Source organism: Chrysemys picta, chromosome 6 (genome assembly GCF_011386835.1).
Source record: "Chrysemys picta bellii isolate R12L10 chromosome 6, ASM1138683v2, whole genome shotgun sequence".
NCBI lineage: Eukaryota > Metazoa > Chordata > Testudines > Emydidae > Chrysemys > Chrysemys picta.
In genome coordinates this window covers 33,311,091-33,802,025 of record NC_088796.1, presented here as the reverse complement: position 1 = coordinate 33,802,025, position 490,935 = coordinate 33,311,091, and the positions used below count along the sequence as shown (strand labels likewise).

Sequence of the window (490,935 nt, the reverse complement as noted above, 5' to 3'; positions counted from 1 at the left end):
GGAACAGGAAGTCGTCCATACAACAGGGAGCTGCCTTGCTCTGGACTGTGTGCCTTCTGACCACTGCCTTGACTTCCTGGTACCCCAGCCCGGCCTGACTCTGGTTATCGATCCATGGTTCTGCTCTCACATTAGTTTGCTGCTTCTGAGTTCCTGGTAACCTGACCCTGCCTGCCTCCCGACACTTGACACTCAGTTTATCCTCTGGCCTGTCTTGGACTCTGGCCTCCTGAAATCTGACCTGACCTGACTCCTGCTTTGATAACTAGATCAGACTGCCTACATCTTTGTTGTGACACCTGGGCTGCTCTGGGAACTGGAGAAGCCCCCCTGGGTAACTTAAGCTTGGTCTACACTGAAAAGTTATATTGGCAAAAAAAAAACATCCCTGACTGATGTAGTTATGCTGACATAATCCCCAGTTCAGCTGCAGCTATGTTGATATAAGAGGGCTTCCATTGACATAGCTAATTTTGGTCAGGGAGATGGTGTTCCTGCACTGACAGAAAAACACTTCTGTAGGTGTAGGCTGTCTACACTACAGAATTATGCTGACATAGCTATGCTAGTAAAGCCTCCCTAGGATAGATATACCAGTAGAATCTTCACCCACGTGGCCCCACCACTGATATGTTCCCCACTTCCCTTAGCCACACCACCTATGCCAGTCCTGGGGCTTGTATAGTTGCCCCTTTATTTTGCTCTAGCTCTCTTACCCAGAGAATATGGGGGGCCCAAATCTCACCCCGGGGGACAGATATAGGGTCTGCAGGATTGCCTTAAATTGTACTGTTCCTAGAGACTCTTATGGTCCTTTCTGATGTCAGATAACTGTGGCTTTAATAATCTAGGTCATCAAACAAGATTGGACCCTTTGAAGTATGGATGTTTTGCCATTAACTTCAATAGGAGCAAGATAGGGTCCTTCTCATTTCAAATCTCCACATGCCTCCAATAATTTGTATTGATCTTTTCTAGTTTTGTTTTGTCTTTTTTGAGACAAGATGACATTTAGTACTGAAGAAGGGTGTACCACTGATTACTCCATTTTCCATACTACACTTCATCCTCTTCTTAATCGAGCCTAACAAGTTGTTCCCTTCTTTGACAACCATAGCATATTGAGTCTTCAGTGAACTATCTACAAAGTTGCTTTGATCTTTTTCCAGAGATGTGACAACAAATTCAGAACCCACCTGTGCGTAGAGCTAGCTTAAATTGTTCTTTCATACCAAATGCATGGCTCAGAGCCTTTATTGTTTTACATAGCACTGACATTTCAAGTTGGCTCAACTTGTTCTGATATTATTCTATAGTTTGGGCTATATTATATACATGTTTCAGACAGGTAAAATTCTGCTTTTCCTTGATGAAAAGACCCATATGATCAGCAATAGGAGAAAAAAACCCATACAAAAATATTTTAAATGATTTTTAAAATTGATATATTACTCTGCTCTACAGCCAAAATGCTTCTGAAATAAATGTAGTCAAACTTTACTAATTCTGGGTCACTGAGAACAAAAATGATGCTTAAAATTGTTGATTGGCTTTAGTTTTCAAGATATGCTATTGGGTCAGTATATACGACCCTTGACTTGGTAATGGCGGAGGATAAGTGAGTTATAAAGGTAAGGGATCTCAATTTAAACCAGAAATGACTAAAATACATCTTTGACTGGATCTATGAATAAATCTATGACTGGGTTTGGACAGTACTTGCTTTTTAGGCAAAACAATGAATGATGCAATCTGAAGCTGGGATTGCATCATACATGATATGAATTGCATCATGTTATTCCTAGAAGTCATGGATGATGCAATCATAACGAAGCTTACTTCACTCTGCTGAACAAATTGCCCTATATCAGCTCTAGAAATCATACAGTGTCGTGCTGTCTTATTTGTCAGTGTTTGATTTTGCAAAGGGACACATTTCTGTTTAGCCAAAGTGAGCAGAGATGCCTCGTACTTGTGTGAACAGTGCAGATAACTTCTGCAATGTTTGTGGTGAAGTGACTTTTGCATCACAAAAGTGCAGTATAACCACTATGGTTAAGAAAGCCTATCACCTTTATTTTGGCTGCAAAATTGGAGATCAGGACAAGAGGTGGGCCCCACACATATGCTGCAACACTTGTGCAACAAATCTTCGACAGTGCTTGAACAGGAAAAGGAAATCTATGCCTTTTGCAGTGCTAATGATTTGGAGAGAGCCAACAGATCATACCAGCAATTGTTACTTCTGCATGGTGCCTCCAGTTGGGAAAGGTGTGTCAAAGACGAAAAAGTGGACTGTGCATTATCCAAACATTCCATCAGCTATACGCCCAGTACCCCACGGAGAAGGACTGCCAGTTCCTGATGCACCAGACCCACATTTTCTCCCATCCTCCTCCTCTGAACCACACCTCATAACACAAGGTGAACTGAATGACCTTGTCAGGGATTTGGAACTACCCAAGAGTAAGGCAGAGCTGTTGGGCTCCAGACTACAGCAGTGGAATCTCCTGGCAGGTGATGTTAGGGTTTCCATGTTCCGTGACCGTCAAAATGATCTTGTCCCATTCTTCTTCATGGAAGGTGATCTTGTAGCCTGCAACAACATCGATGGTGTGATGGCAGCCCTCAACGTCGTTCACAATCCCGATGAGTGGAGACTGTTAATTGATTCATCGAAGATGAGTCTTAAAGCTGTTTTACTGTATAATGGCAATGTTTTGCCATCAATTCCAGTTGGTCATGCAGTCCAGATGAAGGAAACCTATGACAACATGAAACAACTTTTGAGGTGCATAAACTATGACCAACATCAGTGGCAGCTTTGTGGCAATTTGAAGGTTGTTGCTCTCTTGCTTGGTCTGCAGACTGGAGACACAAAGCACTGCTGTTTTCTCTGCGAATGGGATAGTCGTGCAAGAGATTCCCACTACATCAAAAAAGACTGGCCATTCCGACAGTCATTGGAGCCTGGGAGGAAAAGTGTTCAGCAAATATAGTTTATTACCCAAGAGTAATATGCAATGTGATGATTCATTTAATCTAGAAGCAGCTGCTTTCTTTGTCATCTTGGAAAGCAGTATTCATTTTTCTGGCATGAGCACAATTTACAAATTCATCCCATCTCCCCTGAGATTCAGATATCCTCATTAGCATATACTTTGAGGTAGAAGATAATGAGCTGCAAGTACAAATGGCTGATAAACTAACTCTTCAGGCACTCTTCCAGCCTCTGTGATAGGAGACAAGATTGACACTATAAGGTCTATCAGTCACAAACTGATTAACAGAAAATAATAATAGAGTAGCTTTGATGTGGGGTTCTGCACACATTCAGGGACACGAGTACCTAGGCATGCAGCAGCCTATAGGTAGAATTCTACAAGAACAAATCTTTGCCACCTGAATCATGAGATCTATCTTCCTTTGCGTTGCACCTTTTATGTTTTGTTTTGTTGCAGTGAGTTGCCAGTATCACAAATGTACTGTACATCTGTTGCCTGCTGGCAACTTGGGTAATAAATATTCAGCAAGCCATAGCTGTCAGATCATGCTGTCAACATGAATTGGGTGTTTTCACTCTATCTAGTGCTATCGAGTGGGTATCACTCTCCTAACATATGTTACTATATAAATGGACAAAGGTACCAATCAAGCCTGTCCTGGCTCTCTCGTTTAATCCAGTGTTAGAATGTATATACTGTCTGTTACTGTAAGTGTCAAAGCTTTTTCACAAACTGGGCTGAAGCAAGTAGCACTGAAAGCCAAAAGGAGCAGAAACACATAGAAAAGAGTGGAACAATACAATCCAAAAGTTTATTGGGAATTAAAGCTGTAGTATCCCAAAAGGAAAGACTCACATCCTGAAGGCGAAGGAAGGCTGTTTTCACTTTTAGCCTAGTCTTATTTTTTTAGTGGTTGTGACCTGCTGGCCAATGAGACACATAATCCCTCCAAGGATTTGCTTTCCTTGTGAATTTCCATTTCTGCTGCTAATGATTAGTAGCATCAGAAGTAAAAGCTCATGAAGAACAGAATATAGACATTTTGTTTGATGTCTGTTGTTTGTCTTTAATAACAGCGGCAGCCAAGTAGCAACACAATTTTGTTGTGTAACTGGTCCAAACGCTACAGGCTACATAAAAGTATGTGTGTGAGGGAGACTGGGTTTATCTTCCCCTTTAGGAGAAATTAAAAGTTTGCTCAGGAGATGATCTTTATGTTCTGCATTAAAAAAAAAAAGATCTTTTGCAGAGGAGACTCCCTATTGTACATACACAAGCCTGTGGCCACTGAAGTTCTTAGACATGCAGCTGGTGCTGTTCTCCAAGGACGTGAGTAGTACATTCTGTAAATGGATTAATGGATTTTAAGGCTAGAAAGGGCCATTATAATTATCTAGTCTGGCCTCCTGCTTAACAGAGGCCATAGCATTTCACCTAGCTATGTATTCCTGTATCTTGATTTAAAAACTTCAAGTGATGAAAAAGCTTCCACTTCCCTTAGTTTTCCTCACTGTTAAAAGATTTGCTCCTTATTTCCAGACCAAATTTGTCTAGCTTCCACTTCCAGACATTGTATCTTGTTTATGCTACATTAAAAAAATAAACCTTTATTGGAAATCTCTTTCCAGTGAGCTACTCAGACCATAATCAAGTCATTTTGTTTAACTTTCTCTTCAATAAATTAAACAGACTGAGCTTTAAGTCTCTCACTCTGAGAGGTTTCCAGATCTCAAATCATTCTTGGAGCTTTTACCGGAAAGAACCCTTTTCATTATCTCAACATCCTTTTGAAAGTGTGGACACTAAAATTAGACACAGTTTACCAGGAATGGTGTCACCACTGCCACTTACAGTGGTGGAGCTAACAGCAGGGCAGAAAGGGTGAATGTTCGCACTCATGGCCTTTAGGTGTATGTGTGGCACCTTTTCAAGCATTTGACATACAGAGGCCACTCTACACATATGCAAGCTACACTGTTGGCTGCCTGTGGCAAGTTGGTGTGTGTGCTAACCAGGGCCGGTTCCAGGCACCAGCCTGGCAAGCAGGTGCTTGGGGCGGCCGCTCTGGAGAGGGGCGGCATGTCCAGGTATTCGGTGGCAATTCAGCGGATGGTCCCTCACTCCTGCTGGGAGCAAAGGACCTCCCGCCGAATTGCCGCCGCAGATCGCAATCGCGGCTTTTTTTTTTTTTTTTTTTTGGCTGCTTGGGGCGGCCAAAACCCTGGAGCCGGCCCTGGTGCTAACTACCCTGCCTTAGCCTTCCTGTCCCCCATGTCCTAGAGCCCATCTGCCAGGTCTTGCCTTTCCATGTAACTCCCATACCATCTGGCCCCTGAGGCCCCTGGGCCTTCCCCCTTCTCCAGCCCTCCTACTGCACAGGGTCTTGCCCCCCACCCTATCTGCCCCAAAGTCCTGCCCCTCCTTCTCTTGTGTCCTGCCTCATCTGCCCGTGTCCTATCCCCTCACCCAATCTACCTCATGGGCTGCCCCTGTTTTCCTAGCCCCCTATCCATCTGTCCACTTATCCTAGTCCCCCACAATGCTATTTCTCCACCACAGCTTCATGAACCCCACCACATCTGTGTCCTTGTCTCCCTCGCTCCAGGACCTGGCCCCCACCCCAATTCTCTGTCCAGACTCCAATCCCACTGTATTATCCCCTCACTGTTCCACCCAGGTATTACATGCCCCCAATTCCTCAGCCTCATGTCAGGGACCTCCCCCTGCCCTGCAAGTTGACCCACTGCAGCTCCTCCTTGCACCCTATAATGCCCTTCAGACTGACACCCAAAGGAGTTCACTTGGGATGGGAGGGGTGAGAGCCCAACTGAGGGGAATGCAGATGGAACCCCACATTGTGAATTTCAGCACATGGCACTGTTGGGGATCCCTAATGTGGGGCTGGGCAGGGGGCTGCAGGCTCCTCGGGGTGGATGACCCTAGTGGAGGTTTTTCCAGGGAAGCTTCTGTATGGAGAATGCAGCTATATTTGCCACTCTGTCACCTCAAAAGGGAATCAGCATGAAGGAGGGAAGCTAGATAAGCTGAGTGCAGTCAAACAACATGTGATTTAATACTGCCAGTTCCAAGGTCATACATCTAGGAACAAAGAATGCAAGCAGGATGGCAGACTTTATCCTGGAAAATAGTGACTATGAAAAGGATTTATGGGTCATGGTGGATAACAACTAAACCTGAGATCCCAGGATGTTGCTGTGACTAAGTGCGTGTACACGAGCTTTGGGCTCATAAGCTGGAATATCCAGTTGAAGTACGGAGGGGATATAATGGCTCTATGTCGCCAGAGGCAGAGCCGGGTTTTGCAGCCAGTGTAGATAATGGGTCATTGGTGGTGCTACCCTCAACCATAACGATGGGCTTGCTAATTTCACCTTTTCCTTCCTGTAGCAGGATGGCTTGCCCATTTTAAGGGCCACAGGCCTGGGCCCAGTGAACCCTAGTTACTAAAGAGGCACACCTGAGCAGAGATCAGCTGACTCTCTACAAAGAGTAGCAGGAAGCAGAAGGGGGTAAGGCAGTGCTAGAAAATTGTCTGATCTGTCTAGAAAGGAAGGAACTACAGAGGCTGCAAGAGACAGGAGGACTGGAGTAGCCTTGGATGAAAAACCCTAAGGAGGAGACTGAGGCCAGCAGGGTAATTGCCTAATGTTCTTATTAGCATTTTGCTTTGTTCTTTGAAACCCTTCTGGAAGGGCTGGCAAGACTGATCTGTGTGGAATTTAGTTAGGGAGCTAAGTGGGGCAAGATTGATGGTGGGGGTCTACAGAATGACCTCTGGGCATGAGGGGCTGTGCTGGAGGAGGCCACCCTACAACAGGCCCATTGCTCACCACTGTTTTCTGCGGTAGGTTAATTTCTTAGTGTAGGCAAAGGTTTCAAAGAACAAGCAGGCAAGAGTTATATGCCCCCAATTTTTAAACTACATGTTTCTCAGAGCAGAGACCCAACCTGCCAAGTTTCTGATTTGCAGCTGTTGATAATGTGCCTTGCTACTATAACAGTGTGCATGAGAGTTCTAATTATTAAATCTGTATCACTTTGACACTAATGCACATTTTAATTGTATATTTTTTAGCATTAAAAACAGATGACATGGGAAAATACTTCACTAAGAACTGTCTTTTGGGTGTGAACTGAGGAAGAAAATAGATAATGGTATGTATTTGCCAGCTTAGAATTGAAAAAGTGAAAGTCATCTGAGAATATTGCATTAGATGAAGCCTCATACTCTACAAAGCTCAAGTGCACAAAAGGTAAGTCAGGAAAATCTCACTTTCCAAATGAATCCAAATCTTCAAGTATGTGTGAATTTAATACACTATAGTAGTTGCTTATAGGACCATTTGTGGGTCTCTACAGTGCAAGCTTCCCCATGCCAATGTGCCTTTACATTGCCTAAATAACCTGTAAGGATCAGTTTTTCTCCAGCCCCATTCAGTCCTTTGTAGCTATGATGAGTACCTGTCCTGTAGAAACTGAATTGAGACCACTAAACTCAAAACAGCCATCACAGGGAAAAACTTTTTGGTTACTTGTGACCCACAATAGATTCAAACCAGTGACGTAGGAGTAATAGGGTCTTTCTTCTATTAGAAAACCCCATAGCCACCTAGTCCCTGTCAAATTTGTTTTGTTGTGGAAATTGATGAAATCAGAATCTCTCCTTATGCTTTACTCAGACCTAGGAAACCTTGCCAGTTTGGTCATAAAGGTAAAGTTTATTGAATCACGTGAATGACAATATGGGCAGTGCTGATCTCAATAGTTAGAACTAAACCTTGGGTCAGGGCCGGCTCCAGGGTTTTGGCTGCCCCAAGCAGCCAAAAAAAAAAAAAAGCCGTGATCGCAATCGCGATCTGCGGCGGCAATTCGGCGGGAGGTCCTTCGCTCTGAGCAGGAGTGAGGGACCGTCCGCCGAATTGCCGCCGAATAGCTGGATGTGCCGCCCCCTCCATAGTGGCCGCCCCAAGCACCTGCTTGCCAGGCTGGTGCCTGGAGCCGGCCCTGCCTATGGTTGGCATTTAAAATAATAAAAGAACATGGGAAATATTTGAATAATCTTCTCTATTTTTCTCACGGTACCGTGGTGTTTGACATAAAGCCCAGCTTTGCCTGGGAGTGGGTGGAATGATCAAGTGGCCTTGATCTACGGCACTTTATTCTAGCACCTGGGATATAGACATGCTGTGTATGCACTACATGGTAACTTGGACCCTGTGTGTGTGTGTGATTGTTATTAATTCACTGGAAATGTCAGTCTACAGGTGTAGTGGAGGAGTTAATTTGATCCAAATAGAACTAAGAGATAGTTTTGCCTATGAGATTTAGCAACTTTGTTATCTTCTTGCATATTGTTGCAGGCTAGTTTCTGTTAATATGCAAACTGCTATCAGTTACAAGTATCCATTGAGATTTGACTAAGCTTGAACAATAATTAAAAATGTATAATGAGGGAGTCCAGAAGGACATGCATTTGCAGCTACAAGGCATTGAAACAACACTTCACCTATTAATATTCACACTAGAATTGTGGGGGGGGAGCACGCAGGGAATCAAAGGCAAACCTGAAAAATCCCTTGAATATTTATTCAGATATAAAAATGTAGCCTAATGAAGTAAAGAGAGAATCAGAAAAGTGTAAAAATGATACCATCTTATCCAACAGATCTGCTCCTTGTATTTCTTCCACACCATATCTACTTAATGACCAAAAATGTGTTGCTACTCCCCCCCAACCCCCGCGTTTAACATAAAACTATGTGGATAGGTTGGATTCTTCAGCAGAATTTTAATTAAGTTTCAGTTGAAAAAATCTTTAGCTTGATGTGTTTTCCTCAATAGCATCATAACTAGCCCTGTGTTGGGCCAGAGTTATTAATGACACACGAGCCAGGAGGAGGACAGATTTATTTTTAGATTGTTTGCAGTACTCATAGTGGGAAAACCATTTTTCTGCTGATCACAGGCCAGATTCTGCCACTAGTATGCAAACTGAGCAATACCTTATCCCATGATAAATCCCACTGAAGTCAATGAGAGGGGATCCTTAAGGCATCCCGAAGAATAACCCATATAGTGCATATTCTCTATTTTTTTTTATATTTTCATGTCTACAAAGCTATGATTAACATTACTGATGTCAATGAGACTTCTGCAGCATAAGGTGCTATGCAATGTAAGGGTGACCGAATCTGACCAGGTGATCTAATGCTTTTCTTTAGATTCCTGTCTCCTTTCAAGATGTGATCTGATATCTGTGGTCCTCAAACTTTTGTGCTGGTGACCCCTTTCGCACAGCAAGTCTCTGAGTGAGATCCCCAACCTTCAAACTTTTTTTTTATGTTTAACACTATTATAAATGATGAGGGACCTGGGGGGGTGGAGGCTGACCGCTCACGACTCCCCATGTAATAACCTCATGACCCTGAGGGGTCACGACCCCCCAGTTAGAACTCCTGTGATATCTCACTCCCAATACTGGCCTGGTTTTCTCATCTATATGGTAGTGCTTAGATATCATGATAGATTAGACAGGTGTGCTGAAGGTTTAGGACCATATATTCTCCACTTCTGCATACACTGTACCATTACCATAAATGCTGCACACCACAGACTGTGTGCTACAACCTTACCTCTGTCTCCATTTTGCCTTCTGCGCGCACACACATTCATCAGACTATTCTGCCCCCACCTCTCCATTAGTAGCTGTCCATGTACAGTGTAGTAGTTGGTTATGTTGGGGGACGGTAATTTGATAAAGGGTTGCATGCAGAAGGATGACATCATTAGAGGGAGGACAGAGCTATTGTGGTAGTGCAGAGCTGGGCAAACTGGCCTGCGGGATTGTTCTGCCCGGCCTTGCAGCTCCCAGCTGGGGAGGCTAGACCGCGGCCCCTCCCCTGCTGTTCCTGTCCACTTCCCCCCCTGGCGCAGCCTCAGCTCGCTCGTGCCGCCAGTGCTTTGGGTGGTGGGGCTGCGAGCTCCTGCCAGGCAGCGTGGCGCCATGGCTGGCTCCGGCCAGGCAGCGCGGCTGCCAGACATGCTGCTCTGAGCAGCATGGTAAGGGGGCAGGGAGCTGGGGGTTGGATAAGGGGCAGGGGGTCCCGAGGGGCAATCAGGGGACAGGGAGCAGTTGGATGGGCTGGAGGGGGGACAGTCAGGGGATGGGGAACAGGGGGGGTTGGATAGGCATGGGAGTCCCGGGGGGCCTGTCAGGGGGTGGGGGTGTGGATAGGGGTCAGGGCAGTCAGGGGACAGGGAGTGGGGGGGTTGGATAGGGGGTGGGGTCCTGGGAGGGAGAGGTCAGGGGACAAGGAGCAGGGGGGTTGGATGGGTCGGGGGTTCTGAGGTTCTGAGTGGGAGGGTGCGGATAGGGGGCAGGGGCCAGGCTGTTTGGGGAGGCACAGCCTTCCCTACCCGGCCCTCCATACAGTTTTGGAACCCCAATGTGGCCCTCAAGTCACAAAGTTTGCCCACCCCTGTTGTAGTGCGTGCACTTGCAGTGTGTGGTAGTTGCCGTGTGTGGTAATGGTAAAGAATGTTCCTGTGATGTGTATTGGTAGGTAGCTTAACTTTTCTTTGCTTTTGCAGATTTGTGGCAGGTATGTTGTGTGAGCAACACTAACTGCTTCATAATAAAGTACTTCTAGTGAATTAAGAGGTTTTTTTTTAATGTTAATGAGGGGCAAAGGAGTGGACCTGTGAGACACAGGAGTGCAGCAAATTGCATTCTCAAACTAATGAGTAACTACACTGATGCATAAAACTCCTCTGTGTACTTGCCATCACAGCCAGTGTGTTTTCTGGGTACGGCTTCTATTGGAGATGGGACTTGGACTGCCATAGGGGCAATAGAAAATGCCACCACTAGTTGTAAAAGATGCTCAAAGTACAGGCTAAAATATCCACCAGAATATGTGCAGAAACTAGTATTTAACACCATGGGCCCAATTTTAATGAGATACACACCTGCATGAGGGTGGCCAGGGACTGAAGCAACATGCACACTAGGCCATATTTTTGCTATCTGGAGGGAGCTTCTTCATTCAGGAGCACATTTAATGAGAGTAACAAAGAGTCTGGTGGCACCTTAAAGACTAACAGATTTATTTGGGCATAAGCTTTCGTGAGTAAAAACCTCACTTCTTCGGATGCATAGAGTGAAAGCTTTCACTCTATGCATCCGAAGAAGTGAGGTTTTTACTCACGAAAGCTTATGCCCAAATAAATCTGTTAGTCTTTAAGGTGCCACCAGACTCTTTGTTGTTTTTGTAGATACAGACTAACACGGCTACCCCCTGATACTTGATTTAATGAGAGTGAAGACCAAGGGCTTTCCTCAGCCTGTTCCCAAGGCAGAGGCAACTGGTAAACAAAGGCCAACTTGCTTTAGTGCAGGAGTGAAGAATAACAGTGAAATAAACAGATTTAACTGAAGTGCCAAGTAAGGACTCCAGTCCTCCTGAGTACAATAGTCTGCTTCATCTGCCCTTGATCAGAGAACTGCTAGCCTGTTGCTTCCTTAGCCCTTAGCGTGGGGAGAAAGAGAGAGAGAACACTTTCTCCTACCTTCAGAGCCCCCTTTTTGCTATATTCCTGCTCTAATGCACCCTACCTGGGAACATTTTCCAGCTGGCAGGTTAAGCAGTTTTTTTGGGGTAGAGCAGGCCCTCTGCGTGGTAGCCTTATTGGGCAGTTAAACTTCTTCCTCATTAGCACGGGATATGTATTCCTCACCATTCTGTGCAAATGTGCTCCTTAGGGTGTGGTTTCAGCAGAGTGTGAGTAATCTCCTCTTAATCGATGGCATCTGTTCGTCTATCACTATGTATGTGTGTGTGTAGGGGAGCTAATCAGCTAACCATGGAAAATTACACATTTCCCTCAATATATCAACATGATAAAAGAGCTGAGTATTTGAGTTGCTTGTGTCCATCTGGAAAGATAAAGAATTCTTTTGAAGATAGTTAAGACTGGGCTATCGACTGCAAACAAATGAACTGCTGCAAGCCAATGAATAAGCCTCATTTCTTCCATGAGTTTAATTTGTGCCATTTCACCCACTTCTTCAGTCTCACTCTCATACCACCCAAAATTCACTTCAAAAGTCCAATGACACATTGTTTATCTAAATGGAGGTATTTAGCTAGCCACATTTTTGGCAAACAATTTGTGTATATGTAACCTATGGAACAGTTTAAACTACTTGCACAACATATTTGCTTATGCCTTTATCGTAAGGCTAGCTGAAGTGGGAGAGCTGAATGGACTGAGCATTTGACAAAACTAAAAGCAACCAAAAGGAGAAATCCTTTAACATTAGATAGTGAAATTAAAGACTCTATCATACAAGGTAGTTAACCAAGGATGGGTATCCCTTTTCCAGTCTCTTGGCAATATTCCAGTAAGTTTTATTCATCCAACCCCCCCCACCGCTTCTGTGTTTTAACTAACTACAGATACATGGACACAGCATGGAAATGGTACATAGGTTGAAAATGAAGGGAATGGAATATATACGCCTTCTCCTTTAATACTACTACTTCTACAGGCACCCAACGGGATGCTTGAGAAAAGTAATGCATACAAAAAATGAGTACTTTTTATAATCATTGTATATAGTGATCTCTACTAGCCATGGACAATAATTGTCACAAATTGGGAGGAACTGAAACTGTAGTAAGGAGATTCATCCCTCTCGTTTAGTAATGGTCTCGTAGATTTCTTCAGTCTGTAATAATGTAGCTTACTGGCCAAGACAAGGTGAGAAACGAACCCAACATATTCAGTCTCTTTGACCACTTTTTAGAAGTCTAACCTTATTTCTTTTGTAGAAGAGTATACACTAAAGTTGAAGTTCAAAACATAGCTACTGTGGCCCATCAGAATGTACATTTAAAAACCAAAGCAGGCATTTACAGCATCAGTGCATAAACTGGTGTGGAAGAAAAGTTACAATCAAAGACCAGTACATTTCTTGGCATCTTTACTCAAATCTGTTAAATGTCTTCCCAGAGAACAGACTGTTGGAGTAGTCATGTGACACCACATCAGTATCCAGATTGTTTCCTAGGCACCCTCTATGAATGGATATCTTGTCCACGGGGCTGCCTCTACCACCCTTCCCTGTGGTCCCTAGAGAGAGCCCTCCATGGGGTAGGAATGCATGCTTGGGGATAGGGCAGCCTGGGATGGGATGCACATTGTTTTCCCCCACACACTTACATACAGGGTTATGATGGAAATATTAACACAATTTTCCTGTGGAGCTCCTCTGTACTGTGGAAGTATCCAGGGAGGTGTAGTGGTGGGTGGAGGAATCCCCCAAAACACAAGCCATGTAGCAGAATGGCCAGGCAGCCAGAGGTTCCTGCAGCAGGTGCATGGTCATAGCAGGTCTACACTGCAGCTGGAAATGAGCCTCCCAGCCCAAGTAGACAGCTCAAGCCCCGCTAGTGAGAGTCTATCATGCTAAATATAGCAGTAGGGATGATGTGGCTCCGGTTCTCAAGCTTCCAGCTGCATCAGACATATCCATAGGGCTCCCATGCAGATGGCCCGGTAGCCCAGGCCCTATTGTAGGAACTGGTAATCAAAGCCCCTGTTGGTTCTTGAGGTAGATGCAGGTATAACTGCCGCTGTCTTCCTGTGAATAGAATGATTGGGGCAAACTCCATGACAGGAACCTTCACCCATTGTGAATGCAGGTATTTTGACTCATGCCAGTCAACACTTATACTATCCCACACTCACATGTTGTCCATATTATTCATACTCAGTCTTCCCCCGCCTCCTTCCCCCAGGTGTGCAGATCAATTGTGTGTGTGTGGGGGGGGGGGGGGGGGAACAAGCTTTAGACTCTGTGTCAATTGTGCAAGTTAAAAAAAAAAAAAAGTAGGAGAGTTCCTACTTTTATCTATCTTTGAACACACAGTGCTTTTGTGTTCCTTAAAAATCAGGATATAGTCTTGGAAAATATCTAAAACTAAAAAAAAAAAAAAAAAAAAAGTGTTTTCCTGGAATCTTACTTCAAACAGTAACTTTATATTTCCTAAGAATGGCAGAAGTAGATTAATTCTCAATACAGTTACAGATGGAAGCGGGGGAGAGATTTAAGACTGTTACCAATTAGGAGAGGAAGAGGATGCTATGGAGCAAAGTCTGTCCTGACCGACATGGTGATGTAAGTTAGACAATTGTGGCTTGATCATCTTCCCATTGGAGACAGAGGGGAAAATTGCCATTTACTTCACATAGGAACAAGATTTTGTAATGTTCAGAAAATGAGTACAAGTGGCAAAATACTGTAAATTGTTTTAAAATGATACTTTGCAGTAGCGCAAAAGAATCACACTACTTACACTTCTACACCTACCCATCACAGCATTTGCCATGTAACCGAACAAAGGGCCTGGCTGAAAATCTGTCCTGGGGTGGTGTGCGCTTCCAAAAACCAGCTCACGGGAACTGTAAAATAAAGCAGCCCCCATGTGCCCCAACATATTTTCTGCATGCCAGTAGCCATCCCCAACACTCCAGGAATCTCATATAAAGGTAGGGTGACCCTATTTCCCAAAGGGAAAACAGGACACTGCACAGGGCTGGCCTGAACCCTTCCCCCCCACCCCACACGGAGCTGGCCCGAGTTGCCTGGCTGAGCCCTGCCTCCCCTCCACATGGGACTGGTCAGAGCAATGCCTGCATCCTCCATGGGGGCTGGCATCACTGTTTGCCCCCGGCACATTCCTCCGCATGCAGCCCACTTTTTTTGACAAAAGTGGGCATTTGTCCTGTTTGCTCTTGCCAACTGCTCAAGTCGGCAACAGTAAATGGGGACAAATGCCCACTTTTGCCAAAAAAGTCAGGACGGCCGGGACAGGTCTTAAGAAACGGGACTATCCCAGCTAAAATGGGACATGTGGCAACCATACATAAAGGTCTCACAGAGGTCCCTAAATGTTGAAGGAAAGTCTATAAGGCTTTTAACATGAGAACTTTTTCCTCATACCTAAATATGGTATACACTGAAAATAAATGATTCGCATGAGTTTTGTCACTAACTACAATGGGAGTCAAGTATATTTATAACAAATAAACCTGATGTGTTTTCTATTTTCTTGACTTGATTTTATTAAGTTAATAAATGGATTTATTACATTATCTGTATCAGATATTTTACATCAGGTTTATCAGTATAATATTTTACCCTACTATATTGTATTAATACTAAAACAAATGTTAAGATTGCAAACCCACACACTCAAAAGTCAGGAAATGTTCTAATTAAGGTTCCCTGTGAATTTTTAATTCAGCCCCACTATGATCATGCAACATGATATAGTCTTTAATGACATGATCACATACTATTATTTTCACAGAACCCCTACCTCATTCTGTGCACCAGGGCCACCCGGGGGGGGGGGGGGAGGGGCAAGTGGGGCAATTTGCCCCAGGCCCTGCAGGGGCCCCAATGAGAGTTTTTCGGGGCCCCTGGAGCGAGGTCCTTCACTTGCTCCGGGGGCCCCGGAAAACTCTCGCGGGGCCCGGGCCCCCGGAGCTTCTTCCGCTCCGGGTCTTTGGCGGCAGTTCGGCTGCGGGGGGGGGGAGGGGTCCTTCCGCTCCGGGACCCACTGCCGAAGTGCCCTGAAGACCCACGGCGGGGCCCCCCTGCCGCCAAAGACCCCAGGCCCCCTGAATCCTCTGGGCGGCCCTGCTGTGCACAGACTGGATGGTGCTCAACTAATGAGCAGCTCTGTAATATTTTGTTTTTTGTCACCAAAGTGTGGCCCTGTGATTTATTTACTACACATCATTCAACCCCTGGTCTGAAGACAAAATTACTGATTTCCTCCTAGGCTTCTAGCTGGTGCTCATCACTAGTATCTGAGGTCTTCACAAACACCATTTTATCTTCACAACCAACACCCCTGAGAGACGAGAGGGCATTATCCCTGTTTCACAGATGGATAGCTGAGGCGCAGAAGGACTAAAGGTCAAGTGTCCACTAATTTTGGTGGCCCAATTTGAGGTGCCTAAGTCCTGAGTTTTCAGAGAACTTTGCATTATACAGAAGTTTCTTTTGAAAGCAGAGCTCCCACTGACGTCAGTTGCAACTGTGACTGCTCAGCACTTCTGCAAATCAGACCCCGAATCTCGGCTTATGCACATAAAAAATGAGGAACACATAGCTAGTGGTCAACTGTGAAAAGTCTGGTTTAGGTGATTTGCTTAGCATCACATAGGCTTTCTTTGGAAGAGTCAGGGAGAAAATCCAGTTGTTCGGTGACCATCTTTTCTTTTTTGTTAATCTCCTGCCTCATTTACTATAAACCTTCCAACTTCTGCAAAAATGATGCAGAAGTTCTACTGGTAGAAGCCTAACTACACAACCCTAATTAATTCAGAGCACAGTCCATCCTGTGCATTGAATGAGGGAAGGGCTCTTTGGAAAAAATAGTATGTGATCATGTAATTAAAGACTGTATCATAGTGTGTGTTTACAAGGTGTGTAAGTGTGGGGGGAGGGGGGGGAATTAAAATTGAAACCTTTATTCTGGCATTCCTAACTTTGAGTGCCTGATTTGACTTTAACATTATTTTAATGTAAGGTTTTTTTGGTATGTAATTTCCTAGGTTTTTAAGAAAAGCAAACTGAAAAAGCAGAAATTCCATGATATGGAACTATACTGACTCCTACCTAGTTAAATTCTATAGCCTGTGCTACGCAGGTCCAACTGGATGAGCATAATAGTTCTTTCTTACCTTAAAATCTGTGTCATCAGCAGAGTTAGAAACTTTAGGTCCACATCACAGCTCTCTGCCACTTGAGCTAACAGAGTAACTGATAGCAGTAGTAGGCTGTCCTCCTTCCTACTAAAGGGAGATGAGGAGCATACTTTGCCAGTAGTTTCATACTATGCGGACAGCTGAAGAATGTTGAGACTCCTGAATCCTGAGTTCTAATTCAAGCTCTGAGGGAAGTGTGTTCTAATGGTTACAGCCTTTCTGCCCCTTGTCCCTCTCTCCTGTCCTCTTTCCCATTTTCTGCCCCATCAGCTCCTCATCCCAGTTTTCCACACCCCCAAGCTCCTTATTCCAGGATCATATCTTGCTACCACCCTCAAGGTATGGCGCTCACCAGTGTTTCCTCTAATTTTTCCCACACATGTGCAGAATGAATTTTATTATGTGCACCAGTATGGAGGTGTTGTGTGACACATCACCTTCATACTGGTGCACATAACAAAATTAATGTGGTGAGGGTGGGGCCAAGCACCTGCGCGGTGCTAAATAGGCTGCTGCGCAGCCGTGCAGCTCATATGGAACTTAGGTGCTCACCCCTCAATATTCCACACTACTTACTCTTTCTCACTGCCTGGGCACCAGTGGGGGGGGGGCACTGAGGGCACAGGAGAGTCAGTGCTGTGGCGTGGCACCAGGCACAGCCTGGCCACTGGGAGGAGCAATTGCAGGGAGTCTTGCTCAGCCCAGGCCATCCTCGATTGGAAAATGCCCAGTGCAGATGGAATCTTCAGGGAAACTTAGCTGCCAAACTCTTAACAAGTCTGTACTGAGCAAGTGCAAGCTGGGATTTACAGAGGCTCAGAATTTGGCCAAATGGTGGGAGGATTTTTGCTGGAACAGCAAGAGGCACATCTGACTCCAGGGTGACATCCTGCCAAATTTCAAGTTCTTGCTTCAAAGAGTTTGTCAACAAAACTGTTTACAGAATTTTTTTAACATGGGCAAAACCACATATTTTCCCCTAACCTCATTGTGATAAACAGCTGAACCAATTATCTTGAAGTTTTCCAAAAGAATTCAGGCTGAGGGAGAGCTTGGAAACTTTCAAAGTGAACAGTTAAAGCTTGGTAAAGTTATAAGCTATTGCAAACATGGTCTTAGAATAGAAAGTCAGGCTATGTCAGCATCGCCTATAAAAAAGGATTTATATATTTTCACCATATTTAACAGTCTAAAAATAATCCAATTTTTATACGTAATACTTTCAGTTTTGACAATGTTTTCTGAAATGCTTCTGCTGTACCAGAAATCCAGGAATATCTACAGACTGAATCCCTCTTGAATATCTCTTATTTAGTGGCATGAGAAACTGCAAAGGTTACTCATTCCTCTTTCATGCTTCATTTCTCTAGGTCAGTGGTTCCCAAACTGGGGTTTGTGAAAAGTTACAGGGGGTTCTCGGGGGTAGGGGGAATTCCCTAATAGTGAACAGAGCTGTCCCTAAGAACCCCAGGCAGCACGGGGCCAGCAGCACGGAGCCCCTGGACTTCCAAGAGCTAAGCAGATCAAAGCAAGCATATCTATCACACTGAGGAGATTTAAACTTTAAGACTCCTTATAAGAAATGGAATGGGAGGTGGATATTTTTTGCTGTTTTTAAAATTAAATAGGCACCTAGTATTGTTTTTAAATTATTATGAAGAACAAGGTTTAGCTTTGTTGTAACGTGCGTTGTTTGCCTGGACTGCTCAAGACCTGAATGCTTGTATAGGAGGGACTCTTCGAGTTGGCTTCTTAAATACCATCATGCTGTTTCACATCTGATACTCCTTGATGAAACCTAGGAGCCTTGTCTTGTAACAGGCTTATTCAAAGTGATACAAGCTACGAAAGTGAGATCTTGTAATAGTGTTGCTGTTTTCATCATGTAATAAAAATACTGTTATGATAAATAAAAGTTAATAATAAATTGTGTAAGCAGCATGTCATAAAAACAATATAAATTATAAAAGCAGTGATCTTGGAAATATACTCAGGTAAAGGAGAAAATCCCTGGAAATATTCATTTTTAGGAGGGGGTTCGTGAGACTTGACATTTTAGTGAAAGGGGTTCACAGATTGTTAAAGTTTGGGAACCACTGCTCTAGGTTTAAATGCTTATCTGAAGTATTGTCATCAAGTGCTTTCCTATGGGTCTCTGCAGGCTGGATTGTGCAACACTCCTAAGTCTGTCAAACACATTGCCCTGTACGACCCTAAAGGTTGTAAAGAAACTAAAAATGTGCAGAGAATATAAACTGAAGAGGTTGTCTTGAATTTGCAAGCATCCCTGAGGTTCAAATTGCCCTACTTGTTTTAACAGGTCATTAACTCCTAAAGATGACAATTAAAATGGCAACAATGTTCAACATTTCACTGCTGGTAATTTCTGAACGGATACATAGCACTCACACTTATCCACAAACACCACATCCCCCAACACCTTCATAGAAGCCAAAAGCCCTATTTGTCCCCTATCCAACTGCCAAACCCCCCAGCATAAAATTCTACAATAGTTATGTATTGTTGATAAAAATATCTGACACATTAAAAACTGAAAAAGCAGAGACACTGTAAAACAACTGGAATTTAACATTAAACAGAGGCTCCTGTCCTGGTTTGTCCTATTCCATATTTAATTCAATTATTTTTAATTTAAAAAAGCTGCTGCAAGATTTTCAGTTTGCTGCACCAGAGTGCACAGAATCCAGGGACCCTACCAAAGAATATAGTTCCATCTTGAGTACATTTGGGCCTTGGACCACATCCTTCAGTGTTCAGAGATTCATTGACAGTTATTCAGTATGTTACTTCTTTACCAAGAGGGTATTTTAAATTAAACTGAGTTTGGACTCCTCATGATAAGTAAAATTAAGTGTATTCTCGTTTACCTTTTTCCAATGTAAGGGTACTTAACAAAAAAAAAAAAAAAAAGGCATCTCACTGACTTTAGTCAACCAAGATATTCAAGCAACCTTTTTTCTCACCTAAGACCAACTAAAAAGTTACAAAAGATTTACCACAAAAATGGGCCAGAATCGCAAAGTTTGGACCTGGATTTGAATCATTCCAAAGTCTGAAGAGATTCAGATCCAGGATTTAGTTCAGTCTTATTTATAGTGTCAAATTTAAAAATGTCCCCCTCTGAAAAAACAAAACAAAACTGAGAATGAGAGGAAGGGCATGACAGTTTATTTGTGGAAACTGTACCATTCTGATAATGTTGTACTGTATATAACATAACAGCTTCATTTTCTCTTGGATATGAACATTTCAGTACTGTTAAGTTCCTAAAATCTTTAATTGGACCAAGGTAATTTTCTGAAGTCTTTTAACTGTTCAAGCTGAATGAATTTGATTACAGCCTCATATAATTACCACATAAATATTTATTAAAACAGTATCTGGCTTAACCAAGCACAGACTGAAACTCCAAACCTAACCCATCACTCTCTTAAGTATGTAGTAAACCATATCTGGGAATAAGATCAGCTATTGTTCGGAGACCACTACCCCTACAATGAGCTACTATGAGGAAGGTTAAGGATGGTGAGTCAGCATTATGACAATGTCAAGTACTTTTATTTCCTCAACATTGTTTGCAATTCTCTTGTAAACAGTTTCTTTCCTTATTGGTTGTCCTTTTATTTTAACAAAGTGTTGTTTTTTTCTTTGTTTATCAGTATCACTGCTGTCAGCAAACCTCTTCCTGAAATAGCTTTGTTGACTAACCATCAGCGCAGGGCAATCCAAAAATCTTGTGAAAATGTGGCTGCTTGCTTTTTTTTTTTTCTCTCTCCATCTAACAGCAGTGGGGTTTTTAACCTATTACAGTTGGCACGATCCAGTCAGATAACTGCTGGATTTCTAAGGTATAGGTGGTTAATATTTTGTACTCCATCTGAACGATATCCCAACTGCCTAGTTTCCTGGCTTTTGTTTGTTTTAAGCTAGCTGTGTGTGTGTGTGTGTGTGTGTGTGTGAATTAAATTCAGTTTCCTTGGTTCTTGTTTATAGGAAGGAGACCAACTTTCTCGTAGTGACCTTCAGAAAGTGAACTGGTAGGTTAAGGATAAAGTTTAGACTGATTTCCTTGGTTAAGATCAGATAACTGTTATTTTGAGACACTGTTTGTGTGTATACACACACAATCAACTTTGCAAAAATCCATATACAAAAAAGCAAGACAATAGTTTAGTTAAGTTCTAACTGGGTGTTATAAATATAAGAAATGCTTCCCGTTTCCTAGTCAGTTCAGCCAAGACTGCTTTCAAACCATTTATACCATTGAACATCCCTGAAAATTTGTGACCTAGTAAACCAGTGAATCACAGTGGAGTCTCAATTGACCATGTAGGTCTGTATTTGAATTTACACTGAATCAATAGCCAAACAATGAGCAATCATCTCCAGCTATCAAGTACACAAACAAGTATTAGTCACTTCGCCTGTATACATGGTCCCTTGACACATTTCATTCCTCTGCTTCTATTAGATTAGTTCTCCAAGTCTCTACTCACAATAATGTATTCTAACATAAAACCCCTCACTATGTAATCATGGTAAGAAAGGGAATACAGTGGTGCTGTACTCTTCACTTGTATGTTTAAGGTTCTGGCAAATGTAATAAATAGTCTTCATTTTCAATTCTAAGAAAGTGTGAATTGATTTTAAATCCTGCTTTTTGAGCCAACATTTATCACAGGACAATACTTGCTGTGCCAATTAGATGGTGGCAGCTGATTATTTCAGTCAATATGAGATTTCATAATCCATTCCTGTCACAGGCACCAACCCTTCATTCAGTCATAAAAATGTGGCTTGCTAGAAAAGGAAAAATCAAAAGTCTAAAGGCACAAAGTCGCATAGCTGCTCTAGTAGGAGTTTGTAAACAGAGAATTGGTTGAATTTAGGAAATCCAAATCTAGGAGAATAAAAAGGCATCTGAAGCAGGCTTTTATCTAGCCAGCTTAAAGACCCAAAAGGTTTTGAGGTCTACAAAGTATGCACTAAAATATCATACTTCAAAAAGCAATAAGGCAAATAGTATAATCATTATTTCAAAAAAGTTACAATGGTAGTGTAGGCATAAACAGTATAATTTAGTTACAATGTGTGGTACTGTTTCTATTACATAGCCATATTAACCATTTCCTTCTTACTTAATTAGAGATTCAGCTGGGACTCCAGATGAACACAAAACCATTCTTGTACCACCAACAGTTGGCAACAGTTCCTCCATAACAGTGATTTTTACTCTGCTGCTTAAATCACTCTCATACTCTGAACAGTCCACAATTCTAAGTTAGGAGATTAAACACTGTCATACTTGTGAAGAGCTTCTTCTAACTTTTGCGTCACTTTTTGGAAAAAAAGTATTTGCTGTTTTAAGAAATGTTGCATTTGTGACTTAAAGTCCCTCACTCGAATTTGGTGGAAATGATGAATTTCTGCCAAGGTGGCAAAAGAAATAATGTTACAGCGATCTTGAATACCATCAGCCTTCTGGACCTCCATCTTCCCTTCTTCCACATGCCGCTTACTCTCCTTTACTTTGGTAAGGGCTCCTGTATAAAGAACAAAAAAGGAATATTGAACTAAATAGATTTAACTATAGATTTAACTACTGTACTTTACCAATATATTCAAATTCTCTGGCATACTAAAAGTCCTTTCTCTCTCTCATTCTCTCTGTTACACAGCTGCAGATGTGTACTTAAATCTGCAATGCAGCTATTACCTACCTCTCAGGCATTTCACACGTCTAGAAACTTGTATTTAGGATAACTTAAAACTCATTAGCTGTAAAGATAAGCAGCCGTAAACACAGTAATATCTGTGCCACATACTCTATCTCTCAAAAATATGTAGACAATAAACTGTTAACAGTTTCAGTTTCAATAAACTGTTATAACAGTTTCAGTGCTTTCTTACAAAAGTTTAACTGAAGAAAAGAGGAACTGATGTCAGTGACCAAGGTTTAATAAATTTAAACAAACTTGTGAAAGGGATCACTGAAACTGAACTATTATGCTACAGAACAGTGGTTTTCAAACTGCAAGTCATGACCCAGTACTGGGTCACGGAATGTAAGACACTGGGTTGCGGTGGCTCTGGTCAGCACCGCCAACGGGGCGGTTAAAAGTCCCATTTGCGATGCTGCCCGGCTAAGGCAGGCTAGTCCCTACTGTTCTGACACCGCGCTGTGCCCCGGAAGCGTCAAGCAGCAGATCCGGCTCCTAGGCAGGGGGGCCACTGGGCTCCGTGCACAGCCCCTGCCCCGAGCACCAACTCCACGCTCCCATTGGTCGGTTTGGGCGGTGCCTGCGGGCGAGAACCACATAGGAGCTGGACCTGCTGCTGGCCACTTCCGAGGCACAGTGCAGTCCGCGGTGCGAGGACAGGCAGGAAGCCTGCCTTAGCACCCACACTGAGCCACTGACCGGGAGCAGCCTGAGGTAACCCTGTGCCCCAATCCCCTGCCCCTGTGCCCCAATCCCCTGCCCCAGCACTGAGCCCCCCCAAACCCAGAGCCCCTTCCTGTACCCCAACCCCTCATCCCTGGCCCCACCCCAAAGCCTTCACCCCCAGCCCAGATCCCTGACCCTCTGCTGCATTCCAACCCCACACCCCAATCTCCTACCCCAGTCCTGAGCCCCCCAAACCTGGAGCCCCTTCCTGCACCCCAAACCCCTTGTCCCTAACCCTGCACCCCCAGCCCAGAGCCCTGCCCCAGCCCTGAGTCTCCCCAAGCCCAAAGCCCCCTCCTGAACCCTAAACCCCTTATCCCTGGCCCCAGCCCAGAGCCTGCACCCCCAGCCCAGAGCCCTGACCCCTTCCTGCACCCCAACCCCCTGCCCCAATCCAAAACTCCCTCCCACACCCTGAACCCCCTCATTCCCATCCCCACTCCGCAGCCCTCGCTCCTGCACCCCAACCCTCTGTCCCAGCCCTGAGCCCCTCCCAAGCCCCTCAGCCCCCAGCTCCGATGGATTGCAGGCCATTTTCTTCAACTGGGTTGCCAGAAAAAAAGCTTGAAAACCACTGGTCTAGAAGGTAAAGCAGAGATTCCAGAAAATCAATTGTAGAGATGTCATACCCACAGTTTAGTAATCCCAGCAGCAGGAGCAGGGCCTTTGAGATCTAGATCTAAAGACTGGCCTACAATGAAAAATTAGATTTGACATAGCTATACTGCTCAGGGAATGTAATTTTGTGTCCTGTGCAGCATAGTTAGGTTGACCTAGCCCCCACTGTAGTTGAAGATCGGTAGATGGAAGAATTCTTCTGTTGATCTAGCTATCCTCTCTCAGAGAGGTGGATTAAATACACCAATGGAAAAAACCCTTCTGTCAATATAGGAAGTGTCTACACTATGGTGCTACAGCAGTACAGCAGTGCCCTAGCCAATGTAGTGTAGACATACCATAAGTAGCTGTAGTCATAGGATTTTACCAATACAGAGTTGCTCTAAATACCTCAAAAATTAACCATGGGAAGCATTACATAAGCAACTTTTTCTGATTGGATTGACAGATAATGAAGAAAATAGCTAAAAATAAGCCTTTTTTTTTTTATAAAGGCTCTAAGATTTTATTTTGCTGAAGTTGGGTTCTATGCCCTATCAAACCCAGAGCGGCTATAAATACTGTATTTATATTTCAATATCTTAAATCAGTCAGTATGCTTTTTAAAGAAAGATAAGAGAACACCTACATTAACAGTAGGGAAAACAAAATATTGCAAGACACTGACTAGACAGATGAATCTTAAGCCTACATGAATGCCGTTAGAATAGTCTTGAACATACAGAATTCAGCCTACATACAAAAGAAGATGTCATTAAGAGACTTATCTTTTCAAATTTCAGTGAGTGTTCAAATGTACCATTCAGCTCTTATGTTCTGTATAGTGGGGTTAAATACTTAATACACAAAGAACCTGGGAAGTTTATTGCAATATATCTCTTTAAGAGCTAAGAAATACAGAAGTAGATATTAATATCTTTCTCCCTCACCCCGGTGAATACAGGACAAAGTACACTGAAGGAGTTCAGGCTAACTATCAATAAAAACAGATTAAAATACTGTTCCTGGAACTGGAAAACTTCCACTAGATATACTTGGATCTGGTCCGCACTGCAGACCTATATCAGTATAATTACGTCACTCAGGAGTGTGAAAAGTCCACACCGTACACACCGTAGTTATGCCGGAAGTAGTGCTAGAGCTGCTCTGCACCAACTCCTACAACTTCAGAGCTGCAATAGCTCGCATAGATAATGCATTCCAATGAAGAGGTGGGTACTGGCCCACAAATCAGCTATTAAAACAATCCATTGGTCTCATACTCACTCTACCCTGGTCCATCTAAAAAACTAAACCAAACCCCCTGTATGTGAGGCACAGCGAGCTATGGAACACTTGCCTATGCCTATAGACTGTCCCCTTCCAAGAGTCAGGTAGAATATACTCCTAAATCTCCATTGATTTCAGTGTTCTTTGCAAGCAATTATACTTCTTTCAGTGGGAAAAAAAAATGTAATTTGGGGCTTGTGCAGAAAGAAGCCAGATGGAATTGTTTAATCTGATCATACTACAGTTGCAATGTGGGAAATATTGTTATGCGACATACAGAATATCCAAATAATTATCTTCCAATTTGATTTTTAGAAACCTTACACACCAAGAGTCATAAGTATTGCTAGTTTTTTAATACTCACTTTATAGCACATGCTCTCCTCAAACAATTCCACATTAATACAACTTCTCTATATTTATAGTTCACACATAAAACCAGAAAATTTTATAAGTGTAAAGAGTGTTGAAGTCATATTGATCATTAAAATCCAAATACAATTAGAAAAAGGATCCTAAGTAGAATTTTTAGAATAATTGATATTGTTGACCTAATGCAGCAGGATTCATGCAGGTACTATAACAGAATTCTCCATTAACATCTAGAATAGAACAGATTCTAGCCCTAGGTCAGCAATACATGTAATGAGTGCATATCTTTACACACAAACTTGCTTGCTTTATAAAAATTCATGGATTTAGAGTAATATACTAAGAAAGCAATTAACCTTCAACTAACCTAAAAAGAATAAAAGGGGAAAAAGTCAGTTTGATCTCTATTTGATTACCAAAAACAGAGGTTCTATTTATTTTTAAACAGCATTAAGCATAAAGCAAACTGACATTCACTCTATAACATGATTTAACAATTAGTTAAAACTGAGCCTAGTGAAATTAATCCTAACAAAAACTGATTTGCTTTTGCATTCTCAGTAATAACCTCTTGCAATTATGTAGCACATTTCAGCCCAAAGGGTCTCAAAACACTTCACTATAGCCCCATTTGGATCCACACAGGTGAACCCATGAGCCTGAGAAGAGCCTAATTGATTACAATGAGGCTCTGCACAAGGGATGTTAAGGTCCACTCATGCAGATGCAACTGCAGAACTATTGGGGCCTATAACCCTGATATATAGCCACATTTGAGGGTGATGACAGCATGGAATATTGCTTGTTAACAACTAGGGAGGGGAGAAGGCAGAGAAAGTTTGGCCAGGACACCAGGGCAAACCTTTACTCTTTATAATTTTTTTAATCTACTTTAAAATGCTGTGGCAAAGCAAAGAACACAATCAGGCAGGGCTGCAACACACTTAAAAAAAAAAAAAAAAAAAAAAAGTCTGGAAGAAGTCATTGCGTTATGGTGCATCAAGACATGAAGATTTCTGCTAAGTGTACGGGGGGGGGGAGGGAGGAAAAAACAAGATGTTAGGATCCTTAAGGTATGGCATAGAGAATAATATGAAATATATTCATAGCAGTACAATATAATAGCAGTATTATTATATTAGCAGGAGGGACATTACAATGGGGCTGATCTAAAATTGTGCACATTGATGCCTGTGAAGATATTAATTTTGGCATTTCCTAATTTTTGAGTGCTTATTTTGCAACCATAACATGCTTTTAATGTATTTTTGTGTGTATAATAGAATATGCAATCCATTTCATTTCTATATATAGTACCATTGATCCAAAGTATAGGATTATTAGTAGGAGAGATGGACTAGATGACCAAAATATTACTTTTCTACTTCCAAGTATTACAAATCTAGAAACTCCTGCTCATGGTTCTAAAGCCAACTGAGCTTTTGTTATCCAGCTTTGAATTCAAGTTCTAGGTGATTAGGATCAGCCCTCAAATAGCAAAGAGGGCATGGATCAAAAGCACTAGAAAAAACTGCATCACCGAACTGAAAAAAGGAGGGGGGAAATGATGTAAAGATGGAAATGCTATTTTTTGTAATCCTCAATCCAAGGTCCAATGCTAAACAGTTGGATGTTCAACAGATACCCCTTAGAGGCTTAAGGACCACAGGTTCCAGTAACAAAACCTCATGTTCTGATGTTGTATTGTAATGAAAGAGGAGACTAGAGAATGCAATGATGGAACAGGATTTAATAAGGAAGATTTATAATTATGTTACTAGCAGCCAAGAAGACTGACAATTTAAAATTCCTACCAAAAATAAATGCTTCCAGCTGTGAAACGTATTACAAAGTTGCCACATCTGGTCCATATAGAAGCTCTGAGACAGCAAAAGAAAGTGGAATGAGACAGTAAAAGGGCTTGCAGTGCAAATGTCTGTGGCTGTGAGCAGACAGGGAAGAGACAATATAATTCTCAAAACAAAGCAAAGCAAACCATTGTGAACATTGTTCACATCAGGACAAAAATAAGTATTTTTCCCCCCTTTTACATGGAGGGTCCTTACCACATTAGAAATGCCATTGGGTGCACAAGCTATACAGAGAATGTATCATTCACTACTGAAACAGTCACCTGTAAGGTAAAACAATAATGCATTAACAGCATACAGCAACAATACAAACTGTTCAGAATTATGGGATTAACCACAAGTGAGTGGGTGTGACGTTATTGACATAAACTGGGACCGTATAGATCATTGTTGCAACCAAGGTCCTGTAGTGGCACCCAAATCTTGTATAAAGGGGGTCAAATGGGGTGTCTAGGACAAGGTTATGGTTTACGGGTTATGATTATGCTGTCTATATGTGTGTATCAGTTTTGTAGTTGAAGTTATGAATATTGGCTCTATACTGTCTGTATGGCGAATATTGGCTCTATACTGTCTGTATGGCAAACTTGCTATGCTTCTGGGTGACATCCCAGACAAGCTGAGATTAGCTCTGCCTAGCCTGCTTGATGGCCCATTAAGGACCATCAGCTATACAATGGACCCATTGAGAGAAGGCAGATACACCTTGTAACTCAGCAAAGTACGCAGGGACTGGCCCATGTGACTCCAGACTCCATTTTGCTGTAATTTTCCACAGTAAGAACAAAGAGGTTCTTACACCTGGAAAAGACTATATAAGGCTGATGCCTCATCTCCATCTGGTCTTCAATCCTGCTTCTTACCTCTGGAGGAACTTTGCTACAAACTGAAGCTCTGAACAAAGGACTGAGGACCCATCCCAGTGGGGGATGTATTCCAGAGACTTGATTTGAACCTGCAGTTTATTCCATCGCTGCTGCAAGCCTGAACTAAGAACTTTGCCATTACTGTATGTAATTGATTCCATTTAACCAATTCTAACTCTCATCTCTATCTTTTTCCTTTTATGAATAAACCTTTAGATTTTAGATTCTAAAGGATTGGCAACAGCGTGATTTGTGGGTAAGATCTGATTTGCATATTGACCTGGGTCTGGGGCTTGGTCCTTTGGGATCAGGAGAACCTTTTTCTTTTACTGGGGTATTGGTTTTCATAACCATTTGTCCCCATAACGAGTGGTACTGGTGGTAATACTGGGAAACTGGAGTGTCTAAGGAGATTGCTTGTGAGACTTGCAGTTAGCCAGTGGGGTGAGACTGAAGTCCTCTTAGTCTGGCTGGTTTGGTTTGCCTTAGAGGTGGAAAAAACCCCAGCCTTGGGCTGTAACTGCCCTATTTGAGCAATTTGTCCTGAGTTGGCACTCTCAGTTGGGTTCCGCCAGAACCGCATTGTCACAGTGGGTATACATCTTCTCCGAAAGATGGCACTTGAAGCAGCAGTGAATATTTTCTGACAGCATGGTGAGTCTTTGGTTCACTACCAACTTACAGGAAAGTGTACCTACTATCAAATCACCAATACCTGGTACTCCTAAACTTTCCCACCAAACTCTGGTTGTAAGAACTGACAAGGTAACACACAAAGATCCTCTGACCATAATATTTCTGTCTTATATTGGCAACCGAGCTGTGATTCTGCTAATATAGTTCAAGACAGATAATTTGAATAAGATCTATTTCAACATGAGCCAGAGATAAGTGACAAATTAAAACTGGTCAGCTTGCTTATTATAACCCTGTATGTTTTCAGCAAATATCAGATCCTTATCAATCAAGTGAAGTCCTTACTTTACCCTTCAAATTAGAGATTCCTTTAAAAACAACTGTACAAAAGGTATGTAACATGAGAAGCAGGGGCAGAGTTCCAACAAGGAAAGGACTACAGGAATATCCTCCTCCACATTATGGTACCAGTATTGCTATTTTATGCAATACCATTTTTTTAACTGGAATCAGAGAAAAAAGTGAGGAAAAGAAACAATAGTTGAGAGTTGCATGTTTTGCCTCTCATGCAAGACCATAGGTCTTTCTAGGGTTACCATACGTCCGGTTTTTCCCGGACATGTCCGGCTTTTTGATAATCAAACCCCCGTCTGGGGGGAATTGCCAAAAAGCCGAACATGTCCGGGAAAATACCGGCCGGGCACTTCCCCTCCCGCGGCTGCTCTGCTCCTCCCCTGACTCTTCGGTTCTGTTTAAGAGCCGAGCTGCCCGAGCGTTCCGGCTTCGGGCCGCCCCCATGCCTCCGGACCCTGCGCCGCCGGAGCAGAGCAGCTGGAACCCGGGAGGGGAAGTGCCCGGCTGGTGGCTGGGGTCCAAAGCCGGTAGCGCTCGGGCATCTCGGCTCTTAAACAGAGCCGAAGAGTCAGGGGAGGAGCACAGCAGCCGGAGCCCGGGAGGGGAAGTGCCCGGCCGGGGGCGCAGGGTCTGGAGGGCTGGGGGCTGCCCGAAGCCCAAGCGCTACCGACTTCATGGTTTGCCGGGCAGCCTCCAGACCCTGCATCCCCGGCTGGGTGCTTCCCCTCCCGGGCTCCAGCTGCGCTGGGGAAGCGCCGGTCAGGGGCGCAGGGTCTGGGGGCTGCCTGGCAAACCATGAAGCCGGTAGCGCTTGGGCAGCCCTTTTCGCGTGGCTGGGAGGGAGGAGGGGGAGTTAGGGCGGGGATTTTGGGGAAGGGGTGGGGAATGGGTGGAGTTGGGGTGGGGCCAGGGCCCTGTGGAGTGTCCTCTTTTTTTATTTTTTAAATATGGTAACCCTATCTTTCACTAACCAGGCTTATAGAGCTTAGCTGTTCCTAAAGAAACTATCAGTGTGGCATCCAAGCCAGGCAACTTGGAAAGAGGACCAAACAATCACTCACTCAGTGCTCTTTTCTGAGCAAGATAATACATCAACTTCAAATAACCAATAGACACATTTTGAGTGAGTAGTAAAAAGGCAGTAGTCACAGAATGACAGAGCTGGGAAAAATCAGGGGAGCTTGAATGGTCTGGCCTTTGTATTAGTGAAAAGTATGGTAAAAACAAGGAATGCCACATTCTTGAATGCCTCCTTTGAGAAGTCCACCAGCCAATGAGCTTCAGTAGGAAATCCTCCCTGATGAGTCTGTGCAGAAGTACAAAAGTTCCTCAGAAATACTGCTCTCTCAAAAGCAAACTAAATGAGAGTCAGAAAACATGATGGTCTTTGAAGAAACTCTAAATTTAACAAAGAATATCTTTCAGTGGTTACAACTGTGAAATCTGGTGAAAATAAAAAGGTCTGTAATGATCCTTTATCCCTATCCAATCAGTAAACTATGCAATACAACTTGCCGGATTATTAGAGTAAAATAATATAACTTTTTGCTGCCATCAAACTGACCCTTATTTTAAATCTGCAGGGCTACTAGTAGGCTTCCCGGATTCCTCTTGAATACTGAATAGTGTGCTTTTAAAGTGGTAACCTTGAACTCTAACCTCTCCTTTCCCTTGCCTTCCTTATATTAAAACAAGCTATTTTAAAATAAGGCCATTTCTACCACGTAGGGAGAACACAGATATCCATTCACTTACCATATCACTTTTACAGTATTATATACAAAGTTGCAAAAATGAAAAATGCAATTTGAAACAGGCTCACTTTTTTCTTATCTAGGATCCAAACCCTCAGACTATTTTACTACAATGTCTGGCCTGGAGTTCTGAAAAGACAAACATTTGGTAGCCCATGAATGCATACATGAAACTTGATTTACCTTTCACTCTCAGAGGACAACTGAGTTTTTATGTGATGTATTCATCCCACTCACTAGAAGATTCTGAGAGCAGAAGTGACCTCTCAGCAAAGGCTGAGAGCAAATTAACCTTAAACTGCCTGCTCATTCTTCACAGAAGAGCTACCTGAATCTGCATATTAAGTTTCCTCAGTAACAGCAGCCATGATAAAAAGCGACAAAGAGTCCTGTGGCACCTTATAGACTAACAGACTTATTGGAGCATAAGCTTTCGTGGGTGAATACCCACTTTGTCAGATGCATGTAGTGGAAATTTCCAGAGGCAGGTATAAATATGCAGGCACGAATCAGTCTAGATAACGAGGTTAGCTCAATCAGGGAGGATGAGGCCCTCTTCTAGTAGTTGAGGTGTGAACACCAAGGGAGGAGAAACTGCTTTTGTAGTTAGCTAGCCATTCACGGTCTTTGTTTAATCCTGAGCTGATGGTGTCAAAATAGCAGCCATGATATCTACCCCAAATTCACAGTCCATTGTTTATCAAAAGGATTTAAAATCCCTTCTCCACTGGCAAGTACACAGCTTCCTTGTTGAGCATAAGGTCCAAAGCAAGCAATTACTGCAAAAGTGAAGACATTATACAGATATAATTATAGTCCCTACAGTTGCAAAGAAAGCCCATTGAAACAGACCAATAAATCCAAGCATTGTCTTCTTCCTGAGTCTATAGAGAGCTTCAGTTCCTCTGCTACACAGGTTTGCCAACCAACAGAGCCCAAAACTAATCCAATTCTAGACAATGTTTGCAGTGCTGTTGTACCTGTGTTAGTCCCAGGATATTAGAGTACTTCACCCACTCTGTCTATCTTTTACTAGACCAACTTCTGTTGGAGAAACAGACAAACTTCTGAGTTACACAGAGCTCTTGTGATCTGAAGAAGGGCTCTGTGTAACTTGAAAGCTTGTCTTTCACCAATCCAATGACATTACCTCACCCACCTTGTCTCTCTAATTCTAGACAGTCTCACTACATCTGTGCAGTACACCAACAGCAGTAAAACCATCAAGAATTATGTCAATTTCATGTTGCCCCTCACACTGCTCAGGGATACTGTATATGGGTTTACAATAATCAAGTTTTAGCCTCCACTCTAGTCAGCTTCCCCATTTTAAAAGAGGAATATTAGCCATTCACATAGATATTGTGAAGATTCACATTCATTAACATCTGTACAGTACTTTGAGACCCCTCAGACAGTGCAGTTGAAGCTAAATATCATCAAGGAGCCTTTTACAATTCCCATTTACTTTCTTAAAATGGAATTTAAAAAAAAAGAATACTCTCCTCTTGCGCTTCAAAATGAAGGTATGAAGTGGTACAAGGGATTTCACTATTGACAGACTATTTTCTTAATGTCATCAGCACAGATTAGAGAAATTTGCTCATAGTAAATGATCTTGCATATTCTGTACATTAACCAGGTTATATGACAGAAAATAGCTTAATAAGGTATTTTGCCTTAAGTTAAAAACAGAAAATCTCTCTCAGCCTTAAGTGTTGAATATACAGCAAAGCTGTCATAATGAAAAACGGAGAGCATAGTAACTAAGAAGGAACCAATTACTACCCTAACCTAGAATCAGGTTTTGGAGTCAAATGGGTTGTCTACATTGCAGTTAAGACACCCAGGGCTGGCCTGTGCCAGCTGGCTTGGGCTAAGGGGCTGGGAAAAGTTACTCACATTTGTAAATATCTGCAAGACTGGGGCCCAATTCAGCATACTGATATCATAGAGTCTGCAGTGACATAATAGTTAAGAAGTGTGACTTCTTTCTTTTCGATGCCTGCTTGTTCATCCACTGCTCACAATGATATTAGAAGAAAATAGTTACTCTCAAAAATTGGGACTCAAAAGCTGAAAGGACTAATGTTGTACTAACCATTTAAATTCACACTTTGATTCACTACTCAATGATCAGATTAAGTAGGGGATTGCTTACATTGGGTGCACTTCCAGTCACAGCAGGTGTGATGTTCATAGGAAACTGCTACACATATTTCAGCGCAAAAGGTTAGTAAAATCAGCTTCACACCTAGATCCAATTCAGATACCATGCAAATAATAAAAGGTGATTGATGGAGGGGTTTAAAAGTTCTATGGTTTCCAATTTTTCTTCTAGACTTAATGTTACATTAATTCAGTTTATATGTAGCCAATTAATGACATAGAGAGCAGATGGTGTTAAATGAGTTTCTATTTTTAAAATGCCTAATGTAAATAAAAATTGTACATATGTGATTGTAATCCTGTCCTTCCACACTCCCCCTCTTCAAACGTCACTTGTCTTCTTAGGATGTAAGCTCTTTGGGGCAAGGGCAGTGTCTTTATAGCCCCTAATACAATGGACTCGGAATTACATCTGTGGTCCTTTGGTGCTACTGTCATATAAATATTAAACACAGATTTAAGAGACCTCTGCAGATATATTTAGTATCACTGATTACCTTGTGATGACTGATCTCCCGTCTGCCACTATGCCTCATCTTTATTAAAAGTACACTTGACAATGTACATTATCAATGGAAACAGCTAATTAGAGATGAAATATTTCAAAGTCCACAAAGGTAAATATACCACTTTTGACAAGTACCATCACCAATAAGAATGTTTAATTAGTCTAAGCTGCAGTATAAGGCTAAAAAGTACCTCAAATCACCTACGATGACTGCAAGTGAGAGCAAGATAAATGAAAGGAACTCTACAGAAATATCAGCCTATTGAACATTTTACCTCCAGCTACAAAAGGGAAAAAAATAAACTGCTGTGCAACAACAGTGTGTAACAAGCTAGATCGGTTTGCTTTTCAGTTTCATTCAAAATTCAACTTCAACAATTTTAAAATAAATGTATATACTATCCTAAGATATGCTAGACTTACGTGTCATTTTCAGCAAAGGGCCTTGTCCTGCAAACATTTAAGCACATGCTTACATTTTACTCACAAGTAGTACTATTGACTTTATATGCAATACGCCTGGACTGGCATCTGTCATAATATAATCATACAATAACCTATTCCTTATATAGCGCTTCTCAGCAGATCTAAAAGCACTTTACAAAGGAGAGCAGTATCATCACCCCCATTTTAAAGATGGGGAAACTGAGGCATAAAGAGGCAAAGTGATTTGCCCAAGGGTCAAGTACCCAGCAGGCCAGTAGCAGAGCCAGAAATAGAATCCAAGTCTCCTGAGTTCTAGTCCAGTGCTATATCCACTAGGCCACATTTTAGATGGCAGTGTGCTAATGGCATAACAAAAGCTCCAGCTAGTTGATGCTGTTTCTGTTTTCCTTTCTTACTCACGTTCCCTGTATTGAGTCTCTCTTGAAGTGTGTACCACACCCCACTAGGTTGGCATTGCTTAAGTGTCCAGTTCTAAGATTGGAAGTGTCCAGTTCTGTCTTTTCAAGGGCCTGTCTACAGTCTGAGATTTTGACTTTGACACCATTTCAGACAATGACCTACATTTTCAGAAGTGACTAAGTTTGAGTATACACCTTGAGACACTTTAAATGGGCCTGAATTTTAGCAATGTTCAGCACCCACCCTCTGAAAATCAGACTACTATAAGTGGTCTCAAATTAGGCAACCAAACCCACTAATCACTCTTGAAAATATAAGCCACTATGTCTTGCAGAAATTGTACAGTTTATGCATAATCTGGCATACAGTATCTACATGAGAGTTCATAATCCTGAGGCAGCACATGAACAGACTGATGGTCTCAAATTCCAGTATATAGTTCTTAGCTTCTCATGTCTCTTGTGACATGAGGACTTTGTGTTTGACAGTGTCTATGAAACCACAGTACATGACTGATTTATACTGGCATTGACTGGCTTTTTTCATGATCAGTTGCCTATGATGAGGGCCCTACCAAATTCATAGCCATGAAAAATGTGTCATGGACCAGGAAATAAGCCCTCCCTCATGAAATCTAGCTATTGGAGGAGAGGCAGAAGTGCAGGGCTGGAGGCACCCCAGCCAGGGGCTCTTGGGATCCAGCTGTTAGTCTCTGGGCTGGGGAGGTCTTCCCCTGTGCAGCCACTCTCTTGGGGAGGTCAGACCCACTTCCGTGTACCTCCCCCTGCTGCAGGAAGTTCCGCAGCTGGGCAGCAGCCCCAGAGCTTCCTGCAGCCACAGGAGATTCATGGAGGTATGTCTGACCTCCCCCATGTTTCTGGGAGCGCCCCAACTGGGGATTTCTAGCTGCTACTCCTATCCCTCCCCAGCCCGGGCGGGACTAGCAGCTAGGAGTCCACAGCTGGAGCACTCCCAGCAGCACAGGGGAGATCAGACACCTCTCCATCTCAAGGAACCTCCTGCAGTTGCAGGAAGTTCTGAAGGCAACACAAAAGTGAGGGTGGGAATCCCGCTACAACAGCTTTGCGACCCTCCTTCCACAACTCCCTTTTGGGTCAGGACCCCCATGGAATTTCAGATGTAAACATCTGAAAACATGAAACTGACTAATTTTTAAATCCTATAGCTGTGAAATTGACCAGAATAGACCCTGAATTTGGTAGGGCCCTAGCTATGACAAATCTGTGTTCTTCCAGGATTTGAAATGGCAAGTGTCTGTTACTGTTTTTTTCCCTCTGGAAAGAGCTGATCACTACTTATACCAGGGGTCTCAAACATGCAGGCCGCATGTGGCCCACCAAGCTCCCCGCGGCCCCCCAGTTATTTCCTGCAGCCGCCAAGCTCCCCGCCCCCCCAGCGCGCCGCGTCCCTGCTCCTCTGCCTACCTCCAGGCTCTTCCCTTAGCACTTTCCAGGAGGGACGGGGGAGGAGCAGGGAGCTGCGTGCTCAGGGGAGGAGGCGGAGAAGAAGCGGGGCAGGGGCAGGGATTTGGGGAAGGGCTTGGAATAGGGATGGGGAAGAGGTGGGGCAGGGGAGGGGGCCTCATGGAAGGGGTGGAGTGGGGGCAGGGCCGGGGGCAGCTTGGGGGGTGGGTCAGTGATGCGGCCCTCGGGCCAATGTACTAGTCCTCATGTGGCCCTCATGAGGATTTGAGTTTGAGATCCCTGACTTAGACTGTAAGGGCTTGTGGACAGAGACTGTCTTTTTGTTCTGTTTTGTACAGTGCCTAACTCAATGGGGTGCCAGTCTATGATTGTATGATTATAGCATCTAGGAGTTCCAAACAGCCAGGTCCTACAGGAAGAGATAGAAATAGCTCCCTTCCTGTCAGAGCGATGCCACTAAGACGCCCAGCACTTTTGTAAATGCTCTGACTAACTCAAAAGACAACTACCTCTATTGAAAGTGCTTCACCTATGGATGGCAGCAAAGAAATTTTCTGTGAGATAGAATAATAGGGATGTGCAGATATGCCCCCTTCAAATCTATGGAAATTCTATAGTAAATGCTGCTTTTATTGATGGCTACAATGGTGAGTGTCTCCATCTTGAATGCTGATTTCCTCAGGAATTTATTGAAGGTCATCAGATCAGGGTGGACTGGTGAAGGCAGCAGAAAAAGTTAGTAGGGGCATGCTACAGTCAATAGTAGTGACTTGATACAGGTGGTACCTGCTTTGCTACATCCTTTAATGGTACTGCTCCCTGCAAAGGTCTGGGAAAGGGAAGGGACATGTCTCATGCCACCTGTTTGACCATTACCATTTGCCTGCCATTATTTGGCTCTGTTGCTGCCCTCAGGAGGAAGACTGGGTGTGCCCTGCATAGGAATGGCTGTTGAGAGATCCCTGGAGTTGGTCCACAAAAAAGGCTGAGATCCTTCTCAGATTAGATGAAGGAAGGTGCACAGGAAGCACACCTTAGCATTCTTGCTCTTTTTAGGCCATGTCTACACTATCCAGCTTACAACGGCACAGCTGTACCGATGCAGCTGCACCTCTGTAAGATTGCTTGTGTAGCCGCTCTATGCCAACAGGAGAGAGCTCTCCCATCAACACAGCGCTGTCCACACTACCACTTATGCTGGCAGAACTATGTTGCTCGGGGGTAGGTATTTTTTTCACATCCCTGAATGACATAAGTTTTGCCGAAATAAGTGGTAGTGTAGACAGGGCCTTAGTTTCCTTCACTATTACCGCTCTCTGCTAGAACTCTGGGTGCTGCAGTATCTCAGGGGGACCACTTGGGAGGCTGGTTAGAGAGAGGCTTTCTTTTGAAACTTCTGCTTCAGGCTACGTGGTGCAAAAGGACAGCTGAACCATGTTCAAACACGACACATATGCAGACCTCTGTTTGTACCATGCACTTATTTCTGCACCATATGAACACTTGTGAGCCAGCTTCTGTATTCCCCCACATCTTCACCCTATCATGTAAAGAGGGAGCAGTGGGAGGAGTTCTTGCACTAAGCCCAGGCCCCCAAACTTCAATGTGCAGCTGTGTATGGAGCAAATAGCAAAAGGAAGGAGACTAGAGCCTCCACCTGATCAGGTGTGCATCAGGTACAGCAGACCCCATTTTTTGCTCTGTCAGGATTGTTTTTGGGGACTAGGTAATGAGTTTTCTAGTGATGCATCTTGGATTATGTGGAGACTTGATTATAGAAGTAGTAAATATGGAGCCCGTCTTTATGAAACCTGCCCACTCTTCCAGGATGTCAACTGGGTAGTCTTTTTGGGGTTTATTGCAAAATGTGTAGCATGTTGTTTAAAGCAGAAGACTAAACACAGAAAGACTATGTTTTTCAGCCAATCCAACAGCTCTGCTATAAACACCTATGATTTTGTTGAAGGAGGCAGGGTGTCATAGCTCCTTATCATAGAATATTAGCGTTGGAAGAGACCTCAGGAGGTCATCTAGTCCAACCCCCTGCTCAAAGCAGGACCAACACCAACTAAATCATCCCAGCCAGGGCTCTGTCACGCCGGGTCTTAGAAACCCCTAAGGATGGAGACTCCACCACCTCCCTAGGTAACCCATTCCAGTGCTTCACCACCCTCCTAATGAAATAGTGTTTCCTAATATCCAACCTAGACCTCCCCCACTACAAATTGAGACCATTACTCCTTGTTCTGTCATCTGCCACCACTGAGAACAGCTGAGCTCCATCCTCTTTGGAAATCCGTTCAGGTAGTTGAAGGCCGACAATAAATCCCCCCTCACTCTTCTCTTTTGCAGACTAAACAAGCCCAGTTCCCTCAGCCTCTCCTCATAAGTCATATGCCCCAACCCCCTGATGATTTTCATTGCCCTCCGCTGGATTCTCTCCAATTTGTCCACATCCTTTCTGTAGTGGGGGGCCTAAAACTGGACGCAGTACTCCAGATGTGACCGCACCAGTGCCAAATGGAGGGGAATAATCACTTCCCTCAATCTGCTGGCAATGCACCTACTAATGCAGCCCAATATGCCGTTAGCCTTCTTGGCAACAAGGGCACACTGCTGACTCATATCCAGCTTCTCATCCACTGTAATCCCCAGGTCCTTTTCTGCAGAACTGCCGCTTAGCCAGTCGGTCCCCAGCCTGTAGCGGTGCATAGGATTCTTCTGTCCTAAGTGCAGGACTCTGCACTTGTCCTTGTTGAACCTCATCACATTTCTTTTGGACCAATCCTCCAATTTGTCTAAGTCACTCTGGACCCTATTCCTACCCTCCAGAATATCTACTTCTCCCCCCAGTTTAGTGTCATCTGCGAGCTTGCTGAGGGTGCAGTTAATCTCATCATCTGGATCATTAATAAAGATGTTGAACAAAACCGGCCACAGGACCTTCTTTAATACTGGCAGCTTTCTTTATTCTACTGATTATGACGTTAAAGGGCCACTGTCAGCCTTAAAAACAAAATCACTTTCATCTAAAATTACACTTTGTAATTAAAAAGTTACATCTCGCTACAAACAATCCAAGATTATTAGAGCAAAAAGAATGGAGAAAAAAAATCTCCCTTTTTATTTTCCAGTTAATTTACTTAGTATATTTGCCACACACTGTATGTAATCAGTTATAGTCCCTAACCCTACAACTGGATCTGTGCAGACATCACCGGGGCTCTAACTGCAGAATGAGGGCCTTGTTAATGGTCACCTGTATCGCTCCCATGCAATATTCTGGTAGAAGCTCATTTGCATGAACTTCCCCAAGTTCAACAAGAGAGTGAATTTACTCCTAACAGCTGCAAAGATTAAAATGAAACTGAAAAGGTAAAGATGATGTATATAGAGAAAGATGAGTTGGGACAAGCATGTATGGCAGTGGTCACCAACTGGTCAATCAAAATCAACTGGTCGATCCTGGAGATTCTCCCAGTCGACTGCGAGGGGCTGCCTGTTGCCGCAAAGGCAGGCTCGCTGCCTGCCCCAGCCCCACACCACTCCCGGAAGCGTCCAGCATGCCCCCGGAGCTCCCACCTGCACCCAAACTCCCTCCCAGAGCTTGCACCCCTAAACCTCTCCTGCACCCCAACCCCCTGGCCCAGGCTCAGCCCGGAGCCCCCTCCCACACTGTGATCCCCTCTGCCCCAGCCCAGAGCCCGCACCCCCTCCCAAACCCCTGCCCCAGCCCGGTGAAAAAGAGTGAGGGTGGGGGAGAGATAGCGACCGGGATGGGGGGGTAGGATGAAGTGAGCAGGGCTGCGCTTAGGGAATGGCAGGGTAGAGCCTGGGTTGCTCTTAAATTCAAAAAGTGATCTTGGGTTTAAAAAGACTGGAGACCACTGATGATGTGTTGCTTTTGGGCCTTGCACATATGAGCCTCCCAAAAAACACTAGCACAGCAGAAAAACCTCTATTTAAAAAAAAAAAAAGTAAAGCTGCAGTACATACTACTTAAACAGTGTTCTATTGGAAAACTGATGACATATTTAGGTTTTTTGTGTTTGTTTTTTTAAATCATACTGATGGTATTCCTTTAAATTAGTTATTGAATTCCTCACTTGAAAATTCTCCATTCCCAAAACAAATGCACTTTACCAGGATCAAGCTCCTTTTTGACTTTAAAACATTTGGTGTAAGTCAGGGGTTCTCAAATTTCATTGCACCAGGACCCACTTCTGAGAACAAAAAGTACTTCATGACCCCAGGAGAGGAGGACCAAAGCCTGAGCCCGCCTGAACCCCACTGCCCTAGGTGGTGGTGGGGGGGCAGGGGGGAACCTGAAGCTCAAGGGCTTCTGCCCCAGGCAGGGGGCCTATAACCTGAGCCCCGCCACCCAGGGCTGAAGCCTTTGGGCTTTGGCTTCAGTCCTGGGCCCCATCAAGTCTAAGTCAGCCCTGGTGACCCTATTCAAAGGGGTCCCGACCCACAGTTTGAGAACCACTGGTGTAAGTTAATCACAGGGTAATGCCAACGAGAGGAATTTTCCAAAACAAAAAAAACATAAATTTCCCCCTCTTTCTTGAAATAATGTCATTCTCCAAAATTTTACAGTGAAACAAATCTGATTTAGATGAGTCTTTCCTTGTCATAAAAGACACATAACAAAAATTGCTCTTGCATCAAAGCTGGAAGTGTATTACAGTGATACCTGTGAACTCTGGCTCCTCAGATTTTACCAGAAATCTGTGATTCCAACACGGACTTTATAAATACCTATCTCTTTCAAATCAAACTGTTTTGCCTTTGTTCTGAGGTGGTGTTCTAGAAAGCAAAAACTTGAAGACACATCATTTAGGAAAAAATAAAATGAAATTTTCTACCATTGGGGGCGGCAATTCATGCCCTGCATCTTACTGTACAGAATGCATTAGTGATTAGATTACATTAGGAACTGACCTATCAGGGTCAGGAGTCTAGTATGGATAGCGTCTGTACTGTAAAGTTAAGGTTATCTAAATAAGATTTAACATAACAAAGTTTTATGTATGTGAAAAATGTTACTAGTTACACAGTTCTACAAGTACTCCTGTTCTTCTTTTTGCGGATACAGACTAACACGGCTGCTACTCTGAAACCAGTTCTTTTACAGTATATGACAGAGGTGACCAAACTTACTGGCCCTCCGAGCCGCATACGATAATTTTCAGAAGTTTGAGAGCCATAGCACGTGCCTGCCAGGGTTGAGGCTTCTGCCTCATGAGGTGCTCCCTGCTCCTGATGAAGCCCCTACCCGCACCACAGGACAGAAGCTCCCCACATCTGGTAGGCGGAGAATGGTGAAGGGTGGGGGGGCTCCACAAGCCACAATTCAACTGCAACAGAGCCTGGTTTGGCCACGCCTTCTATTGAAGGGTAGTTTCTTTCCCACCAATGAATCCCAGTGTCTTACAAACAACATTCAGAAACTCTGAAACACTTTTACATCTCAGGGTGAAGGTGGTAGCTACGAGGACAACAGTGAACAGAAGAACCCGCTGAGACAGCAAGAGGAAGAATATGAAATTTAAAATAAGAACACTGCAGCAAACTATTACACTCACCGAAGTAGATCCTTAGGCTATGTCTACACTACAAGTGCTACAATCCCACAGCTACAGCAACATCGTAATTTAGACATCTACTACAGCCATCAAAGGGGTTTTTCCATCAGTCGATGGAGTAGTAAATCCACCCCCTCAAGAGGCGGTAGCTAGATTGACAGTGCTGTCTATACAGCCGTGGGAGGGTGGAGGAAATGGGGGAGGTGTATGAATTTTTCACACCTCTGAGTGATGTAACTAAATTGACCTAGAGTTTTAAGTGTAGACCAGGCCTAAGTGTCCAGCCATAACAGACCAGACACCAGCTGCTTTCAATATCTAATTCAAAACCTTGCATTGTAAAGTGCACATAATACAAGGTTATGCTGTGACACCTCAAGCAAGTCATTCTTGCTCTGTGGCTCAGTTTGCCCATTTGAAAATGAGAATATTTCTAAATGGGTTCTTGTAAATACTGTTTGCAAAGTGCCTTGACAGGTTGGGATGAAGGAATTATAACTGTATTATGTTCTCAGGTAACTTCAGATTAAATCTTTAAAAATCAGTTAAACTGTTTTAAGATATTAATTATACTAATAGATGCTTTTACAGCACTTAATTTGCAGGATGTTTTATAAACAAACTCAATGATCTTCAACATATCTGTACCATAGGCAGGTATTAATTCCCATTTTATAGATGAAGACGACTGGCTTAGGGCCCAGACCTGTGGCTTTTAACCGGTTAGAATTCCCACTAAAGTGGTATGGAATGAAACTTTTGTATTATTGCATTTAAGCTCAGTGGCAGTTCTGCCTGAGTAAATGCAACAGGCTTTAACTGAAAACCACTGACACGGACTGAGCTAGGATTAGCACTCAGGAGTTCCTGGTTCCTACATCACCACAGAGAGATAGAGATTGAATGGCATGTTAAAGATAGACTCAGGGATGTTACCTTTCTGGACATGGATGATGTCTGGGAAGTTGGCCAGATGCCCCTGATATAGTGCTAACAAATCCATCACAGGGTCAAGGTCCTGTCGGGGCTGCTCTGCAAAGAATTCCCCAATGGCGTCGTAAGCTTCCCCCGTGAAGGCAAGGGCTTGGTTGAGGTTGGCAGAAAAGGCCTGCTGGTCCAGCTCGAAGGCCTGGCTGAGTCCCTTGAAGGAGTGCCCCACCTTCTGGTACTCCTTCTTAAAACCAGTGACCTGCTTACGGGCAAACTCATTGGCGGTGTGGGTGAGCTGCATGGTGCTCTCATCCATCTTCTTGGTGAAGCTCTTGAAGCCATCCACCCGGCTCTCCACCTCCTGTAGATCCAGGGCAGCGGCAGGGCCGGTGGGGACGCTGATGGTCAGGAAAAAGTTGGCGCCCACCATCTCGTCCTTCTCGGCTTTGCGCTTGCCCTGCTTCCAGGCCTTCTCATCGGTGCTGGGGCAGGTGAGGAAGTGTCGGAAGGCATCGCACTGAGCCAGCACCGGGTGGCTGCACATGTGGTCCATCCACCAAGCCAGGCCCTTGCGACGCTTGGAGATAAAATCCTCCTCGAAGCGGCCCGTGGCCTGCTTCTCGGGCAAGTGGGGCACAGAGATGACAGGGAACTTCTCTGCCAAGCGCCCATAGAGCCAGTCAAAGTGCTTGTAGCGGCGGTGCACCTGCTGCCCGGTGTTGCTGGGTACCAGCTTGTAGGCAATGTAGCTCTTCATGCCCTTGAACTTGGTCTGCTTGGTGGGGTCCTCAATGGAGCACTGGAAGGGGTAGGGGTTCTCCTGCCACTCCGGCCCCCAGGGGCCCAGCACCACGCACAGCTTGTCCCCATCCTTCACAAAGCCAGAGGCCTCGCCCAGCACGAACGCCTCCCCGCCCGACTTCACGAAAGTGGAGAAGCGGTTGAGGTTGCGGCTCACCGTGGCGGAGCTCTTGGCCCCGCCGCCGGGGTGGTGGTGGAGGTGACCGGGCTGCTGGCTGTTGCGGGAGCCCAGCGAGAGGTCCGAGCGGGTGGAGAGGCGGTACCGGGCCGAGGTGGGGCCGCCGCCCCCCGCCGCATCGTAGTCTGGGTAGGAGCTGCCCAGCACACCCGGCTCGTCCGCCACCGTGGAGGTGTCGTCCCAGTCATCGTCCCAGTCGTCGTCGCTGCCCTGGCTGGGCTGGTAGGAGCCGCTGTAGGGCGCGGGCGGGAAGGCGGGCGGCAGCGGGAAGGGCTCGGCCGCCGCCGGAGGGGGGAGCTGCTGGACAGGGGGGTTGAAGGCAGCCGGGGGTACCAGGGGCTCGAAGCCGCCGGGGGGCAGGTTGGCGTAGCGGGCCCCGCCGGCAGGGGCGGGCGGCTCCGCAGCCGGAGCCCGGATCACCTGCACGTAAGAGGCCGGGAAGAGGCCGCGGTCGCCGTGGCTGTTGACCCCCTCGAGCCAGCCCTCGATGTCCTGCTCGCTGCAGAGACTCAGCACCTCGTGCTCCCGCAGTGAGATCTCCCCCGGGTTCTCCGACCTGAAGTCATAGAGCGCCCGGGCCCGCAGCGCCATGGCCCCGCCGGGCAGGGGCCGGACCCAGCCCTGCCCTCCCGGGCAGCCCGGTCGCTTCCCCGTGCTGCCTGCGGCGGCGGCGGCGCCGCCTCCTCCTCCCGCCCGGGGCCGCCCGCTGCTGCTGCCCCTGCTCTTGCTGCTCCCCCCCGGCGGTGGGGGCGGGCGGGCGGCTGGCTGCGGGGCGCCCGGGCTTCGCTCGCAGCGGCGTCTGCCCCCCGCTCGGTGCCCAGCTGGAAGCCGCCCGCGGAGCCTTGCAGCGCGGCTGCGGCGCTGTGCGCGGCGCCTCCGAGACCCCGCTTCACCCCAGCGGTGGGAGCAGGGGGGCCGGGCTGGGGACTGTCCCACGTAACCAGTTTCGCTAGCTAATCCAGAGCCGAGAGGCAGGGCCGAGGAGCCGAACGCAGAGCAGCCGCCCCCATCGATGGGCCGCTTCCCTTCGCCGCCTGCCCCCTGGTGTCCGGCCGGGCGGCGGCGCGGGGACCGCTGCGGGCGGAGGGGACAGGCGTCCTCGGCACTAGGATGGGGCGGGGATGCCGGGCCAGCCCCGGCTCGCCAAACCCGGCAGCGACAGGCGCATTTCTAGCCATTGACAGCGGGACAAGCGTTCGGGTCTTACGCGCTTGCGGCGCCTGCGTTTGTCCATTGATTCATTTGTTTCATCAATATACGAAATAACAAAATACAGTTCCCATCCTACACGCCGGGCCTCTCTTTCTTCAGCTACGCTACACAAACGAATGTAATACCACAACCACCGCCTGCTGTCACATCTATACCCGCCAGACAGTAGAACCCCTATTTTATGAACAAATAATGCAGGATTGAGGAGTTCCTAAAAAGAAAAAGTTCGTGATATTGACTTCAAAATTACTAAAGGAATGGGGCATGTATTGCGGTAGGGTGCACTTCATTGCTGTCTTGTCTTTCAAAGTGATGCAATGTGACGTTCAATGCATCAAAATGTGAAGGGATATCCAGTTGTTCTTCATTGCCATCACCTTATGTTATTTTTCTTTCATTGTGAAAAATGGTTTATGTGATTGATGGTAAGACTGGTGTTCATAAAAAATCAAGATTCTGTTATCCTTGCAACCACCCCAATCTTCAGCCTCCTTCCTCCAAAATAGCTTGCAAAAAAGAAAGAATAAAGGATTTGTTTTGCAGCACATCTGGAAGATTAACAAATCCAGGCTCTGGTGGACCTAATGAGAAAGTAACACATTTCAGTGAGGTTCTAGCTGAAGCCTGCCTGCTGATCTCAACTCTCCCACTATGTCTTGTGGAGAGAGAGGCAACCTTTCAGATAATCAGGTCACAAACAATTTTAGGCCATCAATGGGACTCTACTGAACACATGGGTCCACCAGCTCACAGTTCATCACAGGAGCAGGGCTTTAGGGCATGAGAACCAGAAGTTAAACTGCCTGCTTTAGTTTTAATTTTATGTTGAGTGTATTGCTGAAGATACACAACCAGCATAAATGGCGGAACAGGTATTTTATATTTTTTAAATTCTTCCAATTGTAACAATCTAGGATATTATAAATAAAGGAAAGGGGGTTTTTAAATATATGATTTCTTTTATAACTTTTTCTAATGAATCCTCCTTCTCATCTTTGTGTAAAAAGAGTATTTTCTGACTTTGGCCAATATTTCTTTTTCTCGTCAGAGTAATAAGAACCTAAATTGAATGAACAGAACTTCAGTAAAATTGTTTTTAAATGATAAATGAAGTTAGACATGATACAGTTATAAGTTTTGCAAATCTCATTACTGTAAAACAGAGTTGCAGTAGTTTACATATTTTACATCACTTTTAAATTCTGAAATGTTTAAAAATTCAGCCACTTTAATTGTATCCATTTGTTGCTAGTAGTTCTTTACATGCGTCTATGTGCTACTGTTTCTTTAGGCTTATTTTCCATAGCTAGCAGTAGCACTTTGTTTACATTTTCACTTATGTTTGTTTGCTTTATTGCTTTTTGCCTTTTTTTTTTTAATTTGCCAGTTGTGTGTGTTTTTGCTTTAACAAATCTCTTCAGATGGGCAGAACAAAAAAGGCAACTTTATATTACATCTGTTTGGTTTTTTAAAAAAAAGTGTTTATGCTCTTTTTACTCAAAATCAACTGCTGGATCTATCTGATTAGAAGCAGTTTGAAATTATTACTTGCTATTTGCACAGTGCCAAAAATTTGCTAGGCTCTTTACAGAACAAAGAATATTGGTTTTGCCCTATAGAATTTACGGTCTCATTTACACATGACACAATGAGAGGTAGTAAACAGTAGGTGGAGGGGACTGGGAGGACATATGTCACAATAATAAGCGCAGTAAGGTTACTCATTTATACATATGGATATCATGATTATTCCATAAAAGTCTGGTTTTTAGTTTTCTTTTCTGGGGGGATAAATTCACTTCTTGTAGTCCAATATGCAACAAGTAGGTTTCTAGGAGAGAGATGAGAGGAAGGGAGGAGGTGTCATGAATAGCTGAGCTAAATTATCAGTTAGGGTGTCTGGAATCAGCATAATTGTTTGGCTATATATATATACAATTTCCCCATAAGAATTAATGTAAATAAGGGGGGGGGGGGTTAGGTTCTAGAGACATTTACATTAATTCTTATGGGGAAATTGGATTTGCTTAACATTGTTTCGCTTGAAGTCGCATTTTTCAGGAACATAGCTACAATGTTAAGTGAGGAGTTACTGTATGTGAATGCTATCTAGGCAGCCGTAGATACCTTAACGCATGAATGATTAGGTTTTGTTTTGTTTTGCACAAATGGCAAATAGATCGGCTGGTATTTGCTAGATATAGCCAAACAATTATGCTGATTCCAGATACCCTAACTGATAATTTATATATATATATGTGCACACACAGTATAAGTTTTAAACAAACAATTTAATAGTGTACACAGCAATGATGATTGTGAAGCTTGGTTGAGGTGGTGAAGTTAGAGGGTGGATATTTCCCAGGGAATGCCTTACTGCTAAATGATGGACTAGCATTTGGCTGAGCCCTCAAGGGTTAACACATTGTTAATGTAGCCTCATACTCTACAAGGCAGCATGAATAGAGGGAGGGGAGACAGCATGGCAGACAGAGACACACACCCTGTGTAAGAGAGAGAGAGATGTGCATTGCCCCTTTAAGTACGCTGACCCCACTCTAAGTACATCGCCTTTCTAAGTAGATCAGCAAGTTGAAACAGCAGCTGTGGCCAGCAAGCTCTCTCCATCCTGAGCCCTGTCTTGTCCCTACCCTGCTCAATATGGAGAAGAGGTAAGCAGGGGGCAGGAGTGGGGGGGAAGGAGACACCCTGACAGTAGCCCTCTTCTTCCTCCCTCCCCTGCACAGCAAGGAGAAGGCTCCCGGGAGCAGCTCCAAGGCAGAGGGTAGGAGCAGCACATGGCAGTGGGGGGAGGAAAAACTGAACTGCTGGCAATTGGTAGCCTGAGGGGCGGCTGCCGCACAGGGAACTTAGGGGAGCGGGGGGCTGCTGGTCCACCCTGGTTCCAAGCCCCCACCAGCTAGTTGCAACGGGCTGCTCTTTCTGCAAGCAAACAACGTTATAAGGGAGCATTGCACAACTTTAAATGATCATTTTCTCTAGTTGATCAGCAACATAACAACAAAACTGTGTTAACCGGGACAACTTTAAGTGAGGAGTTACTGTATTGTATTTTATCTCTTCTTAGATCCCAAAGGTTCTATTTGGTTCTTTACTCCTGCCTTCTTGCTAGCTGTTTTAACTAGAAAAATCTTCAGGCTCACCAGCTGAATTGACAAGACAATATTATCTATGGGTTCATTCCTGTCTCACTCCTGTTAGCTATGATCCTGCTACCTTTTTTGGATTGCCCTGGATACTTCAGTTTTTAATTAAGATTCCATCTGTGCAGGATTCTGATTTCTTGTTCTTATCTGCTTAGCAGAAGACTGATGAAATGCACCTGACTCTTAAGGACTTATTACCTTTGAGGGCAGTGGAAGCAAGGTGTGGGTCATGAACCATCCCTCCAGACACACCTATTGATCATCACGAGCCACTCCCTTCCCGAGTATAAAACCTGCCCTCTGAATATTCCAGTCAATATTCTTGACTATGGTTAGCAAAAAAGCTCCATGGAAGAGACCGTGCTTCTTTGGATTCCAGCTGTTCACCAGATCCCAGTCACACCTTCTCAGGCATCCTTTTCTTGCTTACAAGCCTGACTCCAGTCAAGTTGGAGATAGTGTTACATTTCAGAGCTCTTTTTCTCAAATGCTTCAGCATAAAATTGTGCTGCTTTATTTTTGCAGCAATCCAGTGCCTACCTCAGTGTGCCATCACTGGTTTCTGGTGCTTGATACTCTTTTGGTGCTAAGTTTTATTTTATTTTATTTTATTTATTTTTTTCCTGCGCATTTTTTTCCCCTTTGAATATTGATGTCTTTGCTATTGGTTCCCCAGTGTTATCGCAGTACTTTCCTGTCAGTATTGTTTAAGGGGTCCAATACTGGCATTTCCCTGGCGTATGATTGCTGAATCATCCAGGGGGGTCTCCTGTAAATCCAACATGAGGCTAGCCCAGAGTGCTTTAAATGGTTAACTCTGGAAGCTTTTGCTTGAGTTAGCCAATACTAACGAATGCCTGGACTGTGTGTCAGAGTTGCTCACAGTGGCAAAAACCCAACTCCCCAGTAGCTAGCGCAGTGGAACAGCTTCATCCTTGAAGCACCTTTACCATCATCCGCCATCCAAGAGCTCCACTTAGAATCTCAATATTTGAAGACAGTGGTACTGAGCACTGGCCTTCACATGAGAGACTAGAGAAAGAGGCACCAAGAGAGAGCAAATAGCTCCCCAGTATTATTCTGTTGAAATTCCTGACTTGAGACAGCTCTGTATCCAGGCCTCTGGATTTTCCCCTCCAGCTTCCATGTGTTCAAAGTGGATACAAGGATGTTAATTCCAGATATCAGTACATGCTTGGTGATCTGGCCCAGCCACTATTCTTCCTCTATGAGGCTGTCACAAAGCCCTCCTGTACTGGTTTTGAGATATTCCTTTAGCTGTGTGTGTCAGCAGTTGTCAGAGCTCCCACCAAGACCAGTTACCACAGCCTTTGAGTAAATGCTTTCAGCACAAGAAGCTCTGGATTCTACACAGACAACACTACTCTTCTGCCAAATGTAGAAACATGGGAACCGCCTAATGTATCAGACCCATGGTCCATCTAATCCAGTATCCTGTCTCTGGCAGTGGACAGCACCAGATGTTCCAGAGCAAAGTGTAAGAACCCTGCCCCCTTAACTCTCCAGCTTGGGCTGTCTCTCACAATCCTTTGCTAGTGATAAGCAGCAAACCCCTGCAGGCACTGCTATCACTCAGCTCAGCAGCATGTGGAGCCCCACACCCATCTAGATTGCATGAATGCTCCGAAAGCCACTCATAAATCACGCAGAGAAAGGCACCAGCCAGTTCCCCCCAGCTTCCCAGCCTTGCACCCTAGCGCTGTACCATCCTGCCCTGGTCAGAAGCCTTACCAGTGTACGTTTATTACCCAATCTGGACCTCCCTCAATGTGGAGAGGACATGCACCAGTGTTTGTACCTGAGCTGAGATTTCCCAAGCACTTCAACCAGACCACACTGTTTTAGATAAAATAGATTTATTAACTAAGGAAAGATAAATTTTAAGTGATTATAAATGGTAGGCATAAGAGGTCAGAGATAGTTACCAAAGAAAATAGAAGATAAGCACAGAGTCTAAATCTTAGACCTTATTACACTACGCAGTATTTAGATCAAGCAATTTTCTCACCCCACTGAATGTTCCCAATCTACCTTCTCTAGACCATTCATTACTTTATCTCCTTTTAAAGTAAACAATCCCAGTTCTTTTTCCCAATATGATCTTGATTATTCTTGTCTCAATTCTCTGTATCCATTCTACTTCTGCAATGTCCTTTTTGAGATCGGTGACCTAGTATTCCAGATGAGGCCACCCCATTGATTGATGTAAACTCATTATAATATTATTCGTATTATTAATCATCCCAACTCTTAGGCATCCTAAAAACTGGTTAGCTTTTTTGACTGCACAGATTCTACAGTGATGCCCAGGTTCCTTTCTCGAGCTTATACAGAAAATGTGGACCCTGTAAGGCATATGCATAGTTTACATTTTCCCCTTAATGTGCATTTATTGACACTGAATTTCATTTGCCATTGTGCTGCCCATTCACTTAGCTTTTTTAGGTCTCTCTGAAGTTCCTCACAGTCTTCTCTGGTAATGACTAATCTAAATAACTGTGTCATCTGCACATTTTGCCACCTTACTGCTCATCCCACCCTTTCCAGAACATTAATAAATATATTGAACAACACAGGACGTACTAAGGAACCTCGAGGCACCCCACTGTTAATCTTTTGGTAAGTCAGTGTTTCCTAAAGCACACTCAGGCCCTCCATCACCTAGAAAAGTCCTGCAGTTTGTATAGGGGTCGCTATGTAGATGTAAACAAGCTGAAGCACTCCTCTGATGCTCAATACACTTCCACTATCAAACAGCAACAAAACAGTGACTCTGCAGGGGAGCACCTGACTTTGCCTAGGTCCTAGAGAAGCTGCCCAAGACTTTCAGTTGAAACTGGTCCAGGAATCTACAAGAGCTAAACATGAGAAGGCCAACTGTACTGCTGTCCAATAGGGTTTCCATGCCCTTGTATCTTATTTTGCACTGTCTGGTGAAGAAGTATCAGAGGGGTAGCTGTGTTAGTCTGTATCCACAGAAACAACGGGGAGTCTGGTGGCACCTTAAGGACAAACAGATTTATTTGGGCATAAGCTTTTGTGGGTAAAAACCCCACTTCTTCAGACACAGCTGAAGAAGTGAGTTTTTTACCCACGAAAGCTTATGCCCAAATAAATCTGTTAGTCTTTAAAGTGCCACTGGACTCCTTATTGTTTTGGTGAAGAAGGTGTGCCAAAGCCTGTTGAGAAATAGGATATCCTCTTTAAGGATGCTGCTGGCTGTATCTCCCACCCTACCAGCAAGGGGTTGGTGTTGGAAGCAGGCCCAACTACTGCCTCTGTCACTGACATACTGACTGTACCCATAGTATATTCAAATAATTCCCATTGGCTACTGCCAGGTCCAGGGAAACAAGGGATGGTGGTGGACAACTTTTTTTGGGGGGTTCTTAAACAGTATTAGATGGAATCTTGTGGGTGAGCGGGATGTAAAAGGAAGTGAAGAGCCTGTACATTTCATCAACTGTGGGGTTGACAGAATATGTGTGGGTATGTGTGTTAATGGGGTGTATTGGGGCATTGCTGAAAGAGCAGAGTTAAGGCTCCATGGGAAACCTTAACTGTGCATTTCCTTGTTCTCAGAAGTTTGAGATTTGCTCAACTCGGCAGTCTGCAAGGGGGCAACATACCACTAAGCAACCTTAACTCTGCATTAACAAAGTTTTTGTCATTGAATTTCCTTATTTTTTGAACAGGAAAAGATATATTGTTGATAGCAGTTAGTCATTTAGGCAGTTACACATGTTGTGTCCCACAATTTGCATACCAAGCCAAAACAGCTTGTACTAGAAATCCACATGTCATGATGTACTCCTTGCTCCTGCAAACTTCTGATCCAGGAATCACCCAGAATCTACACTTGGCAACCCTGACAGCAGAGACTCAAGACTTCCTTACTACCGCTCATCATTGTCCAACGCCTCTGCAGCCACAGCCTCTCTCCCTGACCCACTCCCACACCCAAAATCCTCTGTCTCCAGTTCTTCCCCACCCGATATAACAAACATTTTGGTTAGACCAGCTTCTGACTACTCTCCTGTGTTCACAGTAAATCTCCCCATAAAATAAAAAAACACTATATTATAACAGAGACAATGTGTAGCAAGCAACATGAGTTATTAAATCTTTATTGCACAGATGTACAAAAGTTTGTACTAGAAACATCAGTGGTGGAGTGTTCACTGGGGAATGGTGTCGGCATATTCCCTTCAGCTACCCAGGCACGCGTAAAGTGGCTGCACAGAAACACTGGTTTTTAATTTATTGGTGTATGTGCACTGCAGTCCTTCCAGAGTACATATCTATGCAACTGAAGAGTGAACATGGTTTTTAAATACCATTCACAAGTTTGGGTCCCTGAAGATATCAGGGCTGCCCCGCACTGCCATGCATAAAAATTGACTGTTGAGATTGTTTTGAACAGCATCATAGCAATAGTTTGATCTCTAGCTCTGCCTCCACCCCCTAAAAAAGCCCCAACCTAGAAACTTTTTGAAAATCAGCTATTTCTTTATCTCTGGAACTCCTGGCTCAAATGACCTCAAATGTGACTCACTCAGTCTACTCTGCACGCACAGAAGGCATAGCCAATTTAAAGAAAATCCATGCAAGCATTCAGACTTTAGAGCACTTAAAACTGTCATCCTTATAGGGGAAGGACAGATGGAAAGAAATGTTCCTCTACACATCCATCTGCAGCTCTGGAAGCTCTGAACGGTGTGAAGTGGCCCATTCATATCAATTATCAGAAGGGTAGCCATGTTACATTAAACATATATTTTTGCCTGGGTGGATAAAACTGCACTAAGATATTGGAACAATCCTGATCTGAAACAACCTGTTCCATCTCTTTGTTTCCAATGAGCCAACAATATTCTTTGGGTAAGTGTGCAAGCATTTTGTTGTTGATTTTAAAATTAGCACTTTTTTCTTTTTTAAAATTACCTCTAACAAAATCAACTCTGTAGACAGTATTGCCAACTTCAAGAGATCAAATATCTTGAGTCGGAGCCTCCAAAATCATGAGATTGGCCCCAAAATCATGAGAATTTAAAAAAAGATGAAATTGTGTTTCTTAGATCGGTCTCTTCATTTTTGAACTCCCTCTGCCCATCCCCAGGGTGTGTGCATGTAACAATTAGTGTTGCCCACTCTCCAACATGTACTGGATAAGGTGATTTTGGCCTCTGCTGCAGGAGCTGCACGCAGGGATACATCTGCATGTCTCTGGCTCAGCAATTAATCCTGTCTTCCAGTCCCCCATCAGTTCTGTCCCCACCCAACCGCTATCAGTTCAGCCCCCTCCTCAGTTCAGTCCCCCAACCCCTATCATCACCACCACATCAGTTCAGCCCCCCTACCTTATCAACCTCCACCACCCTCAGTTCACCCTCCAAGCACTCACCCTTGACACCCCTGTAGTAGGAAGAGAGCCTGAAACATAAGCCTGTGCATCAGAGACCTGGTATGAGGCTGAGGCCTGAACTAAAGTAGTGGCCAAAACTTTGCCGATATGAAGCAAAGTCAGGTTGTGAGCAAGAGGCAGGCCCTGCACACAGAATCTGGCAAGAACATGGCTGATATTGCAGAAACACACATTGCTAAGTAGTGCTAGGCACAAGAATATATATGTAAACACATTCCAGAAAGGTGGTACCAGAACACCTCAATACCAAACACATTCCCCAAAGATAACAGGAACACACTGACCCATCTTAAGGATAACATTAGGATGATAGCATGATGGATGGAGATGTTTTGATCAAACCAACATGCACAAGGCAATGGGTGACACCCTCATATGCCAGGGGCAATATGGAGCTTGTTTGTGTTGATGTATAAAGATGTATCTTAGAGGGAGTGGCTTTGGCTAGCCTACAGAGCAGTGGAAAGTCCTGCCACTGACAGCTGTGTCCATTGTCACAGGCATATATGTCTTTGTATCTTTGTAGAGTCTGCCAGGTGCTATTACTGTGCTTCATCGACAATAAACCTGGCCGGGGGCCTTCACTGAAAAGCAAGTCTGTGGATTTATTGGGCAGTTTAATTGAAGTCTGCTATCTCTGCTACCTGCCCAGAGCTGGGACAGCACATTGAATGAACACACACGCAGCCAACATCTGACAACAACCCTATCTGCTCAGAACCCACCAGCAATGCAGCCCCTCCTACCCCATAAGCCCCCACTCTCCTTATTTCAGCAGCTCCCAAACCATAGTTCAGTCCTCACAGCCTCACCTCCTCTTAGGGTTCTTCACCCTCCCCAGTCTGGAGGGGGGAGCTGCAGTGGGGTCCCCTTTCCCACTTTCCAGGGGGCAGGGAAGCAGCTACCTGGGGCTGACAGTCAGAGGCCACAAAGGAGGGGCTCCCGCTGTCAACACCAGGCGGCTGGGCTCCAGCTGTCAGGCTTGCAAGGAGAGGATAGGGGATGTTGACAGCGGGATCCCCAGCCACCTACAGCTGAAAAAAAGATCCTGACATCTGAGAATTCTGTTGCAAGATCATGAGGGAGGCTTAATTTTAATTGAAAACCGCGTCTCTCGTGGTAAATTTGCAAGAGGTGGCATGTCTGCAGCAAGCCTACGAGGCTGGCTTTCTTGAACATGTTTTACTCTTTATAATGGATCTCTCCTATCTCATTTGGGAACTGCATTGACAGAATCCAAAGTGAGTCTAGTTGTTCTAAGATAGGCCCTGATCCTATACACAGTTGAGTGTGTGTTTAACTATAAGCACAACGGGACTATTCACATGCTAACAGTTAAGCATGCACTTAAATGCTTGCTGACTACATTTAACTTGTTGATCTGGATCAGCCTGATTCACACATCATTTTGCATATGGGCTTCAATGGGAGCCATACATCTGGTAGGACCATTGGATCAGCTCCTGATAGGAAAGCACACTGAAAGCTTATCTATATGATCTTTTAGTCCACACCAGAGGGGTGTAATTTTTAGTCTGCACTAGTGTGCTGCACACTAATTGGCTCATGTGGACCCTGCTGACATGCCATAAAGTTCCCTACATCTTGTTAATGTAGTCCCATTTCAAAGCGTACTATGTTAACATGCACTGGGGAACTTTTGGTGCACACCAGCAGGGTCCACAAGGGCCAGTTAGTGTACAACGTGCTAGCGAAGACTGAAATTTACATCCCTCAGGTGCAGACTAAAGCACCATGTAGACAAGCCCTGAATTGTGCTTTATCTGGGCATGTGAGCTGTTAGTAAATAAATCAGTTGTTAGTCTATTGTATCTCTGAGAACAAACAGAGCCTAATGCTCACTAAATATGTGATTTGTACTCATGGTGATCTTTTGGTTAGTCAGAGGCTAATGGTACTTTTTCATCATAATTAGAACTGGTTAGAAAATTTAAATGAAATTTTTGCAAAAACAGAAAATAGATTTCAAGGAAAAGTTTTGTGAATGGTCCCTCCCCCCCATTTTTGTGAATGGTCCCTCCCGCCCCATTTTTCCATGATCTCTAATTCCAATGTAGTGTTCAATGCAGAATCACAAAGTTCACATTGTCTAGAAGTTAGCAGTGCACAGCAAATGTCCCACTAGAGGGCACTAAATGGTTTTAAATGTTAAAGCTTCCAGAGTAATAAAAGTAAATGCTATGAATTAAGTAGTAAGTGCTATGAATGTAAAAAGTTTTGAGTACATTTTTTTTAAAAAAGTTTTCCATATGTGCTTTTTAAAAGTAGAATGTTATTGCCCTTTTAAAAATGCTAATGATTGTAAAATTCTATTTGAAAATATTTCAGATTCTATAGTAAACTGCAGACATCTGAAATGATGACATTTTTAAAATGACAATTAATTTAGGAGAAATCAACAAAATAGTCTTCAAGTTTGAAAAAGTATAAAACAGTTATTGCATAATTATTACCAAACCAAAACATGTAAAATTAAAGATAAAATCTATGTCAAAATAGCTCTGAAGTTCTTGTCTTGTGACTTTTGTAAAATAAGTTCATTATCTTGGTTTAGTTCTTAGTGGGTGGTTATTCACATCTCAAAAACCATCATTGCTACATAGGATATTACTTAGAATGCTTGTCACTTTCTGAGCTGAAAATACTAAAGCTAAAGGCAGAAAGATGTATGATCTTCTGGATAGGGTATTGAGCTATGAGTCAACAATTTAGGTTCAATTCCTGGCTCTTCCATAGACTTTGATTTAAATTTAGGCCACTCAATTATTCTCTCCGGGTCTTAGATCCTCATCCGTAAATATGGGGTAGATATACTTCCCCACCACTCAAGGCTATTGTGCGGATAAATTCATTAATGTTTATGAGTTTTTCTTAGATGCTATGGTGATGAGGGCCATATAATACATAGAAATCCTGCAAGGTGCTATGTGCCCTCAGCTTCGAGTCCTATTCACTTGCAGGAGCAACTCAGGATCAAGCCTGTTATGGACATTAAGTCTGAACTATTCTCCTACTCCTACCGATCCTTCCATTAAAGACTGAGGCATGGTAACAGAAGAGTGTGGGGAAGTTTGCTCTGCTTTTGCTTTTTTGGCAGCCCGCGCCGCTTCCTGCAGCTCCCATTGGCCAGGAACGGTGAACCATGGCCACTGAGAGCTGTGGGGGGGCCGTGCCTGTGGACAGTCAACATAAACAAAATGTCTCACAGCCTGCCAACAGATTAACCTGATGGGCCGCATGCCGAAGGTTGCCGACCCCTGCTCTAGCAAGTCAAGTGTAAACATATAATTAGGCAGGCCAAAAAAGAATTTGAAGAGCAACTAGCCAAAGACTCAAAACTAACGGCAAAAAATGTCTTAAGTACATCAGAAGCAGGAAGCCTGCCAAACAGTCAGTGGGGCCACTGGACAACTGAGGTGCTAAAGGAGCACTCAAGGAAGATAAGACCATTGCAGAGAAGCTAAATGAATTCTTTGCATCTGTCTTCACTGCAGAGGATATGAGGGAGCTGAGCCATTCTTTTTAGGTGACAAATCTGAGGAACTGTCCCAGATTGAGGTATCAATAGAGGAAGTTTTGTAACAAATTGATAAATTAAACAGTAATAAGTCACCAGGACCAGATGCTATTCACTCAAGAGTTCTGAACTAACTCAAATATGAAATTGCAGAACTACTAACTGTGGCATGTAACCTATCATTTAAATCAGCTTCTGTACCAGATGACTGGAGGATAGCTAATGTGACACCAATTTTTAAAAAAGGCTCCAGAGGTGATCCTAGCAAAAAATATTACTTTGTCCATATTAAAATTTTTTAAACTTTCTTGAGAAGCTCTAGTGCCTCCATGCTTTGGAGGAAAGACCTAAAATTTTGCAGTAGGTTTTCTATGGTGTCAGGGATGTGCCTTTTGTCATCCCTTAGAAAATGTATGTAAATTTGGCCAAACTATAAGACTCTGTCATGACTCTAGGTTTCCTACACTCTGGGCTCAGGTACTGCTGCCACCACCAAGCTTCACACTTTGAAATTTTACCTTGTGTTACCATTCAGTCTGCTCACTTATTCCAAGGACTCCTGTCCCCAAGAGCAGGGTGCTTGCTGATAAATATGGTAGATGCTGTTTGAAGGCTGCTGCAGGAAAACCCAGTCACTACAGCTACATTCAGGACTTGTTTAACAAACTCTTACTTTATTAATTACAAGTAAACCCATGAATTAACTTCATTACTGTTCAGCTAGAGGTGCCCTCTATACCTTCTCAAGCACAGGAAAGTCTTATTACAGATCCCATTCAGACTTCCTTCTTAGAAGAGACTGGGTCCTATGGCCTCTGAACTTGCTCTCAACACCACTTTCCCAATAGCCAGGACTCCTACAGTCCTTGATGGATTGGTGTCTTCAGAGTCCATCCCTAGTGCCTTCATGGAGATCCCAGAACAACCCACCTCCAGCCAGCCAGTCTCAACTCTTTCTACCAACAGTCCTCACCTCACTGCTGGAATCTGAACAAACATTGCATGGTGGCAACCAAATAGGTCTTTACCGAGTCCTCAGATATTACATCACTGTCTCATATCCAACAATAGATTTACTGTACTTTCCACATCCCCATATACAAAACAACATTAACTCAATGTGTTACCTGACATGCTCCACAGCCTACAAAAAATCTCTGTTTGTACATGCTCAATAGAGACTTGTTAGATTTTACCAGCTCAATTCTCCAAAAATTCCATCTGTACTAAGCATGTTTCAACCCTGGCCTGCAGGGCCTGAGGGGCACTTTCCCTATAATTGCTTTGCCCCACTACCAGGCACCCCTGTTGTGCCAAGCACAAGAACTGAAAACAAGGAGACTGTCCCTGCTTTTCTCTCAGGGACTCCCAGGTGGACTCAGGCAGCAAGGAGGAGAAGGAGGAATTAACCTAATGGGAATGTACAAAATCAATGAGAAGGCCGGTGGCACCTTAAAGACTAACAGATTTATTTGGACATAAGCTTTCGTAGGTAAAAACCCCACTTCTTCAGATGCTTATGCCCAAATAAGTCTGTTAGTCTTTAAGGTGCCACCGGACTCCTCGTCGTTTTTGTGGATACAGACTAACACAGCTACCCCTCTGATAATGGGAATGTAATGGGGTGAGAAATGGTGGCAGCAGGAGGGGGCTGTTGCAGGAGCCAGAGAATAGGAAGAAGCAGTGAGGGTGGGGGAAAGGAGTCAGTGGGTGGTGGAGGATGGGGCAGAGGGGGAGTGAGATGGTGGGAGCTATATAGGTACATAGGTACAGAGGGATTGGGGGCTTGAAAGGGAGGATAGGAGTATAGGGGAGAGGGGCAGGAGCCAGAGGATGGAGGGTGGCTAGAAGCAGAGGGAAAGAGGGTCAGGAACCAGGGTAGTAGTGGGGTGGATTGGAGCAGAGGGGAAGGAGGCAGAAGCTGCGGGGTGGATAGGAACAGAGGGTATGAGGGGAGTGAATTCTCACCGTGGTGGTGTGATTATAAATTCAGTAACATTGAATGGGAAGAATAAAGCAAAATATTGAACAACTATCCATTCACTGAATGAGGCAGAGGTTCTATGGGAAAAATAGTATGTGATCATGTAATTAAAGACTGTATCAGATGCACAAGGGAGATGAACTAAAGGGCATCCTGAATTCTGCAATTTCCTAATGTTTGAATGCTTAACTTTGCAGCACAATTTTTTAACACATTTTTTTCTGAATAAAGTATTGTATAAAATATATGATTTTTGAAGTGATGACAGGGAGCCTAGATCTTTGGAGAGGGGACTTATTGTTTTAAAAGTCTAAATATACTGTCTCTCTCTCACACACACATATGCACGTGTGCACACACCTGTGTGTTTTCCTTCTGTAATGAGTGTATCCAATACCTACTCCTATGGTTTCTACTTACCCATAGTTTAAGTGTTAGAAATATCAATAAAGCTTTCTTTTTAATTCCCATCATTTTGTGACTTAAGGAATTATACACAGAGAAGGAATTGGCCTAACAGTGAATCAGCTTTGATGAGCTTTTAGTTAATATTGAAGAATCAAGGACACAAACCTGTGCTGTGGATAATTTATATAAATGAAATAGGAATTTTGTAGCAGCATAGACAAGTTATATAACAGCTATAGAAATGCCAAACACTTGCTATAGTCAGTCTTGTCTAGAAGCATTCAGCTGTGATAGTCTTCCACTTTGTGCATCACAGTTGTTAACACTGGCTGTGATGGCGACAGGAAGGAGCATGCAAGGATGAGGACTTTTTAAAAAACTAGTTAAATTCATATTTGTTTTAGAGCCAGTTTGGTGGTATAGCATATGAAGACAATATTGATTGTGTTGGACAACGCAGAGGCATTCAGCCGGAAGGCACAATTAATTTTTCCCTGTGATGATTTAAGCATGTATGTAACTCATTCCCACTTAGTGTGGTACTCAATCTCCTCCTAGTGCTGGCTGGGCCATAGATGAGGATTGATGAGCCTGCTACAGTTTTAGCTAATAGAGCTTGGTCTTTTAGCTCCCATGTTTTAAGATCTATGCATCCTAGGTTTAATCCCTGCTGATGGAGCCAGGCATGTGGCATTACATGCGCTTCTGCTTCCTTCATGCTGAAACTGTCTCTTCTGTATATGTAGTGACCTCTACTGCAGTTGATGTCCACCTGCCCAATTTAGATCAGATTTTTGTTGTTGCAGTTCTGGCACAATAACTCTAAACAATGGTGATAAGCTGTGACAAGTTTAAATAGCACAGGTTGTTTAATAGGTTTGGTTTTCACATTTACTTAGGTCACAGACCTCATTGTTAAAGCATGAATTTTCTTGTAACAGCTATGCTACAGCTCCTTTGGTGGGACTGCAGACCTCATGCTCTGTGCTGTCTTCATAAACAGCTTTGGACCTCTTTCAAGTGGGCTTTACCAGCTGTCATGCCACAGTCCATTGTAACCATTACTTTGATGTGAGAGGAAGTGGCTTTGGGATTTCTAATTCAATCAGAACCTCAGCCCTCCAGCCGTGACATGATGGGGATGTTACTGGGTGCATTCTACATACATCTAAGAGTTAAATAATTTAAGTTCTTTAATGAAATGAAAATGTCTCATTGCCTAGTGATCAAACACTGACTGTATACATTGGAAGAAAATGAGCTTTGTATATACAATCTTGATAGGGCCACCCATTATTCTCCATAGAATTCTCCCAATCTGTATCCTAATAAAATTCATTGAAAAGTCACCAGGTCAAAGCTCACCATACAGCAAAAGATGAGAGTTAATACATAATAACAATTTTCCTCTTCCTTTTTGTCTTCATTTCTATTATTGCTATTGTTGCAGGCTAGGCACTTTATTCCTAGAAAATTTATGTTCTGAATTGCATTCAGTCATTGGCCTCCTCTGGGAAGCTCAGAGCAGCTTTTACTCCCTACTCTGAGAAGGTTGGTGTTGATAGATTGACTTTTTAAAATTACTGCTTCATGATAAAAATAAACTGTCAGTTACTTTCATTAATTAAAAACCTCCAAGTCCTGAGTGATTTTTTTCCCTTTAAAAAGAACATCCTTTACTACATGAACGAGTTGTACAGATTAATTTTGTTTCCGAGATGACGATCCCTTTGACCAGGTGTCTGAACAGGTGCAGAGCTATTCTAGCAAGTTACCCTTATAGCCAGCACAGGCCAGCATTTTTAGATCCAACCCAGGGATTAAAAAGGAATAGTGGCCACTGAGGAAAGGAGAGCTACAGAGAGGACCAGGAAGTCAAGCTAAGAATTGCTCTTTTATATATATGAGTAAAGTCCTGACTTACAGCTGTGTTCCTTTATTGAAAAAATTAAGGTAAACTCTGTGAAAGAATGGGGAGGTTTTGGACAAGGAATGGTGGCAAGACACTGCCTCTGTCACCGACTCTGTGGGCGCACCGGGGCTGGAGCGCTCATGGAAAAAAAATAGTGGGTGCTCAGCACCCACTAGCAGCCAGCTCCTCCCTCTCTCCCCCCAGTGCCTCCGCCTGCTGGTGGGCCCCAGCAATCAGCTCCTCCCTCTCCCCCCCAGCACCTCCCACCCGCTGGTGATCAGCTGTTCAGTGGCATGCAGGAGGCACTGGGGGAGGAGAGGGAGAAGCCGGGGCAGGAAGAGGTGAGGGAGGGGGCGGAATGGGGCAGGAAGAGGCGGGGGCAGAGTGGGGGTGGGAAGAGGCAGGGTGGGGGCAGAGGCTTGGGAGAAGGGGTGGAGTGCGGGTGGGGCCTGGGGCAGAGGGGGGATCCCCTAGGAACTCTCAAAGTCAGCACCTCTGGCCTATTTACAAACCCTATGTCTCAGAAACTGCATTGGCTTTGTTTATTTAAAATCTATTTTACTCATCTTTTACTATAAACACTTAAAGCCTTTAGCTTCTGTAAAATCCTCAACTGATTTACTGTGGCCTACTTCACACACCCTCTCTCTTCCTTCTCACAAGTTCAATCCTATTGGTGTGAGAAACTTCTTCTCTGCCCTTCTACCACCTGGCACAGAATTGTGGTGACAGAATGGCCCTATACTGCCCTTCTCTCAGCCCTTGGCACAAGCTCATGTAGGGGATACGCCCCGGGAGTAAAGGGGCCTGCTGAAGGAAGAACAGTGTGTGATTGGAGCAGTCTGTACTCTGGCTATTGGGGGCTGCCAAATTGTCCCCTGGGGACCATTGCAGCTGAAACATAAATTAGAGCAACCTGATTTTCCTTTTATTTAAACCAGTGCATATCAGGCACCCTGGGCCTGGTTTTCCATTTCCTCTTGGCCCCTTGATGCCACTCTTGCAGTCATGCACCTGCAGTCTGTCTTCTCCTCAGAGACAGTAAACTCTCTTATTGCCAATGCTGTGGTCCAGTTATCCTGTGCCTTTGACTACTGGTCATGCCTTGGAACTCTGTTTGTGGCTCTGGAGATGGAGGGCTGCAGAGTTTTTAATGGCACAGTTGCAGCCATTTGGCTACTTCTTTTCCAGTATGTATATTTGTGAGAGACAGCCTAAATTTAGCCTTCTGTGTTTGGTTATGTTGTGTAATTAATAAGTTTATTTTGTAAAGGTTAATGAGAAATGAATAGCTTTGTCAAAACCTGGACCCAGGTCTCTTTGTAGATTTGTGTGTTAAATATGACATGGAAACATCTAGATATTCCATTTTGTTACAGCAGCCAGCAGCTTATCAGCTTCTAGCCAACTTCCTGGAAAATATTATTATTATGATTCTAAATATTAATGTTGGTTTTGGTATTTCAGTTCCAATACACCTCTACCCCGATATAACGCTGTCCTCGGGAGCCAAAAAATCTTACCGCGTTATAGGTGAAACCACGTTATATCGAACTTGCTTTGATCCTCCAGAGTGCGCAGCCCTGCCACCCACCCCCGAGCACTGCTTTACCGTGTTGTATCCGAATTCGTGTTATATCGAGTCGCGTTATATTGGGAAAGAGGTGTATTAACTTGCACTGGGGAATAAGAAAAATCACACACCTTTTTAATGTTAGGCCTAAACACCCTATGAAGGAGCTCCAGATTGTAACGGAAATATATAATGTAATAGAGTGAGCATCTACATTAATTTGTCTGTATGTATGTTTGTCTTTTTCTTAGCCCCCAGACATGCATTTGTATTCACAGAGGTGGACATTTTGGCCTGCATGAATCTGATTTCAGGATAGAGCCTTAGCTCATAAATTCATCAAGGCAGGGATTTTGTTATATTTAACTCATAGAGTGTTGGTCACACTATCAGAGCTTTAATAATATTAATATATTTATTTACAGAATAGATATGCGATAATATTAAAACTACATGAAGTTGTCACTTGCTGCAAGGATTGTAAATCATAGGGTCATTTTTTTTCAACAAGAGAATAAATGAAGTACAGTACTTTTTTATTTGTCAAACCACACTCCAGGCTCATGAATCATTGACTTTCCTGAATTTGACAGCGTAGCCATAGTGATAGCATTATTACATATAGGTTAGACGTATGTAAATTTAAAGCCAACCTCAGTATACAGAAGCTGTGTCTGCACATAGTTAATTCTTCATACTTCCAACCACTATACTACCACAAGTGCAGTTTCACCATGGTAGCAACACTGGAATTTGACTACCACATCATCTATCCCTGCTCAGATCAGGTGAAGACAATACAATAGTTAAAACACTGGAGTCCTGTTTATTTTAGTGGTCCCAAAATTGCTATAACTGATAGAGCTATAAGATTAATAGTGCAATAGAGGGAAAATCTGAGTGGAAAGTAAGCCAAAGAAAGTGGGTAAGTGATTTACTTTTAAATTGTGGTGTATTGAAGATTTAAACAATATGTAACATAACTTATATTTTCAGCCCAAAAGTTTTAGTTAAAATGGTTCTACAGGGACACTGTTAACTTGAACTTTAAAAAATTGATTAATTAAATGAATCCAACATTTCTCAAAAAGCAGCCTTTAAATATTATGCCTTGACATCTTAAAAATCCTTTCCTACAATTGTTGTAAGAGTTTTCTTCCTCCCCTGTTTTTGTTAGAAGGTTCTTTTAGATGAACATGACAGCACAACCATCAAGCATGCTCAGGCCCAACCCTCCTCTCCCCTTTTTCTCTTTCTGCACACTCCTGCCTGCTGCCTCTTCAGTGGTGGTTTGCAGAGCCTGGGGAAGGGCAGGCAGGATCATTGGAACAGTGAACTTGACTAGATACAAAGTGCTGCCAACTGCACAGTAAACAAACTGGAAAACAAGACAGACACGTAGAATTATTCTGTAATTTCTCTCCATTTCAGACATTTTTAGAGTTTTCTTGCAGTAATGGTAAATACAAAATTTTCAGATGGAAATATGATTTTAAAGTTGTCAGTGTCTTTAAAGAAGACCCAATATGGGACTGAGACTCATCCCTACCGCTAGCACTGAAGTGCCAATGTGGTTGCTGCATTGAGAAGTGCTGTCCTTCAGGGGAGATGTTAAATGATGGGCCCATCTGTCTCCATGGGTGGTTGCCCAGGTGCATTGCATGGCCCTTTTAAAAGGGATGAGAAAATAACCCTGGTGTGCAGTATGTTCATCAACATTCTTTCTTTCACTAACTACCAAATCTTGCAGTCCTTATTCAGGCAAAAAATCACATCAATGGAATTTTTCCTGATTATGGACTGAATAAGGTCTGCAAGTTTTGGGCTATTTTAACAGAAATTTGAGGAGCACAGTGCACTCTTTTCAAATATCCAAGTCTGTGTATTCTTGAGTGGACAATGACTGTCATATTTGCCTGTGTTCATTGCACTATGAGTATCCAATTGCATAAAGAGGCTGTGATACCCTGAATACAGCAGATACTATAAAACTAAATAAGTCTATGGAGGTTGAGGATGCTTAGGACCTTGTAGAACCGTGCTCTTTATTTTTGTGCCCTTGTTCTTGGTTATTAATCCGAACTTGAGACTTCTGAAAGGCATTTTTAAAGTGCTTGGAATCACTTGGACACTGCTTGATCAATACATACTTAATTCCTTCACCATTGGGAACTGACAAGGCTCAATAACAGCTGCTCTGCAGTTCATACAGCAGCATATACTGCTTATTCTTGGCCAGGCTTTTGTAGACAGCCAGTGTCAGAGTTCTTTATTTAATCATAGCAGTGTGTCATAAATCTGCCTTGAGCTATGGCTGTTATGAAATTCTATGCAATTTATAAAATTATCACTGTCCATGAGCAATATTAATATCTTCCTTCATGTCTCTCAGATTCACATCTAATCGTATTAGAAAGGCAAACATTAGAAATAAAATTCAAAATAAGTTAGTTCAGCCCCTTAGAAGGAATGTGCAACTGTTTTGCCAAATATCTTGAGGAAAAAGTCCATTAAAAATCATTAATTCAAAAGCATTTAATAAACTATAGGGCAAAAATGAATGAGACATTTCCCCTTGACTTATAATTAATGCTACAATATAGGCAATGAGTGTATTGTCTCTTGAGTGGATGATACATATTCCAGTATAGTCCCAAGTATGTATTTACTTGTTACATAACTTAGGTTCTGCTCCTGTGCCCATTGAAGTCAATAGCAAAGTTCTCATTGATTCTAGCCGTGCAGGATCAGACTGTTATACTGCACCCATCCGTGTAGCATGTGAATGCACTTTAAGGGCCTAATTCCCCAACTGCCGTCACTTTTACACTAGTATAATTCCACAGACTTCAGTGAGTTCGCTTCTGATTTACATTGTTGTAAGAAGGTGGAGAATCAGACCCTAGCTGTCTTAAGGGTGGATCTTTTCACATTTCTATGGCAAAATTCTCTGTCAAATTTTATGTTGTATGATTGTTTATATAAATACGTGTCTACACATGAGTTATTCTGGAATAGCTATTCCAGAATAACTGCAAGTGTGGACACTCTTATTCTGGATTTTTATTTGCTTTTTGGTGTTGGAGCCTTTACAGTTCACATTTTCAAGCTTTTCTCCACAACAGAAAGGGCCAGAAACATTTTTTTTTAAATGAAACCAAAGAATCTTTAAAATGAAAGCTCCAGGAATTGGTGGGCTAAAAACCCCACCAGATAGTATGAGACTATAAGAGTTTGCAATGCTTGACATGGAATGGACAAGTTAAGGAGTGAACATGTTAAAATGTAGCAATCAACTCCCTTTACTCCAGGTCAAATGCTCTAGTGCAGCCTCCATAGCTCTGGTCTCAGAGAACACAGAGAGAGTATTGTCATATTATGGTGTAGGAAGGAGTAGACCCACAGAGAGGCGCATGTGTTTGCAGGAGAAATACAGTATGTGTTTTATTCACAGTAGCTCCGAGGCGAAACCTACTCACTACAGCACTACTTCTGGGTGTAGCAAGACCTACAACAATAACTCTTCCAGCAGTGTGAACTCCATTTGCTCAACACACTGGTTTCACACAAGTGTAACCTCACTGACTTTAGTGGAGTTACTTGTGACTTACAACATAAATGAGTTCAGATTCAGCCCCTTATGCTTTGGGAAAATCTAGAGCTGGGTGCAATAGTTGCACTCCTTTTGGTCAGCTCTTTTCATGTGTATACAAATGCAAGTCAATCTGTCAGGATTATGGACTAATTATTTGCCAAATTTCCATTTGTTTAGTCAGAGCTTGATTTATTTATAAAATCTGCCACAGTTTTTATGTTTGTATAACTTTTAAAATTGCCAAATCCATATTTTGTAAATCTCTTGTTATCTCTAGATATATGAATGCCTCCATTGTAATAATAGATAGGGCTGGACTTTACATTTTACATGGTCATATCTTACAAATTCTTTGTCAAGTAAAATGAGCAATAGAAGAGTATTAAGGTTTTTTAAAATGGCACTAAAGCTGGTTACCTCTATAGATGGTCCTGAACCCACATCGCAATACATCTGATGGTGTAAAAACCGTGGATCCAAGCACATCTAAACCCAGATCTGCATCTAAAATTTGCAAATGGCCCTAACCTATATTATGGGCTCAGTGAAATCTCTGGATCTGAACCCATATGAGGATATAATGCTTGTTCCACCCCCCGCCAGTCCTGTTATCCCACCTGATTCTTACTATTCCTATTTACTGTCTCTATTGCCAGAGCACCTCAGAGCCCCCGTCCTAGACCCAGACCCCATTGTGCCAGATGCTGGACAAACCCCAAAGAAACAGCCAGTCCATTGTTCTCCCTCCACGCCCACGTCATGCCCAGGGTCTCAGTGTCCGTGGCTGGGTTGGATAACAGCCTCCAGCTCTGGTCTCCTCTCTGTGCCCCCCAGCCCCAGTGTGACCCTTCTCCTGTGCTCTCTGTTGCAGCGCCTGGACCTGTTGGTGCGAGATTGGCACCTCTCGGGAGCCTACGGCGTGGACGCGGGGCAGGAGTATCTTGGAGAAATCACACAGGTAATGATCAGATACCACGTGTGTTCATGGAAACAGCAAACTTTGGGGCGGAGCTGAACGTTTCCACAGAGGGTCTGATTCCCTGCTGATGGCCACAAATGTTGCTTTGACTCCTGCAGGACCTGGAGGTCTCTGCTGAGCAGCCCCTGGTGTTGGAAGCCCTGAGGGCGAGCGGCACCCGGTGCTACCTATTGCCCCACCCTGGCACTCAGTTCACCAGGAGCAGGGCAGGGACGCCAGATGGTAAGAGACCCTCATCTTCTCCCCTCTCACTCCCTGCTCTGCTCCCCCAGTCCCCACCCCCTCCTGCACTGCCCCCACCCTGTTCCCTGCCCCCATCCCCACCCTCTCTCCTCTGCTGCCCCTTTCTTCCCCTCTTGCACTTCCCCCACCCCAAAATCCCAGTGCCCAGCTCACCCCCCTTGACTTAGAATTGACTCTACTGCCCACTGCACAGGGGCACTTGCTGGGTCACAGCATCTGTGTGGGAGGGGAGAGGGACATGGGGGGGGGTCACTGCTGGGGTTCTGGTCTGCTAGGGGAACGATGCTGGTGTCCCCCTTTTGGGTCTTCATGGGTCCCCTGGCACCACCCAGTGGAGACTGCTGTCTCCCCACTGCAGCCTCTCCTTGCCTCCTCATGCCTCTGCCCCATTTTCCCCCAGGCAGTGGGGTGGGGGGTGTTAAGCAGCTGTTGCCCAGAGATGGAATCTCATTTCCTGTGGCACAAACTAGCCCACCCAATCGCATTTAACGTGTGTCCTACCCTGGACACCTGGATCCCTCCCGGATGCCTGGGTCCTTTTCCCCTCTGCAGACATGGATGAGGATTTCCGGCAGTGCCTGTGTGAGTACGTCACCAGTGTGGTGCACTCAGCAGGGACACACGTCCGGATGGACCGAGCCGGGCAGGTGCTGACGGGGGCTCAGCTGGCTGCCAGGATCAAGGTGGGAGAGTGGGGGCTGTTAAAGGGGGTGGGGCTGGATGGGAGACAGTAAAATGGGCCGCAAGGCGGGGACAGGGATTCAATACGGGATGCCATTCTGCAGGGAGCGGGGCAGGGTGCTCAGTAGGGGGCGCTGGGCTGCAGGGAGCGGGAAGGGGCTCAGCGGGGGCAAAGTGGCTGAGCTGTCCCTGATCCCAGTTCCCCCGGGCGTTATTCCCTGCAGGGCGTCTCCCGATATTGGAAGACCCAACGCTACGACTTCTCCTCACCCATGAAGGTACCAGGTCACCCCTCCCTCCGCCTCTCTCTTTCCAGCCTGGATTTGGGCCTGTACATTGGGCGGGGGGGGGGAGGGGTTCTGGCAGTGGTGGGTGCGGGTATCGGAGTAGGCATCAGGGCGGGTGCAGCTCTAGTGGGGCTGGAGAAAGCAGTGGCCATTGGGATTGGGGCCAGGGTCTTTGGCCTGATTGGGGGGGTTGGGCACTGGCTGCGGGCCTGGTTTGGACAGAAGATGGCCCAGAACAAGACAGGCACCAACACCCCAAGTCAGGGGAATGAGCGGGAGAGGCGGGCAGGATGTTCAGTTTAGGAGCCCCTGCTGCGGGGGGCAGATAGTGGGAAGAAACCATCACACCTCACTCTGGGTAAGGGTCTGTCCCAGCAGTCAGCACTGGGAACCTCTGTATGCAGGGGATAGATAGATATGAGGATGTTTGGGGATAGATAAAAACAAATTTACAACAGGTAATTTTGCGAGATTACAAAAGGACACAGAGGTTGACTGATTTACAGCCGGGTCACCGAGATCAGAATCCAGCCCAGATCCCATCGACCTCAGTAGATAAATAACATGGCCATGGATCCCGTGCTCCGAGCCTCCCCCTGCATCCCTCGGTCACAAGTTTTTTTGGTTTTCATTTTCAACAAGTGGAAGAAAAATTGATTTTCATACTTTATGTTTGTTTTTAATATTTTCTCCTCCCCTGATTCAGTGCGTGTGTAGAGGGGACAATTTGGGGGCATTTCCTCTCATTTCCCCACTGATTTTAAAACAATCCTAAGGGGTTAGGGAGGTTAGAACACCCCCAAATCCCAAACCAACAGTTTCAGTTTATTCTCACCCCAGATCCTCCTGCCATTAGCCAGTTGCAGTAGGCCAGGAGGGGGCACCACCACAGCCCCCTGCAAAATGTCCTGATTGGGGCTCTCTGACCCCAGCCCGAGAGATAAAGGAACCCCCAGAGACCCAGCCGGAGAACCAGCCCCCTCCACAGGAGTGATGCTAATGTGGCCCTTGCTGTGATGTCATTAGGGGGCTGTCCCTGGCTCTGGGGGAATGTGGGGGGTCAGAGGGCAGTAGGGAGGTGACAGTAGCGAGCAGGACCCTGGAGGAATGGGGAAAAGGTGAGTGGGGGGAGAGGGGTTCCCAGTTCAGAGATGGTTCCATCCCCATCCCCCACCCTTTTTCCCATCCCACCACAGATGGCAGCGATGATAGAGGAGGAAAACAGAAAAGCAGTAGAAGCCTCCAGGAGGAAATATGAACAATTTGTGCAGCAGCTGGTGAGCACAGAAGGGCTGCGGGTCGGGAGTGAGGGTCACCGGCAGAGCTGGGGGGGGAGGGGCAGGGATGGGATAGCACGGGGCTGTGGTGGGTCGGAGTTGAAGGGGCTGTGGGTGCATGACATGGTGGTGCCCCCTGTGGCTGGGAAACACTAGAACCCGTCCCTAATGGCCAATCTCTCCCGCTCCCCACAGGACCGTGGCCACCAGAGCATGCGCCGCTGCCTGAGTGTGAAGCCTGCGGAAATGCAGCGACGCCAGGAGGGGAAACGCCAGGAGCTGCTGGAGTGCTGCCTGGGGGAGCTGCGGGGTGAGGACCCCCAGAAACAGGCGGCCCTGGAGGAGCTGAAGGAGGAGCTGGACAAGCAGATGGACGAGTTCCTGACGGCCTATGGGCAGCACTTTAAAGTGAAGAAGGCCGAGTGGTTGGGCCTGGCCATGGGTCGGGGGGTGGTTCCTGGCAGTGGTGGGTGCGGGTATCGGAGTAGGCATCAGGGCGAGTGTAGTTGTAGTGGGGCTGGAGGAAGCAGTGGCCGTTGGGGTTCTGGCTGGGGGCTTTGGCCTGATGGGGGGGGGAGGGTTGGGCAGCTGGGTGGGCCCCAGTTTGGATGGTAGGTGGCCTCGAGCAAGACAGGCACCAACACCCTAGGTCCCTAGGTCAGGGGGATGAGCGGGAGAGCAGGGCAGGGTGTTCAGATCAGGAGCCCCTTCTGTGGAGGGACACACAGTGGGAAGGAACCATCACACCTCACTCGGGTAAAGGGTCTGTCCCAGCCCTCAGCACTGGGAACCTCTGTATGCAAGGGGATAGATAGGTAGATAGATAGATAGATGGGGCATGTGGGGATAGATAGATAGATAGATGGGGTGGATGGGGATAGATAGATAGACAGTGTTGGAGAATAACAGAGTTCTCACTTTTTGTTTGGGTAAAGCAAGTCAGATACTTTATTTTCTCTAACAATTGCATAGAGGGAGAGAGCTAAACAGGTCTCTCTAGTGGTAAACAGTTACAGGAAACCTTTATACCTTTCATTACAGACAATAATAAGCAACAGCTGCATTTTGTTTATACATAGGCCATCTTGATATCTTATTTTTCTCACTTGTTTTGACTCTAGTCTACATACAATATTTTCTACACATTATCTACACAAGGTCGCAACAACTTCTCACATAGTTCTTTCCCACTCGCCTCACACAATCCTCACGTCTACAAATCTCGCGTTATTAGGGTTACAGTTAGCCTGACTCTTGCTAACAAACTGTCATGCATTGCAATCCCCTTCCTGTCAGTTTTTTCTCTGCTTCCACAACCCCCCCTTTTGTACTACTAGTACAACAAATATTTTTAAATTTTTATTTGCATTAAGTTTTGGAATTTAGATTTTACATTGGATGCTTTAATCTTAGGGGTTTTGATTGGATGTAATGATAATGCATGATGAGCATGGACATGAAAGGTATTATTATTATTATGTTTTCTACAATAATAATAACATACTTTTACACTAGCTAACAACAATACAAGCAATAACATTTTTATAGCAATAATATGATGGGGTTGTTGTACATTTTTAGTTATAAAACATAATATATTATATTTAGTACATAAGGTGGACATTTTATAAGCTGTATGAAAGACATACTTTTTAACTTGATATATATTTTGAAGCATGTGAATTTGCTTTTGTACTTTAGAAATTTTTTGAACCTTTGGTAACAGTGAAAGCAAATTTTGAAATTGATTTGGTATTAAACTAGTTTAATTAAAGGGTATTTGGAACTTAAGGGCTATTTGCACAACTTTATTTGCAGGCCAGTAGATAATATGATTGCTGCAGTGGTAGTGAGATTAAAATGTATGTCGTGCAATGTGGTGGCATTAATATACACACAGCTATTATTAGCTTGGAAAAGTAAATGTTTTGTTAGGGTAGTTTTTTGTTTTTTATTTTTTTAGCAAACGTAATTATGAACAGTGACAACTTTTTTTGGCTTTAGTTTACGTATACACTGAAGCTGTGGGGGTTTTAACGGCCAAAATGTCCATTGACTTTCTAACTTTATTTAAATGTCAGGTGTAATTTTAGGAGCACTGACTAAAAATTGATTGGGCATACCAGGTAGTTTAATTTTTTAGATGTTTTGGTGAATTACCCAATTCCACATGCATTTTTATCATGGACCCGGCAGGATTCGGTATGTGGTAGCCCACACCCCCCTAACCGGTTCATATGCTTGGAAGGAGCACTGAGAATGTCTGCACTTTCACCCAGAAAGTCTCCAAGTATGTTTTTATGGCCACAGATTAGATGGTACTTCTGATGTGTCTGTAAGGGCAGTGGGCCAAGCCTGATGCTCAAGATCATTTTGAATGGCCATTAGCTGGTTATTTAGGAAATTCTGAATTTTTGAACTTGCTAGATTTTACTGCAATGCCTTTTTAGCCTTAGTGATATTTAATATATCACTTTTAGACTCCGCACCCGAGACTCGTGGAGTCTCTTTGTTGCTTTCTTTTACCAATAGACAAATTGCTCCCACTGCGTATTAGAGGCTTTTGGCGAAGCCAGGGTTTTTCTGAGATATGTAAGTTTATTTCAATTGAAGGTACCTTCTAGTGGGCATTGTTTAGATGGATTTGCACGCTTGTAAAGATTTCAATTCTCTAAATACCTGCAGGTTTTCGGACCATAATGTACGTACATGAAATAAGCTGGGGTACCCTTAGGGGGTGAGAGGGAATGCTTAGACTGTTCCCCACCCATTTTTTAATTACACACACAGGGAGGATGCGCTGTCCGTGCTAGCTACTCAGAAACTAAGGATCTCTCCCTACAGAATACTCACACAGGAGAGGCTAACGAGGATGGCCACGACCCTCCTACACCTCCCTTCAGCAAAGAGCATCGGCTAGTCTCAGAGAGACGGCGCCTCTCATTCTCTTTGCATCCAGCGAGATGATCAGACTGTCAGTGGCTCACACAGAGAGGAAAGGAGAGGGAAGATGGGTTCACACACTCCTAGACACACTCCTAGATCCAGGTAGCTTCCTTGCCGGACGATGCCAGGCCGAGTCAGCCCACCGTGGGTCAGATCTCCTAAAAGATCCTCTAGTTACCGGGCTTGCGTTAGAGTACTTCTGGTCACGAGCCAAAAGACTTCGCAGAGTACTCTAGGCGTCTTCTGGTAACTCTCAATTCGCACTGGTGTGTGTACACACACACACACACACACACACACACACACACCCCAAGGCCTCTATTTCCAAATACCACGATGCATCTGTACCTTATGTCCAGACTCAATACACTATGAGGCGGTAACAACCCCTCTTGAGGCGGTAAAAGCTCCTCAGCACCGGTGCAGGTCTCTGGATGTGGGGATAGATAGATAGATAGATAGATAGATATAGATGGGGTGGATGGGGTGGATGGGGATAGATAGATAGTGTTGGAGAATAACAGAGTTCTCACTTTTTGTTTGGGTAAAGCAAGTCAGATACTTTATTTTCTCTAACAATTGCGTAGAGGGAGAGAGCTAAACAGGTCTCTCTACAGGTAAACAATTACAGCAAACCTTTATACCTTTCATTACAAACAATAATAAGCAACAGCTGCATTTTGTTTATACATAGGGCATTTTAATATCTTATTTTTCTCACTTGTTTTAGCTCTAGTCTACATACAATATTTTATACACATTATCTACACAAGGTCGCAACAACTTCTCACACAGTTCTTTCCCACTCGCCTCACACAATCCTCGCGTCTACAAATCTCACGTTATTAAAGTTAGTTAGCCTAACTCTTGCTAACAAACTGTCATGCATTGCAATCCCCTTCCTGTCAGTTCTTTCTCTGCTTCCACAATAGATAAGAAGGTTGTGTGGGGATAGATAGATAGATAGAAAGATAGATAGGGTGTATGGGAATAGATAGATAGATAGATTAGATAGATGAGGGGGTGGATGGGGGTAGATAGATAGATGAGAAGGTTGTGTGGGGATAGATAGATAGATAGATAGATTAGATTAGATATGAGGGGGTGTGTGGGGATAGATAGATAGATAGAGGGGGTGGATGGAGATAGATAGATAAATAGATTAGATAGAGATGGTGTATTGGGAAGAATGGGGAGAAGGTGAGTGTCCAAAAGGACACATAGGTTGATTGATTTACAGCGGGGTCACCAAGATCAGAATCCAGCCCTGACCCCATCGACGTCAGTCAATAAATAACCCAGTCCTGGCTCCTGCGCCCCGAGCTACCCCCTGCATCGCTCAGTGACAAATTTAATTGGTTTTCATTTTCAACAAGTAGGAGAAAAATTGATTTTCATATTTTGTGTTTGTTTTAAAGATTTTCTCCTCCTCTGATACAGTCCGTATGTGTAGAGGGGACAATTTTGGGTGATTCCTCTCATTTCCCCACTGATTTGAAAACAATACAAAGGAGTTAGGGAGGTCTGAAAGCCCAAATCCCAGTCCGACAGTTTTCAGTTCATTCTCACCCCAGGTCCACCCGCCATTGGCCAATTGCACTAGGGGGCCAGGAGGGGGCACCACAAAGGGGGCACAAGTGGGGCACCAGTGGGGGGGTGACAGCAGCAAGCAGGGTCCTGGAGGAATTAGGAGAAGGTGGTGAGTGGAGTAAGGGGGGCTCCCAGTTCAAAGGGGATCCCATCCCCACCCCTACCCTTTTCCCTCTCCCACCACAGATGGCGGAGATGGCAGAGATGAGAGAGAAGGCAAACAGAGGAGCAGTAGAAGCTGCCAGGAGGGAATATGGACTATTTGTGAAGCAGCTGGTGAGTGCAGAGGGGCTGCGGGTCGGGAGTGAGGGGCACCGACAGGACTGACGGGGGGAAGGGCTGGGCTAGCAGGGGGCTGTAGGTTGGAGTTGAGGGGGCTACAGGTGTATGAGGCAGAAGTTCCCCCTGTGGCTGGGTAATGCTAGTTCCCGTCCCTCATGGACGATCTCGCCCCCCTCCCGGCAGGACCATGGCCACCAGAGCATGAGCAGCAGTCTGAGAGTGAAGCCCCTGGAGATGAAGCGACGCCAGGAGGGGAAACGCCAGGAGCTGCTGAAACGCTGCCGGGGGGAGCTGCGGGGCGAGGACCCCCAGAAACAGGCGGCCCTGGAGGAGCTGAAGCAGGAGCTGGACAAGCAGATGGACGAGTTCCTGTCGGCCTACGGGCAGCGCTTTAAAGTGAAGAAGGCAGAGTGGTTGGGCCTGTACATTGGGCCATCGCCAGCTGCCAGCATGCGCCAGGCACGGGCTCGCCCCCACTGGCCCGCGCACCTGCCAATCAGCAAACGGCTCCGGCCCATTGGCTGCCCCTTCAGGAGGTGGGACGGGGGAAGCAAGGGATTCTGGGACTTGTAGTTTTATGTACCCAGTGGAGGAGAAGGGGGAGCTATGGCGCTTATGGGGGGGGGGTCTAGTGGTTGGACCAGAGCCCTGGGGTAGCAGGGGGCTCCGGGGGCTATTTAAATTGCCGGAGCTCCAGCTACCTCTGCTGCCTCGGTCCTCTAAATAGCCGCGAGAGCCCCGCAGCTTCCCCAGGGCTCTGGCAGCTATTTAAAGGGCCAAGGTGGTAGAAGCAGGGGGGCCCCTGCCCTACCTGCAGCCAGCCCCTGCTGCAGCCCCTGCCCTGCCTCCAGCCCCGCACCCCCTGCCCCCACCAGCCCGTCTCCAGCCAGTCCCTGCCTGCAGCCAGCCCCGCACCCCCTGCCTGCAGCCAGCCCCTGCTGCACCCCCTGCCCTGCCTCCAGGCAGACCCTACCTCCAGTCAGCCCCTGCCCTGCCTCCAGCTAGCAATGTATGTAATATACAATTTTTATTTTATTTATATAGTTATGGAAAGTAAATAATAAATGGAAGAAATAAAAGGGCGTTTTTTACGTGGTTTTTTTTTTTAGTCATCTCTGTCGCGCCCCGCCTAAAATGTTCAAATTGGGCCCCACACTTCCTAAAGCCAGCCCTGCATACAATAATGGCAAAGTTCTTGGTTCAGGCTTGTAGCAGTGATAGAATAAACTGCAGGTTCAAATCAAGTCTCTGGAGTACATCCACAGCTGGGATGGGTCATTCAGTCCTTTGTATAGAGCTTCCTTTTATAGCAAAGTCCCTCCAGAAGTATGAAGCAGGATTGAAGACAAGATGGAGACGAGGCATCAGCCTTTTATAGTCTCTTGCCGTGTGGTCTTTGCTTTCTTTGTCCCAAGGACACTCTATCCAGCATGTGGCATAGAAAAACCTTAGAGTTCTGTCCATAGGCAGGTCCCTGCATGCCTTGCTGAGTCACAAGGTGTATCTACCTTCTCTCAATGGATCAATTGTATAGCTCATGGTCCTCAGTGGGCCATCAAGCAGGCTAGGCAGAACTAACACCAACTTGTCTGGGGTGTTCCCCGGAAGCATAGCACAAGTTTGAAATACAGACAGTATAGAGCCAATATTCATAACGTCAACTACAAAACTGATACACATATACAGATAGCATAATTATAATCAGCCAATCAGAACCTCTCCATAGACCCCTTCCATGACAACCTTTATACAATATTGGCTGCAAATATATAACAGTGGTCACAACGGTGATCTATACAGTTACAGATTATGTCACTAGCATCACAGGAGGTGACACAGCATCAGTGAGACTGATATTGGAATACTGCATCCAGTTTTGGTGTCCTCCTTTGAAAAAGATATTGTGAAATTGGAGCTGGGGCAGCAAAGAGCCACCAAATGTTCTGAGGGCTGGAGAAAAATGCCTTCTAGTGAGCGATTGAAAGAGCTCAACCTCTTTAGCTTATCAAAAGAAGATTGAAAGGTGACTTCATTGAAGTGTTGAAGTGCCTTAAAGGAGAGAAAAGATTGGGTATTAAAGGGCTCTTTAATCGAGCAGAGAAAGGCAGAACAAGACCCAGTGGCTGGAAGGTGAAAAGAGACAAATTCATATTACAAATAAAGCACAGATATTCAACAGCGAGAATGATTCACCACAGGAACAAGCCACCAAGGAAAGTGGTGGATTCGCCCTCTCTTGCTGTCATTTAATGAAGACTAGATGCCTTTCTGGAATGTGTTTGCCCCCAAAGTAGCTATTGTGTCATACAGGAGGCCTGTGACATGCAGGGGGGTCAGATTAGATGCTCTAATGGTCTCTTCTGGCCATCAAGTCTACTAATTTCTGAAAAACTGAGTGTAGCATTGGGAGCAGCGTCTGAGGTTTTATTGTCTAGTCTGCTTGCTTCCTAAAATGAACACTCCTTGAGTGAGGTGATCCACAGGGAGTAGCTCAAAGCTCCCAAGTGCCTGGCCAGGGGCAGGACATTAGCACAGCAAGGGAGGGGCATGGCAGTGACATCACAAAGGCCTTTTGCAGGACCTCAAACTATTGGTCAAAGGTGGTGACCTCACAGAGAGATGCTGACATCAGCCAGGCAGGACAGAGGCGAGTGGCCCGGGAAACCTCAGAGACTCCTGTGGCTTTGCTTCAGCAAGTCTCTGTCTCGAGGTCTCTCTTTGAGGACTGAGAGAACATTCGGGTTCACGAACGTGAGCGGCAGGAAGAACCTCTGTCGAGTTTTCTCCTTCCCTTTTAGTGATTGTACTAGAAAGCAGACGTCCCTGTGTAGAAGGTAAGAGCCTCCTCGAGGTTTGAAACCTATTCAGTCTGATCCATCGGGTGAGAGTTGAATTCTAGGCATGGAAAACACGAGCTTAAGGAGGCAGAATTTTATTCCGCACCTGGGATTTTGTCCCTTAGAATCACTGGGGACATTGGGGTTTGTCCTTTTTGTTTCACCTTTTCCTCCAGCCCTCCCTCCTTTCTTTTCTTCTCTTGCTTCTTTTGTCCTTTCCCCTGTTCCCCTCCCAACACCAGGGTGTGTGTGTTTGTGTGTTGCGGGGGAGTGCTCTGCAGCTCCCACGGTGGGAGGTCCACCCAAAAATGTGGGGCTGAAATAGTGCCCTGGCAGTGATCCCCACCAGTAGCGTAGCTAGGGGCGGTGCAGGGGAAGCAGCCACTTCCCCTCAGCACATTTTCCAAAAGTGGCGCCTTAGTCAGGGGTTACCATGGCGCCAGCGGGCGGGGCCCATGCTCCGCTCTGAAGCTTGGCCTGCCCTGACCTCCTGCACGCAAAGGGGGGCAGCACGGCCGGAGGAGCCATGGGGGGGGGGCGGCACAGCCGGAGGAGCCATGAGGGGGGGCCGCGGGGACGGAACGGCACGGCCAGAGGAGCCATCCTTTGGGCTCTCTGGTGAGAACCCTCAGCCTCCCGTCCTCAGCCTCTACCCTGACTGGCTGAGCAGGGGGTTATTGACAGGGAGGAGACTCAGGTCCTTGTTCTCTTTTAAGACCAAGTAAATAAGTCATAAGCAGTTCTATGTTTGATGAATTTTGCTGCTTCTCTGCATTAATTGTCTCTGAGCAGCTCATGATTCTCTCTACCATTGCAGTTCTCCTAAAATACTTGCTGAATAATTACTGTGCACTGTTGTTGGTCTGGAACTCATCTGAGAGCACTTTATTCAGGAAATTCAAGATCCGATAGTTAGTTTGAAAATCAGGGCTCTTGGGTCCTATTCCCAACTCTGCCACTGACTGGCTGTGTGACCTAAGACAAGTCAATTCTCCTTTCTCAACCTTAGCTTCTCCCTCTTTCAAGTAGGGATAATAATGATCCGCTCCTACTTACCTCACGGTGGGTGGAGGATGGAGATCCATTGGAGAGTGTCACTAGGAGGAGTGCATAATATGAGGTGTCCTATCACATTTACTCAGATCAGATTGTGACATAATAGAATAGCTGAAATAGTTTATTTTATTTGTATTTTTTTATTTTGAAATTGATAAGAGCAGCAACTACTTAGCTCAGACTGAAGCATCTTATCTAATTTTCGAGATCTAAGTGTCTCCTCTTGGTGTGCGAGGAGACAATTTAGCACACTGTGACAAACAGGAGACGCTTTTGTTTTGCAACAAAATATTTTTGCAAAGAACTTTCATCCCACTTGTTATGAGTTCAAGAAACAAACTGGTTTAGTCTGAATGGGATTTTCTGACAGAAACGGTTTCAATGAAATTTCCCCACCATCTTGATTCCTGGGCTCTATCCCTGCCCAGGGGTGAAAGGAACTTAAAGGATTTACCATTACGCCGGAGTCCTGAGCGGGGGTGTAGCCTGAACCGGAAGAGGCGGGGCCTTTCAAGATTTAAAGGCCCAGGGGCTCCGGCTGTGGCTGGCTCTTGCTGCTACGCTGTACCGGACCGGACTGGTTTACTTTGCCCTCTGCCGTGCTTCTGGGGGGTTTGTTGTCCATTAGAACAGGAGTCAGGACTGGTGGCTTCTCTTTCTGGCTCTGCCACTGCCTTGCTGTCTAGGTGCGGTGCTCGGCAGGGGCTGGTGCCGGGGGTCCGGGGGCCGGCGCGGTGCTGGGGTGGCGGTGCGGGCACTTGGCCGGGGGCCGGCGCGGTGCTCGGCCGAGGGCCGGGGACGGGGACGCCCGGCCACTTGGCCGGGGGCCGGCACGGTGCTTGGCCGGGTCCCGGGGCCCGGGGCCGGTGCGGTGCTGGGACGGGGGCTGGTGCCGGCACTTGGCCGGGGGCCGGTGCGGTGCTGGGACAGGGGCCGCGCCGGGGGCCGGTGTGGTGCTCAGCTGGGGGCCGGGGCCGGCACGGTGCTGGGCGGGGGCCGGCGCGGTGCTAGGCCGGGTGCTGGTGCGGTGCTGGGACGGGGGCCGACGCGGTGCTGGGCTGAGGGCCATGCCGGGGGCTGGCGCGGTGCTCAGCCAGGGGCTGGCGCGATGCTGGGCCAGGGGCTGGCACGGTGCTGTGCCGTGGGCCGGGTCGTGGGCCGGCGCGGTGCTCGGCCGGGGGCCGGGCCGGGGGCTGGCACGGGCACTTGGCCGGAGGCTGGCGCGATGCTGGGCCGGGGGCCGGCGCGTTGCTCGGCCGGGGGCTGGCGCAGTGCTCGGCCGGGGGCCGGCACGGTGCTGGGCCGGGGGCCGGTGCAGTGCTCGGCCGGGGGCCGTGCCGGGGGCTGGCACGGTGCTCGTCCGGGGGCTGGCGCGGTACTCAGCCGGGGGCTGGTGCGGTGCTGGGTGGGGGACCGGTGCGGTGCTCGGCCGGGGGCAGGGGCACTTGGCCGGGGGCCCGGCGTGGTGTTCGGCCAGGGCCAGGGGCGCAGGCACTTGGCCAGGGGCCGGTGCTGTGCTCGGCCCGGGGGCCGGGGCCGGCGTGGTGCTCGGCCGGAGGCACGGGCACTTGGCCGGGGGCCGGCTCCCCAGGGCCTGAGACGGGCGGGAGATGCCGGGGCCAGAGCCTCTTGGCCTGGGCCGGCCGGCCGCCGGAGGGAGCTGCTCGGCCAGTGGGGCCGGACTGGGACGCGCTGCACCCCGCCCCAGCCTACCTGCTGCCTCCCTGTTTCAGGCTTCCCGCGAACATTTGATTCGCAGGAAGCAGGGGAGGGAGAGGAGCAGGAGGCGGAGCGTTCAGGGGAGGAGGCAGAGTTGGGGTGGGGCTGGGGGCGGGGAAGGGGCGGAGTTGGGGCGGGGCCTGTCCTCCTTTTTAAAAATTAAAATATGTTAACCCTACTAGTGAGCATGGACTTGTCAAGAACAAATCATTCCAAACCTATCCTAGCTCCTTCTTTGGCAGGGTTCTGGGCCTAGTGGAGGTGGGTAAACAGTAGATGTGATCTCTCTTGGTGTTTCTAAGGCTTTTGACACAGTCCCATGGGACATTCTCACAAGCGAACGAGGGAAATGTGGTCTAGATGTAATCAGTGAAATGTGAGTGCAGAGCTGGTTGAAAGCCCAGACTCCAAGAGCCCTTCTCCATGTCTGGCTGTCCAACGGAGAGGGTGTACCTACTGGGTCCAGCAGGGATCAGTCCAGGGGCCGGTACTATTCAATATTTTCCTTCAGGATTTGGAAAATGGAGTGGAGAGCATGCTTCTACAATTTGCAAATGACACCAAGCGCTTTGGAGCACAGGATTGGAATTCAAAACGCCCTTAACAAATTGGAGACTTGGTCTTCTTGAGCCAAAGTCCATGGCTGGGCCCCTCTCTCTAGACTGGGCTGAAGTGAAACCCCAGAGCCAAACCCTCCTCCTCCTGGGCAGTGCGCTCCCACCTTCAATGGGCAGATGCTGCTTAGCGCTGTCAGAGCAGCTTTTGCTGGGGGCTTCTCCCAGCACTTTCCAATAGTGGGAAAGTATGAAATCCCCGTTTGACTGCTGGGGACAGAGCCAGAGAGGGGGGAGCAACTTGCCCAAAGTCCCACAGGAAAAGGAAAACAACCATCAGTGGAACCAACAGGAAACCCAGCAATGGAATTCAGGAGTCCTGGCTCCCAGTCCCCTGGTCCAGTCACTCCAGCGGAGCACACTCCCTCTCAAAGGCAGGGGGAGTGGACATGGGGGCCTGGTTGTAATTGCCAGCTGTGGGAGGGAGTGTGCAGCAGTGGTTAGCGAAGGGGCCTGGAAAGAAGGCCGGCTGGGTCCCATCCATTCTTCTGACACTTGGTGTGACCCTGTGCCAGTAGCTTCCCCTCCCAGGCCTGGTTCTCATCAGTGGGGTTGGGGTCGCAGTCTCGACAGCCCAGGGGGGTTGGGAGGCTCCAGGAAGGTGTGTAAAGTGCTGGGATGTCGGGATCCCGGAGGCGCTGTCACCCCTGCACTAGGGCGGTGTTCTGCACCCCCTGCTGCTAGCCGAGTTTCTCTGTCCCTTGGCAATAAGACAGACGCTTGTTTTCACAGCCAGCCGATCATCACCCTGCCTGCTTCCTGGGCAGGGTAACTCCTCAGCTCACCACCACCCTCTCCAGCCTGCCTTGGGCTTGGAGAGTGAGGAGAAGGGCGAGGGACGACCCTGAACATCCTCCATCCATCTCTCCGTCACCAGAGCAAGTGAGTGGCATTAGGGTTCCTCGGTAGCGTCCCCTGTCTGTCTGGGGAGAGGCAGAAAGAGGGGGAGAGAATCTCTCCCAAAGGAGATTGGATTTGCAAACAGCCCCCAGGAACCCCTCGCTCTCAGACCGGGAAGGGGCTTCTCCAGAGCCGTCTCCAGTGTGTTTGGCAAGGTCCCAGCAATGGGGCTCCCAGCCCTTCCCTTGTGGGAGACTGTTCCCCAGGCTGAGAATCTGTGAGCTGGGCCAGACCCAGTGAGCTGCTGAGCATGGAAATCAATGGGAACCGAGGGGGCCCTGGCCTTGCTATGCCTAGGGACTTTGAAGTGGGGAATGGTTTCCCAGGAGAAGTCCAGACTCCTGGGTTCAGGGCCGGGTTTAGCAAGTGCGGGGCCCAGTTCCTGGGGCGGCACATCAGATTGCCGGCTGGGGGAGGTGGCCCCGCGGGGCTGCCGCACTCTGGACGGCGCTCTGGCCAGGAATGCAGGGCCACGGGGCTTGCCGCGGTCCGGCCGGCGGTCTGGCCAGGGTCGTGGAGCTGCAGGGCTGTTGCAGTCCGGCTGGGGCTGCAGGGCCGCGGGGCTGGCCGGAGCTGCAGCCAGGGTCGCAGGGCCGCGGGGCAGCCACGTTCTGGCCGGAGCTTGAGCCGGGGTTGCGGAGCTGCCGTGGTCCGGCCGGAGCTCCAGCCAGGAGAGCGGGGCTGCAGGGCTGGCCGCGCTCCGCCGGAGCTCCAGCCGGGGTCACGGGGTCACAGGGCTGCTGCACTCCGGCCTGGGTCGCGGGGCCACTGGGCTGCCACGCTCCGCCGGAGCTCCAGCCGGGAGAGTGGGGCCGCGGGGCTGCCGCGCTCCGGCCGGCGCTCTGGCCAGGGGAGCGGGGCCCCCGAAGACAAATGCCGCTGGGGTGAGTGCGCGGGGCCCTCTTAGGTGCGGGGCCCGATTCTGGGGAATCGGGCGAATCGGCCTAAAGCCTGCCCTGCCTGGGTTCTGTTCCTTCTCTAGCCTGGGCGGAGGGTGGGGGGGTGTGAGTGTGGTCTGGGGTGGCAGGAGGGAGCTGCTTGTCCAAAGTGACTAGTGTCTTTGTGACTGACCCCAGTGCTGGAAAAGGACGAGACTCCCTGGTTCTTGCAGCCCCAGCGATGACGAGGGGGAGCGTTGAGGGGGAGCAGATCATGCAATGAACTCCTGCCAGTGGGAGTAGCTTGCCCTCCCTGCACCCCTGTCGGGGGAGCAGGAGCTGCTCTGGCTGGGGCAGGGATCGGGAGGGACCAAACAGACTGGTTAGTGAGAGGCTGCCTTGACCCCAGACTCACGCCTGCTCCCCGCTGGGTTCCAGGATGGTCAGGCTCCTGAGGATGTTCAGGAAGAAGGCTCTGCAGGTGGCCCCAGAGCCTGAGGGAAGCAGCCACCATCTTCCCCAGGAGCGAAGCGGCCCCTCCGTCCCCGCTGGAGGGGAAGAAGCTCCCGGCCGCGCCAGGAGGTGGAAGTGCCCAGCCTTCTGGCGGAGGAAACCCACTCCCGGCACAGGCGCCGAGGTGGGAGCATCACCTCCCAGGCCAAAATGGAGCTGGGCCAGGCTGCGGCTGGGCAGGCAGGACCCAGCCCAGGGGCGGAACCGGGCAGGGTGGCTCTGGGGCTGGTTGTTGTGTGGGCAGCAGCGGCCCCAGGAGCCCAGCCCCAACTTCCAACAGGGGGCATCGCCCTGCTCGGTCAGTGAGGATCTTCCAGCCTCCCCAGGGCAGGAGGTGGAGGATCCCTCTGCCAGCCCCAGCAGCTCGGGCCGCTCCCCATCTGACAGCAGCAACGCCTGCGACTCGGACAGCAGCCTGGCCGACGGACGCTTCTGCTTTGTTCTAGGTGAGGAGCCAGGCTGGGCTCGGGGAGGAGTGAGGAGGGGGCTGTGAACAGCCAGGGCCCCTCGAGCAATGCTATGGGGGCGGGTCTCCAGCCCAGGTGTCTGGCCTGAGCCATGTGAACCCCACGGACACTAGATACTGCCACTTTGGTCCTTGGTGCTCCATTGGGCAGGAGTGGGGGAAGGAACCTTCAAGGGAGTCCAGGACAGTGGGGAGGCCTCTCTTTGCTATGGGCTCCTGAAGGAGTTGGGGGCTGATGCCATCACTGAGACGGGGGAGTGTGGGGCCCAATCTGCCCTATGTCCCGGAGTTGGGAAGGGGACACATTGTCCCACCATGCCCCTGTCCTTCCCTCGAGTGGCAGCAGGAGTCACCTTGTCCCCTTCTCTCCCTGGTGCAGCGTCCGCCAGGGACTCCGAGGACGACGAGGAGAAAGAAGAACGGGTAGACTTGGTAACAGAGGAGGCTGCTCTCATGAACATCTGAGAGCAGCTCCATGCTCGAGAAAAGGTACAAACGTTCCCCAGCTGTGCTGGAACTGAGATTGTCCTGCTCCTTCCCAGCATCCTGACCCCCTGCAGAACGTCTTGGCCCTAATGGGGACCTTTCTCCTTCATGATCTGGGACCCCCAAGATGGGGGTGTTTGTCACACACCAGCCAGGGTCTCCTCCCCCCACAGGCACTGTCCCAGTTCCTGACCCTGATTGTGGAGGAGTTGTGGGTGATTTGAACAATAGGCAGGTCCCCACTATCTCCCATTCAGGCCTAAGTCCTGCAGCTGGTGTGGCTGGGGCAGGGAGGTCCCTGGCTAACTGGCTCTCTCTCCCCTAACCCCACTCCTGGTGGGCGCAGGACGAGGCGCAGCAGCTCGTGTTCCTGCACGCCATCTACCCCGCGTGCCTCGCTGCCCAGCAGAGAGGGGACTACACATTGGAGCCACACTGCTCGAAGGCGGCTGTGGCGGAGAGGATTGTGGTGAGTGAGACACGGCGCCCGGGAGCTGGAGGGTGGACAGAGATATGGGAGGGGCAGGGGTCTCCCTGGGCCGAGGGTTGGGGGATGGCTGGTGCTGGAGGGCAGCTGAGGGCAGGGATTGCTGGGGCTGAAGATTGGGGAGAAGAGACGGGAGAATTAGTGGGCAGGAATTGGAGGAGCGGGAGGCAGCTGGGGGGATCCTGCTGGCTGTGTAATCTCCTCCTTGGGGAGTGTCAGTGAGGCCCGAATCTCACACGCTCCTTTGTCTCCTTTGCGTCTCACAGGAGCTCATTGAGGAGCTTCCTCCTAACTCTCCACCCGGCGCCGTCCTGGCCAATTCCCTCATTGCTGTGGCCAACCTCAGGTACCGAGACCCTCCCGCCCGGTTCCCCTAACCCCGGTGCTGCTCAGGCCCATGGCTGGGAGTCACTTCCCCTCCCACTCCCAGTTCACCTCCCAAGGGTGGCTCCTGTGGCAGAGGTGGCAGGAAGGGTCACTCCCTCTCCTGGCTGCTCTGTTCTTTTCACTCCAGTCACATTGCAATGGCTTTGGGGAGAGGCTGACTCCCAGGATCAGATACAGGAGGGGCAGCAGGGTCCAGGGAACAGGCGCCATTCCTGCCCTGCCACTGTCGGTCTGGGAAACCTTGGCCTTATCATTCCCTGGCTCAGTGCCTCAGTTTCCATTCTCGCCAGCCTCTGCCTATTTCCCTGCAGTTTCACGTCCGTGTTGGTGCCAGTCCCACCCCCGCACTGCACAGTCTAATACCGGCTCCTCTCTCTTGCCAGCACCATGACACCTGCCCTGGAGCCGGAGCTGGAGACCCACCTCCTCCGAGCCACCCTGCACGCAGTCTTCACCCTGGGCACGCAGACGGACACCAACCAAGTCCAGGTACATCAGCCAGTTGTTATTCTGCCCGAATCCTTGCTAATTGCCTGCAGTGGGATGTGAATGAGAGAGGCCAGGATATGTGTTTGGGGGTCTCACCAGTGCTTCCCAGAGACCCCTCTTCCCATCCTGTGGCAGGTGTAGCCCCAGTTTCCCTAACTCTGACCCATGGCTCTCCCTTGCTTTGCAGGATCTGCATAGGGTCATACCAGACCTCCTGGACGCCATGCTGGGGAACCTGCTGGCAAAGACCCCAGACACGGACAAGCTCCACTACATCTTGGAGGTGAGCCCGATGAGGGGATGGGGGCAATTTTACCTTAACTCTTAGATCCATTTTCCAGTCTGTCCTCCTAGCTGGGCCCCCAGTGGCCATCCTTGGTCAGAGCAGTCAGTGCAATGTAGGGTCAGGCCTTTCCTCCTTGAAGGACAGAGGAAGGAGCTGGGACTTCAAGCCAGAGCTCTGCCTGCTTGTGTTGAGCACTAACCACAGGGCCCCCGGCTGGCTTGGCGAGTGAGAGTCTGAACCCCTCCTGGGAGATCCAGAAGATGGTCCTCAGAGAAGAGCCACAGCCTCATTCCTAGAGAAACAGGAGGGCCCCAGAGAATCAGCCCTTGTCTCTGACGGGCCCCGAGATTCCTGGGGGGATTGTGCTCCCACTCAATCCCTTCACCCAGCCAAGGACTTGAGAGCCAGGGAGTGGGGAGGGGTCTGTCTCCTTCCTGGGGAGCTGTTCAGGAATCAGGAGTTCAGGGAGGATGGGACCAGCCCCGACACTGAGCATTGTCGCAATCTAGAGAGACAATGACAAGTTGTGACCTGCAGGATACAAGCATCGTCCTGGGGGCAAGAGTCCCCTTCTAAAGCTCTGCAGTCAGTGAATCTGATATTCCACCCTCACCGCATGCAATGTCTCAGCCCCCTTGGGATGGGGGGGGGGCATTAGCACTACACATGCACCCCCTCATCAATCCTGAGCTGCCTCCTTTCCCCACAGCACATTAACTACTGGACCGTGTCCAGGGTGCCACGAGAGAGAGCCAGGGCCATCAGGAGCAGCGCGGCCCTGCTCACGTCCGTCATCTCCCTCCCTGACCTTGACGTAAGTGGCCTCTGAGCCCAGCTTCCTGACTCCAGGCGTAGGCTGGCTGGCTCCAACGGGCTGGAGGATCTGCTGCTGCAGGGGCTGTGGGCTAGGAGTGTTCCTCTTGGGGAGGCAGAGTCAGAGCAGAGAATTAGCCTGGCTTGAGTCAAGTTCTTCTTGTCCTGGTTAAGTGGCGACTCTCACTTGTAAGGAGACCATGCTCCAGGTTCTTGCCTTCTTGTCATCCTGGAGCAGCTGGGGAAGCAAATCCTCCTGGAGGGCCCTACCCACATCTCTGTTCTCTGGGCTCCCTTGCGGGCAGAGATAACTAAGGATTCAGCTCTAGCTCCTATCCTCTAGCATCTCCTGCAGAGGGGCTGAGGGGAAGGAGAGTCCTGGCCCAGGCGGGCACTGGGAGCTGACAGGAAAATGCTGATGGAGTCCCCTCTCCCTCTCCCTTCCATTAGAACTCAGCCGAATTCCCCAGGATGGGCCACCACGTGGCACAGCTGGCTCTGTTCGTCCGTGACCCAGACGAGGACATCAGCCGGCAGGCCAGGGAGGGGGTTTACTGGCTCTACCAGCTCCTGCTGCGCCAGAGGGGTAAGGAACCCGGCTAGACGACTGACTGGGACCTCAGCCAATTTCTCTCCCAGTGACCCCGGCTGGCGGATCAGTCTCTCTCTATCTCTTTCTGTGTTCTCCACCACCCCCGCAGTTCTGTTGTGCTCTGCCCACTGTGCAGCCACGTATGGGATTGGAAGGACACAAGCCCTGCAACCAGAATGACCAATGTGTATGTGTCTCTCTCTTTCCCAGACCTGAACATTCATGAGGTCGAAGACCTTTGGTGCTGGGACTGGCACCAGGACAGCAGGCTCCTCGGCTATAAGAACACAGCCTGGGTGGGGGAGGTAAGGACACTCTGCCAGGGCATGGCACAGCTCTGAAGGGCAGGTGGCTGCCTCCTGGAGCCATGCGACGGAGTTGCCGTTCTAGGCCAGGATTTGGAGCCTGGTTCGGGGCAATCTGCTGAAGCCTCACATCTGGTTGGTTTCAGGTTTTTGCCAAATTTTTCTCGGAGGGGCAGAGAAGATTCTTCCTGCAGACAGCAGTACTGGCCATGCACGACCCCCTGCTGCGTGTCAGCCAGGCTGGGCTGCTTCTCACTTACTCCCTCCTGGGGCAAGCCGAGCAGCTGATGGGGAGCAAGGTGAGCAGCTGCATTAGACTCAGGAGATTGGGGCGGGGCCCAGGCCTCATTCCCATCCTCTGGCCATTCGCCGGCCTGGCAGCAAGGCGACTGGTGGGGAATGAGAGTGAGAGCAGGTGCTCCTGGGAAGGGAGATGAATTCACCTCCATGAGCAGGAGGGAGCCAGCTTGTTCCCGGAGCAGCTCCAGCCCAGCTCATTAGCAAGGCTAATGAATGACAAGCATTGCCTCAGCACGGACTTCTGTTCTTGGGAAGGGCAGCAGAGTCCTCTACGTGCCCTCTGCGAGCCTCTCCTGTCACCCATGCCACCACCCAGAGTTGTTCCCGTCACTGGCAGCCTGGGAGGCCAAGGACTGAGGGATGATGGCGACTGACCGGGCAGTTCTGAGGCACATGGGCGGGGGAAGCTCGTCCTGCTGGCGGCAGGGCTGGACTCGCTCTAGAGAGAACGGGAGGATTCAGTCAGCAGGGGCTGCTGATCTGCCCCATTCACCAGGGCTGCCATCCTGCGGCTTCAGCCTCAGTGGCTGGGATGACTTGGGGAAAGGTCTCAAGCTGCCCACATCCCACTTCACTGCTGCCAGAATCCCTCCGCCCCCCGCCCCGCTAGAGCCCCCTCCCTGCCCAACCAGGGTGGGGGTGGAGGAGAGGGGTCAGAGAACTTGAGCTGTGGATTGGAGGTGGAACAGCTGTCAGGGGCACTGGGTGGGAGGTGGCAGGAGCTCCCCCTACAAGGAGGTTGTTGGCACTGGAGGTCCCTTGAAAGGAAAACAAGACTCCATTCTGGGGGTCAGGAGGGGGACTTCATCCCTCAGAGGTGCGTGGGTGCTGGGTGGAATTGCTGCTGGTCCCAGGTGCCCTTAATTCCCCCTGATTCCACGGGGGCATCTGAGTCTCTGACAGGTCCTCGTTCCCTTGCAGCAGGAGGTCGTCAAGGCCAACATAATGAACCAACTTCACATCATCCGGCACTTGTGCCAAGTGCCGGAGGCGCTGCAGGAATTCTGCCTCCAAGGCCACCAGCAACTCCTGCTCCCTCTAAACGGGGAGTGTAGTGAGACTGAGTGGCCTCCCTCCGAGCAGGAGAGCGAGGGCCCCTCTACACGCCCCTTGGAGGGCAGAGCCTATATCACCCCACCCCCATTGCCTGTTGGCTGGCCACCGGGGCCTCTGGTAGACTCTGTTGCAACTGAGCGGCCTCCCTCCGAGCAGGAGAGCGAGGGACCCCCTACACGCCCCTTGGAGGGCGGAGTCTATATCGCCCCGCCCCCCTCGCCATAAGTACCGGGGTGTGGGGTCGGAAATATAAAAGGCCGGCCCTTCACCACAGTTTGGGGACAGCCTGCAACAGAGGAGGACACTTGGCCTGTTCTCCAGAGTCCCCTAACCCTAACCCCAGACATGGACGAGGACTGGCCCGGAGTACCCGCTGCGGTTTACCCCAAGGAGCAGAAGAGGCCTGGAGGCTGCAGGTACCAAACCCCGGGGAGGCAGGAAGTAGCCCAGGGGCAGCCCGGGAGCTGCTGGCTGCAGAGCCCGGCGCGGCTCAGTCGGCGTGTTGCGGCTGGATCCCCGCCGACGCAGGGGCAACCAATCCTGCCCCTGCCAGCGCCTTGGACTGGGACGCGGGGGAGGAGGGTGGGACCGCGTCCCCCTGCCACCCCACCCCGGGTGGCTGACCCCCTACATGGTGCAAGGGGGCTCTAGCCCAGGACAGGAACTGTTTGTTGGCTGGCCACCGGGGCCCCGCCCAGGCTAGAGCCAGCCCTGTCAAGTCTGTCTGTTTGCTGGCTGCCAGGGTTCCACCCAGGCCAAGGCCCGCCCTTGAAGTCTGGTTGTTTGTGGGGTGCTTGGGCCCCGCCCAGGCCTAAGCCACCCCCGATACAGTGTGTTGAGGAGCTGACCACTTGAGCGACCTCAGCCCAGCAGCGCCGGCTCTACCATTTTTGCTGCCCCAAGCAAAAAAAAAAAAAAATACAACAGTGCTCGGACTGCCAAAGTGAGCAAAAAGAAAACCAAAAAACCCCCAACCACTTGGACTGCTGCCACCCGATGTGCCAAAGCAGAAAAAAAACCAACAACAACGCTCAGACTGCCGCCGCCCAAACTGCTGAAGTGCAAAAACCAAAAAAGTCGCCCGGCCTGTGCTGCCCCAAGAATGGACGGAATGCCGCCCCAGGCATGTGCTTCCTCCGCTGGTGCCTGGAGCCAGCCCCGCAGCCCAGGCCACAGCCTGGTTGCGACAGCTGATCGCTGAGGTGGGGCGGCTGCTCAACCCCCATGCAAGAGGGCACTAGAGTAGGCCAGAGCGGCTGCAGAGGCTGGTAGCCAATCAGAGAAGGGCCAACTGAGAGCCAATCAGGGCCGAGATTAGAGCCAGCCAATCAGGACTAAGCTAGGCCCTATATAAAGGCTGCCCAGGCAAGCAGCAGGCAGTATCCCCCAGACCTTGATGGGAGAAGGTCTGTCTTCAGAGCAGGAGACCAGCATCTCTGAAAGAGCAGTGCTGGGCAGGCTCAAGGGAACATACTACAGCTCCGGCCCAAGACCTGCCAGACTGCGGGCCCTGATAGAAAGGGCCTAGAGGAGAAGTGGCCCAGGGACAGTTGTACAAGGGAAGAGCAGGGAGACTGCCACTAGAGGATCCCTGGGTTTGGACCCAGGATAGTTGGTGGGCCTGGGTCCCCCCGTTCCCTCTTGTACTGCACCAGGCCATGTGGTGACTGAGTCAAACTGCAACCGGCCCTTGAGACAAGGGGCTAGACTTTGGGGGTTTTGGTTGGCCACTGAGGCATGTGCAAGGACTGTTGCTAACCTGCTTCCCCCCTCCCCGCCGGAAGGAGATGAGGATGGATTAGGGGGCACTGCTGGAGGGAAGTGGCCTGAAGAAGGACACCGTCAAGTGGACTAGGCAGATTGTGCCACATGGAGAGACCAAAATGGTGGAGAAAAGAGACTTCTATTTAAGGGCCCGGGTGGCTCGGCTTGCCGAACAGCAGAGGGAGTTGTTCTGGCTGCTGTGGAGGTCGACACCCAGACCAAACAAGAGATCCGGCACCAAGGACGAGAGGCCAGGAACGCTGAACTGCTTCGCCTGTAGGTGACAGGGACACTAAAGGAGGGAGTGTCCCTCCTGGGAGGGGGCAGAGAGGCCCCACCCAGAAAAGGCACCCCCTGTGAGAGTAACAGGGGGGCCCCCAGCTTGTTGGGTCTGTGGGGAGCCAGGGCACCTGAAGAGAGAGTGCCCCTACAGGACTCCCAAGGCCTGGGCCAGCCCAGAAGGAAGGGCTAGGGCCCAAACAAGCAGGAGTAGGGATGTGGCAGGGGGAAGACCCAGAAAGTGCTTCCACTGCCACCAAGGGGGACATCTAAAGAGGCACTGCCCCCTGAGGCAGAAAGGGGGAATGTCTGAGACAAGGGCTCGGTCAGAGACTAGCCACAGAGAAGAGGTGGTGAAGACGGAGGCCCCTAGAGAGAAAGGGGCTGGGGCAGAGAGGCCCCACTGAAATGAGGGAACCCACATAGGAGCCAGGAGGGCCCATGGGGGAACCCAAACAGAAGTAGGAACCCACGTAGGACCAGGGTGTTCAACAGTGGGAACCTAGACCCTGCAGCTGGCTCCAGACTTTGGAGGGCCTGCGAGAGGAAAGGGATGCCCTGCAGGCCCCACTACGAAGGAAGCTGGGGTGATAGGGACCCCTTTCCTCCCCTCCCCCGTGAGCATTTTTTAAGGGGGAGGGTTTGTGGTGGGACAGCTGCCCCACCCCCATGTGAGAGGGAACTAGAGTAGGCTAGAATGGCTTTGCAAGCCGTCAGCCAATCAGGGCCGAGATTAGAGCCAGCCAATCAGGGCTAGGCTAGGCCCTATATAATGGCTGCCCAGGAGAGCAGCAGGTAGTCTGTCCCAGAATTTCATGGGTGAAGGTCTGTCTCCAGAGCAGGAGACCAGCATCTCGGGCTGGGCAGTACTGCATCTGGCCATCCAATGGCCGAGACAAATTGTAACCGTCCCTTGAGACAAGGGGCTAGACTTTGGGGGTTGCAGTTGGCCACCGAGGCAGGTGCAAGGACTGTTGCTAACCCCTGCCCCTGGAATGGGGTGAGGATGGACTAGTGGGCACTGCTGGAGGGGCAGTGGCCTGCAGGGCAGTGTCAAGCGGTGAGCAATGCGGCTCCAGATGCCAACGGAGGACAAGAGAAGGATGGGATGCTGCCAGCAGAGGGTGTTCCCCATGGACTGAGCTAATTCCCAGAGCGACCAGCGGGAGGCGCCATGCTGGTGAGTCCCAACCCTGTCAAAACCGCCCAGCCCTATTGTGGGCCCACTGCTACCCTGCAGACTCTGGTCAGGACCAGACTGGGCCAGCTGGAGTGGCCTCCCTCTGATTGGGAGAGCGAGAAGGGGAAATGGAGCCCCCTGGCACTCACAGAAACTCTCTCCCCTCTCTGTGGAGCAGGGTTCTTCCCTCTGCCCCCCAAATTCCTTCATATGGGGCAGGACCTCTTTCCCTTGCACCCACTCCCCTCCCCCCTTTCCTTGGTCTACCCCCCCTCATTCCCGCTGCACCCAGGCAGAGCTCTCCCTGCCCCATATGGTGCAGAAAAGCCTTTGTGTCAGGGCCACAGCCCCACTGGAGCTCAGAAAGCTCCACTTTTGAGGGGGTGGGACAGAGGCTCAGGGCTAGCTTCATCTTCTGCCCTTTATTCTCCCCTTGGCCCTTCTATGGGGTCTCTGGGTGTGACAGGAATAGGAGCCTCCTTCCCAGCTGTCTTTCAGGCCCTGGGATCTGGCACAGCCTCCCAGACGGGCGCTTCCTGTAGCTGAGCCACGTCAGGGAGCAGTGGGGACAGGTCACCTCGTCCCAGCAATGCCGGCTCTCAAAGAGGCTTAGATGGAAGACCCCAGTCCCTCATTGAGGTAAGAGCCATTTACTTCTTGGGGCATGTGGGTCTCTTGGGGGAGAAATGGCATCCCCGATGCATAGCCTGGCTGGGAGCTTTCCCTGTCCCTAGATCCCAGCCCTGGTACAGAACCCTATTTCTCATCATGATATCCTCATTTTATTCTCAGAGGCGGTGTCCAGGATCCTGGAGACTGTTTCCTGCTGCAGGAGGTTTGAGCGGGGAGAGATCACTCACTGTCACGACCCAGGGGTCTCCCACCCGGGTCTGCAGGGTTCATGGGAGCAGCCACACTCCAACCCTCCACCTCTAAGCCTGCTGAAAATTGATTACCTCGGACCCATGAAGTTCAGCCCCAGTTTGAGGCTCCACTCATGAGGTCCTATTGGAGGAGTCCCAGGAAAGCTCACTGGCCCTGCGTAAGACAGCAGCAGGAACACGAAGCTGACTGAACAGGCCTGCTCCTGGTTCTGGACCATGCGCTGCCTGGTTCTGCTGCCGCTCCCCTGGCTTGATTTCCTGGCATCTGAGTTGTGGTGGTGATAGCAAGTTTGTCTTTTGCTGCTGATCTTCCAGTATCCTGACCTGGCTGACTCTCCACTCCTGTCATGTGAGTGTGGACTCTGGCTCTGACCAGTAGGTCTGGCTGCCCTTGACCCAGCCGTGACATTGACTTTGGTACAATTTCTCCATTGCCCCTTTCTGATCTCCAGCAAGATACACCAGTCCCTTGGCTCCCAAAGTCCCAGTTGCCCACTATTCAAGGGCTGAGGGGTAGTGCTTGTATCGCCCCACCCCAGCTGCTTTTCCTAGGGGAATCTCCCTAGAGCAGAGGAGAAATCTGCTCTTTTCTTAGGATCAGTCCCACCCTGGCCTCAGCTCGGCTACTTTGTTTACCTGGGGTCAGGCACCACTTTTGAAGCCCTTAGCGTGGGGGTGGAGGTGGGAGCAGAGGCTGAAGCTCCAGCAGTTTCCACCAAAGAACACCCCCCTGTCTTTCTATGGTCCGGCTAGGGCTCCCCATCCATCCTGGAGCTGAACACCAGATGGGAGCTGATGGATTGTCCTTGGTGGGCCATGTTCTTGTGTGTGATGAGAGGGCCAGGAGCAGATGCACCACGCCTGGCCAGGACCGGGCTAAACAGCCTGTAATGCTAGGTGAGTCAAACCAGGGCCACAATACAGACACCCTGGGCATCCATGGGGACTGAATCTGGGCCCTTCACTACCAAGAGCACAACTGGTTCCAACTTGAGTCATGACGCTGGTGACCCCTGCCAGCCCCTCTGAGGTGGGTCAGTATTATCCTTGTTCTCTGGGGCATAGGGATAGAAAGCAACTGGCTGCAAGGTCACACACGACGTCCCTGACAGAGGCAGGAAGGAAGCGTGGGACTGATACCAGTCCAGCTCCAACCGCTAGACTCCACCCACTTCCGAAGTCCGAGAACCCAAGAGCCCTGACTCTGACACTAGGCCTTAAATGACAAGACCAACCTCCCTCCCACTCAGGAAGCCATAGAAGGGACCATCTGCTGAGCTCCCCTTGGCAATGCCGCTGTCAGAGACCATTGCTAGTGAGTGCCAAGTGCCTGAGCAGGGAACTGCTTGAGAGCCTCCTAGAGACTCGCAGGTGTTTGACTGTGACCCTCAGGGAGCCGTGGCAAGAGACTCTCCGGCTCTAACAAAGGGTTTCTGTTCTCCTAGACAGTCAGCCAGTGAGGCCAGTTTGCAGAATGTGGAAGAGCCCTTTGGCGAGGCGTTGGAGGATTCACCATGAAGGTGGCAGCAGCGGCAGTGCCTGGGGTCCCTATGGGCCAAGCCTCAACTCCTGCTAATCCAGGCTAATCTCCCCCTGCTTTCAGCAGCGCTTGGCTTTAGCTGCTGGGCCTGTGAGCCTAGACCAGGGGTCTCAAACTCAAATGACCACGAGGGCCGGCTGAGGACTAGTTCATTGGCCCGAGGGCCGCATCACTGACACCACCCCCTCGCTGCCCCCAGGAGTGTGGCAGGGGCTCAGGGCAGGAGTTGAGGTGCAGGGGGCTCAGGGCAGGGAGAGGGGGAGGTGAGGTAGGGGGTTGGGGTGCAGTAGGGGGCTCTGGGCAGGGGGTTGGGGTACAGGGTGCAGGAGGGAGTGGTGTGTGGCAGAGGGTTGGGGTTCAGACAGGGGGCTCAGGGCAGGGGGTGGGGGATGCAGAAGGGGGCTCAGGATAGGAAGTTGGGGTGCAGGAAGGATGTAGGATGTGGCAGGAGGTTGAGGGCAGGGAGTTGGGGTGCAGCAGGGGGTTGAGGTGCAGGCAGGGGGCTCAGGGCAGGGAGTTGGAGGGGTGAGGTAGGGGGTTGGGGTGCAGTAGGGGGCTCACGGCAGGGGGTTGGGGTGCAGGATGGCATTGGCCTGTGGCCTGGAGCTGCTTACCTAGAGAAATAGCCCCCCAGGCCGCGTGTTGGAGACCCCTGGCCTAGACAGAGCACTCAGGTATTTCCATCAGCCTGCTCAATGGCAAATGCAGCCACCCAAGAAGTGAAGAAGAATGGAAGTGAAAGAGTAAAGCTGGACCGTCCGCTGAGCTGCTGCACTCAAGTGAGCAGAGCCGGGGAGAGAAGAGGGAGAACTCTAAGGTGGCTGGCGGCAGTAGGGAGGAGAAGCAGTTTGGGAGCCAGGAGAGGAGAAATAAATAGTTAATGACAAATGCTGCAGGCTTTCTCTTGTGTGGTGAAGGGTTGAAAAGGGGTCTCTTTACTATCAGGCTAAACTTTAAAATAGCTGTGTATGGGGGGGGGGGTCTATAAAGGTAAGAGGTCACTCTAGGGGCTTGAAGTCCCAGATTCTGGGGCTATTGCCTCCTTCTACCAGCTGATCTCAACCCAGCAACTCCCTCAGGTGGTAGCAGTAGTGAGCGCTTGTCCTCCTTTTCTGGACTAGCCACCAGATAAAGGACACAATACATGTGGCCAAGGAAACAGAGGCAGTGTTGCCTGTTAACATGGCTCTTGTGGGGGAGCACGGTAGGTTACTTTGGACTAGGTAGGAGCCACATGTCTCCAAACCTGTACCTCCCGAGGCTCCAGAGACTTCGCTCCCGATCCCAGAGCGTCCTCAGAGTCCTACAGCGCCAGATGGAATCTGGCCTCTCCCCCCACCTCAGCAGTCCAGAAAAAGTTATTTGTAGACATGTTCTGTGTCCTCTCCTGCCACACTCCCCTGTTGGTGACTAATGCAGTCATAGAGTCCAGGCTCAGATATTAGGAAACACTATTTCACTAGGAGGGTGGTGAAGCACTGGAATGGGTTACCTAGGGAGGTGGTGGAATCTCCATCCTTAGAGGTTTTTAAGGTCAGGCCTGACAAAGCCCTGGCTGGGATGATTTAGTTGGGGATTGGTCCTGCTTTGAGCAGGGGGTTGGACTAAATGACCTCCTGAGGTCTCTTCCAACCCTGACATTCTATGATGTCTCTGTCCCTCTTTTATACTCTTTCAGTTGCAAGATCGTTGCTGTGTCATGGGGGTCAGGCAAGCCCATTGGTCAAGCAGTACCCCACTGACTAAGTGCCCTCTCCAAGGAGTCTCTCAGAGAGTGGATTTTTCCTGATGGGCCATCAACACCTTTCTGGCCCTCCTTTGTTTCTACTGTAAAGCTGGCTGTGGGCGTCTCCCAACCTCACAACATATTTCAGAAACGCACAGAGAGCATAACTTCCCATACAATGACAGCACATCCAATCCAACAGGTTATTAATGTTCAACAGATCCAGACATTTTACATACCACCTCACAAGGCATGCATAATACAAAACATCTCCTAATCATATCACAGTGGTGAATACTGTGTGCTACTGAGGGATACAGGGTTCCAGAGTGTCAGTGTATCATGGCCAATGGCAGTAAAAGCCCAAAGGAAATGCTCTCCTGGAACAGCCTTCGGTGACAGCAAGGTCCCCACTGAGAACTTCAGTGCGACTCTGCAGCTGTTACCCACATGTCGTGTCCCCCCCCCCCCCCCAGCATCAGCTGCAACTCAGTGCTTTTTGAGTGGCTTCATGCTGGCTGCATGCCTAGACAGCAGATAAAATCTGCTAAATCTTTTCTTTCCCAGAAAGAGCCATTCCCATGTTTCTTTCGATTTCCACCCGCGTCAGACAGGAGCCAAACCCAATGCAGAGTGGAGGGTGTCACGGCCGTGATGCACTCTGAGAAAACCCAACAGCATTCACAGCTGGCTGTGTAACTTTTCATTATCTGATCGCTGCCTTCCTGCCTCCCAGCCTGAGATCCAAAGTGAAGATGTGGGGTGTTGAGAAGTGGCTTGCCATTAGTAGGGTTCAGAGTTAGCACCACATTGAGATGGACTGAGGCCAGCTCGCCCCCCACTCTGATAGCTGTTGTGTGAGGCCCACTACAGACTGGGGCAGAAGTTAGTTTGTTCCGGAACAGCCTTCTAAGAGGAGCAGTGAGGGCAAAAAACCTAACTGGCTTCAAGACTGAGCTTGATAAGTTTATGGAGGGGATGGGATGACGAGACTGCCTACCATGGCATGTAGCTGATCTGTAACTGCTAGCAGCAAAAATCTCCAACAGGCGGTGATGGGACACTAGATGGGGAGGGCTCTGAGTTACTACAGAGAATTCTTTCTCAAGTGTCTGGCTGCTGGGTCTCCCCCGCAAGCTCAGGGTCTAACTGATCACCATATTTGGGACTAGGAAGGAATTTCCCCCAGGTCAGATTGGCAGAGACCTGAGGGGAGGGGTCGCCTTCCTCTGCAGCACGCAGCACAGATCACTTGCAGGTTTAAACTAGTGTCAATGGTGGATTCTCTGTAACTTGAAGTCCTTAAACCACGACTGGAGGACTTCAGTAACTCAGCCAGGGGTTAGGGGTCTATTACAGCAGTGGGTGGTGAGGTTCTGTGGCCTTCAATGTACAGGAGGTCAGACTAGATGACCTTCTGACCTTAACGTCTATGAGTCTTATTGAGTGGTTCACCCTTAATCTAAAGAACCAAAACCTGGGAAATACCAGACAGGAGACCATCAAACAGGAGTAAAAAGCAATAAAAAGCCTCAGCAAAGAGCTCCAGGATACATTGCAGGGCTCATGTGACAGTGAGTTCCAAAGACAAAAGGACCCATTCATAAGATCATGTTATCTGAAGAAGCCACCCCAGAGACAGCTGCACCTCAGCGCTGGGCGAGCCATCCCCATGTAGTGTTGCTGTGCTGCTGTTCCTCAGCTGTTCCACCCCAGAGGTGACTGCATCTCAGCCCCAGGTGACCATTACCCAGCAGTGGAAAGAGTTCAATATTTGCTAAGGGTTTTTGTTTTCAGTTCTAAGAAATTCCTCATTTCTGAGAAGAGGCAGTTGGGATGTCATTTCTGGATGGAGAGGCAGTGGTCACGTCCAGAAATTCACTAGGGGGTGTATCTCTGGCCAAGCTGTCCGGCCCCCCAAGTTGATCACAGTTCCTGTCACTTTCAGTGCCTTTTAAAGCACATGCACTTCCAGACCCTGCTGCTCCAAAGAGCCCGTGGGGGGATCTGGGGAATGAAGATTCTCTGCACCCTCCAGTCTCTGTCACTTGCTTTTCCAGCCTGGCCCCATCTCTCCGGGCCTCTCCGTGCTCCCCTCTCACACGCACTCTGCCTCCCACCCCCTCGCACTACAATGTGAGAGCAGGGCCGCCCCACCCACCTTCAAACCCCCGCCAGCTGGGCTGCTGGAAGGATAAGACATGTGTGTTCATGGAAACAGCAAACTTTGGGGCGGAGCTGAACGTTTCCACAGCGGGTCTGATTCCCTGCTGACGGCCACAAATGTTGCTTTGACTCCCGCAGGACCTGGAGGTCTCTGCTGAGCAGCCCCTGGTGTTGGAAGCCCTGAGGGCGAGCGGCACCCGGTGCTACCTATTGCCCCACCCTGGCACTCAGTTCACCAGGAGCAGGGCAGGGACGCCAGATGGTAAGAGACCCTCATCTTCTCCCCTCTCACTCCCTGCTCTGCTCCCCCAGTCCCCACCCCCTCCTGCACTGCCCCCATCCCCACCCTCTCTCCTCTGCTGCCCCTTTCTTCCCTTCTTGCACTTCCCCCACCCCAAAATCCCAGTGCCCAGCTCACCCCCCTTGACTTAGAATTGACTCTACTGCCCACTGCACAGGGGCACTTGCTGGGTCACATCATCTGTGTGGGAGGGGAGAGGGACATGGGGGGGGTCACTGCTGGGGTCCTGGTCTGCTCCAGGTCTTCAGCGACACTTCAGCAGCAGGTCCTTCACTCGCTCTGGGTCTTTGGCAGCACTTCGGCAGCAGGTCCTTCAGTGCCACCAAAGACCCGGAGCGAGTGAAGGACAAACCGCCAAAGACTAGGAGTACCGCCCGGTGAGTACAAGCCCCAGATGTTTTTTTTACGTGTTTTTTCTTTTTTCAGTCATCCTTGCCGGGGCCCCGTCAAAACTGTTCGAATCGGGCCCCGCACTTCCTAAAGCCGGCTCTGCTGAAAGCTCCTGGAGTTTGATCAGTTTGGAATCTGAATCTAGGCCTGAATTTTGTGACTGGAACCTCATTCTAATTTCCTCAAACCTATGGATATAGAAAGGCACACTTGGGGGCAAAGGAGAGGGTTGAGGGACTTTTATTTTACGTTTAAACCAGTTTGCTAGAAAACATTAGTTTGCTGGCTATGGTGCCACACAAAAAGAGACCCATGTGTACATCAGTCAATAAAATAAATGTAGGCCCCCAACCTGCAATCCACTGTGATTGAGTGCAGCGGGGTGACCATATGCAGTGAATTGCAGGCTCTGAACTTAATCCATCATTCCTTATGCAGAGCAAACTTGCTTTGAAATTGGTGTGTGTTTGGAGTGCAAACATTTTTTAAAAATTAAAAATTTAGTATTTGGCCTATTCCAAACCAATGGCTTTCAAATTTCATCAAATTTAATTGATCACTAATATAAACATTTCTACAGCATGTGAGCACAAACACACAAGTCTAGTGCTTTCACTATAAACTCGAGAGCTCTCTTTTTGAGCCTGGGGTAGAAACATTTTTGTTAATCTGATTTTTCCCTTGTGATTTAATATACTCAGAATTTTATTTGTATTTGATTTAGTTCAAAAATGTTTTTAATTTGTCTGAACAGCAGATGGCTATCAGCAAGAGTCTGTATTTAGCTTGGCACTTTCCACTCTGCATTCCTTTACTATTCATAGCACAGCAGTCATACTTATCTTAAGTACACATAAAAGGAGGCAGTTTCACTTGCAGCTGCAGTTCCCCTAGAATTTTTGTGTATTTACAGAACCATTTGTAACAAATATTTTTGTAATGTTGAAGACCAATTGTTAGCCAGGACTCTGCCTGCTATGTCTAACCTTAGTTGCACAACTCCATTGAAATGAGTGGGATTGCTCTAGTATAATTGAGAGAAGAAAGCAGCCCTGTGTTCTTAGTTGGCCCCATCTTGCAATCAGGCATTTGAACCCCTATGCTGGTGCAGAGCCAGTTAGGCTCTGTGGGCACAAGCATCTGCTGCCAGAGATCCAATTGCAGGATCAGGACCTTAAGTTCTAAAGAAAGTCACAGAAGAAAACGTTTACATGATTGTTATCACATTGATTGTGTAAACTTGTTGGACTAAATTCATCCCTAGCATATTAATGCCTTTAAGTCAGGGGCAGCTACACAAGAATGACTTTGGGACTTTTGAGCTTTTATAAGTGAGCAATATTTTGTTTCTATTGTTGGCAGAAAGCCAGGATATTTAAACAAAATGAACAGTGATTAAAAACAAAGCATTTGAAAAATTTCCATCAAAATAAGTTGACTCAGTATTAGTAGAAAGATGGCACATTTTGAAACATTGCATTTAATGTTTATTCTGCTGTTCAATATTCCCTTAAGTACAATATATTTTTAAAGGGCAGACTCGCAAGCAATTTTTAGAAATAAATTTGAATTAAAAAAGTTTTTCCCAAAAATTATTTTGCAGACCAAATGCATGCTGCTCGTGCGTGCTTTGACATCTCCTAAGAAATGTTGAAGTTAACATTATATAGTGATATAACTTTTAAAAACATTGCATTTTTCTGTTATGTAAATTAAAATTCCATAAAACTCATAGACTAATGTCTGCTGCTCCTTTCATTATTTATCTCATGAATACATATTACAAAGGTAACCCCTGTTTATTGGCATTTTTATACATGCTTTACACTTGGTACCTCATCAGAGAGCATTATATGAAATATTTTTCATTTGTTATGACTGCCATAAACTTCCTTTTATCTAAAAAGCATGGGCCTCCAGCACATATGCAGCTGAAGGAAAGTAGTCTTACATTTCACATCAAACAATAAAACTCAACACGCAGAAAATATATGCAAAGTTTTGTTCTTATCTCCATTGTAAATACAAACCAACAACTTCACATGCATGGCTATGTTGCAAAGCATTGTTTGAGTTACATTAGGAATAATATCATCTCACCAATAACAATTAAAAAGACTTTAGTCCATTCCCTCTGAGCTCTTCATTTCAACAACCAAAATGCCATCATGGCAGAAGAGAGCAGACAAATCTTTTTTCTTGACTCCATTAGGTAATTTGTATTGTCTAACAAAGCTTCTGGATATGAAACCATGTTCGTCCATCCTAGGTCCATGCTGAGCTTTGATCAGGAGCCAGCCTTCGAAAGTCTGAATGATGATATCTTCAGGACGGAACTGCACAACATCCAGTAAGACCTGAAAGCTGGGTTTGCCTTCTTCGGTGCTGTCCTCCTGTGCTGTAGCTGTACTTTTTGTTGCATGTCGGCTTCTCACCTCAGCCTTGGATGGGCCTGGCAAAGCATATAAAGAGTGATCCAACTTGCACGCTTCCAGATCTTGGACAGCAAACTGCTCCTGATAACGTACAGGAGTTTCCACCCAGTGTCTTGTAACTACTCCTTCCATTGCTGAGACAGAAATATGAGTTACTGCTTTCTGATAGCCAGTGAAAGCAGTAGAGTCAGACTGGCGTAGTGAGCTCTTTCCAGTTGCATTCCTACTCCCGGTCTAGTTTATCAGTTGATGTAGCCTTTCATTTTTAGCACTGGCAGAGCTTAACACTTAATTGGACAGGATTCATGTCCATGAGACATGCCTCATCTTTTTATACATTGACAATAGAGCACTATTTATAGGGCATGTGTCTTCAGTTGCTTTGGCAGTTTTTAGGCATACACTAAATAGTAAAAATGAAATTTTATTGCACTTTTTGTTCTTCGCACATTAACCTGTTTGTTGTTATGAGGAAACAAGGGATTTTTAAAGGTTCTTTTATTTGTCTAGAAAGGAGTGTGATGTTCTTTCTGTTTCTTAAAGGAAACTACTACAGTAGCTCCAAAAGCTATATTTCTTCTCACTGAGATATAGAAATTATTTGGGGCAGGAGGAATCAAGCTGTTTGAGGATGTGAGAGAAGCAAATTTGGGGATGGTTTCATTAGAAAGTTATCAGGTGCCTCTAAAGCTGTGGCAAAGGTTTTGCAGGGGCCAAACTCTGAGTGCTCCTGAGAAAGCTACTTGTGGGCTGTTAGCTGTCCCTTCCCCAACTGAAAGGCAACTGTGATGCTGACTCAGCAGTTAGAGATCTTGGTGGTATAGTGGGAGTGGCCTGTGATTTCAGTCTGACAGTGTGATGGAGTCTGAGTCTACAATTAGAGACTGTGGCTCAAACTCAAGAGCCTGAATTAGCCCTGTAATCTCCTAGTAAAAATGACAGTCGAAATAAATGGATGTCCTGAGTGTTGGGGAAATTGCAAAAATGGCTAACCTGGTTCTTATCGACTCATAGACTTTAAGGCCAGAAGGGATTGATATGATCATCTAGTCTGACTTCCTGCACATTGCAGGCCACAGAACCTCTCCCACCCACTACTGTAATAGACCCAAAACCTCTGGCTGAGTTACTGAAATCCTCAAATCATGATTTAAAGAGGTCAAGCTACAGAGAAACTGCTATTTGCACTAGTTTAAACCGGCAGGTGACCTGCTGCAGAGAAAGGTGAAAAACCCCAGGGTCTCAGCCAATCTGATCCAGGGGAAAATTCTTTCCCGACCCCAAATATGGTTATCAGTTAGAGTTAAAGACCCACCAGCCAGACACCTGGGAAAGAATTCTCTGTAGTAACTCAGAGCCTTCTCCATGTAGTGTCCCATCATCAGGTGTTGGAGATATTGGTTACTAGCAGTTGCAGATTGGCCACACATCATTGTAGGCAGTCTCTCATCACACTATCCCCTCCATAAACATATCAAGCTCAGTCTTTAAACTAGTTAAGTTTTTTTGCTCTCACTGCTTCCCTTGGAAGGCTTTTCCAGAACTTCACTCCCCTCAGCCTTTGTTTGGTTAGGCTAAACATGCCAAACTCTTTGAGTCTCCTCTCATAAGGTGGGTTTTCCATTCCTCCGATCATCCTAGGAGCCCTTCTCTGCAGGGCCGGCTCTGGCTTTTTTGCCGCCCCAGGCAAAAAAACCTCCCGCCGCCCCCTCTCCCCACCCGCGGGGAGCATGGCAGGGGAGGGCACCGAGCCCGGCTGCGGGCCCGCTCTCCCCGACTGGCCGGAGCGCCGGGGGGAGGGCAGCGAACCCGCTGCGGCTCCGCTGGTGGCCGGAGCGCCGGGAGGAGGGCGGCGAGCCCGGTCTGGGCTCCGCTCTCCACGGTGGCCAGAGCGCCGGGAGGAGGGCGGAGAGCCCAGCCGGGGCTCCGCTCTCCCCGGCGGTGAGCCTGGCGGGGGCTCCGCTCTCCCTGGCGGCCAGAGCGCCGGGAGGGAGGGCGGCGAGCCCGGCCGCGGCTCCGCTCATCCCGGCGGCCCGAGCGCCGGGGGGGAGGGCGGCGAGCCCGCTGCGGCTCCGCTCTCCCTGGCGGCCGGAGCGCCGCGGAGAGGGTGGCGAGCCCAGTCGCGGCCCCCCTCTTGGGCCGGAGCGCCGCGCCGCCCCCCTACAGGTGCCGCCCCAAGCACATTCTTGGTGGGCTGGTGCCTGGAGCCGGCCCTGCTTCTCTGTACCTGTTCCAGTTTGAATTCATCTTTCTTAAATATGTAGAGCCCTGCATGGATACACAATTCATATCCACAGATGCGGATATAAAGCAGATATTCGTGGAGCTGCAGGGTTTCTTGCGACAATGAGTGAGACCAGCAGGGCCATGGCCAGCGACCGAGCCAGGAACCATAGCAGCGAAAGCAGCAGCATATCAGGCTGCTGCTCACAGGAGCCAGTGCCCAGCTCAGGCAGCTCCTCCGGCATGGCTGTGCTGCCCCCAGCCCTGCTCAGTGGGGCAGACACCAGACTCACTGGCAGCTGTCCCTGGTCGTGCTAGTGTGTGCAAGTGGCTCGCACGCTTCTGGATAGGAGTTTCTTCCACGCAGTAGTCTGCAACTCCTGTCCGGGAGCTTGAGAGCCGCTTGCACACAGTAGTGTGAGCAGGGACAGCTGCTGATAAGCGTGGTGGGCAGGGGTGGCGGGCAGCACAACCATGCCAAAGGAGCTGTTCACACAGGGCACTAGCTCCTCAAGCAGTGGCCCGACATGCTGCTATTGTCGCTGCTGCGATTCCTGTCCCAGTCATTGGCCATGACTCTGCTCGTCTCGCTCGTTGTCACTAGAGCCATGCAGCTCCGCAGATATCCGCTTTATATCCACATCTGCGGATATGAATTATGTAGCAGCACATGGCTTTCTAACCATGGGAGACCAGAATTGCATACAGTATTCAAGATGAGGTCTCACCAATGCCTTGTATAATGATACTAACACGTCCCTCTCTCTATTGGAAATATCTCATCAGATGCATCTTAAACTGCATTAGCTTTTTTTCACGGCCACATCACACTGATGGCTCATAGTCATCCTGTGATCAATTAATATGCTCAGGTCTTCTCCTCCTCTGTTGTTTCCAACTGATAAATCCACAACTTATAGCAAAAATTCTTGTTGTTGTACCTAAGTGCATGACCGTGCACTTTGCACTATTAAATTTCATCCCATTTCTATTACTCCACTTTTGAAGATTATCTAGACATTCTTGTATGATATACCAATAATTCTCCTCCATATTGGCAATACCTCCCAACTTTTTGTCACCTGCAAATTTTATTAGCACACTACCACTTTTTGTGCCAAGGTCATTAATAAAAATGAAATAAGATTGGTCGCAAGACTGATCCCTGAGGAAATCCACTAGCAACCTTCCTCCGGTCTGACAGTTCACCTTTCAGTATGACCCATTATAGTATCCCCGTTAACCAGTTCCTTATCCACCTTTCAATTCTCATATCAATCCCCATCGTCTCGAATTTAACTAATAATTTCCAGTGTGGAACTCTATCAAATTCCTTATTGAAATCCAGATAGATTAGATCTACTGCATTTCCTTTGTCTAAAAAATCAGTTATCTTCTCAAAGAAGGAGATCAGGTAAGTCTGGCACAATCTACCTTTTGTAAAACTGTGTTGTATTTTATCTCAATTACCATTTACCTCTATGTCCTTAATGACTTTCTCTTTCACAATTTGTTCCAAGACCTTGCATACAATTGAGGTCAAACTAACAGGCTTAGTTTCCCGGATCACTTTTTTCCTTTCTTAAAAATAGATGCTATATTAGCAATTCTCCAGTCACAGGGGTACAACTCCTGAGTTTACAGAATCATTAAAAATCCTTGCTATTGGTCTTGCAATTTCATGTGCTAGTTCCTGTAATATTCTTGGATGGAGATTATCCAGGCCCTCTGATTTGGTCCCATTAAGCTGTTTGAGTTTGACTTCCACCTCAGATGTGGTAATTTCCACTTCCATACCCTCATTTCCATTAGCCACCCTGCCACTATCACTAAGCTCCTCATTAACCTTATTAAAAAATGGAGGCAAAGTATTTGTTTAGGTGTTGGGCCATTCCTAGGTTATCCTTAATCTCCACTCCATCCTCGGTGCTTTATGACCTCCATGAGGTAGCTTCAGAGGGCCTATGTGCAAAAATAGGTTAGGGGCCCCATTCCAGATTCCAAAACTTGCTGCTTTCCAGTTCCCCCATAGCCCCAAATCAGTCCCATCCAGTGTTCCAGTTCCTCCCTAGCTTCCTTCCCACTCCAGCCCCATGGTCCCCCTACAGATCCTCAGCTCTCTCTGTATCCCCCTCATTCCCTCCAGTTCTGAGCCAGGCTCCCCCCAGCACTCCTTCAACCTCACTCCAGCCTCCTTCAGTTCAGCCCTCAGCATCCGCAGCTGTGATCCATGCAGGCCCGTTTAGTTCCCCTTCTGCCCCTCACGTCCCTGATCCCTGGCCCTGGGTCCCCTGCAGCTCTGCTCTAACCCTCTTCCCCCCTCCTCAACAGTGCTGACCCAGTCCCCCAGTTTCTATCTGGTTCTGCTCTAATCCCCTGCTCCCACCCTCAACTGCTATGTAGCCCCCCGCATTCCTCCATCGCAACACTCCCCAGTTCCCCTCCACTCCCCCACACTATGCAAATAGGCTGATGACTTTACCTTGCGCTCGGTCTCTTGATGAGGGGGTGGACGGAGGATGTGTTTCCCATATCTGGACCCCCTTGTGTGCAGGTGCTGCAATTTCCCCCACACCTTCTCTGCTCATCCTTCCCGGCTGCTCACACCTGGGGTGCCCCATCCCAGCCACCCCTGGACACTGCTTTCCCCCAGTGGCCCCTCTCTGCTGTGGTGTGGTGGCATGGCTCAACTTCTGTTGGGCTGGTGGTAGCATGAGTGAGGATTTGCGTGTGTGGCTAGATCTGAGTGCTCTTCACTATAACCTTGTGGGCAGGGCCGGTTCTGGCTTTTTGGCCGCCCCAAGCAAAAAAAAAAAAAAAAGAAAAAAACGGGGCGGCCGCGGCCAAAACGGCAAAAGGAAAAAAAAAAGGGGGGGGGGGGGGAACGACCTGCTAGCGGGGGGAAGGGGAGGGAGCAGGCAGGAGAGAGAGAGAAGGGAGGTGGCCAGGGCTACAGCGGGGCGCTGCCACGCGACCCCTCCCGCCGCGCCACCTGCCGTCTGCCAGGAGGGCTCCGCTCCAGTCGGCAGGGAGGGAAGGACGAGGACTGCCCTGCCGGGCTTGCTGCAGGGCGCTCCCGTCCTCCGGGTCGCCACCCCCTACAGGGCGGCCGGAGCAGAAGAACAAAACAAACAAACAAACAAAAACGACCGTGCCACCCTAGGATTCGGCGGAATGCCACCTCATTCAATCTGCCGCCCCAAGCACCAGCTTGCTCAGCTGGTGCCGGCCTGCTTGTGGGCCCTGGGGTGAGTGCATCATTTGCACCATTGTAGCTATTCCACAGCATCCTTTCTCTTTTGGGGCTTGCTGGCTTGGATCTGTGGCCTAGATCACAAGTGAATCTGGGTATGGACTGGAGCTGATAACCTTTCCAATCTCCCTGCTGCTCAGTGGCCTAAGGGAGGATAAGCCCTGGAAAGTATTAATAGTTTTCTTAATGAGCCCAAGGGGAAATATGCCGTTGATGTGAAAGAAAAAAGTCCAGATCTTTAAGTCATTAAGAAAAGTGTCCATATCTGTTTTTGCTATCTGCTAAGGAAAATCTCTGTAGTGGAGTTTAGTAAGAGATTTCATAAAATGTTTATGAAACATTTAGAGGAAAGGAAAGTGATCAGGAACAGTCAGCATGGATTCACAAAGGGGAAGTCGTGCCTGACTAACCTAATTGCCTTCTATGATGAGATAACTGGCTCTGTGGATGAGGGGAAAGCAGTGGATGTGTTATTTCTTGACTTTAGCAAAGCTTTTGATACTGTCTCCCACAGTATTCTTGCCACCAAGTTAAAGAAGTATGGGCTGGATGAATGGACTGTAAGGTGGATAGAAAGCTGGCTAGATCGTCGGGCTCAACGGGTAGTGATCAATGGCTCCATGTCTAGTTGGCAGCCGGTTTCAAGTGGAGTGCCCCAAGGGTCGGTCCTGGGGCCGGTTTTGTTTAATATCTTTATTAATGATCTGGAGGATGGTGTGGACTGCACTCTCAGCAAGTTTGCAGATGACACTAAACTAGGAGGCGTGGTAGATACACTAGAGGGTAGGGATCGGATACAGAGGGACCTAGACAAATTAGAGGATTGGGCAGAAAAAAACCTGATGAGGTTCAACAAGGACAAGTGCAGAGTCCTGCACTTAGGACGGAAGAATCCCATGCACTGCTACAGACTAGGGACCGAATGGCTAGGTAGCAGTTCTGCTGAAAAGGACCTAGGGGTCACAGTGGACGAGAAGCTGGATATGAGTCAACAGTGTGCTCTTGTTGCCAAGAAGGCTAACGGCATTTTGGGCTGTATAAGTAGGGGCATTGCCAGCAGATCGAGGAACGTGATCGTTCCCCTTTATTCGACATTGGTGAGGCCTCATCTGGAATACTGTGTCCAGTTTTGGGCCCCACACTACAAGAAGGATGTGGAAAAATTGGAAAGAGTCCAGCGGAGGGCAACAAAAATGATTAGGGGTCTGGAGCATATGACTTATGAGGAGAGGCTGAGGGAACTGGGATTGTTTAGTCTCCAGAAGAGAAGAATGAGGGGGGATTTGATAGCAGCCTTCAACTACCTGAAGGGGGGTTCCAAAGAGGATGGAGCTCGGCTGTTCTCAGTGGTGGCAGATGACAGAACAAGGAGCAATGGTCTCAAGTTGCGGTGGGGGAAGTCCAGGTTGGATATCAGGAAAAACTATTTCACTAGGAGGGTGGTGAAACACTGGAATGCGTTACCTAGGGAGGTGGTGGAGTCTCCTTCCTTGGAGGTTTTTAAGGCCCGGCTTGACAAAGCCCTGGCTGGGATGATTTAGCTGGGAATTGGTCCTGCTTTGAGCAGGGGGTTGGACTAGATGACCTCTTGAGGTCCCTTCCAACTCTGATATTCTATGATTCTATGATTCTATTCTATGATTCTAAGAGAAAGCAGTATAGTCTGTGGAAACTGATGACTAAAGTGTTTGTTTCCTTGAATAGCAGTAATGCTGGGGATTATGAACTAAATGATACACTTAGTCTCCTTTGTTTGGCTTTTGTTCTGCAGAGTTCTCTTTGCCTTGTCTCTTCCTCTTTCCTCATAATGAAAACAGCAAGCAAGCCTGCATGTGATCTCTAAAAGTTAATGGACTGCAGAGACATCAAGAAACAAACATTCTTATTTCAATAGCTATTGCAAAAGAATCTGTCCCCCCGCCCCTTTTTTTTTATACAAGAAACCCTTGCAGATTACACATATAAACTAACTGACTGGAGAAGAGAGGTTTTCTTAGTCATTATGCTTGCTGGGGTTGCTATTTTATTTTCAGAAAATGTGAAGCCTGATTTGCTTGTTAAGGAAATTGTTTAAAGGCTGGTCAATAATGGTTCAGGCTGATTTTGATCAATATTAACTCAGTTCAATGAATGCTTATGCCTACTGTGGGAAGGGAATGAGTATGCTTCTTTATTAAAAGTCTGGGTACTCTTTTGGAAAACTGTCCAGCACATAATGCTGTGGTTTTTGGATGTGATTCTAATTGTATGGTTTATGACAACATTAGCAGAAGCCTCTGGAACCTCACCCATTATCCTCTAAACAGCTGTTTTCTGTTTTACAAACCAGTGACTCAACCAATGGAGGAATTTTAACCCTCGTGTGAGGTAATATACTTGGTTGGTTGTCCTTAACCAGACTGGACAGGTGTTGTGTCCTTAAAAATCATTAAATCATTTACATTTATTGTTCTCAAGTCTTATTATTCCTACTGTGTTCTGTTCTCTGATAGTCTCTGTGACGGGTTGGATCACAGAAACCCCCTTGGGAGCTGCCACCCGATGTGCAAAGACTACCCCTGCTCCTGTTTTCCCTGCCAGCTCAGGACTCCAGCACCCTGTCTTGCTGAGCCAGACACTCCTGTTTGGCTCCAGACACAGATCCAGGGTCTGAATCACTTGTCCCAAAGCTGCAAGTTTACCTGAAAACAGCTCACAGTAGTGTGCTTGTCTTTAGCACTCAGATGCCCAACTCCCAATGGGGTCTAAACCCAGATAAATCCGTTTTACCCTGCATAAAGCTTATGCAGGGCAAACTCATAAATTGTTCACCCTCTATAACACTGATAGAGAGATATGCACAGTTGTTTGCTCCCCCAGGTATTAATACATACTCTGAGTAAATTACTAAATAAAAAGTGATTTTATTAAATACAGACAGTAGGATTTAAGTGGTTCAAAGTAGTAACAGACAGAACAAAGTAAGTCACCAAGCAAAATAAAATAAAATGCGCAAATCTATGCCTAATCAAACTAAATACAGATAATCTCACCCTCAGAGATGTTTCAGTAAGTTTTTCTCAGACTGGACACCTTCCAGGCCTGGGCACAATTCTTTCCCCTGGTACAGCTCTTGTTGCAGCTCAGGTGGTAGCTAGGGGATTCTTCATGATGGCTTCTCTCACTCTCTGTTCTCTTCCCCCCTTTATATATCTTTTGCATAAGGCGGGAACTCTTTGTTTCTCTGGGTTTCCACCCCCCCTCACTGGAAAAGCACCAGGTTAAAGATGGATTCCAGTTCAGGTGACATGATCACATGTCACTGCAAGACTTCATTACTCACTTGCCAGCACACACATATACAGGAAGACTCACAGGTAAATACAGCCATCTGCAGACAATGGGAGTCATCAAGATTCCAAACCATCATTAATGGTCCACACTTTACACAATTACAATAGGCCCTCAGAGTTACATTTTATATTTCTAGTTTTAGATACAAGAGTGGTACATTTATACAAATCAGATGATCACACTCAGTAGATTATAAGCTTTGTAATGATACCTTACAAGAGACCTTTTGCATGAAGCATATCCCAGTTACGTTACATTCACTTATTACCGTATTTTCTCTAAAACTATCTCAGTTACATTATATTGACTTATTATTAAGTTTTTATAAAACCATATAGACTGCACGATGTCACAATCATTAAATCATTTACATTTATTGTTCTCAAGTCTTATTATTCCTACTGTGTTCTGTTCTCTGATAGTCTCATTTAGCTCAAGTTAGTTTTGTGCTCTGTTCATTAACCTGCTCTATATCGACACTCTGAGGCCCCCTTCCTTTAAAAAAAAAAAAAAAAAAAAAAGCTACTAACGTTTTCTGGCAAGAATGGGCTAACTCTAAGGAGATTCTTTCTTTGAGGCAACTTGGTAGATTGCTGAAGTTTTAATGAAAAATGTCAGTACATACCCTGTAAGACACAATTATGTCTGTTTTTAACCACATAAACTTTTGTTAGTCCCCAGTCCTTTAAATATCTCTTATCAAACATACTGGGAACAACATGTCTGGTCTAATTAGTGAGTGATGTTTGAATTCCCTTTAAACACACAAATTAGGCAAGGCTATATAGGTGTTACTAGGATCACCCATCATGTTCCATAATAAGAGTCCGGCAGCCTATCTTGTCTACCCCTAACATCTTTCTTCTCCACCTCCCATCTTGGTCTCTCCCACATCTTAGTTTCTTCTTTACCCTCTGTCCTCCATCCTAGGCCTCAGGAGCTCCCTCTTTCATACCTCTTGGTTGTTGTCAGCCAGGAAGCACACCTCACTTCTTGAGACTACACATTAAACTTGAAACACAAAGATCCCAGGAGCTTAGAATATATTTTCAGGCTTAAAAATAAGAAGCATACCTGGAGCTGCAGATACAAGGGCTGTCAAACTTTGATTTTTATTCTTCACTGTTCAAAAAAACATGATACATTTCAGCCCATTAGTGTAATTAAAGCTAATTGTTGGGTCTTTAAGCCAGTGGCAACCCTAAAAGCAATTTTTACCTAGTAAGATATCTCTGCTCTCTAGTGAGTGAGGCTGGTATTGCACACCTAGTCTGGTGCTGTGTAGCTTCATTTTCTTAAAAGCAAGGTATTTTAGAGGAGAATTTCGAAGAGCAGTTAGGTGCCTAATTCCCATTGAAAGTCAGTGGGAGTTAAGTCCCTAAACTTCCATTTATGCTTTTGAAAATCTCCTTCATCACTCTGCTAGGAGATCTTTAGTCTAAATATACATATGTCATCCAGGTTACAGCTCTATTGTGACACTATTAGGGTTGCCAACTTTCTAATCGCACAAAATCCAGCACTCTTGCCCCTTTCCTGAGGCCCCACCCCTTCCCCAAGACCCCGCACCTTTTGCTCACTCCATCCCCCCTCCCTCCATCACTCGCTCTCCCCCACCCTCACCACCGGGCTGGAGCAGGGGGTTGGGTGTGGGAGGGGGTGAGGGCTCCGGCTGGAGTGCGGGCTCTGGGGTGGAGCCAGGGATAAGGGGTTTGGAATGCAGGAGGGGACTCCAGGCTGGGGCAGAGGGTTGGGGTGGGAGGGGACTCAGGGCTGGGGCAGGAGGTAGGGGTGCAGGAAATGGTGCGGGGTATGGGCTCTGCAAGGGAGTTAGGGTACAGGAGGGGCTTCCAACCTGGGTCAGAGGGTTGGGGTGTGGGAGGGGTGTGTGGTGTGCAGGCTCTGGGAAAGAGTTCGGGTGCAGGAGGGGACTTAGGGCTGTGGCAGGGGTTGGGGAGCAGGGGGAGGTGTGGGGTGCAGGCTCCGGGCTGGGGTAGGGGGTTGGGGTGTGAGCTCGGGGAGGGGGTTAGGGTGCAGGAAAGGGGTTTCAACCTGGGGCAAGGATTTAGGGTGCAGGCTCCAGCCGGGCGGCACTTACCTCAGGCAGCTCCGAGAAGTGGCTGGCATGTCCCTCCAGCTCCTAGGTGGAGGGGTCAGGGGGCTCTGCGTGCTGCGGTTCCCAGCCAATGGGAGATGCATAGCCAGCACTCGAGGTGGGGTACGTGGAGCCCCTGTGGCTGCCCCTGCACCTAGGAGCTGGACATGCCGGCCACTTCCAGGAACCGCACAGAGGCAGGACAGGCAGGGAGCCTTACTTAGCCCCGCTGCGCTGCTGACCAGACTTTTAGTCGAAAACCGGACGCCTGGAAACCCTGGACATGATGTATAATACTTGTATATGTAGCAGAGTTTTCCAAGTACTTAGCATAAGGAAGTCTGAGCATTAAGGGTAAAAGTCAGCTGGTTTGGGGGTAGACAGTGCTTAGCTTTTTGACTGATAACAAAACTTATTCAAATGATTATATCGGCAGTAACTATCAAGAGGAAGACTGGCTGTCTGCAAACACCCCTTTTTTGGCATGATTGCATTTTGCAGACCTCAATGAAAGAGTGTTTGTGGAGAATAAAACTACTTTGATTGCAGTGAGTTAGCACTCCTGTTAAGGTAACAAAGCTCACAGCTTTTAATATTATTATTTGTATTATGGTAGCACCTAAAGGCCACAAATGAGATTGTGGCACCACTGTGCTAGGCAGTGTACATACATATTAAGCGACAGTTCCTACCCCAAAGAGTTACAATCTAAATAGAAAAGACAAAGAGCAGAAGGGAAAATTGAAGCACAGAGAGGTGAAGTGACTTGCTCATGTTCACACAGCAGGTCAGTGGACAAGACAGAAACAGAACCCAGGCTTTCTGTCCACCACTCCAAAGCCTTCACAAGTGTTTTCCTCAGCTCACAATTAAGCCCTAATTGATTATTCACTATAACGTCCCAGTGTGGTTGGTGATGAAGTATTGTTACACACCCAGCTGACAAAGGCGAGAAACTGAGACACAGAAATCAAGTGATTTGAGGAAGACCACACAGATACTCTGTGCAAAACGGGGATTAGAATTTGAGAGTTCCTCATTCCTCTCTTGTATTCAAACCATCACTACCTCTTTGATAGCACATTTTTATGTGGCTTAAATAATATCATTCTAGGTTGTCTTTTTGTAAAATATATGACAGCATTTGGATTGGATTACAATTGCCAGACAACAGCAACAGCTGAAGAGTACTAAAATTATAGCTAAGTGTGTTATGCTGACATCTAGTGTCTGAGGAAAAAACCCCAGCAGCAAATCAAGATTATTCTCTTCACAAGACATTTCTGTTGTGCATTATACATGTACAACAATAGGTAATATTAGAGTTACGAAAAATATTTATAAGGGAAAGCAGAACAAGGCAAAATTACAAGGTTTCAGCTTGAAAATGGACCTTTTTTTCCCCCAAGCAAAACTAGGCTTCTTTCCAAGAAAAAATGAGTCTCTAGAGTAAAGATGTGTTTTGTATTGAAATTACAAGGAAATTAGAGTTACATGAAATATTTGTTAGGAAAAGGAAAACTAGGCAAAATGTCAAGATTTCAACTTGAAAACGGGTCATTTTTCAAGCACAACCAGGCTTCTTTCCAAGCAAAGATGAGTTTCTAGAATAAAGATGTATTTTGTACTGAAATCATGGAGAAATGTGTATTTATATCACAATAGCTATCTTAATGAAATTGTAACTAAAGCAAAATTGGAAGGAGAATCAAGGGGAAAAAGCAAACATTTTGCTGCAAAATTCCATGAAACAAAGATCATCTGTTTAGCACAGCTCTAAAAATATATTGGGTTAATATAGCACTTTGGATACCTAATTGTGCAGAGCGAAATATATACTTTAGTCGCTGCTGAAATGCAGGAACTATCAAAGTAACACTAGGAGACAAGTTAGGAGATAAAGTGAAGAATAACTTCTCCAACAAAAGCTAAAGAGGGTGAATTTAAATAGTGGAATGTAATTACCCAAAGTGGAATTTGGGCAGAATATTGGGTTTAATATGTTAATCTTACAAAAAGTGCTATGGGATGGTCACCAGTGACCTCTGTTTTACATGTCACTGTACCTTACCACCATGCAGGGGCTCTAATCCAATACCAACTCAGAAGGGAAGAGTGGCACCTACTGAATCACAGCACTGCTGTCTGCAGCACCCCAGTGTTAACTTGAAGTCTTCCATACTTACGTTGACCATAATTTGGGAGATCTAATACCAAAGTAATACACAGCAGAACAAGACATCTTTTTGGGTGGAATTTTTGGGACCCAGCTGTGGAATGTAGAAGGGAAAAAACAGAAAACAGTAGTTACATATTTTTTAAAGCAAATAACGTTTTTTTCTTAAATTGTCTTATTTAAAAGGCTTTATTCTTTCAAGCGTCCATCACTTTGAACAGCTGTAAATTGCCCATGTAATTAGGTTGGAAAACTGAGTTAGTTCTAAACTCTGTTATGTCTGACCCCATGTGATGTTGAAGAATTTCACAGTTTAATAACAATCTACTATCTCTGTCTAATCTGGCATAAACAGATATTGGGCATTTTATTTTATGGGGAATAACAACCTCTTTCTTTTTTAAAATATATTTAAGTGTTTCATCCTTAGCACACAGCATGTACATTAGATGAAAGATCACATTATAACCCTTTCTGTGGTGAGACTTCTCATGCTAACTTTGTTCTAAAGGCTTTTATGTATAGCCCCATGGGTACGTGTTGTCACTGATTTTTAACTTGCTTGATGTGGTTCAGGGCAAACATGGATGGAGAAAGACAGTGGTGGTGCTAGCCCATTGGCGGCCCTAAGCAGGAATAATTTTTGCCCTCCCACACCACACATAAGTGAATAGGGGGCCATCTTGCTTAGTATGCTTATGCCTCTAGCGCTGGCTCTGGAGAAGGACTTAATCCAATTTGTGGGCCTCCTTAATGAAACCCTGGAAGGGGCTGTGTCTGCATGACCTCTTGGTAAAGCTGCCCTTTGGGCTTCTGAGTGTGGGGACCTCTGAATAATGTGAACATTAATCTCAGTTTCAATATTGAGAATGTAATTTCCTACCCCATTTCAGCATGAAGATTGTTAAGAAAATATAAAGGAATCAAAGATTTTCCATCCCCCTCCCACAATATCAAAGGTTAAAACAAAAAAAGGAAGGATTTCTTCACACAACCCACAGTCAACCTGTGGAACTTTTTGCCAGAGGATGTTGTGAAGGCCAAGACTATAACAGTGTTCAAAAAAGAACTAGGTAAATTCATGGAGGATAGGTCCATCAATTGTTATTAGCTGGGATGGGCGGGGATGGTGTACCTAGCCTCTGTTTGCCAGGCAACAGGGGATGGATCACTTGATGATTACTTGTTATGTTCATTCCCTCTGGGGCACCTGGCATTGGCCACTGTCTGAAGACAGGATACTGGGTTAAATGAACCTTTGGTCTGACCCAGTATGGTCATTCTTATGTTATGTTATTTCTAGTTTTCCTTGTATCTTCCCAGGAACATCCCTTGGGACTGACAAAACCCATGACTAGATGACTTTTGATTTGTAGGGGTGGGCTGGAGTGGCAGAAGGAGAGAGGGGGCAACTGAGTCCGGTTGACACCCAAGGATGGGAGGGTAGTGTCTCTGATGGTGGCAAGCTTACTTCAAGCCAGCTCCTCTACTGAGCAGCCAATATGGCCGCCAAAAATTGTCTCAGAGAATAACCCTTTAAAAATGACACTATATCATGGGTCTTTTTAACAGTATTTGATTTGACATGACTAATTTTCTGATGAACTTTAATTCTATTGCATGTGAGTGCATTTGTGCCTCACTTGGGATTAGAAAGGTGTTTTTTGAACTAGCTTTGCTATTTTATTAAGAGCAATGGTTATCTGGCCATCTCTAACATGAAGAGGCACAACAGAGAGGAAATGAGCAATTAAAAGAGAATAATGTGCCAGAGGATTTGAAAGCTCTGTCCTGCTACTGAAAGGTAGAATCTAATATACTCTTGCTACACAAACTCTTTTTTCCACCAGTTAAATATTAACCACAGTGTACTAAGAAAAATGCTAGGTTTCAGATTTTGTTCCTTCACTGAAGGTTTGTCTTGATATCTGACAGACATTACTTCAACCAGTTAGGTTCAATAACATTGGGTTTAGTTATTTGGGGCCTGTTTCTTCTCATCTGAAAATAAAATGGGCATTTTGCTATTCAATAAGAGCCGTAGACTAAGCACACATTACATTGGAACAGCAAGTTGGGTTTGAATGCTTTGTTAAAGTGATGGAAGTATTGAAATTCTTGTGCTCTGGCGTTTGGTGATTAGGAAGGAAATATCTTTCTGCTGCTTGCAAATTAGGCACTATCTAAAATCTCTAGAGATTAACAGCTGGAAAAATCTAGTAGCTAAAGCACACAGAGAACATACCAAAATGTAATTATCATAAACAAAAGCTGATCTCACTCTTGTGTAAAGCTCTGTCTGTGGATAAAGTTAAAGAGACAAAGGCTTAAATAGCTATTGGGAAGTGTATTGAAGTGACGGATAATAAATAAAAGGACATGTTTGTCAAAATATTTATTTGGAGGAAATAAGCTCTACTCATTTACTGAATTTCTAGATCTAAAGTATAAACAACGAGGAGTCCTTGTGGCACCTTAGAGACTAACAAATTTATTTGGGCATAAGCTTTCGTGGGCTATAACCCACTTCATCAGATGCATGGAGTGAAAAATATAAATATATAGCACATGAAAAGATGGGAGTTGCCTTACCAAGTGGGGGGGGGGTCAGTGCTAACGAGGCCAATTCAATCAGGGTGGATGTGGCCCATTCCCAACAGTTGATAAGAAGGTGTGAGTATCAACAGATGGAAAATTACTTTTTGTAGTGACCCAGCCACTCCCAGTTTTTATTCAGGCCTAATTTGATAGTGCCCAGTTTGCAAATTAATTCCAGTTCTGCAGTTTCTCATTGAAGTCTGTTTTTAAAGTTTTTTTTGTTGAAGAATGGCCACGTTTAAGTCTGTTATTGAGTGTCCAGGGAGATTGAAGTGCTCTCCTACTGGTTTTTGAATGTTACAATTCTTGATGTCTGATTTGTGTCCATTTATTGTTTTGCATAGAGACTGTCCAGTTTGGCCAATGTACATAGCAGAGGGGCATTGCTGGCACATGATGGCATATATCACATTGGTAGATGTGCAGGTGAACGAACCCCTGATGGTGTGGCTGATGTGGTTAGGTCCTATGATGGTGTCCCTTGAATAGATATGCGGACAGAGTTGGCAATGGGGTTTGTTGCAAGGATTGGTTCCTGGGTTAGTATTTATGTTGTGTGGTGTGTAGTTGCTGGTGAATATTTGCTTCAGGTTGGGGGGCTGTCTGTAAGCAAGGAATGGCCTGTCTCCCAAGGTCTATGAGAGTGAGGGATAGGTTGTAGATCCTTGATGATGCGCTGGAGAGGTTTTAATTGGGGGCTGTAGGTGATGGCTAGTGGCATTCTGCTACTTTCTTTGTTGGGCCTGTCCTGTAGTATGTTTTTCACTGTAGTACATTGATGTGCAAGAGGGGCTTAGTGTTTCAAACAGAGGCAGTGCATCTGTTCATCTATAGTGGAGATTTCTATTATAACACTGGTACCAACACTGCAGTCATATCTGAGCTGGCATTTTATAAATGCATAAGAAAAAATGCTATTTATCTTCTTATTTGGTCAGGAAGTCTTGAGAGCTATATATGGTAGTTGCTAGGTATGTGCTGGTGCTGAATCAATAGGACAGCTCTATTGTCCTTGAGTGTAAGGAAGGCTGGTTACACTAGCAAATGTTTGTGACTGTGACCATTGGACCCTTTTGCCAGGCTAAACAAAGCCGCAAGTTCAATGAATCCTGCAGTAAAAAGCAGTATTGTATTCCCTGTAATCCGGTTTCACTGTTGAAACCAGAACCAGTACTGCAAGACACCTTTTTTTTTTTTTTTTTTTTTGGCAGTAAGATGTCATGACAGTTCCTTCAAGGTTTCATCAAACATTCTTCTGCCCCCAGCATAGCCAGAATGTGTAGATTTAAAGTAGTGGATCATGAATGCTCAGCCCACAAATCTTTCAGGCTGGCGGCTGGCATGTCAGTCTGGAAGGAATCCAACTATTGAACCAATGATAATAATGGCTCACCCAGTAACTGCCTAAAGAAAGGAAGCAACTGCCATGATATGTTAAACATTTACTTCCATGAAAGGCTTGCTATGGTTAGCTAACAATTACTTTCTGAAATGAGATAAAAACACAATTGGATACGAACCTAGTCTGGGAATTAGTTTCTACAATGAGGAGCACAGTTTGTCCAACCAATAACTTGTAGGTTAAATCCCAGAGACTGGATGGGCCAGGGGTTAATACTTGGATAGGAGGGATTGCCCCCTACAATATGTCTACACTGCAATTAGACACCCGCGGCTGGCCTGTGCCAGCTACTCAGGCTTGTGGGGCTTGGGCTAAAGGGCTCTTTAATTGTGGTGTCAATGTTTGGGCTTGGGCTCCAGGACCATGCAAAGGTGGAAGGGTCCCAAGTCAGCTGGTAAGGGTCAGCCTCGGATGTCTACTTTGCAGTATAGATATTCCCTTGGTAACCAGTTTAGCATCAAGACCAGGTTGAGTTGGTCATGACCAAAACCTGTTACCTTCTGTAGTGGGGCGGCTCCCCCACTCCAGTGGAAAAGGGGTTAAAGTCAGCCCTGGGAGAAGATTGTGGCTGAGAGCTGCTAAGCTGGGCTGATTTGGGGAAGTGGCCGCCCCAATCAGGCCACAGCTGGCCTGTATAAAAGGCCAGAGGCCTAGAAGTCTCTCTCTCCAGTCTTGGAGGGAGCAGGGCCTGGCTGTCTGCAGAAAGGGTACTGGGAGTGAAGCAGGACTGGGGACAGGCCAGAGGAGCAGGGCAGCTCCAGGCTGGCAACTCCCCAGGCTGCAGGGCCTGGTCCAAGGCCGATAGAGGTACTAAGAGGCAGAGGAAGGCAGCAGGTCCAAACCCCCTTGCCTGTGATGAGTGGCTTTTGCACTGCAGTCTGCCCCAGGGAGTGGGGGCTTTGTGATGACTGTCAGTAGCCCAGACTGAGGCAAAGTGGGGATTAGAGGTTTGGGGGTTCCCCAGAAAGGGGAGACCCAGAGGCAGAGTGTGTGGGGTATTGCCAGGGGGCAGCACCCCAGATAAAAGGGCACTGGGGTCTGGGAGGGACACGGGGCCAGAAACGAGTGGGACACTGGCCTGCAGAGGGCGCCCAGACTGGAAAAGAGCTAATTCCCTGAGACCCCTGCGGCGTCTCCTGCTGGTCGTGAGTCCCACACGCTTACACCTTCATATGGTTCTTTGGTGGCCTACATGAAATATGTTGGTAGTATCTATCAAGTTCCTAGTGAACCTATGTCCACATCACAAAACCATTACCACAAACAGCATTCCCCATCTCAGTAAGGAAGCCATGACTAAGTAGGCATGAGTTCTCTCACTCTGTCCTAGTTGCTGCCAAAATCTGGCCCCTAATTCAGAAGTTGTTAGCTCCTTTAGTACTGGAGTAAGGATACTGTTCACTTGCTAAGATCTTATTAATTCCTGCAGGTCTATAATGAGAGACAGGTTGTAAAGTCTAAACTCAGAAACTATTAACCCCCTTTTTGGTAAATTGAGTTAAAATTGTAGGGCCAAATTCTGACTTATACCCCCTCCAGCCCTGATGAGTTCAATGGGGTTGTGTAGAGTGCAAGACAGTGCAGAATTTAACCCTTGTAGCCTATAGAAGGGTAGCTTGGTTATGTTAAATAGAAATATGTTAAATTAGGCTTTGGCCTAATTAAGGTTAAATATAGAGGAGTATGGAAAATGGAATTTGTTAGTGTGAGTAAAAGTGAGAGATAAGTTGGATACAGTGAGATTGGAAAACTGAAGTTAGCAAGGACTTGACCCAGGGTTACATTGCGGTTATGTTTTGGGTATAACTGATTTTAGCAAGGTTTTTAATGAGTGTTTTGAGAATTTTGAATGTTTTATTAAAATGCTATCTATACTGATAGACAGGGAAGGACATTGGTGAAGATGTTAATGTAAATAATGTGTAATGTAAAGAGCCAATAACAAGGTGGCAGAAATGTAGATATGATTATGTTAATTAGTATTATAATTGGTTATAAAAAGGAGTAACATTGCAAAATTGGGGAGAGCTCCAATTAACATCAAAAGGATACTGTTAAGTTACAGGGTTAAAAGCCTATACTTTATTCTGTTGTCAGTGAATAGATCAACCATTGCTACACCATTCCATCTATGAATGTGAGTATAATTGTGTTACCTGTGTAAATGGTAACTGTATGCCTGTTTAAATAATTTTTCAGTTAAATAAAGTTTGATTCTATCATTCAAAATGTCATCCAGGGTCCTCTACTAAATTAAATTGTCTGTAATCAATCTAGAGGCTCAAACCTGAAAACTTATGTTTGGTTTATTGTATCCTTAGCGTTAACAATTTAGTATTAATTGGGAACAATTAAAATTTGAGGTTACATCTTTAATTTAGAAGTTGGCATCCTCTCTAGCACTATTCTCCCTCTCTCATGTTACAGGTTTAGCATAGGCATTATTACTCCTTATTGGGCCAGACTTGGTTCTCTTTAACATCACAAATTTAGCTTGAGAGTTACTAATTCTTATTACACCAGCATGGACAATTCTGGTATGATGTACATGTCTTTCAAGTGTAATTAACCTCTCTCACTGAGATGATGCATTCTGAGATCCAAGACTTTTATTTCTCCTCCCTTCAGCTTCCGCACATATGTTTCTGTCTGAAACTCCTAAGACTGATGCAAAAGTGTGTGTGTGTGTGTGTGTGTGTGTGTGTGTGCAGAATTCTTCTTTCTGGCCTGCATTATGGATCATATTTACATAGATGTGGAGATGCCACTGATGTCAACATGACTTCAGTATGTGACAGGTCATAGGGATCCAAATTGTAGATAAGAGATCTGTTGCAGATTATTTGAAGGACTGTTGTTTCCCTTGTTTGTTTACTTGTCCCCTGACAGCTCTCTTCTTTTACACAGTGTAGACAGGATCTATGATTTGAAACTTGTTTGATATGTGATTCTGTCATATGATATATTAAGAAAAAATGTATGATGAGGTATGTTACAGGATGAAGACCAAAAGAACATACACCACAGGATGCAGGGAGACTCAGGGCATGTCTACACTGAAATTAAAAACCCGCGGCTGCCCTATGCCAGCTGACTAGGGCTTGGGCTCCCAGGGCTGTTTAATTGCAGTGTAGGCTTCTGGGCTTGAGCCCTAGCCCAGAAATATACACTGCAATTAAACAGCCCCTTAGCCCGAGCCCCTTAGCCTGAGTCAGCTGGCACGGGCCAGTCGCAGGTGTCTAACTGCAGTGTAGACCTACCCACAGAAGCTTGGACTCCTGGATGGAATCTCCACCCAGATTGCTCATTTGGAACTTCAGAGGTTTGAATTTAACAGACTGTCAGATGGCTCTGAGAAGGGGAGCGAGAAGGTTCATGGGTTGACTCCTGTGAAGAGAGGAAGCACAGTTGGGCTCTTATAGGCTTAGACTGGCCCTACTGGAGTAAGAATAAGAAAGGTTATTGAATGCTATTGTTAAGTAAACATAACACAAACCCGAGTTACATAAAAGTTTAATCGTTTTTCAAACCCAGAAGCCAGAGGTGAAATCAATCAGTGATTTTGAAGAGATCTGCGGGGCCCTTGAAATAAGAAAAGCAGCCAAGATCATCTGATATTTACAGTCAAGTGTATGGAGTAGATGATTAGAAGGGTAAAAAAGCTGTACTGGTGACCCAGTGCCACCAGTGAATAAGATGTGTGCACAGGAAGGGGGCACGTGGTCATACAGAATAAAGCAGTTTAGAAAAATCATTGTAATAGATGATAAAAAATACTGGCAGAAATCGTGTCAGCCTTCACTGTGGCCTCTAAGCAATGATCAAAATAAATACTTCTGTTTAATTCAACTTCTAGAGCCTGGTGACATAAACCACTTTTTGCATAGCTTGTTTTTAACTAGCAGCACAGCTTTTTCTTCCTTACCATGGCAACCTTCCTTCCAATACATTTTTACCAATACAGCGGTTTCCTGCAAAAAACTGCTTCTTGGACACTACTATCAGACTCTTCATTAGATAGAATCATGCCATGGTTTATGTTTTAGATAAAATTTGTAGAAGGAACACAAGAGAATTCTTCTGCCTATAAAAGCATGGACTCAGCTCCCATGTAAACTCTTCCATTTTCCCTGAAGAAACCTTTATCATGATTAATCTTTACTGTACTCAGTGAGTAAGTGAGGTCTGTCTGTAAACTACATAGATTGGAGATAAGTCAATTTATTTTTCCAATTCTGTGCTACAGAATTCCTCTATCTGATAAAGTATTTGCACAGACCATAAATTCCTATCCATGCAAGAGACTACAGATGGATTTTCTATAGGAATGCTCTAAATACTAAAAATAGAAATTATAATAGGATTCACTTTCTCTTCTTAGGAATCCAGTACACCTCTACCCCAATACAATGCGACCCAATATAACACGAATTCGGATATAACGCAGTAAAGCAGCACTCCGGGGGGGTGGGGCTGCGCACTCCAGTGGATCAAAGCAAGTTTGATATAACACAGTTTCACCTATAATGCGGTAAGATTTTTTTTTTTTTTGGCTCCTGAGGACAGCATTATATCCGGGTAGAGGTGTACAGTCTTTGCCATAAGACGGTTACGCAAACACACAGTTAATCATTTCAAATTCCTTTTTATGACTAACACTCCCGCAGGCGTGATGCATGGGGGGACTGCAGGGTCACTTGCCCTCCCAGATTGCTCCATCACATGATGTGGCCGGGCCCCTTCCCTGCAAAGCAGCTGAGCCAACAAGCTATACTGGGTAGGGAGAGGCAGAGGGCAGAGGCAGGAGCAGAGGAACAGCTGGGAGCTGCAGGAGGAGCCGCTGCTTTCCAGGAGGGGATGGGTTGCTGGGGATTGGGGGGCATGACTTGAGCTGTTCCAGAGTTGTGCTCCCCCACTGTCAGCAGGCACAGGTCGTCTGTGTTCCAAAGGTAAATCATTACAGCACAGCATAATGATAACATAGCACCCTATCTAGACTAACAGCACTAACTACAGATTTTTATTTTCCTTTAAAATTAAGGATATAACACAGAACCTAAATACATATAGAATCATAGAAGTGTAGGACTGGAAGGGACCTTGAGAGGTCATCTTGTCCAGTCCCCTGCATTCAATGCAGGACTGTGTAATAACTAGATCGTTCCTGACACGTGTTTGTCCAACCTGCTCTTAAAAATCTCCAATGACAGAGATTCTATAACCTCCCTAGGCAATTTGTTCCTAGTGCTTAACTACCCTGACAGGAAGTTTTTCCTAATGTCCAACCTAAACTACCCTTGCTGCATGTTGTACAACTAAACGTTTTATTTAATTGTCCATATAATTTGAAAGGGTGAGCCTACGTAAGCCCGTTGCCTCTTGTCCTAACTTCAGAGGCTAACAAGAACAAGTTTTCACCCTCCTCCTTGTAACAACTTTTCACGTACTTGAAAACTATTATCATGACCCCTCTCAGTCTTCTCTTCTCCAGACTAAACAAACCCAGTTTTTTCAATCTTTCCTCCTAGATCATGTTTCTAGACCTTTAATTATTTTTGATGCTCTTCTCTGGATTTTCTCCAGCTTGTCCACATTTTTTTCTGAAATGCAGTTCCCAGAACTGGTCACAATACTCCAGCGGAGGCCTTATAAGGGCAGAGTAGAGCAAAAGAATTACTTCTCGTGTCTTGCTTTCAAAACCCCTGCTAATACATCCCAGAATGATGTTCACTATTTTTGCAACAGTGTTACACTGTTGATCCCCTATAACTCCCAGAGCCCTTTCTGCAGTACTCCTTCCTAGGCAGTCATTTCCCATTTTGTATGTGTGTAATTGATTGTTCCTTCCTAAGTGGAGTACTTTGCATATATATTTATAATACCTTACCAAATAAATACAGGGATTGGGACTTCTGACGATGAATGGTAGGGACAGAGGAGACAGGAATGGGGAGAAAGAAAAGTTGTTTTGAGGGTGACGGGAGAATGGAGCATGGTGGGCAGGAAGAATGAGGTCCTGGAGCAGAGGAAGTTTGATTTTTAGTGGCAAGAGCATCAGTCAGAAAAGTATGAGAAGTGACAAGAGCCCAAGGCAATGACCTCTAGATGTTGACTGGGTGGTGATGGCCCTGCTGATGCTCCTAGTCCTTGCTCACCTGAATATTCTTATGGAAGTCAATGGAGCTATTACATAAGTGAAGGTTGCCGAATCAGGTCCTATAGGAGTAACAAACTTATAATTGGAAAATCACCACAGGGGTCTGAAAGTACTTCACAATCTCACTCTACCATTCACTTTCCATCACCCTTTGGAATTTTGCCTTGGAAACATAAATAGCAAGGAAAACAATAACAGGATTGAGAACAATGAGAAACTATTAAGTCACATATCCATATTTTACAGCATACAACATTTTTTCCACCAGCACAATGTTAGGTTTCTCCCTGGCAATGTTTATGCATTTTTCTTGTGTTACAGGTCAGGGTTATGAACATTACATTGACCTAAACCAGGTAGGGATGGTGAGTAACCTGCAAATTCTGCCCTGGGAGGAACAGTAGTAGATATTGCTTATACACTGCTTGTTTGTTTATTTGCTGCATTCATTCCACAGAACTGCCAATCTGTATAATTTCCTCCTCCAGAAGTCCCCATTTCTGCACAGCCACAAGAGGCAGGTGCCCTCAGTTGCCAAAATGTGCCCCATATTTTTTTGTTCCAGCTGCGCTGGTGTTTCAAAAGATAATTTACTGGCAACTGGAGTATAGGATCCTGGGTCACATGTGAGAAGACGCAAAGGAACCAGTTGCACATGACTGAGCAGATATAATAAAAATAATTAACTTTTACAGAGCTTTTCATCTGTATGGACCTCCTTTTGGACGGGGGGTTTGGGAAACAAGGGTACAGGCACTACACAGAAGAAGAGAAGCTGTTTGGGATTGACCTACATATGACCATAGTAATCCTGGTGCTATTCTTGCATCATCATATATATGGCACCCTCTGAGGTTGCCTACTTAAGTTATGCAAAAGAGCATTGCTTTTCGAAAGGCTCTATTATCTTCTGTTTTCATTATTTCACTTGTATCCAGTATCCGTGATCACCCCTGATGATACCATAGCAAAGACTAAAAACACTGATGAATTACTGCACAAATCAGAATGGTCCGTTTTAATTAAATATTTATTGGAGCAGGTATTTGAAGCTGAATCTCCCACATACCAGGTGAGTACCCTAGCCACTGACCCGTTGGTTATTCTGAGGTGGGTCTCTCTCTGTCTGTGATTTTTCATTATAAAACTACAAAAAGTTTCAGTTTTATGTAGAATAGGAAAAATCTAAATCCCAAAAATGTTTGTGGGATGGGAAAACCATTTCCTGCCCAGAACAGCTGCCTATAGTTTTCCCCATCACCCACTAGAGGCCCCTATGCTGTTTGTGCTGCAGGTAGTTGTAGCAGCTGCCTGCAATGTTAGTGGGCCCATATACTTTCTGAGCAGGGCAGAGCAACAGAGTCAACTGCCTTCCACTTGCAGAGGTGTCATCCCCAGCACAGTGCAGGAAGGGGGAATTAATAGAGCTCAGAGCCCAGGTGGCTGGAGGCAGGAGTAGCTGCTGGAGGGATAGGGCTGGGGTGCAGTGGAGTTACAGAGGTAAGTGGGACTGTGACAGGCTACAGGATCAGATAGGCAGGGGCTGAAGTGGGAGGCTGGGTGGGGGAACCTTTCCTCTCCCCCACCATCACCCTACCCAGTGCCATTCCCTTGGGAAGTCAGGACCTGCCTTTCTGTGTGTGTGCACATTTTGTATGTATTTAAAGTTGTATTGTGAACCTGTCCTTCACACATACAGGGACCTGGGGGTGATCAGGGAGTACTAAAACCAGAAGACAAATGAAGCAACATGATTTTTTTTTTTTTTAAATCATGATTTTTAGGCCAGCCTCGTGATTTTTTTTAGGTTCTGATTCATGGTTTTTGAACTCTTGGAGTTGGTAATACTGAAATTATTAGTACAGTAAGTAGCATTTTATTTGCTGTGAACGAAAGTTAGGGCTGTTATACAATTCCTGCTCTCTGGTTTTACCTACTATAGATTAATACCTACAGTATTAATCTAGCAAACAGGAGTGGCTAATGGGAGTTTTGTGCGGGAGTGTAGAGGGAGCAGGCCCACCGACAACAGGGCAGAACAGTCAATGGGCCCCTGCTGGTGCCCAGCGACCTGCTAGCTGTGCTGCTGGGTGTGCTCTTCTGGCACGGCCAGGGCTTCCAAATGCCCGCCTGGCTGCCTTTGCCACCACTGGTACCGCCCCATGCGCACCTAGGTGGAGTATAGGCACCGACTTCCAGATTTCCCAGAGGATGTGCCCGGTTCCAGCATCCCTAGCCCCACCAGTGTGGCGATGCCGGCTGTGCCTACCATGCCCACACAGTTAGCAAAGATGGGACCCAAAAATGACCCCAAGGCTTTCCTTATGACGTTCGAGCAGGTCACCTCAGCCTCCTGGTGGCCGCCTGAGCAGCAGCCGTTCATCATGGCCCCATATTTAACAGGGATGGCCCAAACAGTCTACCGTGGGCTCCCTGCCAATGAGGCCTGGGATTATGGGACAGTAGAGGCTGTAGTGCTCAATGTGCTAGACATCACCCTGGAGATGTTCTGACAGCGGTTCTGGGGGAAGGCATACCCGCCAAATGCCTGACTGCAGATGGTCGCCCAAGAGCTGAAGGACACATGCATGTGGTGGCTCCAGCTCAATCAGCACTCTGCCGCTGAGGTGGCTGAACAGATTGCCCTGGAACAATTCACCCACATCTTCCCACCCTGAGGGAGGGCTTGGGTGCTCCGACACCACCCCACTGCCCTCATGTAGGACTTCCTGGCCCCCGAGACCTCAGTCAGGCTGGAGATCCAAGCCATGATGTTGGTCAACCCTGACAAGCCTGGAGAAGAACTTTGGCCCATAGACCGCCACCTGGTCCACCCGAGGAGCCAGGGTAGACAAGGGGGTACCGCGCAACCCCAACACATTGAGGAGAGCCTGGAGTGGCCCCCGTGGAAAGAAGGCCTTGGAACCCAAGCCCCCCTGCATACCCGCCACACCAGGAGACACAGCCCGGATGTCCAGAATCAGGACCCTGTTTCTCCTGTGGCCGTTTCAGACACCTACAGCGGGAATGCTCCCTGATAGGCTGTACCTTTGGCCAGGTCTGCACGTGGGAGTCCTGTGCCTCCAAGCAGCCCACCGCAAAAATTATAATCCTAGTAGTTGTTGGTGGACTACCGGACCTTGTCGACTCGGACTGCAGGCAGACACTCGTACGCCAACAGTTGGCTCCTCCGGCGGACCCCAGCCTCATTTGATCTGTCTACAGTACATCCCCAGTGATGTGAAACCCTACCCCTGTGCCTGGGTCCCACTGACCATGAGCAGGGTGACGTGACCGATGATGGTAGGACTGGCACCTAGGCTCGCTTACCCTGTGATCCTGGGAAGGGACTGGCCGGACTTCCCCAACTGGTAAGAGGGGCCCCAGCCTGGGCATTGACTTTAGCCAGGATCAGAGGGAAAACACCACACTAAGCTGGCTATATGAGTAGATAGTCATGATCAACGGAGAGGTAACCAATCCCCAACGAACAAACCAGTAGCCCCAGTTCAAGCTATCGAACAACAGTCTCTATCATGTTGACTAGTACCCCCATACCCAAGAAACCTGGATCTAGGTGGTGGTGCCCCGATATCATTGCCGTGCCATTTTGAAATTGGCTCTCGATGTCCCCGCTGTGAGCCACCTGGGACACAAGAAGACCCTAGCCCAAGTCCTGGCATGGGTTTTTGTTTTTTTTCCCCCAAGGTGAATTAGAACATCAAGAACTATTGTAACTCATGCCCTGAATGCCAGCCAGTGGCCTTGCGGGGGGTAACGGAGGGTCCCCTAGTTCCCTTGCCGGTAGTTGTGGTTCCCTTCAAGTGGGTCACCATGGACCTCATGGGACTCCTCCCAAAGAGCGTTGCTGGATTCCTCTACATCCTGGTCATCTTGGACTATGCCACTCGGTTCCCAGAAGCTATTCCACCATGGAGCATCATGGCCCAAAGCATTGAGGAAGGGCTTCTGAAGGTCTTTGCCCAGGTGGGCTTACCCTGGGAGATTCTTATCAACCAGGATGCCAACTTCACCTCCTGGCTACGCTGGCAAGTGTGTGGGCTCCTGGGGGTCAAACAATTACTCTCATCCCCAGACCGATGGACTAGTTGAGTGTTTTAATCAGACCTTCAAGGAAATGCTGAGCAAATTCCCTGTGGGAGAGCTTTGCCGATGGGACCAGCTGATTCTGCCCCTGCTGTTGGCATCTGGTAGGTGCCTCAGTCCTCCATGAAGTTCTCCCCATTCAAGCTACTCTATAGGCATGAGCCCCGGGGATTGCTCTACCTGATACACGAGATCAGGGAGCACTGCCATTGCCAGCTCAGAAAATCCTGCAGTATGTTTTCCAACTCCAAGAGCACTGACCCACGTCGGGACTTTGGTGAAGGGGAACCTTTGAGCCACCCAAGAGGCTGAGGAGCAAACCTATAACTGGGGGGTGCATTTTCAGATTTTTGAACCTGGTAACCGGGTCCTGCTCCTGCTACTTTCTGGTAAGTCCAAGATCCTGGCCTGCTGGCAGGGGCCATATGAGGTAATCCATCGGGTGGGGCCTGTAACTTATGAAATTTTGACAGCTGAACTGACAGAAGAAAAAGCAACTATATCATGTCAAGCTCCTGAAGCCACAGCAAGAATGGGAGGATCTATTGATTTCCCCATACCCCCTGAGCCAGACCTGGGGCTCCAGATCCCAGCAGCGGCTGGCCGTGAGGAACCACAACACCCATGGAGACACCCTCATTGAGGAACAACGGAAACAGACTTGCAGCCTGTTGAAGGCCTTCTCTAAAACCTTCACTGCCCTATCTGGCCAGATCACCCCTGCTCCACCATGCCATCCAGACTGACCCTGGAGTGGTAATCTATGAGGCAACACAACTTCTCCCACGGCAAATGTGGGAAGTCATCAAGAAGGAGAGCAAGCGATGCTAGATCTGGATGTCATCGAGAGGTCCCAGAGTGAGTGGCACAGCACCATTGTGCCACAACCCGATGTAACTCTGAGCTTTTGCATTGACTTCTGGAGGGTCAACACTATCTCTAAATTCAATGCGTTCCCGATGTCCCGGATAGATGAATTACTCAACCACCTGTGGGAGGCTCACTTCATTGTCACCCTTGATCTCCCAAAGGGCTACTGGCAAATCCCCCTTGAATCAAGCTTGAGAGAGAAGACCGCATTTGCCACACCAACCGGGCTTTACCAGTTTACCTTGATGCCCTTCAGTCTCCCTGGGACCCCTGCAACCTTCCAGAGGCCAATGGATCCCCTCCTGCAGCCCCACAATTCCTACACCACAGCATACCTCAATGATGTGGTGACATACAGTCGGCGTTGGGAAGACCATCTCAACTAGGTGGCGGCCATTCCACAGGCCTAACCACCAACCCCAAGAAGTGTCGGATTGGGTGGCAAGAGACAACCTACCTTGGATACACACTGGACCGAGAACAGGTACACTCTCCTCATAGGAAATGTCCAGGCCTTACAGGCCTGCCCACTACCCACCACAAAGCGACAAGTGCGCCAGTTCCTGAGAGAGCCAGTTACTACTATCAATTTGTCCCCCAGTTCACTTCCATTGTGGCCCCTCAACAGAGCTCCTAACCAAAGACAGTCTGCAGCACATACACTGGACTGCTGAGTGCAAGGAGGTCTTCCAGACCCTTAAGACTCACCTCTGTCAGGAGCCGGTGCTGTACAGCCCTGACTTCATCCATCATCCAGACGGACGCCTCGGAGATGGGACTTGGGGCTGTCCTCTCCCAAGAGATCAATGGGGAGGCGCACCCCATTCTGTATATCAGCAAGAAGCTGTTCTCTCATGAGCAGAATTATTCTGTCATCAAAAAAGAGGCTTTCGCGGTTAAGCGGGCTGTGGATGCTCTCTGGTATTATCTTCTGGGCAACCCCTTTGTATTAGTGACTGACTACACTCCCCTGAAATGGCTGAGCATAATGAAGGAAATCAATGCCAGACTGATGCACTGGTACCTTCAGCTGTACGTGTTAACCGTCCATCACCAGGCAGGTATGGACAACACGAACGTGGACTTTCTATCACACCTGGGAGAAAATGAGTCAGCCAGCCCCGGGGACCAGGAGCTGGACTTGAGGAGAGGGATATGTAGCAAGGTGGAGTGGCCTCCCTCTGACATTGATTGGGAGAAACCACTCTCTGCCCCCTGATGAGCAGAACCAGGCCAGGCCCAACCCTCATGCTGGAAGTATAGGGGTGGAACAGGAAGTATAAGAGGCGGGGCATCCAGCTTAGTTGTGGGAGAGCCAGTGAAGGAGTTGAATGCTGCTGCCGGCTCCTGAACCTGTATCAACCCCTGCCTCTAGAGGAATATCTGGAGGAGTTGCCACCAGGCATATACTCCAAAGAGATGTTGGAACCGCCAGCTGCTGAGTACCCTGAGGAGTTACTGGAACTGCAAGTGGCCAAGTACCCCAAGGAACCTGAGGGTCCATGAGCGACGAAGCCTTACGAACAGGTAGGGGTAAGCAAGTAGCCATGGGAAACCAGACATTAGTCCGGTTGTGTTGTGGAAACGATGGTCAATATTTCGGCAGGATCCCCACTGACCAAGTGGTGGGATTCCCTACCACTGTTAAGGCCCTGGGCTGGGACCTGGTAGAGTAGGGTGGGTCTGGGTCCTCCTACTCCCTGTTGCCAACCCCACCCCTGGGGTGGTAGCCTACCACCTTAGGACGGCCAGCCTGCGCTAGTCAGCTTTCAGTCTGCCCCAGCCAGGGAGCTGGGCCACAGTCTGCCTCTGCACCAGAGGCATCCAGAGCCCCACCCAGAGGGCTTGAGCCTGACTGTTATTGGTGCTAATTCCCTGTTGGTCAGTTCTCAGCCACTTGGTGGCGTAGCAAGGCGAAATGGCCTCCCTCTAAAGGAGGAACCACTCCAAGCCACTACACTGGGCTAAGCTTTTCTCAGCTGGAAGTTACTGTTTCCATTCTTTCAAGCTATTGGAAATATTTTGCCAGTGTCTGTTTGCAGATGAGTGATATGAATGACAAGGGTCTTGTCTTGAGCCTTTGAAAGCATGATATTGATATACCTGAGGCAAACCTCAGAATAAGCTTATCTATTTTAATTTAATTAGTTTTGCTCACATCTTGCCTCAGATATGAGGGAATCAGTTAACATAGAGACCAGACTGCTGAAATCTTAAAACACAACAAAATTTAGAGCATTGTTTGCTTACTGCATATATAGCTTCATTTAAGCAGAGACTAGAAGGATCCTTTTATTTGGAAACTTACTAGAAGTTAATAAGAACCAACTTCAATGGAAAGCAAGGTTCAAATTGGTGTAGAATTGGGATGAGACTGGCCTGCTATAAGAAATAGGACACTAACATTTAAATAACTTATTCCCTGTGGGGGAAAAAAGATGAAAGAAAGAGTCAGAGTGCAGTTCTGCTGCAACAAGCCTGGAGCTGATAAGAGCCCTTGTAATTTTGTTGCTGGAAAAATCTGCAATGGCTTGATGTTTCATGGCATTTGCAAAGTACTGGCTTAGTACAGAAGCCATAGACATGCATGGACAACTGCTGCTGAGTTTAGTGACTGCTCTAAAAAAATGGAAAATGAAGCATGGCTGTCATTGGCAGCAATGTATCCTTGTGATGGACAGCTTTGCCAGACAAAATGTGGAATTTTCATGATATTAAAACTTGTTCTTTGCAGAAGCAACTAGTCTGACACAGCCTCAAGATCAGATCATGGAAGCATTTAAATAACAGTACTTTCACTTCTGACACAGAAAAATGATGCACAAAGATGGGATGGGCTCAAATGACACACTCACTGCAAGGGTCACTGCTGTCTTATCCCATCTAGGTTTTTATACTGCAGTCATTGCTGTGGTAGCTGAGCTGCTAGTGTGCTTAGCACCCTAATGCCTAACATGCTCAGTTTGCTAATTTATTGGATACAGTCCATATGATTGTCACTGCTGGGGGTGCTGCCTTCACAAATGTGGGTTTGTAGTCCAATCACTGATAACAGCAAGAAAGGTACATTGGTCTTGTGATTAAGTCACTAGACTGATACTCAGGGAATCAGCGTTTAGTCTTTGGCTCTGCCAGACACTTTGTGACCTTGAACTTTGCAGTGTTGTTGTAGCCATGTTGGTCCCAGGCAATTAGAGAGACCAGATGCGTGATATAATATCTTTTATTGGACTAACTTCTGTTGGTGAAAGATGTACACTTTTGAGTTTACACAGAGCTCTTCAGGTCTGGGAAAGGTACTCAGAACGTCACAGCTAAATACAAGATCAAATAGATTGTTTAGTATAAAAAGTTAACATATGTTTCAAGATACCATTCAAGGTGAATTGGGCAGTTAACATCTCTGCAGTTATATGATAAAGGAAGGTTAGGGGGGTTACAGATTGTTATAATGAGCCATAATCCAGTATCTTTATATGATTCATCATATCAATTTGTAACCCACTAACCCTCCTTTGCCCTATTACTGCCCTCTTCACCTTGAATAGTCTCTTGCAACAAATCCTACAATCCGTACAATGGTGGATGAATCCCAACAATGTGTTTCAAGGGATCCCTTTTTAAAGTCTAAATCCCACAAATCTGAAAACCAATGCTTCCAGAATGGGCTGAGGTGCTCACCTAACCAGTTTCAAATACACAGGATATGGCTGACAAAAGATTCATGGGATCACATAAAAATCTTAGAGCTAAGATAAATAGTCTGAAGGTCATTTTTCCAATAATAAAAACGTTCAGTTCAGATGGTAATGGACAATTCCACAGTGATGTACTATATAAACAGACAAGGGAAGGGGGAAAGCGGGACAGGGAGCGGCAAGATCGCACTCTTTGTCAGGAAGCAATGCTGCTGTGGGAATGGTGCATCCTGAATCACGTCAACACCATAGCATTGCACTTACCAGGTCAAATCAATGTTCTAGCAGATCAATTAAGCAGAAAGATGGCACTGTCCCAGACGCAACTTAGTTTCTGTCCCTTCCTTCAGGGCTCTATTTATTATCTCCACAAAGAAATAAACAATGTTCAAAAAGTAATACAAACAACAATCTGGGTAAGGGTTCAGACTGGGGCCCTCTGGCCTCTGGTAGCTACCGGGCCGGGCCTTCCCCAATCCTGGGGATGAGGGAGGAGGAAGGGCTACAAGACCCATTTGCCGTCAGCCTCCTGCTTGGATTACAGAAGAGTATTCTCCTGGTTCTCCTCCCTCCCCAGAGCTGGGCCCTCCTATATTGTCCAGCTGAGCGTGCGGGTCAATCATGAGCTGCTGTTCAGCTGTGTCAGTTGATTCCCCTGGAGTAGGGTAGGCTGCTCCTTGTCCCCCTTACCCCAGGCCATTAAAGGGGCAGATCACTCTTACACCTCCATACACTGTTTTTCACGCAGATACTGTCACAGTAAGACCACATTCTAAGTCTGTTCTGATTTTCATATTACCTAGTATATCCACCTGCCAGTTTTCTTCCCTAGACCACACAGCTCTCCAGCAGAATGAAAACTGCATACGTTGGGTGTCAAGGGAGCCCTTTTGTATTATTTGAACAGAGTGAAACCCTTCAGTAAAACTCTTAGGTTATTTATAGCATATGGTGGCAAAACTAAGGGTGAATCTATATTGTCACAAAGACTGTCGCAGTGAATTTTGAGCTGTATTCAAATAGCCTATGAGATTAACAACTGGATCCTCCTTCAAACATTTCAGCTCATTCTGAGAGAGCACTGATCTCTCCAACAGCATGCTTCAGCAAGATTCCTCTGGTGAAAATACATACAGCAAACATGGTCTTCAGTGCACACACGTACTGGACACTGTTCATTAGAGGTGTTAGTAGGCGCAGATGTTCAAGTTGGAAGAGCAGTCGTATCATCCTTATTTCAATAAATTCCTCACCCACACCTCCAAGGAGGTGAAATGCTTGTTAATCACATGCACAAGAGCTCGAAGAAGAAGAAGAAGAAGAAGAAGAAGAAGAAATAGTTAGTTACCTTACAGTAACTGTGGTTCTTTGAGATGGCCTGTGGATCCCATAAACCCATCCTCCATCCCCACAACTCGGAGTCTTATCATTCAGATTCTGGGTGGCAAAGGAACTGGCTGGCAGTTGGGGTTGCTCTACCCATTATGCTCTTGGGAGGGGGCGCACAAGAGCCTGAGGACACATGGACGACTGCTAGAGGATGCTGCTAGAGAAAAACTTCCAAACTTCTGTGTAGGGGTGCCAGCACACCATGAATGGGATCCCCCACACAGACCATCATGAAGAATCATACTTACTGTAAGGTAAGTAGCAATTTCATATGGAGTTTAGCCTAAACATTACTGTGATTTATTAGGGGGAAGACAAATCTGTGATTTGGTGAGGGGAGTGGTAAAAAGAATGTAAACAATGTATGTGTTGTTGTGTGTTACAACAGCTGACTGAGCTATCTTAAACCTGTGGCTCAAATGCCACAAAATGCCAAACAGCTCTGCAAAGAGCAGCATTATGATAAAAGGATAATATTCTTCTTCTCCTTTCCTGTACAAAGCCAAAGAAAATGGGCATGTGTTGGCAACTAAGTGCCTTATTCTGCACCCATTGTAGTCAATGGATGTCAATGGGAGCTTTTCCATTGACTTCAGTGGGCTCAGGATCAAGACCTAATTGGGAGGTTAGGTTGAGAAGGAATCTATGAGTCAAACTCAGGGGCAAACCCTAGGGCTTTGGGACAGCCCTTCTGTAACCCCACTGCTGCTGCTGTTCTGATCTTTGAACTAAAATAGTAGTCACTGTCCCTTCGGGCACCGTACATGTGGTGCAGCAAGTCACTGGAGCTGAATCAGGACAGAACCAGTGCCTGCCACCTCAGTCTGCCCCAATACTTCTCTGCCCTCTCCCTTTTGTATAAGGAGTGCAGAGGCCTCATTGTGTGGTTGCTCCACCCATCCCCGCCTAAGAGTATTCCTGGCATTCTGTGCTATTGGAGGGAAGAGGAGAATGATAACTTCAGAAGAATAACATTTCAGGGCTCAGTACCTCTCCCAAAGGATTGAGTTTTGTTGCCTCTTATTGCAAGTTCTTGCATGGGTTGAGGAGCAGTCTTGCTTTTGGAAATGAACCACAGTTTAAGGCTGAGTTCTAAGGTACAGTGCTTTTTCCAAAGCAGGTCAAACATAGCTAGTTGGATAGGTAAAAAGGTACTTGAAGGGTAATTATGTAGCCTCACTTGGTTCATTTTGGGAATCTATTCAGTTTATTTTGATTGAACCATTTAAAAACAACAAGCTACCTCACTTCCTCACTTGTGCTCAGGACAGTTTACCTCAGAGAGGCAGTTACAGATGGAAGTGTAGCCTTTGACCTGAATTCATAAGATTATATGGTCGTACATTAACAGCCATGCAGTCTCTTATCAAGAGGTGCACTGTAGATGAAATATAGCAATCAATAGAAATAATATGAAGGGAGGTTATAAATATGAGCAGAAGATAACAAAATGAGATTCCTTTTCAGTCTAATACAGCTGTGGGGGAAACAGATGTTCAGTGGAAAGGAGAAACCGTATAGGAATATAGTCCCACATTAGATCTGACTGAATTATTTTATTTTTAAATTGAGTTTGGATATTAGCATGAGCAATAGGTCCAAAGCATATGACCAAAAAGAATGAACTGAAAGGACGGTTTGTGTTAAACTTGTAGTGACCTTCTGCAATACCAGCATTACCTTATTTAAGGTTTGGGAAATAAAGAACATGGTTGATTGGGCACCAGGTGCAATAAATAATTGGTTAGAATTGCTTAGAAGTTGGGAAATAATATGGCAAGGTGGGATAAGCAGAAAAACCTTGAAGAGAGCAGAGTGCAGCACTAAATAGCTAAGGTCCAATAACCAGCAATGATATCACTGGTTTGTTATAGGGTATAAAAAGCAAAGTTTTCTATGGGTTCTTTGTCAGAGCTTTTCCTTACCCCTCTGGAGTCATTCCATGATGGGAAAGTGTCCCCTGGGCCTGATCTGGTTGCAAGTATTCAGCCAATGCTTATAACTGTATTCTTAATAGGATATAGAATATAAGGGTGTATATGCTTATATTGATATTTTGGATGTAACCAACACCCAGGTGGTCTTTGGATTAATAAAGGAATGCTTGTGTGGAAACTGAGTCAAGGTAAACCATAATAAACTTATTAGGGAAATTATTTTCGACAAATAGTAATGCTGGAAGAGGCGGAGAGGGGTGTCATTCTCCTCTGAGCCTGGGCTGGTATTTGACAAGTCTAGAAAGGGTGCACAGAAGTAACACAGCATGCACTGCTACCTAGTGCCTGAGGGCTAAGGGACATCACTTCTGCCACATTGTACTTCCAGGTGCTAATGGTCCCAACAAGGGAGATCCAAGAGTAGCCTAGAACTCAACTTTTAACTTTTGGGTGCTTGACTTTGCAAATCTACCATTCTTTTAATGTTTTTGGTATGTAATTTTAAATATAGGGTCAGGATAACTGAAGTAACTGCACTGAAGTTAAAATTACTCTGAATTTAAACCAGTGGAAAGTTAGAATAGAATTTGGCCCATCGTATTTTTAGAGCTTGTAGCACGGCATTCACTCACCGGCATGGCGCCTCCTGCTGGTCATCCAGGAATTAGCTCTTTCAGCCCTGGAGTACCCTCTATGGGCCGGTGTCTCGCCCTCTGTTACGTACCCCTCTGCAGTCCTTATATCTCTACCACGTATAGGCCCCATGTCCCTCCCAGACCATGGTGCCCCTTACCTTGGGGTGCTGCTCCTCACCCAGGGAACCTCATTCCCCTGAGCCCACCTCGCTTCAGTGACTCACTGCCTGTCTTCATCTAGCCCCAACTGCAGTCTGAAGTGGCCACTCATCATTGGCTAGGGAGTTGGACTTGCTGCCTTTCCCTGAAGCTCCAGGACCTCCTTAGGTCTTCCTGTCAGGCCTCAGCCTGGGAGGTCGCCAGGCCTGAGCTCCCCAGCTCAGCTTGCCTCTTCCCCAGCACTGCTCTATTGAAGGTACCCTGTGCTCCCAGGCAGCCCAGTCCTTCCCACCCCAAGGCTGCAGTGAGACTGCCTGCCTCCTAGCTCACAGCCCTTTCCCAGAGCTGGTTTTAACCCCTTTTTGACTAGAGCAGGGTGACCACCCTGCTACAAAGCTCCACACACAAAAAAAAAATCAATAAATACAACATTTTTAAGAAACAAACTAAGATTCTGATTCAGCAGAGCACTTTAGTATAGGGCTTGTCTACACTACTGCATGGGGTCGATCTAAGATATGCAATTTCAGATACCTAAATAGTGTAGCTGAAATCAACGTATTTAGATCTACTTACTGCAGTGTCTTCGCTGAGGTAAGTCGACAGCTGATGCTCTCCCGTCGACTCTGCTTGTGCTCCTCGTTCTGGTGGAGTACCGGAGTCGATGAGAGAGTGCTCAGCGGTCTACACTAGACACGATAAATCAACCCCCGCTGGATCGATTGCTGTCCACCGATCCGGCGGATAGTGTAGACAAGCCCTAAGCTTAGGTCCCATTGACTTTAGTGGGATTTAAGCACATGGTTAAGTATCTTGCTGAACCAGCTTCTAAAAGGTGGCAATTATAACAGATTGCTCTGTAAAACTTAGTTGCTCTATCTTGGAGGGGGGAAAAAATCTTGTATATTAGTCTCCCTCTAGAAAACAATCATATAGAATCCTAGAAATGTCAGTCTGGAAGAGACCTTGATATGTCACCTAGTCCAGTTCCCTGCACTGAGGCAGGACTAAGTATTACCTAGACCATCCCTCAGAGGTAATTTGTTCCAGTACTTAATAATCCTTACAGCTAGGAAGTTTTTCTTAATGTCTAACCTAAATTTCCCTTGCTGCAATTTAATTTAATGTATCCTTCAACATCTAAGTAAAAGAGAAATGGGTACACTTTAGGGGCCCGGTATTGCAAAAACTTATTACACAATGTAGTGCTTACTACATTGAGTAGCCTTATTAAAACCAGTGAGATTATTTCAGCTAGTAAGCCATGTGCCCGGAACTGAGTGTGCAGGATTGATCACCAATTTTATTAAGCAGGTTGAGCATTTCATGAGAGGGTGAAAAGAGACGGGTGTGGACTTTGAGTGAGTACCTCCTAGTGAGTGTAGGGCATGCCCATTGGAAAATATTTAGTTATTAACTTCAATTTATGCTATTTCTACAATTTAGAGGCATATTTTTAAAATATAGATGCCACTAGAAAAATCTGAATTTGTGAGCTGTGTCAGGGGAATCAGAGGGGCAGATAGATGGCACTGAGAAACTATTTAATAATGATCTTGCTACCGACCCTGGACATACTGTGCGTACTAAATAAGTACAGTTGGAGGGGGAGAAATACTTGCTGTTAGGTATGCTTCCTTCCTCCTGTTTCCATGGTTATTTTATAGTACTGCTGTCTTCTGAGATTCATTTTCTTAGAAGTTCACAAATGTTCCAGCGGAGAGGAAAGTAATTGATTTGCTCAGTCAGCAGGATTCTTTTGGTATATTAGTGCTTCAGCCTTTCTCTCCAAGTGTTCAGCACTTTACAAATGTGTGTAATATCTTTCATACAAAAGTATCTCAAAATGCTTCATGGCCAGTTACAATTGAAATCTGAAAATCCTTCAGATTCCTTTCTAAGCTTGTCTAATTATCTTGTTTTTAGTAAATAGGATTATATTATCTACCTTGTCTACTTTTTCTCAGAGTTCCATATCTCTACCAATATTTCCTGCTTTTAAATTAAAAAGTGATCCTTGGAGGTTATCACCTGCAACTGACATGAGCTTTTTTCATATTCCCATTTCCTTCAACAAAGTTGCTAATCCTCAATCTAGTTGATAAATCTGTTATTAGACCAATATTATTCCTAGATTTTTTTTTTATGATTCCATGGGAGCCCTGGAGCATAAGCATAATGTAAATTTCTACATTCATGTTCTTAATGCTTTCAGATTTTATGTTCTGATTTATGTTTTAAGTCCAAAGTTGTGAAGAGTTACAAAGAGATCTCACAAAACTGGGTGACGGGACAGCAAAATGGCAGATGAAATTCAATGTTGATTAATGCACATTGGAAAACATAATCCCAACTATACAAACAAAATAATGGGGTCTAAATTGGCTGTTACCACCCAAGAAAGAGATCTTGGAGTCATTGTGGATAGTTCTCAGAAAAATTTGTTCAGCTGTTTCACGGCGGGAAGCGCTGGGAGGGAGAGAGAAGGAGGGGGAACGCGGTACACTTGGGGGAAGAGGCGGGGTCAGGGCGGGGATTTGGGGAGGGGTCCAATAGGAGCAGGGAGGGGGTGGAGTTGGGGTGGGGACTTTGGGGAAGGGGTTGGAATGGGGGCAGGGCAGGGGCAGAGTCAGGGCAGGGCTGGGGGCGGCGGGGGGGGGGGGGGCGCGAGCCCCCTCACTGGTGCCGGGAAAAGTTGGTGCCTATGTAAGGAAGTGTTGTTTACCCCTTCACATAACACAAGACCCAGAGTCCCTCAAACAAACAAAAGGAAGTACTTCTTCACACAACACAGTCAGTCTGTGGAACTTGTTGCCAGGGTATATTTTGAAGGTCAAAAGTATAACTAGGTTCAAAAAAGAATTAGAGAAGTTCATGGAGGAAAGGTCCATCAACGGCTAGCAGCCAAGATGGTCAGGGATGCAACCCCATGCTCTGGGTGTCCTTAAGTCTATGACTGCCAGATGCTGGGACTGGATAACAGGGGATGGAACATGCAATAATTGCCCGGTTCTGTTAATTCCCTCTGAAGCATCTGGCAGACAGAAGCACCGGAAGACAGGCTACTTGGCTAGATAAACCATTGGTCTGACCCAGTAGAGCCGTTCTTAAGTTCTTATGACACTGCCATTTAGCCCTGGTACAGAAATGAATTTAAATATGCGTTTTACTAATAAACACATGCTTGAATTCAACCATATTCAGCAAAGCACTGAAGCACATCTAAGAACACTCATGTTAATGGTACTTAAGTATGTCCTTATGTGCTTTGCTGAATTGGGATGAATTTAAGCATATGCTTAAAGTCGAGCATGTTCTTTAAGTGAATTCAGGCCCCTAATACTCCGTCTATGCATCAGACAATTTTTAAAAACTTTTGGATACAAGGGTCTCATTTAAGGATCACATCCATTTTGTTACAAAGGTTTTTGTTTTTCATTTAAGAAATAGAGTCCCCATAAATCCAAACTTGGAAGTTTCAGCCACTGAGGTTTTATTATTGGCCTTCATTATTTCCAGAGTAGATTGTTGTCAGACATTGCTAGGTGTATGCCTAATACATGTCAGACTACAGATCACGCAAAATTCACCATTCAGATATATATTCATATATCAACCTATTTCCCTTCTTTGGAAGATATTACTGTTAATGAAGAGAGGGAATGGCAATGTAATAAAGGAGTAGAAAACATCAAACTATAAAAATGAAATACACACACACACACACACACACACACACACACACAAGCAAAGCCAAATTTATGTTTCGGAATTCTGTCTGTTCTTAGTTAGGGACTTCAGGTGCAAGTTCCTCCTTATTCACTGGAGTTACTCCAGAATAGCATTAGTACGTTTGAGTGAGAATTTGTCCCCTAACTATTTTGGCGTCTTCTCACCTGGCCCATTAACCTTTGGTTTTAAGTTTCCTGTTGTTGTTCTAGTAGCAGGACCATCTAAAAGCCAAATGATCATTTGGGGAAATGGGGAGAGGGAGGAGAATGGGTGAAGTGTACAATCCTTTTCTGATTCTGCTTTCCTTCCTTCTAATGTACCCTGTTGGACTGCAGGAACTCTTACCTACGCCTAATTGCAGCACAGTCAGTACAACAGTGTAGGAGGGAAGCAAATTATGTATATGGGATAGAAGCTTCTGCAGGAAGACAGATTTTAAATGTGATAGGTTTTTGACCAAGAGGTTTCCCCTTGATGTTTGTCCATGGTCCTCTGAGGATCCCATGGTGATATTTTGCCAATTGTATAGTGTTTTTTTTTTTTTTACATTTGCCAGTATGTCAGTTCATTTACAAAGCAGATGTGCAAATCTTTTGAGTTTTAGTTACTCCAAGCAGTTTCATCACTCCCCCAAGTATCATTAATAAATGTAACTCTTTACAGCTGGCCCCTCTCTCTAAGTCACTTACATAAATTAAATACAGCAGAGGGCCTGTTGGACACAATTTAATATTTCCCCAAGTTCTTCTCACTGCAAGTATTCTTAGCTTTCTATTTTTAATCAGTTCCTTTTCCATTCCGATGTCTTTCTGGATCTCTATAGGATATGATTCCAGCAACAGCCTGTCACATGCAGGCTTTCTAAAGTTATCAGAATGTACTTTTAGACTTTGTTGGGGTTTCCCCAAGACCTAATCCACTTGGTTCCCCAAGAACTCAGTTCAACTCCAGTCTCATCACTTGGGTTCCTTTATTTGGCATACAGGAAAACTGCACTGAGGTGATCAGTATACAGCGTACCACACATCCAAAGTTACACAACAAATCTCTTCCGTTATATACATTTACCCATTACATTGCATTTACTGTACATTGTATTACACATTATGGGATTGGCTTGGTCACTTTGTAGGCACCAATCCCTGTACAACATGCACTGCTCATGCACAATTTACTCTTTACCTCATTTTATGTTCCAGGTTTATTTTATCCATTCTTATCTTGTCTACTGTAAATGGCTCCCTGGGTGTTCCCCGTTATCTTAGGTAGGACAGACATTCTGTTTCCAACCTGTTGATCCATTTACTACCTAATCCTGTCTCCCAAAATATCAGGCCTCACCTATGTCATTACTCATGTCAAGCCAGGCCTACAGGCCTGTCACATCTTCTTGAACCTTCAGGTTGCCAGCTGCAGATCCTTGGAATTCCTCTATCAAGTATTCTATCTCTCTGCCTTTTATATCAGTGACAGGGGTGGCTGTTAGCTGAATAATTACTTTTGTTTGAACTAATCACAGTTAATGTCTTAAGAAGATGTTCGACATCTAAGTTTCAGACTACATTTACCAGAGACATTTGTTATTCCCATTGGTAGCATCTCTAGAACTGAATGAATATCATAAGCTAAAAGAAGCCCATATTTCTAATTGGGTTTTCTCCCCAAAGAGTTTTATGCTTCCAGGTTGGGAGCATGGGGATTAAAATGTAACTCCACACCAGTGAACTTTGCTTTCATTACCACTAAAAATCCCTTGCCACACTAACATGAGGAAAGATTACTGTGCCCCCACTATTCCTGAAGTTTATCATAGAATGAAAATTTGAACATATAAGTACAGCATGGTAGGCATAAAAATGGTACATATATTGGATGCTCTGGCTTTGTCTTTCAAGAATAACCTCCTCCTCATTGATGGTCATGTCTGTGACAGATATGGCAATTTCCTGCTGTATCTTGGACAAACCTTATTGAATTAAGTTATATATGATTGAATTAAGTTTTAAGTATGCTAGGAGTTCCATTGTATTAAAAATGCAAATGTTTGTATATTATTGTGGGATTGTATGCAAAGCCTCTAGCAGGGAGACATGGCTAATATAAACCCTGGGAACTGTTATGAGCTTCAAAGGCTATTTGAAACAACATGCCAGACAAGAATAAACTTTTAAAGTTAAGTGGGTTTCCCAGGACATCTCTAGGGGGAGGTGTATGCAAATGTACCCCCTCTGATGATGCAAGAACTCAGCCTTTTGAAGCTTTGCCCTGGGGACAAGATCAGAGGCCCAAACCGTATAAAGGAATAACTCTCAGATTCAGGGGTGGAGGGCTTGTTCTGAGCAAAAGGTATTATGAACTTGTGACCACAGAAAAACCCCTTGGTGGGGTTTGAAGGACTGACTCCTAACAGAGTCCTTGATGGAATTGGGGTGATCTCTAGTAAGCTTGTTAGCATGCTGTAGGTTCTTTTATTGTCTCTGTAATGCTTTCACCTTAAGAATAAAGGTACTGCATAGGAAAATCTGTGTGTACCTTATAACTGTGGGCAACTACGTTGTTTACAGCCTCTGAGGAGAAAAGCAAAGCAGACCTGCTTAGGCAATCTGACTTGCTGGCCAGCTCACAGAGAAGGCAGGGAACTGTGCAGCCTGGAGAAACCCTGCTCAGGACGGGAAGAGACGCAGGTGAGGTGCAGCTGGGGAGCTGGAAGTCTAAGAGTGGGTTCCCTTAATGGACCATTGAGGGGAAATACAGGTCCAGTTGCCCTGAATTGAGACAAGGTCTATTTATTTAAAACAAATGTATTTAGAAAGTAGGAACAAAAATGTGCCCATGCTAGACTCCAACATGTATTTAAGAATTTACCATAGCATCCTCTACAAAGCCATCTGGGCACTGTACATCAGTAAAAATTATCAATTAACAGAATGGAATAGATGCTACTTCGTAATAAACAGAAAATCACATTATTTAGGTCATCCAATAATAGAGCTGGTTGAAAAATTTCCATCAAAACTGTCCACTTTCCAGGGAAAAGTTTTTTAGTTTTTGGTGAAAACTTTTCTCTCTCAACTTCTGGGTTTTGGCTGAATTTTTTTTTTTTTTTTTTACACGAAGTTAAAATTGTCTGTGGAAAAACAAAGCATTTTCTAACCACTTTGATCCAAAAACCAAACTATATAAATATTTTTGCACTGACTTGAAGCTTGCCAAACTTATAGGAACATAGCTTGTGTATCAAAGCTCAGCAGACCTCTTCTAATTTCAATATTAATAGGTCATTAGTCTGTTTAAATCTCCGTAAATCTGTCTTGGTACAGTACCTAGAACAATTGGAGTCCTAATCCTGATTGCAGCCTTTGGTCCTAGTGCAATACAAACAATAAGTCATAAGAGGAAAAATCCTGAACCAGACTTAATTCCTGCTCTTCTGGAAATGTCCATTGATTCAAAGTTCTGGACCAAGGTACTTTAATTTATGAAAGATGTCCTTTATGTAGAAGGTGCTATGGTAATTCCTGCAGATAGTGATTATTCATCATTTAAAAGTTGATACTGTGCACAAGTTGTAAGACCAGATTGTACAATCATAAAATCATGGATATCTCATTGTCCCCCTAAAATAAACTCATGGTTTAAAATGACCCTGGCAGTCCTGTCATATTAAGAAAAGGCACCTCAGAACTCAGTTTTAAGACCAGGAATTCTATACCATATGTTCTGTTATGGTGGATTTTTCATCTGTCAGGTTTCAGCAGACAATGAGGGCACTCAATGAATAATCTGAATTCCAGTCAACTAAGACCTTATTGCCAGAACATTTTACAGCTCCCTTCACACTCAGCTAATCTTGTACAAAAGTCCCTCTGTTTCTACCCTGCTCACTCTACATCAAGGGAGGGGGGAAAGGGGGGGGGGAGGGGAGAAGGCAACAAGGAAAGAAGCAGACAGAAAGGACAACTATATTCTGGAAATCTCATGGTTTAATGAACATGACCACATAGATACATTGGTGCCTATTTCATGCCTCCTTCATTTGTCGTTTGTGTTTGTTGAACCTGGTGAGCTCTTCTTCAACAGATCTTCTGTTAATGTATATTGCATTCCTTAAAAAAAAAAAAGCAATACAAAAATTTCACTTAAAGCATGGAAATTCACTTTATACCACTGTTTGAAGGGAGAATCAAGAAAGAAAGGAAAGATAAGAATGGAGGGATGATAATAAATGTGTTTGGGAGGAGAATCGTATTTAGATGTAAACTCTTTGGGGGAGTGTGATGGGGTATCCACCCCACACAAGGAAGAGCAAGTTAAATTAGGTCAATTAACCTGGTAGGCTGCACATTGGAGGAGATTTAGGCTTGCAGGATAAGCACTAAGTGAAGAGGGAACCCAGCAGGGAAGGATGGAGGAAGCCAAGAACAGATGAATGCTGCAGGGGAAGTAGTCTGCAGTCACTCCTTGGGAGAAGGGAGGTGTGTTTGGGGCTACAGAGTTTGGCAAGAAACCTGGAGTTGCAGACTATCTGGAGTGGCCTGAAGACAGCTGATCTAGTGGGATTTTGATACCTTGGAAGGGGAGGATTGTATAGTGACTTGCCTGGAGGGCTGAATCATGAAAAGGGAGCACTTGAGTCTGGGGAGCAGGGCACAGTGGGAGGAAAAGGGCGTCAGACCTGCATGGAGCTAATCCTCCAACCCAACCACAAGGAGGTACCCTGCAGTAAGTAGGGTAACCCCATTACAGGCAGGGACCATGTCTTTGTTATATGTTTGGTCAGTGCTTATTATAATGGGGCTGGATCTGTAGATGCTACTGAAATATAAACATTAAACAAAACAACAATCATATGAGAATCTACCAAATGAAGTTTAGTCCTGTCTCATGAGGTGTTTGATAATGTGGCTCTCTTCACGCATTTTTTCACTTTTGCCTTGATGTGCACAACTCCATATTGTCATATGTCACAGCATTTGCTTTATATAAAAGATGACCTTGGAAAGATCCCAAACTGCCCCCATTCTCAGAGTGGAAACTTGTACCCAGTGTACTGTAAGCTCATTTGGACTAGGGACACACTCTTTTTGTTCAGAGTTTGTGCTAGATACCATACAACCCTAGTTCTGGTCCTGGACTAGGCTCTAAGGTGCTATGATAATACAAATAGTGTACACTCCATGAAACAATGGAGAGAATCAGCTTACCCAGGAGAAACAACTTAGACCTATTCTCTGAATCCTGGGATCTGCTGCAAGACATCTTTGCTCTAAGGCATCTTTAGCAGCACAGTGGCCCATATTGGACTATCACTTCATACTCACTTAGGGAAGTGTGCCACCTGGTAACTGAACAGCACCACTTCCCGCAGCTCACAGGATTTCTTGGTAAGTTTTCCATTCAAGTACTGACCTGGCCTGAACCTACTTAACTGTTGAGACCCCAAATGCAAGTGCTATGGTTATAGTGAGCAATCAGTGTCTGACCATCAGTGATTAACTGGTGCTAGGGTGAGCCCCAGCACCTCTAGGCTTGGCAGTTCATAGCCCCAGCACCTCTTTCATTACATATTAAGCACTGCTGCCCATCAATCACCTTCCAAGGTGTTGCTTGCTGAATAAGCTGTTTATAGTGAGTACCTCACTGAAAATTAATTTTGAACCAATTATAATGCCTTTCAGCTGTGGCTGAAAATACAAGCATTGCCATTCTCTTGTGTTGCATTGGCCTCTGCATTTTGACTTCATACCTCATCATTTAGTAACTAATAAGCTAATTATAATAGAGTAGGTAGGTGAGAATCTTTTATTGGATCCACCTTGTCTTCCTAATATCCTGGGATTGCATAGCTACAACTACACTGCGTAAACTAATTATACAAACAATTCAGTCTGTCTTTAAAATTTGTAGCGTGCTAGTGCCTTAAGGGCCTGAATCTGCAAGGTGCAGAGCACTTGACAGTCAACTCATACTGAAGTAAACCACAGTTGATGACAGGAGGTGCTCAGCACATTTGCATATCAAACCCAAATTGCATACAATATGATAAAGCTTGGTAGGATATTTTTGCTGAGACGTTACCTGGATTTGTAGGAGCCATCTTGCATGTTTGTAGTCAATTTGCTTTTTACAGAAGTGCTCAGTTGAACTTGCCCATGCAGCTGCTTCTGTGGATTGAAGAATAATTCTTCAGCTTCTGGAGCTGCTAGTTACTTGGTGGCAATAGTCTGCAATGTTAGGTTTCACCCATCAAAAAGACGTTTTGATCTTTTCACTGCTGAGAGTAAAGCATCTCCCTGATGCATTTTCCCCCCCTGCTGTGGAATTTTCTCTGTGAACAAAGCTGTCATTAATGTGTAAATTGTAGATCAATGTAGTATCTGTAGCTTCCCTCTAAAAGGATGTTTTACAGCTGAGATAAGATTATGGGCTCTCTTGCAAGTTCAAAACAACAATATCCCACATCCAATAAGATTTAATGCTTTTCAGCCATATATTGAAGTCCATGAGAGACAGATCATAGTTAGAGATCACTATCCTGTTTTTTATAAAGACATAAAAACTACTATATTTGAATGGTACTTGCATTCTGTTGAAAAATGTTATTGTGCTGGGTTCATCTTCATTTACTATCATAAAATGGTTGCAGCTGGGGATTATGTAATGACCCAAAGAATTTTGATGCTGATATTGAATGAAGGGACTAATATAAGCTTCTGCCATGCCTTTTCCTTCTTGACCAAGTTCTAGTCCATAGGTGGGACAATTCTTCTTGATTACCTAACTTGATTTTCTACTCACCTTTCATTCAGTTTCTGAGCCATCTTCACGTATGTGACTAGAATGGGGTTGGCAATCTTTCAGAAGTGGTGTGCCAAGTCTTCATTTATTCAATCTAATTAAAGGTTTTTAGAAGGTCTCTTTCTATAAGTCTATAATATATAACTAAACTATTGTTGTATGTAAAGTAAATAAAGTTTTTAAAATGTTTAAGAAGCTTCATTTAAAATTAAATTAAAATGCAGAGCCCCCTGGACCGGTGGCCAGGACCCGAGCAGTGTGAGTGCCACTGAAAATCAGCTCGCGTGCTGCAGGTTGCCTACCCCTGGACTAGAAGGAGAAGGGAGTAGTTTTGGAGTCTTTCCATTTTTTCCTTTTGTGTATATCAGAATAGCGCTTTCTCACATTTTTGGCTTATCAGATTTGCAGCATGCCTCAGTGTGTTCAATCAGCTGAACATTTCATGCATCCGAGCTTTTATTTTTTTATTTAATGCATGTTCTAGAGCATCAGTTCTCAAACTATTGGGTGGGTCTCCCAAGGGAGGTTTGAGAGTGTGTTAAAGGAGGTGTGAGCTGTGTGCTATTTTTTCTTCTTCTTTTTTTTTTTTAAGAGTTCTGGCTGTCAGCCCAGGTGGCTGGGTCTCATGCAGAAGGGCCATACATGGAGGCAGTGGATCTCCAGCTGTCAGTCCTCGGGTGGCAGCAGCAGCACAGAAGTAAGGGTGGCAATGAGGTGCTAAATCCACTGTGAAAAGTGATATTGACGAATATCACTTTTTTTCACATTGCCACCCTTACTTCTATGCTGCTGCTGGCGCAGCGCTGCCGTCAGAGCTGGGTGCCCAGGCAGCCGCTGCTGCTCTCTGCTCTGCCTTCAGAGCTGGGTGGCAGTATATGTACTTGTGGTTTATGCCCCCCTCTCCCTACTATAGAAACAAAGAAGGGGGGCCTGATCAAATAAGTTAGAGAACCACTGTTCTAGAGGCTCCAATCCCCTTTCAGTTCCAGCATAGTAGAAGTGTCTGTATTTAGTTACAGCTTCTAGCTAAGAGGTTTCAGCTAGAAGCTGTTAGCCCCATTGAGTTTTTTGCCTGAGTGGATATTCCACAGTCATGCAGTGGTGTAACAAACTCCTGAATAATCCCTAAAAAGAGAGAAGATTTTTCCTAATCTGTTGCATGCACAAAATTAATTTATGTGGGGGATAACCTAAAATATTAGCCTTTTAAAAAAGATAATCAATGTTTTTGTGAGAAATTTATCTCAAAACATTAAATAGTAAGTGTGGAATGCACCAACGGACTTATTCATTGCAACACTGAGCATCACAGTGCCTAACTTTAAGACACCTAGAAAATCACAGGAACAACACTGCAATCCACAAAGCTCCTTGTATGATGAATGGGGAGAGAGAAGTGCTTAAAAACGTGATCCACAAACCTATCATGTTAGGCAGCCAGTGCTGGTGCTAGCCCATTGGGGGGGCCTAAGGAGGAATATTTTTGCCCCCCAAAACACACACTAATAATTACTAGGGGTTCCCCTTGAACTGCTAGGGGCCCTAAGCAATTGCTTAGTCTGTTTATGCCTAGCTCTGGCACTGTAGGCAGTTCTGTGCCTAAGCCAGCCAATGGGAGATGCTGACCTGTCCTAAACCCTGCTCCTCTCTCTCTCTCTCTCTCTGAGATAGGTGCTATCCTGCAGTCTAGACTTAGGCACCAATGTCTGGCTTAGTGATCCATGAACTGGAATCAGCCACCTGGAGTCAGGCGGCTTAAGTATATAAGCCACTACTTGATGGAGTAAGTTGTATGTTTGCTCATAAAAATGGCTGGAGGAGAGGATGGTGCCCACCTTATAATATTTAACTCAGTGGTTAGAGCACTCAGATGGGATATGGGAGAGTCAGGGTCAAGGTCCTCTCTCTCTGTCAGAGTGGGAGATAGGATTTGAACAGGGAGTCTCCCACCTCACAGGAGAGTGCTCTAACCACTGGACTATGGGGTATTCTGATATGGCGTTTCATCAGTCTCTTGTTCCATTGTGGATAAATGATGAAAGAATGAGTGGAGCAGGAGGACTGGACCAGGGTCTTCCACCTCCCAGATGGGTGCCCTAATCACTGGACTCTAGAGTCACTCACTCTCTCTCTCTCATTTGGCCAGAGATTGAGACTATCAGCACTCTGTATATGGTGCTTTTCATCAATGGAGTTCAAAGGTGAACAAGCAATATTTCTGTTTTACAGATGCGGAAATTGAGACGCTGAGGTTGTCCGGCCAAAGTCAGATGGAGTCAATAGCAGAGCTGGGAATGTAACCTGGGGCTCCATGCTAGGGAGAATTGACCAGCTTTCCATCTTTTATAAGGTGTAGTGTGTGAATATTTTAAAAATAAATATCTGACTTGGAATATCCTCATGCTCTTTAAAAAAAATTATGCTCTTTCACATAGTGTAATAGCTTTACATTGTAATTGTTGCATACTGTGGATGTTTACGCTGAGGTATAGTTCTGATGTGTCATTATTTCTGAATCCATAGACATGCAGCCTTTCAGGCATTCTTTTACAAAAAGTGGAATGGCCTTTAAAGCTTTTAACGTCACAGGAGCCTTCTGCAGGATTCCACAGAAAACTGTAGTAGAATTTGTTGGGCCAGTTGGCCCTGCAATTGCATACAGTATGATCTTGCAAGCAAACACGTAAAAACCCAATGCCAGGAGTGTGAGCTCCCTAAACAATTGCCTGCACCATCCAAGATTTCTGCAGCTGGAATTGTCATGTCATTTGTCCCTTCTTATCTACAAATGAGCAATTAAATCTGGGCTTCCCTACTGTACTATGAGTTGTGGTTTTGTTTAGAGCAGAGAAAAGGAGGGACAGTACAATAGATAATACTTTTCTCTTGTGTGGTGATTTAGTTTTTGTTGAGTCTTGGGTATAGAGAAAGGAGCAGGGAATGTAGACTTTTGATCCCACAGTGGATTGTTATGGGGGAAGGAGGTTACTTTGAGGGAGGGTTGAGTGGCAAGAGTTAAGTGCATACAACCTCCCAACTGAGCTTCTTGGGGGTTGGATGGGGAATCACTGGGTCGGGTGCACGCCTGGAAAGATTGGGAGGGTATCAGAACTATGGGAATGAGACTCACTGAGGTGGGAGTTATGAGGGGAGGGAGAAGGGTTAATGTAGATGGCTTTTGCAACATGCCCAGGGATTCTTTACTCATGCACCCATCTGCAGTATCTACTCCCTTAAAACCAAGAGGACTAAACTGTATTGCCTTGAGCTGGGGATATACAGGTTTTAAGGTGAATGGAGAAATACCAGTTGTAGTGGGTATCTGAAATCACTTTTAGGCATGGCAGCAGACAAGCTCAGGGGAAAGGGACATAAATGTATCTATCATAAATATGGTCTCAGTGTGTACGAAAAAAGCATTTTTTTAAAAATGGGAGCAGAACTCTGAACTTATTAAACAAAAACATACTTCATACATCCTCATTAAATTTATTTTGAAGCTTTGGTTAAACAAACTCCATGTCTTGAACCTGTTATATGTGATCAATGACCACTTGAAGAAATCAGCTGTTCAGGTTTCTTAATTTATTGCTCCTATCACTTCTCCACCTAATCAAAACAGACCCTCTTAATCTAGCTTCTGCTTCAGTTGAGACCTAGGAACAGGTAAATGATCTCTGGATTGATTGTCCCTGAGGAGAAGGCAGTTGACAGGGTGGATCATGGGTTTCTCATGGGCACTCTGCAAGTGATTGGCTTTGGTCCCGTCTTCATTGGGTTCCTCCATTGGGTTTGCCTCTATTGAGTGTCTAGTCAAGCTCAACTGGGTACTGACCAAGCCTGGCACTCTCCATTGAGGGGTGCATCAGGGCTGTTTGCTGTCTGGCTTGCTGTATGCCATCGAGGCCTTCCTGTAACCATGGACTTCTGGTCGTTATCTGGCTGGCTCCTGTCAACAGTCCCTGTGACCTTTGGGCAGGAACATGCTTTCCCGTTCCTTAATGGTGGTGGAGTCCCACTGCAACACCACCCATACTATGTGTTCCTCCTCATCCCCCAACAGAGGGGTAAGGGGGGGAATTGTATTAATTTAGAGGGAATACAGGGACCCTAAGAATCAAAGGTGTTAACCTAACCCCTCTAACATTAAATAGTGTTAAACAAGGTTTGGGATATAGAGATCTGAACATACTTAGTCCCATGCAAACATGCCATTTAAAAATCATTTTAATCTTAAAGATAAAGAAAAGAAGGAAAAAACAGTTAAAGCATTTGAAATGTAAAGTATTAAATAAGACTTTCATTTTTATCTACTTTTCTTTCCCTTTAGCTAGAGAGAGTCTTAGAAAGCACAATCTCGATGTTTGACAGTCTCTTAGATGGTATCAATTATAGTAATAAGTGTCCTTTTCCCCAACAGAGAGGAAGTTAGCTGAAATGGGCTGGAGCTGTCTTTGTTTTTTAAAGTCTGATCCCATTTCAGCTGGAGCCAGTAGGCAGTTTTATTTTGAGTCCCTCCCTCTGGCGTGGTCAGTACATCTCTCAGGATTAGAATGCTAAAGGCCCAGGATCTTAGGAGATGGTGGGGTGGTAGTTACGATGGTGAAGCTTACTCCAGTAGCCTTTCTCCCACAATGTCTCTCTCTCTGGTGAGCAGAATGAGGGGATGGGCTATTATTTTGTCCATCAGTTAGGCCTACTGTCCAACAAAAGTGTTTGGGTTCACTGATGTTTAGTTTCATGTTTTTCTTGTTTACCAAGCATGATCTTACCACAGTCCTTGCGTTATATCTGTCTTCCTTTCATATTTTTTCGCATCAACATTTGTTATGACATCTTATGAACTTTAAAGTCCTTTTTCTAGTTGATCTCATAATTAGATTAAATGTGCAGGTTCCATTATTACACACCGAGCACAGCAGCCCCTTGTGGAGTGGGAAAGGGGAAAACAAATACCCCAACGAAGGGAGGATGTCCGCATTGTGGGAGGTGGAAGGAGAACAGTTTGGAGTGGGATTGGTGTCCCTGGTGGCTATACTGTTGGGGGCAGCTCCACCTGTCCACACACAGGTGTTACAGGGGCTGGGGGCTCCTCTTCAACCTGGGTACCAGGTGCCATGATGAACTCGGTGCCCAAGGCTTTGGCATTGGATGTTATCATGAGGAGCTCTGGTAGAGCACCACAAAGGACCCCTGTGACCGAATGCACCCCTTTATTACAGTGGAGTGTAGTAGGTGAATAATCTTTGTACAGAATATGCCTTGTAAGGTATCATTTGAAAACTAATAACTCAGTAGTCAATCATATGATGTTGCTACACACATTTCATCATGATATGTAAAGTTATGCATTTCCCTGAATGATGAGGGCGGCAAATGTTTAAGCACATGCATCCCCGATTAGGCAGAACTGATCAAGCAGGTCTTAAACAAATGAATTTGTTTACCTCAGTGTACATATGGGGTAAACAAGGTCCTTGAAACAGTAAGAGGGAGACAAGGTAAATCTGCATTTCAGCAAACAGCCTGAAGCCTCTTTCATGAGACTCCTTGTCTCTGTCCTAACAGCAGGAATGAACTTTAGGGGTAACCCTCAAGAAAATACATTTCAAAGGGGACCAAACTATAAAAGTGAGGGGCAGAAACATCCCAGGTTCTCTTTCCCTATCCATCTCTCTCTCTTCACTTAAGACAGCAACTGAGACACCCTTCTCCATCACCTCCTGGGCAGTGGCCTCTGATGCTAGGAAGAAAATGACTTTCCCCTATGTCTTGGAGGCTACCACTCTGGCCAAGGGCCCCACCACCCCTGCTAATGCCTGCATATAAGTTAGTGTGGGGTGAGGTGGCCACAAAAGGCAGCAGACACTGTGCCTCTTGGTCAGGGGCCCTGGCCACCGTAGATGGAGAAGAAGGTGGCAGAGGTGGACTGAGGGGGGCATGGCAGACAGCAATGGGGCTGTGGCCACTTGAGCATACTCCCCAGGGACTGAAGAGTGGGGGGGCCCCCAGAACTGGTGGAAGAAGGGGAATAAAGGAAGATAGAAGATTCTTGAAATGAACTGCTGGTTAGGTAAGTGGTGTAAGGTGGAGGGGTTTAGTTTTGTGGAACGTTGGTTCATCTAGGGGGATGGGACAGGATCGCCCTCCACCTCAGTAGAAGGGTGACCAATCTTCTCAGAGACAGGCTGGCTAGCGTAGTCAGGAGCATGTTAAACTAAAACAAAAGGGGAGGGTAAAAAAAGTGATGATATGAGCGCATAACAAAATTGAGATGTTGAGAACAAAATTAATCAGCAATCAAACAACATGCAGACAAGAAATTGTTTAATTGCTTATACTGTACACTGATCCTAGGATTCTAGGTAACAAAGAAAAGGAATGTGAATTTCTAAATTTGACCTAGTTGGTATTACTAATATCTGGTGGGATGAGTTCTATGATGGGAATGTTAAAATCAATTTTTATGATCTATTTAGGAAGGAGTAAGTGAGCAGAAGGGGAGGGGAGTTACACTCTGTCAAAAATGGTATTACCTATTTGAGAGACTGATAACTTGGAATAATATGATCCAGAATGCATATGGATTAATGTCCTAACAGATAAAGCATAAGATGGGCTGAGGCAGACACCAACTAATCCCCACCAGATCACACTAGGGAAGAGGTTGACCACCTCCTTTTTCACCTATCTATAATGTGTAGGGGGAAAAAAACTGAGTGATCATGGAGGACTTCATTTTGAGTGACGTGCTGGAGGTCTCATACTCCCCATACTAAAATATCCTGGGATTTCTAAATATTATAGATGGCAATTTCCTCCTTCAAAACACATTGCATTCTATATTAGATCGCACCTTGACAGATAAAGAGGAACTGATCACAGAACTAAAAATGAACGGTAACATATCTAAGTGATGATCATGACTTGATCACATTTATAATGTGCAAACAGAATAAAGTTCAGACCATATAGAGTAGAACTCCGATTATCCAATCTAACTGGGACCAGGGCCAGATCCGACAATCAAAAATTCAGATAGTCAGGAGAACAGGTAGGGCTTGGGCCACCCATTTCGGTTAACAGGGAGAGCAGACAATGGAGGCTTAGACAATGTTCTACTGTATCTGTATGTACTTGGTGCTTTAAAAAGGACCACTACGGAAAGGTGAAAACAGGTTTCAGAGGGGTAGCCGTGTTAATCTGTATCAGCAAAAAAAAAAAAAAAGGAGTCCTTGTGGCACCTTAGAGACTAACAAATTTATTTGGGCATAAGCTTTCGTGGGGTTTGGGTACTACGACTCCACCTTATAAAATGGAAGGGTAACCAAAACCAGTGAACGGAGGCGGGGGATTACAAGCAGCACTGTGGGAGAAAAATCAGCTCCCCAGGCTGCACTGGGAGTGGGGGGCATATGAGTGGGGAGGATGCATGCCGTGAAGGGGGGATCAAACAAAGGGAAACCACAAGTGCAGGTGAATAGGATAATGAGTCTTGTGGATAAGGGTGAAGCTGTGGATGTGGTATACCTAGACTTTAGTAAGACATTTGATACGGTCTTGCATGATATTCTTATCGATAAACTAGGCAAATACAATTTAGATGGGGCTACTATAAGGTGGGTGCATAACTGGCTGGATAACCATACTCAGAGAGTTGTTGTTAATGGTTCCCAATCCTGCTGGAAAGGCATAACAAGTGGGGTTCCGCAGGGGTCTGTTTTGGGACCGGCTCTGTTCAATATCTTCATTAACGACTTAGATATTGGCATAGAAAGTACGCTTATTAAGTTTGCGCATGATACCAAACTGGGAGGGATTGCAACTGCTTTGGAGGACAGGGTCATAATTCAAAATGATCTGGACAAATTGGAGAAATGGTCTGAGGTAAACAGGATGAAGTTTAACAAAGACAAATGCAAAGTGCTCCACTTAGGAAGGAAAAATCAGTTTCACACATACAGAATGGGAAGAGACTGTCTAGGAAGGAGTACGGCAGAAAGGGATCTAGGGGTTATAATGGACCACAAGCTAAATATGAGTCAACAGTGTGATGCTGTTGCAAAAAAAAGCAAACATGATTCTGGGATGTATTAACAGGTGTGTTGTGAGCAAGTCACGAGAAGTCATTCTTCCGCTCTACTCTGCGCTGGTTAGGCCTCAGCTGGAGTATTGTGTCCAGTTCTGGGCACCGCATTTCAAGAAAGATGTGGAGAAACTAGAGAGGGTCCAGAGAAGAGCAACAAGAATGATTAAAGGTCTAGAGAACATGACCTATGAAGGAAGGCTGAAAGAATTAGATTTGTTTAGTTTGGAAAAGAGAAGACTGAGAGGGGACATGATAGCAGTTTTCAGGTATCTAAAAGGGTGTCATAAGGAGGAGGGAGAAAACTTGTTCACCTTAGCCTCTAAGGATAGAACAAGAAGCAATGGGCTTAAACTGCAGCAAGGGAGGTCTAGGTTGGACATTAGGAAACAGTTCTTAACTGTCAGGGTGGTTAAACACTGGAATAAATTGCCTAGGGAGGTTGTGGAATCTCCATCTCTGGAGATATTTAAGAGTAGGTTAGATAAATGTCTATGAGGGATGGTTTAGACCAGGGGTCAGCAACATTTGGCACGCGGCTCGCCAGGGTAAGCACCCTGGCGGGCTGGGCCACTTTATTTACCTGCTGACGCAGCAGGTTCGGCCATCGCGGCCCTCACTGGCTGCGGTTTGCCGTCCCGGGCCAATGGGGGTGGCGAGAAGCCGCGGCCAGCACATCGCTCGCCCATGCCGCTTCCCGCCGCCTCCATTGGCCCGGGACGGTGAACCGCGGCCAGTGGGGGCCGCGATCGGCCGAACCTGCCGTGTCAGCAGGTAAATAAACTGGCCCGGCCTGCCAGGGTGCTTACCCTGGCGAGCCGAACGTTGCCGACCCCTGGTCTAGACAATATTTGGTCCTGCCACGCGGGCAGGGGACTGGACTCGATGACCTCTCGAGGTCCCTTCCAGTCCTAGAATCTATGAATCTATGAAAAAGGGCAACCAGGCTCAGGGAGCAACACACAGCTGGGGGGAGGGGGAGGGGGCATGGCAGGGGAAGCAAGCAACAGCTGCAGGAGTGAGGCGATGGGGGGGGGGGGGGGGGAACTATGCGAGTGGCGCACAGGCCAGGAAGGGGGCAAGACGCGACCACAGGAGGGAGTGAAGGGAGATGGAACTGCAGGGGGTGGAGGCGGTGTGGGTGTGTGCGGTAGGCAGAGGGACCACAAGGCCCACCCCGTCCAAGCAGATGTAAGAAAGGGCGGGACCTCCGAGGGAAGAGCACGTGCGCCCAGGTCCACACGCGCATGGGAAGCAGGGGAACGCTACAGCCGCAGGGCGGGCGAAGGCAGGCGGGAAGCGCAGCGCCCTGGGGTGCGGGGAGGGCATCATACCACTCAACCTTCCCCCTCTCCCCGCAGCAGCCAACCCCCACCGCCGATGCTGCCTCTTGCAGCCTGTCTGAGGGAACCTCCCCAAACCTGCGATGTGGGTGGGTCGGAGCCGGAGTCCCGGTCAGCACAGGGCGCCAGGTGCCCGCAGCCAGAGTCCCCGCGGTCCATCCACCGCACCCAGCCCCGCCTGGGGCACGCCTCCCCTCGAGCGCTGTGTGTGTCCCTTTAAGAGTCTCCTCTCGACGTCCCACGTGTGTGATCAGCTGATGGTGACGCTGCGGGGAGAGCGCTCCCCAGTTCCTGAAACATCGGGCGCTGCGGGCTCCACGGGCTCAGGGCAGGGCAGGGCTGTCCCGTGCTCCTCCCCCGCCGAGTCTTCTCTGCCCGTCGCGGGGAGAAGCGTTAGTCTGGGCAGCAGGGGAGGGCGGGTAGCAGTGACAGCTCCAGATACCCGCCCTCTGCCCGGGAAGGCGGTGCTGGGGGGACCTTCCTGCCAGAGACCCGACCCGACCCTACCCCACCCCTACTCTGCTGGGACCATCCTGCCAGGAACGGAGCCCCCTGCACCCCTCCTCTCAGCAGCAATTACAGAGACCACCCACCGCGCTGGGACCTTCCTGCTAGCTGCAGAGATCTCACCCCACCCTACACCCCTGGGACCCCCCTGCTCAGGAGCAGTACCAGAGTCCACTGCACCTTCCTGCTGGTAGCAGGGACCCTTCGTGTCTCCGCTGGGATCTCCCTAGCAGGGGTAACAGAGACCTTCCTGATACCCAGGGAAACTTGCTCCCCCCTTTGCACCCCAAAGGCTTTCCTGCAAAGAACGTTAGAGACGCCACGCTTCAGAGACCCGTTAGCAGCGGCAGCAGAGACCTTCCAACCAAAACTCCTCCTGAATAGCAGCAGCAGACCCACTCAGCCCTTTGTAATCCTGAGACGTTCTGGCAAGAGAGACCCACTCCCACCGAAATCCATCCGAGAGGAGCAGAGAACGCCGATCGACAACAGATCCTCTCTATTCACCAGTACATGGATTATCTGGTACGTATTGGGTGTAAATTGTCTGCTCCCCCCAACTTGCTCTCCTTTCTTTCCTGTCTTGCATCCTCATGGTAAATTGGCTCAGCCACACCTGTTATAGAATACTCTTATTATAATAACATGTACATAGAAAATTCCATTTGTTGCTACATGGTGTCTTAAAGGCTTGTATTGGAGACTGGTGGAACCCTAAAGTGAGTATGTAAAAGAAAAACTTAAATCAGCTCTCAGGGCAGCTTTACAACATTGGAGAAAGATCATACTTTATCAGGCGTAGAATTACCCCACAGAGCCTTCTCTGGATTATTGACACTGTATTAAAAGTGTGCGTGTGTCTGGGAACATAGTGTACACACACACCACACACACACACACACACACTTTTAATACAGTGTCAATAATCCAGAGAAGGCTCTGTGGGGTAATTCTATGCCTGATAAAGTTTGATCTAAGTATGATTTTTCTCCAATGTTGTAATCCGCTCTAAGGGCGCACACATGTCTAGCTGTGTGTGTGTGTCTGGAGAACTTTTCCAATAAGTCCTTGCGTGAGTTCCTGATTGGGAAATGGGAGTATTTCTCTTGTTCGATCTTTATCACTTTTTTACAGAACTATTAAAGGCCAATAAACCAGAATGGTTTTGCTAAAGTGCTCTGTATCCTCACTCATTTGGCTGTTATTAGATCTCTAAAGTTATGGCCTAGGTCAGTGTTTTTTTCCTAAATGCATTAACATAGGATAGGGTTGAATGAACTAAATTGTAACCTTGGGCATGACCAGTACTGCACCTGAGTAGTTTGGTATTCACAAGTAACTTTAATGTTGCTTAATGAATGTTGCCCTTATTTGTCTGCAGAGATTGTATCACAGGTGTGTACTTCAGGCCAGGGTGGTAGTTAACTTGTTCATACTCTAATGTATGGGTTGCTACTAAGAAAATGTACCAAATGTCTAGGCTGTGTAGTGAGCTGGATAGTCACATTTTAGTGTGATTCCTGCTTAACTGATTTCTTAAATTTAAAATGGGAGACTAATGAACATTCTCTCTCAATTCAACTCAAAGTTTCATATTTTTTTTCAAGGTGTTATGGTTTTACTTTTTGTTTACTAGCAAACATTTTAAATGAAAGGCAGCTCTCTTCTTGCCATCCCATCTAGTAGGAAGATGTTAGTGTCCCATGAGATGAAGGAGGTTTTTTTTTCTTGGCATTTGAAGCTCTAATCTTTATCTAGTTCTTTCTTACACATGACACACACAATTGTGAGTTTTGGAGATTCTTTTTGACTAGTGAGCAAGACCTCTCTGTCCTTTGTGTTGCAAGTTTGCACCATTGAAATTAAAGCAGCATGTAACAGCTGACCTGGTTTTCTCTCCCCCCACCCTCTGCTAATGGAGCTACTTAGAAAACAAATGAAAACAATATATTCAACACTTACCTAAATGTTGGGTTTGAATACATGCAGCTTGGATTTATTTTGGAGTGGAAATGCATTATTTAAAAACTTCATGTTTATAAGTTGTATGCTAGGCTTGAGTCAGGAAGGGAGAGCTCTGCATAATTGAAATGGTAGGTAAATTTCTCTTTAAGAACCTAGTTAATAGAATACTGACAGTGAACTTGCTGTGTCCCAAGTGCAGCCTTGCAATGGCTTCTCAAGAGCCTGGAGCAGTTTACATTTTCCTCCATCAGCTTATGTCCAGATGAAACTAGCTATCTCATGGACTTTTCACAGCAAAAGCTAACCTGCAAGACTGCTATGGAAATTCTGTGGAACATACATCATTGTGAGATTAATAAAGTTTAATGAATTTTGAAAACTGGTAGTGTGTTTGCAAACTAATGTAGGGTTGTGGGGAGAGCAGCTTTTAAAAAAGAAATATAAATGCACTCTTGTACCTTTTTCCTGTTACTTATGCTCCAGCCAGGCTGGTTGCCTAGCTCAGTGGTTCTCAACCTCTCCAGACTATTGTACCCCTTTCAGGAGTCTTTGTCTTGTGTACCTCCAAATTTCACCTCGGTTAAAAATGACTTGCTTACAAAATTAGACATACAAATACAAAAGTTTCATAGCATACTATTACAAAAAATTACTGACTCTCATTTTTACCATATAATTATAAAATAAATCAATTGGAATATAAATGTTGTACTTCTATTTTATTGTATAGTATATAGATCAGTATAAACAAGTCATTGTCTGTAGGAAATTTTAGTTTGTACTGTCTTCACTAGTGATTTTATGTAGCCTGCAGTAAAACTAGACAAATATCTATATGAATTGATGTACCCCATGGAAGACCTCTGTGTACCCTCCAGGTTTATACGTACCCCTGGTTGAGAATACTGGCCTAGCTGCTCCCTTTGTCCATTCCTAACTTCATGCCTTCTTTCAAGCAGCCCAGCATGCTTGGAATGATGTTTCACTTACAATATGACAAACTTCCTCTTGCTTTATTTCTTAAGAGAAGTCTTTTGCATATCTTTTGTGAAACGGTCCTGTCGTTTTTATTTCATTTGGTACTGTAACTGCAAGAGTTTTTTGGAATGTAGCCTCTTCAAGACAGAATCTTGATTGATCGTCACAATTCACCTATTGTACACTGCCTTGTACGTTTGCTGCACTATACAAAATTTGGGGGTTTGGACTACACGTCCCTACTTCAACCAGGTTGGGTTTGTTGTAGGTGGGGAGAGCAGCATTCAGAGCTCAAATCCAAAAACTGATCCGGTGTTGATATGGGCCAGTCTCTAAGCTGCCTTCATTTAGGACCAGAGAACATTAACTACTGATGTGACCATAATTTTCACAGCAGAGAAAGATGTCCCCCCTTTTCTTAGAGTGAGAATAGTTGCACTATTCAGTACCAACAGTTTCAAACAAACAGTTTTTCAAAATAAAGGAATAAAAGGTTGAATTTGTGTTCATATCTGTGTGAAACTCTGAAACAAGAACAAATTCACTCTGGCAGTTACAGTATGTTGCTTTCAGATGCATACAGTGTATTTTTTTTAATCTAGCCTTCATTTTCTTCCTCCCAAAAAAGCTTGTGCATTGAGATGTGAGTTTTAGTTTGGCTGACAACTTATTTCTTAGCTTTTATCTTTTCTGCCTCTTCTCCATGAAATAGCCTGTGAATGGTGGTACATGGCCATGCCCTTTGGTAAAGGACAGTGGTCCAGGAAGCATTCACAATCTGCTCAGACAAAACATATGTGGATGGTCAGTCAGGTGAAAATTTTCATACCACTCATTTAGTCAGCCTGGAGGACAGAGGCTCATTGCACTCTGTGTTAGAATAGAGACCTTCGCTATTTGGAACGCAGGAATAGCAGCGGTGACTGACATTCCAAATCTGGATGCTAGTCAGAGTGACTTTCATGGGGTAGTAGAAAAACGATGCATGTGAAGGAAATCGTGAAAGCTGATTGTAAGTTGTAGCCGAAGCTGCTTGGTGTCATGTATTTCTGCCTTGCTTACTCTCTTATCCAGGTGGGTTGCAAGGACCAAGCAGTGATTCCTCTCATTGATCAGGGGCCACTGAGAATCAGCCCTGAGAGCAGGGAGTTTTCTTCTGTGCTGTTGATGCTCCCCTTGGTGCCCAGCTAGCATGAAGCAGCTGGCATTGTGGTGGAAGGACTAAGTAGGTCTTGGCTGCAACAGGCCCTTTCCAGAGAGGGAGGTAGGTGAGAGGCTGAAATGGTGACAAGCAAAATGGGGAAGGGCACTGGGAGGAAGTGAAGGGTAATGGGAAGTAGGATAGGATGGGGGAGGCTGCTACAGGCTCCCGCTACCCACCAGCAGCCCACTCCCAGGCTTTCACGCCAAGATCCTTGCAATGAAGGCCATGCATACTATAGGCACTTCTTTTGGTTGGAGCCTCTCATGGTTGGCTTCAAAGGGCTTGATCCCAAGAAGTCAAAGCATTTGCAACACCCACTAATATCGGCAGGATGTTGAGCAGTGTTTGAGCATCCTCAGGACCAGACCCAAAATTAGCTTTGACTCCTGGCCTGCGTCCATCTTTTTCTGTATTTCTGTTAGACCAGGAGTACAGAAACTGTTCCTTCTCTGTGCATGTTTCCTGTAGTACCGAGCACTGTCACTAACTGACCCCTACCATGGCTATCCTTTCAGGGGTAATTGTACCCTGTGTAGTAGTCTAGGTTTGTTCCGTCCCCTGGGAAGGGTGGGAGCATGGTGTCTAAATCTAAAAAAGTAACAAAGAAATGTTCCACATGCTTGGGATGGGTCTACACATGTTTTTGTACTGGTATAGCTGTTTTTGTTAGGGGTGTGATTTTTAAAACAAGTTATACCTGTACAGTCCCTAGGATGGACCCATTTATTGGCACAGGTTATTCCCCTTCCCATATTGGAATAAACTATACCAGTACAAGCCCCTGTCTTATTCTAGTTGTTACAGCAGTAAAACTTCTGTATGTACATAGTCCTTTGATGTATCTCATATGAGAATCCTCATATTTTCTTGTCTTGCATCTGGAGCTTTCACTAAAGAAAGCTGTAAAGAATTCTAATCCTAATTTAGACTTGAGTTGGTTGGTATATGTTCAGTGCACTATGGTTCAAGTAGGAAATTATGGACAAGCCACATCTTGTGTAAAGTATGGCTTTTGACCAGACCCCCTATTTAGTTTTAAGCTGTTCTGGAAAGCTTGTAGCATAAACAGCTGCATCACTTTGACTCTTATATTCAAAATTTATAATGCAAAGCTTAGGTGGCTGAGGAGCCTTTCGCTAGAAACTTCCTTAAGGGCATGCATGTTTTGTACTGCATACTCAATAGTTTTCTTTTAATGAAAAACATCAGTCTGATGCTTTGACCTCTTTCAAATATGGTGAAAGCTACTTTGTCAGGGTGGAGCAACTTAATCAAAGTGATTAAACTCATGGGATTTGGGGGAAATCATACAAATGTAGGACTGGAAGGGACCTCAATATATAATCTAGTTAGTTCTGCCACAGAGAGCGGGGAATGATTATCTTCACCATCCCTGACAGGTGTTTGTCTAGCTTGTTCTTAAAAATGGAGATTCCACAACCTCCCTAAGTAACTTGTTCCAGTGCTTTCCTAATGTCTAACCTAAATCTCCCTTACTGCAATTTAAGCCCCGTTACGTGTCTTGTCCTCAGTGGCTATGGAGAACAATTTATCACCCTCCTCTTTATAACAGCCTTTTGTTATCATGTCCCCCGTGAATTTTCTCTTCTCCAGATTTAAAAAAAGTCATTGATTTAAATCTGAATAAGGGCTTGTAAAACTAATTTTGATATTTGTCCTACTGTAACTTTTTATTAAAATTTTATAATAAAATAAATTCAGATTTTTAAAATGGCCATGTTGCTAGTGTATCGTATTGGAGTTTTACAAAAGTGCTATAGGCAAAAAAAATTGTATTGAAAATTAGTCCCTGATTTTGCATACAGTTAAGCAGGTTACATAATCTTACTCACCTGGATAGTCCCATTGACTTCATGTCCTTTTAAGTTAAGCGTGTGCATAAATGTTTGAAGCATCAAGGGCTAAAATTGGTATTTGTATTAAACTTTTCCCTAAGTGGCATATCATCTTTGTCATATCAAACATAAGTACTTCATTGTTAACAACGAAAAGTTATTTAGACTTTCAATATATTAAAATAGTTCACAATAACTTTAATAAACAGTGGTCAAAATTTTCTAACCTTAGCTGCTAAACCCATATTTGTGCACCTAAGTGACTTAGGAGCACAAGTCTCATTGACTTTAAACTGCAATTCCTGAGTACAATTTGGTCAAAGCATTTTAGCTTTCATGATTTGTTTAAAGTTTAATGTAGTTCAACTTGTTTAAAGTTCAAATGTGGTGTCTCCAAAATAGTCTCTCATCTATCATCTACTGCAGGGGTCGGCAATGTTTGGCACGCGGCTCGCCAGGGTAAGCACCCTGGCAGGCCGGGCCAGTTTATTTACCTGCTGACGTGGCAGATTCGGCCGATCGCGGCTCCCACTGGCCGTGGTTCGCCGTCCTCGGCCAATGGGGGCGGTGGGAAGCGGCGCGGGCGAGGGATGTGCTGGCTGCGGCTTCCCGTCGCCCCCATTGGCCCGGGACGGTGAACCGCGGCCAGTGGGGGTCGCGATTGGCCGAACCTGCCGCGTCAGCAGGTAAATAAACTGGCCCGGCCTGTTAGGGTGTTTACCCCGGCGAGCTGCGTGCCAAACGTTGCCGACCCCTGATCTATTGTCTATCAATGTGGTATCCATCATTGAAAGCTTACCCTTATCATAGTTCCTTTTATAATCTAATCAGAATTATAGGTGGGTATGGCTATGCAAGTGGTAATCTGTGGTAGATTATCATTCATTGGTTTCTGATCTACTTCATGGTGGCTTTTTTTTTTTTCCACCCCCTCCTCTCCCTTACTATCCTTTATTACTTGTACTCTCTGAGACAGGCTGCTAAAATATTCCTTTAATGATTATTTTTCAAGTGAACTATCAGAGCAGCCGTTCCCATGTGAGAATTGCTTTTCACTAACATTTTCTAGACTAGTATTTACTGTCCATTGGATGAGGAGGAGGGGAGATCTCACACCAGGGATATGCTGGGGTTTTTCTTTAGGGTTATTTGGCATTGGTGTTTGTATACCTCCTTTATTACCTATAATGTTACCAGCAGGTGAATGTTTGGCATTCCCTTCCTCCTTACTTCCTTGCCCTGCAACCATTAAAAAAAATTCCCGTCTCATCAGTTATTACTTTCTGTAGCCATATACAATCAGTACAGACTATTGGGTTTTATTTTGGCTGAGGGGTCCAGTTGCCATTCTTGGAAGCATTGTGCCCTCTAAAGATTGCTGGCTTATCTCAAGGTATCATCCTCTCCCTCAGTTTAAGAAGTATGGCAGGCATTTGTGACTTTGCTTATGCTTAATATATGGAGAGCTATAAAAGATGGTACTAGGTACAGAAATAACATGGGGAAAGAAGGCAAATTATGGATGCAAGATCATTGGTTGAGCATTATCATGTGGTCTGGAGTCACGAATGTTGTTTCTCCTGATCGTGAAGGAAGCTCTGCTGCTTATTTCTATTGTAGGCAGGAACTAGGAAAGTGACTTGCATCAAAAGCAATTTTCTGAGATATTGTAACCTCAAGCAGCTGATGTGGCAGAAGTACATTACAAACCAAAACTACTACAAGGTCTCTGATAGTTTTGGCAGTATTGTGGTCAAAAGCAGCACTGTACTCTAATGGTGGTAATTCTGGGAGCTGCCTCCTAGTTAAAAAAACAACCCTCCCCACTCCCTCCCCCCCAAAAAAATCACAAAAAAGAAAAAACAAAAACCTGTGTCAAAGTTGTGAACTCAAGAATCTGATTCATCCAAGGTGCTTAAAGAAGCTTACTCATGACAGTATCTCTTCTCTCAGAGAACCAACTCAGCTTGACCTAGATCCTGGCGAAGATAATGAAGCAGCTGATGTGGGACTCAATTAATAAAGAATTAAAAGGCAGTAACTTAATACAAATCAACATGCGTTTATGGAAAATAGATCCTGTCACACTGATTTGATTATTATTATTTTTTTTAATGAGATTGTGAGTTTGGATGATAAAGGTAATAGTGTTTGAAATAATATACATCTGTAAGGTTCTTGACTGGGTACCACCCAACACTTTGATTAAAAAACTAGAATGATATAAAATTAACATGGCACACATTAAATGGATTAAAAACTGGCTAACTGATAGGTCTCAAAATGTAACTCTAAATGGGGACTCATAATGGAGCAGATCTGTTTCCGGTAGAGTCCCACAGTAATCTGTTCTTAGTCCTACGCTATTTAATGCTTTGATGACTTGGAAGAAAACATAAAATCATCACTGATCAAGTTTGCAGATGCCCCAACAATTGAGGAAGCAGTAAATCATGAAGAGATCAGGTTACTAATAGAATGATCTGGATCACATGATAAACTGGTTGCAAGCAAACAATAAGTATTTTAATACAGCTAAATGTAAATGTATAAATGTAAGAACAAAGGAATGCAGGCCATACTTACAGATGCGGGAATTCTATTCTGGGAAGCAGTGACTGAAAAAGATCTGGGGGGGTCGTGGTGGATAATCATCTGAACATGAACTCCCAGTATGATGCTTTGGCCAAATGAGCGAATGTTGTCCTGGGATGCATAAATAGGGCAATCTTGAGTAGGAATAGAGAGATGATTTACGCCTGTATTTGGCACTGGTGCAACCGCTGCTGGAATACTGTGTCCAGTTTTAGTGCCCACAGTTCAAGAAGGATATTGATAATTTGGAAAGCGTTCAGAGAAGAGCCACAAGAATCATTAAAGGATTAAAAAACGTGCATTACAGTGATAGCCTTCTCTGTGTTAAGCTAAATAGATAGTCTAAGGGATGACGTGATTACAGGCTGTCAGTCCCTTCCTGATGAACAAATATTTTATAGGCTCTTCAGTTTACCAGAGAGAGGTATAATTAGGGTTACCATACGTCCTCTTTTTCCCGGACATGTCCGGCTTTTCGGCAGTCAAACCCCCGTCCGGGGGGAATTGCCAAAAAGCCGAACATGTCCGGGAAAATGGCGGCTCTGTTTAAGAGCCGGGCTGCCCGAGCGCTACCGGCTTCGGGCAGCCCCCGTGCCTCCAGACCCTGCGCCGCCAGCCGGGCACTTCCCGTCCCGGGCTCCGGCGGCGCAGGGTCTGGAGGCACGGGGCTGCCCGAAGCTGGTAGCACTCGGGCAGCCCGGCTCTTAAATAGAGCCGCGAGGGCTGGAGCCGCCGGGGCTGTGTGTAACTGACACAGTGTCAGTTACACAGAGCCGCAGCCGCTGGAGGCTCTGTTTAAGAACCGGGCTGCCCGAGAGCTACCGGCTTCGGGCAGCCCCCTTGCCTCCGGACCCTGCGCCCCCAGCCGGGCACTTCCCCTCCCGGGCTCCGGCGGCGCAGGGTCCGGAGGCATGGGGGCTGCCCGAAGCCGGTAGCGCTGGGGCAGCCCGGCTCTTAGAGCCTAAGAGGAGCAGAGCCTCCAGCTGCGGGGGCTGTGCTCCTCTTCGGCTCTGTGTAACTTATACAGTGTAAGTTACGCAGAGCCACCGGAGCCCCGGAGGGGAAGTGCCCGGCTGGGGGCACAGGGTCCGGAGGCATAGGGGCTGCCCAAAGCCCGAGCGCTACCGGCTTCACGGTTTGCTGGGCAGCCTCCAGACCCTGCGCCCCCGGCTGGGCGCTTCCCCTCCCAGGCTCCAGCTGCGCTGGGGAAGCGCCGGCTGGGGGCGCAGGGTCTGGGGGCTGCCCGGCAAACTGTGAAGCTGGTAGCACTGGGGCAGCCCTTTCCCCCTGGCTGGGAGTGGGAGGGAGGAGCGGGCGGAGTTAGGGTGGGGGAAGGGGCGGAGTTGGGGCGGGGCTAGGGGTGGGGAAATGGGCGGGGACATGGCCCGTGGAGGGTCCTCTTTTTTTATTTATGAGATATGGTAACCCTAGGTGTAATATGATCCAGTAGCTGGAAGTTGAAGCCTAACAATCCAGACTGAAAATAAGATGTAAAATTTTAACTGTGAGAGTAATCAACCATTGGAATAATTTACCAAAAGGTCGTGTTGGATTCTCCATTACTGACCATTTTAAAATCAAGATTACATCTTTTTCTAAAAGATCTGCTCTGAGAAGTTTTATGGCCTGTGTTATACAGGAGGTCAGACTAGATGATCACAGTGGTTCCTTCTGGGCTCAGAATCTATGCCTATTAAGGGGAGTATTTGCTGAACTAAAGATTGTAACTGCTTTATAAAATGGGTAATAAGGATATTGCTGTCTTAACTCCGTAAAACCTAATCATTCTTTTGATACGTGAGTGGGCAGAAAGGGGGAAAATTTCTGTTTCCAAATTATAATGAAAATGAAAGTTCAAACTAGTTTATGTTGCCACTGGAAAATTTGAGTTCCATTGGTAAACTCTTGACTTTAAGGCGGTTGTTATAAACACTATAACTTTATAAATCTTCCTGGCGAAAACAAGAGACTGCCTAATGTCTCTAAGCTAAATGTGACTATAATATCCAGAGCTAGATTCTTTGAAATCACTAGATTTTTTTGAATGTCCAAAAAGTTTACTTGGATTCAGATGCAAGCAGGAAAAAACGGTTGAATTAAATCTGCTAAGTTCAAATTGTGTTGCTGCTTCTGTGGTGAGAGTGACACTGAATATTACATGTCTTTAGTTTTAAAAAAAGTTTTTCTCCGGTTTTGGAAATATGTTTAAGTATGGCTTTGGTACAAGTAGCATAGGCTATATTGTGATATTCCCTCCCCCTCCAACCTCCCTCCCTAAATTCAGTATAGCTAGGGATCCATATCACTGTTCCTAAATTCTTCAACAAGGTCTCCGTATTTGACATAGGAGTGCTGAATTCTGTGGGAGTTTCAAGTTCAGTTTAAAAGTAGAGGTTTTTATTGGCTGTGAAAATGAATAAAATAACTACTGCATATTCCTCCTTTTAATATTCAGTGCAGGCTCCGTCGTTTGGTACGTTTTCATTGTTAAGATTGCGAGCACTGACCTCATAAGTCTCATAAGGTTTGGTGGGTTTTTTTTTTCTTATAGTGTTAGTTCCTGGAGTGGTGTGATTGCATGAGAATATCAACTTTAATTATAAAAAAAAAAAAAAAAATGTTTCTAGCCCTCGTGGGTGTAGATTAAAATTTGAAAATATGAACTCTTAAGGCTCTAAAACTGGAGGGCAAATGAAAAAAACCAACCCCCCCCCCCATACAAAATTGAACTCTCAATTTTTGTATATTTGGTGTTTATTTTGTGTGTTCAACTTTTTATATGCTATCTCAAATCTTCAACTTTCAGTGTTGCCACAGCATTGTCTGTTGACAATGCAAAACTGCATTGTAGAAGTTCTTTGGTATAAAACTCTCAGCTATAGCAGAAATAGTGTTTACGTCTAAATTCATACTTTGAGTTCACATTTTTCACTTTATGGAGAGGAATAGGGACAGCTGACACCTGAGAGGTGTGTGGGAAGGATGAGGAAGGAACAATGTGAAGATTGCAGGACAATTTCTTGTTGTTCTGCCTAGTGATCTGAACTGCTTACTGTGTGGAGAGGCTGTTGGCTGATGAAGAGTTTCAGAGTAGCAGCCATGTTAGTCTGTATCCCCAAAAAGAACAGGAGTACTTGTGGCACCTTAGAGACTAATAAATTTGTTAGTCTCTAAGGTGCCACAAGTACTCCTGTTCTTTTGGCTGATGAAGAGTGAGCAACAATACTCTTTAAGACTGAGGGAAATTCTCCTCTTCTCTGATTTTAGAAAAGGTGGGTGAGATGTGCCTCCTTATCTTTCCTTTTAAGGTATAGTAAGATCAGGCTGGACATCCAGAATTCCAGTAGCTCCTTGTTAACAGAGAAGTAACAGGTATATTGAAATTGGACCATGTCATCATCTCGTCACTTCACATTTATGCTATCCAGTGATAGGGGACCATTTAGCTATATTGCCAGTCTGTTTTTCTTTCTTTGGAATGGAAAGTGTACTTCTCATGGTATGGAAAAATCTTGCTTAGGTTTTAGAGATCTCAGAAGAGAAACAGACAAAACTAGGAAACTACTGTAATAGGCATTTAAGGGGCTGTTTTCATAAACTAGAAAACAATCCTTCCTCACAAGGGAAGGCGGCACAAGATTCAAAACCAATATATTAAGTAGCTTTTCTCAGAAAATGGAGCAAATCCAGATGGTGTCCAGGAGCACTCCCCAATGCAAATAGGGGAAAGCCAAAACAAATATGAATATTGGGTTGGCCCCAGAGGAGGCAAGACTCCAGGCACCTGTATCTGCCTAAAGATTCTTAACCCCTGTGAACACTACCCTGTAGTCAGAGCTAAGGGATCCCCTCGGATTGCAGGTGCTGATGTGGGGAGAGAGGCTATCTTGTCCATGATAACTGTGCCTTATCTCATTTATGACTTTAGAGGAGGGTAAAAAGACTGAGTGAACATAAGAATGGCCATACTGCGTCAGACCAGTGGTCCGTCTAGTTCAGTATCCTGCCTTCCAACAGTGGCCAGTGCCAGGTACATCAAAGGGAATGAACAGAACAAGGCAGTTATTGCATGATCCCATCCCCTGTCATCCAGTCCCAGCATCTGGCAGTCATAGATTTAGGGACACCCAGAGCATGGGGTTGCATCCCTGACCATCTTGGCTAATAGCCATTGATGGACCTATTCTCCACGAATTTATCTGTTTTTTAAACCAGTTGTACTTTTGACCGTCACAACATCCCCTGGCAATGAGTTCCACAGGTGGGCTGTGCGTTGGGTGAAGAATTTTTTTGTTTTAAACTTCTGCCTATTAATTTCATTGTGTGACCCCTGCTTCTTGTGATGTGAAGGAGTAAGTAACACTTCCCTATTCACTTTCTTCACTGTCATGATTTTATAGATCTCTATTAATCCCCCTTTATTTGTGTCTCTTCCAAGCTGAACAGTCCTAGTCATTTTAGTCTCTCCTCATATGGAAGCTATTCCTTACCCTGCTTGTTTTTGTTGCCATTCTCTATATCTTTTCCAATTCTTGCATACCTGTTTTGAGAGGGGCTGACCAGAACTGCACTCGGTATTCAAGGTGTGGGCATACTATGGATTTATATAGTGGCCTTGTGATATTTTCTCTTATTATCTATCCGTTTCCTAACATTGTTAGCTCTTCTGACTGCTTCTGCACATGGAACAGATTTTTCAGAGAACTATCTACAAAAACTCCAAGATCTTTTTTGAGTGGTAACAGCTAATTTAGACCCCATCATTTTGTATATATGGTTAGGATTATGTTTTCCAATGTGCATAACTCCGCACTTATCAACATTGCTTTTCATCTTCAATTTTGTTGCCCAGTCACCCAGTTTTGTGAGAGCCCTTTTAATTCTTCTCAGTTAGTTTTGGATTTAACTATTTTGGGTAATTTTGTGTTGTCTGCAAACATTGCCACCTCACTGTTTTTTCAAGGTCACTTGTGAATGTTGAACAGCACTGGTGAGGGACCTTGTCAGAAGCTTTCTGAAAGTCCAAGTACACTATATCCACTGGATTACCCTAATCCACATGTTTGTTTACCCCCATCAAAGAATTCTAATAGATTGAGGCATGACTTCCCTTTACAGAAGCTGTGTTGAGTCTTTCCCCAACAAATCATGATAATCTGTCTGATAATTCTGTTCGTCACTATAGTTTCAACTAATTTGCTTGGTACTGAAGTTAGGCTTACTGGTCTGTAATTGCCGGGATCGCCTCTAGAGCCTTTTAAAAAAATTGGTGTCACATTAGCTACACTCCAGTCATGTGGTCCAGAAGCAGATTTAAGTGATAGGTTAGATATCACAGTTGGTAGTACTGCAATATCATATCTGAGTTCCTTCAGAATACTTGGGTGAATACCACTTGGGCCTGGTGACTTACTGATAAACTAAACAGTAATGTATTCCAAAACTACCTCTATTGACACTTTAGTCTGGGACAGTTCCTGACATTTGTTACCTAAAAAGAGTGGCTGAGGTCTGGGAATCTCCCGCATAATCCCTTGCAGTGAAGACCAATGTGAAGAATTCGTTTAGCTTCTTCACAACAGCCTTGCTTCTTTGAGTGTTCCTTTTAGCACCTTGATCATCCAAGGTCTCACTGATTGTTTGGCAGGCTTCCTGTATCTGATGTACTTAAAAACTTTTTTGCTGTTAGTTTTTGTGTCTTTTGATAGTTGCTCTTCACATTGTTTTTTGGCCTGCCGAATTATACTTGACTTCCCAGTGAAGCTAAAATTGAACTGGCAGCCTGGTATTCTGCAGAATAACTGGTGAAAGGTCTTTACAATGTTTTGTGCTTGCCTAGGAGTTTTTGGAGCATCAAGTTTCAGCACAATAGGAACAAAAATTTAGAAATCTAAAGAAACCCTTTTGCCATTCGTGAAACTTCAGTTTCGTCTTAAGCTGCCTTCTGTTTGAACCATTAGGGTCCATTCCAGCTTTGTTATGGAAAACGTTTTTTAGTGAGAAAATCGGCTAGAGGAGTAGACAGTGTTGTCTTCTGATGCATCTAGTCAAGCAGTTCTCAAACTGCGGGTCAGGATCCCAAAGTGGGTCATGACCCACTTTGAATGGGGTCACCAGGGCTGACTTACACTTGCTGGGGCGTGGGTCCAAAGCCCGAGCCCCAGGGCTGAAGCTGAAGCCCAATGGCTTCAGCCCTGGGCAGCTGAGCTCAGGTTACAAGCCTCCTGCCTGGGGCTGAAGCCCTTGGGTTTTGGCTTTGGGTCCTCCCCTCCCCCTGCCTCAGGCGGTGGGGCTCCGGCTGGGGCTTTGGCCCCCACATCTGGGGCAGCAGTGTTTGGGGGAGCTTAGTCCCCAGTCTGGGGTCATGTAGTAATTTTTGTTGTCAGAAAGGGGTCACAGTACAATGAAGTTTGAGAAACCCTGATCTAGTCAACAAATTTTCATAATTATAATAGTTCTAAGAACTCCCCTAGCTCCTGTCCTGATATCGTTGACATTTCATTAGTCCCATTTCTCCTTACCTCAAAAATCAGGTTTCTTTTTTTAACAATTGTATTTAAGTAGAGCAGTATCTCTAAATGGATTTAAAAAGCCCTAGGAAGATGTGCGTGCGCTATCAGTAAAGGAAAACATGAGCACTTTCGTAATAGTTAAAGGAGAACTGCACACAGAACTCTAGGCGTTAAATGGGGAAATGTTATGAATGGAATATGCTTAAGGGTTGTATTTTCTTTGTATGGAAAGAAAGGAATTTTAATACACATGCTAACAACTTTTTGCATAGAATATTGCACCATAAGTAAGTGCCAACTTTGAATCTTCTGTAGTCTGTAATGTAGATGCAGGTGGGCATAATTAGTTATGCTACAGACTTTAATTATGTGATCTCCCAGGTCTTTTTTGTGTGTGGCTTTTTGGGTATAGTTACCCAAAACCCAGAACTCTGGTGGTTTTTTTTTTTTTTTTTTTTTTTTTTTTTTTTTTTAATCCGTTATAATTGGTGGGAGTGTCATGTGTTTACACTTGTTATGCAGGAGAAGTGGGAAAAGTATTGTTGCACAGAAGTTGCAACAATTCTGAGTGATCAATCACTGGTTATTGTTTGCCAAGTTAACTGCAAGATGACTGCTCAAATCTGTACAGAGCAACTTCAAATAATTAGTAGATAAAAGCTTCCTTCTGTGTGTTCTTTCTATTTTATATGGTCTTAAAATGTGACAGTCTCTGTAGCTGCTAGTAACTTATTTAGGTGATGGCTTAAAAAAAAAAGTACTCAAGATACTTAGATTGTAAACCCTCTGAGACATGGACCATCTTTTTGTTCTGTGTGTTCAGCACCTAACACAAAGAACCCTGGTCCTTGACTGAGGCTTCTAGGCACTATGATAATATAAATAATAATAAAAATAAACTCTCATGTTAGGCTCAGTTTTTGCTAGTCAGCTCTTGTTTTGCTTCAGATGCCAAATGTTTCATTCTGCCTTTCCCTCCCAAGAAGTTAAGAACTAAAGCTCCCTTACAAGCAGATGCTTGTGCCTATACTGCGACCCATTGAGTTGAGTTCGGGCCCTGGATAGAAGGGGTCCACCCACGTGGAACAAGTTGCAGGATTGAAGTCCAGTTTTTTAAAATGAGAGCTTCTTTCCCTAGTTCGTTTTAAAGCTTCTCAAGTATAATGAAGACATTGCAGAAGGTTTTAAACAATTACCATTGTCTATGAAGAGTGGATCTCACACTAAGAGGTCTAGTACAGAAATTGGCCCCTATCAGTCTATTTAAGACTTTTACTGTCTTGTGTATGGAACATAGATGAATGTGCCTTCTGTAACTTGGATTTATGTTTTTCTCTCTCTCTCTAATTAATATAACATATTAAAAATATTTATGGGGAGGAGATATTAGACATTGCATTTATTTTTATTTTGGTGCAGAACTAGTGTGCTTATGTACTGTAGAGTGATAAAGGAGTTATTTCCATTCTTGAACCTCCATTCCGGACACTAAATCTGTCAATGTGGTGTTTTCCATTGTTCAAAATTGGTTGGATGCTTTTATAACTGCAAAGTAAAAGCCTTGTGGTGAATTAAATGGCCCAGATCCGAGAAAGACCTGGCTCCCAATTCATTACTACCAGTAGCACTTTTTAGTCAGGAATGAAAGAAACAGAAGCTTTGGAAATTGATATCATCTGATTTGCCATCAGTAATTCCAGATAGAATAACTAGTAAATGTTGGGGGGTGTTTTGTTTAAGAAAGTCAGGATATGATTTGAAGGGTGCATTCTTTATGTTCTTGTAGTGTAGGAGCTCATGCAGGGAAGGGGGTGAGGGGAAAGGAACCAGTCTCTCGCTCTTTAAATGTGACTGTTGCTTCTAATAGTCCATTATTAAAAATAAAAGCCCTTTCACACTTGGATCAAATATAAAATATACCTGAAAACTAATATTTTTCATTACAACTGTAGATGCAAATGTTTTAAGTTATTTTTTTCTTTACTTTCATGCTTACCGTGTAAAATCCTTACAGAAAGCAACAATAAACTGTAAGTAAACAACATTTAAAGCACAAAATCAGTTGTAATAGTAGGATGGTGAAAGACTGCAAGTGTCACTTGGGATATAGCCCCCCTTCTGAGGCACTTTATTGTATGATGGCTGAAACCTGGGCTAGCTAAAGAAAAACTTCAATACAATGAGTTCTCTGAATCTTCCTTCAATTTCCTGTTGGTAGAAGTACCGTGCTGTACTAATTCTCTCAGCAGAGGTGGACAAGAGGTGTTAAGAGTAGTGGGCAAGAATAGCAGTCTAACTACCTGAACTGGTTCTTTGTTGTTTTCCTCATTGTCTGATTGTGTGAAGATGAGCAGAAACACTGCAGAGCTTCAGGTTAGAGCTGCAATAGAGTTAAAAGAAAACAGATCTATCTATATAGTTATAGTGTTTAAATTATTTTTATATATTTATTTTTGGGGTGAAGTGAACATAGCACTAGAAAGCAACAAAGAGGAACAGACTTGGGACTTTATTGTGATGTTCCAATTTCTGAAGTACAGAAGAACCTCCGAGTGACTGACACCTCGGGAATGGAGGTTGTCCATAACTCTGAAATAGTCTGTAACTCTGAACAAGATGTTACGGACTTCAGCCATGGGGGAGTTGGGACTGCAGGGGTCAGTGCGCCAGGAAGGGGTGGGGGTCAGGGCTTCTGATCCTAGTAGCCGCCAAGGCTCCCGGCAGGGGGCTCAGGGATTCTGCCCCCCTGGGAGTACCATGGCACAGGGTTTTAGACCTGGAGGGCGCACTGGGCTTGGGACTTCAGCCCCGCGGGGTATCCCGGGGGTCGGGGCTTCAGCCCCATGGCTCTGCTCCTCGGTTTCAGCTAGGATTCGGGGCTTTATCTAGAGGGGGATTGCTGGGGCTGAAACCTCAGGGCTGAAGCCGGGAACAGAGCTGCGGGGCTGAAGCCCCGAGCCCCAGCACTCCCCCCCCCCCCCCCCGTCTAAATTCCTGATGCTCCCAAAGGTCAGAACCCCCCCACCCCCTGCTGCCCAGAGCCCTGACGCTGCCCCCCGGTGGCTGAAGCCCCAACCCCCACCGGTGGCTGAAGCCCTGAGCCCCAGGGCTAAAGCCCTGAGGCAATACAGTATTTGCTGTTGTTTTTGTGTGTGGGGGGGGAGGAGGGGGGGGGGTTGTCTCTGCTGCTGCCTGATTGATGACTTCCGGTTTCACAGGGTGTCCGGTTGATTAGTAAGTCTGTAACTATATTATTCGTATCTTGGAGGTTCTACTGTATTGTAGATGGGAGTTTGCTAGCATTGTCTTGAAGGGTTGGGGCAAAGGGTGGAAACTAACTTAATGTTTCACTGTGACATGAGAAAAACATTTGCCCATGTTAGAATTGATAATGGGAATATAAGATAAATGTAGAACTGGGCCTGTAATACCTTGTCAGTTTCAAAATTCCAGCAATGGCAACATATTTTTGTATTTCTTTCCCCATCAGTAGGCATGTATAAGCTAGTTTAGACAAGGTACATTCTTGCTCTTACTTGTCCTATTGCAGTTGCATTCTGAAAATATCCACCCCATTACAGAGCTTGAGTAAATTTAGCTTTCCTTAATTAATGTGAAGCATGCACTTACAGATTATGTACACAGCCTGAAATTTTACAGTAACATTGCATACTAGAATAAAAAATGTAATCTTCGTAATTAACATTTGTGTTGAAATGTTTAAATTATACCTTCCACTGTCTGTTAACTTAATTTAGTTTGGAACAAAAAATGCTTTCCTTTGCTTCTATATCATGCTAAAACCACCATCAGTATTGAGTCTGAGTATTGAATAGGAATCCAAATAAAATTTAAATGGCATCCATATTAAAAAAGATCTTTTTATATTGTTTCACCATACTAAGTTTAATTTTTGTGCTGGGTAATTTTAATACAAAAATTGTATAAAAGCAACCCAGTCAATCTAAATCATAAGTTGTAAGCAACAAAATTTCCCTATGGCTAGTAATATCTTAGGGTACCAGAAGTGAGACGTTAACAAGTGAAAAGTTTTTACTTGTTATATTTCCACATTTATTTCAGGTTGGGCAATACAAATCAGTTTGGTTTTTACTTTGATTCTCTGAACTGCTCAAATTGACTTTGACAACTTAATTGAAATAGGTTGTCTAAGAGTTGCTGTCACAATATTTTAATTTTTTGTCAAAATTAAGTTGATGCCCTTATAATTAAATGGGCAGGTGGCTTAAACATATATTTTTACTCCCAACACTAAAAGCATTTAGAAAGCAGGAAGTACTAAGTTCTGCTTGTTTTTGCGTTAAGCAACATTTGTGATTCTTCTGCCCCTCCTCTCTTCGCCCCAACCCCCCAAAATAAGGTGTGAGTGGGAATGAAAGCTGATGGTCCTACATAATTTACTGGTCGCTTCCACAGATCTCTGCAAATCCTTAGAAAGTCTAGATGGGGATTCCATAATATCATCATTGGTAAAGCAGACAGACCCATATTGCTCCATTGATGGTGTTTTGAGGTCTGTGGCTTCCAGACCTTCTCAGAGACGTGTTCATTCATATGACGCCTTAAATCATAATTACTCCTCTTATGTTAATATGGCTGACATTTGTTCACTTAGTTCATATGCTAAAAATATTACAGCTTAAACAATATAGTGAATTCTCATGTGTAGAAATAACCCAAAGTGTAAAACTGGTAGCTTGTAACTTTTGTTCCTGACAGTGTAAAAAAGAGCCCTTCTATTTCATTTAAAGGATTTTTTGAGTTTCATGAACTGCATAAATGCATTGGAAGCACAGCTTGGTGTATTTGGTTAAATATAAAAATGATTAAACAAATTTAAAGGAGACCTTAAAAAATGGGAGAAATTGGTTTGGTTACTTTTTGGACTTCTTTATGATATAATATATAGGCCTGAAAAGGCCTTTTCAGTGTTTTTGCATTAGAAGTTTATATTTAGGTCCTATCCAGTCTTGACCTCTGTAGGTGACTGTAGACCTAATAGACGTATGGCATCACAATGGATTGGAAGTTTGAAGGGAAGGGCTTTAAGATCAACTCTACACAAATGCCTGTGAAAAAAGCTTCCTTTCACAAATTCAAAATACTAATCCTTTTAATTGGAGTGACCAGATAGAAAGTGTGAAAAATCGGGACATGGGTTGGAGGGTAATATGCGCCCATATAAGAAAAAAGCCCCAAATATCGGGACTGTCCCTATAAAATCAGGACATCTGGTCACCCTACTTTTAATTAAGGCATTACAGAGCTTCTTTAGTAAATTCAGAGAAGACCAGAGTAGAAATATAAGAACATCATCTGTTTGAAAAAAAGATTTTTGTGGGTGAGGGGACCCAATACCCACACAAAACCTTCTTATGCCTTCTTCATACATCATAAAGAAGTCAAAAAGGGCTTAACAATCATTGATAAAAATCTCTTTTGCAGGCTACCGTCAAACAAAACTTGACTTAAACAAGCCATCAGCCTTCCCCCCCCCCCCCCCAAAAATTAAACATTTGATTTCCTAGTAAATAAAATTCTTGGTAATATTTTATTTTAATTTTGTTAGAGAATGTCAATGTATCCATCTCACATTTGCTGTTTGTAGAACTGGTACAGTATTTGCATAGGAAGCAAGCATTCAAACTAAGTGAATAGCTTCTGTTAGTGTTTATGTACGTTGGGTAAAAGAAAATATCAGGTATTTCAAAGCAGGAGTTGGGAATCTGATTCGCAAAAGGATCTCGTTTGTGTAAAGTAAACTGTTGTGTATTGCTTATACCAAAGGTTCTCAAACAGTGGTCTGTGAGTTCCATTCAGGTGGTCTGCGGATAGTTCCCTCTAAGGTGCATGCCTGGGCGGCTGCACATGAGAGAATGAAGGGCCACCCACCAAATTAGTGGAGCCATGCAGGCGTGGCTCCACTAATTAGGTGCCTGGACCCTGAAGAAGACGCATATGTAAGGTGGGGTGGTGGCGTTGGGCGGGGGGGGGGGGGAGGGAGGGGGAGGATAGGGGGTAGGTGCAGGAGCGGCGCCAGGGTTTTTGCTGCCCTAGGTGGCAGCGCTCCTCCTCTGAGCATTCAGCGGCGGGAGTCCTTCCGCTCTGCATCTTCGGGGCACTTCAGCGGCTCTTCCCGGAGTGAGTGAAGGACCCGCCACTGAATTTCTGCCGAAGACCTGGAGCAGAAGAACCCCGCCGCCAAATTTCCGCCGAGGGGAGCAAAATGCCGCCCCCCAAATCCTGCTGCCCTAGGTGACTGCCTAGGGTCGCCTAGTGGAAGCACCAGCCCTGGGTAGGTGGGAGGGGGCAGTGGGGTGAGAAGGAGGGTGGGGGGAGAATTTGGGACGTGCAGGACTGCGGTGGCCAGAGAAAGAGGTGACTTTCCCCAGCTCCAGGGCTTCGGCTGCTAGGGAGAGACGGCCCTCCTTCCCAGCCTCAGCTCTGTGGTGGGGGAGATACTCCCCTCCTTCTCAGACCCAGCTTGGGGGCTGCCACGGAGGGGGAGAGAGGGCACACCCATCGTGTTAGAAAGGTAAGACCACTGATATTAAAATATGAGTTGTGTACTTTTATTTGTAGAACAAAAAAAGTTTATTAAAGTTTTTTTTTTATATAGCGCTTTTATCCAAAGCGCTTTACAATAGTTAGCTAATGTTACAAACAACATTTGGAAAGATCATTAAGTGGTCCACCGAGACCCTCAGCAATTTTCAAGTGGTCTGCGGGGGAAAAAAGTTTGAGAACCACTGGCTTATACTATCAAAGCATTATTAAATGTGAAAGTGTATTATAAAGTGCTTGCCCTTGTGAGTTCTGGATTTTTAAATTTAACAATCCAGAGGACCGTAACATAGAGAACATGATTTAAATTTAAATTGTGACTTTTTTTTGTACACAACAGTTGTTGAGATTTCTAGTAAACCACAATCAACTAACGTTTGTATAAATTGACTTTCCTTTCAACCAAACTTTCATTTTTTGAAAAATAATGAAAATGTTAAATGTGTGTATCTATATATAATATGTACCTTCATTCACAGCACCCAAATACTTTCTAAGCATGAAATGAATTAAACCTCTCAACTTCCCAGTGAAGGTATGTAAGACATGTTAACCTTATTTGTGCTACAGGATTCCCCCAGAAAATCTTCCCACCATTTCTTCCACCAGTGCAGCTGAACTGGTAGCAATGGTGTGTGGGAGTATAGATGAGGTACCACTGGTATTTTAACCATTGGCTTGTCCATAGACTGGCTTTGAACAGGTTTAAGTTACACAAAGATTAAAACACCAGTGGTTCCTTGGAGCCTTGTCTACACTAGAGCTCTGTGTTACCGCTTCTGCTGTTGATTCTTTTCAGAAAGAGGCTTAGTGTGTGCGTACCCTAATGGAATGGGAAGTGGCAGCAGTTAAATAGTGCCCAGGAACACTTGGCCACAATCTCTGACAAAAAGTGAAGAGTACTGTGTCCACAAACAGGAATTTAGGTAGGTAGAATTATTGCTTTGATTGGAATCTCACCAGGATTCTGAGGCTAAGATCTTCAGGGCTCGTTTAGCATTGTGTTAGCTATGCAGGGTTTAATCGTAGCTAGTTGACCTGGTACTGAATACTGCACTGACCCATCACTTGTGGCCAGCATCATGTCCGCTAACTTGACCCTTAGCAAATATGTTGAACACCATAAAAGTCTGTAATGTAGACAAATCCTTAGTGCTTTCCCCTCTATCTACTGAATCAACAGCATCACTAGCTCTGGCATCTAGATTTCTGTGGAAGTCTTCTTTCCAAATACCGATTTGCCCTGACCCTGCTTAGCTTGTGAGATCTGACAGGATTACAGAACACAGTTTTAATAGCTGCAAGGTACAACAAGCCACCCATTGCCTCTATAGAAAAATTATACTAATATCTATCCAAATTAAAATAATTTGAGAAAATGTCCAAGCACACAATATACAAATACATGGAGTCAGGTGAAAGCATACACGTAAGCAGCTTCTGCCTTATGATTAGTGCAAACACAACCCACAACTATTGGTTAAACTGCTTAGTTTAACGCAAGATAGAATAGGCTATAAATAAGAGGCAGTGCGTCAGTAAGTTTAAATAAGCTGCCTTTGCAGTAACAGTGCTGCTTGTATCCCAAGTGTTCTCCTTTTCGACAGCATAGCTTTTAATTTCACTTTAGTTTGTGTTTTAAAAAAAAATAAAAATAGCTACCATCACATTCAGTGCGCAATCCAGACCAGTGAGGGGTTGTCGTTGCCTGACCCACAGCCTCGGGTGCCTCGCAGTGCTTTGCAGATGTAGCTCCCAACCAGGACTGATCACAAACAGCCTAACGGCGTGCAGGTCGCACCCTGAGGATCTGTGTACAGCTGCAGCTCTGATCCCAGCAGCCTGTCAGCAACACTCCAGTCACATTCTGGCTTCCACCAGCCTTGGTTACCACTTGCAGGGTGACTGCAACACACTCCCAGTTTTCTCAAAACGTGTGTTTCTGTACTGTCCAGCCCTCGCCTGGACAGTGGAGCTATTAAAGGTCCGCTGCCCCTGTAAGGAGTCAATATTCAGCAGTTTGCTACTTTAACTGGAGTTACCAAAAAGTACAGTGTGTGTGGTTGTTTTTGTTTTGTTTTTAATAAATTGGGCAGACTTTCTCCTGCTCCCCTGTACTGGGGTGGGTGGGTGTATGCACTAGGTGGGGACACTCCTTTTGCTGCACCAATACCCTGAGCTGCAGTACGTGAGCTTCCATCTGTTTCTGGTGTGCCCTCTTCTCAGCTTCTAGCTCCATGTGTTTTTTGGTGGGCTTTCTCCTCGACATTCGCTGGCTGTGTGTGTCTGGTGGGCTCTCTCATCAGCCTCCTCGGTTTCTTTGGTCTTCAATGTCTGCGGTTCTGCCATCAGTCCCTTGTGCTCCTGTTCTTCCCAGGCTCTCAGGTGCCTTAATCGGGCCAGTTCCATTGCAGTGGTATCTGGGGCAGGAAGGTGCTTGGATGCCAGGTCAAAATGTATGAGCAAAGCTCTCAATTCCTGATCTGGGGTTTTTCTTTTAGAGGATATTCCCTTCTCTTTGCATAGCTGTTCAAGGTCTTTTGTATCAATTGTGACAGTCTTAGGTTCCAAAAGGTAATGGTAGCTGCTATATATGTAAGAGCCACGTGTCCTTTAGGGCTAACCCAAACTAAGCAGCTTGGTGATCCCTTAGAAATATTAAATTCCAAGCAGCGTAGTGACAGTCCTTTCTTGTCAGGCATTTTTATTCCCTTCCCCCAGAGTTCAGGCTGATGGGGTGAGTTCACATGCAAGTCTTCTCTTCTTGGGTGTGGTGGAGAGCAATCAACACCGTCTTTGTCCTTTGTTTCACAATGCCGCATTTGGTTTCAGTGGGCCTTTGAGGGAGCAGAACCAATACTTTACACTAACTAATGCTTCTTTCCTGTTACACAATTACAGAGGTTTACAATGCAAACACTCAATATAACTTTATACCATGGGCTGTTATAAGTGAGAGCAATGCAATACAAGCATTTCATCAAGTCTAAACACTGAACACATTTTAACCTTGCTAACACACAGGTGAGCCTGAGTGACAAATGCATAGCTTGAAACCAGTGTTCAGTGAGGGTTAGGGGCCTTGGCATGAGCTGGCACCTGGCCTGCCAGCATCACAGGTACCTTGTAATTTATGGAAGTGCAAAATGAAATTAAGCTTTTTCCGGCCACAGAGATCACTATGGAGGAACACAAGAAAGAATATGATAGGAGAGGCTCTGAAAAGGTCCAGAGCAGCAGGAGAGGTTGCGCAGGGTAGGGAAAGGACATATATGTTAAGTATTGTTCATGCAGTGAAGAAGAGCTATAGGAAACTGTGTGTCAGGGTGCACTTGGTATATGGTGCTTCTCATCAAAGGATTTCAAAGGTGAACAAGCGATATTTCTGTTCGACTGATGGAGAAATTGAGATGCTGAGATTGTCTGGCCAAAGTCAGATTCGTTAAGTGGCAGAGCTGGGAATGTTAACCTGAGGCTTCATCCTAGGGAGAACTGACCAGCTTTCTATCTGTTATAAAGTGTAGTGTGTGACTATTTAAAAAAAAAAAAAACAGATTTGGAATATCCTGATGCTCTTTAAGAGAAAAAAATGGTGCTGTTGCCCGTAGTGTAATAGTGTTTACACTGTAATTGTTGCATATTGGGATATTTACTCTGAGGTATAATTCTGATGTTACATTATGACCTGCATTTCAGGCATTCTTTCACAAAAAGTGGAATGACCTTTAAAGCTTGTAACTTCACAGGAGCCTTCTGCAGGATTCCACAGAAAACTGTAGTAGAATTTGCTGGACCACTTGGCCCTGCAATTGCATACAGTATTGTCTTACAAGCAAACACACCGGGAGTGTGAGCCCTCTAAACAACTACCTGCACCATCCAAGATGTCTCTACAGCTGGAACGGTCCTATCATTTGGCCCTCCTTATGTACAAATGAGCAGTTTAATCTGGGCTTCTCTACTGTACTATGAGTTGTGGTTATGCTTAGAGCAGAGAAAAGGAGAGACAGTAAATGGAAAATACTTTTTACTTATGGAGTGATGAATTTTAGTTTTTGTTGAGCCTTGGGTAGAGGGGAAGGAGCAGGGAATGTAGACTTTTGAACCTGCAGTGGATTTTTATGGCAGAGGGAAGGTTACTTTGAGGGAGGCTTGAGTGGCAAGAAGATTTAGGTGCATACAACCTCCCATGCCTATAGAGGCTGAGCTTCGTGGTGGTTGGATGGGGAATCATTGGGCAGAGTGCATGCAGGCTTGAAAGATTGGGAGGGTATCAACTGGGGGGGACGGACGGTCATTCAGGTGGGAATTAAGAGGGGAGTGATGTGGGAGGAGGGTTTATGTAGGAGTCTTTGTGTAGATGGCCTTTGCAGCATACTCTGGAATTCTTTACTCATGCATCCATCTGCAGGAGCTACTCCCTTAAAATCCAAAAGGATTAAACTGTATTGCCTTGAGCTTCATCCTGTGGTTTTAGTCGTCCCGTCTCTTGGGTGTTGTCTCTGGGTGGCTTCTCACCAGTTTGCTGGCAGGACTTTCCTTCTCCAGCCTGCTTGCTCCTGTGACAGCTGCCCTTGCCCCCCTGCTTCTCAGCTCTTTTATACTCCCAATCAGCACTGGCTCATAGTTGCTGCATTAACTCCTTGGTTGCTGGGCCAGCATGGGGTCTATTCACCGCATGACAATAACCAATGACCTCCTGCAGAAATGCCAACCTGCATTATGGTGTTCGGGATGCTTAAATTATTTCTCCTGCCAGCACTCCAATAAATGAAGACAGATGCCTTCTCAACCCAGCTTGTACCATTACAACATTTCTTCTCCTCCCCATTTAACGTCTAAAAATAAACTAGTTTAAAAAAAACAAAAACAAAAAATGGGGGACTTAACCTGTGTCTGAAGAAGGAAAAATAATCTGATATTCATTGTGCCCTCCATGATATGAAAGTTTTGATTGTGAGATATTCCCCTTCCCTACATCACTGCCAGGCTGACCAGATCTTTTGATCCGAGTCAGGGCTTGAACAGTCCTTTAGGAAGAATATCTGTCTCCAAACCTTTCACAGAATTTAAAGACTTCTAACTAAATTTCTCTAACATTTCTACATTGGCATTTTTTTCTTCTCCAAAACTATAACATTAGAAAAATTACTTTGGGTTTCTAACCACTATAGGGAATCACCTTCCTGCTCTGAAATCAGACTGCAAAGGTAAATGGAGGGCAAGAAATGTCATTGTTCATCTTCCCCCCCCTCCCCCCTTCACCTGGGGCAAGGGTGAAGCCTACACATAGCAGTAGTTTGACTCTGAACTGGTAAAGCAAATTCACAGGTATGACCGAATCTCCCTCCTCAAGAACTTTTGGAAGCTGATTGGTTTTCCTTGTCTTTTTAACCATTAACACTGCATCCTAGAATTATAAACCTATTGATCCCTTTTATAAGTTCCTTTTGGTAATTTTTGTTTGTTACACATTGGGAATGGAGAGATTGCTGTGAAATTGTATTAATGTTAGTAGATGGTCTTCGAAAATCAAAAACACTATTACTTGTAACGTTCAGTAGAATTGTCCACTGAACCTGAACTAGCATGTTGAGTTCTATGGTAACTACCTTATTGTATTTTTATTTTATTATATTCTATCTACCTGTGGTATGTGTGGTGTCTAATGCAAACTTGGTGCTTACAACTCTTTTTTGTTTACTTTATGATTAACAGTTTTACCTGTCTTTGTTTATAATCTTGTAGTGATAATCTTTTAAACTAGTATGTCTGGGGACTTAAAAAATGACTTCATCCACCTCACACATACTAAGGCATTTGTCTAATAGTTGGATAAAATGGAAGTGATATGTTTACCCATAGAAATGGAAGAAAGCCTGCAACACTCATGAAACAAATGGAGATAACAACAAGTGATCAGCATAGAAGCTTTTGGAAAGGTTCAGGAGCCACATTGTAACATAAATATGGAGAGGCTCCTATGAGAATTTTTTTTTTCTGTTGTTCCTCATTGGAAAATACAGAATTACAGTATAACAAAGCTGTTGTACTATATCCTGTGTACTCCTCCCTTTCCTATGTCACGTCCTTGACCCAAGCAGCAAAACAAAGGCACAAAAAAAGCAGCGGGGGAAAAAAAATGTTTTATTTGTTGCCCTTTGGAAATGTAGAAATTTCCATTCGTAATTGGCTTTGACGTTGTTTGGGGTAGGCTGATGAAAAACAATTCTACCTTCCCTTTCCTGTCTCCAGCTTCCAATGCCACCCATTCCTATTCACCATTGTCACACGACTGTATACCCGGCTGGCCTGTGGGTTTGGGGGAACGTTAGCTACATGGTTCTATTAGACACACTCCGAACCAAATGGATTGTCATTTATGTGGGATATCCTCCCCCTCCCCCCCCCCACCCCCCTGCAGTCTGCTGCAGCAGAAGTGGAACATAATAGTGTTGAGAGAGACAATTGTTCAAATAAATTGGATATTGGGAACTCTAGGTTGGAGGATTTTGTGCACATTCTGGTGAATATGAACACTGAATATATTGTGTCTTACAAACAGGTAATGATTAAGCAGTTCATATCTTCCTTCCTGTCAGGTGGGAGAGAATTGTCATCTGTTCTCAGATGGAGGAAAAAACAAAGGCAGAAAGGTTAGATGATGTGAACAAGGCCAGGAAGAGTGTCAATCAGGATTAGAATGCAGAAGTCTCTCTTTGCAGTGTAGACATACCCTTGGCGAATCCTGGGCTGTGATTGTAGCTCATGTAGACGTACCTGAGAGAGCTTTAATCTAGCTAGCTGGTACTGGAGAATGAAGCCATGGCAGCACAGGTTTCAGAGTGAGTAATTATCCAGGGTTTGGATGGGTTTGTACAGCCCATACTGCCACAGCTTCACTGCTTCGGTACCTAACCCGGCTTACATCTACACAAGCTGCAGTCAGATCTTGTGGTTGCAGTGTAGACATACCCTAAGTGCCTCATTTGTTATACCACACTGCCTCTGAGCTGTTGAGCAGCTTCAGAGGTCATGTCTGGTTGCTCCTGAGACCTCATCCCCACAGAGTAGGCAGCAAGGTGTGACATCAGCTTTGGTCTGTATAGCACTGCTTCCTACAGCCATGAACTGATGAGAAGCACTTTGTTAAAAAACAAACAAAGAACCTGTCGCCGAGAGCTCTGAAGTGTACTGGATTTTGGGGGACTTCCCATAGTTTGGCGAAATCATGCCACTTGTTAGTCTCTTCGTGAATGTAGTGTTCCCCATTCTGGTATCCTCTAGGATAGGGGAAAGCTCATTAAGGTGAGTCAGGAAACAGTAAGTTCAAATTTCACCTCTACTGACCACTGTTTGCATTTTGTGACACTTCTTGTTGAGCAAGGTCTCATGCTTCCTACCCTAAAAGGCATCCAGTATAATTCCTCACATTTTTACTAAGTTTGCTCCAGACAGGGCTGGGAAGAGAACCCAAATCTCTAATATAAGAGCTCCAAATCTGAGACAAACTGATTTTCATTATATATGTACCAAACCTGTATGCTTGATTATCCTGTTCATAAACACCAGACGATGCTCTTCTCCCAGAATCCAAGATTACGATGGATTCCTCATCCCCAACATTCTTCTACTTTCTAGCAAAAAGTTGTATAGTCTACTGGCAAAAGTCATGTTCCCTCTCTAGGGGCTGGTCCACAGAGAGGATAAGTTATTCCTTCAGCTCAAGAAAGTGCACATGCAACTGCATAACTACTGTAATTTGCATGCACATTTACAATATTGCACAAATTGGGAATTTGCATGGGCAAATTATAGATGTTTATCTGTACATACGATTGCATCTACAGTCCATTACAATAATTCAGATACAACTGTAAACTCAATTGCAGTACTAACTTTTGCAAGATCAGGCTCATAATGCTATACTTTTATTTTTGTTTGGCCTGTGTTTGGCTTGATCAGAGGCCAAATAACATCATGATAGCCAATATTTTCATTTTCTGCCATGTGATTATAGAGTGCAGTTAACTTTGAGAATAGTCCAACTCACCATTTTCAAAAGACTTCCTCCATTTGTTCAACGATAGCTATTTGCCTTACTTGTGCAGAGGTCACAAATGTGAGTAGTAGAGCAAGCTAATTAAATCCAAAATGTCATCCAATTGAGTATTTTAGTAGCTAATGGTAGCTAATATCAAGGAACATCGGACTTCGAAGAGAATCCGAGTAAAGCGGCACTGGGAAATATGGTTTGTGTCCTTTGTAACTCTTCCCTAATATACATCTGTATAATCGTGGTACATTTAGAGTTCCCATCACCCTCGTATCCTATCACCCTAATATCTAAATGTTTTGTATAGATGTTCCTTAACTCTAGACTTCAGGAATGTTCCTTTACAGTGCTCTGGGACTCCTCAGGATCTTGTTCCTCTCTAAAGAAAGCTCTTTACTGATAGGATGTACTGGAGCTATCTTTGGAATGACAGTTCAGTTATCCTTTCAAATTAATAATCCTTTTATATCCGTCTCTATTGCAATACTCAAATGTGGCTTATATTTCACACAAGCTTTAATTCTATTTGTATTCAGTAGCGTTCAGAAGACCTCTCAAAACTGACACATTTTTATTTTACTGGTAAGAACTTCTGAATTTTAATGGTTTTATCATGCTAATTGTGATGTTGTCAAAGAGAGTAAACCTCAACTACAGTGCTTGAGATACTATTGTCATTTGTGTTAAGTTACTGTACTAGACATGCAGGAAAAGACATAGTTTATTTATATGTTCAAAGGCTAATAACCAGGGTTTTAGTAAAAAGAATAGGAGTACTTGTGGCACCTTATACTGCAGTAGACTTTAAGCAAAATATGTGGCTAACAAGAGTGAAAAGTGAGGCCCTGTGTCTTACAAAATTGAGGGTAATACATTCATAATTACCAGGCTACCAGCTATACTTTCCATTTTTTGGGGCCTCACCAAGTGCATACTGTGACGTTATTGACATAAACTGGGACCGTATAGATCATTGTTGCAACCAAGGTCCTGTAGTGGCACCCAAATCTTGTATAAAGGGGGTCAAATGGGGTGTCTAGGACAAGGTTATGGTTTACTGGTTATGATTATGCTGTCTATATGTGTGTATCAGTTTTGTAGTTGAAGTTATGAATATTGGCTCTATACTGTCTGTATGGCGAATATTGGCTCTATACTGTCTGTATGGCAAACTTATGCTATGCTTCTGGGTGACATCCCAGACAAGCTGAGATTAGCTCTGCCTAGCCTGCTTGATGGCCCATTAAGGACCATCAGCTATACAATGGACCCATTGAGAGAAGGCAGATAAGCCTTGTACCTCAGCAAAGTATGCAGGGACTGGCCCATGTGACTCCAGACTCCATTTTGCTGTAATTTTCCACAGTAAGAACAAAGAGGTGTTCTTACACCTGGAAAAGACTATATAAGGCTGATGCCTCATCTCCATCTTGTCTTCAATCCTGCTTCATACCTCTGGAGGAACTTTGCTACAAGCTGAAGCTTTGAACAAAGGACTGAGGACCCATCCCAGCGGGGGATGTATTCCAGAGACTTGATTTGAACCTGCAGTTTATTCCATTGCTGCTGCAAGCCTGAACCAAGAACTTTGCCATTACTGTATGTAATTGATTCCATTTAACCAATCCTAACTCTCATCTCTATCTTTTTCCTTTTACGAATAAACCTTTAGATTTTAGATTCTAAAGGATTGGCAGCAGCGTGATTTGTGGGTAATACCTGATTTGTATATTGACCTGGGTCTGGGGCTTGGTCCTTTGGGATCAGGAGAACCTTTTTTCTTTTACTGGGGTATTGGTTTTCATAACCATTTGTCCCCATAACGAGTGGCACTGGTGGGAGTACTGGGAAACTGGAGTGTCTAAGGAGATTGCTTGTGAGACTTGCGGTTAGCCAGTGGGGTGAGACCGAAGTCCTCCTAGTCTGGCTGGTTTGGTTTGCCTTAGAGGTGGAAAAAACCCCAACCTTGGGCTGTAACTGCCCTATTTGAGCAATTTGTCCTGAGTTGGCACTCTCAGTTGGGTTCCGCCAGAACCGCATTGTCACAGTGGCGTAGTCGTGCTTGGATCCACAGAACCAGGTCAATTAAGCTTTGGGTCAGAACCCCACGCTATCCAAATTTGAATTTTGGGATTGAGAGTTTTGTTGGTTAAAGAGCTGCTGCAATGGCTGAGCAAAGAGCATATGAGGGACTTGGCAAAAAAGCCCTGGAAAATTTGTGCTCAGAAAAGAGGATAAGCTTTAGAAAGAAAGCTACAAAGGAAGAACTGAGAAATCTGTTAATAGCCAGTGATCAGGGGGCAAGAGCACAGCCCTTACCTGAGGCTGCAGAAGATGCAGAAAAAATTAGGATGCAAAGGGTGACAAGTAAACTGCAATTTGAGCATGAACAGAAGCTGGCAGATCTTCGATTGCTGGAGAAGCAAAAAATAGCAGAATTAGAGAAGGAGGCTGCTGAGAGAGAGAAAGAGGCTGCTGAGAGAGAGAAAGAAGCCGATCAAAGAAAAAAGGAGGCTGATGAGAGAGAAGAGAGAGCTCGTAAGGGGCGTCTAGAGCTGCTCGTTGCTGAACAGGAGACGGCCAGACTTCAGCTCCAAGTAATGGAAGAGCGGAGAAAGTCATCCCCACCTGGTACTCCACTTCCCCCTCCGCCATGAGAAAAACTGGGAAAGGATGTGTCCCATTTACAACGATACTGAGGATATAGAGGAGTTTTTGTCTACCTTTGAACGCCTCTGCAATCTGTACCAGATCCCTGAGGGTCAGCGAATGCCTGTCCTGCTGACCAGACTGACTGGAAAAGCCAGGGAGGTATTTAATGACTTGGGGGAACAAGAAGCCTTAGATTATGAGCGGTTTAAGGATTCTGTGTTAAGGCGGTTCAAGGTTACTCCTGAATCTTACAGAGTTAAGTTTAGAGAGTTTAAAATGCCTAAGGATTGTACTTTTGTAGAATGTGCTCATAAGTTGATGGGTTTTGTTAAAAAGTGGGTTGTGGGAGCCAAGGCGCATGGGAGTTTTGAAAAACTGCTGGATTTAATAACTTTGGAACAGTTCTTAGACATTGTGCCTGACAATGTGAGAGCAGCTGTGTGTGACAGGGACCCTGAGTCAGTCCTACGGGCAGCAGAGATTGCGGATGCCCATACCCAAAACAGGGCTCGAGAAGGGTGTAAAACCCCGGGGAAAAGTAATCACCATTCTCCCCAGTTCAAGAGGAGGGAAGGATTTAAAAATAAACCTGACTCTTCTAAAGGAGTTCAAGGGGGCCTGGAGGGTAGGAACTCACATCCCAGGACGGAACAAGTTACATGCTATCACTGTGGTATCCTGGGCCACATGAGACCAGACTGCCTGACACTGAAGGGCAGCCCAAAACCAGCAACCCCAAATGCCACGGCAAATGCTAACCCTGTTGTTGTAAACTCACAGCCAAGCCACACAGAGCCCAGCATTGGTGCCCTGTGTGCAAATGCTGTTTCTGTGGTCTCTGAAGAATTTGACCTTAAAACTCACATTAAAGCTAAATATGGGGGAAATAACGCAGAGTTTATTAGCAGTGCAGAAGTGAATGGAGTAAGGTGTATGGCATGGAGGGACACCGCAGCAGATATTACTCTGGTTAAAGCAAGTCTTGTCAGGAAGGAAGATTATTTGCCAGGTGAAGATGTAACTGTTGTAGCCTTATCTAAGTATTTTATCAGGGTGCCTTTGGCTAAAATCCACCTGAAATGGAAGGGTTTGGAGGGCACCATGGTTGTGGGAGTAAAAGACATAATCCCTAAGGATATTATGATTGGAAATGATATTAAAGCTATGGTCAGTCAAGTTAATACAAACCAAGCACAAGAGAGGATTGGTCCTAAGGTTGTGCCTATGGAGGGTTTCTCCAAAAGCTTGTCCTTGGAAAGTAGCTGTTTGGCTGTGAATGAAGTTTCTGAATGTCCATCTAATGTCTCAGAAGTAAATCTGGAATTAGATCAAGCGAAGGGAGAGGAGAACAAGGAGATTTTGGATGAGTCTAGGCAGTCTTGTGAACCGATGGCTTTATCTAGTCAGCAGTTTGGGGAGGCAAGGAGAGTGGAAGATGAGTGTCCCTATACCTTATCTGTTTCCTGTGCGAAGAATAGCGACAGTGAAGGAAATGTGCCTGTGTCTGTCAGGGGTATTGACTTGCCTATGGAGGAAGCTACCCCAGTCTCCAAGCAGTTGTCTGTGAACAGCCCGGTTTGCTGGGACAAGGGAAATGAAATCCCAAACTGTATGTCTAGTAAAGAAAAATGCGTCTCCAACTCTTTTTTGTCTGTGGAGCAGACAGAAGGTGCCTTTTGGCCTGTGATGGTTGAGAGTAATTTAGCTGTCTCAGAGTTGGTTCTGGATTCAACTAAAGCCCAGGAAGGGAATGGTCCTAAGTTTGCATCTGCTGGGGAGAATGGCACCGTAACTAGGTTGCATCCAGTTAGTGTCTTAGCAAAATCCCAGAGACCAGAAAATTCTGGTGCTTGTATTTTGCCTGTTGCTCATGTGTGGTTGGAGAAGGGTGTAACAACTCTGTCTGATCAGGGTGATACCCTAGCCAGGGCACAAGGAGAGCGGAAAGGTAATTTGGTTGTGGTACCTACGGACAGTTTAACAACTTGTAGCAAAAAGGAAAAAATTCCTAAGCTTGTGTGTGGCAAAGAGAAGGGAAGTATTTCTAACCTTTTATCTAGGAAGTCTATGGGTTTGCCTGAAAGGGGATTGTGTAGAGATCTGCCTGATGGGCCAAAGGTGATCCTGAATGCAAGTAAAACCCAGACAGAGTCTGTTGTTGCTCAGGAAAGTGTTCCTTTAGAGCAAGCCCTAGGTGAAGAGGGTAAGGGCAGAATTTCTGTGAGGGGTGATTTGCTGCTTAGAAAAGCTCCTGGAGAAAGGAATCCTCATGGTACTCGGTGCAAGCAGTTCCCTGCAACTGAAGGGTGTGAGAGTGATTTAATCAAGGAAGTTTCAGTTCCTAGCAGCCAGAAATTGTCTGTTGTGAATGGATCCACTGACTTTCCTTTTAAAAGATCCAGTGTGGGTAGCTTTGAGAAGGTCTCAGAGGAAGTAAAAGTTGTTAAGGAATTGAGGCAGCCCTATAACCAAGTGGCTGTGTGGGGCCAACTTGTTGGGGAGACAATGGTGTTGGAACAGGAATGTCTCCTTTCTGATTCTTTAACCGAGCAGTTTGTGCTTCAGGGTTTGAGGACAGATTTGGTTACTTATGTGTCAGAGCAGAGCAGTTTTATGGCTGAATGCTTGAGGATGCGGGGGAGAGCAAGCAAACTCTCACCCGCAGACTCTTTGGATTTGTGTGGTATCTCTTTAAGGCAGAGTCCAGCCTTGGAAATTATAGCAGTTAAGGATATGAAAACTGGTGGACTGGCTCTGGTCTGGGGTAGTGCAAATTACTTGCCTGGCTGGGAAAGGGAGGACTTGCTAATAGCTGTTAGCACAGAGGGCCCACCCCATCAGCCAGTGAATTCTGTTAAGCAAGAGAAATCAGGGTTTGATTCTGCAGGACAAGGAGGACAGAGAAAACTGAATTTTGCAAAGGGAAGCCACAGGTTAACCCTAAAATGCCCAAACTCCAATGGTATTGAGCCAAAGGGGTGGCATGACAACCATGATTGCAGATGGACACTTGCAATGAACTTGTTGTTATTGCTTAATGTTGTAATGAATGTGTTGCTATTGCCACAAACTGTAAAAATGTACAATGTGTCTAATCTTTTGGAGAATCCCTTGAACATGTTAAAAGGAATACATGAGAACACACGTTATGTTAAAAGGCCTTGTTACACTGGGGTTTCACAGGTAATGCCTATAAACAATATGGGAACTTTTCACAGGGGAAAAGACATTCCAGACCTAATGTGCTGTATGAAAAGGAAGACTGAGGCACACTACCATATTGCTTTCATGGCTAAATGCCAAGATTCCTGTACTATGAAGAACATTAATATCTGCATTTATTCGATGTTAATGGGGTTCCAAACATTTGCCCGAGCTGGTATGGATAAAGTAGCTGTTTTCTTTAGCTCTTGGCAAGATCACATGACACATACAGGAACCATGCTGCCAGAGCAGATCCAATCCACTATTGTTCTAACTAAGTTTTACCTTGAGGTTGTAAAGAGGTTCAATCATGTGGTTGAACATGATTTTGATAAACCATTTCTGTTATACACTGGTATGGCTTCTAACCCAATACTAGCTGTAGTGAGACAGAACCCAGGATGGGGAGCTCTTGGGATGCAGTCAGTGATGTTGGTGTCATCCCTTCCTGCATCAATTTTGCGTTGGGGGTGTGACGTTATTGACACAAACTGGGACCGTATAGATCATTGTTGCAACCAAGGTCCTGTAGTGGCACCCAAATCTTGTATAAAGGGGGTCAAATGGGGTGTCTAGGACAAGGTTATGGTTTACTGGTTATGATTATGCTGTCTATATGTGTGTATCAGTTTTGTAGTTGAAGTTATGAATATTGGCTCTATACTGTCTGTATGGCGAATATTGGCTCTATACTGTCTGTATGGCAAACTTATGCTATGCTTCTGGGTGACATCCCAGACAAGCTGAGATTAGCTCTGCCTAGCCTGCTTGATGGCCCATTAAGGACCATCAGCTATACAATGGACCCATTGAGAGAAGGCAGATAAGCCTTGTAACTCAGCAAAGTATGCAGGGACTGGCCCATGTGATTCCAGACTCCATTTTGCTGTAATTTTCCACAGTAAGAACAAAGAGGTGTTCTTACACCTGGAAAAGACTATATAAGGCTGATGCCTCATCTCCATCTTGTCTTCAATCCTGCTTCATACCTCTGGAGGAACTTTGCTACAAGCTGAAGCTTTGAACAAAGGACTGAGGACCCATCCCAGCGGGGGATGTATTCCAGAGACTTGATTTGAACCTGCAGTTTATTCCATCGCTGCTGCAAGCCTGAACCAAGAACTTTGCTATTACTGTATGTAATTGATTCCATTTAACCAATCCTAACTCTCATCTCTATCTTTTTCCTTTTACGAATAAACCTTTTAGATTTTAGATTCTAAAGGATTGGCAGCAGCGTGATTTGTGGGTAATACCTGATTTGTATATTGACCTGGGTCTGGGGCTTGGTCCTTTGGGATCAGGAGAACCTTTTTTCTTTTACTGGGGTATTGGTTTTCATAACCATTTGTCCCCATAACGAGTGGCACTGGTGGGAGTACTGGGAAACTGGAGTGTCTAAGGAGATTGCTTGTGAGACTTGCAGTTAGCCAGTGGGGTGAGACCGAAGTCCTCCTAGTCTGGCTGGTTTGGTTTGCCTTAGAGGTGGAAAAAACCCCAACCTTGGGCTGTAACTGCCCTATTTGAGCAATTTGTCCTGAGTTGGTACTCTCAGTTGGGTTCCGCCAGAACCGCATTGTCACACATACCCATAGGTGTCAGGCCTCAAGTGTTTACCTGTCCTCAAGTGGAATTCCGTACTATGCCCTCTCTCTCACTGGGGCATGGAGTACAGTCCCCAGGTACCAGCCATGACTAATTCAACAAGCCCAACTGGGATTGGACCCTGGAAAAGTTTCCCTTTGGGAGCCTGTAACAGCAGTTGATTAAAGTGACTCAAACAGCTTCCTCAAAGCAAAGTATTATTTATTCATTCCTCAAAGATACAAAACATTTAGAGCAAAGTGGGGGAAAAATAGTAAAAGGCATATGGACATACTTACTTCTTTGTAAGCTCATCTTAGTCCAGCTCACTCCTCCTCTGGCAGGGAGAAGCAGCCCAACCTACTCACAGCTTTTGTCTTCCCCTGTCTCTGTGAGTCCTGGTCCACATCTAAAACTTAGGTCTAACTAGCTGCATTGCTCAGGGCTGTTTGATGGAAGAATTCTTCTCTTGAGCTAGCTACTGCCTGTTGATTACTCCTGGGGGAATTCTGTGCCACTGCACGGGAGCAGAATTTATGTTCCCCATAGAAAAATTACTTTCTGATGGGGAAGCAAAGGGAAGCTACAAAAATGGTCATGTGCCACTCCCCAGTAGGGTGGGTGCATTGTTTCGGGCATCTGGAGCACCCAGCAAAGAGGTAAAACACTGTGGGGACAGGGCTGAGGACACCCCAGCCAGTGGCTTCTATCCTGTGCTGGGCTCAGCTGCTAGTCCCAGCAGGGCTGGGGAGGATGGGACGTCCTGTAGGAAGCTTTGCACCCACCTCCTTCCTACCCTCATTACTCCTCAGCCCTGGCGGGGAGGGGCGGGAAGAGGTCACTGTGTGGGGAGCTGCTCCCCCATCTGCCCAACCCTGTGCATCTGGACCACCTCCTATCCAGATTGCCCCACCAAGCGTCACCCCCTGCACCCAAACCCACACCCCAACAAGCCTCACAGTCTGCATCTAGGAGCCCCACCCCTGCATCCAGACTGCCCCACAGTACTTAAACCCCCACCCCAACAAGCCCTACTCCATTTGCACCTGGACCACCCTGACTAGCCCACCGCACCTAGACCCCCCCCATCCCATTGAGCCCTCCTCCCAAGCCAGCACCTGGACCTGCACCCCATCTAGCCAGCACCCGGACCCCCACCCCACTGAACCCTCCACACAGACCCTACTGCTGGCCCCAACCACTTTCACCTGAGAAAGTGAAAGCACTCAGCAGAGTCCCATTGCCTCTGCACCCAGAACTCTATACCAGGGCCGGCTTTAGGCTGATTCCCCTGAATTGGGCCCCACGCCCAGTGGTGAGCTGGAGCCAGTTCCCAAGCTCCGGCAGCTGTCTGCCCCGCCCCCGGCCCCAGCTCACCTCACCTCCCCCTCCTCCCCTGAACGCTCTGCCCCCCTTCTCCTCCCCCTCCCCTGCTTCCCGCAAATCAGATGTTCGCATAGGAAGCCTGGAAACAAGTGGCGGCAGGTAAGCTGGGGCGGGCGCGAGGAGGGCTCCAAGGAGGTGCGGCGTGGCCCAGTCCGGCTCTGGCCCCGCCTCTGGCCGGGCGGTGCGGCTCCGGCCCAGGCCCCGGTCCCAGTGCGGCTCCGGCGGGGGTAAGAGGCCTGGTAAGAGGCCGGGTGGTGGGAGGGTTGGATAAGGCAGGGGCAGGGAGTCCCAGGGACAGGGAGCGGGTGGGGGGGGGGTTGGATTGGGCAGAGGTTCGGGGGGGGGCGGTCAGGGGATGCAGGGGGGGTTAGGTAGGCGTGGGAATTCCGGGGGTCTGTCGAGGTGGTGGTGGTGGTGGTGGATGGGGTCGGGGCAGTTGGGACAGGGAGCAGGGCGAGTTGGGTAGGGGGTGGGGTCCTGGGGGGCAGTTAGGGTGGGGGGTCTTGGGAAGGAGTGGTCAGGGTACAAGGAGTGTGGGGGGGTTGATGGGTCGTGGTTTCTGAGGGGGACAGTCAGGGGCTGGACATGGGTGGGGGTTGGAGAGGGGGGAGAGGGGGGATGTACTCACCGGGCAGTTCCCTACCGGGTCTTCGGCAGCGGGTCCTTCAGTGCCGCGGAAGACCGGGAGCACTGCCGGGTGAGTCATCCCTGCCGGGGCCCCATCAAATCGGGCCCCGCACTTCCTAAAGCCGGCCCTGCCCCCTACCAATGAGCCCCAGTTCATCCACATCCACCCCTGTACCCGGGCTGCTCACCCCTAGATCACCCCACACTAAGCCCCTCCACATTTGGATCCTGCTGGGCTGAGCCTGCCTGCCCACATCTAGCGTGTGGGGCATGGATAGGCAGGCCTGGCCCTTGCGGTGTGTGCAGCTTCACTGCTGAGTCCATGTCACGGGGTGGGGGCTGCAGGGTGATCTCCCACCTCTGTGCAGTCAGTGGCCTGTGCTCCCCACTGCCATGCTTGAGCCTCCACATTTATTTGACAAAATTTTCAGAATTTTAAAATATTGTGTGCAGAATTTTTCAATTTTTGATGCAGAATTCCCTCTGGAGTAGTCGACAATGCAGGGAATGTTTGTGCTACTGCGCTGTAGTAATGTAGATGTACCTGGATCGTCTACCCAGCCTTTCAGCATCTCTTAACTCACCCCAAGCCCTGCCCTTTTCTTAATTTTTTTTTTTTTTTTTTTTTTTTTTGTGTGGTTTGGATTCCCCTTTGATCTTGGGTTTTAGCCTTGCGAAGAGTAAACTATTCTTCTAGCCAGCTGTTATCATCTTAACTCCTTTGAAGCTGTGTACCTAAGGCAGACTTATCTGTGTCATTATTTCACTTTACCTACTTAGTTAATTAATAATCCCTTGTTACCCTCCTTTGATTTTTATTACTATTACTTATATCATAGTTTCTAAGGCCAGCAGGAACCACTCTGATCATTTAGTCTGACCTCCCCATAGTATAGGCTGAATTACTTCCCTGAAATAATTCCTGTTTGAATTAGAGCATATTTTGAGACTGGATGTTTTTTCCTAAAAAATTAAAAGTTGTCTGTGACTGGGAATCCACCACAAACCTTAACTTTGTCTAGCTTTTCCATTATCAGAGTGCCTAGGAGCCTGAGTCATGGATCCGGGCCTAGGAGCCTGAGTCATGGATCCGGACCCAGGGTGCTGGGCACTGTGTGAATACAGAACAGAAAGATAGTCCCTTTGCACTATACTGATCAGCTGATCAGAGGCAAGAGTCAATTTTTTGGTACTGAATGAGGTGATAGGTGAGATGGGGTAGGTCGGTAAGGGCCTTGGAAGTTGATATATATACCCCTGTAATTGGTTTGATAGAGAAAAGAGGAAACTAGTGGAAAGAGGCAAAAAATAGGGGTATCACAGTTAAAGCAATAGGCAGCAATAAAAATTGAACAGGGAAACTCACATCGTATTCATTTAATCCCCACCACTACATTTCCCCAGTTTATCACATCAGTCTTGAGGTTAAAGCACAGGCTAAAGCACCTCTTTACAGCCAAGAATTCTGGAGTCTGTCTCCAGAGGCATCACAACTTACAGTGCAGGGTGGATTTGATTTAAATCATGATTTAAATCGCTAGTCAGGAAGACTCGATTTAATCGTGGATTTCTACATAAAAGTGCATTCTTGGTTATTATAACCTTAATACATATTCCTCACAACTCAGATAGATGTAGGTTTTATTTTTAGAAGGTGTACACATTTTTTTTAAAGTGATTTGTTTTGAAAACTTTTCAGATTAGTTTTACAGCTATATCTGAAAATGAATGATTGTTTGGCTATTTCATTTACCAAAGTAATTGAAGCAGATATTTATGAAGTCATTGGGAGGTGAACTATCTCCAATTGAACAGGTTAATCATTAATATTTGGAGGATTTTTTTGCCATGCTGTATTAAGGAGTACATCACCAGACAGACATTTAAATTGTTGTATTTAACTAAAACAACAACGTTGTGTATTCTGTTTTTTTTTCTTCAACAGCAAACATAATATTTTAACAAAACAAGCATATGAATTTTTGAGTTTAGTTAAACTTTCAAGTTTTTTAAAATTGTTTTTAATTAAAATAGTTAAATGAAATATTTAAAAAAAAAAACCCAACAAATCGGCTGTCAGCCAGTCAACATGAGAAACTTAAAATATTCGCTGCTTCAGCTAACTCTGTCATCTTCACCTTCATTTTCCTTTTTGTTCATAATCTGGAAAAGAAAAACAAGCTTTCCTGCTTTTTCAGGTCCCAAACGAATTCTCAATTTGGAATGAATTAGTCCAAAAGAAGAAAATATTCTTTCTATACCGGCAGAAGAAGAGATTATCACTTCAACACTCTCTGAATCCAAGTGCTTAAGTGACTTCCACCAATTCACTGGGGTGACTTTCTTTAAAACATAATCAGCAAACATATATTTTTTGAATGGTTTTTTTTCCCAAACTGGGTCTCTTTTACGGCCTGCTGCCATTATAGGTTTTTCCTTCTAGTGAGAGAATAGTATAGTAGATCTCAAATCAATGAAGGCTATGCTGAGAAAGACCTCAAGACTTCTGGAATATGCTGCTCAAACAGTTTCACTTTTGTTTCTACTGCCTGTCCCTCCCTTCTCACATTTATCTCCAGACTTCTTCTCCTTGTCCAGATCTATTCAGCCCCCAACAATCTTCTATTCATTGAACTTTTTGAAACTTTGCACTTTTAGAGAGAGGTAAGGGATTGACTCTGTGTACACAGATTTTTAGAGGGACAATAGGGTTAAGGTCTGTTATATCTCACCTCTATATATTATTTATTTAAAAACATTTTTGCTGTTAACAAGCATGTTATCTCTGGAGACACAAATCCACAGTCTGAGAACTGCAAAACTAAGCGTCTCTGATGGTATTTTCTAGACTGAGCACTGAGTCCCCTTGGGTAGATAGAAAGATTAACCTGAATAATCTATACAGAAGCCCCTGGAACCCCATAAAATTGGGTCCCTAATCCATGAACTATTGGAACTCATTTACAAAACTTTTCTTAAACTTTACACAAATATATTGTCTCATACTATAGAATTAGAATTTATAATCCCTATTCCATGATGAGATATATTTGAGCTAGTTTTAATTAAGATACATTATATCTTTAGATTGGATTTTTTTGATAAAATGCTTTTTGAGGGGAAAATCATTGATTTTTATCCACCCTGTTACTATGTGACTGTGGTGTGACACTGCACCCCATATTCTTCATAGAAATATTGTTATGATATGAATGTGGCATAAGTAATCTATGTTTTAGGCAAGATGGGTCATGTGAGGTATCATTGAAAAGGTTATGGATCTACTGAATGTGTTTATCTACTTTGTATGCATGTATCATTTCTGTATCTGAGGTTAGGAATATTGACTTCAACAATTACAACTGTGTGTGTATTTGAGGGAATGCCTACTGTCTGGTGGGCATTCCCCCAAATACAATCAGCCTCAATGGGCCATTAGGAAGAACAATAAGACTTGGAAGATACTAATCTCCCGCTTTCCTGACAAGCTCCTGGGTTGCTGCTTTGACACTACAGGGTCAGGTGATTGGGTCTAGTACCAGGTGACCCAATCTTGGGCTTTCAGTGTTTTTTTTTTTTTTCATTGAGAGGGTGTGGGGGCAGACTGGGAAACAAAAGATTCCCGCCTTATGTAAATTCTATTTAAGGCTGGGACGTAAGTCAATCAGGACTCTTCTCTATTACCTCCCTGTCCAAAAAGAAAGATTGCTAAAAACACCTGAAGGGAAAGGCAGGGGCTGAGTCCAGGCTGAGATAGAGATTCAGTCTGTAAAGAGAAATAACTGGAACTCTAAGCTACAGAAACTCTGCAACCTGCTTAAAACAACATTTATGGTGAGAAATTACATTTTGTAATCTGTTTCTTGAGTGTATTAAGCTTAGTTTACGTGTTTTGTTTGCTCAGTAATCTGCTTTGTTCTATTTGCTATCCCTTATCACTTATTATTAACTACAAAAGGTAAATGTTAAACGTATTTCTTGTTGCTGTGCATATCTCTCACCCCATTGAGGGGAGAGGGTGAATTTTTATGAGCTTGTGCTGTGCAGATCTTTCTGTACAGCTCAAGACAATATTTTTTGGGTTTATACCCCAAAGGAGGTGTGCACCTGAGTGATGGCAATTCTCCCACATGCAGCTAATTTCAGTCTGTGTCTGCAGCTGGGTGTGGCCTAATCTGTGTGTGTGTGTGTGTGTGTGTTGAAGGCTTGAGAGCCTAGCACAGCAAGAACGGCATGAGGAAACCCAGGCTGGTGGAAAGGGTGGGCTAGTGAGACCCCAGCACAGCAGGTGGCACCCAGGAGTGGGGTTCAACCTGTCACACTTGGCTAAGTCGCTTATTAGGGTGCCAGGCATCTGGTTTTTGACCAGAACACCTGATTGAAAAGGGACCTGGGTGATCAGCACCTCTGACCAGGCTGTTAAAAGTCTGGTTGGTGGTGCAGCGGGGCTAAGGCAGGCTCTCTGCCTGCCCCGGCTCCACATGGTTCCTGGAAGTGGCTGGCATGGCCCTGTGGCCCCTAGGCACGGGATGCCCAGGGAGGCTCCACGCACTGTCCCTGCACCAAGTGCTGGCTCCACAGCTCCCATTGGCTGGGAACTGCAACCAATGGGACCTGTGGAGGCAGTGCCTGCAGGCGGGGACTCTGGCCGTCCCTGTGCTTGGGCTGTTTCCGGGAGCTGTTTGAGATAAGTGCTGCCTAGAGCCGGCACCTCAGCCCCCTGCCTCACCCCTGAGCCCCCTCATGGATCCTGTACCCCCCTCCCATACCCCACTCCTACCCCAGAACTGACCCCCCTTCTGCACCCCAACTCCCTCCCAGAGCCTGCACTCTATCCTGCACTCTGAACCTCTTGGCCCCACTCCGGAGCCCCCTCCTGTACCCGCAGCTGGATCCCTCTTGGCTTCCTGCACCTCAACTCCTTGCCCCAGCCCAGAGCCCCCTCCCACACTCCAAATTCCTTGGCTCCAGCCCAGAGCCCACATCCCCAGCTAGGGTGCTCATCCCCTCCTGCATCACAACCCTGCACCCCAGCCTGGGGAAAATTAATGAGTGAGGGTGGGTGAGAATGAGGGAAGGGGGATGGAATGAGTGGGGGGGCGTGGCCTCAGAGAAGGCGTGGGGTCTTGGGCATGGCAAGGATGTTTGGTTTTCTGCAATCAAAGTTAGCAACCCTACTTAATCTCCATCTCACTTTTCATTTCAAGACTTGCCTAATTTACTACTTTCATTTCTCAGCTCCCCTTCATGCTGAGAATGAAAACCATCTCCCTTCATTCCCACCTTTCTCTGACCATCTTATGCCTTCTTTCAAAACTCATAAACTATAACCCACATCAGTAAAAAATACAGTTCCTCATCCATTATATTAAAGGTGACCAATAAGTGGAAAACATGAGTGTCTGCCCTTTTTTTTGCTTCTGTTGTCTTTTTATCAAGAGATGGTAGTTTTGTGGGCTTGTCAATGGGTTAGTTTTTGATTTGAAGAGAAGCTGGTAATGCAGAGTGCAGATAGTCTCTAGACTACCTTATGTACAGTATGTCCATAAATCCTGTTTGATAAATAGAGATGGCGAAAGAAGGAACAAGACTACAGACTGGTCATTCTATTTGCGGAAACCCCGACTGGAACATGATTGGGGCCAGTAAAATAGCTCCTTTACCTTGCACTTGGTTTCTGACCTGCCTACAGCACAATGTCTATTCCTGCCTGCCCGCTTGTCTGGAAAATCCCTCAGGCCTACACTGCATGGCATGTCTGCCAGAGATCATTGTTCTCAACACTGAGTATCAACTAGTTAATACAAGCCTGAGTTAACTCTCCTTTTGTCAGGCTGCTGATTGATTTCCCTTTAATTTAATGTGAACTGTGGTGTTTTTCCTCCTTTATTCAATAATTCACGTATTCATTATTTTATTCTATCACACTTAAATATCATTTATTTGTCTTCCTTCCCTCTCTGTTGTGATCCTGCTTCATCCTTCCCATTCCCTGTTAGATTAGACTCTGCTATCTACGTTCACAAGGCAGAATGAAAGTGAGCCGATGTGAATAAAAAAGTATCACTATTCTTTCTAAGACATTTTCCAGCACTGATTAGAATGTTTCTTAAAGTGCTGCTTTGCACCCAGTTCACTCCCTCCATCCTTAACCCACATTAAATGGAAAAAAGCATTTGAAATGTTCTTTTCCTCAGTGGTATTTTGGGGAAGGGAAAATTGTCTTTGCAAACAGAATCTGTAACTGAAGCTTTTAATGAGAGGTAAGTAGTGTGCTAGAACTTTTTTTTCCCCCCTCTCTTTATCCAGATTCCATTAATAACTTCTTAAAAAATCTACTCAAATTGTGGTGGCCTTTTGTGGCATACAAAATGTAGTTCAGCCTGTGTGTAAAATGATGGGTGTTCCTTGACTTGGCTTTGTACTATAGTGCTAAACTTACATCACTTTGACAGACAACAATTTTATGCAAATATAGCAATGTCACAATTAAAGACTTCAGTGCAGTATATAAATCTCTTTTAAGGAACTTCTAAAGACCAATTTATTAGTACACATTATTTAATGTGTGCTTCTGTGTTTTGGAGTTGTAAATTACTTAGGATTTAAATGAGTGTCCCATATTAATTCTTAAGGCCCTGAGGTGTTCTACCATAAAGGCTAGCTAGTTTCCTTGGTGAGTGGGGAGTCCGTTGTGGTGCTGTGCCCAGCCACAGGAAATATCTGCCTGCTAGAAGGAAGGCACTTAACAGAGTTGCCAAGTCCTGGCAAGGGGGTTGCAAATGGCATGTTGTTTGGTGCCATAATGATGATGTGGTGGTGTTGGGGAAACAAAAAATGTGATTGAGTTTTTTGGGAGGGGAATACAGGAGAACAACAAAGAGAGAGAGCGGACGCTAAAGGGGACCATAGAGGACAGGTGGAGTGAAGAAAGGGAGGAGGCAACAGGGATGTGGAGCCAATAGCCAATCAGCAGAATAGAGAATGCTCAGAGTAAAAATTGTAAAAGCTGTTGAGCCCTGGCAGCTTCATTTCTGCTTCAATTGCTTGTCTCTGCTACTGCCAGATGAAATTCTGGCTAGTTCTTCCTAGTATTTTCTTTTCTCCCCAAGCTCACATGGCTGGGCAGAGAGGTGTATGGGTGATGCCACCAGAACATGGGGTTTCCATGAACAGTTCTGGGTCCTCAGGTGCTGGAGGTGTGGCAGAGGACTGGATCTTGGTTCTGTTGGTTCCAAAATGCATTTAACTGTAGTACCTCTTCTGACTCTCTCTATTTGGGATGAGCAATTTCTAAAGAGAGAAGTTATACTTCAGTGCATGCCAGTAAGGATGATGTAGATGCTGTAGTAATACTGTAGTGGCAAAAATGCCAACTGCTACCTTGCTGTTCAGAATAATGTGATGTTACAAAAGGGAGCTTTAAATTTACATGCCTTTAAGGGGGGGATGGGAGAGTCTGTGTTTTGTGTTTAAAAATTTAAAGTGTAATTGATAGAATTCACTCTGCAGGACCAGTGGAATCTTTAGGGTTTGGGGATGCTAGGACTCTCACCAGGAGATCTACAATAAAACAAGTTGAGATTTTAAATGTTTTTCCTTTAGGCTCTAAAAGTGTAGACATGTAATGAAAATGTGAATTAAATATATAAACTTCTTCCCTCTATTAATTATCTAGGCAACACTTCAGACCTCAATCATGGTAGAGCAAATCAACTTCAGGTGAAGCTGAGAGAACTGATGGCTGACATAAACTTTAAGGTTTATTACCAAAACAGTCTTTCAGTGTTTTGTTTTAAGATTCAACACTATCACATTTCTCATTAGATGGGTAAATGGAACTTTTGAATCATTGTGCTATTCTTGGCTTAATCATAAGTGATTTCCCCTCTCCTCCCCCCCCCCCTCCCCAAGTGCAAGTAGATTACATATGAAACTTCACTGGAAAATGGTGTTATGATGCTTAGAGACACAGATGCTGGTGGGATTGAGGTGTGGATGTATATGGGAACCAAAATGGCTGTTGAAAATTTTCTAAATGCTTTGAATTTGCATACTGACGTTCATCCATGGATCTCTTAACACATTACCTACCCAAATGTTAACGATAAGGGCCTGATCCAAAGCCCACTTACTTGAGTAGGTCTCTTCATTGACTACTTTTGATCAGGCTTAATCCCACCTCACAGAGATTTTGGGGGGAAGTATCTTATTCTTTGCAGATGAGAAGACCTGAGGTGCAGAATTCTGAGCCATTTGCCCAAGTTCCCACAGCAAGTCCTAGGCAGATCTTAGAAATTCTGAATCCTGGTGTCTCGTGCTCTAACCACTACAACACACATTCTCAGCTTGTTAGTTTCTCAATCCCCATTGCTCATGCACAGTTTTTATATTTGTGATGCTCTGAACCTTGGGGGAACACCCTGACACCCCCATGTTCATCCTTGTAATATGACTGAGTGGTATCCAATGCAAAGTTTTTCACGTTGGGTGTCTTCAGAAGGCTCGTGATGCACTGAGCATTGTTGTTATAGTAATGTTATAGGTTGTAGTTTCAGAGGGGTAGCCGTGTTAGTCTGAATCTGTAAAAAGCAACAGAGGGTCCTGTGGCACCTTTGAGACTAACAGAAGTATTGGGAGCATAAGCTTTCGTGGGTAAGAACCTCACTTCTTCAGATGCAGATGTATAAAGTTATTCGCTAAAAATGTGTCCTCATAGCTTAAAACAAGCCCAGACAAAAACTCTCCAGGAGCAGAAGTCCAGGCAAAATTCTCTAAGAGCAGAGGGGCAGTTCACACCTCATCAGGACATGTATGGGACACACCCAGCCCAGCCTCACAGGAACAAAGGACACTGGCCTAGGCAGCAACAAAGGATCTGTTGATCTCTCGGGAGTGTTACCCCCCCTTCCCTTGGTCAGTTTGGGACTACAATGAGGTGATGCTCACCTGACTCTGAAGGGAGGGGGGGAGCCAGAAGGGAAGAAAGAACATGGGAAAAGGGAGAGACATTTGCCATGCTCTTCTCTCTCTTCCACCTCCATCTACAGACATCACCACCACCAAGCAACTGAAGTACTGATCAAAAGGGAGAGCCTGGCTGAAGGGCAACTAGACAGTCTGTGGTGAGAAGTATCTAAGTTTGTAAGGGCACGGAAAGTGTTAAGATCAGCTTAGAATACATTTTGCTTTTATTTCATTTGACCAAATCTGACTTCTTGTGCTTTGACTTATAATCACTTAAAATCTATCTTTTGTAGTTAATAAATTTGTTTGTTCTACCTGAAGCAGTGCGATTGGTTTGAAACATGTCAGAGACTACCCTTGGGATAACAAGCCTGGTACATAACAATTTCTTTGTTAAATTGATGAACTCGTATAAACTTGCAGCATCCAGTGGGCATAACTGGACACTGCAAACGGAGGTTCCTAGGGTTGTGTCTGCGGCCAGAAATATTGGCTAGTGTCATTTGGTTGCACAATCCGAGTAGCTGTTGGCCAAAAGTGCTCACTCACACATACCTGGGAGCAGCTTACATGCCAGATGCTGTGTGTGAACAGCCCAGGAGTGGGGGTTCTGACAGCAGAGCAGGGTAAGGCTGGCTCCCAGAGTCAAGAATTGGAGTGACCTAGCAGATCACTGGTCCAGATAACACCAGGGGAATGTCACAATATTGAATTTAGTTTAGCTTTAAAACTAAAGAAAATATTTAGAGGGATCATAGGTTTCTTGTCAATATTGCATTGTAGGGGTGAGAGAAAAGATGTGCTTGTTGTACAAGTTAGTGATCACATGTATTAACTACATTGGTGTAATGTACTTGGCTGCAGGGCACAGCAAATTTGTATTGCTCCTTAATATCACTGAGGGACAGCAATCACCAAGAATCATAGGACTGGAAGGGACCTCAAGAGGTCATCTAGTCCAGTTCCCTACACTCATGGCATGAATAATTATCTGACCATTCCTGACAGGTGTTTGTCTAACCTGTTCTTAAAAATCTCCAATGATGGAGATTTCATCACCTCCCTAAGCAATTTTATTCCAGTGCTTAACCACCCTGACAGTTGGGAAGTTTTTCCCAATGTCCAACCTAAATCTCCCTTGCTGCAATTTAAGCCCATTGCTGCCTGTCCTATCCCGAGGTTAATGAGAGAATTTTTTTTTACCTCCTCCTTGTAACAACCTTTTATGTACTTGAAAACTGTTATCATGTCCCTCTCAGTCTTCTCTTTTCCAGACTAAACAAACCCAATTTTTTCAATATTCCCTCATAGGTCATGTTTTGTTTTTTTTAGACCTTTAATCATTTTTGTTCCTCTTCTCTGGACTTTCTCCACTTTGTCCACATCTTTCCTGAAATGTGGTGCCCAGAACTGGACACAATACTCCAGTTGAGGTCTAATCAGCATGGAGTAGAGTGAAAGAATTACTTCTCGTGTCTTGCTTACAACACTCCTGTTAATACATCCCAGAATGATGTTAGCTTTTTTTTGCAACAGTGTAACACTGTTGACTCATAGTTAGTTTATGGTCCACTATGATTTGCATATCCCTTTCCTCAGTACTCCTTCCTAGGCAGTCATTTCCTATTTTGGATGTGTGCAACTGATTGTTCCTTCCTAAGTGGAATACTTTGCATTTGTCCTTATTGAATTTCATCCTATTTACTTCAGACCATTTCTCCAGTTTGTCCAGATCATTTTGAATTCTAATCTTATCCTCCAAAGCACTTATGAACCTGTATTTGTAGCTCTGAATTGATCTCTTGAAACCAGAATCAGGATTCCTTTAAAGAGGGAGCTTGGTGTTGGGGAAATAGAATTCCCTGGTGAGAGTCCCTCTGACTCTCTTCCTTTTGTATTGCTGTATAGAAACCAAATAGAAATTGATGTTGCAAAACAGGTAACTCATGGATACTTACAAATAAAAACCTGCTTAACTTGTCTTGAGTGAAAGGATAAAACACTGCTGTGTACTCACTGGTATGAGAAGGGTTTTGTTTACAGTGAGGTGAAATTCTCCACCAAGTATGTTGCCAGGAATATTGGAATGTATTGAAAGTTGTGGAAGGGTTCTCCAAATATTCTGCATTGAATTTTTTTCTTTAAAAGAAAAAAAAGGACCAAATTCCAGTCATTACTTAGGTTTCATTCAGACAATTCCCACTGACTTCAGTAACTTCCTTTTTTATTAAAATTTAGTGTAATGATACTTACAAACTGGTTTCATGTAAACTAGTTTTGGCAATTCAGTAGGATTTTTGCTTGTGCTATGGCTGACTGATGTGCCCCTAAATCTTGTTAGAATTTGAATGTGTAACATTAGAAAGCTTTTAAACTTATGCTCTAATAAATTTGTTAGTCTCTAAGGTGCCACAGGTACTCCTGATCTTTTTGCGGATACAGATTAACATGGCTGCTACTCTGAAACCTTTCTGTGGGAGTCCCTCATTGCCTCAGGGTCTCTTCCTGTGTCAGAAGAGGGTCAGATACTGGCCCCCTACAAGGAGTCTCCACTGCTAATATTGTCCAAATGATAAGGTTGAGTCTTTCTTTCCAAATCCCGTTGGTCCAGTGTGCTGGTCAGAGTTAATAGATTTTGTTGTTTATGAACTGCACTTGCAATTGGATTCAGGATAGCCTGATTCAGTTTGTATGTGCAATATGCATTTGCAGTCTCTGAGCAGAAGGTCCAAACTGGCTTACACTGTGGATTTAATGTTTGTCAAGTTTTGCGTTTTGTAGGAAAACTATTTAATGTTGACTGTCTTTTTAAAATTAAATTTGATTAGACGTTTAAGGGAAGGAAGAGAAAGGACTAAACTTCATGGTGCACTAAAACAACATCTTTCAGAGTGGTGTAACCATGGAAAACGTGTTCAAAATATTGTGAACTTGAAACTATGCTCGAACATGCAAATCTGAGTACTCAAATCTAAGTGTGGTGGTAGTTTTGTTTAACACAAGAATCAGTTGAGAGAGTGTCTTGTGTGATGTAAAGTGTGGTTACATTTGTTTTTTATGTAGATGCACATCTGTGAGTGTTAGGCCTGGTCCACACTAACCCCCCACTTCGGACTAAGGTACGCAAATTCAGCTACGTTAATAACTTAGCTGAATTCGAAGTACCTTAGTCCGAACTTACCGCGGGTCCAGACACGGCAGGCAGGCTCCCCCGTCGATGCTGCGTACTCCTCTCGCTGAGCTGGGGTACCAGCGTCGACGGCAAGCACTTCCAGGATCGATCCCAGAAGATCGATCGCTTACATCCGGACCAGGAAGTAAGTATAGATGTACCCTTAGAATGCATTAGTTTCTTAGAACTCTGTCTCTAAAAGGCACAAAAGAGAATTTACGTTTAAGAATTGTGGCAAACCTAGTTCACAGTGATCATGACATTAAACCAACGTAGAAAAACATTCTGTATTGGTGGGGTTAGTGGTTTTGGTGGTTTTTTGTTGTTGTTGGGCTGATTATGCTTGTTTCATAGCTGCACTGCTATATAAGGTTTGTTCTCAGTCAGACATCTATTTAATGATCTTGGCAATTAGGAAGAGTGTATAACTGATTTAATCTGTTAAATTCAGCCTATAGGAAAGCTAATTTTAACTGTACTTTTTGATGTTCTGTTGTATATTTTAGGATTAGAAATATAAGAGCATTTCAGAGATTTTTACTGTCAGTTTCTCTAAAACCCTTTTACGTTACTCCTTGAATACATATTTCCAGTGGCAAAATTTGAAATTACTCCAATTCTAGTACTTGGCATTTGGTCAGAAAATAACAGATGGAATTGTTTCTGATTTCATTACGTAATAAGCCAAAAAGCTACCTTGTTGCCGAGAAAATTAGACCCTGTGTATCTATCCAACTCCTTTCTGGACTATAAGGTTTTAACTTTAAAGGGTTTCACCTTTAACTTTCAGCAAGCATAAGCAAGACCACTCAGAGCTCAGGATTTACCTTCCTGTATTTCCACTAGTTTTCTCATATATCCACTATGTGTAGATGAGAAGTCTTGTTTCCACTCCATGTGTGGCTCTACCAGTCACTAACGTCACTTTCTATTGTAGCTTGATCATGATTGATACCTGCAGTTGATATAATACTATGCTGGTTTAGAGGGGGCAGCTAAGCTTGTTCACTAAGCTTTTACAGGATGCGTATCTATATGTGCTCAAAGCCTCCACCTATCAGAAACTTTTCAGTGTTGTCATTTACCTTTGAAGCTAGGCACAAGCTAATGGGTAATAGGAAAAGGCTAGTCATTCTAGCAACCCTTTAATAATCAATTTGTTTCCATATCTAGACATATTGGTAAAAGCAGTTTCTGGATGGACTGAAGCTAGGAAGAATAGAGGCGGAGACCTAGCTTTATTCTCAGCTCTGCCTTTGTCCTGTTGGGTGATCTTGGATAAGTCACTTCACCGCTGCAGCATTTGGGGTTGCCCACCAGTTTGTCATTTCAGATGGAGTATTGCCACCAAAGCATACAGAGCAGCTGCTAGAACAGGGATATTGACCCAGTTATACTTATATCTTCAATGTCTTTAAAAGCTCCGACCAACAAAATCAAGTGGGATGGGTAAGGGCATGTTGTGACTAGTGGGCCTACAAAATTTAAGCGTATTACATTTAAGCTCAAATGTAAAATATGTGAAAGTTCACAAGATGTTACAGTAACCTATAATTTTTGCCTACTCGGAAATCAACCATGAAAAATAGGGTGAGTTGTTTTCAATAAATGAGTAAGTGCAAGAGAACCAGTGAAAGAAGCTGGATTAGTCCAAACAAAAAGAACCGCTGATTATGATTCAAGGGCTGTAGAAACCATGCTTGCTAAAAATGGAAGGTGTGGAACCAGAAGTTCATAAACCAAAATTAGTGTGGTGGATATTAGGCCTAACTGGTGGACAAAACAATGCGTGGGATGAACTATTCCTGCTCACTTTTTTCCTTTTTGCATTTCTTAAAAAGTCTTGCTTTAAAGAAAAAAAAATCAACTTTTTCATCTCCCATCCCACCTTGTCTAGTCTCATCTCCTCTTCCCTGACCCCAAGATAGAAGCAACCAGAGTGAAAGACTTTCTTCCAGAGGAAGGCTGACCGGCCTTCCAGAGGAAGGCTGACCGGCCTTCCTCTTGTTCAAATAACTTTTTTCACTTGAGTTCTGAAAATCATCATGACATCGAGTCCTCAGCAGGTGAGTGGGTATTGTTAATTGCCATCACCACAGAGTAAGATAAGATCCTGTTGTGCCTCCTTCCCCTGTATCTTTCTGCTCTATTTCTTTCGTCCTCTCTCGGCTTTTCACAAAACCCTGAAATTAACTACATTGCATCAGCACAGTAAGATGAGATGACCACAACCCTGCCCTGTCTAAAGAAAAGACACAACCAGATGCTACCCCAGACCAGAAAGTGAACCAGGGTCCAAGCAACAGGTGCTATGGTCGACCTGCTAAAAGCTAAAGCATTCATTTGTGACTGACCAGTTGTCCTGTATTCCAGAGATGCCAACAAAAAACATCTCTCTCTCCCCTCGTTCCCCCCCCCCCCCCTTTCTGGCTTCTCTCTTCCCCTTGTATCTGTTAGAAACAGGAGAAGTTTATGCCCTTTACACATCAGGATGGAAAGTAAAACTAACCCATTTCTTTTCATCAAAGAAAAATTGTTCTGAAAATAAGAGACTCTAACATTGTGCCCTCAAAAGGAGAGAGACTTTAAAGAGTTTGATTGTTTTGCATAATCTTTGTTTCAATATAAATGCTTGTTTTCATTCCACGTTCTTTCTTGTGTTCGATCAATAAACTTGCAATTTTTTTTTTTTTTTTTTTTTTTTTAATGAATCCTTTTGGGTGTTTGCCAAGTAACTGAGATGTCTGTTGGAAACAAATCTGGACCTCCTTTGTATCACTATTTTTATGCTGGAAAGTGAAAGCGTTTGAAACCTATAACTCTTTTGACCCTTGAAATCAATACAATAAGTATGTCTTCACTGCAGCATTAACTCGAGTTATCTACACTCAGGTTTGCTCCTTTTGAGTTAGCCTAGCTCAAGTGAGAGCAACCATACTGCAAAACAATGCTCAAGCAGCAGAAAGTGATTGTATTAGCAATACAGAGTAACTGCATTCCCCTCCACTGCCTTACTAGCTCAAGCATCAGCAGCAGTACTTGAGCTTCAACCTGTATCCCCAGACAGGTCAGCTGATAGCTTGAGCTGAAGCACTACTTACTTAAGCTAGAGATTTTTTGTGTATGGATGGGAGTCAGGTTAGGGACAACATTCAAGTTCTACCTCAATGCTTCTTTGGAGACTGCTCCCATTGGCTGTGGTTCCCAGCCAGTGGGAGCTGCAGAACCAGGGCTTGGGGTGGAGCAGAGGCAACATATGGCGCTAGGTACTGAAGGTCTCCGCTTCCCAGGACCCGGGTAGGGAAACCTGCCTGAGCCCCATAAACCCTCCTCCCCCCTACCACCAGCACCCGTGACGCCACCCCCCCCCCAGCACCCACGATGCATTCCTGAGCCGCCCCCCCCCCCCAAGTTTTAGTCAGCGTGCAGTAGCTCAGCCATTCTCTCCTTTCTTACTTCTTCAAAGTTGCGGGCCTCTCAAACGTCTTTTTGAAATACAGTTTAACACATACAGTATGGAAGACCTTAGCTGGGATTTTCCAAATATGTGTTGTGGCAGCTCTTCAGTCGTGATGAAGTTGATCATCTTCTGCCACAATATTTTGGCTCAAATCAAGATATTTTGATTTAAATAAATTAGAAAAATGTGTCCACCATTTTTTCACAATTTAACATTGTCAATTATTTAATCAAAATATTTAGATTATGAGCCAAAACAGTGTCTAAGGTATTATGTGGTACAGGTGTCTTCATTTATTCACTCTAATTTAAGGTTTCGCGTGCCAGTCATACATTTTAACGTTTTTAGAAGGTCTCTTTCTATAAGTCTATAATGTACAACTAAACTATTGTATGTAATGTAAAGTTTTTAAAATGTTTAAGAAGCTTCATTTAAAACTAAATTTAAAATGCAGAGCTCCCCTGGACCAGTGGCCAGGACCCAGGCAGCGTGAGTGCCACTGAAAAGCGTGCTGCCTTCGGCACACGTGCCATAGGTTGCCTACCCCTGGGTTAAATGGTATTTTAAAGACTTTAGAAGCCCACAATTTTTACACCAGCCATTTCATGAGTAAATGTGAGAGGTGTGTTTTTTCTCCCCCCTCCCTTAGAAATCAGGTTGAGGATACTAAGTAGCCATACGGTGTGAATTGCAGGATGTAAACACTGGGGCCCTCCCTTCTTCAACAGTAACTCTCGTAAAGCTTACACAAGGGACTACAATATATGGGACTGAGGTTTTTTTTCTAAATGGCTAAACAGGATGTAGATATAAATAAAAATTCAATACAAACTCAGTTTGGAGGAGCTTTCTCACACAGATCTTCTAGTATGTAGAGAAAAGTTGTTTCCTCTTGGAAATAGTTTCATTCATTAATTTCCGGACAGTACTTTGGAATTCATGCATTTCTTAAGACTGTTTCATGTTCTATAGAATAAACATTGCAACCTTGTTTTACATAATGATATTTAAAATATTGTCACTTATTAAAATGGAGAATATGCTCTGTCATGTGGAATCAGGATTTTTAGTGCATTCATTGTACTGTCATTCCCGGATGTTAGTAGGCCTTATTTGGTATGTTTTAACTCTTGAGTTTAGCCTTTTCAACGTGTACAGCCAGCCCTGTTGCTAACTCTGAATGAAAATTAATTTCTAAAAAAAGTGCAAGAGGCCCACAATTATTTATATACTCTAGACAACTTTAAAAATCAACAGATCAGTAAGCAAAAAATGCTAAGTTTGAATTCTAACAAAAAACATGGGCACTGCTGTAGAATGGTCACAGAAAATGGTGAGCAGGAAGATTGTCTTATGGTTAAGGCTCCGTGTTTGTCACAGATTCCGTGACTTTCCCTCATTTCTGCAGTGGCAGGTGTGGCTGCCCCGGGAGCTACCTGAGCAACTCAGACAGCCCCTGGGACAGTTGCACGGGCTGCTCCTTAGAGAAGTCTTGCCCGCTGTCCCCTTCCTCCCCCCCTGACTCCCAGCAACAGGAGTTTGGGGGTGGGGGCTGGGGCCTCAGGGCTGGGGATTGGAGTGCGGGGCAGTGCTTACCAGGGGGTGGGGGGTGGGCTTCCCAGAAGGGCAACAGGAACTCCCCTCCCTCAGCTCCTAGCTCCATGTGCTGCCTCCAGCTGCAGGCACCACCCCCACAGCTCCCATTGGCTGGGAACCACAGCCATGGGATCTGCAGAACCGAGGCTTGGGGTAGAGCAGAGGCAGCATATGGAGCTAGGAGCTGTAAGTCACAGTTTCCAGGAGCCAGGTAGGGAAATCTGCCCCAGCCCCGCCAACCCTCTTCCCCCCCCTCCGAAGTTTTAGTCAGGGTTATATAGTAAAAGACATGGATAGGTCACAGGCTGTGAATTTTTGTTTACTGCCCTTGACCTGTCCATGACTTTTACTAAAAATACCCGCAACTAAAACATAGCCTTACTTATGGTACGGACTTGCAGTTCTTTCCATTTAAGGCCAATTATATAGGTCTCTCCTGGTTATCCAAAATTTTTCTCTTCCTTATCTGTTTGAACACTTAAAGGGATACTGTCAACTTAAAAAGTTCATTTTGTTTTGCTATGAGTAATAACTGAGTATTACTAAAGTAAAGGATTGTAGATAAATGATTATCCATTTTTTTCCATTTGAACTTCAGTTATATACAGATCGCTGTCAAATGCCTGATCAGTTTCTCCTGATCATGTAGGCATTCTATAGAGCAATAAGGAAAGGATTTTAAGCCAGATATTTGGGAGAGGGACTTGAGGGTAGGTGTAATATCATCTGAAACTTAAAAAAAAAAAAAAAAAAACAGCAAACCCCAACTTTGACTATGCGTTGATGGGAGATTTTTCCAATGTTTATGTAGGTAAGTGATTACCATATGCTAGATGGGAAGTGGGGGACATTTTTTTTTTTCTGCCGAAGGCAGGTTCAGAGCAATAGCAACCCTGTGTGGGTTATGTGGAGTAGGAGGGAGGAATCTTTCTGATTTCATCTTCATTCCACTGTTCAAAAAGGCTCATGGAATTTTGAGGTTTCTGCAAATATGAAGCAAGTGAACATTCTCACACAGATCTTCTAGTATGTAGAGAACAAGTGAATTTGAATGGTTGTGTAACCCACAGGTGAGTGTGTTGGAGGCCACTCTTCATGCCAATCTGTTGAAGATTATAAATTGTTACAGTGCCAACCTACAGAGCCATGGCTCCTTAGCTTAAGCTGTAGCATTTCACTCATTTAGCTCTGGAGGTTCCCAGTTCAATCCTTGGTGTGTCAGCCAAGATGCCGGCTGCCAGAGTTGCACATCTAGCCTGCCAACTCTAGTTAACTCAGCCCCAGCAAACCTTTGCTAGTTGGCTTTGTGAAGCCCTGTATGTTAGATGCAATGAAATGTGATGGTTCTATTTCAGAAGTCATAATGAACCTTTATTTGTATTGTTGTAGCACCTAGGAGCCCTAGTCGTGGACCAGGACATCATTGGTACTAGGTGCTGTACGCAAACAAAACAAAAAGATGGTCCCTGCCCCAAAGAGCTTACAATCTAAGTGTAAGATGAGACAGCAGATGGATACAGACGGGAGAATAAGGAATCGGCATGATAGAGATCTAATACGGTATAATTTGCATTCATTGGCAGCAAACTTCTGAGATAATTAATTTACTGTGTATTTGACAAATTTTCATGCTGCCTTTTATTTAAGAACTTGTTTTTACATATTAAGCCCCCCAGAGGAGCAACATCTGGAGCTACATCTGACCATCTCATCAGGCTCTTCCACCCTCCCCAATGCATTTTTGAATTTCAAGTGTATTCTCCTTTAAGATCATTCTTCTCTTCAAAAGGTTTTGTTTTACTTCTTTTCTCACCCACCACCCCAAATGGTGTTTCTGTACAGTAGATTTCTGTTTGTTCTTTTTCTCTGGTTTTCTCTCTACCTGATCGCTAATCCTGGTTTCTCTGAATATTTTTCTCCCTTTTCCCTGGACCATGCTGCCTCAGCAGAAGTCAATTTTGCATCTAGTCAAGACTAAGTGATAATCATGTGAGAGGTGGAACTCCTTCCTGAGAATTCAGGCTGGGCCTTCTCCCTCACTGCTCTTTTTTTCATCTTGCAAATCAACTTTTTTTTGTAAGTGAGTGTAATGGAATTGATTCTCTGGCCCTGTTAGGTATGGCCAGTTTCCTGGCTAGCTGATTGATTTAATGTGGCTGTGTCTTGCAGCCAAACCATAAAGTCCTCCACTTCTGAGCTGATGAAAATGTCCAAATGGAAAGAAAATAGTCCTCTCCCCAGGTCAAACAGTATTTTGCCCATGGTTCACCCTGGTATTTTCCTTGTCCCCTGAGACAGGGAAGTGAAGGAAGTTTCCTTCAGTCCTCTCTGAAAGCTCTGTCCTGGGATCCTTAAAAGGAGCTGGTTCACACATCAGGCCTTACACCTACACTGCTTCTCTTGTCCCAGGCAATTTCCTTCCCTTACTTTTACTGCACATCTCAATGTTTATTCCATCAGTGCAGGTCTCACAAGCTGTCTCTTACTCAGTGAACACCTTAACCTTTTGCCAAGGGTTTGTCCTCTCCCATCTCTTCAGGCTTCCTTCTCCTAGGCCTTTTCAATCAGGAGAGCCATTCCATGCCAATCCTCTCATAGGAAGGATCACCTTTTTTCCTGGTGGCATCTAAGCCATTGATTTCTGAGGAATTTAATCCTTCATTTGGGGCTGAGGGGAGTTGGGGAGGGGAGATATTTTTAGCCCTTACAGATGTGAAGAAAACTTTCTAAATGTGAACCAATACAGAGCTGTTTTTCTCACTCTTCAAACAGAGGGCTCCAGTGGTGCTGCTGTTTTGCTAAAGCCATGAATTGCAGTAGAGACTGGAACTAAAGCTATTCACTGTGATTGAAGGAATGTTGCCCTGTCCCCCACCCCCGCAAAAAAAGACCGGGGGAACACAAGATATAGCCATATGATGCCTCCTCCCACCCAGGAGAACCACCCCTCTGTAGCAAGGAAGCTGTTGTGGGGGAAGAAAGCTGCTTTTTCCATGGCTCAGGAAGTTGTTAATCTAACATCTGCTAGCCAGAACCTGCAAAAGACTGAGCCTTTGAATGGCGTCCTGGGATGACTGCGCCATCTTAGGAGACATATCACCAGCACTGGTCAGGTTACTCATGGCAAATGCATAATGCCACAAAACTTGCCCTCTTTTTCTGCTTTGAACCAGTTATGGTTTCTGATAATGTTCTTGCCTAAGTAGTTTGACATGTTTCATCCCATTTATTGGTTGCTCATTGTTCACTTGGATTATTTTGCTATTCATTGTTCATGGTTCATAATTGGTCACCTAAGATGCATATTTTTCATGGTATTAGCCTGGTAGGATGACATGCTTCTTAAGAAAATAATAGATTACTGTCAAACAATTTAACACACTTGAAGTATAATTTTTCAGTTAAACCGTCATGCTTGCTAAATTCAGGAAACTATTTAGAGATTAATGAATGTTGTCATTAATAGACTGGTTGTCAGACCTTACAAACAGCAGCATAAACTTCTTAATTATTTGTGGAAGTATTAAGTGATGTTTTTACTACTTGATCAACACGAACTAGCCAACATCTCCTTCCCACCAACTTGGATTGGAATTGTAGATGTCACCAAGGTATTGCCTCAGGACCCTGCTTATTGTATGGTTCTCCCATATGCCAACTTTTCAAGTTAGCATATGGTTAGTAGATGTTAGTTTATTCCTTCAAGACTTGTTCAAAGATTCTAAAATGATCCTAAGGTGAATGTAGTGTGTGTTTTAAATCAAGTTTAATATTTTCAGTTCTGTTGCAAGAGGGAGTCTGGCTGTCAAAATTAAACAATATGAAAATAATGCTGTTGTCTTTCCTCATACACTAAAGCACAGACATTTTAGAACTTCAGCCATGTCCTTTTCTTTTCTTTTTTTGTTATTATTGTTGTTGTTTAAGTATGCTATTGATAAATATTTTATCAACTCTAATCCAGTTCAGTAAAAGGGTTAGGCATTCACTGATAACCTCAGTCTTATAAAAACAGTCTGATTTGCTCTGGGTATGGGTAATCAAATTAGCTGAGCATAACTGCATCCTAAAAGATTGTCTAATACCAATTGAATTAAAAAAATTAAAGGAAGCCTGAAATTGGCTGGGTTGGTGTTGAAGAGAACTGCAGATTCAGTGGGTACTAAAGTAGAAATCAGAATCTTGCACAGAAATTACAGCTCCATGATCTGTATACTTGTTGAAAGCATTAATGCATGTGGAATAGGACGAGTACAAATATAGGCGTGAATTCTTCAGTTTTATAAAATGAAATAAATTGAAAAATTCAAGCTAATGCATTTTGAAAGGAATAACACCAAACCCCTGAGACACATTGTTGGGGTCTAAGGCAACTATAACTGCTCAAGAGAAGAATCTGGTTGTCACTGTGGAAAAATTCACTAAAACACTTCTTAACATGCAACAAAAACCAAAAGGTTTGTACGTGTAAAGAATGGGATGTAAAATATCATGCTGTTATGTAAAGGAATGGTACACTCTGTACTTGTCACTGCATCCCAAAATATATAAGATATGGTAGAAGAGGTATAGAGAAGGATGACAGAATTTTTAGATGCATGGAAAGATTTCCATATGAAAAGAGACTGCACAATTTGGGACTGATTAGAGGGGGACATGATTTGGATGAGAAATCAGAGGACTGTGACCCTGTGCCTCAGTTTCCTATCTGTCAAATGAGGATAATACCCCCTTTATCTCATTGGAGTATTGTGAAAACAAATTAATATTTGTAAGCACTGAGATACTTTGTGCTGTAGAAAACCCCTTGAGGAAACTAATTTTTCTGTCTTCATAGCAGGGTTTGAATAGTGTGCAATAAATAAGGCCTGGGGCTGCATATTGAACAATGAAGATAATGAGCAGCTATTCAATATTTTATTTTAAGTGAGCACCATCCATCCTGTGCACTGACTGAGGCAGAGGTACTGAGGAAATAATAGTATCTGATGAGTGATGACATAACTTAACAACTGTGTCATAATGCATGTGCACATGCATCAACCTTCATTCTGGCATTTCCTAACTTTGGAGTCTGGGCCAGCTCCAGGAACCAGCGCAGAGCCACCCGGGCGGGGGGGGAGGGGGCGCAAGTGGAGCAATTTGCCCCAGGCCCTGGGCCCCGCAGGGGTCCCCACGAGAGTTTTTTTTGGGGCCCCTGGAGTGGGGTCCTTCACTCGCTCCAGGGGCCCCGGAAAACTCTCGTGGGGCCGGGCCCCCGGAGCGTCTTTCGCTCCGGGTCTTCGGTGGCAATTCGGTGGTGGGGGGTCCTTCCGCTTCGGGACCCGCCGCGAAGCACCGGGTTTTCGGCGGCAATTTGGCAGCGGGGGCCCCCCGCCACCAAAGACCCCAGGTCCCCTGAATCCTTTGGGCGGCCCTGCATCAGCACAGGAAACGGGTGGCACATCCGGCTCTTCGGTGGCGGGTCCCTCTCGGAGGGAAGGACCTGCTGCCGAATTGCTGTCGAAGAATGAAGCGGCGGCGGTAGAAGTGCCGATCGCGGCTTTTTTTTTTTCTTTCTTATTTTTTTTTTTTTCCTCCGCTTGGGGCAGCAAAAACACTGGAGCCGGCCCTGTTTGGAGTGTTTGATTTTGCAACCTTAATGTGTTTTCACATTAGTTTTTTGTGTGTAATATTGTATAATGGGTACACAATTCACCACACTGATTATATCAGTGTGGTGAATTGTGTACCCATTAGTCTAAAAATATACAACAGACTAAGATTGATTTGTGTCTGAGGCTGCTCTACGTGTGTCTGGTACTACTGGAACTTTGTAAATGAGGAAGTTCTCAAGTTAGACCTTTTTGGTGGTGGACAAAGTCTGGGCTGGTTTTTTTCTTAAACGTGATTGTTAAAGCAGGTATTCAGATTTTACTATTGATCATTAATTAGTCTGAGGAATTGTTTTTCCAGTAAAGCTATTTTAGATGAATGATTAAAGACAGAATGAGCATCCTAAGCAAAATCATTTTAAAAAACCAGGCATCAGTCTTAGCACAGTTAGAATTTCAGGTCTGTTTGTGTATTTTTGAGTTCTGTCTACCAGATAAGTTAGCAAGCAGCTGGTCCGTAAGCTCAGTGTTTCTCAGTTGGAGGGTTGGGGCCAGTAGGGGGATTAGGTGAGAGTACACACTGACTTGCTCCCACAGATTTGAGAAATAAACACCCATCAGTACAATACTGTGGGGACAACCGTTTCCTCCCTGCTGCTGCTAGTTTCATCTTCACTCTATTTATTCCATCTCATAAGTCCAGTATTGTCAAGTTCCAAAAAATCCGGAGTATTTTTCAGGCCTTTCTTTGCAACTATGAGGGCTAGAAATTTCATTTAAAATAAATGTAAGGTGAGAGTCTCAGGTGATCACATGACTCCAGGATCTGGGGCTTTAAGAAAAACACTAATTATTGTGAGACTTGAAATAAAATTGAGAGTTGGCAAAACTGCTACTCTTTTTTCCTTTCCATCTACCTCACTATCTACACTATGCTTTGCTGCTTGGGTGGCTGCTCCACCACTTCATTCACTTGGCGATTTAGTTCTGTATGTTTTGTGAGGGGAGAGGCACACTCCCCCACCTGTCACACACAACCCTCAACCTGCCAAGACAGGATCACCAATTAGCAGGAACCCTTACCTAACACCAGCTGTGGGATCTTATAGGCATCCAATCCAACAATCATTTACAGCCAACAAAAGCTTATTCTTTGGAAAGTGGTGACTTAGGCCCTTCACCTCCCCTAAATTTGTCATGAAATTCCCTCTTCACCACTGCAAACCTGAGTAAACATTTATGATATATTCTAGGTCAGCTGGCACAAGCCAGCATATTACATTCTATAAAAAGTTCAGCTAAGGAAGTTAGGGAATTGAGGTGTTTTGTATGTAATTAAATTGGCTGAGACGTTTCATGGAGACAGCAGAGCATCCAGTGTTCGTTTTCTCTCTCTCTAGGCCTTTAAGAGCTTAACAATAATCATCAGTCTTTGTGCAGACCTTGGCACTTTGCAGCACCATGTGTTAGGTGACTTGTGCCATAGCAGTTTGAGCCACATGTCCATCCTCTAGGCTAGTTTTAAAGCACCACATTAAAGCTGCTACAGGGGAGAAAAGAGAACAAAAACATACAGGAAGTAGCATGGAAAAGCCTATTTTTTCCTGTTTAGAATAGCCAGAATGCTGGACTTGAAGTGGGCCTATTTTAGGGGCTGGATATTTCAGCATATCCTGAGTACAATGGAGTTTGATCAGTGTCCTGGCATTCTGAAATGAGGCTTTGTGGTCCCTCAGCATTCATTAATAGTCAGCACATGACATGGTGCATCTAGAAGCCCATGGCAGCCTGGCCAATCAAAAGGCCTGACGAAATCCTGCAGCTGTAGGAGGGTGATAAATTAAGACAACATATAGAACTTCTGTTGGCCTTGTGCTGAATTGGGGAGGAGAAATGGAGTGAGGGAAAGGCAATGGGCGGGAGGAAGGAAGAAGGGAAATAGAGGCTTCCTTAGATTAGTAGTGGCCCCTCATGCTTTTGTTCATGCTAGTGTCTCCCTTGTGAGTTTCTAAACAGATTTTTAGGCTTTTAAAAACATTATTTAGAGAAAATATGTCCCCAGCATATTGTTTTGTTTTGATGATCTGTAGTTGCTTTTTTTACATAGTGAAATATGAATGTATATTAAAATCTAAAGCCTTTTAAATGAGGAGGACAGTTGAACAGAAAATGAGGACTTAAAGTTTAAAAGCATGACCAATTTTTATGAGAAATTTCAATCTTTACAAAGTAGTTCTTTAACAATCTACTTACAAGTTACTCAAAGGTAAATATCTTATGTACATAAGCAAAAGGAAACTGAGACTAACGTAGTATACAAGATAGTTGTGTACTACAGTGACTGTTTTTTACTCCTATTTGATGGGAACTTGAAAAAAACTATAAAATACTAGGGGAAAAAGAGGAGGAGTGGGGACAGGGGTAGAGGAGAGAACTGGTTAAAAAATATTTAGAGCTGTTTAATGCCTATTTTGCTTCAGTCTTCGCTCAAAAGGTTAATTATGACCAGATGCATAACATGATTAATATTAACAGCAAGAGGGACAGAATACAATCCAGAATAGGGAAAGAACATTTAGAAGAAATAGATGTACTAAAGTTGGCAGATCCTGTTGAAATTCATCCTTGGATACTAAAGGAACTAGCGCAGGGGTGGGCAAACTACGGCCCACGGACCACATTCGGCCCGCAGGCCTGTCCTGCCTGGCCCCCGAGCTTTTGGCCCGGGGAGGCTAGCCCCCAGACCCTCCCCCGCAGTCCCCTCTCCCCTGCAGCCTCAGCTCACTCACTCCGGCGCAATGCACTGGGTGGTGGGGCTGCAGCGTGGTGGCAGCGTGGCCTGATTCTAGGCTGGCAGCGCAGCTGTAGTGCCGCCAGCCACCGGCACTCCAGGCAGCGCGGTAAGGGGGCAGGGGAGGGGTGTTGGATAGAGGACAGGGGAGTTAGGGGTGGTGGTCGGGGGTGTGGATAGAGGGCGGGGCGGTCGGGGGGAAATGGGGTTGAATGGGGGCAGGGGTCTGGGGGGCAGTCAGGAAGGAGGGAGGGTTGGATGGGGCAGCAGGGGGCAATCAGGGGACAGGTTCTGGGAGTAGTCAGGGGACAGGGAGAAGGAGTGGTTGGATGGGGCATCAGGAGTGAGAGGAGGGGTTGAATGGGGTGGCAGGAGTCTGGGGGCAGTCGGGACAGGGAGTGGGGCTGTGTGGATGGGGCAGGGGTCCCAGAGGGGCCATCAGGGTCCGGGGGGGGTTGGATGGGGCAGATAGGAGGTGGGGGCTGGGCCACGACCCCCTCCCCTAACCGGTCCTCCATACAATTTACGAAACCCGATGCGGCTCTCAGGTCAAAAAGTTTGCCCGGCCCTGAACTAGCGGCAGCTATCTCGTAATCATTAGTGATTTTTTTTTTTGAGAACTCTGGGAGGAAGGGTGAGGTTCCAGAGAAGGGCAAATATAGCCCTGGAACATATATAGGAAACAAATTATTAAACAATCAATTTGTAAGCACCTAGAGGATATTAGAGCTATAAGAAATAGCCAGCATGTATGTGTCCAGAACAAATCATGCCAAACCAACCTGATTTCCCTTTTTAATAGGGTTACTCGTCTAATGAAGCAGGGAAGCAGTAGACATGATACATCTTGGTTTTTGGTAGTGATTTTGAGAGTCACACGTGAGATTCTCATAAGCAAATGTGGTGTAGATGAAATTACTAAGAGTGCACAAATGGTTGAAAGACTGTACTCAAAGATGAGTTATCAATGGTTCACTATCAAACTGGGATGGTATATCTCATGGGTCCTCAAGGAGTCAGTCCTGGGTCTGGTACTAGTCAATGCTCTTATTAATGACATTGAGTGGAAAGTGTGCTTATAAAATTTGCAGATGACACCAAGCTGGGAGGGGTTGCAAGCACTTTGGTGGACAGGATTAGAATTCAAAATGATCTTGATAAAATTGAGAAGTTCTCTGAAATCAACAAGATGAAATTCAGTAAAGGATGTGTAAAGTACTTCTCTTAGAAAGAAACCTCAAATGCACAACTACAAAACAGGGAATAACTGACTAGGTTGTAGTAGTGCTGAAAAGGATCTGGAGGTTATAGTGGTAATGAATGAGTCAAAAGTGTGACGCAGTTGTGAAAAAGGCTAATATTCTGGGGTATATTAACAGGAGTGTTGTATGTAAGACAAAGAAAGTAATTGTCCCGCTCTACTCGGCACTGGTGAGACCATTCTGGGCACCACACTTTAGGAAATTTGTGGACAAATTGGAGAGTGTCCAAGGAAGGGCAACAAAAATGATAGAAGTTTTAGAAAACCTGACCTATGAGGAAAGGTTAAAAAATTGGGCATGTTTAGTCTTCAGAAAAGAAGACCTGAGGGAGGACCTGTTAAGTCTTCGGATATGTTAACGGTTGTTATAAAGAGGACTTTGCTCAATTGTTCTCCATGTCCATGGAAGGTAGAACAAGAAGGAATGCAGCAAGGGAAATGTTAAGGTTAGATATTAAGAAATATTTTAACTATAAGGGTAGTTAAACTCTGGAATAGGTTTCCAAGGGAGATTGTGGATTCCCCATCGTTGGAGGTTTTTAAAGAATAGGTGGGAGGAACACCTGTCAGGGATGGTGTAGGTTTACTTGTCTCAGTGCATGGGCTGGATGACTTCATGAAGTTCCTTCCAGCTCTGCTTTTCTATGATTCTATGAAAAGAGGAAAGTGGATAAGTAGAAACAGAGAGGTGATATTTATACTGGTATATATTGGCTATGGCAGAGGTTCTCAAGCTGTCTCTGCGAGCTCCATTCAGGTGGTCCATGGATAGTTCCCTCTAAGGTGCGTGCGTGGGTGGCCACACATGAGAATGAAGGGCCACCCACCTAATTAGTGGAGTTGTGCTGGCATGGCTCCACTAATTAGGTGACTGGACCCTGGAGAAGATGCACATGTAAGGTGAGATGGTGGCCTTGGGGGGGAATAGGGAGTAGGTGGGAGGGGGCAGTGGGGTGAGAAGAGGGGGTGTGGGAATTTGAGACGTGTAGGGCTGAAGCAGCGAGAGAGAGACGACTTTCCCCTGCTCCAGGCTGTGGCTGCAGGGGAGAGACAGCCCTCCGTTCTAGCCCCAGCTCAGGGGCTGCCACGGCGGAAGAGAGGGAGAGACCGCCCTCCTTCCCAGCCCCAGTTCGGGAGCTGCCACAGTGGGGGAGAGAGGGCACATCCATTGCATGAGAAAGGTAAGACTACTGATATTAAAATGAGTTGTGTGCTTTTATTTGTAGAACAAAAAAAAGTTTCTTTTTTTATTTTATTTTATTTTTATATAGTACTTTTATCCAAAGCGCTTTACAATAGTTAGCTAACGGTACAAACAACATTTGGAAAGATCATTAAGTGGTCCGCCGAGACTGTTGTCCCACAAACTTATACAGGATCGTTTTAGGGGTCAAGGCAAAGATGCCACATTTATTATTAATCTGTAACTATTAGCAAATACCTCAATGCTTATACACACACACATTCACACACCAAAATGTTCTGCAGCTGCTGGATAGTTACCAGTCCTGAGTGTAGTTTGAGTTCGCAGCTTGGGATCGTAGCTCGTGGCAGCTAACTGGCCAGGAAAGCTGAGCACGAGGAGGAGCCAGGTCTCTGTCGGGCGCGCACCGATGCTCCTTGATGTTGATAGCAGAACGTTACCCAAAGTCTCTCATCTCGCCCTTCCTTTTTTATAGGAGTTTTTGGATTCAAAGTCTCTAGGTTTCGCTGTGTCACGCCGCCTCTGGGTTTGACTTGATCACCCGTCAATTGCAGGCGTGACTGTCAGCCTGGGACCTGGCTTTGATCTTCCTTCTGTTGTTTCTTTTTAAGGTGGATGCTTCTTGCTTGAGTTAGGGCTGTTGTCTAGTTCTTCAGCCGTTGGTATTTGAACTTTATCTCATCAGGACGGGCTGGTGCTGGCGGTTGATTCTATCACCCATACATACCTCATTCACACATCTTAACTAGACTAATAAAATTACAGCAGGGTTTGCAAAAATGAAGGTTGCAGCAAGCCCTTACAAAATGGAGTAAGCATTTTAAAATGGGGTTTGAATTACAATATGGCACAGAAGTTACAATGTAGGCAAAATGGCAAGTGTAATGAAATGGTGAACAGAAGTTACAATGGTACAGTGGATAACTAAAAACAATTTCATTCACATTGGTCCTACAAGACCCTCAGCAATTTTCAGGTGGTCTGCCAAAAAAAGTTTGAGAACCACTGGGCTATGATATATCTTGTAGAAACTCATGAGAGAGAATGTGACTAGATTGTTTCTTAGGGGTGATTTCAGCATTTATGTAGAAGATGTCCTGTTTTTACTTACTTACAGGTAGGGTCTTGGCCTTTCAGGGATAAAGGAGAGAGCTGTTTTAAAGAGTAATTTTCATGGACTAAGAAGTACAGTTTGTCTGGCAGTGTGGTGAAGTTTAGAGCTTGAATAGTACAGATGTAGACTCACACAAAGCGGGGAGGGATTTTTTTGGGGGGGAGACGGGGACCAGAATGTTGACATCTCCATTTGTTAGTTTGCAGAGTCTGTTAAGTTAGTTGAGCAGCGCTTGAAGTCCAGAAGTATCTAGCTAATGTTTGGTCTGAGTGGGCAATGATAGGGTATGTATTTGACCTCTTGGTATGTCCTACCCAACTTTCATTCCATATTTATATTCATAGACTTATCTGTCCTTATATCAACTATTACAACCACAACCATGTATAGAACTTGTTCTCTGTCAAACATTGAAACCTTTAGAGACCTTGATTGTCAACTTCAGAGCCAAACTTAAATTAGGCGGTAATGGCTACCATTGACTCAATAAAATCACGATATTTATCCAGATGAAAAATAGATGCCTTAGATTTCACCTTAACTTGGGAGCAGCTCAGTTCATGAGCTATGGATATCCTGGGTTGGTTGGTTAGATTTAAAAGACTGCTATTCCCAAATGGGCTGTTCAGTGATTAGCAGAGGGAGGATTTTGATTCTGAATGTACTCTCTTGAGGGTGGCCCATGAGGAGCTAAAAATGAATTTTTTTAAACAGATTAAAAAGGGATAATAGAGAAGTTGCAGCATGGAGCAGTGGATTCATAGTTTATAACAAGGTGATAGTAATTGTACAGAGCATTTGGAAACTGTATTACAATGTCATGGGGTGAGATAATATAAAGTTTAATAACTGGCAGAGTTAGATCACCTCATTTCATCTATGACTAATTCAGTTTGTGTGAGACTTCCCTGTTTGCCAGCTCCCCAAGTTTTTGAATACCTTTTTTATATTATTATTTTTATTTATTTTATTTTAATGGAGATATCCCATCTCCTAGAACTGGAAGGGACCTTGAAAGGTCATCGAGTCCAGCCCCCTGGCTTCACTAGCAGGACCAAGTACCCATTTTGTCCCAGATTCCTAAGTGGCCCCCTCAAGGATTGAACTCACAACCCTGGGTTTAGCAGGCCAATGCTCAAACCACTGAGCTATCCCTCCCCCCATGGAAAGTCTGGGTTAGATTTTTTTCAATGTTATGCTGAAGGAACCCAGCAGACTTAGAATGATTTATGTTTAGAATTTCTATGCAATCCCTCAAAACTCTGTACATAATACCACAAAGCATCTCTAGTTTTTATAGAAATTTCAGAATCCTGCAATCATGACCCAAATTCCAACTGCATTGTGGGACAAACTTAGTTGATTGCACTTTCTGAAATATCAACTCCTAAGGAAATTGTTGGCATTAATTACTTTAATCCAAAGTACTTTGTATACACTACTGTAGTTTTTTTTAAAATCAATTAACTTATAATGATGCTGTCCCTAGTCTCTGTTTGCCAGAAGCTGGGAATGAATCACTTGATGATTACCTGCTCTGTTCATTCCCCCTGGGGCACCTGGCATTGGCCACTGTTGGAAGACAGGATCCTGGATTAGATGGACCTTTGGTCTGACCCAGCATGGCCATTCTTATGTTCTTATAAGTATCAAGTTCTCCATTGCTAAATGCAGTAATCTCTTTACACAGCTCACATTATTTTTTTAGTAAACCTCTCTGGTTTACTCCTGTCAGATGACTTGAGGAAATCTCCCCTTTGCTTTGCTGTGGCACTGCTCGATTTTAAATTGAAATGTACATTTTACTGTCTGCTTTGTCAATCTCATCTGCTAGCAGAATGGTTCTATTATCCTGCTCTGTGTCACAACACATCTGTTTCCCGTTTTCTCTGATGTAGATGTATACATTTTTAATTTATTTATTCTACATGTGAGGTAAGAATTTCATGACCTTCAGAGTCACGTTTATGATTTGCCACTGATTTTAAAAAAACAACAACAAAACTTAAGTCTAGATGCCTAAATATCTTGAAGTTTTGGGGTCCAATCCTGTTTTGATTATTTTTAATTAATCCAGGATTAAATTCCAGGAAACTTCTCATTGACGTCAGTGGGATCAGGACTGGGCCCTTGGACTGCTGGACCTTTTTATGATTATTTTATTATATATTTGATGATGCATCTGATTCTTTGTAAGGGTTATTAAACATATTTAATAGTTTAATGCAGTATTACTTTAAAGACTTTCTTCTTCATAAAACTTCAGAATACATTGACGAATTGTTGGTCCAAAGGAGTAAGTCTTGCATTTAAATGCTGCTTTCAGAAAGTCATGTCAACTTAAAAATCATGCTTCTATCTGAAAACTTCTTGCTATTTATTAAGTAACATGCAAAATTTCAGGAATTGAAGGATTAGAGAAAATGTTATCTCTCTAGTTTTCAGTTTTATTTTTGGCATTTGCTTTTGTTTGTGACAGGACTGGATGCATAGATTTACTTCAAAGGTATTTTTGTCCTAATAAGCCATTTAAAATTATTATCCTTTAACTTTTTATTTCAGTGTAGACCGAGTGAAGAGTAATTACTATGCTAATCATTTTATATGACCATCTTGTGTGAGCATCTTGCTAGGCTAAATAAACTGAATTCCTGTAATTTTACTCTGAAAATGAGTCTTAATACATTTTTTTATCATGCCCCTTTAGGAAGACTTTGAAATTAAGTTCAAGAAAATAACTTCAGAATCAGAACTTTAACTAGCTTTTTGCTAATAATAACAAAACACAACAAGAAAAGGCCTTGCTTGCGCGCACACTCTGTGCCAAATGATTTTATTTAAATTAACTGGAGAATGTTACCATAGAGCTTCTTGTGCAGGACAATCTCTCTCTCTTGCTTTCTGATAAGCCCTTTGTAATAGGTCACTGGGTTGGGGAAACTGGTTGATATTAAAGGAATTTAAAAAAACCTGCAAATATTCTCAAATAGCTTACACACAATCAACCTGAAAATTTTGCCCTTGCTACTGTGGCAAGTACCACCAATCTTTTAGAGGTTAAAAAGCAAGTTTATTTCCCCCTGTCTCCCATTCACTTTAACATATTTTGTGGCTAGTCCATTTCAGTGACTTTGATTCTGAATGCTCTCTGCAGGGGAGTGTTAACCTATTGCAGATATGAAACTGAAAGTAGATTGGAATTGCAAGGTGGCGGGCTGGAGTGGAAGGGAGGATCTGAACATATTTGGTGTTTGCCCTCAGGCCAGCCCAAAGAATGGGTACCCAACTGGAGCAGAAATTCCTGTTAAAACATTTTAAAAGTAATTGAGAAATAAAGTCAGGCTGTATTAAAAGTGCTGTGTCAGCAAGTTAGATTTCAAGTTTTTGGGCTTAGTGGAAAGAATTAAACTACAGTATAATATACATTCTGTGAAATGTCTGGCTCAAAGTTTGCCTTAAATGATTTCATGTAATCCACCCTAAAAATATGCTGTTTAAAATAGTACCTAAATGTGTGCAATTTTTTGAAATGTATGCAGTTGTATGGTGGACCACTAGAGGGTGTATTTTAATTTCCCATAGTAATGACGAGCATTTAAAAGCATGAATGCTTTGTAAAGCAAGTGATTTGTTCCTAGCTGCTTTTAATTCACTGTCTGTGATTCAGTATAAAATTTACATAGTATATTTAGCAAATTATGCAAGCCATAAAAATATATAGAGAGCAAAATACATGCATTCTTTGGATGGGAAGTTTGAATATGGAGCTAACTATCATGGTATTAGAAACATCTGCACCCAGATTGCTGAGTAACAATGTAAGTAGCAGTGTAATACCCATTATAGCAGCACTCATTCTGATCGTGACCTGTGGGGTGGGAGGACACCAGTTTTCAGAACTAAAAGCCAGGACACCTGCCATTGTGAGGGGGATGGCATGATGGAAATCTGACATGCTGGTGTGTGGCAGTAGGGAGGGTTTGGGTGCAAGTCAGGGGAGTGAACATGGAAGGAGTTTGGAAGCTGACAGACTGGAAGGTGGGGGAAGACCAACTCTCTTTTCTTTCCTTATCCTTCCCAGCAGTGCCACAGCAAAGCAAAGGTGAGATTTCCTCAAGTCATCTGACATGAGTAAACCAGAATGAAAATTTAGGTTGCAGTTCATCAGAGGGTTGGCTGGGAGCCAGTTGAGTTGTGAGGAGCCAGGGGTACAAGGGAAAACCTGGCTATTGAGGGTAGAGGAAGCTGGGAGGAACCAGGCACAGAGCCTAGAAATGTGTGTTGGGGAGATTGGATACAGCTGGAATCTGTGGGTTGAGACTGAGGGAGGAGTCATGAAAAGCAAAAAGTTTAAGGAAGAATATAGTGAAGGGTAGCTGGGAATGGGGAACGTTGGAGGTAGACTGACTAGTGGGACGCAAGGTAGCAGCATGAGGTCTGGGACATCCAGGAATGGTTTGGGGAATTCTGCAGGAGGAAAGAACTATGGTAATGAGGAGTTCGAAACAGTGGGGCACTTCTGGGATGTAGGTGTCAAAGGGGAATTCAGTGTGACCTGAGAGGAGGTTGCGGTTAGCGACTAAGAGGATAAAATGGGAACAGACAGGTGACCATGCCCTTCTGTTCCAGGATGAGCAAAAGCCAGGAAAATCTCTAGGTTTTGCTAACCTGGCTGTGAGCCTGGGGCAGATGCCTAAAACAGAGAGATGGTCACCTCACCTCTGCTGCACTGCTGCTGGTGCTTTACAAGGAGAATTGGGCACTTCTTATAGACTGCTTCCTTGGTGGAAACCCCCTACCTTACATGTTGGTTGTGATGGTGGGGAGGGCTCTGGGGGTCCCTGACCCTATTGTCTGTCTGCATTGCACTTCTCTAGCCAAAACATCCTGTTTCCCACTGCTCTACCACTAATGCTTTCCTGCAGGAAGAGTGGAACCTTTGTTTAATAGTCTGATTCTGCTTAAGGGGACCTTGTGCTCCACATGGACAGTAGAGGGGCACTGTTCCTCTATAACATTTCCATACAAGCTAGGAACATAGGAGTTGCCATAATGGATCAGATCAATGGTTCATCTAGTCCAACGTTCAGTTTCCGACAGTGGCCAACACTAGATGCTTCAGAGGAAGGTGCAAAAAACCCTGCGGTAAGCAGATTTGGGATAATCTGCCCCTTGTCCCCCATGATGGTCCCAAATCATTTAGCATTTGTCTTCATCCTAGCAAATACTTTGTATGAATTATTAGAACTCTGGATAGTCTTGTTATCCATATCAAAACCCAATCCATCTTTGAATATTGCTAAGTTATCGGCTTCTATAATATCCACTTGCAATGAGTTCTTCAGTCCAGTTACTTTTTTTTTTTTTTACACAACATGTATTTCCTTTCATTATTTTCAAATTAGCCACCTCACTTTCACACGGGATTCCCTGCCCCTTACTTTCCTCACTGCTGCATCCATATGTTGTTCAATGTGCATTCCTTCTTGGGGAAAGAGACTGAATCCATGTTCTTTTGTCTCATTGAGAAGGGGTATTTATAGGACAGAAATGGCAGTGTTGTCATTGAACCATTTTGCAAAGCAATGCCTTTTCCTTTTACATGATTATCTGCAATAGGTCCAGAATATTTGAGGCAAGAAGAATGTTGGCTACAACACCTTCATTTCCCTGTTCTGATTTCTGATTTCTATTACCTTAAGTCATTAGGCACCACTTTGGAGAAGACGTGAGGAAGATAGACTTGTCCAGTTTAAATGGGGAGTCTTTGGGTAGGAATTTGGGTCCTTGAGAGCCAAATTCTAAACTATTTCTTACCTTAGGTGTTGCAGTGCTAAGCCTGTGGAAAATTCTGCCTGTGCAGGTCAGGAACTACAAAGGAGTTCACTACTATTCCTGATATATTTGAAAACCGATCTGAGAGGAAATATCAGGATATGAGCCAACAAAATAGGCCTGTATTGAAATCCAGCAGTTGTTGCAAACAAACAAGAATTGCTTTGAGTTGAAAAATATACAAGGGAAAAACAAGACTCTTAACTCCTTAAAACTTGAGCTCGAAGGAGAGGAAGCATTGAACTTCAGGGATTGAGAACTACAAAATTTCAAATTAGCGCTGAAATACTGTGATAAGGGTCATATAAACAGCTTCATAATTTTAATTGACTGACCGTCTTCTGATCTTCAGCAGCCATAAAGTCCTCCTATGCCCAACTTTACCTTCAGGGTGGTGGTATTTTTTCAAGCCATCTGTATTTGTAGTATTCTGTATGTATCTGAAATTAATTTAATTTGCCATTGTGCTGCCAGAACTCCAGTGCCTTGAAATGCATCTTGAATATGACAATCTTTTATACTTGTAGTTTCAAATAACCAATTTAGTTTTAACATGAAAACTTTGTAGTCTTAAATTAATTTATGTAGAGGAGTAAGTGGACATTATTTAATGTTGGTCCCAATGTCTACTCCTGGGCCAGCCAATTACTGACTTGGAACAGCAGTTAATGAAAACCTTGTTTACTATTTCTTAAAAATCACCTGCAAACAAGTTTTTTTTTTTAAATTGGCCTACGTCCTTTTTTGCTCTTTTATATAATAGTATAAAGAAGGTATGAGAGATTTAACATGTGATTTCACATTTTGAAAGATCATGAATGCTAAATTCAGTCTTTTTCTGGTTTTGTCGGCGGCCTCTGGAAGGCCTCAAAGATGTTTAAGAACACAAAAACTATAATTAAAGGGGAATGGAGATGAGGGCATCAAATCTTAATAGCATTTGGATAAGGAAAATCTTTATTTGCTTACTGAACTTAAATAGGGTTAATAAAAACTCCCTCCCATGGGGACCCCCTACCTCAAGAGTTTAAACAGTTTGACAAAAGTCCTGTCTCAGCTCAATTTCTTTGTTTTGGTTCTTGTGGGGTGTCATGTTCTCCATTTATTATAGTTTACTACCTCTCACAGGAGCTAAATTTACAAAGCAAAAAAATAATTGGCAGCAAAATATCCAAGAAACACTATGAGAGTAAAACAAAAGATGTTTGTTTCAGTCTAATTTAAATATATTTTAAATCCAGATAAAGAAATAAGTGAGGGAGGTGGGTGTGTGTGTGTGTGGGTGTTTTTTTTTTTTTTTTTTTTTTTTTTTAAATGAACTGGGAAAAGGGGGTTCAGTGATTTCATTTAATGGAGGATGAGGTGGTAATATTGTCCTCCTCTGATTTCTGTGGATCAATAACTGGTTCCTGCTTTCAGCATTTGTCACTTGCAGGTGAAGTCCCTCATTGGATAAAATGGTACTGGGGTGGGAGTTACTGAGAGGAAAGCTAGTCCCAAAGATGTGTTCAGTGTTCAGAGTGATCTGAGAAAAGTATATATGGGGGTGTATCATCAACCTTACATCTTACCATCCCCCCTGTTAATTCTGCGTTCCAACCCCCACATCAGTTCTGCCCCCGCCAGCCTTGCCTCTGCAGCTCCTGAGGTTCTTCAGCCCTCTCCAGGCCTGGGGGGGAGGAGAGGGCTTCAGAGGGGTCCCCTCCCCTGTCCTTGGGTGTTTCAGAGTGGGGAGGCGGGGGGGAAGGAGCAAAGGAATGTTCTGTCTCTCACAGGAGGGGGATGATGGAGAAAAAGAGCAGACCTGCTCTGCATGGCTCAGCTTTTCCTCCTCTCAGTCCCTTCCTGTGAGAATGGTGTCAGGTTATTGGGGAGAGGGGTGAGCAATTCCTGCAGCAGCCCTGATTGCTTCCTGGGAAGAGTACCCAAGCAAGTGGGGAAAGCAACCAATCAGAGGGGTGTTTCCCCCAGGCAGCGCTAAAAAATGTGCGGCCCCTCCCCTGCTCATTTCTCAGAAATGTTTATTTTCTGGGTCTATGACCTGTTTTGACCTAGAGCACTTAGCACTGCTGTAGCCTAAATCTCCTTCACGAGATTTTCTGTAGAGCAGTATGAATATCCCTCATCTCCAAAGGATCCATCTGTAATGGCTGCTTTTGTGCTGCATCGCTCTTGCTGTTTGCAGGTGGATCAAGCCTCTCTGTTTGTTTGTGAGTCTTCCTCTTTTTGTGATGTTTCTGGAGGCATGTGAATGCTTAGCTTCAGTGTATTTTTTTCCCTTTAATTCCCCAGTTGATGTAAAGTAGTCAAATATCTAGTACTTACAAGGCCTTCCTCACCAAAGAATGGGAATCCTAGTGGCATTCTGTTGAGAAATTACAGCTTTATTCTAGTTCTGCAGGGTTAGCCTGGCTTGCTGAGAAACTCCCAGAAACTTCTGTCTTTCATTCTAGTTTCATAGCCAAAATAGAGGCCTCATACCAAACTGGCTGTTAGTCCAGCAGTGTTTTTAAAAAAAAATCAGCCACCAAAGATGCATATTCTGTGGGGTGGTGAATTTGCCTGACATCTTATGAGCTGCTTACGAGACGCATAGGCTTTCAGGAACTGCTATAGAAGGGTTTTTGGAGGCTGGATTAATGCCTAAGTCTCTTTTGATTGGGGTGCAGCACTTATCCACCCCCACCATCTAGGCATCATCCACTGCAAGCGGGAATCTAAATGTATTCTTTGTTAGCAGGATATGCTAAATGCTTATGTAAGTGGACCTAGTAGGGTTGCCAGGCGTCCAGTTTTGGACCGGAACTCCCGATTGAAAAAGGACCCTGGCGGCTTCGGTCCGCACTGCTGACCAGGCTGCTAAAAGTCTGGTTGGCGGTGTGGTAGGGCTAAGGTGGGCTTCCTGCGGCCCCTAGGTGCAGGGGCGGCCAGGGAAGCTCCACGCACTGCTCCTGCCCTGAGTGCCACCCCCACAGCTCCCATTGGCTGGGAACCCCCTTCTGCATCCTGAACCCCTCATTTCTGGTCCCACCTCAGAGCCTGCACCCCCAGCCGGAGCTCTGACCCCTCCCACTCCCCAACTCCCTGCACCTATGTGGTGAAAGTGAGTGAGGGTGGGGTAGTGTGAGCGATGGAGGGAGGGGGGATGGAGTTAGCAGGGGACAGGGCCTCAAAGAAAGGGTGTTGTGTGATTAGAAAGTTGGCAACCCTAGAACCTAGCAAGAGTCTATGCACAAGATAGCAACTTTTAGTGTCAAATGCAGAAGATTTAGTTTATAATTGTTAACTTAAGTGAATTTAGACAAAATATTTAAGAAGCCATTGATTATTACGTATAATCTAAGTTTTGTCATAAAACTGTGTGGCATACATCATTGCTTCTATGCACTATGTCAGGGACTTTGGAACCTAAATACAATTTCTTAAAGATCACATCTTTTTTTAATCTCTGTCCCGATGTGCATGTATTGATGAATGAAAATGTCTGATATTTTGTACGTTAGCTTGCTAAAATTATCATGCTGTGTTAGACATAGTTTTTTGTAGTTTGCTTTGGTTCACTGTAACTGTAGATACTATCATATTTAAAATTTGGTTTGTTTAATTTATTTTGTTTGACTGTTTGGCTGACAAGAGTATTTCCAAGTCTCTTGAAGGCCTCTGATGGTTCAGAATCGTTTGAGACTTTGCAAGCTAAGCTGTTGGAATTTGGCCTGAATAGCATGAAAAATCACTTTTGTGAGCTTATATCTTTCTGCTACACTGTAGATGGTACAAACTTTATATTTAATAATATAGCAAACCAAAAAGTTGTTGACCCCTTATTTTTTGGTTGTTAGCACGTATTATTTGTATAAAATTTATGTCCTAAGAGAGGAATGTGGATTGCTTTAGAGAAGTATCCTTTACTGCATCAGCCAGACATTTCTTAATCTGTTCCAATGTGGGCATGTGCAGACACTCTTGGAAATATTTTTCTCGATTCTGAGGTTTACCTGTAACAAGTCCTGAACAAGCATGTGTTCTCAACAGGAACTGATCTTGTCTTATTTTAAATGACAGCTCAGTGATTATCCTCCCTTTCAAACACGTTGCATTGAAGGTGAGTTTTCCCTAGTGTCTTGTCTTGAACAAAATGTGTTTGGACTGTAGCCTAGTAAACCCCATCTGTACAATCACCAGTGTAGAGGCTGTATTAAAATTTAAGTTATAGCACTCAAGCTAATGTAAATTTATTACAGCTGTTAAAATGCAAGTTGAGAGTACTTTTGAACCTAAACAGGGGAATTTATAGTGTGGTGCTGCTTTTCAGAAAACTGACTAGGTAAAAATGGCACTTTCTAACCCAACAGACCTGTTCCTCATGTGTATTTGGAGTCATGTATCTGCTTGCTTCAGTGTCTAAAGTAAATATTTACTGTTTTTTACTTCTCATTGCACTGGAGAACCACTCTAACTGAAAGAAAGTGAGTTGGGTTCTAGTCCTCCATAGACACCCTCAACAGAATTGTTTACTAAACTTGCATCAGCTCTCTGGAAATCTGTTGAGGGCAATGGGATTGCACAGATGTGACTGAGGGTATAATTTACCTCAAAGAATCTTTATAGTTGTTGATGTGGGAGAAGGAGAGTACCCTGCTTTTGGATCTGAAGTTGTCTGCAGCAGTTGTCTGGTAGCAAAGCTGTTCTTTTGCTTGAAGACCGGCTTCAGACCCGGGTTTGGAGAACCCACCTGTACAGGGACCTTCCTCGTCTGTCAGTGCATCATTGTTATCGAGACCAGGGTCACCAAGAAGTTCCAAGAGGAAGACAACACCGAACCCTGGTCTCCAGCACTCTCCTTGACTGAGGTACTGAGAGCTTCCCACTCCAAGCATAAGACAGGTGATAAGAAGAGCAAAACATCAGTGTGTTTTTCTTCAAAAAAGATTGTCACCGGAAACCCCAAGCCCCGAGAGGAATGCTAATGAGGCTCTGGGTATTTCTGTTACTGTGAAGCATGGTAAGACTTCATCTAAGTCCCATAACTCAGTGATAAAGAGCTCAGTACTAAAGACCACTTCTTTCAAGAGACCAGCTTCAATGCAAACATTGATACGACATCTGTGACATCATCAGTACTGAGTTCAGTAGTGCTTCCAGTACTAAAGGAATTCTGGTACCCAAAAGACCTTGTGGTACTGACATCTGTACATCCCACAGCCTCTCCAATATTGTCAGCACCGGTACGGAGTTCTTTTGTGCTTCTGATGCTCAGGGGACCTTGCAGTACCTTGTAACCTCCTGGACATCTCCCAGTACTGAGGTCTGCTCATGATTCTAGAAGCTCTACCTCCTCCTCCTTTTTCTTCAACTATCCACAAAGAGGGGTTATCACCAGGGATTCTAGAAATCCATTTGCCACCAAAAAATGCAGAATTTGCATTTTCACAGAAAATCTTTAGTTTTTACATTTTGTGAAAAAAATAAAAACACCTACAATAGATCACTGTTTATCCAAGCCTCCGTTATCCGTCTCTCCACATTAACTGAACCACCAGCTGCCACTTACCTGGTGGATGAATCCATCCACGGTTTGTGCAGGAGTCCTGTTTAACCCATGTCCCTGTACAGTCAGGTTAATATTGAACGCTTCACTCTTGGAATGGGGAGCACATTTGTGTCCTCCACACAGTCCAAGGCAAATGGTCACATTAGGAACAGCGCTTGGACATCAATCTGTTGGAATTAAGGGCTGTCAGAAATGCTCGCCTACACTTTCTTCCCCTAATCAGAAATAAGTCCATCAAGATCTTGATAGACTACATAGCGTGCATCTATTATGCCAAACGTCAAGCGGGCCTCTGCGCTGAATCAATAACACTTTGGAATTGGCGTATAAGCTGAGATGACTATCTGATTGTTAGGCTATCTGGAAATAAGAACCAAACTTTCTCTAAACTCCCTAGCAAAAGTCCTCTGGTTGCTTAGGAACTGGCTTTTTAAATGCATTCTTTGAGGTAACCCCATCCCCTTGTCTAGGGATCAAAGGATGGCAGGCTAGAGCCTCCTTGGGAAGCTCTCAGCCTTGTCTAGCAGGCTGCTAGCCTCATCACGCAACCCTCCTTCACGCAACCCTCCCCACCCCCACCAATAGACCACACTATAGATTTAAATTAAGCAGGCACACAGCAAGTAAGCACACAATGTCAAACAAACAAACTCACTGAAGAGTCATGTAGTCGCTCCTCCTTCACCTGGAGAACTCCCTTTAAAAAAAGTCCTCTGTTGCCTGCTCCTGTTTGCAAGCTCCTCTGGTTCTTAGGAGCTGGCTCTTTAAATCTCTGTTCCCCCTTAGTTAGTCCTGCCCTGTCAACGTTAAAAATGTGCACGGTATTCCTAGTCTGAATTTGATGTGGACACAGCAGGAACATGAGGACAGACATATGCATGGAATTAAGTGGCAGGCCACAATTTTTATTCAACTTTAACATGGAAGGGGCGCTATCAGGCCATCACCCATACTCTCCTATACCAGGCATTTAATTGGCTCAACTGTGGAGTTACAGGGCTCCTTACCGTATAACCCATAACACAGGGTAGCTCTTCTCCGCCTGTCCCCAGAACTCCGCTTTCGCCGAGTCCTGGCACCCTCCCTGCTGCCAGGGGGACAAAGGGTGCAGCTGCATGGGGACTTGGGCCCTGAAGCCCAAAAGGTGTCATGCTGCTACATGAACCTAAAGCCCATCACCAAAATATGAGGTCTTTTTACCTTTGGGAGTTGTTCATTTTATTCTCTTAACTGCACTGGAAATTGGCCACAGGGAGTGCCAGCAACTAGCTTGATTGCTCCCCACCCAACCTTGCTGCCCGGTATCACAACACGTGCCCAGTCCATGCGTGCACATACTGTACATTAACAGCTCCATCTGACAGATGTATGCCATCATCTCCAAAACTTCTGGCCGATTGAATCCCTTTTTTCCAGGAATATCTTGATGACCCCCTTATTTACTTTATTAGCCTTGCCCACATTGGCTGGGTCTGCTCCCAACCCTTGCCTGTCAGTGAGTGCAGAAGTGGCATGAGCAGATCCACTGCATGCTGCTTCTGTATGCAAACAGCCTGAGATTGAGCTGCTGCCCTGGCTGCCTGCTTGTGGGTCTAGTGCCCTACAGATTGCCATCAAATCCAGATATTGAATATGCTCTGTGTAGTATCTGAAACAAACAAGAACATTGGGTTAGTTACGTTTTGCCATTCCCTGCCATCTTTCCCTTGGTGCAAACGTGAGTCCTGTAACACCTTGATTTCCAGCACCCCATTGCCTGCACCTGCTGTGAGCTGAAGCCCCCTGCAGCTGCTGACATTGCTGCTCCAATCCTGAAAGAATGGGTACCATATTTTTGGGGGATCAAGACTGCAGTAGCACAAGGCTTTCCTCAATATCATGCTGAACTAGTACCTTGTCAAGAAGCTGCCATCACCATGAATGAACAGCGATCGTGGCTGTAGGCCCCAGATTTTTAGTGAGGCTCTTTATTGCCTTTACAGGGCACAAACGCCCATCTGCATATTTCTTCACCACATAAGCTCCCTTTCTCTTCTGGTCAGTTTTTGAGTGCGTTAAGTGCAGGGACACTGCTGCAGCAGATAGTTGTAAGTCTGTTATATTTAATACACTCTGGGACCTGTCCGCAGCTGCCATAGGCACCATCTCACTCATTTTAAAAGTGCCAGAGAAAGTAGTGACAGATGCCACTTTAAATGAAATAGCCTCCCTCCCAGTACAGAACCTGTACTAATCTTGTCAGGGTTTCCAGTGTTCTGGGTACCTTGTCTTCTCTCTTGCATCCACCCCTCTTGGATTGCCCTTCTAAGAATTTCTGCACTATGAAATACCGCCATGGGTCTGGGAAACCCACCAACCTACTTCAGTAGGACAGGCCTGCTAGCTGGCTAGTGCTAGTGGAGGAACCCAAACTGCGGTGGACCAAGGACATCACTTATCGCACACCCGGTGCGTTAGTATGGGCCATCCATGGTGAAGCCCTTCCTATGCCCTAAATTCCATGAACTCTGAAAGAATGGCTGTATAGGTCCTCAAAGTCTGTGGGGCAACTGAATCCTCATAACTGTCTTGAGCCAAAATTCTGATATCATTGGGCCATTGCCCATGGATCCTTGCTGGCCAGCAGGGCGAGTTCTCTGAATTTGTTCTGAAATCGAGAGAGCATTGGCGACACAATTATCCACTCCTGGGAGACACACTGCATGAAAAAGGATGTTAAAATGTCAGTGTAAAATAAAGGACCTCACAAGCCTCAGTTACCTGAGCAGTCTTAGCTGTCTATTTACAATATAGACCACAGGTTGGTTGGTTGCACCAGAAATAGAGTGTTTTGTTCTGAAAGTTTGCCCCAAATAGTGACTGCCACCAGTATAGGCGAAAACAAGTCAAGGAAAGTCATGTCCCCTGTAATACTCTGAGCCACTCAGCTTTCTGAGCACCTCTGTGCACACCACATTCCCTGAAAGTTACCTTCCGAGATGTCAGACAGTACCTGCAGCTCAGTTTTGAGCCACCAGTCTGAATGCCATATTGAAATGCCACTAAACCCTTCCAGGAATCTTTCCCATATTTCTAACTCTTCTTTCATTTCCTCTTGTCACTCTGATAAAGTGTGTGTGTGTGTGTGTGGGGGGGGGGGGGGTTCACGCTCCAGAGAAGGCTGATGCCAGATGGGCACAAAATGCCAGCTTGGGAGCCACCACTCATTATACAAACTTCAGATGCCTCATGATCACCTGTACTTTTCTTTGCCTCTTTGAAAGCCTGTATCAGTGCCCTAATTCTAACTTTTCAGGATCTTTCTAGGTTACCTACAGAGATGTGTCTAGTTTGATATCCAGGCATGTTACTCTTTGGGTAGGGCCTTCTGTTTTTTCCCTGGCAAGGGGAATCCTGAGGCACTCAACTAGGTTCTGAAATGCCAGAAGCATGCACTCACATTTGCATGTCCTTAACCTTCCTTCAAATGGGAAGTTGTTGAGACGGTGCACCACGTGAATCAGGCTAGTCCCATGCACAATTGCCCACTCAAGCATGGAGCTGAATCTTTCAGAAGTGGCACTTGACACTGAGCAACCCATGACCATGACTTTACCAAAATAGTAGTGGCCCTCAAACTGAAACCCAAGCAGGTTAAAGTCCTTGGGATGTCACATTTTGCCAACAGTGCCCAGGGCCAGACTCTCTCTAACCATGGTTACCACAGCGTCATGCAACTAATATCTCACTGAACACAGCTGAGGGTCAGCACAGTCATTTTTCCGATGAGGCCTGGGGGTAGGACAGGTGATGGATTGGCCTGTGTTCCCCCTTCACCTTCTTCAGTACCACAGCCAGGGGAGATGTGCACAATTCTGGCATTGGAATACATTGGACGGGGCCTGCTGCCACCTCCTGTGGTGGTTTTTTTGCCCTTACTATATGCTCAAAGACTTTAATGGACTTCAAGTTCTCTGCCCAGGAGTAGCACTACATGCCTTCACAAGGGCTTTGAAAACTGGCCAAAAATCCATTCCGTAAGTGAGCAGCGTCTGTTACAAATTACATAACACCTGTATCTTAAATGGAAAAGGAGCCTTTTCCATAGTTACTGCCTCCCCCTGTAGCATCTCCTGAGGTACTGGGACCTTGTGGACCCCCTTTCCTACTCCCATGCCCTTTTTCTCCATAACAAGAGAGCGCACTATGCGGAACCCTTCACCTTCTACAGTGGTGTTTTTGTTCCCAATACGGGTACAAACATTTCCTATAGTTAAATAGAAAGCACACATTGGCTTTTATATCTGCATTTTGAAGCCGAGGTTTTGGCACTGGCAAGCTGCTGTCTGTGAATGCCAACTGGGTAGGGTGGTAAGGAGTCCTACACGACAGCCAAAGTTCCTGGTAAATCAGGCTCCTTTGCTGCCCTCCACCTAAATTCCCTATCATACCTTAACCATGCTACTCCTGGCCCCATGTATCATGAGTCCTTGCTATTAAGTTCTTATACTTAAACAAGGAAATACACCTCTTGTGCTTTTTAACACAAATGATACTCACATAAATGTGAAGGACTGCAGACCCGTTCTCAAGAGTTTGAGCCACCTTAGGTGTGTGGAGTTTGTCCTCCTTAGTTTTGTAGTGTTTGCCCCCGTTCTCTGTCTGCTCTTCCCTGAACAGCAAGGTAAATAAATCCACAAATTCCCCTCTCCAAATCTTACCTTTACCCCTTTAGACAGATGATTCCTGAGAGGGCGATCGGATCCCTCATGAGCTCTAGGATCATCAGCTTTTATCTGCTGACTGTGTTTTTTGCTAGGAATGATGCCACCTGATGGGGGAAGGGTATTCTTCCCTAATTGCACTGTAGTCCTTTGTGGGATATCAGTCCCACCCCAAACCTGTGAGAGTGATGCCCTCTCCTTTGAGAGGGGCCCACTCTTATAAGGCAGACTACCCAATCCTGCCAATGATTTTGTCAGGCCAGCTCATATCCCTTGAGGGTGGGATGTCCAAGGGAGGATGGACCTGGGCTGCCATCATTGCCCCGAGCGCCGCGGTTGGCAATCCCCTACTTAGGTATAGGAGAGCTGATGACTAACCCCAATGCTGCATCCTGAGGATGCATGTTGGACCCTTGGCAGGTTATGGGAGTGAGGTGTAGGCCCAGGCTTATTCACCCACTCACATTCACCCACTCCTTGTCATCTTCATCCATCTTTAAATCCTGGGAACTGGGAAATAATGACAAAACATCACCCATGTCTTCCAGCTGGCCTATGGGTGCCAGAAACTCCCAAGGAGAGGAGCTACTTATTTTCCATTGGCAAGAGTCTCCCTCGCTTGCTACTGGGACTGTCCCCCTTTCACCACTGGCCCCATCAATTTTCCCCCACAGGTTGATGTGGGTGGGTGGCATTTGTCTAGCTTCAACGTCCAGCCATTGGATCTTGTTACACCTTCGTCTGCTAAATTGAAGAGCCCTCTATTTTCATGTTGCTGTTCCCCATGTAGGTACTTACAGACGGTGATCTAGTTATCTGTTAACATTCACTTTGTTAAACTAAATAGATAGGCTCAGGGAGGTCAATTAATGTAAGATATGTTTTCCAATCCTTCAGTCATTCTCATAGCTCTTCTCTGAACCTTCTCCAGTTTATCAATATCCTTCATGAATTGTGGACACCAGAACTGGACACAGTATTCCATTAGCAGTCACACCAGTGCTGGATGTACGCCTGACAGACTTTTGTGCCCATATGGGGGTGCAGAATTCACCTGGGGTGCATATTTGTGTCCCTCGCGCAGAAAAATGCGAAAGAAATCTGTCTGGGGATAGGCATCTCTTCCCTGGCAACCCAGGCAGCGTGTCTGTTCCAGCATGTTTGGAGCAGCTTCAGAGATGCAAATCACTGCGGGCGGGCGGGGGGGAGCTCAGTGTGCATGCATGCCTGCAGGGGAGATGTTGGTCACTGTCAGGGGACAGGGTTGGCCAACAAGTGAGAGAGACTCTGTCCCTCTCTTGATACTGCGGCTGGAGAGGCGTGGAGGAGGGTAGGTCTTTTTGTTATGTAGGAGGAAGGCTCTGTTCCCAAGGCAGAAGTGTAGCAGCCTGCCTGCCTAATAAAAATGTAACTTCTTGAGAATTGGGAAAAAAAACCCCACGTAATTAAATATTAGTGTCATGTTACTGAAAATTGTTTTAAGTTAAAGAAAATAGCTTTTGTAAAAAAACACATTTTGTTATTGTTGCTTTTGATGGTTAATTGATCTCATTCTCTGAGGCAGAAATGTAGCAACCAGTCTGCATAGTAACACTATTAATTATTCTATTGTTAGTTAACTGTTCCCATTCTCAATCAATTCCCCCAGGAGCATAAACACCTGTAAAAGTTTTAAGGCCCTTACATTGCCAGAGTGATGTAAAGCTTTATAAATGACAGTAAGGAAGATCTGTGCGCTTTCTCACTTTTTTCCTGTGCCAAAGTGACACAATGGGGTTAGATTTTTACTTACCCATTTAAAAAAAAAAGACTTTTGAGGGCAAATAAAACATTTACCAAGCAGTCAATAAAATGTCAGGACAATCAAAACCAAGCACTTCCCAAAGTACCCAGCTAAGTCCAGGACTATGATTAGCAAAACTGTACGACTTTCATGTGTGAAAGTCTGAGCAATTTAAAATGACATTATACTTTTTTTTTTTTCCTGTTTGGTGTTCTGTAACGTAATTTAAATGAAAATCCAGGATTGTAACTGGAATGCAGGGTATTAGTTACCAAGTATTTGTAACTTAACTTTCACATCTTTAGGAAATGTTGAATAGTTATTGTGATTTTTTGTGTATTGTAGTTTAAATAATTTACCAAAACAATTGAAACTGGTGTGATTATATTGCATTATTTTGATATATAAAATTTGCATAATTTTTAATTTTTGGCACATAATTTTAATTTTTTTGTCACAGAATCCCCCCAGGAGTATGAATACAGAGGGTAGAATAACCTCCCATACTCGAGATTCCCCTGTTTATGCATCCAAGGATTGCATTAGTCCTTTGGGCTACAGTATCGCACTGGGAGCTCAGGTTTCATGGTAAATAATCATCTAAACATAAGTCTTTCTCAGTCACTGTTTTCCTCATCCTGTCATGATCAATTTTTTTAATCTAGTTAATTGCTTGAGTTAACTGCGATTAATTTACAGCCTTAATCTGTAAACAATAAAATAAGAGTAAAATATAAAATCAAAACTTTATGGTGACTTTTTTTAAAGAAAAGATAGCATGAAACAACATTAAGTATCCTAGTATTTTCATGCTGAATAGATCCACTCGTCTAAGAAGTGGTAAGACCACCATCCTCTCAAAGAAACACGTCTGCGGGTCTTCTCATCCTGACAATGATCTAGAGGATGGTGTGGACTGCACTCTCAGCAAGTTTGCAAATGATACTAAACTGGGAGGAGTGGTAGATACGCTGGAGGGTAGGGATAGGATACAGAGGGCCAAAAGAAATCTGATGAGGTTCAACAATGACAAGTGCTGATTCCTGCACTTAAAACGGAAGAATCCCATGCACTGCTACAGACTAGGGACCGAGTGGCTAGGCAGCATTTCTGCAGAAAACGACCTAGGGGTTACAGTGGACGAGAAGCTGGATATGAGTCAACAGTGTGTCCTTGTTGCCAAGAAGGCTAACGGCATTTTGGGCTGTATAAGTAGGGGCATTGCTAGCAGGTCGAGGGACGTGATCATTCCCCTCTATTTGACGTTGGTGAGGCCTCATCTGGAGTACTGTGTCCAGTTTTGGGCCCCGCGCTACAAGAAGGATGTGGAAAAATTGGAAAGAGTCCAGTGGAGGGCAACAAAAATGATTAGGGGGCTGGAGCACATGACTTATGAGAAGAGGCTGAGGGAACTGGGCTTATTTAGTCTGCAGAAGAGAAGAATGAGGGGGGATTTGATAGCTGCTTTCAACTACCTGAAAGGGGGTTCCAAAGAAGGTGGATATAGACCAGTGGTTCCCAAACTTGTTCCATCGCTTGTGCAGGGAAAGCCCCTGGCGGGCCAGGCCGGTTTGTTCACCTGCTGCATCCACGTGTTCGGCCGATCGCGCTCCCACTGGCCGCAGTTTGCTGCTCCAGGCCAATGGAAGCTGCTGAAAGCGGTGCGGGCCGAGGGACGTACTGGCTGCCGCTTCCAGCAGCTTCCATTGGCTTGTAGGAGTGAACCGCAGCCAGTGGGAGCCGCGATCGGCCAGACATGGCAAGTAAACAAACGGGCCCGCCCTGCCAGGAGCTTTCCCTGCACAAGTGGCGGAATAAGTTTGGGAACCACTGATCTAGATTGTTCTCAGTGGTAGCAGATGACAGGACAAGGAGTAATGGTCTCAAGTTGCAGTGAGGGAGGTTTAGGTTGGATAGTAGGAAAAACTTTCACTAGGAGGAGGTGAAGCACTGGCATGGATTACCTAGGGAGGGGTGGAGTCTCCTTCCTTAGAGGTGTTTAAGGTCAGGCTTGACAAAGCCCTGGCTGGGATGATTTAGTTGGGGATTGGTCCTGCTTTGAATAGGGGGTTGGACTAGATGACCCCTTGAGGTCCCTCCCAACCCTGATATACTATGATTCTATGACTAGAGCCCAGTTATTTGGGGCCATTGTGGGAATTCAGTTATATATTCTGCAGAAAATGAGAAACTGCATCTATAGCTTTACAATAATTGTAATTATAGGTTTCACACTGATATATTTGACGAATATATTAAATTATCTCCAACATCTACCAACCACAAATTACTACATATGGTAATAGATAACCTGGCTTTATTGCCATGTAATCCGAGAGACATAAATAACTATGTACTGTAATTACATGGCAGTTACCACATAACTGAAAGTAGTTATGTGGTGGTTTGTGCCTTGTGCAGTGTTAATATATTTTGTTTTCATAATGACATAGCACACATTTGTCTCTTTCTGTGCATTAAATAAGTTTTCAGTATTTACAGTAGGATTATAGAAAAGAAAAAGTCTTTCATTAAAGTGAACCACTTCATCACCCTCTGTTTCAAGTGTTTGTTGGCTGGTACCCTCTTTTTTGTGTTTTGCTAAATGATAGTCTCTGTGGGTCAGTGTGGGAAAAACAATCTTTTTGACTAAATATGTGATTTAATAGGTATAGTACCACTGTCATGGTTGGGGTGGGCTTTTCAGATGTTGTCCCAGAAAACTGACCAAGTGGACACAATTCTTCTGTCCTGTAGACTTCTCTCTTTGTGGATGAATGTTTTGCTATGCTTGTTTTTTCATTCCATAGCATGTTTATCAAAGTTATGACTGAAATGAAATAGGCATGGCAAAAAGTCTTTTTGTTATTCCTTTAATTAACTAATGTATCCTTTCTACTGGCTTCTGTAATAGGATTTATTTTGTTTCCTAAGAGAAAGGTGTTTGTTGTCTGTGCATTGACCAAGAAGTAGAAATGATGGAACAAATGTACTTTATTTGACAAAATGAGATTTTATTTTATCAATTAAATGTATATTCTTTATTTTCCTTACTTATAGAATTGGGCAAATAATTTGGATAATCACATACATAACTTTATATATAAACATAACAGATCCTCAGGAGACACTAAAATCTGCTATTAACATCTACAAACTACAGAAGAGTTTAAAAAAAAAACCTTTTAATTTTCAGGAAGCTGCATATGTATATTTACAAATCTAAATAAACTGTTCTCTTTTTTACTTTTTTGTTGTGTGTCAGTGAGAAGCTAATAGCATATTTTGTTACCAACACAAATATATTGTATGAGAATCTATTAATTTACATTTTTAAAGATGTTTTTTGTTTGACTCAGTTTTTCCTTAAGTGGTAATTAGAAGAGCTCACATAGATTTTAAGCATTCTTAGATTAGACCCAACTCTGGCTTGATTATGGAAGGTTTTTACAATGAAACTCGTCAGTAGATGGCAATGCTGTTCTACTGCAGTCTTGTTACTGCTGAAATATCAGAGTTTTTTAGCTTTGAACTCTGTTTAACATATCCTTCATGTCTATTCTGTTTCTGGAACTCGATTATAGTGATATTAAGTATTGTTATAAGTAGAATTAGCTCAGTCACTTTAAAACAATGATCAGTATTGAAGAAAAAAGAGTGCAGGTGTTAATGTATAAAATTAAATATATTGGAGTATGTATGGATGTCTCAGGTGTATATGTTGTGTGATTTAACCATGCCGAAAGTGTAGAGCTGGTTTAATATTATATAATTAGTTATAAATAAGGCTTCATGTTAAATGGAAGAAAGCACTGGGGGTGTAGTTGTTTCCTCATCTTTTCTCAATCTTCTTTTGTTTTTCCCCTTTAAAGGTTACTTTTTACTAGTTTCTACTGCAACTTCTGTTGGTAGCGATGCACAGGACTGTCCTCTAACTGTCCCATTCTCCTCCCCGCCCTCCATTGAAACATTTCTTTGCTATTAAAACTTGATTCAAAATTTACTAGTCTTGAGAGTCTCAACTTAGTACTGGGAATACATCTTGGCTCTTTCTTCAAAATCAGGGAATCTTTATAAATAAGCCTCTTTATTTATTCCCTAGCAAACCTGAGAGATTCAGTGATCACTTGTTTTGTGCTCTGTGATAGTCTGTTGGCAAGATTCACTTTCTTGAATAGTCGCCATCTTGAACGGGGGTGAAACTGTGTTTTTTACGTATCACTTTAAAAAATAGTAGTAGAACAGACCCTTGTTGTAATTTGCACACTGTTAGCTGAAAGTTTCTACAATGCAATATGAGTGTCCCTACCTACTGATTTATTTTGTTCTTTCAAAGTTTTTTTTTAAAGATTTTATTAAATTAAGAGAAATGTACACTCTTTAGTAGTGTTCCAAATTTAACATACCACAGAATGTACAAAGTGTTCAAATGTACAATTTTTTCTACATAATTAAATATGAAGGGTGGATATTAAAATTTGGTAAGGTTGTCCTCTGCCCAATTTATTTTTTGAAATTGTACCTCAAGTGCTTTACAAAAAATGTGTTTAACTGCTTGACGTTTTGCTTCAGTATCTTGTTTGCAAAGGAGCACAGAGGAATAATGGTCTGAAGGACTTAGTAGATACTGTAAGAATTGCTTATAGAGTCTGCATTGTTGCAACAATTTTGCAGTGAAACCTTAAGTATGTGGTCCAATTAAATATGACTTTAATTTTGTGTGTTCAGAGATAAATAATAAATGCTTTTAACTGACAAAATGCTACATTTGGGAATATTGATAGTTAAATACGTGCAAGAAATCAATAACTATTAGTGATTACAGAAATGAGTTTTGCTCATCCCCACACTTATGGTGAAGCTACAACTTAAATTTTACAATAAACTAGAATAGTATGCTTAATTAATAAATTATACATTTTATATGTGAAAGAATCACCTGTCTTGTATATATCAAATACATGAATGGGAGCCACATTTTTAATATTGTCTACATCAAAATGAAAAAAAAAATGTTGCTCCTGCTCCCAAATGACAGTATAACTTAACAGCTTAATAGTGTAACTTTCTCAGAAATACTCAAAACCGTTTGCTGTAAATTGTGTCATTTATAAGCTGAATCAAAAAGGCAAATAAAGTTAAACGAAACACTGCATCCCAAGTCTTCAAAGTGATCAAAATGCATTATTTTTTTGGAAGCTTATCTTAGTATCAGCAGATATACCATATTTTTCCTATGAAGTATCTGATTCTATTACAAAGCCTAACATAATTTTTCTACAAGTTATTAGAATTGTTGCAAAATGCTATGCATGTAAAAAAATCTGACACAGAATTTTTTTTTAAAAAGTTCTGATGAAAGGCAGTCAGATATTAAAAATAACATTCTAGAAAATGTGTTGCTGAGGTGAGGGATGCAAAGAACAGTTAATTATGCTTTAAGTGTTTATGGAGATCAAGTTTTATGAACTTAGGTTTTGCAACATGGATATTTAGCTTTTATTTTTAAATAAAATTTGAAACTAAATTGTAGGAAGTTGCATTTTGAGTGGGGGTGGAGGGGAAGTAGAAAGAAAATTGGCTTTGTTTCTAGTTTCTGCACAGCCAGACTTGCTCTTATGTTTGTAATATTTAGAGAAGTTCAATAGGGGGCCCTTGATGCTTTGATCTAATGCCACAGTGCAGTTTAATGAGAGAGAGGTTTTCAATATTGTCTGCAATATTGAAAATTCTGCCAGCTCAGTCTGATATAATAAAATGTACGATTTACACCTTGGAACCCCTCTCATATTTCTGGGTATTGTTTCTGTTCAAAACAGGTAATTACAAAAGTCCTCAGATCAATTTTTGTAAAGGGGCTCCCTGATGGGTGCCATGACTGAAGTGTGACATGAGCCTTTTCCAATACAATGGGTGGCCTAACATTCCTCTGGAAGGCCAAGCTCATTAAATATTCTGTTCTTTTTTTCCACCCTCTCCCCCTTAGCTCGACTCAAGCTAAGTCTGAGGTTTCTTCACTGAGGACTTAGGAAAATTGCTTAGAGTTCTCAGATTGAATTTTTTATGTGTATGACTTCATGATGGCATTAGCATGTGCTTTGATCCATGTGTGAATGGCACTGGGTCGGCTCTTATTGCCATATCCAGATGGTGTTACAGGGAACAAACAGTTGTGTTTTAGGATTTCTCAATAGACTGTCTAGACTGGCCTTGCAGCAGACAGATACAGCCACCCATCAAATTAGCGTTTGTCAGATTTATGGTAATGGTTCACCAAAGCCTTCCTGTCATTGACATTAAGATTTACGCCTCCAAAGTTTTGTCTTCTGCAGAACGGAAAGTCTGATCTTTTAAAAAGTAAAAGAGGAAAAAAGTAACAAAGAAAATAATTTCCAAATTAAAGGGCAACATTTTAAAAGTAATTTTTTTTTTTTTAAGTAGTGTCTGATTCTCACAGCTGGATTGATGAGGGAAACCTTTTTTCTCCCCCTTCAAATGATAATACGGATGTTCTGTTCTAGTCAGTGTCTCCCATATGCCCTTTTGGAAAGAAAAACATGTATGTGGATTACTACGGCTAGATTTTGCACTTTCATGTTACACTGGAGTAATATGAGCTGCTCCCTGTACGCAGTGGGAATAACCTTTTGACAGGCAGTATGTCCATTCTCAGTGGAAATGTTTTTCCAAGTCTGGCCAGACCTCCTTTGATCACACCACCTCAAATGTAGGGGTCATAGCTACTATGCTATGTACTATGGCTGTTGACCAGAGAAAGATGATTTGCAGAGTGTGGAGGAATATTTAAATATAATCCAAACACTTTTTGCGATTATCGGTATTTTATGTGGCTAGGTTGATGAGAGGGACGATCTGGAGCATTTCAGAAATTTTAAATTATTCTGAATGTACATTATTTGGCTGGAAGCAAAAAGTTATATATATATTTCAAATGGCAGAATTCTAGTGCTCATCTTAGATCACTAGGGGTGTAGGAGTTGAACATGCTAAAGATAACTTGTTTTTGTATTTGTTAAAGATAATTGAGAAATGGTGAAGACAGTAGTGGGGTAATTAAAACATCCAGACATTACTGGTCAAACAAACAAGCAAACACAAAAGTGTGTTCAGAGGATGATGATGCTTAATGAAGATACTGGATGTTGTACATTTTTGGGGTGACTGTCCTTTTAGAAAGTGTCTCCCATGTTTGGTAAAAATGACAGTAATTGCTTCCTAATGCAAGTCTTATGCCTTGGTCTTTTCTTTTGATTTTAGTAGCATCAGGACATAAAATATAAACAAAAGATACCTTTGTATGTACAATAAACAGAAGATTCACCATAGGAAAATTAGAACTGGTCCCCGGCCTTATGCATGTATGTTTTTAGGGCTCACTTCTGCTCTGATACAGCAGCACACATTCCTCTATAGTGTGGAAAAATAAGCTAGCTCATTCTCCAGTGATCCTGATTGTGTCCTCTTATTTTATTGAGTGGATTTCAGTGATTTTTTTCTTCTGTTTTTATCATCTTTGCTGACTATTACACAACTTTCATCTGTGGAAGTAGCTTAATGGTTAGGTTATCAGAGAAACAAATCTTTAATAGCAGATTAAAAATGATTTCTCTCCTTAATTGTGGATATTCAGTTCTTATAGATATTGTTTCTGATTTGTGGGAATATTAGTTTTTAGCTTTGTCAAACTTTGTCTCCATATTATACATTTTATTGTCTAAGTAGGAAAAAGCAGCCTTTTTCTATGATCATTCTTGAGTAGAGCATAACAAATTTCTGGTTTTGATTTTATTTTAATGTCGTTTATGATACTGAAATTTAATTTTATATGCAGTGTGGAGCTTTTATAAAACAACTTCATCTTTTAAACACATTTAACTTTAGTTACCCATTCACTACATTTGCACATTTTTAAATAGCCTCTTAAAAATTGATTAAAATATTTTAAGCTTACAGTAGATTTACTTCTATTTCAGTGAATTTGGTGAAATGTGCAGGAAACCTGGGGGCAATATTTTCCAAAATCTAGTTACTGTTTTTCTTTTCCTATTTCTTGAGTAGAAGGGGAAACCTCTTACCAATCCTGAAAGTATTGGTACCGAATTCTTTCCTGAAGTTTCAAGGATGCAGACTTGCTGTGAGCATGCTTTCTTTTAATTTTGGTTTGGTAAGAGCTTGGAATGAAAAGGGACTGCACACTTCCCTAAGTTGACTTGTTCTGATCAGATTTAAAAAATGTATAGTGAGTTTGAATTTTTGGAGATCACTATTTATCTATTGTTTTGCTGGATCTAAAATATACTGTTGTCCTCTTTAGTGGATATGGTTTATTGTACTGAACACTGCATTGTTACATTTTGGAAATGGATTTAGCAGAGAAGGGAGAATATGACTGTATGGATTTATAATGTCCTTTTAGGGCAGCCCAAGCCTATAAAAGATAACAAGGAAGGACTATTAACAAAACCATTGGCCAGGTCCATGAAATACTGGTATGTTGTGTTGCCCTGTTTGAGTTATTTTAAATTTTTTAGGTGAATCTAAGTAGTTACATACTAAAGTCTAGAGACCCAACTGAGACTGAGGCTTGCATTGTGCTAGTAAAAGGAAGTCCCTGCCCCCAAAAGTTTACAGCCTTCAGAGAAGACAAATACAGAGTTAACGTCTCCTACTTTATATTCCCTATTTATACATCCAAGAATCACATTAGCCCTTTTGGCCAAAGCTTCTCACTGGGAGCTTATGTTCAGCTGATTATCCACCATGAACCCCAAGTGTTTTTCAGAGTCACTGCTTCTCAGGATGGAGTCCCTTATCCTGTAAGTATGGCCTGCATACTTTGTTCCTAGATATGTGACTTTACATTTGCTGTATTAAAACACACGTAGTTTACCTGCATCCAGATCACTCTGTATTAGTGATGTGTCCTCTGCATTATACCCTTCTCCCAATCTTTGTCTCATTTGCAAGCTTTATCAGTAATTGTTTTCTTCTAGGTCGTTGATAAGTTTAAATAGCACAGGATGAAGAACTGATCCCTGTGGGCCCTCACAAAAAACTCACCCATTCAATGGTGATTCCCCATTTCCCATTACATTTGCGACCTATCAGTTAGTCAGTTTTTAATCTATTTAGTGTGTGCTCTTTTGAATTTTTTTTTGTATTATTCTAATTTCTTAATCAAGATTAGCTAAAAGAAGGGACAGGTGACACTGAAGTGAGGGAGAGAGAAGGTGAATGGAGGAGGGGAGAAAGAGGGAGGGAAGGAAAAGGAAGTATGGAAGGTAGTAGGTAGCAGTCTGACATCAGTGTGCAGAGATCCGTGCTGCAACTGCTTTTTGTCTGCTCCTTCCAGTTGAGTCTCTACATGTCTTCACTGCACTTAACTTGGGTGTTGTCCTTAACCCTGTGTCTGTCCGCATATGAACCCCTGTCACCGGTGTTTAGTGATGCTTTAAACCTGGGCTAACAGGTCTGTCTGGATGTGTAGCCTAGACTTCGGTGCCACTTTCACTTGGGGACACAGGCTAAGTCTCATGAGTGCTGATAGTCTTCCAGTACCTTCCCACAATTCCCCGGTGTGCCTAGGAGGACAGGTAAGTTCTCCTGCAATTCACTGTGAAAGAAACATGAAGCAGCTCAGCTTATTGCAGCACAGATTGCTGTGAGATATGTCCCCAGAAGTCCTAGCAAAAGACAAGGATGAGCACAGCACCAGTGAGGACAGAGTAACTCAGATGTGGCTTTGCTGTGTGGTTGGTAACAACTAGGCTAGGCCAACTCGGGTGTTCAGACTTGAGTGTGGATCACCCGAGTTAATTCTGCAGTGCAGACATGCCTTTAATTCCCAGCCTAGATTCACACAGGAGTTTTTCTTTCCCAAGCTCACGTGACTGGGACACGGGCTAGTCCAGTTGCACCAGAGGGCAGGTATGGGGGGCAGAAGTAGCCCTGGCTGGGTTTAGTACAATAGGAAGATGTTTACTGAGGGAGAGTGGCACCAGTGAGGTCAAAGGGCTCTAGTGAAAAGTCCAGCCCTCATCCAGTTGCTGCGGAGGTTGCTGGGTTTCCTACCAAAGTGCTGTCCCAGGACTTTCTTTTGGGGGTGGAACTCAGTGGCTGTTAAAATGGGGGAACTTTTTTTCTCATCCCTTCTACTAATATTAGAGCCTGTCATGTTTTGGGGAGTAGGGAGAGCTAAAAAAACCAGAAGACAGTCCGAGAACATGTTTAATATTTTAAAAAAAAAACAATTTACCATTTTTGAACCTTTGGGGTTGGGAATACTATATTCTAAAGATAGGGAAAATGTGATACCTGCTATGATCATGTTAGCAAATGCTTATTCTTTAAACCAAGACCATTGTTGTTTTCCAAAACGAGAGGAAAATGAAACTGACAGTTCTTAATTTCACTACTGCCCTGAATTACGGCATTCTTAGCTTCACGCTCCTGCTGCTGCTTGGGAAGCTCTGAGCAGCAACAGAGGCACTAGAACAACTCTCTGCATTCAGAAAGACAGTATTATGTCAATATATTTTCAGAAGGTTGTCTTTCCAGCCATATGGGCTGAAAAATCTGTTAAATAAAATATTCATTTCTGCAGAAATAAGTGGTTTAATTCCCTCTCTACACCATGTAAATTTTCGTACTCATCTCTATGAAATAAATGAGTGGATTTTTTAAAACTCTAGTAATAGATTTTTTTTTTTTCCTTTTTGCCAGTAAGTGAACATGATCTTAAGCCTGGTCTACGCTCATGTTATACAGGTTTAATTAAAATCGGTTAAAAAACAATTTAGGTAAATTTAGGCACACCTCTGTGTAGACATGCATCAGTTTTATATCATAAATATACATAGTGTACAAGGATAACAAGATTCTGGATATTTTATTCCATGTTTACTATCATCGTATGTAGTTTTTGGAATGATTTAAGCATTGTTTTCTGTGCAGTTACACATTTTTCGATTTGAATGAGCAGTGTAGACTCTCGAGCCTTCTGTTGCTGTGTGTAAGGTACATTAAATGTTTGGTTTAAATCAATAAAAAAACATCCTTTAGAAAAAGACAATGTCATGTTCCCTTCTTTTCCCTATTCCAGATGCACTGGTGCTCTTGCTGTATTGCAGAGGGCTGACAATGATTGCTTTCTAAAGCTTATGCCTTTAGGTAATTGTTTTTCTGTAGTGGTACATTCTTAATAGCATTCTTAATGTGCTGTGTATGAATAGGAAAATATTAAAAATCAAGCATCACGGCTGAAAAAATATTGTGCTTTATAAGAGGCTTGACCAACAGAATGTGCTATTCACTGAAGTGGATAGTTGCTCTAATAGAGCAGAAAACCAGGACCAACTATAACAGGGAAGATATGTGGCACTTGAGGTATGGAATGTTGTCTACCTTCCTCTCTTTTCCCTATTTTAATAACTTTTTCCCCATTGCAAGCGTAGAACTGAAAGAATCTTTCACATTTCAGTCCTTCTCTATCTAAGGAAATAATATCCATATGTGGGAAGTTTACATTCATCATGATTCAGCTCTCTGTCTGTTTATCTTGTGTATATATGTGTCCATTGCATATATATGTGAGTGCCTGACAAAATCGCCTGAGGCAATCTGAGACTGTATTCTGCATTCTTTCCTCAAATGATAGTGTGCATAGTCTTTAAAAACTTATACTAATTGCTATCTTAAAGGAGGTGAAGCGGGGCCATTCTTTAACACCTATATTATGTGACAGGAACCTTTTGCAAAGAAATGAAACTTGCATTTCACTCTAACAGATGTCAGATGAGTGGCCATTCTGCAGAATACTTCACACTGTGGCCAATTGCCGCAAAAGTGAATCATGCGCTGGCACTGCCCACTCCAGTATCCTGATGATGACTGTGGATGTCATGTCAGGTCACAGAGAGATGGTCCACTCCACTTGATCACCATGAAAATCAAATTCCAGGCCTCAGATTGAATCTGGTAGTGGACCAATCCTGGTCTTTCACACTACACTGACTTCTGGTGAGCCTTCTTCATGCATTGCTTAGTAAAAAGTGCTGCATGTTGCATCAGCTTCAGTGTTCTCATTCCTAGGTGTAGTGCATGGCACCATTTCTGCCTAGAAGTGAGGAATACATGGTCACTATACTTGAGTCCATATTCAATAGGAAGAGGTGCAACTTCCTGGTCAGCCAAAGATGGTAAGAGTTTCTAGCTACTGCTGCTGTGTAAGCATCTAGGAGTGCTAGAAGTACCTCAATTAAACATCACATCCAGAATGTAGCAGTATTGTACCTGTGTGCACCATCTTCTCTCAGTATTTATTTTTGAAATCTAACCTACCCTGTGTTAAAACTGGCAGTTGCAAAAATGTGTATCTACATAAATAAAACTATACATTTGGAATATAGTTTACCAGATTCTAATCTCACATGAGCACATATGCTTTGTAGGTACCAGTTCATGCACAGCATGTAGTTGCATCTAAAACGAAATCAGGCCTGCATTATACAAAAGACCACAGCAGCTTAAATGGCTTATGCATCAATGAGAAGACAAGGCACCCTGTGTGAACTGTGGCAAGATTTCTGGATTCTGTGGCACTCTGTTGTAGCAAACTGGAACTTCTTTTGGAAGCCTCATTTAAACTGAGGTTTCTAGTTATAAAAATGAACAATAGTAAAATAGCCCTGGGGTTATTTGGGTTTTTATATTAAATTAAGTTGATCTTCCATTTCCCCCAGTTTCAGCATATTAAAAGACTTGTATTGTAGATGTCAATGAAGAAACCAGAAATTTAGGCAGATGGGTGGGGGCTTTTGGTTCCTGTGGATGGGTAGGAGGTGGCTTGTGATTGGGATAAGCATATTCGGTGTATGTCTGCAAACATGATCAACAGTGAAATAGCTAACAATATTGACATGCAAACTGTCATCTTTGGGGTGTCAAATGTGACAACTGATTGAGACAAATCAGGCAGTTCAACCTTACATTGTTCTTCGACTGTATACAGACAGACTCAGGAAGATGAACACTATATTGATTTACACTTGGTTCATGGTTTCAAGATTTTCTTCATAACAATATGGGATAGAAATCCTAAATTAAGAAACTGTTTTCCATAATATATATCCCTCAATTGTGGTAGAGACTTTAAACTGTAGAATGAAGGCAGGTTGAGGGATGGAGAGTACATAGTAGCTTCTTGTCATTTTCTTTGTCCCTGTTAACAAGGTTGTTCTCTGTTGTACTGAAATGAACTGTGTGGAGTAGCGTAAAAGACTATATGTTAGAATGGGATTAATGCTGTTGTGTGATTCTCTGTGGTGTATAGTACTAAGGGAAGCAAAGCCACCTCAGTTCCACAGTAATGGAGTGAGAGGCCCACACGAAGTGAGAAATAAAGCTGCACAGGATGTCTTTTCATTCCCTTATCCCATCACAGTATCTCTCTGGGGGAAAAAGGGTGGAGGGAGGTGTTTGGCAGAAGCCTTTAAGGTCAGGTCTAGACTAGACATTTTTGCTGGTATAATTAGTTCTTTACAACATTTTTACATTGGCAAAAAACAAAGCCTAATGTAGACAGTTATTCTGGCAAAATAACTAGGGTGAGGAAAGAGTCCTTTTGCCAGTATAGCTTATGTTGTTTGGGAACTGGTATAAACTATGCCAGTATAAGCTGCTTGTCTGTGCAGCTAGTTAGCGCTTAGAAAGCGGGGCTGTGAATATACAGTGCGCTAGTCTGACGTGCACTGACTGGCCTTCTGGATCCTGCTACCACTCACTAAAAGTTCTGTTGTGCACAGTAGCAGGGTCCACACAGCCAGTCAGTGCATGTCAAGCTAGTGTACTGTACATTCATACACTGGCTTGCACGCACTAACTAACCATGTGGACAAGAATCTCCACTAGGAGGATTTGATGGTAGAGCTATACCAAAAAACCCTTTCTAGTGTAAACTAGGCCAAAGTGGCATGTCACCCTGGCTATATTGACAGTCAACTAAATACCCTCAGAATGTATAACATGGTTAGAGCATTAATTTGTCTCTTGAAGGGTGTTAGTTCACCTTTCAAGGTCTCCATCCGCCTTGAGTGTCACCAGGAACTCAAAGCGTAACTGTGGCGATGGAGCCAAATGTGACACAACAAACAACCTGGTCATGATGTTCTTTTGTTCTTTGAGGTGGAGAGGTGGTCTGAGAACCATCCATGTGACTGAAGGGGATCTATGAGGCTTGGCCCTTAGCAATAACTGAATCTCTGCCCACTCATTTGAGGTCCTCTTCCCCCCCCCCCCCTTCAGCGCTGGTGCAGTGAGGAAGATGCTGCAACACTATCTTCCCCCTTGCTCACCTTTTCCCTTTCCGTTCACTTTTATGCAGAGTGGGACTATAATGGCAAAGTAGGTACAGGAAATATGCTAGCCTTAGACGTTACTTACTTTCATTCATCAATTTGTAATGGCAAGATGATATTCTGATATCAAATCCTCAGTGTAAATCTGTGTAATCCTGTTTTAGTGCTTTCATTGTCTTGAGCTATCAGTAATGAACACTGCTTTTTTGATAAGCAATTTGAAATGACTCTAATCACTCAAATTCTTTTGGAAGATTGATTCAATTCAGTTCTGTACTAAAGTATCAGAAAGTAGATTCACGGTACAATCAGTGCAGGAAACATTACAAGAAAATCACTCTTCTCCTGCTCCTGGCATCTCCTACACTAAATCTAATGAACATTACAGAAATACTTTGACCATCCTAAGTGCAGTATGGAACTGGAATAATTTTTAAAATACCGTTAAGTTTTCTGTCATAGGAAATTGGAATTGTCCCTGAGAAAGATCCAAGAAAAGACTTCCTTTTCCTGTAGTCAGACATAAGTTTCATAAAAAAGAAAATACACTACTGTAGATTAGCTGACAGAGAAATCAAACACAGTATGTAGATGAAACATGGAGAAGGTCTTGTATTACTTTAGAGGGAATTTAATAATTTAAAAGTTAAGATCAGAAACATGGTCAATACATGTATCTCAGAATGCATCTTAATTTTACCTTCAGTAAATATTGCATGCAAGAAAAATTGCCCTTTACGTGGCATGTTGGTTATACAAAGGAAGTAAGAGTTTAGATTTTGTCTGAGCCACAGGGTAGTGATAATTCTTATTAAAATAAGTCATCTACAGTACGCACTTAAGGGAAATTCAAAGCTATTACAGCAGACTGCCTGCCAGAAACCTTAACTCATTTATGACAGTCTAATAATGCTAAATTCTTTGAACATGTGTTGAAAGGGGGAAGCTAAAAGGCCTAATTCCTGAAAATGTGGGCAGCATTTAATTGCATTAAAATATTTTTGAGTTAGTGTAATAATTAAGTAAAAATTTATACAGATCTCATGGTCTGTATTTTTTAGTATATACATATTTAATGGTATGTGCAACTGTTGATAGAAATTCAAAAACTGAAGAAGGAAATGACCTATTTTGTTTTTGTTCAGCTTTTGTAGAGGCATTTACAAATATAACCTATTCAGTTACCATTTGGTTGTGCTCTATTACCAAGAAGTATTCTTTAACTGGAAGGTCATCATGAGACTTTGCAGAAGTTGCACAGATTAGTTATTTTTATTTTGAATAGAGGCTTATACAGTCACATCAAACCAGCATATGGTTGGTATGTAATTTGAGGCTAGATCTAACAGTCTTCCAGTTTCCTCTCATTAAGGGCACTTGTCCTATGTGTTTGCACCATAGCATCTCTTCCTCTCCCCAACCTGAATCCTGTACCCTTTTAAGTTGCATCCACCCAAAGGAGGTGAGCAGCCCTCAGTGGTGAAAGAACAGGTTAAGAACTATTTAGAAAAGCTGGACATGCACAAGTCCATGGGGCTGGATCTAATGCAGCTGAGGGTGCAGAGGGAGTTGGCCGATGTGATTGCAGAGCCATTGGCCTTTATTTTTTAAAACTCATGGCAATTGGGGGAGGTTCCGGATGATTGGAAAGAGGCAAATATAGTGGAGAATCCAGGGAACTACATCCTCACCTCAGGCTCTTGAAAAATCATGGAGCAGGTCCTCAAGGAATCCATTTTGAAGCACTTGGAGAAGAGGAAGGTGATCAGGAATAGTCAACATGGATTCACCAAGGGGAGTAGTGGGGGCAAAAGATGTATCTGGCTTCAAGACTAAGCTTGATAAGTTTATGGAGAGGATGGTATGATGGGATAGCCTAATTTTGGCAATTAATTGATCTTTGACTATTAGTGGTAAATATGCCCAATGGCCAGTGATGGGACGTTAGATGGGGTGGTATCTGAGTTACTACAGAGAATTCTTTCCTGGGTGTCTGGTTGGTGAGTCTTGCCCACATGCTCCGGGTTTAGCTGATCGCCATATTTGGGGTTAGGAAGGAATTTTCCTCTAGGGCAGATTGGCAGAGGCCCTGGGGGGTTTTCACCTTCCTCTGCAGTGTGGGGCATGGGTCACTTGCTGGAGGATTCTCTGCACCTTGACGTCTTTAAACCATGATTTGAGGACTACAGTGGCTCAGACATAGGTTAGGGGTTTGTTGTGGGAGTGGGTGGGTGAGATTCTGCAGCCTGCGTTGTGCAGGAGGTCAGACTAGACAATCATATTGGTCTCTTCTGACCTTAAAGTCTATGACTCTATGCCTGACCACCCTGGTTGCCTTCTATGATGAGAGAAATTGCTCTGTTGATATGGGGAAAGCGGTGGACATGATCTATCTTGACTTTAGCAAAGCTTTTGATATGGTCTCCGACAGTATTCTTGCCAGCAAGTTAAAAAAGTATTGATTGGATGAATGGACTGTAAGATGGATAGAAAGCTGGCTAGATCATCTGGCTCAATGGGTAGTGATCAATGGCTCAATGTCTAGTTGGCAGACGGTATCAAGCGGAGTGCCCCAGGGGTCCATTTTGTTCAACATCTTCATTAATGATCTGAATGATGGGATGGATTGTGCCCCAGCAAGTTCGCGCCTGACACTAATTTGGGGGGAGAGGTAGATACGCTGGAGGGTAGAGACAAACTGGAGGATTGGGCCAAAAGAAGTCCTTGTTGAACCTCATCAGATAAGTGCAGAGTCCTGCACTTAGGAAGGCAGAATCCTAGGCACTGCTACAGGCTGGGGACCGACTGGCTAAGCAGCAGTTCTGCAGAAAAGGACTTGGGGATTACAGTGGATGAGAAGCTGGATATGAGTCAACAGTGTGCCCTTGTTGCCAAGAAGGCTAATGGCATTTTGGGCTGTATAAGTAGGTGCACTGCCAGCAGATCAAGGGACATGATCATTTCCCTCCATTCGGCATTGAGGCCTCATCTGGAATACTGTGTCCAGTTTTGGGCCCCACACTACAGAAAGGATGTGGACAAATTGGAGAGAGTCCAGCGGAGGGCAACGAAAATGATTAGGGGGCTGGAGCACTTATGAGGAGAGGCTGAAGAAGAGTGAGGGGGGGATTTGATAGCAGCCTTCAACTACCTGAAAGGGGGCTCCAGACAGGATGGAGCTCAGCTGTTTTCAGTGGTGGCAGATGACAGAACAAGGAGCAATGGTTTCAAGTTGCAGTGGGGGAGGTCTAGCTTAGATATTAGGAAAATCTATTTCACTAGGAGAGTGGTGAAGTACTGGAATGTGTTACCTAGGGAGGTGGTGGAACCTCCATCCTTAGAGGTTTTTAAAGCCCAGCTTGACAGAGCCCTGGCTGGGATGATTTAGTTGGTGTCGGTCCTGCTTTGAGCAGAGGGTTAGACTAGGTGACCTCCTGAGGTCTCTTCCAACCCTAATGTTCTGTGATTCTATGTATGTAAGAAGTCCAGTCACACTCTTGCTCGGGAGAATTTGGCAGTTAATCACAGTATCTATTCTTTATTCCCCATTTTTTATTTTATCTTCATTGTTAAAACTCATTTGTTAAAAATTAATAAAACTTCTTTCCCTACTAATATTGTTTAAGCCTATATTCTGGATATGCTGAGCTGTTCCTAGAGGGTTTGCTCCTTTGTGTCTGACATGGGAGAGTAATGCTTCTAGGAAATGCCTCTTGAATATTATGGCTGCTTGGAATTGTTGGAAGTCTGTAAATGAGAAGCTGAGATTTGAGGATCAGCAAGAAGAAAATGGAAGGTGGAGGATCAGGAAAGCTAGTCAATAGTATATTTTCCATTAAGTCTGTACTATTTAGTATTTTTGGAAATTGTGTCTTTCATATTGTTACAGTGAGCCAGGAGTATATGGTTAATATATAACAGTTTTTACATGGTTTCATACTGTTCAATACTCAGTTTACAAATGAAGCTAAATACTTTTCAGCTTGAACATTTTCTAGTGTGTTCATAGATGAAAATCAAATTGTACTGATTTTAAAAGGACTTTTTATTAGAACAAGATTCAAAGTTTTTTTTCACTAGTTGTTTTTTTAGCTAGATAGTATACCCAGATAATCTTCAAATGTTTAAACTGCATCCTTTATGGTTCATTTGAATTTTGTTTCTGAATACAAATAAATATGACAATTTGTGAGCTCTAAAACTTTCATTTATAATACATTACTTCATTTTCTTTTTAATTTGTTTTAGAAGGACATTGCATTCATATTTTCAGTTAATTGTGTTCCAAATTTAAGAAAAAGATCTTTAACGCAAGATAAATTTGTATTTATTGATTGTTACATATCGATTACAGCTATCAGGGAATCTTTTCTGTTGACTTGAATAAGAGTTGGATCAAGTCCAAAACAAACACAGCCTAAAACAAAAGTGCAACATCATAAAATATAAAGCTATATAAATGTTACTGAGATTGTAAACTCTTCAAGGGAGGGGGGACATTTCCTTTGTATTTGTACAGAACATATCAAAATGGGGGCCTTGATCCTGAGTGATGCTATTGGGTGATACTGCACTAGAAATAATTAATGATTATAGGTTAAATATGTTAACGCATAGTTAAGGCTGCCTAGCACTTCCCATTATTGTGCTTTTGTTTAATTTGTTTATAGCTTTGCTAAACTTCAACCAATCAGGCTGAAATACTATTTCTGTACTTTGTCTCAGAGTCAGATTACATTTAAATAAAAAAAAAAAACCCAAATGTAATAAAAGTAGTATAGTTGTTTTCAAAAATGAGGTAGCCTTGCAAGTTTAAAATGATCAGATCTTTTGTTTAGAACGACTTTTACACATCCGTGGTTTAGAGTAGAAAGATGCAGTATGGTGGGTTGGGGCAGAGGTGAGGGTAAATCTGAGGCCTTTCACCATTCCTGCGAAAATCTATCCAGGCTTGGTAAATTATAAACCACAGAAAACCACTATTTACAATACTCAGTAGAACTTGTTCTACACCAGCTCCTTAATGTTTATTATTCCAGCTGTACCTTGCATACTCTCATGCCTTGTTGAGCTGATGTCCTCCCCCCATCAAAATACCTCTAAGTTTAGGGGAGGGTATCAATGGCTGAGAACCAAAAAAGTTCTCAGTTCAAGTCTTTCATTGATTGGTGTTAATATTTCTGTTCACTTCACAATGATTTGTTATTGAGAAGGGCCTCCTATTCCTACCAGAAGAGGCAGACAGTTACACAGCTTCCCATTTTGCAGGAAGGAAGTTGAATAAGGTCACTTTTTGTATATGTGGGAATAGAATTCAGACCGAATAGAATGACAGACCCGTGTCTGATCTGTGTAACAACATTGTCATTCAGAATGAATGTGTCAAATCTATGTGCTTGGCTATGATGCCAAACTTTTGTTTTAATTACTTTCTAAGACACACTCTTCCCTCTGTGCTAGGAATAGAATCCTGCAATCCTGACTGCCACCATTATACTGCTGTGTAGCAAACAGTTGTGTAAACAACTGGCAATGTATGTCATGAACCTCGCTAGTAACTGATCCACACCTGATAATCACCTACTATTGCTACCAGCTATTCCTTTAGCTGAAATGATAGTGATAGAGGTGTCTGTGAACCTGAGTGTTCTGGGTTCAATCCCTGCTGATGATGCATGCAGGATGTCATTACAGTTGCACATGACTAAACTTGTTTCCTTCGTAAAGAATCTAGGAAATTCTGTAGCAAAAACTGTCAAAAGAACATTGCAAACTCAAGAACTCCTCAGGTTAAGAAATACCAGAATTATTTCTCCTTCATGATTATATCTGGGAGAATGTGACGGAGGGCCATCGTGATTACACTTCTCTTTCACAGGATGCTCCCCGTCCATGTATTCTGCTGAATACCTTTTTCTTCTTGTTAGAATAAATGGGTAATGCCTGTCACCTGTGGAATTTGGAGATGATACAGTGGTGGTGTTGCTGCTGCTAACCTCTGCTCGACACCTGAGGCCACTAGAATGGTGGAACAAGTTGATGGTTCTGTTTCTCACGACTACTTTGTTTTATAACCCTAATTTTTATTAGGGCTGTTGATTAATCACAGTTAACTCATGCGACTTAACTCAAAATTAATCACGATTAAAAAAATTAATCACAGTTAATCACAGTTTTAATCGAACTGTTAAACAATAAAATACCAATTGAAATTTATTAAATGTTTTTAGATGTTTCTCTATTTTCAAATATATTGATTTCAATTACAGCACAGAATACAAAGTGTACATTGCTCACTTTATATTATTTTTATAACAAATATTTGCCCTGTAAAAATGATATACAAAAGAAATAGTATTTTTCAATTCATCTCATACAAGTACTGTATCTCTTTATCATGAAAGTGCAACTTACAAATGTAATTTTTTTTGTTACAGAACCACTCAAAAACAAAGCAATGTAAAACTTTAGAGCCTACAAGTCCACTCAGTCCTACTTCTTGTTCAGCCAATTGCTAAGACATACAAGTTTGTTTCCATTTATGTGAGATAATGCTGCCTTCTCATTATTTACAATGTCACCTGAAAGTGAGAACAGGCATTCACATGGCGCTTTTGTAGCCGGCAATGCAAGGTATTAATGTGCCAGATATGCTAAACATTTGTATGCCCCCTCATGCTTCGGCCACAATTACAGAGGACATGCTTCCATGCTGATGACACTCGTTTAAAAAAAAATGCATTAATTAAATTTGTGACTGAACTTCTAGGTAGACAATTATATGTCTCCTGCTCTGTTTTACTCGCATTCTGCCATATATTTCATGTAATAGCAGTCTCTGATGACCCAACACATGTTCACTTTACGAACGCTTTCACTGCAGATGTGACAAAACGTAAAGAAGGTACCAATGTGAGATTTCTAAAGATAGCTATTGCACTCGAGCCAAGGTTTAAGAATCTGAAGTGCCTGCCAAAATCTGAGCGGGACAAGGTGTGGAGTACGCTTTCAGAAGTCTTAAAAGAGCAACACTCTGATGCAGAAACTACAGAACCCAAACCACCAAAAAAGAAAATCAACCTTTTGCTGGTGGCATCTGACTTAATGATGAAAATGAACATGCGTCAGTCGGCGCTGCTTTGGATAGTTATCGAGCAGAACCCGTCATCAGCATGAACGCATGTCCTCTGGAATGGTGGTTGAAGCATGAAGGGACATATGAATCTTTAGGGCATTTGGAACATAAATATCTTGCGACGCCAGCTACAACAGTTCCATGTGCACGCCTGTTCTCACTTTCAGGTGACATTGTAAACAAGAAGCGGGCAGCATTATTTCCTCCAAATGTAAACAAACTTGTTTGTCTTAGCTATTCTCTGAACAAAGAGGTAGGATTGAGTGGACTTGTAGGCTCTAAAGTTTTACATTTTTATTTTTTTATTTTTGAATGCAGTTATTTTTTTAGTTCCCAATTCTACATTTGTAAGTTAACTTTCAATTCACCTCAAAAGTACTGTAGTGTAATCTCTTTATCATGAAAAATACTATTTCTTTTATTTTTTACAGTGCAAATATTTGTAATAAAAATAATCTAAAATGAGCACTGTACACTTTGTATTCTGTGTTGTAATTGAAATCAATATATTTGAAAATGTAGAAAACATCCAAAAATATTTAAATAAATGGTATTCCATTATTAACAGTGTGATTAATCATGATTATTTTTTTTAATAGCCTGACAGACCTAATTCTTATTCATTTACATGTAGTAGTGTCTTCATTTCAACTTGTAACTTCGTTCTCTTCTGAGCTGAGAAATCAGTGGAGAATTGAGGCCCTAACCTCTGGTTTGCTCTGCTACAGCAGCTCTCTAGCATGCTCCGTCTCTCCCCCACCCTCGCAATAGAGAAACCCTGCAAACACTGAGCCAACACTAGCAGGTGCTATACATAGCTTTTTCAGTAGCCTGAGAGGGTGAGCTAGCCCTGCTGCCACAAACCACCGACCCCATTCTGCCAGGGTATGGTGCTTTGAGTCACACCAGCATGCTGGGGCCATGTTCCCTGTCTCTAATCTGTAACTGCCATGAAAAGGCTCAATCAGCAGCATGAGAATTTTTCCTGAAAGGATTTCTGAGGGGAGGATATCACACAGCCTACTCAGGGGCACTTCAAGAGGTTCTGGCGCCTGAAAAGACAAAAAACAGGTGCCCCATTCGTAAAAAACTAATTCATATCTTAATTGAGCAAATGGTGTAAAAATCAAGGTGTAAAACTTCTCTCACTTGCCTTCCCACTCTTATGGAGTGTTTGGGACTTTTCTGGTATGCAGGGTCTTTCTCAGTACTCCCGGTAAGGTTCCTCCCACACACTGCAGCATGTCTGGGCATGCAGAGAAGTGCTGTTGCTCAAACCTGTTTCTACTTTTGAGAAACCCAATCTCAGGTAGCATAATATGTAATGGAAACTGTGTTTCTCTGGCTTTTAGCCCATGGACCATTGCTGGGGCTCAGTGTCTGTCACGGATTCTGTGACTTCCTGCAACTTCTGTGGCTTCTGCAGCAGCCAATGTGGCTGACCCCAGGGCTGCCTGAGCAGGAAAACTGGTTCAGAAGAATCTGAAATAGTTATATAAGAGTTAGGTGGTAGTATAGTGCTTTTCATCAGTAGATCTCAACGCGCTTCATAATCTTTAATGGCATGCGATAAAGGGTTTCTTTGCCTCTTCTCTCTTCAGAGGCTAAATCATGCAGCAAACATTTTAAAATCTATTAATTTATTTATTGTTTTAATTGATGTATGTTATCAGGTGTTTGCCTTGAAGGAAAGGATTTTGTCCCTTACATAGCTTGTCATGTTGTTTGACTCTGTATTGATGCCCATAATACATGATTTAGTTTTTTTGTAGCAACAGAATGATAGATAGTGGAAGAGTAAGATGTCATTGCAGGACTGGTTGAAAAAAGAAGCATTTGGTCAGTCACACGTTCCGTTTAATAAAGGAGGCAGTACAAATGCCTAAGGAAGTCAAATGCTTTTAGTGTTCCTCATCACATTTGCCCTATTGTGAAAATTAATCTTTAAATGCAACACCAGCCTCAGTTCCTCTTTAATCCTACCTTTTACAAATTAGTATCTAATAACTTAGTCTGAAAACTTAACCACATTCCTTAATTCAGATGCAAAATGGTATTGTAAATACTGTACCTTACTGTACCTACCAATTGTTCTAAATTGGTCTGGAGAAATAATCCTGAGCATAAATGCTTCCTCTTAAGTGAGAAATTGCTCTGGCATGGAAAAAATGTTTTTCATCCCTTGTCATACCCTTTACATAATCCCTGCATTTCAAAAACACTGATGGCATGATGTCAGTTATAAGAATCTGAACTGTAAATATCCCTTCTTTATCTTGCCCTCGTATTACAAAATCCTAATGTCCAGTTGCTGTATCAAAAATTTTAAATGACTGAATGCCAAAATTGTTGGTTTTAAAACTCTTACTACCATACTCATGTAAACAGTGTAACATTTCTTTTATATTTATAGAACAAAGGTGAGCTAAAGGGCTAATAGTCATCCCATTACACCCTATGTATCACTGCACTGTCTGAGCATCTGCAGTTTAAAAAAAAATTTTTTTGAGCCTTATTCAATGTCTCATTTGAGTTTGCTTTTTCTGTAGGATAAGATGCTGATGGCAGGCTTCCTCATGCCTGAGGTGAGATTTTTCTCCCAAACCAACAAGAGGGACAGACCAGCTTCCTGCTCACCTAATGTAGTTAGTGGGAACTTTGCCTGAGTAAGATATGCTGCATCAGGCCATTTTTTAGTCTGGTGTCTGTGGACCATTTAAAATCAGCATTAAATCTTTTTTAGATCTATGCATCAAATAGTATATCTTTTGTTTTATCATTTTTATAGTGCAAATATTTGTAATAAAAATAATATAACCATAGTCAATCATCTTCATATAATTCTATGTTTTTATGCTTGATGTATCTAATGTTCCGTCAAAACAGTATCCTCTTAAGTAACAGCATATTACCAATCTGTGGTTTTTAAAAGGTAAGGTGAAAACCAAGCCATGTTCAACCAGCTTCCAAGTTATCTCTAAAAATTAGATTAAAGAAAACCAGGATCTGGGAAATCCATCAATATTTCAATGGAGTGTACAAATCTTATAGACTGAAACAGATCATTGTCAGGGACTCATTTGTTGACATGTGATAAGCTTCTCTTTAGAGGGGGACTGTGACTGGGCATGTAAGCCCCGCACTAGCCTGGAAGGAGTTAAAGAGCTGCTTTTGGTCTAGAGTGGCCCTGTTCTGCTACACCTGCAAATCATGTCCAGACTGGAGGATGACTTAGAAGGAGGGAACTCTGTTCAGCACTGGGAAGGGAACAGACAGTTGAGCTTCACCAGCCCTGAAGAGAGGACAGCCTGCAGAACCCCGGCTGTCAGAGAAGGAGGGTGCAGAACTCCCGAGTTGAAGGGGAAAAGAAGTGAAGCTTGCACTGGAACCCCAGTGAACTCTGAAGTGGACATTGATACTCCCAGAGCCCTTCTGAAGTAAGACAGGCCCACTGACAGGTTTTTTCTTTACCTTTCTTCTCTTCACCCTTTTTGCTGACTATGGGCTCTTTGGTGGCATCCCTCTCAGTCTCCCCAGTGGACAAGACAGTTGAGAGTCCCCAGCTGGAAAGTGCTTGACGATCCGCTGAAAAGATGCCCTTCAGCACCTGCTGGGGTGGGAGTGGAGTAATTGGTCTCTTTCATGCAGTCCCCACATAGCCGAAAGGGGGTGCCCTACCAAAGACAGATTTGTGACAGGGACACTGTCACAAGCATCATATTTTACCAGGTATTTAAGGACTTGTGTTGGAAGGTATAGTTTTTCAAAAGTAAGTTTGCCCCTTCCCCTCTAAGTAGTGGACCTAGGCTTTTCTTTTTATAATCTCTACTGCACATATGTTTTATAAAACAGAAATAGAAAAGACAAAGGCAGAATGTAGACAAGTTAATATTATTGTAGGAACCCTAACTATTATGGGTTGTGACTACAATTTTTTACATGGCATATAATTTGTATATTCCATTATTTCAGTTTCTATAAATGAGTAAGATGAAGGAAGAAAAGTCGAGGGGAAAAGCAGTGAAGTGTACTTGTGGAAGTTATGTTCCTTGGAAGTTACTGATTAGATCAGTGATACTCCGACCTCCAGTGGTTCAGGAGCCAAATTAAGGATCGGCATTACCCAATAGATCCACAGTGGTACGAATTCATTGTTTCATTTTCTCTCATATATTGTTCTCACAGAAAAATGACTGACCAAGTATTATTTTATCAACTACGATTTGGTTAATAACATAGTAAACATCCTGCTTTGTTAATAACATTGATTAATAATTTAAACCACATGGCGTTTAATATCATGTGCTGCAAAGAGCCACAGGAGAGGCATTTAAAGCACCACTTGCATCTTCCAAGCCTCAATCTGAGTATCACTGGATTAGATTGTGAACGCTTTGGGGCAGGGGCTGTACTCTTTAGCTATGTGATTGCAAACCACAGTGGAGCCTTGATTGTGGGCCAGGCAATACCCTAATTAAAAAAAAAAAAAAAAAGTATGGTATCACTACCTCTGTATACTCAGCAGACTTTGGGTGCAGTTTCACCAGTTTGCATTTCTTAGATTCTGTAAGGCTCTCTCTTTTAGGTCATAAAACCTAATGCCTCATAAAAATTAAATTAAATATAATCTGATGAACACGTACCCAATGAAGTCTTTCAAGGAGATAATTAAGATTGGAGGGCTAATGGGGTAGAAAGGTTTCCTCAGGATGGGAGGCTACAAATGTGTGCACCTGCTATCAGTGAATGTATTGCACCTGTCTGATAGTGTACAGTTGAAGTCAACTCAAATTTGTAGTATGTGTGCTTAGGTCACAGTTTTTCAGTGGCTATAAGACTAAATCAAACATTTTTTCACAGCTAGTAAATGCACTACTTACTGGTGACTGTTTCTTTCTCAAACTTTGAAATCTATCTGTGCCTTTTTAAAAGGCAGATTAGCTATAGTGTCTAGAATTCTTTAAAATTGAAATAATTGCCTACTTCAAACAGATAAAGAGATTTTGCTCAACATTTTCAAAAATAAAATCTCCTGTGGAAGAGAATACCAGGGGTATTCAAATTGTGTGGGGTTTTGTTTTGTTTTTGCTTTCGGAAGCTAGGAGCCTGTGGAAACATGGACTTATAATTGCAGCTGTTATGGCAGTGGTAAATTTGGTTCTTGTAGCCTGACTCTTTCTACAAGTACTGAGAATCAGCAACTCCAGTTGAAGTCTGTTGAAAATGAGTCCATACAGTGCCTCTGAAAACAAGCCCTCTCCCCCAGATTCTGTAGGCTCTGAAATCAGAACATCACTTTGTGTGGAAACAGTCTAGTGCTGGGATCGGCAACCTTTCAGAAGTGGTGTGTCGAGTCTTCATTTATTCACTCTAATTTAAGATTTTGCGTGCCAGTAATACATTTTAACATTTTTAGTAGGTCTCTTTCTATAAGTCTATAATATGTAACTAAACTATTGTTGTATGTAAAGTAAATAAGGTTTTTAAAATGTTTAGGCAGCTTCATTTAAAATTAAATTAAAATGCAGAGCCACCCGCACCAGTGGCCAGGACCCGGGCAGTGTGAGTGCCACTGAAAATCAGCTCGTGTGCCGCCTTCGCTACGTGTGCCATAGGTTGCCTACCCCTGGTCTAGAGGTACTGATGGATACTTCTTCCTTGCACATGATTGGTAGATGAAAATCTATAGGGTCTGATCTAAGAGGACAAAAATAGCCATTGTGGGGGCCAGGCTGGCAAATTTGGAGAAAATTAGGAAACTGCAATTGGAGGGGTTAGGCATGGCATTTAAAAGTTAAAAAATAGAAATAAGGTAGAGAAACTTAGAACCAGTTAACTCTGTTTAAGAAGTTGGGGAAAGCAAGTCAGGTTTAACATTCAAATGGGTTGTCATTTGCAGTTAAATTATGGGGCAACTTTTTAAATGTTAGATTTTATTTCATATATGCTTTCCTCGTAGTCTATAGATTAATGTTCTTGTGTGGGTCTGTTTCCTGTTTCCTCCTATAGAGACAATGTGCTGTACTAGCCAAGTTCTTGTAAGGGAGGAGAAGGTCTTGTATATTATTTAATGTTACCACATTTTCTGTTCCCTAAATCTTTTGGTTAAAGTATGTATTCTGTCAGTTTGGTGTGTGTACATACAAATCTCATATATTAAAAAAAATAAATTAGGGCTGTTGAGTAATTGCAGTTAACGCACATGATTAACTCAAAATTAATCGTGATTAATCACAGTTTTAATTGCACTCTTAAACAATAGAATACCAATTGAAATATATTAACTATTTCTGGATGTTTTCTACATTTTCAAATATATGGATTTCAATTACAACAAAGAATATGAAGTGTACAGTGCTCACTTTATATTATTATTATTACAAATATTTGCACTGTAAAAATGATAAACAAAAGAAATACTATTTTTCAGTTCACCTCATACAAGTACCATAATGCAATCTCTTTATCGTGAAAGTGCAACTTACAAATGTAGATTTTTTTTGTTACATAACTCAAAAACAAAACTATGTAAAACTATAGAGCCTACAAGTCCACTCAGTCCTACTTCTTATTCAGCCAATCACTAAGACAAACAAGTTTGTTTACATTTATGGGAGATAATGCTGCCCGCTTCTTATTTACAATGTCACCTGTAAGTGAGAACAGGTGTTTGCCTGACACTTTTGTAGCTGGCATTGCAAGGTATTTACATGCCAGATATGGTAAACCTTCGTATGCCTCTTCTTGCTTTGGCTACCATTCCAGAGGACATGCTGATGACGCTCGTTTAAAAAAAAAAAAGTGTTAATTAAATTTTGACTGAACTCCTTTGGGGAGAATAGTATGTCTCCTGTTTTACCCACATTTTGCCATATATTTCATATTATAGCCATCTTAGATGATGACCCAGCACGTTGTTCATTTTAAGATGGTAACAGTGTGAGATTTCTAAAGATAGCTATAGCACTTAACTCAAGGTTTAAGAATTGAAAGTGCCTTCCAAACTCTGAGAGGGACGAGGTGTGGAGCATGCTTTCAGAAGTCTTAAAATAGCAACACTCCAATGCAGAAGTTACAGAACTCGAATAATCAAAAAAGAAAGTCAACCTTCTGCTAGTGGCATCTGTCTCAGATGATGAAAGTGAACATGCGTCGGTCTGCTCTGCTTTGGATAGTTATTGAGCAGAACTGTCATCAGCATGGGCACACATCCTCTGGAATGGTTGTTGAAGCATGAAGGGACATATGAATCTTTAGTGAATCTGGCATGTAAATATCTTGCAAAGCTGGCTATGGCAGTGCTAATCAAACATCTGTTCTCACTTTCAGGTGACACTGTAAACAAGAAGCGGGCAGCATTATCTCCTGCAAATGTAAACAAACTTGTTTGTCTGAGTGGCTGAACAAGAAGTAGGACTGAAAGGACTTGTAGGCTCAAAAGTTTTACACTGTTTTATTTATGAATGTAGTTATTTTTTGTACAGAAGTCTACATTTGTAAGGTCAACTTCTATGACAGACGTTGTCAGTACAGTACTACAGTACTTGTTTAGGTGATTTGAAAAATACGATTTCTCTTGTCTTTTACGGTGTAAATATTTGTAGTCAAAATAAATATAAAGTGAGCAATGTACACTTTGTATTCTGTGTTGTAATTGAAATCAATATATTTGAAAATTTAAAAACATCCAAAAATATTTAAAGAAATGGTATTCTATTTAACAGTGCGATTAATCGCGATCAGTTTTTTAATTGCTTGACAGCCCGTGTGTGAGTGTGTGTATTTAAAAAAACAACAACAAATGAATAAGGTGAAAAGGACAGAAGTAATGTGATAGACTTGTAGCGAACCCATGCGGGCAGGGGACTGGACTCGATGACCTCTCGAGGTCCTTTCCAGTCCTAGAATCTATGAATCTATGAACCTAGGGAAGAGATATTAGTTGGCAAGGGGGTATATCCTTGAGGTCCAAATTTGAAGATTAATAAAGTCATGGAAGTTGCACATGGAAAATTCCTGTTAGGTCTTCTAGTTCATCTCCTTGCAAATGTCCTGCAGGACACTTAAAATTTTGTGTGTGTGTATCTATTCTAGCACTGAAGCTTTCATTTTGTCCTGGGGGAGCCTTTTAGAGCTCACTGGATCTCACTGTCAATTTTTTTCCTCATTCTGCCCACCTTTTTTCCCTTTTAAAATATTGTCACAGTTACTCTCATTATCCCTTCTTGGGGGTGGGGGGTCTCACCCAGTGCACCCCCAGAGGGGTCAGGCCTTAAGCTTTCCTTCTCCTGAGGTAGGATTCAGAAAGAACAAAACTGCCATCTGGGGTCAAACCAATAGTCCATCTAGCACAGTATCAATGTCCAACTGTGGCCAGTACCAGAGCTTCAAGGGGAGTGTACAGAACAAGGCAATTTTGGAGAGATTCCCCTCCCGGCAATTCTGCAGTTCATCCGTCTTAGACCAGGTTGTGGGCTACGGTCTCCTGGTTTGTCAGCCATGACTAGGCGCTATGGTAACAGAAGTAATAAATAATACTTCAGCACAGCCAACAGCAATTGGTACCTTTGCAAGCAGGGCTGGCTCCAGGCACCAGTGGAGGTAGCACAGTTCGGGCGGCTTTTTTTGTTTTTTTTGCTTTGGCATTTTGGGCCACAGTCCAAGCAGCTTTTTTCTTTTCTTTTCATGCTTCGGCAGCCTTTTTTTTTGTTTTTTTGTTTTTGTTTTTTGTTGTTGTTGTTGTTGTTGTTGCTTGGGGCAGCAAAAATGGTAGAGCTGGCCCTGCTGTTTGCAAGCTCTTTTTCTCCAGGAGCCTGTGACAGCATACATCTGCTGTGATACCTTGTTTGAAGAAGCTGTTTTTGTGTAATTTATTCATTCCTTAAGGGCACAAAGCATTTAGAACATAAGAATGGCCATACTGGCTCAGACCAAAGGTCCATCCAGCCCAGTATCCTGTCCTCTGACAGTGGCCAATGGCAGGTCCCCCAAAGGGAATGAACAGACAGGTTATCAAGTGATCCATGCCCTGTCACCCAATCCCAGCTTCTGGCAAACAGAGGCTAGGGTCACCATTCCTGCCCATCATGGCTAATAGCCATTGATAGACTTATCTTCCATGAATCTATCTAGCTCCCTTTTGAACCCCATTATAGTATTGGCCTTCACAACACCCTCTAGCAAGGAGTTCCAGAGGTTGACAGTGCGTTGCTTGAAAAAATACTTTCTCGTATTTGTTTTAAACCAAATTTCATTTGGGGCCCTTTGTTCTTATATTATGAGAAGGAGTAAATAACACTTCCTTATTTATTTTCTCTATTCCACTTATGATTTTATAGACCTCTATCATATCCCCCCTTAGTTGCCTCTTTTCCAACTTGAAAAGTCCCAGTCTTATTAATCTCTCCTTATACGGAAGCTGTTCTATACCCCTAATTTTTGTTGCCTTTTTCTGAACCTTTTCCAATTCCAATATTCCTTTTGTAGCTCTTCGCAGTCTGCCTGGGGCTTAACTATCTTGAGTAGTTTTGTATCCTCTACAAATTTTGCCACCTCACGGTTTACCCCTTTTTCCAGATCCTATTATGAATATGTTAAATAGGACTGGGCCCAGTACAGATCCTTGGGACACCACTATTTACCTCTCTCCATTCTAAAAACTGACCATTTATTCCTACCCTTTTGTTTCCTATCTTTTAACCAGTTACCAATCCATTTAGAGCAAAACCTAACAACAGTAAAAGGCTGAAGCACATTACGTACACCTTTTGTAAGTTCCTCTCAGACCACTGAACTCCATCTTTGGCAGGAAGAAGCAGTCCTTCCTGCTCACAGCATCCATCTGTCTGTTCCCAGTCGGTCAGCTTTTCTTAGCTCATCCACTATCCACCCTCCGTTTTTAGGGTCTTTGAGCTTTTCAGCCCCTTTCATCGCAGGATTTTTGCGTTGGGAAGGGTATATTATTCTCACCTGGATGGAGCCAGCCAGATAGTTTCTTCTTATTGATGGCCCCGCCATTGTCTCCTCAAGGGGCCTGTTTTGTTTTCTTTTGATTTAACTCCTGGCATTCAGGCACATTGATGTCACACAGATAATCTGAGGATATTTGATGTTTATAAAAAATGCTCATTTCCCAGATTGTCACAAACATTGTCCCATTTCTCTTACATATATTGCTTACCACAGTAATAAATCCTCTCCATCCTTAATGTTTAGACTTCAAATGTTTATAGTGTGACGGGTTGGATCACAGAAACCCCCTTGGGAGCTGCCACCCGATGTGCAAAGACTACCCCTGCTTCTGTTTTCCCTGCCAGCTCAGGACTCCAGCACCCTGTCTTGCTGAGCCAGCCACTCCTGTCTGGCTCCAACACAGACCCAGGGTCTGAATCACTTGTCCCAAAGCTGCAGGTTCACCTGAAAACAGCTCACGGTAGTGTGCTTGTCTTTAGCACTCAGATGCCCAACTCCCAATGGGGTCTAAACCCAGATAAATCCGTTTTACCCTGCATAAAGCTTATGCAGGGCAAACTCATAAATTGTTCGCCCTCTATAACACTGATAGAGAGATATGCACAGTTGTTTGCTCCCCCAGGTATTAATACATACTCTGAGTGAATTACTAAATAGAAAGTGATTTTATTAAGTACAGACAGTAGGATTTAAGTGGTTCAAAGTAGTAACAGACAGAACAAAGTAAGTCACCAAGCAAAATAAAATAAAATGCACGAATCTATGCCTAATCAAACTGAATACAGATAATTTCCTCACCAGTTCCAGAGTGCTCCCTTTTATAGGCTAATCTCCTTTTAGCCTGGGTCCAGCAATCACTCACACCCCCTGCAGTTACTGTCCTTTGTTTCAGTCTCCTTCAAGTATCCTGGGGGGTGTGTGGAGAGGCTCCTTCTTTAGCCAGCTGAAGACAAAATGGAGGGGTCTCCCACAGGTTTAAGTAGACTCTCTCTTGTGGGTGGAGACCCCCCTCCTCCCTCCTATGCAAAGCCCAGCTCCAAGATGGAGTTTTGGAGTCACCCGGGCAAGTCACATGCCCCTGCATGACTCAGTCTTTGCAGGCCGACGCCATTGTCCACATGGCATCTTGCATGTCTCCAGGAAGACTTCTCATGTGGATTGGAGCATTCCAAGATGCATTGTTCCCTAAGTGTCTCCTGATCAGGTACTTAACCTGGCGAATTCCTTCCTAAAGAAGCTGACCAAATGCCTCACAAAGCTTACTTAGAAATCAGGCAAGCATACAGCCCATATTCTTAACCTCGAGTAGGAAATGATATATATGTACAAATAGGATGAATAGATATAGTAGATCATAACCCTTACGGAGATATGTTACATGGCACAGGCAGCACAAAACATATTCCAGTTATGTCATACATACATTTATAAGCACCCCCTCCCCATAAAGCCTTATGGGGTACACTGTCACATATAGATTAATATCTTTTCAAGTTCTGTTTATCTCCTGAATCAGCTCTCACGGGCCACCTTGTTCACCAATGGTGTTTGGTAATCTTATTTAAGCTCCCACTAATTTTGTCAGTCTTTCTGGTAATGCAGCACCCAGAATCAGTTATGGTGAAGTTGCACTGGAGCAGTGAGGAAAGTACTATTTTCCAGTTCTTTTGATCTGATACCTTTGCACGTTCAGTTCTAAATTGTATTGGCCTTTCTTTGTTGCCCTATCACATTGCAATACCCATGTATAACTTGTTCTCTACTGTCAGTGTTAGTTCTTCTTATATTACTGCTTTCTGGGTTTCTCCCTCACCAGGGCCGGCTCCAGGCACCAGCTTCTCAAGCAGGTGCTTGGGGCGGCACGTCCAGGTATTCAGCAGCAATTCGGTGGACAGTCCCTCACTCCGCCTGAGAGTGAAGGACCTCCCGCTGAATTGCCACCGCAGATTGTGATTGCGGCTTTTTTTTTTTTTTTGGCTGCTTGGGGCGGCCAAACCCCTGGAGCCGGCCCTGTCCCTCACATTGTAGGGTGAGTTTTAGATTATTCTCGGTGCCCCACATTGAATCTCACTTTATTTTCTGATTCTATTTCTAGTCTTAGTAGGTGCCTTTTTTTAAATTTTCCTATTCTGACTAGTGTCCAGAATTCTTCCCAATTTGGTATCCTATTCCAGTTACATTAATGGAGATATTTAATTAGACCAGATTTAGTAGCAATCCCTGCTGTAGTCTGTTAGAGATAGCTCTTCCCCTTGCCGAATGAAATCCTGTTTAAGAAAATACAAGATCTATCCTTTGGCTTAATCTGAGTGGGAAACTTTCCTAAATTAAACGTTCTACTCTTCCTCTTTTCCTCTTAGAACACATTCAGAGGATTTCTTTAGGTCCCTTTTTCTTAGGCCTTGGCTACACTTACCCGGTAGTTCGACGGCTGTAAATCGAACTTCTGGGTTCGACTTATCGCGTCTAGTCTGGACGTGATAAGTCGAACCCGGAAGTGCTCGCCGTCGACTGCGGTACTCCAGCTCGCCGAGAGGAGTACCGCGGAGTCGACGGGGGAGCCTGCCTGCCGAGTGTGGACCAAGGTAAGTTCGAACTAATTCGAACTAAGGTACTTCGAACTTCAGCTACGTTATTCACGTAGCTGAAGTTGCGTACCTTAGTTCGAATTAGGGGGGTAGTGTAGACCAAGCCTAAGTGAGCTGTTCTACATTTAGTTCTGTTTTGTGATGTCGAGTGGGATGAAACTCTCTACAGCTCATCTATTCCTCTCTTGTAATTATTATAGTGCAGTCGTTTAGAGGATTTCTTGTATCAGCCATTTTTTTCTTTTGTCAGCCCATAGTTTAAATGATCTCCCATAGCCTTTTGAGGCCACCTTGTTTGCAACAAGTTCGGGCACACTTCTCATGTTAGGTTTGTTGATTTCCTAATCTGCTGTTCCATTTCTTTCAGCTAATTTTTGGTTGAACTTATTTCAGCTTCTTAAATTAAATTTTCTTTCTTTCAGTCTGTGTGGTTTTCAAAAATTACATTTTGCATTTGGTTGCTCTGTTGGGTTTTACCACACAGACAATGAGTTTTAGAGTAGCTGTGGCTGCCCTAGAATCTGTGTGAAGTACCATAACATTTAGTCTTCATGCTTTCTCTTCATCTAATATGCCAGGCTTGGATTTGTGGCTGCACTTAAAATGTGTTCTCCAGTTTGAACTGGTTTGAGAGTGATTTCCTATCAACGTAATTGGGAATACAGGTAGAGCAGTAGAATCTCTCAAACCAGTAGTAACTTAAGTCCACTGTACAACGAGCTGAAATATGTGGTTTATTTTCCTTTTTCACTTTCTCAGTAATTGATGGTTATTGGCATACACTATATTTTAGACATGACCTTCCTTTCCCTCCTCATTTGTTTGTCCTGAACTTTTCACTGGTAGCACATTGTCCTGGATGCATACATTTCTGAGACTAGCTTTTTTGGTCATATATACTTGCATATCTAATATTATACCCAACATGAACGTCAAATACAGCTAGGCAAGGGCTTACTTACACATGAGTAGTTTTCTGCAGGAGGGGAGAACAAAGTATGCAATTGTATTTGGAATACATACACTCAACGCTAATTAGAAAAATCAAAGGGCACTAAGTGTCTATATGGTTCATTCTGGCTTCTGCGATCCCATGTGAGCTTTCAATGAATGTATCGTAGGGTCATAATTACTGTTGTAGAACATGAGTAATTATTCCTGCTGTGCTGAACTAAAGAAAACATAGTGTTCTGTAGCCCACCTTGTAACACGCATGAATCATGATAGAGAAGCTTATTTTGGCTAAGCTCAGAACCTGCAAAATGATGGCTTTTAGCAAGCCTGTAAGCTCTAGGCTATTGTTGAAAAATCTGTACATGTCTTTCATCCTAACTAGAAATGACAACTGGTGCCACATCTCTTAACTTTTGCACATTTATAGTCCTAAATAGTGTTTCTGATGCTTTTTCTCTGGTATTTTCCATCAGTTCTTAGTTTTTCTTTCAATATAATTATATATGTTTGATTTTTTTCTCTTTTCTTAATGTGATAAAATTGTGTATTCAGAGGCTTTCATTTATCTTTTTGAAACATTAGTCTTAAGTACAGTCGGTTTGGTACAGGGATGGACTGATGACCATTAAAATCTTCTGTGCACTAAGATCAGTTAAAATGTTCTGTGCACTAATTAAAAATAGTAAGCATATTAGAGAAGAGGGGAGGGTAATAAAGTCTCTGGTGAAGTGTGGTCTGCCAGTTATTCTCCCCTGGTGATATATTTTTTGGACAGGGAGGATGTATGTAATTTAGTGGAGTCTGGGGTTTTCACAAGACACTGAGGCTCCAATTCAGCAAAGCATTTACGAACATGCTTAAGTTCATCTGTATTCAAGAAAGCATGTATGCATGTGCTTAAATGCTTTGCTGAATTGGGGCCTTAATAACTTACCAGGGCTGGTTTAGCAATATACAGAGAAAGGGGGATATATTTCCCCAGAAGCCGGGAGACGTCTTTCTTCCCATCCTCACTTTGAATTGAACACTTTAACATGGAGAAATTAAACCTTGCTTGTGCTTTCAGATTGTAAGATTTTTCTGGCAGAGCCCTTCCTCCTCCCCCCCCCCCTTTTTTTGGCACAATATACAATACCTATTGTACTGCAACATTTATGTTTGTTGTTCCATAGATATACATTCTATAGTCAAACATTGCATGAATTTTATTGTGACAAACAGCTTAGTTTACTGTATCTTCCTTCATTTTGTTCTTCCTTCTCTTCCTTAATCTCACTTTATTTTGGTCTTGTGTGTTTTTCCTCTTTCCCTCCCTCATGTTCCATCTGTCTCTTCCTCTTCCTTTTCTTGTATTGCATTCTCTGCCTCTTTCATATTTTCTCTTATCTTTCTCATTTTTTCTTCCAATAAGACCAAGACCCCTTGGTGTTTTTGCAGTCTTATGGTTGTTATATCGACTGAACTCATTTTCTGTAAACTTGGCTTGTTTTGAAGATCTCATTGCGTTTTAGTCAACTTAGCCTGGATACTGCACTGTGCTGTACTTTAATGTATGCAAGTTTGGTATAAGAAAGCCAGTTGCATCATGTTGCCTTAAGTGGCAAATAAAATATAAAGGGAGATAATATTTTAACATACAAGCACAAGGGGACAGAATTAAGGATGAGCTTTCAGCCTTAACTCTGTTTCCTGAATATTTTGTGTGTGTCTGTGTGCGTGCACGCGCGCACAAGAGAGATCAACTAAGCATGAAATTCCCTGCTTCTGTTCGTGCAACAAAAGAAACAGACAAGAGATGAGTCCAGAACAAAGCAGAAATAATGGAGTATTTCATCTCAAAAAGGAGAGTGAAATGAGAAGTACAAGTAGGCGAAGAAAGACTGCATGGCCTGAGGCAGTGCAGTGTGTTGGCGAGAAAGTAGTAGTTCAGGGACGTCTGCTGCCCAGAGCTGTGATCTCTGAGCAGCCCACATGTAAAAAATGTTTGGCCACTCCTGCTGCAGACACGATATTTAATGCTTTCCCCAGAAGAAACCTCAGTAGGTTTTTTTTTAAAGGGCCACTGTTGAGGATTTTCAGCTCAAATACTGATCCACCTAAAACTGCAATAATCTGGTGGGGTTGGAAATTCCTAGGTATGAATCTTACTGGCGATTGTTTTCCTATAACTCTTACACATGATCACCAAAAACATAGTTTAAAAAAAATAATAGTGGTGCTTAATTTTGTACATTTTTCTGCAACAGCAACTAATTATTCCCAGTTTAGTAGGTAAATATGCACATTTCAAGATTGTTTTACTTTAGTTTCAACTCACACGCTTCCTTTACTTTTTTTTCTAGAACTTAACTCCCCCCCCCTCCCCCACCACACATGAATACACAGACCTCTGAGTGTGATACACTCTCAAAAAAGCATGGACATTTACAGTAAATATGTAACCCTCCTTTAAATATCTCATGTACATAGGATTCTCGTTCTAGGGCCTCTCCTCCCCACTATGAGATGGGCCAGGACTCCCCAAACTCAGAGATTGGGATCCCATGAGTTCATAGACTCATAGACTTTAAGGTCAGAAGGGACCATTATGATCATCTGGTCTGACCCCCTGCATGTTGCAGGCCACAAAACCGTCCCTACCCTTTCCTTGACTCTGCTGATGAAGTCCCCAAATCCTGTGTCTTAGTGACTTCAATTGGCAGAGAACCCTCCTGCTAGAGATCCCTGCCCCATGCTGCGGAGGAAGGCGAAAAACCTCCAGGGCCTCAGCCAATCTACCCTGGAGGAAAATTCCTTCCCGACCCCAAATATGGCGATCAGTAAGACCCCGAGCATGTAGGCAAGAGTCTCCAGCCTGACCCTTGTTAGCCATTATACTGTTTACCTACCATTGCTTGGTATTCCTCAGCTAATATGTTTTACCATTAAACCATTCCCTCCATAAACTTGTCTAACTTAATCTTAAAACCAGACAGGTCCCTCGCCCCCACCATTTCCCTCGGAAGGCTGTTCCAATATTTCACCCCTCTGACGGTCAGAAACCTTCGTCTAATTTCAAGCCTAAACTTCCCCACGGCCAGTTTATATCCATTCGTTCTCGTGTCCACATTAGTACTAAGCTGGAATAATTCCTCTCCCTCCCTTGTATTTATCCCTCTGATATATTTAAAGAGAGCAATCATATCCCCCCTCAGCCTTTGTTTTGTCAGACTAAACAACCCGAGCTCCTCCAGTCTCCTTAACTCCAGTTATGGCAGTTGGGCTGGAAGCAGGAGTCCCCTCCCCCTTATTCCATTCCAACTGTTGCTGCCTCAGTTACCTCAGCCAGACCCTGAATGTGCAGGAAAGAAGAGCTTTTTATGTCCGCTGTTCACAAGGATAAATGTGAATCCTTCAGAAATTCTTTACATAGTTGGCACTCTTGGAGATGGCAATAATCTATGCCCTAAAGAGAAGAGATGGCCAAACTCTGAGGAGGTGGGCTCATGGGAATCCTATGTAATACTTTGAAAGAAGCAGGATTACAGGTAAGTAATTTACTCTTTCACTTGCCAGTTATTCAAGGATGCTCCACTGTTGAGAGACATGGGTGTTACTGGCCTGGGACTACAAACACTATTATCTATTAATCGTAATTATATGGTGTAGCAGTGGTTTACTCGGTCTGATATTGGATGCACCTGCTGCCTCAGTTTCCCCATTTCTCAGCTTCAGTTTCCCAGGCTGAGAAGACACTATGGTTCTCTTAACCTGAAGTCTTTAGTGCTTTACTGGCTCCAGGGTGACTTAGCTCTTGGCCTGTGTTCACACCTTCTGGAGTAAAGTATAATCTAATGGCAATACAAGTAAACATTTTCCACCCCAGATTCTTCTAGAACAAGCCCTTCTTCTAAGGATCTGGGTTTATCAACCTTCAGTTTTTAGCTCTTCTGTTTAGTGGAACCCAAGAGAGTGGGAAGCTGAACTCAACACTCCTCCTTCCCTTTGTAAACAGAGGTGGATGCAGCAATTCCGAATGAGGTGATATAGGGGGATGCACATGCTCCTTCTACTACAGGTTTCTGACCAAAGGACCCTATGTGATTTGGTTGTTTTGCCTTTAGCCACCAGAGCTCTTGCCTAGGCCTCTTCCCATGTAAGCCTATCTCCGGCGTCTCCTTTGTGTCTCTTCTCTATGCCTGAATACAGGCTGCTGTTATATCTTCCAGCCAGCCTTGTTTCAGTCACATTCTCCCCCATGACATGACTCTCATGTTCTGAGAGGTAATCTAGTAGCAAGTGAGGCTGAACTCAGACTCCATTGGAAGGGCCACCCCACCTTGTGACACCTGGTTACACTGCAGGGCAGTGTTAAGGGAATGGTGCGTATCCACTCCTTAACAGCTTTTGATTTTTTTAAGTTTAACCTTAACTCTGAATTTCCTGGGTTAATAATGCTTGTCTTTGGGATAATTACAACATCCCTGTAACGTATTATACCCGAAGTTACTGTCAAATACTCTCAATATTAACTCCATATTAATGTAGTTTTTATCTAGGAATTGCAACACATTGGTGATGGTGTATGAGAAACTGTGCGGGGTTTTTCAGTATTACCATATGACCAGTTGCATTGTGCCTATCACCTTGGATTTCTCATCAGTTGAAGAAAATTGAAAATGGCTCACATTAAAAACCTTAAAGCTGTGGTATTACATGTGCTCAAATAGGCATTTGATACTTACAAAAAAGGATTTTTAAAAACTTTAAAAGCTGTAAAATTTAAATTGAAGTAGTATAGAAGAGACTTTCCTTTCACTAGAGCAAGTGTCAAAGAGCACCATGTAGTGCAGCACTCATGAGTCCAATACTGTGTTAAACAATGGCAACACCTGTGCTACAAACACCTAGGAAGACTAGGATAGGTGATGACAGAGTTTAGCCATTGCTCATAATTCTTGTACCTTTTTAGCTTTACAGGGAAACTATGAAGGCTGGGAAGCCTAAAACTAGCTCTTACCAGCTGTGTGTTTGTGGGCTCGTGCACATAGTACTTCCTAATCTCCCTGTAGTCTTGGTTTTAGTGAACGGGCTGGAAAATGAAATATAGCAGATTCTTGAATATTTTGCTACCATGTCTACTTATGAGAAACAGAGCTGAAGACCTTTTGTTTAAAACCAATTAAAAACACCTTTAATGTAGTTGTTGAAAGTATGTGTACTTCTCATGCTGGTTAAATTCTGGACTGTTGATCTTATCTATGTCCATTTGTCACTTTCTTTAATTGTCAATTTTTGACAGTTAATATTCTAGAGTCTAAACCTGGTCCCACAAAGTAAAGCTTATGCAATGTCCTTGTGAATGTTGGCACACTCGCCCAGAAGGTTGAGTTTGAGTACCATACGAGGGGGAGTTCCAAGTGTGGGGCTGACAGTGCAACTCCCTATTAGGACAAGGATTGCTGCTCTACTAGTGTCCCCTCTGCTCTTCTCTGGAAAAGGTTCAGAAAAGGGCAACAAAAATGATTAGGGGTATGGAACAGCTTCTGTATGAGGAGCGATTAATAAGACTGGGATTTCTCAGCTTGGAAAAGAGACGACTAAGGGAGGATATGATAGAGGTCTATAAAATCATGACTGGGTGTGCAGAAAGTAAATAAGGAAATGTTATTTACTCCTTCTCATAACACAAGAACTAGGGGGTCACCAAATTAAATTAATAGGTAGCACGTTTAAAACAAACAAAATGAAGTATTTTTTTCACACAATGCACAGTCAACATGTGGAACACTCTGCCAGAGGATGTGGTGAAGGCCAATATTATAACAGAGTTCTAGAACTAGATAAACTCATGGAGGATAGGGCCATCAATGGCTATTAGTCAGATGAGTAGGGATGGTGTCCCTAGCCTCTGTTTGCCAGAAGCTGGGAATGAGCAACAGGGGATGGATCACTTGATGATTACCTGTTCTGCTCATTCCCTCTGGGGCACCTGGCATTGGCCAGTGTCGGAAGACAGGATCCTTGGCTAGATGGACCTTTGGCCACCTATGGCCGCTCTTATGCTCTTAGAGGAGGTTAAACATCTCATAGCAGTTTCTGAAAAGAGTAGGAGACTATCCCAGTGTCCTGGGAAGAACAATATTAAGTATAGTAAAATTTCGGTTGTGGGTAGTGGTGCTTTTTGTTTTGTGTTTTGTTTTTTGTTTTTGCAGCAGCTGGTTAATAATTTAGTCAACTGAACTTTTAAAGACTGTTGTGAGTGCAGAACTTTTACAACAGCATTTAATTTTATCTTCTGTTACTCTTACTGGCTCATCAGCTCACGTAGCTTCTTGTTGCCCTAAGAAAAATCTATAATCAAAACAGTAGCTGAGTGATATTTTTAATATACTCCGTGAGATCTCTGAATATGTAGTATGGTTTTAAATATTGCTTTTCATTTGGGGCACAAAATGTGTCCAAAGATGTTTTGTAGAGTGCAGTGTACACTTGGACTATTTACAGTAATTGTTGTTAACAAGATCTCAAAATGCTTTACAATGTCATAAATCAGACTCAGGATTGCAAGGAATAGGAATATAGATAAGATAAACTATTATTGCATTCCACAACCGTACATACATATATTAGAATGCATTTTATTGAGATAAGAATAATGACCTAATTGAGTGCATTAAAAACAACATTCAGCTACTGATTTTCATTGTAGATTTGGGAACAAGAAGAAGCTACATGAGTTAATGGGCCTGTAAGAGCAACAGGAGATAAAATTAAATGTTGCAAAAGTTCTGCAGTCACAACAGTCTTTAAAAGTTCAATTAGCTAAATTATTAACCAGCTACTGCACGTGCATGTACGTGTGTGTGTACACTCTCTCTCTCTCTCTCTCTCTCTCTCTCTCTCTCTCTCTCTCTCTGAAATTTTACTGTATAGAGTAACTCCTCACTTAACGTTGTAGTTATGTTCCTGAAAAATGCAACTTTAAGTGAAATGATGTTAAACTAATCCAATTTTCCCATAAGATTTAATGTAAATGGGGGGAGGATTAGGTTCCAAGGAATTTTTTTGGGGACAAACAAAAGGCAGCATATACTGTACAGAACTGTACTGTGGTTGGAAAGTGCCCCTGGCTTACCCCACAGAGGCACAGCCTGCTGCAGGCAAGTACGCTAGGAAGCACCTTTGCAGCAGCAACTTCCCTGGAGAAGAACAGGCGCCGACTTTGCCGGGAATGCTCCAAGCCCACCTCTTCCTGTCCTTGCTCAACTCCAGGCCCACCTCTTCCCACCCCTACTCTACCTCCTCTCCGGAGCACGCTGCATCCCCGCTCCTCCCCCCCCGCCCCCGAAGTCCTGAGCGCTGCCAAACAGCTGTTTGGCGGTGGGGGAAGCGCTGGGGGGGAGGGGGAGGAGGCGGAGAAGAGGAACTTGTGCAATGCTCCCTTATAAAGTTGCTGCTCTTCCACAGAATCTTAAAAGCAGTGGACAGAGCAGGCAGCCAAACGACGTTATAAGGGAGCATTGCACAACTTTAAACGAGCATGTTCCCTAATTGAGCAGCAATGTAACTTTGAAACAATGTTAAGCGGGAGGACGTTAAGTGAGGAGTTACTGTACTTGATATTGTCTTTCAAAAAGGGAAAAATGTTTCTCATCAAGAGTTTTTAACAAAAAGTATTTGTGGAAATTTTCCTCTTTCCTTTACACATGGATGCGACTTAAATGTTTTTTTTATTTGGGCCCACACCTGTGAAAAAGAAAAATTGTTTTTAAACTTAAAAGCCTTATGACAACTAGGTGGTAGGTAACAGAGATGAGATATATTTAGGGATGACTCAATTTAAAGACCCTGTCTGCACTAAGAAAATTTCCTGTGATTGACAGTGAGATATTAACCATTTGCTTTTTTTCTTCAGTGCCCCACTCAGTCCGCCAAAACAGGGTTGAAAATGATATGGCTAATTTTGACTGGACTTTCTCTGACCTGTGATGATTGCTCCAACCTTCCCTCATGGTCTCTTCTCAACATCACTCCATGCCTTTTACTCTTTCCCCCTGTCTTGTTCCCTTCACTCTTTTCCTTCAGTGTCCCATTTCCCATCTCTTTTCTTTCTACCCTCCTAAAGGCGGGGAAGGAATCCTGGAACAAACATGTTTTTTTGCCATCACATTGTTCACTCTGCTTGTGTGTTATATTCCTTCCTTCATCCTATGCTTGTCTTGTCTATTTGGGCTGTAAGCACTTTGAGGCAGGAGATTCTGTTCTGTGCCTAACACAATGGGGTCCTGGTCCATGACTGGGGCTCATAGGTGTTCTGATAATACAAACAATAATAAATATGGCTTCCAGAGCTGTGAGATCTGATCTCTGTAATGAATGTTCAAATGGTGTGGCCCATTTTCATTAATAGCCAAACAATTTTCTACCCCTGCAGAATGGGAAGGCAGTGGTGGTTGCCCAGAATTGTTAAAGGATAACTTTCTTAGTGTGAATGGCTATAGTTAAGTTTAAAATGTGTCTTGCTTCTAAAACTATTGGCCAGTGAGATTGGTAAATATAGATTGGAATGGAAGTCTTAAAAATTGTTTTATAAAATCTTTAAACGTGTTACTGATGATAGCACCTGAAATGTTTTGCCAGTAGTAGAGTTGTGGGAAGAAGCTGATTTTTTTTTTTTTTTTTTTTTAAACTTGGCCAATGATAAAAAGTATGTGTAGCCTTTTAAGTTGTGGAAATATTTTCAGGCCAACACATTAAATGGTTTTAAGAACTTCTTTTATTTCAACAAAATAAAATTTTACATTCAATATGCAAGAAAATTCACTACTCATAAGCCAAGAAAATAACAAACATATCGCAGTAAAGCCTATATTCTTTCCAAATACAAAAATTGATATTTTCTCTATTTAACTACATTAATTGGAAGTGAATATTTTTGGCCAAATCGTAAATTTGCACTTTGGCTTTTATAAAGGGAATAGAGAATTTATGTTGACTAATGTGTGGAAACCCGGCTCTGGAGGGGAAAAAAATATAGTGAGTTTGTTTGATGTTGAATCTCAAGTTTCATGTAAAACTTGCTTGGTTCACAAATAAATCAGGGGTTTTCCTGTCACCATTGGATACTCTGCCTGGAATCTGAACGTCAGCCTGGATTCTTCCTATTTTATGTGCCATTGTTCTTTTGTTTATGAAGATTGTTTCTTTAGACTGGCTGGTGTAAGGGAACGAACAAATAAGACTGCAGAATGAAACATTTTGCATTGGTATTTTGTATATTTGCAGTGTTAATCTTTATGCAGGAATAGACAAGAAAAAATATGTAACAAGACTGATACTGCCAAATCCTGTCCTCAGACAGACCTATTATCTCCCACTCAAATAAATAGGTGCACATGGCGAGGTTGAGTGTTACGCATATTGTTTTCAAAAGAACCATTAAAACACTCCTCCACTTTTAAATTCATTATCAATAATATAACATTTAATCCAAAATAATCCCATTATAATTTTAGTATCATAGTAAACTGGCTGGGTGATCATGTCTCCCTCTAGTGGGTGGCCTGTAATGTACTCACTTGCTATTTACAAACAACAGTGTTAGTACTAATTTAGCTAGGTGGTAGACTCCCATTTCTGGTGCTGAAGCTGCTGGATTTGATACCTAGCGAGGGATCTTATTGTGTGTTTCAAATATGTAGCCAGTCATGAATTGTCTATGCAATCACATTTTCTATCACTTGCTACAGCTTCTTTGTGCCCTACTGTTGGGGTAGTTGATACTGATGAGTGCTTGCTGAGAGAATGCTGTTTTGGGCAGTGCATATTATAGACTTAACTAAAATGTGATGATCACTCATACTTGAATATAAATATTATGCAGAAGCCTTTAGCACTGGTTTTGTCAGAATGGCGATCTTTTAAATTGTTTGTAAAGATTTTACCTGTACTGCACAAATAAAGGTCTAAAGGACTAATTAAATTGCTGCACTGGCTCTTAAGAGCTACGCATGTTGCTGTAAGAAAGACATAGTTTAAGCAGTTTAGTTCTTCATGCAGTCACACAATGATTAATTTACACCTCTCTGTTGTATAGTGTGGTGAACAAAGTGTAAGTTCCTCCTAAGATGTGTGCGTTAATAAACCCACATAGTGTGTTGTATTTTAACTGTTATAAAATATATTCTGAAAGCCAGTTCAAGCTGACTGTAAACTGGACAGCATCCCCTTGAAAGTACAAGTAGGGGAATATTGGGGAGGGGATGAAGACAATGTCACCAAAGGATTTCTACCCTTTCCCAAAGCTGTGACAACTGGGAGTGTCTGGCCAGCAGCAGCTCTAAAACTGCTCACTAGTTAGGCCAGGTATGGCATTAGTTACAAATGTGACTAGCACTTGCATCTCCTGCTGATTCTAATATTGGCGGCAAACATGGTTGGACAAATATTTGAATAGCATGCATGCTTGTCTCATTAAATGTGCATTTTTTATACTATTCAGGAAATTAAATCAGATTGCCCATCCCATGCATATCAGATCTAGGTGAAAAATAATATACTATTGCTTTCTTAAAAATCTGTTTTTTAGACTCTGATTGGGCTAATCATAGTTTAGTAAATGCTGATTGTATCAGGACATTTGGAAAAAAGAGAATATTTTGCTTGTCTTTGTTGCCTTTAATTTTGTGAACTGGAATTTTTAAATTTTGTTATAGAATATGTGAAGTCTTTTTTTTTTTCCCCTTTTTCTTTTTCCTGGCAGTGTTTTAAAGCGCTTTGCTGCAAGGGACCACCACCTCCACGACCTGAATATGACTTGGTTTGTATAGGTCTCACTGGGTCTGGCAAGACAAGTCTACTGTCACAGCTTTGCAGTGAAAACCCAGAGAATATAGTGTCTACAACAGGTATGATGCTGCTGTCAGAAAGGTTTTTTTTCAACCAAAAGTAATGTTTGTAATACTTTAGATAACTGTCAATTAAATTATGCATTAGGTTTATTCCTTAAAATAAGAATTAAAAATATTGGGGGGTTATTATCTCATATATTTGTTTCTCTATTAATCATTCAAATGTACACGATGGGATGAAATGAAGAGGAATACTGGAACTAAATAATGAATCTGTAGAATAAAGCTAATCCTTGATACTTTTGTAGCCCAGAAATTTTGAGTTTATAGTAACAATTTTATAAAGTTTGGTTCCTAATATGTTTTTATATCAATTATCCAAATAGAACATATTTATTCCGTTGGCCAGTTCCTAGTTAGTCCTATGTTCATTGTTCTACTGTGTGGGGTGTGTGGTATCGTTTGAAAAGGTGTGTGTGTGTGTGTGTGTTATCTTTTGTTTAAAGATGAACGGCTACACTAACTGGGTTAGATTTAAAGTGTGTGCTGAAGGCTGTGTAGATCTTCAGCATAGTAATTCATTTTAAAAAATAATCTTTTTAACAGTGCTTTGAACTGAGTAATTAACCGAAGTGCAAAGGTGGCTTACTCTGGCAAAATTTAATTTAATTTTAATTTAATTTAATTTAAAAAACTGAGGAATTTTCACGAAAACATATACAATCTGGTGCATTTTAAAAGTGAGAGTGCTCTCCAGTAACATGGGTGGTGTATCTAAATTGTTAATTTCTAAAGGTCCTACCCCCTGTGGATTTTTCCATAGACACCAAAAAGGGAAGAAAGAAACCTTTGAAGTCTTATTCCTTAAGGGGCTTTGCTACATAGGCACAAAGTGATGGGAAAAGGTGATAGTAAATGGGGTGAGATGAGGAAACTAGAGGATACACATTAGGACTTAGGTCCTTCCAAAGTCAGTCACTGCAGCACTGTGGAATGTGTAAGTAACCAAAAGAAAACTTAATCAATGGTCAGTGTTTATTTCTGGTCATAGTCCTTTCTCTTTGGTCAGTGGAGGAGAGGAATGGCACAGGAACAGGTTTAGATCCGAGATAAATTCTACAAAAACAACAGGGTGAAATAAAGGAGTTAAATATAAACAGACGTAACTAAAACTTATAAATGTATCTATACCAATGCAAGAAGCTTAAAAACAAACATAGGAGAACCAGGATACCTGGGCAATAAGAGATGATTGTGACACACTAGGCATTAATGAAAAATGGTGAAATGACAAAAATAAATACCTGGGTATAAAATTAATAAGGAGGAGAGATTAGGTCATAGCGGAGGGAGAGCAATCTTGTAATTTTTTTTTTATTTATGTGACCCTAGTGATTGAGTAAAGTTGATTTGTTAGTGTAATAGGGAAAAGGTGTGTGACAGTGTTTGTGTGAGAAGTTGGTGTATGTAGATATGCGTTTCATATATGTGGTTTTGAGTTTTGCATTGTTGTCCATGAGCAGCCTTAACTGGTTTTCAAGGTGTGCTCAATAGCCTCACATTTTAATAATTTAAATAAAATAGAAAGGTAAGAAATTTAAGTGATTCAAGGTAGTACTGTTTCTTAGACAGTGTGTACTTAACCCATGGAATTCATTGCCATTACAGTTGTATCATATGGACTTGAAAAGGGATAAAACCCTCCTGGTTCAGGGCATCAGCCAACATCCAGCTCATGTGGTTAGGAGGAAACTTGCTGTATGGGCAGGTTATTCCATAGTTGATCTCTGCAGGGTTTCTTGCATCTTCCTCTGAAGCATCTGTTATTGGCCAGTGTCAGAACCAGAGTACCGGAAGCGACTGGTCTGTCCTGGTATGTCAGTTCCTCTGTTCCGTTCAGCAACAGATATAGTGCTGGATTGGCAAACTTGGGCAGCCCTCAGAATTGTACCGGACCAAACCACTTCAAAGATATTGCATGTGTAAACATGTTGATACTAAGTATCAGAGGGGTAGCCGTGTTAGTCTGAATCTGTAAAAAGCAACAGAGGGTCCTGTGGCACCTTTGAGACTAACAGAAGTATTGGGAGCATAAGCTTTCGTGGGTAAGAACCTCACTTCTTCAGATGCAAGTACCCACGAAAGCTTATGCTCCCAATACTTCCGTTAGTCTCAAAGGTGCCACAGGACCCTCTGTTGCATGTTGATACTGTGTGTGCTATACTAGAAGTTAGGAGCCCCAAACTCCCCTTCCCCAGCTTCCTGAAGGGGTGCTTTCCTCTAAATCCCCTTCCAATCCACTTGATCCAATCACAGTGTCCCTTCCGTAACAAGTACTTGCACTGGATATCTGCCATATTAATCTAACCTCCCTGACCTGCTGTGTGGGAGGTGAAGAAACCCTCTCTACCTTGGCCTATCTGGTGATGAGGGAAAAATTCCTTCCCAGCCCCCAAGGAGAAAGGGTTACTAGCATAATGCCCATAGTAGATCTTAAAGAAACCCAATTCTACTCTAATTCCATGGATGGGAAGGCGGGCGTTTTCCCTGCCTCAGTCTGTGTTGCATGTCAGGGTCCTTGCCTCAGGTGTACCCCAATATCCAGGGCCACTCTCTCTGTAAAAGTCCTTTGTCTTAGATCGCAGCCTCCCAATTGCTGCACATGTAGCTTGGATACTGTGCCTGTTTCCCCAGTTGGCTGTGGTTTAGCTGCAGCAACATTGGGCTGTGATCCAGTTTCCACTGGAATCTTGGCCACACCCACCCTGTGCCATGCCTCAGTTTCCCCACATTTGGTTCTCAATATCTGCTGGGACTTGGGCCATAACAACCCTGACCTGGACCTTTTTTCCCCAGTGTTTGGTCCTCAATTTATGCTGGAATCTTGGCTTCAGACACACCCTGAGCTGTGCCTCAGTTTTTCCAAATTTTGTTAGTTTCGACTGGAGTATTGGCTGCAGCTGCCCTGACCTGTGCCTCAGTTTCCCCAATTTCTGTTAACTACAGAGGTGCTCGCTATACATATGCCCCCCTCGCAGAGGGAACTTTCTCAATGGTCTGTTTCCTCATACCTAAGTTCCTTCTGCGAGATGGATCAGAGGTGTTTGGTTTGTAACATTCTGCCTGCCATTGCTCTGTTGCAACCTGGTCCCAAACCTGGTCCCAAACTTCTGCAAAGCTCTCACAGCTCTATGGTGGTGAGAGTCCACCCATCCACCCTCCCCCTTGTAAGAGGGACCACACAACTCTGTGTTGAGTAGAGGGTGCTGCCGTACAAGCTGTCACACTGGACAGCCTTCCTCCCATCATACGTGCACTTGCTCTGCAGTGGGGTGAGAGCTCAGGCAGCCCCTCTGTCCCCCACTGTGCCCCCCCTTGCTAGGGGAGACACCCATTCATTATGCTGTGTTAAGGGGGCCTAGTCAGCCTCCCCTGCAAGGAGCCACCTGGCCTTTCTTGCCCCTTATTAACCAGGGGTCAGAGGACGCTATAGGCAAACTAGACAACTGCCTCGAGCAGCAATTTCTGCCTAGGTGCCAGGGGCAGCTGGGCCTAACCAGACTGGTGCTTGGGACCTAGTATGCTGGGTTGCAATGCCACTCATTCAAAGATGGCCAGGCCAAACCAGAGCGAATGGTGGGGCCACGCCTCAGGTTGCACCACCATTTCCACCATAACCACCAAACCATCGGAAAGCTGGCTGTGCACTCCTTCCCCTCCCCAATTCAGAGCCTCTGTTCTAGGGGATAGGAGGGGTTCAGTACACTGAAGTTTGGCTTAGGGCAGCAGATTGTCATGAGCAGCTTCAGGTGCAGTGCTTCTTCCTATGCATCTGGGATCTTGTTCCCTTTATAGTTTATAAAGGGCTAATAAATTATTAATCAATATTTTAATAAAAGGTTAATAAATTGTTACAGATTTTAGTCCAATCAGTCAATGGGTTGGTTATATTAATGGCTTATAAATGTACGTAATACCTACTGAAGTGTTTGTAACCGTCTAGAGTACATACTACTCATGTCTGTAACAGGGTTGTAATGTCTACTACATAATTTATTAACACTTTATCAACCTTAATATTAAGATTGACCAAGAAAAGCATACTTTAAGTAAAACAACATATGCAGTTCAGTTTATTTTCCTAGTCTCTTTCTGTGTTAAAAAATCCAAGAATGGTTATCTAATATTATTAATGATAATGCAAAACTTCAGTTTCAGTAAAATTTTTTAATGGGGATTGCCAAAAGACATACACATTCTATCAATTTCTATTTTTTGGACTTCCATTCCCACATCACTTTTAAGTACGAATGTGGAAGATGGGGGAATGCTTTGTTGCACAAGTTACTAGCAGAATGGAGTTTCTGTGGTTAAGCTAATAAATTCCTATTTATAGAAAGGTTATGTTGACCACCTTATAGGTAGGGCCCTACCAAATTCACTGCCTTGAAAAATGTGCGTCAGACACTGAAATCTGATCTCCCCTGTGAAATCTGGCTAATGTAGGGGAAACCAGATTTCACAGAGCTGCGTGCCCGGAGAGCAGCACCTGCTGGCCAGGAGCCCAGCTCTGAAGGTAGTTCTGCCACCAGCAGCGCACAGAAGTGAGGGTGGCATGGTATGGGGAGGTCATCACTTTTTGTGGGGGGAGTAGGGCCAACCTTACAGGTGGGCGACTGGGCAACTGCCCAGGGCCCTGTGGTCAGGGGTCACCGTGGTAACCCCCTGCCCCTCTCCTACAGCCAACCCAAGGTCCCTTTAAGTCCCAAGTGCTGGACCTGGAGCTGGGGAGAGGTGGGGCTGGGGGTGCCACGACCAGGGGTTTCTACTTTGCACCAGACTCCAGTTACTAGTTCCGGATGGGCTGGGGCGGGACTGGATTTCCTCTTTCCCTGCACAGGCTGCTCCCAGGGCCAGGTCAGACCCACCTCTGGGAACCTCCCTGGCTGCAGGAAGCTTTGCATCTGCTGGGTGGGAGCTTGGCTCAGAAGGCATCGCCGCCGCCAGCAGCAGTGCAGCATTGAGGGTTCTTGGTATGGTATTGCCACCCTTACTTCTGCACTGCTGCTGGCAGTGGTGCTGCCTTCAGAGATGGGCACCTAGCCAGCAGCTGCCCTCAGGCTGCCCAACTCTGAAGGCAGTAGCGCAGAAGTAAGGATGGCAATACTGAGACCCCCTTCCCCCCGACTACCTTTTGGCTTGGGACCCCCATGGTTACAATAGGGTGAAATTTCAGATTTAAATATCTGAAACTATGAAATTTACAATTTTTAAAATCCTGTGACTGAAATTAACCAAAATGGACCGTGAATTTGGTAGGGCCCTCCTTATAGGTCTACTTGTATTCATTGATTTGCTTCTGTCCAATCTATATTTAATGTGACTCAGTAGCCTATCTAAAACCACAGTGAACGTAATAGTTTTAATGGATACAGTCTATTTTAAAATACCTTACCAAATAAGTTACTAACACTTTTTGTTTCTAATTTTAGGTTTTAGCATAAAAGCAGTGCCATTCCAGAATGCCGTCTTGAATGTAAAAGAACTTGGAGGTATAACACTTTAATCACTTGCGTATCTGATCGGTATTTTACTTTCATTTCACTGTATAAAGGTACAGTATCTAAGCCCTACAGCAGAACACAATGAATTGATTACTTCACTATAGACACACTAAATAGGGAGTTGGTAAAAGATAGAGGCCCTGGAATATTTTAAGATTTCTGCTTGTTTTGTCACATAATTATTTTAAATGTCAGAACAATGAAAAATGGTGACTGAAATTCATTTATAAATTGGATTATATCAAAGCATCACAACTTGAGGAATATGCAACAGATTCATAAAATAAATTGGATTATACTGCATGGTATGTCTTCTAATCTCTAGAACCCTAAAGATGAGTGTACATGTTATAAATGTAATAAATTTAGAGCCAAATTGTAGCTTTGCTAGAGTGACAACACGGATGAAAGGTACTTTCTTATCCCACCTTACTGGCTACCTGCGTCACAGATGATGTGTAAGAGGAATCATTCGCTGCAGAGCCACTACATTTGAGCCTCTACTCTAGAAATGGTCCTCTCCTTTAGGTGTAAAACACTTCAGGGGTAGCCAGTTTCCAAAGGATTAAGAGGACACAGATGACTTGAAATCCAGTCAATTAAAAAAAAAATAGTTGTTTGATTCAGGTAAGTTATTTGCCCACTAATCCCCCTGCCAACTTTGGTTGTACATTTTTAAAAACGTTTATCTCCCTAGTTTTTTGTCTATTACAGGGTCAGTTTGACTAACAAACTTCAAAGGTGATGGCTTGGCTAGCCAACAGACAGCTGTATTAATAAAATGAAATGAGAAGATTTTTCTGTTGGGGGGGGGGGGGAAATCTGGTCTTTCCCCTGAACTTCTGCTTAAGGAACCTACTTATAGTCTGTGTATCTCCCTCCCCCCCTCTCCTTCCCTCCCATAGGTACGTAAATACAGTAGCAAATTGCCTTTTTGGGATTAATCTTTCAACAAGGCTTAAACTTACTTGTCTTAAACACTGTAATGGAAAAATTAGATAAGCTCTAGAGGGAAGTCTTTTAGTGGACAAAATCAGATCCATGGTTCCTTCCTAGTTTAACTTACTGTTGAGGAAGCTCTGAGATAAACATGTATTAAACTTAAAGTAGCTCCCAAAGGTTGTAGAGCAGGGGTGGGCAAACTACGGCCCACGGGGTGCATCTGGCCCGCCAGCCGTTTTAATCCATCACTCGAGCTCCTCTGGGGAGTGGGGTTTGGGGCTTGCCCTGCTCCAGCCGGGGAGCAGGGTTGGGGGCTGCTCGGCACGGCTCCCGGAAGCAGCAGCATGTCTCCCTTTGGCTCCTACGCACAGGGGCAGCCTCTGCCCCAAGTGCCGCCCCCGCAGCTCCTATTGGCCGGGAACCATGGCTAATGGGAGCTGCAGGGGCAGTGCCTGCAGACAGGGCAGTGCGCAGCAGAGCCGCCTGGCCACGCTTCCGTATAGGAGCTGGAGTGGGGGGACATGCTGCTGCTTCTGGGAGCTGCTTGAGGTAAGCGCCACCCAGAGCCTGCACCCCTGAGCCACCCCCCAGCACCCCAACTCCTTGCTCTAGCCCTGATCTCCACCCCCCCACCCTCTGAACCGCTCGGTCCTTGCCCGGCACACCCTTCTGCACCCCAAACACCTCCCATCCTCAGCCCCACCGTAGAGCCCACAGCCCCGGCTGGAGCCCTCACCCCCTCCCACACCCCAACCCCAACTTTGTGAGCGTTTATGGCCCACCATACAATTTCTATACCCAGATGTGGCCCATGGGCCAAAAAGTTTGCCCACCCCGGTTGCAGACACTGATAGTCATCCATTGGTCATCCGTTCCAAAAGGGAGGCTGCAACCTCCATAGCACAGGGATTATGACTAAGGCTAAGATTTTGTCATGGTTATATTTAGTAAAAGTCACAGACAGGTCGTGGGCAATATAGAAAAATTCAGAGAAGCCTGCGACCTGTCCCTGACTTTTACTAAAAATACCTGGGGGTGGAGAGTGTCAGAGAAGGGACAAACAGCGCTGCCAGGGCTTGCAGCTGACCCAACCCCAGCCGCTGCTCTGGCGGGCCAGAGACCACTGTTCGGCTGGCCCAGAAAAAGTCAGAGGTCCTGGAAAGTCATGGAATCAGTGACCTCTGTGACAGAATTGTAGCCTTAATTATGACACATTGGTCTATGCATTTATATTTTACTTGTCACCATGGTGCCTGAGTGACATCTAAGTTCTATTCAGCTGTGCAATTCTTTTCCAATGTCACAAAGTAAAGTCACTTTGGGGCCAATTTTGGAGTCTAAACGTAGTCAGTTAAAGCTAGATGGCAGGTAGCTAGATATTGATTTAGACTCAAGGCCTCCAGTGCCTAGCCTGATGGTTGGGTATTTTTAATATTTTTTTTGAAGTGGGAGGGATGTTTTCTGTTGCATAAGGGTAAAGATTCTTAAGAGGAGGTAGGGCTTTTGGGAGGGCTGAAAAGTGAAGACCTTGCTTGGAAAGAGATGCAGGGCAGCTGTTACATATGTTTATATTTTCTGTAGAAGCACCGTGAGGACTGCAACACCTTTGACTTGATTGCAGTGCGTCAGCGTGTTGATCCTGTCAGGCAGTGTTGGCCACTGATATTTTTCCCCTTCCTCTGTTTGTGTATGTGGAGGAGAATTGCTATATATAGTAGACTACATCATTTCTGTATTGGTATAAACAGTGTACATAAATAAGTTTTACCAATTTATTTTTTGTAACTTCTCTTTCTCTCCTAAACTTTGTTCTGGAATTTCTGCTGTTGATGTTGAGGGAGAGGGGCCTGTATTAGGTTAGTTTTGTAAGATCTCTGTTCCCCACCACCCTCCCAAACACTAATATGTTGTGGCTGAGTTTTGTTTTCTGTACTATAGCAGTCTTGTCTGGGCAGTTGAAGTTGAGAATCTGGAGAGGCTGAAAGGAATCGGTCTTCAAAGGTTCACTATTCATTGCAGCATGTCAATCAAAAGGGAAAAGTTCCGTTTAGATTTTAATTTGTGATGTACTCAATTAATTAATTTAAAAATTACCTTGCAATCTTAGCCTTTGGAAAATTGCAAGCCTTGTCCAGTTGCCTGAGCACAGTGAAGTTTTGTTTGAAATACTTTAAGGACTGACTGTTAAAACTCATACTTTTTTTAGATTTCTTCTTTCAGCAGCCAAACAGTTATGTGAAACAGATGCTGATTGTGTACTATTCCTTTTGTTTGGCTGACGGAATACTCCTCCTTATAGTGGAAGGTGGTGTATGTTTGTACCATTCTAGTTACCTCCTGAAGCTTCTAATACACCCAGGTTCTCTGTTTCTGTAGAATTATACAAAAAAAATTTTCATTTACAGCTTATAGAAAACACAGCCACTTTCATATTATCTGCTGTTCTTGGTCTCATTAACTCTTCATCATTCTTTAGTATTTGTTTGGGACAGAGAGCAAAGCTTGCTGTGCTCTGTTGCAGACATTTGCCTTTTATCAAACACAGTTTTAGATTCTTAAAAACAGCAAAAAACTGAATTAACATGTTACATTTTCTTCTTATTTGACTCGTGAAGTATCCTGACCTCTTGCATCATTTAGCTGAACAGATTATTTTTTCAGAGTAGCAGCCGTGTTAGTCTGTATCCGCAAAAAGAAGAACAGGAGTACTTGTGGCACCTTAGAGACTAACAAATTTATTAGAGCATAAGCTTTCGTGGATTCATATGCATCCGAAGAAGTGGGCTGTAGTCCATGAAAGCTTACGCTCTAATAAATTTGTTAGTCTCTAAGGTGCCACAAGTACTCCTGTTCTTCTTTTTGCAGATTATTTTTTGTATTTTTAAACAATACTAACTTGGTACATTGAATCTGGTTTTGAATCTAATTTCTGAAATATTAGAAGTTTTGTTTAAAAAAAAAATAAGATTTTGAATCGGTAAGAAAATCGGTGGAGACTTTTTTTAAAATCACAAATACTTAAATACTTGAAATATTTGAAAAGCTGTTCTTCCTTCATTTGCCTGCCAAGTCGAGTGTCCAGAGTTAAGTTTCCCTTTTGACATAGCAATTGTGTAATTCCTTTTGTTCTTTTCTTCTTAAATTGCAAGACATTAAGTTTTGAATTTGATAAATAAATGAGATAATCTGTTTCTTTGGTTAGACTACTACTCAGGAGATTTGGCATTCCTTAACTGAGATGCCCCAAAAGTGTACTTTTATTGTGCAGATGTAAATAGCCCCCTCTCACTAAGCTAAGGTACACCATGAAATGGAGGTGTTGGAGGTGCAGCAAAGCCCTAGCATGGTATTGTAAGCAGAAACTGCACCTGATTGAGTATAAAATGTGGGAGATGAGAGAATGAGGGAGTGTGAAGAGACTGGAAAAATGGCAAGGCAGAAGCAGACTTTGGCTGTTTAAAATTTTAATTAATGAATTTAGTGCTGGTGAATTCCCTGAATAAACTGAGCTCCTTGGTTTATTCACAGTACAGATACTACAAAGCAGCACCAATGGCAAGCTTCTTTACATTGTCCGACCAAGAAGCCTCATTCATAAACTGGATACACCACCCCTGGAGTGATAGTAGTTTAGTCAGTGTGCTCCTTTGGTTGCTGGCTTCAGGATACTAACAAAATCAGTGCTAGTTATTGATGGTATCTGAGACGTGGATACTTTATGGTCTTGATGTAGTTCCCAGTAACACATTTCAGAATAATCACATCAAATAACGTTTATATCCATATAGCCATGTAATTTTAGAGACCAAAGAAGCCAATTTTGGTCTTTTAATCCACCATCCTGTAAATGGAGGGTTGAAAATTGTGGTGAAATATTTCTAACTTCCAGACTGGGATGGATTTGAAGGATTAATTAGAGATGGAAAGATCTAAGTTTTATTATCAAATTCCTCTTGATTGCCCAATTGAGGCTGAAGGAGGTTTTCTGTACTGGCAAATTCTAAGCTTCTTCCAGCAATGGTCCACCCCAAACTCTGCACCACTTCTCTGGAGTTCTGCTCCCTGCTTCATCAGTATTTGTTTCAGGCCATGAAGGAAAAGCTCATAGTGAAATCTTGGATTATTGAAATATTGTGGCCATTCAAGGAATGAGGTTGAGATGGGGTTACAAATTTTAGGTAGAGGAAGGACCAAAGTTGTTACAATAAGATCACATGGCTGCTTTAATTTTGGAAATTCATTTGCTTGTTTGTTGACTCATTTCTTGTTGACAATGAAGGAGGAGTCTGAAGGGGGGATTTAATGAACAGAAGTGAATGAACAGCTTGATGAATCATAATTAAGAGGATATTCCATGTGTAGGAGACAGTGTAGAAAAAGTAATTGACTGCTTTAGAAGAAGTGGGTGAGTGGAGTATCAAGGCTAACATCATTGGAGGATATAGGGGATGAGTACTACTGTAAGACTAGATGGCCAACCCAAAGAATAGAATTTATAGGAGCTGTGTAAGTTTCTTCACCAGCAAGAGCTTGCTTTATCACAGGGGAGATTTGAGACCATAGCAGACCATATCAACCCAGCTGCAGGCTCAACTACAAATGTCTGTAAGACTATGGCCTGGTCTACACTACGAGTTTAGGTCGACTTTAGCAGCGTTAAATCGAATTAAGCCTGGACACGTTCACACGATGAAGCCCTTTCTTTCGACTTAAAGGGCCCTTTAAACCGGTTTCTTTACTCCACCTCCGATGAGGGGATTAGCGATAAAATCGGCCTTAGCGGGTCAGAATTGGGGTAGTGTGGACGGAATTCGACATTATTGGTCTCCGGGAGCTATCCCACAGTGCTTCATTGTGACCGCTCTGGACAGCACTCTCAACTCAGATGCACTGACCAGGTAGACAGGAAAAGCCCCGCGAACGTTTGAATTTCATTTCCTGTTTGCCCAGCGGGGAGAGCACAGGTGACCACGCAGAGCTCATCAGCACAGGTAACCATGATGGAGTCCCAGGATCGCAAGAGAGCTCCATCATGGACCGAACGGAGGTACAGGATCTGCTCGCCATATGGGGAGATGAATCCGTGCTAGCTGAACTCCGTAGCAGTAAACAAAATGGCAAAATATTAGAAAAGGTCTCCAAGGCCATGAAGGACAGAGGCCATAACAGGGACACACAGCAGTGCCGCGTGAAAATTAAGGAGCTAAGGCAAGCCTACCACAAAGCCAGAGAGGCAAACGGAAGGTCCGGGGCAGAGCCGCAAACATGCCGCTTCTACGCGGAGCTGCATGCCATGCTAGGGGGTGCAGCCACCACTACCCCAACCGTGTGCTATGACTCCGTCACTGGAGAAACACACAGGGAAGAGGGTTCAGGGTACGAGGAAGAGGAGGATGAAGATAATGTAGATAGCTCACAGCAGCAAGGAAGCGGAGAAACCGGTTTCCCCAACAGCCAGGATATGTTTATCACCCTGGACTTGGAGCCAGTAACCCCCGAACTCACCCAAGGCATGCTCCCAGACCCTGAGGGCACACAGGGGACCTCTGGTGAGTGTACCTTTGTAAATATTACACATGGTTTAAAAGTAAGCGTGTTTAATGATGAATGATTAATTTGCCCTGGCAATAGCAGCCAGTACAGCTACTGGAAAAGTCTGTTAACGTATGGGGATGGAGCGGAAATCCTCCAGGGACATCTCCAGAAAGCTCTCTTTCATGTACTCCCAAAGCCTTTGCAAAAGGTTTCTGGGGAGGGCTGCCTTATTCTGTCCGCCATGGTAGGACACTTTACCACGCCAGGCCAGTAGCACGTAGTCTGGAATCATTGCATAACAAAGCATGGCAGCATATGATCCCGGTGTTTGCTGGCATGCAGACAACATCCATTCCTTATCGCTCTTTGTTATCCTCAGGAGAGTGATATCATTCACGCTCACCTGGTTGAAATGGGGAGATTTTATTAAGGGGACATTCAGAGGTGCCCCTTCCTGCTCTGCTGAACAGAAATGTTCCCCGCTGTTAGCCACGCGGTGGAGGGGAGGGGTGAAGTGATCATCCCCAATAATTGAGTGTGTGTGTGTGTGTGTGTGGTGGGCGGGGGGTCGGTTAGTTGGGTTTGTGCTGCATATTAACCCGGAAACCGCAGCCCCTCCTTTTACATTGCAAACCCATTTTAAATGGCCAACCCAACGGGTGCTTGGTATGGGAAATGAGGGCGCTACTGTTTGAAACCATTCCCACATGTTAGGAAGGTTAAAAAGGCCAAAAGACTGTGGCTTACCATGGCTGCCTGCAAGCCGAAATCTGTTGCCTGGCACTGCGTGAGTGATCTCTCACACCAAACCAGCAGGCCCTCAATATAAGAGGAAAAATGCGACCTTGTAACAAAAGCACATTTACTGTGTAATGTGAACAGCAAAATTTAACGTGAAAGAGTGTACCTATTGTTCTCTAAAATGTCTTTTTTAACCACCTCTCCCTTCTCCTCCACCAGCTGCAAATGTTTCTCCTTCACAGAGGCTAGTGAAGATTAGAAGGAGAAAACGGTGGACTTGGGATGACATGTTCACGGAGCTCCAGATGTCCTCCCACGCTGAAAGAGCACAGCAGAATGCGTGGAGGCAGTCAATGTCAGACTACAGAAAAGCACAGTATGAACGAGAGGAGAGGTGGCGGGCTGAATCGCGGGATGAACAGAGCCAGTGGCGGGCTGAAGATGATAGGCGGCGTCAGCTTGCAGACAGAAGGCAAGAGTCGATGCTCCGGCTGCTGGAGCATCAAACTGATATGCTCCAGCATATGGTTGAGCTGCGGAAAAGGCAGCAGGAGCAGAGACCGCCGCTACAGCCCCTGTGTAACCAACAGCCCTCCTCCCCAAGTTCCATAGCCTCCTCACCCAGACGCCCAAGAACACGGTGGGGGGGCCTCCGGCCACCCAGTCACTCCACCCCAGATGATTGCCCGAGCATCAGAAGGCTGGCCTTCAATAAGAGTTAGTTTTAAACTGCAGTGTGTCCTTTTCCTTCCCTCCTCCCCCACCCATCCCGGGCTACCTTGGCAATTATCCCCCTAGTTGTGTGATGAATTAATAAAGAATGCATGAATGTGAAGTAACAATGACTTTATTGCTGGGGCCTGTGCCTTGTGAGAGGTCTATGTCCATGTCAATTTCCTCATCACTCTCGTCGCTGCGCTGCAATCTCCTCGGCTGGTCCTGGTTTTGCTTTGGCATGTCCTGGCTCTGCATATACTCCAGGACAATGCGCGTGGTGTTCATAGTGCTCATAATTGCCGCGGTGATCTGAGTGGGCTCCATGATCCCAGTGCTATGGCGTCTGGTCTGAAAAAAAGCGCGAAACTAGTATCTGACGGAGGGAGGGAGGGAGGGGCGAGTGACGACATGGCGTACAGGTACAGGGAATTAAAATCAACAAAGGTGGCCGTGCATCAGGGAGAAACACAAACAACTGTCACACAGCATGCCCCCCCCCCCCCCCCCCGCCCACCAAGATTGAACTCAAAACCCTGGGTTTAGCAGGCCGTTGATTTCACGGAGGGAGGGGGAAGCAAATGAATACAGAACAGATCTATTTTTTACATCTTAAGCTGGCAGATGACGGTGCAGCATGACTGATAGCCCTCGGCATCTTCTGGGTGCTTGGCAGAAAATTGCATACTACGACTGATAGCCATCATCGTCGAGACTGCCCAGGTGCCCATGATTGACAGCCACTGCAGTACAGCGACGACGGATATCAGTCGTAATATACCATCTTCTACCAAAAGGCAAGGGGCTGCTGCTGTGTGCAATGCAGCCCCACGTCTGCCAGCCCCCAGATCGCCGATGAAGGCTACCAGTCACACTGCACTGTCTACTGCCAAAAGGCAATTAGCTGCTGCTGTGTAGCAATGCAGTATCACGTCTGCCGGCACCCAGAGGACATATGGTGACTGTGAGCTGAGCTGAGCGGGCTCCATGCTTGGCGTGGTATGTTGTCTGCACAGGTAACCCAGGTAAAAAGGCGCGAATTGATTGTCTGCCATTGCTCTGATGGAGAGGGAGGTGCCTGACGACATGTACCCAGAACCCCCCGCGACACTGTTTTGCATCATTCAGGCATTGGGATCTCAACCCAGGATTCCAATGGGCGGCGGAGACTGCGGGAACTGTGGGATAGCTACCCACAGTGCAACGCTCCGGAAGTCGACGCTAGCCTCGGTACTGTGGACGCGGTCCGCCGACTTAATGCACTTAGAGCATTTTATGTGGGGACAACCACAATCGGCTGTATACAACCGATTTCTATAAAACCGGCTTCTATAAATTAGACCTAATTTCGTAGTGTAGACATACCCTGTGTGTCTCGCTCCTGCGTCATATAACTTCCTGCACTTATAGATGTGTAGTGCTGGAAGGGACCTCGATAGATCATGTAGTCCGTCCCCCCTGTGCTGAGGCAGGTCCAAGTATACCTAGACCATCTCTGGCATGTTTGTCTAACTTGTTCTTAAAAACCTCTAATAAGAGGATTCCACAACCTCCCTTGGTAACATATTCCGTATCCTTATAGTTAGAAAGTTTTTCCTAATATCTAACCTTGCTGCAGTTTAAACTGATTACTTGTCCTACCTACCTTTAGTGGACTAATTGGATCACAGTCCTCTTTTTAACAGCCCTTACCGTATTTGAAGATTTATTAGGTCTTCCCCTAGCCTTTTTTTCCTCAAGACTAAACGTGCCCGCAGTATGCCAGACTTCACCTATGCGCCATGCAAATCTTTGTATCTATACAACAGACATCAGCAAAATGTAATTTAATAAATACAAATGTGAGGTACTATGCTTAAGGAAGAAAAACCAAATGCACAAATACAGAATGGGGGCTAACTGGCTTGGCACCAGCACTGCTGACAAGGATCTGGGAGTTGTGATGGATCACAACCTCAACTTGAGTCAACAATGTGATACTGTTGCAAAAAAAAAGCAAATGTAATTTTAGGTTGCATTAACAGAGGCATAGCATGCAAATCAGGGAAGGGTGATAGTATAACTCTACTGAGCACTGGTTAGGCTTCAGCTGGAGTACTGTGTCCAATTTTGGTCAACAATGTATAGCAAGGATGTAGAGAAACTGGAAAGGATCCAGAGGCAAGTGACAAAGATGATCCAAGGGATGGAATGCACGCTATATGAGCAAAGAGGGACCCTGAAAGAACTGGATATGCTTAGTTTGGGAAAAGAGATTAAGGGGTGGGGGGAACGGGACATGGTAGCGGTCTTCAAATATTTGAAAGGCTGCCATAAAAAAGATGGAGAAAAGTTGTTCTCTATTGCCATAGACAGCAGGACAAGATGCAGTGGGTTCAAACTACAGCAGAGCAGATTTGGATTCAATCTCAGGAGTCACAGCAAGGTTCATACTATGGGAAGGCACAATACAGAGAAGCAGTGCACATTTTGCGTTCCAGAAATAAATTCCCTGCTTTCTGAACAGACCTGTGGTCTTAAAGATGGTGCGTCATGTACCTTTCCTGACCATCCCACATTGATGTTAGTAAAACGGCCCTACTGATCCACCAGCGCTTGCAACACCACTGAAAAGTATTCTGTTGTACTCTTTGGCAAGGGGATTTGGTGCCAAGGAATATGGGATATGCATGGCATCTATTGCTCCACCACAGTTGGGGAACCCCATTGTGGCAACACCATCTAGTATTTCCTGCACATTGCCCAGAGTCACAACCCTTCTTAGCAAAAGGCCATTAATGGACCTGCTTACTTGGATCGGAATGCCCCTTCTTCCCCCACCAGTGGATTTACCAACTCCAAATTGATTTCCCTCTTACCAGTAGCAGTCTGACGTTGCTAACTTCCACACAGCGATGACCACTTGCTTCTCCATTGTCAGAGCAGGTCTCGTTTTAGTGTCGCTGCACTGCAGGGCTGGGGAGAGCCCCACACACAGTTCCTGGAAAGTGGCCTTGCGCATACGAAAGTTTGGCAGACTCTGATCATAATCCCGTAACAGTGCAATCCCACCAGTCAGTGTTTGTTTCTTGGGACCAGAAACTGTGCTCCTCCATGTTCAGCTGCTGTGCGACTGCCAGCAGAAAGTGGGAATTGTTCCATTCTATGACTTCCAGCAGCTCTGCTGGAAGGACTTTGCAATGTTCCACGCAGCAGCTTCTCTCGTGGCTCTGGAAATACTGCAGGATAAGGCATGTGGTGTTTGTAATGCTCACAATAGTGCACAGCTAAGTGGGGTCCATGCTTCTTGGGATATGGCATATGTGCGGCTATACCAGTCTTTTGAAAAAAGGCAGGAAATATCATGGGTTCCACTTGAAATCAGGGGAGTAAGGGAGAAAATGGCATCATGGGATGTTGAAGCCATGTTCCCAGTCTCCTCTGTGAGAATGTTTTGGTCCCATGAGGCACTGCAAGTCCTTCCCAAAACCCCGTATGGAGAGTTGCACTGTAGGATAGCTATGCACAGTACACTACTCTGCATCGATGCAAGAGCTGCTAGTGAGGATTCGCCCCACCGACACACGGAGTGTGGTGTGGATACGCAGTACCGACTTATTGCAGCAGCTGGATGTTGATTTAACTGAAGTTGACTTAAGTTTGTAGTGTAGACATGCCCTCGGAGTGTTCCCTTCTGGGGAAAAGTCTGCTGATTCATCCCTATGACACCTAGTGCACAGCTGCAGTAGTACCACCTAAACTGCAATGCTAGGAGAAACCAACATCAATCTGTTAGTATGAAGAAGCCAGGAAGTAGAAATCTTTGGAATCTTTATCCAGAAATAAATTCAAGAAAGGAAAGGATGAAGAATGGTGGTGGTGGGGAAGGGCATAGTGTAGGCCAGCATGTAATGTAAAACCCATGTTGATGTACTGTACAGTATCAGGTTCCTATTGTTCTGTGTTATCTCTGCTTTCTGAAAGATTGCATTGATTCCTGTGGCAACTCACTGTACCTGGAAATAACACTGAGGGGCATATGGAAGAGCTGTTGAGTCTAAGCAACACTGAAACCCTTTGCAGGCAAAGCAAAAAAGAGGAGATTTATGGGATGTTGGTGTGGAACAGTAATAGTGTTTCAATATAATCACACTTTCCGTCAGCATGCTGTACAATCTAAGTCGTTCCTAAAATATGGAAAATCATACTGTATTTGAACTGTTGGTGTATAAGTGAGGCTGAATTAATAATGAATTTAAGCAAGATTTTTCATAATAGTAAAAGCCTGTTTTATCCATATTTAAATAACCATTTCTTAAGGGTCAGGTCTAATTTGATTCAACAGCTACGTAGCAGTTACATAATTGCACCTTTTTTGTACCTAAAAACAAGGTTTTCAGAGTTTTGAGAAGGATCTGAGAAAAGTGTGAAGTAATATTTGTCACTACTGTTATGACTGGAGTAACCAACAGGGAGGGACAAAGGAACAGAAGGCAGATTAGTGCTAGGAAGGGTTTATTTTTAATGGCTATGTGCAGAATGTATTGTAATTACACTTTGAAAAGTGCTGTGATCACCTGGATCAGTGAACCTTTTTAGGGAAGGTGTGCTCTAAATGTTGACCTCTTCACCCTGACTTAATGTAAAAAACCTGTCTTGCTGAGCACTGCACAACATAAGTACACATTTTAAGGTAGATGCTTTTGAAAACTATGTAATACTGTCCTAAAATATTTCATTGTACTTACATTACGTTGCCTTATTCGGTGCCCTGTACCTTGCTCAGAACATTGTCTGGGCATAATTAATGTAATGTTTGTTTCAGAAATACATTGAGATTTCCTTAAAATCAATAGCCAGCACATGTGCACACAGTATGTCAATATAAATAGTTTCACTTCTCCCCTCTCAAAATATAGTTATCTTTATGTAAAGAGCAACATTTCCCCCCTTACTCCCTGAACTACCTTTTCTTTTTTTCCCCTGAGACTCATCAAGCACCCTGTACTATTATTATTATTCCCTTTTAATGATAGTCCCAGATGGATGAGAAGGAACAGTCCCTGCCCCAAAGAACTCATACTCAGATGGTATCAGGATTGATGTTTTGTTGCTGAAGGCCAAATCATGTAGTGCTCTGCTGGAGGGGGCAGAGCTCTTGGGAGGCCTTACAGGTTGACCCAGCAAATTGAGTCAGACATTTGTCTGAATTGTTTTCATGTTACCATTCCACTAACTAAATATATAATTATAAAATAAATGGTAGGCTTTGTTTATATTTTTGAATCAAATATTTTTGCACAATAGCACCGTAGGATTGCATGGCATTTCAGACATATGAGAAAATCCGATTCCTTGTACAGAAAGTCTACAAATGAATGATAGAGAAGATACAAGTACAATAGAACCCCTGTTTAAGAACTAATTGGGATTGAAAAGTTCATACAATTGAACATCGCAAAATTACAGTACATATGGTGCTTAAGTTACAGTATGGTGCACTGCATCACTTTCTTCTCTTCCTTTAAACTACTCACTGCAAAGTGACTTCCAATGCATTGAAGGCATTGGAATGTGAAGGGACATTGATTTGTTCTTCATCAACGTCACTTTTGTGTGTGTGTGTGTGTGTGTGTGTGTGTGTGTGTGTGTGTGTGTTTTTTCCCTTGGGAAAAATTGTTCATATAGCTGGTCATTTGTAGATTGGTGTTCATAAAATCAAAGTTCTACTGTATAGATATGTGACGGGACGCACTTGCCTTCTGTCAGCTGGGTGCAAATCTGCACAAGCGCACACACTGCTCATGGTGCCCCTTGTTGGCTGGTGCCCTTGTCAGGCAGATCTTCAGTGGCTCAGCCATCTGGCTAAGTCACTTAGTTAATAGGTGAATGGATGGATGAACCCCTTTTGAGATAAAAGGTCCAACAGGGCCTGTCCCTGTTCCCTTGTTAATGTCTGTAGCCTTGTCTCAGTCCCTTCTTTGGCTAGCTATAAGTCCGTTCCTGCCCTGGTATAGAGCAATGCCCCCAGGAGACTTTGCCTTCATCAGTTCTCATTGTCCCAGATCTCCAGCCAGGTCACCCCTTCAAGTTCAACCCTCTTCTGGGGTAATAAAGTTCAACGCATGGTTGGCCCTCTGCAGGGTCTTCAGCCCCAACCCTGGGCCTGTTTAAACTCCCAGACCCTTTCTTGGGCTTTTAATGAAGTGTCTTATCCCCTCCTTGTGGCTTAGGCCACTTCTCCAGTGGCCAGGGGACCCAGGCCTGCCCACTACTCCAGATCCCAACCCAGGGACCCCGTAGACAGCAGCCACATACTGCTTCCTTTACTTGGTCGCTGCTGCTATTCCCCAGGCTGCTTCCCACTTGGTCCCATCACCTTCTTGGGTTCTCTGTCTGTTCCCTGCTTTAGCAGGGCCTCCCCCAAATCTCCTTGCCCGAAGAGTTTCTCCGTCTTCCAGGACTTCCTCAGTCTTCTGGTCCCAGCCAGGATCTGACCTACTCAGGCCTTACAGCTCCTTTTAATTGAGTCTGCTGCACTCTGGCTGCTTTCCTGCAGCCCTTCTAGGCAGGCCTGGAGGACCCACCTTCACTGCTCCTTTTCTGGGTGGGGTGTGGTAGGACCACAAAATCTCCACCAGGAGGCCTCAAAGGGCCCAGCACACACCATCACATGATGAAACTGTGGAGCTGTGGTAAGAGGAACAAGTGGGACAACAGTAAAAATGGGAAGAGGGTCCATTATTTGTAAGTGGAAAGGTGTGGGATTAGGTGGCACTGAAGCAGGATTAGCGATTGATGGCTAGTTAATTAAGCGGAAATTTTTAGAGAAAGAGCAACCAAATTCTGCCCTTACTGACCAATAATGTTCTTGATTTCAGTGGTTTGCACAGAATGTATAGTGAAGACAAAATGTGTCCCATTGCTTTAATTCATTCTAAGTGGTAGGGTTGTTATCTGGCAGGAAATTTTGATCTATTTAACTTTCCGTGTTTTTAATTAGTTTTCATTATTGTTTTGAAAGGGGCTGACACTATTAGGAAGTACTGGAGTCGTTACTACCAAGGATCCCAAGGGGTAATATTTGTATTAGACAGTGCCTCCTCGGAAGATGATCTAGAAACGGCGAGGAATGAACTACATTCTGCTCTTCAGCACCCACAGTTATGTACTCTGCCATTTTTAATATTGGCCAATCATCAAGACAAGCCAGCAGCTCGCTCAGTACAAGAGGTATGTTAACATGGCAGCATCTTGTCTGTCTGCACACCACGATAGAAAGCTCATCATTATTCAAGTGCATTTTGTGCTGATCACACTATATGTTCTTAGTCTTCTTGGAGAGCGGAACCTGTAAAAGAACTGGATATGAATATAATTCTCCTGCTTTCACCTTATTTTGCTTAAGGGAGAAAAGATGTTTCTAACTGCTTTTACCAAAAGCTATTGGGAGAGTGTTTTTTTTTTTTTTTTTTTTATTTATTTATTTTTTTTTGCTTGTTGTTTCTTTGCTATTAATTTAATCTTGATTTTTGTTTTTATCCTCCTTAGCACTATCCCCATTATCTTAGTCTTCACCATTGCTTAAAGCAATGTATTATGCTTGCAACCATGTGTAGCTTTTATGTAAAAGCTTTTTTCTTATCTACTACCCACTGACCTGGGAGTCAAGTTGTAATTCTTATTCAGAAGTCCTATTTTGAATTTCCTAATCTAAGATGTGATATCCTTTCCTAATTTGCAGTGATCATACAGAGAATCCTTTAATTGTTCCATTACGTAAATTCAGCACGCAGTACTATTAGCAGTTGCTGAAAAATGTTTATATTTTAGTTGTCTTGTGCTGTTTTACAGCAGCAGTGTTGCGAGTAGTGTGTTTTTTTTCCTTCACAAGAAGCTCTGCTTTTAAAAAAATATTGTAGGAAGTAATGTATTTTGAACAAAATTTTAACCGAGTTTATAGTTATTCTGAAATGCAACAAACTGCAATCTTCTTTGTGTAAGAGGACCACCTCAGCAGGTCCTTCCGCGCACATGAGTGGTCCATCCAGCTGGATGTCATACACCTTATTTTCCAAAGGTGTGGATTTCCCCAGGTTGACCTGTTTGCCACACGACGCAATAAGAAGTGCCCAACGTTATGCTCCTTCCAGGGTCACAGCCCAGGCTCGCTCATGATGCATTCCTGCTACCCTGGAGAGGTTGCCTGCTCTGTCTTTCCTCCGTTCCCTCTGCACAAGATCCTGCTCAAGGTCCAGAGAGAGGGGGCAAAGGTAATTCTGATAGCTCCAGCATGGCCTCAACAACACTGGTACATCACGCTACCGGAGCTGTCGGTGGATGCACCGGTCACGTTACGTCTCCTCCCCGACATAGTCACTCAGAACCTGTACCTCTCATTTTGGAGTACCTCCTACACCTGAAACAGCAAGGCCTCGTGGCATCCTCCATAAAGGTAGATCTCACTGCTACCTCAGCTTTCCACCCAGGAGGGTCTGGTCTTTGCCAACCCTATGGCTGGTCACTTCCTCAAAGGTTTGGACCACCTACATCCCCAGATCCGGCAGCCTGTCCCTGCGTGGGACCTTAACCTGGTCCTCTCCAGGCTCATGGGGGACCCCCATTTGAACCACTGGCAACTTGCTCTTTCCTGTATCTGTCTTGGAAGGTAGCTTTCCTGGTTGCCATTATGTCTGCGAGGAGGGTGTCTGAGCTGAAGGCCTTCACCTCTGACCCACCTTACACGGTGTTCCACAAGGATAAGGTGCAACTCAGGCCGCACCTGGCCTTTCTCCCCAAGGTGGTGTCACACTTCCACACCAGTCAGGACATTTTCTTACCTGTCTTTTACCATAAGCCTCATGCCAGTAACCAGGAGCACAGGCTACACTCCCTCGATGTTCAACGAGCACTAGCTTTTGTGATAGACCCAGACCAGTGGGGTACAGGAGTCTGGTAGAGGGCAAATATACTGGTCACTGGATGAGTAGTTTTCTGTTCCCTCAGTGACCAGAGCAGGGGCTGCACTAGAGTATTCAGGAACCTGCTAGAACCAGTTAAGGCAGGCAGGCTAATTAGGACACCTGGAGCCAATTAAGAAAAAGCTGCTACAATCAATTAAGGCAGGCTAATCAGGGCACCTGGGCTTTAAAAGGGAACTCACTTCAGTTTGTGGTGGGAGTGTGAGGAGCTGGGAGCAAGAGGCGCAAGGATCTGAGAGTGAGAGGGTGTGCTGCTGGAGGACTGAGGAGCACAAGCGTTATCAGACACCAGGAGGAAGGTCCTGTGGTGAGAATAAGGAAGGTGTTTGGAGGAGGCCTTGGGGAAGTAGCCCAGGGAATTGTAGCTGTCATGCGGCTGTTACAGGAGGCACTATAGACAGCTGCAGTCCACAGGGCCCTGGGCTGGAACCCGGAGTAGAGGGCAGGCCCGGGTTCCCCCCAAACCTCCCAATTGACCTGAACTGTGGGTTCTTCCAGAGGGGAAGGTCTCTGGGCTGTTCCCCAACCCACCTGGTGAATCTCTGAGGCAAGAAAATCTGCCAATAAGCGCAGGACCCACCAAGATAGAGGAGGAACTTTGTCACACTTTCTATGTTGAGCACACTAAGCCATTCAGAAAGTCGAACCAGCTGTTCCTAATGGTGGCAGACTGGATGAAAGGGCTCCCAGTCTCATCTCAAAGAATATCTTCCTGGATCACATCATGCATCCGCATGTGCTACGAGCTGGCCAAAGTACTGCCCCCAACTCTTACGGCACACTCCATGAGGGCTCAGACCTCATCGGCGTTCTTGGCCCAGGTCCCAATCCAAGAAATCTACAGGGCAGCAACTTAGTCCTTGGTGCATACCTTCACCTCTCACTACGCCATTGTCCGGTATGCCCGAGACCACACGGCTTTCAGCAGAACAGTGCTACAATCAGCGTTTCCTTAACTCCAACCCCACCGCCTACGTAAGGCTTGGGAGTCACTTAATTGGAATCTATATGAGTAATCACTCGAAGAAGAAAAATGGTTACTCACCTTTCGTAAGTGTTGTTCTTCTAGAGGTGTTGCTCATATCCATTCCAAACCCGCCCGCCTTCACCTCTGTCAGAGTAACCGACAAGAAGGAACTGAGGAGGCGCCGGTTCTGCAGAGTCATATATTGAGCGCCATGAAGGCGTCACTCCAGTAGGCTCCACAGCCGACTCGACGGGTGCTGCTAGGGGAAGAACTATCTGACGACTATGCATGCGGTGCGTGCACCTAATTGGAATGGACATGTTCTTCAAGATGTGTTGCTCAACAGTTACAAAAGGTGAGTAACCATTTTATCCTTATGTGCTTCCATTAGAATTGTAATATGACACATTTGCACAATATGTTTTAAAACATAATTATTTGTATTTTTCTTTTAAATTAAGCCTGGACTATCTGTTAATTTTGAGTTTTGGGTGAAACTTGTAAACATAAAAATTTTGTTTGAAATACACAACTAATACAAACTTTGTGGAATAGTATATTGAGAATGGACTGTACATTTCTGCTGAAATAGTTGACTTTATAGAAGAATAATAGAAAACTAATTGAATAAGGAGTATTATGGTTAATTTAAGGAGACAGTAAGTCATAAAGCTTATCAGTTACTTGTTCCTGAGACCATTTATGTTCTGTGCTTACTGAATGAAAAATACAGACATTACACAATGAATTATGCAGTTAGTGAAACAGAGGATTAACTGTTTCCTTAAAGAATTCACTTTACTTTTATTACTGATTTTGGAAAAAGTAAAACAAAAGAAATGGGATGCTGAATTATCATTAGATCATTACTGATTTCAAAAGGATAATTTTAAAATATATTTTGAACTTATATATTTTTTAAAATAAAGGAAATGTAATTGTTCAATAATATGAATGTTTGTGCAAAACTCTTGTCTTGCTCTTAATGCAGTTATGCACTAAATTTAAGTATAAGTCGCAGGGCAAAGGCAACATATTGAGGTTTCTAAGGACATGTGGAGTCTTGTAGACTGCGTAGTTTCCCTTTCTGTAATATACCTAAAAGGACCACTTGCAGTATAATTAAACAAAATGTTTAAGAACTGAATGATGTACAGTGGAAATTATGAACAAATATTTATCTGCAGCAAAAATTCTTTACAAAACTATACAAGAGCCAAGCAATTTCAGCAACAGATGTTTGTTGTATTCACTTTGGGGAGATGCAATTGCTAGAGATTTCCAACATGTTAAGTTTCCTTTTATTAAACATTTTTCTCTACACACAGCAGTCAAAAGCAGCACTGCACAAAGTAAATGTCCATAGCGTTAAAAAGTAAAGCCATGAGTAATTTAATTCAAAAACTATGTAATGAGAATTTGTAAAAGTATACAGTAGATCTCGTTACTTGTACTGAAATGTAAGTGTACCTAATTTGTTTGACATCATCCCCCCCCCCCCCCCCCCCATAGGAGAACGTACTTAAGTTATTTAAGAGATCTGGGGAAATTTTATGAGATAGTAGCCAATAAAAGTAATCCTGTTTTCCCTTACTCAGTTACTAATTGTGGCTTTGTTTCACTTCCTGGCTTTTTCAAATCTAAATTTTTATAAAAATTGGACAACATTTCATCATATAAACGATAAATTAAATTGACATTTTAAAAACAATACCTCTTTTTTTTTTTTTTTTTTTTTTAAATTTTCAGCTGTCTGCTTGTATGCTATATACTCTATCTCCCAATGTCAAAGATATTTGTAATTTGTTTTGATACCACTGTGGTAGGAAGATGCATCTCAGTATTTTTCAAATAACTACTAATCGGTTTTTAAAACCAATCTAAACTGAGTAATGTGGATATAAAGAAATCTTATTTGATGGTTCAGTAAGCACATCATAAGATAACCCATCTGTTAAATTAAGATATCAAACATTAACATTATAAATTAAAATAATTGGTTATATAGGGATCAGCTGTTACTAATTTTCAATGAAATGTGTTGGAAATATGCCTTAATTGGGAAATGTAAACATTTGCAGATTAAAATAATTGAAGACAGTTACCTGACACAGTAGATGGAAGCATAGTTCAGTCACACAAATATTAATACATTTATTTATACAATACTTCCAATAGTCTATGTTTCCAGAGCAGTTTACTTAGTTAACATACGTTTTTACCCATAAGCCGTATTGGTGAGGGAGGATGTTCATGGTGTTCATTATTTTTGATTAAGGACAAGTCTTCTTTGTTATTCCCTCTTCAGTTTTTGTAATGCAGCTCAGAGGTAATAGGATGTTGTGTGGTGCTAAGAGTTTTTAGTATTTGTCATGCTGTTATCCTTTTTCTGGACTTCTGTGATATTGTAGTTGTTGGTGAAATTGTGCAGTCCATATTGCTTCAGTTTTGCCCACCAGAGTTCTATGGAGAAGCAGTTAAATGTCTTGCAGAAGGTTGCTGTTATGGGGCATGGCTGCCCTCTGACACCCCCTACTGGTTCCATGTAACACTACAAGCGCACCCTACCTCAGTTTCTTTCCTTGCGGTGGGGCTCCTCAGCTTTCCACACACCTTTCTGTGCTGGAGATATGGCTCAGGCCTCTGGCCAAGTCGCAAACAAAACATAATACCTTCCGGGGTAGCTAAAGTCCAACTAAAAAAGTCCCAACAAACAAAAAGGTCCTTCTGCTCTTTGGGGGCTGCTCTTCAGCCCACCTGCTGAGTGCTGTTCCCAGCCCCTTTCTGGGCTACCTGTGCATGTCTTTCTGGCTCTAGGATAGAGCGCATGGCTCCCAAGCTGATTCCCCTGGAGTACTTTTCTCAGCCTCTTCTGGGCTCTCTTCCTTGTATCCATCCCTGCCCTTGTATAGAGCATTGTCCCCCAGGTTAGTTCCCTTAGAATACCCAGCCTCCTGTAGACCCTGGCTTAGGTCCTGCCACAGGAGTTTGTCTGCTCCATGTGGTTCCACTCTTAAACTGATATATCCTTTTAAAAAGTCTGGGTGTCCCCATTAAGCTATCACCCGATTCTCCTTAATCCCATTTCCCCCTCTTAGACTGGGAAGCAGCTAACAATTATGGTACCAGTGAGGCTGGCCCCATCTCTCCTTAAAGGGGCCAGTCACCTTGTACCAGTTACCAAACCCAAAGATATGTCATGGTAGAAAATATGAAGTAATGGAGCATATAAACATTTGGGTCAGTTCCTTAGTTATCTGAAATGCAATGCATTTAGATAAACTGTTGACCAATAATGCCAATTGTAAATCACTGAAGGTTTCAAGAGGTTTAAATTCCCTTTATGCAGAATGGTAGAACCTTTGATTTGATTTATTTTTTTTTACATAGAGTGGAGTTTCTATTATGTGAACAGTCTGAAAGAGCCTTTCTGAGTAAACTTTCAAATGATGCAAAAGTGGCATTTTATTCTTATTTGAGTGCTTGCTCATGTCCATTCCAATGTAGGTGTGCACACGCATGTGTTCACCATGCCTGAAAGTTTTTTCCCTCGGTGGTACCGTTCAGGTTGGTTCCTGCACCCTTTGGAGTGGTGCCCTCATAGTGCGGTATATAGGAACCTGCCGACATGCTGCCTGCTTAGTTCCTTCTTATCGCTCATGATGGTCACTGAAACATTGCTGGTCTCTTGCACTTGCAATTGTTCTTCTCAGTGGACTTCTGTAAATAAAATTGTACATAGTTATTATATTAAATAATAGCTAGAGCATCAGTTAAGTAGTTAGTATAGTAGTAGGTTCCCTGCGGGCTAGCCGGCCCTGGACTCCAGGGCATGCCTCGATCCCAGGGCTTCAAACAACGTGCGGCATGTCAGAAACCAATGCCGGTGAGTGACGCTGCATGATAGTTGCCTCAAGTGCCTCGGAGAAACACATGTGCAGGAACAGTGCCATATCTGTAAGAACTTTAGCCCTAGGACCAAGAAGGAGAGGGACAATAGGCTAAACTTCCTCCTGATGGAGGCGGCACTTCATCCCCCACTTGGAGCTGCAAGGGGATGTGGCACCAACCACCTCGGTGTTGGTCAGGCATGCCCTGGCATTGCTGAGAGAGGCACAGCAGTGCTCCACCTCCCTGGCACTGAGAAAAGACTCTGCAACGAATGCAAAGGATTCCCAGTTTCATCATTCTTCCCAAGTGCACAAGAAGAGAACCCTGGCACCAACTCCTTAGCACCGCTCATCATCGTCGGTGCCAAAGAAGAAACAATGATGCAGTGGCACTGCTCTTCCCTCATCGGGGCACTGCTTGCTGGCACTGATTGGCACCGTGCTGCCGTGGTCGCCCAGGAGTGATTCTCCTGAATGAGATTCAGAAGCTGAATCGTACACTTCACAGAGGAGTGGACTCCGATCTACCTACAGGCACCGAGCACTGGACAAGGTACAGGAGATGGCGCCAAAACCAGATGCCAATGCAATGGCCAATGTGGAACTCTTGGGTGCGCCAACAGTTTCCAGGACCCCAGCTGAGACGTTTATATTCAGGGCCTTCAGAAGGACAAGCTTCCCTGCCATCTACGTCAGAATGGGGGTCAGTTCTTCGGCCAAGATCAGTGCTGAGTGATGGGATACCCCCTCATAGGACCCACCTTCAGAAGAGGCGGTACATGGGCCACTGTTGATGCAAGCCTTGTTGTCTTCCTCCCTGGGTGAAGCAGTGGTGGGAACCACCATGGCGTCCACTCAGGACGACTACAGGACACATTAGGAGCTTCTGCGCAGGGTGGCCCAAAATCTGGGTGTACAAGCAGAAGAGATTGCTGAGTCCTCTCACTCCCTGGTGGACATATTGGCACCCTGAGGACTGTCATAGGTAGCTTTGCCCCTAAATGACGCTATTCTACAGCCACTTAAGGCTCTCTGGCAAACTCTTGCATCTCTCCAGCCAACGGATAAGGGTATGGAGCGAAAATATTTCATTCTTCCCAAGGATTGAGTTCCTATATACTCATCCACCACCAGACTCACTGGTCATCTCAGCAGCAAATGAGAGGGAGAGACAAGAACAGCAGGGGCTGTCCCTGTAAGCCAAGGATGCCAAAACATTGGATTTATTTGGCAGAAAGATATATTAGATGGGGCTGGGGGCATCTAGGTGAGAATAGCTAACAATCAGGCCCATCTTCCTGTCAGCCATGGAGAAATTGAAGGAGCTCCTACCTCTGGAATCCAGGGATGAGTTCTCAGTCTCAGTTGAGGACTGATCAAGGCATCCCTCCAAGTGGCTCTGGACGTGGCAGATGCCGCTGCCCTTTCCTTGGCCTCAGTGGTCGTTATGAGATGGTGTTCCTGGCTACAGGCCTTGTGACTCCCATATAAGGTCCAACAGACCATTCAGGACCTACCATTTGAGGAGGGCTCCCTTTTCTTGGAGGAAACGGACTAAAAACTTCATAGTCTAAAAGACTCAAGTGCTACTTTGAAGTCCTTAGGCCTTCACATGCCAGCCCTCACAAGGAAGCATTATAAACCACAACCAATGGGCCGGTTCTACCCTCCACAACAGCGACAAAGACAGGACTTCAGTAGGAGGCAGAATAGATGCCCTCCACCCCACTGCGCGTTGGCTCAAATGTCTGCCCTCTCGAGACATACATCAGACCTAAAGCAGACCTTCATAGAATCATAGAATATCAGAGTTGGAAGGGACCTCAAGAGGTCATCTAGTCCAACCCCCTGCTCAAAGCAGGACCAATTCCCAGCTAAATCATCCCAGCCAGGGCTTTGTCAAGCCAGGCCTTAAAAACCTCCAAGGAAGGAGACTCCACCACCTCCCTAGGTAACGCATTCCAGTGTTTCACCACCCTCCTAGTGAAATAGTTTTTCCTGATATCCAACCTGGACCTCCCCCACCGCAACTTGAGACCATTGCTCCTTGTTCTGTCATCTGCCACCACTGAGAACAGCCGAGCTCCATCCTCTTTGGAACCCCCCTTCAGGTAGTTGAAGGCTGCTATCAAATCCCCCCTCATTCTTCTCTTCTGGAGACTAAACAATCCCAGTTCTCTCAGCCTCTCCTCATAAGTCATGTGCTCCAGACCCCTAATCATTTTTGTTGCCCTCCGCTGGACTCTTTCCAATTTTTCCACATCCTTCTTGTAGTGTGGGGCCCAAAACTGGACACAGTATTCCAGATGAGGCATCACCAATGTCGAATAAAGGGGAACGATCACGTTCCTCGATCTGCTGGCAATGCCCCTACTTATACAGCCCAAAATGCCGTTAGCCTTCTTGGCAACAAGAGCACACTGTTGACTCATATCCAGCTTCTCGTCCACTGTGACCCCTAGGTCCTTTTCAGCAGAACTGCTACCTAGCCATTCGGTCCCTAGTCTGTAGCAGTGCATGGGATTCTTCCGTCCTAAGTGCAGGACTCTGCACTTGTCCTTGTTGAACCTCATCAGGTTTTTTTCTGCCCAATCCTCTAATTTGTCTAGGTCCCTCTGTATCCGATCCCTACCCTCTAGTGTATCTACCACGCCTCCTAGTTTAGTGTCATCTGCAAACTTGCTGAGAGTGCAGTCCACACCATCCTCCAGATCATTAATAAAGATATTAAACAAAACCGGCCCCAGGACCGACCCTTGGGGCACTCCACTTGAAACCGGCTGCCAACTAGACATGGAGCCATTGATCACTACCCGTTGAGCCCGACGATCTAGCCAGCTTTCTATCCACCTTACAGTCCATTCATCCAGCCCATACTTCTTTAAGACCTTTTGAGGGTACACCCAAGGACAGGCTTCATCAGTGGCATTTGTGGTACAAGTCCTGATCCAGGACATTGGCAGAGTGGCAACTTGGTCATTGGTCCACACATTCGCTTCACAGTATGCCATCAATCAACAAGCCAAAGATGATGCGGGTTTCGGCAAACCAGTGCTTCAATCAGCATGCAAATGAACTCCGAACCATCCACTAGGGTAACTGCTTGATAGTCACCTACGCTGGAAGGGACATGAGCAAGCACTCGAAGAAAAAAATGGTTACTATCCTTTCTGTAACTGTTGTTTTTCGAGAGGTTGCTCATGCCCATTCCAAAACCCATCCTCCTACCCCCTTGTTGGAATTGCAAGCAAGAAGGAACTGAGGGCGCCGCGGGTTGGCAGGTTTCTATATACTGCGCCATGAGGGCACCACTCCAAGGGGCGCAGAGCTGACCCGACGGATACCACTCAAGGAAAAACTTCTGGTGACCGTGCACATGCATGCACACCTACATTGGAATGGACATGAGCACAAATCTCAAAAAACAGTTACAGAAAGATTAGTAACCTTTTTTTTTTTTTTAAAGATATCAGTTGCAGAGTTGCATGAAAAATTGTGAGAAGGTGTTGTATATCCAAAAAAGAATAAAATTAAACCTCATTATCAGCTCACTACATACCACCAATAGCTATTTGAAACTCAGAAGAAAGACTCTATTTTAAACTAATACTTCAGGAATTATAATAGCATGATTAGAAATGTCTGAGTTTCAAACAACGTTTTTGAGAGCATATATGAAAAAAATGCTTCCATATTTATATAAAGGACTGTGCTATTATCTTAAATGAGAAAATATTTTTAGGTTGTTCGGTATCTCTACAGTGTGTAATATTAAATACAACTTTCTGCTGGCAGAGAAGCAGCAGTTGGCTCTCATTCTGTGAAAAGGCACTCCACTAAGGTAAGAACCAGCCATTAGGCTGCCAATTCCTCCTCCCTCCCCCCCCGAACTATACCCACAGATAATTTCCCTGTAAGCAATGCCATCTGGACGTCTCAGGTGTCTTTTCAAGCAAACTCCCTATCCCAGTAGAGTGTGCTGGTTTCACTCAAAATCTTTGGCAGATCTTTGTGTCACAAGAAAGTTAATAGCTAGAAGTTGGCACTCTGCCTGGTGATTTTACTATTTGAGCTAGTCACATGGGACAGGCTGAACTCCAGGACTTGTTTGTTATGCAGTGCAGGGCCGTGTCTTCAGCTTCTTTCGCTACCAATTCATCTTTCTGTAGAGGTGTGCCTCTCTCTCTAGTAGTGGGAAGAAAATCAGTTTTTCAGTAGAAGTCCTATCAACTGATCATCAAGTGAGAATGACCATAAACAAAAGGGCGGAGAGTTGCTTTGAACAGCAGCTTGACCTTAGGAAATTAAACTCGAGAGAAAATACAGCATTAGCTGCATGCAGATGTGACCGCCATTCTGCTCTGCTAGAATGTTATAAGGAAATGATGGGCTAAACTGTAATTTGAGCAAATGATTCTCCAGCAGTAGCTGACATAAAGAACAAAGCAGGATGAAAACTGAAGCATTGTATGCAGAAGGTGAAGTGGTTTTACACTGCGCAGAGCTGCATTGTCAGTTTGCCTAGCAAAGGTCCTAAGGCTGAATTCAGGCAAGACTGAGGAAAGCACTTTACAGAACTCCGTTCTCTATAAGCTTTTCCTGGTGTGGGAAAGGTATCCACCTAGAAGTGTGACGTTGATTCACTGCATCAGGTGCCCAGAGACTACTCACTGCTATGGCTCAATAGATACAGCAAATGACCGGACTACTGAGCCCCTGTTTTGTTGGATGCACACCTGGTCATGGCTCCAGTCTTGATTATTACAAATATTTAGTCCAGTTCAGGGTGCCAATCCTGGTATTCAGAGCCCACTCTGGAGATGGCTACAGCTGTTGTGCCCGAGAAATGACCTTTACCTCTGCAATCATGACCTCTGCTGGAACAGTGAAGTAGTGAGTCAAAAGGGTGATGCTTATGAATAGAAGATACAACTGTCACAGAAAAAGGGACCTGTGGTATCAAACTCTTTTCTAGAAAAATTGTAAATACTAACTTCACCACATTCAAAACTAGTGCTAAACTCACTACTTTGACCTCGCTCTCCCCTCCCCCCCTTTAATTCAAATGAAGCACTTATTTATAGCTGTTAGAAAGGAGGAGTTTTTAAATCATTTTTAAATATGTATGAGGTGACCAGATATTGAAATGATGGGAATCAGTATAAAGGACCTGGTGGACAGAAGTACTAGATACTCATTTGAATGAATAAGTAAACACTGTACTAGCAGATATAATTCTCAAAGCAAACAACCCCCCACCAGGTCCCTAAATTACTGGTCAAAAAGTTGGGCCTTACAAAGCATCTAGAAAGTTGATGGATACAGCCTTGGACAGATGTAGGGAAATGAAACAGCGTACAGTATTGTGCAGTTTCATCAAGAAGAGAAACTTCTAGCTCCACTCAGAGGAGAAAATGGTCTTCCCAATGACTGGTATGAGCCCAGTATCAATTGTATGTTTTAAGTAGGTGGACTGCTTGCCACAATCATTGCATAGTTAGAAGAAGAATAAATAGGAAGTTGGTTAGAGAAGAACGCTTGGATTAACTGTGCAGTAGAGAAAGCCTAAGTGATTGGCACTTGGGTCTGAACACCCTGACTTGCCTGGCCCGGGTGTGAGCATCTCCAGTGCAAAGCCCTATTCACATTACTGTGTTCTTGCTGTTTCTGTACTTGTGTGTATGTCTGTAGTATATCTTACGCTTCTTTGTGAAGCAGTACTCTAGGATTTTCCCCAGTCATTTGCAGGAGAACTTGTCAGTCCTTCATGGGCAATGGTTAGAAGGGCATTGGAGCACGATCAATATGAGTGATTTTAATCTGGTTCTCAATGAAAAGTAGACAGGTTCCGGCCCAAGTTAAAATGGAGTCCAATTTTCACTCTCACCCTCAGCTGGATAAGCTAGTCTGAACTTTAAAGTACCTTGAAACCCAGGTCAGAAACTTTTATTTATGTGGATAGTAGGGGGAGCTAAGGCTAAAATCCAGGTAGGAGCTAAGATTAACTGTGCAGTGAAGACATACCTTAATGCTACAGAACATAAGTAACTTTTTGAAGATCTCAAACAAAATGCAAAATTTCAAATCTTGGAAAAACGTTCCCAACCATTACATTAATATGAAGAATTTGGATGTTTAACCCTTATCTTCATCAAGAGCATATTGAAGGAAGCAGTAATAAAGAGAAAAGAGAAAATTAATACGATGTTAAAAGAAACCAGAATGTTGCTAAGGAAGAACAGAGAAATGAACTTATTTCAGCTCTTTCTAGTTAATATTAGACACTGAGCTATGCAAAACCTCTTCATAAGAAAGTGACATAAAAAATCCAGGCAGTTAACATGAGCCTACTTCAAATCTGTTTCCATTCTGATTAGTCTTCAGAAATAAACAAACCTCCTGAAAATAAAATCCTAGATCTAGTTTCATTAGATCCAAAGATGACATTAGAATTGCTGGCACTGATTAGGTAAGTAATGCAACTTACTAATAATTGTTCAATACTTCTGTACAATCTTAGTCAAACAAACAAACAAAAACTTCTGAAGAATAAATTCCCGATGAAGAAATAAAGGTCTTCAACAGTCTGAATTGAAGGAAAGTTCCTGGAGACAATGAATTACAATGGCCTTCCTAAAGATCGGTGAAGAAACAGTTTTTAGAATGCTTCCAAAAGTTGTTTGTAATGTGCAATAGACAGAGCTAGAGAGCTGAAACTATACAATAACTTAGATACAGAAACTGAAGAGCTGCCCATTAAATCTGCTATGTAACACTGAACAGCTATATTTAAATTTGGAAAAAAAAATCAGACTAGTGCTCACAGCAAAGGTGAACTATGACGAGCAAAGGAAACAACTTTTAGGCATAGCGTTACAAACGTGCATGCTTTGAAGGAAATCCTGAAAAACACTGATAAATACATCCTTCCAAAGTTACTTAGTGTGATTATGAAAACATGGTTCATTGTTTGCAAATGCATCTTTTCTATATATATATATGCAGTAGCATATTTAGGAGTCTTTCCTTCTGTATGCAAATCAGAATCTTATTCACATGCTTCTGTACAGCTAGTTTAGGGAAACAGTTTATAGCAACTAAACTGGGATAAATATAAATGGAAAAAGATTAAATCAGCAGAATTACAGAAGACTGTGAGAATATGCTAAAAGAATTAGTAATGAAAAGGTAGGCTCTCTCTCCTCCTTCCCTGGCTGTCTTGCTTGCCAAGCAAAAGAAATTGTCATCTGAAGGGTAGAAATGGTGACTATAGATGACAGTGAATAAGAAGGCTGAACATATGAAATTTGAACCTGACTGGAGAACCTTTTGAATGGTATCATAAAAAAAAAAATCTTTGACTCTATCATAAGATAAAGGTGTTCTGTAAATGGATCTTCTATTAAATGATTAGTGTTCATGTTTTAGCTCCAGAACTCCTCACAGCAGGAAGTCACAAGCAGAATAGAGAAATATTGAAAATTTTAAATCAAGATTGAATGTCTGTCTAAAAGATGGTCTGGGTCAACCACAAGCGATTGTGCTTGATGGAGGAATTATAGGGTGAAAATTACCGGCCTGTTTTATGCAAGAAGTCAGACTAGATGATCACACTGGACCCTTCTGGCTTAAAAATTTGTGAATCTATAAAGCTGAGGGGAATTTGAGTGCTCAAAAATTACTGTGTGAGACAACTAACTTGTATAGGAGATGACATACTTAGCTTCAGAATAAGCAAGTATTGTAATGTGAAGTGGGACATACTAGTGGATATATAATTGCTTTCTAAAGAATCATAAAGCAATTAAAAAAATCTCTTGGGCCAATTAAAAATTGAAAAATATGAAGTAATAAATGAGATGAGTTATCTCCAAGAGGAAAAGTTATGAGGAGGTCTCTGCCCTATAGAAGCAGATAAGCAGTGTGAAGACAGGTTTAATATTGTTTGTTAGAATATGTAATGATTTCTATCAGTTTCCATTCAGATGTATTGCCTAATGTGACTTCTGTGTTGGGTGACACTTTTTTCTTTGGTTGCAATTATTGCATAATTATTTTCACTCTAAATTGCATGAGCAAAAAGTTCTCTAGGAATAGTCTCTACTTTCAGAAGTTTTCTCTCTATTTTTAGTAGAATGAACTCTGAATGCAAGAATGTAAACATCAACTGTAGTATTGCTTCATAAATGATAGAACTTAATACCTAACTATCTTCCAGTTCAAAAAGTGGAAGATAGCACAATTTATTTAGCATTTTGACAGGATATTGGTAAAAGAAAAGTGGAATTATATAGTGAGAAACTCTTCATTTCAGAAGAGGCTAAATGATCATTTTGTGAAGCTAAACTTTTTTCTCAGTATGCTTTCATATTCAATTTTGACTGGCTACTCATTTGTCTGAATTTACCTGAGGTTAGTCATGACCAAGTCACTACTACCTTCTGGTATTCAATTCCACGTGTGAAATGAGTTTTGTACTCTCAGCTCAATTCCTAGTATTCAGACATCCACAAACACATCAAAGCAGCATCCTAATTGGCAGCCTCCAGAGAGAGCCCAAGGAATAATTGAACATGAAGGCTAAATTGTCCTTTCCTATGTAATATTGGTCCTTCAAGGTAGAGTTGAGTTATATTCGTGCAGTTATATGCAGAACCTTTTTTGGCTACTTTGGCTGTACCTTTTCTGTGGCTAAATAAAGTACTTGAGTAACTAAAACTGTCAGTCTGGCACCTTTACGAGTATTAACAGTTTAAAGAATGCTTATGTACGCAATTATACGTGTGATGGGTGTTTTTACTGTTCAGAGGTTTTGTAGTCTTGTCCCAACTAAATTTCATTTTTGGTGTAATGTAAATAATTGGACTGTACTGAATAGTTGTGTTGAAGGTGAGGTTGAGGGCAGTGTTTATCCATTATTTCTTCTGAAACTTTATCTATCTAGTGTATAATTGCACTCTCATAGAGAAATAGGAAATCATTCTCCCATCTCCTACAGTGAATAGTGATTCAGTAGCAGACACAGACATACACCCTGAAAGAAATGTGAATTATCAGCTGTCTAGCATCTGGGAACAATCTTCTTTATAAGACAAGAAGCAGAGTTATGAATATAATTAAATTATTTTAATGATGATTTGCTAATACTGTAGCATATAATTAGTCATGTTGGAATCTTTATAAGCACAAATGTTTCCTCAGAATAAATGTTTTGAAAGTTTGTTACTACAGTGTGATACTAAACAGTACACTTTCATCTGCTGATAAAATTCGAAAAATAGCTTACATTTGAGATAGGAAAGAATGATTAGTGTAGATAGGGTGACCAGATAGCAAGTGTGAAAAATCAGGACAGGGGGTGGGACATAGGAGCTCAAATTAAAAAAAAAAAAAAAAAAAAAAAAAAGCCCCAAATATCGGGACTGTCCCTACAAAATCGGGACATCTGGTCACCCTAGTGTAGGATCTTCTGAATAAACTTGAAAACAAGTAAAAATACATGAGGATTTTTGGCATATGATCACTTTTCAGACATAATACAAGCTGTGATCTGTTTGTATTAAATATGTTGATTATGGGCTGAAAAATGACTATCAGTCCTGAAATGACTGATTTAAATACTATCAAGGCCAATTAAGTGTGTGTTGTCTAAAACTGTTACTTACAAACGTATACAATATGCTTTTCTAACAAGTATGTTTCTTTAAATTATTACTTGTAATAATGTATATTTAGTTTTACCTAAGACAAACTATCACTAAAATAACATAACATAATTTAGAAGTGCTTTTGGTTGAAGTAATTTGCTCACTTGTATATCAACATCTGTTTTGCAAACATTCCTTGTTTTCCTTAGTTATTCAAGTTCTGAGTGTGTCCTAAAGTGAAATTGCATGGCACAGAAAACATGTCATGAACGTTTGGGAACATGTATCAAATCCAGATACAAGTGGCTTATGTAACTTCAATATTTATAAGTTTAGGCCCTTCTAAAGTTAATATATGGTAAAATTACAAGTAGGGGTATTTATAAAAATTGATGATCTGATACACTGGTGTAGAACTGCAGTGGTGAAGTAGGCCCTCAGTATATTAATAAAATTCCTCCTTTTCATTCTAATCGCCTCCCCACCCATACACACAGAGTAGGATAATAGGGGTCAGAAAAGAAAAGATTACTACTCAATTCTGAGAGGGGTCTCAGACAAATTATAGAATCATAGATATGGGAAAAAACTATCCTTTAGATTGACAGGAGATGGATGGGACAATTCAGGATTGTTTTATAACCCAGTACTTGTCCAGTTACTTTATAGAAAGTGTAGTATCTTTTTAGTAATTATACTGGAACCAACTTATTATGTGATCCATGCCAGAAAAACTCCAGTTACAGTGAAGCTATGTGAAATGCTTCACTGCAATTCAGGAGACTTTCACTACTCTTTTTGTAGTGAAACTTCACTGCTTGTAATGAAGGTTTTGCTTCACTGTAACTTGGTTCCACTGCACTAATACATTTGGAATACAAGTGTCACTTACCAGACTAGTGGAAGGTACTTGATTCCAAGGTAGGTATCTTTCCTCTTCCACTCCAACCCCTTTGCTCTGGCTGAGCAGGGAGGGAGGGAGAGGAGCAGGAGAAATGTACATTTTCCTTTGGGATAGGAGCATTGAGGGATTTGCTGCATCCTTTCCTACTGGGGAGTAGAGAGGGTTGCCAAAGGCTCTCCTCACAGCTTCTGCTGCTGTCGAGGGTAAGAGATGCTCTGCCACCACTCCTGTAGTAGGAGTACTTTGTCAGTTAGGCTTCTTTGGCAGTTATTGTGCAGTTGGTCCTTTTTTTTTAAAAATCACTTGAAGGTTCAATTTAAACCAGTTGATTTAGGTTCATCCCTTTCAGGTTGTATGTAATTTTGCCAAGTGATAACTTTGTTTTAGTTGATAAAACATGAATTGTTATTTCTTTAGTTGCTCTGCCAAGTACATAGGAAAACAAATTTAGCTAAAATATTGGGCAAGTTCATACTATCCAGTCCTTAAAAGAATTGAAAGGGGAGTTCTCGCTACTTAGCATGTAAAGTTTTGTGCACAGACTTCATTTTGTTTGGTCTGTTCTATTTCTCAAAAAAAAATCTGAGTAAGTGGATAAAATTAATCTCTTATTTCAGTCTTAGTCTCTTAGATCAGTTTTCTGATTAGAATATTTTTTTCTCTACAAAAGGACTTCATTTTTCCCCCCAAGGAATTGGGGAAAAAAATGAATTGTTATATTTAAAAACAAAAAAACTGGTTACTGGAATAGTTGCAAATATCTTCAAATGCCATTGGTGATTGCTACGTCTAATGTTAAGTACAGTTCAGATGATTGTGACTTTGTATGATTTTTTTCCCCTTTGGGGGCTACTATGTTGCCAATAATTTGAAGCATAATAAAATTCAAGTATGGTTTTAGTTTAATTACCAAATATGTGGATTATTTCTCAGAGGCTGTCCCTCTGTGGTGGTAGCTATCTGTCTTGGCTGTATTTATTTTGTGAAGGGTGTAGTCTTGGGTTTCATGAAGTCTCGGTTTTAACGCTTAAAAACAGTCTACTCAAAAACAAGTTGTTTCATGTTAAAATGAAAGTAGCATCTTGTTGTCAAGGGGAAGAAAATGCGTAGTATCTTTGGATTCTGATTTATTATACAGAAGGCTGGTGTTTTTTTAAACAAAAAAGGTTTCTCCCTCTTTCTCCCCTCCCCCCCAACCATTCTTAGTCTCTTTTGATCATTGATCTGGGTGACCCCATGCTCAGGGTTTTTTTCTTCATTTGACATGGACAGATTTTTGAAGTATAGCTCTCCTTTGGGAACCTCAGGCAGTTCCACTTGACTAACCTGTGATCTAATGAGCAGTAATGCGGGGTTACAGTGACCATTTTGTTTGCTTTGAGGGAGGATGGCTAGACAGAGAGTGGGAGAGAGGCGGTGTCGGTGGAGAAAAGTGATGCAGGGTGATCGAACAGTGTGAAAAAAGACTTGTTAGCCCACATTAGTGTGCCTGATTTACTTCACAACAGGTCAGGAAAGGCCAAAGGCAGGATTGTCATTAAATTGCAAAGTTGAAAACCCCAGTATTGAAAAGCATTCAGATTTCTGAAAGTTGTAAATTAGAAAGTTTGTGTGATTCATGTTGAATTTGCCAAGAAGATATACAGCAGTACCAGCTTCTTTAAAACTTGAAAGGTGTATTATAAAATCATGCTATAAATATAAAAAGAAAAACAGCTTTTTAAAGTACTTTCATGGTTGACTGTTTTACAATGAACCTGGGTGTGATAGAAAGGCCAAACACTAACAAGGTCGTTGCACTTTCTTTATGAGCTCTGTGGACCCCTTAATTATGTGCCCGTGCTTCTTATTTTGTGATCTGTAGGGTGTGTGCAGGGGTGTGTGTGTGCGTGTGTATAATATATAAATTATATATTAAAAACTCCTAGGACAAGCAAACCTGTTGAGGTATACTGCTTAAATCTACTTTTTTTTATTACGGCCCTTGAGAAAACATCGAATACCAATCTCAATGCTATTGGTTTCTAAATAAATACTAACAAATGTTAAAAGATTAACAGAACACACATTGTTTGAATGTTTTATTGCTGACGTATCATTACTCATGAAAAGTGAATGTTGCATCATGCCACTTCAGTGTGCCTGACAGTGAACTCTGACAGATCTCCTTCTATAATGCAGGCTAATAAACACCATCATATTTTTTTATTAGTACTCACAACTCCTTTTGCTGACCGCTTCTTAGATATAAAAGGGAAACTTGGAGCTAATTTATCTGGCCTTGCTTATACTCCTTTATTCCTTTTGATTTTCAATTTTTTTTTTGGTTGTTTTTTTTTGTTTTGTTTTGAATTGGAAGTTAATTGGTGGTGGTTTGAGCTGCTTTGGTTTGAGGAGTAGAACTATCGTGTGTAATATCCTTTTAATCAGTTGCACTGATAGCCTTCAACTCATAGCAAACGCTGTCATTGCTATTTCTGACCCAGCTGGCGTTAGTAAAAATTGCAGTGCAGCCTTTAAGCTATATTATTGTTGTGCATTGAAGCATTAGGTAATAAAACAAATGGGTGGTCTTAGGAGTAAGGTACTTTTTTGTATCTGCTAGTAGAAGTTTCACTAATTGATTCTTACTCCTGCTTGTTCTCAAAAACCAGTCTGACATATGGTTGTATTAACTTCTAGACTTTACTGTAAGGAACAAGATACCCTGGCTTGCTGTTTTGATCTCTTTTTGTTAAGTTTTTAGTAAATATGCAAAATGAAATTATTGGGATAGGTGATGCTAATCAGAGAATTATTAGTATCTGATTTTAGGAGCTCTACCTGCTCCTTTTATTCACTCAAATGGTTCCATTGACATCTAATTAGACTATTCACATGAGTAAGAGGAGCAGAAAATGAATGTTGAACAGTGGAGTTTGCCAGGCTAATTACGGAAAATTTGCTTTCAATTACTCTTGGTATTCAGTTATTAAATTTAGTAAAATATGCCAGATTATTTTCACTTTTATCTTTATAATTTTTGTTAGTAATGCCATCAGTTTGCAATGTATTTAAGAGTTATGGTCCTAGCCTTGAAGAACTTACAACTTAAATTACAGCTGCACCTTAGTTCCATTGTACTGTGTTTCCATGCACATTTTTTAAATTATCTTCACTTCTTTTTGCTGGTGGTTTCAAGGCATACAGTTCATCAGTGATTTGTTTATGAACTAACGGGAAAATCCTTATCGTGTTAAACGTCAAAATACAAATCTAGGTATATCTTTGCAATGTATTGTGCTCCTCTTTTCATTTTCACCTCTTTTTCAGAACTTGGTTATAGTTTGAATACGTGTATAAGATTAATACAATATTGAATAATTGAAATAGCTTTGTAATTATTAGAAACTAGACTCCAACAATCTTATTCTGAAATTCTTAATTTCCAAGGACCATCCTAGCTGATCTTTAGAATTTCAGTATTTGCTGTAACTTTGACTATGGTGGTGAAATTACATATTAGAAAATTCTGCATTTGACTAGCTTTCTGTGTAGCTGTAGGTCATAGTAATCAATGGAAACTTATTAGGGCATACAATGATGGCATAATGTTTAACAAATTGGAATACTGAAACAAAACACACTTCAGCTTTACCACAACACTCTTTCCATTGGCCTTCCCAGCCTCCTAAAGAACACTGTGCAGTATACTTGCATTATGCTTATTAACTCTTCTATTCGATTGAATTATTCAGTCTGAATTAAGTCATCTGCTCCAGGCTTTGTGCTACTGGGCATTTGGTCAGTCAGAAGAGAATTATGACACTTCATCACACTAATTTTTTGGGTGTGTTTAAGGACCCATGTATGCAGAGTGATGTTTCAAAATTGGCTTAAATGCCCAAATGACTGACTGAATGAATGTACTGATATTACCAAACCATGTACACTGTGTGTATCTGAAAGGACAGATGTTATTACTTACCACACTTAAAGAATTTGACTTATTTTCATATGATTGGGTTGGTTTTATTAGACATGAATGACTTGTCAGCCTGTCTTCTGGAAATTGTTTTTAAAGATATTTGCTTTATATTGTAATTTGTAAAACATTTTTATATGAACAGTTAAGGACTGTTTCAATGTTATACATATTACTTCTTCATACAGATACTGCTGTTCAGGTTGAGTGCTGTTAATAAAGGGTTATCGTGTTTGGGCTTCAGAAAAATTATGCTTTTTTCCATGCTTTCTTTTAGAAAGTCTTTCTTTTAAAGCAAAGTTGTATTACTTTCATACAGAGATGCGTTGAAATTCAGGACATATTCGTTTGAGTGTAATGCTGATGTATATCTTGATTTGGAGATAACTGGATGCAGAATAAGGTGCAGTGATGAAAAGTGGCAGTAGTATAAGCTATGTCAGATGTGATGTTTGGAATATAGGTGGTACTAATAATAAGATAAGTGGGTAATGCTGCCTTTCCTAAATCAAGGCAAATGCCTCTTTGCACATGCCGGAGTCATGTTTTCTGAATATAGCCATATCGGTTATGGTAGACACAAACAGAAATGGAGTCATTTTTACATATGAAAATTTTCTAAACCAGGAGCACTGTATCTAATATGTTTGTATAAACAATATAGTTATTGATAAACCAATAGTGTCTGCTGATGATCTGGATTACAGTGAATGTGAAATGTATCTAAAATACTTCTGTAAATTTACTTGTTCAGTTCTTCTTTTTGAAATTGTTCTGTTGTCCAGTATGCCTGTCTTGCTTGCCTGTGTGGGTGAATTAGATAATGTTTGTTAGTTTGATGGTTATTGGGGTATTTAATGTACTGGTTAAAGTACCACATGTGATAGGAATGTGTAGGTCCCATGGATCTTGAAAGGTGTGTTGTGGGAGGTATTGATCATTGTAGCAATGAAGATGTATCTGCAGGTTTTGCATCTGTTATGGCAGGGTCTGGTACTGCTTTGAGTTGGTGGATCCTGGTCTGTGGGGAGCTTGCTTCTGATGATGAGTGTGGAGAGGTTGGGGAGGGGGGTTCCAGATCATCACTACCGTCTTGAATGAACTCATACAGAAAAATAAGACAAACAATTTCACTTGGAAATGAACACTTTTCAGAAATGATCGCTCCATATGTGACTTCTCAGTCCTTGTCTTCAAAGGAAACAAGCACAACACATTCAAAAGGTGAGTTATGGAACTGAAATTCATAGCCATTGGACACTAAAAATCATTGTCTTAATAAAGACATTGAATTTCTGGCTTATTACAACAATCTGTCACCCCTCCTTTGTCTATGGACAGGTCTACACTAGAAATGCTACATCAGCACAGCTGCGCCACTGTAGTGCATTGGGTGAAGACGCTCTATGCCGATGGAGAGCTTTCTCTTGTCAGCATAATAACTTCTGTCTCTCACAGGGATGGAGTAATGTCGGCGGGAGAGCATCTCCTGCTTACATAGAGCCGGTGCAGACAGCGCTTAGGTTGTTGCAACTCGCATTGCTCAGGGGCATGTTTTTTTCACACCCCTGAGCAGCGTAAGTTAGATCGACTTAAGCAGTAATGTAGGCTTGCCCTATGGCTGCAGAGGTTTTAACAGGCCACTTCACCTTGAATGGGCTCTTACAATGTGTGTTAACTACTTAGCTGAACAAACTGTTCCACTTTGTATTTAGCTGTGACATGGAGTACCTTTCCCAGACCTGAAGAAGAGCTCTGTATAGCTCAAAATCATCTCACTTTCATCAACAGAAGTGGTCCAGTGAAAGATATTACCTCACCCACCTCGTCTTGGTAATGACCTGAAACCAACATGACGACAAGAACACTGCAAACAATAGTTTGTAGAGTAGTTGAAGATGAAATGTGTGACACAAATACTAAGTATTATTTTTTTGTTTTACGATAGTACTGAGACTGAGGCCCCATTGTGTGAGGAGATGCACAAATGCACACTGAGGGTTTGTCTTCATTGCCGTTAGACATCTGCGATAGAGGCTTGGGCTAGGGGGCCCTTGGCAGGGTCCTAGAGCCTGGGCTTCAGCCCGAGCCTAAATGTCTACATGGCAATTAAATTCCCCCTTAGCATGAGCCTGAGTCAGCTGGCACAGGACAGCTGTGGGTTTTTAATCGCATATAGACATACTGTAAAAGACAGTCCCCAAGACGGTGCTGCAGAACTCTAAACAGTCTAAACTAAGAGAGGGATGGGAAACAGAGGCACAGAGTGGTGCCGTGACTTGCCTAAGGTCATGCAGCAGACCAATAGCAGAACTGAGACTAGAACTCTAGTCCCTTGAGAAAAAAATGTCTCAGAATAGTTATGTACTTCTCTGGAAAAGTGAAGACTCATCTTTGTTTTTATTACTCTGTTCCCCTCTCTGCTCAGTTGTCCTACCTTCAGTGTTCATAACAGTGCAATTTTACTATCAAAACACTGCATAAAAAATAACAAACCAGTTGTGACTAAGACAAAAGCAAGGCAATTTCAAATTCAACCTTTCTTTTGCTTGCTTTGTTGAGGCAATGTTGCACATGTTCCAATTGACGTTTTTCTTAGTCCTGAGGATGCATTAAGTTTGTTTTTCAGTATATTTTTGTGGGGTTTTTTGTACTGGAATCTTTAGAGGTTTTTTATATATATTCTGTGTAAACAGAATGTCATTTCATGTTAGCTTATGGAGAGAATTACTTGGGGAATTAGGTAATGGGGCAGTGTTTTTGTAGATTCCAAATACGGGCATTGGAAGATCCAGCTGTTTCACTGCTGTATCGTCTGTCTATATTAGGTGTTTATATGGCCCCCATTACTGTAGTATTTGAGTGTCTCATAATGTTTTCTAGCCATCAGAGGAGTGAAGTTCTGGAACAGCCTTCCAAGGGGAGCAGTGGGGGCAAAAAACCTAACTGGCTTCAAGATTGAGCTTGATAAGTTTGACGGGGATGATATGATCAGACTGCTTACAATGGCATGTAGCCGATCTGCAACTGCTAGCAGCAAATATTTCCAACAGCCCTGATGGGACACTAAATGAAGAGGACTTCGAATTACTACAGAGAATTCTTTCTTAGGTGTTTGACTGGTGGGTGTCTGGCTCAGGGTCTAACTGATCACCATATTTGGGGTTGGGAAGGAATTTTTACCCTGGGTCAGATTGGCAGAGACCCTGGGGAGTTTGCCTTCCTCTGCAGCGTGGGGCATGTGTTATGTGCCATTTTAAACTAGTGTAGATGGTGGATTCTTTGTAACTTGAAGTCCTCAAATCATGATTTAAAGACTTCAGTAACTCAGCCAGAGGTTTTGGGTCTATTACAGGAGTGGGTGGGTGATGTTCTGTGGCCTGCAATGTGCTGGAGGTCAGACTAGATGATCATGATGGTCCCTTCTGGCCTTAAAGTCTATGAGTCTAATCTTAATGTATTTATCCTCACAACTCCCTGTGATGTAAGGAAGTCTTCTTATCCCCATTTTACATATAGGGAATTGAGGCACACAGAAACTAGGGGACAGATTGAAATCAATGGGGGTTAAGTTCCTAAATACCTTTTAAAAATCTGGGCCTAAGAGATTTGCCTACGATCTCAAGGCAGACTGTTTCAGAGCAGAGAATTGAACTCTGGGATCCCAAATTCCAGGGTAGTGCCCTAACCATTGGACAGTCTTTTATTTTTACTGTGTTTCCAGGTACAACCATTTCATTTAATATCACAGTGCTTTTGAATTGACTGGAACTTGACAAACGGTCTTCAAAGCACCATGGCATGGATTATGGAGGTACTTGTAAGCACATCACTGCATTGACAATACTGTCAATCATCTTTCTGTTTTTATGTTGGAAAAATTCAATTTTTAAATGAATTTATTTTAGCCAGTGGGTAAAAACCGTTATATTTGGGAGTATGTTTATATTCAGTCTAATTGAAAATTAGAGCTGGCTGAATACACCCAAAATTTTTGAGGAATATACATTATTCAAATAACATATTCATGAGATAATTCAATATGTAATATTCTGCCACCTATGCCAACTGGTCAAATGCTGCAAAAACTAGCAAGTGAATTGGTCAATGAATCATAATATTTGTTAAATATTTTCCACTGGTTGTACTGAAAATACAACTTGATTTAAATACCTTGACAGTCCATTTAATCCATGTAATTGTTGTCTAGTATTAACTATATGCAGATGTAATATTCCCATGCAATGGATTTTTGAGTATGTGAAATGTCAATACATAAGTGTTAAATTTACAGAGTTAATTATTGTCATTGGTCCCTCTGCAACCTCCTTGAGTTTAAGTGGTCCATAATTCTCAAGATTATTTTAATTTGAAACATCTGTTTTTATAGAAGTATTGCTTGTTACGCTGTTCTTTTATATTCTTGATATATATTATATTGTGTTCATTTTCCAAGTTGGGTTTATACATGTGAAAAATATATAGTATACTTCTTGTTCAGACGTTGATCTATTAGCATTTATATAGTACTTACTGGCTTACGAAGTTTCTTTAAGGTTTCATTAATAGGCAAAAAGTGATTACACTAGTCTGCATAGTGGCATCGTTTGCATATTTGTGTTGCTGCAGAATGGGGAATTTCACAGATTGTTTTTTAGTGTTTAGTGCAGAAGTTGTACTGTCTAGTCTGTTAAGTGGATTCAAAAGGAAAGCTTTAAACATGAATCAAAGTTTTCCAATGCCCACAAGTAGGGATCCTAATTGCTTGTTATGCTCTCAGTACAGAATTGTGAGAGTCTTTAGGAGTCAAGTTTAAATGAGATTTGTTAGACTTGGTATAAAGTACTGTTGCTGAAAAGTATGGCACATATTAAAAGAATTTGCAGCAAGGGCTCCACAAAGTGCTCTGCAAGAAGCCTATGTAGTCTTATAGAAATCCAGGAAAACTCTGCCAGAATTCCTGCTAAACACCACAGGATTCCACAAGTTCAACACTTTTTCAACTGGCTGCACTCTGGACAACTTATCTGCCTGCCCCTTCAATAGAGATGGACGAGAGTAGGACAGTCAGGCTTGGAGCTTCAATCACTGTTGCATCTTAAGAGTTCAGTTAGATGACTACTCTGTAATGCTCAAAGAAATTGAAAAATGTTTCCTTCTTTGTGGTTTTTGTTGCTGGGACTGATAAGAAGATTGTGTCATCACTATAACCATTATACCTGTTCTGACAACTCAATTTCTGGGTGATAAAAGGGTGGGGAAAGGAACAATAGTTTCCACTGAACAACCTTCCACTGAAAGAGCTTTCTTGCAGAGGCAGATATGGTAGTCTCTGAGCTGTTTATTAACATCTTTCTCTGCTTTAATGTGGGTTCTAGGAATCCACAAACTCTTGCAGGCCATTTGGTGGGATCATCCACCCTCTGCAAAAGAGAAAAGGTACAAATGTCACAAATAATCATGGGAAACCCTGCTCAGTTTTCAGTCCTTAAGCTTTAGAGGGTCACATAGTAGCATTCCATATGTAAACTTTCAATATCACCTTAAATATAATATAATCTATGCCAATCATGAAATAACATCAAACACCAGAAGCTTTCAAAGAACCCAGAGTGGCCTGTACTTTATATTTATTGAGGCAAACAGGCCCTAGGAACCAGAGAGTTTATAATACTATGGGGCTTTGTCAGGGCATATCAACTTTTCTGTATTTCAGGGTGGCAGGAAATTGAATCATTTAATTTTCACATTATACCTAAATGTTTGTCCTTCAGTCTTTTAGGAAGTCATCTCTGAGATTGTGGTGTACTCCTCCATCTAGAAGAGGAGGTGTCTCTTCATGTGAGACACGAATTCTCTGACTCATCTTTGTAGTCCTTTTATCTTAAATGGAGTGGGGGTGCATTGAGAGTAAAAAAAGCTAAACTTTGTTAAAGGAATTCTAATTTTGTATCTTTTTTTCTTTCCTGAAATGATGAATATAGACAGATTGAGTATTCCAGGGACATACTAAACCTTTACATGATGAGAGAAGTGCTAAAAGCAGAAACTAACAAGGCTGTACTTTCATATTGGCCCCAAAAAGGGCAGTCCATATGTTGGTTGTGATACGAAATTGTCAAAATTCAATTATGTTTGTCAAAGGCCCACAGACTCACCTGTGATGGTGTTCCACAAAACTCTGTTTCAAATACCTATGGCCCAAAGAAAGATAGGTTTAAGAACAATTGTAATTTGTTTTAAGAAAATCAAAGTGCTTTTGGTAAAGATGCATCATACAGTGACTAATTTCTTTAAATACAAAATAAAGGGCCACCTTAGGAGCTGAGAGCTGACATAGTATTGAAACCTCTAGCAAAGCTGCTCTTCAAAATCCTGAAGTTTTAAAAAATAAAACCCAGTGTAGAAACCTGCTTTTCTGCTGAAATTCTTTTTGGACCCTGAAAATGAATTTATAATCCATCCAGGATTTTGAAGGGCATCTCTGCTAAAGCTTTCAATACCATGTCAGCTCTTAAAGTAGCCTTTATTTTTGTCCTTAAATAAAACTATGAAGGAGCACATTAGAGACACATGGTTAAACATTCAAATCTGGAGATGCCAAATGTAGCCAAAATATTGTTGTCCATTTTCTCCCCCCCCCCCCCACCTCCAAAATTTTAATCTTGTCATGGTGATCCATGCGCTTGTCACCATAAGGCATTGGGGCTGTTCCTTAATACCACTTGTAAACTTCAAATATTGCAGAATATGAGAAACTATGGAAGGTGTGTTTCCTGAAGGGAGCATGTTATGCCCAAGCTTCTTGATTTGTACTTCTATTTGTATTTCTAGATGAATGAATTAACCTTTTTTAGCTGTATCTAAAAGTATCTTATTTTTGGTTGACACCTTAGTATATTAAGTCTGAAATCTATTTAAATTATATTTAGTGTATAAGAAACTGCATGTGTATACTGCTGTACAAAAAGTCTTTTTTTAATGGCTTGACTACCAAATGCTGAAAATTCCCCAATATAGGCAAATTTTAGTTTTAGGCCCAAAATTTGACTTAATTTAAAATGCTACTTAGTCTAAGGAGATTTTTTTTCTTGATCATAGCTCATCAATCTGTCACTGACTAATAGAAAAAAAACACCTTTTGTAGACCAACATAATGTTTTTTGTCACTATGAATGTTAATTTATAGTCTCAGTTTCTTCATTCAGCAATTGATAAAATTTGCAGGAAAGGAGGTGAGGTCGAGTTTCTGGGAGAGTTAAATTAAGACCTAAAACTAATGGTGTCGCTACAAATACACTGTAGCTGAAGCACAGATCTGAACCAGGTTCTTTCCTTGCATTTGCTAGAGACTTCCTTTTCAACCATGGAGAAGTCACTTGATTTCTGTGCTTCAGTCTACCCACGTGTAAAACAGTGATAATAGCTCACAGTTCTATTGAGACTTTAATCTTTTAAAGACTTAGACCAAGTAAGCCAAGAAGAGACATATTGGTTTGTGTGCCAGAAAAATCTTCAGAGATTCTAGTAGAGAAATTAAATTTATAAACCTCTAACAGGGTATTATAAATAATGGCTCAAAAACCTCACAAAACTTAAAATAGAGTACATTTCCCCTTAAACAAGAGTAATGTTACTTTTCACACTAATAGAGTCAGAAATTTAGACGCATAGTGTGATCAGATCAACATAGACCAAACAAGCAGTATAGCTTTATGCTTGTTAACTATATTTCTTTGGGTACTTGTGAGAAGGAAGAATACTTGCTTAGTCCCATATGTGTGTCGTATAAGAATGCACAAGAGATTCACTAATGGATTTAGAAGACTGCCTTTTGAATGTTTTCAAAGAAAGAAATCACAATAGAAATCACAGTCCCCCTCTGCTGGTAGAGAGTTTAATGTTCAAGTCATTACAACATACCTGGACATTAATCTAAAGTGGATTGAATCATAACATATTTATGCAATAAAACAAGCTACTGTTGCATGATATAAACTATTAGGAATTTACTGTAAATCAGTTTTAAGTGAAATAACCTGATTTCTAGAGTCAGGTTCCTTGTCTATTCATTCTAAATCTGAAACATTAGTAATTCGCGTTGAGCCTCAGTAAAAACATTTAATACGGGTATATAACATTTTACCTGGAAAAGTAATCATTTTTCCAAGGTGTAACATAATTGTACCTGATCTGGAACGCTATTATGCAATTTTTTGTTTTTACCCATTTCATTTCTGTTTGGGGATTTTGTGCTTGCCATTTGTACTTAGTTCTTTTCAATGACTGACCTCAGAAGAATTTAACAATCTACTAGGATATGTTTGTACATGTGTCTGGCAAGAAAATTTGTCAAATGTTTCCTTACAGCTCTGCACTACATCGGATGGTTTTCAGAATTTCCGCATATGCACTTTTTCTTCCAAAAGAAAATAACCTTGTTTTGTGGGGTTGAACCAACTGTGGGCTTACTTAAAGAAACAAAGTTGTTAAAATAAAACTCAAAACATCCGTGACAGTCCTGCAACATAATAGAAGGGATATGAAATTAAGAGAAGCTTGAATAAATGAATGCAAGTGAATTAGCACGGTTCATTTAAGGTCTGGGGGACAAGCTTTACCAGTAGACTGACTTTACCGTATTGATTACTTAATGCCATTTTACAAGCTAGTAGTTTATTTCCTCTTATGATGTGATTGTTAAACATAACATTCAGTAGTTTGAGTACCATTCTACTTGTCTACCATCATGTCATATCCATATCAGTAACTCCTCGTAATGATTCACATAGCAATGTCATGGGATAGCCATTAAAATCTTGAAGAAGAAATAAATGTAATAAGCCCTCAGCATTTCATAGCCTGTTGGCTAAAGGATTAGCAACTAGATCACACTGCTCTTAGCAGACTATGGTTTGATTTTTCTGGGGACACTTCTTGGATTAGTAATCAATGGGAAGCATTGACAGTGTTTTGCTACTGGAAAGCTTATATCAGTTTCTGTACAGCTACTTTGTGCACATTGCTGAAGAGTAAGATATGAAGAAAAGGGCTCTCGGAAGATTGGAAGTAAACTTAATGATCAGAAATTCGCAAAGTGGTAGAAAAGGGTGAGCTTTAAGGTGAGATGGGGAAGAGACCTTTGTTTGAGTGAACCTCTAGAGGACTCCCACATGAAGTACTACAAATGTTATGAATTCTCTTCCCCTGACAGCCACAGTATATTGCTTTCACATTTCCCAGAAATGTGATTGTGCATCAAGAAGGGAAAACATCCTGCCTTTCCCTGATTGGACTCCTCAACTTGTCTTTGGTTTCTATTCTCCTTTCATGTTTTTCTTTCTGATTTTTTTTTTTATTTTTATTTTTCTGTTCTGTTTGGGATCCCTTTTTTATTTTTCTGAACCCTAAGTTGTTTGTTCTGTTTCTGGTACGTCTTTTGCTATCCGTCTTTGACATGTGTCCATAATTTCATTTCAGCTCTTTTTAATTTTTTTCATTGGTTAGTCATGCAATTAACGTTCTAAGACCTCTGTTTGTTTTTGTCTGATTCTTTTCCTTTCAAGGGAGTGGTGTTTTATGAATGAAAAATAAGTGCAGATTTTCATATGATGATATGTCGATGGCTAGAAAACCAGCTCCCTGCTCTTTTTTTCTGACTTTATTTTTAGTTAAATGAGTTAGCTTTGCATAACTTAGTAATGCAAAACTCATAACCACGAGCTAAAAGTTTGATTGTTGAGGCCTCTTACCTATATTGATTTTGCACTGGACATTAAATGCTCTGGATAAACATTGTATTTTGGACTATCTTTGTTAGCAAGAAAATTCCTTCAACAAGGAATTATGAGAGAGTTATTGAGGGGAAAAAAATAAATGAGCCCGGTCCTCACTTTATGTAAATCAGTGTAGTTAATGGAGCTATGCCCATTTACACTAGTTGATCTGTCCCGAATAACTTTAGCCTAAAGTCCAAAGCTGTCCTATTGAGGTTTATGGAGAGGAGAGGAAAAAAAGGTGCCTCACCTTTAACAATTGACTACTCTCTATAGATCACGCCAAGGATTTTGGTGGTATGAACTTTTGCAGCGTTTAATTTTGAAGTACAAAGGCTGGAGTAATAAGGAATAAATACTACGATCCATTTCACGTAATTAGATTCATATACATAGCAAATAAATATTAAAAATCGACATTAAAAACGTAGGTAAATCAGAACGTGATATGGATGCATCATGCAATTGTATACTAACATTATGGTACAGTGAGTGAGTTATTATAAACGTGTTACAAAAAACTTTGTTAAGAGAAAGCTATTTTGGTTGTAATATTAAGCATTTGAATGTTGGGAAATGTCAGATTCCCTGTGTAAATTTAATTCTACTCCTTTAACCATCAATCCAATGTGAATGACAGTGGTCCTGTGGAAAAAATAGTGTGTGATCATGTAATTGAAGATATGTATCATAATGTATAAGCACAAAGAGGCAAATAAAAAATAAAAAAAAAAGTCGCAAGGCAACTGTAAATCTGTCATTTCTTAACTTTTAAGTTTTGGCTTTTCCAATCTAATTAACTTACAAAATTACATACTTTTAAAATAGTTTATTTTGTGTCCTTTTTAAAAGGAAAAAGGTGAAAATAAATTCTGTTGTGTGAAACTAGAGCAATCGCCACATCATGCAGCAGTGTTGTATCCTGAGCCTTCAATACTGTGCATATACAGGGTTGACTACATTAGCTTTTAGCTCAGAGAGGGGATGGACTGCTGGTATGTGCCCTATCCAGTGGGTGTGGTCAGGGGAACCAGCTGTCCTCCTCACCCTGGGAAATTATGGACTTCATTTGAAGGCCCTGAGCAGAGATATGGGATACTGAGGCCAGGTGTTGGGTCAGGGCTATGGCGTCAGCATAGCCTAGCTTGGTTCTCTCCAAGCTCTTGTCCCTACAGGTTCACCATCAGCTCCCAGCATTCCCAGTACAGGGATATGCTGCCGTCACTGATTTAGCCTGGGCATTTGCCTTGCTCTTTAGAATGTTCATTTTCAGCTATTATTTTGACATTTTGCCTAAATTTTCTTGAAGAATGCCAACCACAACAGGTATATGGCAATTTGGAATTTCGTAGGATAAAGAAAAGGCACTTTTCTGGCCTCAGGGTTTGTCTGCTGCCGATAATGGAACTCTTTGAGCGTCTCAAAAAAGGTTTGGAAAAAAAGGAAAGTGTTGGGCAGCCTTAATATAGGGGTTGCTATAAACTTGCATATAATTAGTTGTATACAGGACTAGTTTGAATGGTTCAAAAAGTGTAAAGGCTTTTAACCACAGAGATGTTTTAGCATGTATTCTTCTGAATGATTTGTTTGTATAGATTGCTCTGGAGGGATTTTTGGCTATTGCTCATTGCCACTATGAGAAAAACAGCTCTGACTTTTTTTAATGTAACTATTGGTCCCTAAAGGAAGTGTTAGCTCATACCACTTTCATTTATAAAGACTTTCTCTTACGTTATCTGTCTGTCCATGTTGGTCTTTAAATGATGACTTTTAGCTTATGGGTATGAGTAAGTCATTAAGAGTTTTGTATTACTAAGTTATGCAAAGTTAACTGTCATTTAACTAAAAATAAAGTCAGAAAAAAAGAGCAGGCAGCTGGTTTTCTACCCATCGACACAACATTATCGTATGAAAATCTGTGCATATTTTTCATTCATAAAACACCACTCACTTGAAAGGAAAAGAATCTGACAAAAACAAACATTAAATTAAACTCATTGCATTAATATTCAGTTTTCAGTTTTGTACTTAAATTTCAAGATAAATTACATACTGTAGATTTACTGAGCAGTCTTAGAACTATATTTTATGGTAACTTATGAATATTTTATATGCTATTTTTTAAATTGTGTGGTTTTAAATTTAGAGGGTTACTATTTTTTGACAGAAAAAGTAAGGTGGAGTTAAACTCTACTTTTTTTTAGGGGCTCTCCTTTCATTAACTGTCAGTAAATGACTGAAGAATTTACAAAAGAAAAGGGAGACAAATAAATATGTATAGAATGAAGAGAATAAGGAATAAAATGTCTTCCCTTATCTAAAGGGCATTTGTTTGGCAGAGAGACAGTGGAATTGTCCCGGTAAGAAGTTATTGAGAGCAGTGACGTGAAACTAGATAAAGGAAAGGATTGTTAAACATTTGGCTGGAGAGGGAAATTTAGCAGTAAAACCTATTAAAATATTAAAGTAGCCTTCAAATTCAGTTTTGCAAGTTCCAGCTAAAGAGACATTCAGAGATGGTACTTACAAAGACTTCGCTGCCAATCTTGCATATGGCAGAGACTGCAGTAGATGCAAAGTCTTAACTACCTCGGTACCTTAAAAAATAAATAAATAAAAAACCGAATATAGTGCTTATAAAAGTTACCAGAGTAGGAGTTCAGGAGACTGAAACCTATGGATAAATGCATGAATAGCTACAGTCTAGGTAGTGATAATGCAGACTTCCATGCTGTACTGTCAACATGTTGTAAATTTGGTTGAACCATCCTATGTGGCTGAGAAGGGACTACATTGTCTATGCCAATCTTTGGTCTATGTGATAAGACTGCAAATACCATCTGAGTTAGGACTTGGATTAAATCCACCAACTTGTTTGAGGAAACAGCCATCATGGGGCAACTGCCTAATGCCATGGGTTTCATCTACCACTAATATTGGTTACTTTGATTTTGCCCATGAGTATCAGACATGGGAAGACATTATTTCCTATGTCAAATTATGTATAAAAGTAAACATTTGCTACTACGAGTTAGATTATGGTGGTAACTTTTCTCTGGTAATTTCTTTGATTCTGATTTATTCACTCTCTTCACCTAAATTTTGAGGTTGGCTCTGTTAAAATGTTGATCACACATCATTTTTGATACTAGATTTTTAATGTACCATACTAATGAACAGTACAGTTGACTTCAAATTATGAATATTCTACTATATGTGTGAGAAGGTCACAATTCTTTCTGTTTATACAGCCTTTGGCTATTTGAGCAATGCATTTTGTCACCTGTTTGCTGCCTTATGCAGAGTTGGAAAGTTTATGAAGAAATAGAAAATATGACTGAATCCTTGACGTTTTTTAAATAAATGTACATCTTGTTAGTGACAGATTGGTAATCTTGGCTTTAGACACTTAGCTGTGTTTTTTGCCAGAAGTAATCCAGATGTGCATAATTTATCTGGCTGCCGTGTGTGCACTGACATGTCTTTCTGTAATCAACTGTTCAGTATTGTTAAACAGTTAAATGTGCTTTATCAACAAACTTTCTGAATCACGCTAATTCTATAAGTTACTTAAAATAGTTAAACTTTTTTAATTGCAGAAAGAATCTTCATTCTGAGTGGTGACTTAGTCATGAATATTTAGAAAAATCACTGGCAAACAGCAGTACAACTTCTAAACAGCAATTGAAGTTTTGTTATTTAGATAAACAGAATACATGTTTTACATAATCTCATTATGATGGAATAGATGTGTCATAACAGCGTAAAGAAAATTGCTAACAGATAATAGCATTAATTAATATGGAATTTGTTGGACAAGATTGATTTTTGAGAATAGAAATGAGTTTAATTTGGTAAGTAGTAACCAAACATGTCTTCGTAGTCAATGTAGAAAGTCCTGTAAAAGGACACTCATCATTTTAAATATATAAAAATAGTAATGGAAAGAATTACATTATTAGTTTAGTGTCTGTTTTACATCTTGTTCCTGCTGTTCTGCAGTCTTCACAACCTTATTGATTGACTTTAGTATTGCTGCATGAACTGAGCTGAAACTTCCCAGGCAAGGAAGGCATTTACTAGCCAGAAGTTTTTTCAAAACAAGAGTTTAAAAAAAAAACCATTGAAGTGTTTCCTGTTAATACTACTACTGTTGCTGTATTATCAGCCCCTTTTTATGTTGTTCTGGCATTCATTGATCACATTGAGCCAAATCCCAAGTTCATCACCATGGTCTAGACTACAGGAATGTGCTGGTGATCTTGTGGACTGAAATTCACTGAATGTCTATCTGGATTCTAAGTTTTCCCCTCTGGGAAAAGGTTGTCTGGTTTTGTCTGGTGTATACTCACAGGTATACATTTATGCCTACAATTATAAATATATGTCCTGCTTTACACACATCCACTGCTATACCAGTATGCACGCACTTCCCCCAGCAGTTGCATAACCTGAGGTATGATCAGTAGCAATTCTTTATCATCCTGGGAGGTCCCAGTCATGACCTTTCCAAACTGCCGATCTTTTATATGACTGAAAGATGAGAACATGTTTGCCCCTGTTGATCACACTCCAGTTATTGGAAGCCCCGATGGTGGTGTTTTATTTATTATTTGTATTACCATTGTGCTAGGTGCTGTACAAACAGAAAAAAGACTGCCCCTGCCCCCAAACAGTTTATAATATAAGTATATGACAAAAGACAACTGACATAGACAGACAGGCAAGTACAAGAAAACAATAAGTCAATATTGGTTTCAGCATACCAGCAGCCTTACCTGTACAATGACTCTTGTCTGGTCATGCCAGAAGAAGGACAAGAGACACTAGATGTGATTTAATTAGGCCACAACTTTATTCTTAAATGTCTGGGAGTACCAGGCAGATAGAAGTGTACAGTACAAGTAATTCTATAATCATTTCTATATTTACACCCGGGGGCCTTCCGTGAGCCCTCCCCCAACCTGCTGCTGGGACCTCACCATCCCTCATGCTTTGAATGAGCATTATCGGGGGGGGAGGGGCTATAAGGGAGGAGAGAGTTGGCTCCCTGCCATATCAGTCATAGGCGCTCCACCTCCATTTCCGCACCTTTAAATGGATTGGTAAAGGATTTAATCTGATCACTGATCACTTCCCTATGGAGTACTTATACTGGACATTTGCCAGAAGAAAGTGCCAGTAATTAGCTTGGCTGCCTCCCCCCATATCTGTCTGGGAACCCAGGTATCTAATACTACTTTAATATCGGCCAAAAACATGTTAACTCCCAAGTCTTGACAGATAGACCTCCTCCACCCTGAATAATTCTGGTGCCCCATATACTATCTCTGGATGTGAAATTACCAACCCATTATGGCCCCCATGAATTTGGCCACCTCCCTATTCACGTACCTCCTAGCATTGTTAACCCAAGGTGGCTTCACATCTCCCTGCCACACCCTACATTGTCAGACCAGGCAATTTTTACTCCTGGGGAAAGTTCCAGGATCTTCCCCAAGTCCCTCTTAGCTCTGATCATTGTCTACCCTTTACAAATTCCCAAAGTTTTTTCCATGAGGTGAATCACAATCATATCTGGTGCCCACTCACAGGCACCCATAGTGACAGAAGGGTAAGTAAGTTTATGGTACAAATTAAATATTGGAAATTACCAGTTTTCTGATTGCTAAGTTCATGATGTGTAATGGGAAATATTCAATGGTGTTTGCACTTTACAAAATAACATAGTAATTCTCGGTCTTTCTGTGAAATTTGTTAATAAGACAAGTTTTAATGAAGCCCTGGAAAAATCTTGCTTTCCTTTTTTACCAGAGCTAGTGTCATCACAAAACTCAGTATTGTATGCTGATGAAAAATAAATAAAATGGGTTCAAGTCAAAAAGTTTGCATCTGATTGAATTACACCAGACTTCGAAGGTGTTCAGGTCTGGGGTTCTCTTTTCCTTCTGTCTCCACAAAAAAAGGAAAGAAAGATCTGATCAGACGAATAGTAGTTTTTGCTTGAAAAAACTGCCTTTTTATGGAAAAATCAGAAGTAGAGTTGAAATTATATATTTTCTTTGCTTTCCACGAATCCAGGGTATGTTTTTAGCCTGTTTCCCTGAGAGCTTGTCTGCACAAGAAAATTAATCCAGATTAAGATAGGATGTGAATTTAAATTGGGTTAACTGTTCCTGATTAAAAGAAGAACAGGAGGACTTGTGGCACCTTAGAGACTAACAAATTTATTAGAGCATAAGCTTTCGTGGACTACAGCCCACTTCTTCGGATGCTGTAGTCCACGAAAGCTTATGCTCTAATAAATTTGTTAGTCTCTAAGGTGCCACAAGTCCTCCTGTTCTTCTTTTTGCGGATACAGACTAACACGGCTGCTACTCTGTTCCTGATTAACTCCATGGTGGATGCTCTGGAATCTGAATACCTTGTTCCAAATTAGCTTAATCCACTAATTTGGAATAAGGTACTACCATTCCAGAATAAGTATGTCCACTCACCGAGTTAGCCAAGAACAGTTAATTAGGAATAGCAATTCAGGAATAGCTCTGTGTAGTCAGGTGTTAACTGTGAAATATTTCTCCCAGCTCTAGTTATATTACCAAGAAAAATAGAAATATAGACACCTCTACCCTGATATAACACGACCCGATATAACACAAATTCTGATATAATGCGGTAAAGCAGTGCTCCGTGGGGGCGGGGCTGTGCACTTTGGTGGATCAAAGCAAGTTTGATATAATGCGGTTTAACCTATAACGCGGTAAGATTTTTTGGCTCCCGAAGACAGCGTTATATCGAGGTAGAGGTGTAATTCATGTTGAGCACATTTACCCTAAAATGCTTATTTGGATAGCTTTACAACTTTACTATATGCTTTCATTTTCTAAAAGCCCTAGTCATAGTATGTATCAGGAACGAGATCCTCTGTGGTTACTCATCCCCTGTATATCCACCAGTTGCCACAGAATTATGTGACTAGAATGTAACTAATGCAGTGATGCCTTCCCTCATTTGCAGAGAGCTCAAAATAGCTCTGACAGATGTGAACTGCCCATTCAGCTCAATGAATGATTAATACTAAAACTTAAGGATGTCAGTACAGATGTCAAAATTAACCATTTCACTGCCTATCATTTTAGCAGAAACGTCTCATTTTATTCCCTTGACCACTTCTACTGCAGTTAGTCTGTCATTACTGGCATATGTAGCAGATATGAAAAGTGGAAAAAGTGAGTTTACTGCTAATATATATGACACAGGGATTACTATACTGATTGTATTATTAGCAAATAAAATTTTGTACATCTATACATGAGTGCTCTAAAAAGTTGAGCAGTAGAAACTGTATTCTTTTGCTATGGTTCTAATAATTGTCTCGTATTACTGTCAGTAAAGGATTAGTTAATAAATTAGAACAGAGTCCAATGGCCCAGAATGAAATAGCCTCTGTCAACAAAATTGTGCCCTTAAAAAAAAAAAAAAAAAAGAAATTCCCCTTTGTTTATCTTGTTAAAATAGGCAAGACTTGAATATAATATAGATTAAAAGGGTTAGTAATATAAAATGTTAAATATGACTTGAAAACTTGAAAATGGCTACTTCTCAAACTTTACTCTTTAGGATTCTAAATGTCTGGTCTAGTGTGGAATGGTAGGTTTGCCAAGACTTGTTGCAAACTTTGCAGAATAATAACTAATGAACCTTGTTCAGAGAGTTTAAAAAGAACATGGTGTACCATATGACAAGTTCTCCAGAGTACTTCTGTCAGGAGCAAAGTGTACTCTAATTAGACCCCTTTTAAATTACTGGCTTATGTGAGAAACTGGAGATATCTAGGGATTTTCCCCTTTCAAACTACAGAAGGCAGATGAATTTATTAAAAACCTTCTTTGGTGTAGATAATTGAGCTGTGAAGGAGACCGGTATATAAACATTATTGTAAGTTTGCAGATACACTCTCATTCACGCCTGTAGGCAAGATAAATTTATCTACTAGTGGAGCCTTTAATCAGATAATCTGTTAGTGAGAGAAGTTTAGATCATGAGGTGAGCAGTTTTTAAACAGACCATACAACATGTGTAGATTTTGCTGGTACTGCTTTTCGTCATGAGAAAGATGAAACAAAATCAGGTAACCAAAAAGAACATTTTAAGAAATGCCCATTCTTTTATCCACTTTCCTTTCAGTATGGTATGTGTAACGACAGTTACACTATAGTAATATACAGTATTTCTACATGATATACAACCCATAAAATATTGCTCATTAGATTATGGAGGAAAGAACAAATCCAGATGTTTGGAAAATTATATCCCACAAAGAAATAGAAAAGTGGCAATAGGAGTGAAAGACGCATAAAGAACATGGCTTGTAAATCTGACCTTTGAGAAGAAAATTTTCCTTTCTCATTCATAGATTGAGGAAAAGGGGATTAAGTTTATCTCTGGGTCTAAACTGGTCAAATGTTAAAACTAATTTATGGGGGATGGAATGATCTGTGCTCTTGTAATAGAAGGGTTGTCTGATTATAGTGTAGTGACTCATACAGGTATTCAGAAATTGGCACGTCACGCAAAGTATTGTGTGAATTTAGTGCCTGTGAAATAAGACAGTGGAGCCGTGGAGACTGAAATCTTCTATCAACATGCTGGTAAGAAGTACACTTCTCTGAGAAAATGTCTCCATTGTGCTCTATGGCAGCCATCTTTAGACTAGAAAAGACCATTTGAGTCCTGGCCTTTATTCAGAGATTCCCAAGTAGTATATCAATTTTTTTTTTAAATGATGATGTAGACACCTTTCCACTTGGAACTAAATTGGAGGCACTGATTGTGCATAGATCACCTACAGGAACTTCATTTTATCGAAATATATTTTAGGAAGAGCAAGACGCACATTAAATAGTCCTCTCTCGCAACCCTACCACCACAAAAAACCCCAAATGAGCCTGCTCTGTAGTCCTGCTGACTTTGTGCAGAGGAACAAGGGAATAGGTAAGAGGGAAATAACAGAAATACACAACATGGTTGTTTGACCATTTCTAGACTAAATGCAATCGTGAAGTTTTCAAGTCCATTGAAATAATTGGCAGTTGCATGTTCAGGAAGTATGTAGAATCAGATTTCTTGTATCTTCCAGCACCAACTTCTTTATTGCCTTTTCAGTTTTTCATGTTTGATTTCCCTTAATTTTATTTTTAATGGGAATTCACTCTTTTTCTAAAAGGTGTTTACATGATTTCTAAGGCTTAGCAATAGCAGACTTGCCGGTCTTTTTTTTTTTTCACCTAGGGGTTTAAAAAAAAGTGGTGGGGATAAAAGTTGCTATTTCCTGAATCAGATTGGTCTCTGTTCAGCAGTTGTCTAGCTCTTCTGCTACCCTTTTCTTTGAGTGGAGGTAAGAAGCTGACTAGTTGCAGAACTAAGGCCTGGTCTACACTAGGGGCGGGATCAACCTAAGATATGCAACTTCAGCTATGAGACTAGCGTAGCTGAAGTAGACGCATCTTAGTTTGACTTACCTCGCATCCACATAGCGTGGGGTCGATTGCCGCGGCTCCCCTGTCGACTTTGCTTCCTCCTCTCGCCAAGGTGGAGTTCAGCAGTCGACAGGAGAGCGATCAGGGATCGATTTATCGCGTCTACACTTCATGCGATAAATCGATCCCCAATAGATCAATTGCTACCCGCCTATCCGGCGGGTAGTGTAGACATACCCTGAGGCAGGTCATCTGCTTGCTAGCTCATTTGGATAAGTGAAAATGGGAGATAAAGGGTGATTTGGATTTGGGGATCAGAAAGTTCTGTGGCCAGATAGTCTACAAATTAGAGAGTCCCTGATTAGAATACTTGCAGTATATCATTGTATTTTTTTCTCTGTGCGATAATTACCTTGGCTAAAAGAATTCATGTTTTGATAGCATTTCTCTAACCTTTGGATTTCCATGTAATTTTGTATGCATGATAGGAGAATGCTATCAGACACAAATATTAGGACCCCTAGTATTATTTCTGACCTTTCTGCTGCTTTTTATTACCCCATACTACTTTCTTTCACCCTTCCTCATATCTTTCTTTTACCATCTCCCCCCCCCCCCTTTTTTTCCCCCTGTCCTTTGGCTTTGCTTGTTCCCTTATTTGATTTTCTGTTTTCCTTTGCAGAAAGGTAGTCAGAATCAGCACCCAAGCAGTACCGTTTTTCAAAGCGAGCTCCAGAGAGGAACTCACTTAGCACTCTCGTTAATTCTCTCCTGTGGGTAAAGCGCTATTCTGCTAGAGTGCTGCTGTGGCTGGTTTTCAGATGCCCAACATGTGTACTTGCTGAGGATGGGCAGTGGTTTGTGAGATATAGCTAAAAAGCTCGTCGGACTCTTAACAAATGTTTTAGGGGAAAAATAATTCAGTTCTTCAGGCTTATAAACTTAAAGCTTCATCACAGCCATTGTGAAAGATAAAAGTTCTTACATGTGATTATTAATACTAATGTGTTCATCTTTATTTAGATTTATCATTTTGGAATATTAGTTATAAAAGGACTAGGCAGAGGAGAAAGCACTATTGAAAGCCACTAAACCTCCTTGACAACACCATTAAAGAGAAATATTCCAGTTTTATAACTAAATAGATGGCATCACAGATACTTCCTTTTGTACTTTAAATTAATAATAAAGGCTTTAAACACCTCTGAGTTTAGCTTTTTTAAAATAAAAAGTGCAAGACACAGAAGTGCAACTGTTTGCAATCCAGCAGAGTTTCAAAGACCTGGAAACTGAGTGCCTCCTATTTCCCCCTTCTATTTATTCTTGGACAGTGAAAGTCCAGGCCCTCTAGCAACTTCTGGCATATTTTAGTCACATGGCACAGAAGGTCTGCACTGCATTTTTCTGGAGGCAGTCCCTCAAAACCCTATCTCCTCTGTGGACTCAACAAAAGCCTGGAGAGAGATTGGGCCAGTCAGGTAACCCCTTCCTACCAAATGCTAGTACAGGGGTCAGCAACCTTTCAGAAGTGGTGTGCCGAGTCTTCATTTATTCACTCTGATTTAAGGTTTTGTGTGCCAGTAATACATTTTAACATTCTTAGAAGGTCTCTTTCTCTAAGTCTATAATATACAACTAAATTATTGTTGTATGTAAAGTAAATAAGGTTTTTAAAATGTTTAAGAAACTTCATTTAAAATTAAATTAAAATGCAGAGAACCCTGGACCGGTGGTCAGGACCCGGGCAGTGTGAGTGCCACTGAAAATCAGCTCGTGTGCCATAGGTTGCCTACTCCTGTGCTAGAACATCAAGCAGCCCATAGCCATGTGGGGCATGAGCCTTCCCGCAGAACTTCCCAAGTGATGGTGATTTCAAGACTGAAATCCTAGGGAGATGGGGCTAAAACACCTTCAGAATCTCCTCAGAGCCTATTAATGACAATAAAAGCCTCAGTGAGTTGTTGATGGAGAAAGCAAGCCTTATTTATTTATTTTATATATTTTTAATACAATAGAGCCCAGAAGCCCTAGTTATGGACCAGGATCCATTATGCCACACACTGTATAAACACTGAACAAAAAACAGTCCCTGCCCCTAAGAGTTTACCATTTAAGACAAGAGACCACAGATGGATACAGACAGGTGAGTGCAAGGAAACAATGAGACAATATTGGACAGTTATGTAGGCAGTGGTCTTAGCACACCAGCATCCTAACTGTTAAGTTTTGTCATAGGCATCATAGCAAAGGCAAATTTTTAAGAAGGGTTTTTAAAAATAATAATAAAGAAGCTTTGCTGATGATTACAGGGAGTTCCTCCCAAGCATGAGAGGCAGCTCAGGTGAAAGCATGAAGGTGTTTGTTTGAAAATTAACACATGGGCAGTGGAGGCTGGCACCATGTGACAATGGAGGTGGGAGCTGACCTCTTGATACTGAACGAGAAGATGGGTGGGGTGGGGATAGGCCATGAGGGCCTTGAAGGTAAGAAAAAGAAGCTTATGTGTGATATAATAGAAATGGGGGAGCCAGTGGAAGGCTGCAAATAGAGGAGGTAACAGCCAAAGCAAAGAGCTAAGAAAATGATCTTTGCAGCAACATTATGAATGGATGCAAGTGGGGAAGATTGCATATGTCAAGATCTCTAGCACTGTAATATTTTTGTATTTTTCTCTATTCCATTCCGTATTCACTAACATTTAACATTAGTTTGCTGTTTTCATTGCTGCTGAACCTTTGAACAGACATCTTGATTGAACTGTCAGAAATGCTGCTTGGATCTTTTTTGTGAGTTGATAGTTAATTTACAACCCAGTCAGGTGTATGAGTAATTAAAATTATTCCCTTCAGCATGCATAACTTTGCTTTTAGTCCACACTGATTTCAACTGCCATCATATTGCCAATTCATTTAGTCCTTCAGAATAGCCTTGTAGTTTTCCCCACATTGTACTACCCTAAATAATTTGATCTCCGATGCAAAGTTGCCACTCACTGCTCACCCCCTTTTCCAGGCCACTAATAAATACATTAACACATGTAGCTAATGATTTAAATTACAACCTCAACTACATCATTATCAGGATTGTCTTATTAATTTAATGTATTGGTACTACCTTAATCATACTTAACATGATTATATACTTAGCATACATGTTTTTAATTAGTTTGTGGAAAAATAGTTTTCAATTGACTTATACTTGTCTAGTTGAAAATATATTGACTACTTTCAAATCAGTAGTATATTATGGTATGTATACATGCTCTGGCTCATTAAGGAAACAATTTTGTAACATCTTTGGGTTTTTCTGGCATTTGAAAAAGTAATATTTAAATTTTATTAAGGCCTTTGCACGATCGTTGAGATACAAAACACTAATTTGCTGCACTTCAGGGAAGACAAAAATAACAAAAATATAATATATAAATTGCTCATAAACCAATTATTATTCAGAAGTCTCCCCCCAAAGGGAAGCAAAAAATTGTGTTCAAAATATAAAATGCAATGCCACAGACACAATATTAAAAAATTTTATGTTGGAGAAGAGATGTAATCTCACTCAAAGATAAACTAGATCATTGTATGCATTAGTAAGTAGAAAAGAATGATAGAAGAATTAATATGTACATTTTATATGACAAAAAATTCAAGATTGTATTGCCATGTATATTCACACAGGGCAGAGTTACAATTGCACATTCAAGTTTAATATTTGCACTGCTTGACTGCTGTGTACTTAACTGTTGATTCTTGATTTTTTGGCATTATTCATACTAGGTATATATTTTCTGATCTTTCACTAGTTATTGATTACTTCTCAGCTCACCAGGGACTGATGATCATACTGTATTCAGAAAGAGATGTGCTGTTTCCAAGGTGTTGATATAAAAGGTTCATGACAGAGTTATTTCAACTCTTAGTGTCATCACTTGAAAAGTAAAACACTTCTGTGAGCTGAGTGCAGGATTTGGTAAAGCATAAGCACAATGGTAACACCCCTGACATCTAGTTAGGCAAGCCAATCTAGCTTCCAAGAAGAAAAGAGTTCTGAAAGGTCATTATAGGATCAAAATAACCTAAGTATTAATAGTCCAGTTATGTTTTAGTGCTGTCTCCCTATACATTTGTTAATTTCTCAGCTGCAGAAGACTTAAAAATGATTAAATGCTGAGAGCTGCCTTGGATTGCTGTGGATACTTCCTGAAATGAAGTTAGTGAAATCACTTCTCTGAAAGCTCTCCATCCTTACTGCTGGAGTCGTGAAAGTGCACTGTTTGGAGTTCTGATTTTCCCCGGCTTCCTCTGGTGGGACAACTGAAGGTGGAAAACCATTATCAGTATTTTTTAAACTGCTTTTTGCTGGATAATTTGAGCTCAACAGTCATCATTTTATAGTCACAATATAAGCCTGTGTTAAGTTTTCAAATCTTGGTATATAATAACAAGTTGACCAAAGTCTTTAAGGACAGGCATTTAGGGGGGATATTATTAGTGTTATGTTAATCTAGTTCGCTGTCATACAGCATCATTGCAAATACAGGTGTCATGTGATGATGTGATGGGCAGCCTGCGAAAAGCTAATGGACTCTGATCTTGGTTAATTAGTGCAAGTAAATCTTATAATGAAGCTTTGAAGAGAGCATCTGAAGTAGATGGAAGTTGAGGCTTTACTCAGTGTCAGGGTCTTGATGTTAATTATTGAGTCCTGTGACCCAGGAGCAGGAAGGCTCACTGATGAAGTGGTCCTGCAATAGGAACTTTGTCTACTATGGTATTTTTGCAAACACTTTGTACGTGAATTATATCACCTAACTTCTTTATACCATTGATACACTTCAACACATATACATAATATAAAAATTAATAAAAAAAACCTGATAAGATGGAAGTAATGCTACACCGCCATTTGAACACCGTTTTAATACAATAGTCAATTTTTCTAATACAAAGAACAAATGTGAAAATCCGAGTAGTAACTTTACATTAGTACATTGAGTAAGTAAAGCTGTGTTACTTGATCTTCTGCCACTGAAAATTAGAGATTAGTCTGTGCCACAAAATTCGTAGGTGTTTGTATCTGAGATTTTGGGTGATGTCCATCTCTAATATTAAAAATTGGACAGTTGCATTTTAATTTAATTAGCAATTAATTTAAAAATGTGGAATGAGTAAAAAATCTTTGCAAACTGAGGTTTCATCAACTGCAACACTTTCTTTTTTTGTATAATTTGCTGCTGCTTAAAGTCTAAAGTGCACACTTAAAGTTTTAAAAATGTCTACTACTATGTGAAAATCAGGGTTGCCTTAATCTGATAGAATAACTAAGACTCAGTAACCACTGAAAAGTTGACATGTTTTAAAAACTCTGTGCATACCTCTGTTTTTTAATGTCTTATATTAGAAAATTATATGTCAAACTTAACTCAAGTAATGTCAGAAGAATTTGATGAGTAATATTTTCCAGAAATGTAACATAATATGTCTGGGGATACCCTGGGTTTTAGAATATGAACTGGAAAGACGGTAGGTCAACTACATTCTGGAAACACCTGATACACATTGTGTGCTGCCGTTGACCTGGTGATTTGAAACGGAAATTTCTTTTCTTTGTCTAGTTGTGCCTTATTTATCAGGGCTTAATTGGTGCGCGCCAGACTGCAAAAGATTAACCTTGTGGTTCTGAAGTGAAAAATTTTGACAGTGGCATTCTGTTCAGACTCAAGAAGTGTGCTTTCGCTAAAAGGGATTGACGTTGTTAAATTAGGGCTGTGCATGTCAGATATTTTAGGTTGATGTAGCTGTAGTTTTTTCACAGATTTAAGGATTTCCTATTTTTGAAAACATTTCAAAGGTGGATGATTATTTCAAAGGTTTTTAGTTTGCTGTAACAATAGTTTTTATTCATTTTTATTTTCGAATTAAATAGTTGCAGATTCTGGGTGGTTTAAAGGTGTTTTCAGACTGATGTCTTATAATTTAACAAGTTGCATTGCCATTTGGGAATGACCACCAAACTCTTGCTTACAAGGCCAGCAGTGCTACATGTGTTAAGGGATGATGGTCTCCATTTCAAAAGAGAGAAGCAAAGGTAAAGCATTCATAACACCTCCTCGTGGCAGAAAAAGAATTCTGTACACAGAGTAATACTGACTGAGGGGAATAGGGTTAAAATTCTTGATCTTTCTGAATAATTAAAAGCATGTGTTTGGTCACCTTTCTTTTTTGCTTAAGAATTGGAGAAGGTAAGCTATAAAAGCCAAGTATGTATTTAATCAAAAATGATCTTAGTATGCAGAAGTCAATCATTCATTTTATATTTATGGAAGATAGTTTCAGTCTTAAAACTGACCATCTGACATATGCAGAATAAATTTTACCAGGGCATTTTAAAAATAATTTTGTTGGGTATGAAGTAATAATGGGAGGCAATGTGTCTGAAGGTGGAGGGAAATACCATTCAAAACTGATCTGGATAAAATAGAAGCATAAGCAAGTAAGGGAATATATAGTGCCGTGCAGACAGATTTAGTATAAAAAAGGTAGGGAAAGAACAATATGCATTTGTGATCCAGCTATTTTGGATCTCTTCCTTGCTTTCTTAGTTCTGTGCACTGGCTGAGAGCGGAAGCAGTTTGCTACTGTCCTAGCTGGCTTTGATTAAGGCTTTGTATACACTAGCACTTTCATTGTTAAAACTTTTGTCGCTCAGGGGTGTGAAAAAACACCCCCCCCCCCCCCGAACGACAAAATTTTTAATAATGAAAAGCGCTGGTGTAGACAGCGCTTCATTAGCAGGAGCCACACTCCCGAGGACGAAGGTACTGCCCCTCACTGGAGGTGGTTTTATTTTGTCGCCGGGCGAGCTCTCTCCTGGCAACAAAGAGCGGCTACACTGTGCCCTTTACAATGGCGCGGCTGCCGCCGTACTGTTGTAAGGTGAGCAGTGTAGACATAGCCTAAAGTAGGCTTTTTCTGAAAAACTATTCATGGTTACTGCAGTGGGATAACTTCACTCAGTATCACAGTCAGCCAGTTAACGTGGTGGAAGCTATTGGCTACCCCTTTTGAGCTCTAACTCAGCTCCCTGTTGCTAGTTTAGTTTTGAATTTTTTTCTAACACCCCAAATCAAGAGGAATTGTTGGAACAAAAAATGGATCTTTTACAAACAATTTAAAATACTTCGGACCCATAGTAGCAGTAAGCATTTACAAAGAGCAATCAGGTGCTGTCCAAGGCTTTGTAGCAGAGAGCCCCACGCATGTGAACTTGACTTGCTGGTGCTACAGAGAGAGCAAAGCTAGTGTCTGTGCAGATGCTCCAGTTCATGTGTGCTGAACTATGCATGGCTGCAAATACTGTTAATCTTCTCACCAATACCAGGGCTATGGGTGTACTGCTGTTTCCTTTCCCTCCTTAGCTCTTAGTCTGCTAATACCTTGTGAAGGTAACAAACATCAAACATATACACATTATAAATGTTCACCCTACTTTTTTCTCAGCTTTCACTTGCAGTGTTGATTCTGCCCTTATTCCTGTGCTCATTGAAATTCAGATTTTTACCCCATCAATTCTCATGTGTTTATCCAAGCAAGCCTCCTAATTCAGATATTCTACAGTATGCATTCTTGATTTCCAAGATACCTGAGTGTATCCTTTCTAATTAGCATGGGGAAGGGGACATTTTAATGATATTTGGCTGTAGATTACAAATGATATAAACTAATTTTAAAGATTAGTAAAACATGATAGCTTTTTTAAATATAAAATTTAAGACTATTCTAAGTAATTTCTAAATCAAAAGGGGATGGATATACATAGGCTGTTTGGTTTCTCATTGTAGTAATTTATAGGAACACAGGAAAAGTTAGCAATAAACCCACCTGTGTTTCAAATGAAAACTAGAGTTCTGCTCAAGCTGTGTGACTGGCTTGGCTGAAAAAGGTAATGACACTATGTGAATCCAAATTCTAAATAAACCCATGCAAATAGGCTGGTCTTTGTGTAGATTTATATAAGTAAGAGTTAAATCTTTGTTGTAATGTAGTACCAGATAGAAGTAAACAGGCTACGATTTCAGTGCTAGACATTGCCTTAAGGCAGAAGAAATTAGTCATGCAGAGGATATGTAGCTGCTGCTATTTCGGTGTTTGATTTCTTTGTTGTCACATAGTTGAAATCCATCCAGATGAAGAAGGGAGTGTAAACCAACATGGGAAGAAAATTACCTGCCTATGGAGGGTGTAGAGGTGAAGGGCAGCTCTTAAACTGTGGGAATCTTCCAAGGGAAATAGTGGAAGCCTCAAGACGTAAGACTTTTAAAACTAGGGAGGGCAAATCACTAGAAAATGTACTATAGGGAGTAATCCTGCAGTAGCAAGATGAAGTAGAAGACCTAATATGCAACAGAGAGTCCTGTGGCACCTTTAAGACTAACATCTTAAAGGTGCCACAGGACTGTCTGTTGCTTTTAACAGATCGAGACTAACACGGCTACCTCTCTGATACTTAAGACCTAATATGACTCTCTTACGCCTCTAACTTTGGTCATGTGGACAGGCATCTCTGGTTTCCTTTGTTCCTGGAAAAACTGGTGTCAAGTTGTCGCAGCCGGGCGAGAGGGACTCCCCCCTCCTGCCTTGGGGTGTCTCTCCCGGCCAGGCAGGCGGAACCCCTGGGGGGCTGCAGGAGGTGCTGACTCAGCTGCTCCTTTAAAGGCGGCTTGGCTGGGCCGGGCTCAGAGTGGCGCGGGAGGCGGAGGCCGGTGCAGGCGGCGGGGAGTGGCGCGTCCCAGGGAGCCTGGTGGCCCAGTGAGCGGCAGGGATCGCTAGTTCCTGCAGGGCTGGGCTGGGACTGGCGGAGCATGGGGAGCTGTCTGGGGGCTCCGGAGCTGCAGACCGGGCTGCCAAAGCAAAAAAAAAAAAAAAAAAAACCACCGCAGGGCGGCGGAATGTGCTGCCCCAAGATTGGCCGGAATGCCGCCCCTTACAATGTGCCGCCCCAGGCACGTGCTTTCTCGTCTGGTGCCTGGAGCCGGCCCTGGGTGCTTAATATATTGTATTTAATTGATCTGCTAAAAAGTAAAATGAAGTGTTAATGAATTATGGTTTACTTAGCTCAGAGGTTAAAAAACAATCAAAGGATGTAAGTGTTTAGAAAAAACTAAATTTAGCCTAACTAAACTGTAAATGTTTTTCTGACATTTATATTGCCAGGTAATATCTTCATTGCTGATAATGAGGACAGTTTTCCTAAGAGGCAAGGTTAAATTACTTGTGCACTGTCTCACATATTTATTTTCCCCCCTCCTTTGGCACTAGATTTTTCAAAGCATATGTTACTTGAACAGAATATTTTGTTGGTTGACTTCAATAAAAGGAAATCAAAGGTTGATTAAGTGTGCTCTGTGCTAACTGACAAGTGGTGTTGTAATAATAGGGGTTAAGTTCAAGTCTATGAAGAATCTAGCTCCAATGGGAACAATTTAAAAACAAAAAGCCTCCACAGATTGAAAACTTCTCCCTTGTTGTCATAATACTATTTTACCATATCTCCTTTGTAGCAACAGGCATGTAGTCAAATTTCTAGTTAAGACAGGAGGAGAAAAATTCTATTTCTTTGATAAATAAGTACTGTGAATTATAGTACAAACTCTGTTATGTGCTCTTTTTTGAATAAGCCTCCACTTATACAAAAATCACTTACATAGCCCATTGATGCCAAATTAAAATTTTAACAACTGCATAAAGCAACAGAGGGTCCTGTGGCACCTTTGAGACTAACAGAAGTATTGGGAGCATAAGCTTTCGTGGGTAAGAACCTCACTTCTTCAGATGCAAGTCGACTTGCATCTGAAGAAGTGAGGTTCTTACCCACGAAAGCTTATGCTCCCAATACTTCTGTTAGTCTCAAAGGTGCCACAGGACCCTCTGTTGCTTTTTACAGATTCAGACTAACACGGCTACCCCTCTGATACTTAACAACTGCATACTGTCTGCTACAATACAATATTTGCTGTATAAACGAATCTCAACTAACAACAATGCAAGAGGAAGGGCAAAATATATTGTTGCCTTTGGCTCCCTATTTAGTTGAATGCACTCTTACAAAATGTGCAGGATGCACAAAAATAATGTAATACATCACATTATTTAAAAAAAAAAAAGGTAAACCAAAACCACCTTTGTGAGAAAAATTGCACTCCTCCTGCAGTCTCACTACCCTATTCAAATTAAACGAGGATTCTAGAAAGTCTGTGGATTCTAGTGCCACCTGCTGGCCCCGCATGGGTCTGTCACACTCTGCCTCGATTTCCTCTTCACAGATTACCTGGAATAATCCACAAAGACCTATACCCAATAACAAAACCTAATTGGGGACTGAGTTATTACATAAAATCAACCCAAAGTAAAATCAGCACAAAGTATCTTTTGCACAGTCTCCCACTGGGCAGAGGCCCTCCTTTCTGAGATCTGTCTGGTTCCAAGCCTCTCTGCTGGTCACTGTTATCACCCAGGCCCTGCTGATTGTTTCTCCTCTTGAGGTCAGGGGATTGCACAGGCCCCCTTCTTGGGCCTGTGTTTGCTGGACTCTCGTGCCATTCCTCTAGCAGCTTCCTTAGTTGCATCCTTCTTATGCCTTTTCAGCAGCTCGGCAGCAGCTCTTCTGAGGCAGCAGCTATTCAGTCACTTGAGCAATGTACCCTGTTCCCTCTTGGAGTCCAGTCACCCAGTGACAGGTCTCTAGATGAGCCCACCATCGTCTTGGCCACTGCCTTCTCAAATCACCTTCGCCCAAAAGAGAAGATAGTAGCTTTTAAAGAAGGTTCTGGTATATTTTAGGGAGACATTAACATGCTCCAGTGGTCCTTTATGTCTCTGTTTGACTTCAACAGTTGGTAGGACCAAGTGTCCAACTTATAGGTCTCTGAACAAAACTCTTCCAGGAACAACAGGACTTGTGTGAGCAATGCTGTCCTGAACTCATGCAAAGATGTATGCACACTCTTTGTACTGACCTAGTTCAGCCACCATGAACACAGCCAAATGGATCTAAACTGAAAGATCCTATTGTTGAAGTGGAAAACTAATCACAGGGAGAAAAATCTGTCTTCCTTCAGGGAGGCAGACAGAATTTACATGTCAGTCACCTGGATCAAATCTGCTGGACAGGACAGTGTAGATGCAGTGGTGGAAGGAGAAGAATGCTTTATTCACACCCTCATTTATGGTTTGGACTCTAAAACTCATTAAACCACAATTATCTGACTAAGCACAATTTACATTAATGTCTGGTACATTTCATAGGTTACTAGTAACTTGTAAAACACTATAACCAGCATATAAGAAGCTGACAATTCTTTTATGAATGGTCAAGGAACATAATCAAAATATGTTACAAAATTATCAACTGAGTGGCCCACTAGTTGCACCACTGAAACCAAATTGGGTCATCCAGTCTTTAATGAAAATAAGAACGGTCATACTGGGTTAGACCAAAGGCTCATATTGCCCAGTATCCTGTCTTCCAACAGTGTCCAATGCCAGGTGCCCCAGAGCGAATGAACAGGTAATCAGCAAGTGATCCATGCCCCATTGCCCATTCCCAGCTTCTGGCAAACAGAGCCTAGGGACATCATCCCTGCCCATCCTGGCTAATAGCCATTGATGGACCTATCCTCCATGAATGTATCTAGTTCTTTTTTGAAGTCTCGGCCTTCACAAAAGGTGTAATTTAGCCTGCTACCAATTTCCACAGTCACCAATTTGTATCCAAAACCAAGGTCCGCTATATTCCTAGGACAAAAAGTAACCTGGGAAAAACCTGTGGTTGTCATGACTGACATGAGATCACAATTTGAGTAGTAGGAGCCATTGTCTTCATGGACACTGACATCACTGATGACAGTAAGTCTTCATTTTCTAACTTAATTTGGCCAAATACCTCACTAATTAGAAAGTGATAGTAATTCTAGATGGCTTTGATTTGAGTGTTTATACATAACAAATGTATTAATTGTATAGCACTTACTATACGGGGTACTTCACAAAAGGAGACCTAGAATATTATGAAAGTGGAAAATTAGATCTTTGTACGTTTCATTTATTTATCTTGGCCCACTCATATGGCATTCATTGTCAGAGTGCAGTGGTTCTCAAACTGCGGGCCGCCTGTGGCGCAGTCAGCACACAGCTGCAGCCATTGTGACATCCTCAGGGACATACAAGTAGTGTAGATGTGGCCCACATAACACAGAGAGAGCTGCATGTGCGGCCCACAATGGTAATTAGGTTGAGAACCATTGCCATAGTGTCTGGTGCCTTGCAGCATTCCTCTGAGGTAGGGAAGAATGACGCTCTTCATTTTGCAGATAGAGAACTGCAGCTCGGAGAGACTCTGACTTGTCCAAGGTCTCACAGGAAGTCTGTGGAAGAGCAGGGAATTAAATCTGGGTTCTAAGTCTGAAGTCTAACTATTGGCCATCCTTCCTGCCTTAAGTAAACCTGGTTTAAAAGTAGTACTTGTTTCTCTTTTATTGTAAAGACTAGAAGAAATATGCAATGATTAAAATATATACCATGTGCTATTTATTTAACTAGTTTGATGTACGGTACTCATAGCTTCAACATAAATACTTCTCTGCCTGTAACTTGTGAATGTTGTTATATCCAGTTAATCCAGCATACTATATTACCAGGGTAGGTTGTAAGCCATCAGAAAGAAATAGTAAAGATACAGTCATTGTTTGTAAAATACATACATCTTCTGATGAATCTGACAATTTAAATGTGTATGCTGGAAAGGTCAGATCAACAAATCTTTTTAGCCATTTTCTGCTTACAGAATGGACTTCACAGTAGATCTGTCTACAGGGTGTAAAGCCTGCTCACCCCAAGTTGCTGGCAAATGGAAGATACTGGGATTCTACCAGGGTTGCCTTCCTTGTTCCTTCAGGTTTAGGGATCTTTTGCTTCAGCCTTTCACTTCTGAGTGTCCACTCAACTGGAAGACTGTTTATTTGTACTCGTTGTGGGCTGTGTACGAATGAATAAAGAAGTGAACATCATATTTGTTTGAAACTGAAGGCAGATTCTTCATGGAATCTGAGAATACAACACTGCTGTATTTAGAAATCAAGTTTTTGATTCTAGCAAGGCCCAGAGCAATTGTTCATACTCATGGAATGTGAATTTATTGTAGTGTATCCAGACATTCACAGACATTTTTGACACAGGGGTGGGGTAGGGAGGGAGTACACTTTTTACCAGATTTCTGAAACTGTCAGGACTGATTGATCAGTAAAATCAATTACACTAGCTAAGTTATAGTATTGTGGCTTATAATATTTACATAGTGTGATACAGCAGGGCCAGAGGACAGCAGGAGAGTGATTTTTTTTTTTAATTTTACAGCTAAAGGACACTCCCCCAGCCGTTGGGGCAGATCCACTGGGCCCGGGAACTCAACTGATTACGGGGGACAATAAAAAAGAAAACAAGGGCAGGTGTGAAGGTCAAAGGCTCAAAAAGAGAGAACCTCAAGGGGACACCAAGCAGTGAACCCTGGATAGTAGCCACTGCTCCTTGAAGGTGTCAAGGGAGCCACCAGAAGGAGAGTGATAGATGGGAGATATATAAGCCCCAGGATGACAGAGCCTTATTCCCTGTAGACTAAGGAGAGGTTACTACAGGTTCATTAGAGCAACTGGAGCCAATTAAGGCCCTGATGGAGACCTATTAAAACCCCTGCTTCAGTCAGACAGGAGCAGGGAAGGAGAACTGACTGTAGTTTGGAGGTGTACTGGTGTTGACCAGAGGATTAGAGTACCAAGGGAAGGGAAACCCTGCCCAACCAGGGCAGAGGGACTCCCCCAGCACAGAGGACTGAGAGAAACCCTGCCCAGGGGGAAAGAGGGTAAGAAGCCTGTGAAGCCAAAGGGGCTGGGACCAGAGTAGGGGGGAGAACCTGGGTCTCTTCCCTGTCCCTTTCTCTTCCGCTCCAGGGCCCTTGTGGAGCCCAAGAATAGGAGCAGGGGCGGCACCTTATTCACCACACCAAGGAAAAGCACGGGACCCACTACAATAGCATTGGACATTTGCCACTATAGATAGTATCTCCCCAGATAGCATGAAGCAGGGTATACCAGTGGCTTCTTTCTTTTGAGAGAAGTACTTTCACCATCATGTGCTATAGTTTGAACAAAAACAGCATTTTGCATGAAACTGTTGGTTAAAAAATTCTGGCTTCCAATTTTAGCGACCAGCAAAGATTAATCTGATACAGAGGAATTTATTATACATCTCTTATTAGAAACTATCAAAATGTCACTGAGTCACTTACAATTCTGCTAAAAAAGGAAAGCAAGAGAGAGATGGCAGACAGGTTTTGTAACAGGTAGATAAATAGGTACATTGCTATATAATGCTATGTATTTAGGGCAAGCTGGTGGATGGCCGGGTGCCACGCCTATCAACAGACCTAGATCTAAAACTCATCTTAAATTGTTAGTGACATCCAAACAAGGAATATGTTTTGCCACAAATGTTGATGTCATGGTGTAAATATATATTAACTTGTTCCACTAGCTGCCTATTTTATTTATTGAGATGCCACATTAGAACATCAACAGAGTCGCTAAGGATAGCATCTCAGTTACTATTTTCAAGTGTATTTACTGCAATCAGGCTATCATTAAAATGTGAGTAGAAAACAATCTTTAGTATGTTATAAAACTAGAAAGATGTAATGAATAATACCATTCAAATACTGTGAAATATAATTGTGGAAATATCTCAGCTTACACAGAAGTTGTTTTTTCCCATTTTACAGATAATTTAAAAATATTTTTCAATTGGCATAATAGGGTGGACTCATTTAATATCATGCTGAATGTATTCATCTGTTGCTTTGGGAATTTAGCGATGAGTGTATTTCACTAAGCAGAAAGAGAACAGCCTATATGATTTAATGACAGAGTAAAATATTTTCTTCTTAATATGAAGCTAAAGCCTGAATTCCTGCAGAATTCTCCATTTCACTTATTCAGATATTTAGAGTACAATATGTAAATATTGGTGTATATGTTACAGAAAGATCCTAAGTGTAATTTTTCTGGTCTTAAACATCAAATGGGAAGTCTCACACACTTCAACAAAGCTAGCAGCATGAAAACTAAGGATTGAAAGGGGAAGAGGCAATTTAAAAACCATGGTTTGGAATGAGCTAGAACTCAGTCCAGGTGTATGGTCTGATCTTGTAAATATTTAAACATCCGAGTAATTTTTTGTATGCGAGTAGTCCTAAAGTCATTAGGACTACGAACAAATCAACTCATGTATGTTTATAGGATAAGCTCATCGTTTGCAAGATCCCCAGGGCAGGTAATATGTTTTCTCTCTCATTCTCGAGCACATGATCAGAGCTTAATAGATAATAAGAATAACTTATATATATACCAGCACTACTTTGAGAAACCCCATCTCAGTTTTTGAGAAATAAGCTTTACTTTTAAGAAAAGTCAGTCGTTTTTAGCCATTCTGGTAGCAAAGAGAACCTTTTAGATGTAAACCAATGCAGTGTGTCTAAGGGTCCGTCTACACTACAAAATTTATCGTGTTGGGTTACCATGTTGTAATAGGTGTTCTAGAACTTTACCAAAGCCCTGTCAGTGTTAACTATTTCAGTTTTGATCATTGCTGGTCTTTACAGGTTTTTCACATGGTTCTACAAAATGACTGTAACATTATTTTGTGTTTTATATATGAAAAACAATGTGTAATAGCATGGTTATGGCCCTACAGTATTATAACCCCACTCTTCGCTGTAGATTGTGTAACGGGGCCTTTGTGAATATGCAGAGAAACAATATCATTAAAAGAAATGTCAACTACCTCTGGTCATCTCAATATAATATTAATCCTGAAAAAGAGTGCTGACAACTTATATGCCAACATTTTATTAATCATTTCACAGAAATATCCAGCTATAATCCTTTGGGATTGTGGTTGTTGGCGCATATGTAACGTACCACCACTTTTCCTCAACTTGCTCCTGAGAAAAACTACCGATAAGCAAGTAAAAAACTAAATCTTAACTTTTTTTGTAAAATAAATGGAAGTTGAAAGCTAGCATCTTTGGGGCGAAGGGGATGGTAGAGGACACAATGAGACACGAACAGAGAGTAGGAAGGTGCTAGGATTGTGTAAAGCCTCAGAGGTAAGGACAAGAACTTGGATGTGATGTGGGTGTCCGGGAGTTAGATCAACTCAGTGGACTTACATGGTCAGAATGGATTGGGAAGATAATTTTAGCTGCAGTTTTTTGAATGGATCTGATAGGGCTAGGTGAGCGTTGGGATGGTCCAAGAGGAATTGTCCAAATGAGAGAAAAATGGCATGGAAAAAGCAGGGCCGGTGCAAGGAATTTCACACCCTAGGCGAAAATTCCACCTTGCACCCCCCCGCCCCCAAGTGCTGCGGCAGCTCCCCCCCTCCCCCCCTGCCCTGAGGCACCCCCCCCCCCCGTGGCAGCTCCCCCTCCCTGGGGAGCCGTGCGGCAGCTCCCCACCCCAGCTCACCTCTGCTCTGCCTCCTCCCCGAGCATGCCACCCCCGCTCTAATTCTCCTCCCCTCCCATGCTTGCAGCCCCAAACAGCTGATTGGCGCCGCAAGCCTGGGAGGCAGGAGAAGTGGAGCGGCCACTGCGCTGGGAGAGGGAGTCTGAGCTGCACATGTCAGTGTTCCGTTGGCAGTCCAGCCCAGGAACGCTGTAAAAAAAAAAAAAAAAAAAAAAAAAAAAAAATTGGGGGCACCGCTTTTTGGCGCCTCCCAAATCTTGGTGTCCTAGGCAACCGCCTAGTTTGCCTTAATGGTAGCACCGGCCCTGTGTACAAGAGCGATTCTGTGGGACCAGAGAAGATGTCAGATATTGGAAGTGTTATGGAAAAAGTGGCAACATTTAGATACAGCCTGTTTTAAGGATGAGGAAAGGAAATCAATTTATGGAAAAGAAGTTTGTGATGAACTTGCAGAACATTATTTTTAGACTGCTTTTTTGCTGCTTTATTATGTTTTTAAAGGTGGGATGAATTTTCCCTACCCCCCCCCCCCCCAAGCCTATTTTTCCTGCCTCTGTGACTGGTCTTGGTTTTTAAGTAAAAGTATCTTTGGAAGCCTGGAGAACTAGTGGAATTGACATTGCAAGGAAACCAGTTGCTTTGACACTTAACAATTAAAAGGATTGCTAATTAAATTGTTTTATTTTTCATTGTTCTTGTACACTTATTTAACTCTTTACGTACTGAACAGAAAAAGCTCCTTGTGAAAATACAGGGCCTGTCTCATCACGTGTGAGGAAGTTCCCACTCTAATGCTGTAGTCCTCCAAAGAAGAGAAAAGACAAGCATTAATATTCCTAATACTTCTGTTATACAAGTAGGGGAAAACAAACAAAAAGATACCTTAAAACTTCTTTAAAAATGTCCAGGACTGCTGTATAAATAATAAAGGAGCAAAGAAAAAGGGGGCATATACAATTTTTCTTCTTTTGCTAGTCACTTTTAGCAGTGTGAAGGTCATCCAATGAAAACTGGCAGGGTTTGGATCTAACAGTTTACATTTTTGTGCAATCACTTTTACTGGCTGTTCTGTTTAGATAGTGTGGAATACTCCCCTTGTCTACTACTTTCAGTTTTGCAATATGTCCATCCATTTTTCTACAGGAAGTTGGGATACTGTAGTTGTAGGAGATAGTAACTGCAAAATTAGGACACATTGGCTACAGTAACCGTATTACAAGAAGTTCCTTTTGTACACACTTTAAAATGCAAAGCAATAGTATTTCAACATCTAACTGACCATTTGATTTGTAACGTCTGGAGGAACTTAACCATTTAAAACAAATAACGTGGACAATTTGACATTCAAACAAATGTTCAGAAATTAATCGAACTAATTCTGGCTTCCATTTTAAGAGAATATAGATCTCATCCCTTCTCTTCACCTGACTACCTAATTAATCTTAAATCACCGTTAACCGATGCCTCTTCCTATAGTTATGGTGTTAAAGCAGAACAGAATGTTGCCCTTTCACTCACCCTTGCAGTTCCTGTTCCAGTCTGGGTAAACAATGAATAGGACGTTGTGTTTGATCTGTATAAGTCACTACTTCTAGAACCTGGCAGTTTGGCTTTAGAATTAACACAGGAGCTGAGAAAATACAGCTGTTTACAAAATGCAGTTTGTTTATTCATCTGTATGACAGAGAGAGATGCATGCATATGTGGTAGGATGCTACTGTGTGGTAGTCCTTCCCTTCTGCTTGCCCTCGCCTGTAGGTACTGTGAGGTGGTGAGGAGGTGCTACCTGACTAGTTAAGAACAAGAACCAGAATTGTATTATGATGATGCTTTCCCAAAGTACTAATCTATTCTGAATTTATTCTACATAAAAGTCATTGTTAGCACAAGTAACTTTAAAGTATTGACATCTCAGGATTGTTACCTTCATCAGCCTTCTTCTATATGAACAAAATTCTAGTCTATGTAATGGGATATGTTCAGATTTGAACTTCTGTACCGTGGTAAATATTGGGATGTACCTTGTTACTTCCACTTGTCTTTTGACCTAGTTTTTAAAATTTGCATGTGAATCTCATACATAAGATGATTATATACCTAGAAAAAAGCATATTGAAATATTTTTTTCTTACCTGTCCCCTTGCTTTTAAGAGGACTACTTTTCATGTATGGCTGAATTTGCAATCGGACAAGGAACTTCAGTGTATTATCTTGTTGTCCTTAAACATTTTAAGTTGATGAATAATATCTATGTATTGTAATTGTAACTGAGTTGATTCCAGGGATATTCGAGAGACAAGGTGGGTGAGGTAATATCTCTTATTGCACCAACTTCTGTTGGTGAGAGAGACAAGCTTTCGAAAGCTTGTCTCTCACCAATAGAAGTTGGTCCAATAAAAGATATTACCTCATCCACCTTGTCTCTCGAACGATATCTAAGCACACCCATTAATTCTGTCACTGCATAAGTAAATCTAGGAATGTGTAATCCATGCTGAGACTGTCAAGAATTGTCAACATACTGCGTTATTGATTTATAGCATTGTCTTTTTTTGGCTTACAGTATGTGGAATACAGGGTAGTTAAGTTTGAATGCTCGTTGTGTTGCCTTTACAGTTCCAGTTTAGCAAAACAATAGGTTGATTTATAAAACTCCGAAAAGCTGCAGATTGCTGTAAAACGTGATTAAGGAAGATGCATCTGTTTTCTAACCATAGTTTTAATACAAAAACATATGCATGAATGGATTGTTTTAGATGTTTCATGTGTATTTTTATCAGTCCCTTGACAATGTTCTCTTTAGAGAACAAGTATATTTTACTCGCACATTGTAATATCTCAAATATTTTAAGCTTTCAGATATCCTAAAGTGCAGTATCAGCTGTTTGTGAGGGTGTTTTCTCTAAAACCTACAACAAAGATATAATAATGAAACAAGAGAATGGGAATTTCATTTTGATGCTTCTAAAGTCAATAGTTATATATAATTTTAAATGTATAGTTATTTTCCCAGAGTGCCTGACATAAATCTTGTAGTTTTTCTTGCTCACACAGGCTCTTTCCCGCAGAAAATAACCACAACCTTCAGAGCCCCATAAACTATGGAAAGCTGTGGAGACTGGCTGCACCACAGTCCAGCCTTTTGGGGAGATACGTTGTGAGGCTGAAACGAAACAAACTGGAAACCTAAGTTGCTGGGAGATGTGTTGCTTCTCAAGGAGGCAAGAAGCATTGCTGTTCTGTATGCTAGACCTAAACTGTACATATAACTGTACATAAACTGTATACATATTAAAAATAAAACCAAAATCCTGCCAAAAGAGAGAGAACCTCTGTGCACGCAATTCTCTTTCTCCTCGGTCAGAGAATTGTGTGTACAATGGAGGGGATAGAAAACAACCCAAACATGACAGATGTTAATCATGTCATTTAATGTGTACCTGATAACACTCATGATAATACTGTGATGAGGACAGTGTAAGAACCAAGATATAATAGAACTGAATCCTTGTCCCAACCTCTTAGGCTGCACAGACTGTACAAGACACTATAATGAGTTGGAGTATCACATGTGCAAAAGCTGAAGATGGGGAGAAAGTAAGTCTTATCAGGGGAAATGGCAGGAGTGGAGGGAGTCTCTAGGTTGATGGTTCATTATGGTCTCCTAAACTAAACTATGGGAGATGCCAGAGTTGCAACATGTGGCTAGTTTTAAATTTCTTTATGCTTGGTTAACCACATATCATTCAGGAAAAAACCCTGGAATGTCGGGGGAAATCCAGGCCCTGTAAGTATTAGTAAGAGTATTATGTACTGTATCTTCTGATGTCACTTCCATGAAGTTTTTTGCCATATCTAGTTGTTGCTGGGGTGGAGGAAATAGGTCCTGTTTCGACAAACATATGAGGCAAAATTAGCATTACACAGCTACTGCTTAATTACTACTTTGTGCTGAATAGAGCCCTTAAAGCTTACCATTGTGAAAAAGATGTCTTGTGAGTTGGGTATATTCAGAATGGCAAGCTAATGTCTTTAGTTGAAAGTCAGACATTCCACAGTGTTTGCTCAAATTCAATTTTGCATAATGTTAATACTGAAAGTGTCTTCTATTTCTGCTGTGTGGCCTGGATTATTTTATGCCCAGTAGCATATCATCACAAAAGTACCCTCAATTTAAATCTCAGGGAGTTAGTCATGGAGATTTTGCTTGACATTTATTATACGTCATCTTAAAACCTTAAGCTGCATGCATGTCAGAAGAGTTGGGAGGCGGGAGGAGAAGAGAGAATTGAGAGACCATGTTGGTGCTCTACTGAATAGAAGTAAAACAAAAGAAAATAAAGTCTTGGAAGATATATTAGGCAATGGTTTTCTTTGATGAAAGGAGTCATATAAAACTTTTATCTTTTATATTTAATTTTTTGGTTAGCACATATTCTTGAAATGTGCAGTAAATAGTGAATGTAGACTTGTTGGTATTCAGAGTAGACACATCTAAACATAATTAATCCCCCTTTGGCAAATACCATATTCTGTAGTTGATCTAAATGTACTCTTTGCTATAGAGCCTCAGGGATTACACCTGAATTTCATTAAGAAAAGTTTAAGTAATACCCAGAGGAATCTACCATTCAGAATTGCTTCAAACTGGTTATGACAAGATGAGATGTAGCTTTGCTTTCTGTATAACCACAGTTTTATTGTTTGCTGTTTTGTAAGATATTTAGTTGCACCTACTGTCAATCGGATACTGTCTGTAAATACTGCAAAGGGTAGTGAAGATTGTTCTCTTATGCCAGAATTTTCAAGGTACAATATATTTTATAATCATTTCTGTCAATAAAAAAAGTCAGATTTAAGTGATTAAAAAGAGAGAGATACATTGCAAGACATAAAAACCGGTTATGGGAGACTGGGTAAGTGTCCAAAAGTTAAGATGCTTTATCCAAGCTTGTTAGAATGAGCTGCCAGAACCTTCCCCTTCCTCTTATTCTGTCCCCTGGTGCTAGTCCTCTTTCTGGAAAAACCCCTGGCACTGTAGGCTCTTCCTTCCATTCATTTATTTGTGTGTGTGTCTACTCCAGACAAAGTCTATCTTTAGCTATCTTAGATAATATAGAATAATATGATAGTGTAAATATAATATATACACACACATCCCATATCATATTCTATATTATCTATCATTAGTTATATCACACAAATAGATGTGAAAGTAATCAGATGTGTGTAATCAGTTCTTCGAGGTGTACTCTGCATGTTGACGTTCATGGGATGCACTGGCTGGGTAAAACATAGACGGTAGATATTTAACTAGCGGCACCTGCAAGAACATTCTAGGTGTGCCAGAATGGGGGGGCCAGGGACCAAGGCCCCTCCCACTTTTTACCAGCTATAAGGGCAAGGGATGGGGGGAAAGAAGCAGGATAAGGGGAAGGGGTGATATGAGGGGGTGGGGCTATGGATTGGGTGCCAGTGCACGCAGTCTTTCACCCTCTTCCGTTCCCCCAGTGTGAGGAAGCTTCCGCCACCCCTGCCTACCCTCGCTGTTTGTGAATGTTCTGAGGGCAAAGCTATAAAAGGATGCAAGGCACTGTGGCTGCCTCAGTTCCTTCCTACCTACCACGTCTAGCTGACACACTTCAGGAACTTCTCAGAGATTTGTAAGATCCTTGTCTTCAGTGCCTTTTAGATTTATCCAAGATTAGTTTTAGATAGATCTTTTAATATACTTTCGTGTACATTGTTCTTTGGTAGTGTGTTAAGATTTTAGATATAACTAGTTTTAGCTAGGTGCTGACCTTCCATTCTGAGATGGTGAATCCAAGGACCAAGAATAATGATATAATATTTATTGTATCATCCTATATTAGCTAAGATAACTAATGATAGACTTTGTCTAGACTGGACGTCCAAGTAACTCGCTAGGAGTTTTTCTGCTTCTTTTCTACACCTCTGAAAAGAAAGAGGACCACACTTGCCTGTTCTCCAGTTGTAGCATACTTCTGAGACACACATCTTTTTGTAGATTATTTTCAGGGATTCTGAGCTTTCCTCTGCTACCTTTTTTAAAAATTCTTGTCTCTCTCTTCCAGACCTGCAGGTTTGTATATGATCTATTTTTTCACATTAATTTTAACACAGTGTAAAGATTTTGATTGGAAGCATTGTAGGTATGTTTGAGAGCTTCTAATTCACTTTTATATATGTGAGAAAAATAGAAAAATTTTGATTTTTTTTCCAGATAAGGGCATAAGGCTCTTTATGGTTGTCGTTGTTTTTTTAACCAAACTGAATGAAATTGTAAACCCATTGGCTTCTAAATAAAACAACATTAAGAAATTTGCTATTTGTTTAAAAAAAGAAAAAAGTACAAACAGGCCTCGAAATATTGCATTTCCAGGTTTCAGCAAAAAAAGACTTCTGACTTCACATTTTCCTTTGGGGAGAAAGTTCATTACTATATATCACACCGTCTCTAAACTAGAGGTTAACAGGAGTTTCCAGACATTGTGGGTAGATCAAGATACTTTGCATTCCCGTGCTGTTTCCGGATAGCTGTGCCACATCATGGTGGATGAGATAACTTTAGGAAGTATTGCCAACAAGGCATCATTAGATCAGTATTGGCCATTGCTTATTTGTCCGTTACTTTATTACTTCCTAGGTGAATGCTGCCTTTTTAGACAGGATCCTTCCTTGTGATGACATACCACTGTGGGGATGCTTTGTGTGTGTGTGTGTGTGTGTGTATGGAGAGAGAGATGGGAATTAAGAGGCAAATTTAAGCCTTTAAAGAGTAGTATGACTGTATCTTTACCAAGATAGATGCTGGGTAAAATTTTCTAAAATGACTACTAATACTAAGTGCCTATGTCACTTTTGAAAATGGGACTTAGGTGGCCCAAGTCATTCAGCCCTTCCACCCATGTCCCCACTCCATTCTGCCCCTTCCCCACGGCCTGGTCCCCGTTCTTCCCCTCACCCTGTGGCCCCACCCCCACTCCGTCTCTTCCCCTCAAGGCCCCACCCCCTGCTTGCTCTTCCCTCCTCCCTGCTGTGGCCCTGAGACCAGAAAAACTCTGTGCCTCCTCCAGGAGCAAGAGCTCTTCCAGCCCCAGGGCCATGGTGGGGGGAGATTTTTTTTCAGGGGCCACAAATTCAGGTTTGGGGAGGCTTAGCCTCCATTACATGCTGCCCATGCATCTATTCATATTAAACAGCATGGAATTCAATTTTATCTGCCTCGGAATTATGGTCATGACTGATTCTGCTAGGGTTCAGACCGGTAATTCGTACTACTCTAGATGTTTCAAACCTGACGCTAATGACGCTAAGCCATTCAAAAGAGGGCTTGTAAGGAGGTATGGTATTTTAGTAAGTATTTATGCATTGGGTATATAAGCTTCTAATCATTTTTATGAGCTCTCTTTAAGAGCTTTTATTTGCATGTTATATAATTTAAACATACAAAATATAACAAAGCACACAAACATAATATACCAAAATGCAAATAAACCTGTGATCTGTATTCCATCCATAGTGCATAATATGCCAAATGGATGTCTTCTCTTATTAGTGCTATTTCTTGTGCTTGGAACTTCCTCGTATCCCCGTGATTCAGGAGTCCAAGCTGTCTTCATTCATACCCCTTCTTAAATACCCTATTTCTGGAAGGCCAGCAAAAGAGAACCCATGTGTGACTATTTGGGGAATCTGTACTACTTATGAATTCTAGTTGATTTGAAGTCGTGACTCTGAAAATTGCCCCATCATTGAATGCCTCTATGTAAATGTGGAATCCACCATGGGCTAGCAGGTCCTGTGCCATGTGCTCACCAGGTTAGGGACTATGGAAAGTAGTTAACATTAATGACTGTACTGTGACAACACAATGGGTATGCTATAGAGGTTGGCTGAAGCTAGCAGAACCATTTTTCTCCAGCGGCTTGACGGGGGTGACAGTTGGAGAGCGGAAAATTCTCAAACAGGATGAAGACAGACGTGATAAAGCACAGGTTTTCAAAGGATCCATAAAGAGGAAGACTTTTGGGAAAGAGACAGGAAGTTTGGGCAGGAGAAGAGAAGCTTTTGTAGCAGAGGATGGGAGTGGGTGGTGGCTTAGTTGTGGGAACAACCGAAGTCCTAGAAAGCAAGCTGACCTAGGGGCAGAGGGGCTTCATGATTCAGAAGTCAAGCCATGAGCTGCAGAGGGCACTGAGGACCCTTACCCCAGCCTAAAGAATTCTCCCAAGTGATGAGGAAATTGAGGCAGGCAAAAGCAGGGGAGCGGCTATTATTTTTGAGAAGATCTATGTATTCCTCATGCTATTCAGAGCAATGGTATTATACCTGTGTCACGCCCCTGAAGAGGTAACTGTAAATCCAGATCATGTCTGGAGTTTTCGCCGAGGGTCTGTTCAAGCTGAGGAGTCATTATTGGGCTGTGCAGTTGGGCCACAAGGTCTCAGCTCTCTGGGGGGCAGTGCTAGAAAGAGGATCTGCACCCTGAGCCATACCTACATATCCCAGCCAGGGCAGTCCATGGATTCAGTTAAAACTCCAGAGGCTTAAAGGACCTGGTGAGCGTTCAGCAGGAGGAGCTCAACTAGATCTGTGTCATCAGGTCAGTAAAATGTAGTCACCACAAACAATCCTCTGGCTCCCTGTGCGACTTTAGATTCTAACCTCATAGGATAGGATCTCTGTCTTCCTTTGTGTCTTTTAGTGCTTTGAACATGTTGGTGCTTAATATATAAGTAAAAATAAGAAAAGACTTATACAGTCTATATGGGATCATATTTGTACAGGAAGACTTCAACTCAGCTGATGGGAAAGGGCTCCTCTCCAATTTAATGACACAGCCAAGGACGTATGCAGCTAGTCCATACTGGTTGGCTATAGCAGCCCCAACAGCCCGCTGCGCCCCATACGTGGAATTTACAGCTGGTGGGTTTCCAATTGGTTGACCTGGTGGACATGCCCTGACCCCACCACCCACGTTCAGAAAAGGCCACTGCAGTACTGTGTAGTATGCAAGGGATTGGAGAGGCCCCTTCTGTGGCCTCTACATGGTCTGCTCCCCTCCCCCATGCAACAGAACTGCAGTGATTCTTCAGGATTTCACCTAGCGAGAACCACTCTGCTATAGAATTCTTATAGTTGCTTTTCGCTGATTTACGCTCTTGAATACGTATTATGCAATTTAATATGTGCCAAATTATTCTGACATGTATAACTGTATATACCAATATATCTTAGTGATAAGATACAAATGGCTGAGAAGTTGTCAAAGAACAAAGCCAAAATAGTAAAGACACTGGCTCAGTAGAGCCAAAATAGTAAAGAAACTGATCCCATTCCTCAACTAGTTTAGTCTGCATGTATTATCTGAATGTGTGCCGATCATAGTCAAAACAACATAGGGAGCTACAATGGCTTAAAACTACTTTTAGGGTGTGTTGTTTTTTTTTTTTTTTTAAAGAGAAACTTTCCGCTTACCATGTTTGTTACTGTGCTTTGAGAACGTAGACTTTACGGTTTGTTTAGCTATGAAGGGATGACAGACTAGGGGGGTGGTGAGGGGAGCTTAGTTTTGGAATGTAAATACATGTAGAGCTAGTCTCCTTTTGTTTAGCATCTCTTTAAACTAAGACAAAAAAAATCAGTGAATGAATGAATAGCAGCATGGTGAAATACCTAAATGTTTGAGTTAAAATTTTTGGATGTTTGAAATCCTATTTGGATCCTTTTCCCAGATCGCAGTGCATTCATATGCACTCAGCAGGAAACTTCATGGAGATGCACGTTTGGGCAGAAGGTCTTTGGCGGTGCTTTTTCTTAACTTGTGTCTTTTCTTCTTTTGAAGAAAGTAATGGCTTAAGTCTGACTGAAGAACAATCTTTTTTGTATGTTCCTTATAAGAATTTACTTATGGTTCACAGATTTTTACCCACCATCTATGTCTGCAATCCTTTGGATTTAAAACAGCATATATCCTACTGCAGACAACAGGAAACACCAAATTAAAGACTTAATGACATATCGCTGAAAGGAGACAAAAGGTGACAAATTATAAAACAGCCAGCTAAATTTTGTAAGAAAACTCTAGGAAAAAAATTAACATTTGAGTAGCCTAAAGAAAAAAGGCTTTTGTTACACTCAAAGCAGGTAAAGTTACTAGCACAATTAGAATGAACTACATTGAACACAGAAATAAAATCTAAACATTTTAAGATAGCAATTCATACATTTAAAAAAAAAACTACTGCTAAAATAGCAATGGTAACTGACGGTTTGTATCCTTTTGAGTCAAAGAAGTGTATATATGTTAATGCCACAATGTTTTTTTTAACTTTAAGGGAGTATGTCATGGCTATGAAGAACATAAACAACCTTGTATTCTTGTGAAATCAGTGCATGTATGACTTCTAGCCTTTAAAAATGATTGGTCTGTCACTAATGCAACTGTATTTCTATTAGGGTCTTTCTCCAGAAATGCCTCAGCTATACACTTTGGCTTTCCAATCTCCCCACACCCTTGTAAATCAAGTTAGATATCCTTGGGTGTCTTGCTTGAGTTCTGGGGGAATGGGTGCAGCGAAGGGGCAAGATGGGTGGAAAAGAGGAAGGAGTGAAAAGGATATAAATGGAAAGGGAAGGTGAAAAACATTTTTCATTTCCCAGTGGTCTTCTGATTGAGGGCTTCTGATGTAGTGAACCCTTTTTTGCAATGTCAGTGCTTTCTCTTGGACTAACAGGATGTGCTACTTCTGGTTTGGAAAGAGCAAGGAGAGTAAACATTTGGTAATAGTCAAAACAATGATACAGCCGGTAATCTGGGGATAGTGGAATTGCATTTACCTTCAACTTTACTCCCAGGTTACATTAAGAATTCAAGTTTTGTGGCTCAGTGCAGCAGATAATTCCAAAGCCAGATCAGAAAGCCTCTGACAGTAAAGTGCCCACACAGCTGAGATGAAACAGCCTCCAATTCAGCTCATTTAATTTCACCACAAACAATAGTTAGTCACACAAAAATACTCTGGTGACATATTTTTTTTTAAATGTCTTTCTATTTTGCCCATCAACATAGATTGCTTATATGGTATAATACCAGTCTTCACTATGTTAGCCCATAGATTGAATAATCTTTTGCCCTTGCATAGACAAGGGAAGTGGCTAGTTTGGAATAGTTTATAGCATGGGATTGGAATGTAGAGGCTTTCACTGGACTTTTTTTTTTTTTTTTAGTCAAGACTATGTTGATGGTAACAGGACATTTATTTAAATAAATAGTTAGCACTAGGTGGCTTATGTGAAATTAGTTGGTTGTCTCAATTCAGTCCATGATGCCAGCCTCCAACACCCACATGTTAAATTTTCAAACAAGCAGCTTTTTGCTTTCTCCCATGTTGCCCCTCATGCTTGGGGTGAGATTAGGGTGACCAGATGTGCTGATTTTATAGGGACAGTTCCGATTTTTGGGTCTTTTTCTTATATAGGCTCCTATTTACGCCCCCCCCCCCCCCCCATCCCCTGTCCTGATTTTTCACATTTGCTGTCTGGTCACCCTAGGTGAGATCCCTGTATCCGCAAAGCTACCTCATTAACCTCCTTCAAATCTCTCCATAAAACTCCTTTTTTATGATGCCTACAAGAAACTTAAGAGTTAGAGGTCTGGTGTGCTGAGACCACTGCCTTTCATGCTGACTAGTATTGTTTCCTTGTACTCCCCCGTTTGTCTGAGTCTTATAGTTAGATTGTAAGTTCTTTTTGTTCCATTTGAACAGCGCCTAACACAGTGGGGTCCTGGTCTGTTACTAGGACTCACAGGTGCTACAGTAATTCCATTAATTAATTATCAAATTAGTGTTCATGTCTGAGAACTCCATGATAATTTTTTAAAAAGTGTAGATTTACCCAGATCACGGGACAGGTGAATTTGTAAAAATCTAAATGAGTGATATTGGCATCCTTGTTGACTGTCTCAGAGATTTCAGTTGAATAACTTCAACTGCTACATCTGAAAGTAGTACTTTAATTTTAAGAAAAAAATCATTCAAAAGTTGATATGATACAGACCCAAAGTTAGTGTAGCTTGAATTAAACAATCCTACAGTGCAATGACAAAAAAAATAGTTGAATTATATATTCAGTATTGGTGACTATGCAGTAATGTCTAAAAATGAAACTTAGTGGGCAGTCCAGTCACAGAAATACCATAGTTAATGGAAACTACCAATAAAACTTTTTTGTAATTTTAATACATACTAGTTTCTACATACATCTAAACTAAGATTGTTACCTTGTTTAGAAAAATGAGGTAAAATTGAAAACTTAGGTTCTGCTAATGACATACTGTACATAAAACATGTATAATGGTATCTCTGCTAATTTATAAAACAAAACAAATATTTTTTTGCCTCATATTCTTGGATCTCACTTCATCTCCTCATGTACCAAATTATTTCTCACACTCAGATCTGTCCTTAAAAACAAGATTACTTTGATTAATCCTTCTTCAAAACTAGGGTTCCAACTATTTGATATTTATCTAAATAATATTGTCTGTTTCTGGTTTCATTTTTAAGCATCTTGGAACACTGATGTTTGGATAGCCCCAACCACATTGGTGTGCAATGGGAAAAAAAATTTATTGAATAAATTAAAGTACAATGAGTAATGAATGCAGAGTAGCTAAAATGAATCATTGAAGAAAGAGGATACAAATGCTGTAAAGCAGGGGTTGGCAAAATTTTTGGCCTGAGCCACATCAGGGAATAGAAATTGTATGGTGGGCCTTAAATGCTCACAAAATTGTGGTTGGGGTGTGGGATGGGGTGTGAGGGCTTTGGTTGGGGGTGCCGGCTCCGGGTGGGGTGGGGATGAGAGGTTTGGGGTGCAGGAGGGTGCTCTGGGCTGGGATTGAGGGGTTCGGAGAGCGGGAGGGGAATCAGGGCAGGGGCCTGGGGCATGGGGAGAGGCTCAGAGGTGCAGGGTGATCATGGCTACCACAGTATATAGATATTAGTTCTGGTAACTTTTTTTCATCATTACTTCATTTTAGAGCTTTAGTAGCAATGGTGGTAGAATGCAATTTTTAGTTTATTTGAACACATTTTGTTCTCTGATGTGACGTGGAACTCCTGTACAGTATGGTGGGTGGAATCAGTGGAAACGAAGAATATTGGTAATACTTTTTCCTCACCGGGAAGGCATCTTCTTACAAACAGCTAATCTTGCTATTTACATAAAAAACCCTGTGTGAGCTTCAGTTCTGAGGGCTATATTTACATATAGTCATAGAAATTAGAAATGGAGCAGGCATTCGAGGGAAAAGCTTGCAAAACACCAAAGTTCCCTTTTCAAAAATTACTTGCAGGCAATTAGGATTGTAAGTATCATAGATATTTTTCTGGAAATCTGGACTGTCCTAAGACACTCGAGCACTTTTCAGAATTATACCCTACATCCAATCGAACCTGAGTAATGCAGGATTATTCCCGGTGCTATATTTTCAAGTGCGTTATCCTGGCTACTTTTAAAGAGCTAAGTAGTGAGAGCTGTGTTTGCTACATGCATCATCCCCAATGTCAATCAGAGGGCAGTTCTAGATTTATAAACTCTTTGGGGTAGGAACTCTTTTTAACAGGTGTCTACACCACCTTGCACTTTGGGGCCCATCTCTGATGGGGCCTCTAATCTGTACCATAACATAAATAATGAATAAAGAGGAATGAGGATAGTACAGCCTCAGGGTGTATGCTTTTTGTGCATAAACGCAAAAAAAAGCTGCAAAACCATTAATTATTTGTCCAAAATTTGTTTAACATGTGTAAAACTTAATTTCTTCTTCTAAAATACAGTAAGGGAATGATTCAACTCCATAAGAGTACTCTGAATACAGTTTGCGAAAGTTAAATAAAAGTGTGAAAAACAAAGATGAAGCAAGGGGCCTGGTAAAAGGTTTGTGCTTCTCTTAATCACATGACAAAGAAACTTAGTCAAAATACACCCCTGTGATTTGTAGCATCTGGTAGAATGGAGCAGCAGCTACAGCCTGGAATATGATGATCTTGGAGAAGAAAGTAGTAAACACAAACAGTATAAAAATGAATCTAGGTTGAAAAAAATGTGGGCTCTCTAAACAAGGCTTTTTGTATTATGCTGTCAGAAAGCAAAATAAGTGAATAGTCTGGGGAAACATTTAAGATATAGCTGTTGGGAAAGGGAGGGGGAAAGAGAGAGTCTGCATAAATCTGAAACTGCTTGAGTTTAGATATAGTGATGGGGGCTGCCATGAAGTCAAAAATTTGGCTCAATGTCTTTTAAAGACAGTATTTTGATGGCAAACACATCTATTTATCTCATTACTTTTTTGGCCCCTATAACTATAAAATCTGAGTGCAACAACAGCAGTGGATCTTAGTTTGACTAAAAGAGGAGGTTCTAGTCCTCTGTCCCAATGAGTTGTCTATTGTAAAATGTTATCAGTGCACTGGTTGATCCAGGTAGACTTTTCTGACCCTGAACTCTTTGCGCCAGGGCTCTATCTTTTTGTATAAAAATATATTGTTTTAAACTGAATTTAATGCTCTTGAAAAGCGTGATGGTCAGTCCTGGTAGCTGAAATCCTCTGTGTCTAGCAGTACAGCACAGGTAGATGCTTTGCAAACATCCATGTTGACTGAGCCATGTGTCTCAACTTTGATCTTGAAGGACAGTTTCTGTGGGTGAAATGATTCTGCAAACAAGGTTGCCAGTTCTGATAGTGTTCATTGAGAAATAGGATGCCAGCTATTTAGGAAATGGACTGAGGCTTATAACTCATTTCAAATAAGCTATCAAACTAACATCATATGGCATCACCTTTCAGTAAGACATGGTCAGAATGTTCTTCTGCAGTGCAATCCCTGTTTACATAGATGGAATGATATTGTGAAGAATAGATCTGACACTGGCAGTCCTCCAGTCCTGCAGATGTGAAGCGGAGGAGTTTCTACAGGATTTTGGAAATGGAGAACAAGCTGTGTTTAGTGCTAAACTCCATTGTGGTTAAAATCCTAAATTGCCCTGTGGGTAGCAGGTGGTAGGAACTATAAACATGTTGTGTAAAATTTTTCATTTTTTTTAAAAAAAGGCACCAGATGAAGAAAAAATGGTATTGTGAACTGTTTGTTTAAACCAATAAATTTGGGGTTTACATAAGGGTAATAATAAGGGTAAACAATTGTTAAAACAATCCACAATCTTATTGGGAGTCCATATATAAACCTCATTTTTTGTGAATGACTAATCGTAATGGACACTCTGCCACCTCTTTTGGACATTTATTCTTTGGGAGACATTTGGCAATACTATCTCACCGCCTTCTTCAGGGAAGCAATTTGACCGGATAGCAGGGAAGAGGAGAAGCCCAGAGTGCATGCATAGCAGCATGGTGATGGCTTCCCCCTTACTCTGGTTTGACCCTCTGCTTAGCTATTGGATGGGCAAGAGGGAATGGGGCCAGCTGACTGACTACCAAGTGTCTCTTCCCCCGCCCACCATTTAAGCTAGCTTGGGCTTTTCAAAAGCATCTTACTTTCCAATCAGCTGCCCCACTCTTCCTTCCCCTGGTTGTAGTTTAGGAGCCGTGCCTCTTACAATATTGCAGGTGTGACCAATCGTCTGTTTTTAGGGATCAGGGAGGAATTTTTCCTAATAGGGCCAAATCACTTTGACGTCCAGTGGGGTGGGTTTTTTGGGGTTTTTTTTTTTTTTTTTTGGCCTTTCTTAGAGCTTCCTGGAGGCACAGTTGGGTTGAAAGCAATGAGATTTGAAAGCTCATGTGAAGTTAAGACTATTGACTCATTCTGACACGTGGCCAGTGCAGAAAAAGGTAAAATAAGACCCTGGGTTTCACTGTTGGACCTTCATCCTAGGAGGGGAGGGACGTAAAGTTTACTCCAAGTTGTTATTTTGTTTGTGTGTTGGAGCCCTGGAACCTACACTGGAACCAATTAAATGTCTAGTAAGAGGGGGTTTGCCTTGGAGTGTCCTTAGTAACGAATACAATTATCAGACACCTAGATGAACACGATATGTTGGGGAAGACAGCCGCCTTCAACAGGACTTCTGTAAACTGAAATCATGCCTCACCAATCTATTAGAATTTTTTGAGGGTGTCAACAAGCATGTGTCAGAATGCTGTCAGTCTATTGGGCTGTCAGAAAGCCTTTGACAAGTCCCATAGCAAAGGCTTTTAAGCAAAGTAAGCAGTCATGGGATAAGAGAGAAGGTCCTCTCATGGATCAGTAACTGTTTAAAAGATAGGAAACAAAAGGTAGGAATAAAAGGTCAATTTCCAGCATGGAGAGAGTTAAATAGCAGGGCCCCCCAAAGATCTGTACCGAGACTTGTGCTGTTCAAGATATTTATAAGTGACATGGAAGAGGGGGTGACCAATACAAAGTACTCAAGGTAGTTAAGAGAGACAAGATAGGTGAGGTGATATCTTTTATTGTTGGTGAGACAATCTTTTGAGTTACACAGAGCTCATCAAGATAGTTAAATCCAAAGTAGACTGCAAGAGTTAGAGGAATCTCACTAAATTAGGTGACTGGACAACAAAATGGCAAACGAAGTTCAGTGTTGATGAGTTCAAAGTAATGCATATTGAACAATATAATCCAAACTCTCAAAATTATGGGGTCTAAATTAGCTTTTACCACTCAAGAAAGAGATTTTGGAGTCATCATGGATGGTTCTCTAAAAACATCTGCTTAATGTGCAGCAGTCCAAAAAGCTAACCGACTGTTAGGAGCCCTTAGGAAAGGGGTTAATAATAAGATAGAAAATATCATAATGCCACTACATAAATCCATAGTACGCCCACACCTTGGATACTGCATGCAGATGCGGTTGCCCCATCTCAAAAAAGATATATTAGAATTGGAAAAGGTACATAGAAGGGGGGTGGAATTATTAGGAGTATGGAACAGCTTCCATATGAGGAGAGATTAAAAAGACTGGGACTGTTCAACTTAGAAGAATGATGAGTAAGGGGAAGGATATGATGCTGGGATATGATAGAGGTCTATAAAATCATGACTGGTATGGAGAAAATGAATAGGGGAGTGTTATTTACCCCTTCACATACCAAGAACCAGGATTCACCCAATGAAATTAATAGCCACCAGGCTTAAAACTAACATAAGGAAGTACTTATTCACGCAACACATAGTCAACCTGTGCAACTCATGGCCAAAAGTATAACTGGCTTAAAAAAAAAATTAGATATCTTCATGGATGATAAGTCCATCAATGGCTATTAGCCAAGATGGTCAGGGACATAACTCCATGCTCTGGGTGTCCCTAAGTCTCTGACTGCCAGAAGTTGGGATTAGACAACAGGATAGATCACTCAACAATTGCCCTGTTCTGTTCATTCCCTTTGAAGTATCTGGCACGGTTGGAAGACAGGATACTGGGCTAGATGGACCATTGGTCTGTCCCAGTATGGCCATTCTTATGTTCTTCCCCAATGTATATTAAATAAAGTTGCAGCTTGCTGATTGGAGCCATCCCATGTGTCTGTCATTCATTCATCTGAAAACCCTGGTCAATTTGCTCAAGCATGTTGTGTGGCAGGAAAATTAATGCATTGTCATTACCTTCCTGACTACCACTACTGCATACCAGGATATAGAGATTCCCTATCACACCATCAGACCTTTTTCCACTATCCAAATATATATTTTCTAATTAAACCAGCCTTCAGTATTTCTATGGCTATCCTCTGAGCAGCTCCTAAAATGTAAACATATGGTCTCTACTTCTTCACCAGCCTCTCCCCTACTGTATCTCAATTTCCTCCTATGATATAGTGGAGGTATGCTAAATATAGCAGGTACTTGATGTTCAAAATGTGTTTATATTACAAATATTTAATATGTCTGTGACGGGGAGCACCACTCACTGCTTGATTGGCGCCTCCTCCTGATCACTCTGGGGATTAGCTCTCAAGGTCGATGCACCCTTCCATGGTTTGCACAGTTACTCACTCTCTCTCTGGTCTGCAGCTCCTCGCTCCCAGTCCTCTCTCATCCCAGGGACTGCAGCCTCCTCTTTGTGACACAGCACTCCAGCTAGGTCACTCAGTGTTCCCCTTCCGGGGTACAGTCCTTCAATTCTGTCAGTACCACAGTGACCCAGGTGGTCTTTCTGTTCACTGCCCCACATCTGGTCTATACCATGCCTTCAGTGGCTGGAAGGGGAACCCGGGCCTGCCCACTACTCCAGGTTCCAGTCCAGGGACCCTACACCCAGCAGTGCTGGAATTTCCTCTCCCAACCTCTCTGCTCCTTCCCTGGACTGCTTCTTACAAATCCTGGTTCCCCTCCTTGCTCTTGGTATACCAGCTCCAAACGCTCCTCCCTTTTCATAGGGAGTGACTGCTCTTTCCCAGCAGCAGCCCCTGTCTGTTACCAGCTTCCTGGCATTATAGGACTTGCCTGTTCCTGCCCAGCTGAGCCAGCTTTTAATCAGTTCCCTGCTCCCTGGCTCTCCCTCCAGGTGCAGCCTGTGGAGTTAATAAGCCTACCTGGCTACCTTAATCCCCCTCCAGTCCTATGTGGAGCAGATGCCCTGTCACAGTGGCTCTTTTTAAATCAAAATTTCATATATCCTGCTCCAGCCTGGAAACCTGGGCTCTCTTTCAACCAGATGATTTGCCCCCAAGCGTGGAAATTGTTTGTTTTTCCTTACTATCACCTTTCTTTGCAATGGTCCTATTGCTGCTGAAACTCCCTAGTTAAGGATCACCACCCTTTGGAAAAGTTTACCCTTTCTGATCGTTGACCCGCCTTACATTTGGCAGAGATATGCAGCTAGAGACATAAAAGTAATCATTCAGTAGCCGGTTGCTGGTCACTGCATTTTTTTCCCTTCTAGTTAATCAGTTTTCTTTTTATGTTTTTGCTGTCTTACTGTGTTTGTATAGTGCCCGCTGCAATGGGAGCAAAATATAAATGAGAATGAGATCTATTGTGTTTATACACCATTTACAAAAGGCTAGATTTTCTTTAATATGCTAAGGTATCCTTGAAAGCAACTATTTAAAAAAAGAAAAGACCTACAAACAATTTTTCCAACTTCAGTCTAAAAAATGCCAAAAAATAGGCTTTTAATTCAGTGGCTTTAGTGGATGAGGCAACAACCTACAGTCTAGATACAAATGACTTTTTTGTTCTGACTTTACTTGGAAATAAACTGGAAGACGTTGTTACCAAAACACTAGTTAAATATGTTTTGGCAATAAATATCCTTAAATTGCTGGGACAAATGCCATATTTTCTATATAGTTTTTATTTTACTATTTTTTCCTATTACGACACAGGTTCCAATCCAGTTAAGGGAGATTTGTGATGTAGACTGGTAAACTCTGAAATCTTTTGCAAATAAACGCATCTGTTAACTATCAGTGTCTTTGCTTAATAGGCAAGTTTAAAATCACTGATTATGTTGATGTGCTTCTGATTCTTTCTTTTGCAAAACAGATGAATATTTTATATTCCAAGCATCATTCCAAATCACATTCTCTGGCAGTACTCTTACTTTAGTCCCTGTATGAGTTAAAGTATGCTTTCCAGCTCTTGCTTAAACTGCCCAAATAACCTCTACGGCATTAGGGTGCATCAGTTTTCTTGTAATCTTTTTTTTTTAATTAAATTAAATTAAAATTAATTTAAAAATAAAATGTAATTTAAATTTAAAAAAGAGCAATGTTAAATTTGTTTCAGCAGCTTCTCTTGGATTGACTAGTGGATGATCTAAAAGTACCATTTATTGAACCGACTGAACTCGTGACATTTCAGTCCTAGCCACAACTATGCAGATTACTCTCTGGGAATATGTTTTCACTGCAGGAGTAATTCTGATGATCTGAGCACCTGGGTTAGCCTAATCTGGGTGTGAGCAGCCTCTCTGCCAAGCCACACTTGGAATTAATGTGTCTTCAGTGCTATACTTACCTGTGTGTGTCACTAGGACCTCTGGGCATTTTCAATGGCTCTTTGTGCCACTCTGATTCTTTCCCAGTGAATTCTGGTAGAAATTGTTGGTCCTTCTGAGCATATGGGGAATTGTGGAAAGGCATTAAAGGACTATCAGTGCTCAAGTGGTTTGGCCTGCATCCTCAATGCAAAGTGAGAGGGCTACCAGCCTGAGAGAAATCCTTATTTTGGCTTTAGACTAGGATGCACCAGTTAGCCGAGGTTGAAAGCACCACCGAATTCGGGTCAGAGGTTATGATGTGTGGATGGGAGGAGGGTTACTCTGTGGGTCCTGTCTACCATTCCTAAGGTTTATTGTGCCCCCTCTGTCTCTGGCATGGTAACTTGCTTTCTGTGCCATCCCCACTCTTGCTTCCACCTCCAACCCTTGCTTTTCTGATTCTCTGATGTTACATACAGTTTCAATTTGGTTGCTATTACTGGTAGAGACCCTAAGGAGGAGTGTGTCAATAAAACAGTGAAACTGACCAGACAAAGTACAGTGGAATGAGGTCAGTGGGAACTGAGTGCTCAGCATCTCTGGAAATCAGACTACTTTTATTTAGGGGCCTAAATATGGCTTTAGGCAGCCAGCTTTGAAAACTTTGGGTCTGTACCTTTTTAAAAACTGTATGAAACACTATATGCAGCATAGTGAAATACAGCACCCTGTGATTTTAAAATTATACTTGTCCAAGTATTAGGACTTGCTGTAAGTCCTGAACCGGTTACCAAAAGGACTGTTTTGAGATCTGATATCTTACAGTGCTAGGAAAGAACAAGATGCCATGCTTTAATGGCTTGTAGAGAGCTGATTAGACCTATGCTATTGGACTTTAAGATCACATTTTGATAACCACCTTCCCTCTTCTTCCTCTCCCACTGCCCCACACCCTCCATTAAATTCTCACCTGATTTGAGGCCATTATCTCAAGAATTGATGGTAGACTTTATTCTAAATGCCTTTTGAATGTAACTAGGAATACCTGCTTACACATTTCTGTATAAAATAATCTCACATTTTAATAATATGACGTCATAATCTGCTAACATCATGTTGCAAAAGAAGTTAGTAATCAGAGTAGTCTGACTTTTAAGCACTTGTATCACCAAACTTTATTTTTGCCTTAATGTTAACTTTGTAAAATTTCTCTAACTGCATTCAAAAGTTAATATTTGTACTGCTCTGTGGCTTCCTCTTCCAATGAAATTGGAGAAACCACTTGACTTCATTAGCAGTTGTTTTTTACGTGTTCAAGAGGTTCTGCAGTACACACTGTAGGCGCACTCATGTTCAATATAAAAAAATCAGTTTGTTTTTCTGTGATGCAGTCAATAATCTGAAAATAAGTTCCCCTAGGTAAGTTAGCTCTGCCTGCACAGCATTAGTATTTTCACATCAAGCTGCACTACCCAGCAGCTGCCCATCTTCCAGAACTCTAATCATTAATCCCGTAACATTTAGTACTAATCTCCCCCCACCCTCCATTTACAAGCCAAGACTAAAATATTTGCTCTTTATGTAAGTCTGTTATTTTCTGAACTTAATCATTGGGCCAAAGCAGTTTCCCTCTTTAACAGAGATCAGGAACAGTTTGTCAGTGATAGCATGATACCATGGTCCATGGGGCATAATTAAAAGTGGAAGTTGGCCCTTTTTTGGCGAATAAGTTTGACACATCTGGTTTAAACAGTTACGGTGTGGATAGGAGCTAAATTCAAGTTTCTGTATACAGTAGATGAGTTTCAGATATATATTTTATCTTCAAATTCAGGTTCATGTAAAAGTGTACCAGTGGGACAGCCACCCATGAAATGCATACAGTCATCCACTGAAGATTATTGTCTGACCTAAAGCAAATCAACCATATGTAGCAACTCCAGAAGAAAATGTAAACAAACAAAATAGTCATCCAGAAATGAGAATAGACAGGAGTGGATTTCTCTTAAACAATTCATGTCCTTCTCCAGCTTTCTCTACAATAGTGTAGTTGATCCTGTTTTCTTCCACCCTCCCCTTCAGTGTACTCATTATGTAGGATACTTTAGATCCACCACTGTAATTATCTGACTTGAAATTCATTTGTCTTTCAATGTGTTGTTGTCTGTGTCTTGTGGGTTGCCAAGGCACATGGTTTCTTATCAAATTTTGAGAATCCCCTTAGTAGTGTTAGCTATACTGTGTAAATCATGGTGGACACAAAACACCGAAATGGCTAATAAGGTACAAAGTAGTTATTTTCAATATTTTGGTCTTGCATAGTGAATATAATTTATTACGGCGATTAAATATTTACCTGTGGGGTGTGTACCAGTATCTGTGTACCACAGGTGTGAATACCACTTTCGTACCAGAGATCGGCAAATATGCATACAATATAACTTACTTACATGCTTTTATTATTCATTATCTGTTAAGAAAATAGCTACAGGTTTAATAATTACAGTTTAAATGTAAGTCAAGAGCATTTTAAAGACTTTTAAAAGATTAGAATAGAACGGTACTCATTTGTAATAATTACTAGGAGACCCGTTGTGAATTAGCAAATACAAATAAAAAAGGATAATGCATCATAGTGTATATTGTTTGAGTGGTTAATGTGAATTATTTATATTATTTCATAGTGTACTAGTAAATTTTTTTACTATATTTTGTAAAAGTAAAGGTCTTTGTAAGTATGGTATCTTATTTCAGCACTCTATTCTTTTCTGAGAAGTGGGGAAAGGTTACTGTTTTGTATGCAGATTAGTGATGTTCTACTGTATGTGCATCCTTTTTGTAAAAGATGAAATGGTATAAGATGACTGTTAAATTTAAAAGTAGCCATGTTTCTTCATCTGGAGTTAGATGCACTTTGTCACTGTAGGTGGTCTCAGTAAAGCCATTTCAGATGCAGAGAAGGGGTAGTGTTTTTGTTCCCTGGTGTTATATGTACATTATCATGGTTCAAGTTAAAGCACTTCCAAAATAATCGGAACACAAGGAAGTTCATTGCTAGCAAAATTGATTCAACCACTCTCTTGCTGTAAACCTTGTATTCTCTAGAGTGAATACATTTTGTTAAAAAACAAGAGAGTAGAGATGTGTTGTTTTATCATGTAATTACGTAACTGACATCTTTTTATAATAATACATTTGGGTGGTCTGTCCCTGAAACACTTGATTTGTTAGGAAACATTACAGTTTCCACAAGTAATCTCTAACTCCTAAATATTTTGAAAGAATTTTGCATTGTGGTATTGCATCAGTGCATTAGTCACCAGTTAAACTTTCTAAACTACTGTTGTTTGGCATTGTTGGGGGCTTCCCATTTTTATTCATTATATCAGCAAAAACGTGTGTAATTTATACAATTGCTTGATATAAATGAAAACAGATACTATTAAGACCAGATTGGTATTATAAAGAACCTAAGGTGAATCTTGTTTTATTTTTACTTGGAAAATCTAACAAAACATAGAAAGTTTAAAATGACTTCAACTGCAATGTTATGTAGGTGTAGTGACCCTTTTGTATTGTTGTTGTTTTCTCTCAAATGAGGACTTTCTGTAGTCCCATTGGGCACCACAGAGACCTATGAACTTGCTTGCTGCAATGAACCACAATGATTTTTGAGGTTAGACGTGCTGTTACTGAGTCTAGGTTAATCTTACTTGCCAGTAGTGGTAAACTGTTGAGTTTGCCAGATTAAAATGGAACCATATTGATTGTATTTAAATGTCATACACATTTTATACAGGTAAACTGCATCAGACCAGAGTGATCTATCTGAAAACAACTTCTTAGACTTGCTAGTTCAGAACCATTACACTATTTTTCCCAGTAATGTTTGAACACGATGTTTCAGCAGAAAATTGCTGTACACTGATTTTTAACTGGAAATTCCACTTGTACATAGAGTACAGTTGGTGAAAGACGAATATCCAAATTATTCGGTCATGTGGTTACTCAAAAGCAGCCTATGGTAGTTTTGCCTGATCTATGACATTATTTAAAATTTAAGGCAAACAGTGTAACTAGAATAATTTCACAACAGAAATATATTCACGGAAACCTGGGTTAAGGGAACATTGACTAGTCTTTAAAAATAAATAATAGAAACAAAAGGAAAAGTGTCAAATTTTACTACTACTTCTCTTATAGAATATTTTTAGGTTTTACATTCTTCCCCTTCTCTCAATCTGAAGGCCTATCACCCATCCCAATAACTTTTTGTCTGTGGCCCACTGCTTTTAACTTGCATTTGTTGTTTAAAAGAAAACAAAGCCAAACAAAATCTGATACCTGAATCATTAGCTAATTTGGGACTATCCTAGATAGTCTTTTGGGGGATTTGGAGACAAAATAAAATGTCTCCCACAATTTCACAAGCAGAAAGAACACATTGTATGTAGTATGCTGCTGTCTAGCAAGGGCTTTGCTTGACCCTGGTTGTGTCTTATGAGAGCAATGAAATACTTGAAGCTAGAACCTTTTGATTCCTTACTATTGCACTCTGTGAATACTTGTGTTGGTAGCAGCTGAGTGAAAATAAAATGTTCATATCTCTAAAGTGCTGTGTCAGCCATTTAGAGATTCAAATATTGTTCGTTTGCACTAATAGAGCATAGTAGGGCAGTGTGGCACTGCAGGGAGGGAAGGACTGAAAAGACTGTGGAAGGGAGAGAGTTTTGTTCATAGATGGAAACTCTGGTCCAGACAGGAAAGTTGGTGGGGGAAGAGTGACGCCCCCCAACTCCAGGGTGCAGGCTTCAGTGGCATGATGTGAAGTAATGCTTAAAGTAAAGTAATGCTTTTTTATATATAGTTGCCTAGACAGTTTCCAGAGCTTAACTGTTTGTCTACCAAAGAACTGTTTGTTTTCTGATGGGAATACCAGTCTTCTAAGATGCATGATTGGTGTAAACAAAATGTGTGGAGACAACCAGGTACTACTGAGGAGTTACTTGGCTAGCTATCTTAAAGATAGGGTTAAGGGTTTAAATTTAAACAACAACAAAAAGGACAGTGGTTGCACTTGAAAATTCTTCCATTTTGAAAGATTCTACCTTTTTGAAAGATTCTCTGAACCTTACCTGGGGGATAATAAGGAAAACTTAGTAATGTTTCTCAAAACAGTAAAAAAAAATTAAATCTGTCCATTGTATGTATATCTACAATTGTAGAGCCTAGTTTATGGTGACGATAAACACACTTGAATTATTAACTGTCATTGCTATTCCTACAATCAAAATGAGTACCAGGGATCGTTGATTGAAGAAAACAGATTTTATAAAAGAATATGGAGAAATGTTTGATTGATTTGTAATTTATGAATCTTTGGTTCACCTGCCAATATTGCACCTGGACATTTGTAAGTTTATATTTTTATAATTTTTTTCTAAAATCCTAGATGTAAATTTAAATCCTGATTACATATTACAGATCCTATGTTACATATTCCCATGGAACTTGTACTACTTTTTTGAGTAGTGTCCCTATGGTTGTTCCACTTCAGGTGTGCATGCGCCTCTCAAGCCCTTGATTAGAGCTCTGTAGCTTGCAGCATCCGTTTGGCCTGCGCATGCACCCTATGCATCCTTGTTAGAGACTACAAGGCTATCTTAGCGTGCACAGGCAAACCGCCCTCAGCTTGTTCTCTACTGCCTCGGCATGAGACAGAACACAAGTGTGTCTGCCTAAAGCATACTTGGCTTTCTCTTTTTATTTTTCCCTCTCTTTTCCCTCGGGAGACTTGTCTTCTCCTGTTGGGGCATGCCTGGCTCACTAGGCTTCAAACACTGCCTCTCAGGCTGGGTGACTCTACCAGTAGACAATGGGCACTCCAAGTGTGTCTGTTGCCTGGGGAGGTCCCAGGTCTCCCAGAAGTGTGTGTTTCTTCTTGGCCCTCAAGTCTCGGGCAAGGAAGACCAGAGAGCTAAAGCTCAGACTGTTAGCTGTGGAACACTCCCTTCAACTGCCCTCTGAGCCAGGTTAAGCCCTCCCCTCCGACCCCCGCAGAGGTCCAGTGACCCCTCATTTTGGAGCATGCTTCCCCTAAGGAAGGGGAAATCTTTGCAGCCCCCGGGAAGACTCCCAGAAAGAGGATCGCAGACTCACTCTAAGGAGCCAGCTCCAAAAAAGACCAGGTCCCCGTCGAGATCCTCAGTCTCCAAGGGTACCATTGAGGCAAAGCCCTGGCGTGCCAAGTACAAGAAACATGGCTGCTCTCCACCACTAAGGAGGGTACCATCAAGTCCAGCCCTGCCATCTGTACCTAAACATCCCATTCAGCCATTGGTGCCATCCCACACCTTAACCCAACCATTGGTGCTGATACAAGCTCAGCTGGGGTGCCTATGCAAGTACTGAGCAAGTAATGGCGCCAGACATCTACAGTGCCAGTGGTATGCCTATCATCATCAGTAACATTGCTTCAGCTATGGTGATCTCTGCTGTGGTGTCAGTACCGGATTGCTTTCTGGTACCACAGGAATTCTGATACTTGAGGGGTCTCTTGGTGTCAGATGAACCAGAGGCCCCATTGTTGACAGGTACCGGGCATCTCTTGCTACCAAGACCTCTGTCTCTGAGCAGCAATCCTGTGGCACAGGACTCTCCTCCATCTTCATTGGCTGGCCTCCCCCGTGGGAGGATGCAGGGGATGAGGATTCCCAAATGGTCTCCTCAATTTCAGTGAGAGGTCCTTTGGGAATCTGCTTTTGGCCATCTGCAGAGATCACTGTGCAGGTCCCCAAGGATGGTAGAACCAGCCTTGAATGCCACTCCCTGCTTCCTTATGGACCTCTGCAATGTCATATTGGGACCAGTGGGTTGCCTGTCACTGATGAGGTGCTTGGTTCTGCGGTTCCTTCAGTTCTGGATGCTGTTCTGAAGCTCCGTCCTCCTGGGGATACCGCTCGGAAGTCACCTGAAGTGGAGCACTCATAGGGAAATGTTACTCACCCTGGGCAGTAACTAGTTCTTAGAAGTATGTGTCCCTATAGGTGCTCCACTATCCGCTTGCCCTCTACTTCAGTTGTTCCCCGAGGGATGACTGGGTAGAGAAGGAACTGTGGGCATTTCGCCCATGTACCCCTGTATAGCCTCAGTGTTTGCCATGGGGAGGCATAGGGCACATGCGTGGGCCGAATGGATACTGCTAACTAGAAATCTCTGTTCACGATCTCAAGAGGCCCATGCGCACCTGAAGTGGAGCACTCATAGGGGGACACATCTTGAAGAACTTCAGTTACTGCACAGGCTGAGTAACCATTCCTTTTAATCCCCCTTTAAAAGGCTTTTTGTCTGATACTAACATGTACCCTCATAGCTTTGTAGTGTTTTGCTGGTACAAAGCAAAAGATGTTACAGGCTGCAAAAATAAATATTAGACAGTTTTCCTCACCTGCAGTCAGCAATTAAACTAGATAGCTGCAACAGTCAAAATCAGTCCATTTATATCTTGGATTCTGAGGATGAAGGCATCTTGCACCTATATTAACCATTTTGTCAGAATAAGAATATGCCCGATTCAATATTCCTCAGTTACCCTTATGTCAGATATGTGTGTATGGATATATGCAATAAAATCCCTAAAAAGATGTAGGGAATCAGACACCTATATAAACACACGATTCCTGACTTGAACATTATCAATGTTAAAATGATAGATACTTTGAAAAATTCTTGCACAAGGCTTTTAATGACTCCTCAGATGATTAAACCTGAAATAATAATTTAGTTTTCTTTCCAATATTTGTATGTTTACTTACTGAATGTGAAAGCCATTAGACTAGACCGTTAAAAACAACTTGTCTTTACACCCTCATTTAAAACTTTTCCAAAGATAAGCTGATGAAGATGGAAATCTGACACTATTTCTCTTCTAATCTCTTTTATAGCGCTGATGATTCTTATGGGTCATATAGGTTAAATAAACTGAATGTGAAACAGGTGATGAGTTATTACCTGGACATGGCTAAGCCTTCCCATAAATCTCTCCAACTGCTTGTAGGATTTGAAGAGAAATCCAATAGGGGATCTGTCTGGATACAAATTATATCCAAATGGATAATCTGGATGTATGTGGGCTTCTTATATCGGTAAAAAGGTCTTGTAGCACAGCACATTCAACTAGAGAGATGGATGCTTTGGCAACTTGCCTGTGTATATGTAATAGCTGAGCTATATAAAGGAGCTATGAGGCGCTCACTCTATATCTTTGCTCAGCACTATTGTCTGGCTATGCCGAAAGAAGGACAGAGACATTTGACATGGGTTTAATCAGGCCGCAACTTTATTATTAGATGTCTGGGACTACCCAGCAGATAAGTATACAGTGCAGATAACCCCAGGTTTATTCTGTAATTATCCGGTGGGCTTTTACCAGATCCCCCTTTTTCCGCTCCGGTCTCTCCCAGCAAAAACATTGCTGGGACCTTACTATACCTGGGTGGGGGAAGAGAAGGGGGCTTCCATCAACTCCCCCTGTTTTTCCCTCCAGTCCCTCCAACAAATCCATTGCCGGGACCTTACCATCCACACACACACCCATAGGAGGGTTAAGGTGGGCTATAAGAATGAGGGGTTGGCTCCCTGCTGTACCAATCATAAGAATCCCCACCACCACCCATTCCTTTTATGAACACCTCTTTTTCCCAGCCATTTATCCGGTCACTGTGTATCTTTTCTATGGAATACCTGCACTGGTCATCCGCCCGACACTTAAATAATGAGTTGTGACATATGGCCTACTGCCCATCATGGCATGCATGAACAGAGCCCTTCCTGAAACCTCCTGTGGGGAAGGTGGAAAAAAAACCCAACTGCACCCAAGCCAATATGGTAGTAAGAGAAAAATTCTTTCCCAGCCCCCCCTAAGAAAAGGACGGCTAGTGTAAGGCCCCCAGCAGGTGTTGACCAAACCTGTTATTTTACCACCTAAGAGGGGAGGTGGGTCCTGCTTCAGCTTTGGTCCATGTAAAATGGAAGGTGCCAAGCTGCCCCTTTTAGACCCTGCATTCCCAGGGGATGAGTCAGCAACCACGCTGACCCCTTTTTGCAACAGTTTTCATCTCCCCCCATCACCACTAGTCATAAAGCACTGTTCCCTTCACTCGGCCAGCCAGCCAGCCAAACACCCCACCTCCTCGCTTAAAGGTGCAGGGCGGTCATTCTCTCACTGTCATAGCTAGTTCAATTACTCATTCCAAGAAGGCAGTCCTCCAGTAACTCCAGTTAAATCCCAGGTTCATTAGTACTGCTAGGCAGACTCTCAGGATGAGGGTCTGCAGAGACCTATTTATAAAGGGGGAAGAGATTATCTACTAGTAACTAGAATATATTGCAGCCGCAAGTTCACACTCCCCCTCCATCTTACAATTCTTTGGAGTAAAATTCTGCACAAGCAGAGAAGAACAAGGGCCTCAAATGGCCTTAGATCAAAGTGACTCAAGCCCAAGTACAGCCCCAGTGGTACGGTCCTCTGAAAATTGAGACTTACAACATGCAAATCTTAGACTATGGCTGTGAAGAGGCGAAATACATTTAGTGGTTAGTAATAATTTCCCCTATACTTACATGAAGCAATGTAACTACAGGCAGAATTAGTATAACTGAGCCAAACTTCAGCATGTTACAATGGGCGTGGCGGTTTTCACTGTGTGTTTATTTCAAGATCAAAATTTCTTTAGTTCTGAAAAAATCTTATTGGAGAAGAACATGTTCTAATGTGGACAAAACTCCAACTATGACTGAATTAGTTCCTGAATGATATTTAATACCACTCATGAGACAATGCTGGACTGGATCTAAAAGAGTAGAAAGTGTACCCAAGTATGCATCTCACACTCACACACTCACACTTACATACCATGTACATCACATGTTGCTCAGGAGTGGAGGGATAGCTCAGTGGTTTGAGCATTGGCCTGCTAAACCCAGGGTTGTGAGTTCAGTCCTTGAGGGGGCCGTTTAGGGATGGGGGGGAAACTGTCAGGGACAGTACTAGTGAAGGCAGGGGACTGGACTCAATGACCTTTCAAGGTCCCTTCCAGTTCTATGAGATAGGTATTTCTCCATATATTTATTATTTTATATTTATTTATTAACTACTTATCCTCTCTCTCTCTCTCTCTCTCTCTCTATGTATATCAGTGATGGGCAACCTGCAGCCCATCAGGGTAATCTGATTTGTGGGCCGTGAGACATTTTGCTGATGTTGGCCATCTGCAGGGACGTGCTGTCTGCCACTTCCCGCAGCTCCCATTGGTTGGGAACGGCAAACTGCAGCCACTGGGAGCTGCGGGGGCCATGCCTTCGGACAGTCAACGTCAGCAAAATGTCTCGCGGCCCGCAATCAGATTACCCTGATGGGCCGCATGTGGCCTATGGGCTTCAGGTTGCCCACCACTGATGTATATGGTGACTGTATTCAAAAATAGTCAGTATTACTCCATGTTCTTGATATCATGCTTTATTTATTTCAATCTATTTTTAATTATTATACTTTTAAATTGGTGTATTACTCTTTTCCTCTTAGATTATTTCTTGTGGCCCAGTAGCTAGAGCTGATGTCTGAATTTGCAGGAACCTTGTTCCACATGCTTTCAGAGTCTATATGACTGCAGCTTGTCCTAATGTATATTTTCTTTTGATATAATCTAATAATGTATTTTTTTAAAATCAGTTTTGAAGGGCCATTATTAAATAGCAGCATATGAATTCTCAAGAATATTGTAAAAGGAGCTATCTGATTAAGACTGTGATACTCTTTAACAAACACCCATAAATGAATAATTATGATCTCTTGTCCTTGTTTACAATTTTCATCTCATAATGGCAGTAACACATGACAGTTTATTCCTAGGGATTACTGCATTTCTCGACTAGTTGATGTCAGTCCGCCTTTGGACTTGAATTTTCATAGCAACCAAAGGATTCTCTGATCTCCCACAGATGTGCTATCTGTCATGTCTTATTGTTTTGATTCTTCATATTACTAAAAAGCAGAAATATTTGAGCATAAGGATTTAAACTCTTCATCTTAAAAGGACCGCATCTGCTTCTGTAATTTTGGGATGTGGTTTAAGTTAAGGATATACAGGAAATGTACCTTACTTGTTAATGGTTGTATCCAAATATATGTTCCTTTATGGTAATGAAGTGATTTTTAAATAGGTTAGATCTTTGGTTATGTCATTAGACATTCTGATTATGTACTTGGTACAGGGTTTTCATTTGGAATTCAATTTCTGTTTTATATATTTGATTAGCAAATGTATTTTTTTCAAGTGTGATGAAAATTCAGTTTTCAAACTTAGAACTTGAACTGATCGGTTTCAGAATGCAGTCAAAGTGTCGTGTCTCAATAAATATAGTGAATATGTTGGCCTTTACCTTAACTTGCTTTTGTAAGTTTTTATGATTATTAAGTAAATGTTTTGTTATTCTTATAAATTCTTTGGAATGATCTGGATGTCCCTGGACAAGTCTATGTAGTCTGCTCTATTTTGGCCTCTGGGTTGGAGTTTAAACTGGCGGTTTGGATCGGCTCAACTGTGCCGCTTAAACTATGATGATTGTCATTTTTGGACTAAAAATCCAAACAGAATTATTCCCTGAACATTTAGATGCATTCATTGTTTAACCTTAAAGTTGTTAAGTTTGCAAGCAGTTCAAATGATTACTATTTTATAGGGTCCATCCTGCTCCCAATGAAGTCAGTGGCCAAAAACTCCTTTTAATTTAGCTAGGAGCAGAATCAGGCTCTTTAGACCTTCCCTCTGCGTCACTTCTTTTTCCCTGAAATTGTACAACATTGGTACCGCTAGTGTATCTCCACTGGTGCTCCAAATAGTACGACCCTCTGGTGATCTGACCAGCAAATGTCTAGCCCTCTTCTAGAGAGGCAAGGTGGGTGAGGTAATATCTTTTATTGAACCAACTTCTGTTGGTGAGAGAGACAAGCCTTTGAACTACACAGAGATCTTCCTCAGGTCTGGAAAGGCCAGACCTAATATCCTGGGACCAATATGGCTACAACAACACTTCATAAACATCCTCTATGGATGTTAGACAGCATACTGGCTAAACCCTAGCCGTTCCCAGGAGTCTCTCCATACCATAATTGTTAGAATATAGACCCACATTAGATCTAAGTAACTCATGATTTTAAACTGAGTTTGGATCTCAACATGAGTGATAGACCTATGGCTAGAAAAATGTGATCATGAAAAAGAGGGACTGGTTGTGTTAAATCTTATTTAAGGTTTGAGCTGTGAAACAGAAATAAAAGAAAGCATGGTTAATTGAGCACCAGGTGCCATAAATAATTGGTTGAAAATGTTTACTCCAGGAGTTGGGAAGAAATGAGGCAAAATAAGATAAAACCTTGAAGAGAGCCGAGTGCAGCCCTAAACTAGTTTCAGCTGACTTTAATTAGGATCTAATAACCAGTAATGACATCACTTGTTTGTTATAGTGTATAAAAAGGAAGATTTTTCAGGAGTTCTTTATCAGCTTTTCCTTACCCCTTTGGAGTCACGCCATAATGGGAAGGTCCAGTTGTGAATATTCTTATATTTGTATATGGCATATAACAACACCAAGTGGCCCTTGGACTAATAAAGAAATGCTTGTGTGGAAGCTGGGTCATGGTAAACCTTAATACACTTATTAGGGAATTTATTTCCAACACTAATGGTCTCACCATTGTATTTGCACCTTTTGTAGCAACACCATGATATTTTAGCAGAGAAAGTGTAGTGTATAGAGACAGCCTTACTGTAACTGAAAATGAATAGAAGTTTGTGATACGGAGATATAACCCTGGCTTCAACTTGTTTGGTGACTTGAGTAGTTTTTATTATTTACCCACAATTTGAAGGATTACATATATATGTAATATGTATATATTATTTTTCAATAACATTTGGTATTTTTTTCCCCTAAAGTCGTAATCCTGGATTACTTAAAACAAAGGACGGTGGAGGAAAAAAACAAAACAAAATCTTCATGACAGTAACCAGAACTAACTTTACCATCCAACCTGGACTAATTCAGTCATACTTATTAAATTTCCTAGAAAACTTGTCACATGTACTCAGTGTTCAGCACTGGTTGTCATATGACAAATCTGTCTGGTAGTATGATAATTATCCTGACACGTCAGCCAATCTTGTCCCATCTTACAGTTGCATGAACAAACCCAATAACTCCACAATTTCCATTATTGTAAAGTACTTTAAAATTATGGATAAAAATCAATATTGAGAAACTGTAAAATAATAATAGTATACAACTATTTGGTACTGACTTTGGATGTCCATTGATTCCATTGTGAAGGAAGCTTTGTACCTAGCATAACATTTGTGAGTAATGTTCTCTCATTTATGAAACAGTGCCACCTCCAGTATATAGTACATGAGCCACTCCTCTTTCCCTGTCTGGTCGTGAGTGACTTGGTAAAAGGGTTAACCAATAAGTGCTGTACTAAACTGAATTTTATTTTTATTTTTTTGTAAATAATTGAAATTGGGATTTGTGTGAATGGTGTGACATAATGCATCATATTCTTAATATCTGGAATGCTTATGCTGATTTTTTCAGTTAATTTTTGAAAACATTTGCACATTCATTTAACAAAAAACAAACAAAAAACCTTCATAGATAATGTCCATGATTTGGACTTCAGGATCTATTGTTGACTGTATTGGAAAACTGGTTAAATGCTATCATTTTCCAGATAATGTTCTTAACTTCTTGGCAATTGTTTGTTGTTTCAAACCCCTCAGGATAATTCACAGCTCCACAAAAACATGAGTCTAATACATTACAAATTTCCCTAGGAGTATCAACATCTTTTCCAGCTGTTTGGATAGTCTGTCTAAAACCAGAGCAGAACTCTCATCTCTCAGTATTGTTTTGGGCTTTTATACTTTGATTTTGGTTTGTTCAGTGTTACAATTTCTAAACTGAGCCAATAATCTGAGTCTCTTTGGTTTTCTTTGCAATACTTAACTCTTACCGCAGACAATAAAATGATGTATTATCCAAAGAAGATTACATTGTTTTCAACTATTTCTATTCACTAGTGAAAAATGTTGTACCAATGTCAACAAAAATCTTTTAAAATCCTCTCCAGGGAGTTTCAAATACTATTTGTGGAATAAAACATTTCCCAGCTATAATTTTAGATAAGCAGACATTGGGGGCCACGTACGAATATTGATAAACTATTTTTTCAATATCGTTTTGGCAACTAGCAAGGTTATAATTCATGAAAAAAGAATGTATTTGTGATCATTCCAAATACTTCCCTGTCTATTTTATCTGGCATGTACACACAAACCTAGTTGTAACAGCTTTAAAGATTGGCAAGCTATCCAGTAAGCAGCCTTAGGTGGGAATTGGGCCTCTAAAGTTTTCCATCTCAATTAGCAAAAAATAAACTCATTCCCTAGCCTAGCTACATAAAATTATTTACTTCCTTATAACCTTTAATAAACTTTCATTGACTATAGAGAAATAGAATTATGTCAAAAAGTAATTCAGAGTTGGATCATATAGTATCGGTGAACAGTTATGGTATACCACTCTCATTTTATTGGGTTTGGTGATAAAGCATAAGAGGTTATAAATATAACCATAGTAATCGTGGATGCCAAGTTGCACACTATTCTATTTTAAGTGGCACATTAAATATGATAATATAATAATGGTGTTCATGAAAACCTTTCACTTTATTAATTTCCCATTCCATCCTTATCCTCCCAAATGGAATGTTAATTGTATGTTTTTTGTGCTCAGTGAAAAAAGCTTATCATAGCGTTCTCTAAAAGATTATAGGTTGTTCACATTCCTCCCTATCGTTAGCTTTTGATACTAATGAAAAGGTGATCACAGGTCTCTGTTTTTGGAAGAACCACAGACCAGTTCATAGCTGTGGAAGGGTGGATTGATTTAAATTGCCAATTTTAATCATGATGTAAATAGACAAGCAGGAAATAAATAAATTTAAATAAATTAAATGGAGATATCCTATCTCCTAGAACTGGAAGGGACCTTGAAAGGTCATCGAGTCCAGCCCCCTGCCTTCACTAGCAGGACCAAGTACTGATTTTGCCCCAGATCCCTAAGTGGCCCCCTTAAGGATTGAACTTACAACCCTGGGTTTAGCAGGCCAATGCTCAAACCACTGAGCTGTCCCTCCCCAATCTTGATTTAAATCATTGATTTGAAGTTGTTTTGTATTTATACTTCTATTTTCCTAAAGCGAGGTTCATTTTCATTGGTTGGTAACCATTAAAACATGTTGATTTATAGCTAGATATAGCTGTTAAACTGCATTTTGGTAGGGGTTTTTTTTACTTGCCAGGAGGATACAGGATATCAATAAACATTTATTTAAGCAATACACATTTATTTAACCCTAAGCTTAACTTACTTTTATTCAGATTCTTAATTTTTGTTTTATGTTGTTAGAAAAAGGTAAATGATGCATTTATTATTTACTAGATGGTTAATTTTTTTATTTGTGTGTGCAGAGCAGTTTGGATGGATATTCAAATTGAATTAAAATGCACAGTCAGCATTTTAAAAAAAGTTAAAGAAAACTACCTAAAATGTGCTGGATTCTTAAGAGGAAAAAAAAAACCCAAAAATGTTTTGAATTTAAAACTAATTAATTAAACAAAGGCAGTATTATCTGTAGTTAGTGAATTGAACTAATTTTTTCTTGCCACCATGTCCTTTAAGATTTTAGAGCTCATTGACCTCATCCTCTGACCCCTTGTTCTTATTCATGGATGGGAAGAGGAAAACAAACTTTCCTGCTTTTTCAACTCCCAATTTATTTATCATCTTTGAATGAAACTAGTCATTGAACCAGAGGTGGTACTAGCTCATTGGGGGCCCTAAGCAGGAATATTTTGGTGCCCCTCCTGACAACACATTCTTAAAAAGCAAATAAGGGTCCCCCTTGAGCGGCTCAGGGCCCTAAGCAATTGCTTAGGCCTTGTCTACACTATAGGATTAAGTTGGCCTAAGTCAGGTTGACGTACAGACTGTGATGGTTCATGTCACACTATGCCTCCTATCAGTCGCTGGCATGCGTCCTCACAAGCACTTCCACCAGATTAACTGTATGGGGCATTGTGGGGCTCTGTCAGCCCCACAGGGGCTTACAGCTCGAGTTCGCCCCCCCCTCCCCCCCGGGACCAATGGCCTGGCTCATTCTAGCAGTGAGCCCTGCAGGGGCAGACAGCTTGGGCTGTCGGCCCCCGGCGTCGGGGCTGACAGTCAACAGGGGATGTAAGTAATGCAGTGTCTACACAGACTCTGCGTTGTCCTAACTGCATCTACCTAAGCGCTTCGCCTCTCACAGAAGTGGAATTATTAGGTTGATGTAGTGGGTGACTTATATTGGCAGGAGCAACTGTAGTGTGGACACTTAGAGTTAGGTCGATACAAGATGTCTTATGTCAATCTACCTCTGTAGTGTAGACCAAGCCTTAGTCTGCTTATGCCTAGCGCCAGCTGTGCATTGAACTGAACTAGTTGGATAAACTGAAATTATGGAAATTCATTCTGTACTTGCATAAGAGGCTACTGCTGTCAGGCAAGAGCTGCTTTAGCACTTCAGCAATCTGATCCCAGTGACATCCCCTAGTTCAGGGGCCAACTTTTTTTAAAACTTGGCAGCAAACATACCTATTATTCAGTTGGAATGATTTTAATAGATTATAGTAAGTTTACATTGTTGTAATTTCACATTTATTTTAAGTAGATTTATTTTTTAAAAGAAACCTGTATTTAAATTTTAAAAATCAAATATTTTTTATCATTGATTTTTATCCACCCTAAGCTGTGGAGTACAATGCCACTCCGACTGTCATTGATGGCACTAGTGTTGATGTAAGTTCCCTCCACAAGTTGGATGCCTGCAACTGAGCCGTTTCATCTGTCAAACAGGCCAGATGATCCCAGGTGAAAGGTTAGACAGCTTAAGTTTAACAGTGCTTGGTTTATTTGGACGATTGTCCTTCAGTAACCTTCTAAATGTTGGCATCTATACACTAACCTTACCACAAGCTGCTAGGCTCTACTTTTCCTGCAGATGAAAACTGGGAAGACATGAAGATTCCCCCCTCCATCCCAGTTTTATATAAAACACATCTGTGAAATGTAGATGTACACTGAAGAATCAACTTGCTGTCAACCCCCAAAATCTTTATGCTCATGGGTGGCCTAGTGATATGATCACGTTGGACAGGTGTTGAATGTTGGTTTGGGGGGGGGGGGGGTTGTGGCAAGTGGATGGGAGATGGGTGTGCAAAGTAATAACTTCAGAGGCCCAAAGAAAAAAGACTAGCTGTGTCTGGTTCACCAAGATGTTAAAACTTAACACAGTAAAAAGTGGCAAGCTCAAGCAGCATCAGTTCTTTTTTTGCCTTGATGTTATATGCAAACATCCCTACACCACTGTTTGAGTACTTAAATTACTGGATATTGGTTTCTAAAATGTAATGTAAAATGTAAAATTTTTGCATGCATTGAAAAAGTTGGACCTCCTTGTTGATCTAGAGACCCTAAATTATGCCAGTGACCCGACTGTGAATTTAGGAAGTCTAATAAAATGTTATTTAGTGGCATTCAGGTGAGGGTTAAGGTTTTACTACTAGTTATACTATTTATTATTCTCTAAAAATATCCTTACCTTGATATTGTTTCAAAGAAGTGCAAAAGTTTTAGGGCCAAAGATGCTTCAGTTGGGGTTGGGGGGGAGGGGAGGGAATTATTTGGTTAAGGCAATAAGATCATAATAGTGACCTGCTTGGAAGAAGGCAAAGTCTTATTTCCTCAAATTTTGAACTGGAAAGAACTATTGTGCTAAATGTTTTATATAGTAGTTATGTGCTGGCCTCTATTATATTTGGAACTGCAAAAGTTTATTATGTACATCTTTCTGTTTGAGCTCTTACCATGAAAACTAGACTTGTAGTTGGTGAAACTAGCTGATTTATCTGGACATACATTTATATTTATAAACCTTTCTCATTTTAAAGACTGTATTTCATTCCTAGTGGTATGGAGCTGTCATTATTGTCACATGTTTCTAGTTTTTTTAAATTAATCTTTCTAAGATAGACATGGAAAGAAAAACTAGCTGCTCAGAACACTTCATTAACAGGAAAGTAGTTGAAGTTCTGCCATAGATACTTATGGGAAACTATATAATTCTGTTTGGCCCCTTAAGATTTCCTTGGGAATTCAAATCTTTGTGAATAACGAATAGTGCTTTTCTAAATGTGCTGTGGTAGACAAAGCATGCTTACTATGTAAATATATAGTTACTAAAGATACCAGGACACATGTAAGTATTTAATATCTATAAATTGAGCTCACTTTAACATGAATTACTGAAGTCATTTTCAGTACTCTGTATCATAACTTATGTGCAAGCCAACAGTCTATAATTTAACTAACTGAATCTCTGACCTTTATAAAACCTTTGTCTTGGGTATACAGTTGTAAGCCAAGTATATCTTAATGCAAACAACTTGATTTAGAAAATCTGCTGATTATCTTTCCCTTACACTTATTGATTTAAATCTGATTTCCTATATATTCAAACAGTAATGCTAGCTGAGGTTTTAACACAAGTTAACATTTTAAACATCAGTAGATTTCATGGGAAATGTCTTACAAGAAACCAGGGTGTTCATATTTTTTTCACAGCGTGTTCTGCCAGTTATGTGGAGCAATCAACTTTAAACACAGATGAGTGACAGTATAAAAGTATCTTCAGGAATTTGGGGACAGATGAAACATGCTTCCTTCCTTTGTCACTAAACTCATTCTTTCTGAAAGGGTAAGGCCAAGATTCTCCCCCTCGCCCCCCCCCCCCCCCAAAAAAAAAACAACTTTTCATCCTTTTAACCATTTAACCTTTCATTCTCTTTTTTTCTGTTCAAGGAGCGTATGTTAAATATTTCTTAGATTACAGTTTAGTCTTAGATAAGTGGGTAACTACTTCTGTTGGAAAATTGTTATAATTTGTTTTATTTCCAAATTATGACTAATGAAAGCTCCGTAAGGCAGAGACCATATTATCCTTTCTGTACATTGCAGAGCAAATGATTAAAACTCAATAATGTAAGACAGGCAGGAGCTGTGAAAGTTTTTTTTTCCACTTAATGCTGCTTCATTCCTGATCTGCTGTACACCTACTATTCAAGTCCTAGGTGTCTCATGAAGAAAGTCTTCCAAGCATGCGTCCACCATGCCCTGTAAAGCATCACTGTATTTCACTTTCTATTCCCCTCAAGCTGCATCAACTTAATACTCAGCTAGTATAAAAAAACTCATTACACTATTCTCCCTCTCCAATTCACCATCCTTACAATTCTCCCCTATTTTTTTTTAATTACACCAGGGAAAGATGTGATTTGCAATGTCTCTTGTATTAATCAGTATCAGTGGTAAACATTTCTATTCTAGAAATACGAAAGTAAGATCTTACACATGGTGCTATACCACTTCCAGAGGAGATCACATTTTTGGTCTCAACCCATTGTTTGGAGGGTACTACTCTTTTAAATATGTAATACAAGATTAATTGGGCTCTGTCTTAGCAGTCCACTATGTAGTTTACCAAATGCCTGTCACCTTCTGCATTAATTGAACTTGGAAACCTGTTCCTATTAGAAGAGATACCACATAAGATTGCATCTAGAACACTCTTATTTTTCCTTCACCGTGAACTACGTACTGGATATCAGATTTGGTTGGTAGTGGTCTAAGGTAGAGCTGGTTGAAAAATTTGACAAAGTTAGTTTACCATTGAAAAGTGTATTTTTGCGAAAATCAAAATGTTTCACAGGAACATGTCAACTTTGATAAAATTCTTGATGGGAAAGTCTAAATGTTTAATTTAGACCTATATAATAAAATAATTTTAATATATTGTATTATGTAGTATATTTTGACATTCAGCTTTTCCGTCTGATTTAGAAGGAATATTGTTTTGAAATGTTGGAATATTTCCAGTATGGAAAGTCCTGGTCCTGACCATCTGTAGTCTCTGGCTTTTTATAGTCTTGTAACAGGTGATTCAAAGACCTGATTCTTATGAATGGAGTAGAAACAATAGTATAATTCTACCTATTTCTCTCCCACATCCAAACCTCTTGCTGTGACTCAAGATTTAATTACAAAAGCTGTATTATCAAGTTATAATGAAAATCTGTGTAAAGAAAATACAGCAACAATTCAGTATGAGCAACAAAGCAATAAGGATGACTTTTTTAAAGCTAATGTTTGAAAGCTTTTGTGACTTTAAGAGCTGAAAATCCATATCTCCAAGTTATAGGACAGAAAGAGCCGAAAACTCTGGCTGACGCTGAGTTCTAAAACTGTGCGCTATCAATATAACAGTGATGACTGAAAATACAGATACCAAAACATAAATTAGAAATTCCAAAGAGCAAGGGATCCACCTTTACCTGAAGCAAGAGCTTTCCAATAAGTTTGTTTATATAGGGATTATTTTAAATCACTGAAGTCTGAAGAAGTCTGTTTTATCTAAAACTCAGTTATTTTTTGTTCTTTAAGAACAGCTGTGTACTGTCCTTTTCAAACATAACACAAAAAAGAGATGTTCACGTTTAGGTAGTTAATTTAAAGAGGAGATTTGGATTCTGAGAAAAATGCACCAAAAAAGGTGAATTTGGTTTTTTTGGTTCTATTGGAATGTGATCTGAACATAGGCTTGGGATACAAATACTCACAAATTCTAATTCTCTCTCTGCTGCTGACTTCTTCTGCCAGCCTGGGCAAATCTCTGTCGCTACTACAGTTTCCCTGTCTCTAAAATAGGTATAATACCACAGAAGTGATGCAAAGATTAATGACTATGTATAAAGCACTACATAAGTGATGTGTATTGCTTTTGATTTACTGACTTTTTGTCACAGTTGAGATATCCTTTAAAATTAATCTCCTTTTAGCATTCTAGTTTTCCTTCTGTAATGTGGGTTTTATAAATTTGTTAATGGCTTCTCTTTTTAAAATAATTCTTGCATGACTTCGTATTGTTCCAGTTTAGATTATTCAAATGCTGGGCTCTGGGATGTTTTTCCCTCCACCCCCTTTCCCCATACAAGTATATAAATCTTTGTCTGGAGATCTGTCTTCATTTTTGAGTATTTTTTGTATTACTGCCATTGCAAATTTGTCAGCATGAAGTTGCTTGAAAACAGAGACATTTAACATTTTTGTCACCTCCTCCTTACTTCAGTGTAGGATTGTTGTTGTTTTTTCCCCCTCCTAAATCTGGTAATTAAAGAAGTGATACAGTTGTCGCTATTCTTTGGTCTTTTGATTTAAAAGGGATATTATTTTAACTTGCTTGCATTTTAAAATATATTACTTTTATTAGTTTACATCATGATTTTTGGTTTAGAAACAATTACAATATGACCATCATAGAAGATTAGGGTTGGAAGAGACCTCAGGAGGTCATCTAGTCCAACCCCCTGCTCAAAGCAGGATGAGCCCCAACTAAATCATCCCAGCTGGGGCTTTGTCAAGCCGGGCCTTAAAATCCTCTAAGGATGGAGATTCTACCACCTCCCTAGGTAACCCATTCCAGTGCTTCACCACTTCCTAGTGAAATAGTTTTTCCTAATGTCTAACCTAGACCTCCCCCATACAACTTGACACCATTGCTCCTTGTTCTGTCCAAATTCAAATTGTTTGAATTTCTGCCCAAATATTGATATATGGCTTTGGCCAAATAATTTTCCAAATGTGTGTTCAAAGCTGAATGGAAAAGTAGATGTGCTTTTATTCCAAAGGTGGCTTCTATCACTTCCTTTCCTCATGGTCAGTTCCCATGTTGGCCCATCATTGTTCTCGGAAAGCTGAGGAATCTCTGCTTTCTAGTCACTCCATGTGACACTGACCATTGCTTGGTTCACTTCCTCTTTGTGACCAATTCACCTGACAGCTTTCTATTGCTGCGCCATTGGACAATGAAACCTTCTGATTGTCATTCCTCTCCCAGACAGATTTTCTGCATCAGAACCTCTGACAACCTAGTAGTGAAGTTAGGCAAACTGCACACTTGAGCTGTGCCTTTAGTCTATGAGGTTACTTGTTTCATTCCTCTCTTTTATAATCTATATTTTATCATGCTCATTTTGCCACAGTCAGTGAAGTTTGCTTGAAAGAGGCAGATATTCATACGCATGTCATCCTGTAGACACATTAATTATCTTAAACCTCTTCGTCAAAAGTATGAGCAAAAGCTCATTCAGAGTTAGTTTTTTAGCCTTTCTAAAAACATGTTCTGCTACTTGGGAAGAGAAAAAACATTGTTTTAGTGAAGAAAAATATTTTTCAGAAGAGGTTGAGTTGCCAAAATATCTTAATAGAAAGTGGGAATAACCACCTTAATTGTGCTTAATGGTGTGGTGGCCTGAAATTCATATACACCTATTAATTCAATAATATATGTTCAGTCTTCATCATAATATGCAAACTCAATAGCAAGTTATTAAAATAGAATAATAACTGTTGTGTTCTGTTACAAGGTTCACAAATTATTAGTACTGGTTTGTACTGCTAATATCTTCAGCAATGCAAACAAATAATCAGATGCTCCATCTATAAGTGCGCTATCTTTGTGCTTTTAAATTGGGTGCTATAATGCATTGCTGTAATTATTAGAGATTGGTTTTGTGTTCTGTCTTTTTAATGCCATGCCTGAATCTTTGTAAAGAAAGGGAACAACCTGGAATTGAAACATTCTTATGTTCCTGCTCTCTTTCATAATGAGAGAGGAAACAGAGTCTGTACTTCCAGTGCAAAAGAAATGTGATAACATTTGCTACAAATCAGCCCAAGTCATGTTGATATCATTCCTGTGGTATCATATTAACTCAAAGTACCACACGCTTGTCCTCTAATGATGACTGATGTACATGACTAGTGAGATGTACAAGATTTTTTTCTACATTATTCCACTCCACTCAAAATCATCTGACAATGCTTACAAATATTCAGGGCTTGTCTACACTTAAAAATGCTACAGCAGCAGTGCAGTTGTGCCGCTGTAGTGCTTCAGTGCAGATCCTGCCTATGCTGACGGGAGGGAATCTTTTGTTGGCATAGGTAAATCACCTCCCTGAGAGGCAGTAGCTAGGTTGACAGAATTCTTCTTAAAGATTTTCATGTTTCGTTTAACTTCCCTTCATAACTAAAACATTGTTTATTTGTTTACAAAGTGCAGTATATAAACTTCTGCAAAGAAAAGTATGTCCTATTCTATATCTTTGTAAAAGCAGGTATGGATTGTTTCCTACTCCACTCCACCCTGCCACATATTGTACGCACCTTTTTTAAAAGATTTTCCTTTATAGTAAATATACCCAGTTCTACACACACACTTTTTTAAACCATTGTTTTCTACTGCTTTCAGAGTCTTCTAGGTTGTTTGTCTCTGCTGTAAAAATGTGTCTATAAATAACAATGGCCAAAATTTTCCAAAAGCAGAGCCTAAGTTTAGGGAGTTGCCTGATTTTCTAAAGTACTGAACACTCAAAACCTCCCATTGACTTCAGCACTTCTGAAAATCAGGCAGGTGCTTCAGTATGGATTTAGGAGCCTAACTTAAAGCATTTATTTTTTAAAATCTTGCCCATTGTTTTTAACAAACAATATGTGGAAGCACTATAGACCTTTAAAGTATTTATTAGCTCCCCCACCAAAAAATCAAAAGTATTTTTGTGCTAAAATATCAGGAATGTAGGTGTTGCTTGGGAAAAGTTGGAAGTAAGTTATTTATTAACAAAGGATTAATCCACATCATGTGTTCCAATTTTCGGGACTCACAACAACCAAACATACAAACGAGTCTTAAATCACATGTGAAAGGTGAATGTTTTAAGTCACTAGTCTCCAAAACAAAAAATATAAATGAAAATTAATTAGCCACCTGGAATAAAAATATTTTGAAAACTTTATCTCCATAAATATGTTTAAAATTCTCCACTTAAAATAAATACGACTACATTTTGTAATAATAGGAAATCTAGATGGAAGTGAATATCTAGCAGTACTGAAAACCAAATTTGAGAGCGAGATTGGAATAGCAAGTCATTCGCTGTCATTCGTCTGGAGCAGTGAACCATTTAGTGACAAAAAATAAGTGTGTGTGTGTGTGTGTGTGTGTAATTTCATGAAAAAATTGCCCTCAGGTACCACTGATATGGTATATAAATTATATATATCCTTCTTTGCTAGTGAAACTCAGTGCTTTATAGGCTATTTATGGTGCAATCTATTCAATACATTTTGATATCTTTTAGGGCTGTCAAGCAATTAAAAATAATAGAATACCATTTATTTAAATATTTTTGGATGTTTTCTACATTTTCAAATATATTGATTTCAATTACAACACAGAATATAAAGTGCACAGTGCTCATTTTATTTTTTTATTGCAAATATTTGCACTGGAAAAAAGAAATAGTATTTTTCACTTCACCTCATACAAGTACTGAAGTACAATCTCTTTATCGTGAATGTTGAACTTACAAATGTAGAATTACGTACAAAAAAAAACTGCACTCAAAAATAACAGTGTAAAACTTTAGCGCCTACAAGTCCGCTCAGTCTGACTTCTTGTTCAGCCAATTGCTCAGACAAACAAGTTTGTTTACATTTGCAGGAGATAATGCTGCCCACTTCTTGTTTACAGTGTCATCTGAAAGTGAGAACAGGCATTCGCATGGCACTGTTGTAACCAGTGTCGCAAGATATTTATGTGCCAGATGCGGTAAAGATTCATATGTCCCTTCATGCTTCACCCACAGTTCCAGAATACATGCTTCCATACATGCTTCAATAACAATCCAAAGCAGTGTGGACTGACACACGTTCATTTTCATCATCTGAGTCAGATACCACCAACAAAAGGTTGATTTTCTTTTTTGGTGCTTCGGGTTCTGTAGTTTCTGCATCAGTGTGTTGCTCTTTTAAGACGTCTGAAAACATGCTCCACACCTCATCCCTCTCAGATTTTGGAAGGCATTTCATATTCTTAAACCTTGGGTCAAGTGCTGTAGCTATCTTTAGAAATCTCACAACATTAGTACCACCTTTGCATTTTGTCAAGTCTGCAGTGAAAATGTTCTCAAAGTGAACAACATGTGCTGGGTCATCATCCGAGACTGCCATAACAAGAAATATATGGCAGAATGCAGGTAAAACAGAGCAGGAGACATACAATTCTTCTTCGAGTGCTTGTTCATGCCTATTCCAATCAGGTGTGTGTGTGCCGTGTGCATGCCAGCCAGAAGATTTTTCCCTTAGCAGCGTCCGTAGGGTTGGCCTGGGCGCCCCCTGGAGTTGCGCCTTCATGGTGCCCAATATAGGGCCCTGCTGACCCGCTACCAGTTCTGTCTTACTGCCGGTGACAGCTAGCTGGAACAACTTTCATTCTTGCATTGCAAGCACTTTTGGCAGTATCCACTTCAGTTTTCGTAGTTTAAAATAGTCAGTCAGTCTGTTTGAAGAGTTCTTGAGGGTTCTCCCCCCACCCCCAACAACTTTTCCCTGGTTCTGGGGTATGCCCCTGTCCCCAAGGTTCAAACTCTGCAAGGACTGTGGCAAGTTTATGCCGAAGAGTGACCCACACTCTTCCTGTCTACGGTGCCTCAGGGAGAGCCACCAGAAGGACAAGTGCAGAATCTACAAGGGATTTCTCCCTAGGATCTTTAAAGACCAGGATCAGAGGCTGAAAATCCTCCTAAAATAAGCAGCACTCAGATCCGGGATCGGCAGAGCCCACACTGAGCACTTCCTCATCAGTCTGCAGTGCTCCAGTGCCGACGGTGCGCAAGCCAGTGCCAAGGAAGGACCTAAGGACTCACGGCACTGCCACCGCTCACCCATAAGAAACCTTCTTTTGTCCAGCACTGTTCTCAGTCCCCAGTGCCACAGAAAAAGAAAACGCCAGATAGGGGTTGCTCTCCGCCTCCAAAGACCAAGCGACACGTGGCATCGAAGCACATTTCATGCCAGGCCACCTCGTCTCTCCCGCCTTCCAGGGCTTCATTGACTCCTGTTCCATCCAGGGTACAGTTAAGTCCAAACCCTCTATCCCCCGGTCCCCCGGATCGCCAAAGTGATCACTTCCAGCTCCCCTCGATCCCGGAGTCATTAGAGGCAGCCAAGGACCTTATTTGCCTCACAGCGCCATCCTCCCTGCAGAGGAGAGACAAGTCGCCAGTGACTGCGCAGCCCCAGTTCCAATCAAGGGGCAAACCTGCAATGATGGCGCACCTCTCCCCGGCACGGCCCACCCACATAGGGAAGCCGCACCAGTCCCCGCCCTCTCGGCACCGCTCTCCAGCAGTGCAGAGTACCGCTCCTCCATGGTCGTCCTACTCGGAGTCAAGACTATATTTTCAAGGGGACTTTACAATTGCTATCCTTAGCAGCAGTGAATGGATCTCTTCATAAGACACAGTAATATATTTTAATTAGGTGATTAGAGTAGTAGTGATGTGCTTCATTAGGGCATTCTTGGAGAGAATTAGGAATGTGTGCCCTTGGTTATCAAAATAATTAAATTCAAATAATTGAAGTTCAGAAAATAAAGGCTGTAATGTATATTGCACATCACGTAAAAGCCTGTGGCTGTCAAATATAGATGTATGTTGAAAGTTGAATTTATAACTGTCTGACAAGTAGTAAAATATTTAAAGAGCATCATGCTCCCTCTATCTTCTACAGCATACTGGACTCCTATTATCTTTAGCCGTCAACTCTGAGAACTTGCCTTAGAAAATGAGACTTAAATATGGTTGGGTAAATTCCTGAGACTGAATACAGAGTAGTGAACATCATATCAATCAGACCAACCATCTATGGACTATAGTAGATCCAGCTAAAATGACGGGGGCATACAACATCAGTTTTATCAAATTAGACAATTTGCCAGGGACTTACGTTCAGGAGAGACCAGAAAACTCTCTGGACCAATGTAGGTTAGAAACCATCATGACCATCACACTTTAAATCTGGGGAAACTATTGGGTGGTGTAGTACTGTAGTTGCACCTCAATATTATACTGAGAATGGGATTTGAAGTAGCAGTTTGAGGAACAAGACATGACTTACTTCTGTAATAGATGAGCTTAGACAATGTGTCTGGTTATTTGACACCGCTCTTGTTGATAAAGTAACTTCTAGACTTGCTGGGACTGAGGACTGTTTTTCCAGGTGTGAGATTTTTCTAAGAAAGAAAGTATGTCAACATGAATGGCCAAGTCTGCACTAACTAATAGTTAGTTACATCTTCTAAAACCTTCCTATGAACTTCATGTGACAAACTTCTGCACACGTACTGCTTGAATGAAGTCTCAAGTTACTACTTTCTGGATCCACTGTGAGGAAAAGGCAAACAACTTAAAAAATAGTATAAACTCCTCAGATTGCCATTTTCTTTTGGCCATATGTTTTCAGTCAGGTTTAGACAAGCAGAGGCTTCACTTCCTCCTTCTTCCTCTAGACCCAGTCACTTAGTGAGGCAAGCAGAATAGCTCAGATGGAGAAGTCTTCAAAAAGATATATTAAAAAAAAATTAAGATGCAAGGCACTCTCTTCACCAGAAGAGAGGGTAATACTTGGTCTAAGGAAATTAACTACTCACAAATGAGAAGAGTCAAGCAGAAATTAAGAACAGCAAGGTCAAAAATAAAATGTCTTGAGAGTTTAAAAAGTTTGACCAAATGGAAAAGAGTGACTATCTAAAAGCCCGGGGGCTGTGATTTCTTTTGGAAATGAGGGGGCAGACTAGGCAACGCTGTTCAATTGCTGCACATTGATGCAATAAAAGAATAATTTGTGGTGGAAAGCTGCTAGAGAAAACTCAGGAAAATTGTAGAGAAGTACTGAGGCACCTAGCCATGACTGATGCAAACAGAAACTATACAAACCTACCAAACATCCCTTGGCACAAAGTGAACAAGAGGATAAGAATAAGTGAGTCTTCATAATGGTCATCCTCTTTTACTAGCTAGCCTTTAGAGGAGGTTTGCACTTATAGCTGATCCATGCAAGAGTATCAGAAGTCACACCCTACCTAGTAATAGGAGCTAGGCAAATAAAGCTTCTGTATGAGTAACAGCAGGGTCTTTCAATGAGTATAGAGCCCGCAGCACTCTTCTTCCCCATACCTACTGTGGGGGAAAATATCAACAGTAATTGTCCTCTAGAGACTGGATTGTGGCCAGAATATTTTCCAAGATTTCCTATAAACTGAAAAATCTGATCTAGTGTTTTACCCCACAATCCACCAACTCTTAAAACACTTCTCACAAGAAACTCCAAGAAATCCCGCTAAGAGTTGGAGTTGTACAATGATGCAATGATGACTGTGGGATTCAACTGACTCTTTTTTTTTTTTTTTTTTTTTTTAAGAGGATACCTTAATCTTTCCATTGCCTAGCATCTCCTGGAATGCCATTGTTCATTAATACTGGGTCTATCATGGGAACTCCCTATTTGAGACAAGAGGAGGTGACCTGGACTGTGGGTCCCACCAGAGGGGAAGATCCCTGGCCTATCCCCTGACCCATTAGGTGCGTCAGCAGAGACTGCGGGGATTGTTCTCCTCCCTTTCCCCATGCTGGCCAGTGATGAGGTTAGCTGAGTGAATGGCAGGTTTAAGCCACTAGCAAAAGTGGCCAAACTGAGGGCTGCCGTGAATCTCTGAGGCGAGCAAATCTGCCAATAAGCGCAGGACTCCTCAAGTCAGAGGAGGAACTTTGTCACAGTATGAACACAAAATGTAACACGGAGAATTGTGCCAACAGAAATATTTTCTAGTATTGTCCAAGTAGAGGATCATTGAACTGTTCATTGTAATTTTTTGAGTTATGAGGTGATCTGTAAATTACTGTGTTTATAATATGGGTACACACAAGTGTTTGTGCACAAAAAGACATAATTACACACACTAGCAGTGCTTTGAAAAGACTTTCAAAGTCCTTTAACCTCCTTTCCTCAAAGTTAGCCACCACAATTGATGTTCCTTCATAGAGACATCTATTGATTGTTTCGTGGTAAGTTTTGAGACCAAAATTTCTAAAATTGAGTGCTTAAAGCTGACTTCACTGGGAATTGAGGAATTTTAGTGCCTCTGAAAATCAGGCCACTTAATCATATGCTTGAATATGGACACCCAAATCTGAACATTGTGGCTTTGTTGCTTTGATTATAGATATTTTATTAAGATTTAATTAATCAAGGAATGCAGCTTGGAAGAACTTACCTTGGTACACAAAACTGTAATCACTAAATATATTGTATTGCATAGATGGCACTAGTTATTACTGTGTGTGTGATAACAAAATATCTTCCATTAAAAAATTCTAGTTTGTGATCTTTCATTAGTTCTGCAATTCGAACCATGTAAACTACAGCTGTATTAAATGAATAGAGCTCTTTTACTTAACACATTCTTCATAAGTTTGACTGGTGTTTTTGTAAGGCACTGTGATACGTAATGGGATGTGTGCGCCAATATTTTGCCTTAATTGTTAATTTCTTTACTTTTATTGGGTTAAGAATATCTGGTTTTAGTGTGTTTTTTAGGTATTTTATATATCTATATATATATATATAGTGTTTGTGTGTGTGTGTGTGTGTACACACACACACAAGCAGTTTAGCGTTCCAGTGAGATGGCTGATTTTTAAAAAATGTTAAACAAATCAATACTCTTTGGCACATTTGAAGAAAAAAATCAAATCAAAGTGGCAGCTAAAAAGAAAGGAAGGCTGATATTGGCACCTCAGCACAGAGGTCTCTTGGTAAAACATATGTAAAAGCTCTTAAAATGTAGTTCTACTTTGAAAAGCAATTATATAAAAATGTCACCTTACTCAACAGATCTGTTCTCTGTGTGGATTCAATGTCATATCTGCTTCCTATCATAACAAAAATAATTTATTACTTTTCTTAGTACCGAGGAATCAACACGGAGTTGACTTCTATTCTGACTCATGTATAATTCTGACTATATTGGTTATTTATTATACTAAATGGTTAAATTCTGGAAGACTATACATGAGTCAGAATAGAAGTCAACTCCGTGTTGATTCCTCGGTACTAAGATTAGAAAATTTCCAGCAGATTTATTTTGTCGATTGAAAGACTAAGCTATGCATCTTAGTGCATTTACTTAAGGCAAGCCCAGAAAAAATATTTGGAGTTTGCGTGTAACTAAACCAAATCTTCATACAAAGTGTTCAGTGTAGAGACCTCCAAAACAGTGTTAATTCATACACTATTATGACTATATTGGTTATTTATTATACATATTTATTATTATGTGTAGTCTTCCAGAATTTAACCATTTGCACCATCAAATGGAAGCTCCATTGGAAGCAGAATATGAAGAAACTGAGGTGTAACTTTGAGCATAAGCGTGACTTTCAGATTCCAGGCAGAGTTTGAAGGCTAGCATTTAGAAAAACTGGTTTGGCCCTCAACTTTACAATTTTTGAATAATCTCATTAACTTCAATGGGACTACTCAGAGGGTGAAATCTTGCTCCAGTTGACCTCAGTAGGGCTAGGATTTTACCCAGACTGCGTAAAATTAAGACTTTGCATAAGACTTGAAAAACAGGGCCTTCAGTTGTAAGCTGAGTAAATTGGATATAGAAAGCATGGGACACAATAAGCAGGAAACCTCCTGGTAATGTTTTTAGAGTCACTTTTCAGAATAGAACCATATTTTAGAGGAAGCATGTACAAACCGTAGTAAAATTACAGAGAGATTATTTTAAGGTTCTAGGTGAGGTGATATTGAAAAATAAGTTTTCTGAGGGAGTGTTTGGTATTTTGTGTTGGGTTTGTGGATTTTAATTTCAACCTACCACTTTCTTTTTGATTGGTTGATTTGGTTTTAGGGATTAGTTTTTGGTATAAGAACATAAGAATGACTATAGTGGGTCAAAACAATGGTCCAGCTAGTTCAGTATCCTGTCTTCTGATAGTGACCATTGCCAGATGCTTCAGAGGGAAAGAACAGGGCATTTACCTAGTGATCCATCCTATCTGTTTTCTCCTATTAGATATTTCACTTGTGCATGACAATGGCTTGAATAAAGAGCCACTGATGCTTAATGGCCTACTCCTTCATCAGAGACCTACAAGATGTTTCCTTCCACAGAGCAAATATTGACTTAAGCATCCACATACCCATCATCTTACTTAGCCTAGCTATTCTTGTACCATTTGTAATGTAGTACTATAAATAGGCTTGAAAGGATTAGGGTTTTTATCAATAAATGTTCATCAATGGCAATTTCACTGTATATACACACAAACCAACAAAAAAAAATTCCCATTGGTGAGAATCAAAATGTACAAAGTAAAAAAAATTCTGCTTGAGAAATCATTAGATTTACAGATATTTACTTTGTATATTTTGCATGTGGTTTTGACAATTTGTGTTTTAACAGTTATGAAGTTTTTAGCATTTTGAATCTCAACATCCACTGATACTGTACATGTTGTAATGATGCACACTGTGTAATATGGTAAAACCCTGTTAAACAGAAAGATCTGATGACTATATTCCTGTATAATTCTCTTTAAAGAAAAACTAACTATTGTAGTGATTGTTTTGTTTCTGATATTTACATGGCAAAGTTTTTAAACGTAAGAACTTCCTAAATTACAGGCAAAGACATACAATTATTTTAATTTCCTGCAACTCTGAAAATTTAAATCGATAAAAATAAAAAAATGCTGTCCTCAGTTGAATAGACTATGACAAGGTAACAATACCCTCTCTGTTGTAATAATACTCAGGCTGTACAACATGGCAGAATTAATGTTAAGGAGACTTAACTGTTTTTGTATTTTCTAAGTTTTTAAATTTTGAGTGAAAATACTTGTATTAATAGTTTCTACATACTTCCTTTTTTAAGAAATAGAAAATATTTAGCATTTCAATGGTCTTGATTAAGTTTTGGCACGCTCATCAAACTGAAATATAAGGGCACCAAGAGGTGATTTTGGTATTGCTTTTGTTGTGTGTTTCTTAGAGGAAATGTTTGCTGGGCTGGCAAAGTGTAAACAGCATCTTGGATTCATCTCAGTGGGCCAAAAGGGCTCTCTGTAGAACACTGTGATCTTAGCGCCTTTCTTCCTCCTCCTCATCTCTGACCTGCTTGTACCTATTGTTAACTGCTGGTGGCAGCATTCACTCAAGACAGTGGAAGAAGCTACATGCACACTTTCCAGCAGACAGTGGCCCTTTGGTCACATGGTGCATATTATTGCACATTCACTGTATGTACCTCTTCTACCTGGTGTTTGTGTAGCAGATAGAGGCTTCCTACGGCCTGATCTTCTTTCCCTTTCCTTCATGTCCCTTCTTGTGAACGAATAATAGTGTATGAATTAACACTGTTTTTGGAGGTCTCTACACTGAACACTTTGTATGAAGATTTGGTTTAGTCACACGCAAACTCCAAATATTTTTTCTGGGCTTGCCTTAAGTAAATGCTCTAAGATGCATAGCTTAGTCTTTCAATCGACAAAATAAATCTGGTGGAAATTTTCTGATCTGGTACTTGAAACCCTGGCTATTTAAATATGGTTCTCTGTGTGTTTTGTCCTAAAGCACTGACTTGAGATGCTAACATTAAGCAGGGGTAATTTACATTCCCCTGGCTCTGTTTTGGCTGCTGGTCCTTTTTTCTACCTTCCTAGAACTGTTGAGTTTTATCTTGTGATATCTTGGAGAACATAAAAGTTCTCCTACCAATGAGGTAAATTTACATGGTATCCTGTAAGTCAACTCAGAGGGTTCAACCACAAGTTACTGGGCTAGTTGCAGGAATCATTGGGTGTAATCTCTGGTCTGTGTTATCCAGGATGTCTCTTCTGGCCTTAAAATCTGTGGATGTGCTATCTAAGCAGCCACATGAACACCTTCTATTTTGTATGTATATAATCCCATAACAACAAATTTGACAATAACGTGTCATTGCCATGACATGCTGAGCTTCCACTGGCCTAGAAAGAGAAAATGTCACATCTTTTTTTTTTTTTTTTTTTTTTAATGTGGGTATCTGATGTAATCATGCCAAAATCTGCTGATAGAGTGTCTGTTGCCAACGCTTTGAGTCAGGAAAAAACATATGTCATAGTATTTAAGGTTCAGACTCAAATGCCAACTTCTCATAATGCCCTTAGGCTTTATCTGTCTGAAGAAAAATTCACTCCCACAACCTGTGGTTTAGGACATGCATATTTTTCTAAGAAGCTGCTGCAATAGCAATGGATAGATGGTTATTCTGTGAGTGCTTGCACATGTCTGTTCCTGTTTAGGTGTGTGCAGGCAAGTACATCAAAGTTGGAGAACTTTTTCCAACCGCGGTACTTGTTGCAGGGGAGGGGTTATCTGTGTTCTCCACATACACATGCCTCTGGTTAAAGGTATAAAGGTGCGGAGCTGCCCTGATCTCCCCCCTCAGTTGCTTCTTATCGCATATGATCAGTATGGCCTATGAGTGCATGTGAGCGTCTCACTTATCAATATTTCCCTTCAGAACTTTTTTACAGGACTTTTGGTGTAAATAGATAGTTTAGTTTTAGCTAGGGGTGTTTGTTTTTCTAAAAAAAAAAATTGTAAACTTTTTTTTTTGAGCTTCTGGCTTGGTATTGACTCATGCCTGTCCCCTCGATTTAAGAACTGTCCTGACTGTAACAAATCTATACTAATCAGTGGTCCTGAGTCCCACTGCTTGAATTGTTTGAGAGAAGGACACTTGTGACACAAGTGCCCAATTTTAGGTATAAAATCAGGACTAAGAAGTTGAGGGACGTTTGAGACAGCCTGATGGAAGCAGCTTTGTGTCCCATTCAGAGACCAGCTGCTCAGCATATGGGGATTTGGACTCAAGTGCACCACCGGACTTGGTACCATCCCTGCATCAGAGAGAGCCAGAGAGAAGACACCATTTTCCAGTATTGTGCAAGTAACAGAATGTCCATATTTTGATGACTTCTGGCCAGAGGAAGCCCTCTTCTTCTTCAAGAGTTAGGTCCCCAAAAGACCGGTATCATGGTTAGAGTTAAGCCAGCTCCTGTGAGGCGCTCCCTGGTAATGCATTCCAGCAACCTAGTCATTGACTCCGGCACCTCATATGGTACCATTGAAACAGATTTAATTGTCAGGATCTTCAACAGCATTGATTTCCTTGGCAATGAATGCTACTATATCAGTACCAATGATGCCTCCAGAGTCCAGGGATCTTTCATGCCGATTGGTGCTGGATTCACTACTTATGCAGAATGAGGTCCAGGTACTGACTCTTCAGGGACCATTCTTTCTAGACTTTACTAATTCAGGAAGCTCTGTTACAGTTGGGGGCAGGAGAGGAAGTACCTACTCAATATTGTGAACAGGATTGTATTCCTGTTGTTTTCTTATTACAAGGGCCAAAGGAGGCCTCAGATGTATCTTAGACCTGTGAAACCTTGACAGATACATAAAAAGGATAAAGTTTTGTATGGTTATCCCATTCCTAGCATCTATTATTCCATTCCTAGACCCAAATGACTGGTTCACTGCCCTCGACTTAAAGGATGCCTACTTCCATGTGGCCATTCACCAGAGTCACAGGAGGCTCATAAAATTTCTTATAGCACATTCATTATCAGTTTATGGTCTTCCTCTTTGGCCTATTGTTAGCACCTTGAGTCTTCTAAAAGTGCATGACATCGGTTGCAGCATGTCTCAGGCAGGTAGGGGTCCAGGTGTGTATCTGTACCTGGATGATTGGCTGGTTCAAGGTTGGTCCAGACAGCAAGTAATGGTAGCTATCGGAAAGATCTAGCCTCTCTTTCTTTTGTTGGGCCCGTTGATCAGTGAGGACAAATCAGTTCTCCGTGTACCCTGTAACTGAATTTATAGGAGCAGTTCTTGACTCAACCGTAGCAAGAACGTATTTATCTCAGGTCGGATGTAAGGAGATATGGCACTTATGCAAGAACTTCAAGGTATATCCTCATACAACAGTGAAGAATTGCCTGAAACTTCTATGTCACATGGCAGCTTGTACATACATGACTCAGCATGTCTGACTTTACTTCAAAATCATGCAGAGGTGATTGGAGTCTGTCTATCGTCCCTCTTGTCATCCACTGTAATGCTTTGTCATTCCTGGACAGGTGGATGGACCCTGCCAATGTATGCCATGGACCCTTTGCTCCATCTGTGACCCTGGTTACAGATGCTTCATGTCTTGGAAGGGGAGCTCACATAGGGTACCTCCAGACTCAGGGACTCTGATCAGATCAAGATCTTTGCCTCCACATCAGTGTTCAAGAGTTTTGTCCACCTGGCTTGTCAAGTGTTTCTTCCCCACATTAATGGTCAGTCTCTGCAGGTGCTCACAGACAACACAGTTGCATTGTTCTATCTAAAGAAGCAAGGTGGTACTAGGTCAGACTCCCCCTTGCCAAGAGGCAATGAACCTCTGGTCTGTCTGCATCCGGAGCAAGATTACGCTCAAAGCATCTCCTCTTCCTGGTCTCAGAATAGTTGATTTGATATTCTGGATTACATGCTTAAACTAAAGGATAAAGGAAAAACCCCTGAGTGTTCATCTGGCAGCTATCTCCACTTTCCATCCTCTTGTGAAGAGAAGATCTGTGTTTTCCAATCCTCTGACTGTAAGGTTCTTGAAAGGTTTGGACAGGCTCTTTTCTACTATTAGGGACCCAGCACCATCCCGGGATCTGAATTTGGTTCTTTCTGTTTTAATGGGGTCCGCATTTCAACCGACAGCTATGTCCTCATTTTCTCTTCTCTCAATGAAGGTGGCTTTTCTGGTGGTCATTACTTCAGCCAGAAAGGTAGCAAAGATTCAGCCTTGGGAGCTCACCCTCTTTATAAAGACAAACTTGATGTGTCAACACTCCAAATTTCTCACTAGTGTGTGTCAGATTTTCATTTCAATCAGCCTGTATACTTACCAACCTTTTTTCCAAAACCTCACTCTCACAACGATGAGGAAGAACTTCATACGCTGGACAAAGGGTGTTGGCCTTTAAACGGGATAGGAATAAAGAGTTTATGGCATCTCTGCAATTATTCATCTCCTTTGTTGACAGGATGAAAGGGCAACCTGTCACTATGCAGAGGAGTTCTTCCTGGATTTCCTCTTATATTTGTCTGTGCTCTGATATTCCTAAGGTTCCACTATCTCAGAGTTTTAGCATGCTCTACAAGAGCACAAGCTGTGTCCACTGCTTTCTTAGGTCACATTCCCATCAGTGCCATTTGCAGGGCTGTTACTTGGTCATCTGTTTGTATGTACACTGCTCATTCTGCTCTCTCCCAGACTCAAGAGACTATGCTAGATTTTGGAGAGTGCAGCTTTGTTAAAATAGACTCTGATACCTTCTCCATCTGGAATTGCTTGTGATTCACTTAAAGTGGAACGGACATGTGCAAGCACTTGATGAAAAAATGGTTACAAAGCTATTCGGCAACTGTTCTTCTAAATATGCTGCACATGTCTATTCCATGACCCACCCTCCGTCCCCTCTACATCAGAAACTGGCTTTCCAGTTTGAAGGAACTGAGGGGATTCGGAGCATTTCTTCACTCTTCAGCTAGCAGCATAAGTGTGCAAAGGGTGCATGCATCCCCAACAGGCACTGCTATGGGAAAAAGTTCTCTGGCTTCAGTGCACTAGTGCATACACACCTAAAGTGGATGGGCATTTGCAACACATCTTGAAGAAAGCAGTTATTGAAGAGGTATGTAAATACTTTTTCATGCTCTGTCCTCTTTCAGAGCCATAGCCAGCAACTGGCCACTTCAGTCTGTTGTACATACCTACATTTTGGTAATCTCTGAAATATGTTCTCTACATTTTAGTAATTGTTCTAGCCATTACTAGTTACCTTCAGTTATTTATCCATGTTGTAAATAACTCTAGACTCCCAATTTTGAAAACCTTTCCTAGTGTTTATATTTACGCATCCAAATAAATGGACTAATTTTTAAAAATGTATCTAGCAACTCTCATTGCAATTTAACATTAGGCATCCATATTTGAAAATATTGGCATCCTCTTTTGGTAGAGACAGCCGTCTCTTTTGGAGATCCACCATTACAAATGTATCTGAGGAGCTACACTTTGAGTGGAATAATTACTTAGTATAACATTTACTTCAGATGCACCAAATGTGATGCTTTTCTATATCCTTCAACTTTATATGCTTTTATTTAGACAATCCTTTTGTAGTTTAGGGTGAACATCCTACTTTTTGTAAAATTTCACTCTCTTATTTGATATGCTTTCGTACTAGGCAAATTGAAATTCAAATTATGTTTGGATCATATTTTATTAGATACTTTACTGATGTTTGGCATGATTTGACTCTGAACTTTCCCAGTTTTCTTCTCATTTATCAGATCCTTTGTTATTAAAACATCTTTTCAAGTTTTTTACTCTGTCTTGTGCACTGGTGTTTAGCATTTATCCAAAAAGAATGACTTTGTTTTTGGTGTACTATTGCTTTGTCTTGTTAATGCTTATCCACATTTAGTGGAGGAGTAGTGTTTATTTGTCTATCATTTTTATCTGGTCAGTCCCAACAGCAAGTAGTTTGAAAGCATTGATAGACTAGCACCTTGGAGATGACTACACTTGGTATGAGACACAAGGTCTCTTTCTCTACAGATGTTTAATTACTTTTATGGTCAAGCTTGACATGTGTATGTAGGTGATTGACTCAATAATGTTACAGGATCTGAACTTATGTATCTATGTTCCTGGGGCAGGGTTATTTGGAATGTTGTCTTCTCTTAAATAACCTGTCGTCATCACTCTCCTTACCAGCACAATCTTGGATGCGGTTTGAGCTATGGTTGTACTAATTTATTTAATGGACATGGGACAAATCTTATTGGGTTCAAATGTTGGTGATGACTTTTCTTTTAAATTTTCAAAATTAGTGAGATGAATATATAAAATTTTCGGAGGCAGTAGCTAAATCCAGAGCGCAGTGGAATAGGAAAGGGATGACTAAAGCTGAAGGGGGAGGATTGCACAATTAACGTGGTAAACTAGGATTTTTACGCAAGTAGAAATACAATGTCATACAAGTGATTAATCACTTTTACAGGCTGTCCAAAAGATGTTGACAATATGTAGAGATGATAGGAGAATAGGAAAGGATAAATAAAAAGAATAAGCTGGCTGAAAACTTGATAATTTAACTGGTATGTATAAAGATGGATATTAAAATAAATAAAGATGATTGGGAAGGATGAAAATGTACACAACAGAAGAAAAATAGGTGGGAAAACCCCACTGGAGTACTTATATCTGCATCAAAATAGGTTACTGAGAGCATACTGGGGGACCAAAGATTGGGGGGTGGGGAGGAGGGAAAGAACGTAGCAGATAATAGCAAAAAGAGGGAAATGATTAAAAACATATAAATCAGTGCTTAATAATGGAGGTAGAAAGGCACATACAGAAAACTGCTATTATGCTTTTAAAGATACAGATGCACAATCAAATGATACAGATAAACAGCCCAAAATGATGGAAACAAGGGAGAGGAGAAACAATCCCCAGAAAATAACCAAGAAGGGGAAAATGAGACAACAATAGAAAGAAACATAGAACTACAGTAACTACCAAAATAGCCAATATATGCAACCACACAAATATATAAAAATGATGCATATTTCTTACCAGTAACAGTGGCCAATGTAAGGAAAAATACCTTTAACTATTACATAGAATGTAAGGTGCCTGAATATTGTGAATATAGAAATATGCATAACAAAAAATACAAATTTTCTTGTAAATAAAAAAGCAGATATCCTCTTCCTATAAGCAACATAGTTGAAAGGATATATACAAATAAGATCCTCCTAAAAGACACTAGCCAAACACAAGTTGTACTCCGAGTATCAACCTTGCTTTATATAAAACTAACATTACGCGTTACGTTTTAATTATGACTGGAAACAAAACTAACAATATAGAGGAATGGATAATGAAAATAAGACGCATGTCCTTGACCGTCTCCTCAACTGAGAAAATTTAATTCTAGCTAACGTGTGTAGTACCTGATAGAGAGAACAAAACAAGATGATCAGAAGGAAACACAGCTATAATAATGTGAGGATACAACAACAACGGTGGTTAGTCTGGACAGTCTGTCTTAATCTTAATATTTAACAAAAAACAGTTTGGGTTTATTTAAGTAAAATGTATCACTAGGGATTTGTCAATGTAAAAAGGGAAGTTTGGAGAAAACAATCTAATTGGATATAGTGAATACAGTTTTAAAACAAAAGTTGATTAGACACAACCAACATGGATTTATGGGACTGTGAACCTGCTTATGGTATTAAGATGTCAAACAAACAAAATTGAATAATGTTTAGTTTGACTTCTAAAAGAATGATGTACATTAATCACATCCAGTATCATTGGCTAAGATAAGTAATCGTATTGCCAATGTAATATTTAAAAAAAAAAAAACCTGACTAAAAACTATAGCAGTAACGTAATTACTTTTGTAGACAGAAATTACTAATGCTTGCTATAGGGAATGCTTGTGGGTATAAAAAGTTTGTTATTGCAGCATTAAGGTGAAGAGTTTAAGTAATCAAAAATATACAATTGATAAAGTAATGATTCTTGGCTATGCTGTATGTCTTGTATATGTGTGCATATTAGATATATCTGCCTTTGACACCACTGATCATGAAATGATGTTGATTTTGCTATGAACAGATCTATTTTCAAGTGTTTGCATTCCTTTCTTGCAAAGCATTCTCAGAGGGTAGTTTGAGGGGCAATTATTCTTCTCTAGGGGCACTCTCATGAGGGGCTCCAGAGTGCAATGGATCTATGAAGTGTCTACTGGGGAGATATGGCTGTTTGACACCCACCTCTTTCTTCTAACCCAGCCAGTGCTGTCAAGTGCCATACTTAAGGTAATTAAACACTCGCAGCTGGCCTGGGTCAGCTGACTTGGCTCACAGGGCTCAGGCTGCTGGGCTGTATTCAGTGTTTAACTTGTGCCAGGGCTGAGCCCTGGCGCCTCTGGGTGTGTGGCAGTTCATAGCCTTGGCACCTCTTTGTTTGCTACATCAATTATGGATATTAAAAAAATTACTTGAGGCCCAGCACCTCTTTCATTACAAATTAAGAACTGGATGTAAAATTACTATATAGATGTTTGAGCTGAAGCCTGAGATCTGGAATCATGTGAGAGGGGAGGGTCCCAGAGCCTTGGTTCTAGCCCAAACCCAAATGTCTGCCCAGCAATATTTTAGCCCTGCAAACCTGAATCAGCTGACCTAGGCCAGCGATGGCCATGCTACAGGTCTTTCATTCCTGTATAGGCATACCCTAACGGTCAGGTTGAAATGGAGACATGGATGAGGGCTGGCAGACAAACAATCCAAACAAAATGGAAAGAATGCTGTTAAGTCAACTAAAGTAGCCAGAAAATTTGGGGAAAGTAGCTGGAAGATTTGATGAAGGGGTTTGCCCCTTGGATAGAGGATGTTTGCCAACCATTTAAAGTTCACAGTCTAAAGGTCTGGTTAGAGTCCTAGCTGCTGTTAGATGAAGAAGTAGCAGCCGTGGCCAAAACAATGTTTACTTTGCCAAGAGGGATGTGGCCATTGTTTTTGGATGTAGACCTCGCTTCCAAGATTCATGCCTTTGCCACCTTGGGGTCAGATAATTGCTTTGTTCTCGACACAGATCTGCAACTTAAATATATTCAGAAACTGAAGCTGTTGTAGAATGTGGCAGTCCTCTTTTTAAACGGGGTATACTACTATGAGCAATTACAGCAGTGGTCTGTAATCTGCACTGGTTACCTGTTGCAGTATTGCTAACCCCAAGTATTCAAAAATCATGAGTCAGGCCTCATCCTGAGATGTTAAAAATAATAAATGGTTTACTTGCCTTCTTGTTTTTGAGCCTTTATAGTTCACATTTTCAAACTTTTATCTGCAAGGGCAAGAAGCTTACTAACTTTTATTTAAATGAAACCTGAGATTCACATGACTCCAGATACTGGGACTTTAAGAAAATCACCAAACATCCCAGGACTCATGATAAAATTATGAGCATTGATAATGCTGCTGCTGACTTCTGGGTGGCATTTAAGGTGTTAACTTTGACTTAAGAAGTACTAGAAGGTTTGGGAACTACCTGCCTATTTGAGTTTTTCTTCTCTTCTTTCTCCCTCCCTCCTCCTCTCCCCTCTCCCCCCCCCCCCCCCCCCCCACAGCTACAGCTGCTATCAGAAGAGCTCAAGCTAAAACTCTCTTGGTTTAAAAGAGAGGGTGCTGCTGACTGGTTGCTGTCTATTGCATTTTGCTCTTCTCTGTACTCCCACTTCATTTTGTGGAGTTGACAAGTTCCTGTAACTTAAGCAGCAGTGCACAAAACTAATTTTGTGTTTTGCGACATTAATAAAAGCATAAAGATTTCAGTAGAGAATCTGTTTCCATAGAGAGAGTATTCTATGGTGAACACTTTCTGAACATATATTTGCATATATGCATAGTTACAATTCTAGGTGCTGCAAATAGAATCATAGCTCTCAACTAACAAAAATTATTATTGTCAGATATGAAAACATTATTTTTAAATGTATATAACTGGCTTTTAATTTTTTGCACACATCAAAGTGCCTAGTATGCCAGTGAGCACTAAGTAACCAGAACATTTCAGCTCACAAGGTTCCGCTGGTTTTGAGTTGTGTATTCAAAAGAGTATTAAAATATACTCTGAATAGCAAAATATATATTTTAAATTTTCCCTAATTAAAAAATGGCTCATTCTTTCAAATAAAGCTCTGTGGACTCAGCAAAAATGGAAAATCTCAGTTGGAAAGGATAACTTTACAGAAAGCATGTGAAAACAAGCAATTGCAGTAAAAGTCATAATGTAACTTTTGCTACCATGAAAGCTATCCCATAAATGATTTTGAACAAAATGATTGAAGGAGAGGTAATTGTGCTCCCCTGCTAGCCCAGAACTCCACTCTATATCACAAGCTAAGCCACAGTTTACAGCCACAATCATTGCTACAACCTTTGAAAAAGGTGTGGGCTTGTTTCCCTTATCCTGTTCCCACCCATCTAGGCAGTGGTGGGCAACCTGTGGCCCGTCAGGGTAATCCACTGGCGGGCTGCAAGACAGTTTGTTTATATTGACCATCCGCAGGCACGGCCAGCTGCAGTTCGCCGTTCCTGGCCAATGGGAGCTGCAGGAAGCGGCGGCCAGCACATCCCTGTGGCCCACACCGTTTCCCACAGCTCCCATTGGCCAGGAATGGCGAACCGCGGCCGCTGGGAGCTACGGGTGGCCGTGCCTGCGGACGGTCAATGTAAACAAACTGTCTTGCAGCCTGCCAGTGGATTACCCTGACGGGCCACAGGTTGCCCACCACTGATCTAGGGGCATCCAGCATTGCTTCTAGACTCATGGAGTGCTTACACATTTGTAGCTCAAGGGCTGGCGCTGACTCCAGCCCAGCATAGAGGTTAAAAGGGGTATGTCTATCTGTCTGTTTCTTGCACCCCCACCCCTTGCTAACCAACTCAAGGTTAGTCACAATCTGGCCCCAAATGTACTACAAATTTGCTAATGGTGATAAAATGGTAGATATAGCAAACAAGATGCAATTTAAACACATTCTACCAAATGATTTAGATATTTTAGGCCAGTGTATAGAAATGCAATTTAATTATACTTGTTATGTAAAAGCTGGAAGCAATAAAGCGAAATAACTATAGGGTGTGGTTAAGTTTAAATTTAAAGGGGTATAGACTTGTTTATAGTGGTGTTTAATCCACTGGCTGCTGATAGTCAAATAAAATGTTGCTTATTACTTCTACTCTTGGCAATAAATAAGTCTTTAAATCAACAACTTGTTACTACTTATATCCGTCATGAGCAGGTATCTAAGTGATATGCAGACGTTGCTTCTGGGTGTGAGTGGGAGGATGGAAAATAGCTCATTTCTTCAGGATGTGGAGAAAGGAATCCAAAAGAGATTTAAAGCTCTAGTGTATGCCAACAACAATTTTATTATTGTTCTTCAACAGTGAGGTTAGTTAGAAAATCAAGAATGCTTTACTGAAATAATTGTAGATGGAACATGTCTCAGAGCCTGAGAGGAGTGTTTTAATTTTGAGTAGCATCTCCCCAACGCTTCAGACCCACCTTAGGAAAAAAACAGGTTAAGACTCGCTTAGGAGACCAGAAATGATTAGTGCCGTTCCTAGCTCAGCCAAAGAAAGTGTTACCGGAAGTGCTCTGTCCCCAGGGCTGAATGCACTGCCTTTGTAATATTTCCTGTCTCCACCTCCAAGAGAACTGGGCCTAAGGATTGAATTTGGGTCTCTTGTGCAGCAATGAAATATTAACCAGAGAGCCAGTTTTTTAGGGGTGTGTATTAGAGTAGCTAATTAACCTCAACGTTCCCGCTGTGGAAAGCTTTAAGAAGCTCAGTCTATTAGCTTGTCAAAGAGCAAGTGAAGAGGTGACTCAATCGCAGTCTATAAGTAACTACGCAGAGAGAGAATTTATAATAGAAGAGAGATCTTCAATCTAGCAGGCAAATGTATAATGAGATCCAAGGGCTGGAAGTTGGAGCTATCTATGTAAATTCAAACTGGAAATAAGGAGCAAATTTTTAATGAGGGTAACTAAAATAGCCATTTAACTTATTTACTTTGGGAAATGGTGGATTCTCCATCACTTGAAGTCTTTAAATCAAGATTGAATGTCTTTCTAAAAGTTGTGTTCTAGATCAGCCAGAAGATACTGAGCTTGATACCAGAATTCTGGGTGAAATTCCATGGCATGTATTGTGCAGGAGGTCAGATAATTATAATTGTCCCTTCTAGCCTTAAATCTTTTTTTTTTTTTTTTTCCTGAGAACAGATTTTGAGGCCAAGTCTAGTTAACAATGTTGTAAATGGACAATTGGCTATAACCTGGTTGTACTGTAGAATACACAGGTTTTATGTAACTTTATGTATTTACATGGTAAAAGCCTGTTTCTCTGTATTGCTTATTAAAAATAGCCCTTCTTAAATATAAAGTTTTGTATGGGAAAAGATAACTGATTCACATGTTTCAGAGTAGCAGCCGTGTTAGTCTGTATCCGCAAAAAGAACAGGAGTACTTGTGGCACCTTAGAGACTAACAAATTTATTAGAGCATAAGCTTTCACATGTGAGAAATTCATTTTTGCATAATTGTGGCCCAGTGTTTCTAGCCCTGAAGCATTACAAATTTTTAAATTGAAATTGAGGCGGTAAATCTTTCTATAGAAAGATGCACACTGTACTGTGTGCATTGTTACTGAAACAGTTTTACTTTGAAGCACAGAAAGAACACTTAATTTTTATTTACTATTATAAAAGAAACCCTTTGATTACAGGAAAAAGCTGACAAATATGAAAATATGACTGTGATTTGGGCAGAATTCCAGAGACTTTAGAGAGAATGATGCTTTTATCTTCAGATGGTCTTTGACTGCTGCATTTATTCCATTAATAGATCCAGTATGGGTAATGTCATACTTTGTGCATTTGCTTCTGTATCTGGCCTTTGTATAAACTGGAAGGGGAAGGTATATTGATATGTAACTCTGCTGGGAACTATGATGGAATAATATTCTGTTTCTTATTTCCCTTGAGTGCCCAGAACACTGTAGAAAAGTTCAGTTCTTAACAAATGTACATGCTCAGGCTTTTATTCGCCCTAATTACAATTTTAAATACACCAAAATAAGAATAAAATTGATCAAAAATCATTGCGAATTATATATAAATGTATTCTTTCAGCTTCTCATGAAGAGGTGGTAAGTAAAGTATTTGTAATTTAATCAAAACTAGCAATGTTGGCTAGTCTGGATTAAAGGACATTCTGCATGCATTTATACAGTAGAAACGGAGGTATTCAAACAGATAGATACGAAGTTTCATAGATACTGAGTTTCATAAGACTCTGCTTCTTAGTCAAAACTACCCTTCCCTCTCTTTGCTAATGTGTAGTTTTGGCTATGAAGCACTTAATCTTATGAAGCTAGCTCAATGTAGTTGATATTCAGGTGCTTGCACATCTTAGTTTCTACTGTGAAGAATGTCCATATGTATAAAAATGAGCTCTGGATAAAAGCAACCTGACTTGCATTGTTATGGTTAACTTACAGGTGAGAGAGAAAGGACCCGTTTCTGAAGAATAAAACTGTTTTATATTAAAGGCTTCAGTTAAAGAACACCTCCATCCACACACCCTAATTTATACATATTGGGGGAGGATAATGAATTAGATCTGGAATGTAGGTGTTACTGTTTATGCCAGGATTTTGGAATGTCCTGCAGATGTTACTATGAAAATTTAGACTACCCAATCCTGTATTCCCAAAACAAAGTTAAGTGAGGTCATTTGTAACTCAGTTTTCAAGGAACCTCACACTAATCTCATTGCAGAGATTTAGTCACATGCTTTGTGATGATTCAAAGGCTTTAGAAAGTGTGATGTTGAAACATGCCCCCATCTCTTTCCAATACATGAAAGCCTGTCTTTTTAGTTAGGAATTACAGAATGGTCTGTCTTTATCATTGTACACCACTTTTACCATATGTCAAAAAGTTTATTTTCTCCACAAGTTCTAATGATGATGAATATTTCTATAGGACATAATGTATTTTTAAATCATTTTATGATTTATCATTTTTAAATCCATCCTCAGCACACACACACACACCGGGTCTGGTGAGTAAAAGTGAGTGTTATCCCTGTTTTACAGATAAGGGAAACTGAGACTCCTATTGGCTTCATTGGAGCTAGGGTTTCACCCAGCAAGATGAAGACTCACTCAAGTCCATACACAGTCAGTAAGATAGCCAGAATTAGATTTATAAAGTGCTGAGTAGCACATCACCTGAATGGAGCTGTGAAAAATCAGGGTATTATTTTCCTAGGGAACCATGCTGATCTTTGAACATTATGTTTACAGTCATACAAGCAAATAGTTACAGTATTTCCCCATGGTTTGAGTAGGAAAAGCAATCTCTGAAAGACAATAATTCAGAAGCTTTAGTATATACCACCTTGGTTTAAAAATAATAATAATAATCCTAGACACATTATAGTGAAAAGTCCAAAAGATATGGGAAAATGTGGGAAAATCATAGTACTGTTTGGACTCTCAAGTAAACTTGTGTTGACCATTTTTAATCTGTATACTAGTAGCATTTGTGTGTGCTCTGTGAAAAGTGAATATTTGTATTCATGGGAGTTATTATACTAAAGCTGATATTTCCTTTAATTTATTCATTTATTTTGAACCTTATCTTCTAAGTGAGGCTATTCCTGCATAGTAGGAGTCAGGAGACTTCAGGCTCCCCTCATTTGGTTTCTTGAAGTCTTCTCTCATGTTAATGAAGCTTGCATCATCTCCCCCTAGATAAAACAGGAAAACAAGACAGACCACAAAATTAACAGGTCTCCAATATTAGAGAATGCAAGAGCCATCTATACTAAACCTTCACTGCAACTTTTATGTGGGCATCCCTACTAACTGGGCTTTAGCCTGCACCTGTTTTCCCCATTCCCACCCACCCACCCAAAAAAGGAAATTAATGTGTCAAGTTATGGTTTTGGTGACGAGATGATGCTATATGCACGTCAGTCCATCTAGCCCTGTCCTACTTCAAGCACAGATCATGGATAAGATCACACTGCCCTTATTATACCTCCGGAGTTAAGATCTGTTTGATTCTCTTACCCCTATGAGTGAAACCAAAAGATATGGTGTGGTCCTACATTTTTGTTTTACATAAATTCTATTGACTTCTGTCATGTGGAAACATCTTCCCATAATTGATCCACCAAACTCTCTAATGTAAAATATATTTGGAATTAAGAGAAAAAACAAAAATTGTTGGGAGAATTAAAATGCTCACTGACTCGCCACTTGTCTAATCTGTTGTGTTTTGGGGCTCCCCTACTGTCTATGGCTTCCCATTCAGCCCAGGGTTTCTTTTTGTAGCTCTGAATGAAGTTAGCTTAACTGTTTACCATAACAACACAATATATAAATGTCATTCACACTGTGACAAAACCCTAGAATGCCAAGCCAATAGACTTCAGCCAAAAAACAAAAATAAACTATTAAAAGCAATGTATTATAAAGCAATTCAGAGCACTCTTTTATACTGTTAGAAACATAGGACTTTCCATACTTTAGTATTTGTTCCAATAGCTGTTATATAATTGAGAAAAGTGTAAAACACCCATAATGCACCTACTTGTGTTGTATCATATAATGGTATAATTCTTTTTAGTCCAACCTTGTGGTCATTCCCTGAAGCAGAGGAACCTCTTTTTGTATTAGTCTAGAAGCGTAATTACAGATGCTGTTCTTACTCGCATTCAATCCCTTTCGTTTGCAGTATTGTAGATGTGTTGGTCCCAGAAAATAAGAGGGACAAGGTGAGTGAAGTAATATATTTTATTAGACCAGCTTCTGTTGGTGAAAGACAAGCTTCTGAACTACCTAGAGATCCTCGGACGGAGTGTCACAGCTAAATACGAGGTGGAACAGATGGTTTTGCCTACGTAGTTAACACATATTGTAAGAGACTATTCAAAGTGAAGTTGCCTGTTAATGCCTTTGCAGATACAGAACAAAAAGTGGGGGTTATAGGGTTGCAGATTATTTTAATAAGACTTTTAGTGTCTAGCAAAATTGTCAATTTAAGCACTCAGATTAATCTTTTGAAGGTGTTGTGCAGGTTTCCTTTGAGGATGAGGATGCAGAGGTCAGATATGCAGTGATCATTTTGTTGAAAGTGTTTGCCCTCGGGTGATATGGTGTTTTTGTTTTTTTATCATTTGCCTCTGAGTTCATTCAAGAATATAGTGATGGTCTGGCTTCACCCACATAGTTGTTAGGGCTTTTAGTGCACTGGATGAGGTATACCACATGTTGTGATAGGCAAGTGACGAAAGATCCCTAAAATTGGGGGAGCCACTGTGCCTGAACCATGGCCCCACCCCTCAGACCTCCCCTTCCACCAGCCTCTGCCCTCACGCTGCCTCTTCCCTCAAGGCCCCGCTCCCATACCACCTCTTCCCCACAAGAGCCGGCCCCTGCTTGCTCCTCTCAACCCCTTCTCCCCCGTTGCTTGCCCTTACACCAGTAAAAAGTGGGAGGGCGTAGCCCTCACACTTTTAAAAATGATGGGACCATGGTCCCCTGGTTCCCTCCTGTTCTGGTGCCTGTGTGTGTAGGACCGATGGATCTCGAAAGTGGTGTTGTGTGTTGTTTCCATAATGCATTTGCCTCAGTAGCATCCTGCACTTGAGTTCCATGGTATAATGAATATATTTAACAATGTTAAATGTTACCTTTTAATTTAATGGAATTGTCTTGCTTCTGCAAAAAAAAAAAGCCTTCCTTACACCTTCTGTTATTTCATGCTTCAGTAGTATATATCCTTTCTTTCCTTAAACTTTGAAAACCAGAGTTGTATGGTCTGATTTGTAATTCTGTTGATTTCAGTGCAGTTTCATTTGATTTACACCAATGTGTGAGGAGAATGAAACCCCTTAGACAGCTAATTAAGCCCCTTAATTTTTAGAGTGTTTTAGTTCTTAACTTGACTCCTAATATTTAGTTTGTTTGGTATTTATGGTTAGATTATATTTGTCTCTCTTTAAGGGTTTAGGTTTAATGTTCAAGTAAAATAGTGCCTAGCTTTTACCATATCAGTGTACTGTTGTTGTTAGGAAATCTCATTTGGTTTTTGCATATGGTTTCCTGAGGGTCTCTTGTAATTGATATGTTCCAGGAAACTAAGGAAGAAAAGATAGCTTGTGTTTTCTCATTTATAAGAATGTGTGTCCAGTAATTGGTAGCTGAATCTAGTTGAACGAGGATATTTTCCTTAAGGTGTCAGTTAAGCAATTCGGTTCATACTCTTTTCTGACTAAGTATTTTCAAATGTTCCTGATTTCAGAAAGCCGTACTTACTGTGACTCTTGCAGCTAAAATGCGTCTCCTACAGTCAACAAGAATTTTGTGTTGGTTCCAGAGCACTATGAAATGCCTGATTTGGGGCTTGTACTGTTTTAAAGATGCCTCATCGATAGCAGCCCACGCGACTGTTGAGTGGCTTGAAAAGATCACTCAAAATAATAGTCGTAATGAGCACACTATCCTATCTTGTCTCTGTCTCAGTGGTGTCGACATTCAAATTTTCGTCTGCAAGACTGTCTGTGTGCTTCCTTTATGCTCTGTTTAGATCAAGCATTTCCTGATCAGAGTATAGTATCAGTGCTATATATTTTAATAAGAGTTCAGCAGTAAGCCTTTAGAATAGTTCTTTCTGAAATTTTCCAATCCTGCTGCTATAAATTCTTTAATGTTTTCCCAGATTTTGTGTTCCTAATATGTATACTGTAGATTATAGATAAGAACGCATAAGCAGAAAAGGATGTTACTAATTTTCATGCTATCACCTGTATAGCTCCATGTTTCACTTATGTATACCTGGTACTTTAAAAAAGAAAAGAAAAAAAAAGGTGGGGGGAGTGGGAAGTATTGAATTAGGCCACATTTCAGACTCAAGCTTTGATTCTGGGAAGTACATAACTAATATGGACACTTATTTACAGGTCTTACATACACAAATAGCTAACATAACTTCGCAGAGAGAGAAATGTACCATAGACATTGAGAATAACTCTTACTGATGAAAAACAATATTTATAAAACACACAATCTGGTTTAACTAGATAAATCTGATCAAGGTTATATTTGCTTTTAGACTCTTGTTCATTTTCCTCCATCCAGTTATATCCTTGGATCATAAGTTGTGTACTGCATGTCTAAGGAGAAACAGATGTTCTGAAGAAGACATGAAACTAAATGAGTTTTCTATACAAAAAGTCATTTTAAAAAAGAGTATCGTGTCCTAATTGAGTGCTTAGTAATTCCAGATATAAATAAGGAACAAGAAATGATGCTAGGCACTAAATTCCATTTTATTACATTTTTTGGCAGATGAAAATGAAGCAAATGTTCAAGTACGTGGGCTTTCCTAGAACTGGTGAATTCATTAGCAATATTACAAACGTTCAGGGTGTCTCTTGATACAACTGCTATATGAAATCATTCATCCCTCCATGGATATGTGAGTGAGGATTGTGTAAAATAAGGCTTTTTTTCTCCTAACTCTGCATTGAGTGATTTTACTTCTTAAATATTTAACCATCCTAGGGGTAGCCCAATAAATAATATTTTATCAGTAACTTGTTAAAGTGCCATGTCATGAATGTGTATTGTTTGACACTGGGGAGGATTTTTAAATTAATATTTTCATGCTAATAGCTCTCTGTGCCTCTGGTCATATTAATGCTTTATTTTAAGAAATCAGCTTACTTGTTGGAACCTCTACTTAGATTCTGCCACTGTGCTTTGACCGGGAGTGCGGTAGATAGCATCTTGGTGGTATGTAGGCAAATTCCTTTTATGCTTTTGACAAATTCCTAGCTGTGGAGTTGTATTTTCTTTACTAATCTTTGGTATCAACAGCAAATGACAGTGGCCAGTTATCCCAAATTCTTGTGTGGATCTGTGTTTGAGGGGATTTTGTATAGTCATGTTTGTTAAGGGTAATTGTTGGCTCTGCTGTTATCAGTTGGTAGGATGTAGGATGATGCTGTCTTCCTTTGAGGCATGCAATAGTTTGTGTTCACTGCAAGCTACATTCTTTTTGCCCTTTGTAATAGATAACACATTAGTTGACTTCATAATTCCCGTTTTATTTTTAGTTTGTGTGGCTGCAAAGTCAGCTATGGGGGGGAGTTCTGGCTATCTCTGGGGAAAAAAAATTCTTTAATTGAATGGTTTTATTGAAGTTTTTTGGATACAATGGTAAGAAGAAACAACTCAAAAAGAAGGAATATCTGTATTTTGCTCTATGTCAGTTCATATTGCAAGTTAGTTGTACTCAGGATTAAGGAAATACTTTTCTAGGTAGATCGCTATATTTATATCAAAACTCAGCTTAACGAAGACACCATATTGGCACTGTGTGCTGCTGTATAATGAAGTTGGACCACACTGTTTTGAAAACCTCCATTTTATTTGATTGAAAGGAAATTCTAGTTAAGGATTTTTTTTTTCTTTTGCTATGATGAAAAATCTAAGATGAGACATTTCCAATCTGGGAGCCTGAAGTTAAACTGCTAAAGAAGTGCCTAAATATAGATTATTTAAGTGGCCTGACGTTCAGTGATGCTAAGCTCCTGAAGTGCTAAATAACAATCATTCCAGTCGTTCTTTACATTATATAAAGAAATTTAGTCCTAGTCTGAGAATGGGTAAAAGGCATTTTTCAAAAATCATCCGGGGAGTGTGAGGGAATTAATGAAAGTTTCAGTGCTGCCCATCTTAGTGGATGTTACAGTTGAAGAAGGAAGGTATCTTATGGTTTCTCTCTTTGAAGGGAGCTGTTCATGGAACTTACTATGTGGAGAGAGAAAAGAAAAAAAGGCAGAGTTTACTGACAAGCTGAAGTATAGCAAGATCCTCCACTTTAAGTTAAGGGAGAAAAAGAGATTGCAATGAAGCTCCTTTTGCAAGCAGCAGCACTTAATACTACTTAGCTCCTAAGCCTTGATTCAGTAAAACACTTAAGCACATGCTCAACGTTAGGCACAGCCGTAATCCTATCTCTATTCAGAAAAGCACTTGTGTGTGCTTAAATACCTTTGACTTCAATAGAACTACTCCCCTACTTAGTTAAGTGTGCGCTTAAGTGCTTTGCTGAGTAGAAATGGGATTGCCTCTCCTCTCCCTTTCCAGAGCCATGGGGGACACAGGAACTCTGCAAACAAGGATAGGAAACAGAGGAGGGGATGAGCAGGAACTCCAGGGGAAAGAGAAGTGCTGGAGTAGGAGACAGGGCAGGCGATAGGTGCTTGGAAAAGGCGGAGGACTGGGACAAGGACACAACTGGAGCACACTCTTCTCCAGAACTAGGAATTGAAACCAAGAGTCCTGAGTCTCAGCATTCCTTTGTTGTCCAGCAGATAGTTGTGAACCACTGGCAAGATGTGTGCCTCATCCCCCCCCTCTAGTATCTAGTCTACTTAGGGGATAACAATAACAGCCTTCTGCTGCTGCCAGGACTCCAATCAGCTCAAGTGACTGAAGTCCGTGGTGTGGACCTAAAGGTCCCAATTCTGTTGATGACCCATGTGGGGGTCAGTATGATTTCATGCGATGAAATTTCAGTTTTTACACTTAAATGTTTTTTTAAAAACCTAAATACAAAATTACATAAACATAAGAAAAGCCTACGGAGGAACAAAACAGTTAAAAGAACGTTAAGATTGCAAAGTGAAACACTCACAAGTTAGGAAATGCTGGAGAGGAGGCGGGAGTGGCAAGAAGAGAAAGATGGTCTCATGGTTAAAAAAGCTGAGTGCTGAAGAAGCTGAAGTGTTATAAAAATGCTAAGTACTCAGAAAAATCAGGTGATAGGAGTCTCAAGTTGAGCATCCAAAATAAGTGAACAATTTTGGCCTTAATTTCTCTGTACCTGAGTTCTTCATCTGTAAAATTGGGAGGATAATACCTCAGAGGTGTTGAGAAGATAAATTCATGAATGGTTGTGAAGCACTTAGTACTTATCCTAACTTCTGACTATTTGATTTTATTACCTTAATGTTCTTTTAACATAGTTTTGTATATGTAATTATATATACAATTTCTTCCCTCTCCCACATAATATAAAAATAATCTGAACCTAACCAGTTTTTACCATAAGGGATAGGTCTGATATAAAGTACCAACATGAGATGAAGAGTTCCTTCCCTAATAGAATTAACAGAAAACTATAATAGGATGTAAAACTTGGGGCAGGGCGGGGGGGGGGGGGAGGCAGGGAGGGCAGGGATTAAGTGACTCATTTAATATAAATTCTACAAGAGCTGGGAAAGTTTCCATGGGAATAACTCCCTCAGGAAGTCCAAATATATTTAAATTGCTGTTCTTTGATGAATTCTCAAGCACTTCTAGCTTCCTATGCAAGAGGGCATTGTCCTTAATTGACAGCTGTATTAAAGGTCTCTGTGTTCTCTGATTCACTCTGAATCTCTTGAATTGTGTCAGGCTATTGACTAATGGTGTCATGTGTTTTTTCCATACTGCCCTCTAGTAGGTTCCTTGTGAGTCTATTTTTGATCCAATTTTTAAATAGTGTCTGAGTTTGTATTTGCATCTGGCCCAAAACCTGTTGTCTCTTCAACATTCATGTCCACAGTTCTAGTTAAGGTATCCTTCACAGTAAGGAGGAAGGGAAAGATACCTAGTCTCTCTGAACAATTCTTCCTTCATAGGCACAGCAATTAGGAAACTTTTCAAACTGAGCAGTCTATTTTGGTAGGGTTACCATACGTCCGGATTTTCCCGGACATGTCCGGCTTTTTTGGCTCCAAATCCCCGTCCGGGGGGAAATCCCAAAAAGCCGGATATGTCCGGGAAAATCGGGACATGCGGGGCCGGCGGTGCTGGGCCGGGGGCCAAGCCGGGGGCTGGCGGTGCCGGGCCGAGCCGGGGGCCGGGCCGGCGGTGCCGGGCCAGGGACCGGCAGTGCTGGGCGGGCCGGAGGTGTGGGCCCGGGCCCGGGGCCGGCACCCCAGTGCCTGAGCCGACCCAGGCTGGAGACGCCGGGGGGGGCTAGACTGGGCCGCGCCTCCTCCCCCCACACCACCCTTACCTGCTTCAGGCTTCCCGCGAATCAAATGTTCACGGGAAGCAGGGGAGGGGGGCAGAGTTGGGGTGGGGACTTTGGGAAAGGGGCGGAGTTGGAGTGTGGGCGGGGCTGGGCGTGGGTGGGGCTGGGGCCCTGTGGAGTGTCCTCCTTTTGGAGGCTCAAAATATGGTAACCCTAATTTTGGTCTGTGCTTTGGAGCCATCAGAACCTTCAAAAACAGAAATAAGCTGCTTAGATTCTTAAAACAGCTCGACTTTCGGCCTGACTCCCTTGATTCAAAAAGCCATTAACTGGAAAAAAATCACTTTGGTAGTATAGTAGCTGTCTGGATACAATCTGCTGCCTATGTTGCACTTTCACTTTCCACAATCCTCAGTATTCACCACTGGCCATGGTCTCAGCTTCCAATACTCCCAAAGAGGAAATAGTAATAGTCACTAGCTGAAAGCAAACAGGTTACCATCACTTTCTCCTTGCTTACTGTACACTGACTCTGAAAGTTCTCCACATGGTGGCCCATTGTATTTAACTGAACTAGTAAGTGGAGTTGCTGGACTTCTGTCATCTGTAATTCCAGGAGATTATTTTTACTCTTAATTGAAGCACTCTTCCTCTTTAAATCAGCCAGATAACCAGCAATTTTAAAGACTACAATGGTGCTTCAAAGCAGACCATTGGGCTTGCACAAGAACAGGGTTTGCATTGTACTGATTTCTCTCCCATTACCTACCAAAAAGTGAGAGTATCCACCTCTACAGTATCAGAGGGGTAGCCGGGTTAATCTGGATCTGTAAAAAAGCAACAGAGTCCTGTGGCACCTTTAAGACTAACAGATGTATTGGAGCATAAGCTTTCGTGTGTGTATACCCACTTCATCAGACGCATGTGATGCCTCTACAGTGGTTCCATCTTCACTAGTCCCAAAAACAAGCGTTCCAGTGTCATTCCCATGTTTTCTTACACATACATAAAATATTTATTGAGCAATTCTTCATCTTTTTGGTCTTCTAAGCAGCCTCAGTATTTTGTTTGTAGCCGTTAAGAAACCACCGGTTGACACCTAAAGTTCAGACTAGCAGGCAGCAAAATTGTGAATGTGTTTCATAAATACTTTTGTGGTTGGACCTGCAGGAACTCCGTTGGAGTAAAAAGGCAGCTGCTGGAAGAGTACTTTCTAAAGGAGGAGTTAAAGGCATGGCAACTTTCCAAATTCTCATTGTCTGCTACACCCAGATGCTACCTTTCAAATTACTTGTAGCCTTTAATGGGTCTGTCACAAGGTCAGACAAATACAATTTCCCCGTTACTTTCCTTGTCTCCTTTTTCGGTGTCTCGAGTTAACATCAGGGAGAAGTTGAATCACGGTCAATGACCTCATGTATTTAGTTACACTGCTCACTCTGATGTTTCAAAATTTCAGTTATACTTTGGGGTTTAAAACACAAAAGTAAAATGACATGAACAGCAAAATGTTTTATGTCCATCAGTTTATGTATCTTTGTTTGCTTTAACATCTGAGCTGTAATACTAAAGTTATGCTGGAAACTATTTGTTGTTTTCCTTTTTTCTGTGTTTGTATAGTTTACTAAAGACACATTTGTAATTCCAGCCATTGCCTGATGGCATGTTTTTATATCTGATATTCTAGATGCATGTTTGATATTAATAGAAGTGTAGTGAAGTCAGGAAAAGAAGAAAATGTGCCTAGAGAACATGTAATGTACTGATTAAGAGAGTATTATTTCACTTATTTATCACAGCTATCTGTTAGTACAGTAATAGGCTGTAGTATAAAACCCTATATGAATGCCTTCCATATAAAATCAATATCACCAATGAAGTCCTTTGTGAACTTCATGGAGCGTTTGGCCCTTGTTAGGGTTAAAACTCTGACTGGGAAATGTTGTGTTTTCATTTACTACTTTGTTTTATTTTTAGGAGGAGGGAGGTATCACTCTGAGTCATTCTTGATATGTTGTAATGACATGAAAAACATTCGGTCTATAACAGTATCGGATGTACAAACACAAAAGGAAACGTACATGAATTTCCTTATTTAGTTCATTAGTTATTGTTTATCTCATCCAATTTCAACTGCTCTGGAACTTTGTTTGCTGGAGAATCGCTTATAAAATGTCATGGACTTGGGGAGCAATCTGGCTGACTGCCTGATGAAGACTGAGTTATGTAATTGAGAGCATACTCTCCTGACCTCCTGCTAATTAGTGAAAACACTACAGTAACCATTTTATAAGCACAGTAAGAGCTAACACACTCTAGGGTACGGTTATATATGCTCATTTCAGAGAGGCCTTGGGAAAACACAGCCAGAGTGCATGTGTGATGCCATAACTTTGTTTTATTTGTTCAGTGTGGTTTGATTAACTGTAAATTCATCTAAAATAATGTCACCTTTAATATGGTTTTACTTTCCTCTGGGGTTGTAGATTGGTTTCTTTGCCGTTCCTTTGCCTCCACCCATGCCCAAAACTTAAACTTTTTATTTCAAACTGCTACTGAGAGGCAGTCCTCTGTCATGGCTTTCTTTTAGAGCAGATTTAAATAAGAATCTGGAAATAGGATACTCAGAATGGAAACGAGACCGGATAATTGGTTCTGTGTATTAAATGGACAACAGTGCGGCCTGGCTGACTTTTCTTGACCCAGAAAGATCCTGAGTCATTGCAATCTGTTCTGTTGGAGATCCAAGGCAGTATGACCTGGCTCTTGGACACGTTTTCAGTAGTCGTGAGAGAACAGCTGTGGGCTAAGTAATGCCATGGTTCTCCAAGCTATTCCTGTCCTGGTGGGCTGTGATGCTGCAGCAGATGGTTCTTGTCCAGTTGGTTGGATCTGAAAGACAAGAAGAAGGTAAGCAAGGGACAGACACTACTTTTTAAATAAGGCCGAATTTGGTTTTCCTTATTCTGCAATCCTTTTCTTTTCCATCTTTAAATATTGTATAAATATGCCTGGGCCTTTAAGAACGAACAGCAAAACATTTTTTTTAAAGGTCGTCCCTTTTCTTCCTCATGTGAGGTCCTATCTGGCATCCCCATGTGTATGTATTTATAGGCTTTCCTCAGGTGCTCATCACCTTATTATCCAAGTATCTCACCAATGTTATATTAGCTAACTGAAATGTTAGCTTTACAGCATGCCTTTATGATTGGGTAATATTCTTAACTCAATTTTACAGATGAGGAACGGAGACGGAGAAGATTAAGTGACTTGTTAAAGTGACTTTCCCACTCTTTAGTGGGAGAATTGAAAAAAAACCTAGGAGTTTGTACTTAGCAACTGTTAGTTCTCAACATTATATAACAATCCCCTTTGTTAAGTTAAAATATTTTCTACGTTTATAAAACTTGATTCTTCAAAATTTAACTCTTTGTCTCTTTGTAAAGGCAAAACCAAAATACTTCAAACTTTACAGTACTGCTATTATTAATAATCCTGGTAGTTTCAGGTTGCTGTAATGTTCTTGATTCCTTTCCTTGCCCTGAATTTTCAGGTGGTTGCTAGATGTGCGTAACAAACATTTCTTTCAATAGCTACTAATAGAGGCAGATAGTCCTTGATTATGCCATTCATCTTTCAGACAGTGCAAGTCGTCTTGCAGAGGTATAGCTATTTTTGACATGTGTAGGTAGTCTTATACTTCTTTTTTAGGTCCTTTTGTGACTGTTTAAAGAATTCTTCAAACCACTTCCTGTAACTAAGAGTAGTGTACTATTTTCAAGATTTTCCTAATGTCATGTAGTTCTTGAAGAATCATAAGCAGTTTACTATGTAGTACTGTACCCTAGGATAAGTGCATCTTTCATCTCCTACTGTGGACTCAATCCTCCCCTCATATGAACATTACCATGCATCATTTGAAGTTAGCTGCCTTGTTGATAGGTGCTGATGTTCACATGCATATTTGAGGGCAAGACTGAAATGCCTCAATTCCAGATATCTTATGCAGTCTATTACTTGTATTTCCATTTATAACATTATTGAATTGATCCTAAAATATGTGCATTGTGTACCTTTTGGAAAACTCATTATAGCCCTGAATTGAGAAAGCACTTAAGCACATGCTTGTAGGCCCACTGAGATCCTTTGATAGCTAATAAAACCATAATACCTTAACCAGTTGCTGAGAGCACAGTCTAACCCTTCAGTGGCTGGGTGACCATGTTATGCTACTGATTTGAAGTCCGAAAAGAATTAACCTTGACTTAACCAGAAAGATCAGTTGCCTCTTTATTCACACTGATAGTCTAGTTAGAAGATCAGAAACTTAAATTAATTCCAGACAAAATATCTGTCGCCAATACCTAATGGAATCATTGTTTCTTGGTCTGCATGAGAATGGTCGGACTGACTTGTATCTCTCTTAAAAATGACTTGTAGTCAGCAGAAAGTGTAGAGACTCGTTGGTGTCTGCCGTATAAGCACTTGCTTGAACATTATCCTTTGTCAACATACTTTTTCTTTTTCTTTTTTTAAATGTTAAAAAAAAAATTTCTGGTAGTTTTGGTAGGTTTCTTATAGGTTCAAGAAACACTATAAATGTGTAATCTTTGTTATAGTGAAGACATCTCTAATTGTTTGGTGTTTGTCACTGGCAAAGTGAAGGTGTTTCATTATTTGGATTCTTCACAGAATCTCCATGTTCAGGTGAATCTCAGTATGAGACATAAAGCTCTCTATGCCAAATCAAGTCCGGTTCATTTTTTCTTTTGCTATAAATATTGGAATGTCTGCAATCTTCTTCTCAACTATGCATCTGACACAAGTCAGTTATATTGCTGTACACATTTAAATTGTCTATTACTATTCGGTTGCCAGGTATTAATAAAATATATTAAATTTATGATCACATTTTATTATTTTTCCTGTTTTCTTTCTAGACATCATATGGTTCCTTATGATTCTTTACACAGTCAGGATACACTGTTAATAGGTTTCAGTAGCTTGTCATCTTGGCTCCATACCAAACAGAAGCCTCAGCTATCTTTTGAACATCTGTTATTGCTGTGAATATGCATTACTGTGATTTCTAATATTGCTGTACATGAGGGGTAATGGAACAAAATTTGCCTACCATGTTGCAGCTCTGTATATAAAGCACAAGCACCAGAAGAAGAATACCTTTCTCATCAAATAGCATTCATATACATTTTTTGGAGAAGGGGCTGAACTATTTTACATAAATGCATAAATATAATTGAGTTTGTATATTAAAACATATCTTGAAGAGTAAGGAAAGGTACTTACTCATTGCCATGTTGTCTTTGGTAAGGGACCTACATAAGAAAGGGGCACTGTAGTCATAACTGGTATATAAAAAATGTGTAACAGATTATATACCAGATCAATCTATAACCATGTGAGGAATTAGTTTGAAAAGTTCAAGACTGGTCATATTTACAAATTATTGCAGTTTATTACTACTGGGTAATCTATCTACTTACACCGCATTGATCGCTCTTTACAGGGTAGCCAGCTCACTCTTTCCTACACCAATCTTTAGTTCTTTGAGAATTAGGGGATTTTGTTTAGGATTGAAGAATGAGTTTCCTGGCTGCCAAAATAAATGTCTTGAAAATAAATTAGCAGGGAATTGTGGGGAAGAGTGGGAATGTGGAGAGGTTTTTAGATTTTCTTGAATGCATGCACAGACAATCCTCTCGTTGTGGGGCACTCTTACAGGAGAAGAAGGGCAGCCACTCTATAACTGGAAGCATCTCTACTATGTGACACTGGGGGAGATTTTTAAAGGTATCAAATGGCCATTTGATACCTTAACTCCCATTGCAAGTCACTGGAAATTAGGTGCCTGCCTAACTGCCAGTTGTGCCTTGAAAATCTACCCCAATATCCTTAATTCTAAGTAGGGTCAACATAAGCAGTGTGTGTGAGGTCAAATGAATGCTGTAGTCCACAGAGAATTTTCTTTTTTGTCCGATCCTTGACTTGGGAATGGCGGAGGATGAGTGAGTTATAAAGGGAAGGGATCTCAATTTAAACCAGAAATGACTAAAATACATCTTTGACTGGATCTATGAATAAATCTATGACTGGGTTTGGACAGTACTTGCTTTTTAGGCAAAACAATGAATGATGCAATCTGAAGCTGGTATTGCGTCATACATGATATGAATTGCATCATATTATTCCTAGAAGTCATGGATGATGCAATCATAACAAAGCTTACATTACTCTGCTGAACAAATTGCCCTATATCAGCTCTAGAAATCATACAGTGTCGTGCTCTCTTATTTGTCAGTGTTTGATTTTGCAAAGGGACACATTTCTGTTTAGCCAAAGTGAGCAGAGATGCCTCGTACTTGTGTGAACAGTGCAGATAACTTCTGCTATGTTTGTGGTAAAGTGACTTTTGCATCACAAAAGCACAGTATAACCACTATGGTTAAGAAAGCCTATCACCTTTATTTTGACTGCAAAATTGGAGATCAGGACAAGATGTGGGCCCCACACATATGCTGCAACACTTGTGCAACAAATCTTCGCCAGTGGTTGAACAGGAAAAGGAAATCTATGCCTTTTGCAGTGCCAATGATTTGGAGAGAGCCAACAGATCATACCAGCAATTGTTATTTCTGCATGGTGCCTCCAGTTGGGAAAGGTGTGTCAAAGAAGAAAAAGAAAACATTCCATCAGCTATACGCCCAGTACCCCACAGAGAAGGACTGCCAGTTCCTGATGCACCAGAATCATTCTCACTTGAGTCAGACGAGGAAGAGGATGAAACTTCTGGGCCTGAACCATCAATGTCACAGGACCCACATTTTCTCCCATCCTCCTCCTCTGAACCACACCTCATAACACAAGGTGAACTGAATGACCTTATCAGGGATTTGGAACTACCCAAGAGTAAGGCAGAGCTGTTGGGCTCCAGACTACAGCAGTGGAATCTCCTGGCAGGTGATGTTAGGGTTTCCGTGTTCCGTGACCGTCAAAAGGATCTTGTCCCATTCTTCTTCATGGAAGGTGATCTTGTAGCATGCAACAACATGGATGGTGTGATGGCAGCCCTCAACATCGTTCACGATCCCGATGAGTGGAGACTGTTCATTGATTCATCGAAGACGAGTCTTAAAGCTGTTTTACTGCATAATGGCAATGTTTTGCCATCAATTCCAGTTGGTCATGCAATCCATATGAAGGAAACCTATGACAACATGAAACAACTTTTGAGGTGCATAAACTATGACCAACATCAGTGGCAGCTTTGTGACTATTTGAAGGTTGTTGCTCTCTTGCTTGGTCTGCAGAGTGGATACACAAAGTACTGCTGTTTTCTCTGTGAATGGGATAGTCGTGCAAGAGATTCCCACTACATCAAGAAAGATTGGCCACTCCGACAGTCATTGGAGCCTGGGAGGAAAAGTGTGCAGCATCCACCACTTGTTGAATCAAGGAAGATTTTGTTACCACCCTTACACATCAAGCTGGGTCTGATGAAGAACTTTGTCAAGGCCATTGACAAAACACAAGCAGCTTTCAAGTACCTGCGTGGAAAATTTCCAAGGTTAAGTGAAGCTAAGATAAAGGAAGGTGTCTTTGTTGGTCCTCAGATTCATGAACTTCTTCGAGATGATGCATTTGACCATGCACTGCGTGGCAAGGAAAAGACGGCATGGAAAGCCTTCCGGTTAGTGGCAATAAATTTTCTCGGAAACAACAAGGCAGACAACTACAGGTTGTTGGTGGAAAACCTCCTCAAGGCATACAAAAGCCTTGGTTGCAACATGTCACTGAAGATACATTTTTTGCACTCTCATCTAGATTTTTTTCCACTGAACTGCGGAGCAGTGAGCGACGAGCACGGCGAGCGATTTCACCAGGACATTGCAACAATGGAAAAACGCTATCAGGGCAAATGGAGCCCATCAATGCTTGCAGACTATTGCTGGACAGTGACAAGAGATGCTCCATTTAATGAATACAAGAGACAAGCCAAGAAGCGCCGAGTAGACACTGAATAGGACTAAACTATGTACATAATAGTTTTTTGCCTTTTGTTTCCTAATAAATTTTATTTATATAACCCTTTTGCTGATTTTTAAAGTGTTGCATAAACAGGACAGGTGAAATATTATCATGTAAAGCAACCATAAACACATGAAAAGACCTAGGTTTACAATTTATGATTAAAACTCTACTATCTACACAATATACATAGACATAAAATGTAAAAACTTAAATATCTTAGAAACAGTAGCCAATCAGTTGTTTTAATTGTCATATTTGAATTCAGCACATCAAAATACATAATAAATAGCACATTTTATCTCTGAAGCAGACGACTTCTCAAAAATTGTAGACCAGTGTAATTGGGTATTTCTGTGATGATCTTCATCAGATAGTAGACAGCCATAAAACGGAATAACCTGGAACTTAGCCACTTCTTAAGACCAAGACATTTGCGGCGGCACCTCTTTCCAGCAAATACTGGGCTCCAATATGTCCATGTGCCTTCTGCCCTCTAACCTGATTCTCTGTCTTCAGTGCAACACTCCTACCTTATCCATTTTCAAAATCAACAGAGGAAAGCATGTTTTGATTCAATTGGACATGAGGGATCATAGCACATATACGTGGACAGGCAGATAGAAGAAATTAGTCTAAATCCCAAAGTAATGCAGTATTTTCCTGGGCAGAAGATCACCTAGCCTCCATCAGGTTGATCCATATAAAAGGGGCATAACTATCAGCAGATAGATCACAGATCTCCTACCTATGGGCCCATTCCTGTATCCTGTACAGACTACCTGCACCTAATATTTTGGCTGTTGAAAAGAAAACTCAGTGAGATGGAGTACACTTCCAAAATAGTGTAGAGTTTGTATCCAGGCCCCTCCAATTCTCTAAGCCTATTCAAGAGTATGGACAACATTTTCCTATTGGTATCAAGATAGTAAGATTAATCCCAGAAAACTAGGTTTCCAAATTCTTACATTTCTTACAGGCTGACATAGACCTGAGGCTATCATCGCTATATCTCATGCTAACTTCAAATGGTATTATAAATGCAGAATCATCTAGGTCTCTAGCCACAGTGCTGCAAGCTATTACAATCCATTCTTGAACAGATAGCATCCAATTCCGTGTGTTCCTTTTCCATAAAGATGTGCTTCCTGGTTGCAATCTTAGCTGCCAAAAGAGTCTCAAATCTTTGCTCTTGGATATGGGCCTTACTACATCTTCCATAAGGACAAGGTTATCCTTTGTGCTGCAGAGTTATTCATTACCACAATTAATTCTTCCTTTTGTACTGCACAAAGTTATTCTCCCTCTTGTTTTGTCCAAAGCTTCCGAACTCAAAAGAGAGCATGACAACTGCTAGATGTGGGGAGAGTGGTGAATTACATACCTTTGAATAGTGGTTCTCAACCAGGGGTAAGTGTACCCCTGGGGATATCCATATGTCTTCCAGGGGTTACATCAGCTCGTCTAGATATTTGCCTAGATTTACAACAGGCTACATAAAAAGCACTAACAAAGTCAATACAAACTAAAATTACAGACATTGCTTGTTTTATACTGCTTTATATACTATATGCTGAAATGTAAGAACAGTATTTATATTCCAGTTGTTTTATTTTATAATTATGGTAAAAATAACAAAGTCAGCAATTTTTCAGTAATAGTGTGCTGAGGCACTTTCATATTTTTGTCTGATTAAAAGCAAGTAGTTTTTAAGTGAGGTGAAACCTGGGATACACAAAACAAATCAGCCTCTGAAAGGAGTGCAGTCGTCTGGAAAGATTGAGAACCACTGCCTTAGAAGAACTGACCAGATCAGGAAAAGAGAATCTTTATTCATTTCCTTTCACACTAAATGATTCTGTTTGAAAACATCCAAATCTTCCCTACTTAGGTTTATCAAGTGCTAGATCTTATTCAGATATAACCAGTTCCAGAAGGTCCCAGAATGCATTAATGCAATTAATTTTATGGAAAGGGAATGTTTTGCATCGTTTTGTTTTTTCCCTAACTAATTTCCCCTTACTTCTTTCCAAGTGTCTCAGAGAGAGGTCAGGATCCAGAATGGAAATTTTATCTGATTTTCTCTTGTATAAGGTTCTTAGATGGCCACCAAGATCACAGTATCTGAGCACCTCACAATCTTTAATGTATTTATCCTCCGAACACCCCTGTGATGGACAGTGCTGTTGTCGACATTGTACAGATGGGGCACAGACAGACTAAGTGATTTTCCCAGAGTTGCACAGGGTATCTGTGGCAGAGCGGAAAATTCAACTCTCCTATGGCCTAAGCTAGTACTGGACCATACTTTCCTCTCACATTTTGGGACTCACCTTTTCCCCCAGTCTGCCCTAACTGAGATACATTCTTTGGATATCTATATGATTCTCCAATGTCTGTGTATGTACTTAATACATTAATTTTACATTAATGTTAATAAGTTTATATTTAATCTAGCACTTCATATTCAAATTTTCCATTCCAGAAAAAATGCACACAAGAAAAAAATCTCAAAGCTGACTGCATTGTATGTCTGTGAACACAAATTTTATCCTTTCTGCTGTCTTCTCTTGTCCTTCTTCTTTCCCCCTCCAGTTGCTGATTAACTTTCACAGTTTAATGAATTTACACAAGAATGAATGAATTTAAACCTAATTTCCAGGAAAGCAACAATTGTGTAAAATACAATACACACATGTATATTACAATTTTCAGTTGATATTTTCACATTAAAATAATTTGGGGAGGTTTCTGCCATGTCTATTTTTAAAATACTGGATTTATAAATTTTTCCACTAACTTAGGATGACCGACAGGTAAATGAACCGTTCCGGAAAAGCTTGTTACTTCACTGAGACTCTTTAAAGCTTATCAGCCCTTTGAGTCACTAGGAAGTCTCAATATGACTGAAGTTGACTTTGTTGTAGTGTTAACAGAACAAATCTCCTTGCTCTCTTTTGGAAGTTTTTATGATGGTATCATTGTCAACTTCTCTTCTGTGGAATACCAATTTAAGGCCTTGGCTACACTTACCCGCTAGTTCGGCGGCTGGCAATCGAACTTCTGGGTTCGACTTATCGCGTCTAGTCTGGACGCGATAAGTCGAACCCGGAAGTGCTCGCCGTCGACTGCGGTACTCCAGCTCGGCGAGAGGAGTACCGCGGAGTCGACGGGGGAGCCTGCCTGCCGAGTGTGGACCAAGGTAAGTTCGAACTAAGGTACTTCGACTTCAGCTACGTTATTCACGTAGCTGAAGTTGCGTACCTTAGTTCGAATTAGGGGGGTAGTGTAGACCAAGCCTAAATTTAGCTGAAGTATACAATAGAGCTATGACAGTCATACATCTCACTGGACTCTTACAACATATACTAAAAAGTTTCTTAATTGACAATGAAATTATCATTTTTTCCAAGTTGTGATAGTGATAGGAACAGAGAGAACAAAGGAACTTATGTGAACAAGGGTATTTGCGCAAACAGGAGTTTGAGTTGTTGAACAGATAGCTAAGCAAACATTACTATCCTGTTTTAAATGTCATCCAATAAAGGAACAGAAAAAAATAATTTCATTAGCTCTATTATATAAGGTTTAATGAAATATGTAATTTATAGCAGAAGGGTTATTTTGTTGCATATATTACTGTATAAAATAAATAGGCCTGCTTCATTCAAGCACAGATTTAAAGATGAAGACCCAGTCATGCTACAAACCACTGTGGTAGTCAGTGGTAGGAACCTTGCTTAAGAAGACCCAGTTGCACTTGCTCATCCTGTGTGTCTACGTTTAACCTAAACCCAGCTGATCATTTTGATACCCTGCTTTTGCTGGATGCCACAATTAATCCATTTTAAATTAACTTTTACCAAGAGAGGAAATGAACTCTTTGGTTTTTTCCTGAGGCAAATATCAGTATTTTGCTGCTCAGTGTGCTCTGCCTTTTACTTCTCAGTTGGCAGACCTTCAGGCTGTATAGTTGGAATTATGTTTTCCAATGTGCATTACTTTCCATTTATCAGCACTGAATTTCATCGGCCATTTTGTTGCCCAGTCACCCAGTTTTGTGAGATCCTTTTGTAGCTTTTTGCAGTCTGCTTGGGACTTGAGTAGTTTTGTGTCATCTGCAAATTTTGCCACCACACTGTTTACCCCTTTTTCCTGATCATTTATGAGTATGTTGAATAGGACTGGTCCCAGTACAGACCCCTGGAGGACATCACTATTTACCACTCTCCGTTCCGAAGACTGACCATTTATTCCTACCCTTTGTTTCCTATCTTTTAAGCAGTTGCCAATTCATGAGAGGATATTCCCTTTTATTCCATGACCGCTTACTTTGAGGGACCTTGTCGAAGACTTTCTGAAAATCTAAGTACGCTATATCCACTGTATCTCCTTTGTCCACATGCTTGTTGACCCCCTCAAAGAATTCTAGTAGATTGGTCAGCCATGATCTCCCTTTACAAAAACCAAGTTGACTCTTCCCCAACAAATTCTGTTAATCTATGTTTCTGACAATTTTGATCTTTACGATAGTTTCAACCAGTTTGCCTGGTACTGAAGTCTGGCTTACTGGCCTGTAATTGCCGGGATCACCACTGGAGCCCTTTTTAAAAATTGGTGTCACATTAGCTATCCTCCAGTCATTTGGTACAGAAGCTGATTTAAATGATAGATTACAAACTACAGTTAGTAGTTCTGCAATTTCACATTTGAGTTCCTTCAGAACTCAGGTGAATACCATCTGGTCCTGGTGACTTATTACTGTTTAGTTTATCAATTTGTTCCAAAACCACCTCTAACAACATCTCAGTCTGCAACAATTCCTCAGATTTGTCACCTAAAAAGAATGTCTCAGGTTTGGGAATTTCCCTCACATCCTCAGTCCTGAACACCGATGCAAAGAATTAATTTAGTTTCTCCGCAATGGCCTTATCGTCCTTGAGTGCTCCTTTAGCATCTCGATCGTCCAGTGTCCCCCACTGGTTGTTTAGCAGGCATTTTGCTTCTGATGTACTTTTTTTAAAATTGCTATTACTTTTATCTTTTAATGCAAAGCCAGTTCCAAGATGCTTAGAAACACTGTTTCAATACCTTGAAGTCAGCTAAACCCATTTCCTTGTTGATCTCTTTACAATATTTTTTTATTAGTTACCTTTGCACAAAAAGTAGGAGTGTGCTAATCAAATTTGCTAATGATACAAAGTTGTAAGGCATCATAAATACAGAGGAGGATCAGAATATTATACAGGAAGATGACCTGGAAGATTAGAATGACAGAAATGGGCTGAGATTCAATAGTACAAAATGCAAGATCCTGCACTTGTGGTCTAATAAGAAAAATTTCTGCTGCAAGCTGGGGATTCATCAGTTGGAAGCAACAAAGGAGAGAGACTTGGGTGTGTGGGTTGATCACAGGATGACCCTGAGCCTCCAATGTGTTGTAGTGTGAAAAAGGCAAATGCAATCATAGAATGTACTAGACAAGGCACTTCCAGTAGAGAGAGAAAATTATGAATGCCACCGAACAAGGCACTAGTAGGACTGCATCTGGAATAATGGAGTCAGGAAGGATTTTCCCACACACACACTGTATTCTGGAAGGCTTTCTTTAATCTCCTTTCTCTGAAGCATCAGGGATGGCCATGGCTTGAGATGAGGCATTGGGCAGAGGGCCAGTGCTCTGACGTGGTATTGAACATTCTCTCTCTCAGGTGCTTGGAGCTGGTTCTTGCACTCATGCCCAGGGTCTAAGTCATGGCAATATGTGACGTCAGGAAGGAACTTTCCCCCAAGTCAAATTGGCAGTGACGTGAGGTTTTTTGTCTTTCTCTGCAGCATGTGGGTCACTTGCTATTGCAGGGGCCTTGAATGCTGGTGCTCCTTGGTCCCTACTGTTCTTTGTCGCTGGCACATAGTAGTCTCATCTTCTGTGGGCTGTAATATTTTGGTCTCCTTTTGATGGTTGGGTTTAGTGTGCAGGTACTACTGGGTGCTGTTGGTGGCCTGTGAGATGCAGGAGGTCAGACTGGATGATCTAGTGGTTCCTTCTGGCCTTAATCTTTGACTCTGACTTCCTCTTTCAGATTCCTTCCACTGTGGCACATTGCCTGTATGCTGAAGGACAAGATGATGACACTGTAATTTCTATGATTCTGTCTACATCTGGTCTTATAAGAACAATGTGGCTAGCACTCTTGGATGGGTACTGAGCATACTGTTCACAACATACAAATCTTTCTTCCGTTTGGAACCTGAGAATTTGAATCTGCTCTCAAATCAGAATTTTAGTTGATAGCACAATATGCTACTCCAGTACCTCTGGGCCAATGTATAAAACACATTTGTTTTATTCATTTATTATTTTTTCAAATTATTACCCCTGCTTTATCGACCCTCTAAACTACGTAGTTTCCTTTTTTTATAGACAATCAGAAATGTTTCCTTAGAACATTTCCAAAGAACAAGTAAATTTAAAATGATGAATTAAACTAATACAAAGTCAATTATTTTAGCTTAAGGAGTTCCAGTGAATTAATAGCAATGTGGAGATAGTATTTAGACACCTTGTAAATTGTGTACTGTTTTTCAGTAGCCAGCACATTGAATTTAACATACAAAATTAAACTGCAAATGTTAGTTTATTTAGTGATCATAGGTCAATAGATATGAATGCATATATGGTACCCTGTCCAATTAGTAATTTGTAATTTAAGTTAAATTTAAAACGTGAATAAAAGGACATTTCAGTTATTAAAAAAGCTTTAAATGATAATCTTATTCAAAGAGTCAGACACAATATCACTGATATGATGCTACTTCACTAGCTGTAGTAAAATAAGACCTCTAAGGTTTATTCTGATCTTTCTCTCTTACCTAAAAGATGTTTGATCCAGTAGCTTACCTCCTTTGTGCTATTTTACAGCTGCACAGGCTCTGGTGGAATAGTACTGGATCTTATACCGTACATCTTGGCATAGAAATGGTAGAATAGTCTAATTGTATTAAACCTTTTCAGTTAGTGCCCTAGACATGACTGTCTGTACTTGATGAGTTTCTCATTCAAGTAACCCTCGACCTCATAAAAAACTGAACTCATACCTGAAACCTACACTTTATAATGCCAGATTTTTTTCCCATTTTCAGTTGATGCAGTTAACTTGTATCAAGTTCAAAAAATAATGCTTTAAAGGAATCAATTTCATGGTGAATGCATCTAGTCAATTAGGCCATTTAAACAACATCTTACTCGTGTGTAGCAGACCATTTTACAAGTAACTGATAGTTTTACAAGCCTGTGTTTCAGACACGATAATTGGTTGTCTCTGATATGTGAGTTTGGGACTTAAACTCATTAACTTCCTTCGGTGTACAGAACATTTCTTAACTAACTCTATTCTGTACCAATTTAAGATCTTTTTAGCTAGTCATATTTAAAAGTACATTACCAAGTAATGTACCAAAAGTACATTACTAGAAGGGGGAGGGGGTGCTATCTTTTTAGTATATTCTCAATGATGCTAATTATATACTATAACCCTTTTGACTTTTATCATTTATAAGCTCTAGTCAGCTATCTAATTATAGGGTAATTTCTATTTTAAGCAAAAATTCAAGTAATACATCTTAATTCCTAAGTGTGTAGGGTTTGGATTTATATTGTGCACAGAAAAAGAAAAGTAATGTGGAAGAGAGTTTCTAGGAAAAGAAATGTGGGCTGAGGAAAATTCTTTGTCCATTGGAGTTCATCTTGACTCATTAGCTTCAAGTATTGGTATCTGCAGTACCTTTTAATTAAATTCTCTTACAAGTGCTATGACAGAGAGAGAAAAACATTGACAAAATTATGTTTCAAATGGAGAAAAAGGAGGCTGCTGTCTATCAGCCTGTGAGACCCTGATGCTGTGGATTTTTTGTTTGTTTTTTTTCCACTAATTTCCCATCTTCCTGAAATCAAACTATTTGATGAATGCCTATTTTCTTTTTCCATTTTTTGGAAAATTAGTGCTTTTTTCTTTGTAACACACTCTCCTTTGGTAGTTTGACAGCAAGGATCAAAAATATGAACCTCTCCTGTCTGTACTAAAACACCCAGCTTTATTAGCACAAAGGCTGTAGCAAACGCTAACATTTTTCAGGGCCAGGCACTTGAGGGGGACAGAGGGCAATACTGAGTGAGCATTGGTTACAGTTGCAAGAGTGCACAGAATTGTTAACTTCAATAACTACACAAATAATGCACAAAATCTGCATTATGCACTTTCTTATGACACCTATATAATTCAAATAGGTGATAAATAAAATGTTACCTTGTGCGTGTATTAAGTCATTGCTTAGATCAGTTTATGTATTATAAAAATGGGAATCCGCGGGACTTTTAGGAACTCTATTCTTATGGACTTGTATCTGACCTAAAGTGTTTTGGGGCTTTTGAACATGAGCACTCTATGTATGAATGCTATTTATTCTGTCTCTAAATAGGTACACATGTATAGACAAATGCAGTAATTCTTCTGCATCTACAGCTATTTAGAAAACACAACTATACACCATTTAACTAAGATCAGAACTGAAAGCTTTGTTTTGGACATGTCATTGGACCTCATAGTAGGGATTGAGACATACCAGGGTACAATCCAGACTAATAAGTATCTGAGTCACCCCTGCCTACAATGCCTTGCTGTTGTAGCCTCCACCCTGGTCTGCTCAGAAACAGCCTTCCCCATGTAAGTCACTTCCAGCTGTGTCTGTGTGTATGCTACAGCCAGCCACACCTTGGCTCTTACCAGCCTTGGTTATGCTGCAGGGTGACCCCAATCCATCCACAGTCCTGGATCTTCCTCCAGAAATGTATGTCCTGTACTTCCCAGCCCTCTCCTGGAGAGCTCAAACACATTATGTCCATCAGTCCTTTAAGGGAATAATATACACACAACTTGTTACCCCAAATGAAGATATCCAGACACTTCAACTTGAACACACTGGATTAGATAAAACAATAATACAAGTTTATTAACTACAAAGAGATGACTAAGTGAGTACAAGAAATGAGGCATAAAAGTCAGAAATGGTTACAAGAAAAATAAAGATAAAACTCCTATTGATGCCTAAATTAACAAACTACATTAGATTCAAAGCAAAGTTTTCTCACATGCTTTCAGCAATCTTACTGACCAGACTCTTTAGGTCAGGACCCCTTCCCCAAGAATCCAATGGCTGCTGTTTTTGCCTCTTCAGGTGAGGTGAATGCGATGGGCGGGGGCAGGGCCGGCTCCAGGCACCAGCCTGGCAAGCAGGTGCTTGGGGCGGCCGCTCCAGAGAGGGGCGGCACGTCCAGGTATTCGGCGGTAATTCGGTGGACGGTCCCTCACTCCCGCTGGGAGCAAAGGACCTCCTGTCGAATTGTTGCTGCAGATCGCGATCGCAGCTTTTATTTTTTAATTTATTTTTTTTTTGGCTGCTTGGGCCGGCCAAAACCCTGGAGCCGGCCCTGGGCAGGGGGAAAGAAGGGTACATTGGGGAGTTTGTTCCTCCTTTTATAGTTTCAATCCCCAGCTGAGACCCAGGAGACAGTCTATATGGAAGGATGTTCCCTGGTGATTTTTTTCACCTGTTTGAACTTCCTTTGTTTTCCTCCATGATTGATGACTCTGTTTCCTGCTTACATGCAAATTAAGGCAAGCACACATTCTTTCCTGTGTTTAGGACAGACCTGACTTCTACCCGGGCAGGACTGTGCGGTTTGGAACATGGGTTAATAACATCCAGGGGAGTCTTATAATTTCACATACAGTGTTTCCACACACATTTTACCAAGACAATACTGACCAGCAAATTGAGTTTTCAAATGATAACTTACAAGGCATGCACAAAGATTATTCCGGTAGTGTGTAGGGTGCGAATATAGATTGGTCTCTGGATTTCTGGATAATTAAAGATTATTTTAACTTGACATGCTACACAACAGGTGTATTTACTAGGTAAATATTTGTATAAGTAGTATTCCTGAGGTTAGGTTTTTATTAATAGCTAAAGCCAAAGTTGAAACTAGAATTTTTTTCCTGCCAAAGTGAAAATTCTACTTTGTATTTAACTTTCACATTGTAATAAAACAAGCCATGAAACACCAACAATCTGCGTAAAAAAATAAACTGAAAGTCAAATATAACCCAATTAGGGCATCTTGAGCAAGAGAGATTTGATTTTTAAAAAGCCAGTGTTAGCTTCTTGTGTTGTGTCAGACCTGATAGTAATCAAGCCAAATAAATCAAATACACCTCTACCTCGATATAACACTGTCCTTGGGAGCCAAAAAATCTTACTGCGTTATAGGTGAAACCACGTTATATCGAACACTTGCTTTGATCCACCAGAGTGCGCAGCCCCGCGCCCCCCTCCCGCCCCGCGCACTGCTTTACCGCATTATATCCAAATTCGTGTTATATCGGGTCGCGTTATATAGGGGTAGCGGTGTAGTGAAATTAGTAAAAGTTGTATGTTTTTAGTATCTTGTACAATTATTTTTGCAGACACTGAAGTATTTTTTTCTTAAAGGGATATATGCAATAAGATACCATTTTAAAACCTATATTTGTACATATAAAATAAATAAACTATCTTAGGACATATGTTAAGTAGTATGCATCTGAGTACATTAATAGTGTCCCTCAGGCATGTGTTATTGCTTAGCGGTTTCAAAAAAAGTTCACATGTATTATGTGGGTATGCCATAAATGGGGGGGGGGGGGAGTAGGATTTCACGTGTTCTGAATGTCTTTGGCCTTAGTCACTGCTAACAATCAGCTTTACAATGTTTAGGTCTTTTACCATCTAATACTTGATACTATACATCGAATACATTTCTAAGGGTGTGTTATCTCTGTAGGCAGTACAATAACTAGAATTCACTATGGACTGACCTGAGATCTGTTCAGCCTTGCAGTGAAATTTGTCGTTTATTATTTGTGTTACAGTAGCACCTAGAGACCCCAACTGAGACAAAGGAGGAAACAGGCAGAGAGGTGAAGTGACTTGCCAGTGGGAGAGCTGGTTTTAGGAACCAGGATAGTGAATTGTCTGTTAAAACAGTGCTGTCTCTGAGAGTCAGTCTCGTTTCCATTTGACATATTTGTCACTTCTTTTCTCCTGATTTATGTATGAAATAACAAATCCTTTCTTTCTAAGGCCGTGCTGAACTCATCTGTTCAGCATAGAGTTTGGAGACGGAGGAAGTTGTGTGACCGCCCTTTAATTGCATTAATATTAATAGGAGGTGAGATTGTTCTCTCACACCGCTCCCAAATAGACTAGATGGTGTTGTCACCATTGACCAGGAGGCAGTAAGCAATTAGAATGAATCATCTTTCAGGCTCCCCTGTAAAAGGTTGGTTGCATATGGAGACTTTTTCTTTCCTGTGCGTCCAACAGGTTTTTTTTGTTCTGTAGCTTATTATACCACTCTCTTCATCATATTATCTAAGTGACCCCCAGTAGTCTGAGAGAGACTCGAGCATGCTCAAGGACAATTAAAATCAAAGGGTTTTTCTGGAAAATAGGCTATTCTTGGTGAAAAAAATTATGGCAAAAATTTTGTACCAATTACCTGATTTTTACTATTATCTGCGAACAAGTTAGCACAATATACCCAAATAAATCCATTTCCTTCCTAAGTGGATGTGTGGAAAGAGCTGACCTACTGGCAACTCCTCAACATGGACCTATGTCTTGGCCGGCATGGAGAGTCTAATACAGATCTCTGTACCACTTTTGGTCCCTTGCTGCCTCAGCCCTCCTCACATGTCCTAATGTGTCTGTGTATCTTTCAGGGCCGGCTCCAGGCATCAGCTTAACAAGCAGGTGCTTGAGGTGGCCAAGGGAGAGGGGCGGCACGTGTGGCAATTTGGGGGCGGCAGGTCCCTCACTCCCTCTAGGAGCGAAGGACCTGCCTCCGAACTGCCGCCGCCGCCGATCGCGGCTTTTTTTTTTTTTTTTTTCCCCCAATTGCTGCCGCCGGTTGCGATTGCGGCTTTATTTTTTTTTTTTGCTTGGGGCGGCAGAAATACTGGAGCCGGCCCTGGTATCTTTGTATATATGTATTTCTGCATATACCTGCCTGTATAGCCAAGAACAACTCTGGTCCCTCTATCATGATATCTAATGTGACTTTTTTTTTGACATTTTTTATGACCACTACTCTCCACACGCTTCACAATTGTCACCTTATTCTCCTCCCTTCTTTAGGCTCCGACACTTGGGTTTGCCAGTACCATGCTGCACTCTCTCTAGTACAGTCTTTCCATTCTCATTTGTCAAGCATCCTCTCACTCCCTTGAAAACACTTCAGATTCTTCTATAAAATGCAGGCAAAAGACTGAATCACTTATGATCTGAAGGTCAAATTCAGGAGAGCAGAGTCTGGAGGTTACAAATAATAAAAAGGAGGGAGGAGAGTATCTATTCTGTAAAGCACTGTGTAAATTGGATACTTCATAAATGATTTGTGAAGTGCATGTGTCTTTCTTTATCCCTATCAGTCAAAATTCACAAGCCAAAATTGTCAGCTATGGCCATAGTAGAACTTACGTGAAAAATTTTGAACTAGAAATGACTTTCAGAAACCCTTTTGTAAAAGCTTTTGGACCTACAATTTTTGCTAAAAGCAAAATTTCGAATGCTTCATAACCATACAAAGTAACCTAGCAACACAAATTTCACAACCCTTTCATAACCATTATTGCCCTTCACTAGTTATGAGCATTATAAAAACAAGTGTTAGGATGGAAATGGTTTTTTGTTTTTAACCTAGAGCAGTGTCTAGGCAGTGTCTACCAGTGCAACTGCGATTACTCAAAAATACAGACGTTTTTCCCTTAAGCAGGGTCACATTTAAAAAATAAATAAAAACTCAGTAACATGATTTCTATCATAAAATCTTTATGCTTTGTAATTAAATGCTTTAAGTTCGATCTTCACATTCACAGATTCAGAAATCAGAGTGACAGTAAACTCAGCAACAGAACTTGTTACATTTATAAATTTGTTAGAGGCAGATTTTAAGAACACTTTAACCTCGTCTCCATTGTGTGCATTTGCACACAACAGGCAACAGTGCAGTCCAATCCAAATACAATATGTCAAGTACATATTGATCAGTTATGAATTAGTTTTAACCTTTTGAGGTAAGGAGCCTCCTATAAATGTCACTCTTGGACAGGTCATTGAAAGAAAAATTTTGCAAGCATTCTGTTTTATTTTTTCCAATCTATCAAAATCTTTCCTTTTTCCCTCTCTCCCTTGGAGAGAAATTGAGACAGTCTACTATACCTACTGAGCAATGAAGCAGAACTCTTCAAACAGCTCTAAGATTAATTTTGAATAACTAATACAAATAAATTAAATTGCAGCAAGGGCGGTTTAGGTTGGACATTAGGAAAAACTTCCTAACTATCAGAGTGGTTAAGCACTGGAATAAATTGCCTAGGGAGGCTGTGGAATCTCTATCATTGGGGATTTTTAAGAGCATGTTGGACAAACACCTGGCAGGGATGGTCTAGGTAATACTTAGTCCTGCCTTGAGTGCAGGGAACTGGGCTAGATGACCTCTCGAGGTCCCTTCCAGTTCTATGATTCTATGAATCTGACAATTTTTTGGACTACTGGATTTGTCTGCTTATCAAAAAAAAAAAATGGAGGGCCATATCCAGCTTTGTCTAAATCTCAAACTATCATGGTAACGATGTGGTAATAGCATTCTTTCATAAGGAAGAATTATTTCCTCAACTCTGATATTTTTGAAGGATTTTATTTGTTTTGGACATGTTTTTCAAATGATTGAAATACATTTTAACTTGGATTTCAGCTGAGGCTGCAAACAAGGTTTAGTGCATTTGTCTATTTGCATGATTTTTTTTATCTAAGGGTACGTCTTCACTTACCGGAGGGTCCGGCGGCAGGCAATCGATGTTCTGGGATTGATTTATCACGTCTGGTTAAGACGCGATAAATCGATCCCGGAAGTGCTCGCCGTCGACGCCGGTACTCCAGCTCGCCGAGAGGAGTACGCGGCATCGACGGGGGAGCCTGCCTGCCGCGTCTGGACCCGCGGTAAGTTCGAACTAAGGTACTTCGAATTCAGCTACGTTATTAACGTAACTGAATTTGCGTACCTTAGTCCGAAGTGGGGGGTTAGTGAAGACCAGGCCTAAAAGGATACTGAAATACATTCATAGCCATCAGTACAATCAAAGCAATTTTTTTCCTGAGTTATCCTATAAGAATATAGCACATCAGCACATTTCACTGAAATGAGTTTTATGAATGGAATAGATGCACATTAGTAATGTCACATATGAAATTAACTTTGGGGCCAGATACTTAGCCTGTGTACATTGGTGTAGGACCACAATCATCATGGTATTATGCTGATTTACACTTGCTAAGGATCTGGGCACGATTCTTTGCCAGTTTTTGCTTAATCTACATATTGGAAAAAGCAGTGTTTGAGAATTATATTTCTAGTGTATTCAAGTGGGAGAGAATAGTATTGAACATGTTGCGGGGGGTATTGATTACAGAATGTAGTATCAATACAACTTAATTTTTGCAACATGACAAGGCCCCATTGTGGGATGAAGGCCCAAAATGGGGAGCACTAGAAGACGTTACAGAAGTCTTACAGTGATGTGCATTTAATTAATCATATTTCTTTCTAACCTCAGTTTTTAGAAATGTTGTAGTCGTGTTGTAAATAATTTAAAATACCAGTTTGTTCAAGACAGATAATTGTATGTTGAGTGCAGGATACCTGAGGCAGGTGTTTGTAGCTTTATATTCAGCTTATATATCCCATGGACAGGAAGAGACCCTTTTCACCATTCAGGCAATAGGAGAAGACAGAAGAGCTCCAAAATGACCCCCTTTTCGTCCTATTGTGATGAGAAATTGTGCAAGAACTAGGGTAGGTAGGCTGTTCACACCGTTTCAAACCCACTCAGACATTTTGGTGGTGGTTGGGTTGCAGAGAGAAAAAATCCCTTAAGGAATAAATGTGTGAAAATGAAGGAAAGACAATGTTGAAAACAAATACAAAGAAATAAGGGGATGGTGGAGGGGAGATAAGTTAAAGAGAGAATATTCCAGCAGAAATGTAGACCATATACCCAACATAGGGCACCTAATTATGCCAATCTAGCTTTTGAGTCACTGTCTTATCTCAGATGCATAGTGCAGGCTTCCTTTTTTAGTCTGAAAATATTTGTTTTTAGAATTGAATCACACTTTGTATATATAAGAGAGCAAACACTGGTTTGAATTATAGGAGAAATGTTTGTGTATGCAAACTAATTTCCAGAGACTTCAAAATAATGGAAACAGTTCCCAAAGCCCTTGACTTATTGAGGTTCATCCACTGTAGTGTAAAGATTAAATTGGATAATGCAATAACGTACAATGAATTATTCTGAAGATCCCTTCTATGCCACTGTTGTTAAATATCTAAAATAGAGGTAGGCTAATAATAGTCCCTTTCTATATCTGGATTAGAGACAAGTTAGCTAGCAAGCCTTTTTCTCAGAATAGCTGCACTCCTATGGGTATTCCAAACAGCTGTTCTGTGGTGTCATCACTAGAGGTTCCTACTCCAAAAGCCACTGCCTAATGATCAACTTCCTCTTATTTCAGCAACCACCAAGATTTGGGTTCTCTGACTGTGGATATTTTGGAACATTGATCAGCCTCACAGAGAGAGAATATTTGTGCCAGATTGTTAATTTAATTTCTATATTTTATTTACATACCAAGAAATAAAAAAAACAAAGAATGGGATTTTAAATTTTTGTCAAGAAAACAATTTTTCCTATACCAATTTACCAAAGGGAATTTTGCCCTGTTTTATTACTCAATTATTGACTTTGTTTTTGAACATACTGTCACTGAAATGTACAAAATGATTTTAGGCTACATCTTAACAACAGTATGACCTGGTAAGTGGTTGTTATTTTTGATCTAAGTTGCATGAAGACTAACGTGCTAGTGTGCTTGGTGCTGTTACTTCTTTTCCATGTGCATTTTCATAAATTAAAGAACTGGAAGGGACCTTGAAAGGTCATCAAGTCCAGCCCCCTGCCTTCACTAGCAGGACCAAGTACTGATTTTGCCCCAGATCCCTAAATGGCCCCCTCAAGGATTGAACTCACAACCCTGGGTTTAGCAGGCCAATGCTCAAACCACTGAGCTATCTCCCCCCTCCCCATTTCATATATTGTAAATTTTAAAGCTTAAGCTCAAGGACTCCATCATTAAAATGCAATTACCTTTTGATAATCAGCCTTGGTTGGCCCTATTTCAAGCATCTAGTATAAATAGGATTGTAAATTAAGACTTGTATGTAATCAGTGGGGCAGATGGCATTGGTCTACCAGTAGGCGGTGTATGGTAGGCATTCTGTAGGTTAGAGGTCTGAAAATCTCAGGTTACTCAGCCATATTTGTCAGCTTAACACCAGCAGGGTCCTTTTATCAAATGGCTATAATGAAACCTTGATATGTTATGTTTTTGTACAGCTTTCACTTCCTCTCCATACTTCGCATTCAACGTGTACTTTGGTTAAACATTGACCTAAATTGACTTAGTATAATTTCTACTATATGAAAGACTTCAACATACATACTTTCACTAGATTACTGTATATTCTAATGATTTACCACACTGACATGTAGATTTAATAATAATGATCTGAAATAGGAATCCTAATAGTATTAAAAATTAAGTTCCAAAATCCTTAATTGTCTCAAGATTTTAGGCAATTTTTGCAATGTTATTGCAAATTTTAAACTTGTACTATTGGTGATAATTTTAATAACGTTTTACACAAAGCACAGTAAATAATGGTTTGGTAACTGCTGTTCATAGGTAAGTATGTCTACACTTTATCTACTCTTGATTTTAAATCATCTTTCTAGGTTGTTACCAACCTGACTCTGCATTGTTTAACAAATCTAGGTTTGACTATTTATGAGCTGAGACGGGCAGCTGTTCCCACTTCTTTATTTAAATAGAAATATCAACTTTTCTGATAACTATGATCAAGATCCCTAGTAATGCAGTTACCTTTATAGATAATTGTAGATAAGTAATCTCTCCTACCTCACTGTAATATTTCTAATATAGACTTCTGTCTAGCACTTCATCTAAGTATCTTGTCACAACAGTACATAAATTCAGATTTATGTCAATTAATAAAATTACTACAGGCTTCTAGTATTTAATTAGGTTACCAGGTAAACAAAACAGTTGTAGGGACATTTTGAAGAGCTGCAAGGAGAATGTACAGCTTGTTTAGTCTTTAGAAGATTTAGTTAATGAGTCTAGTGCTATAGGGCTTCTGACACCTGATTGTGGCCTCTGGTTGCTACCACAATACAAATAAAAATAATAATTACTATGATTATGCATGTTTGTGGCTGTCTTTTTGAGAGCGGAAAGTTAATATTTCTTGCAAAAACATTCCTCGGTACAAGAATGTTCAGACTAAACTTTGTAAGGACAAAATATTTCTATTGGTTTGTTGACAATAGCAAACATTGATGCATGTAATTGCAGTTATATGATAAAAGTCCATTTGATGTGTCAGACATTAGTAGGTTTTCTGGATCAAATACTGACTAAGGAAAAAGTATGTTGGAATTTTCCTTGACAAACACAGCTTAATGAAATCCATTGATCAAAATAGTCTGAAAAGTACCTATTATACCTCTCTTTTTTTTCTTAAAAAAGACCAAGGAATTTATTGAACCTGTTTTTTTTCTTGATAATTTATTTAAACCACAATGAGACTATTGTGTTTAAAAGAAGTAAAAATCTTTCAGTGAGTTTAGGAAGAACAGCCAACATATACCTGGCTTTCCTTGCTTGTCTAAAAGTGTCTCCTGCTTCATGGCTGCGATCATGAATGTCAATGAAAGCTTTACTGGGGGCTACATCTTCCCAAATATTTTCTTTCAAGTATATAGATACTCACAACTTTTAATGACAAATGTTTAAATTTACAGTTTTTTCATATCTCTTCTACATGACTAGTGTAGAAATACCACAGTGAGATTTAATTTAGTCAAAAAGGTTCACAGCTTAACTGTCATTGTTCTATATCAGTGGTTTTCAATCTTTTCTGATTTGCAGCCCCTTAAAATATGTCAAATGGCGGGGCAGACCCCTTTGGAAATCTTAGACATGGACCCGTGTGGGCCCACACGGGTCCATGGACCACAGGTTGAAAACTACTGTTCTATGGTAATACTAATGTTTAATTTTATTGTACCTAGAATATGCTATGTGCCAATCAGAGACAGAAAGACAGCATCTCTCATACATTATACTTATTGTTACCTTGATCACATTAATATCCTAGTCTTTGCTGTATATCTACAAATGAGCCAGCTGGTTGTGTAAGTCGTTTGCATCTAGCATTCTGTTGCTTGAGGTTCCCAGGAAACCTCTACTGTAATTTACCATTGAATCAAGTACCTAAGTTTGGGGAATTTTTTGACAATTAAATTTGTGTGCGTTACATATTTTGGTTGATCAGGTAGTTACAGATGTTTGTCAATAACAATATGGTGCAGCATGTCATGAGGTTGATTTTAAAGTACAAGCCCAGCTGTTTATGAAGTTGCTTGCTGTTATTTTTTTTATTTTTTTTGAACACTTGCTTAATATACTTTACTCTATGCCTTAAGTGCATATAATTCTCTCTCAGACCTCCCATGCTGTTAAATGTATTGGTAGAATGGTGGCTTGCAAAGCAGGTCACTCACCCCTAAAGAAGACACTTTCTGGTCACAACATATAACCTGTAGTATAAGAACAGCTGTGGGATGTGATTCTAAAAATGAGTGTCCTCTGGGTTTTTTCCACATTTTATTTTCAAGAGACCAGCTGTAATATGAAAGAAATATTAATTTTTCTTTTTTTACTTTTTTTAAAATAGATCAAAAAATATTTTGAACTTGAACCACTTGCACGAGGAAAGCGCTGGATTCTTAAACCCTGCTCCCTGGATGATATGGAAGCAGTAAAAGACAGCTTCACCCTTCTGATAAATTTGCTAGAAGAGAGAGAGCTTGAGCCTTCAAGAATGTGAAAAGCTAGGAAAGAGGACTGCCTCTCCAATCATCGTTGTACCTGTTTATTCTGCTTAATTATGATTTGGTATCAAGACTGCGTTACAGCTTACAGTCAATATAAACTTTCATTTAGTGCAGAAGAGCTGTTTGTTAAAATAAATGTAAATTGGGTATATGATTATTCCAGTTAAGTCATCACACTACTGAAATATAGGGAGTTACTCTTTGTTTACCACTAATTCTGTTCACTGCATGTTTTCTCCCTGCATTATCATAAAAATATACTTGATATGGAATTCTGCATGGACAAAGTCACAAGTCTGTAAAGGTTTGAAAAAAAATACCACCAACTATGTTTTCTGAAAAGTAAGTGTCATAAGAATTTGTGGATATTACTTTGTGTGTTAGTCCTTGGGGTCAGCAAACTAGCTATCTGGAAAGGACGGCCATTGAGAGTACCCGTAAATCAGCTTACAAGCAAGGAAATGTCTTGATGCAAAGTCTAGTCTGAAGTCTTACTGAATGAAAATACAAATACGTTGCTGGTTGATTACTATTCTAATTCTTAACCTTTTCAAAGGCACAAGCAGTGAAGTTAGTGGGAGTAAGGGGAAATAAGACACAAACACAACCTGTGCACATATCAGCATTTGCTATGGACTTTGGATTATCTGGAATATAAAAAGTAGCTTGCATAAAATTGCAGATACAACTTAAGTAGATAATATTTTTTAAAATGAAATAGGTTGAATAAAATAAAGTTTACCAGTTTTTTTTAGTGACTATGATTAAAGAGCAGCAAGAGTATATGTATTTTAACTCAGATGTGGATGCAGGCTGGATAAATAGCATGAAGTGTGACATTTAAATTAAGGAATCTCCTGTATCTCTCACTCAAAGTAGTATTGTTATCACAACTGTGCTCCTGCCTCTATACTATAGTTAAGGGTCTGCCAATATCTCTGTTATAAACCCCTATTTTCAGGACTTTAAAAAATGCCTTCAGAAATTTGCTGAGGACTGAATGTTAGTAAAAAGTTTATTAATCAGAACCAAAGTTTTGAACAAATTTGGAAAAACTCCATTCAGTTCTAGGAATGCAATACATATTCCACCCCTTAGCCCCAGTCACCCCAGGTTTGCAGCGTTTGCATGCCTTTTGGCAGTTTTAAAATTATATAAATCAGTTTGGTTTTCAAATGAGCTTCTCAGTTCATTGGTTCATAATAAAACCAGATATCACAACAGGGTGTAGAAATCAGTAGATGTTTGATACATACCTTGGTTGTTGTGCCTCGTCCAGTTAGCTGCCCACATGCACCGATATCCTGCTTGATGCATACCCTTCAATGGCATATTGAAGGCATAGAAATCCATCTTGATTCTGAGTTTCAGGTTTTGAAAAATCTTCTTAAAAACCTACTTTTCAGAGCTTTATGCAACATGTCTTTTCACTCTGAAAGTTCATTTCTTTAAGTTTATTATAGTTTATAATTAGTTTGAGGATAAAAAAAATTAGTGAGGGAGAGCCTATAAAACCTGGTTCTCTATTTGTAATGTACTCTTTGTTAAATTAACTGGTTTCTATAACTTTTACCTTTTTAAGTTTCCTTGAACTATTTGGATCACTTCTTCCCTCACTTGTGAACTTCCCTGAGTCCCACTTCAATATAAGTGTGTAGCCTGGTAGAGGCTTCTTCAACTCACTTCCTATAATCAAAACTAAACGGGGGTTCCTGAGTCGCTTCTGAATTAATTGTGTAATAGAAACTGAGAGCTGAAAGTGACCAAAATGCTAGAATCTCCTGGCTAGAGCGCATCTGGGATCACTGACCCTTTCCTCTTCCTCTCTTCCCCTATCTTTGTATTTCTTACCCATGTGCTGCCCCAAGGCACCTCTTCTGCAGATACTCAGGAACTTAAACTGTTCATGTTACTCAAAACCAGCTCCCAACTCTCCTTCTATGAATTGGAAGCACACTTGCTGCCCCTCAGGTATTGCTATGTACCTTGAGTGGGCTCCCTTCACCTGAACTAAATAGGAATTGGGATCTAATTTAGAGCTTCCAATTCACTCTTTCAGGTAACACAAACAATTTAAAGTTCTCAGGCATCTGCAAAAGAAGCTGTTTGGAGGAGGATGAGAGTAATAAGGGGAAGCAGGCTGCATGCAAAAGGGAAGCCTGCTCTGGGGGCAAGAGGAAGGGAAAAGGTAGCATTGTAAACTTTAGCTGCTTTTCAGTTTAAAATTAGAGGGTGGGAGGAACAATCTTTTTACTATTTTCTGCCCTGTGGCCCATATTAGATGTAATTAATCAAATTCACAACAGGTGTAGATGAGACCAACTCCACTTACTTCTTATTAATTTACACCAACAGTGAATTTGGTGGAAAGGTCATGGGGGGTTGATATTAGTTTGGTCATGAGATCTCAACTATGCACTGTTGGAAAGTGCTACATAGCAGTGACATCAAGAAGGCCCAACTAGCCAATCAGAATGTGGCTTTAGCCATACTCTCTTATACAGTATATTAGGACCTTTTGATGTTTAATTATTTTCTTTAGGAAAATGTCAGCTGCACAGGATCAGTGAAATTTTTTTGTAATGATTTTCAATGTGCATATTCTTAGTAATCGCTCTATACTACAGGTTGAAACAATACCTCATAACTGTTTAAGGATTCAAGAAAGGTGTTTAACATTACTTTGAATGTGGTTCTGTCTGTGAATGGATTATAATGGATTTGTAGATTTTAAATGTTTAAACACTTTCACCTTTTTTATGGAGGGATTAAAAAATTCATAGCCGTTCATGTCACACTTTCTTTGTCTAAAGTGTTCTTGAATATTCTTAATACAGAATCTGTGAACACCACACAATTTTTATTCAGATGACCAATCTCAATTACTGTTTTCTCTTCCTGTGCATTCATCGTTTAGATTAAATAAATTCAATCACTAGGAACTAGCTACTTTCCATGCAACTTCATTAAACAGTGAATATTGTCTTTTTTAAAAAAAAGATATTGTGGTTTAATGTTCTTTAGCCATCTGTTAAATTACTTTCTGGGTGTGTGTTTTTGTGTGTGTGTGGATGTGCCCACACTGGGCGGCTTCTCAGACCTATGTCTGTCTGCAGTGTTTCAGCAGTCAGAATAAAAACATTATCAATCAGTATCCAACAACAGCTGTTTTTGACATGCTTCTGTCTGACGCCTAATGTTTTACAACTGTCCTCCTTTGTCTAGCAGTTCTGAGCTGGTCATCTTGTCGCTTCCATGTTCTGTCCTGTACTTGTACTAACAGAATTTGCTGTGGTTTTGGAAATCCTTGTTAGTGTTTTTGATAGTCTTTCTTGCTGTATAATGTGCTATGTGTCTTAGTTTGCATATTCAGATGTGCTATACAGAAATCTGTGATGTATTATTTCATTTAGTTTCTGGCGTTTCATTATATTTATAGAAGTTACAGATTTTTGTACCTTATTAGCTACTACAGTTGCCTTTTTGTAATGGCAATTAATTTATATTACAAAACTTTGTATTTTTTCTGTAATTGAGTATTGGTTGATAGTTAAATGTCATATTATCCTGACTTTATACTAAAAATACATCGTCTATACTTAGTAGTTGACCCATTCATGTAGGCAACTGCAAGACCAGAGGAACTTGTACTGTCTGATTTATACATGATTTCCACGATCAAAATATGAAAATAAACACTGAGTAGAACTGAAGTGGTAAGCTTGAATCTTTTCAATATTAATTTTTAGAAGTACATTTTTCACTACCTTGAAACAGATTTTCAAAATATGTACTTTTGGGTCAAAACAAATGATTAATTTGGAATAATATGGCATATCTATGCATAACATAAATATTCAATTGGTATTTCTAGCTGGTTTATATTCTTAATGAGTTTTCCTATTTCAGAAATATTTTTAAAAAATATTGTAGAATTATTGCAGGACTACAAATGGAAATGATTCCTGGTAATTACTTCTGAAGCTCAGATTGAAAAACAAATACTAAGTAAGTAAAGATTTTAAATAGAACTGCCACATTACTATATGGTGCATGTACTGAGGGGAACCCCTTCAAAGTGTAAACAAATAAACTTATTCAAAGGAATGCAATTGAAGACAAATAACTCTCAAGACAGTTTTGGACTCCAGTGCAACATTATCTTGTCTCATACTGTTTGAGTATACAAAATGCCAGCAAAACAAAGCTGTTAAGCAACTGATTGAGATACAGCATTGGTCAGGCTGGCTGCACATTCCTGGTTTGGTTTCCAAAGTAGGCAGTTATAACTATCAAGACTAGGATGGAATTAGAAGATTTGACAACTAATAGTATTTTCTTCATGCTTTGTTTTCATATTCATAGATGAATGGAAATCTAATAATCATGCGTCATTTAATAGAACTTTAAAGAATTTTCGTTAGGTTATTAGCCCCTTGACCTGATAGTACAAACAGATTAGAACATGTGTGTGTCTGGAGTACGGCGTTAGCCAGCCAAACCACTAGATTAACAATGGGGGAGGGAGAGAGTGCATTATCCCATGAAAAAACACAGGGTCTCTATCCCTCAACCACCGCCTGAAGTTGGACTGGACCCTGAAAGGCAGATAGGGCCACTGCGCTCTGTTACATATGGTGATAGAGGACACCATTTCCTTTCCCAACCTCATAAACCACCATGTAAAGTGAATAACTTCCATCTACTGTATGGGTTGGTGTGAAGATCAGGCTAGATTTAGCTAACCGTTATGAGACTGCTGAGCTCCATTATGGCTACATTTAATATAAATTACAATTATAACAATAAGAAAAGAAAAAAAGCATTGTCTCCAATGCAGGATTCACAGAAGTTCATATAAAAATGTAACATTTGTTTCTTGATAGCTTTGCGTGGGAAATATGCAGAGCAATCTTTGTAAAATATGAATTTGCAATGAGTACACTGATTTCCTCCACTTACTGTAACTCGTACAAAAGTCCTTGCTTTTACAGTCCAGAAAGGGACAGAGTCAAATGAAAACACAAAACCCTTTTCAAGTAAGAAAAGGGCATGACAATGGACGGGAGTGTTCTTAATCATTTGGTTGGCAAGCCTAGCAATGTGTAAATCAGAAACACTTCAGAAATTCTATTCAGCAAAGCAGCCAAAGGTTTGGAATATTTAGAGAAAACTAACTAGGAATTTGGGGGTGCAGAAGAGGGGTGATGTCTGGTTCATATCATTAACTTGTTGCTACTATGGAAATAGAGTGAAATATTGTCCAAATATATCCTATTTTATAAGGAGGATCTTTGTAATTGTAGGCCTAACATTTTATACATTAGAAATTGGAAGTTTTACACCAGGAAAATTATTTTCCTAATTTATTGAAACTTGCTCACCTACTAGTACACTGATACATGAATCATGAAGATTTTGTATACATTTTGTGAAAGAAAACAATTGCATAATTAATTTGATTCCAATATTAAAATGCATTATATATTAAAAAATAAAACTAATGACAAAGAATTATCTTTATCCTTTTACATCCGCCTATTTAAACTGGGGGGGGGGGGGAAATAGTCCATCTCTATTACTATGAAACATATGTTGAATACATTACATTTGAACAGGCAATGGAAAGAACGTGCATCTATTAAACAAAACAATGTAAAAATCATATATTTGTAAATTTGCTATGAGGGATTTCACACGGTTTAGAGCCATATTTACCTTGAGATACCACACAAGATTGGTTTTACTTTTTGTTATCAGTTATTAATGGGTGGAATGCTGAATCATGGAAATCCCAAGAGAAGGATTCTTGTACAGTAGAAATAGTATCAATACCCTGCCTCATCACAAAGAAGTTTGCAGAATGGCAGAGTAGAGCTGCAGCATGACTTGCATACACAGCCATAAAAAACAAACCTGGATTTAAAGCTAATCACCCAGCAGAGTAGCTAGTATTTTAACAATGTGGCAGTATTGGATTTGCAAGGTTGATGATTTTTCAGGATCAAAAAGGCATTTCTTTATCATTTTATTGTAAATGCCATTGGGGCCTGTCAACTTTGACATGGTCCTTATAAAATAACAGTTCATGCTGTGAATTGGGATTGGAACTCAATTTCTATACAAGTATTTCTAAATCCATTTCTCATCAGTGGCATGCTAACTTCCTGAACTTCTTGAGGTCTTAGCTCTACCCTCCAAAACATAATGCACATCTGCATGTTTTTCAGAACTAACTACTGTCCTCACACACACAAGTGCGATAGCTGCTATACACAAGATAAGTGATTAACACCAGGGATCTAGGTAGGATCAAGCCCCCAAATTAACTCTTGATCCCAATTTTAAGAAAATTGTGGTGTAGTTTTCTAGTTTGTTTTGAAAGGACAAGTTTACATTATTAACAAAACTACATCAATGCTATTTCATTAAAACACACACACTACCTCTTTAGGGAACCCACCTGCATTTCAATATGTGAAGGGGACTGACCCTATTGTTGTGCTTGTAATTTAGGCTGTCTAAACCTACTGTATTTGTGGAATTGCTTTTGTGTTTAAGAATATTTAAATGTACATGCAGTCCCTGCATTTCGTTCTGTTGTTCCAAAAAGAAAAAGCTTGATAGACATTGACTGCTAAAAAGGTAAATCAACAGAATAACAATCTTTTTCTTAATCAACTATTACTAAAATGCAGTGCATGCTAACCAGAAAGACTTATTCCTCCTTGGTTTACACTTGCTTTTCAATGTTTGCTCTCCCCAAGGTCAGTGGCACCAGTGCTAATTAAAGTAGCTAATCATACTTTGGAAGATAGTATGTCTTTTGTACCAAGCTGCCCAGATGTCACTATGCAGAATAGTTCATAGTCTGGCCCATTACCTCTATGAGCATGACCTTTTGTTTACAGTAAATACAGTACCATAAGCCTGGTAAAGTCATCACATACATTAAAGGTATTAGGCATGTTTATCTCACATTCCTATCTATTAGCTTCTTCCACAATTAACATGAGCCACAGCTGAAAAAATAATTCAAGCTGAAAGTGATAAACGGGGTGAAATTGTCAACCCAGGAAATGGCAATAATACTTATAAACGATATTACAAACAAATGTTTAAAGGTACTTGGATATTACTGTTAATTTTATTAATCAAGGTGCTTTAATTCAATTCAATTCATATATGAATGAAACTCAATACAGTTCAGTATAGAAGTAAACAACTCAATATTTTAGTGAAAAGTTTTTTGTATTGATTGTTTTATATCCTTTTCTGTGATCATCACTGTACAAACTGAGTACCTAATATTCATCCTTGGAAGTCTGTGGCAGAACCAGAAATAATCCCAAATCGCCTAGCTCTGAGGTACTTCCTGCAGGTACTGGCCTCTGTAGCGTGGGCCCAACCTCTGAGATTAGGAACTGAATTCTTCCACTGTTCAGGATGTATGGATCTGCTGAGGTTTGGGTTCAGGCACATCTCTACTGAGACATGATGGCAACATGAGAGCTTAGTATAACAGATTGTAAATAAGCTTCTTGCCTGCTCTTAAAACTTGCTTTAACCTCAAAGGATCTTTAATATTGAGACTTCATGATCCTTTGGTATGCTTAGACATTATTATTAATCTATTGACCAGGCTGTTAAAGAAATCACATACTGTGGAGGAGAACAAGAATATTTTTGTTATTTCTCCTATAAAGGCAGTAAGAAATAATCCAGCACAGCTGTTTTGGTGAGCGGGTAGGTGGTCTGCTGATTCCTGCTATGCTGGTAGTTCATGAGAGTTTCAGCAGTCACTGTGTTGCTTTTACCTTTTCATGTCAGTCAAATCAACCAGAACAGAAGAAAAACTCTGCCTCATTTGAGACTGGCCTTTTATTTTCTGAGATCCAGGTGGTGGTGGTGCTACGTAGGTTCAACCAGATGATTTTTGGGAATGATCTCATATTTTACCTGGCTACTTAAAGCTAAGTCCATTGATGATAGGTATTTTCAGTTACTTTCTTTACCTTCAATTCCTGTCCATACTTGAATGTTCAGAAGTATGGCTCTTCCTTTTATAAAAATACTCTCAATAGTAACACCTTCACATACTATTTCTTCTCTGTAATCATCCGAGGGGGAGGATTCCTAAAGGAGAAGGTGGCTAGACAGCTCCAAATATGCCTGGATAAGATTAGATTTATTTTTTATTCATTCATTTGTCCCTCTCCCAAAGGACTGCTTAACTGGGAACAGTAGAGATACCACCCAACTCCCTCCAACAAAATTAACCAGCAGAAAATTAATAGATGTCCATGCTATCTGCTCCATCCCTGAGAGGAGAGGACTAGGAACAAGCCTCAATATAACTGCTTATCATGGGATGGCTATAGAGTAAGTAACACTCCTGCCTAAAATGGCATCCTTGATATGGGAGGAGGGGACAGGTGGTGGCGGGAACTCCAAGAGACATTAAAGTCCACCTTTCAATCAAAATGAGCTATTACTGACCCAAGAATAGGGCTATGGGAGATAAGAGCACAAGGAGCTTCTATTAGACTTGCTGGGCTGAGGTCCTCAGTGCAGAAATGCAGGCCTTGGAGAGATCAACCACCACTACAGAACCTACTGAAAAGACTGCTGAAAGGGATCGGCTGAAGAAAGAGGCCCAGCTGGGTCAGAACAGGAGGAGATGGCATCAACAGCTATACCCCAAAATAGTCTGAAAGTTTATTTTCTTTTGTGGGGGAGGATCTGCTTGAGACATTAGTAGCATGCTCCTTGCCCTTTGCATAGAAAAAGCACTAAGTGGATAAGTCGATCAGCAAAGGGAACACAGGGCACCTGCTGTGGATACTTGACTTCAGCACAACAGGGTAAGATGCTTGAGAAAAACAGACCACGATTCTGAATTACATGTAACATCTACAGTCTAAGGAAACGACAAACCCCATATCCTCTGGCTTTAAGATATGGAAAAGGAAAAATTTCCAATGGCCGCATGTCTTCAAACCTGACATATTGAGCTACTTTTTAATTTGACTATTTGTCCAAATAGGTGTAAATTTGGCAGGTGGTTAATACATTTGAATATATTATCTGATACTCATATTTTGAAGGCAATCAAGAATACACAAATTCAAGCCCTTTGAATGAGAGTGGATTCATGTACAAATTGATTCTAAATCAAGGAATCATCACATTCCAGTTCAGTATGCAAGTGAGGCAGCTAGAGCATATTGTAAAGAAGTATGGTCTGAGACTCTCTGCTCTGTGTCCCCTCCATGGGTGACCCTTTATGAAATGTCTCCCAAGTATCAGGCAGTTATGTTTGAATGAGAGACAGTTGGCTGAATGTTATCCTGAATAAGCTCAATGCAGTGCTCATAGATCAAAGGAAATGGTTGGAAGAACTTGCACACAGTTCATGTACCGCCATTATTTAGGAGTGAGGTTCTTGCTCATATAACAGATCCATAACTTTAAGTACTGTTCTGGTCAGAAAGTAGCTCTGTAAAATAGCGTCATCTTCATTAGAAGTGTTCCCTGTGTGTTCAGTTATGTATTCTCATTTCTGTGATTAAAACAGCCTCTTCAACTATATACCCCTATTAGTACTGCAGAGCCAACACAGCTAGAGAGAGTGGTCTGTATTCTAGTCCTCCCTGGGTATTGAGCCCTATTTGGTGTAATAATGGGTAATACTAGAGACTGTGGTGGGAAGAGTGATACAAAATCTTCTGCAACATTCTGAACACAAGTGATTCAAATTGTCTTAAGTTCTGAAATGCAGTGGGATATTGATGATATATTTGAATTCTATATTAAATGTGAATAGAAACAGCCTTTGGAGCATGTGAAGCTAGTGCTGGCAATCCTGTTCCCCAGAACACCTAATTTGGGGGGGGAGCGGGGGGAGGGACTGGAAATACGGCTAATCTCAGCTTTCATCGGGGGGGGGGAGGAGATATGCTTCTAGCCTATAGAAAACCTTTAAAAGGTCATTGGATGTAAAATAATTGCTAGAAATGAGAGCATCTCACTGGTGTTTCCCAAAGATCGTGGGTTATATACAATGCAACCCCAGACACCCAAAACTTTCAAGGGAAGTCCTCTAAAGCGAAGACTGCCACAAACTTCTCTTTGCTAGCTGCCTGAAGCTAAGCAAACAATGTGGCATATGGTCAAAAGAAGGGTCTGTCTAGTAGTGTGTGAGACCGTATGATTTAATGCAGAAAGTACAAAACTAAACAAGGGACTCCTGAATTCTCATCCCAACTCTAACCCTTACTTCCTAGATGGCCCTAGCTTTTCTATGTATAAAATGGATTTACTGCTGCTTACAGAGATTATAGGGCTCTAATGGTGATTCATTTGTTAACCTTTGTAAAGTTTTGTATAAATGCTGAAATGTACCTGAATGCACACTCAACACTCCCAGTGGCTTGGGGGCTCCCACCCCTAAACAATAATCTATAATCTAAAACCTTGTATACTGTTCATTTTGCGCACACACGGGCACCACGTCTCCATCCAGAGACAGGTTGTCAGTGACCTATGAGCCTACTTTTTCTCTCTCTCCAAAAAAAAAAAAAAATTGGTAGCTAATATGGAAATTAGAATTCTCATATTTCAACCAATCAAGTTTTAGAAAACATATGATCTGTTTTAAATGTTGATAACTAATCTTGTTATTAGGTTTGGACTAATTTTCAGCCAACCAAACCTGAAAGTGAATAATTTGTGTAAATTAACTTTCTGATATTGCTATGAACTGTGTATGTCAACAAGGCTCTTCCTCAAAAAGCATTATTGCTAACCAGCCAGCTCTGGAATCATCAACTCTCCTGGGGTTAATATAATGACAAATTAATGTTGCCTCTGTACTTTGTAAAGTTCAGATGAACGAAGTTTGGAAAATTTCATACTTCATTTTGATGTTTTGAACAGTCCTACACTCCTCATTGGAACATTGCAAAGCTGAGCCTTTTAAATAACTTAGCACATTATGCAGTACCCTATTCAAACTAACCTCATTCAATGCCAAGGTGACCTGATTTTAATTCTCTTAAAAAAAGATTGAAATCTGTATAAGATTTTCTTTTCACAATCAAAATTTATTTTTTCACGTTTGTATGAGTGGAATTGTTACCTATTCAGTCAATGAGAAGGTGCATGTTATCTTAATAAATCATTTGGTTAGTCTTCGTTATTGGGGGTGGGGGGAGAAGGACTGACTACTTTTTCTCATTTACTGTGTATTATCCTGGAATATCAAAAGATGTACATGTAAGCTATATTCTTTGAAACAAACTAAGCTGCTCAAAACTGCCTGTTTTAAAATGTTTGTATTAGTTGAAAATAAAGCTATCTTACATTTTTAATATATATTTAAAAAAAAAACAGATGAACTGAATAATGTTCCCTTTTATAACAGCACTTTTACTCCAGCCGGAGATCCCAAAGTCCGTTATAAGCAATAAGATGCAGCTGCCAATCGGTGCCATACACTACAGAGATTTAGGGGGGAAGCGAAGAATAACTTCAGTTGTAACAAGTGATTTTAGGTTGGCAGAATTGATTTACCTAAATTAGGGCATAGCCAGGATTTCAGATTACCATCCCAACTATTTTCAAATTTTCTTGAGGTCATTAATGACCACAAGTTGTTCAGATTTCAATTTCACATCTCATCCAAAGGACCTAAAATAGCTGGGTTGATGCCTAACTACTGAAGAGGAGGTGACTGCTGCTCTGACTGCTCATCCATGCCAACCATTCTCCATTTCCGTTATGCAGCAATAGTATTCCACAAATAGATATTTGGTGCCAAAATTAAAGAAAGTTACACCAGTGAAATAGTAGAAGTCACTGGCCAGACATTTACAGGCAGGATTTGCTGAAGTGGTAAACCAGTTTTTGACTGGAGTATCTTCTTCCATAGCTGTTGAGAAAAGAATTCCTTATTTGTACTAGCTCATTCAAATTTAAGTAAAACAATTGGCAGTGTAAAAAAGGCAGGAAAGCTAGCTTTCCTCTTCCAAGCAACGAACAGAAACCACTCAGCAGATAAAATATCCTGTTCTAGAAAACCTGGTGGACCCATTGATATACACAAATCTGCACAGTTCTCAGTTATAAATCTAAGGTATTAAGATTTGGAGTCTACCATCAATCCAAGCAGTTATCAGATTTCCCCATCCAATTTTATTTCTACGGTTTAAAAAAACAGAGAATGTGGCTGTGTACTCCATGTGGCATTAACTGAACAGTGATGATAAATCCACAAATTTCTGAATCATAACAATGGTTCAATATACTGCAGTGATTTTTTTTCCTTTCATGTATTTTAATGAGGTAGAAGAATTTGCCTTGCAGCAATTGTTTGTAAGGCAATGCAAACACAAGTTTTAATTTTGTCTTTAACCAGCGTTTTAAAATAATTGATTTTTAACTGCTGTGTTTGATACTGATGTAGCTCAATGTGAGGATTTTTGTACTTCATAACTAGCAGAGATGCCAATTCTTGGATCACAGCTTTACAAACTTGTTCAGGAACCATTCTTTGCTCTAATGTTCCTCATCTCAAACCTGCTTTGTTGCTTGCTCTACATTTGTTACCTAATACTTACTCCTACAAGCCTGCTGAAGCATTCTGCCAGTAAACAGTGTATGCCAGAGCAAACACTAGATGCTTCAAGACATGGGTTCTTCATGCCTTCTAATGAGAAACAAGTTTCAGAACGTTAAAATAACATGCGGTATGCTTTTATTTAATGCAAGTAGATGGAAGTAAAATGTGCTGACCTTTCTACAGTTAGTTTTCTTGTGAACATTGCAAAATGAATGTAAACTCCCTCAGCCCACACAACTTTTCCAGATGTATCATTCTGGTCTCTGGCTAGACAGCTGTAGAGTCAAGTGGGAGTGCAGATAAGCATGCTGTAATGAGATGTAGGCCTCCACGTGGTAAGGTGAGTGGCATAATTTTTTCCTTCTGAGTTGTTTCTTCTGAAAAGAGTTTGTACTTTTAGTCACACATCCATATTTTAAATATCACAATCACATGCTCTAAACACATACTAGCATCATAAATAGGCTCTTATGATCTGTTTCTCTTAAACTTGTACAGCCGGCCTGTGAGTAAAAACCGATACTAACATGGTCCACACAAATGTATTACAACAGATGGACGGGAAAGAGAAGATCTTTTCAATAATATTCTTTACAATGTAGCTTTTTTGTGTATGATTCTTTTTTGGAACATTATTATTCAATAGCTAGAACGTTGTGACATTCATATATAAATCAAAGATTCATTCTTATTTCTGGAAAAGACCCACTCTTACCCTACATTCCCTCATTTAAGTATTTATGGTTGTTAGGTATCCATAGACTACACCCATGCTCTTTCATCACTGAGAATTGATGCATGTAGAAAATCCAGAGGGGAGAATATCATCAAAGGAGCAGCATTATAGCTGTATATAATGCCAATGCACATACTCAAAAAGGCACTTTTGAAACTCTTGTCATGTATGGAAATAATTAAAATCTCTCAATCACTTTTCAACCTTGGGAGGAAGTTAGTCTGAATTCAGTTAGCAGAATTGCTATTAAGGCAGATATTGGTGTCTGACTGATTTTCTTCCAGAACTGCAGTGTCCACACAGATTTTTTTTTAGCCACAACTGGCTTAGGAACTCTCATTATCATAACAATTAAGGGTTTCTTCCACATAGGAAACAGACTGGTCCTCATTTTTAGCATGGGTGTGGACCCTGTAGCAAAACACCTGTTCCAAGTCAACTATTAGCTCCTTTAAAAATGATGTCAAAGTCAGCACTCCTTTCTAAGGTGGTAGACCAACTGCGCTGCTCCTCCTTCAGAGGCTTATGGGTCTAGTAGGTTCCCAGATCCATCTGAGGCAAAAGTTTTCTCAGCCACTAGAGTAGAACAATGAGGGGCTAGTAGAACATTGCTACTATCTGTATTCCACAACCATCGGTGAATTGTCCCTCTACAATATCTACACAAGACACAGTATCCAGTGACCTACATTAGATGAAACTGGAAGGTAGAAGAGTTGGAGCATTGATAGTCAAAGAACAAATCCAGTCAGTTAATGGCTTAAGGAGTTTGTATAATCCAGTGCTGAATTAGATTCTTCTCAAGCACCAGAGTCTTGTTCTGGAGGCGACCTGGGCTGCAAAATCCTAACCAATGGTCCTTATATGGATAGCGGCCAACTCACCAACCCAGATTGCCATCAGACCTTCTAATAACGTTGACTGTATCTGAGAAGTACCTGGATGCTAAAACTCTAAGGAAAATCCAGGTGCAGTCAGATGTGGTAGTAGCTGTTCTGTATGTAGCATTGTCCCTCTGAGTCAGTACAGAATCAATGCCTTAGTATGGTGTTTTAGAAGCACTCTGCTACTAGGGGTATAACAGCAATAATACTGTAGATTATATTTCTATAGCATGTTCCCTCTGAGTATCTCAAACTTCACAGACTATATGAATTAGGCCTCACAATGCCCCTGTGAAGCAGGGAGGTATTATTACCCCATGTTTCAGGCAGAGAGCCTGGGGCACCCAGTGATGCTGACTTGTGTGAAGATCACACAGGGAGTCTTGGCAAAGCTGGTATTAGAACCCAGGCTCACACTCTAATGCCTTAACTATGAGATTATTCCTCTTCCTAAAACCAAGGTTCTTATCCCTATCCAATAAAAGCCCATGGTGTGAGGGTGTTAAACTCAGGGTCCCAACCAAATGCAATTGGTTACAATGTACTTTTCATTTCCTGCTATAAGCTATTGTGTGGTGCACTGTTACAAAGCTGCTGCACCTGACTGCAGCTGCATTTCAGAGGTGGGTGAAGTGATCCCTGTAGGTAGCTTGTATTTTAGTGTTTGTAAAGCCCTTCAGGATGAAAGGCACTATATATTTATATGTATTGCTATGTAAGATGTACCCTTACCTGATATAAACATTGTGTTCATAGGACTCAGCTCCCATGCAAGTCATTTAACAGTTGCTTTAGTAAAAGATGTTAATTCTGAGGTGCCTTTGTCTGAGCTGTCCATAGATCTCAGCTTTTTCTTTTTCTTTTATTATGTACAACAAAGGATCCATTGGACATAGTTTATCTCTTTTAATTTGTAGCAAAACATGCACATTTATCTTAAGAACAATGTGGGCTCAAGCCCAAGGAGCCAGAAAGAAAGGATATCTGTTTGCAATTTAGAAACAGTCCTTTTACGTGTGTTTTGAACCCTTGCTACTGGATTAAACTGTACTACCAAGTAATCTCAAATTTATGTATAGTTTACATTGTTGTTTTAAAAGTATTATTCATGTCTTGAGCATCTTTCAAACCAATTAGTTCCTAATTTTCATGCCACGTGGATTGTGCTTTTTGCGTGCAAAGCTGGGCTGTCGCATTACATATAAAGGGTTTCAAAGTTCAAATTGATTCAATTTGAAACAAATGGGTTCATGTGGCTATTCCAACCGCATGTACAAAATACAACGAGCAATTTATAGCTTAAGTGGAAATTAAGTAAAAGAGATTCAAATTCTTTAACGTAATAGGGGTTTTGAGACTGGAATACTTTTTTTTTTAAATGAAAGCAGAATAAAATAATGACAAATCAACAGGGACACAGTTTTACATTTTGTTTGAGAAATGATGCCTGCAGCTGCAGTATCCTCTACTCTGGTTTCATAGCAATAAAAAAGGAATAGCACCACATATGGAATCATCAGCACCACTTCTTGCAACATCCTTGGTTTTTCAGTAGGCTCTATCTACAGCCTGACCTGGTCTGACCCTGCTTAACGGGAGAGATCTGATCGGCCTGCACTAATACATTTCCACAAATGATGCCTGAGTTAGAAAAAAATGAAGGAAAATATATCTAGCCTCTTCCTGGTTCTCCCATGGAGGCTGCACGTCCATGGTGCTGAGGTCAGCTTCAGTACTGTAGTGTCCATTGTTCTGCGCTGCACTGAATGGGTTGGACGGAATCTGTGTGAAGAGTAACTCTGAAAATGGAAAAACTGAGCACTTGGATTTATTCTGCGTGTGTGTGAGATGAAAGGGAGGGGGTACGAAGTTGGATAGGGAAAGTTCATTTTTAGACATTAAAAGTCAGAGCTGAGTTTCTAAATTGGGATGAATGTCAGTGATCCACACAAGGCAGAAAGAAACTTGGAACCAGATCCTGCAACTCTTACTCATGCACAACATCCTTATTCATCCTGTGATTCTCATGTAGTCAATGGGGCTGCATATATGAATAGGGATGACTTGGGCTAAAGGCTGAAGGATAGGGACCTGGGTTTGTATGATATGAAATGATGCATTAGGGTTTAAAATCACAGTTAAGGAGGAGGAGCTGCCAGGTGGAGTGAAAAATAGTGTGTGTAAAGCCTCAGCCTTTTAAGGAAAGCTATCATTTCACCTCAGTCTGAACTCCCACTGGAGTAAACTGGAACCTGAGTGCTCCCCACTCCCTTCGGTCTATATTATACCATGCTGATCACCAACACCTCTTCACAACCTCCCAGGCTCATTTTCCATGGAATAATGTGATAGGACTCTTGTGATCTCATTGACTGAGAACCTGTCCTCCTAGTGTAAGGAATAATAGGCATGACAAGGGAGTAACCAGGACAATAAAGGGGTTTTTATAAGTGATTTATACTGATGTGCTGTATCACACCAAATTACTTTCCTAAAGTCACTTCCAGCAGCAGTAATTTCCTCTCCTCCCTGCTCACCCTCATGCAATAACATAAGGCAACTAATACATGAATACACATGCAGAATCACAGCCTGGGCTTGGGGAATGCTGAGTTATAGGGGAGAATAATACTCTCTGGCTGCACCCCTCCTCCTATCATATTCAGGCAATGAAAACATCGCAGCACATTTGGGAAGTCATAGCAAGTTCCCTTGCCCTTCCCTAGCAAAGTGTTGTCAACCTATAATGACTGATTCATGTACTCTAGAATACACGGGCATACATTCACTATGTTGTCAAAAGTTATCAACATCCAAAGGGAAATAATTAAAGTCACTCCTGATATGCAGTTCATCTATGTGGGTACCTTATTACGAAATGCTACAGAAAGAGCTGAGAAGGGGTATTAGGTTATGGAATCATATCCAAAACATACTGTTCAGCTGCTGGATTTCCCATTGCCCAGAGCCGCAGAGAGATGAGTGTTACATTTGGATTTAAAATCAGTGCCACAGCCTGTGTTTGCGGTAAGGCAATGAGGAGCTATACAGGGAAGCAATGTTAGCCCTGAGCAATGTATCTCTTTCTCAAGCAAGCCCAGTCTAAATATCTAGCACAGTCTTTGAAACTTTATAAACCTTTGTCTTGCTTCACAATTTTAAATCAAAAATAAACTGGTTGACTGATTAAATGTAGCTTATTGTAAATCTTCTAACAGTCATCTATCTTCTGGAGGACATACACAGCAGGGCAAACATTCGAAGCTGCAAGAGCCTTGCCAAGAAGAGATGTGTTTGCTCCACATTCTAAACATATGACGCAAGTTTTGTTCTGCAAAAAGTTATCATTTAAATTAAAGAGTTTTTGTTCTTGAGGATAAAAGGAAAGAAAACAAACACAAACATAACAGGCAGAGCCTGTTTACAGTATTGAAATGGATTAAGTATGTTTCACTGTCTTGACCATATCAATGCATTTATAACTGGAAAAATTAACTAAAGGGGCCTCTGGAGCTAAATAATGGTTGTAAAAAAATGCCTTCTGTCATTAACTTTATGGAATAAGAACTAACTCTATTTATTCACTTTTATTTACCACTGGGTGGTTCCAGATTTTTCCCCTAGTTCCTATTTAAACAGGGTTTCTTTCTGTTAAATTTGCACTCAAATGGCTGTCAGGAAAATTTATTGCAGTAATATGAGTGTTTGTATCATTGTGGATTTAGACACACTTGCTACTTTCCGAAAGAATGTCTAGTGTCTTAGCAAAAAGTCAAGTACCAATCACGTCTGCAGTGGCTGTGAGGCATCCAATACCTAGGTGAGTACATTTTAAAATCTAAAAACAAAGCAAACAAAACAATGAGGCCCAATTCACTATTTCTTGGCTCAAGTGATCCGTTCTTCTGCCTGCCATCTAACTGCCTAACACATTATCGCCCAGCCAGACCTTGCAGCCAATCTGACTAATGCAAGTACTTCCTTCTTCAGTCAGCCAATCACCCCTTTGTAGGCACCAGAACACAATGGCTTTCCCCCCCCCCTTCCTTTCTCATAGATTCTGAGACACAAAATTACTGACTTCTTGAAAAGTCATTTCTTTCTTTGCTTTGCTGTGTGTGAGTGTGTGGTTTTCCCTCCTTTCCTTTTAATCTATTATACTGGACTGGAAAAAAAGCTTTCCCCCCCCCCTTTCCTGTTAGTAGCTTCATGTTCACTTTTCCCTCCTCTACCCTCCCCCAGCCCCCTGCCAAAATACTGGTGGCTCTTTGTGCGTGTTAGAGGAAAATATTCATCTTGAAAAGGTTCTTTCTGCTACAAATGGAAATCAGTAGATTCCCCAGCCCCCATTACATCTTGTGAAAGCTGTAGAAAACACAATGCTTCTTTGACTGGCTCAGGCACCCGTAGCTCATCAACACTGCTATGCTGTGGCTGCTCAGGCAAAGCAAGTACTCTGCTCCAGGTCATTTCAGTCCGTGGTACTAACAGCACTGTGCTGGCTCATGCTCAGCTAGTGCATAGCAAAGAACCTTGTGCAGTTTGTCCTGATGGTCATAGAATCACGGAAGAGCCTTCAAGTGGTCATCTAATCCATCCCTCTCTCCTTCCACCCCACCCTCGTGCTAAGGCAGCATTAAGTATGCCTAGGCCATCCCTGACAGATTCTTAAAAACCTCCTGTTGATGAGATCACACTACATTCCTAGGTAACTTGTTCCAGTACTTAACTATCATTATTGTTAGAAACATTTTCCTAATGTCTGATCTAAATCTCCCTAGATGCAAACTAAACCAATTACTTCTTGTCCTTCCTTCAGTGGTCAAGGAAAACACTTGATCACCATCCTCTTTATAACAACATTTTACATATGTAACCCTTCTGCCAGGCAGAGTTGGCAGCAACAAGGGCTGGGTTCAGTATCTAGGGACTCCTCTTCAACAATACAACACAAAACCAGCTCGAGCTCCCATCCAGTGGCCTGGGACAATTACACACCACCCCCTGGGCCCCTCTCACAAGCGCAGAGTCTGAGTGTAGCAAAAAAAAAAATTTTAATAAAAGGAGGGAAGTAACTTCTCTCTAATTTGGGAAAACACCAGAAACAGGATTCATAAACGTAAACTATGAGCAAAATGGTGTAGCCCCAAAAGACCCACCCTCTAATAAGTTGGGCAGTGTCCTTTTCCCTCAGGTTCTTAAATCCAGCAACCCAAAAAGTCCCTTTAACGTGCCTGACCCTCCTCTACACCCCACTTACAATTGTCCTTGGTCAGTGCAGACCCAGAGTCCAGAGGTGCTGCAGAGTTCACCTCCCACCCTAGGTGGAGGCAGGGTAAGAAGACATCTTATTCGCAACACTGCCCGGGCACTCGCTCGCCAATCCTTTCTGCCAGCCGCCCTGATGGCTGATCACCACACCTCTCCACCAGGCTCCCTCCGATCCTCTCTGCCAGCCGCTCTGCTGGCCAATTGCCACGACTCTCTGCGGGGCTTTGCTCTGGTCCTCTCCACCAGCTGCCTTGCTGGTCAATTGCCGCACCTCTCCACTGCCTGCCCTGCCAGCCAATCTGCCGGGCTGTCTTCAGGTCTCAGTGATTTCAGCTGTTAGTTAGATCTCAGTGATTTCAGCTGGGGAGCCTCACTGCTAGTTCACACTGGACACTCTATTGCATCAGAAATACTGTCCCAAAGCAGGTCTAACACTTAGACCTAGGTATTAGTGACTTCAGTTCTGCGATGTGTAACAAGACTCTCAATTGAGTCTAAATTAGCTCTTTTATCATACCGTGGAGAGAGGAAGGGTCAAATGGTGTCTAGGACCCTTAAAGAGGGCCCATACCAGCAGGTACAGATACCTATTCCCACCCGCCCTCAACTTACTGGGCTTTGGAACTCATATCCCCTGCCTAGTGAGTGCCATTGAGGGTGAGTCCCTCCATCGGGCTATGCCAAGTACAGTTCTGCTGCCCTTGAGTCACACAAGGATAACAACCCTTTATTACTCCTGCCCTAATAACAAGGAGATTGGGGATCCAACACCAGCCACAAGTGAATATTTGGGCAAGCAATCCCATCATGCTGGCACATAGGTAGGGTGGGTTTGTCCGTGGAAATGAGATCAGCTCCTGAAGTCCTCTTCCACAACTCATCACTATATGTCAGGGGAGAGCTCATTCAGGCTCTGCTTATGCATATTTGAAGACATTGCATGTCTCTCCATGGCCTTCTCTTCTCTAGAGTAAATGTACCCAATTATTTCAACTGTTCCTCACAAGTCATGTTTTCTTAAACCTCTTATCACTTTTGTTGCTCTCATCTGGACTCACTCTGATTTATTCATATCTTTTGTAAAGTGTGGGGCACAAAACTGGACTCGGTACTCTAATTAAGGCTTTATCAGTGCCAAATGTAACAGAACAATTACCTCCTATGTCTTAAATACAACACTTCTGTTAATATAGCCCAGAATTATATTTGCCTTTTTCGCAACAGCACTATACTGTTGACATTTGTGATCCATCTATAACCATAGATCTTTTTCAGCCATACTGCTGCCTCTCAGTTATTTCCCATTTTGTAGCTGTGCATTGGATTTTTTCCTTCCTAAGAGTAGTACTTTGCATGTCTCTTTACTGAATTTCATTTTATTTATTTCAGGCCAATCCTCCAATTTATCAAGAGCCTTTTGAATTATAATTCTGCCCTCCAAAATGCTTGCAAAGCCTCCCATCTTGGTGTTATCTGTAAATTTTATAGGTATCCTCTGCAGTCTATCAGCCAAGTGGTTAATGAAAATATTGAATAGTTCTGGATCCAGGAGAGACGCCTTTGGGACTCCACTTCATATGTCTTTCCAGTTTGAAAGCAAACCATTGATAAGTACTCTTTGAAAACAGTATTTCAAACAGCTATGCATGCTCCTTGTAGTTGTAAACAGAGTCTGAATGAGCTCTCCCCGACATCTAGTGGTGAGCTGTAGAAAGGACTTCAGGAGTTAATCTAGTTTGCATGGACACACCCAGCCTGCCTAAGTGCTCAGCATGGTAGGATTGTTTGCCCAAATGATCACTTGTGGCTGGTGTTGGATCTCCAGTCTCCTTGTTATTGAGGCAGGAGTAATAAAGAGTGTTATCCTTGTTGTGTGACCCAAGGGCGGCAGAACTGTACCTGGCATACCCCGATGGAGGGACTCACCGTCAACTGAATGGCACTCGCTAGGTAGGTTCCAAAGCCTAATAAGTTGAGAGAGGGTGGGGACAGGTACTTGTATCTGGTGGCTTGGGTCCTCTTTAAGGGTCCTTTCTCCACGGTATAATAAAAGAGCTAATTTTGACTCAACTGAGAGTTTTGTTACATGTTGCAGTGCTGAAATCACTGATACCTAGGTCTAAGTATTAGACCTACTTTGGGACAGTGTCTCTATTGCAATAGACTGCCCAGTGTGTACCAGCAGTGAGGGTTCCCCACTAACAGCTGAACTCACTGAGTGCTGTGTTAAGTGGTGGGCCATGAAGACATCTTAGCGAGTGGCCAGCAGGGCGGCCGGCAGAGAGGGCCAGAGGAGAGTCCCACAGAGAGGTGCAGCAATTGGCTGGCAGGGTGACAAGTGAGTGCCTGAGCAGCGGAGTGTGTAAGGTGTCTCCTTACCCCACCCTTCCACCGGGGTGGGAGGTGAACTCTGTGGATGAACCTCTGAACTCTGGGGCTGCACTGGCCAAGGACAGCAACTGTGAGTGGGGTGCAGAGATGGGACGGGCACGTTAAAGGGATTTTTGGGTTGCTGGACTTCAGAACCTGGGGAAAAGGACACTGCCCAACTTACGTGGGGGTGGGTCTTTTGCTCATGGTTTATGTTTATGAACCCTAGTTGCGGTGTTTTCCCAAATTAATGCTGAGTTGCTTCCCTGCTTTTAATAAA

The 490,935-nt window shown here is 42.4% G+C and overlaps 5 protein-coding genes and 2 long non-coding RNA genes across 16 annotated transcripts; 5 read left to right on the top strand and 2 right to left on the bottom strand.

The window, feature by feature from the left end:
* Positions 1 to 19,978: 19,978 nt before the first annotated feature.
* On the bottom strand, positions 19,979 to 45,924 carry SNX18 (sorting nexin 18). The gene is made up of 2 exons (XM_005300855.4): positions 42,511 to 45,924; positions 19,979 to 22,375 (listed from the first exon to the last, which is right to left on the bottom strand). Exons 1-2 carry the CDS (start codon positions 44,072 to 44,074, stop codon positions 22,122 to 22,124), a joined length of 1,818 nt encoding a protein of 605 aa, XP_005300912.2. The 5' UTR covers positions 44,075 to 45,924; the 3' UTR covers positions 19,979 to 22,121.
* On the top strand, positions 42,890 to 75,682 carry LOC135984238 (uncharacterized). The gene is made up of 8 exons (XM_065598915.1): positions 42,890 to 43,705; positions 67,396 to 67,519; positions 68,093 to 68,223; positions 68,446 to 68,499; positions 69,705 to 69,785; positions 69,981 to 70,193; positions 74,508 to 74,597; positions 74,787 to 75,682. Exons 3-8 carry the CDS (start codon positions 68,095 to 68,097, stop codon positions 75,174 to 75,176), a joined length of 957 nt encoding a protein of 318 aa, XP_065454987.1. The 5' UTR covers positions 42,890 to 43,705; positions 67,396 to 67,519; positions 68,093 to 68,094; the 3' UTR covers positions 75,177 to 75,682.
* A 12,483-nt stretch (positions 75,683 to 88,165) lies between these two features.
* Positions 88,166 to 94,642, top strand: LOC135984237 (uncharacterized). The gene is made up of 5 exons (XR_010602162.1): positions 88,166 to 92,010; positions 92,498 to 92,649; positions 92,803 to 93,243; positions 93,648 to 93,791; positions 94,340 to 94,642. It is a non-coding gene; the product is annotated as an uncharacterized LOC135984237 (long non-coding RNA).
* A 3,763-nt stretch (positions 94,643 to 98,405) lies between these two features.
* Positions 98,406 to 472,485, top strand: ARL15 (ADP ribosylation factor like GTPase 15). 10 transcript variants are annotated; one of them, XM_065598956.1, is made up of 8 exons: positions 123,318 to 123,481; positions 143,781 to 143,900; positions 150,244 to 150,364; positions 289,954 to 290,098; positions 295,534 to 295,593; positions 310,541 to 310,749; positions 450,956 to 451,043; positions 468,613 to 468,752. In XM_065598956.1, exons 3-7 carry the CDS (start codon positions 150,326 to 150,328, stop codon positions 451,025 to 451,027), a joined length of 525 nt encoding a protein of 174 aa, XP_065455028.1. In that variant the 5' UTR covers positions 123,318 to 123,481; positions 143,781 to 143,900; positions 150,244 to 150,325; the 3' UTR covers positions 451,028 to 451,043; positions 468,613 to 468,752. The 10 variants fall into 10 exon arrangements, with proteins under 10 accessions (XP_065455022.1, XP_065455028.1, XP_065455027.1 ...); XM_065598948.1 differs by lacking the exon at positions 450,956 to 451,043 and having other exon boundaries at positions 123,330 to 123,481; positions 468,613 to 472,485; XM_065598950.1 differs by lacking the exons at positions 123,318 to 123,481; positions 143,781 to 143,900; positions 450,956 to 451,043 and adding an exon at positions 98,406 to 98,588 and having other exon boundaries at positions 468,613 to 472,485.
* On the bottom strand, positions 100,482 to 101,701 carry HSPB3 (heat shock protein family B (small) member 3). Its single transcript, XM_005282165.4, has one exon. The coding sequence runs from the start codon at positions 101,582 to 101,584 to the stop codon at positions 101,138 to 101,140; it is 447 nt and encodes a 148-aa protein (XP_005282222.1). The 5' UTR covers positions 101,585 to 101,701; the 3' UTR covers positions 100,482 to 101,137.
* LOC135984243 (uncharacterized) lies at positions 162,167 to 169,494 on the top strand. The gene is made up of 2 exons (XR_010602164.1): positions 162,167 to 166,972; positions 167,980 to 169,494. It is a non-coding gene; the product is annotated as an uncharacterized LOC135984243 (long non-coding RNA).
* On the top strand, positions 299,401 to 310,534 carry LOC135984242 (myb/SANT-like DNA-binding domain-containing protein 2). Its single transcript, XM_065598947.1, has 2 exons — positions 299,401 to 302,096; positions 303,043 to 310,534. The coding sequence occupies exons 1-2, from the start codon at positions 301,580 to 301,582 to the stop codon at positions 303,543 to 303,545; spliced, it is 1,020 nt and encodes a 339-aa protein (XP_065455019.1). The 5' UTR covers positions 299,401 to 301,579; the 3' UTR covers positions 303,546 to 310,534.
* Positions 472,486 to 490,935: the final 18,450 nt, after the last annotated feature.

What these genes read in the sequence shown, in the direction of transcription:
- LOC135984238 (XM_065598915.1), top strand. Translation starts at nt 68,095, where the DNA reads ATGGATGAGGATTTCCGGCAGTGCCTGTGTGAGTACGTCACCAGTGTG. An exon ending in AACAATTTGTGCAGCAGCTG is followed by an intron (nt 69,786 to 69,980) that starts GTGAGCACAGAA and finishes CGCTCCCCACAG; the next exon opens with GACCGTGGCCACCAGAGCAT. An exon ending in GACTATTTGTGAAGCAGCTG is followed by an intron (nt 74,598 to 74,786) that starts GTGAGTGCAGAG and finishes CCCTCCCGGCAG; the next exon opens with GACCATGGCCACCAGAGCAT.
- ARL15 (XM_065598950.1), top strand. Translation starts at nt 150,326, where the DNA reads ATGCTAGGGAGAATTGACCAGCTTTCCATCTTTTATAAG. An exon ending in AGCTTTCCATCTTTTATAAG is followed by an intron (nt 150,365 to 289,953) that starts GTGTAGTGTGTG and finishes TTTTCCTGGCAG; the next exon opens with TGTTTTAAAGCGCTTTGCTG. An exon ending in GAATATAGTGTCTACAACAG is followed by an intron (nt 290,099 to 295,533) that starts GTATGATGCTGC and finishes TTCTAATTTTAG; the next exon opens with GTTTTAGCATAAAAGCAGTG.
- SNX18 (XM_005300855.4), bottom strand. Translation starts at nt 44,074, where the DNA reads ATGGCGCTGCGGGCCCGGGCGCTCTATGACTTCAGGTCGGAGAACCCG. An exon ending in CATCATCCATGTCCAGAAAG is followed by an intron (nt 22,376 to 42,510) that starts GTAACATCCCTG and finishes TTCTTTATACAG; the next exon opens with GAGCCCTTACCAAAGTAAAG.
- HSPB3 (XM_005282165.4), bottom strand. Translation starts at nt 101,584, where the DNA reads ATGGAAGGAGTAGTTACAAGACACTGGGTGGAAACTCCTGTACGTTAT.
- LOC135984242 (XM_065598947.1), top strand. Translation starts at nt 301,580, where the DNA reads ATGGACCGAACGGAGGTACAGGATCTGCTCGCCATATGGGGAGATGAA. An exon ending in GGGCACACAGGGGACCTCTG is followed by an intron (nt 302,097 to 303,042) that starts GTGAGTGTACCT and finishes CTCCTCCACCAG; the next exon opens with CTGCAAATGTTTCTCCTTCA.